Source organism: Lichenostomus cassidix, chromosome 4 (genome assembly GCF_008360975.1).
Source record: "Lichenostomus cassidix isolate B80296 chromosome 4, HeHo_3.0, whole genome shotgun sequence".
NCBI classification, from domain to species: Eukaryota; Metazoa; Chordata; class Aves; order Passeriformes; family Meliphagidae; genus Lichenostomus; species Lichenostomus cassidix.
The window spans coordinates 3,125,356-3,680,507 of NC_139484.1; the positions used below are offsets into that span (position 1 = coordinate 3,125,356).

Consider the following 555,152-nt stretch of genomic DNA (forward strand, 5'->3'; position numbering starts at 1 on the left):
TTCAGTGTGAGTACCCAGGTTGAACACATCTGAACCCTGCTCTAAGTACAAATACAATGACGGTTCACCGTTTTAATGTCTTCTTCTCATCATAATGTAGGCATATTCAAATAAAAGTAACTTAATATATTGGGATCTGTTTTGATTTCTGAAGAGCATTTGCATTCTGTGCTGGGGTGAACGGGTAAGTTCTCCAACATTTGTTTTTAACAGGGGGTGCTTACAGTTGATGTTGGGTATTTGTATTTGAAACTGGAACTGGCCCATGGAATTACCACTGAATCACAGAATGCAGAGATGGAAAAGCCCAGTGATATCATCTAGCCTTTCTCCTTCCTGGTGTAGAATTATTGTGTACCAAACACTTCAGTGTTTTTTCCAGTACAGTTTTAAAAGTCTTCAGGGATATGCCATGACTCCTTTAGGTAAATACTCCATAACTTTCTGTGTTTTACCATTAGAAATCTTTTCCTGCAATTTGACCTAAATTTCTCTTTTCTTAAGTGCATTCCATTTGCTGAAGATTTATTACCTTGAACCATTCTAAGTCATTCCCGTCAGTCTTTGGTACTGGCATCTCTAACATGCTTGTTCTTTCCTAAAGCTTCATCCTTTAATCAGAACAGCTATCCATGCCTAGCCTGTGTCTTTACAGTCTTACACCACTTCTGCTTTGGGCTCTAGGCTAGGAAGGATTTTTGCAGTATTTGTTGCACTTCCACTTTAAGTTCGTTTTCTTGAGAATAACTTTTGTAAGATTGACTTTTTCATGGTTAACATGCCTGAAATTGCAGTTTTTCTCTGAAGGAAAATTGTAAAAATGCTGTCATTATGGTTATTATTTCTCAAAGATGTATGGAAATAAGATTGTCTCTAACTACCAAGCACTAGCACAGGTTGCCTGGAAAGGTTGTGGAGTCTCCATCCTTGGTGATACTCAAAGCTCAACACACCTCTGAGCTTTTGACTTGGAGCAGGGGATTGGAGCAGACAATCTCTAGATGTATCTCCTAACATCAGCTATTCCATGGTTCAGCTGGAAAAGGACAGATCTGGCAGTAACACTGACAATTACATGGCAGCATTCTCTGAGTTCTCACACTCAATTGTTAGCGCTTTGTAATGTGAGGTGTAGGAGAACCTAAACATTTTTGTTCATCTATTAAGTCTGTTCATAGTTAGAAGCCTAAGAAATTTCCTGTAGCAAATCCTATAGCTAAGTCACTGAAAATCACAAATTGCTTAAAAATGTGAAAGTCAGATGAACTTGTTCTTTTCAACAGGTCAAGAATAGAATTTTGAAGTGTGTGTCCATCCTTGAAGGTGGACAAATAGAAATTTGCATAAGGAATTAAGTTTCAGAGGCTATCAGAAGTTGAAAAGGCAGAACAAAGAAGTAGCCAGTCCAGGTGTGTATCTGTGCCTACACAGCCTCCCCTGCTTCTTCACCACTTTGCTTTTGTCCCCAGATCTCACACACCTCAGGGCACTGGGAAACCATTTAGGTTTATCATAACTTTGATGTCTGGCAGTGAGGCTTTTGCTTTTTAGAAAGCAAAAATCCTGTAGTACAGGTGAAGCTCACAGGAGACAGCACATAGCACTCAAAAAGGGCCCTAATCTCTGGTTCCTGTCCCTGTGGCATGCACAGCTGCCCCACACAGCACTGTGGGATGTGGGGTGCTGGATGTCAGCCAGGGGGTGGGCAGCACAGGAGTGGGTCACTCGGAGCAGCAGCCGAGGCCAGAGAAGGAGGCTTTCTTCCCTTAAAACAGATGGATTTAGGGGAAGGAGAGCAGGGGGAGGGAGGCTGAAATACCCAGTTATTTTAGTATCTGTGAAGACTAAGTTGGAGTGTTGCTCTGTCTTAACTCCTACATGGGAACCTCCTTGTCGGTGTCCACCTAGCCTTGGGGTTCCCAAACCCCCGGGGGGCTACCAAAGCCTGGGGCTTCATTCTGTGCAGGAAGGTGCTGCTTGCCCTGCTCTCAGCAGCCCTTAGCAGCTGGTTTTAATTACACACTGCAGCTTCAGAGGAAGTTGGCTGTGGGGAGTGTGAAATGCTTGGCTGCAGATCCGCAGCTTTTAAGGGTACAATGGAGATGGAGAGAGTAAAAAACGGTGGCACAGAGTGAAGGGGAGGATGAAAGCCTAATTATCCCCCACTTGAACTAGCTGCCTTGTTAAATCATTATGTATTTCTGAAAGTCCCTTGATAGATGTAGATCCTAAATGAAGTCAGATGAAGGAAAGACCATACTCAGATGCCAGGAACTCTTGCCCCAAAGGAATAAAACTTCAGAAACAAAAAAACCCCTCTAAAACTATCTGGAAAAATATTTATTATTTATTTTACTACTCTGCACCAAAAAAAGAAATAAGGCTAATTTATGTCTTTTGGAAAGAAAAATTACATTGAGCTGGCATACTGCAATGACTATTTTTGGTCTTACCATTTAAAATTATAGAGTTATAAATATAGCAGTGCAAAATGCTGCTATTTTGATTCTCAGTGGGGTTCACACAAACATTTGCTTTGCTTCCTAACATTGGATTCAACCCTCCACTCAATGCTTATTCTTCTTTGAATATAGAGGATTCCTTATTTTTTGATTTTTAAACAGCCAAATCAATGTGTAGTTGAGAGCTTTTGTTGACACATGACCTTAAGCTATCTATTGTCTTAACATCACCTCAAGATTGCCAAAAGAATTGCAAAAATTTCAGTGAAGATGGCTTATAGTGCTGGTTTTGCAATGAAACCCAGAATGAGGCAAATTTCATCTGGCAGTGGACATTGTAACAAAAGGTCTGGTTATAAATCTCAGGAAAAGAACTTTTGTAATGTCAGTGGCCAGTGAATCCTGAATAGCAACAGAATATATTGCTATGACATGTGTGTACCTAGAGGGGGAAAACATTATCCCACTCATGATAGAAAAGCAGCAGCTTACTCAGAGCTATTCTCAGATATCAGAGTCAGTCATCAACTCCCTGGTCTGTGGTGGTATCCTTCCAAATTTTGGCCCATCCAGGCAACTGAGATTTATGTTTTTAACAGATGAACCAGCCAAAGTGCATAGAGAAAAGGTGGGCAAAGTGCCAGATTATATTTAGGGGTACAGCAGAACTGTGACTTGCATATGTTTGGGTTTTTTTTTCTTTTACTCTGTTTCTCAGATGTAGACAACTTCATGAGGCCATCCAGATTGAGTTATCTTACATCACAAAGTGTCTGATTAATTAGGGATTGCCTAATCACATCAGCAGTTCTTTCAAGCAATGTATATGTGTATATGCTGTATATGTGGATCCTACATGTTGCTATGCAAGTACAGCTAAGCTTGAGTCTGGAAGACAACTCAAGGTTGTTATGGCTGCTTTACTACCAGAGAATAGTAGAGGATATTAAATCTGGAGTGCTTTGGGCAGGCTTCTCAGGTGAACTTTCCTGTCTGAAAGCCTTAAAAGTCTCTTGTTGAGAAATATGTAGACATGAGTTGAACATTTAGAGGTCTGTGACAGAGAGGTGGGTTTAACCAAACTAGTGCCTAACTATTATGCAATTGCTTCTTTCTTTCTCTCACTCATACAATAAGTATGTAAGAAAGAGTATTATGTACCTCTAATGGACCAAAGTCTACTTCAATTTACCCCGTCTAAATATACATATTTTTACATATGTTAAAAAAGTAACTTCACAGTTTTCAATAGAATTACTCCAGAGAATCCCAACTCCAAAGCCCATTGTGTCTCCAGATGTTTCTTAAGGTTTTCCTAGATCCTGGCTCCTACGTACCCAGACCAAGAACTTGATGCTATTCCTGTCTTGCCATACATTAGGTTTCTGTGGAAATCAGGCTGTAGAGGGAAAAGGCTGATATCAACATGAAGACAAGATTTGGTCAAGACCGAGGAAAACTCTTGCAAATTATATATCATCAGGTTACCTGCACAGATGGGAAGGAAATAGGGATCTGTAGCTGATAAATCTGTTTTTACTTAAATGAACAAATAGTCTTGTTGTTGCAGACAGAGAACTGCACCTTCACATCAGAACAACACAGCTTATTTTATGGCAGGATCATAATTGTGACTTAGGTACTTATCTTAGGTATGTAGTATTATAGACAGTTTGACCCAGAGACATCACCTTTGGTGGGGCTTTTGCCTTGAAAAAATTATTATATTTAATAACATTTCCTGGACAGTTAAACATTCAAAGGTACATTTATTAGTTGATACATTGCTCAGAAAAATACCTGACACTACAAAACTTCTTTGGTACCCAAGAGCTTAAAAAGCAGATGGATTTTTTTTGCCATCTTAAAATTAAAATGCTCATGGGCTGAAATTTCTACTAGAACACATTCTTAAGAGCAGCTTTTAAACCTGTACAAATAGCAAGTTCTCGCAAATGGAAGCAGTGGCAGTTTTTTAATATAGGAACAATATGGGTGCTGACAGAGGTTTATAGAGTTTGGAGATGAGTTATTGTTTCTTTGCATTAGGCATTAATGAAATAATTTGAAGATACAGGAGAAATTCTGCTCTTAATGGTGGGAGTAAGTAATACTACTGAAATAGTCTGAACTTGTTTTATGCAATACTTCTTTTAATAACAATGTACATTAAAGACATCTGCTGGAAGTCTGTAACACTGATTTAATGGGGAGAAAAGTTTAAAAAGTTCTCTAGCAATTCTGTCTTCAGTGTAGTATTATGAACTGTTAAAAGAGGGTTTATGTGTGCTACATTATTAACTGAAACTCTGCTCAAACTGAAATCAGGCCCACAAAACTTGCTTTTCTTCAGATCATGCTAGGTTTTTAACACAAATATTTAAAATTATACAAGAGAATGAATATACTTCCTTTAGGATTTTTAAAGGCAATCAGGCCAGGCAGAGAAATATTTCTAAACACTTATTCTCTCACTTACAGTGTGTGACCTCACTGGCAATGTTAAAGTGCAACAAAAAAATTATGAGCTTCCTACACTAAGGCATTACTAGAGAAAGAAAATCCACCTCCAAAGTGACTGAATTACAGTTTGTAATAAAACACCCAGTGCTTTATACTGGCTATGTCAGGGCTGAAAGATATGTCTTTAGTTATGAGAGAGACTGGGGGCAGATGGAGATGGGAATGGAATCCCAAAGATCATGGTCTGGAAGAAAGCTTCCTTACAGGAATTAAATACTGAGTTTAAGTTAATCCCATTGTTGCCTAACCATGGTTGACATTGTGTGGTTATTCTTTTTTTTTTTTTTTCAAAACATAAATTATAAAGTTTAAAGTAAAGTAATACAACACTTTGTATTTTTATCACTTAAATTTGGAGAGACCTCATGTTTTCCATGCCTGTAGCCTTGATGATTCTTTAGGCAGTTCTGCCAGCGACAAAAAGAATAACTCACCACTGGCAGAGAATTTGGCTGTTTCATCACTGACATGAGAGGCCGGCATAACTCCATGGTGATTGCTGTCTAAATGACTTATGTAGTTTCTTCGTGTACATTTTGATTGAAGAGTGATAACTCAAGCAATGAGTTATTTGGCATCAGCCTCCAAGACAATCTGTTTTCTTTTTATAAATCCTACAGCACCTTTCAGCCACCCATTTTTAAATAAGTCTGTAGTGGGTTAGGTTCTAATGTGCCTGGTGTGTTTAGTCAAAGGATGGTTAAATTAGGTTTCATTGCCATTCTTCTTTTTTCTTTTTTTTGTAAAATTACATTTCCTGAAGTGGTGTTGAGAAAATGAGAGGTGAACTGAAAGACTGTCTTTATTTTACAACATAGGAGTGAGACAGGGCATTTCCTTCCTGGTGGTGACACTGTCTCTTCCCAAGAGAAGACCACATTGTCCAAGAATCCAAAGAGGAAAAAATACACTAACACCAGCCTAACTCTAAAGTCTTGGACACACCCAAGAAGAAGGAAAACAATAAGTAAAAAATTTCTGCAACTGAAAAATTATTAGATATTTAAACATAGACCATTTATTGTGCAAGGAGGAAGGTTGTTGTACTGTAAATTCGGTGAACAACAGGTAGAATTATGCTGTGAAACTGACAGATTTTCAGGTTGGGTTTTTTTCAGTTCTATCAAAGTATTTTGATGAAAACAGCCGTTTCCTTGCTGACTAGAATGATAGTTAGATTTTCTAGAGGTTTTTTTTGAGGATTCCTCACATAACAGGATGACTGAGGAATGTTAAATACAATCTGAAGAGCTGCAGAGGTGATGGGTGCTTTGGACATCACTTCCTTTGTGTCTGTAACTCTTTATTGAATTAAACCAGTTAAATCTTACAGAAAGAGTTGCAGTTTATGTTAAGCCAATCAATCTCTTGTGTTTGTTTATGTTTTTTCACTTTGGCTGTTAATTTTTAGACAGAGCGGTGACTGAAAGGTATAGGTGAGTTTTACAGTATTTACACCACAATAATGCACAGGGTCCGGTTGGAATCCATATCCTTTTAAGGCAGATGTTGTTTAAACAAATATAAGGATGTAGTTCCTTCTTGAAAGTGTGTATGAGAACCATATGCATAGGGCATGTATCTTGATTTGTGTCACCAGCTGAAAGATATCACCTTTTCTCAGTCCCATTTAAACCTTGAAATGACAGGGCATCATTGTGTGGTTACTTTCAAAGAATTGTAGCTATACAGAGTTTAGTATTTGTCAAAGAAGAGAAGAATTATATGTAAGGAGAAAAAGCAAATTACAAAGAAGCTGTTTGTACAGAGTCAAAAATCTGTCCACTGTCCTTACTGAGGTAGTTCAGTGTTCGTGTCACCTGGGTTCATTTCATGTGGGAGGCTCCCGTTAGTCACCCAACACAACTGAGAACAGGATTATGACAGATGAGGGTTGCCATTCTTCCCTTCTCTCTCACTCTTATTTTCATCCTTTTCTAATTTTTTCTCTTTCATATGTATTTTTAGGTTTTCATTTGCATTTTTTATTGTTCAGGTTGTGCTCCCTCGTGAAAAAGAAGGACTTGCAGTCATCCTCACTATCGTGGGAACAGAATGATAACTTTTGATTCCAAGCAGCACCCAGAATTCATGGCAACAGGCAGGACTGCTGGCCTTGGCAAACTGCAGGGCATGTTTGAGATCCAAAACTGCCTGCTGTACTCAGTGGGCAATCCTGAGAGCTCTTCTGGTGCAGAAGAAGCAGAGTTCAGCAGCAGTTCATGGGTGTGCAAACTTCCCACTCACAGTACCATTTCATGACTGCTCTGTCAATGCCATAGTGGGTGACACATTGTGCTTACAGTAGATCCTGCCTTCTATTTCACTTTTCATTCTCTCCATTCAAGGGTTGCATGAAGGTCCAAGCTTTCAGATCTGAATTTTCCTTTTTGTGATTCTGACACTGAGGTTTATTGATGTTTGATTTTTCAACCTCAAAAAACCTCACTTTTATTTTCCAATTCATATTCACTCTTTCTCTACAGTAAAATCTGCCAGTCATGGGAAATTACGTGAATGATTCTGTGGAGGCTAACCCAAGATTACTGAACTAATTTTCATTTATGGCTAAATGCAGAATTGAACCTCATGCTCCAGAAGTGAAAGGTTAGTGATTTTAGATAATTTTAAAACAATCCTATAGCAGTTGATACAGCTACTGTCAATCTACTCTAATCCTGTTCTTTGTTGAAGAAATGAACGCACTGCTTTCTGTCAGTAATTGAGAGATTGGTTTCAGTTATGCTGACTCAGCACAGCAAAGAATCAGTACATTAGCAAGGACCGTGAGGAATTTTAAATATTGCTAGAGTAGCAAACTTCTACTGTTACTATGTCTTGGAGGTGAAATTCCAGTGTAGTTACTGTACCAGGCAAAGTGGGAGAGATGACAGCTCTCTTTCTGAGTAATAAGAGAGAAAAATGGGGAAACCTTGTATCCAGTTCTTGGCTTGTCAGCATCACTGCTATAAAATTATGATGAGTAAAACATAGGTCTATAGAGCTAGTATGCATTCTGCTGGACTCTTCATTTATGAACAAGATGACATGGACAGCTGAGTAATAATTAACTCTGCCAATTCAGTCTCTTTGCACTTTACAAAATGATACTCTATTATCTTGAGATCTCTTCTTGGTTTTCTTTCCCTATCTGCACAAAGTTAGAGGCTTTCATAAATACAATATGCAATTTGGTTAATTTTGGTGGATCATGAGGTGCTCTTATGCCCATAAAGCTCCCCAGTCTGTACATCCACCCAATGGTGTGACACTGATATAGAAATTGAAGAACTAGTATGCCATTACACACCAAGGAAACCCCACCAAAAAGGACTTCTTTTTTCAACTGGCAATGTGCATAGCTGTACTTGGGACAAAACTGGTAAAATGGGGTTAAAGGGAGTAGCTGCTGAATAGTTCAGCTTGAGATTATATGTGACACAGAACTTGCCTTTGTATCAAAATATTGCTAAAAAACAGGATGAGTCATATAGACTAATAGGAGAAATGGGAGTCAGACAGGTGAAGTGGAAAATGACTGACTATACATCTCATAGGACAAGAATTAAGCACAAAACAAATCTATACATATATGTATCAATGCTATACCATGAAAAAGGTAAAAATGCTATTATTTCTTTCTTGTTTTATGGACTATGTACTTCTGCAAAGATAGTGCTTTAGTGGATTAGGTAGGTAGAGCTGGTTTTCTTTAGAGTATGTCCCACATGAGTCATAGGAACATCAATGAGCTCCAAGGCTCATCAACATAAATGTTGTGTCCATATCACCTTATTCAATCAGAATGCCTTGATAAGCTATCAAATACTAAATATGTTTAAAAAGCAGACAAGTTACCTTAAAATATTGGTTTCATGAAAGTCATTCTATGTTACATTGATACAACACAAATATTTGTTATATACAGGTGAAAGAGGGACTGCAAATAAAGATGTAAGCACCTTATCCTATGTTTACCACATAAAATGAGCTGTAATTATAATAGCAATTTGAAAGGAATGCCTCCAGAAGTTTACAAAGTCAGTGGGTCCAGATAAATAAAGGAGATGCTAATATAGGTAGCAGAGTGAAATAAAGAATCACAGGTCTTTTGCCACTTGTCTGTTCTGTGGCTCATAAATGCCCTGCAAAGAGGAATAATGTCACTCAGAAAGGTCAGAGAACCACATACAATAAATGCTAATTATTATCAGTGATTAATTTCAGGCAAACTGAGGAATGAGAGCAGATACAAATGAACCTTCCATTATGTCTGGTTACATCCAGGAAAAACAGAAGTCCTTTCAGAGTTGCTTGTCGGTTTATCAGCCACATCTGCCATATATATAATTTGTACAATTGTGTATAATGAATACATATACACACACATAAGCATATATAGGCATATATATCTTGCTGAAAATTGAGATTGCTCTTTAAGAATGACATAACACCCTTGCATTCCATATCTTTGGGGAGCAACAGAGGTCAAAATGCTCTCTACTATTGTGTTTATTTCGACATGGGGAACTATGTGAAAATGAGAAAGTTTACCAAGAACAAAGAATGGCACACCAGACAATTAAATCCATAAAGGCAGGATGAAGACTACAGAAGGACACTCAACAGGCAGCAGAGTACCAATGCACACCATTTACTGAACATGCCTGAAGTACAAATAAACAGTCATGGCCAAACAGCAAAGAGAAATAAAGAATGTGTTCTCTCAAAAGCTAAAGACATATCCAAATGAAACAAACAAAAAAACCACAACAAACAACAAAGTATCATTAGAACTGACAGATATACTCTTATAACTATTACAAGTCTGAGACCTAACTACTGGGAATCGAAAATTGCTCAATATTCTCTTTTCAATCCATCAGGAAGGAAAAAATTGTGAGTGAGTCTGAATATGATGAGGGTATAAACTGAACCCTCAGGGAGGGCAAAGTCATTGGAGAGAAGCTGAACCATTTGTATCCTTTGCTCACTGTGGAAGATGGGGTTTGATGATCCTGAGAAGATGCCAGGTACACCCCAAAACTGCTCTGTCACAGCCCTCCTCATCTGGACAGGGGAAAGGAAATAAAACAAAAGGCTCATAAGTTAAGGATACGGAGAGATTGCTCACCCCTTACCATCATGGGCAAAACCTCCTCCCCCTCCTTCTGCACTGACCTTGGTGTTATCAGAGTTGTTCCTCTCACATATTTTCACTCCTCTCTGTGGCTCCAGTTGTGCAGGATTTGTTGTTTCACCTTCTTAACTTCATGAGCCCATAGGCACTACCACCATCACTGATGAGCTAAGCCTTGGCCAGTGGTGAGTCCATGTTGGAGCCAGCTGTCATTGGCTCCATCAGACATAGCAGAAGCTTCTAGCAATTTGTCACAGAAGCCACTCCTGTAGCCCTCCCCTTCTACCAAAACCTGGCCTCACAAACCCAATACAGAAGAAATCAGGAAAATTACCCTCCCAGAGCCCTTGTGGAGTGGTCAGGGAACTTGGCAGAGACTGTCTCTGAAATTGAAATATCTGGAAGGGGTAATGGTACAAAAGGCAGATGAATGCAGATGAATCTCCAGGATCTGAAGGATTTACCCATAAATTCTAAGAGAACTCAGGAATGAAATACCTACTAAAAGCAGCATGCAACCTGTCTCTTCGCTATTCCTCAGTACATGAAAATCAGGTGTCAAACATGGTGTCAGCCATTAAGAAAGGTTCAAGGGTATCCAGCAACTTAAAATTGACATCTGTTCCAGGTGAATGACTAGATATTGTAAGAGAAATAGTATCTACCCTTATAAATATTATCTTATCAGTGAGAGTTAATAAAGCTCTCAGAGTTCTTCAAAGGGGTCAGTCATACATAAATGAGGATCATCTGTCTGATACAGTCAACTTAGATTTTTAAAAGACTTCTGACAGAACTTTTTAATTAAGGTGCTTTAGGAAAACCAAGCAACATAAAACTGTCACTGGCATAAGAAGGGAGATGCTGAAATGGATGAGAATATCATTTAAAGATTGGAACATAGGATTGACCATCATTGGATGGAAGAAAATGGTCAATTCTAGCACAGGAGGGAGAACACAGGCAGAATTCCATACTATTCAATATATTCTTAAATGTCCCAAAGAAGGGAAGTTATCAGCAAGGTGACAACGCTTTGCTGGCTATAGGAGATTATGCAAGGCAATTGAGGGAGACTTCCTGCATAGCCTGCAGGAAGATTGACTATAGAAAAAACAAGGTGCAATTTAGTGTAGATAATTGTAGAGTGGTACATCTGGGGAAGAATAATCCTATCTTCACATCTTGGATAATTTCTAAGCTGGCCCAAAGGTCTTCAGAACAAGACATTTGCATTATGGTAGACAGTTCCATGAAAGTCAGAATTAAATAAATGAAGTCATTAACAGCTTAAACATATTTATAGTTTTCAAGCTCCCTTAGTAAATGTAATGTTATGAAAATTTAGGACCAGAAGGAACTTTAAGACTCTAATCCACCATTTTGTTCCATGGCAAAATCAGTTCCATTTGTGTCTTTAGTGACAAATTTGTCTAATCTCTTCATAAAGCTCTCAGTGATGGAGTCTCGATGTCCTCCATGAGTAATTTATTTTAGTCTCATTATTCATACTACGAGAAGGATTTTTTCCTAACTGGAATCTAATCAGCTGTTGTTTGCTGTAAACCATTAGTTAGCTGCAAGCCTGAGATAAAATGGGAGGTTTCTGATGAATGTTGTCCAGTGACTTCTGTGACTCTGGAAATAGCCTGAACACAGGCTTGGTTTTTAATGTAGCTAATAGTTATTTGGTTTGTATTTTGGTTAATATAACCAAGCATGATCAGGGATTTTTTCTGTATCCTTTTAGGGTTTTTCTTGTTATTCGAATGTCTTAGCTCTTTAGCTTCAGCCAAACTTCTGATTTCAGGTAAACTTCCCCTGAGCAGTACTTTCTAAAGGCAGCATGTTTTGACTTAGCTGCAGCAAAAGCCATTTGAAAGGTGTGTCTACAGTAAAAGTGGGACAAAAAGATTTCTTTTAAAATATTACCAGAAAAACAGTATGTACTATTTTCTTTCCTATAAGGTCTAATTTCTGGTTTTCTGTAATTCACTGAACTGTATATGTTTGAGATTAAATGTTTGAGCTTTCTTACGTGATGCTACTCAGTTCAAGCAAACTCTGCTTCTTGCAGATGATCATAATTGCACTCCCTACTCTCCACATACCTGACTTGAGGAGAGGGTTCTGACTGGCAGAAGTGCTAAGCACCTACAGATTCAACTGATGTTGATGTGGGCTGCTCTTATAAAACATTGTGTGCTCTGAATTGTGTAAGCCTTTAAAAAAATCAGCTCAACTGGGGCATTTTAGCAAAACATCTTAAGCTTAATTTCTTTGTTCTCAATCTCCACTCTCTAATGTAAGGGCACTGTATTCTCACTTGCCCTGAATTTTGAAAATCAGTTTATTGGTACAAGTGAAACACTCTGGAGAAGGAGAGCTGGATACTCTCAGGAAATCAATGTCTATGAACAAGGTTTAAATTAGTAAATATCCATGAGGTGATATGAGGAGCTAAAAGGTAAAAAAAAAATTAAATTGCTCCTCACTGGTGAGTACTGGCAATTCAGTGTAGAGAATGAAACAAACAAAACATCCTGTGGAACAAGAGTGTGTAACAATGTATTTGAAGACTTCATCATGCTGTGGATTGTGCAAGGAAGCTGATGAAAGATTGCAGAAGTGCTTTGATTTTGGTGGTTTTAAACTCATTGCAAGGCTGCAAGCTCAGTGATGTATTTTTAATACAGGTTTGTAAATGTATGTGATATATAGGTTTATTTGTAGATTCTAAACGGTAGCAGTTTCAATGAAATAACGCTGTTGTCAGTCAGCACATTGGCCCAGGGAACAAAATACTGTATTTCTTTTTCTTGAAGAACTTTTTGAATTCCTTGAAAAATTCCTTTTTGAATTTGTTGAACTTACAAAAAATTACCACTGTGGAAAATTACCCTTTATTTCTGTTTCCCTGTAATTTAAGAACTTATAAAAATGTTCCTATTTTAATTTTGAACTTGATTGATTATGCCAAGGATTGCAGAACAATTTTCAGTTTCCCATATGAAGGAGGATAAATGATAGTTTTCAGTAGCTTCAGTCATTCTTCTGGCTCAAAAAATTCAAAGCTATCATGTTCACACTGAAATTCTTATAAATGGCTGACATCTAAACAGGAATTGCCGTGGAGAAAGAAAAAATCCCCTGAGCGATTCCTCATCACCAAAGTTGGGCATTTGATTTTAGTGATAGGGGATTTTTTATTTGTTGCCCTATGAATTTAGGCTGAGCTGAAATGGGACAGTCATTACTGAGAAGCAGTGGGCGACTCAGTTCAAGAATTATGAGAAATTTTAGTTCCTTCATGTATATTTCTAGTGAAAGCTTCTAGGAGTCTCCAGAATCATCTCTCTGGGATTTTTCCTAGTGTCCTTTCTCCTCATTGTGTCCTCTCCACTCCCCTGCCTCCCCAGTTATTCTCTTGAAATCAGTGTGACAGATCAAAGGCTGGGATGGGGCCTGTGCATGACTGATGATTTTCCTTTCCCCCTTCAAGCTCTCAGTTAGCTATCTCCATGGATCTCCATCTCCTACAGCTGTTAGCATCAAACTAGACCTTCAAATTAACAGAAGGACATACTGTGGCATATCAGGATGAATTATCTGAATTCATCCTAAACTAAGATGTATTGCAATAACACTAATCTGACAGAATAGTGCGTGGGTAACAATGCCCATTCATGGCTTTTACTTTTCTTTTTTGTATTGTTATTGTGTCATATGGGTGATCAGAACAGGAGAGAACAAGCCACATTTTGCATTTCTTTCCCATATTTTTCCAGCCCTGGTTCAGCAGGGTGCTTAGGTATGTGTGTATCTCAATCCACGTGCCTGTCCTATTCTGATACCTGCTGAATTGGGGCTTTCAGTGTTGGTCAAAGTGGAAAGATTTTGTAAAAATTCTGTTTTGGATTCCCCGTGTTCCACAACTTGACATGTACCAGCTGGAAAATGTGTTTTGAGGGTGTTTTGATTTTGTTTGCATTTACACATAGTGATCACTCCGCTTCCTGCAATGCCTTAAATCTCTGCCTTTTGCAATTTGAACTTGCTTCTGGTTTTCTTTGTTGCTTCCCCTTCCTCCCTTTATTGTTTTGTTCTTATGTTCCTCTGCAGCCTTGATGACTATTTCCTTAACTATTTAGAGCAAGTTTTTTTGCTCCAGACTCAGTTCATCTCTTGAAGAATTCCTGAAGCTCTGGATGTTCTGGCAGCCATAGCTTGTGGCCACTCAGCTGTCATGAGAACTTTTGCCCTGCTGTAGTTGGATTTCACAGATACATCCATTCAAGGAGGCTGTGGGGTTTTTAGTCTTCAGTCAACCGTCAATATATGCTTTTGCTTTAACTAATCTCCAAATGACATTATTATTATTCTTTTTTTGACTACGGATGTATTAGGCAACATGCACTTTGTGGTAGTAACAGAAGCACATCTGCTTTGCTCAGTTAGGTAGCACTGTGTCCAAGAGAACCTTCAGCAGAAATCCTCTGAAGCCCTTTTCAATGTGTAAGAAGGCTGCTCCTTCCAGACCCAAGAAGTTCAAAGTTATTCAGTGATCACATTGTGTAGTTGCCTCAAGGCTGACCTTCCAGCAGACACCTCTTTCACCATGTCATCCACTGATTTAGACATAAACCATTTAATTATAGTAGCAGCTTTCAGAAAGGTTTCTGCCCAGGTGGCCACTGTGAAGGTTAATCTCTTGCCCAAAGTTTGAAACTTGCTGTCACAATGACTGGAGTCTGCAACCTGTCTGGCAGTGCCAGGAACTAAAGTGTGGTTTCTAACAGAGTCGGATTACCATTTGTCCTCACTGTGGTATTTTTCATGTTGCCCATCTACTGGATAACCCTCTAGCTCAGCTGACCAAAGGAGAGTGGTATGTTGCTCTGCAAAGGCGTATTTTCTGTATTATTTATGGAGCCCCTCCCACTAATATGACTAGCTAGATTATCTGTAAGGCTGTACTTGTTCTGAAATCACTATTGATTAAATGTTGAGATGAATTTTTTTTAGAAGCTGTCATTGGAACATGCTTAGGCTGCACTTGCTGTCAGCTTAACAGCCATGTTTCTGTGTCTTCCTCTAAATTCCTCTCCCAGCTGGGCTCTTTCATATCTTAGCATTAAAATAGTTTCTTCCTAATTAGACAGATCTCTGTCATGATAATCATCTTGAGAACGTATGCTGTATTTTCATACTGTGTATCTTTTCACAGATCAGGCCCATGCTTTATAATTTTTCAAAATTGTAACTCACTGAATAGATCCCTCACCAAGCAATCATCTCCTGTGACTGGTAATTAGTGTCCTGTCAGCTGATATCAGTAGGCATTAGTGTTCATCTGCTGCCATCAGCAAGTTCACCTTACATAATTTAGTATTCTGATAGATTTCATTCTTTTCAAATTCCAGTTGTGAAAATAGTATTCCAAAGCTGATGTGCAGACAGGGAAAAAAAATAAAAGTTATAGAGCAAATATACACATTTGTGCATGCAAAGTGAATTCCTACAGAAGAGGTGTTTGGTCCATGCTGTAGAACCAATATATATATGGTTCTATAGCAACATTTATTTATGACTTGTAAGTCCATGGTCATAAATGTAAGTGCACACACAATCACAATTGAGTCCATGCTTGTGTCTGACTATAGAACAGAGTTGTTTGGTCAAGGTTGTGAAGAACATCTGCTTTAAAGACAATAATCAGTAGTTAGAATGAAATTGAGAGCTCTCTATTTCTTGCATTGTCCAGGCTATAATATGAGAGATTTGTTTCCTGTTTTTATTTATTCAGACTCAGAGGATTAGCAGAAGTATTGTCCTTCACAAAAAATAGAATTAAATTGTTCACTAAATAGTTCATTTTACTTTGGGTTTTCAGAAGCTGGTAATTGTTTATGTAAGTGTCCTTAACATAAATGATGCAAAAATGAACTGTGAAATCTTATCTGTTATGCTATTTTACAATTGCCACTTAATACTTGACTTTAAAAGAAAAACCTCCTGTCAGAAGAAAATTTTTAGTTATCTTTTAGGTGCTGGATAACAGCTGTAAAATAACAGAGCATAACTGCCATTTTTTATGAAATGCTGATTCTATTGATTGTTTTTAGATATAGGAGGGAGCACCTTCTCTTATAAAAGGTTGTGTGGTAGAATAATGCAAGAATCATCAATGTGCTGTTAAAATGAATGGGGAAATATATATTTACTCAGCTTCCTTTTAACCTCGGCCAATGAAAAAATATCTTTTAATCAGAATTTTTTTTTAATGAATCCACATGGAGGGGTTTTGTTGTGTTTGTTGTTGTTGTTGGGGTTGGGGTTTTTTGTGGTTTTTGGTTTGGTTTGGTTTTTTTCTGTGTTTTGTTTCTTTCTTCCTTTCTTTGGTTGGTTGGGATTTTATTGCCACAAAACTGGTGATTGATTTGTTTGCAAAACTTCTAACACCAAACACTGGTTACTCCAAAACTTTTTTACTCATATCACCACCTCTGGGTTGTGCAGCCTGGCAGAACCAAGGTACCTAACTGAGATATGAAAAATTCCTACATTTTTAATAGGCTGGAATTAAATTCTATAGCAATACAGTATACACTTAAAAATTACCACATTGCCAGCTGCCAAAGTGACATACTGGAAGTTAAGGTGTGTTTGTATGACTTCAGAGAACTGAAAAATATTCTTAATTGTAGTCGCAGGAAAAGAAGAAAACTTCTGTAAAACACACAGAAAAGCAATCTGTAAGAAAGCCACTGCTTTTACATGTATTTCTGACTCTGTGGGTATAAGAAACACTTCCTTTTTTGGACTCAAGTGCAGCGTAGCCCGCGGGGCTAGGCTGCAGCACACGAGCTGCGGGCTGCAGAGGGCACTGCGGAGGAATCCAAAAGGTGCTCGCTCCAAGCTAAACCCACTTCACAGCCCTCTCCCTCCCTGGCCTGACGACATTTTCCATTTCAATTAAAAATCATTCAATCAATAATAATAATATTTTTTTAAAAAAGAACAAAACCTCAAGTCCCCCCAGCTTTTTTTTTTCCTGCTGTCTCTCTTCTTGCATTGAATCTTAACTATTCAATTCAATAGTTACTGGAGAGCTGGCAACTCATCTCCCGGCTCCAAATTAAGAGAGGCACGAGTCTCTGTAATTGATGCAGGATTTGTGGTTTCTCCGCGCTCATACACTGCTTCAGAGCAGAGCTGTAAGTTCCCCCTGCTTGTTCTGTGATAAAGTAGTAATCAGTGATCATGAAGAACTTCACTGCGGTTCCCGAATTGATACTACAGAAAAGTTTTTTTTGTGGAGGAAGACGTGTTTGTTAATCCCAACGTAGGGAAGGTACTAATTGCTATTTTTATTTGTCCACTATTATGTTCCATCTCACCATAATTGTGGCAGTAGTCATGAAATCAACCCCAAATTTCATACAGCTGAGCTCTTACAGAAGACAAAGACAGCTCTTTACCACTGTATCTTAGAAATAGTATCCTATGCTAATCTGCAGTGGCAAAAATGAATATTGTTTAAATCAGATCTCATGACTAATGCATGAGTTCCCAATTTTCTTTCTATCCAGCTGCATGTTAGAGAACAAGGGTGTCTCTCGGAGATATATAGGTTCTGTTCCATATAGGTGTATTAAAAAAATTGGAAGTGCATTTCTCATAGGGCTAGGTAGAAAATAACAATCAATGACAATTGTGGGTGCAATAGCTTTGTCTGTAAAATGCTTTAAAACTAGATTCCCGGGATGTTATTCTTGATCCATTAATCACCCGCGCTCTATGTGGAGGCAGCCACCGTTCGCTCGGAAAAATGTTCCTGCCCAACGTGTCATGTTTCTTCTGTTGTTTAAAATAGAAAGTTCAGCCCCGTGCCGGGGAGGCGCAGGGCTCCGCGCTCCGCTCCCATTCATTATGCAACAGTTGACACAGAAGGGAAAGGCGGCACACGCCGCTCGGGCACACGCGGGCTACGGCAGCCCGGCAGCCCTGCCGCCCGGCAGCCCTGCCGTTCGGCCCGGCGCTGCCCTCTCCGCAGAGCCAGCGCGGGCACGGCGCGCCGCAGCCGCCGCCGGGGCCCGTGTGCCGGCCGGGAGGCAGTGCCGGCAGGGAAGCACCGAGTGCCGGCAGGGAGGCATCGCCCGGCCCCGCGGTGCGGGAGGCCGCGGGCCGGCAGGTGTCGAGCCCCGCTCGCCCCCCTCGCCGCCGCCGCCCCTCCCGCCCCGCTCGCCGCCGCCGCCGCCGGGCGTGAGCGCTACGGGGGAAGCGCCATGTCCGCTCCTGCTGGGCGTCGTCCGTGCCGGGTTTTGCACCTTGTCCCCGGGTCTGCCTCACGGCCCAGAGGAGCTGCCGCTGCCGCTGCCGCCGCCGCCGCTGCTGCGGTGTTTACTGAGCGCTCCTGTCCTGATATCACTCCGCTGGCATGGAGGAGGAGGAGGTGGAGGAGGAGAGCATTTGATCATTGTGATGGTGGCAGGAGGAGCAGCAGCCAGCACGGCAGAGCAAAGCGCTAGGCTGTATCAGCTCGGCGTTTGGCAGAGACTTCAGAGCGCTACTTTTTTTTCTTTTTTCTTTTTTTTTTTTCCTCTCCAGCTCGGCCCGGATTGTTCATGTGTTTACTTTCCCCAGCCCGAGGATTTGCTATTTAGGTTCCTGTCGAAATGCAACTGAGCAGCCAAAGTACTTTGCGAACACGGTGCGGCATAAACACCAAAACTTTTTTCTAGAAGAAAAATACAATAAGCAAGCGGCTGTGCCTGTCTTTTGATGCCGGGGAGTGCGAGTGAGTGTGCCGTGTGTGCCCAGCGTGTGCCTGTGCTTGGATGTGTGTGTGCGAACGTGCGTGTGAACGGGTGTGTATGTGTGTGCATGTGGAGGGGCGCGTGTTTCTCCTTATCCATGGGGAGAGAAGGCTTTTGGCAAAATCTCGGGAAATCTCATGGAATCTGTTTTGAAATAATGGATTATAAAAAAGAACGAGGAGGAAAGGAACTGGTCTGATATCTCCTGGAGTTCGCTAACCCAAATTGCTGCTGCTTAGTTTGTTGTGCTTTGTGTGTGTGTTTGCTGGTAGTGTTGCTGGTGATAACCTTTTAGCACCTTCCCTCTTTATTTTCCTCCCCCCCCCCCTTCTCTCTCTCTTTTTAATGTTTTGGAGCTTCTCGAGAGGGATTGGCTGGGGGGAAAGAGAAACATTTGCTTGGGATCGCTGTTTCCCTGATACATGATGGTGCCCCCTTCCCCCCCCTCCCCGGTTCTCTAAAAAGTATCCCATCAGGACCCCGGAGGAGACTGTGTGTGTGTGTGTGAAGTGTAGGATTAAAAGTTCCTCCAAAATAGTGTGCACGGGGACGAGGATGGGGGATTTTGCAGCCCCCGCTGCTGCCGCGAATGGCAGCAGTATCTGTATCAACAATAACCTGAACAGCAGCCTCGGCGGGGCCGGCGGGGCCGGTATCGGGATTAACAGCACTCCCCACGGCCCTCCTGCCGCCGCTCCTGGTAACAATAACGCTAATAGCGGCGGCATTCCCAAGCACAGCACGGTGGTGGAGCGGCTGAGGCAGCGCATCGAGGGCTGCCGGCGGCATCATGTCAACTGCGAGAGCAGATACCAGCAAGCCCAGGCGGAGCAGCTGGAGCTGGAGCGCCGGGACACGGTGAGCCTCTATCAGCGGACCCTGGAGCAGAGGGCCAAGAAAACGGGCACCGGCGGCGGCAGCAAGCAGCAGCACCAGAGCAAGCAGCAGCAAGATGCTGAGCCCGCCACGGCGGAGCAGAGGAACCACACGCTGATTATGGTAAGGGGACGCGGGCCCGGGGGTGAAGGGGTGGCTGTCCGCTCCGCGTCGCTCGCCGGGATGATCTGCAGGTCGCCCCCGTGGCTTTTCAAGGGGGAACGGGGCTCCACTCGACTTTGGCTGTCGCAGGGTCTCTGGCGGGACGGGCGGGCGGGGGTTGCCGGGACACTTCGCAACTTCTCTCAGGCTGGGGTGGGAGGAGCGGACCAAACTTTTTCCCCCGTCCTTTTCGGAAGGGTAGAACTGCTCTGGGACGAGAGGGAAGGAGCGGTACCGGGCGTGCGCCGCGGGCTGCCGAGAGCCGGGGGAGGGTTTTGTGTGTGTGTGTGTGTGTGAGAGAGCGCGTGTTTCCCCACGGCTTCTCCGCGCGGGGGGCTGGCCGCCTTAAAACCCCGCCGGGGAGGAAGGTGGAAGGTGACTCCGCAGGCTGGGCTGGCGGCAGGAGGGAAAGCTGGGCAGATTCTCTCCTGGGCTGCCCCGGCGTGCAGCAGCCTGGCTCCCCACGCGAGCTGAATCGCTTCCCAAAGTTTCCTTGGGTTTTAAGGAGCTTAGCGAGGAACGGAGGGGGGGAAGGGGGCGGGCGCTGCGCCGGTAGGAGCGTAGCGGCAAGTAGGAAGCGGAGTTTCCCACTCCCAGGCTGCACCGATGATGAATAATAAGAGGAGGTGCGGGGGGAGCAGGGCTCCGCGCTCCGGCAGAGCCTTATTTATAGAAGGTCGTGCCCGCCGGTCGTTCTGGTGGGGGGGGCTGGTGGTGTTCGTCCCGGCCGGCGAGGGCAGGCGGGCGGCTGTGCCGCGGGGGACACGCGTGTGTGTCCTGACGTGTCCCCGCGGCGGGGCGGGGGTGCCCGGCGCTCGGGGGCGGGCACGGGGCAGCTGGGTCTTCTCCGTCTGCCGGGAGCACAATGGGCGGCGGAGACCGGCGGGGGGGAGGGATGGAGGAGGGGAGGTGTGATGGCAGCATGTGGTTTACAAGCCTCGCACGTCCCTCCCTCACGCCTTCCCCCGCTGCGCGGGGAGGCGCGGCCGTGCGGGAGGGTCTGGCAGGGCGGCAGCTGCTGGCGGCCCCCGCCGGGGGGAGGCTCTGTGACAAAGCGGCGGGGAGGCGGCCGTCCCGGTGGCGGTCCTTGCTCTCGGCCCCCCGTACGTGAGAGGAGGGAGCCGTGCGTTTCTCCGGGGCCGCGCCGAGCCCGCCCAGCTCCCACCGCAGTGCCGGTTCGGTGCCGGACAGCTCCTCCCCTGCGGGACGCCGCGCAGCCCGGCGGGCAGCACCCTTCCCGCTGTCCTGCCGAGCGCTTTGCCTGCCCCCAGCCCCGCTTCCTCGGGAGGGGGTGGCTGGAGGTGGGGATCGCTTCGCCGGCGGCAAACAAAAGCTCGGCGCCGAGCGCTGCCCCCGCCTCCTGGCCTCCTCGGGAGCAGAGCCCCCGGCAGCCCGGCGCATCTCCCGGGGAGGCCAGCCGGGAGGCGGGGAGCGGGGCCGGGGGGGCTCGGGCAGGAGCCGCACAAAGCGCCGGGGCTGGTGGAATGCGTGCGTGTGCGCTTCGCAAACAGGAAGCAGAGAGACCTCACTGACATCTTGTTGCTTTCCTGATATTACCAGCGAGGCATAACCGTGTTTCCCTTCCTTCTGGCGCCTTTCTGCAGGGCTGAGGCTTTTAAATTCACCCCGCTCCGCAATACTTTGCCTCGGTTTACGCCTATTCCCGGGGCAGCAACAGTGTCACTCCCTTAACCCCACGCGGAGGGACTATCTTTTCGTCAGCCCAACTGTCCTCAAATCCCTTTGCACATCTCCTCTCGTTCCCACAAGGTACAGGAAGGGGGCTAGAGGCTCAGGAGACATTCTCAGAATGACGTCTCTCCAGGGCGGCGTTGTGGTGCGGTGTGTCCCCGTCCAGCTCCAGAGCAGTTCCGCTGCTTTTGGACCCTGGCTAGTTGTCCTTTCCGCTTATTCCCAAACCCCGGCGCTGGAGCATTAAAGCCAGGATTTTGGATAAGCAGGTTGTTTGTTGGCCTTCCCTTGAAGATGTGGGACAGGCGCACAAAGCCAAGCTATAATGTGAAAATTGTAGAAACAAAGTAACAAAACGAGGAAATGCAGTTTCTGCTTTCACTTTTACTCGGTTCTTTCAGGTCGGGACATTTGAAGAGCTAAGAGTAGCTTACTTAAGGGGTACTTTGCTGTGAAATTCATCATAACTCAATTCCTGTGCTATGATCTTCATGTTAATTAAATATACTCAATGTGCACTATGCTTTTAAAAAGATAAATTCTACTGCCTTGTTACAAAAAAGATCCATTTCCATCTTTTTTTAAAAGAAAATACACAAATGTTGCCAAAAATTTAGAAGCATCATCTGGTTTGTTTTACTTGTAAAGCGTTAATTATGATTTTTGACTAATGTCTAAGAACATTAGGGAATATCCATGGAACCATGAAAGCAATACTTAAAACCCAAGAAATGACTCTTTTTAAAGCAGTTGAAAAGCATTTTCTCTGAGACATCTATGATTTTGCAGCAAAACCAAATGCAAACCCCAAAACTTCTTGATTTCTAGCAATCATAACAGTGTGGTAAGTTTAACTGTTTATGTGCATCTTAAATTTTATTTAGCAAAACAGTTCAACTTAGTTTAAATTTTTCTTTTTTTTTTTGTCACATGAGAAAAAAGTTAACTACATCTAGGGGTTTTTTCCCATCTTTATTATCTGGTAAACTCCAGTGGAGAGGTTTACAGTGAAACAGTCATAGATCTGCTACTGCTTTACTGTTCGCACAAAAAGCATTATTAAATTCTTCCTTCACATTATTCAAGCACATGAGTTGGAAATGAAGCTGTCAAGATTAGATGACAACAAAGGCAATGAGGACAGCAAGAAATACTTTTAGTATTTTTTTTTTAATCAAGGAAAATTAAAGGAAACTATTCTCTCTCTCTCCCCGTTTGTACGCGCGCGCGCGTGTGTGTGTGTGTGTGTGTCCTGCAAACTGGGAGATGCTGAGAAGGGAAGGGAGATGTGCTGGATCCGGGCAGCCAATCACCCAGCAAACCCTCCCAGACCCTGCTACTGACACATGCTGAGTGTCCTCAGCAAGCTAGGTAACAAAACCCCTCCTTAGAAGATGATTATTTAAGACATGCACCCTGATTTTCTTCACTGGATGGAGTACAAGCAATCCAGTTTGTACAATGGTTCTTTTTGCCACCCCCACATTTTGCACACTCCCTCCCAGAGTTCGTGGAAGACTCTGTGCAATTTTCACTGTTTAGGACTCTGTGTCAACTGACAAGAACTTATCAATGGGAGCCTTTTGTCAAAATGGGGTGTAGGAGAATAGACTTGGCTGTATTTCATGAGTTGCTGATCTACCCTGAATTTGTGCCTTGTTGTAGACAAAGCTTTCACTTGCTAAATTTTGAAATACCTGAATTTATAACTATTTCAACCTCTTTTACTTGAGGAAGATGGTGGGTTTGCTCCCACACAGGCATTGATTGGGATGTGCACAGGAATTAAAATAGTTTATAAATGTCTGTGGCGACCTTTCCCCCTCAGCCCAGTACAACCTGGAAAAAAACAAAGTTGTTTTCTGTGGTTTTGAGTTGGATTATTAAAATGCTGTACCAGCCTGGTTTTCAAAGGAAGTATTAGGAAAATTTGCAATCTATCCAAAACTCTGCTGCTCATCTTTGGATTGGTTCCAGGAAATATCAACACATTATATCACTTCTTTGGTTCTTTGTGAGTTAATCTGCTTTCTTGTTTCCTTCTTAGTGCAGGAGTCTTCTTGGCTCTGCATCCATATTATTGTGTGGGGTTCAGAGGTAGTGTGTGTGTGTATACAGATATATTATATCTGGAATAAATGACAAATAATGTATTTTTAGTATGTAATAGCCAAATATATAATAAATATTGCAAGTTACATCACCTCTGTTTCTTACGCTTGTGACTATTGTTCTTACACAAGAAAGAACACAAGAAATGTGCACAGGTGTGCTTTCCCCTCACATGTTTTAGTTTCATAATGTTTGTAGCTCAAAAGTCACTACAAACTGCTTTTTTTTGTCCAGTGACATGTAGTTATCACATTGGCCTTCTAGTGCACATTTATTTGCATCTGAACTCTCTTGTGAAGTATAAAGAGGCTGGAGCTACCTTTTCCTATTTTAAGACTCTTCAAGACTTTTTTTTTTTTAATTTAGCATTATTATGGGTTTGATAGCTACTGTCTTACTGACCATTTTTAACCCTAAACCCAGTCCTTAGGAAATTGTGTTTTAAACACCGTAAACCTAAAATGTTATTTAGATCAGAGAAATTAGAGACAGAAGTCAAATGACCTATTAGATCATCTTTTCTGTTCCCCTGCCAAAGCATGCTATGTCAATTCAGAATTAGTTTAAATTCAGAGAAAACATGGCTGGAAATACACAGTATTTTCCAATCCTGCTCTTTTCCCATTTTGGGTGAATGCACTGCCTTCCAGAAGTTAGTGATCACACTGCCCTTCTAGCTGAGGGAAGGAAGATGGGCAGGCCATTCCTTTCAGCTTTCTCTGTGTAGGGACAGAACGACATGTCCAGAATTATAGAAACCTGGTTATATGTCTTCCTTGTTGGTAGATATTCCACCACAGAAAAGTAGTTCCTCCCTCCCCCTCAGTCTCTTCTTTTTGTTGAAAAAGGTATCCAGAATGAAAAGTGGAACATCTTCATTAATCTTAGTGATTCATGTATGATGCCAGTAATGAAATTGAATGCTGAAGAATGTTGTCAGGCTTGTGAGGAGTTTGTACAAGCTTACACCTGCTGTATTTAATATGTACTTGCGTGTATGTCCATAAATCTGTGCACATTTCTTGTGTTCTTTCTGGTGTAATATTTGCTATTCAACTTACTTTACAGGTGCTTAAGAGTTCATCAGTTACACTGTAGGAAAAGTCTATTTCTCTGGCATTGCAAAGATGAAAAAAAGAGAATTTTTTAGATGTTTTGTTTTATTTTCCACAAGAGGTCAAATGCTGTAGACCTTACTCATGCCTGATGACTAAGTAGGATTAAGCATCTCTTCAGTTAATAAGCTATGTCTGATCTTGCTCACACTGGGGTAAAGTCAATAGTAAATACACAACTGGGATGATACCAGAATTAAATTGTAGGCCAGCAATGCTCCTTCTCTTTCATATGCATCATAGAAGGAGTCATTGTTTAACCCTTTTTATTTTCCTTTTCCTATAAGGGTGGATCTCCATGTCTTTCTTACTCCACAGCCTCTCCCATTTTTCTTCTCCTTTTCATACCAACTCACACTTGATGCTGCTGCGTGATTACTGTCCTTTAGGACAAGGATTTTTTGTGCTGACCTCCTTTTGCAGCTCGTCAGCACAATAGGTTTCAGTTTAGCAAACTAAAAGGAATGAAGAGACTCTTCACTTCAAGCACTGCTAGCCTCTGATGACCTTTATATGCTCTGATGTAAAGTGTGTCCCTTTCAAAGACAGTGGGTTGGGTTATTGCAAGGCATAGCTGGAGCAGGGCAAGTTGTATTTTGACATGGGGTAGCCAGTCTTAGTGAAATCTCAGCTTCAGATTGACCAAACAGAATGTGTTAAAAGTCCTGCAGTGAAGTTCTAGGCATTGTTAAATTCAGGAAGAACAGCTTTGTCTGGCACACATCAAAACCTTGTTCTGCTAATGCAGAGCCAAAAATATTAACATGTGATTGTGTTAGGACAATTTGGCGCATTTAGATTAACCTCAGTTTACAGTAACTTTACCTAAAGCTTAAGGCTTCACAAGTGGCTTCAGCTGGTGTAACCTGAGCTGCCACCGAGGAAGTCTCCTCTTTCCTGCTCTTGTCAGGGGCTGTGTTTGCAGCCTCTGCTCAGCGTGGCACTTGCTCATGTATCTCCATGTCCTCTGGGTTCACTGAGCAGGTAGGGAGGGCAGACACACTTCTTCCTTTTCTTCTGGGTTAGTTTTCAGCTGGATCAGATCCATTGTGCGTTTTACTGTCCCTCCGGTGGGTAGCACAGTCTTACAACACTTTAATCCTCTTGTGAAACTTCACCCTCATCCCAGGATAAACATCTGGGAGCTATTAGTTCAAACATGCTCACCTAGTATCATACATTGAACCTCAGCTAAGTTACACCTGGTGTCAGTGCACAATTCTGGTGTCAGTGCACAATTCTGTTCTTGAGCACAGACACTGAAGCAGGGGAGGCTCTATGTAGCAAAGGAGTCAGGGTTCATTTTTATTTAAACACTTGCATGTATATGACATTTGGTTGCATGTTATTCCAATACGTATAATTCATGTGAGAGATGTGCTTGGATTAGCAGAGGTTTAAGGACAGGCCTGACAGCCAGTAACTGCTGACTGGAATCGTTCAAGTGTGTTGTTTTGTGAATTGAAATGTGAGGTACAATCTCTGACTAAAGTTACAAACCTGTAATCAGTTTTCCAGTCTGGGATCTCACAGGCTGTTCAAATAAGCAGTGTGCTTGTACATTCAGTGGGAATCTGGGAGCTTTAACAATTTGAAATATTTATTTTCCTAGTTTGTCTAAAGTGGAGAATCACAAAATCATATAACTTTGATTGCTCTTTTGCTTCCCCCTCACACATTTTAGTTTCACGATTTTTGCAGCTCAAAAGTCACTACAAACTGCTCCTGTTTGTTTTCCGAATACTTGAAACTCAGCTTCATGGGGCTTAAGAGAAAACATCTTTTTAAACTTGCAGTAGTTAATAAGATTGCAGACGCTGAAATTCAGTACTTACAGGAAGGTGGGGTTGAGCTGCCTTCTTTCAAGACTTCCCTCTTTCAGATTGATTTTGTTTGCCACCACACACTGTTAAAATTTGTGAGAAGATAAGAATACTTCAGTCTGTAGCTGACTTGAGAGAAGTGTGTCCACCCGTAAGAACTTAGCATTTTCTATAAGTTTGTGAAGGTGCTAAAGCTGATGCTGCAGTGCTATTGGTAACACAGATGATCTGTTGCTGTTTGCTTGCTGTCAGCTCTGTCCTATAAGTTCTCAGCTCTCATCGACTATAGCTTGGTGGAGTTGAGCATTCACTGATGGAAGGTGGGGCTGTGCCTCTTCCCCTCCTCCCTTTGTCACCCTTCAGTCTCCTCCCTGCATTACTTTTCCTATGTGCCATTCAGGATGACTTCAGGTTTAATAGAACAATTCAATTTAATTTTCCTCTGCTCTTCAGATTCAGAGGAACAATTGTTCAGCACTGCAGTGAAGGTGTAGCTTTTCTGCATCATCTTCATGATGCACATGAAAATCTCTGGCCAATTCAGAAAGTCCTTGGATGTTGTGTACCTTGGAAAAGAGCAGAGAACTGGTTTTTAACCTTACTCTGACCCCAGGCAGCATCACAACAAGAAGCCAATATGCCTGTGTCTGTATGTTTGTATAAACCAGTACCTGTACTCACATGCTGGTTTTTAAACCACTCTCCAAGGAAAAGGGAAAGGATTTATGATCAGTTTTGATGGTGAAAGGGAATGTAATAGTCCACCAAGTTTTAAAATCACTGATATGCACCCGCTTTTAATATTTTCATCCTCTTTCTCTTTTCTTAAGCTTGTATCTAATCTTCTGTGATGTTTTGGCACTTCTGCATTGTGTTTCATCTAAAGGAGGAAGGGAGGTGGCTGTGGCAAATGAGATCCTAGAAGAGCTCAGGAAAGTATGAAAGTTTTTTAATCATTTCAGATCATTCCTTACATTAAGGAGGATAGAGCAGCACTTTGCCAAAAAAGAAACTGTTGTGTTCCCTAGCCCTTCTGTTTATGCAGAATACTGTATTTCAGACTCCCTAGTATCTGCAGAAATGACTTTAAATACGACTGTCTTAGCTGGCACTAGTTGCCTTTGGACTGCTAAAGAAATTGTTCAATTTCAGCTGTGATCTGTGCTTCTGTTCCTTTTTGTCTACAGAGCTGGTGGCTGTTCTGATTTCTCTGGATTGCATTCCAGTGCGTAACTGAGGCAGCAGAGGAAAAACTGCTTTGACATAAATAACCAATTTTTAATGAAGTTTTTGGCAAGCAGTGTTGCTATTCATTATACATGTTTTTAGTTGTCATCAAAGCAGGTAATGTAGCTTTGAAGGCTTTAGTGGACTCATGCAGAAGACTGTAGACTTCTGTAATTGTTTGAGATCCAAACTGGCTAAAGTGGTCTGGCATGTAATCCATGGCTGGATATTTTGCAGTGGTTCAAAATAATCTGTAGATCCTTCTACTACTGCACATTTCTGGACTGAGCTTGCAGTCTTTGCATTCCAGTAAAAGTGGAGATACCATGCTGAGGTTGCAATGCTATCTCTTTTTTTTAATATTTTTTCTTTTCCCTAATTTGTGCCAGGTAGTTGGTACACTGAAAAATTAAATTGCTGCAGTTTTGAAAATTGGCTTTACATTTTTTTCACGTCATGCCATTTTGCTGGAGCTTATTTTTTCTAACCCATTTTAGTATGTGTTCTACATCATGCAAAACAACAACAACAAAAAACCCCATTTATTTACTCTCTTCCATTTCATTTACAACAAAAACCAAAACCACTTCATGGTCACAGTAAAGTTGACTGCCCCTCTCAGTAACATTTTTGTTGTGGAAAATGTGAGCAGTGGGTAGGGATGATGAAGAATTATGAACGTAGAACAGAAAAACCAAAACTAACTTTGACTGGTAACATTGCAAATTTCACCTATCACTGTGATAAAGTGTCTGTTTACTTGCAGCCAGAGGGGTTCTGGGAAGTTGGGCACGGACTGTATTCTTTTCCACTTAATGGTGTCTCCACATGGTAATGCCTTGGGGTTAATTAGATGAAGCACCTGAAACAAGTTAATGTTTTGCTGCCATGAAATAGGGTGCTCTCGAGGGTTGCAGTCCTACACCTACAGTCTGCCTGTGGTACTAATGTTGGAGGAAAACAGTGTTTATTTTTTGGTAGAAGGTGAAGGTACATGGTGTGGGGAAGAGAGATTAGAGGGAAGGGGAAGCAGAAGGTCCCACGTAGTTTGCTTTAAATTTCAGTAGCTGTTGTAATCAAGCTGATCAACAATTCAAAATATCTTCTATAATTATGCATCTGCTGTCCTTTACAGCTCTGCAAAGATAGCAGTTTTACTCATAGGATTCACACATGAAGACAGAGCTATGCATTTCCATGGACAAACCAGGTCTAGATATTAGGAAAAGCTTCTTTCCTGAAAGGGTGGTCAGGCATTGGATCACACTGCCCAGGGAAGTGTTGGAGTACACATCCCTTGAGATATTTAAGAAATGTAGATGTGGCACTTAAGGACATGGTTTAGTGATGGGCTTGGCTACGCTGACTTAATGGTTGGACTTGAGCTTAAGGGTCTTTTGCAGCCTGTCAGTTGAAAGCCTGGTAGTTGTGGTGCATTGCTGAAGTAAATTTGGGAGTGAAATACTTATGCAGTCTATAGAACATCAGGCAGAGCGTTATTGGAAGTGTCTTTGGGAATACTGCTGTAGTTACTCCTAAGGGTGAGGTGACGATACAAAGTGTAAAGGGTGATGAGGAGAATATCTTTTCACCCCAGTCTAGTCCAAAGAAGACATCACCCGGACTTGTATCAGATAGGTAATAACTGTCCTTCCTGTGAGGGGAAAAGAAAAGGGGGGGGGCGGGGCTTGTGGTCTATTTTTTTGTTGTTGTTTGCTAATTTCCATCTGCAAATTGATAAACTTGGTCACTTGATAAAAGATGAGAAAACAGTTTTGCTTGATCTTTACAATATGGTGACTGAATTTTTTTTAGGCTGCTCAGTGTGTTTATGCTCATTTTAGTTTAATGTAGACCAGTAATAATTATGAAAGGCCCACATAAAAAGTTATCACCATTGTGATGTCTTGACTTGCATATGGGACTTGAAGTAACGCTGAAGCAAGGGGCTGTGTCCAAGACAGACACTCACATGTAGTTTTATTTTCCTTTTATGTGAATCCAAGTCTGAGCAATATGATAATAATTATATAAGTTAGCAATAGAGAAGTTCAGTGGAGTTTTTTTGTTTGGGATTTTTTTTGGTTTAATTGTTTTTCCTCCTCTGTCAGATATTTTCTTTCAGAATTAGCCCACTTGTTAGAATCCAACCTGTTAGCACAACAGGCAGTTGAGAATATTAGCAGTATTGGTATTTCTAGTGTGGCGCCTTCCATATGTCAAGTTTCACTGCTGGCTACTAGTGGTGAAGACATTGTTTCTGGTTTGAAAATTATTTGCTTCCCAAATCTGTGACTTATATCTTGCAGGTTGTGAATACGTGGTGAAGATATGTCATAAAGTCAAATAAAGGGTTTATTGGAGGAGGTTTGCACTGGCCAGCTTGTCCCTAAATTTAATGGCAGGAGCCAGTTGTACTGCTGCTTGTCTCAAACAACAGTAGAATATGTAACAAATTTTGACCAAAGTACTTTACCTTGTATTTTTTCCTCCACTTTTACAATATGCCTGTTTTTTTTAAGGTAAGAGAAGCTTTTCTAAGCTTTTAATCTGTAAACTTAGACATTTGTAAATGTAGAAAGATAACTGATAACTGAGGCCAGCAAGTGAAAAACGATGATTGAGTCGCATACATAGGGCTCTGTAAAGAATGTAGCACAGACAGAGTCATAAAATATTTCATAATATTCAGAGATACTTTTTGTTTACAAATACACAGTTCTTACATGTTTCACGATTCAGTATTTAAGCTGAAGATGAAATATCTTTCCTGCTGTAAAGGGAAGAAACTAAAGGCCTACAGTTGTATTAAACTTCTATTCATGTGATATCAGGCATATTTATTTTTAATTAGACAAGATCCCTATTTATTAATTTTATAATGCACATTGACAATTTTTTTTTGCAAGAATTCACTTTATGGGATATTTTTCTTGCCATTTGCCCTTGGTTTGATTGGTTGGGGTTTTGTGAGGTGGGGTTGTTTTTTTGTTGTGGTGGGTTTTGCTGGGTTTTTTTTCAATTCTTGGATGTTTTGTGGTTTGGAAGGAGAAATAAGGTGGTACATCAGAAATGCAGAGATATGAGGAAGCAGGTGGTAGGACAGGAAGAAAGTGTGGGACAGGAGATGGACGGAACCCAGTGTGGGGTAGACAGAGTGGAGCGAAGCAGGCATCAGCTGTAATGGAAGGACAGAAATACATAGAAGGGTGTTGGACTTGTTGAACCAGGCTGGAGAGTAGAATTTTGCCTCTGCACAAGTACTTGGGCTTGACAAAGTCAGTGAGAGCACAGGGAATTGTAATGAACTCAGCTTTTGCCACGTTGAGTAGCCAGAGCTCGGTGCTGGAGCATTTGACAGGGCCAATCTCATGGTCAGCTGCAAATTGCAGGCAAAGGAGTTGCTTTGGTTTTCTTGCTTTTCCAGGTCTTATGTCCATCAGAGCATTACAGTGTGTTATACTAGCTGATTTTTTGTACTGTTGTTAAGCTGGGTGGGGACCTTGGTTCTGTTCAGATTTTAGGAATTCTAAACACTTTCCAGTGACACAGATAATGAATATATATGGCAATCATTCAGCAAATGTAAGCCTTTGGACGGCAGACTTGCTTTTCTTAGTTACCTGTTGAATATTCCTTGGAAGTCACCAGCAGTTCATGTGAAAACCATTGCCCAGGTAACTTCTGACAGATTAGTAATGGACATGTGTGTATTTTAAATCCTTTATGTCCAAATCCTACTTACACATTTCTAAAGCTGATTAACCAAGTGGTGTGGGCTTTTTTTCCTCCTGATGAATTAACTTTGTTTTGCTAAAACAAGCTACATTTCAATGCTTTTTTCCCTCCTCTGTACTTATGTTCGCTGCTAATACAAATCAGTTTTAAAAAGTGATTGCTGTGGCAGCTAGAAGGCAACATGTATTTCTCAAACCAGTGGGACAAGTGGAAAGTATTTCAGGTGGTTTAGGTACAGTGTTTTAGTGGCTGGCTGTGTTCCTGTTTTCTGACTGATACAGAGAGAAATGCTGAACAGTGCACTGCAGGCACACTCAACAGCTATGGGAGATTTCCTTTCCCTTGTCTCACATTTTGGGAAGGGAGGGAATAAGCTTCTGTCCCTGAGGTCAAAATGCAACACCAAACGGCCAGGATTTTTGGAAGATTTACAGTTCAATAAGCCACAGTTATAGTCATGTCCTCTTGTTGTCCAAGCAGTCCTATTCATGCCTTAGTGTGTGAAGTTGTTGCTTCAGATATTTGGGGTGATTTGAATACCTTTAAACAGCTTGAAAACTAGTGTTGGGAAAGTGCTGTGTTTCATCAGACCTTTGTGGGCCATTACTGTCTCAGGCAAAAGAACTGAGTTTTCCCATAAGAAGGTCTTAAGAACTCTGTGCAGTGTTTTGTAATAGGATTTGTATGATCCAAAAGTCTGCCTTTTGCAGACTGAGATTATTTGGGGATTTGACAGAACTAAGTTTTTTCTGCCATATTTCATGTTTGAGTCATAATTCTGAGATATCAGCATTCCTCAATTAGTAATCATTCAAAACACTGACATTTCAGTAAGGGTCTTTTGTGTCACAGAGTTACCTTCTTTGCTCTGGAGGGTGGCAGAAGGACATATGTAGCTGACTACGTATTTTCAGCACAATGTTTTATCTCCCCAAGAAGTATCTGAGCTCAGTTTGGATAATTTGTCTTTGGCCTTGAGGTAAAGACAAAGAATTATTTAGACACTTATTGTTAGGAGAGCATGGGAAAGTCCAGCCACTTTCACACCTTGTGCACAGGCTGCACTGTGGGGGACACTCTTTCCTTTCCCCTGGGACTATAGAACTGGATGGAAGGTCTCATGAATTTTGGTAATATTAAGTAATAATGTGCTTATTTTCCTCTCTCATTAATGGCAGCTATGTTTTTGTGTTGCTTCTGTTTTTCTTTCAATCTCTTTATGTTGTGAAGGGTTCATTTGTATAATGAGATACTAAAGGTGCCATATAACTTCAATTTAATTCACCTTTGAGACACAGAACATGTAAGAAAAGAGACAAAGTGAAAGATGTCCATGGTGACAGAAGGGGAATCTTACTGGTAATATTTAGAACAAATTTGGGGGTATATCTTGGAAAGTTACTGCTGTTAGGCAGAGCCCAATACTTGCATAAAGAATTATCTTAACTCTTATAGGAAACTGAGTTTTGGCAAACTGCGTGGAAAGAAAAGATACTCTAGAAATCCCCAATTCATTGTTTACATTTGAGCTATTTATATGGGTGATTTTATTAATAACATTTTTCTGTCAGCAATTCCTGGCCCTGTTTTCCAGTACTTCCTACATATAAGTTTTATTTCTAAACTCTAGAATTTAGAAAACCAGAGCTGTCACTTCTCACAGTTAGGAAAAACAATTTGTGTATAGGAAATTTCTGGAAGTCCTCTGCATCTCTGCCAGAAAAAAGCCCTCCCTTCCTGAAAGCTAAGGATCCACAAATTATAAGCCATTAAAAACTAATACAGGCCTTAAGAGCCACTTGTCAAGCACAAGATGTTTTTGCAAGTTTGGAAGATACTAGATTAAAATGATTGTTGAGGTATGTTGGCTGGGCTCATGACTGAAAGGGAGAAGACAAAGGAGTGCAAAACAGACTTCTTTTTTTCTTTTTCTTTTTTTTTTCCTTTTTAACAGTGGCAAGGGTTGTGTCAGTCCTTCCAAGGGGAAGAGTCACAAATCTTCAGAATTCATAGTGTTTATGACTGTTATTTGGTATAACTGACATAAAAGCATATAAATACTGTATTTCTAATTCCTCCCAGCAAACCTGTACTACATTTCACATGTGTGTATATTTAAGTGCAGCCACTGCATGACTGGTTTTGTTCAGCATAGGTGATGCCCACTGATGGTTCAGTTTTTATTAAGAAAAGATACTTTTACAAGTTCTCTGTAATAGTAAATATGTCCTGTTGCTCTATCACTCTTTGTAGCAGAGGATGTTGCATTAGTTTTTTAAGTGTCAGGGCAAAGCCACACAGCTAAGCCTTTGCAGTTTGGTAGCCTCATGCTGAACTTGCCCATAAGACAGTATAATTCATATAGAGAGAACCTTGAGTGAGTAATGGATTTATTTATGGTAAATGTGTGTTTTGACAACTAGGACCATACTTTTAATTTCCGTTTGTAAGGTGGAAGTTTGAAGAATTGGAGGGCTCTGACACTTCAAAAAAATTATGTGATTGGAAAAAGTCTTCATTTCTTCCAAAATCATTTTTCTGTAAAGGCCTTTCATCATGGCACTGCTAAGTTAGTTTAATTCCTCCAAGGGAAGTGTGTGTGGGTAAAAACTCACAACAAAACTCCCTCTGTTTCTGCCATAGGGTTTCTGCATCAATTCAGTGCCTCCTTATTACTGCATATGGATTTATCTCAATAATGGTTCAGTCACATACAGGAGTTTCATAACTAGGCCATATTTAAAATATGTTTACTGTTGGCTTTATTCTTTCTGGCTGAAGCTTCTGTCAGGTGCAGACCATTGCTTTTATGAAAACTGGATTGTAATCTGGGCATTTCATTGAGCTGAATTTGTGGTAATTGAGAAGTGGCAATATCTTTCCCAGCAGTGGTATGTGAAATTATTTTCATTTGGTGTGATGTTAGGAGAAATATATTCTGACCCATATAATAACAAAGGCTGCAGGTTTTCCTCAGGACAGCCAAAAAAATATATGCATCTTGAATTTTAGTAGCAAATAGCCAGTGACTTGGAAGGGCTAATTCCACACAGCTAGGAGACCCTGATGGGCAGAAATAAAATTCATTTTTGTTTCAGTGCCTATTCTCAGGGTGATGCTAGCTCAATATTTTTGGAGTAGTTATACCTGTCTGCATTGGTCCAGGAAATGAGGAAGCACTGGGATAAAGACATTAATCTGCCCCTTTATGCTACCAGCAGCACAGGGTTAAAAAGGAATAAAGCCATACTGCTGGCTTGGTGTCCTGTTGGATCCATCTAAGCATGTCAGTTTTCCAGTCAAGCTAGAGAAAGGTATTGTGGAGAGGAAGAATCCTCTGGTCCCTGATCAGCATGTGCTGAGCTCTAGGTTGATCCCTTCATTTGTGTGACTTCAGGGTTTGGGTTTGGTTTTTTCCTTTTGGAGGACAAACAAAAGCATCAAAAGATGATTTCTCCCATATTTAATATTAAAAGCACTTATTAGTTTAATACATTCATATGAACAAGTACATGAGGTGCTTTAAAGAATTAAGCTAAACAATTATAAATGCTAAAATGAAGTCTGTTTTTAAAATACAAGTTAAAAGAAGCATATAAATTACCTAAATCTCTCACAAAGTGTAAGGTGGTGTAAGCTGGACAGCATCCAGAGCCCATTGCCACAATTAAAAAAATTTTTAAAATCCTTGGCATTACTCCTGTGTGCAGGGGGAAACCCTTGGTAATAAGCTTTGAGCTCACACGCTAGCCTGTACATAAAAATAGCTAACTGTCCAGGATGTGCAGGGCTGCAAGGAGGCTTAGGAGGCAGGAGATGTGCACTCTCGTTTGTTGTGTGATGTGCTGGTCAGCAATGGCCAAAGCACTACTGTGCCTCTGGGGCTAAAACCCAGCTGTTGGGTGAATGATTTTGTGGTAGAGAAGCAAATCTTTAAAAAAAGATACAACAAAATGTGTGTCCCTTTCATATTCCACCTCTCATATTCTGATTTTCTCTTTTTTTTTCCCATTTGATATTTTTCTGCAGTGGTTTCTTCCAATGCACTTTGTGCCATCTCTCTCGCTCACTTTGTGCAGTGGGAGAAAGATCTGACAAGAGCTTTAAAACAAGCATAGTATTTTTGCTTTAGTTTTTCCTATTTTTTGGACTGATGTGTGATAAAGGCTCACAGATTCACTGTAGCTCACTATATATCCTTTATATGGATATATTCTTGACTGCCCTGGTTGTTCAGCTTCTGCCCCAGAAAACTGACAGAGGCAGCAAGGGAAGAACTCACTAAGACAGAAGCCCAAGGTGGATTATGCTGGTGAAAGTAGCAGTTCTTGGTGTCTTTCTGAGGAACTGCTTCCATGCTAAGTAAAACAGATGAGACTGGGGAGAAGAAAAATCTGCTGCCTTTTTTTCCTGCAAACATGAGTGATGGTGCTCTTTGCAAGCTGAAGGAGGATACAGGGAGCCTAAAATCAAGCCATATCTGTTGATCACTAAAGAGCAGTCTGAAGAGTTTCTTTCACATTTGCCATAGCAGAGTTCCTGTCACAGTGAAGAAACACTGATAGCAGCATCCTATCTCTCGCATGCACTTCGTCTGGATTTTCATGTAACTCACCTTCTTAGATGGCATTAGAATAGTAAGATAAGAAATTTTGAAACAAGATCTGGATATTTAGATTATCATATCCTAATGCTCTTTTTTCTCAGGTCCATAAAGGACTCTTCCTCTCCCAGATTTTGAGGTGGGTATAGAGTCATAGAATAGGTTGGAAGGGACCCTAATGATCATTTACTTCCAGCCCCCTTGCCATTGACAGGGAAACTTTCCACTAGACCAAGTTGCTCAGAGCCCCATCCAACCTTATGCTATTGTCCTCTGGTTACTTGCAGTTTGTGCTCCAAAAAGATAATTCAAAATTGACCAGGTTAAACTGATGGATGAAGGTGATTTTTTTTTTTTCATATGTCAGTTGCAGTTATTCTTTCATGAGTCATTTGTCATAGGTGTTTATTTCCATTTCTCTGACTGGAAATTTGGAGTGTGATTTTATTTTTTTTTTTTTTTCCTTTTTTAAACACACACACAAACACATACACTCTCACTCCTCACCTGAAACAATGAATTTTACCTAGTTGTTAATTCAGATTTATGAGCCCTGTTAGTAAAGTTAAAATTAATTTTAAAAACACAAATCAGGTATGAAAATAGGATAGCTTATGCCTAAAGTTGCTGTCACCTGTTAAAATAATCCAACCATAAAAAAAAAAGCAACTGAGGACCATATTTCAATACTGAAATTTTGAAGGAAATTGAACCAGCAAAGGTTGAGGTTTCAGAAGTATTCTGGAACAAGGGGATTTTAAAATTCTAAACAAGACAATAGAAGCCTTCTGTGCTGATACTGACATGGTGTCTTCATCAGTTTACTAGATTCAATTAGTTTATTTAAGGCTGAAAGCTGAGTGTGAAGACAGCTGGATGAGATTTCTGCTTCCCATAAGGTGAAAGACAAGGTATCGATCTACTAATCTTTAAATATTTTTAAATCCAGCAAAAACCCAATCTGATACTTTTATTCTTAAGTAGCACTGAAGGTATTTTAAAAAATTAATTAATTTTGCTATGTTAATGTGGAGTGGTTTGTGTGTTCATGCAAAGGACACATGGAGTTGTCAAGTAACACACTTTAATAGTTACCAACCCCTAAGAATTGACCCTTTTTTAGAAAAATAAATACAAATCCAACCATACTCCCAAGCTGTTTTATTCATATCAGGGTTTCCTGCTTGATAATTTAAATCCTGTTTAAATTCAGCAATTTAAATCACTTTGATTTATATCAGCCATTCTGCCTTCAAATGAAGTGGGAACATGCTGGGACTGAGGCCCTTTACCATTTAGCACTACACTTATTCCATCCTCCAATTTTAAGTCACTTACAGTGTTTGACTGATACCTATCTGTGCTTCCTTTGCTGTGCTCATCAGTTCAAACATCTTCCTTTATGTGTGTTTTTTTAACATTTAGCTGGTGTCAGAATAAGGAGAGGTTGAGCAGTTTAACAGTGTAATTTAGATGATAATGCAGCACAAATGTGTAATTTCCACAGATGTTCATGACCAGCAAATATTGTGTATCACGATGAACATATATACAGGTAATTTCTTTTATGTTTTTACCATTTTCAGTTCTGTTTGTTTTTTTACTGGGCTAAAATTCTGTGAGATCTTGATGAACGTTTTTTCTTTTTCTTAACTAAGGACATCAGGCTCTGGCCCTCCCTATCTCTTTAACTTGAAATCACAGGAGAAAATGGTACTTTTTCCACCCGTCTCCAGATCAGATGGGCTTTGCCTGTGCTCAGCTGACAGGTGGTGAAGGTGTGTCTTGTGGGCCTTAGAGCAAGCAGATCTCGTAAATGCACTGTTCTTCTCACTAGGGGAAATTGATTACTTTCATTTACCAAAGTTAGTTTTGGTTTATGATATATCACAGTGGGAAGCGTTTTTTGACTTGCCAACTGGCATTTCAAAACCATTTGTCATTTTAAGTGTCAAAAACAATGAAGAAGGACAAAATGTTTAACTTAAACACAGAAGTTTTAGAGAAATTTAGTAGTGAACTGGGGGTCTGTTGGTTTAGTAGATGTTAGAAGTGCAAAGTTGCTTTGGTGGAAGGTTTTGAAGAGCACACCACCACCCCCTCTCCCTGGTGAATAGCTAGTGAGCATTGTGATAGAAGGTATATTTTTGTTTAAATTCAAGAGTAATACACTGCATTTCACACCATGATATTTGATTAGGAGGTGGGCTTGAGGGTTGTGGAATGCTGATATCATCTCCAGAGTCTCAGTTTCAGTGTCTAGACTGTTAAATGGCTTGTTTTCCTGTTTTTCAAGGGGAAGGAATCAAACATAATCCAGAAAGTCTGAAGTACTAGTAGAGTTGAATTCAAATGTCCAAGCTGTATTGTTGAGATGTTGTTAAGTATCTGTTAGCCTGGCTGGTTGGAATGGATCTTTTTATATATTCTTCGCAGCATTATTTAGTGTATAGATTGCAATAAAATCAGTGCAGATTGGGACAGGTTTCTATCACCAGTGAGTTTTAAGTATGTGTTGGATTTGCTAGAGACCTGCCTCTCATAGCTCTTTATCCTTAGAATAATATGAGTGGGAAATATGAGGATGCTGGATAGTAAGATTCCTTGAGGGAGTGGGTTTATGTGGGGATTAAAAGACAACTTGTATGGCAGCTGTTTTACTTTTCTGATTGCACAGAACTGGCCACAGTAGAAAGTGAAGGGGAAGGTGAGAGGTTTTAACCTGTCCTGGTAATTCCTTGGAGCAAAAAGGCTGTGACTAAGTTTGGGAAGTACCTGGCACACCTGGGATACACCACTGATCAGAGTGAATAGGGAGCATGGTTCAGTGTGGTTTTGGTCAGTAAGTTTCCTTCATCATGGAGATGGGCAAAGTCAAAAAACAAATTTTGAAGTTGTCATGATTATAAGTGACTGAAATGAGCAGTTAGTTTAAAGACTCTCTGTGTGTGAGAGTGTATATAAATATATATAATGACATGTAGTTTTGCCAAAAATGCTAATATGTCTGCTTACCTATTGAAAATATAATTGATGCTGTTGCCAATCCAGCAGTCCATAGAGACATAGCAAATTCAGTAAATGTTGTGGAAAATTACATCCTTTGTATCTTGGGAATAATTTAATTTGTAGTTTGTCAACTGTAACCTGGTTGACCATATTGGAAAGTGCTTAGCTGGACAGTGCTTGAATATGGTGATCTTTTCTTAATTTGTAAATATTCATGTAAGAGAGAATTCTCTTCTCTTTTGCTCTTTGGAGTTGGATATTCAGTGCAGGGTAATAAAATATATTTGCATACTTTTCTTCCCCCACAGATTCTGTGATTAAGAAAACGTTAGCAACTCTCAGCTGTGACCAACCCTTCTGACTATAGAAAAAGATCAAATTCTGACAGACTAAAAATAGATTGTCAAAAATTGGACTGTGGGAAAAATGGGAAAACAATGACATGAAAAAAAAAATAATGTAGCAACATTTATGTGGCTTGATCTGCTTTTGCCAGTTACATTTTTGTTAGAATGTAGACAGATACATTCAGATCATTTCTTTGCAGATACCCTTGGCACTAAAGTTCTGTATATAATGAAGTATTGAAAAATGAGTCATCTGGTGATGTAGGGATAAAAATGGATACCTAATGAAGTAGCACAAGAGTAGAAATTATCTGCCATGCATCACAGTTGTTAATCAATAAATACCTGCAAAGTTTATTTCTGTATATAATGATGTCTGGAATGCTTTGCCCAAATCTGATTGGTGTTCACAACAGGTAAAACCTTTGAACAATTCTGTGAAATTCAGACCAGGTTCCCCTGGCCCTTAGTTATGCTGGAGTAAATAATCTATACTCTAATACTAATTATTTTTCCTTAATTGCTGTAGCTGAGAAACAGTACTGAAGTCACTACCCTTCCCCCATCTTTCCTTTTGGGTAGAAATTATTACACTATCTTCTAGAAAATACTTTTGTGCATCTTGAAACCTCAGTTAAATATAACATTTTCTTGTAGATACTGGCAGGCAGAGTAACTCTCAGATAATCTGGTCTGAGGACTGCAAAGGCCTGGAACAGAGTTTATGGATAACTACAATGCATTCCAGACAGAGATTAGATTCAGTACTCACACCTGTAGGTGGGTGTTGGGTTTAATATAATAAATGTTAATGAGAAATATTAAAACTCATTAAAATGGCAGTCTGTGATGAGAAGGTGGAAACGGCAGTAATGTCAACAGCGTCCAACTGTTCATTAAGTATGGCCATAGTTTTACCAATTGTGGCTCACTAAGAGTAAAACTACAGTGCATTCTTCAAAATTAGTTTGGAGTTGTAAGTTACAGAAAGGGTTCTCTTGGTTTCTCCATAGTTGCTTTTTGCACAAGTCCTCACCTTCCCTAAAAGCTGGGTTTTTTCTGGGGAAGTGCCTGTGGCAGTCTGTAATTTAACACCTCTCATTACTCATTAGCAAAGGCATCCAGGTTCACGTTAGGTGTTTCCCTTTTGTCAGGCTTAGGAGAGGTGGTTGATTGTGACTTGTGGCTTTCTTTTCGACTCATGTTAGTTTACTTGTTGACATATGGGAATTTTCACTCATGACATGTTTTCTGTTTTCCTCTGGAAAATCTCTTAATTGTTATATCATAGAAGAGTAAATGTTTTTATTAATCCTTCTCTGCTGCACATATTCTTTAGGGTTAGTCTGTATCTGCTGCAAGGGAGATAGGAGAATAATGCTAAGGGAGGAATGCTCTGGCTTGTTTGTGGCAGAGTTTGCCTTTGAGGAAGGGGAAGATCTGGTAGGGGATTTCTTGTGTTTATTCCTGAGGAAAGACTGAACACTGATTCAAGTTTCATGGGTTGGATGCTTACCAGACTGTGTACATGTACTAGTTCTACAAAACAGTAGTTAAATGAATACACGTTTTCCTATGAGCAACATCTTTACACATTTGAGCAGGAACTAGTGAAGGGGGATTTCACTCCTGTGAGTCTGTATCTATGAGTCAACTACAAGTGAAGACTATTACAACAGTTCTCATTGAAGCAGCTGAGTTTCTTGGCTCCAGCAGGAGGTCAGTACTGTGAAAATAATTTGCTTGTTGTGAGATAAACTAGGAAGGTATTGGTGGGATTAGCTCCATTCTCCATATTGCGTCCTACTGGCAAGTTTGCACCATCCTTAGACTTGAGGTGTGATTTTGAAACTCTGCAAGATAAGAGTTTAAACATTGGCGGGGAGAATGCTCTAAACAATAGGTCTTAGACAGCACAAGTTAAGCATGTCTTTGGGTTGTTGCAAAGCCTAGCAGACAGGTGTTGTTATGAGTGCAGGATCCTGCATCTCCTGCGTCTGTATGAAAATTAAATGTGAATAAATTAAGCCTGAGAGGATGGACAAATAAATACCAGAACAAACATGCAGTTAGATACTAACACATGCAGTGACAATGAAGCTGGAGGTGTCTGGCATGTCCAGTTGAACAATGTTGTGGTTTGACACTGGCCAAATGTCAGGCACCCACGACAAACATGAATGTCCAGTTGAACATATGACCTGCTGTCTGTGAATGTGGTGGTTCATAAATATAGAAGCAGTCACTGAATGGAAGTACTAAATGTGCAGGGACATCTGTATCTGGTGTGTCTGTCTGAAAGCACCTCAGCTGGCAGAGCAGGTATTGACTATTACACCTCTCCACTTCAGCATGCTGCCAGCTGCAGCACTGGCCTTCAGCTTCAGCTGCTAAAAACTGTCAGCTGAAGGCACCTCTGCTTTTGGAGGAAACGCATGATAGATGTGGAAGCACATGATGCATAGGTACACCTCTCTCTGGTCACTGTTTTTGGTGTTTGATGCTTCCTCTCACTTCTAAGTGTGATTCACAATTCTGTTTGTGGTTCTGCTTGTATTTTGAGGGATTTTTTTTTTCTGCTGCCTGTTGTGCTCATCACATTTTGTCTTCCAGTAGTCTTTATTTATCTAGAAACAGCTATAAACATTTTATATAAATATATGTATTAAAATTCAGATAGATGAGACTGTATCTCAGATTTTCTGACCCATGTCACTTTCAGTGGTAGGATTTTGCCCTTTTGAATGCTGAAGACTCTTTGTGTCATAGTGGTTTCCATGTAGGTCTTTGGCCCTTAGCTACAGGAGTAAGAGTATTAACATACCAAATGCCTCGGAACAGTGGGGTTCTGATATTGGGCACTTGGATTTTTACCTTCATATTTTTGCACGGGTTTCTGCTGTCAGGCCACCAGACTCGCTTCTCCAGCTGGTCCTTTCCAGCTGGCCGGTTACCAGGAGGCCGCAGCGTAAAGTCTTCAGTGATCCTGTGCATGCACAAGACCCTGGCAAAAGCAGCATGTCCTTCTGTCCTGCTCCCCATGGCCCTGTGCCACACTTGATGAGGAGTGATGTCCTTGCAGCAACTGTAGATGTGAGAGAGGCTTGGGGAGAAAAAGATGCCATCACCATGTAAAAGTCCAGTGTTGGTATGGTGGGTATGTGGAAGATCCAGATGCTGGTGAAGGAGCTTCCCAGCTCCAGAGCTGCACCAGAGACGCAGAGCACCAAAAATGGCTGGATTAGTGCAAAGACCTGTGACATTTATCTGGACTGTTTCCAGTACAATTTTTCACTCCAGACTAGTGTCAACAAAGATCCTGCGGGCTGGTGGTGGTCTGTGGCTGTTCTCAATGCCTGCTTTGTGCCTGTCCCCAGGCACAGGCCCCTGGGCATGGAGAGGCTCTTACTGGCACATTTCACCTCTTGCTATCCAGAATTTGCTAGGCAAGATGCCTTCTGACCACATCAAGTTCAGTGAAGCATGCTATTGTGGCCTTTGGCTCCCTGAGGTCATTCCTGAAGTCACCCCAAGCAGGGAGAGCAGTTTCATTCATAACTTGGGCAGTTATGAATGAAACAGTCTATTAAAGAGTTACTAATTCTGATTTTTTTTCTCATTCCTGACTTGGTGTAGTCTCAACATGGTGGTCAGGGCTTGCTTTTCATTGCAATTTTTTAATAATTAGAAAGATTATTGCATAATGAAAAACAGAGTGTGAAGAAAAGAGGAGAACCTATTCCTTGTATTTAGTGAAACTGTTATTCTGGTTTACAGGATTATGCTTTTAGTTCTTGCAGTGGTTATGGATACCTATTCATTTTCTGACTGTTTCATCAACAGTGGCAGGTGGACTCTGTCAGACTTATTCAGCTTCTTTGTCTTCCTTCTGGACAGTGTGTGTGTCATGTATTCTGCACAGGGACATTTATCTCAGATTAGCATTGATGAATAGAACTGGCACCCTTCCATAAAAGCGAGAATTGGTTTGTAAACTCTACCATTGGTTATGCATTCCCTGTATGAATTAATAGTGGTTTACTAAGATTAAAAACAGGAAGAGGCACCTCAACTCTACTACCTTTGCAGAAGTTGGGAGTTGCACCCAGAGGAGCTCCAAAAGATGTGGCTTGTACGAGACTGAAAATATGTTATTTGAATTGATCTTTCCAATGGAAAGGAGAGAGAAAGGAATTAAGCACATAAATGTGTAGGGGCAGGGACCAAATCGTTTTTGAAGAAGTTCTAAAATAAATAATGTTTGATGCTCTAAGATATCTTTAAAAAAATAAGACAGAAGTCAGTGGAGTGGTTGTGATAGTACTGGCACACAGGTGTAGTAGAAGAGGAAATATGCTGTGACGTAAGACATCAAAGAAGTGAAGGCAAGGAATCTATTCAAGACGCTATCTCTACATTCCTAAAATAAGAAACCGGTTTGAGGACGCTGCCTACCTCTGCCATGGAAGAGTCGCCAAGCCTCCATTTAAGGTGGCTGGCCCTGATTAATTCTTTACTGGGAGACGTCCAAGGCAAGCCATGGTGCTGGAGGAAGCGCTGTGTGCAGTGCTGTAGGTGGCACCCTTCCCTTTGCGATGGTGCTGAACCAGTGCCAGAAGGAAGGCAGGAGTTGGGGGCACTCTGCGCGGGGGAGCCCTGGACCAGGCACTTGGCTGGCACAAAGCCACACACATCTGCTGGGATGCCTGCTTTACCCCAGCTGAAAAATCTGTCCTCTCCCTTAAAAACGCCAGGTGCAAGCAGGGCTTCGCCTACTTGTCATCAGTGGAGATTTCCCGACTGATGCTCTATGAGATCTGCCGTGTAGGCAGAGCCCATGCCAGGCCGTGCCTGCTGCGCCTCCAAACGCTTCAGCCCCCTTGAGCAGCCTTGGCCATCTCTGGTGCTCATCCCAGCACCGGCTGTGTCTCTGTGGTGCAGGCATTACATTTGAACCTGGCTTTGGGCAGGAGTCGCAGCTCTGCAGAAACTTAAAGATACCATTACCTTTGTTGGTTGGAGCATTTTATTTGGCTAACGTGTTAAAAGATGCTCATTAAATCACAGCATTGCCTCTCTTTAAAGTAATTCTGCCATGAATGCTGAAGGTTATTTCAAATGCGTGCTTGAACTACACTGGGACTGAGGGTCCTCAGCCCTGTTTGTGTTCCTGTAAGTACAAACCAAAAAAGACTGACTTTTTATTTACCTTGTGGTTTGGGAGTTGAGAGTCAGGACTCTGGGGCTTGAGCTACAGTGGGGTTACTGTGTCAGCTGAGCCATGGTAACCCTGTATGGCAAATGCAAGAAATGTGCTGTGAATGAAGCTTTCAGTTCCTGGTGCCAATGCTGTGGCCTAAAGCATCCAACTAAAAATATGTCTCTAAAATGGGCAGTCATCAGACATTTTATTTACGAGTGTGGTTTGGACATGGGTGGATGAAACATTTTCATAAATTACTGTATCTTTTTGTCTGTCTGTTCCTGATTTATCATGTTACAAATTCAAGAGGTATTTATTACATGCCTAATAAATTGGAGCTTCAACGTGCTGACTGATCTGCATGAAGGTGCTTGGAGGAGAAGGAAGGATTGGGACAAGGAGTATCAAGCAGAAAGCAAAACTTCTCATTTATTATGGATTTGACCCGATCCTCCAGCACTAAATTCTGTGCCAGAAGGTGGTGTATTTTTGTCTGCTGCAGGATCAGAGTCCAGGCACTCACTGTCCAACATTTGCCATAGTTCAAAATAGGTGCTGCTGGTCTGTGTCATGGCTGGATTCCCTGTGTCCTCTCAATTCCCTATAAGGCAAGGAAGTCACATCCCTAATTGACAGGTGCAAATTGAGTATCATTTTACCCTGATCTCCATCCTACTTATGGCTGTGCCCTTAGACAAAGGAGTAACACTTTTACATTTTCTGCCAGAAATGGAGGGAATGCAGTGATCCTTTAGGGATTGTGATCAGAAAGGATCCAATTCTGAAGCTCTGCTCCCCAGTTCTGCTTTAAAAATGAAAAATGAAGGGCTGGTCTGTTAGAGAGGGTGAAATGGAGAGGAGGAGCTGCTGCTCTGCTGTCTCAGACACAGGGTTCCCTCTCTCTTTAGTGACATGATCTTCTAAAGAGCCATGCTGCTTGCTAAGGCTGCTGCTGCTGCTGCACAGTGCAGCATGGTGCTTGCTCATTTTGATAGGAAGGAGTTTTCCAGGAAGGGGAGGGGAAAAGAGGGCGGCTAATATCCTCCCTTCACCTTCAGTGCAAAGCCAAAAGGATCTTAAGTGATGCTCTACAAATAGAAGAGAAATTTTCATTTATCCCTCTTAGTGGTTGGTACATTCCCCTGCTTCTGATTAGTCCTTCAGCAGTGGGAAGAGCCAGTTTGCTCACACTGCTACATTTTTCTATCAGGCACAGGCTTGTATTTCACTCTTTCTCTCCCTTCCAAACCCACTTAAGGTTTCTTGTGGGGTTTGTTTTCCTTTTTTTTTTTTTTTCCTTTTTGCAAAGCAGCCATGTGAGAGGAATAAAATAATTTTGGACAGCATTATATGGTGAGAATTTTGACAATGAGTGGAAGATTGTAATTACTCTCTTCCATTAGACTCAGTGGCTTTGGACAGATAAGCTGTATTGAAACGTGTGACCAGGGCATGGGATCATGGATTGTCTTTCACTGTTGTCATGGCGACAGTGATGCAGGTGGCCTATAACTGCCTGGCTGTCAGATCTTATACATCAAACTGGTGCTAAGTGAAAATATGTTACAGGCATGGGGGAAAAATTGCCAGCAGTGTTTATAGGATCAGGTGGAAGAGAGCTAGACAGTTTTAAAAGCGGCTTTTTGTGAAAGCTGTGGATGGCTCGGGGATGCTTCTTTAGATTGTTTATGCCTTCATATGAGCAAAATCATTTTTAAAGGGGGAAAATATATACAAATATACATCATTATTATTATGTCTTTGCTGCTTTCTCAAAGTCAAAATGATGGTGGTGTTAGGCAGAGATGGAAAAGAAATGGGGGAATAATGGCAAATCCTTCTAGCTGACAGCTGGCGCAGGCTCTAGAACTTCAATAAAGGAAAGGATGATGATTCACTGCTGTTCTTCAGGGTTGCTAGTAGAAAGTTCTCCAGATTGAGAGATGTTAAGCTTAAATTGTGAAATAGCACCTCAAAGTTGAGAAGTCTTACAGAAAATGTTTGTTAGATTTGCTAAAAAGTAATTCCTTTTCCAGAGCTGTTCTCTCTCCTGGGTTTGAGGCCTATATTCTGTGAAATTCCAAATAGATTCTGACTCTCATGCCCTCCCCTTTCCAGCTGATGTTACCTTTCAAACTGCTGAGATTTACGGTAGTTCCTGACACTAAAATTAATCTGTGTAGCTTTGGCAAGTCTCCCTTGCCATGTATTGGCTAGTGAACTACCTTCCCTCTCTAATGGAGACAAACTCTTTGCAAAGAGAATAGTGAAAGTGATGGTGAAAAAATTAACTTCTGTTCTTGTCAAATGTGAAGTATTTGTTTCTTGCAGTACTTTGTGTGAATTTAGTTGGGTTTTGTAGTTTACTTTGATCTGAAGTGGAAATGCTACTTTGTCTACTTCTGGGAGAGCCTATGGGAGACTTGCTTACCTCTTTCAATTTTTAATTGCACCTTTGTAATTGTTAATTGCATGCAATTGTGAATTGGAGAACATCAGCCAAACAATGTAAATGTTTTATCAGTTGAAGCGTATGATCAGTCTGATGTGGCTCCAATTTTAAACAGAAAATAATTAAATAATTAAAATTATTTTTTAACTTCCTGGCTTAGTCCTTTCTAGACTGATATTCAGCTTCTCTACACTCTAGATTACAGCATTATGTGTTTTGGTTTGATGTATTTCCAGGTTTTTAGATGACACAACTGTTTTTACTGCTAGTAGGAGGAACTTTTATTTTCATCAACGTTCCGTAAGGAGGATTTAACTAGAATCAAATACTTGTGGATCTGTCAAGGATACTATTGATGTTGGGAGTTATTTAAATTTATAATGAATTAGTAAAAATTAAAGCCTTTATACAATGTGTCTGGTAAAGATACATGTGTAAAGGGAAGGTTTGATTTGGGTGAGAGTGGGAGAGCTTCTGGATTCATTCTGGTTTTGGTCTCTGGAGATTTTTGTCATGTTTTGACCAAGGTTAGGTCTTTATCCCTGTTCTAAACATTTCAGTGTTTCAGACAAAAAGTGAAGAATGGGGTGGTAAAGGTCCTGCAGTTTAACAGTTGGTCCTGGCCAAGCAATCTGTTCTTCCTTCTCTTTATAGGCCAGTATGTTTGCGAGAATTCTGGGGGGGTTGCCTGCTTTTGCACTCTATTGATGGCAGGCATTAGGTTAGTTAGATACTATGCACAAATGCAAGATCAAGTAAAAAAGTTTGATATCGTAGTGAGGGAGTAGTGTGGGATGGTTAGAACACAAGAAAAGAAATTGAGCACTGAGGTTTCCATTTCAAGGTTTGTTGTTGGTGAGCAGTGCAGCAGTGCAGAGAAGGAAATCAGCCTTTCCTATGCCTTAAAATGGAGAGGAAACAAAACCTGTAAAGATGAATTATTAGTGTTACTAAAACTATGAGACCCTTGCCTCAGAAGTATTGTGAAAGTGCATCTTTGCCACTGGCTGCTTAAGTAGTTTAAGTATGAAAGCATGTAGTGATGTTTTATACCAAATACTGGATATTAGGTAATGATACTCAAGGAACTCAATAGGCATCCTAGTAATGCATGAGAATTATCTTCAGGGGGTGTTTACTGATAGAAAATAATCTCAGCTGAGATTTTGGCTTCATCTGTGGTTGTCTTTAAAAGTACTGTGGTGTCTTTAGCTTTCATTCAGACCCCAAATGATCAGATTAGCTTTCATAAAGACTTGCATCTTTAATATAGGTTTGAGATCATCAAGAGCAAGAAAAGGCCCAGATGTGTGTATATATAAGGGTTTTCTAGCTTAAGATGAAAAGAGCATGTTTAAGATGATGCCTTAATTCATGTGCTTGAGGTGCTTCATTGTTTTTTTAATCATAGGTTGTTGGTACCAAATTAGCATTTTGTAATAGTTATAACATTAGTATTCAGGGCAAGTCTGGGTAGGAGTGGGGGGGGTTTTTTCAGTGGGTTTTTTTTTTTTTTGTTGTTGTTCTTTCTCTTGAAGCTGGAATACAGAGATGGTTTGATGTGTATGTTTACAATAGCCATACACAACTTTAAAGAGCAAAAATAGGTGCTGAAATGTAGCTGCTCTAACCATTTCCTGACTAGCAAGTTAGTCTGGTGAACTAGACTCTTGTTCTTGTGCTGTAAATCGGATAATGCAGTTTGGATGTTAATTTGGAAGTAACAACAGAGGCTGGAGGCTGGGAAGTGTTATTATCTCATTATCCATTGCTCAGGGTGAGCTGTATGGTTTTGACCATCTGTACATGCGCAGAGAGGAGGAGGGAAATGGACAATACAGATTACATATTTCAAGGCAGTATGGATCCTGATTAAGTTCGCAGTTCATCACACCAGGACAGAGCTCTCTGGTTCTGTCTCATCTTTACAGCTCAGAATAGTGGCTGCAGCTATTGCTTGCTATAAACCTATGCCTTTTAACAGGTATTTTTACTAAGTTGCTGACATCAGGCTTTCTGTTTTGACAGTAAGCGATGTTTTCTCATCTCAGTTTTTCTGAAAAATCGGGACTTCTGACTTTTGAAAAATTTAAATGTACTCTAGGTGAAAAATAACTAAATAAGAATACTATTATTCCATCCTCAGGGTTTTTTAAATACAATGTTATACCTAAATAATTAGTAAGAAACCACTTTAATCCTGGCACAGTCTATAGTGGCATTGTGGTTGTTGCAGCTACAGCAGTATGCATTGTTTTACATGATTAGTAAAACTAATATGGCAGAAGCCATATGGTACGGCTTCTCCATATCGTGAGTTTTGTACTATGCTGTTTGCTGTGTAAACCCACAGGAAATATGTTTTTGTAATATCTTGTTCACTGTCAGCCCTTTGAATAAGAACAGATTGTTTGTTGGGTGAACTGAAAGACGTTGCATCCCTGAGATGTTTCCCAATTCAGCTGCTGTGCAGCGAGTTCCAGCTCCTGCAGAAAAGGGAGCAGCAAAAGGCAAGTAGCAGTAGGTGCCTCCGAGAATCCAGCGCTGCAGAGCGGGGCGGGGGAGTTTCCTGTTGTAACAACAAAGCCAACAATCATCAGGATGCTTGTCTGCCATGGAGGAGTGTCTCTGTTTGGGTGTGAGCTGTGTTTCCTGCCTCCCTGTGAATCAAGAATCATTTGTTTTGGATCTCTGAGGGCTTCTTTTCCCCTCTCTCTGTTAAAAGGCTCCCTCCCCTTTCCTCCCTCCCCCTCCTTCCTGTCCCCCCTTCCCAACATATCTCTCAGTGGGCAGGCTTTATGTAATGAAATCCTATGTCTAAGAACAATGGCATCTTCAAGAGTCACTTGCACAGCTTTAGTGCTGCTGATGAGGATGTCTCTTGCTGTACTAACAAATAAATGCAGCAATGTACTTCTTTTAACTAGGTGAGTAGACGGAAGTTTTTGCTCTGAAGCTATGCAAAGGGAGAGGCTGAAGTGGCACGTCAGTCCTCTCTGTATATCCTTAATTTGTGAGCTGCTTGGGATGAAGATACAGCCTTTTGTCTCCCTGGAAAAGTCCCTTGCATATTAGGTAGCACTGGAAATAAGTGCCGATCAGGGTATATTTGGAGGTGAGGCTATGCAAAGGCCACTCTGAGCACTCTTGAGTTGGAGATGGGGGAGAAGAGCAGCGATCTAATTCCCCAGGGTGCATTTTTAGCTCTCAGATTTCCTGTGTTACGGTCTTGGAGCACACACAATTTCCTGCATTAAACTCAGTGCAGAGCGGAACGTGCCTGCCACATCCATTTGCAACTGCTTAGCATGAGCCTTAATACTGAGACACGTGCCACTTAAACCAAGTGGCTGTGTCTAGTGCCAAGAGCCTTAAATCCACTCGTGGTTAGTGTACTTTCCTGCACACTTAGCCCGGCCTAGTTTAGCTTGTTTACAATGAGATAAGGCAGTGCAGGCATTGCTAGGGCTGTAGTGGCATAGGAAATAGCCACTCTGGATCTGTCTCTGTTCACCAAATCCATGCTCTCTTGCACAAAACTGTAAGGAAAGGCAGGGTTTAGGAATGGTGAGCCCTCCACTTTGCATATGGCAGATGAGCAGAGCTTCCTTCTTTAAAAATTGCTCCAGATCCAGGTGTGTCCTTTCCTAGAATTCGCTTGTTTGGTTTTCTTTTTTTTTTTTTTTTTTTTTTTTTTTAATATTGCTGCTTTAGGAGCCCAACAAAGTCTCCCTCTCCTGTGTCAGCCTTTGTCTCCTTTGTTCTGCCAGTGATGCCAACACTGACATGCTGTCAGTTTGAGTGCAGCTGTGCCACAAAACAAAAGGGAGCAGAGCCTGTGCTTTTACATGAACGTCATTCGGCTGTTCAACATGTGCTCTGGACCACGCAGAGGAAAGCCAAAACTTTTCACGTGCTGTCAAGAAGCTGTAGCTGCGATGACTTATCCTGGCTTTAGGATGGGTAAAAATTGCAGTGAAGGTGGAGTAGTTACATAGTCCATTCTCAGGACTGACAGACGTTCTTTGTCTCAGAGTTTCAACTCTCTTTGAAAGCACATCCCAAAGCCTGCGCTGTATCAGGCCATCACTGTCATGCCAGCTTGATGGGTACTCCACATGCCTTTAGGTTACCATGTGCTAGTGAGAGCAATTCTTCCTTTCTGTCTACCTGTAAATGCCCTTGCATAGTAGAGGAAATAATAAACATGCTGAAGAAGAAATCATACCGGCTCTTAGGGGCCAGGGTAAAGAACTCCAGCAGCAGAGGGGGTTTTTTTATTTGTTCTAGCAGTAATGGAAGAATCACAGAATCAATTAGATTGGAAAAGACCTCTGAGATTGAGTCCAATCTATGACTTAACACCACCTTGTCAACCAGACTATGGCACTGAGTGCTATATCCAGTTCTTCCTTAAACACCTCCAGGGACAGTGATTCTACCACCTCCCTGGGCAGCCCATTCCAATGTTCACCCTTCCTGTGAATAAATTCTTCCGAACATCCAACCTAAACCACCCCTGGTGCAGCTTAAGACTGTCGTCTCATCCTGTCACTAAAAAAAAGAAAGGTGAAAAAGCCATTGCCCAAGTAGCAGAGGAGGTGATGATGATAGTGGTGATTTACAAAGCTTTTGTGCAACTATTTTTGATGGAAGTCAGCACAGGCAAAGGGACTGGCATGTGCTCCTACAGGTTAGTGTTGTAAGTGGTCAAATCTATTGAACCTTTCTGCAGTTTCCCTGTTGCTGACACTCTTAACTTTCTCATATACCAGAGTGTCAAGAGCTTAGCTGAAGCCCACAGCTCTCTTGTGTCGGGTGCTATACAAAAAGGCAGTTGTGTTCCAGGGATAAGAGTAGATCCCAGATGGACAGCAGTCAGAAAGCAAAGTCGCTGTGACAGGGTATTAACCAACATGATAGCAGTGGTCTCAGTTCATTCTCCATCCCAACATCGAAGGAATTTGGGCAATTATGAGAGTTTATGAGGAGCATGAAGAGATTTGTTTGACAGTTTAACAAGTGTAAAGGTGTCAGTGTCTGCCATGGGCTGATCAGAGGTGGAAGTCTAAATGTGGTTTGCAAGAGATGAAAAGAGGCTATGACGAGCCTTGAATGTGAAGAGAAGTAGCTTTCTGGAGAAGTGAATGTAATCGGTGTGGCAGTAAAATAATCAGTCCACAACCTAACACAATCCCTTTGCAGTGCATTTGGGATGTAGTGGTGCCTGTTTTTTGAGGCAGGAGAAAAGAATGCTGGACTTGGTTGCCTCTCCCCACTTCAAAAGTGAAGGATACTTATTCCAGCCAAATAGCTTCTTTTAAGTGCTGAAGTACACTTCTGGGAACTTCTGGAAGCCTAAATTCAGGCATACAGGCATACAGGTTTGAATATTATTGAATTTTCAAATTCAGTACTGAATACTGAATACTACTACTGAAATATAGTAGTATATCAGTGTTGGAACTGTTCTTCTGTAATAAAAGCAAGTTGGTGTAGCATATACAGTCGGCTTGTAAATTCTTATGGACTTCTGTTTGCTAGGAAAAACTAATTTTCCTGAGTACCTTTTGGAAAGGGAAGTAGGTGATGAGAAGCAGGAGCATTCTCTGATGAACTGTACATTTGGGGAAAACAAAAACAAAAAAACAAAATCAAAACTAACCAAACAAAAACTTTAAAAAGGTGTACTTGGTGCTCTTACTACTTCACAGATTTGGTAGCCAGGTACTTTATGAGCTAGCAAAAAAATCTCTTTTTTCATCCTTTCCCACGATTTGACTTTACATCCTTAATTTTCTCTTATTAGAGTTTACAATGTACAGTTGAGTAGTTCTTTACTTATGGGATTTGGAGTTATTAAGGCATCTCATTCATTTATGAGTATTCATTAACTATTGAGATTGAAGCAATATTTCATCTACTCTATGTAATAATTACTGCTTGAACTGTACATCTTGGCAGTGAGGGACCAGAAGCTACCCAGGCTTGGTGGGGATACCTTTCTAGGCAAATTAGTTACCATGTGCAGTCCATTTCTCTTGTCCTTTCTGGAAATGGGTTGGAGGGCTTTGGGGTCTTGAGTGGTCTTGACCCCCCATATACTCCATGTCCACTTTTCAACCTCATTCCTGCACTTGTGCAGTACTATGTTGTGCTTATCTCCAGGAGCTAGAGCAAGGATGGTTATCCTGGAAAAGTGCTGCCCTACCTCTGCATAGCCCTTTCTCCAGCCACATCTCGCTCTTTTTCCTGGTGCATCATTACCAACAATCCTTGTCTCTTATTACAAACAATCCTTGGTCATCTCTGCAGCCATGCAGCTGTTAGTGTTTGGGGCATACACATTAGCCCCTTTTCTTCTGGGATTCTACACTATCCCGTGGCACAACCATCAATATGGACTTGGTGATCCATTTTTTAAAATGAGAAAATATGAGAAAGCTTATAGAATGCACTTGCCCCTTTTTCTATCTATCTTTACTCTTTGGGAGTAATCTCTCTGTAATCCTTCACATCTTGATGTATGATGCCATTATCAAAATGAAAAGCAGAAAAGTTAATACTAAAAGAAAAACCACAGGGTGCGGCATCTTGTTAAAAATTCCTGTTGGTAACCATCCAAATAACATGACCCACCAATGTTTTTCCTCATCTTTTTTCACACATTCCATCACCTGGATTTCTTTTACATTATGAGGAACAGTAATCAAAGTCTTTTGTCCATTTTCTCAGGCTTGCTTCAGTAGCAGCTTTATCAAGCTGCGATTCATTCCAACAGGGATGGAGTGTAGGTCTTAACTCAGTGTATAATTGTCTTGGTTTGAAAGACAGGTGTCTGCCAAGAGAGGTTGAACCTTCCCCTAGAGCAGAGGATGTGATTTTTCTTCCCCTCCTCCCCCCGAATTATTTAATTTTGTAAATCAAGGGCTTTCAGGCAAAGGTATGGGAAAAAGGAGTATCAGTTCTTTACTAGTATCTATAAACAAACAATAACAATAATAGCAAACCACAACTAGAACCAGAAAACCAAACAGCAGATAACGTGAGCTGCTGAGCCTTCTCCCGTGTGGTGTAATCACGGTTGCAAGCAGCAGGGGCGCTGTTGAGCTCCCGGCCGGCCAGGGCAGGTGCGATGACTCCCGAGCGGCTGCAGGTGGCGCTGTGGCGCAGGGTCAGGTCACTGTCCGGCAACTGCAATGGCAGACAGGCTGAGAAAAACACGCAGGGCAGCGAAACAGCTCGGGGCAGCGAGGGAACAGGGCAGCAGGAGCGGGCGCTCTCTCTCTCTCTCCGGCCAGCGAGAATTTCTACAGTCACAGCAGACGCCGCGGTCTCGTGCGGCAGAGGGCAGGGGCAGGCAGCAGAGGCAGCCGGACTCTCCCGGCAGCAGCCACGAGGGAACGCAGCCCGGGGGCGGGGGGAAAACGTGCCCTTCCCCGTGAGGAGAAAAGTTGAATCAAAGCTCACCCAGCCAGGAGGGAAGAGAAACAGGGCACAGTTGGATTTCCTCTGGTAGCAGCTGGAAAGCAAAGAGCCAGCAACCTCTACCCTCAGCGTCCAAACCACGAGAGTCAGTTCCCAGGACCGGCTCTCCCTTACCTTGCCCTGCCCAAACCTAGCCTTTGTCTTTTACAAAAGGCTTGATCGCTCCGAACATCGGGCCATTTGTTGCTTGGTAACAGGAATGGGAAGAAATTCTCAACCCCCGACAATAATTAAATCATAACAACTGTTAAGATGTAACAGAAGCTCAATAACTAAAATCAGGTCCCATGATTTCAACAAAGTTACAGACACAAATATAAGAGTGATTACTTCTATCTACAACAAGCTTGTGTACAAGAATAAAATCTCAAGGGGTTCTTATGCAGACACATCCATTCCACTGGGCCCACCCTTACTCTGTGCTCCAGGGAAGAGTACAGCTCTGTTGGGATTTAATTTTGACACAATGATTGGATACGTAGTATATACCAAAGGATTGCATGTTGCTAAAACAAAAATGGTGGCTTTACTGTTGGTGGGGTTGTAAGTGAAATTAATTAATTACCACCAAGAGTAGAATTCTCTTTCAAAATGGTTGCATTATCCCAGGCTACCTTTCGAATTTCAGTGGGTAAATTACTTTCATCACCTTTCTTTATAAATGCTGCCATAGTAAATTGCCCCCACAGCTGGGAAACATGTGGTGTGGAATGTACTATTGTTACCATAAATAAAGAACAGAGGGTCTCCACCCTGTGGGTTAAGCTTGTTGATGTGTGAACCAAATTTGGTTCATGCTGGCAACCATTGCTCCTGCTAGAAGGATAAGCAGTCCTTCCATGGTTAACTTGATCTTCAGTGGGGGTATGCTGGCATAATTCCTGGTAACTTTCCTGGGATGAGAAAATAATGCAATTCCCAGTAGGATTTGTCTGCACAGATTACCCCTTAGAGGCTCAAGTTGTATAATGGCTCAGGCTGATGACAAAAATTCTTTTTCCCCACTCTGAATATCTGTCTCTTTAAATGTAGTTGAGTTGAATAGTAAAGACCTCTTTGGTCTGACAGCATTCTGCCCTGACAATGTCTGCCTTGACATTCCTCAGGTGGAATCTCAACTTCTACTTCATGAAGTGCTTGCTGTACTGACTGCTGTCACTGCTTCCACCACCTTTTTTGGAGGTTCTCCTGTGGTTCAAGTTGCAGCCACAAAGGGGATGCTCTCTGAATCTGAGTTACTATTAGAAATGTTATTATTATTATTGACAAGAACCTACTGGAATCCAAATGTATGGGCATCACTATGTATGCAATAGGATTCCACTTGCTGGATTTCCATCTCATCTGGCTTGTGGCCATAATGCTCTTGCAAATCGGCTAAATATCAAATAGATGGGGGGTAATAATTTTTTTTGGTGTGATTTTTCTGCTTTACTCTGGGGTCTAGTAGATTCAGAGTGACTTGAAAATAAAGAATAATCTTTCCCCTGTTCAATGTTTTTGGGATCACCCCGAACATTTGTATACTATGTAAGTCTGATGGAACTCTAATATCTCAGTTGCTGTATACAGCACTGTTTTGGTAGCAGTTTGCTGGCCCTGACCATTGTCTGTGGTTTCAGTTTTATTTAGGGGTCCTAATGTTAATTCCTCATCATCAGATAACAATGCAAATGTTACATCTTACTTTGTCAGAAAAATAGACCTGTCTACTGTCTTCCAACTTCTTTGTTGGATACAAAAAGGCAGTGTTATGAGATGGTGTTTCTGCAAATGGTTCAGATTCTAAATCCTGTAATTCCTCCTATTATATTCTCTCACCTGCATCCTAAAACTCCACCTGAAGCCTCTTAGTGTGCTCACACTCAGCAACAAGTAACATTTTCTCCCAAAGCCTGCTTTCTCTTTTCTCATTTAACTGGTTCTGCAATCTTTTCACCAAATCCTGCAGATATCCAATCATTTTTCTCTCTGCTCGTTTGTTGGGATACCTTTCCTTTTGGACAGCAGTAAAAGCCACTCCCAAAATTGCACATAAAATTGCTTTACCTTTCTTCTTTAGTACCTTTTATTCTCTTAACACCACATTTATTAATTTAACCACCACCTCAGGATTATACCAATTTTCATTTGCCTATTCTGTGCCAGGGGGAATTGGGAAGACATTATATTCTCTCAACTTTTCCAAAATCAGAGAAGCAGTCAAGCATTAACATTTCTTGGACAGTTTTGGCTTGCAGCTTGGATCCCTCCTGCCTGTTCACAACCAATAGATCACTTCCCAGCATCCCCTGCCCAGAACTCAGGGGTAGAGTGATGGTATCCCAAATGGACTGTTTGAAACATAGCATCCTGTCCATGACACCGAAACTGTGATGTCACACCCTTAAGGGGAAGGGAGAACACAAGATTCATAAATGCTTGTGGTTGAAAGGAAGAACAAAAGTCAGAGGGTCTACAAAAACTCATAAAGTTTTATTAGTAAATTACACTCTTGGCATGGAAATTGGTATGTTAGTCTTTGTCCTACTGTATAAGCACACAGCAGTGGGTTTTGGATGAAGGGGTAAGATGAAAAGGAAAGAGAGAAAGAGGGAAAGAAAGAAAGGTCACCAATCCTAATTTCAAAGCCAAGCACCCAAACTTCAGTTAAGTTCCAAGATCAGTGAGTGCTCTCTTCCTCTGGAAATCTGGCTGATGGCTTGTTGTCAAGATGTAAATCATAGCCAAGTTACTTCTACCTGCTGTAGCAATTAAAGAGTGCTGTTACTTAAATTGATCATTAGGAGAGAAGCTGAAACGTATACATTCTCAGCTGTTTCAGATTATATATGCACATTCATGCATAAGAGATCTCTGCTTCTGATGTGACACTAAATCTCAGTCCCAAAAATAAATTTTTTTGTCCTCTGAGGGTTAAAAAAAATTAGCTATTTGTTGCAATTCTGCCTGTGCTTCCTTAATGAGAAGCTCTGGAAGACTGTATGCACTATTAATCTGAGAGCTGCTTTTTTCATACTGTTTGACTCATTGTATTTCCTTGAGGATGTGGGGCAGGCAGAAAAGAGACTGGTGTACTGTGCATCCTACTTCAAAGTGGTCCAGGATTTTAGTGCAGTTTGTCTTGTTTTTGTAGTTTAACATTTCAAATAATTACTGCTACTCAGCCAAAGGTCTATCACTGTTGGGAGGACCCAAGGTACAGCCTCAACCTAGCCAGTCAAGCTATTGTTTTGTCTCTTGTTGATTCTCTCTGGTGTTCAGATAACATAATCCTCTGAGAAATTAGTATGAAAGGGTATTGGGCATGTGAAGATAGTGATGATGATGATCACTAAAACCATCTTTGCGAAGATCTAAGATCCTTCTAGAGAACTACATGTGGAGAGTGCTTCACGCCTGCTGGTACACCAAGTGTAGATACTGTCTGTTCTTAAGGAAGCAGCATCTCTGTGTAGGACGGAAGGATGTACATCCCTCAGTTTGGATGATAGGCACACCAAAATGAGGAATAGGATAAGGTTTTAGTCAAAGCTCCATAAAAAGTGACAAAGGCTTCCACAAATGTGTACTAATTCAGCTGCTCTGCTGATGGGAAGCTCCATGGCCAAGATCCTTTAGATGAGAGCTGGCTGCACCAGTCGCTAAAGGCAAGGTTGACAGGATAAACTTGAGGTGAGGCATTTGGGAAGTCATCTCTCTTTAGTCCCAGCAGGACTAGGGAGCCACCCTCAGTCTTTAGCTACTGTCCCTGCTGTGTCACTTTGAGAAGCAGTAACTGTAAGTATGAGAGTGAATTCATCCCAGGTGATTCCAGCAGACCCTTCTTCCTCAGCTGTCATTCAACTTGTCTTAAGGAATTCCCTCTGTGGAACTACTTTTCCACATAACATATTCAATGCATGGATCACTGTTCCGCTTTTAAAAGTGCAGAAAAAATGCCTACTTCATAAATGCAGGTTTTGAGTTTGGCAGAACCAGATTGGTAAGATAACTAACAAAAAGCAGGAAAAAGACATAAATAATATAGAATTACAGGACAACATGAGGTCAGTCGAGCCAGTATGGACTGAAACAGAAGGATAGCCCTGTCTGTGCTGTGGTGGTGTTCAGAGACAGAATGCCTGAGTTAAGAGTTGTGTGGACTGTGGTGGGAATATTTGCTCTGGAGACCCCATTTCAAGGCCTTCTTTCCTATCTGTCTTAGCATTTTTGTTCCTGGTGATAAATTGAAGGGTTTCAAGTTATCATTGTGTTGTGACTCAGTGCAGGGAGAGGACTTATTACCGATAAAAATTTGTTTTGGCTTGTAGACAAAAAAGAAAAGAGCAGGTTTTTTGGCTCAGGTTAGCAGATAGAGAGCCAGTAACTGATCAGCTTATTAATACAGAAGATTTCAAATACACAGCCAAAAAAGTCTGTTTAAAAGCAATTAAAAAGAAACGAAAGAATGGGCAAATTACTTTTGTGTTGGCCTTCAATTAACCATAGTTCAACCTGTGGCTACATTTTAGAAACTGCTTTAGTTTATTTGTTTAAATATCCTTTATGTTTTTCCAAGGAGAGAGCTCATGATGGCAGGGGGAAATAAGCTTTGTGTGTGTGAACTTTACATGCAGGTGCTTTTTGTAACTTGAAGTGGCAATCTAGGTGTCACAGCAAATCCTAATCTTCCATCGCTTTTCTGGTGGCTAGTTAAGAAGGCAAGCAGTGTGTTTTGGTTTGCTTTGGTTTGATTTTATCTCTGATTTTCCTTGGTTAGCATGGAGCAAAATGCTTCTCAGATCTGCTAAGGATAGTTCATAGCCCTCTCATTGCAGCTCATCAGTGACAAACAACCTTTCCCTAACACACACCTAATTAGGAGGTAGCATTTGTTCTGCACTTGCTGGCTATATGTATCCCACTCCATTTGGGCAGTGGGTGGACAGTCTGAGTTGCCCACAGAATTTTTTCGATTTCTTTCACTCATGGGAAAACCCATGGAAATGCATCTTGTCAGTAAATAAAACTGATGGTTCTGTATCCCTGATTCTTTTTGGCTGCAGATATCAGAGGAAATACTATTTTCAGTGACAGAGGCCATGTTGAATTAGATCTAGCTGAAGTGGTTCTTCCCTCTCGGAGGTCTCTGCTGCACCTCATGTGGTGATGAGATGTCACAGAGCTGACAAATGCAGGCAGCACAGACTTTTCTGTCAGTGAAGAAGAGTGATCCCTGAGCTTCAAATACTATTAAGTACATGGATTGTTTAAAGAGCTGATGCACCTCTAAAACTGGTGGTAAATTTTCATTGTGATACTTAGCAAATAGGTAGGCTTCAACATTTAACAAAGGGAATCCAGTAAGTATTGATGAACTTTGACGTGTTACTGTCTTAGCTGCACTGTTTGGTGAGCAAAGCAGTAGGTGTGAGCAGCTGAAGGTGCTGTGTTTTCATCTTCCCTCCACAGACTATGCAGTCAGCAGTTGCCCTCTGGATTTCCAGCCTCCCCAGACTCATCCTAGACCCTCTTGCATCTACTCCCAGCTCTGTGCAGTCAGGTAATAGCACACCACCAATACGTGTCATGATCATTCCCTAGCCGAGAAGCTGAGAATCCTTGTTTTATCCATGTTCCTCCTTGACCAGTCCAGTATCTTCAATCTGCTCAAGTACACAAGGATAAGCATCCAGCATCGTGGGCCCCAATATGCAGCCTTTGTGTGTAGGTGCTGCAAGAGTACAAATACTGATGTCCTGGTGAGACCTCACATGGAGCACTGTGTCCAGTTTTTGGATCCTTAGTGCCAGACAGCTGGATCTCCTGGAGGGCTATGAAGGTGATTATGCAGCTGGAGCGTCCTTCTTCTGGAGGAAAGGCTGAGGGAACTGGGCCCGTTTAACCTGGAGAACACTGAGAAGGAATCTTATAAATATCTCAAGGGGATGGACCAGACTCTTCTTGGTGGTGCTGCGTAATAGGATAAGAGGCAACGGGCTGAAACTAGAAGTTCCACCTGAACATGAGGAAGAACTCCTTTACTGTGCGTGTGACCAAGCACTGGAACAGGTTGCCAGAGAGGCTACATAGCCTCCTTCCCAGGAGATATTCAAAACTCATTTGGGCACAATCCTGAGTTAATGAATTGTAGGGAACCCTGCTCAAGCAGCAAAGTAGGACTAGACCCCCACTGGTCCTCTCCAACCTTACCGTTCTGTGTGAAGTACTAAAGAATGTTCATACTGAACACATGAACTCTGCCTGCCATGCAGCTTTGTAGTGCAAATGGATTTTGAGTAGAAAATACAACCCCCGTCATCTGGAGATGCATCAGAAACAAGACTTGCGTTGCTGGTATCCAGCATGTGTATTTCATGCGTGACTTCCTCCTGAAAATTCCTCTGTGGCCTTTTGCAGGCTCTCAACTGGCCTTGGGATGTCCTTCCCATCCCTGGCCATGGCGGTTCCCTGAGCTCCCCTTGGAGAAGAGCATGGTTCAGGGCTGTCCTGGACCCCAAGGACATGGCGTTGCATCAGCAGGCCTGAAGAATGGTTTGACTGTGCTATGTGTCACTATGGCGGGTGCCTGTGCCCTGGCTACTGATGGCACACGTTGAAATGCAAATGACAGCAATAATTGGCGAGAGATAAACTCAGCTGGGAGGAAGCAGGGCGGCGGGGAGTGAAGTGCCTAAGTGACAATTACTGCTCTGCATCCCCCAGCATCCCCAGCAGCAGCCGCCTTTGGTCTCTGCTTTAGAGAAGCTGTAACACGTTAATTGGAGTGCCTCTCTGTTAACATTTCTCACTTAGTTTCTTGTCTGATGCTGCTTTAGTGGGGAGGTGGGGGAAGGCTTCTCTTTGTTGAGGTGGCTGTTTATTGTTAAATCCTATTGAAATGTGTGTCGTTTGTCTTATTGTCTCCTAAGATTGACTAGCTGCCTTTTTTTAAGGTAGAAGCTGCAAGGAGAGAAATAATACAAGCTAGATGTAGTATTAGCTGCAAGTTGGAAATAGGATTTGCCACTCCTGATAGGGTTACAAATGAAAAATGTACATTTCACACTGACCGGTTTATGGGATGACATACGTCCTTCACATCTGAATTAAAACTCAGGTAGCAATAACTTGAATGGATAGATAATATATAAATATATTTTAATGAATAGTTATTTTTCAGTGTATACATCATTTATCCTTAATCTGAAAATTATTTTTTACAGCTTGAAATTCAACACTAGCTATAGTTTGGAAGACTCTGACTAGGCTTCCTCAGTGTGTTTCCACCCTGACTTGCAGTATTAACAGGTGAAAGCAATTAATAACATTTGCAAGTGACAACCAAAACGTCCTTCTTTCAGATTTTAAAGACTAAGGAGAAGAGAGTCTGAGAGTCAGATGCTGATGCTATCACAGAACAGACTGGCCTGGCATGTCTGAGGCACAGTGTGGGCAATGAATATTGTAATGCTGACACATAACAAACTCCAGAGAAAACACAGGTTGCTTTCACCCACGGAAAAGTAATGCGTTGCATAAAAGATTTCAGGAGCTCCCCTGGAGGAGTGTTTCAGCTTGAAGGCCTATAAAGTAGAGAAATGGCAGGGATAAAAATTCCAGGATAGGTAGTAAAGCTGCAGCAGTAAGTAGTGTGCTGTCAGTCTCTGGATCAAAGCAGTGATCACAAGTGCAGCAGCTCGAGAAGGGTTTAAAGACCTGGCAAAATTGGCCAGAAGGGCAATAATGGCTCCATCTGCCCACTAATGTAAACAGGTTGTAAATGATACAAGACATAACTTGTAGGAGTGGGTAAGGGCCACAAACAATGTTTTGAAATGAGGTTGGGTTTAATTTTCTAAAATATTCAAGAAGGAAGGATGTTTTCATTCTAGGAGTAAATATGTCTGGCCCTTTTCAGCAGCTGGCTTTATGTCTTCCAGTAGTTATCCTCATAAAAGAATGTGGTTGCAGTGTACTATGAAATGCTGTCTCATCTCGTCTTTTAAGTTACTAGACTGGGCAGGTCACTGTTTGGTGGGAGATAATATTATGACTAATTGGAGAGGGAGAGGGAAAGATGATAATTTTACTGAAAACCATGACACTCCTACAAAGCGTAACACTCAGGTACCTACAGCTTAAATGCCTTGATTCCATGCCCAGGTATTGTTAGCTGCATGATGAAGAATAAAGAGAAAAGATAGCTTATGTGAAGTGTCTGCTTTTAAGAAAGGTACAGGATGGAGCAGAATAGAACTGCTCTTGCATGCTCCTGATCTAGGGCTGATCTACAGCTTGAAGCAACGTCAACATTATTTACACACTCTAATGGTCTGACACATAAGTAGAGGTGACTTACATTAGGATCACTGGCCGAGATATCACCCTGAGCTATCTGCTGACTTCTGCTCTATAGGTGGCAGAGCTGCTCATGGTAACTTTTGAATCAGGTTTGCAGCCTGATGTCTTAGGGATACTGAATCTGGTGTCTGCTGACCTAAAAACTGGGTGGTTGTTAAAAGCCAGGGTTGGCTTCGAGACACACAGCTGTCCATGGGGCAAATAACTTGATCAGCCGTCCCAAGTAGGCCACAATGCGCTCATGAGTGAATGTGTGCCCTGGGATCCTGAGCATTGGCCACAGGACTGTGGCAGATCTGCAGTCCTGCCTGGTAGGGGCCCACTGAAATGTATTTCTGGGGATGTTTGTTTTGTGCTGCTGGCTGAACATGAGCCAGCTGTGCCCAGGTGGCCAAGAAGGCCAATGGCGCCCTGGCCTGGGTCAGCAATAGTGTGGCCTGCAGGACCAGGGCAGTGATTATCCCCCTGTACATAGCACTGGTGAGGTCACCTTGAGCTCTGTGTCCAGTTCTGGGCTACAAGAAAGACACTGAGGTGCTGGAGAGTGTCCAGAGAAGGACAATGGAGTTGAGGAAGGGTCTGGGGCACAAGGAGCAACTGAGGGAACTAGGGGTGTTCAGTCTGGGGAAAAGCAGGCTCAGGGAAGACCTTATTGTGCTCTAGAACTCCCTGAAAGGAGGTTATGGCCAGGTTGGGGTTGGCCTCTTCTCCCAGGTAACAAGTGAAAGGATCAGGGGAAATGGCCTCGAGTTGTGCCAGGGAGGCTTAGGTTGGATATAGGAAAAGTTTCTTCACAAGAAAGGGTTGTAAGACATTGGAACAGGCTGCCCAGGGAGGTGATGGAATCACTATCTCTGGAGGTTTTCAAAAATTGTTTCAATATGGCACTTGAGGACATGGTTTAATGGTGAACATAGTGAGCATGCTGGCTTGATGTTTGAATGGGATGATCTTAAAATCTTTTCCAACCTTCCATGATTCTATATTGCTGCTTGGAAACTCGTCCAAGGAAGACAGTGAAGTTAGCTGTAGAGCTAACTCATTTTTGCCACACACATTTTAGCTTTGTCCACAAGCACATTTGCAATTGCTTGCGTGGAGCATTTTTGCTCCACATAAGGGAGCTTTCATGTTGAGCTTCCCTTCAGTTTCCCTTTCAGTACACAAGTACTGAAGCAAGAGCTGAAATTTCACCTTGGGTATTTTGGATAGAATGCTTACTCAAAAATTTGTAAAAATCTTATTAATAGCTACCCCATGACACTTTTCCTAGAAAAAGGGTGTTAACAGTAGTGTCTAGCCCAATTCCAGATGCAAGAGTTATGTTTTGCTCACCTAACTTCTCGCTACATTGTCAATCTGCAACACATGTACTATTCTCTGTGTTTCCATGTGTTGATAAACAGCTGCTGCATATCCTCCTCCTGTTCATGGATGAGTTGCTTCAGTCAATGAGACTGTGTAGGGTTCCCAAAGCTCCTTGGGATTCTTTTAGATAACAGACGCTATGTAGACTGACACTATTAATGATAACGTGATGCCTAGCATCAAGGAGGGTTTTTTTCAGGAAAGAGAAATGAAAGAATCATCAGGTTGTCATTACCAGAAGACTGAGGAAACTAATTAAAAAGAGCCTGAAACAAGGTGGAGTAATCCTTTGACATAATATGAGGAAAAACTGATTTCTTTCCTAGTCTTTGGCTGCACAGAACAGCTTTATTTTAGCCCATTTTGAGGACCTGGCCTTGGAAAAAAAAAAAGAACGTGATTGTTTACCACATGGAACTGATGACTACAGGGTATCTCTGAATCCATCAGCTTGGTGCTACTGAATGTGATTATATGTTTATATGAATAAAAGAGACACACAGAATGATGACACTTATTTTTAGTGTGTAATGGGAGGGAAAGGAGTATAAGGATAGAAAACAAAAAAAATCCTAAACACTTAAATGAGAAAGGACAATTATTAATGCAGGGTAGAGCAGTAGTTGGTGAGGGGAAAATAAGCTTAATATGAGTCATGCAAGTAGTGAAGTGTATGCTTTTGTAGGGAAGCTAAAGACCAAGATGGATGAAAGGAAGTTAAAAGGACAAATATTTAAAAAAAAAATAAATAAAAGAGTCATTTTCTTCCAGAATTATATTAGAAATCCACTAGAGAGCTGAGGAGCCTGAATAGCTCTGAAGGCCCAAGAGACAATTAAGAAGAGAAAATTAGAATGTAAAATACTTTTTGCACTGGTCTTCTATACAGAGGAATACATTGAGAGCTTAACATTACCTTTTGGTAAAGGTAAAGAGTTGGCAGGAGTAAAGATACTTTTATAGTTAATAAGCCCTAATGATTGAATCTCATGATTTAGCAGGCAGTGATACAACTATGAGACTTGGACTCTGACTGTAACTTTGCTCCATAATGCCCTTGTCTGTACTTCATTTTCCTGGTCTTCAAAGTGGAGATTGAGATTGACCGACAATCTCAATTTTGTTGTTAAAGGAGTTTGAGACTGACCGACATGTATATGTAAATGTAAAGAGTGATAATATTATTAATATTTGGGCTACATTAACCTATTAAGTCAGAAGTTAATTTCTTTAGTATTAGCTGTATTACCTCCTAGGAAAAATAAACCCCCAAAAAAAGTGATTTAATTTATCATTACAGCTATAATAAGAATCTGGAAGATTGCCAGTGCTCTTTTTATTGAGGTGGGAGAGATGATAAGGGTGATCCAGGGAATTATAAACTCATGACCCTCATTTAAGTGCCTAAGAAAATTGTTGAGAAAGTCATTATAGATGTCATTATAAAGTACCTGAGGCACAAACCAGCATAACTTTCTCTAAGTGTAAACTTTCTCTAATATATTAGAATTCTTTCAAAAAGCTAAAGTAGTGCATAATTGGAGAAATGGTAGATATACCATAACTTATTTGCACTCCTAAAGGGCTTTTGTTGAAGTTTCTCAGAGGAAGCTGTTAGAGAAAGCTGGTAGTCAAGGGGTGAGTCTTATAGTCATATTGCAGGTTTAATAAGTATCTTAAATAGGAAGCAAAGAAATTGCAAATTTGTACCAGGGGAAAAGGTGGTTTGTCATCCCGGGAAAATGTTAAGAGCAGAACACCTCGGGGGTCATGGTGTGGTACAAAATGATGACAGTACTAATGGTCTGGGAGAGAGGCTAAGCAGCTTGATTACCAACCTTTAAAAGAGATATAACATTGGTTTTGTCAATCAAGCCTGCGCAGATGAACTGGGAAACCTTCCAAGAGGAATTTTCAAAGTGCTTAGTCCAGCTGAACCCTTAGTGTGAGGAAACCTCCCCTGGAGCGTAAGGACTTTGGTGGTGCCCAAAGATAAGGCAAACCCAGGTGTATTATAAATATTTGAGAATACATTCAAGTGTTTGTGGCACAGTCATGTGAAAGCCTTTTCAAGAGGCTCCATGGTGAAATAGTCACCTTTGCATGAAGAGGTCAGTAGGGCTTATGTCCACCTCTAATCCATGCTTGGAAAATAGCCTTGTTCTGAAAACAGAACAAGTTGGCTAATGCAGGCCTGGCCTTATTGGTTGGGACAGCACCAGTTAAAAGCAGTGTCTTCTGGAATGGTTTTATGCAAAGTTGTATTTAGCCTTCTGATTTTTGACAGTGACCATTAACAGATCCCAAGGGGGAAGAGAGTGATCCTCTTTATCTCTTGCCTTTAAGCCTTCCAGTTTCTGATAATCAGTGGCCAAGGAAATTCCTCAACCAAAGACCTTCATGTTTAGAAACAATTCTAAGGACAGCAAGGGGAATCCATAGCCTATTAACATGTTTTAATCCCTGGTTGAGCCCATTCCTAGTTTTGGTCTGCACCCTCAATTGCCTAGTTTTTTGCATCATCTCCATAGCAAGCAGATTTGTCTTGTTGGTTTCAAACGTTTTCTGAAAGGCTTGGAGATGGCTTGCGGAAAAACCTTGAAAGACAAGCAATACTTTTCTTGGTGTGACTTTCACTACCCACAATTTCCAGTTTCTTCTGGTCTCTACTTCCTCACTTGTCAGTTGTTAGGCTGCCTCAGAAGATTATTTTTGTTTGTTTTGTTTATTAAAACTCCCTAAACTGCTGGAAATCTGTGTAGCTTTCCTGCTGCTCACCTCCAATGCTTTGTATCCTTTTAACATATTAAAATGGCTCATTGGCAGATGTGACAAGGATCAGTGCAACAGAGTAATCTTTGTGGCTGGGAGGAGTGAGAGAAAGGAGGTAGAAAGAGAATATTGGAGCTCTCTCTTTTTTTTTTTTTTTTTTTTTGGTACCTGTAAGTTTGTAAGGGGTTTTGTGCCCTAAGTATGACTTAAAATCTCTTAAATACTCGTCCACATATCTCTGTGGTTGTACATTCTCATGTTCAAAAGAGTTGTTCCAAAAACTAGATTTTTACAGCTTGTGAGTAGCTCTTGAGAAAACATGCAAGATGCTGAAAACCTGTAGTCAGATTTTATCTGTTTGGAAGTTAACATGCATTATTTTCCCTTTTATTGTGGGGTTCCCCTGGATACCTGCTCACCGCTGGATAGACTTTTTTGTTTAGGGAAGAAATGGAGACACGCAGGCTAATGCACGGCTGAACCCATCCCTCCAGATGTGAAAAGCTAATGCATTCAGAAACTGTTTTCATGCACACTCTTGAATATAAAGGAGACACACTGGGGGAAACACAGCAGGAATTCTTTATATTCGGTGGCTTCCCGGCCTGTTCCTTATGCTCACACAGCAAACCTCATTGGACAGCTACTCTCAGGCTATTTTTTTTTTCCTATGGGAGCAGTCACTTCAGTTTAGCCCTTTGTTGCCATGGCTTCTGCTGTAACTCTACAGCCCTCTTATATTTCTTAGAGCGGCCCTTCAAAGCCAAACTTGCCATTTTCCAGAAAGGCACCTGGTGGTAAACTAGGGGAAGGTTAGTGTGGGAAATGTAAATCCGATTGAAGGAGTGACAGTTTAAACAACTTCAGCCCCATTCCAGAAGGGCCTTTGATGCTCATGATATGCCCCATTTGCTAACATGGGAAGGGCACATGCTGCCCACCTCTGGGACTGCAGAGTATGAGTTGCTGTGATTTAGCTTTCTGCGTAAGGTGAAATGGAAAATACATGCCCTGTTTACTAGAGCAGTGATGAAATCTGATCTGCCAGAATTTGGTGTGTACTTCTACCAAGGCAGAAGCATTATGGTGTTAATACCCTTCCCGCTGACGCTTTGCCCTGCTGGGCTGGGGATGTGCACTGAGGTGAAGCTGGTTCCTCTCTGCCCCTACTGTCTGTCACAGCACCAGCAGAAGTTTGTGTAGATATGTGGCTTTATGTACTTCAGCTCCAACAGCCAAACCTGGGCTCAGAGCAAGGAGCCACCTGTTTGTGTTGTAGCACGGAGCAATTACCACAAGGCCTTTTCTCTGTTGTTCCTTCTGTGTCACTGCTCACCTCCTGGGGTCTCCGTTTTCATCATGGGTCCTACAGCAAGTATTTTTTATGTGTGAGTTTGTACATGTGTATTTTCTTTTCATAGTAGAAGGTGAAAATGTTGCATTGCACTGAAAAGAAATAACTTGGGGAAAAGAAGCTTTCAGAAGTGATTTTTTTTTCACCATCACTTCTGAAAAACTTGGTAACTATCTTTCATATTTAAAGGTTGTTCATTATCTGGTTTTACATCAGGCAGAATTAAAAAAGTAAAAAAAGGTGGTGAGGTGCCATCTATTCTTAATTGAACAGTTCTTTTGAAGTCTGTAAAAATATTTAATTAGTGGTTTGGGGATTTTGTTGGTTTGCTTTTGATTATTTTGAATTTTTTTTTCTCTAAAACACAACTAGGAAGGTTATCATCACACAGCCAGGAAGATAGTTCTAATACTTAAAGTCTTTTTAAATTTTTGAGGATCTGGTAGATTAGTAAACTCCAACTATATAAGATGATCTTAAAGAACTTTTCTGACCTATATGATTCTGTGATTACAGAAAAAGTGAAGCCAGATCATGTTAAATAAATAAGACAAAAGGAGGGGATAAACAAGCTGACAACCGTGGTCTTTAAAGAGGACATAGCTGACATGAAATCTTGTGAACTGTATTTTGAAAAAGAAAGAGTCATAATAAGTAGTAAAATTTGTTTTGGAGACAGCACCTGCACAAACTTGCCTGCCAATTAGTGGTTTGTAGCAGAAGTGTCACTACATTGTAGGTGAATTTTTCTGTGCAGTGTCTGCAGTTGCAAAAGTTGTGAATCAACAACTTCACTGTATTAAACAGCCAGATTTTTTTTTCTCTAATGTGTTTCCCTTATAGAGCTTATAAATATTAATTTTAAGAATTGCTAGTGTGAACCAGAAAAAAAAGAAACACACCATGTGGGTCTTAAAAAGGAAAAAACTCACTACCTCGAGGTACAACTATGTTGGAGTTTTGCCTGATTAAAATCAGAATGATGAGATGCTTTGTTTTTCAAGTTGTTTAGTTCAGCTCTATTTTGTTCTTCAGTTAAATAATATATATTCTGCTTTACCTGAGAAAGAAATCAACTGTGATTTTGAAGCGCTAGGTTAAATTCATCCTGATCAATCCAAGTGGAATTACACTGAGGGGTAGTTTTGCCGAGGCTTTCTGACTATACTGAGAGAGAAATTACAATATAACCTGCAAGGACAGCAGGGAAAAATCTTTATCTGAAAGAACATACTGTTACCAACAGCATTTCTAAAGCACTTTTATTTGTTGTCCCATTATTTTATGCTGATTACAGTTGTGCTAATTATACACATTCCTGTCTTCTTTCTTTCTTTTATAGATTAACCATGGAAGGAGAAATGTATTTGCACACAAATATATTCACAATAGAAAATATCTGTCATCCTGTTTAAAGAAAAATATGTATAGTGCTTACAACTACAGATATATAATATTTTATCAGATATTAAACATTTGTAAATTGTAAGAAAAAATACTTGAATTACTAGCTTTGCTTTCAGCTTGAGAAGAACTAAGGTAATATACATACACTGTGTTTGTTTGTCGCTTCTATGCATATCCCATATTAAAAAACACAACAGTGTAGAAAGTTCAGATAATGTCTCCTGTCTTCCGTAAGAGACTCAGTATTCCTTACCTTCTCTCTACTGGCTTTTAGAGGTTTGGACATGTCATTTAGATTCTTGGTGCATCAGGCCATATCATCAATGGAATCTGTAGAATGAATATAAATTCACGTTCCTGGAGGGTGTTTTAAACATCTGGATCAAGTTGAAAGTCATTAGTATCAGTATAAGTCCATATTTGCAGGGGCCTGTTGTACAGGGATTCTCCAGAGTCTCTCTAGCATGACTGAGAGGAAAAACCATTCCACTAGGCTCCATCTAAGAACTGCTGGATTTGACTCACCTTGCACTTGCTCTATTTTTTAACCATGTTACCTTCGTAGAAGTTATGACAGTATAAAACTAGTGTTCTAGAAGGAACTCTGTACCATAAAACATTGTTTATTGGGAGTGTATACGTTCACTTTGGCCTGGCCAACGAGTGCTGAGGTTTGACATCCCAGGAGAGAGGATGGATGTCAGCTGCTGTTCTTGTACGATAGTCCCTGCCCTGGCCAAACTCAGCAGCAGCTGAATCATCTTAGCAGGTTAAACTACACTCACAAGTTCTTCAGACAAACCCCCCCCCACCGTACACACATACAAAAAAATCCCCCAACAAAGTAAATCTTAAGTGCTACAGTAAAATGTTAGAGTAGCAAAATCTTTTTTTTAATACTGCTTCAAAAGGAAAATAGAGCTGAGTTCATTAACTGTACATAACAGAAATTACATCTGCTAATACAAATTTAGCCAACTTGTGGTTTCAGGGACCACTTAGATGCTGTCATCCTTATAGCTAAACCAAATGGGAGCAAGATGTTCTTGTTCCACAGGGGATACCTGCAGTTGCAGTTCTTCAGGATCAACAGTTGTGCTGCAGTTTCACATCCTACCTTAATCTGAGTTAACATTCAAGTCCAGGCAAGTACTTTTGTTGGAGGAAACAGACCCTGTTAAAGTAGACAGAAAACCAACTATTTGCTGTATGTGATTAAATGTAAGGTAATTTCAACATAAATCCACCCACACACTGATCTTGCTGTTACCCAGAGTTCATGAGATTTATCATTAGAAAGTGGAAACGTTGCTATCCCAGCCCTGCTTGTTGAGGGACACTGCTTCATGTCTCAGCCTGATCCCAGCCCTGCCCAAGCTCCTTCATTACCACAGCCAAGCCTTGGCAGCAAACACCACTTCAGCGCACAGATCTGAGATGCAGCAGCCACCACAACAAGCTGTGACACCTAGCTTTCTGCAGCTGTGCCCCTTCCTCTGCAAGCCCCCATCCCTGTCTGGCTGGTGTGGAGGGTGCAATGCAGCAGCCCCACAGCAGTTGCTCACGTCTGTAGCTAAAATTCTCCCTCCTGCTCCCCCCTCGACACAGCATCAGAGCAAGCTGCAGCACTGCTCTGGACTTGTTCAATCCAGTTTATGCAGCCAGCCTGTTCCTAGAGATGCATTCCTGTGGCTGCCTGAAGCTTCACAGGAGGAAAAATCTTGAGCTCCACCCCCCCTTTCCAAGCTGTTTTACAGGCAAAGGTCAGATCATCATTTCTTCTGCTGTCTGTTCCCCAGTCTCACACTGTCTCTTGTGGCATAACTCAGGGGGGAAATAAAACCCCAACACCTATTATTTAAGTGTGTGTTTATAAGGGAAGCTGTGAAATAAGAAAGGGCAGAATTAATCTTCCTAATTTTTAAAAATGTTTCCTTTCCCTTATTTTGTTATCTATATTTAGATAACAAAATCAAACCAAATCATGAGAATAAGAGGTGAGCAGAAGATTTTACAACTCCATCAATAACTGTATTTAAGAGTGCAGAATTTCTTTGGAGTTCCACCCTGTGGAGAACTTTGTTATCTTAGGTTGCTGACGAAAGCAAAAGTGTATTTATAGCACCCAATCCAGGATAAGCAGATGACAGCTCCATTAACTAGCAGTACAAATGGCCTGGGACACGGCTAACCAACATGCTCCCCATTAGGGATCATGCTCCCCATTAGCCCTCCTGGAGGACAGCTGGTGGAAGCTGCAATGCTGACCAGATCAGTCTGTGTGGGTGGAGCAGGCTGGGGGAAGATGGTTTCATCCTCAATTCCTCCTTGTTTTTAGGCAGTCAGGTCATGATGACAAAGCACCCCTCGTTCCTTCATGTTAAGATTATTCTTTTGGTCTGCACTGCTGTGGAACTGCTTACACTGCACTTGTGGTGGGCTGTGAAAATTTATGCCTACAGAAAAATGAAGATAGTGACTCAGCAGGCCTTACTCAGTGCAGATTATTGGAAAGATTATGTATCGTGTTCACAGCTCCATGCAAATAAATGGCTCGAGAGGTATCTGTATCCTAGAATAAGGCTGCTGGATGTTTCAAGGCAACCACAGACAGGTAGCTGGAAATACTTGCTCAGGGAGATTGTGAATGAAGGTCAGTCAAAGTTGATGAACAAATACAGTTAAAGTGGCAACAGCCATGTTCTCTGGTAAGAAAGCTGCTGAGAATTGTAATTGTGGAAATGATATACAGATGCTCAACACTAGAGCTTAATGCTGCTCTGAAGCCTGCAGAATTCAGGTTCTGCTCCTGGGCATGCACCTGCTGGTGGCTCATTTTCTCTGCAGAAGTACCTCACTGAGAGATCAAACCCTTGTCCCCTCTTGCTCACTGACCTGTGGAATCACCGCAATGAGGAAAGGCGGAGGGAAGGTTCTGGGAGTCTCTGCCATTTAGGGAGGACAGCTGGAAGTATGGGGGTCAGACATAATGTAGTTCAGCTGGCAGTTTACTCTCCTAAGCATGGAAGAATTAGGGCTCCAGGACATTGTTATTGGGGCTGCAAAAGGCTCTGCTCTGTGGCATAGGGAGAGAAACTGTTTTGAGCAGCCTTGTGCCTCCTTGCCCAGCTCTCCTGGGCTGTGCTTTGGTCACTTGTGCCAGGCACTAGTGGGACATGTTGAGACATGATCTTGCATGAGACTGTGCCAGTAGTGTGCATGTTACCAGGTACCTGATTCCTTCCCAAATCATCTGTGGGAGCTCTGGTACCCCAAGAGGGGTTATGTGTTAATTAACTAGAAATGCTTTCCCATTCAGAACATTCCCACATAAGCTTGACAGCATCTGCTTCAGAAACCTTCCTCTTAGTATCTTTAATGCTTTGGCTGGAAAAGTGTAAATCTGGGAAGATGAGAGGCCTTCTCTTTCCGCGTGATCATCATCTTTCTGTCTGAGTGTGGATGACCCTTCCACGATAGACAGGTCCCTCCTTAGTTTGGTGGAAGAGACACCAGTAAGTTGTGTTGGCCACTTGCTTGTATCTCGGTGAGATTTCAGTCTGCTTTTAGCTTAACGGCTTTTCCAAAATGCCTGCACCCCTGAGAAACAGAAAGCAGCATCCTGAAAAGCAAACTGGTGCTCTGGTGTTCAGAACCAGTGACTAGAAACCCAGCTCCTTGCTGCCAGGGGAGATGTGCCCTGCCGGCATGTGGACAAGATGTCAAAGGTGGTTACCCTTTCAGTATCCATCACACACCTGAAGTCTTGGCTTTGCAGAGACCCTGTGGTCAGCAGAGCAGCCCAATGCACCCCTCAGTTACACCTTTGCCCTTTTGCAGCATGAGGTCCATCCTTCTCAATGCAGCCACAGTGTAAAACCAGGTCAAGTAGTTCTGTCCTGAGGCTGAGGCACATCAGTCCTGGATGCAACTCAAGCACGGTGAGTAAAAGTTTCCCCAGGAAATAAATTGGATCCTTAACAAGCAGGTGTTTTATGAGCTGATAAAAATGATCTCAAAGGCCAAGAATCAGCCTCACAAGTGGAGAGAGCAGAAATGATCAGTGGCTGTTTCTCCTGCTGTCGTGAGTCATAAATCAATCTGAGGGTTTAGTGCAAAGAGGGTTAAAAAACTCGTAATTCAGTGCCTGCCAGTTGGGAAGAATGCTAAAGCCTGCATTTCTGTGTTGGTATGGGGCAAATGCTGCAGAAACAGGGATTTTATTATATAACTATGCCTCCTACATAAGGCTTTTGGGGGGACACTAGCAGGGCTGTGCATCATTAAAACGACACAAAACATGCTGCCACAGAGTCCTGTGTGTGCTCAAGACTGCATGATATTCCTTATGGCCTTGCTGCATTCATGGATTTCAGTTTGCTTGGCACACAGCTGGGAGAGAGGAGGCTGCCTGAGCAAAACGTGCTGTGCTTTCTGCCATGGAAATGAAACATGGGAGTGTGGGAGGGGTGTTGTCGTTTGTTATTGTTTCACCAAAGGTTTAATTAAATGATTGAAAGGAGAGGGAGGGAAAATGCAGCTCCTAACTCAAAAAATGCTGAGCTGAGCACACCCCCTCTCAGGAGCAGGGAGGCTCAGAAGCACTGCAGGGTCCATGAAGCCCTTCTGGATCATGTGTGGTTGTTTCATGGTGGCCCCTTTGCCTTCTGTAGGAGTGCTGCTCACAGACACTGGTGGAAGTTGCATTCAGCTGTTGTTAGGATGAGGTTGTCCACCCACAATATGAAGCCACGAATGACACTTGGAGACTGAGGGGAAAAAAGAGCTCCTGATAATTTTAATATTGGAATAAAGAGGACCCTTTATCTCAAAGCACTGGATAAGCAACAAATCATATTAATGTCTTTCAGGATGGATTGAGCAGCACTTTTCCTGTTGTAGAAGTGAAAACTCTTGACGTTGAATGATTGTAGCTCTCTCCAAGGCAGCTCCATGGATTTTCTCTGAGCATATGCCTAGTGGTCTGTCTGATGAGATTTGTGTTTGCTGTTGTCTGCTTCTTCTTTATGATCCAATGCACAGGGTTAACAGGAAGTGAGAAGATATTTCTGGGTTTGTGTGTGCTGTCAGCAAGCCACCGATGCAGCCATGAAGAGCATTCTTCTCTGGTTTTTCAATTCTATGTAAGCCAAAACTAAAGCGTTCTTTCTGTTCTGAGGAGCTGTTAACTGAGACAGTTAAAGGGTTTCATTCAGAAAAGTACTTAAACCATCTGTATTTAAATAAGCATTTAAAGACTAGTTTGGATTGTATCCTAATAAGGATGCTTAGTTGTATGGGGTTGAAATAGAAAAACTGAAGGCAAGATGTGGAATATATTAGTGAAACACCTGGGGATGCCTGGCAAGAATTTTGCTGCTTCCATTTCAGTTTTGCTTTGTTTTGATTCCATTTTTGTTTAGTGGATTTGAGGGAGGCATGCAGACATAGCCCCAGTGGCATATGACAGACAGAGGAAGCAAAAGGGTGGTGTAGGTGATATACCCAGAGTTGTTCTACAGGGAAATGGAAGAAGTAAAAAGGAAAATGGACTTTTTTTTTTTTTTTACATACTAAACAAAGATCTAACTATTTTAATTCCCATATGGATGGGAGGAATGAAGAGCTGTGTCATTAATACTGGGTTTCTCTAGGTGTTTCCTTGGTTGTTGGTACCCTGTGGGGGATAATCATGTGCGACTTCTATCAGCGCTGGGAAAAAAAAGCCATCTCAGAAATAATGGGTTAAATTCTGACCCTTATCAGACCAAGCAAAGTTAATGGGTTTGCACTACCCTAATGAGGAATGCAAAAGTTTAGAGGTTGTTTAGTTGCTGGGCCTGCAGAGATTTCAGACAGCATGACATAACTCACTTATCCCCCAGATATATTTTTATCACCACAATCATTATAACATGATATGTCATGCTGCCACTCTGCCACTGTAGATTAAACATTTCAGTTGGTGGTCTGTGTGTTGTGCCCAACCCACAGTGTGCTTCTGTGTAGCCTCACACTTTTCCCAGAGGACCATGGAATGGTTTGGGTTGACAGGAACTTTTAAAGATCATTGAGTTCCAACCTCCCTGCCATGGGCAGGGACACCTCCCACTAGACCATGTTGCTCAAAACCCCATCCAACCTGGCCTTGAACACTGCCAGGGATGGTTCATCCACAGCTTCTCTGGGCAACCTGTGCCAGTGTCTCACCACCCTCACAGTTGTGTTGAAACCCAGCTTTTGTTTGCCATCTGTATGTTTAAGGATCTCTTCCTTTTCCTGTGTGTGTGCAAAGCCCCCAGATGAGCGCATCAGAGCATCAGTACAACGTGCAAGGTTCCCAGACTGCAGTACAGCTGCTCCCAAGGTGAAAACATAGTCGAGCCCCTCTGTTTCAGCAGATCTTTTCATTGCACATCCAGCAAGTCGTAATTATTCATTTCAATGACACAACCGAGGCTTTACTCCTATTAGCATTGCTATGTCAGTGGAGCAAAACTGCTGGGTCTCTTGCTTGAACACACTAGTCAGGTGGTTCTAGCACTGCAAAGTCCTTGGTAGTGGCTGTAATGCAAGAGGCAGAGAAAAGCAAACTTCACAGTGGATCTGATCTGTGCTGAGCTGACAATAGCAGAGGTTGAAATCGATTGAAAATCATTGAGAGAGAACAGAAAGGCTGACTTAGTTTTAACCCCATTCTTCAAGTGCTCTCTCTGGCTGTCTTAACATGCAAAATCCCAACAGCCCCACTAAGGTCAGGGAATGGGAGTGAATACAACACTTTTGTCTGCCTTATCTACAGAGAGCATTTCATGCCTGACTGACTTGTGTGAACCATGAAGAAGTTACTTGATTATAAACCAAACATATTAGAGGCAGTGAAGTTTTATAAATCTCCCTGTAAGTCTGCAGTTAATTTAAAGAAGAGGTCAGTAAAATTTTTTAGCAGCTGAAGAGTTTGCACAGCCTGTCCAAGTATAAGCTGCCTTTATAAAGTTTCTGCCTACACAAGGCAGGCACAGGAGGCTGTTCCATGTTCACAATGTTCATTGACCCTTTCTAACATAGTGTTAAATATTGAAATTAGCTTGCAGTATTTTAAAGTTGTTAAAAAAAATAGCATGTCTGGTGTGATGTATGTGGCTGGATAAAACCAAGACAATCCTGTGCAGAGGTGAAGTTCTGGTGCTGCTAAAGAGAGTGGCAGGCCTTGTGCTGACTGCAGCGAAAGGCAATTTTACAGTTTGCAATGGTTAGCAAGTTGAGAGTCAGGCCTGGCTTGTCATTGTTTCCCATTTCCTGTCACCTTCCTTGTGAGGAGACAGATGCAGCTTTATTTGTCTTGTATTTACTGTGAGCTGAGAGGAACAAGACAGGGCTGAGGGTACATGAAAATAGCCTCTAAATAGTCTGTGCAGTTACGTATAGGAATGCAACATGCAAAATACCCATTACATGATTTAAACATTAAAATCACAACTTGTGATGTGTTATCAGCTATTAAAAACTATATAACTGTGTGCAACATACATCTCAAATTACTCTTTGCTAAAGTTTATAATGCAGAATACATGAATTCTCTCTGAAGACCCTTACAGATGAAAGTCTAGAGGAAAACAGGCATGAAGATGTAGCTGAATAAGCCCCAAGCTGCAGTGTGTTGTGGTGTCTTCACAGCATATGACCTGTTCTCAAGCATTTACTTTCCTTTTGGTGATTAATGACTTTTGAGTGACTAGTTTTTCAAGTGACTGACTTTCCCAATAGTGAATTTATTCACTTCCCTTGGATTACGAAACAAGAGGAAAACTTAATCTACAATATTAAAACGTAAGGGAGGCTGGGTGGTTCTGTGTTTTGTAAGGCACCCTCTGCTCTGAGATGGTGTCCCACTGTTTCCAGCAGTCATAGAGTTCAGAGATCTTCACTCAGTGTGGGGCAAGGTGACTCAGAACTTATCTTCACACCCAGGACTGCCTTCTTTTTGTTGCTCTTTTGCTTATATGAGGATGCAAAGTGTGAAGGAGCCCATTTCCATTCCTACTTCTGCAATTTTCCAATGGCCAGAATGCAGCCAAACTCCTGAAAGGTGATTGACAGGATAAGGCAGATGGAAAAATTCCCACAGATAGGATTATGACAGATGATTCAAAGAATTCCACTGGGCAGCAAAAGGGGATTCAAGTTCACAGTTTTCATAGACTAGAGATGCCAGTAAAGTTGAAAAGTGAATTCTATTTTGCATTATCACCACCCACTTTTCCCAAAGATGTTCTACTTTTCTCAGCAGCCTCCATATTGCTGTAGCTATAAATAAGTGTATAACTTTATGCATGTGAGAGATTCAGGTTTAAGCCTATATTTAAGCTGCAAGGTTATATGTAACAGAACTGTATTAAAGATGATAAAAGCCTCATTGTTCTGTTCATATTTCATGTCGATGTAGTGTGCATGTTCATGGGTATATGTGTGCATACAGGCAGATATTAACTTATGTAGACGTGCATAGGATAAAAAACCAGTCCAGATTCTCTACTCTGTTTCTGTAGTTGGTGTAGTTAACTTTCATGATGCAGAGGGAGCAGTTCTGTTATCAGGCAACAGGCCAAATAGGCAAAACCCTGTCTGTTTGCACACAAAGACTAAAATTTGGGTAAGTACTTTACATGGTAAAATGTGTAATTGCTAAATTTGCTCATTTCAAATTCACTTTAAGAATTTAATTTTCTAGACCTTGCCAAAGAACTTCTGACACTGGTTTCCTCTTGGTGTTTGGAACGTAACTGCATTTTATCCTCCCAGCAAGCTCCAGAGTGCTTTGTTTATTAAGTAATATGCTTTGTTGTGATCACTGCTTAGAATGGCTGTGCTTTTGCGGACATGGAAGTGTTGGTCAAGCTTATATAGGACAAGGAATGTTATTGGCATGGTAGCTGGCAAATGCTTAGATAGTATGGATCACTTGCCAAAAAGAACCTGAGTTGGGGATGCCCATCCCTTGCTTAGAGGCTCTTTGGCAACTTGCCAGAAGTGTTCCTAATTTGCTAATTGTGGAGCAGGTTAATGGTGTAAGCCCATAGATGTCTGTAGTACCTGTAGGTCATTTTGCTGGCTATAAAATCTCAGCACAGAGGTTTTGGAATGTAGTTTCTTCCATGCTCTTGTTCTCTGCAGGCTATTAGGGAAGCAAACTAAACCAGGTAGAAACTGGACAGTCACCCCTGAGAAATTGTTGGAGAACATATCCCCTCATCCAGTCTTTGCTCAAAACTGCTCCAACCAGCCCAGCTGTCAAGGATTCAGAGGGCTCTGTCAGGTCGAATGGAGGAATTCAAATGAGTGTAACGAAGTTGGCTGGCATGGAGTTGTGCAGGCAGCCTTTGCTCCCCTGCCACACTGCACTGTGGTGGCTACTGAGAAGGGATTTTCTACATGGAGGATGCTTTTGCCTGTGAACATGGGGTTAGTTATTAGCACACAGCTTAAGGGTCCTGTGCCTGAGGGAAATCCATGGCTTTGAAAACTTCCTGGCCTCAGCTGAAGAGTTAAATGACCATGTATGAACCCTTAGGAAATACCAGGTACAAAGGGTTAGTTGGTAGCTCCATGGGAAAGGTACAGTTAATGAACCTTTACCTCACATTTGCTGTGATCTAGGAATGCACAAACACTTACTGTGTCTCATCTGAGTCCTGCTAATTTGTTATGCTTGTAAACTTGGCTACTTGTAGACACTGATGAAATCTACAGCTTGCCTCATTCTGTGTATCTTCTTTTTCAATTTTTAAATTTTTTTTTAAACTGCTTTGACATCTGTTGCTAATCAAATGTATATGGGTTTTAGCTTTGTCAGACTTTATGGCTGGGTCAGCCATTTTCAATGAAAATTATTTTTCTTAGATACTCACTGAACCCAGGGGCAGGGTCTTATTATTTTTGTTTTCCCTAAAGTTAGAGGAAGCAAACACTTTTTCTACTAGGTATGAATACTAGCTGGTTTAACTACTGAATAAGTGAAGGAGTCACATTTTGAGGAGAGTACTGGTGTTTCTGGAGCCTGAATGGCAAAGAGAGTGGTCTAAGTGCCTGTGTATTTGCACAACACTGGATTTCCAAGGGCGTTGCTTTTTATTAGTGCTGTTTGCTTGTTCTTTTCAAATTAACAAGAATGGAGGTATTAGCAAATGAAATCCAGCACAGAATTCAGCACCAGCCACTCAACAGTGTGAGGCAGAGGAGCAGGGGAGAGAGGTTTCCTCCCAAGCGTGCCGGGAGGGATCAGCTGAAGGATGACAGGCTTTCAGTATTCTCCCTGAGTGTCAAGTCTGCAAATGGGATTACAAACCAGTGACAACTGTGGTGGTTGCTATTATGTGGACACCTGTTCATCCAGTGCTGGACACAGGCTAGCATCCATATAGGATGTTGAATAGTCACCAGATGGTGATGGCTTTGGGTTGTTATGCATTTTTTCTAGATTTGATCCAGCAATTTAGACAAGATGCTCTTAGTGAGCAAAACAGCACTAGAAAGGACATGTAGCTCTCAAAGGGGTTCAAATAGAAAGGTTTGTTAATGAACCACAAAATCATTGTGTGGAATGTGTTTAGATTATTGTAACCGAAGTTTAACTATGTGCCAAGATCTAAAGTAGCCACTAAATAAATGGTTCCATCATCTAGTCACTAATGTCACTGTGCTACAGCTGTTTTTGCTGGTGTGTTTTACAAGTTGTTTCTTTCAAGCCTAATGGTAATTATTTTTCTTGCCAAAGCCTATGTTAACTTCACAGGACAAAATCTGGACCTGGATGTGGACCTACCCAGGCAGTGTGGGTGGAGATGGATTTGAGTGTGAAAAGAGGAGTCTGCTGACTTTCTTCTTATAGTGGTTAATGTGTCTGTATGGCCTCCTGTTGGACAATGAGCTGTGTTGTGTCCAGGGAAGGCCCAGGGTCCATACCTGCAACCAAAGAGGGGAGAATGGAGAGGGGAGGAAGCCCCTCAAGTGCCTTAGACTTAACAGAGCTCCTCCAGAGTCACTGGAGCATGGTCTTTGCTGGCAGAAACTGCTCTGGCTTCATCAGCATCTCATAAACTGTTATCCTCAGAGATGTAAATCAGCATAGCTCACTCTGGCTCCGAGAATGTTTCAGGTCACTCTGAAATCCACAATGGTTTTTAAATGGTGAAGAGGTGGTTTATAAGACTCAAAACACACTCCCACTGATATCTGCCCATAAACCTCTGCTGCTTAGGTATGATGGTAATGCTCCTGTTCTGTCTCTCTAAATTGCTCCATTTGGTGCTCAGTTCACAATACTTCTCTTAATTTTGGCCATTTTTTGCCCTCTCAGTCCCATTTCAGATTTTCTTTTGGATTTCTCATGGTTTTATCCTAAATTTGCTACTGTGATGTCTCTGTTCCTTGGTCTCATGTGATTAGCACATTAAGGTGGATATCTGTCATGTTTCACTTACAAACTGCACTAAGGATTTGCTACACAGGGGATCTTTTTTTGTTCCAGCTTTCAAACATTTTGCACATTTTCTTTTCTTTATCTTATGGACATTCCCCCATAATTATTGTATTCTTTTCTTCTTTTGGATTTCCTTGCATGTAGATGACATCTTAAATTTTACATTATATCACCAGCTTGAGGCAGAAGGACATGTCAAACTTGAGAAGAAAATGTGGAGCTGTTGGAACATCACTCACAAGATTCACACTGCAGTTATCCTTTATCTCAGTGTTTTATCCTTGTTTTACAGAAAGGGTTAACAGCTGTACTTGTGTGGCTGGAGAGAATTACTGACCTGGCTGCTAGTTGTCTTCTCTGAAGGGTCAGACATTCCAAAAATCGGTTTATTACAATAAGAACTAACTGTCTTTCTCATCTCTGTCTTCAATATCTCTTTTTCTCTTCCCCCAGAAAAAAATTTCAGAGGGTGCGCAAAACCTGCTTTATTGATTGAAGAAGAATAGTTTTTGAATTTTAGCTGAAAAAATAGTTTATGAATTTCTCCTTGGGGATTTATTAATGGAAGGTTTTGCCTGTATCACTAAAATGGATATATGAGTGTTAGGATAGCTGTTCCTCTTCCTTCATTGTATTTCTGCTGGAAAATTGAGTCCTGCCCCCTTGATACTTGGGGACAGTTTTCAGCTAGTGAGATATACACAAGGGTTTGAGCCCATCTCTAGTTCCTGTATCCCTAGTCTGTGTGGATTTCTTGTTTGTGCCTTTGTATTATCTCCACTTGATAGTAAATGGCAGAGAGGAAGTTTTCCTCTTCAGTGACTATGATATTGTTTGGTGGTGAGGTGATTAATATTCAGTTCATTTTTTGTAGTGTAGAATATGGCTGTTCCTGCATGCTTTCCCATCTATCAGTTGGTTTACATTTTTCCGGTTTCAATTACTAGTCAGTAATGTTAGACTTAGACTAGTAAAATGTGTAATTGTAAATGCTGTTTGGATGCCCGAGTCAATTCTTTCCTTTCCAAACTTAAAAGGCTGACAATTGAATTGTTGCAGTTGTCACTAGAATCACATTTTGGGCTTGCAGGAAGACACATGCTCATCTCCTTGTAAGACCAAAATCTTTTGACTGTCATTTGCAGATGTCGTTTTGCTTCATGTGAAGTTGGTTTGAAGGGCACTCCTTTCATCTTCCGTCCCAACTGCTGTGGGTGTCAGAACACACACAGGGTATCTGGGGTACCTGTATCTGTGGCCAGATCTCCCTGCTTGGTTTCTCACCAGGATGGAGGACCCTGTCAGGGAAGTCCAACCTCAGGTGGGTAGGATTGTCTGTCAAGTAGCAGAGGATGTCACACTTGTCTAGCAACCTAATTTATTGTTTTGGTTCCCCTTAAATACTTGGGCTGTTTCACATCCTGACTTTTATTATCTGAGGAATATTATCAGTGACAGATAATTTCTCTTAGTCATGGAGACAGATTTTAATTCATGCTTTCTTGAGTTTGAGACTGGGTTATTTGATTCTATCTGCCTCCACCCTTTAACTCTTGTAAGCAAAATCTAAAAGCTACAGAAGACTGCTGCCAAAAATCAGCTTTTCAGAACAGGAGAAGTCTTTAGTGTTCCGTGTTCAGTGGTGTGTCAGTTGTAAACTCTTCATGCTGATTTATAAATCTTTGCATGGCCTTCGACTGTCTGATGAAACTGTCTTGATAACCACCCACCAGTGCTGCCTTCCTGACTGTCTGTGGGACTGGATTTCATTCTGCGCTCACAAAGCATTTCACCATTATTCTTCTGCCTTGTGAAATTCTCTTTCCATTATAAGAGCCATCATTCCACTGAGGCTTTGTAAAAAGAAACCTGGATTTTGGTGGAACTACTTGACACCAGCAGCAAGATTCTCAGCTGGCATTCTGTTACCAGGGATGTGAGAAACATAAAGCAGCAGCTTTACCAATTGGGTCTTGATTGTTTATAAATGCATTTTTATTATAATTTTGTACAATTTTTTAAAGACATAATTAATGATGAAGTCAGAATAAGGCCAGGAGTTGACTGCTTGAGCTTTTCATTGCCATGCTGTTATTTATATATTGTTGTGTGATTGAGCAGTTACATCAGCTGCCTCAGTTCTCAGCTGTAGGAGGAAAGGGAGTATGTATCCTTCTACATCTTCTGTCCTAGACATGCTGTAAATGTGCTGCGAGAATTGGTCAAACTGTAAAATGTTTTGGGCTGAGTAGGGTCTGGTGTCTCCTCTGGGAAAGAAAGGTGTGACCCCCCTGAAATGTCTTGAGTTGCTCTGATAAAATGAGGCAGAATAAAGGCCCACACATGAAGAAGAGAATCCATTACAAAAGCAAAGAGGCAATGGTTTAGTGCCAGGTCATGTTTACTGAGGAGTCCTCAGAGACAGTGTATAGGGTGTGCCAGTTAGCAAGATCACACCATGGTGTTTTGCTTTCCAGCTGTTTGTCTGTCAGCAAAAGACCATCATTCTGTAATTGCCTTAATTTCTGTTCTCCCAACCTGCATGGACATTTTAAAAACAAGCTTAAAGTGTATCTATATAAAATAAAACTAAACCACCATTTTAGAAGCAGTGGGGGACTCCTTTGGCTGCTTGAAATTCCAGATTATTTACACTAAGAAAACCTACATATGTAATCATTCCCATTTAGGCTACAATAACAGTTATGCTAAAATGAGTGGCATGATAAGGTGGGGGCTTAGAACTCGTTTGTGTTTGTCACAACAAATGCATTTGCAATACGGTAGGAGCATGAGCAGGACTAGAGATTGGGTGAAGAGTGATACCCCCACCACCACCACCAAGAAACCCCTCTCAAAACACCACCAAAACTGAATCACATGCAGAGAGTGAGGATGTGCACTTTGGTTGTTACTTTATTCTGTTGTCCTGAACTATTTCTTCATGGCTGCTCAGGAATGACAGAAGATAGCTGGGTTTTGAGAGAGTGATACAGACCATTTCCAAAATGGTTTTCTCCTATAGGCTTTTTCTTGTTCTCTGCTTTTTTTCTGCTTTTCCTTCAATGTGCTGGAAGGAGCACGTTTGTTTATGAAAATCTTTAAGTCTATGAAGATATACAGAAAAAGTCTTCCCTCTAAGTGTGCCTAGTTTTTATTAACAAGATAGAAACTAGACAAAAAGGTTTTGATTTTTTTTCTTTTTCTTCTAAAGAATTGTGTATTGTTTTCGTTAAGGTAAATCCCCTATTTTCCCTTACCAAATGAGAATCTTTAACTCCACAGAGAAGAGTATTGATTTGTCTCCTACATTGAAATTGCTGAAGCATATAGGAAATGTGATGTCTGCGGTGTTTAAAAAAAATTGCTTAATGATTCCCTTTCTCCCTGCTTATTCTGGTAACTTATCGTACAAATTAAAAGATGGGGTGTTGGCAGACATGTTCTTCCTCAGATCATGCAAGTTCAGAGGTGGACATGCAATTCAGTCCTTCAAGTGAGAGTTTTTAAACTGTGTATGTGTAATGTAGAGATTGTGGGACTTTGAGCAACCTGTGACAAGTAGAAAGTGTCCCTGTTCATGGCAGGGAGTTGCAGTGATGCCTAAAGATTTTTAGCTTTTTCATGTATTTGTAGCTTTGTGGATTTTTAATATATAGTTGTATAGTTTCTAGCACTTCCTAACCACACTTTAGAACAGTATCTAACCCGTTCTCACACATTATGTCACACTCTTAAAATTCTGTTTAGTCTTATTTTCAAGAAAATAATTTCTAACAAGGACATCTTGTTTTGCAGCAGCACTTGGGTGACAACAAGAAATAGGGCAAAGAACTCCCTGGAGAGGCTCCAAGGGGCAGGCCCAAGGATGGGTCACCAGGGCAACTAGTCTCCTATCGGATGTACTTGCTAGATATATTAATTCATTAAACTTATTAAAATTTTGAAAATCTGATACCGTGGATGTTCATATCTATATTTTGTGCATCTGAAAGCTTTCATTAAAGAACTGCTCTTTATGTTATCACCTTTAATATTGTTTGGAAAGTTTCTTTCATTTTTAGGCGACAGGAGCAAGATGATCATTGAGGTTCCTTCCAACCCATACCATTCCATGATTCTCTGTATTCAGTACCATAATGCCTGCAAGCACAGAACAGGCTGCCTTGAGAGATGCTGATCTCTCTTGGCTCCCAGCTCTTCCTAAGCTTGGAGTTCAGCAATAAATAGGAGATGATGCCTTCAGAGCAGAATTAAATCCCTGCCCTCTGCAGGGCTGTTGGTGTTGGCTGCCAGCCCCCAGGACTTCAGTGCTCCACATGAGGTGGGCACTGGGTCTCTGACAAAAATGTTACCTTCAGCTCCTTGCTGTTGTAAAGAGTTGATAGAAGACGAAAAAAGGCCACAGAGTTCACTCGCAGGCAGAGGATGCTGGTGCCACTGAGCTTGGAGCCCTGGTATCGTGGGTCTTTTTATTTTATTCTCCGCTTAAAATGTGATGTGCAGACACATGAAAATGGGATGTGAGAAGCCTAAATATATTATTGGGTCTGGGCTTTCATTTCAGGGTACTGTATTGATATTGCAAACAGATTTCACATTCATGAGATAATAACAATGACCATGACTTCATTTAAAGTTATGAATATATCCCAATGGGGATCCTCAAAGCTATCTAATACCCAAGTTTACATTTCCAGTCAGTTCTTTAGGCACTTGTAGAAGATGAGTGTGAATTCAAATGCCTCAAATAACCTCCCTGCTAAAACTGTCGAAAGGCACCTTCTAAAAAGTCTGTCTAACTCACAGGTAGACTTTCTGCAGTCCTCAAATTGCTGCTTCTTTCCCTGGAGCTGGGTAGCTCTGTCCTTAGTGCTACACATTTGGGCATCGCCAGAGCAGTTCTGCAGAGGCCAAGCCAGGCAAAGCCCTGGGGAAGTCACCAGGTGCCATAGTGGCTGGGGAGACAATGGCAGACTGCAACCTGGGTTGTAGGGGATATAAAACTAAGGCCCTGGCAGAGTCTGAGGGAATGGAATAAGCCACTTGTGATGTCCCTTGAATGCAGGTCACCACATTCACCAACAGAATGCAAATTTTAGATGCATACACCGTCACAGACCATCAATGTGACTGGCTTCTATGTCATGCCTTTTATACTACTGGTGAAAATTATCAGTACTTCTTTTCTTTAAATTACAAAATCTGAAGAATTTTGGTAAGAGAGCGTTCACATGCCCACTGGCTTTGGTGAGAGTTTGCCTGAAGCACATGAAAGGTGACCATACCAGGGCCCTGATTCTCTTAGGCACTTTCAGTCTCTTTGGCTCTGCTCAGCCAGGAAAACCTCTGAGGTTTGTTTTTCCCCCTTCTTTTTTTTTTCTTTTTTTCCTTTGTTTTCTTTTTTTCCTTTGTTTTCTTTTTTTTCTTTGTTTTCTTTTTTTTCTTTACACCAGACTGTTTCTCATTGTACCAGAGGCTTACTCTTGATAGTCAACTTTTTCAACCTCTGCTCAGTTCCTGTAATCTGTAGATTTTTGTTGGCAAAGTGAAGTCCTTCTATGGAGGAAATAATAGGAGAACTAGGCCTGCAACCCCTGCTGTAGTCCTGTTCCTTGAAAAATATAGGTTCCTCTTAAACAATTACTTATACGTTTTGGATGTATTGAATCTAGGGAAATACCATTTCCTTTCCTTTATTACATATCCATTGTATTGTTGAATATAAGGAAAATGTAATAGAATTGTCACACAAAAGAGGTGAAAAGGATAAAACAACACCCTTGGTTGCTTTTAAGCTCCTCATTCTGAATAGAAAGAGGGTCCTGGTTGGTTGTTGTTTTTTTTTTTTTTTAGCTGATCTGTTTAGACCTGTTCAGCTGCTGCATTTCAAGTGGGCTTGATTTGCGAGATTAGGTGTTCAAAGTTGGAAAGACCAGCAGTGATACAAGAACTTACATTTAGTTTTAAAATTAAAATTTTAGATCTATGGAAATGTAAAGCAATTGGGAGAAAGGATAGGGTCAGTGACATTGGCTCTACAATTAATTTATTTGGGGATGGGGTAGAGAGGAGGGAGACATACCTTACATATGAGAAAATTATGCTTTTCCTGGTGGGTGCTGAGAGCTTTTCTATAACAGTGGCAGGAAGGAAAATACCTGATGCCAGTTGCATGGGAGGGTTGCAGGCTGTATGTTCCCTGTGGAATGATCTGCATGAAATCTCTTATGTTGCTCTGAACAGCAGCTTGAAATAATCACTAATCTCTCAGCACAAGCCTACTGTGTTTCATAAAGGAAGATCTGCAAAATATGTATTTCTCCTGTTTTAACATCTTTCTCTGCTATTTCTTTCCCTTCTCTGTAAGAAACTGTTATTCAGAAGCAGCTGAGATACAAGCTCATACTTCTGGAGGTTGAATAATGGTACAGACAGTGTCTTACAGCAGTTGATTAAGTTTGAGGTTTTTTGCTAATAGGTAGCGGGAGAAAAGGTAGATGAATGTAAACTCATTTGTCCTTTTTGCATAACCTAACCTCTGGCTTCCTTTCCCATCTTTTTCCTTCTAACACATCACATTTTGCATCTGTATTGTTTCAGGCACAGAACCTGTGCTTTATGACTTGCATTAAATACAGGCTTTACTGAGATTCTCTGTTGTTGTTGCTGTTACTAAGCTCTAATTAAGCTCCTATATTAAAAATGCAATATGCTGAAGCTGCTTTCAGTGGGATGCAGGGCACCAGCACCTGTTGCTGCTGTCCCTGGAGGAGCCAGCACTGGTGCAGAGCAGACCCTCCGCATGCAGTGGCAGAGAACATCCTCTCAGCCATCCTTCCTATCTCCCTCTCTCCTCCTCTCTCTCACAGGCGCACACACACGTCGCCAGATAGTTTTGCTGTCTGCTGCTTCTGCTTTCTGTTGCTAAGTGAACAGCTCCATCTCACACAGAGAGCAGAGCCAATAGCATCCTGACCTCTGAAGGCTGCTAAAAGCTGAAAAAAGGGAATCCAACGGTGCCATCTTTTCTTTGCTCTCCTCTCACCCCCCTTTCATGGGGAAGTAGGGAGGGCAGAGGGAGAACACAGGATGGTGGAGATAATTCATAATAGCCACTCATGTTCCAGAGATAAAGGCAGTAATACCTGGGGAAAGAAATGGAATATTATGCTCCTTTGTATTTATACACACACAGAGGCAAAAATGTTTTTTCTTGTGCTGTGAGCTCCAAGCTGTGATTGGGAAATGAGTTGACACTGTGAAGTTATTTTGCTGTGCTCTTTGCAGCTGTTAATCTTCTACTAATCACTGACACTGGAATTTATTGTGAGGCTCATCTTTCCTTCGACCACAGAAACACTGAGCATTGCTGCAGCCTTCCTGTCACTGGTCCTGACACATTTTTCACCTTACAGCTATTGTTTCCCTGCCCCCCTTCAGGAGTCTTTGGGAAGAGGGAGTTACTCAGCACACTGCAGACACTTGTGTGATGGCTGTAGTCCCAATAAGCACAAGCCACACGGTCAGTAGCTACAGGAATTGTCCATTTTATAGTCTTATTTTGTTAAAAAGAATGTTGTTATGGCTCCCCCCTCACAGATCCGGCACAGGATTTTGTGACTCAAATGGTAAGATGAAGAATGTGTTTGGTAGCTTAATGTTCAGTGTGAACCTAGTGTAGGTTGTTTTGTATATTAAGTTTTTCCTGTTTAAGGACATTTGCATCTTGAACAAAGGTTTTTAGGCACAGCAAAGAAATGAGTGAATTTTATCTGTAAACCATCAGTGCCGATGACAAAAAGTATTTGTGTTTGCCCTATGCCTGGATTGAGTCTGCTGGTGAATGTGAGGACTATAGCACTCACCTTGCCTATAAGCAGCAGTGTGGATGATTGCAGTTAGTTCTGGATCTGGAAGGAAAAGGCATAACCTTCTTGCTAAGTGTAAATGAGAGGAGCATGTTCAATAATATTGTTTGAGTGCCACAACCACCAAGTTTTCCCAGCTGCAAATCTCAAGGCAAATGGTGCGTAGATAAATGGTACCTGCAGAGAGGCAGTGGTTGGTGGAGTAAAACATGCCTCAGAACTGGTGGCTGGACCTGATGAGCAGGGCAGATTTGTGAAACTCAAATACTCCATTAAAGAAATTAGACCTTTTACAAAGATTGCACTCATAAATGACAATTGATCCACTTAAGCCACATCATGATTGTTAACAGACAGTGTATTGATGGCTCTGAGCAGTAGCAGTGAAGGATTTCCTGTGATTATCTAAAAGCATCAGCACAGACCTCTGTCTTCTCCAGTTGCCACCAGATGATGAGCAGTGAAGTCCACAGTATAATAGGTTGTACAATGTAACCCCCAGGTTGTAGGGAATGTCATAAATCACATAGGTTGGACCGAGAGAGAGCTGAGCTTTCCCTGTGGTGCTGGAGTGGCTCTGATGCATCTCTGCCTGCAGTGGAGAACGGAGGGCAGGGTGGTGTTTGGGGAGGATGTCAATGTCCAGGCAAGGATTTGGGGGCAAAGGCTGTTCTGTCTGCTAGGGAAGAGCAGCCTGAAATTGAAATGAATCTCAGTGATGCAGTAGTTTAACACGGGGTCAGCAGTGCTTCACTGGACATTCCTTGAAAAAAAAAGGTTTCTCTGCTGTTACAGTCAGGTACCAAGGGAGTCACTCATGTCATTTGCGTTGACATGTCATAGCTGCCACTGTGCCACCGAGCACAGACACAATACCAGTCCTTTCAAGCCAACAGAACCCGCCCGTATGTGGCAAACTTGTTTAATGCTTTGTAGAGCTAATACCGTGCTTGCCTCCTTAGCCCTGCTGATGACTGTAAAATAGTGATAAAACTTGGAAGAGCTTGCCACAGTCAATAATTTTGCATTGTACAATGAAATATAATGTTACAGCTGTCACCTTTAATTAACAGATGACACATTGTCAATCTCCAGTCAATTGAATTTAATTTTCACTTTTGAACACCCTTTGCAGTATTACCAGATTAACTGTCCTTACATTAAAAAAAAACCCCACAACTCAGGGTGAAGTCTCATTTGTGTCTCTGCTCTCAGAATCATCTTTCTCCCTTCATGCAAAGTCTCAGCAGATTGTGAAGTGTGTAACAGGTACCTGAGCCTGTAATCAAGGTTAGGGGAGAGTCCATAAGGGGTCACTTTCCCTCCTGCAGCTTGGCAGCTGAGCTCCTATTTGCAGCCCTGTTCCTCCTCTGGCTGCTCCTGCCTGTTCCTTGCTGCCCCTGCCTGGATGGTGCTGCATGAGCTGGTGTGGGGTGGGTGCCTGGTACCTGTCGCCTTCTGCAGATTTATTTTAATTCTCTTCTGTACAAATTCACTGTGTACAAATCCATTTGTCTGTCTCGGCTATTGTGTTGAGTGGTGCTGCCAATGTGCCTATTGTCATGGTATCCAAGCACTTTTTAATATGTTCCATCTGAAATTTCCTGTGTGTTTCAAGTTTAACAAAGCTCCAGTAAGAGGAAGGCCTGCACTGAGGAAGAAATGACTCTTTGTAAGAGTAGTTAGAGAAGAGAAATAGGTTCAAATTATCCTAGTTGTTATGTTTTTCCTTCCTTCTCCACAGAGGATTTATACAAATGAAATTTTGGTATGCAAACTAAGGCTGACTTTTGTCAGTTCAATTTATCCCCTGAACCTGGAGTTTATTGATTGCTCTGTCACTTCCCATAACTGCACCATTCACTAATCTCCTCTGCCTTTCCCCTCTTTTTCTGCCCCCACACAGCTCACTCAGGCTTTGTCTGTGTTAGGCAAGCCACAGTGTAAATAAATTGATGTATCTGTAGCTGCCCCATTGTAGACTTCTCTTACAAGCACCATTCTGGCACAACAGGAAACTCAAATTGTTCATTTCATTTGGCAATTAAATCCAATTAGGCTAATCTGGACCATAGCCTTGCCCATTTAAAGATTTTTCAGTGGTGTAACTGAATCTATTCAGGTGCCAGTAGAGTTTTTTCTCTTTGCATTGCACAATCCAATAGTAGAGATGTGGGTTTTGAACCTCCCCATCGTGGGGAGTTTGGTTTGGTGGTTTGGTGGGTCAGCTCAGGTTACTGGCAGGTGGCAGTGCCCTCAGGGTGTTTTAGGGACAGCTTGGGGGTGCCTGTGGCTGGTGGCATAGTTCTGGGTGTGGTGATGCTCAAATCCCCCCCTTGTTGGTCCATGGCCCAGCTGTGGGTACACAGTTACCCCCTTGCTTTATGTTGCCATATGAAGGACTTTGGGGTCACACCGAAGTCCTTCATATCTCAGCACAATGAGTCCTTCATGGATCTCAACTCCCCTTGAGATCTGGGTGTACCTTTGCACATGTGCACATGTGTTCACATAGAAAGTACACTCTGTACCAAAAATCCTTCAGGGAAGAGCAAATATTGACTTCCCCTTGCCTTGCACGTTACACAAGTGGTTGTCTCTGACCTGTCAGGCTAGAAATTAAGCCACTTTCTTTAGAGTCAGAAGTATATACTTGAGGTGAAAATGAAGAAAGAGGCTGACTTAGTTTTGCCTTCCTGGTGTTCAAAACCACACTGTACAAAGGAGAAGATTATAATTCTGTAACTGCTGCTCCTGTTTGCTCAAATTTACACAATTCCTCTTGTCTGGAGAGCTCCAAATGCTTTAAAAAATATTCCTGGTGCAGGAGAGTTAATTTCAAGACACAAAATAAGTGTATGTATTAGAATGTAATATAAAATCATCTGTGGCTCTTAAAATATTTAACAGCATAAAGTGGATCATACCTCTTTGATTTTACACAACTGTGTAGAATTCCTATAGTGTCATGCACTTGCTATTAATCATACAGATAGAACTGTCATCTTTGTGGGCTTCGCTGGAATTGCTAAGGTGCCCTCTGCAAAAGATACTGTGGCTAATGTTCTCATTATCAACTAATTGGCTAAAGAGAATTCTCTCACATTGCATTTAGTCTGATGGATATTTTCTATCACCTGATGGGTGGAATGGACAGCCAAACCAATTATCACAGCAAAGAGTGCTATATACCCAAAAAATTCAGGCAGAGACAAAAGACCCTTGTAAGATTATATCTAGTTGGTGCCAGCTGAGATTTTGTTAAACGATTAAATGGTTTGGGGTTTGGGTTTTCGGGTAAAAGCACAATTCAAAACACCTTGAAGCTTCTGTAAACCAGCCAGCCCCTGTACTGATTTTGGGTTGTGGTGTTAGTGCTTTGACATTAAGTGACCTTTAGTGGGTGTGGAGGGATAAAAACAAATGGAGGCATCCTGAGGTGTTAACAGCCAGTGTTCTGGAGAGATTTATACCCGAATGAGCCTTGTGATTCAGAGGTGCTGGGTATGTGCTATTTAGATAGTAACCTTTAGACGTAGGCATTATTCAAATTCTTTTTGTGCCTATTTTTCTTTCATGTAGCTCTAACAATTTTGAAGGAATGTTTGTGCAGTAATTGAGATGGAAAGTTGTTTGGTTCTTTTTTCTGTAGTTAACGCTTTAATTTTTGAGATCTTTGCTTGAAACGCAAAGATAGGTTTCTGGAGTAAGGGAGAACATGGTGTACAATTCCCTTGCAGGCCTAGCTTTCTGTGCTTTGGGAACATTCTCTGTTTTTCCAGTTTTGGTGGCAAAGCTAAAATTCCTTCTCTCTCAGCCTGGGAAGTCATCATAGGCTCTGGAACATAGGCTGTCTGCCCTGTGGCCAGCCATGTACCTCTGCACCCAGAGCCTGTGCTGCTGCTCTTTGTCTGTGAATCCTGCTGTTAATGACTGCACTGATAAGAGAAAGGAGAGATGCCATGCAATCGAATTTCGATGACGGCTGAGGAGGACTGATAAGAATCAATGACCAGGACAGAAGATGGCAGGGAGGCCAGTTCCCCTGTGTGGGGCTGGAAGTAGAAGCCATGTGGGGTTAGTTGCTCTCTTCTCCTCATCCTCTCCAGGCCCAGCAGTGTTCCCCAAGCCCTGCAGTCCCTGGGGTGTCACCATGCAGAGCTGCCTTTCTCTTCCTCCAGCACAGCAGAAACAAAGTGCCCCTGTCAGCCCCTCTTTAGTGTTCAGGTGTCTCCTGGAAGCAGAGATCTGCCTCCCGGATACTATGCTCCCCGTGGATTCTGGAAAAACACACTCTGAGAGAGTTGGCTAGGAATCTCACTTTTAGTAATTAATTCCTTTTTTTTTTTTCAAAGTCAGCTCATTTGTAGCAGAGTCATTTTAAATAAGCTTTCCTTGCTTCATTAAAACCATAATGAGAACCAGAAGAAAAGAAATTTCTAAAATAAGGGCAGGTGACACAGGAGAATGTGGATTCCTTTCCATATACAAAATGAATAGTGTGTGCATGCTGTGTTCCCTTTTTTTCTTTACTGTATATTCTGCCTTCTTACTAGAGGCGACTGCACAGGTGGTCAGGTAGAGAGACTGGGCTCTGTCCCAGGGAGGCTATAACCCAAATGGATGCGGGGGGAAGGGCAGAGGAAAAGGAGGGGATTTCTATGAGAAAATCACATGACTGTGTGCATGCAAGTGCATGGACTGCAGCTTCTGCAAGCGTTTTGTTATTGAGAGGATATAAGCCAATGCTCTTAAAGAGCACTCCAAGAGGGCTGAGTGGAGCTGAGGGAAAATGTGTTGGAGCATTGAATCGTCTTTAAATCTCATCATGTACTTTAGCTCTGCATGGCTGGCCCACAAATTATATCTTTGGGCTGCTGAGGTAGTGAACTAAGAGAAGCACTGGGCACTGCTGATCTACAGCTATTTTGAGAAAGACAAGTTTTAAGCTAAGCATTTCTTTCATCCTAGCTTACTGACTGACAAAGACGATGGAAGCTGGAAGCATTCTTGCCCCGTTTTTTTGGGTAGCAGTAGCTTTGTAGTGAGTCTGCACCCTCCTACACACTGGGAAAAGGCAGAGAACATGTAACTCAACACGACACAAGGGCTTGTTTGTATTGCTGAATGTGTCCTCTTGCATTAGTATGTAGATGAATCGAGAGCCAGTCCAGGAAACATCATGAATGTGCATGCTAAGTGTTGATGCTTTGTTTAATGAATACTCCAAATAAAGTGGACCAAAGGGGTGAGTGCAGTTAGTAGCCCCAAGAACAACAAAGTACTGGTATATCGTGGTGACAAACAACTTGAAAATGCAGCAAGCCTCATCTCTCAATTCCTTATGCAGTTCACTCTCTTGCATAGATGGGCTTTGTTTCATGCTTCAAAGTTCATTTCAGTTCATTCTTGAATATAATGCAGCTCCTCATAGGCTCCTCAATAATAAATACATCAGAATAAAACTTTAATGAAAAAATAGACACTGTTCGGATCAGAATTAGACCAAAGCATTTGCTATCAAGCTCAAGTGGGGGAAACTTGGTGTTAAACTTTATGGTTCTATTAGCATTTTAATGAAAAGACTTCCCAGGCATTCCCTAAAGGTAAAGAAATGAGCTGTCTCTTAAAAGCTATATTTTATTGAGAGATGCAACCCAAGATGCAATAAGTGTACTTCTGGGTAAGGAAAAGGACAGTTTGGGCCAAGGCTAAAATTACAGTCAGCAAAGAAGCATACATTTGCTTCTTTCACCTGCTAATAATGTGTGATTTTCCACATGCTGGCCATAACCAGCTGAACTGGGGTTTTATTCAGCATGAACATCTACTTCTCCTTGTTCTGGGTGAGCCATCCCAACTTTTTTTTCTTAAAAAGTAGAATGCTGTCTTAAAACTTTGATTGTAAATCCCTGTCCACCCTACCTGGATTCTAGCATATGCAGCCCTCAATAGTAGATAGAATTATGCTGCACGTGAAGAATTATTCAGGATTTCTTGACTTCAGTCTTCTGGGATATCTCAAAGTGACAACTGCCCAAATGTCAGGATGATGCTGCTCCCATCAGACAAAGCAGCCGAGGCCAAGTTACTTTTCACTGCACAATCTCTGCTTGCCCTAACGTGATTATAATATTTTTCACTTTGTGTGTGTGTCTTATAATTGTTAGCTATGTGTATATTCTCAATGTTAAGTAAAAATTGTACTCAGTGGAACAGGTAATGATGTCCTCTTTGAGATGTTTGGGCTCTGATTCAGTCATATGAACTCTGTTATTTATTTCACCGTGTCTAGATTGTACTGGATGTAGTTTTCATTTTAAAATAAGAATGTTGATTACTTCATTTTTTGATATAGTCACATAAACTGAATATCTGTAGGACCTGCCAGTGCCATACAATGTGGTTCTGTGCTCTTGGCACCTGTCCCATATGCTGAATGTTTCTGGAACAATGTGGAAATGCCCATCCTTGGGATGCTCAGCTCACAGCTTCAGTAATATCAGAATGAGGAAATATCCTCCTTGATTATTTAGTCAAATCAGGTGAAAAAAGACCCAACAGAAGGAGGCATGCAGAGAGCTAGAACATACTAACAGTGAAAATGATTGTAATAATTACCTCTTTCAGGATATTTATGTAATAATTAGATTATCCACTCTTCACATTTTCAGTCAGACTTTGCAAATGGACTTGTGAGGTCATCTAACAGAAAATAAATTCAGACTCCTGCCCTACTTGTACCTACCTGGTGTTATGATGTGCTAAAGTGGTTGTATGATGGCACCTGAATGCTGTGAAAACAGAGCTATGCTTAGGCTCTGCTTTCTGAAACTTAATTAAGGATTGGCACCACATTCCCAAAATAACCCCTTGATGGCAAGTTGCCTTCCCCAGAAAGCTGGCCATCTGAGCTACAGAAAGTGTGGCTGATACAGTCAAAGGCCACGTAAATAAAACCTGTGTGAACGCAGGGCGTTCTTATTTTGCTTCCTCTATCATTTTAATAATACTATGTTTTGAATTTTAGGCAAGCCCAGATTGGATGGGGCTTTCAGCAACCTGGTCTAGTGGAAGGTATACCTGCCTATGGAAGGGGGATTGGAATTAAATAATCCCTTCTGACCCAAATTATTCTGTTATTCCTTGTGTTTCCTTGTAGGCTAGAGAATGCATAGCTGCAGAAGACTATAATCAAATAGCTGAGCAAGACTTCAAATGCAGGGAAAGGGTGACCAGGTAACTTAACTTGCAAAGTTTTTTCCAGTCATAAGACACAAAGTGAAATGTGCTGTTATGAGCTGAAAGAAGGATGTTTTATTGGCAGGCAGAAATGGCAGTAGGTAAAGAGAAAATGAGGACAGAGTTGTAGGACAGGCACCCCTCCAACAGGCTACAGCTTGGTATCTCAACAGAGTCAAAGCACCATTTAGTGCTCAAAGTGGATACAAAGAGAGTATTAAAACTGTTTGTGGTTACAGTGGAACAAACCTTAAAATCCAGACAACGTCCTGCAAGCCAGGTCAGAGTCAAGATTTGAGCATGATCTTGGCAACAGGGCAAAAAGCACAGGTAGATCTTCAAAGTAGAATGCCAAGGAGTGAAGGCAGAAAGGAAGACAGGGCTTATGCTGTAACCATCAACTTATTATAATAATTTTATTTTTTTTCAAATAAAAGCCATCTGATATAAGGATTTATTGCTGTTCCTTGTGTGGAGAGTAATAAAAAATAAGTGATAGCAGGAAGTATCTGTGGGGCTTCTGCCCAACCATTTCAAACAACTTCTGTTGCTTTAACAGTTTAATTTCAAAAAAAGTAGAAGCTTTACCTAGAAAAGATTTTACTTTGCACACGGCTTAAATCTTTCTCTGCACAAGCAGGGAAATTAAATATGGTGAGAGCGAATACTTAGACTAACATTACGTCTCTTGCAAACTAAAATATACAGTAGCAAATAATGATCTCTAAGGATCTGTGCTAAGGCCTACCTAGTGAGGGCTGCTTGACCTTGGAAAATGTATCTCACCTCTTCAAAAATCACAGAATTGTTAAGGTGTGAAAAGACTTCTAAGATCATTGAGCCCAACATTAACCCAAGCCCACCTCTAAACCATGTCCAAGTGCCACATCTACTTATCTTTTACATACATGCAGGGGTGGTGATCACTCCTTCACTGGGCAGCCTGTTCCAGTGCCTGACCCCTCCTTTCAGTAAGAAATGTTCACTAATATCCAATCTAAAGCTCCCCTGGCACAGCTTGAGATTGTTTCCTCTTGTCCTGTTTTCTTATTAATTGGGAGAAGAGACCAAACCCCACCCGGCCACAACCTCCTTTCAGGGAGTTGTAGAGAGTGATAAGGTCTCCCCTGAACCTTCTTTTCTCCAGGCTAAACATCCCCAACTCCCTCAGCCACTCCTCACTGGGCTTGTGCTCCAGACACTTCCACAGCTCCATTGTCCTTCTCTGGACACGCTCCAACACCTCAATGTCCTTCCTCAATTTAGAGGCCCAGAACTGAACACAGGATTTGGGGTGCATCTCCACCAGTGCTGTGTGCAGGGGGGTAATCACTGCCAACTGATCCAGGCCAGGATGCCATTGGCCTTCTTGGCCCGCGGGAATGGCTGGCTCCTGTTCAGCTGCTGCTGACCAGCACTGACCACCCCCAGGTCCTTTTCCACTGGGCAGCTTCCCAGCCACTCTGCCCCCAGCCTATGTCACTGCCTGGGGCTGCTGTGGCCAAAATGCAGAACTCAACACTTGGCCCTGTGGAACCTCATGCAATTGGCCTCTGCCCATAGCCTGTCCAGACCTCTCTGCAGAGTCCTCCTAACTTCCATCAGATCAACACTCTCACCCAGCTTGGTGTTGTCTGCAAAAGGACTGATCCCTTTGTCTAGATCACTAATAAAGATATTAAACTGGCCTGAATAGTGAGCCCTGGGGAACCCCAACTAGTGATTGGCCTCCAGCTGGATTTAAAACTCCATTCACCACCACTCTCAGGCTTGGCACCCAGCTGTTTTTAACCCAGCAAAGAGTACACTGTCCTGGTCATGAGCAGCCTGTTTCTCCAGGAGAATGCTGTGGGAAACAGTGTCAAAGGCTTTACTGAAGTCCAAATAAACAACATTCACAGCCTTTCCTTCACCTACCTCATGCCTCCCTTTCCTTTGTCTAAAGACAGTCTGTGGTTTGTAAAGCTCCCTGCTTTTATGGGAATGGAAGAGTGTTTCCAGCAGTGATGAGAGAGAAAAGGAAGCCTGGAAAGTAAAGCTGGTTGTGTTAGAAAGGGAAAGAATGACCAGGATAACAAATCCCTGAGCACAAGGGATGTGCAGATGGGAGAAAGGAGGGGTAAAAGAGCACAATGTAGTGGTCCCCAGACCACACAATGACTTGGGGTGAGCCCCCAAACAAGCAGTATGACCAGCTTTGGGGCTGCGAGGACAGGGGCTGGGAAGCTCCTGCTGTCTCCAAATGAAGGACACACATCCCTGTGCTGCAAACATCACCTCCAATGTTCATCACAGCTAAGGAAGCAAGAGGCAAAGTGACAGAAAAGAGGAGAGTGGAGCAGATAGCGTTAGGAACTGTAAGACAGAGCTTCATAAAAGGACAAATGGAAGAAAAAGGGAGGAGTAAGGAATAACACAGTCTTGTCAAGCGAGTTAAACAAGCCTTTTTAATGTCACTTCTTCCTCTGAGCATCCATAGAATAAACAGAATGGGGCAGGAAAAACCTCCCTAAAAGAGGAGATAGAAGGGAAAAGGATGCTTTGTGCAGCTTATGCTGTTCAAAGGAAATAGAAATTCTGAGTTAAAAATCAAGTCTATTTCAAAAGAGGTATTTAGATTAATTTATTTGTAATTTACAGAAAAAAAATTGGCAGTTTGCTTATTGCATTTTGTGAGCAATGTGCACAACTGTTGGGCTAATGTAAAAATGGCATTTCGGTAATTATGGATATCTTGCTTCAGCCTCATTTGGAAACGTGTAATTGAAGTGATAGATAGATGTAGTGGTTATAAATAGTTTAGGTTTGCTAATGTAATAATGAGCAGTTCTCTCATTCTGAAGCTTTTCTTTTCTTTTTTTTTTTTTTTCTTTTACTCATTTCCCTTCCCTGCTGCTGACCAAGAGCATTCCCAAGGTGTGCTTTGACATGCTTTTATGGTTTTGTTTTGTGCCCTGGGCCTGTGTCCCTTTTGCTGGGTGGGAATCCTCAGCAGATGTACAGACAACACTGAGTTGTAACAGGCTGGAGAAAGTGGGTGGGTGGAAGTGCAGCTGGTTGAGGGACTCCTTGCTGGTGGTGAACCAGCAGGAGGGGAAGACTGGGAAGAGGGAGAGAGAAAGGGCTGGGGGAGGCCATGCAGAGTGTCATGGATTACTAAAACGAGTGTAGCAAATCTCGATGGTGAGAGATAGAAGTGAGTGGTGATAAACAGCGCAAGAGATGAGGAATAAAAGGGTAATCACTTCGTGTACACTTAAGTGCTAATGAAGTCCAGGGAACGAGGAGGAACCAGCAATGAGAAACAATGGGTACAGCAGTGCTGTACTGCCCTGCACATGATCCTCTTCAGACAGATGACTTCCCACGTGCAAGTTCTGCCACTCAGCTCTCCCTAGATTTTAGGAAACTCCAAGTTCTTTGCACTTGAAAAGGGTGAATGAATACTGAAGAAGTATGAGACCAGCTGAAGGAAGAAGGCATGATATAGGCTGAGGAACTGCTAGAAAAGACTGCTTCGTGGGCTGTCCCCAGCTTTGCCTAAAAGTCTGTCTGGACCTGTAATATCTGAAGATTTTGTTAGTGTTTTCCTGGTGGTTTAAGGGTAGCTGGTGTCTCTTTTCACATCCTTATGATCTGCCAAGGAAGCTCTTCTAACATCTGTCAGGCAATGACTACCAGGTGTCCATAACGTATAGTATTGATAGTGCATTAAAAAATTCTGGAGACTTCTGCCCAAAAAAGAGTTTCTTTGCTCTCAATGAATTCTGATGGAGGAATAAAAGTGAAATAAGTGGATGGAGGAATAAAAGACCACTAAGTAGCAACTCAGTGGTCTTTTACCTTAAAAAATTTTCTCCTCCCCTGCATCTTTTATTTGAGTTCTTGTGCACAGGCAGAGTAGGTGTGAATTGTTGTTATGTGCTTTTTACCAGAAAAAATGTAAGCAGCATCCAAACATTAAATTGAAGGACAGAATGGAGCTGAACAAGCTGGAAAGGAACACTTGTCTTTGAAGTGAAATGGTTTGAGGTGGAATCTGCATGTGGCAATGGCTTTCCCCCACTGTGTCTGCAAGGACGATGAAAAGTCTTCAGAAATAGGGACAAAGTACATGCAGCATAACACCAATGCATTTTCATTCTTTGACGCTGAAATAATTTGTTAGTGTGGCTTCTGCTCTTCCTTCTGATTGGTGGGGAATATTTCCAAATATTGGCAGTGTCTTAGATTCTTTGCTTTGAAGTGCAAAACTGGTAACCTCTCAGAGCTGCCAACATCAAGCATTAACTTAGAGGTCTCTTAGGGAAATACTGAACATGAACCAACACAGAGAATGAGGCAGGCTCAGGGCAGTCACTAAAAGCAGTGCTTCATGTGTAGTAGATCCTATGAGGGGGAAAAAAAAATTGTTCTAAAATATCTTTTCTTCTTAATCGCAAAATTGAAAAGAAAAACTTAGAGTCAATAGGGTTTGAATTGTCAATGCATTTGATGCCTTTTTTAAAATTGGTTTCACCTACAGGCTTATTGCTTAGTAATTCTGTGTGTGGACACACCAGGATCAGGCATCTGGTGCAACCTTTTTTTGCTCTTACAGAAGAAAATGGAAATGAAAATTTCCACTGAAAGTGTGATTGAAGCCAAACTGTCTTTAGAAGGCAGGGACAAAAAGGAGGTGGGGTAAGAGAGATCACTACAGGTTTTCTTAATGGGTAGATAACTCGTTTATGTGGGGTATGACAAATAAAGTTGGGACACAGGTCAGCATTTGAGATCCAAGTATAGATGCACTTAGTATGGCAAATGTGGAAGGTAGGACTTGGTTTCCTCTAGATGTGAAGAACATCCCCTTCTTCTTGCTTCAGAGCAAGCTGAATAGTTTTCCTAATGCATCAATTCGCCAGACCAAAATTGTCAAAGAGAGGTTATAGGTGGGAAAGGAGGGCAGAATAGTTCATTTAAAATAGGAGGAAACTGAAAATGTGAACTCGAGGGCAGATGCCTGCCCATGAGGACATTGAAATGTTGCAGGGTGGGAAGCTCCCTTAGTGCTGGTGCGTGACTTGTGAGCTTGTAGTCGTGGCACCTTCGTATCACCCTGGGGAAGGATGGGTACATGCAAATGATGGGTCCATGATATGTGCCTTTTAGGGGTTTTTTGGAGGTTTTGGCCTTTTTTGTTGTTTTTAACATATAAGAAGGAGAATACTTCCATGTGATGGCCACCACATCCCTCCTACCTGGGTTATGTGCGAGGCTGTCTGTAAAATAATGAGAGACCTTTTATGTATCCTGTTATAGTTTTCCTTTCATTCTGTGAGCAGAGCTGGTTATTCAATTTCAGTGTCCACTAAAGCAATCTCCAAAAGCCGTTAAAATAAAACTCATTACAGTGTGTATGTGATATAGTATGTTTAGAATCCTGAGAATGTGCTGCAATAAAACTTTTGCTAGCGTTCCCTCTCCATGGCAGCAGATAATTTACATTTCCACTGTGTCTAAGAAACTGAAAAGATGAATCCTCATGGACTGGGGATGATAGTTTCTTTGTCTGCTGAGTAATAGTTATTTGTGAGAGAAACCCAGAAGTCACCTCCAAAGGTAAAAATCTGTATTTTTTGAAGATGAAAATAAGCATTCTGTGACTGACAAACAACTGAGTTTTGTAGAAACATGGATTTATATTTTACCCCGCCCTTTATTTTACCACATGGTTCTTCTGAGCAACATGGATATACCTTTAACTCCTTCTGTTCCTGGAATGCACTGTCCTTCCCAGAGGTTGGCCTGGTGTTTGTGTAAAGCTGCTTATGCTGGGATATCTTGCCTAGTGCAGTGTGGCCATGGCTGAGACAGCACAGGCCTTGTTAATACTTAACATTGAGTAAACAAGGCAGCTCATATCCATTGTTTCTGCTTACATCCAAAGGTAGTGCAGCATCCTCAGCTGACAAAGGTCAGGTAAAAAACAGGTCTGCTCTCTGTGAGAGGGACTTTTTTCTGTAAAAGATGCAGAAACACTATGTTTCCCAGCTCTTGAGGGTTGCTCTGCAGAGAGGCTGTCTATAAATATCAGATAGAGTGGGAACCCCCTGTGCCACAGTTCATCCTGAATGCTAGCAACCAGAGGTGTTTGGAAGGGGCAAAAGAGGTAAGGAATGGCCTGGCTTGGTATGGTTGGAATCTTGTTGAGTTGATTTTTACAGTGCAGTTGTTTCTTTATGGGCCATTCATTTACCCAGTGTATGATAATCTTTGTTTTGTTACCTGGTGGGTAAGGTTGCTGCATTTTGACATCACTTGCCTCCTTGAAATGTCAGCTTTTGTTGTCACACTTGGAGTGTTTGTGACAGCTGTTTCAAAGAGAATTTTGCCAAATAAATTGGCAGCCACAGGAACATAAAGTATCTGTAGTGAAGCACCTGGGATAGGGTTTTTTTGAGTTTTTTAATTACTTGTTTTTTGAGTTTTTTAATTACAATGTCCTTCCACATTGAAGGACATATCTCTGTGGTGCTGCTGGTTCTCTGAAATCCGGTCTGGCTTGGTAGAATCCATTAAAAATACAAAGTAGCTGTTCCCCTGTCCTTACCTAACCTCCCCCAAAAGAAATCAAGTGCCAACCTCACAACCAGAGACATTCTCCCGGCTATGGGGCTGACAAGAAAGAGAAAAATGTTTAACAGAGTCTCATCCCCAAGGCCCTAATAGAAATTTTTCCTCTGTTGTAAACCTCCGTCTTCATGGAGTAGATGTTTGATCATGCAAAAGGACAATGCTTGGGTTAGGGTGACACTCAGAGCACGTGGGGTTTATGACTGAAACCAAAGTGAAACCTGAGGTCTGCTCTCGGCACCCTGGATCAGAAACACCAGAGACTCCACTTGCATATTCCTTCTGAGCTGTAACACCTCACAGCACCTGCAGTAGCGTGGGAAACATCTTTCTGTGTGTATTATTAATCTCAAAATGCCCTGGGGGTGGATTCTATCCACGAAGTTGTATCCAAATGAAAGCTGTGCAGCCACCAGACATGAGTAGCAAAGCACTCTTGTTGCTTGTGTGTCAAAATAAGCCTCCAAAACAACGTGGCACCTTACTAGACTTTCAAGTTGTGGACTTTAGTAACAAGTGGAGTGATGAGCAGGCTCCAGCTGGGCAGGTAACACAGGTGTGACTACCTAGTTCTCCCAGTGGCCTCCTTCCAGTGCAGAGTGGCTATCAGCCACTGGACATTGGCCAGGGCTGAAGTTTTGCCCAGGGCTGAAATGTTGCTGCCCATTGTCAGCTGCTGACTGTGTATCTGAAGTGGGGAAAACGCTCTTGTTCAAAGTGTTCAGGACCTTTGCAGATATCTGGCTTCTTCCAACCTGTAGGCCTATCCAGGGAGAGGGTGCCTAGTAATAAGCCTGCCAGATCCAGCGTCAGCCTAGCAGAAGTTCAGGACCCTTTGAGATAAAGGATACTGTGTGTGATTGTTACAAACGTTTTGTTTGAGTTCTGCACAAAGGCACCTAAATCAACAGTGTGACCAGGAGGTGATCCGGGCTGGCGTGCAGGTCTTCAGAGCACTGTTTTCTATGCTTTCCAGCATCACTTAAAAAATATTCTCTAGTTTGTGGTTATGAACATAATCTTCCAAATGTGAAAGGAATCTAAATTGGCACAGAGCAACTTGTCAGAATCAGCACCCAGTCTGCAGCACAGGAGCTTGGGAGGGATGTGAGCCGCCTTTGTTCTTTGCAGTGGGGGTGTTAACGCTGAAGTTTATGATAATATACTTGCCAGCATTGTTAATTACTTTGCTGGAAGGAAGGAGCTGGAGAGTCTGCACAATTTGCTGTCAGTAACGAGCTTGTTTTGGCGTTCCAGTTTGGCATCTCAAATAGGGGGTGCCTGGGAGAGTCCTGTATTCTTGGGGGGTATGTGGGGCTGTGGGAGGGGCCCTTTTCAGTCCCTGATTTGTGTCTTCATTCCTCGCTGATGCAAACAGGATTCTTCTGGAATCTTGGATGAACAGGCTCTCAGTGCTTATGGTGTTAAAGAAATTATTTTTTCCAGTTGATCCTCACAATTGTGAAGCTCATTAACCTGAATGGCTCAATTAGCCAAATGCTAACATGCTGCCAGCACTGCTGCTACTGTCACTGGTGCCACTTCAAAAATGTTGTGTTTCATGCATATGCTTTAAATGTGCCACTTCTACTTTTCTCTGGGGGAACACATCAAGCATACGCACTAAAAATATAGATACATATCCTTGCAGTAGTAACTGAGATTATACTGAGTAGTACCTGCCATAATATGAACTTCTTCAATAACTTGAACAGCAATCTGTTTCTGAAGTATTTGGAGTAAGAAACTCTGATTGTAGAGTGAGAGGGTTACTGGAGTTAGCAGAATGAAATACATGCACTTCTCTTTGTCACGGTGTTAATGAATTTTGGTTTGATTTGAATATTTTAAAGTACATTTTGAAATAGCTGTATAGAGGTCAGACTTGTTGTTTCACCCATTTTTTGTCTGTTGTGTGCTGCCATTTAGAGCCTCAGCTGAGATGTTACATCTTGTTTACGTCACGGTGCCCATGCTCAGGACAGTCGGTTCAGGGCTGATAAAGGGAAGCTTGAGCTTGGGCACAGTGCATGACTGTGCAGGCTGATTGTGAGCATTACACTGATGTGGGGTCTGATCAAAACAGGTCTTGCTTTTATCCAGTTTCACAACATGATTTTAATGATGGGGGTCTTGGCAATTATTATTGTTGGGTAACTGCCTGGAGCCTTAATTTCTTTAGTTTATCCAGTGAAGCTGTAAAATGAGCATAATCAAACAAACTAGCTTGTGTTTCATATTGCCAAAGACATGCTGTATAATTTGGGTTTTTGATGTGATTTCTCCATACCTGACCATCAAGACAAAATGCATTTGGATTGTTTGGATTAGCTTTTCCTCTCTTTTTCTTAAAAGAATAAATAAAGCTACCCCTTTTTTGTACCTCAGGGCTATTCTGTTTTACCAGTCTCTTTCCCAAGTGTTCCAGATCTCTCTCAATGCAAGATTTGTTTTAGAAAGTAGAATTAAAACGGGAAAGAATGTTTATATTCCTTGGGTTATGAAAATAAGAATACAAATGCCAGTTGGTACACTGATTCTTCCAAATATTCATAGTGAGCCTTCCCAAGTAGTAGAAGACATATTGTACAAAACACCATCCTGTGTAAAATTAACCTCTTGAGGGCAGAGGAAGATAGTTTACCACGAAAGTTGTTGTCTATTTGCATTCATCTTTCTCTAGATATGGGGGTGCTGGATGAGTTTTTGTTTTTGCCTACCTCTGCTCTGCTGATGCTTTGCCAGCTCTTTTGAAGGTTGACTCTACTCCCACTGTTTACTGTGGAAGGACAAAACATGAAGGCATTTGATGTAGCCAACAAGCTTGCTCTCATTTTTCTCAGGTAAACAAAGCTAAGTATCTGAGAGACTTGCCCGAGGGGGGCGTTGTCAGGTAGTTTGAGAAGTAATCAGGTTTGTGTGTGTGTTAAACCCTCTGCAGTATGTGCTGTAGCAATGATCAGGAGCAGCCAGCCAGACCGAGTGTTGGGTGGTAGCAGCCACAAAAGGAATTGGCCCTTCGAGCCAGAGCTGAGGAGTGAGGGAAGAGCCAAGCTGGAGTTGTGCGCTGAATTTTCAAGTCTTGCAGTGGCAGTTGCAAGAAATATTTCTACCTTTTACTTTCTGCCTCTCTCCGGACGTTACTCTTTTGATGTGCACTCTTGCTAACCATTTAGTTAGCAAGGGGATTGGGGAAACCACAGCACGGTGGGGATTAAGGCTTTGCATTTATCCTTCACTCCAGCCATGCCACTCTGCAGAACAGTACATGTGGAACAGCCTGCTGGCCTTTTTTACAAGGCCTATTGCCATTTCTGTTTACCTTCATCCCACACAAACCAGGTTCTGGTATTTCTGAACTGCAACACTTTCTCTTAAACAAAGGGTAAAAAATACTTCTGTGATGTATCAAAGCATGACACAGATGTCAACCGTCCTCATCTACTTCTGTTACAGGGGACCTCTTCTTTGGGCTGCACATATAAAGAGCAGAAGCAGTGGGACTCCCATCCCATCTCTGACTTGATTTGGTCCTGTGTTTTGTGTCTCAAGTTTTGTCTCAAGTAATCTGTTTTGTGGTGCAGGATGGAACATAACAGTTCAATTATGATGAAACTATTTATACCACACCATCTTACCTTCTTGTCAACTCTGCTTGTAGTTGATACAGGATATGGGTCTCATTTATTTGTTCCACACTGGCAAGTTTAAAGAAATGAGAAGGGGATTTCTTGTTATGTACTTACCTTGAAGTCTGCTGTTTTGGGGTCCAGAGGACCTGCTGGTCTCTGAAATACTCATTGTGTATTGCATGTCCCCAGAGAAGGGAGGGACAAAGACACAGTGCTTAGGTGCAGCGCAGGGCACTTTCCCATTATTTGCTGGAACTGCTGTGAAAGGCCACCAGCTCCTAGCTGGGACACAAGGAGCCACTCAAGGCAGGGAGTCCTTTCTTCCCCCAGGCCAACTCATGGCTCCAAGAAGACTGGCATTAGCCAAAATCTTGAAGAAGGTTGTCTGTGATGTTTCGCACAGATTCCTGCTCCATGCCCATGCCTTTTGTCATGTGTTGCTTCTGAAATGACCCCGTTCAGTGCCATTCCTTGGAGGGATACCCTCATCCAGCACAGCTCAGGTCTTGCAGTGAAGAGAGCTGGATGCTGGTCACCAACAGGATCCCAGGCTGTGTCAGTCAAACACCTCATTTCTGTTATTTTTCCAGTGCATCTCCCCTCACACCCCACCTTTCCTTGTGCTTTATCTCACCTCACCCTAGTTATTTATCTAAACAGCTTAGAAGTGCATAGGGAAGATGCAGTGCTTTGCATTTTCTGGGAAAAGATGGAGAGAGATGTCTAGAGCTGAGTTCTGAACATTGCAATAGGAAGGCAAATAAAGTAAAAATAAAGGAAGGCAAATGCTCACCTCTCCCCACAAACTTTAGATTATAATTTAGGCTAAAGAAAATGAGTTGATTCCTTGCCTGGTGGCCAGCTCTGATTTGCTGTAAGGCTGTGCACAGAAACATTGCAGCTAAGAGCATGCCAGGCTTTGTTTGCTGGTTGGTTGGATATTTATGTCAGGTTGCCAGGCAAATTCATATACTGTTATGCTGCAGGCAAGGTCTTGGGGGTGGAGGAGATGAGTAAACATCTTAGAAAGATGTAAAGGTGTAGGAAGAGGTTTGGAGGAAAGAATAAGGAGCTGGGTTTGCAAGTTGTAAAACTTGCATCTATTTTTGTCTTCTGTTGCTGAACAGAGGTATCCAGGACTGAGCTGTTCTGCAGTGCTGCCAGCTTTGCATCTGTGCTGCTCTGTACCCGAGTGCCATGCACAGGCAGCAGCTCATGGAAAACTTCACAAACCTTCACAAAACTTCACTCCCTGGGATGTGAGTTTGTGTCACTGCCTGGACAAGTGCATGTTTATGGAGTCCTGCATGCTCCAAACCTATAATAGTTTCAGTTAAAGTCTCTTCTGCCAGCACAAACTTCAAAAAAGTAATTAAATAGACAATAAATCTCTCTGTGCACCATGCCACAGCTCCCTTTCTCACCCTTAACTGTCTTCTTTCTCCAGCCTGTGTGTCACTCCTCAGGTTCAGACCTGCAGTTTATGATACAGGATGATTTTCTAAATCATCATTGGAGTGCTTGGGAAAAGCTGATGACTCCGTGTTTGCAAGTGCATGCTGTGATTTACTGGAAGACAAAGTGTGCAAGCCAAAACAGTGATGTTCTGAAAGAAAAGTTAAATCAGGAAACAGAAATAAAGCCCCATATCAATCTTTTATATATTTAGTTACCAAACAGCATCTCCTTTGTCAGCAGCACAAGTAACAACCACAAAAAGAGCTGCCCCTCACTTCTAGTTGCTGTCTATGCCAGGGCATTCTGTTCTTGTATTCACTCTCAGAAATAGCTGAAATGATTATACATATTTTTTAGCAAACAGCAGTGCTTTTTTTGCCTTTTTTTTTTTTTAAGCAAAAACAATTGCTAGATAAACTGCGGTGTTGCAAAATGCTGAGGTTAAGCGCTTTGCTGGACAAGCTGTGTGCATTTTTGAGACAAACAGCATATGGGAGACTGTCAGCAAACTACTACCGAAGACATTTGTGACTCACAGCAATGGAGAGTTTTGAAAGGGAAATCATGTTAGGTAATCACAGCCTTTGCACATCAGTGAAAGCATGTTTTTCAGTTATTGCTTTTTAGTCCTTTCTCAGACTTGAAATCAACTCAAACTGAAATCAATCTCAAACTGAAAATCAGTTTGGTTTCATTCTCTTTTGATTAGGAAATTAGAATTTTGTATTTTCAATCTATCATTATTTCTCTTTTGGAAAAACGAGGGGAGTTTATTTGAAAGGTGGGTTGCAAGAGATTCATGCTCTCGAAGTATGTGAGAAACATTCTTTACATTTTGTTTAAAGCTGTGAAATGCAAGAAAGTTGGGTCCTTATAGCTACTGAGCAGATCCTAGGGCAGGTACATAGAATTAGTTTGCTTTCAGCAGAAATAAATCAGTTTCTTGTGTGGGAAGACTAGAGGAGCAGGAATTCTTATGGAAACAAATCTGGAAATAACCAGCCCAGGAGAGAGGTAGTTCCCTGTTTATTTGTGAAAGCTCATAATTGAATGGAAGATAACAAGTTAGTGTGATGTACAGTCTGGAGGGATGAACCTGTACTTGAGATTTGACAACACTACTCTTAAAAATATTTATTGCTGCAATTTAGGTACAGAGGACCAAGGGAAGTAATGTTTTATTTCTGTCACTTGGCCTTCACTATAACATAGAAACAAGTAATTTAAATAGTAAAGGTTCCACTGACTATCTTGCACATTAATATTGAACTTAGTGTACACCCATACAGGGTTTCAGTGTTCTTCCTTGGCCTTGAGTGGAAGGCTGGGTACATGTAGCCCCTGTGCTGTCACTGTATTTTCCATTTCCTGCACCTCCAAGCAGTATCCACGGTGTACCCTTGGATATTTTGGGATGATGTCACTGCTTATGTTCATTGACAAACCAAGTAGGTTAGACAAAGTATTGTTCGGTATCTGGATGAGGTGATTTCTGTTATCTTCAGACTGAATATATGCACATTTCCAGATGTATTTCTGCATAGGAGCAGGTCTGTCTGGGGGCAGTAATTGGATTGTAATTTCTCAAACAACTGTTACCTGCCTTTCTTCATAGGAAAGACAAGGCTTATATCCATAATAGTATGAACAGCATCTCCTGCTAAGACTCCTGTACTTCAGCCATTCATTGAGACCTGAAGGTCCTGATGCCATTTGTACCCAGATCTCGACAAATCAGGGCAATGGGCAATCATCAAGTGTAGGAAGTTTAACCAGGGCAAGTGCTGGATTCTGGACCCAGGATGGGGCAACCCTGGGTGGACAGACAGACTGGGGAATGAGAGGCTGAAGAGCAACGCTCTGCAAAGGGACCCAGGAGTCCTGGTCAGTGCAAAGTTGAATGTGAGTCAGCAGTGCCCCGGCAGCCAGCAGTGCCAGCTGTGTCCTGGGGGGCATCAGGCACAGCATCGCCAGCCGGGCAAGGGAGGGGATTGTCCTGCTCTGCTCTGCACTGGGGCAGCCTCACCTCGAGTGCTGGGGCACTTTGGGGTGCCACAATATAAAAAAGACATTAAGCCCTTGGGGAGGGTCCAGAGGAGGGCCACAAGGATGGTGAAGGGACTTGAGGGGAAGCCATAGGAGTGGCTCAGGTCAGTTGGTCTGTTCAGCCTGGAAAAGAGGAGACTGAGGGAAGAGCTCAGTGTTGTCTTCAGCATCCTCACGAGGGGAAGCAGAGGGGCAAGTACTGATCTCTTCACTCTCCTGACCAGTGACAGGACTCGAGGAAACAGCCTGAAGCTGTGTTAAGGGAGGTTTAGGCTGGATGTCAGGAATAGGTTCTTCACCCCAAGGGTGGTTGAGCAGATTGAACAGGCTCCCCAGGGAGGTGGTCACAGCACCAAGTCTGACAGAGTTCAGGAAGCATTTGCACAGTGCTTTCAGGCACAGGGTGGGATTCTTAGGGTGTCCCATGCAGGACCAGGACTTTGACTCGATGACCTTGATGGGTCTCTTCCAACTCAGCATATTCCACAGTTCTGTGATAGAAATTCCATCAGTGCAGTAACAGGTCTGCATGCCAAAGGGCAAAACTTGTCTTTAAAGGCTTTTTTGTTTTCCTTTCTTCTTTTCTTTTCTTTTTATTTCCTTCCTATTGAAGATGGTGGTAAAAATCTTCATTGGAAACAGTGTCTGCTTTATTTGAAGCTGCTGATGAAATAAAATGGTATTTTTCTTGTGACCTGAAAGTGGGCACTGATAAAATTGTACATATTAGTTGCTTTTACTGACTTTATGCCTTCTGATACTTCTTTCCTTTTCTTTGTTCTTCCTCATTACAAAGGACTAAACAAAATATTTTGCTTTACTGTCAGAACTTCTGATCCTGCAGTTTTTCTTTTGCAAGGAGACCTGCTTTGTAGCTGTTAGGCATAGGGCTGCGTTAGTCAATCACAAATAATTTTGCTTCCCGTAGTTCCATTTGAGCCCAGAAGAGAACAAAAAGCGAGCAGCCAGTGTGGGCCAAGATCAAGTAGTGGAGAAATCAGAAGTTGTGCCATTTCCCAAACCCACATGAAAGCATTGTCAGAGGCCAAGGCAAGATACTATCTGATGGTACATCCAAGTGGCAGGGAGTCCCTGTAGGGAGGAGATGGGGTCAGGGAGAGTCGATAGGGAGAGCACCTGGAAGACGTCAGTCCCTTCCCTCAGACACCCAGCTGAGCACTTGGGCACAGACCCTGCCAAGATGCTTTGTGAACAGCAACCTGCCAGCAGAACTGTGGGCTGAGCCCAGCCTGCCTGATGCTAAAAGGTTGAAAGTGAGCTTCTGGTGTATAACCTCCAATTTGAAACAACTGTGTGTGGCAAAACATGAAGTATTCTGTAGTCTTAGATCACATAATGCAGGGCTTGGGGTTGCTTACTACAATTACTTGAGATTGTAATTTTTTACTTGCTGTCATTTTTTATATGTTTTCCAGGAAAAGTTATTAGAAACCGAGAGCTGACTCATTAAATTTTAAAACACAAAGCTATGTCTTTCCATGTGGTTTCCCAGCAGTAGTCCAGTAACATAACAAGTCTGACTTCCAAGCTCAGAGTCAGTTTTACGTGCTGGAATTAGTGGTCTCTCACATTCCCACTTCCCAGATAGGCAAAGGATTTGTTAAAACTCTAGCTGCCTCCTTGGCTGCTTTGAGCCTGTTCTTCTTGTCACAGTTCTGCTTAATATGTTGGCATTATTAAAAATCTAATCAAGGTTGCTCCTCATGACTGCAGGTTCCTCCCTCTGGTTTAGAGCTGTTGCTCTCTGTCCTCTCTCAAAAGTGTGAGCCTCGCAATCATAAAGACGGACACTCTTACAGGAAACTGAAAATTCAGCAAGGAAGTGACACTGCAACTTCAGAAAAAAAGACAAGGTGAACTGTTCTTAATTTATTTTTGGGGGAGAAGACAAAATCTTTACTGGATACTCTTGTTTTCAGGTCAGTAAGACATTTTGTCAGGTTTCATCCCTTTTTTTCTACATACAGAAGCAAAAAAAAAAACCAAACCTAGGAGTCTCCCTATATGAAACACTGCATCATCTTCTGAAAGCACTGGTTTTGGACAGGAATGTCTGGTAAAGAAAATTTGTGTTGGAGCAAATTTCATCTTAATTTAGGTGAAGGATAGATCCCTTGTGTGGAGGAATAGATCTAGTAAAACATTCCAAAATAAGTAACACTACAGTCACTCTTAGGCATGGGCTTCATTTTGGATCCCCTCTCTTAGTCCCTTCTTGCACAGCCTACCATAGACAGGAGGATGTTCTCACCACAGTAGTGAAGGGACTGTCAGGCAGCTGGACTGGGCAGCTGTATGAAATTACATAAAAATCCATTAAAGAAATAACTACATATATTATATATATTATATATATATAACATATATATTATATATTATATATATATAAAATATCTATATAAAGGCAAAAATGCATGTGGCACACGTAATTTTAGGGCTCAAGTGTCAGGAGGTGCAGGTTTGTGTTCAGAGATCAGTACAGGACAGATAGGAATCTATCTGGAGAGCAAAGCCACCTTTCAGGCAGGTGTATCTGGAGAGCTGTATAAAAGGCACTGGTTAAGCCTGGAATTCAATTTGTTCTTTGCAGATATTTTAAGTAATGGATGAAGGTTAGATGTGAATTCTTAGCCCCTCCCCTCGTTAAGGCGGACAGATTTACTGCATTTTGAATTTGTCTCCATCCCAGAAGGTAAAATTTTACTGGATTTTCAATTTGTCTGCATCCCAGGGCTCATGTGATGCCTCTTCCCTCCTTCTCATCCTTTCTGGTGTCAGAGATGTCTCAGTCTTCACTGTTCCCTTGTGAGTACCAGGTGTTCTTTGTCTGCAGTGGCTTTCTTGTCTTGCAGCTCTACTATTTGAATTTGCTTTCTAATTTCTCTCTCCCTTTCTTCTGTTGGTCTCCCTCCTAATCTCTGTTAGGTGATACATATTTGCAGAAGGGGCTGTTTCTAATGCAGTTTTAGGCAGGGAGAAGACTTTTATAGATCGCTTTTAAAATTGAAAGAGAAGGGTGTGGGTTGGAGTTTACACTGAGGGACACTATAGTTTTAATAGATTCTTATTTAGTTTAGAGCACTTCTGGAGGGATGAGGGATTATGGTGTCTTTAGTAACACATTAGAGAACAGCAGTTGTTTAGATATTTTTCCCCTCCAAAAGCATTTTGGGATTTTTCTTTTTGAGAGCTGCCTTTGTGCATTTACTTCACGTGTTAAGGTTAACAAAGAAAAGAACACAACCATAAACCCATTGTGAAGTACCTGTGTTGTCTGAAATGCATTGAAATTAGCTCTTTTTGACGTACATGTGAAGTCTGATGCCTGTCTGATTAAAAATGGAGAGAAGGTTCCAGGCTTATACTGACATTAAGTGGATCAGACAGACTCCCTTTAGTAAAGAAAAAGTATTTTTAATTACAAATTCAGAAATAGAAAAGAAATATCATCTGATAATTAAAAAGAATTGTCACTCTAATGGATGCAACCAAAATACCAGTTCGACATAGGTTTTTGAGTACAAGTCTTAATTTAGGAAAGAAAGAAATCTATCCCACTTGAGGGGAAACCCTGGTCCCACCTAAGTTAGTTGTGGGGCTTATTTGATGTCATTAGTGACAGGAGTTCATCCTCAGTGTCTAGCATGATTCTTCTGCCAGGCGGGTGATAAGAAAAGAGGTGTGTGCCACCTAATCTGAGGGTCACCCAGAAGCGGATAAGGTGAAGTGAGACTTCACTGCACCCATCTAAAAATGGTTCAAATAGTGCTTGCATCTTCAGGTGTGTTGCATAGGCTTAGTTGGCAGAGGCAAGGTTGCCGTAAGAGTAAAGGAGTCTTGACCCACAAGGACTTGGTTGGCTCCTCATCCTTCTGGAGGCAGAGTTCCAGATTTGACACAGGAGCTACATCCCCTCCTCATCTCCCTAGCCTGTCTTTGCTAGAAAGCCTAAAACCTTCCATTCCAGTGCTCCAGTCATAGCAGCCATCCCACCATGTTTCTGTGATGTCAATGATCTCTTACCCACACAGGTGTGTGCACACCTGTAGTTCCTCTTGTGTGTTCCCCATACCATGTGAGTTTGTGTACAGGAATCTGAGCCAGGTCCCAGGGAAAGCCAACTTGATGGCTGGATGTACTGGTTTGAAAGTAAACCAGTGGGACAAAGGTACCCCACACAGTTACCTTGCGAGAGGTTTCAGGTCAGAGTTACAATTTAATAGAAATATTACAATAAATGCAGCAATGCACAGAAAACTGGCTTAAACCCACAAAGTCAGAGTACAACCTGGCACTGAGTTGGTCAGGGTGGTGGTCACAGTCTGATTAAGCAGTGGTTGCAGTCCTGTTGAAGAGATGGTTGCAGTCTTGTCAAAACCAGTGGTCCTGTGGAAGTTCTGGTCCTCCTCTCAATCCGTCGAGGGGTGCTGGTGGTGTCCCAAGTCCCCAGTAACATAAGGTCAGGTTCAGGTGGGAGTACCTCCCCTAGGGTGGGGAGTTTCTCAATGGAATGATTTAATTCTGTGAATCATAGGATATTTTTGGGAGTCGTGTATAATCTAAGTAGTTACAGCCCCTTATGCTGGGGCCGTTGAGCCATTATGGCATTATTTCCTGAGATGACCCCCTCAGGATGGGTGTAGCTGTGCTGGTGCTTCCCCGGAGGGATCTATCACGGCTGAGTCATTTGTGAAGACAAATAAACGCTACCCTGCCTGGCAGGGTTTGCCCCTTCTTTATTTCATTTAACACCCAGTTTGTGGTCTGAGCTGTTGGGTGTGCACTGGGCAGCTTCTGCGAGCGACCCATCATTAACAGTTTGTCAGAAATAGCAGCAGAGGGGAGTAGAATACACAGTTTGGTTAGACCCCACATTAGCACTCTCTTTCTATAACCAGGACACTGGAGTGTCTGGAATCCCTTTGCACTGTTCTGGGCATCCATTACAGGTTTTGGCATCTGACTGGCAGGATTGAGATGGATATATGCCCTGACAAATCTAGTTTAAAGCCCCTTCACCAGTCTGGCAAGTTCCTGACCCAAGATGGTTTTTTCCGTCTTTGTCAGATTGTGGAAGGCAGCACTCTTCCCTTCAGCACAACTCAGGCCGACAGACAAGAGCCTCTGTACCTCTTAGTTGCTCACTGCTATCAGCCACTGACTTTTTTTGGTTGAACTAGTTGTTAATTTCTGTATTGGTGGAGCAGGTTGGGCTGTTCCACTTAGCTCTGGCTGTTCTTTCAGCGTATGGGTGTTGCCTCGTTAGCCTGCAGAGCTACGAAGTAGTACTGAATGGGCATGTTGAGCCGGGCAGGAATGTCTGGCTGTGAAGTCCCTTCCTTTCATTTGTTCCTTTTCTCTTCCTTTTTTTGCTGTGGGTTGTTCCCTCTGCTCCTTCCCAAGCTCCTGTGTTAATACCCTCCCTCCCATCTGCGTGTGCCAGGCTGTGAATTTTTGGCCTGTCCTCAGCAGGCTGTGGTTCCCCCACCACAGGCGCTTGGAACCAGCTGGCCGATTCCCTCTCAGCCTGGGAGATATCTCTCAGTCTTTTGACTTGTCTCCTGCAGCTTGACAGCCTGTTTCTGGAGGTCTGTCACTAGGGCACAGCAGCTGCAGTTCAATGAGGCACCTCTCTTGTGCTCCCTGATACTCCTTGGCCTCTTCACTACTCCCTTCAGCTGTGCCACAAGGCTGAGCAGATAGTTCCCCTGTTCACACCTCGAGCAGATGTTGTCTCCGCTGCCCTCTGGCATCGGTGACGAGCTCAGGCTCTCACTGAAGCAGGAGACCTGGACAGCTGCATGTTGATGTGTGAAGGTCATCAAGTTCTGCCTGATAGTAGCTTTTGACCTAGTTGAAACCATGATTTCTCCAACCACCTCTTCCAGACTGCTAGGTGATGACTGACTCTGTTAAGTTCTGAGCCCTACCTTTCTTATCTGCTGTGTCTTGTTTGCCTGTTCCTGTTTGCAACTCTCCCTGAAAAGGCTTAAATCTCCTTTGAATGCTCCTAACAATACCTCATACTAGCCTGGTTGGCTCCCTAGGGCTGCCAGGTCCTGATGGAACTCTGGGCTGCTGACCGGGTGTTCCTGAACTCAGGAATCGTTACTATAGTCAAAATGCTTCAGTTAGCTTAGTTAAGTGTTCTGCATTTACTAAAGACTAGTGGTTTTACCAGGAAAAGGTTAGGCAGCTTGCAAACAAGGGGTAGATTGGGAATGGGATGGTGTCATGGGAGATGCCAGGCAGCTGGTACCTCCCTGAGCCATGCTGTGATGAAATTTTCCAACACTGAGTGATGAAGTTTGGGGCTGAGAGTTTCTGTGACTCCAGTTTTGAAGCTAGGCACAGTGTTTAAACCTACTTCTTTCTATCTGCCCTGTGTCCTCACTATTAGCTGTGATTGTGCAATCTACACTATCTTGTTTTCTCTTGTTACCAATAAGAACAAAATCATCCTGCTCTCTGTTGCTGCCGTGTTAAATGTCAGTGTAAACCAAGAGAGCATTTGAGGGCAGCAGCAAGTGCCTATTGCTCTGTCTGATCGCTTCCCACCATAAAGGCACAAAACAGGCTGGTTACTTCTTGTCTCAGAACAGGACGGTTAAGCAGATGCAGTTCATGTAAAATATATGGGAGTTCTTTATAATCACTTTAGGAATACAGGAGTTTATTTTTGAAGCAATGCTATTAGCTACAGGTCCCATTGTATCGTAGCAATTTAGCTGTGTCAAAGATGTGATTAAGCCTCAGCTATGGGACTCAAGTAAAACGGCCAGATCACATTAGTAATATAATCTGTGACTGTACAGCAGCCATTTCCAGCTTTTTTTCTTTGCAAGGCTTTGCTGCAGATTTGGTTTCCATTCCTCATTCCTGTTCATTGAAGGGACACGTGGGATTATAAACCAGTAGTTAAAATTCATATTAGTTGGATTGAGGAATTAAAAAGTAATTTTGACTCTTTGCATTAACATTTGAATTATGGTTGATGGTAAAGCTGAGTTGGAGCCAGATGTATTCTGATTTCCTATGAGCCTTGGTTTTTCAGGCCTTTGGCATATATAGCATCTGCACTCCATATAAACCCAATGCCTGAAAAGCTAACTTCAAGATGTGGCCTCCACTGAATATATGTGTATGTGGTTCAAGGAAAGTTTATCAGAATCACATAAGGCAAGAAGGGCCTTCTTCCTTCTTCCTTCTTTCTCTTTTTTCTTTTCAGTAGAAATGAGGTGCTAACCAGTGTTTATTCCTAAATCTCTCAAAAGAATCTTAGGCCTGTCTGGGAGCAAAATGTTCTGTCTAATATTTAAATAGATTTTTAATTTTTACTATTTTGTCAAAAAAATTCTATGGATTCTGGCTGGTTTAAATCCACTAAGTATGGCAGATGCTAGATTCATGGATGAAATCAGTCCATTCAGGTAATTTTCCTAGAACAAGTAATATTTTCTACTTAGCCGTATCCCTTTAAGACTCCCAGTTTTATGCTTGCTGCCTTATCAAGAAGCCGGGTTTGTGATTTGCATTCTTGATCGTGAAGAATTGGGTGATTTTTATTTAGCAGATTGAGAGATGTCATATAGAAAAAATGTGAGCAGGCATTACTTAGCCTCATGTTTCTTTTCTTTCAGTCCCACAAGTGCTAAATTCTGCTTTTAATTTCATTATTGAAACTACAGGACCTTGTAAAGATCTGGCTGAATCCCAAAACGGCCTCTTGAAAAATACCTCTGAAGTTATGGCCCTGCCTACAGACAAAGGTCTCGAGGTATCAGTAATTGCTTGTTTGCAAGGACAGCTTAGTATCTCTCCCTAACAGATCCCTTGGGAAATGCAGACAGGGATAGATGTGTGCCATACTCTCTCTTAGCTACACCCACTGCAGTGAGATGGATGAAGCACCCAATCAGACCTGTGACTTGGGCACCACTTCAGAGGAACTGAGCCTGGAAATGGCGTGGATCCTGTCTGGTTCTGTCTGGAAAATGACACATGCAGATCATGCTTGATGAACTGGCAGTTTTGACCACCTATAAAGATCCGTGAAGCGCAGGAATATCCCTGTGTGTGCTGTAGCTACTGTGGGGCTCCTGAGTCTTGGAGCAGCAATAGACCAGCCTGAGCAGGTCCTGTGTGTTTCAGGAATGCTGGCCCGATCTAAAACATGCGTCAAAAAGCACTCCTGGCAATGCAAGAAGAGAAATAGCTTCTCAGTTTCTGGTTTTGATTGCTTTGGTGTTTATGTTTGTTGGGAATGAGAGAAGGCTATGTATTCTGGCTGGGTGTACATCACTGCAGGTGACATGCTGCTCCATTTGAGATGAACCTCAGCAAAGGCTATAAATATTAAATGTAGGAAGTTTTCATCTTCAATTCAAAAGTGCCTCCCAGTAATGCCAAAACTGCAGGCACACTGCAAGCAGCAGCTCACATACCAGCTTCTACTGCTTGTACATGCCTAAGAGAAGGCATTTTGAATCATTTTGCTTAGTTATTTTTAATAAGAGTTGTTTAGGCAGTGTCTTATGAGAACTCACAAGGTCAATGTACTAGTGTCAGTTAGTGTGCAGTTCAAGAGCTCAGGTTTTACATGAGCATTGTATTTATCTTTGTTAGAAAGCATAACCTGGATAACTTTCAAGTGCCATGGCCACTTGGATTTTTTCAATCTTGAAGACAAAGTGTGATAGCAAGGCTTAGCTATGCTACTTTATATATGTGTACATGAGTCTACACACAGGGTTTGGTGGCTGGTGAAGAACATTCCAGAGTCAGATTTTTATGCCAGCTGAGGCAGTGTTTAGAGAAGCCTCAAACCATTACAGGATTCTGGTTAAAGTTTAAATTAACTTCCTTTAGTTTGTTTCCTTTATGCTTCAAAAAGTTTCTAGGCATGAGTACTGGCAGAATCTGAAGAGAAAAAGCAATCCTGTTTTTAGAAATATTGAAGCCATATCACTGCTACTTTCTAATTTATTTTTCAAATGAACAATTCCCGTGGCAACCAGGAGAAAGAAAAAGGTAGAAGGGATTGTGTGCTAGTGGTGAAGTGGACCTACACAAAACTGCTGTGTATCAACTGTGTTTTCAAAACTATCAATTGTAATTTTCAGGTCCCTCAGACCATGTGAGTTGTATTTGACAGATTCTGCCAGCTACATACTGTGACATTTGGAGTGAGGGCAGTCTGGCAGTAGCTTTTGAAAGAACATTTATCCTCATCAGTAAGATAAAGCTGTCAGAGGAACCCAGAGACATCAATGGAAATAAATAATGATTCAATATGCAAAACTAGTTTTCTAGTCCCAAGGAGAAAGGTAAGAGAGGCATGTTTTTGAGAGCTGTATTTGAGCATCACATGAATGAGGGAAGGGAGAATTGCAACAACACAATGAACTGAATATTCTGGAGGACTTAAATGATAGGAATTATTTCTGAAATGTTTGCTCAAAATACCAATTTATCAAAGATAATATATGTGGCATATCAGGAGCTGATATATGTGATATATAGTATATATATATACTATACTACACACCTAATACTGTGGAGAAAACACTGATGTTTCTGATATTGTGTATTAGCTAGGTATGTGGAGTAGCCAGGAGAATGAGTAGACTGAATCTGTTACAGGAAGGGATTAGTTTATTGCATTTTTTTGAAAATTGAATTGTTGAATGGAATGCAATAGCAGGTTACTAGCAATTGCCTCAAAGGAGCCCTGAGATGGAGCAGGCAATAAGAACAAGAATCATTTAATGCATGGCATTAGCAAGTTGCATTAAATAGCTACCTCTCTGGTGTGTTCTCAGAATTTTGTGGCCAACAGGCTCACTGGGAAATCATTCCTCATTGGTTTAATGTCTTCTCATGAGGATATGATTTGCTTCCCTGATTTTTGCCTTTTAGTATACTTTAATTGAGCACAGAGTGGTTGGTTGTTTGGTGTTTTGTTTTTCGGTTTTTGTTTTCCTTGAATGTGTGTGACAGCATAGGTTGGAATGAGTGCATTCTATGTTAGTAAAAAGCACCTGACTAACATCCTTCAAGCTGGCAACAGATGCATGCTTGTTTTGGAAGTGCTTGTAAGCCCTAACCACATATCAGGATCCACTGTAACTGAAGGTATCCACACCTGTGCAAGCACAAATATAGCAGAAAAAAAGATACCCTTGTGCCTTCATTCTTCACAACTGAAACAATTAATTGAATATCAGTAATGAGAGTGCCTGTTTCTCCATTCTCACCTTCCAGTGCTGTGCTATCCGTCTGTATTCCAGGGCTAAAAGCAAGAAGAAATCCCCAGAGCTGTGTAGGTACTTCCCTTAAAACTAGCATTGTGGAATAAGGATCAAGTAGTTGCAGCTTTTGAAGGTCATCCAGCCCAGCCACTGTTTAAAGCTGGGCCAGCTGCTTTAGGTCGTTGGGGATTGTGTTCAATTGGGCTTTGAGTATCCCAAAGGCTGAAGACTCCACAGTTTCTCTGGGCAGCCTGCACCAGTGTTTGGCTCCACTCACGCTGAAAACCTTTTTGCTGGTATGTAATTGCAGTTTCCTGTGTTGAAATTAGTGTCTTGTCCCTCTGTCTACTGTGTGATCCACTGAGAGACTGACTACACCTTTCCATTCCCTGAGGGCAGCAAGAGAACCTCCCTTTGGCCTATGGTTTCTAGGGTTGCCCTAGTTTGCTGTCATTATTGTGGGCAGGAGGGAGGATGTGATAGTTTGAGTTCTAGGCACCTGTGCTGAACCTGCTGCTGCACAAGGTCATTTTGTGCAGACCAAGTTTGATTTTCCCTGGCTGTCTGGCTTTCTGCCTTGAGCTTGTCAGCCTCAGGCAGCACTTACTGGAAGGCTGGAACATTTGGAGATAGGAGAAGCTGTTTCCCTTCTGGGAAAAGGATAGCCCTTCTGGGGTATCTTGAGCCCTACAAGTGAGCTTTTGAAAACTGGCAGTTGTGAAGCATTCCTGCGCCACTTTCTGCAGGAAGAAGGGAGGGAAAGAAGGGATTAACTGTCACTGCTGGCATACTTAGCTTTTTCAGTAATGAGTAATTACTAATTAAGCAGGGCTCTTAGTACAAGCTTCTTTCTTAAGAGTTTAATGAATCCTCACTGCACATTGTGCTAAGGAGTCTTCTTTTCATTCTACACACAATGAGCAAATTTTAGCTAAAAATCCCAATAATTCCTGCATTTTGCCTGTTGAAACTCCCCTCTGCTGTTCAAGCAGGTATGGAATACACTGCCTTATGTCCCAGGTTGCTGCTCACTGATAGGGTAGGCCCAGAATAATTGAGCAGGGATCTTGGCACCCGGTTTGCAAAAACAAGTTGGTGGTACAGATCTGCACTATATTAACTTGCTGGTTTATTATTATTTGAAAAGTAAGACATTTTCTGCAGTAATTTCCTGCATTTAGAGAAAAGGTTGTCTGAGAATACACAGTTGGCTGCAGAAATAGCTGCTACAAATTCTCAGACTGTTCTGTTTGGTAATTTCTTAAAAATTTATTTTTCTTGTGATGAATAAAGGCAGTGTGCTTGTAAAGACATTTTTGAGTATGTTCATCTTGATCCCTATGATCAGTCAGTGTTGCTATGGGACTGTCTGCCCTACAACAAGAGGAAGGCTGATTCCCCAGGGATGAAAAGTTGGTTTCAAATGCCCAGAATTCCAGTTCTGAGAGCAAGGGACCATCCAGGATATAAGGTCTGGTCTAACTGCTTTTATTACCAATTTTCTCTGTCAGAGCATTATTTTGGTTTAGCCCCCTAAAGGGAGGGTACAGTCCCCTAAAACAAAAGGTATAATCTTAGTTATTCCAAACACAGCCTTATATCACTGTGTAATTTATCCTTTTCCTGTACAGGAATAGGGAATAAATAACCTCTACCATTAAAACATTAGAACAAGGTCTTAGTTATTTAGAAATTAAAATGCAACTCCCAAACCTTCACCCCTGTCCCAATCCTTAAAAGGAGAAGTTGTGGTTTAGGATATCTGAGGCAAACTAAGAAGTGTTTGCCCCAGTCTTACACTCTCTGAAACCTGTGGCAAAATTTTTACTTTCCTTTGTTGTAAAAGTTGGGAAGAGACCAACATCTCGAGCTGACAATAATGAGGAGGAGGCCAAATCACCCTGGATCTTAGGTCAAGCCTGGGAAGTAATGGCACGAGACAGGTGACCTGTTACACAGACTCTGGAAGCCAATATGTACAGTGGTAATAACCTTCATTTCCTCTGACAGATCATTCTTGAAGCAGTGTGGGCTCCCTCCATGCTGCTGGTCCCACGGATGGCCATAGCATTTCCAAGTGGTATTGTTTTATGGGAAAGAACATGCTTACTCTTAAGCAAATATTTATTTTATAATTTTATGCAGGGTGGCAAAGAAGGAACAAGCTGGTTTACTTGTTGATTTTGAGGATTTTGCTGGAAGACTCTTCTCCCTCTTGTCCGTGGGTAGCCCACAGTGTCAGGGCAGTAGCCCCCAAGCTGCCGAGTGCAAAGTGCATTTGATCAGTATCATTAGCAGCCTCAAGTAATTGATTATCATCCATAGCTGAGTGTTCAGAGGAAGCACACAACCAATGGCAGTCACTTAATCTGTCATGCCTGCATGTTCTTGTCCTCCTGAGATCTATCAGCTGTGTAGCCTCTGACCCCATCAGCAAAATCACTGATGGCTGCTTTGTATTTACTGTGTACCCATTATGTCACCTGTATGAACCTGCTGAACTGGCTGCAGTGAACACGGGAGAAGGATTTACAGTGGCGATGGCAGTTTGTATGTCTTATTTTAGTCTTTCTTCTCATGTATATCTAAGCCTGGATTTTTGTGGGAAGAGGGGGTGGTCTTTAATAGACACTGTTCAATTATTTTTCTGGCGTTAGTATTAATTGCGAGACTCAAAATAGGTTGATTAGAATAAGACCTCACAGGGGTGTTTATAATTCAGATTTTAGAGATGTGACTAATGAATAACAACCACAGCTAATCAGTTCTCAAAACTGATGGTAATGAGCAGAAAAGGGGGAGGAAGCCAACCTGTATCCCTGCTAATGCATTGCAGTGGAAGATGGCAAGGTCTCTTAACAAGTGTTTGACTCGGATGGAGTTCTTGATTTTTCACAAGAAAAGCCTTTTTTTTTAAAAGCACGGCTTGAAGATAAATTTTAAATCACCAGTAGTCAATTACAGCCTTTAAAGTTAGGGTAGTATTTAACTGTTTGAACTGTTCAGTCTTGAGGATTCTTAAGGCATCTTTGGGCTTTTTATTTATAAGTTGAGTTTTTCTGCATTCATAAGTGCTTTTAAATTACAGCACTGAACACTGGAGCCCTTTATTCACAGAACTGGCACCACAGGGGCATTGACAGTGTGTTTCTTCTCTGTGTTTCCAAGATTTTTGACCTTAATCTAGGCCATTTCTTAAAGATGAGATGATGTAGTCTCTTGCTATAAGCTGGTCAGTCCTCTGCCTCTGTGCATGTGTTTGTTTAACCATGTAGTGAATTTGCTGTCCTGAATAGGAAAGAACTTGATATGTATCAGATACTTCTGAACTGAACTTCAGTCAGGAATGATCCTGTTCCACACACGAATTAGGATAGTGTTGGTCTTGGAAAATGCTTTTCAAATCATAGGCAGACAATTTTGTGTCAAATCTGTGTTTCTGCCATGCACCATATCCTTGTAAGGAGAGAATTTTCTGCCAGCCCTTTGGGTCTTACATTTTAGTTTTGGGGTTTTTTGACAATGAGTGACACATTTGTTGTCAAAGAACATTCCCTGCAGTTGAACAAATAATTCCACTTACACCAGTGAGACTGCTTGTGGAAGGAGGGCAAAAGAAGAAACTGTCCCTGGCTGGTGAGGCACTTGTACACATTTCAGTGCACTCAGGTAGGTTCTGCAGATGCCTGCTGCCTTTAAGAAAAAAACCAAAAAACAACCACCAAACACAATTTCAGGAACTCAGTTTTGTCACATGACATAGAGCTGAGCTGCTGGTTTGTGTCATTTATCTTTAAATATTGTCATAGAACCCAACTCACTGTGACCATGAGGATGATGTTCTTTTGGCAGTAAGCAATGTGGTTTCTAAATAAAGCTAATGGCAGAAATCGGTTGTGTTTAATGCTTCAAGTACTGGGGCAAAGAGTACACTAAGGTCAAGGTTATTCCAGTTGCTGATGTCCAGCATGAGGCTTTGGGGAGGTGAAACAGGCACCTCTACATGTCTCCTCCCCTTTGCTTTCTGTTCCTACTGTTTATCATTCACAAGATCTGGCTCACGAGCAGCTCAGCTGAAAATTTCCCTGTTTTAGGGGACAGTGAGCTCAAATGAGGGAGTACTCTGGTGCAGTACCTTGTGCAGCTCCCTGAACATTACTGCTGGCATGGGACAAGGAAGTGGAGAGCCAGGGAACCTTCACCTGAGGGACAAGGAAGTGGGGAGCCAGGGACCCCTCACCTGAGGGACAGGCCTAGTATATTGATACGTAGGCGTATTGGCGTTTATGCTCAAGAGAGACAGAGCAGTCAGCTTAGAAAATTTTCTATCAGCAAAGAAGTTTTCTACTTCAGAAGCATTTTAATTAACAGGTCTGTTTTCTGCAGAAAGCTGAGGCCTTTGCTGACCAAAAAACACTAAGCAACTTTCTTTGTCTTTTAAGCATTTCACATGCACAAGCATATATATAGCATCAGTCAATATTTAATAGAGATGTAGAACATTCTCAAGTCATGAGAAGTTTTGCAGAAGCCCATAGCTTTTTCATGGTTCCCTGCACTTAACAGTTACAACTCTGTGGCTAGCACAGGTTTTTCCCATGAGAAATTTTCTTGTGTTTTAGAAATAAAGTTTGGATGTTGTTGGAACAGTGTCCCAGAACTTGGGCAGTGCAGGCCTGGCCAATCAGGCCTGGGGGAAGGCTTCTGACTGACCAATCTGGGTGACTTTTGAGAACTCTATATATGTGATGAAATCAAAACAATAAAGGTCATTCCTTCTTGCCACTGAGAACTGATGCATTCATTACTCTGCTAGCTGCTCAACAGCGACACAACTCCTTTGGATGACAGTGGCCACTGCAACATCTCCAGTTTTGCCCAGTGTTGATGATATAATGTGGCCATTGACTCCTGCAGGAAGGTTCATGGCATCTGATGAAAGCTGAATCAGCCTTATAAGACTTCTGGGTAACTTTTTCACAGTTCTGTCCATCCTTCTGCATTATTACACTGCACTAGGGTTCAGAGGCCCTAGTATCAATCCATTGCATTGGTGCCATTTGCAGTTACAGCTTCTTTTGGGTGGGACTGCCTCAGCTTTAGGGTTTGCAGCAGCAGCATGACTATGTGAAGACAGCTTCAGCAGCACTGGGTTCATCACTGGCTGAAATTTTTCATGAGAAAAAGGCTCATCAGTCAAAAAGCTTTTGTGGGTGCACATCATTTAAGTCCACATCAGTTCCCAGGCCAGTGCTTGCTGTGAAGACATGGGTGAGTTTCGTTACTGGAACATGACATCCTAGGAACAGTAGTGATAGGAATGTTTGTGTTGGGAGTAGGGGAAGGAGGAACAGTCTTTCTTCTTTTCCTTCAGCTGCAGGGTCTGAGGAAGAGAAGCCATTTTTTCATTCAACCTCTCCTTTAATTTATTTGCTGCCAGCCCTGGCAGAATAATCCCGCTGAACAGTTAAAAATCATATATTTTATATTGCAGCTGTGATCTTCACAAGAACAGAGGTGTGAGGGAGGTGTGAGGGACAGAGCAAACTCATGCAGGAAACTCCTTTATAAATGCACAGGGTTTTAATTTCTTACAGCAGTTTGAATGTGTGAACATTGCCTAAAAGGGAGCAGTGCAGCCAGAATTATATTGTATGCAGGAGGGAAAGGGAGGAGAGATGGAGATGCAGATCATTAGTAATTTATCTGCTAAGCCAGCTTCTTTCTCTGCCAGGGCAGGCAGATAGCACTGGCAGGGGCAAAGTCCCAGGACCCTCTCATTGATAGAATCATAGAATGGTTTGGATTAGCAGGGACCTTAAAGACCATCTCGTTCCAACATTCCTACCATGGGCAGGAGCACTTCCCACTAGACCATGTTGCTCAAAGTCCCATCCAACCTGGGCTTGAGCACTTCCAGGGATGGGGCATCCACAGCTTCTCTGGGCAACCTGTGCCAGTGTCTCACCACCCTCACAGTAATAATTTATTCCTAACTTCTAATCTAAACCCACACTCTTTCAATTTAAAGTCTTTGCCTGAAAATTGCCTTGCAATTTAGGGACTAAGAACATCCAAAAAATTAAATCGTTAGTGGTTGCAGCCCCATCAGGCTCACGCTCAACCATGAGTCTGTGATATAAACCATGGGTCTTCCAAGAACAAAACAGCCTCATACAGGCAGAAAAGACATGGATTGACTTTGTCCAAAAGGAGTTACACTTAAAACTGTAGAAAATTCAAGCAATGCAGAGAACATGTACAGAACATGTAACTCAAACTAATACAATTAAAGAATCCTTGCGGTCACCACCTTCTTTTAAACCAAGAGTCAATGGGACAAGAAAGAAAAGAGCATTTGCTTTTCACATGCCTGCAGTTAACCCCTGAAATTTGTATCTTGGCACCCATGTAAGAGGCTGGATGTTTATACAATACATGTAAATGAGCAATAAATGGTGACATTAAAAATAGTATACATCCCTACAAATAGCTTTCAGCTCAAGTCTAGTAACAAAACAGAGCTTCTTTTACCTCGGGCTCATGTAAGGCTTGTGTAGTAAAGCCATGTTTGCAATGGTGTTTCAGTCTGTAACATTTACTTGGCCTGCTAATACTGTGTGAGAGGGGCTAAAATGCTTCTATATTGTCAGTAAAGTGTGATAATCAATCGAATTAAGGCAGTTCACTGGAAACAGCATTTTTCCCTAGTCTGAACAGTCCCTGGGGAATTTTCCTAAAGTTCAGTGTTTGATACTATGCTCTCGAAATGGAGGCAGCACAATCCTGTCTTTTTTTTTTAATTTCTCCTTTTCCAAGCACACAATGGAAGCAGGTTAGGTTTGGCCATGCAGGCTGGCCAAGGGAAGTGGCCGAGGATAAAGCTGGGGTGTGGAGGAGCTTCCCGGTGGCCAGGCAGCACTGGGGTGGAAGGTGGCAGCAGGGTACCCAGTGGGGACACCAGGACAGTCATGTCCAGCCAGAACGGTGACCATGGAATGACGCAGGCCACATTCCCACTGGCATATCACCTCAGGCTGGGCCCCGCTGCTAGAGCCAGAGTGTATTGTAGACATGCCAACCAGAGAGTCCTTTTCTGCGGTTTCCAGCTTGGTTTGAGGAAATGCTCAGTAAGCTGCACTTTTAAAATAGCCCTTGGCTGGTGCCTGCACTGGCTCTGCTGACGGATGCCTTTGTGTGAGTGCACAGGTCTGGTTAGAGGGAATCTATTCCACACTGTATTTAGGCAGTACCTTTGCTGTCTGAGTTTTCTTTTCCTTGCCACTAGCAACAAGAGACTATGCTGGTTTTGTGCTTAAATCTTCTTTATGCTCTTTACTCTCTGAAGGAGCTGGATTAAAAAGAAAATCTTTGGATGGTAGTTAACCACTGAAACAGATTTTTATTTTGACTAATTGTGTTTAGGTAGCAAAATATGCACTTGGATGACAGGACTAGAGAAATCCCTAAATTGAATAGATAGATTTTAATTTTTAAGTGAAAAAACTGCATTTCAGATTCTAAAAGGATGTAGGCCTTTGGAATCTGACTACACCTGGGTTACAGCTGATATTAATGTGCATAACTGTGAGCAGAGGAAAGTGACAGTCTCTGTAGTAGAATTTTACTGTGCTCTAGCTCTGAAAGAGTTTTATCTGTCTGTAAACAGGAAGGCACAGAAAGCTGAAGAACCTTTCAGAAATATTTTTGTTCTACAGCATGACCAAGAAAGAATTTCCATCATTAGGACATCTTTTGCTGGAAATGACAGATACACTTATGTAAATTGTGGGCTCACCTTTTAAAGTTTCTTATGAACAGTGTTGTACAGTGATCTCTGTGAATTCCAAATGCATACAGGATAGAGAAGTGAGAACACAGCCAGTTGTTTTTCTTTGATAGTGGTTCCCTTTTCTTTTTTTTTGTTGGTTTTTTTTTTGGTTGGTTGGTTGGTTGGTTTTGTTCTTGTTTTTTTGTTTTATTTCCAGCAGAAGAGCAGATGAATTCAGGGTGTTCTAAGAAATGTTAATGGTTCGACTGACACTATCCTGTTACATGTCTTTGGAATTAGCTTGCTTTCCTTAAATAGGAAACATCAGTAGATTAAATATGGCTGAGACAAAAACTTGGCCTTTCACTGGCATGCAAAAAGACAATTTTATGTGAATACAAACAAATGCATTTAAATACCTGTTAAATATTCCTGACACTGAGCACCAAAACTACTATGGAACATAACACAACTGCAGGAAGATTTATTTGTCAGCCTTTTAGTGGGACACTTGTAATGAAAAATCTACTTATTTCACTTGTCCATCAAAATATGACTTGTCTTGAGTGGATGAGTAAAATTTTGCAATTCTGCATTAGAACAGGAGCAGACTAATGCTGGGTCTATCTTGGGAATTGCATTACTTTAATGTAACTCATGCTGGGGGAGGTGTCTTGTTTATGCTTTGGTTTATTGCTTTTAGCTGATGTGAGTAGCAAAAAGACATGCACAAGATGATGATTTACACAGTACTTCTGGTGTTAATCCCATTACTTTGCCACATATTTTTCATCTCTTCACCTCCCATCCTGTGAACTGAAACTTTCTTTGCCCTGAGTTGGAGCAGAGCCTGGCGTGATGAGCAGTGTGGCTTGCAGTGCAGCTGTGCTCCCCAGCTCCATGCAGCCACCCAGGATAAACAGAAAGGAGGAGAGGATGGCTACTTTGCTGTCTTGTGCATGCAAGGGAGAGAGGGAGGGAGAGAGGGAGTGAGACAAAAAGAGGGCACACGTAATTTTCTGGTGTGTAAATCCTGGAGAACAGTGGGCAACATGGGCTGCTCTCACTCCCAGTGCAAAGAGAAGAAAAATACAGTGACTGCAGTCACACAGGGCAGAATATTGTCACTGTAGAGGAGTGGCTCTTGTGCTTCTTGCCACCAGCTGTGCACAGAGAAAAAGAAGCTTCTGTCCCCACAGCACGGTCTTGGGCTTCAAGGAGAATTTGATATGTGCTGCTGGCAGCATCACCTCTCCTTCTTGGACAACCTGCACAAATCTTTTCAGACTTCCCTGTGGACTGTGGCTGTAACATTGCTCCTGCATGCTACTGAAATGCCCTCAGTGTGCATATTGAGGGCTGTGCTCTGGGTAGCTTGGGCACTCCAATTGAGGCAAATGTCATGCAAAGGGACAGGAGATTAGTTTGCCTCCCTTGTACACGCTCAGACACTGAGAGCAGGGAGATCAAGTCTGCTAACCTGCTTTCTGCCCACTGGGAGGGTAAATTGGCTTCTTTCCTCAGAGATTTGAACTTAGACTTCCATGTTTCTGGAATCCTTTATGAAATGAAGGGAAGGTGTTGGTTGACTGTAAAACCCAAGCTAGGAGGCCAGGCCTGCAAAGTGCTCAGCTTGGCAGGAACAGCCCTGACTGGGGAAGGGTCTCTTTGACTTTGCAGAATGAGACTCTCCTGCATGCTATTGTGGTCAGCTCAGGTCTGAAAGTGCTGAAGTGGAGCTCGGAGGGGAGCTGGGGAACTCTGTCAAGGAGTAATTGGGCAAAAGGTAGAAAGGATTTGTGATGGGAAGCGATCAGTAGCATTAAAAGCAAACAAACAAGCAAGTATCAGTGTTTTGGATTTCTTTGTGTTAGGAGAAATTTCTTAGGCCAAGCATCTCCATTCATACGTTCTTGTTGTAATTGCACAAACCATGAGACTGGTTTGTGCAATTTGAAAAACAAAAACAAAACAGAAAGCTGGGAAGGGGGAGAGGTCCTTTACTTCTCCAGAAAGAGGAGTCAATTCTAAACTTTTGTTTCATTTGCAACAATACGTAGGGGGTGTGCAGTGACTGCCTGAATGTTAAATTATAGCACTTGTTTTACTCTTTATGTCTGTGTGTTGTATGACGCAGTTTGTACCAGCAACATCTGAATGCTTTGGCTTACTTTGAAAGACTAGGAGAGTTAAGGGTCTTTCATGAAATAAAAGAAAATCCTGAAAATAGCCTTCTGTGATTTCTGAATTGTATTCTTAGTGGTATTAGCATATAGCTGGAGTTAATTCATTTGCATTAGTGAAAAAGTTGAAGCGAGAGCAGAATTAGGCCTTTTTGAGAACCAAGCCAGAGTCATATCTGATGCAACTCCATCTCAGCTTTGAACGGGAAGCCTGTCACATTGCTTGTGAACCTGGAGATGTGGATGTGTCACATTCATCCCAAACAGAAGCTGTGTGACATACCAAGCGAGAGGGCTGTCCTCAGAGTTGTACTGGGGCCCCTGGCTTTCCAGCTATTCCAATAGCGGGCAGAGCCCCAAGACAGGATTTGCTGAGGTGATCCAGCCAAGTTTGTACAGTGGCTCAGGGCAGAGACCTGTCTGTCCTGTTCTCCATTCACCATCCCACTCACAGAGCCCATGTTGAGCTGGACTCATCTACTTTCAGAACTGTCTGATTCCCCAGGCTCCAGTGCTGCTTGTCCCCAGCCCAATGCAGGCAGAGCTTTAGATGTTTGTAGATGTGGGTTTCTGTTTTGGGGAGAATGAAGGTGAGGTCAACAGCATTGCAGGACCTCAGCACATAATTGCCATAGATTTCAGAGGGAATCAGGTGCTCAGCTTGCATAGGTACTTTGGGAGTCCCAAGAGATGATACAGTGAGGCCTTCAAGGAAGAATTCCTTCCTCTCCTTGGTTATCCCAGTTATCCTTTGGTTGAAGCAGAAGGCTTGATAACCCATGCAAATTAATAGCAAAATTAGAAATCTCCTTAGCTGTGAACATGTATTATTTTTTGAAATCTTTGAGACTAGGTCTCAACAAAACATTGAGCATTATTTTTAATCATACTGCCCTTTAGATGTATTTTCATTAAATGTCAGGGTCTTCATATATTTCTGTTTAAGAAAAGATTAAAATAAAGGGAGCTAGACCTTCCTGAAAGCATGTATTATTGGACATAGTTTTTATCATGTCAATCCTGACCTGAGTTCTCTCTGAACTTAATAGTTACCATCTCTAAAATCCTTCTTGAGATAGAAACTTCTCTATGGCTATAATATGTATCCCTTTTTAAATGAGATGTCAAGTATTTGAGGGGGAGTGTTCATAAAGGCTTTACTTATGGCATTACCTTTTTTTTTTAAATTCCTTGTATTAACACATTCTCCCATCCCTTTGTTTGTTTGTTTCTTTGCCACTTCTTTGTCCTTCTGTACAGAGCAGGTGTTTTCACTTAGCTGCCTGTAGTGATGCTGAAGTATTTTCCAGGGCAGTTTCAGTCAAGATAACGTACATCAGTGGGCTTGGGGAAACCACAGCTCTTTGTGTGCATTACCTTGCATTTGTCTGCATTGAACTTCAGCTAATCAGGGAATATTTCTTCAACGTGTATGGAAATTATATAGTTATTGACTGAGGGGAAGAGAGAGGATAGAAATTCAATGGTCACAACATTTGCTGAATATTTGTTAGCAAAGAGGGAGGGGTCCTTTGAAATGAGACCAGTTTCTCATAGTCTCATTTCTCTGTGTGCTGTTTTCTCCCTCTCTCTCTCTCTCTCTCTCTCTCCATATGAAACAACAGGATTAGGGAAGGTATGCAAGAAATTTCCTTTAGTTCTCTTCATTTTGTGAAGACAGAGCAGTGTGAAGTTGGTGTTGCAGGAGTTGTGTGCAGGGACTGTTTCAGGGCTTCCATTTACTCAGGAAAGGGGAGGTGGATCTGCTGGCCTGGATGGGATGGGGAGGGTGGAGGAAGCTACTGGAAAACGCTTGCCCCTAAAACTGTGAGAGCTGTAAGAGCAGAGCTCACAGCACACTTTCTATCATGTGGTAAAGCTTCCAGGGTTAGCAGGCTGCCCTTCTATTCCCTGTGCTTATGGGTGGATTCCTCACCAAGACAGGATTTTGGGAAAATCTTTTCCTCCTTGAAAGAAAACCAAACTAAAAATAACACACAAGTTCTTAATTCCAATGCAGAACAAAGTTTTTGTTACTTGCTGCATACTTGTGCTTGCCTTGTGTTAGGAGGGACACTGCTGTATCACTTGAGATAAAACTGCCCAGTGCAGGGACATCTATCCAGGGCAAAGGCTGTGTTTGCTACCACAGAGGAGTCTTTGAATCACATTAATAAAGAGAAGGGCAACTGTATGCCCCATTGGGTTCAGCTGCCTGTAGTTGAGAACACACAATTTGAAAACTCTTAACCTGATTTTTACAAGCAGAAAAGCAATACCCAGAAAGTTCAATTTAATTTTCGATTGCTCAAGACAAAATTCAGATCTGTTTTCCATCCCAAGCATCAGGAGCTATTGTCACTGTTTCTTCCCTATCCCGTGGTACATTTATTGTCCAGGAAGCTCTAGGGCACATGGAAGTTTTATTTTCTAAGCAGATTTACGCATGGGTTTGTTGAAACTTCATTGATATTGTGGAGGGAAGCAAGTAAGTACATATGTATTTAAGATATGTGTCTGTAAACTTTCTAGGCAGCCTGTGGCAAATGCAAACAGAATGTTTCAAATGTGTTTCTATCTTTAAAGACCAAACACACCAGCTGAGCCATCCACAGTTCCTGTTGTCATCCAAACCTCAAATCCTGCATGCTAAAGCAGTCGAGGTGAACCAGTTTTGAGCACCACCTCTAGCTGAAGATTTGGCATATGAATTATGATTTGTGTGAATGACTTTTAAACAAAACTCTGATCATTCTTCGAAGAAAGTTTTTCTTATTTCATGCCGGCTGTTCATGTGTTTGGTATGACACCAAAAGGTGGTAAAGCACAGTTTCAAAAGCATCTTTCTTGAATGTGAGTTTTTGTTCCTGCTCACTCTTCTCCCTGAGCACCCATCTGCTCTGGGCTTGTAAATGGCACATGTCACTTCTCAGGCAAGTACAACCATGGAAAAGTGCCCATGGCTGCTGCTGAGATCAGATCACATGTGCAGAGAGGAAGGTTGTTCTTGGCCTCTCTCCATGAAGAAGACCATCTTGTCAGACACCCATGGATTTCATATGTGGCCTCAGCTCTGACACTGAGCTTCCAAGGCCTTGGGGGAAACTTAAACACGATTAATGTCTTTGTGCTAGTTTGCCAGAGCACCTGCTACTGCACCCTTTCATTATAGCATGCACTGGCCTGGGTGAGTTTTGGAAAGCAGAGTAGTGATGAAAATGGTGCAGTGCAATGCTTTCATTATTTACCTGGTCAGCTGTTCCTTCTTCCCTTCTGATATAATATTTTTTCATAGAATCACTAAGGTTGGAAAAGATCTCTAAGATCATTGAGTCTAATCATTAACATAGCACTGCTAAACCGTGTCCCCAGGTGCCACATCTACATGTCTTTTAAACACCTCCAGGGTCAGTGTCTCTACCACTTCACTAGGTAGCCCGTTCCAATGCCTGCCCACCCTCTCAGTGAAAATTTTTTTCCTAACATCCACTTTAAACCTTCCCTGGCACAACTTGAGGCCATTTCCTCTTGTCCAGTCTTTTGTTACCTGGGAAAAGAGACTGATCCCCCACCTCGCAGCAGCCTGCTTTCCTCACTTTTCTTCTCAAAGGGCACCCCCTTGCCCTCACAATGTACTTTATAATCTTGTTACCTTTTTAAAATGCTCTTTGAGCATATATGTCCTGGGACCTTTTTACATGGCATTAGAGTAGTTTTCTGCTTGTAAAGTTACACCTCCTTATGGCCTGTTGCAAAATGGGTGTTCAGAATGCAGTGTCTCTTCACCAGGGAAAGGTGAACCATATTCACTGCTAGATTGCTATTTAAAGAGAAATCACTTAGGTGTTGTAATTGCAATACCCAAATCGTGGGCTGAGTTCCTCCTCCTGGGGACCTGTTGCAACTTTGATATACAGACTTTGCTCTAGGTTTTGAAGGTAGAAAGCCTGCCAGGAAGAATAGTAGCAGAAAGCAGGGAAGATCAAGATATCAAAGGGAATGGTACTGACGGAGGAGAAGTCTGCAGTGATGAGGCTCCTATGGGTCTTTTCCTTTCACCTCCCAGGATTCAAGAGCTCTCGCCCTGCAGTAGAAATTTAAAGGGGAAGCAGTGGGCATTAATACTTTGAGCTCATCAAGAGTGGCCCACCAGGGCCCAGGGAAGGAGGGAAGAGAGAGAGCTGTAATTTACTTCTTTTCTTGCTGGCTTCAGTGAACTTGTCTCACCATGGGTCCTTCTCTTGCTCTTGTAGAATACATCTGAGTTCAGTGCAGCATAAATGTGATTGATTTCTGGTCTGTGTTGAAGGGCACAGAGTGGTGCTGTCTTGCTCTTGGGCTTGCTCAGATATACACTTCATGTATCACTTACCTACCATGCAGGGTGGTTATGAGGATTAATTAGTTAATGTTTGTACAGCACTTTGAAGATGTAATGCACTATTAGGCTTTAGTCTCTGCTTGATGCATGAGTAGAACACCCATTAATCTAATGGAAGTTGCATGCACTCCTCAAGCAGGGAACACATAAATGCTAAATATAATTTTAATTATCATTGTATTTCCCAATATTCCTTGATCGTTATTTTGTAATTTAGCTTAATTAAAAAAAATATATAGCTTGCAGAAATAAGAAAATGTTCTTCATTTTTAATCTTGCTTTCAAGAACTCCTTCAGTCTGAAATAAGCAATCATCCTTTGTTCCTCCCATTTCATTGTTTTCTTCCCCTTTTTCTGTTTTGTACATGGTCTGACCAGAGGTAGGTTTCTGTGTTCTGCAATTGGCAGAGGTATCTTGCTAGCTAAGGAAGCAGACTCACAACACCTCACACAAATAGTATTTGATTACTGCTAATTACAGTGCTGTCACATAGACAGGGGGAAAGAACGAAGGCTGGCTTTGTCAAATAGCAATGAAATAACCTGCTGTCTGTCTACTGACTTAATGGCTTTAATTGCCAGCGCATAATCAAGATCTGGTGAATTTGTTTGAACATATCAGCAGGCACCAAATATTTCAATTAAGATCAAGTTGTATAACTAGTGTTGCTTTAGCTAGAGCAGGATTCTGGTAAAGTCAGGTCTTTGAGGCTCACAAAAGAGTACTTGGCAAGAGCCAGCAAGCAAACTGACAGCTAGGTTGTTTCTTCTTTTTTTCAGATTCTGAGTAGCCCTCCTCTCTGATGCTACTGGACCCATGTAGGTTGTTCCCTTTTAATTTTCTTTGTCTGGTTTCTTTCTCAAGATGATGTCTTCCAAAAGAGTTCATGCACTGTAGGCTTTCTACTGTGAATGATGTCTGAGCTGTGTTGGGCCATTGAGACACCTGCTTTGGCCCTGAGGAGAAGCAAACTCTCAAACTCTCAAAGGAAGCTCACTGCAGCAGTGTGAAGTGCATGTTAGTTTAATAGTCCCTGCAGAAAATCACAGAATCATAGAATGTGGCTAGCACAGGTTTTTCCCATGAGAAGTTTTCTTGTGTTTTGTAAATAAAGATAAAGTTTGGATGTTGTTGGAACAGTGTCCCAGAACTTGAGCAGTGCAGGCCTGGCCAATCAGGCCTGGGGGAAGGCTTCTGACTGACCAATCTTGGTGACTTTTGAGAACTCTATATATGTGATGAAATCAAAACAATAAAAGTCATTCCTTCTTGCCACTGAGAACTGGTGCCTTTATTACTCTGCTAGCTGCTCAACAACAACAATAGAATATTCTGAATTGGAAGGGACCCACAAGTCTAACTCCTAGCCCTGGACAGGACAGCCAAAAGGATCTTGTGCCTGAGAGCATTGTCCAAAAAGAAAATTAACAAAAAAAGGAAAAGCTGTGGCCTGGCACACGAAAGGTGGTCTGTTCCTTCCACGTAAATGTTGACAGAGCTTTTTTCCCCTTTTGTCACTCATTCTCTTGCCAGAAGTCTTTTTCAAGAAATCAGTCCCTTTCCTATAGCCAGTGGATGATACAAGAGTTTGGGAAAAATGCTTGAATTATGTTCAGCTTTGAGTGTTGATTTTGTCCCAAACTGTCCAAAGGCACTTTATTTACATCAAAGCCTCAGTCAAAGATTTTTGTTCTATCTTTGAAGGATCCTTCCTTCAGGTATTCACGCCCATTCAACCAGATCATTAGCAGCTTCTTAAGCACAGAAGAACAGGTCCTTGTGATAAAATCTGCAAGGCCATGACCCAGACTTGCCTTTGCTCTTTCATTAAAGGCTGAAACAGGAACCTTGCACTTCTCTGAGTCGGCTTTGAACACTGGATCCTATAGACTACCCTTACTTGTCTTATTCATATTTAATTGTGACATTTGAAAAGACCCACCTGTACCAAGTTATGCCTGTTTACCTCATCAGTTTTCATTTTGTTACATAGTTGAATTTTCTGATTGTGTGGTTCCTATGGCTTGTTACATGGCAGGTATTAGTCTGGATTGGTGGGTGGATATTCTTGGCATGGAGAACTCTCACTTAAATGATCTTCTTAGCTTTGGTCGTTAAAATTGATGCCTTGACACCAGGAAAAGTGACCTTTGCTTGTCTACATGTTGTTATCTCATCTGTGATACTCTTTTGCCTTCATCCACATACTGCTCAGTGCAGCTTTGTTCGACCCCAAGATATAGCTATGACCTCTCTTCTCCCGGCCCTCATAAGCCATGTAATTTTAGGGATCATGCTCAGCAGGCATGCACTTGAAAGCTGGCATGCAGAAAATCACAAGCTCTTTCTGTTTGTTCTGAAGGACCTTTAGAAAAGTTGTGCCCACCCCCTGCTCAGTTCTGGCAAAGCTGGAGTCATTCGTGCGTGTGTTTAGCGGGAGCTGTCAGCGCTCTACAACTCTCTAGATCAGACCTGGAGTTTGAGAGCTAAAAACTCTCAAACCCAAAATATAGAGATGATGTATGACAGACAGATTTGCATTTGCAGAAAGGCAGCAAATTAAGCCAGAGTTTCCTTCCTACAATATATATATTTTTTTAAGTTGAAGAGAAGAAACATAGACCACTAAATGCTGCTACCAGTTTTGCTTCTTTTGGATGTGCATGTGTACGTGCTTCAGTGAGTTTTCAATATTGTAATGGGTTCTATATAAGGGTGTTTTAAAGGTGATATCGTAGTAATAGTAGGGTAGAGCAGAGATGCTGAGCAAGGTCAGTGGGCTTGCACACTGATGAAGTCGAGTAGGAGGAATGAGGAGGACTTGTGAGAGTACATCTTTTGTGCTTGCTACCCCTGAATCTAAATTTAGCTGAATTCAGGAAACCTGAATCACAAAGAAACCTGCACTTAAAAAAAAAATAAAAAAACCAGGTATTCTTTAAATTTCTGTCTTTTTTTTCTCCTTTTTTTTCTTTCCCAGATACTCAATTTCATTGCTCAACTTAAATAACATATACAGTCACACAGTTACACTGCTCTCTATGATATCACACAGAACTAAATTACATAATGTGGTTATGGACTTTCCATCTCTACCAGTGCAGGAGATGCTCTGATAGCAGCTGCTAAACCATTACTCGTAAGAGCCACCAATGTGACGGACAAGGAACAGTCAGTGATCTCTGTTTTTGAAGGGGAAAAATAAGAAAAGAAAAGAAAACAGAGCTTTTACACTCTGTTCTTTTGCTAGTGTGCTTTCCACAATCTGTGTTTTACTAATTCTGTGCCATATAGGTAGCCCAGTAAGTACTTCCATGTTAAGAAGTTCAACTCCATTTTCTGCTAGATAAACATTCACCTTTTGGAGGATGCTGTTTCTGTTGGTTTTCCATTTCTCTGTTGGTTTTCCACTTCACTGGTTGACTGCAATCATCAGTGTTCTTAAAAGCACAGGCCAGATGCTTGGAAAGGGTAAAGCAGCTGCTTCTGCTTTTGCCACCTGAGACCCCCTTTCTACCTTTTTTTTGTCTACCCGTTGTGCATTTTGTAGCTCTAAGCAAACTTTGTTAATACTGTTATTGGCAATTATATCTTTATTAGTTTCTGTCTCACCCATAAATGTTTCCAGCATTCCTGCCTTGTTTATTTCTGTTCAAGAGCTCTAAGCTTTGGTAATTTTTCAAATTGTCATCTCACACTTCCAGAATCACCAGATTTCTTTCATTTGCCAAAGTGCAGTCTTTGAAGTGTCTTTTACTTCTTGCAAAGAGGTTACATCCAGCTTTTTAAAAAAACTTTAAAAGTCCTGTTTCCTTCTAATTATTCTCTCCAGTAAGAATTAGTCTGCGCTGGTGCAAGATGTGTGTCTTTGGTAGCTCTACTAGGCAGTGGTGTAGCTAGAAGCTGTGCTCTCAGTCTGTGTCCTCTTTAATATTAATGAAGTGTAGGGATTGTGGATAGCAGATGTGTGAAATCCTGAAGGTTTTTACATTGCCTTCAATTTCAGTCAAAAATAGTACTCCTCAAATGCTGCTATCATAAAGAATTGTTGGGAATGCATGTGCTTGGGTGGTGAGACAGGTAGCAGAGATCTTGCAACAAGTGAGGTGTGAGGTGGAACCAGGGCAGGGATAGGCACTACCAAGGTCAGATTCTTCAGTGCTCACTCCACTATTTTGATTATTTTTGTAATTCTCATTTTATTTTTGCTGATGAATTTTCTTGTTGGATGCCCTTCCATGGAAAACTTAGTAATTTTCCTACATAGTTAATATTCAGATATAAAAAAACCTATTACAGTTTAAATGATGAATAGATGCTAATTTATACATATATACTTATACTCAGAATGCTTAATTAATGATCTTCTGTGTCAGTCACGGATATGCAAATGATTATATTTTGCAAGTCTTATCATAATTGTGTTGCCCTGCTGGCTTCAGTTTGGGGGAATGTTTTTACTGCAGTTTAGGAAGGGATAAGAAAGAGACTGAGCAATAAAGCAGTAAAGAACACAACTGCTGCACTGATCAATCAAAACCAGGTAGATCCTGGTTGTTTTCATGGGTGCCAGAGGCATTTCTGGAGCAGGAACTAAGTTAGAGGATCTGAGTGGCTCTCTGGAGAGCTCACCTATCCCTGTCCACTATAAAGGAAGCTATATTCACTATACCTGACTGGACTAATGCCTGAAGTAATGTTGGGAGCTCTTTGAGAACTCATCATTTCTCATTTTCTTTCTCTTTGCCATTGATGCAGATGTGGCTCAAAAAGTAAAAGATTCACAGTGTATTTTATTAGAGTTTGTGGGTGTGTTTTGCTACATAAATAATAAATACTCTCCATAATGATGGAGGACTTTAATAAAAATAATGATTTTCTGCTGATATACATACTTGCACTGAAGCTGCTCCAAATCTGCAAGTCTTGGGACTGGGACAAAGGAGAATGGACAGTGTCAGTCATTGTTACGGCCTTCTTTTTGGTATCTTAGACTGAAAACAGCTGTGAGGGTGGAAAAATCTAATCCTGAAAAATTTTGTACAATTACTGGCCTTGGAAAAGATTTTTTTTTTTGATGAATGAATGCAAGCTTGTTTCTAACCCTTCAGCACTTGTGTCGGGGTGCTCTATGGCCAGAGGGTTTGCTGGGGGCAGCTATTTTGTCAGGTCCCAGCTACTTTTTAAAAGCCTCCCTTAGTCCCCTTTATTCCATGGTGGAATTTATTAGTCTGTGTTGTTTCACCTGCAGCTGTGTCTGTCAGCAGAAGGTGGTGGTTGTGCCATAGCCCAGGAAGAGGCAGGCTGAATGTTGCTTTGAGGAAACTCAGATCTTGCCTCCAGTAAGGAATGTTCATGGCTCTGTTCTCAGCACAGCTCTTAAACCACTGCTGGGATTTGCAAGGAGTTTGCAGCAGCATAACTATCAAGTCATGCCTGTGAATTGATCCTTTAGGCTGGGATGTCAGACCCTGCCTGGGGAAGCTATTGACTCTCCACACACAGCTGCAGAGGACAGGGAGGTGCTGTGATCTGTACCTCTGTGCTCTTTCCTTCCTCATGCTGACCATTGTTATAACCACTGTGACACAGGGATCCAGTTCTCCTCCATGATATCTGGGTTACCTCAGTCCTTACCACTGCAGGATTGCAAAGTTGGAGTCTGTGTCTCCTGACATTTCTACTTCTGCTTCTCCTCTCTGCCTGCTTGCATTGGCTTTGTGGTCACTTTTAGCCATGTCAGCACATTGAAAAGTACTGACAGTAAACACCAAAGGCATGCATGCATGCTACTGAAAAAAAGAAACAACCACAAGGAAAGCAGCCTTGGGTAAACAGTGGACTTGCTCACTGTTAAATGTTCACAGCTTCCACACACAGCCTGGAGTCTCTTACTAAATACAGGGCTTGGAAATTTGTTTTTAAAGGACATTGATACAGGCTGTGACATTGCTCACTTTTCCACACAACTTTTGGTATATACAGTAGGAGAGAGGTTCATTCTGCGTGGTGCTATACAGAACAGGAAATATATTAAGATTTCCAAGAAGAGCAGCAGCCACAGGCATGCAGGATCCTGGGTTTTGAGTCAGGAAATTTGGCTATCCATCCACAAGATGGGGATCAAAGAGGAACACACAGGTCCAATGCTCTGTGCCGTCACTGTCATGCCCACCTTCAGGAAGGTGAATGATGTAGGAACTGCATAGTGTGCAGATCTGCATTAAATGCTGTGCACTGCAGCAGGCCTGAATTTTGCACAGATTAAATGCTAGGAGAGGGAGGGCAGAAAAAAGTACACCCTTGGGCTCATCCAGGGTGGTGTAGACTGGGGAAACATGCTTCTCTTGTAAGTACCTGAGCACATCCCAGTATTTGGTAGTATGGCCAGGGTATCCCCATGTTCCTGCAGCTGTCCTGTAAGTTCAGTGTGGCCTGGTTAGCCAGCAGGGATGAGCTGAGGAGCTGGATTGTGCTTCTGCCAACTTGCCTAGGTGCTGCACAGGTCCGTGGAATTGGCCACCACAACCAAAGCCTAGCTTTGAGCTGCGTGTTGCTAGCAGCTGGGCTCAGCTTACAGAGTGCAGGGAGGGGCAGGCTGGACTCAATCAAAAATGGGTTTTGCTGGGACCGTGTTGCTATTTTGATAGTTTACCCAGCTGCTTTGGAGCCATTACAGCCGTCCAAAGCAGTGGTAGTGCACACCTTCTTGGAAACACTCATCCTGCCTGGTGTTGTACAACCTCAGAGCTATGTCCACCTCTTCAGAGGCTCTCACCAGTAGCCACTTACCCACCCACGAGAAATTCCAGCAACATGGGCACTGCCATGGAGGGTGACCCCAGGGCTTCCCTTCTCTTTCTGTTGCGCCAGAAATGGTACAAGATGCAGATGAGAAAACCTGCAACCTGAACCAGAAACATAAAGATAAAACACAAGCTGGAGTCACATTTCTCCAGAATAAAAAGGCAGTTTCTTTGTGGAAATTATTAATTACTCTGCCATCAATTGATGCAGTTAGGATTTGGAGCTGATCTATATTAAGACTATCTAATAAAACGATGGTTTCCAAACTCAGTTTGAATTTGGTGTGGTCCCATTCATGCCAGTCAGCCATATATGACTAGTATGAGCTAGTCGAAGCTGGCTTAAATCTCTGCTTTGGACTGAATTAAAGGAAGACAGTCCAAAGCTGATGGATTATTTCTTACCTTCCCAACTCAAAGTAAAATGCCATGAGAAGCGGCTGCTGGAAGCTGGATAAAGAGATCAATATTAGAGGAAAAGTCAAGGGTTTTGGGGATTTGTCTTTGTGTTGTGTGTGTGCTGCTGCCTGCTCGAAACAACAGGCCTGGCAGAGGCTGCTCTTCCTGCCTGCAAGTAGGGGATGCCCTGCTCTGAGCACTGTGTAGGCAAGGTATAAACCAACCAAAATTACTGACACCAGAGACTACATTAAATCCCTGCTGCAAAGTTCCCTGCAGCGGCACCCCAAATATTTCTTAAAAAATTCCTAGGACGAGGCTGACATATACTGACTAATTTTGTAAATCTTGCCTTAGAAAGGGGGTTGTGCATTGGAGAGCCTTCTGCTATATTTAGAATGAAACTCCATGCTCCCACTGTCAGGATGGGAGCTTAATTACAGCGTGCTCCAAACTTTGCTTTTGTGAAGGATATTTTTCTGCACTGCTTGCTTCAAAGAGCACAGTTTTGCTGCTATTTTTATGACGCTTTTGCAACAGCAGCGGGAGTTTAAATGGGTTAGGTGAAACTTGAGAAGGATTCTCTGACAAAACCAGCGATAGTATCTGTGTGGTTCCCAGCATGGAACTTCTCACCAGCTGAAATGAATCAATGTCAGAAGGAAGTTGTAGCCGGTTGCTGTTGCTTTTTTTTCCTTTTTACTTTTTTCCCCCTTCCTGCAACTTGCAATTCACTTTTTTATTACACCCCAAATTATCTGTTCAGAGTTTTAACATGGATCCGTATTTGCTGCTTATGAGTGGGTAGCTGCTAGAGGATTGCAATAGTAAAAGAGAACTGCTAAGTTCGGCAAGTTTTACATCCAAAAACAATGAAAAGATGCACACGATTCAGCCTCCCTGCCTTAAGAGATAGCTGCTATTTACTTGCAAGGATTGCCAAGCTGTAAGGAGACTTTTGTCCTTATCATGGAATTGGGATGCATTTTCGCTGCAGGGAGTAGTGTTGCGTGCTGTGGTGGTGGTCCAGAGCTTTTGGGGTGGTGTTGGACATGAACAGCAAAGGATCTTAGGGCTGCAGAGAAAAAATGTTCAGAAAACAGAGAACAAGAAGATTTGGGGGAAGTGGTGTCTGGGTGGTCTGTGTTTGTTTTTTCTTAATTATTCTTTTCCTCATTCAGAGGAGTTGTTATCAGTCTCCTTGAGCTGTGTGTGCATACGTGGCAAGTGGTGGCAGGAAAGAGTTTTAGTTTAAGCAGCATAAAAAACTTGACCTCTCCCCAAACAGTGCTGTGTTGAGGGACACACATTTCTTATTCAAGCGACACAACTTGCATAATCCTGTGTGTTGCTGAGGGTGAGGATTACAGCCTAAATTATATTGGCACCTTTCAGAAAGTTCTCAAAGTAGAGAGCTCCCATTAGAGTTACTCGGAGAAATCTGCATTGGTGGTGTTAGCAGTTTGCTGCAGGAGAAGGTTTCAGTGTTTTGCACCAGCCAGATGCTGAGAGAAGTACAGCAGAGCCAGGGTATGCTCAGCTGTCTGGTCAATCAAAGGAATTTGAAAGTCCAAATTCAGTCTGCATCACAGAAAAGATTCCCTAAAGAAACAAAGTAATGCAAAGTGAGCAGCATCTGCCCACCTTTTCTCTTTTTTTAACATTGATTAAAGCTGTCATAAAGTGGAAAAATCCCCATTTTTTAATGGTTGCAGAGAAGTTTTCTAGAAGATATTTAATTTGTCAACGTTACACTAAAAGTAAATATGACATAATCTGCTGGAAAAAACATTATTTTCACTTTCGCAAATAGTGATGTAAATGTTAAATTTGCTTTTATTTCCCCTCCTTGTTTTTTAAAGGGAAAATAAAATAATTGGCCAGATGTCTTTGAGATTTGATGATAGATTACACAGTACAGAAGCTTGACACCTGCTAGAAAGTCTTCTTTCTGCAAAAGCTTTTATAATGTAACAACATAAATTCATCTATCTACGGTAAACTATTTTCCATGCCCATGGGATTCTCACATGGTGTAAGGATTCTACTGAGACTGCTCGCCCGATGAGCAGAAAATGTACACAGGTGGCATTTGCAAAATCCCAACAGAGAGAGACTCTAGTTGGAAATAATAATAATTGAAAACATTTTTAATTTAGTGAGAGCCATTCTCAAAGGCATTCCAGCAACTTACTAGAAAATTACTGCTACAATAATAAATAACCCAAATGGCTGGGCATGGGTTAAATAATTGAGGATCAGGAGGTGGTGTTTTGCTGGCATGCTGTGTTTCTTGGCATTGTTTTGAGAGTATTACGGCTGCCCTCCCATGAGAAGGGTACTCATTTCCTATAGAAAGGATGAAAAGCTCCCTCATTTTCTGAAACACTAAAGGTCCCATGGTTTCCAGAAACTTGCCCTAGTAGAGCTGTGATCTGAGAGTTGAACAAATAAACCTCACTTGTCCCTGCTTTCCCTGTGATTTGGGACTCTTGGCTCTAGCAATATTTTGCACAGTGAAGGAAAGAATTTGTTGAGCTGAATTCATTAATTATGGGCCAGATTTTGACATTCCAATTCTTTGCTTATCTATTCTCAGACAATGTAAAAACAAAGCCAAGGTCTTTATAATTCTGATTTTCTTTATTGACAGTGTGCTGTAGCAGTGATCACAGTGTGCCAGAACAAAAGTGGCATCATCTAGAAGTAGAATTAATATTTTGCTTAGAACAACTCTGATGTGTTTGTGTTTCTTTAAACATAATCTAGGATGTTAAAATCCTTTCTGTCAATGAGATTTAGGCATTAGTCTTTAGAGAATTCTTGCTGCAGTTAAGAATTACATAACAATCTGATTGTTATGGATAAAAATAATAAACTAGTAAGGATTAACAGAATATTTGTCTAGAAAAAAGGAGACTGGTTGTCTTGTCTTTCTGTGGGATGTGTAGAGTAATGCTCTTTCCACAGAGACCAAAGCTTTTGGAAGAGAAGGGATTGAAATGGCTGATTTAATATAGCTTCATAGAATAAATGTTTTGACTAATACCTTCCCCAAGACATTAAGTAAATGGTAAAGCAGAGTTTCTTTGCTGTAGGCTCTTCTATTTCTATGGAGGTACTTCCATTAATTCGACTGCTTGTTGCTGAGAAATACTGACTTACTGAAGCAAACTGGGCAAAGGGCTTCATACATAGAACATTTTTACCTACTGTTGGTCTCTCTCCATCCCATCTCTGCTCTTTAAAAGTCCTGTAGAAACTCTGCATTAGAGGTAGTTTTAAGTGAGGATACTGTGATGTTTCTGGGGGTTTTTTATTTCTTTACTCGTAGTCCTGCTATCAGTATGCTTCTTTAAGGAGAGCTGTACTAATGCTGTTCATTCTCTCTTTAATGTATTGCTGCTTCATTGCAAGATTACTGTTGGCACCTTAGGGCTTGGTCTAGCAAGAAGGGCCAAGAGGAAAATAGACACCTTGAGACCTGTTTTCCAGCTCCCCTGAGAAGGGTAGATGGATGGAAAGGAGGAGCAGGGAAGCTCTGGAAAGAATGTTGATCTCTGCCTCCTTCCTCCTGTAAACCTTAGTACTGGAAACTTCAGTCTGTTTGGTCTGTAAGTCTGTCCATCTGAGACCAAAATTATGGCAGGTATGAGTTTAAAGTAGCTTTCTATCATCCCCTCTTCCCAGCCCCTAATGCAGTGACAGCCAGGCTCTGATTTCACAACACGCCCACCACGGAAGCACAGAGGCATGAAGGGTCAAGAGTCACTACAGTAAGTTTTATCAGACCCAAAGTTTGATTGGGTGAATCAGGTAAATATTTAGCTGTCCAGCCTGTAAACATCATGGAGTGTATGATATATAATATATGCCCAGGTAAACCACCAAATGCCTGGTGGTTTACCTGGTGCCAAATGTCCTGGCAAATGCCAGGACAGCCGTGCAGGGTGTTCACTGCCCTGAGCCAGGGCACAGCAGAGCCCCAGCCGCAAGAGAGCCAGTCCGGGTAGGGGCTGGCCACGGGAGCTAATGAGCAAAGAAAAAGGACATTCTCCTTTCTCTCCCTTCTTAAAATCAGTGCTGGCTGATATTCCTGTTGTTACTGACACATTTCAGGAATAAACATCAATAGGAACTAGGGATGCAGAGCTATTATCAGCACAGTCTTTGTGTACTTTTGCTTCCTTCCTGTCACATTTTCTTCTGAGAAGGCTTTTCTGAGAAGATTTCTTCTGAGAAGACTGAGACAAGTTTAGGCTGCTTTGCTGTTGGCTCTCTTTGTGACAGTCCACCATCATGAGATGCTTTGTAAACTGGAATGAAGATGAAGTCCTGGAAGACAAAGTAATCAAAATGAGGTGGGGTGGAGGAGGCTACCCAGAAAGGGCAACTCAAATATTCCCGACCTTTGTGGTGTTCACAGCTGGGTTGTGGTTGCACCTGGTTCCTAGTGGATCTGAGTCTTCAAAACTGCATGTTATTTGCAAAATCTGCCAGCTTCCTGTCCTGAGGTCATTCTGGCCAGCAAGGAGCAAGAAGATAGAAGCTGCTGCAGGTATTAGCTGCCAAAATGAGGCAGCCCAAAAGGCTGCTCACTTGGCCTACCTATAATATCTGTTGTGGTTTTGATTTGCAGCTGTTACTCAGGTAGGGTATTTATGTAAAATATGGATCATAATACAGAATTATATTAATAACAGGACTTTTTAAATTCTGGAAACTCTGGTTTGGAGTGATCACTTGTTCAAATTGTAAGAAAATAATCCCTCAAGTTTTATTGGAAGATCTTTCAGGGAAAGCCTTGAACAGATTTATATTGTTTCTTCCAGTCTGTACAACAGTGCTGCCAATAGTTTCTGTGCTTGCTTCTGAAGTAGAAATGCAGGCCAAACAATGCAAACCTTGTCACTTCCATGGGCAGAACTATCAACCTGGCCACTAACACAGATGTGCCAAGGGAAACATCATACTTGCATGGATTTTTTTTTTAATTTTTTCATTTTCTTGAAGCTTTCTACAAGATTTCCTTGTGTGAAACAGATGCAAGGCAGAAGTACAGCTGATCAGATGGAAACGGGATAATTAGCAGAGAGCTGAAATGTGTAGTGAACTTGCTCACACATCCACATGCATCCACATCAGCACACATCCCCTGTGATCTCAGAGAGGGGAAAGAAGCTGTTATAGGAAAGGAGATATGTGATGGTGTTTCCTGTATAAGAACACTTCTGCAGCTTGTCCAAAGAAGCATCAGCTGGAGTTCTGTGGGCCACTGTGAAGCTGGAGTGATTGGGAAGGGATTGGATACCTGCCCCATAGCTGGGTGAGGTTTCCTTTGGGCATCAGTGTTAATTGTCTGTGAATAGCATGGCCTCTGAAAAATGACTTTGAAATCTGAGTTTCAGGTTGACGTCTGAGTTTTGATTCCTAAGAAGTTACCCTTGCCAGTTACTGGAATTGCATTACGCTGATTTATTGATTTATTTTCTTTATTGTTACCATTAATACCCCTTCCTCTGATCATCTAAATATGCAATAGAGAAAAGAGAAAGTATACGCTACTGGATGACCTTAAATCTACATTGTAGGATCTATAAATCCTGGTGTCTCAGGCCAAAGAGGGCAGTTGTTCTCTTTAGTTGGTAGAAAAAAGCCTGGTGTCCTGATCAGCCACAATCCTTTTCATAAGTGCCAATCCTTTCAATCTGCTGGCAGTGCTCAAGACACCAGGAGCATGATGAAAATGGTAATTGGTTTGCTCTGCTGACATGGAGACCAATAAAAACCACCTTGCAGGCCAGATCCTTCTTATGTGGCACAGGCCACGCTCAGTCCTCAGCGTCACTGCCATTGAAACACTTTGGCTCTGTCACACACTTTATTTGGGGAAGTACCAGAATCCATTTTGGAAATTATTTCAGTGAGCCATTTTAGGGTGAACCTGGCACTGTTTTCACTTTGTTTTAAATGCTGTACTATGAGTTGCAGGAATCTGAGGAGATGGTTGAGATACAACACCAAAGGTTCCAGCATGAGACAGGGCAAATGACCAAAAGCAGGGATATTTTCAGCTCTGTGTGTCAGTAACGCAAAGGCCATCAATCCCTAGTGTACTTCCCAAATTCTGCCCCCGGGTCTCTCTCAGGGTGTTCTGCAAAGTTCTTTCCAATAGCATCTAATTTGCCTCCATTCTTCAGGCTTCTTAAAGAGCCCAACCAAAACCACATGTAGTCAGCAGCTTCTGATGTGAGTTTATTAATGCTTAGGCATATGATAACATTCTCATTAGGTACCTTCAGTGAAGTACAACTGGTGATTTGCCATTTTCGTGCACTGTTATGTGGTTGATTTTTGTGTGGTTAGTGACAGTGAATGCCAGTTGCTGATTTCAAGGCTGTGACTGTTGGTATGAACTGGCAGGACCAAAAATCATTTCCAGAAATGTCTTTCAGTTTTGGGGTACCTGTTCCAAGGTACTTGGAACCTTGTGCAAAGGTCTGATGTGCAGAAATCTGATACTTGGCATTTTTCAAAACCTGGCTCCTTTATATGTGTAACTGAGGCACACTTAATATTTGAACTGTTCTGGAAATGAAAATGTATGTGGTTGCTTTTGGTGTTTCGGATTTTTTTTTTCCCTCTCCTGTTTCTGTAACTGACAAGCTAAAATTCCACTTCCCAGGCCAGCAATTGTGTCTTCTGTAGTGGAGCTTGTACTCACCCTACTCAGGACCTAGAAACCAAGATTGGAAATGACAACTCCCATTCCTTACTCTTCACACCCCCACTTTCCCTCACTGCCCTTCTACTTCCCGGAGGCAGAGCTCACCCATTGCTGCTTGTAACCGGGTGCTTCCCTTGGAGGCCTGGGACTGCATTTACATTACAAAACATTTAGTCTGCATGTTTGGATTTATAATCTGATGAAACCTAGCTCCACATTCTCCCTGGAGGAAATGAAGCAGGAAATGGCATCTTCTCCATTTCCTTTACCTCAGCGTCACCCTGTGCATCTTCTGATGAGATGATACTGTGGTTGAGGAACACTTAGGGCATTTTTTCTTTCCTCTAGTTTTTCTCCTGACAAATGTAATAGCTGTCTATCCTTCCATTTATTTCCCCTGAAAGTGTTAATTATAAGAATGTCCAGCATTTTTATCTAAACAGATTACAGACATTGGATGTATGGCAATTTATTACACTTTTCTTCCACAATATTGATTAATAGGAAACTATCTCCATTGTGTAGACCTAGGTTCTGGAAAAAGCTATTTTATTCTGCGGAATAATCAGCTTAAACTGTAAATGTACAACTATGCTGTCATGGTGCATTTTATTCAAAGGGGATGGGAAGGAGGAAATTCCTGTTGCTTTAAACCTTATTGTGTTCTTTGTGTGTTTCCTTGAATCGTATCTCAAAGATGGAAACCAGTCAGTCCCTTCAGAGGTACCATTTCAAATCAAATAGCTAAATATGTTTTAGACAAGTAAGAAGTATGTAATGTATGCCTTCAAGTAAATGAATCTTAAAAAAATGGTAGTAATTTCATCCTGAAATTAAAATCTCAGTAGTGATTCATCTTCGGTGACCCTGTCTATGCATCTATTTTGTCACTTGTGCTGGTCTGTGTCAGAGAACATGTGTGGTGTGGTCCAGGGCCGGCTCAGTGCCCAAGGAGGTCCTAGGCTGCAGGGAATAAGCAAAAACTAGAAGTCACTGAAATAAGATGGGAGCTGAGGGGAGGCAGATCTTGAACAAGCTGAAGGGATCCTTTCCACTGGATCCTTTCCTTGAGTCCCAAAATATTTCCTCAGTGGTTCACCAGCAACATATGGGAATTCAGTGGGTGGCAGATCCTCTAGTTGCAGTGCTAGAGTTAAGAGAATAAAAATAACCTCTAGCACACCTTGTGTTATTAACTGCCTGGTCTGTCTTTCATGGTGTAGCTCCCTGTGCATCTCAAAGCTGAGGAATTGATTAGCAGCTCACCAACATGAGGAGGCAGGAAAGCCTGTTGAGAAGTGCAAGGATAAGCAGTATACCAGGATGCAAAAGGAGACAGAAAAGAGCCTCGTCCCCTGTTGTAGTGGGATGACACACATGTGTAGGTGATTGTGAGATTGCAAAGCCCTTCTCTGAGTGGAACAAATGCTGATATTCCTTGTAGGATGCTGTGGCTAGACCTTCCCGCAGGACTTCATCTGCAGCTTCCTCTCGCTGCTGAATGTAAGCAAGTGGGAAATCTACCTTTCCTGTCAATCAGAGCTTCCCCAGTAACAACAGGACAAAACTGGCAGGATTCTTGGCAGTTTTGCTGCTGCCCATAGGGTACTGATTGTCATTAATGAGTCTTATTGATTTCACAGTGCAGCTTCTTGGGAGCAACAGAAGCCTGTCTGCAGACACAGAAACACAAGCACATCGGTGGGTCATATTTGGGAAGTTATCTGTGCAGTCACAAGGGCTGGGGGTTTTGTTGCTGTTGTGCTGTTTTGTTGAAATTAAAGGCTAGATTTTGGCAGCAGTTGATTTTGAGAGCCACATCCTTCCCCACTCTCATCAGGAAATCATTCCACTTACAGCTGGTGAGTAGGTGAGTGGGTTTCTCAAGCCCTCACATAAACTCTGTTCTCAGCTGTAAGAGAGTGAAGGAGTGACAAGAGCCTCTTGGGGATCTTTGGGTCTGATGCTTTCAAGACAGCCTGGTTTTTGTTTGTTTTGGTATTGGTTAGGCTCTGGCTGCAGCATTGCTCCACCCAGGACAATTGTGCTCTTTGCCCTGTCTTCTTAGTAACAGTCTTTGTTCTAAGGTGTGGAAATTAAATCTCTAGATTCCAAGCCCTGACTGAAGAGCAGTATGTGGAAGGATTCCCCCTTTACCTAGACATTATGTCTTCAGCTCATCCTTCCCCTTGCCCCAGCTCTGGCAAGGAATGCCAGCAAAAACAAGTGCTGTTTGTTTGTTTGTGTTTTGCTGTAAAACTGAAAATAGGAAAGTTACTGTGCTTTTTTGTTTTAAAATAAACAAAACAGATGTTTCCTGACACTTTTACCCTCTTGGTTTAAACTCCTAATTTCTGTCAAAACACCCATCAGGCAGTCACTCTCTAACTAGCTGTATTCAGACTGCCTGTGGCATCCTGTTGCCTGCCCTGAGTTTGGAGTCCACAGGGGTGTTGCAGCTCCGAGAGTAATACTAGAGCCGGAAAGGTGGGATTTTGGTATTAACTCCATCCTCTCCCCACAAGTTGTTTTCTTAAACTGTAAGAAAATAAATAAAGAAGCAGTCTCCCCTGCAGACAGCCCTTTTCAAAGCTAGGCAATGCTTCCTCTCCCTGCCCTCCTCACTGTAGTGCGGAGAATGGCAGTTTCTCCCAGTGGGAGTGATGGCAGTCAGATGATATTCATCCTTCAGTAATCAGCTCATTGGCACAGCCCTCAACCTTTCAGCCTGCACTTTTTATCACCACGCCGGATTTCTGACCTCCCTTCTCCCATTGGTTGTGGTGTTCCCCCCGCCTCCTGTCCCCTGATCCCAGGTGATCTCTATATCTAGGGACACGTGGGGTTATTCGTTCTCTTTCACCCTGGAACCCTCTGGAATAAACTTCTGGAATATCCGGCTGATTGAGCCTCTGGATTCTTTGTCTCTGGTAACGCATGAGCTATCCGGCTCTCTGGGTGAGTGAGAATCTGTGCCTTACACTGGCACGGGTGTGAGAAGGGTCTTTCTGTACAGCACCAGAGCAGTGCTGGCTGGAGTGATCTCTCGATAGCCTTAGAGACACTTTCGGTAAACGCAGAGGCTTGATTTCCACCCCTCCTCCCCCCCCCTGCGTTAGCAGTCAGATGATATTCATCCTTCAGTAATCAGCTCATTGGCACAGCCCTCTACCTTTCAGCCTGCACTTTTTATCACCACACCGGATTTCTGACCTGTGAGAAGTTTGCATTGAAGGGACAGCTTGATCCCTAAAGCCGTTAGCCAGATGCCAGCCCTGGCTGAGGCAATGGCTGGGAGCTCTGGGCATGGGCTGGCGCCAGATGTGTTCTGCCAGCCTTGTCCTTCGACATGTCAGACTTGGCCCAGATTGCTGGGGACTCAGCTCTGAGGAGGACAGGTTCACCCTCAAAGATTTTTCCCCTGATTCCCAGCTGTACACACAATCCCTTCCCTGCAACGTGGAAGGGAGAGGATAGTTTTAGCCCCCCACACCCTCGGAGCTGCGCAACACAGCTAGAGGCAGGATGCCGAGCCTGCTGGTTCACTGGCTTCATATGCTATGGCAAATCCCTTTTTCCTAGGTTCCTGAGGGTAGCTGTGGCCACAAAAAGTGCTTGGAAAACTTTCCACATAATTTGCAAAGCCGCCCTCAGAGTGAGGCCATCTTACAGAGTCTGTTTAAAATTAAAGAAAAAAAATATAAAATATAAAATGAAAACATTCCCTTGCTACCTCCTTTCCTTATCTTTCACTTAAAAGTAAAGGAAGTAGAACATTTTAAAGCAGCTTTGTTTCTATGGATTAAATGAGTTGAAATGGATCTTTTTCCCTTGACTTTCTGCCCTCAGCCAGGTAAAGAGCAGGTCCATTGAAATATTGACTATCATTAGTCTGAGATTTGGATTTTTTTCATCTGTCAATGAAGCACAGATCTTTTTTTGGTTACCATCAGCCCTCTATCATAGCTGCTCCTGTGTAACACTTCCCCTTTGATATGACAATGACTTTGTACAGGGGAAAGGACCTTTACCAGGAGAAGAAATGTTTCAAGAATTGATGAAGGGTGAAACTAAATTGGCAGCACATAATTTAACATTAAAAAAAAAAAGAAAAAGGGAGTAGGGAGGAGGAAAGAGAGCACACCTTGGCATGTAGATGAAGAGGGAGGGAGCTCTGTGGGGGCAGGAGAGCTAACAGGCCAGCTTAAAGCCCTCCTAACAATGTGCAGTTGCTCTCCCCAGCTTGCCCATTGATTTCCTCCTGCCCTCCACAGGCCTGGCTGCAGTGAAACCTCGTGTCTTCCTAGTGATGCTGAACCGAATCAGATTTTGCTTTTAGTTGTTCAATCAAATTTTCCTTCCTTGAGCTTAGAAAGCACACTTGGGACTTTATAGTAATTGCCTCCCCACGCTGAACTGCTGATACCTTTATTGGATTGGCATAGGGTTTCAGAGGACTGTGTTTAACATGCAGTGAGCCGCAGCAATGCAAACAGCTCCAGTGTTTAAACAAGCATCCATTAGTCCAGGAAACAAGACAGTGCCAGACCATTTGGTGCTCTTTAGAGCTGGCAGCTTAAGGGGAACGGTGCAGCAAGGTTTGCCGGGAGGGCGGGCAAAATGGGGGAGTCATAAATGCAGTGTCAGGAAAACAAGCAAAGCATCTCTGTAGGTTTGTGAGAAATGAGCTGCGGAAGGGGGGAACACTTGCGGCTGGGGACATGTGCAAAGCTCATTAATATCTCATTATGTTCGAATTGCAGTCTCCCAGCAGATTGGCATTAATGTGTGATGTGCTTGAGGAAGGGGCTACAGGAGAGCAGCAGGGATATTTTAAGCAAGATTTTTTTTTTTTCTTTTTTCCTTTACATTGAAGAAGCAGAAAAAAATAGTGTGTGCTAGCAAACCATGATGTTTTGTGCATCAGCCCAATACAGTGCACTTCATCAAACAAGAAGAGTGCTCAGTTGGGCTTATCATAGTACCCACTAGCATCTTTTAATATTTCCAATAAACCTCCTTTATTTTCAGCACCACTTAAGTCAATTGTAAAATTTGGCTCAGTCTGAAACTTCCAGCATTTGGCATCTCAACCCAGGATTAATTCTCCCCACCCCCAGCTGGAAGGACTGAGGACTCCAGAGTGTACTTAGACATTTTTTTCCCTCCCATAAGGTTGTAGGTAGAATGATGTCCAAAATACTTTTTCTCATGCTCCTATACTGAAATAGCTTTTGTTTTATCCTTAACTGGAGCATTGCAATCATTAGCTTATCAGCTGATAAGCTGCAGTCATTAGCTTATCAACTGACATCAGTGCCTGTACTTGCTTCTGCAGGACCACATAACATTTTTCTGATAAGATCTTGACTGCCATGTTACTGGGAAAAAGACCCATTAGTTTTAGGGCCAGTTATTCCTTGACTTTCTGTACCTGAATATATAAATCCTCTTAAAAAAGAAAAGGCAACTCCCATCAATGGTTTATCCAAAGAAGAACAAACGGTCAAGGACTTTTTGTAGCAGGATCTCTCCTCCCTGTAATCCCAGTTGCTGAGTTGCCTGATTTATCTCTGTAAACTTTCATTGAGAGTCACAAGAGGGACAGAGAATGTTCTTCTTTTGTATCCTGCAGCATTGTGCTTTCGTGCAGAAGTGTTTTACTAACATATTCCAAGAAAACCTATGGGTTTTGCTTTCCTGCAAACACCTACTCATTCTGCGATTGCATACAAAAATCATTTTAATAGATGCTGTATTGGAGGAGCTGTTTATAGCCAAACTGTAGGAAAATCATTCTTCTTCAACTCCTTTTGTGCTACAAGAGCAAAACAACAGTTAAATTAGTCCTGATTCTCATGAATTGCTTGCAAGCCCATAGATCTTGGTCCAGACTGAGTATTATGCTTGAACTTTATTGCCCAGGCTATTTGTTACGTGTTTATCCCTCCTAAGTAAACTTTCTTTTGCTTTTGTGAAACAATATTGGAGCCCTCCAGTGGCCAAATTAATCATTCTGGGGAATGGAGCTCAAGTTCTGCCAAGGAGGTTGATTTTTTTTCCCTTCCCTATTAAAAAATTAATTTGGTGATCTTTTTATATTCAGAATTTATGTGGAGTTAATTTGAGTCACAGCACCGTCTGTGAAAAGTAAGGCAAGCTAGGAAAAAGGAAAAATAGTCTCTTTGCCTGTCTAGGATCTCCACATATTTATTCTTCTATATTTTCAAAAATCTAATGAGTTTGTTGTTTAAATAAATTCTATTAGATTGCCTTTTCTGAGAGGATCCCAATACACGTACAAGGCAGAGAAAATGCATTTTGAGTATCATGACAATTCATATTTCCTTAAGTGACTTTTATCAGTTCAGTGACTTTTTATCTATCATGTGACTGGTCTGTTCTCTAGCAAAACCTAATTTTTCAACGCAACATCATCATTTGTATCAGGGACCTCAACATACTGAAGATTTTGGCCTCAAGGCTCCCTCATCTGTGGCTCCTGCTGATGTCTTTCACTTTCCAAGACCCACTCTCTGTATATGAAAAAATAGCTTTTATTTATATTGTATGCATTGTATATTAGTGAGAGGAGTTCTCTTTATAAAGGATTTTGAGACCTAACAGCTAAAATCACTTACTTATGTTACTTATGCCTCCTCACGTTTGGTGTGGTAGTTATCGCAGTTCTTCCTTCTTCGAAATTGTAATAGCAGTCTTTCAGAACCCAAAATCATGTAGGTAGGTTCTGGTTGTGTTGGAGCTGCAAGTTTTGGGAGGAGGTGGGGGCTGAACAGGGGAAGAGGAGAAAGTATGGTCAATTGGTTACCTTCTGGTAGGAAGACCACAATCTGGCATTTAGTCCATCTTCAAAAAGCAGTAAAGCAATGGATTAAGGTTGTTATTTTGCACCAGCTCCTCTTTATTTATGGACTACTGGAATTGAGTTTGTGCCACATTGCATTCTATAGCTGCTACTTTGCAAAATCATATATTATCATCAAAATGCTTCATAACAAGAACACTGAAAATCTGGTAGAGGGAGGGTTCTGTTTGTTTTATTTTAGTATAAAAACCTTCTAAGTTGCTTTTCTTCTACTGACACTGTGGGTAGAGGAACAGTTGTACTGGGTCATCTCAAAGGGACATTTAGCCCAGTGTCCTCTCATCAGTGAGCAAGCAGAGTGTCAGAAACAGAGCAGGCACACAGTCAGACTTCCCTGGCACATCTTCCAGCTATCCCAAGTCTAAGAACCTCTTGCTGAGCCCATCTGTACACAGTTTGCTTTTGCAGCCCCCTGCATATGTGAAGAAGGTTTCTTCTTGTTCCTGAAGAGTGGGGTGAAAATGAGGAAAGCCAAGAAAACTGTTGTAGCAGAAGTTTGCACTGCATATGGGGGGCATGCTATGCAAATTCCTCTCATCGGCAGTAGCTGGAATTCCTGGAGCAACCCTAGGCATTGTCTCCTTTCATCTTATTCATGTGAGTTTGAAAATTGCTGGAGGAGATGAATGCCCAGCCCCAACTGACTTTTTGAGGAAACTGCTAATGAGGTCAGTTTTTCTCATGGCTTTATCCAAGACCTGTGAACACCAGCAGAGCTGTGAAGAAAGCAGTCAGAAAGATGGGGAGAGGCTGCTTGCAGCACTGAGGCAAGCAGAGGCTCTCTAGCTGTCACAACAAAGGCTCATGCTCTAAGGCTGCCTTGCTTCTGCAGCCACGAAACTTGAGGCTCACACTCTGAAGCTGTGAGATCTGAACTGGGACAGGAAAGGGAAGAAGATGGGACTGTGCAAGGGGGAAGTGAATGTTTCCCACCTTCCTGAGGCACATTTCATACCCAGCTCCCTGCACCCTCACATGACTGCGCAGATCTGTGATGGCACCCTGCCACTCGTTTGTCACAGCTTGCTCTGGTTGCTGCTGCTACCCGGGTGAGAGCTTCAGGGCTCTGCAGAGTGCTGGGAAAGCAAAGGAGGCAGGGACTGGTTGAAACTCTTAGGCAGCAGCACGAGAGCAGCTTTATCCCCACGGGGGATTCCTGGATGCATGCCTTTACTAGGAGAAGTTGGAGGCAGGAATTCCAGAGCACACAAAATCTGCAGCCCTCCTGTGCTGAGACCAAGAGGAGAATCTCTGCAGTTCTGTGGTTTAGTCTGAATCCTTACGGTTTGAACCTCTGCTCCACAGTGGCTGCCTGGGAAGACAGTGTTCTAAAGAAGGGCACTGTGCCCTGTTGTGTTCCCCTGCAGCTCCTTAGGGAGTTTTTATCCAGGGCCCACTTAGTAGTTCACTGTTTGGTATCATTTCCAGGCCCTGTACAGAGAGAGCTTAGTTTAGTAGGTTATGCTGCTGCATAGACATATTGGGAACACTCACAGGAAAAATATCTGCTTTAGTTTCAGGCATTGCAGTCCTTTCTCATTAGCAGGGTGAGGAGAAGGCTGCCACTACTTTACTGATGAGTCAGGAAAATCCTCTATGTTTACAATGTTTAATATTTCTAATATGATTATTGCAGGCCTAAATTTGGAGTTTGGCAATACCAGAAAGCTTTTTGGTTTTGGAATAAAAATAAAAGAAAGAAAATAGCAGTGACTTATGTCCCCAGACATAAGGAAATCACAGTCCCCTGCAAATCCTACAGGCATCAGGACCCACACTATTCAAGGTTGTTCTCGGCCTCATGTCTTCCACCTGGCATTGAAAAAAAGTCAGTCTCAGGCAGCTGTGCATTTTAAAGCTGGGCCCTTAATGTAATTCTGAAATATGCTAATTGCCAGGATTTTGTTTTCATTTGACTGTGTTGAAAAGCTTAGAAAAACCGAGGAAAAATAAAGGAGTATTGTAAATAGCCCTAGGAAGAACCTCAACCTGCTGCCCATGTAATTTCCTTTAAAAACAAATTTTTGTACTATGGGAAGTTTTATCACACAGCAGATTTGCATATAGGATTTCACACAATCCTATATGCCCAATATCTATGTGATTTTACATCATTTTTTTAGCATGTTTGCTCATTGTTACAGTTGTTACTAATGTTACTACAACTGTCATTAAAGAAAGTCGTGCTTGCTTACCCCAAAGCTTCTCTACAGTTCCCTGTGTGTCTAATTAAAAATACTTTTTTTCCCTTCTCTATAGACTTTGCTTAGACCATCATGGTTGTAACACTATTATTTATCTGGGATTTAAACTGACAGCTCCTCCTGCTAGCTCTCCTCTTCTCCTTGCCTCTCTTAAATAACCCAGAAGTGATTGAACCTGTAAATTAGTTACTAAGCAAGAACTTGGAGCTGCGCAACCTTCTTTCCCTTGGCAAGGCACGAAAGTAACACTCTTTCCAAGACCAAAGGTAATATCATAATTATAGGCCAAACTATGAAGATTTCAAGCTTACTTTCTTAGAGTTAATGGGACAAAACTGAAGCCTATGGAAATGAAACTGGGAGAAAGACCAAACCCCCACAGACAGAAGTCTTTATTAAACACGGATGTTAACAGCACAATTAGTGCCCTAATTGTGACTGGCCAAATAATGGTGGCTTGGGGAGGGTCCAGATGGAGGCATTTGACTGTGGATGCATCCTTTTCCACTAGTTACCAAAGCTCCCTTTAAGGTCAGTGAAAAGAAAAAGACACTTCTGGGGCATGATTTGTCTTATTCCCATCTTGGCCTGGTATAGGGGATATGAATTGCATTTTTAAGACTGCAGTGACATGACCTGGTTTTGCCTGCAGCTTTCTTATAGTGCCTACAAGAGTTCCTAGACTCTGTGTCCTGTTCATAGTTCCCCCTACACATTCTTTTTCCTGAATAAGAAAAAAAGGAGACACAAAAGCATGTTGATCTAACAAGATGTAAGATATTTTGTATTCCCATTGGCTGGGGACAGGATTTGGATTTGAGTCCAGTTCTAGCCGTGACACAGACTTAATAGACAGCTTTAGGCAGCTCCCTGCTCTGTTTTCTTAAGTAAAATGTAGAGGTTAATGTATGTTTGCATCTGAATGACAACATTTAAGTGATAAATTATGGCCGGGCTGGAGGAGGGGGGGGTTGGCAGTTGACACGCAACTAGGTTTATTTTTCTTTTTAGATTCAGCTCACCTATGTTTTTCTCTGAGACCAAAATCCGCTTAATTCTGGTAGTAGCCCAAGAGTACTGTCTTCAGACTAACAAATTCAAAGCACTTAATACTAGGTGGCTCATCATTCCTACAACAGGAGAAAAAGGAGGAAAGGAGAAGTCTTTGAAAAAAGGAAAATAAGACTAGTGGAAGCCCATTATACGAATTCACACTGGCTTATAATGTATTTCTATGGCTTATCTAACTGTGAGCTGTGATGTTCAGTGCTTCATACCTTCAAGGGGTTTAGAAAAGAACTGTAGTGTTCTGTGTGGCTTGGTCTTTACCTAAAACAACAGCAAATCCTTTTTTTTCTTACGTTTATTTAGCACTGTTGAGGACACAAACTCTCGGTGGTGAATGGGACTTGAAGTCTAAAATTAATTTTAATTAGTTGCTAATATACTTTTAGTATGCATAGATTGCTGAGATTAAAACCCACGTGAGTATCATGGGCAGTGACTACACATGCATGTGTGCACTTGTGTGGAAAAAGCAGGGATTTTTTTTTTTTTTTACAGCAAAAGGAAAAAAACCACCTGTTTTTTGGGCATGTACATCTAAACATTTAGAGCATTATGAGCTGTTTGGAGGGCTGTTTTCAAAATACACAAATAGATAAAAGTGACTAGTGATAATGTCGTGCATGGCCACAACTAACTGGGAATGTGACCTGGTTGACAGAACAATGCCCACCTTTCTCCTGGTCATCTTTTTTGTTTTTGTGGAGAGATCTCAAAGCCTTACACACCTTTGGGATTTTACTGCCATGAGTTCAACATGTGTATGTATATTCAGAGTAGGATGGAACAGAAGAAGATGTTTATCCTGGGTTGAAGATAGATGCTATAGATGAAATAAACCAGGTAAGACCTCAGCAAAGGTCTTGGTCTGATGTTGTCATCATTGCATAAACCATTCTTTGTATTTTAGGTTGCTTAGTGTACTCAAGGTGAAGTATGTGCTAAATATTGTGCTGAATCAGGGCCTTCATTTGCTTAAAATCTTTTTCTTTACACGTCATCAGTAGACTTAAATAGTATATTTGCAGTTCATACCACACAGCAGGTCTGGCCTTGAGAGTCTGTGACTCTGGTAGTTGCTGGGATCTGGGAGACAAGACGTGCTTTTCCATTAGTTGTGCTTGTGTGCCTTTGTGGGACCTGAGGTCAACTTGAAGCAAAGGTACTGAGGCCACAAAGAGCTAAAATTTGTATGGTTTACTTGGCGATATTTAGGGCAAATCTGCTATTCAGTGCTATCTGGCCTTTAGCCCATGACAAATAGCTCTCAAACTATGCTCAGAATGATTCAGAATGTGCCTGGGTTATCCTATAAAGTCCTTTGATTCCTTGAGTCTTCACAAATCTTCAGTGATCCTGCATCTTTTTTTTTTTTCAGTACTGGCTATAACTTGTATCAAAGCCAAAAAATTAATGCAAAGAGGAGTTGTTTCATCAGACATAGTGTCTATCTCTGAAGAAATTTTGGTGCAGAAGAAATTACCTTATCAATGCACCCCTAATTCCTAGTGAAGCTAATGGGATTCACCCCGGGTGTGTTCAAGGCCAGGTTGAATGGTGCCCTAAACAACCTGGTCTGGGGTGTTACCTCTGCCCATGGCAGGGGTGTTGGAACAGAAAGTTCTTTAAGGTCCCTTCCAGCCTTTCTGTGGTTCTGTGACCCAAGGGCTCCAGTACCTCTCAGGACAGAGCTATGTGTTTTGTGCAGGAGTCTTTCAAGAACTGCCATGTTCTTTTAAACAGATATGCAAAGTCAAGACAAACAAGCAGTTCCTGCATTGCTCTTCTTTCCTAGAGATGGATCAAGCTGATTGTGCTGATCAGGGAATTGTCTGACTGAAGGAAGAAGCTGTCTCTGATATCTTTTCTATTTTGGAATTTTCAGTTATTTGATTTTATTATTTATTTTTTAAATGGTTGGTAGCTTAGCACAAATTTATTTCCAAATTCATCTGTTCCATGTTGGATTCTTTTTCCTTTCCCCAAAAGACATTTCTCATTACCATGCAAACAATTGGAATGTAGAAAAAATATGAGAATTAATTATCATGCAAAGGATTCATTTCCCTTCACCTCCCCTCCCCCTCCCCCCCCCAATGCTTGGGTCTCCTTTGTAATGCTTACTGTACTGTTAATTGTTTAACCTGTACTTAGATAACCAGCACTCTTCTAAAGGTCTTTGTCCTTGCAAAGAAATCTCCAGCTCACCTATGTGCTCAGCTAAGCTGCCCATTCAGGTGCAGGGAATGGATGGTGAAGAGGAGGCTAAATTCACCATTTTGTTTGCAGCACAGTATAACTGATTCAGGAGATTTTTCTTTTAATGTGTTAGCTGTGGAAATTTGTTAATTTGATATTTAAATTATTTTCAAGTGGAAGTTTCATTTATGAAGTTACCCCAAGAGGGTAACTAAAATGTGTTATTGGGCTATGTGGCTCTCATTTCCTTCCTTTTCAAATTGTATGAAACACTTTACTTCAAAAAGCATGAACTTGAATTTGGTTGTGTGGAAGAATCCCTGAAATTACTTAGCCCACACTGATTTGAGGAACTGGAAGGTGCTGCTTCATGCACCTATGGAATAAGTAGCTATGTTGCCATGAGGTGGTGTGTGTTGGGAGTTAACACCAGTGATGTGAATGTAAATTCAGCCTTCTGTCAGCTTCCGGTCAGTCTTCTAGGGATCATGCACTAGACAGGCTTTGGTAATAAAAGAGGTCCAATGGAAACTCACAGTGTGTGGAAACCTGTGGCGTCATCAGGGGAGTACTGTCACACCTTCACCTTCTGGCTCCTTCTTCAGAGTTTCTCTGAGAATATTCTGGACTGATATGTATGTAGATTGTGCCATGGCAGTACTTTGTGAGCAGCTGGAAGGTAATTTGCTTGCCTTAAGCATAGGAAGGGCTTTTCCCTTACAGCAGTTAGACAAGGTTTTAGTCTGTTGGTTCTGAAGTCAGGAACAGACCTCACATCCTACCAGTGCTTTAATGGTGAGGATAGCACAGACTGTGTCAGAGAGCTGCTCCTTCTTTACAGAGAACAGGAATGATTTCCTGTCCCACATGCCCCTTTGCTAGGCAGGCAGGATGCCACCAGCATACTTCACTAGCCTGCTATGGCTTGTGCCCATTGAAGGATGAACTGGGACAAGATTTTCCCCAGGAAACCATTCCTAGCATCAGATACACAGTTTAAAGAGCTAGTGAGTAGTGAATGAGTAGCTGTGGTGCATGTGCAACTACACTGGGTGCGTTGTTTTGCTGCTTCTTAGTTTAAAACAGAAGAAGTTCTTGCATTTCTTTTCTACCCTTATTTGCAGGAGTTCTTTAGGAGGCACGGCTTTAATAATCTCCAGTATCTGCTTTTTATCATTAGCCTCTCTTCTGTCCAGATACAAAGCAGACTGGGAATATTTTCCAAGGGTGAAGACTTATCAGCACAACTCCCAGACAAGTCAGTTAGAGGCTGCCTGACTAAATCCTCATAACACACCCTGAAAATGCAGCTCGTGCCATCTGCGAGGACAATTTCAGAGAGAGCAGAGCTTGGCTGCTGGGTGTGAGAGGCAGGAGTAGGCACTGCCAGCTCAGTAGTTCAGCTTGCAGGCTCTTAGCACCTTCACTAAGACTTTTGCACAAACGGTGCTGCGCTGGCACTCCCAAACCAATGAGGTTACTGTTTTGCCAGTGTTTACCCTATTGGGCCAAAGCAGGATTAAATTAGATGGATCTGAAGAGGAGTAAACCATGTAGATCATACACTTGGGCAGAAAGGCTCTTTGACAGTGATAACAGCATTCCAACTATGAAATAATTTGTGCTCTAAAGTTCAGTTAAACTTGCCATGCAATGTCTTTGCACTCAGCTTTTCTCGAGCTGCTTTAGCACAGAGCAGCATCCTTACCTGGCTGACTGAGGGCAGGTGGAGTCACAGCTTTTACCTGGTTTGACTTCACCAGTGCTTTTGCTATTTTGCTCTCATGCAGTGCCTTTTTTTGCTACCCATCTTCCCTGTTCTCTGCCTAATATCCCAGTGTGATCCGGCTCCTGCTGGTGACTGGCAGCTCTGACAGCTGGCTGGGACAGACAGCTCTGACAGGACCTGCACTGCCAGCTGTGCATCCAGGCACCCACAGCTCTTTACTCTCACCCTTCCTGTCTGACCAGCTAAAATGTGAGGAGGTGGATTGTTTTCCTCTGTTAGCTCTCACAAGTTTAACCAGTGCCCTGATCATCCTTTTATTAGTACTGGGAGGTATTTTGTTCTTCTGGTGACTGATGGCAAAAACAAAGGTGATGACAAGAGTCCCCAGCAGCCCTATGGAGGGAAAGGGGTAAAAGGTTGACACCTTTCCTGAGGCAGAGATTATTCTGTGAGCCTGCAGAGTTAAATAGGTTACTGGCTAGGTTGGCAGGATGAGATTTTACCAACTTCAGACAGATTTCTCAGCTTGGATTTCCTGCATATTTGAAACATTGCCCTGGCCAACAAGAGCTGGGCAGCCAGGCCCAGCATGGAAGAGCACAGCATGTGCTTTAAATGAGCAATTGTGCTCCAAAATCAATTTGCTACATCCAGCTTCATCCTGTGAGTTAGCAGGCATCAGTGCTATGCTTTCAGCAGCACGAGGAAATTCAGGTAGTAGGGGAGTGGTTTGCTGCATGAAATACTTCCGTTTGTTGGAAGTGGTGCTGTGTAACTCACCTCCACTTAGCTTGGCTGCTTGGCTGAGTTCAGCTCCAGCACGGGTTTTTGAAAGGCTGTCCTGTGCTCCCCATCACCTCTGTGGGACACCTGCAGCAAGTGTCACTGGGAGGCCACAGTGGAACTGATGGTCTTAACGCACTGGTGACAAGGTGTGGCTGTATGTCAGGCAGTGGCACTCTGGCAGCAATGACTTTTGAATGGCAGCATCAGAGGTGATACAGCGAGGAGGGGTGTGCAAAAAATGAGGAATCCTTTCAAATGTTGAAGCTGAATTGCTGGCATGCAAAGGGCAGTGCTGATTATTCCTTACTGATCTCAGATGCTGTTATGTCAAATCCACTTGCTTAGTGTCACTTCACAGCCACCCCAGAAACACTTCCTAAATTCTTCATAGGATTTGAGTGCAGCACAAGAAGTTAAGTAGCAAACTTGACTCAGTCTTCAGGGTGCAGGCTGGAGACTGCTGAATTGGGGTGGTGGTTGGAAGAGCTCATGGTAAGTACTTCCTGTTGGAGGTAGGAAGTTTCGTGATCTTTCTGGAAAAGCTCTAAGAGAAGGGAGAAGAAAGGTGGGGCAAACTGAGGAACAAACTGACTGATGGGAGAGAGAATAGAAGCCCTGGAGGAAGGGCCAAGACTTGAGTTCATTTCATGGAAAGGAACTAAAGGTCATGATGACTGGTGATCCAGATTCAACATGATTCAACATGAACAACTGAAAAGATCAATTTTTAACAGAAAGAGTCACAGAAGAGCATTTGGAGAAGATGATAACCCTTGTTTTTGTAAGCATGCATATTCTCTGAGGAAGATCAGCTTTGGGCTTTGGCTAATTTCTCTGCTTTCCCACAGGACGCAAAGATAGCTCCAGAGCAGAGCACGTTCCAGCAGAGCTGGGGAGCCAAGCGTGTCAGACCTCTCACAGTTGTTGCCCTTCTCCTGTATTGGAAGTGGCTGGAGCTGCCCTAGGGAAAGTCAGTGGCTACATGTAGCTGATGCACAAAAGCATCTGTAAAAGTGATGTCAGCCTCCTTATCTGGGGGCTCACAGAGAAGTGGGCCTGTGTTAAACCCTGTGAATCATGTCCAGCTTCTCCGGCATAGAGAGTATTCAGCCTCTCGACTGCCCCCACTTCCCCCTGTTTTTTGTGGGTTGTGGGTTTTTTTTTTAAGGAGCAAAGAAAGGACTGTTCTGCTGCCACAGCCCCAGTCACTCCCCATGGATGACTGGAACAGCCGCCCACCAAAGGCAGCTCCCTGGTGGAGGATGGGCTGGTGAGTGGCTCAGCTGTTGCTATAACAACAGTACCTCTGTCTCATTTCTTTTGAAAAATGGATTGCTGCTGGTGAGATGAAGCAGAGCACCTTCTCCTCACAGATGAAAGCCCTGCTGACAGCCTCCACACACTCTTATTTATCTGTTGGGTCTGTCACAGCATGTCCAAGCAGCTCTGCCGAGGATTTCAGGATGGGTTGGATTAGAGCGTTCGGGTTGGTGTGTGTTTGCGTGCACAGCCTCTGTCCCCCTGCCTCTCCTCCAATCGAAAGTCATTTAAAAAGTCAACCTGCCAAAGTTTGACCTTTTCTCGCTCTGCAATTGGAGTTTCTCCAAAGGCATATAAAGAATCGAGAGTCCTGCATCACCCTCTTGTGCTTTGGGGTAGAAAACTCCTGTGAAATGAAAATCCATCAGCCAAACATTTTGGGTGAATAAAGCTAAAGGCTTATGAGGCTGGCAAGGGGGTTGTTTTATTTTAATGTTTTCCTTTGATTTTGATATTTTCCTTTTATTTTTATTTTATGTGTCAACAGTCTTCTGCTCCCAGACATAAATCTCTCAGCTCCTGCTAATATCTTCGCATGCTGTAAAACGTGCACAAACTATGCACTCATACTAAGAAGGAGAGGGAGGGTACTTTACAAGAGACTATATTACTTCAGGGAATGTGTTTATAGAGCGAAGGGGAAGTGCTGGGGTTTTGGTCTAAGGCAATGTGGAATCCTGGTGGTGGTAAACTGCTTGCCAGTATATGGCCAGTGTAGGATATCCAGACCATCCAAGAGTTAATGTGGCGATTGGGAATGAAATCAAGATACGAAAATGAAAGTTTTCATTGAAGTAATGTGAAAAGAATATTTCTGTGTTGTACCTTAAAAAAAAGGAGATGCATCTATTGTTATGGCTCTGAATTCCCCCAAAATTCTGGAGCCAAGGTGCTTTACCACCTGCAAAGGTTGTACCCAGCATGTGGCCTTCAAACAAGCCTTTCCTGTTAAGTTTCTGTCTACCTACAATTTTTCAATGAGCAAACAAAGAAAATAAAAAGATCAGTGCCTATTGACCCCCAAATCCTAAAGTCTCTGAAGGAGAATAATGTGGAGGTGAATACTTAGAATAGATTTAATTTAATTTCTTCTTGCAACAAGGGGCAATTTCTGTATGTTTCATATTTGATAGAAAATAGTTTCCATGTCAAGCTGCTTTTTGTTGCAATGCATAATGATTATTAATATTTATATACTGGGCCTGCTTTTACTTTCACTGAAGTCCAAGTTCCAGCACATGGTGAAACTTTAGGAACTAATATTTTTGGGGCTGGTTATTTGCCACTAGATAGTTGTGATTCTTTTGGTAAACATGCATATACAAATAAGGTAATATATTCATGATAAAATAATAAATGTTATAAAACCTGAAAGTGTGAAACCATGTGAAAGCATATTACTCTTACCACAATTTTGTAAAGGATTCTTTCACTCTTGCAAAATGTAAGGAGTCAGTTCACTTGTATTCCTCAGGAGATAATCACTCTCAGTTCACTTGTATTCCTCAGGAGATAATCACTCTCACTACTCCCTGTCTTGTCATTAAGACAAACTTTTTTTCCCATATTTTCCATATAGGAGCTTTATGACAAGAAGCCTGTCACCAGGTCCTGTTCTTACTTTAGCCCAGCATTTGGTCAATATGGAGGGCTTAGGGCCACAACACATTTTGAACATTTCTTTTTTGCCTGTGCATGCCCATTGGGCTTGGTCTTGAGTCACTTGCAGTTTGGTGAATGTTTTTCTGATTTGGCAATAGTGACTTTGTAGTGACGTGGTTTCAGAGCTGAAATGGGTGATTTCAGCTGTAAATTGTGTGGGTGGCCCATTAGGAGCAATATTTAAATATGCTATTTTAACCCATTCTATCAATTGGCCACCTGCACTTGAGACCAGTTCATGCCAGCTCATGCTCTTTCTTTTCTTGCCCGGGTGCTGCTGTCCTTGTGAAGCGGTACCATTACCACCTCTGTAACATCCTTTTCTGTCTCCAGGGTCTGATCTAGGGTTGTATAAACATCAGTGGAACAAAGTCAGCTGTAGGATTCTACAGCACAGCAGATACACTGCTCAAAAAGCAGCAGGGAGCTGTAATGCCACATGTTGGTGTTCAGTTTAACACGGGTTTTTAGGGGAGGGATGCAGCAGAGGTGAGAGCCATACCATAAGTCCACTTGTGAGATCTGGTTCTGATCCTTCACACTAGTCCTGAGTGTTGACTTTCTTTCCACCTGGCTGCTAACTGGCACAGGCTGAGGCAATTACCACCTCTGGGCAAGCACCACTTGCTAGCAGAGCTCTGCTGCTGTGGCACAGAGAGATGAGAAGGTGATGCTCTCCTGCAGGGCTCCACGCTCTGCAGCCTGGTGGGTTCCTGCATAACCTGGATGGCTGATAAACCTGACTATGCCAGGCTTTAATCTAGAGACAGTGGCACAGTGTGCATTCCCACCTGCATCTGCAGAGCTTGTGGGGGCAAGAGCTGTTGCAGCTGGGAGAGGAGTGGGAACACAGTGACAGGGACTCACTGCTGGATGGGGAGGGCCAAAACAAGCTCACAGGTTTCCTGACCCCCACATTGCGGCAGGCTGGTTCTCCATCACAGCCTGCAGCACAGGGAGAGGAATTTCTTGGTGCAAAGCACTGGCCGTGCTGTTCCCTCAACCCCAGAAACTGGGGAGGGGAGAGATTCAGGGTATGGACAGCTGCTGCAGAGCTGCACAGGCGTAAATTTGCAGAATGGTCTAGGTTGAAAGGGACCTTAAAAATCATCTCATTCCAACCCCCTTGCCATGGGCAGGGACACCTTCCACCAGAACAGGTTACTCAGAGCCTCATCCAGCCTGGCCTTGAGGACTCCCAGGGATGGGGCATTCACAGCTTCTCTGAGCAACCTGTGCCAGTGCCTCACCACCCTCACAGGGAAGAATTTCTTCCTACTATCTAATCTAAACCTGCTCTCTGTCAGTTTGAAGCCATTACCCCTTGTCCTATCACTTGCAGAAAGTCCTTCTCCAGCTCTCTCGTAGCCCCTTTGGGTACTGGAAGGCACTCTAAAGGTCTGTCCGGGACTTTCTCTTCTCCAGGATGAACATCCACACTCTCCAAATTCAGGGTTTTAAGACCAGACACCAGAGGAGGAGACCAGCCATGAGGCAGAGGCTGTGGTCACAGAGCAGCTGGTCTGTGTGGCACCACAGAAGCCAAGAAGTGGAGGAATTTCAGCCTGTGGGAGGCTTGGCACACACAGGCTTTGTGCAAGGCAGAACAGGCAGCAAAGTCTCAGTCACTTATGCCAACAGTGACCCACTGGGGACTCTTATTCACATGTTAATTGTTTTCCCACATAAAAAAGCTGTTCTGCTCCAGTGCAAATCAAGGAATTGATGGTCTGCTTGGACTCAGCCTTGCCGTTCTACTTGGTACTCTGCAGAGGAACAGCCTCACCAGGAGCTTGGTGTCCCATGCATGCTCAGCTGTGGCTGGAGCAATGCCTGTGCTGACCACATCCCTCTGCATTGTGTGCTGCAAGAGGCCACGCTGGCCTGAGGGGCAGGAGAAGGGCACAGCCTTCCCAGAAACACTCCCTCCAAAACCTGGGCATGATACAGATTTGCTTGCCTGTCTTACACGTGGGATGAAAGAGGAACCAGCCCTCTGGGATGGGAGAAATAAATGGGATCTGGATTGTGAGAAGAAAGAAGGTTGAGGACCTCTAGGTTAGGGAAGGGGTGGGAGCTGCATGTCTGAGACTTTCCTACCAGTAAAAATACTTTAAAAATTGATAAAATCTTTCAGTATTTTGTCTTCTATTGTTCTAATATCAAGGATGCAAGTGTGTCCTGAAGGCGTTTGCTAGAGCTGTGACCTCTTTGCTTCCTCCCCTCCCCACTATTGTTTTTTGCCTTAGCTGAAGAGGGATGTTTTTTTTAGCCTGGTACATAAATGAAGGACTTAACTCGGGTGTGAGTGGGGAGGACTGTGGCTTGTTACAATTTTTTGCTGTGCTTCTTTAACCTGACTTAAAGCTGATGTTAATATACTATTTTTTTATAAAATTCTTATATTCTAATTTATTTGCTTTCCTGGAGATTTGTCTTGCTATTATTTCTGTTAGCTATTTATGTTTTATGTTAGCTCCTAGCACACAGCTGCTTTCCTTTTTTTCATTATTTGATTGAGTTAACATTATGCAAAGTGCCTTCTATTTTCTAGGGTGGAGATATTTTTTTCCTCCCTTAAAAGTAATTCTCAGTATGTTTTATAGCCAAGAAGAGAGGACTAATCAAATGAAACTATGTTAAAAAAAAATTTTGTCAACATCCCGTTTCAATATAAGTAGTCAATCAATTGTATTGAAGTTATTTTTCAAGAAGTTTCTAGAAACTTCCAACAAAAAATTTTAGACTGAATAGTAAAATTTAGGGATTCCTTTTTCTTTTTTCCGTCTGGTTTAAGACTCCTCACTGCCTCACTTTGCTGGGCACACAGTTAAAATCTCACCCCTATATTAAGCACCAAAAAGTTGAATTAGTCAACTTACTCCCTAAATAATTTCTGGTAGCTCGGAAAGCACATATGTATTTTACTGTTCTGCTTTCCTAGTCAAGGGAAGGTTTGGTTTGGGGCAGGGGAAGGTGTTTTGTTGTTTGCGGTTTTTTAGACTGTCTTCAAATTTATCAAGGCATAAGAATCAGAGAAACTTCCTAATCAGTTTTAAAACTTATTGTCACTGGCTTGATGAGGAGTATCTTGTCACAGTGCTCATGAGCACTTTTTTTGCATCTGCAAAAGGTTAATTCTTTTCTTTCCTCTTGTTTTATTTAAGCTTCAAGAAACGGTCAAAAGGAAGTTGGAAGGCGCACGTTCACCTCTCAATGGAGAACAGCAGAACGGAGTTTGTGATGGGAACTTTTCTCCAACCAACAAGCGTACACGGAAGGATGTACCAGGCATTGAGGCAATCAACAACTTGCCCAATAATTTGCCTTTACCTGCTGTTTCTCCTCTTCACCAGCTTGACATGAAAGCTCCCCTGCCCCTGCAGAACAGTGGAACTCACAGTAGTGGTCTAGAAGATTTGAGTGAAAATGGTGGGCTTTCTGAAATAAAGCTCCCTGTTAATGGCTGCAATGAGCTGGATGATAGTTTTAACATCCTGCAGAACAAGGAGCTAAAGCAAGAGCCTTTGGATGACTCCAACTGCATAGACACTTCTGAAACATCTCTGTCGAATCAGAACAAGCTCTTCTCAGACATTAACCTAAATGATCAGGAGTGGCAGGAGCTCATAGATGAGCTGGCGAACACCGTCCCAGAAGATGATATACAGGATTTGTTCAATGAAGACTTTGAAGAGAAGAAGGAGCCCGAATTTCCCAGGCCTGCCACAGAGACTCAGGAGAGTGCGAGCGTAAAAAGCGACCCATCCCATTCTCCATTTCCTCATGTCCCGTTAGGGTCTCCCCAGGTCAGACCATCTTCTTCCGGTCCTCCATTTTCCAATGTCTCCACAGCCTCCAGCATCGCTTCTGCATCCAGCGCGCCGCCAGCCCCAGTGCCTGCCGGATCCCCAGCAAACTGTGTTGTCCAGTCCCCTCAGACTCCCGGCCAGGCCCACACTCCCGGCCAGACGCAGGCACGCTCTGGAAATGGCTTCCTGATGACCCCGGCGTCGGCTGTGGCAGGCCCGGGGCCTGGCTCGGTGACCCTGCCCAGTGCTGACCTGTCCCCAGCTGAGCAGCTCAAGCAGATGGCAGCCCAGCAGCAGCAGAGAGCCAAGCTCATGCAGCAGAAGCAGCAGCAGCACCCAAATCAGCCCTCAAGCTGGTCACCGGTGAGGCCTCCGTCTAGTCCCTACGGAGGACCCTTCAGCGCAGACAAACCAAATAGTCCAATGATGTATCCTCAAGCCTTTAACAACCAAAACCCAATAGTGCCTCCTATGGCAAATAATCCCCAGAAGACCACAATTAATAACTACCTCCCTCAAAATCACATGAACATGATCAGTCAGCAGCCAAATAACGTGGTCACAAACTCCTTGAGCAAGCAGCCCAATATGCTTTCTTATGGCAACACCAAACCTCTGACCCATTTCAATGCTGAGCTGAGTCAGAGGATGACCCCACCGATGGCAAATCCTGGGAAGAACCCCATGATGCCATACATCCAGCAGCAGCAGCAGTCCCAGCAGCCGCAGATGCCGGCTCAGATGGCGCACCTGAGCGAGGAGCAGAAACGCATGCTCATCATGAAGCAGAAAGGAATGATGAATCAGCCCATGGCATATGCAACGCTCCCTGCCCTTGGTCAGGTAAGTGTGAGTGCACGACGTGGGCCACAAAAAGAGGCCAATACAAAGGCTTAGTGCCTCTTTGTCCAGTCTCCTCCACTCACCTCTGCTTTCTCCTGAAAAGTATGGAATGTCATGGCAGATGCTTCTTGGATATTTCATGTGGTATTGGACGTGATCATTTTAAGAAACAACTGAAATGATGTTCCATAATGCTTTAGACCTGTTTTTAATTCACTTGTCTTTCTCTGTGCTTCTTCTGATGAGTGCTTAGGGCCACTCTGGGAAGTTTTGGGTCAGAAATCACTCCTCCTTGGAGGGTTTGTTTCCTTTTTTCATAATTCAAGACCTGATGGTTATGGATCCCTAACCACTGCATGGCTTAGTTTCCACAGTGTAGTTAGCACTGTAACAAAAAGATGGAATGGTTGGTCCACTCTTCTTGGTGTAGAGATCAAGCCAGCTTTAAACAGGAGTTTTGGTATTTTGGCTCTGGGAACAAAGGAACAACATTTTGGGTGCTGAGTGCCTTTGGTTTCAACTGGAAAAAGTAAGAACAACAGAATGCTTTTAGTGGTGCTTGAACCATGATGATGAGATGAGACGGTTTATTCTGGGACTTTCAAGATGTCTTTAGCAACCCCAAGTATTCTGTCTTTCAGCAAGAGGCTAAAGCCATGTTGGCTTCCGTGCCTTGGCATCGCTGTCTCATGTGTATTCCAGGCTAAGCTCTGGTGCAGCAGTTGCCAGGCTTGGGGAATGCTTTGTAATGAGTTAATAATCAATTTGAATAGTGGTTACAGCAATGCCCTGTCACCTCCTGGGTCAGCAGGGTACTCTTTGTTGTGCAGCCCCTGTAAAGAACTGCACACTGGTGTCATGGAAAGGTTCAAGAACAAATTTTCTAAATCTTGTTGTGAGAGTTTAAAATGGATTAAAGTTAACAATCAATTCCCAAAGTAGGTGATGCCTTCACAGAAATTATGTCCCACCAAAACATGTCAGGAATTCTGATATATACTAATAGTGTATAATACTCTAATAGAATTGTTGATCATTTTAGCATAACAGCTTTTCACCAAATTAGCTGTTTCCACACCACCTACAAGGAATACTTCATTCTAAGCATGGTTTAACTGTGTCTCACACTGTACTGCATGTAGAAATACAGCAAGAATTCGTCATTCTTTTAGCTTGTGGAGTTTGGGGATCTACCAATAAGGAGGAGTAGGAGCTTTACCAGGTCAGAGCACATCACATATTATTTTAAATTAATTGCAAAACAAAAAGAAATGTTCATCTGCCTCCTGGTTTTGGTTCAGGATGTATGGTGACAGCTCAAAGATTTGTATTTTTGTATTAATTCTGCTTGCCTATTGCATTAGACATAACTGATCTAAAGCCTCTTCTTTTTGTGAAGGCTTATCTAGAGAAATACTGCAATAATGACATGAAACTCAGACTGTAATTGGAGCTGCAGATTTGTCACTGTAACTGTGAGGCAGAGGATGCTTGGTCATGCTGCCTAATGCTTTATTGTTTCTTTCTTTTGCTTTTTTAAATCTACTGAACTCAAAGACCCATCAAAGAGTTGAGAGGATGAACTGCCTGTGTGAAAGAGTTAAGGCCATCTCCTCCATTTCATAATTCAAGAAATTCTTGTTAACATCTCACTGCAATTCCCCAATATGAACGAGTACCCAAGGTTTCCTATATCAAATCTCAGTTCCTTTTTTTTTAAATGTCAGAGAAACTAGATGTTTGGATACAACTAGACATTCTTCCATAAACAAGTCCAGATATTAAGTAATTTCTGTGACATATAAAGAAGAAACTTAATGGAGAGCCATACTTTGTTATATATTATGTGCAATTCACATTTATTGATCCACGCAGGATAAGGGACTTCTTGCTTTTGTGTAGGTGTTAAAAGGCCTCTTTACTACTTGTGGAACCTACTTGTCAACACTGAAGGGATTTTGTTTGGTGAGGAAGGTTGAAATAAAAAGTTTCTGGTTTTGCAAAAGTGGTAAAAATGTTGATATTGTTGAGTTAAATACAGACTAATGCAGATTATGTGATTCGATGACTTACTGCAAGATGCTCATGGTCACATATAAAAAATAAGAAAATTGCACTCTTCAATTTGAAATACATTTCTGAATGTAAAGGGAATGTATCTTTCTGTCAGTTTATAGTTTCTACTTTCATTGTAGTTTTAGGGTTTGACAGAGATTTGTAAAAGTGTATGTTTGTGTTAAATAATCACAATGATTTAACAAGTGGTATTTAAGGGGATTATTGCATCTCATATGCAGTGACCATATATTTCTGTGAAGTTACTCTTACAAGGACATATTTGAGAACCCAAAGCTGATTTAGGGAACATCTGACATGTACATAAGTGCCTTATCTCCTTGTCTGTGTACTGCTGTAAAATTTAGGTATGGCTTAGTTGTATGTGTGTGTATGGACACTGATTAAACCCATTCCCATTTGCGCCTGAGGCTGTAATACGTAGCATTTTTATATTAACTCATTTCTTCAGTTGTTAGGTGTATTTTAGCAAGACACGCCATTTTTTCAGTCCAGTAGGGACCTTGCAAATGCTCTGTGGAGGTCAGCTGTCTGTGACTGTCCTATTAATGTGTCAGTGCTCTGGGCTTGTGTCCTGGGCATGCTGAGCATCACTGCCTGCTCTTGCAAAGAGAGGAAGCCTTCTTGCTCAGTATGCGTGTGAGTGGTTGGACAGGCAGAGTGCGAAATTAGCAGCCTAGCTAGCAGAACTAGTGTCCAACAGAAGCAGGATTTCTCTAAAGGCTCTCTGCACTGTGGTTATTGAGACTCTTCCTGTCACATGTGTTAATCCTTCGCATTTCAGTGGAGATCCAGGACTGGTACTGGCACTGCAGTTTTAGCTCTCAACACACTGCTGCTGAACAACCCATGTGCCCTGAACCATTATGTCCTAAATCTTATTATATACCTTGTTTCTCTTCAGTGGAGCACTGGATGGGGTGTTTTTACACAAAGCAGATACTGGTTTGGATTTTTGAGTCAGGTAATTCTGATAGGTTTTTTTTCTGGAACCAAGTGTTAAAACCATGGTCAGATCCTGACCCATCTATATCCAACAACACTCATTGTGGATCCTGCCTCATCTATCTCATCAAGGCTCTGTCCTTTTGCTCTTTTTTGTCGTGCCTGACTGTCCTCCACTTGGTCAGACTTCTACTTAGAATTCCTTGCTCTTTACCTTGCTCCATGTACCCTGATCTGCCCTAAACCCAGTTGTTAGTTTGTGACTATGTGGCAGGTGTTGCTCTTTTTTCCTCTTGCTTTTTCTGGGTGGATCTTCCATTCTTGCTTAGCTGGGGCTTGTAGGCTGATCCAGAAAGTAGATTTCCATGGGGCTGGTAACTTGTTAGGTATTTGAGGGGTAGAGATCCTCTGATCTTCTGGTTCTCCCATGAAAATAAAAGAAATCGGTTCCACACCAAGATGCAACAGTGTCTTTGTTTAGACTTTTAATATGATTTAAGAAATTAATGCAAGAAAGTCTGAACCCACCTCCTTGTCTCAAAAATTGGACCATTGTTTAACCTAAAATGTTCCATTAAGTTTTGGAGATGTATGCAAGGTTTTATGGGAGGCACTTTTTTCTCTTTTTCCTCAATTCAAAAAGTAATTTCAAACTGAGGAAAAGTAAAAACATTTTCTTTGGGAAATTTAAGAATAATTAATTGTGCCTTTTCTTGGTTCCAGCTGTTCAACATGAATGCATAAGGGTAAGAGAAAAAAGCAGCCCAAAGGAATAGAATTTGAATGGCTGAGGCAGAATTTGATGTTTGGAGCCAAGTGCGTGAAGGAAAGTAATGAGAGGTCAAAACAAAACAGAATTCTCCGTGGGTGTAAGAAAAACAAAACTAGACTGCAGTTCTTTGCCTGCATGGGACTGTGAGGATGCTGCAATTATTTCCTATTGAAGCCACTAGTTATGTTTCAAATTGTAGGAATGTGAATGAAGGGGAGAAATGACACCATCCTGCAAACATATCTTCACATTTAATTATCAGTCCTTTGTTTTAATCTCATACATTCAAGATGCATCATCTGCTCAGTCTGGTTTTGTATGCCAAAGACAAAGGGAGACCTGTGTCCTGAGAACATTTCCAAAACATAATCGTCATTGTCCTTTAGAAGTGAAAAGGTGTGTTTCTCTCTGGAATTGTAAAAGAGATTTTACACTTTTTTGAAGGTTATCTTTGGGATAGGGAGAAAAAGAGATCGTTGATGTTCTGGGATTTGGCCTTTTTACAAAGCCTACCTGAAAGTAAAGAAGAAAGGCTACAGATTTGTATTCACTGCATGAAAGTGTGACAGACAGTACTGTCTTACCAGATTTTAGGGGAGATCATCTTAGCATAATCCTAAAAACCAATTTTGTTGGTGTTTCCTTCTTTTGTGACCTGTGGTGGGTGTGTACTTATTAATGTAATAGAAACTTTGTTCATTTCATATGGCAGTGTTTTTCTTCAATATCAAGTTTTTTCTCTAGCCTAAACCTTGAAAAATCAAAGTATAAGAGCTTTGCTCCCATGCCCCAACTAAACCTCTCATCCTATTGTAAGGAAATGGGAACAGACTGCTCAGGGAAGTGGTTGATTCACCATCCCTGGAGGTATTTAAAAGACATGCAGATGTGGCCCTTAGGGCCATGGTTTAGTGGTGGACACAGCAGTGTTGAGTTAAAGGCTGAACTCACTGATCCTAATTAGAGGTGTTTTACAGCCTACATAACCCTATGACTCAATGAAAATCTTTGGTGAAACCTACTCTCTTGAGTAGGTACTGGCTCCTGACCAGTATACACTGCTAAATCCTCCAAGTGATTGCTGGTAGAGAGCTGAAATGAGTTGTTCCATTGTTTTACTAGAGAGTGCATTGGAACAACTGGTCTCTTCCACTTTAAATATCACAGTTATAGTGGTAAATTTTTGATTCATAGAAACTTCTCCATTTGTTTAAGATTTATAAAAATATATTGTTGTGTGATTTTCTTCTTGTCTAGTTTCTCGAAAACTTATTGTGTGTATTATTCACATCTGTAAAGAAAATGTCCTACGTTATTTTTAGAAGCAGATAATTTGTATTACTGAATGCACAACATATATATTAAATGTCCCCTATTTTACTTCTTGTTTTACACTTTGCCTTCCTACATGATCTAGATTGCTATGTAAAGAGCAGTTTGTCCTGTTATTTAGCAAGGCCCAATAGTTTGATGATTCAATGTGTGCAAATCAACTCTCCTTCAGTTTTATTCATTACACCTGCAGTTGTTAAGCACTGTGGTTTTGAAATGTCTACAGCCAGTAGCAGCATATTTTTATATAGAATACTACCCTTTCCTGGTGGAGTTTTTCTGCCATTTTGTCCTGAAAGTGCAAGTTAGCATCATCAGTTTTAGCTTTCCAGTCTCATGACCTGTTCCACCTGCTTTCAGCAATCCCAGCCGTAACCCACTTCTTATTGTCCCTGGGCCTTTGTAGCTTTTTGTGTTCATTGTGTTTATTGCAAACCAGGATTCTGTTATTTTCCATTTTTATTTTGAGAGAAGACTCATTCCAAAGACAAAGTGCAAGGTTCCCATCCTTGAGAGCACTTCACTTTTAGCCTTTAGTGCCTCACTACTGGTTGCCAGAGCTCGTGAAGCACTTATCTGAGCATTTCAGTTTGACTTGCACTGATTCCTTTCTCTCCAGTCTGTGATCTTGCATGACCCAACCATGATGCAGATTGAATCATAGCTTGAATCAGCATTTAGATAATATTTGAGTTCTAGATTTGTCCCTGTGTAAGTTTTGTAAGTCCATATGTGTCCTTAGCTTTACCTTTTCCTGGAGTGTAGACATTTAGAATAATTCTTGCCCCCTGTATTTATTCATTTCCCATCCATAATTCCTAAGTTTGTCAGTTAACTTCTCAACATCTCAAAAATATTAATCAGACCTTAATTTTACAGGAATCTATATTTCTGTGTTTAAAGTCATAAATATAGAAGTCTAAATGTCTAAAAAAAAGTCAACTCATGCTTCATAACATTGCTGGTTGGAAATATTCAGAAATTCTAAAATTGCTTTAAAATCACAACTGCATAAAATTAATACGTGTTGGGGATAAGACAGTAGTTATGTTCCTGTTTTCTGAGCTCCTAGGATTCTTCACTTCCAGCTATTCTGTATCCATCTGGGACAGGAGTTTGCTTTTTAGAGTAAAGTTTTAATTCTCCTTTCCCCTTTTGGCTTTAGAATATGAAAGTGAAGGGAAAACCTGAAATTATGAATCTTGCAATGGCATTATAAGATAATGTAATACTGGGCATTTTCCTTACCCCCATTCCAGTCCTACCTGTTCTTGTACCCACCTGTACCATCGAGGCTCTGGTGCAACTCCAAACCTCTTTTTTGGAAGTTCCCCTTTGGTTAGGCTTGTATTTCTAAGGTGTCACATAGTCCTTCCAGAAAATACACATCACAAAACCAAATGACATTGTTTCCAAGTTACAGTCCATACTTAATACACAGGTGAAGTAATTGCTCAACGTGTGCCAAAATTCCTTAATTTGCTACCAACAAGGAGGCTGTGAGTGCAGTGGATTTACCAGACCTTGCCTTCACAGCAGTGATAAAATTAGTAGCAGCTCCTGGCCAGATTTAACAGATCCAGGGCCAGGAAGGTCTCTCTACTTCGTCTCTCTGTCAGAGGGACAAGGTAGATCTCTTCTTCCTTCTCTGCCCAATTTTCCAGGTCTCATGCTAACCACTGAGATTGGTAGTCAGCTTTCCCTTGCCGGTAGTGGGAGTCAAGGAAGTCTTGCAACTCATTTTTGAAGAGAAGGCACTTTGCTGGAAAGGCCAAGGGAAGGTTTTACAGCTGTCCACCCATTTTTTCTGGCAGTGTTTTGGATCTGAAAACACTCAGACCTATCTTGTTTCCACAGAATAACTATTTGGGGGGAAGGGGGGCAGTTCTTATAATTTCTGACTATCTGAACATAAATAAATAAGCAAATGAATTATTAGTCTTCATCACGCATGTAACTATGAACTTTAGATTATGGAGATTTGGGCCCATACTGCTCTCTGTACTGATTGTAAGCTATGAAATAAACTGCTTCCTCTCAGGCTGCATTTCCACCCTCAGCAGCATTTCTAAGCCTCAGTGTAATTTCATGTATCTCTGCTGACATTAGATTTAAAATTGCTTTTTGACTAGTATGTTCTGCAGGGAACAAACTGTTAGCAAATCCCTTTGCTAAGAAAGCCTCTTCCAGGTAGTTTGGGAGTTTATTTTTTCAATTTAAGCATAGTCTCATTGTTTTTCCCACCCTTTGTAAAGAAGAGATTGGATTAAAAATTAACTCTTTCTGTCTCTTTTTCCATCTCCCTCCAAAGCAGGGGCATATACATTTAATGACGTTTAATTCCAAGCAAACTTGATTTTTTTCTTTTTTCAGTAGTATTTCAAGAAGAGTTTAATTGTACATATAGAAATATTCTTGCAACAAGAATTATTAATGAACAAACAGTACCCTCGCCCTGTGCTCCCTTTACTGCGGGAAGGATGGAATGTCTTTGCTGCTTTACTCGGTGAAGTAGATTTCATGCAGTTTCTGCTGCATGGTAATCACCAGCCTGCTCTGCCAAGGACCTCCTTTCCTTTCCTCTCATTCTCCCCATTCTCCCTCTGCTCTGATTTCTCTCTGTTATGGAGCTTGCAGCAAAGGAAATTTATCAAATAATCAATCGATAAGGATAAAGGTTATAGGACATCCTTCAATTAAAAATACTATTTTGAACAAGTTTATGATTATCTTAAAAGCAAAATTCGCAAAAGCTTTCTTTGCAAATGGGGGAATGCATGACAATTCTTTCCAACTGTTCCTTCAGGCAGTCCTGGACACCTGATCAGTCAGTATTTTATCAGTCCTGCTGATAAAATAACCCAACGTTGTGAAGGAAGAAAATCTAGGTATTTCTGCTGTGGTGGGGCTTTCTGGAGGATGTCAGAGCTGTGTGTCAGGAGAGACAGGGCCCACCTCAAAGGTGTTGCAGCTAATTAAAGATTACACACAGTATCAGCTTCATTTTGGATAGCACAGTGAAGAGGTCTAAAAATCAGAAATGCCACAATTGGGGTGCCCACAACTATCTGTGCTGCTCCATAAGGTACCAGAAGTGGCAGGAAAGGAAGAAAGACACAGAGAGAAGTCTGGGGGATGAAGCACTGCCAGAAAGAAAATCCCCTTCTCTGTTGTAATCCCTGTGTTCCTTAAACGTCTTCCCTCCACCCCCCAGGAACATTTTGATGGCACTGAAAGAGGCTGTTTGTTTGTCCCAAGACTATGAATACAGCTCAGCTGTTTTGCTTGAGTAGAACATCATTAAGTACTGACTAACGTTCCTGCTAGGAACTTAGGACCAAGTGAGGCTCATATTTTCAGAGGAAAAGTAATAGTCCCAGCTTTAGGGGCTCTTTTTTGCTCATTTTTGTTCACCGCAGTTCATGGCTGTAGCTCAGAGTGTTCTGAACTTGTGAGCAAATGTCACTGTGTTTTGTGGAGTTACACGTGGAGCCCAACAGCCCTTTTTAAACTTGTGTTTACATACTCCTTCGTGGCTAGTATAGCTTTTCGGATATATATTACCAGGAGCTTTTCTGTCCCTTCTCTAAAGCAATGTGACTTACAGCCTCAATGTGCCTCAGCAGAGGTCTTGGCCACCAGAGAAGTGATACCAGAATCAGTGTCAGCATCCTCGAGCCCAGCTTCTGCCTAACCTGTGTCTGTGTGAAGGAGTGATCTCTGATGATCAGTCTGTGCTCCCTGGATGGCTAGGATGTTCCACCTCAGCAGCAATTCACTTCTGAATTCCTGTTTTGTCTTTAATTTTATCTATGTGCATCCTATTTCTGGTGCTTTCCAAAGCATTTCTAAATATTTGAGCCCAATTCTATGTAGACGCATTATGTTATTGACTTGTGTGTTCCCTCCAGAAAGTTTTCATAATGCTGCAGTATGTATGTGTCCATAGTAGGAACACTAAATACCTCTTGAAAGACTGTCCCAGTAAATGGTTAAGTGTAGATTTGGAGTTCTCTGCTCAGGAGGTTCTGCCAAATCCCAGCTGATGCATCTAATTTGCTAAAGAATGTGGCTTCTGCTCTCTCAGCAAAGATTTCATTCCTCATGGGCAGTGGGAAACTTGCCCTCTGTATGTTAATGTTCACCAGCTTAGTGTTGTCTGAGCCAGCCAAGTTTGTTAATGAGAGGAACCAGTCTGTTGGACCCTATGTTCTTTGTTCTCTTGTTGCATTCTGGAGTCCTCCCACCCCTCACTCAGTCCCTTTTTCATGTGTGAGAGGAACATTTTGTATGCACCAGCCTGCAAGCATATCTTACAGACTGGGACAAAACCAGCCATTCTGTGGCAACACATCTTCCAAATAGTTGTTTCCTCATTTACACCCGAGGGGAGCTTGTTAGCAGCTCTTCCTCTTCAGAAAGAGCAGGAGCTGCTCAGGGAGGGTCAAGTATCTCATAAGAAAATAAGCCCAAGTTCAGCAGTACTGTCAGAAAATCATGTTGTCTCTGTCTCCTTTTCACTTCTGTTTCACACTTGGGCAGTATTGAAGAAGCTCAGAAGCTTTGTCTTTGGCTGCTCATGCTAGCACCCTTCTGTAGAATCTGTTCTGCTAGGTCTCTCACTTCTGGTTAAAATCTTCTTGTTTAAAAAACAGGTAAACCTATAAGATACCTCTTGTTTGCTGATGCTGTTTGGAGAAACTGGAGAAAAGTCAATGTCTTTAAAAAATAAAAAGAAAATAATTTGAACGTGTCTACCTAGAGAGAGTGTAAGGTCTGCCCTGAGATGATGACTCCTTTTGTGACTTGACATTCCTTGAAGAGTAAACATTCTCAAAAGAATCAGCATTTTAAATTCATTTTTGTACATGGTATTGCCTAGAGAAAACAAGACTCCTGAGACTGCCCAACGTGCACTGTCCAGGGAATTTTTTTTCCAGTGAGTATTTCTCTCCCTCTGTATCCAGCAGGTTTCGGGGGAGGGGGGGATTTTGTTGTTGTTTTTCTTTTTAATCTGTCCTCTGTTATTTGTCCGCTCCTTTTTTCTCTCCCTTTACTCCATGAGCCATTCTTCTTTCTCTCCCCCTAAGTTCCCTGCTCACGGGAAAATGTTTTTTAACCAGTCATGGGACAGGTGAAGGACAAGGGGATCTTAGCTATCATCTCACTAATGTTGTAGCACCATCCATGAGATAAATTTGGCTTCTCCACCTGCAGTCTGACCACTAATCCATCTCAGCCAGAACTTCAGTGTTCCAAACTATGGAACTGCTTCATTGGACTGTTTGTAGTGTGCCCTTATCACAGAAGACTAAAACAAACTAAAAATGAATTTTCTATTGTTAAGTGGCAAGGAACATGCACACCTAGAGAATTTGTCTGTGGCAGGAGAATGCAGTAAATTAGGGTTACAAACCCTTGCAGTCTTACAGATGGAAAAGCAGTTTTAAGTGATTTTTTTTGGAGAGTGACTTTTAAGCCCTTCATATCATGTGAAACTGGTCCCATCACTTGAAGACAGCTTCACCATTCCCACAGACACATGCATAGAACAGAAATATTTAAAGCCTTTTAAGACATTTCTGGAATAGTTACTATGTATATCACAAACTGTACAATGCACATGGATGTATAGTAAAATTTAGCATATGTGGTCACTCTGAAGATGTATTCACCTTATTCATCTCCCTGCATGGGGGTTGCTAGCTCAGGATCAAGGAGAATAATTTCTTGTTTCCCCAAGCACCTGCTCACATTTCCCAGGTAAAAGACAACACAATGAGGAAACTGTGTGCGCCAAAAGCTTGTGTGTCTGAAGCAGGTGAAGCTCTGGGTGTCAGTGGGAGATGTCAGAGATTTCTCACCGTGACACCAGAGAAGTCACCAGCTGTGCCACTCCGGAAATTTCCCTTTGCACTTGCGCATTCCTGCACCTTGTTTGCAAATAGCACGGGGATTACATCCCCAGTCCTTTCCACACTGCAGATAGAAGTGAAAATTGCTACCAAAAAATATAATCCTTGGCTCAGGTTACATAAAGGGTGGGCTGTTTTCCAAGGGCCCTGCTGAAAGGGACACAGGTGTCACCTGCAGGCACACTTGCACGGAGCCTGCTTTGGCTGGGGATGTACAGCATGTCACATGCACTGCAAGCCTGTGACTTCTGTGCTAAGTGGAGCAGTGGAAAGGCCCCAGCTTGGCAACGACTGCGGGTCAGGGAGTGGGAAACCAGGGTACCAGTGCAGCCCTTCGGGAGGAAGCAGCCTGTGGAAAGAGCAGAGCCCCTAAACCCTTCTGCCGTGCAGTAAAAGCTGCACTGCTCACACCATGCGTGTGCGTTGCTGTCAGCAGGATATTTCCCACTGCAGATGGCCAGGAAAAGCTGAATAAAGACCAACAGAACCCTTATGGCTTATTATCCACTCACCTGTCTGCAGCTTCCTGCTTGCCTGCTCTGCTTCCCAGCCACTTGGCAAGCCTTGTGCAAGAGAGGGTGAGTGTGCTTTGGCTTCTGGGCAGCATAAGTCAGAGTAAAGTGGAAATGTCAGGGCTGTAACTTAAGCAGAGCTCCCAGCATTGTGCTTCCTATAGCAGACAGCAGCTGTGGTGTGGCCAGCACAGACTGGGAGCTCTCCTGGGTGCACTCTGGCATTGTTCTTTCACCAAAGGAAGCTGATAAGTCTGTTCATAAAAAAACTCCAAAACATTAATGTCAGTGTCCCAAAACAGTAATGTCAGGTTTATTCATGCTCCTGAGAAGCACATTCCTTTGTAAAAAGCATGGACTTTTGGAAAATCCTCATTGGTGAGTCTGAAATCCACATACTGCAGAGGACGCTGAACAGCAGGGCACTGTTTTGATTTTAATATGGTCTTTTATCACCTCTCAGATTTCTCAAAGAAAAAAACGTGGGTTATTGTAATTGATTTTCAGTTAATTGAGAATACGTGATGTCTCTCTCTCCCCTCCATTTTTCTTATCTATTCCACCACTTTTATTTTTCTATTAATAGATTGTACTTTGCCTTTTCAACTTAGTGAGAGCTTTCTCACCTACACAACCTCAGTCAATGGGAGCACTTACATAAGGACTGCACAGTCTGCCCCTGTGCATCTTAATGAAATTGGAGAAATGGTGGGGTTTTTTGCCTTGCTCTTTGGGATTGCATTCTTCTTTCTCAAAGACTTTTTTTGGCCTCACAAAATTAGATCACCACTATGCCAAAAACAACCCACTGTGATCACAGCTTCATTGCACAATGCTTTTACTTTCTTGGATGTTGTTCCCATCTCTTCAAGATTAAATAAGATGCAGTGGGCTGGACCTTTGATCTGCATTATAAAAGGCAAGGAGGTAGTTTGCAAATCCTTCCTTTCCTTCTTTATTCTTTGCAGTTTGGGACCTGAAGGCCTGAAATAATTTTTGCTTGCTAAGAGGAAACTTTATGTAATATATGTGGAGATGCTATTATGCTAATTAGTGTTAGGAAAAATCAATATGTGTAAATCCTCCAAAAGCAAGAAATTATCTTCTCACAATCAGCAATTTATCATGCATTGCCAATGCAGGAGGGCTAGAACTATTTTATTCAGATAAATTTCTCATTCATTTAGTCAGTAAATCATGGTGCACTTCATGATAGTAATTTTTAATGTGACTGCATTTTGTTAAGTTTTAATCATGCATAATGGATTTGATCTGACAATGAGGTCAACCTGTAGTCTCTTCCTCTGTCATTTGTATTTTACCATCCCATCATGGGCAAGATCACAGTCATACCCAGATGCCCCACATTGCAAGGGGATAGGGAAATACAAGAGGCACAGGAATGAGCTGTTAAGACTAATTTTAAAAAACTGAGTCTTAGGTGAGGATTTACTCTTGGTGGAACAACAACAGATTATACTTGATGTATCTTTACATCTGAGTGTAGCTGAATTTGTTTGAAAACCCTTTGCATGAGCTTTCCAATTACACTTTTGAGCTGACCAGTTTGAGTCAGGGCTCCAGGAGCACCTTTAATCTGCTGGATACCCTGGTAGGGATGTAGCTGATCCTGCTCTTGTGCTGCATTCCATGGTGAATTCTTCATTGGAAAAGCAGTGGAAGATGAGCCATGGAAGAGAGGCAGGAAACCTTTGTGGTTTTCAGTGAGAGAAAGGCTTTTTTCTTCAGCGTCTTCATCTTGAGTCTGAGCTCTGCTGTGACTTGCTCATTCTTAAGCTGGTAGAAAAAGCGCTGTTGTCTTCATCTACAACAGGAATGTGCCCTGGATCTCCCTTGCAGCTTCAATACAATTCTCCTGGTCTTGCCTTTGTTTCTGAGTTGCTGTGGAGTGTTTCCATTTGCTTCTTACATATGTGGTTTGACTTGATGTCCTTTGCCTCTGAAGCAAGCTATGGCTGTCTTTGCTCTTTCCTGCTGGCTTCTCTGTGTTTTGGTCATTTCCTTTCCTCCAACATCCCCTTGCAGGAGTCTGTGTTCCATAGTTGGGTCCAGGCTTATTAAACCCCTTGGGCAGAGACCTGCACCTCCTGCAGGTGTTCTGTGCTCCTTCTGGCACAGGAGCTGTTGTGGCCACCTGCATGGCCATGGTTTTCTCTGCTCCCTTTCACTGGATGCAGCCTTCATGGGATATCAGTTTATCATTTACAGAGGTTTTTGAGTTCCTTTGGGATGAAAGGTACTGTACTACTATAAAATCCTCATAATGTCCCAGAAGGCTGGCCATCAATCTTGGAAGAGCCATTTCAGTTCTCCTTTCAGATCCCCTGATTTCTTTCTTTCGTTGTTCCTCTGAGAGAGTGACAATCTGGAGACTGACGACCCTTTCTCTTACTACAGTACTGGAGGAGGGAGAGGGAGAATTAACTGTCCATTAACTTTGCAGGAGTGTTTTCCTCCTGTGTCAAAAGATTGTGTGCTGAGGTTGTGACTTGACACCCTGTGATGGCTTCCATGTGGAGCCTGACCTTTGCTCTTTCTAGGTCAGGCTCTCTCTTGTTACACTGATGCAAGTCAGGAATATTCATTGAAGATAATGAACTTATGCACAGGCCATTTTAGGAAAAAAAAAAAAGGTAATTTTTCTTGTAAATGGAAATTGAGTAAACCTTCTCTGATGTTTTCTTTGTGTGGTTGGGGTTTTTTTTTGTTTGGTTTTGGGTTTGGGGTTTTTTTGTTAATATTGAAGAGAAGTGTGACCTGAAAACATTTTGTCTTAGCAAGTTTTTAGTATCTCTCTCTGTGTCTTTCTCTGTCTCGCTAAGGCAACTTTGCCTACAGTCCCATGCATTAGCAATGCAAAGCAGATTTTCAAAGCCAAAGGAATCCAGGCTCTTCCAGATTAACACTGATTTTAAAAAATATAAAAATCTAGAAAGAATAAAGGTTGTCCAAGTGACATATGGTGTGACAGTGACCCTACTGTAAGGACAGATGTACAGAGCTAATGGTAATCCTACACCACAGCCAGATAACATTCTGAGGTTAGGAAATCAAAGCCCCATGCTTTGGCTTAGCAGAAAATTAGCATGTGGAGCCTGCCTCAGTTCTGGAAACAGGGCAATTCAGTTCTTAGTCATGTTGCATTTGGGGCTTTCAGCTTTGGTAGCAGCAAGATTCTATCTCATCCTGTGCAGGAAAATCAGACCCATGTAGTTTGACCAGGGAACAGAGTGTATTTAGTAAAGCTACAGTGTTTAGATGGATTTGTGGAGAAGGCATATACTTCTTCTGATAATTCTGAGAAGTTCATGTCTATTATTGCTTCAGAGCTGTGGGGCTTTTAAACTGGGGAATAAATGCTGATGCTCAGAGCAGAGGCAGCAGCAGTTGGTACCCAAGGGATGTTTTGGGGCCTTTTTCACATGGGGACCCCAGGAAATAACCTACAGCAAACTAAGCCTCAGGTTTGTACAAGAACCACCTCTGCACACAGAAGTTTAATATCCTTTAATGACAGAATCAAGTCCCAAGGCTTGGAGTGCAGCCATGGTTTCCCTGAGTCCCAGCGCAGGCAGCCCCTGGCCAGGAGAGTTTTGGGGCAGCTTCAGGTGGTCAAGCACTGTGCCAAGGCATGTTCTTCTTCCAGAGAAAAGAGGGGAGTACATATGATGCAATTATTTTATTTTCCAGTGGCTAGGCATTGAGCAAGTGAATCCCTTATTACATAAATGCTGTGCCCTTGCTAAAAAAAAAATGAATTGTGGTCAGTAGTGAAAACCAGAAATGTTTTGTGTTGTCTGGGAAACTACCTCTACCTCACCCAAGCACACCTCTCTCTGCCCTACTGCTTGTGACTCCTCTCTCTTTCTTCTGTTTTTAAAATATATGTAGCAATGAGATCTTCCTTGTATGTATTTTCTGAAAATACAGAAAGTAGGGCATGTCTTCCAATACGTGATACCAGCAGCAATCCTTGGAAAACAGAAATTAATAAGGTAAGACCATAATTTTGGGTGCAGTTTTGGATGCCTCAGCAGCATTCAGTTAGGCTCGAATTTTAAAATGGCAAAATGATCCCAGTATCAACAAAAAAGATGATCATGACTGAGACATTTTGACCATACTTATTGCATTTCTTTTTATGTTTACTTTTGCTTTCCCACAAAGGGAGAATTTGGGCACAGGAGAAAAACACAAATCTAAAATGCCTAAAGGCAACATATGATTAAAAAGAAAAAAAAGTGTTTTCAGGCTCATTTTGGAAATGTCCTGGCTCAGTTGCAGAAGGTAGACAAGGATTTAAGGAATTTGTTGATGTTGTTCTTCAAATCCTATGCGCATGTTTTGTATCATTATTGGTCAGGAAGAGGGACCTGTCCTATTTTTTTCCTGTTTGCTATCAAATATTTTCTGTCATAGCATCTGGATCCAAGTGCAAAATTAGGGTTATGAGAAAGTTGGTGTGTTTCAGTCCCTCCAAAGTTGAACTGCTTTATCTATTTAAAAGTCACAGTCAGATTTTTTTAATACAATCTTTTTGAAGCATTTTTGGGCTTATTCATTCCTTTAGAGTTCCTTTAGAATCAAGCTTGGGTGTTTACTGTAATTTCTCTTTGCATTTTGCATTCAAATGGTGGTGGTATTAAAAAAAATTTTTTTTAATTGGCCTCTGTGCGTATCTCTCTGCTTTCCTGCCGCATCATCTGCTTCTTGTTTCCCTCCTGCAAGCAGAGTTACATCTTCTTGCTTAGAATAATACATGATGGGGGAAACCAGGAAACTAATTAAAATACTTAAACCAGGAAATAGTCCACTTATGCAATTCCCTCTTGTTTTTGATGGTGTCCCTGGAAGCCAGAGCACAATTAGTCATTCCTGCACACACAGGCAAGCAGCCACCATGAACAGTGAATATTTTAAATCCAGGCGCTAACAGAGTATCTATGTTGGGTTTTGTTGCAAGTAATGGATCATTAATAGTTTAAAACTCAGTGACTGGGAACCTCTTTTGTAAATTGAAGGGGATTATTTCATGCTGTTGAGTGTCCCTGTCAGAATAGAAAAGCCTATTAGTAGAGGTGGGATTGTGCATCCAGGAGTTGCTTGCAATATGTAATTTACTCAAAACATACACACTTAGCAAAAACCAAAGCAAGCAGCCAAGATTTCAGCTCTGTGCTGCTACTCTCAGATCAAGCATGTGAAAAGGAAACACTACATAATACTCACCCTGCAAATGTGGCCTGATCGGGTTTTTGCCTTGTGAAATATGGTTTGGCTCAACAACTGATAAAGTTGCTTGTAATACAGAAGGCTTGCTCAGTAATGTGAAAATTCTTTTAATTATTGCACATAATTGCTACTGAACTTTACAGTAATTCTGTTTTGAGGTGCTAAAATTAAATTTAATAGAATCATAAGAACTGAGCTGGTCTGCCTGTTCTTGTTCCACACTCTTGACAGCAAGTCAAGTATTATTCCAGTGCACACAACTGTGTTCTTCACATGCAAAGGGAAGTTTTCAAAAAGGCAGTGATGCTCCCAAATCCCACAGAAAGTGAGTGCAGGCTGCGTCTCTAATTCTCATTTCTTCTTTCAAAATTTTCTTTCTGTATCCTTATAATTTTGATCTTACTGGACAAGAATGCCCAAACATCTTCCACAATTGGTAAATTTGATCAGAAATACTGACAGATAAATACAAGCCCTTCTATCCTTCCCATGTTCCTGGTTTCACAGGCATTGGTTGCTAGCCTTTAAGAATAGGAAAAGGAAATGTAATAAATCTTTCATTTCACCTGTTTGTTACCCTGTTCCTATCAGAGTTGTGCTAAAGGGCTTTTGCTCCCCATGACACCTCTTCACAGCCTGTGTCAGGGATGATGTAGCAGTGGGATTTTGGGAAACCCCTGTAGTTCTGAGGACTTAAAGACTAGGCTTAGGAATTATGGCCCCTTTACTTGAGTCAGTCTTACTAGAGAAACCTCCTGGAAACAAGGTTGTAATTTTTTGGAGAAAGACGGACAGCCAGCTGCAGGACACAGTTTTTTGCCCAGAACCAATGAGCACTTATTTGTCATCAGAGTAATGCAAAAGGCTCCAGAGTGGCAATGCTGTCTTGGCAAATGCCTTTTCCATCACGGAGCTGAACTGCTCAGGGTCCCTCCAAAGCAGTGTTTGTCAGCAACTCAGTCTTTGACATACTCAAATCTTATCCTACTTCCGTGCATCTGCATTCCTCTTCCTTTAAACATTCCACTGTTCCTTTGAAACCTTGAAAGGGTGACGGAATGTACTGCTAATTCTTACTTTCTGCTGCATTATGCCCTTGAGCAGCCTCTGAGAGAGATACCACTTCTCAGCCTGATCGCCTTTTTGGTTTGGAAGACCCATTTTTTCCCATCCAAGGGAGGTATGAGTGTCCTTGGGTCTCTTGCCTCACAGTCCAGGATAAGCCTTTGCTCTCTTCCTCTGACAAAAGCACAGTGAATGGAAAGAGACTGGGACAATCACAGCTGGCATAGAAACCTTGTGAAATATGGAAGCTTCCTTGAATATGGAGTAACTGGAATGTGAGTTCACCCACGGATGTGGAGAGGAGGCCAGGTCCCTCTTGTTGAGCAGATAGACAATCACTGATAAGTGTGCCTTGCTGCAGTTCTCCTTGGGTTCCTCAGCCCTCACTCCCAACACAGCTGCTAAGGTCTATTCTTAAACCAGAGAGAGATTTCTTCCCCTCCACACACTAAGGTCACTTTGCCAAAGAATTCAACAAAGGTGAGATAGAGAGAGGGGCTGAGGACCAAACATCATCTTCCAAGGTGGCAAATATTGCAGTACTCATCAAACCCCAGCAGAGAAAGAAGGTGCCTTTACCCGCCTCATCTGTGGATGCTCAAGGCCCAATACATCCAGTCTCCTTGACCTTACCTATTATTAGTGCGTATCTTTCTAGTTTCCAGAATTGTCTTGCTTTAGGAGATTTGATCCTGACTAGCTGGGAGCCTGGCAAATAGCAGAGAACATATAAGGGGTGAGGACACAGAGAATTACTTCTAGGCTTTCTGATTTGTGACCTACAATAACGTGTACCAATACTGACAACCTTGTATCAGAATGAACTAAAATACAGAGCTTCATACTTGGCTTACTTTGAACCACACCTCCCCAAAATCCAGCCACCCACAAATGAAGCACCAACAGCTGCAGTTCGACACTCTTAAATTTAGTAAAAAGCTCTTGAGAAGACTTCCAGGACAGCATACGTTTTTTCAGTCATGTAAATCCATTTTCTGTGGTAAGAAGGAGAGGCTGCTCTGTGTGGCATGAACAGAAGTGTGGAGCAACAACGGGAATTAGAGTGAATTTTCCCCTATCACTCTAGAGAGTGATCACTCTAGAGTTCCACCTTGTTGAATGGCTGGCTGAAATCGTGCATGATTAATGGACAAAATGAAAATTAGATTGTGTGTCTTCACTCTTCCTGTGACCTCTACTTTCTCCTGTATCAATTGAAAGCAGCTGGGGGGTATGGGGAGGGGGGAAGGGAAGGAAAAAATTAAAATTCTGTATAAATATCCAGAAGCAAAGGGGGAGAGGAAAGGAAAGGTGCAGAGCCCCTCTGTAAATTGTATGCTGTCTCCAAGAATTGTGGCTTCTGAGGTATGAATCCTGCACTACTGAAGCTTGAGGAATTAAAATGTGGAAAAAATGCCAAAGTTTCGGGCTGCCTGTCAGCAGGCACCACGTATGTCGATCACCCATGTGGAACTGCATCCTAGGGGGAATTTGGTTTCCCTGCACAGCTGCATACAGGAGGTAACCTGTGGTTCAGACACAGTCAAGCTATTGGAACAGATGCTTTCTCCGTTCTGGAAGGAAGTTTTACTGTGTTGCCCATCTTTGGACTCTTGTTTGGGCTATAAATTTGAAGACATGAGTCTTAAAGGCAGAGGGAAGTCACTGCTTGCCTGCGGGCATGGGGTTCTTTGGCAGTTTTGACATTCTTCAGTGCTGCCCTGTGATCAGAGCATGGATCTCTACACCCAGTCAGGGGCACCTGCATGTGTAGAGGCACCAGGAGCCTGTTCTCCTTTCATGCCTCTGTCTGTAATATCAGAAAGCAAAGGTTTTTCGTTCCACTTACAGACTGCTTTGACAGAACAAAATGTGTCTTGCTGCGCTCTCTACAACTTCATTCTTTGAGGGGAAAATGTACATGTAAGTCCTATGTTCACTTAAAATAGCTAAAAATCAATGTGTTCCATGATTTGCTACCCCAATAACCTCAACTGGAAAAGTTAACAAAGAGCAAGTAGAGCAGGAGTATAGTATCAGACTGCATGAAATTGCTAATTCCCCCCTTTTTAATATGTGGGATCATTGGCCTTGGGAGCTCAGGCAATGGGATTTCATTTGAAGAGACCAAAAATCCCATGTGACTCCTGCCTATTCCCATGTCTCAGAAGGGTCGATGAGTGAGAACCATGCTTGCAGAAGGTAATCCATGTTCTCCAGCTTACATTTTAGCATGGAGTAATTTTGTGGTGTCTTCTTTCAAAGGCCTCCGATCCTGCCAGAATCTTAGTTTTTGTGTTTTGGAAAAGGCATCTTCTAGGAAAAGAAAGCTGGAACCTGGCACCTGCAAAAACAGGCAAATGGAGAAAAAGACAGCACATAATGATACTAAGAAGAAATATTTAGGTCTGATCCCTTCTCTCTGGTGACCAGTGACAGGACATGAGGGAATGGCCTGAAGCTGAGTCAGGGATGTTGGATATCAGGAGGAAGTTCTTCACCCAAAGGGTGGTTGAGCCTGGAATAGACTCCCCAAGGCAGTTGCCACAGCACCAGCCTGACAGGGTTCAAGGAATGTTTGGACAATCTCTCAGGCACAGGGTGTGATTCCTGGGATGTCTTGTGCAGGGCCAGGAGTTGGATTCTATGATCCTTGTGGGTCCTTTCCAACTCAGGATATTCTATGATTTTAGGGATTTGCTTCCTGATTTTTAAGTATTCAGGGTTGGCTGCTCTGTGATGGTCTTGTAATCTCCCTAGCATAAGTGTAACAAAAGTGCTGTAAGAAAATTCAGGGTTTCCCTTGGGAGTCAATAAGTAGGTCATGGGTATTGCTGCTGTGAAGATACATATAGTTTCCTTCAAATTGTTCTGAAAATCAGAGGCTTAAAGGAAGAGAAGATGGTTCTGAGCAGAAGCTCTATTTCAGGATTGGCATGTTTTTCCATCCTTTAATCAACTTGTCCAGATTCCATTCTTCTTTTGCTGTCACTTGAGTTATCAAATTTGGGCAGTACAAAATGGAGGTGGGTGACAATATCTGTAACAAGGACCTCACATGACCTCCCTGTGCCTAACATTGCACAGTTCTCAACAGGTTGGTTTGGCCACTTTCTGCCTAAAGTCTTCTGCTGTTCCACTGCACTACAGCAGGAGATCCCATCTCCCCAGCACCGTGCTGCAGGGGCGTGCTGAGAAACCCAGGACAAAATGCACGCTTGTTCTTTGTCGCATTCATGCCTTTTTTTTTTTTTCCCTGACTTCCATGTCAGAATTCTCTGTGCCTATCCTGTCATCTTCTAATGGTTTCTTTTGTAAAGGAGAGCCCTCTGAGAGTGTGCCATCTCTGCTAGGGCTGTCTGTTGCTAAACGAAAACTTATAACTGAAGTGACCCACCTCTGAAAATCATAGTGGGAGACCAAGCAGTGTAGCTTTTATCTGGAAGTTGCTCATCAAGGTCAGTCTGGTCCCCGAGAAATCTCTCTAGCTCTTGTTTCTGCTACAGTTCTGATTGGTGGTTCATTTTGCTCCCTGTAAAAATCATCCTCTTGTGTGAGGGAAAAGGTAGAGCCTTAGAGAATTGCAGAAAACATCTTTAAGGAGATTTTTAAAGCCCCTTTGTAAAGGCTGTAATTTTCTTATGAAGCCGATTGACTCAAATGCCTCAAACAGCCAGTTAAGGACCATGCTCTTCCGAGAGGTGTAGGTGGTTGTGATACGTGTCCCAGAGTTGCATACATGTGTAATTGAACAAACATTTCTGCTCAGGTGTTTTGACCAGACAGTCAGCTAATAGCTGCGAATAAGATACTCTGCCCTCTTCTATCAGTTTGTCTGCCACTCACACTTACTTCGCAAGATATATGCTGCTTTTTATGCATATAACTCTTGTTAATGCTAAGGATCATTATGAGTGTGGTTTGAAAGGTGTCCTTGCTTCAGCCTTTCAGGATATTATCCCTGAGGAGGAGTTACTGTTTTGTACAACATGGCTGTCCAGAAATGCTTGCAAATCAAATACGTTCATTTGCTGTTTATGCAGGGAGTGGGGAGGAGTGGGGCTGCACACCTTAAAAAATCCTCTCACCCAGCATCTCGCTTTAAAGAACAAAGACTTTTTAGGTTTGCAGGAGCACAAAAAGGCATTCAGTCACATCCACTTTGAATAATTTGATATGAACCTGTCTTGTCAGTTAGATATCTGTCTGCAAAGTCTATTTTAAAAAGTTAGTTTTGGTTTGGTGCTATCTCTGTCTAAGCAGGGAGCAGGTGTCAGGAAACCCTAAGTTTGTTTCCAGCCTCTAACACAGCTGGTCACATAACATACAGTGAGCCACTTCTCTTTTTCTTCTTCTCTTACTGGTAGAACAGTTTCCCAATATATCTTTTCTTTCATGTTGCCCATCTGTTCAGTTCTGTGGGGTTTTTTGTGTTTTGTTTTGGTTGGGTTTTTTTTTGGACCAGGACTTCCATTATTCCTCCAGCAAGGCATGTAGTCAGGGCATAAGGCATAGCAAGTGGTGATTGTCTGTTCAACATATAGCAAATGTGAGTGAAGAAAAGCAGAGCTCTATTTACACAACAGTCCCAGTCTGTGCCATGGCACCACAGTCAGTGCGCAGGAGGCTCGCAGCCACGTGGCTACACATGTTCTGGAATATGGGTACTCCATGTGTTGTTTTTCAGCCTCCTGGGAGAGCTTGCCTGCTAAAGTTGTGCAATCTGGATCTGCTGTGTATTCAGTGTTATTTTTGTACCAGTTGATAGCACAAAGGCTGAATAAATTTGCTTCATGTTAGACATGGCCCCCTGCAAATAAACATATGTGGTAAAAAAGCCCTCCATGACATAATTAGTTGTCTGTAAGCCACGGTATCATTGTGTGGGGTAATTAGTTCTGTTTATTTAAAGGAGCCCTGGAAACCTATTAGCAGTTGCCAGTGGACCAAAAAGAGGAGAAAGAAAAGATAAAACCCCATATGTGGTGTTTATTAGTCCCTTCATCATACTAATGGACAGCTTGTAAGAAATTGGACCTGCTATCAGTGGCCCTGAGCACCAGCAATCGTGCAGGGGCATTGTTTCTCCTCGCCAGCGATAAGGGCGGCTTGTGGCAGCTTGGATAGGATCCTCATTTTTATCTGCTAAGTGCTTGATGCTTGTAAAAACAGCAGTGGCCGTGTTACCGCTTGACACAACACCAGTTTTGGCTGTTTACGCTGACACACCACCACAGTCTTTTAAAGCTCCAGCCTGGGCTCAGATTCGTTAGAGAACTTCCAAAATGATAGTGATACAGTGTCTGGGCTGAATTCTTTATGCTCCCTGCTCCAAGCAACAGGGAGAGAGGCAGTGTAGCCTGGTGGATGGTCTTCACTTGCTTGTCAGATTTACTTTTTGCAGTGAAGTAGTGGCTTTTGGAAAAGCAAATGAGGTACTTAATTTGTCTGTAGGTTGACTTACACGAGGGATAGGGAAAGGAACTCTGTCTGTAACCCTTGAGAGATGGAAAGGAAACAGGCTCCAGCAGAGGTTGTGTGCAGCTGGCTGGTGGCCCCAGCTCCCAGCAGGGATGTTTCTGAGGGAAGGGCTATGGCAATGGCTAGGCTCAAACAGATCTTGCATAGATCCAGGCCTCCTGAACTCAAAAGGCTTAAAAAAGAGTGTCAGCTTCTGAAACTCGTGGCATTTAATATATTGGAGTTTTTTTCCTACAAGATTTCTAAACCACCTTATATAGGCTATTAGTGAATTACTTCCCTGTTCTGTAATTGGCTTATAAATTTTACATAGGGGTTATTAGCTATAAAGGGTTGTGACAAATTACCTGTGCAAAGGAGGAAAACTTAGTTAAACTTTTCTTCCCTGCCTCCACCCCTAGATTTAGCAGCTGTGCTAAGTCTAGGCAGGCTTTCTGTCTTTGAAAGGATGGGTACTTCTGAGGAGATCAGTGAGTTGTCCCAGGCTCCAAGGAAAGGGCATCTCCTGAGAAGGGTAGAAAACCTTCTGGAGTTCCCCATTGAGACTGCAATAACTGCTAGTGATGAGCTGCCTGGGTCAGCTGAAGTAGAGATCAGGGCCCCAATCACTATAGGTGATTGTAGGGGCCCTGATCTGAGTCTGTGCACTGAGAATGTGCCCATTTACTGCCCTAAATCTACACACAAGTTGGAACAGTTTTGATGGAAGCAAAGCTGCATCTCCCAAATTTTGTCAGATCAGGCAAGAGGACGTTGCTGCCTGCAAGAAAGGGACAGTCTTCACAAAGTGCTAGGAAACCTGTGGCAGTGGTGTGTGACTAGATTAGAATCCATCTAATATCTGTCAAGGCTCCTTTGTCTGAGCTTCTGCAGTAGCTCATTTTCAGATCTCTGCTCTTCAAGGTGTCCTGGGTAATTTCTGTGTATAAACCAAGCCATTAAATAAATAAGCAAATCCTATCTTCTCAGTCCCCTCAAGTCACATTGCGTATTGGGCCTGTTCCTTAGATATCTTTTGCTTCTGAATGCTCTCACTTCTACATACCGTGTGATATAAATAATACTGTTAGGAATCTGAAAGCTGGAGCTTTTTATGGTCAAATTGTGATATTATTCTCTGAATTCACATTGCTAATTTTTCTACTTGTGGCTGGCATCTGGCCCTCCTTCACATGCAGCCATCCTGCCCTGTTCCACCATCAGCTGCTCTGGGATTGCTATATGTGTAATGCACCTGTAATCACTCAGCCTGAAAACATGGGGGAAGGTAGCCAGCCAAACATATGAGTAAGATTTTTGCAAGCATATTGGAGTCATTTGTCAGGAGTTTCTTGTTTCCATGGGAATTAGTGAGTGAGGGAAGACATAAGTGAATCTTACTCCTTGCTTTAGCCTCAAGTCTGGCTGAATCCACCTGCAGGTCCTATAATTTAGACCCATGGGGGACTGAGGGAGCTCATTTTCCTTTTTAATTATTATTGCAGTGAGTAGATGGTGACCTATCATGGGAGGAGAGGAATTATATGCCTACTTGTTAGAATAGCCCAGCACTGCAGTCCAAACTTCCTTGCATGGCTGTAAATATGCCAGGCCTGCCTTTGTGGTAAATTACAAATGCTCTCAGACTTTTGAGCAGCCCAGGGAGATGATTCCAGATCTTAAGGAAGAACAATTCATCTCTTTTCCCATCCCCCTGTACACACATACACCATCCCCTTGTCTCTTTTTAGGTCATTTATAATCAGCAGTCATGGAGCACTGGCCTCATTAGTGATATAGCCATTCCTTCAGTGCTTCAGAAATAATCGTTTAGAAAAAATGCACACTTTTCTTCCCTTGAGAGCCCATGAGTGATGAATTTATTTCAATCTGGCTGTCTTGGCTGTCTTGCTCAGCCTTATCTCCATATTTATTTCAACAAATAATACAGCATGGGAACAACAAAACAGACAGACAGGACAGTCTGGGCAGGGAGGGGTTAACCAGGGAGATAGCATTGGAAAGCTGGGGCTCAGGGGGAGGCATTTTTATTCAGAATCTTTTTTTAATGTATATACTTTCTGAGTGTTTGTGTTTGTAGAGGTTTAGAAGCCCTGGGATTTGGACATTGATTTATTCATAGGACACCATTTAGAGAACCAACATTGTCCCCTGAGTGGTCCAAGCCACCGACCTTTCTCCTGAAGGGACCATCCCTTTTGTAAGAGCAGACAGGTGATTAACTTTCCATGCCAGCTAATGACTTGGGTCTCTCACTAGCAAGCACTGATAATTGTGACTGGCTGGGAGGGCTGCTGCCCTGGGATTCATGTCCTCAGCAGCACCCTGCACTCAAGGTCCAGCTGCATATTCCTCCATCTCCAGGAATCAGCACTTGTACCTACTGTAAACCAGGCTCTCAGAGGGACTGAAACTTGTGCCAGTGACCATCCCAGTAATTGTGTTGCACTCTGGAAGCTGAAGCTCCAAGGTCAGCGGCCAAAGACTGGGAGGCAAAGCTCTTCTTCAGACATCCTGGGCAGCCCAGCTGTGCCATCAGAATTAAACACAGCCTTTTCCTCAAGCTACCACAGTCACACTAGGTTTATTTGAATAGCACTAAACACTCTGAATTCCTTGAAATTATGCTTTCTAAGGATTGGCTTTCCCAATGGGTAAGCTCTTCCTGTTAGACCACTTGGCACCCCTGCTGATGGGCAAATAAATCTGAGTATGTGGCATCACTTCATGCCATGTGGTTGCAAGCACAAGTCAGCTCTGTGTGACAAGAGTTTTATTTGAAGTTTGGGTTTATGTGTACTTATGAAAAGGAACGCTGAGCCTGTCCTCTGCCAAAATATAGCCTCTCTCCTTCCCTCTTCCCCTCTCATGCAAGCTCACATGTGAAGTGGTTTTTCCACTAGGGCTTGTGCCTGCATTTCATTTGTTCCCTGGGATGGCTTTTCTGAAGCATCTGGAACTTGTCATTTTTGTGTGCAGCTGTAAAGTACGTGTAATTTGCCTTGCTCTACATTTTCAGAAGCAGTTCCTCTCCAGATTTATTTACGGGTAGCATTTGTGCACAGAAGACCAGCGTTTGGCTGCAGGGTTCCAAGCAGTGATGCACGTAGCAGTAGTTGTATATTTTGTGTATGTGCACACATGTTCTTAATGCCTCTTCCAGGTTTTGTTTTCCTTAGTGAGCATGGCATTCATTTACCTAAAAACCTTCCCCTGCTGACTTATTAATTAATACACATTACCAAAATTTTCCTTCCTCCTCTGTCCCTTTTATACTGAATTTTCAAAGGCCCAAGCTAACCATCTTCCTGCCAGCTTGGTAGGTGAGCTCATGAGATGAGATGAGCAAAATTTTAAATTCAGTTCAAATGCTGTTTGTGTCAGCCTTCAAATTTAGAGACAAATATCCCACTCCAGTCTCTTCTATTAAGGCAATATGATTATTTAGTTCTTTTCAGCTGGTTTCTTTATGCATTGCTGTCTAATCACCTTAGTAGCAGGACTGTAACCAAGTAATGAGGCAATAAGTAGCAGTTGGCTTGCTCGCCTCTTCCCTTAGAAAAATCAGTGCATGCATCTGCCCTTGCCTTAGAGATATGCATGAGCAGCTCAAGAAATCGGATGGGGGCAGGGTGGGGAGAGGTGGTATAACCAGGAAGGCTTGGAAAGCTGTCATCTCTCTGTGAACAGGCAGAGTTCTCAGGGGAGGAATTTAGCACTTTGTTCTTTCCAGCTGCTGCTCGGGAATGCTTTCAGCTTTTGCAAAGTCATACCTCCCTTGCCTTAGAAGAATTTACCTAAGAGGAGGCATAGAGCCATATCTTTGAAATACTGTGCTGGTCACCTTTATTTTACAGGTGGAGAAAATGGCTTTAAAAGAATTTCACATCAGGCAACAGTTGGGGGAGAAGGGATTGATTCTGAAAGTGAGCACATAGCTTTTACTTTGCTGTATAGGCCTCAAGGATATCTCTGCTTTCTGACAGAAAAACTCCTGAAAGTCTCAAAGACATTTTTTTCATCTTTATTGAAAAGCTGGAAGCTTTGCATTTACAGAACAGATGTCCTTTGTTACAAATTTTTCATTCCTTATTGAAATAGATATGAGGAAGAATTCATACCACACAAACTCAGGGGGAAGCAGCATTTTAAATGGAATGATTAAAAACCTTGCCTTCTGCCATTGCTTCATTTTTCACTTGTGACTCCTGTGATGTCACCCATTTGCTCTTCTCCAGTTGTCATAGCTTTTGCTGGAGAAGAGAGGAGAAATTCACCTTGGGTGTCCATATTCAATGTGAAAGGTAAGTGGAAAAGAAAATAGAGGAGGGGGAATATCTCTTTTAATCTTTCCAGATCAGAATGAATTCAGGATCAATCCTAGGCCTGCACCTGATACACTTTCTTGATGCTCATTAAGTTGAGCTTGTGGAAACCTACTGTAAAGCATTTAGGCTTCAGACACTAGAGCAGGCGAAGATGCTGTGCTGCCCATCAGTCCCAGATGGATGATCAGAAGTGACAGGTTGATACATTCAACAAAAGCATGGCTGAGACCAAGTTCATCATTAAGGCAGTGTGGGAGGAGGTCCCTCTGTGCAGCTGAGGTTGCTGGATCCTACACCTAACGTGTGAGCCAACTAAACCACAGTTTATACCAAAAGCTTGTGAGCTTCTGGGAACTGTATGGTTGCTAGTGATATTAATTTACTACAAATCCTTCCTGTAAGCTCTTTGTAGAGTTGCACACTGTGAGCTTCTTTTTCTGTTAATCTTTTCTTTTGTGAAGCTGAGTTTAGTGCTGGTGAGGAAAGGCAGCCTGATGTCCATGGAAAATGAAATCCTGTATTTATCCATAGACTAAGCACTAGCTGTTCCAGCAGTAGAACCCACTGCAAGATTGAATTCAGCTCAGTCAGCCCTCTCCTTCCCCTTGGTTTGCCTTCTCCGATTGCCTGTTGTGCAGTGAAATTGGTAAAATGGATGTATCATCCATTCTAAATTAGACTGACACCACTCAGTTGCCTTTCAATAGCTTTTCGGGTTTTGTCAAGTACAGTGAGACACAGCCACTTGCTTCAAACCTGTCAGTCAAAGCAGGTGCTTCAGAAAAGCTGTGCTTTACCATTGAGATTCATAAAATATTGTACATGCTAACCACTAGCAGAGCTCAAAAGTGTAGAGGCTTCTGCATTTACCTGTGGAGAAACAATGCAAAACCCTGACCACCACCCTGCCCATCACAAAAACACCACACAGAGCTCAGGTGCTGCTGCTGCTTTCATGCAGGGCAGGTAGGTTGTCCTAGAGACACCACTCTTCCAGCATCCTCATGTCCCAGCAGAAGGTCTCCAACTGGAGCACAGTGCTCCCAAAAAGGCTGAGTTGTGGGATTACTGCTTGACCACAATCTTCGAGCTTCTTCACTGCCTGAGTCTGTGACCTGCAAGTCACAAGCGAGGTGACTTTAAATGTGCATTCTGGCCTTAAGTGTTGAAGCCGTCATCAGAAAAGGATGATTAAAGCACAATCAACAGAATGCAGGCCAAAAGTTGGAGGAAGTGCTGGATGTTTTAATGAAAAAAACCATTAAATTTTCTGGTTACTTTTGCCCCCAACACTAGGTCCTGATCCCTTTTCATCTCTGTTATATTGGTTTGTCAACAGCTACTGAGGCCAGTTTTAAACCTGAAGCAAAAACATCAAGCTCATACTATTTATCCTGATGTTTCAGCCTCAGGTGGATTTGCTTTAGGCTGTGAACACAAACCAGTCTCCTACTGTGCTTCCCTTTTTTTGCATCTGTTTGTGTATCATATAAGCGAACCTAGATTAATTGTATTTTTCTTCTTCTCTAGACCTGACTATCTTGAATGGGTGTAACACCTGCAGGATATGGTTTAGTCAGGTATTCAGATGGATTAATATCTTCCTTTAGAGCATGGTCAAATGCAAGAAATCCCAAAGCATCCTAGCTTCCTTTAGTTTGGCTGTTGCAATGCTGGTTTTAGACTTTATCAGATTTCCACAGCTTTGCCTGGTTGATGATATGAGCAATCCTCCTTAGCCTCCTTCCTTGTCCACTTAGTTTTGCTGCTATTTTGGGAGTGAGCAGTTCATCACACTGAGCAAATTCTGCCCAAATCCACATGGTGGATTGCATTCATGGCAAAGTGATGCTTTTACACTAGAAATCCTGGCGCAAAAGCAGTGCCCCCATTACCAAGTTGCCATTGAAAAAGCAGGCTCTGTTTCTAGTCTCTGCCCTACTCTTAACCCCACAGCCATTTTTTAATTGCTTCATAACAGTTTGGCTACTTCCACCACCCCCATGCCCTGTTCACCAGAGCCACCAAAACGTGGAATTTGGCAGAAGTTTGTGCAGCAGGAATGTGGCTGGATGTGAGATCAGAGGTCACCAATTGTTGATAGCTGCTGGTGAAGCTGCTTCCAAAAGAGGTCTGCACTACGTCAAGCTAAGCCGCTATTCCCCTAACAAAATTTCTGTCAAATCTTTGCAGCTTTCGGCTGATATTTCACACAACTTTACTGAAAAGTTTGCAGGTTTCCTGACAGACTTGCCAGGATCAGGATTTAACCCTTCTTAGGTGGTATGGTGCTGAATGCTATACTTTGTCTTATCTACTCTAGGTATGGAAATAAGATTTGCCTTGTCTTATGTCATTTAGGGGCTTGCAGTCATGCTTGAATGGAAGGTTCTTTTTGTTACATGTAGGAAAGTTGAGGTGTGATTCATTTTCTTGCAGTTTCTTTCATTTTTCTAAAAATCTTTTGAAGGTGATGGGAGATAAGTTCTTGGTTTTAATTCCTCTGAGCCTAAACTTACATTTATGTGTAGGAGAATAGCCTCCAAAAAAGTTGTGTGACCAGCAGGTAGGGATGATATAAACAGCAATGGCAGAAACTCCACATCAATCCACGTGTAATGCACAGGGATAGAGGTCTGGTGTAATTTCCACTGCTGGCATATCTTTCTCCTCTACACATGCAAAGATGGGGAGTAAGGAGCTTCGGGTTAGAGCAGGTTTTGCAGCCTGGCATCAAAGTGGCAGTGCTTGGTTAGGGCCTTTCTTCCAGAGTCCCTTCCTTCCCAGCTGACACCAGATGGGAATGAGAGACACGGTGTTTCCTTGGTGCTTCACTTTGGTGCTGTGCTCTCATTCTCCGCTCTCCATCCTCCCCCCTCCCCTACTCCCCTGCACTCCTCTTACTCCCCACTGCCCACATCGAACATGTACAGATTTTACGGTTCACTGGAGAATAAGTGGCTGTCATTTCACAGATGGGCCAGGATGTAATTAGCCACAATGCATCGAAGTAATGGAACAGATGTCTCTTTGTAAACTGAGTTTGCTGTTGCACACTCTGTGTGTGTGACCTGCCGACTGCTCCGGGCAATTCCTACCCTCACCCCCTCCCCTCGCTCTGTTCCGGAGCCAAGGCTCAGCTCACATCAAGTGTTTGTGTGTTTGTGGGTTTGTTTGTCTCTCTTTCTCATGCTCTCCTCTCTCCTGCTGCAAGGCCACTGATTATGTGACGGATTGTTAGCAAGCAGAACCTGCATTTATCGATGGAGTCATTCAAAATAGAAAAGGTGATACCCCTCTTATGAGATAATTGGCAGTTTCAAGTTGCTCTTATTATCCAATGATAATACACCAGTAAAATCATAAATTACTGTTATGATGCCCAGCCTCCTCCTTCCTTTTTTTTCTTCTTTCTTTAACTGAAAATAAAATAGCTCTTCTCCCTGAGCCCTCAAATTAGTATTTATATTTTAGATAAGAGATGGGCTGTTGGATTGATTACAATGTGATAATGCACACAAGCTGACAACAAATACAGCCGCTCTTAGAAAGGTGCCTGTCTGACTCAGGAACGGCAATCCAACCACCAGTACAAACTTAAATTGGCAAAACCAGAACCTGCTCATTTTGTAGAGCAAGCTTGTCTCTGTCAGGTACAGAAAATGGACAAATTTAATTTAATCTAGGGGAAGGTGTCCCTGTGCATGGAGGGCTGGAATGAGATGATATTTAAGGTCTTTTCCAAACCAAATCTGTTCTATGATTCTACAGTTCATAGAATTTTCTCCCTTAATATTATCGAGACATACATTCAGGCTATATCTATGCAGGTTTTCCATTTCTTTAGCTCCTGAACCCTGTACATCTTAACACTGGCAGCTCTCCAGCTGTGCTGCTTTAGCTGCTCCTGCTGAGGGTTTCCTGCCAGTGCTCTACACCACAGCGGGGGGCAAAGAGCCACTGGGCCAGGCTGGCACTTGGCCTCCAGTGCTGAATTTGGCTCCACTTACAGTTCAGCCAGGCCATGGAGGAGTTAAACACCACAGCCAGGCACCAGTCAGTAGTGGCAAAAACCTGATGGTGACATAAACAGGAAGGAGATTTAGAGAAAAAACATGATTGTGTTCTTGATGCTTCTGGTGTTGTCATTGTTTGTGTGTCAGAATGCTCGTAGTCAAATCATGTAGTCAGTCCTAGTGTGTGTGTGTGTGTGTGTGTGTGTGTGTGTGTGTGTGTGTGCTCTTGCATGTAGTTATGGTTTATTTTCACACAAATTTCCTGAAGAGATGCATTGTTTCCCCAGGGCAGTTTTGATGAGAAGTTTCCCATTCGTTCCCCTGGCTTTGACCCAGCAAGCTTAACTTCGGATTGCACATCTTGTGAGTGTTAACAGTGGTGAGATACATTCATTAATGATGATAAAAAGCAGGTCTTTTGTGTCAGTAAGACTATGTTTTTACCTTGAAAGAGGCAAAGCAGCATGGTGATGTGCAGAAATACATGAGATGTGTGGAATCTAGAGAACAGTGTCACAACCCAGAATAATCTTCTGTGCTGTTTTGTGGAAAAGGCATTGGCCTGCTGCCATCTTCAGCCCATAGAGTGGTTGATTAAAGATTTTGAAGGACACAAGAATTTGGGATTGGGCTGTAGCTTCATGGGTACATCTCAGAATAGCCATAGTGAAGCACAGGGGAAAAATAGTAACCCAGTTGGTGCCTGTCCTTGAAAGCAAATCATCATGCAGTGGGTTTCTCTACCCTAAGCTCTTTTCATTTGTGTGGACACATGCACTGAGCAATTCCCATGCTGGCCTGAAAGTCAGGAAACACAGAACCTACCAGCCCTGCAGGTACCCATCGTGGAGAGCACCAGAGCTTTTCCAGTAGTCTTTCAGGTCAGCTGGGTATGTGCACAAGATTAAGAGTGCTGGAGAAGTCTTCTGAGGCTTTTCAGACCAGCAGCAAATTTTACAAATACTGTAGTGAAGATTCCTTTGGGTCAAAGACCATGTTATGAGGCATGAGAGGTAGCCTTTAGTGCAAGAGTGTGCATTTCCACAGAACAAAAATAATAAAGCAAATGATGCTATGGAGTTGAGAGTGAGGCTTTTAGTTTCCTCTGGTAGTTTAAGCAGTAGGTATTCTGAGACAAGAAATATGGAGTTTTGACACAGTTTTGTTGTGTTGCTATTCGTGGCCATGGCTTATTTCAGCCTAGCAATTAGTACAGAGAGCAAGGCACAAGGGTGCAGCCCAGGCCCATGACCCAAAGATCTGCCCATGGGACTGAGCACATGAGTGTCCCTCTCCAGCAGAACCCTTCACATCTGCAGCCACACTTCCATGGAGTGCTGTCCGTGCTGGTTCTCTGCAAACCTCATGTCCCCCATGGAGGTCTTCCCTGACCCATCTGCTTCCGGCTCCTTCCTTTGGGTTTGTTTTTGTGGTGGTTTTTTTTCGCTTTTGACACTCACCTCATCTGCATTGATGGAAAGTACTCTAAACCCACATTAATGGGAGAGGAAAAAAATGGTCATTTGTTTGATTTTTCAAATGTGTTTAAAAAAAAAAGGTCCTGTGAGTTCCTTGGGTTTCAGTCAGCATTGTATTCTGCATGATTGGTCTGTGATGAAGTTGATACTTGCATGGTATTTGTGGATGGTTTCATCTGGTCCCTGTTTTTCAAGAGGCAAAACTTGAGGTTTGTTATGGCTTTGCAATACAGTAATATTGCAAAGCAGGTACAATGGATTGATTAAGCTTTTGCTTTGCCTTGTCTCAGAAGAGCCCAGCCCATTGCTGCAAATGCAGGATAGTCTTGTGTTAGGGAGAAAGAGGGAGTTTCTGTTTGGGTCCAAATGAAGGCAGTCTCTGGCAGCTTAAACTCAAAGTGGTTTGTCAGTCCCTCGTCAGTGACAATTGCACAACACTTTGGAAGAGACTATAGAGCAGCAAGTGCTTGTGACAATGAACCATCCCTGCTGAACTCTTTTTAAAATAATATACAGTTTATTTGACAAGAATGATTTTTTTTTTTTTTAATGTGTAAATGACAGGTTTCATGCTCCCAAAGCCCCTTCTCAGGCAAAACTCCCCCTGACCCAGCAGAAAGAAGACTGCAACAGTTGAAACCTGTTGTTGCGACAACAGCTATCACAGAATCACAGAATGGTTTGCATTGGAAGAGACCTTAAAGATCATCTCATTTCAACCCCCTTTCCATGGGCAGGGACATCTTCCTCTATCCCAGGTTGCTCAGGGCCCCATCCAGGCTCGCCTTGAACACTCCCAGGGATGGGGCATCCATAGCTTGTCTGGGCAACCTGTGCCAGGACTTCACCAGCCTCACAGAAAAGAGTTTTTTCCTAATATCCAATCTAAACTTACCCTCTGTCAGTGTGAAGCCATTCCCCCTTGTCCTGTCACTACATGCCCTTGTAAAATGTCCCTCTCCAGCTCTCTCATAGGCTCTCCCTTAGGTACTGAGAGGTGCTATAAGATAGTGGAAGACTGCATATAGTATTTAAGTGCATGTTACTTGATTTTAAAAATACATCAGGTGATCACCAATATGCACATCTGTCTTTGCAAACACCTATGACAGTTCACACACCATCCCAAGATGGTAGCTTTTCTGTATACTCTGCTGATATACCATTTATCTGTGGGGTAAACTGAGGCAGGGAGCAATTAAGTACCCAATTTTGTCCCCAGCATGTGCCAGTAAGGGTCATAAAGTGTGATTCTGTGGTTCTGAATGGTAGGACATGCATTAAATATGGAGCATGATGACTTGTCGCTGATATTTAACGTTGGGTTGTGGTAGTGGAAAGAGCTTGCCCGCACATCCCCGTGCTTCCAGTGTGTGTGTTACACCTACAGGGACCCTCTAGCCTGTTAGTTAGTGATGGGTTCCTGGCACTATGGTTTTGGGGACTGCTGCGGCAAACCAGCACAGGTACTGAGAGCAAAACCAATTACCCTTCACTAGAGCACTGCAACCTTACTGTGATGTGAGCATGACCCTGAAGAAAACACACTCAAGTGCTCTTAGTTAGGTTCATGCTCAAGTGCTACTGGAGTCTGGCATCACTTGGGCTCCGGTGTAGCTTTGACACATTTGACACATTTGACACACAAAGTGTGTCCCTTGGTCTGAGGGCAACTTTGTGCCCCTTTGAAAAACATGGGCTGACCCTTTAGGGCATTGTAGTGGCCTGGCTAAAGTGGGATTAATGTGAATCTGAACTCTGGAGGCTTTATGCTGACCAAAGGTCCTGCTTGCTTGCTGTGGTGCAGGGAAAGGCTCTGGGTGCCAGGAGGGGACAGCCCAGGAGCCAGTCAAGCATCCAGGAGGACATGGAAAAGGCCTGTGTCACAGGGCAGGTGAATGCTGGGCCCAGGATAATGGTCCATCAGGACAATCACTCAAGAACATGTATTCCTTTCTCTCTCTCTTTTCATCTGACTGGTTATCTATTGCTCCTCTTTACTGCAGTCTTCTTGTAGGGCTTCATAGCTTTTGAAAGTATAAGAATAGCGCTTTTTTTCCTCTTTTTCTTTTTTTTTTTCTCTTGCCTTGAAGTAATCATCTATATTTAGGTCAGTGACATGATGAAAGATGTTTATGTGTTTTTACCTAAAGCTGGAAATTGCCTTTCCGGATATCGCTGAATGGAAAAAAGCTAATGGAGCCTTGTTGTGCTTTCATTGCTTTTTCAGTGGTGTTCTTGTTTTAGTACTAAGGCACGCAAAGCATCCCTTCCCCACTGCATGGCTGTCGGCTCTCAGCTCCCTCTGCATCCTCTGCTGGCTACCCTGTGCAGAGGGGACTCACAGAAGGGCAAAGGGAAGGTCACACGAAGTTGTTTCAGTCTCCAGCTACCTGGAGCAGGTATTGCCAGCTCTGCCCTATTAAGTAGAAAATGTGTCACTGATAAATCCTGTCCGCTGTGGAGCTGAGCCTTTTTAATATGCAAGTGCTCAGTCAAAGAAAGTAAACAGACATCTCCTTCTGCTGGGAATTACTAGACAAATGTCTCCCTCCCCTTATCCTCCTTCCTTCCTCCTCCCTGCCATTTAAGTGTAGGAAATTCTGCTTGCTTTATTTGATAAAGAGGAGGAGGGGAAAGGACATGTACTGAATCATGGTTAAGCTGCTGTCTTCTACCTCAAGACCTTTCAGTCTAGATGTGCTTCATTAGTTTGATAAGCAGACACCAAAAAGGGGGAGGGGTGTGGGGTTTGCATGAGAGGATCTGCCTAGGGGCTGCCCGGAGGTTTAAGAAGATGAACTGCTAATGATGTTGAAGCTGTACCTTTTTGGGACCTTGGCTCCTGGAGGAAAAATGGGCCCTTTTCACTAATTGTGTTGTGCTCAGTAGTGTGATGGAAAGGATGTCACAGGGGAGTGAAACAGAATGAATATTGGCTGGGCTCTTCCCCTGAGCAGCCCCCTCTCCACTCCTCCCCCATCCCAACCCTCCTCCCTTCAGCGGGGTATCTGGCATGAAGTAATCCTAAATATTGGGAGATAACACTAAGAAAAGAGATTAATTTGGTCAGTCATTTATTCGGACAGTCTGGTGCGAGCCTTGTGAACTGAACATAGATTTTTAACAAATGTTGTCCAAATTGGCAGTGCAAATGTTTTGATGAATAGCTACCAGCAAGACTGTGAACCTTGGATCTGGCCCTGCCTGTGTGCAAACACAGGATCTGAGGACTTTCGAATGTTGCTGGCTCTTATCCTGTGCCAGCCCCTTTCCTCTCTGACAGATCCGTGTCTCAGGGGTAGATAACTGTATTTCCCCCATGCAGTGGGGTGGGAAGTTTTTCACCTCAGGTGCTACCGTGTGTTTCCAGGTGAACTTATTTCCCTTTCAGCAACTGGCTGCCGCCTCCCTTGGGAAGGTGAAGAGCAATTCCCAGGTGCGCTTGTGGAGCACCGTGGCTCACCAGGGCATTTCCTTTCTCTTGCAGCGATGTTAGCCCAACTCAGCAAACTCGTGTGTGAGTTTTGGGGTGGGAGGGAGCAGTGGCAGAGTGACAGGCTGTGCTACACTATGCCTGGGAGCCTTTTTCCAGACTCCTGCCCAGTGCCATCCCAGTGAACCCATGTTATCTGGGCTCTTCCTCCCTGGGAGAAACGAGCCAGAGGGTTGGCACTTTTCTTTCTCAAATACCAGCAGGCACAGCAAGCCCAAACCATGCAGATTGATGGGCCTCTAGGTTCAAGAGGGACTTTTTTAACCTAGGCGTAGCATCATCGTAAAATTGTTTATCCCTGCAACATACAATTTTACAATTCAATAAAAAATAATCAATGGCTGGCTAGTCAGTGACAGACAGGTGGGAATCACTCGAAAAGTTCTTCAGTGAGGGAGACATGGGTGGAACTTCAGGAGGCAGCTGGGTAGCCAGGGAACTGCCCCAAATGTGAGATTTCCCCACTGTTAAAGAAAAAGAGCATGATAATGTAGTGTCTCTGGAGCATTTCAGCAGCACAGGTGTGGGCAGTAGGTTTAAAGCAGAAGAATGTTTTGGTTTTGTTTTGTTTGTTTTTCTGCACAACATCAACTCAATATGCAGAATTCCCTGCTGCACGCTGCTGCAGAGATTGTGTGTAAAAAGAACCGTTTAAATGCACCAAGGAGAGGTTTGCAGTTGAGAACCAGGGTGTTAGATCTATACAGTCACCAGCACAGGATGCTCTTAATCCCAGTTGCTGGATGCTGGGAGGGATCCCAAGGGCTGGCTTGCTGTGCATCCATCCTTGTTCCTTTTACGCTTTCCCTAAGAATTCGTGGCTAGCTACTGTCAGAGATGGAACACCAAGCTAACAAAACCTCCAAGTGTAAGAACATTATGCTCCATGACAGGACAAGAATTGAATGAATGCCTGAGCTGGGACATGGTGGGATAACCTGGGCAGCCCAGGCTGCAGAGAAGAGCTTTATGGCACTACTGCTGGTCATAAATGGTTCTGTACATGACTTCCTCAGCATCCCTTTGATGGGGTTGGTAAAAGGAGGAGTGCTGGCAGACGGTGCAATAAATGCTGATGTTATATGTGTTGTAAACCACTTCACAGGGAGAGGTGAATGTTTCCCAGAAATTGGTGTGGCAAGGCCAAGGGACAGACTGTTTGAAGTTATGACCAACTGCATCTTTTCCTTTCTTTTCAGAGGTGACTTTACATAGTAGGTAACACAGACAACCACAGACAACCCCAACCAAAGCTTATTTGATAGTTTTTGCCCACCTTCCACCCTGCTGTCTCCTCCGTCAGCCCTCTGCTTGTCCTCTGACAGTCAGAGAGGGACCAACAGGGGCAGCTGGTGGCTGTTCCCACCCAACCTCTCATTCTGTAGTGCTACTGGTCGTCCCTCTAACTCAGCATATGTTGTATTTGCACCTCTGCCCTGACCAAAATCCCTACTCTGTCAGCTCCCAGCAGCAGAGGTGGTGTGGGGAGGAAGTTGGATCACACTTACTTGTGGGGGGATGCAAGGCAGCCTATTCCTGTAGAGAAAATGTGCATCACACGGGGTGGTGGAGAAGGGACTGTGCCTTGGTCCCTGTAATTGTACCCATCTGTTACTTCCCTGTCTCTGCCGCTGCCACTGAGACACACAAAGAATCACAAGCATGATTTAAGCCCCTGGATAATACAATGGCTACATTTGAACAAGCTGAGCTGGCCTCCAGTGTCCCAGTTTTACTGGCCTACTGCTGCATGCCGGGCTGGGAAGGGCTGCTCTGATCCAAGCCATCAGCTCTCCTGCCTGATCATTATTAACTCACTGCCTTTTTGTGGCTTCTGCTGCTGTTGTCAGACTGGTGCGGAAGGGACAATGTCAGAGCACTTCCTCCTTTTGCCATCACAGTGACTGGTTTGGAAGTTCAGTGCTTTCCACATTAGTGGGACTGGTAAACTGGTTTGCATTGCAGTTGCTCTTGTTTTCTGTGCCCTCTCATCATTGCTGTTGACTCATCAGGCTGAAGTGTCTGAGCTTAATTGAAGCAGTAACAATGCAATCAACATTTCTCTCTATTTTTATCTTCATCTCCCCCTCCCTTCTGTTTTTTTCTGCTGCTTGACATGCTATTTCTGGGGCTGAGAGCTTGGCAGCCTTGCCAAGGGTTGCACTAGGAGGGAACGGAGCCACAAAGGGAGTAAATCCACCAAAAGTAACAGGGTTTTTTTCTTTTTCTGAGTGCTGCTGGACTCCCTGTATTGCATTCATCCTCACCGTGCCTTGTCACCTCCCCTGTCATCCTTTCTGCAGCTGAAGAAGGCCTGGGCAGAGGGAAGTAATTCTATAGCAGGGCTGCACGGATACACCTAATTAGCATAAAATTAACATAACCCTCTTTGTTTAACAGAGTACTCAGCTCTTCTCCTTTATCCAAGTGATGTGACCAGAGGCAGGGAGGAGTGACTAGTCTTTATAGGTGCAATCCCTATAAGAGATTGGTGGTGAATATGCTGACAGCTTGGTCTTTGAACACCAAAGCGTTCACCCCCGGCTTGAGGAGGAGAGCAGAGCATTCCTGCCAGCTGCAGGCGTAGGTGGCAACTGCTCTGCAGTAGGTGACTGATCCCCATGGTTTCAAACACAGCTCTCCAGTGTTGGATAGCTGTCTAAGTAACCTGATTTGTCAGGAAGGCGAGTCCTTGGAGCAGCAATGTCTCTATCAGTCAGAGATGTTAAGGCCTTGGAAACATCCATCATTTTTCCTCAGGTGCTTAATTACAGGCTCTGGGATGTGACTGCTCCTGTGTCAGTTTTGAGGGCTGGGATCCAGGGGCTGCTGCCAAGTGTGCTGCTCTGACCAGGATAAAGGCGCTCCCTGCATCTCCCGTGGTCGACCAAAGGGCCTGGTGTAGCGACTGTAGTTACTGAAAGTGCCTCAGCTTCCACTGGCTTCTCACGTTGCCTTTGTTCTGCTCTTCCCTCTAATAAGTGCAAAGAACATGCTGCCTGTGCCAGCCTTTATTTTTCCCTAGCAACAGCCGAAGAAGCTGCATCTGCACGTCATCCCGTGTGCCATGCAGCTGCGGCTGCTCCGTTCCTCACCGAGCTGCTGGGAAGCCAGAGAAGGCAGCACAGCTGAGTCAGGCACTGGACAAAGGCATGTTGCCTCAGAGAGGCTGTGCTCTATTTTGCTCTCTCAGTCCTTTTCCTATATTGTGTGCAGAGAGGGTTGCTCAGGGACAGGCAGGAAGCCTACAGCAAGGAGATCATTCTCCTGGAGTATGGGAGCTGGAAGTACTTAAGTGTCTGTAAACATGCCCACTTAGGGGAAAGTAGTGATGGGAGGCAGGAAAGAGTAAGAAAATTTGGCCATTTTTTAATAAATGAAATAGCATCTTTTGCATGTAGTTTCTGTGGACAGAGTAGCAAAAAACACATGTAGCTTAAAGGTTTTGCATTTAAAAGAATGCCAGCTGGATTCAAAATGTTTCTTCTTCTCAAATCAGTTAGGGTTACAATTGATGGTGGCAAAACCTAAAGTGCCCAGAGGAAAAAGTGTAAGGAAACCCAGTGTTTCTATTTTTTCCCTATCTAACGTCTTGGTGCACGGAGCAGCACACACGTGTCATTAGAGTCTGAGCCTCTGCCACCCCCCAAATGCATGTTTAGCTCTTCTGCGAAGTGATGGCAGGCAGAGCATCATCTAAAAGTATCAAAACATCAATAGAAAAAAAGCAAAAGAGAGAACCATCTGGGTAGGTGAATTTATTGAAAATACTTTAGCTTATGTCTGGGAAATGCCTGGATTTCAGGTTGACAGAATCCTTTGCCGTGAGTCATGCCTCTCCTTTGTGTAAACCATGCCATCCTGCATCCTCTTTCTGTCACCTTTTCAGCATTGTTATTGGACTGCTCATCTCTATTTTGTAATTCTATTCACTTTTTTTAATACAGAATTAACATACTGTTCTCCTCCCCCATAGCACCCTACAGTACAGAGAAAGACTGCCGCTTTGTATCAAACCCAGAATTGTTTTTAAGGCAATAAATACATATATAGACCTTTCAGCACTGATGCTGTAATCTCTGCTGGCATCCTCAGGAATTTTATGTCCTTGTGTTAGACTTTGCCTCCCAAATATATATACAAAGCCGAAATTGCGTTATCTAGAGAACAAATGCTTTCAAATCTGTTCAAAGGGTGAGAACCAGCCACTAAAGCAAACGAAGGCAAGAGGCAGCTGACTTTGTTAAATACTTGTTAATACCTCTTGCTGTTGGCAGCGCTTGAAGTTGTAATCAGCTCTGTCTGTGCGTCTGTCTGTGCCTTCTGCCTTTGCATGTGCCCTTTTGGGCACGTTTTTGGGTGACTTGTGTGTAGCTGCACTGCTGTCGTGTCTCCAGCGCGTGTGCCTGCCTGCTCCATGGAGCCTCTGCTCCAGTGTGTCCCAGCATGTCTGCCTGCTTGGGATCTGTCTGAAACGTGCCACTATCCTTTACCTCTGAGTGGAATATTTGCCTCCCTTTGCTCCTGAGTGGAATATGTGGATGTCCCTGGCTGCCTGTGCACATCTCTCACCGTGCCTTGGCGTGTTTGCACGCCTGGACGTGGGATGGGATGCAGGAGGCTCTGTGTGTGGCAGGGCTGGCAGCATTTTAAGATGACTCTGCTTGTGTTGAGATGGAGACTCCATCGTTTCCCTCTGTCAGCTAACAGACACTTGTACCGGGGAGGAAAAGCTGTTGCCTTGGTGGCTTCAGTGAAGTGAAATAAAATGCTGCTTCAAGTCGGTGGGAGTGGGGATCACTTGCAGATGTCGGCTCCTTAAAAATGGTCTCACTTAAAATCCATGTGGAGAGAAGTAAATGGATTTTTCTCTTACAGGAGGGGCTTGTACTCTTGCATGGTGTTGGATTCCCTCCCCCCCGCCAAACTCCAGGCAGAATGCTGTGCTCCGAAGGGAAGGTCTTTAAAAACAAAACAAAAGGCAGCTGTCAATTTAATCCAAGCTCCCTGATAAAATTCCAGCAGAGTTCCTTTTTTCAGAGATGAAATAAGAACCCTGGCAGGCCCTCTTGACTGGCCACATAAATCATTTGTGGTAATTGCTCTGAGAAAGACGAGTGCCTCTTAGGTGCAGGGAGGGGGGAAGGCTCCCACAGCCGCTGCACAGCACCCCAAGTACCAGCTTGTGGGGAGCCCTGCCCCAGACCTGGGGGCACCTACCTGCGGAAAGGGTGGGTGCTGCAAACCTGAGGGGACAATGTGCTGCAGAGGATGAATAATAGGGTTTCCTGTCGCCTTCCCTTTGTTGTTGGTCCTGCTTTTAATTGCCCTAGAGGGATTAGAAGTCGGGGGGTGGGGGGGGGATTTGGGGAAGGAGGGGCTGAGAAGGAGGAGAGGGGGGAGGGAAGGATGAAGGCGCAGGGAAGGTGGAGAGAATGAGATGGAGGTGAGAGGAAGAAGGAAAAGATTGATTTAAGTGACTAGCATTTAGTGCAGTGGCGGCACAATTTCAATTAGCTAATATCTCCTTGGGTTGGTGCATGACTCTGCATGCTCCTTGTCCCTTTGATTAGAAGTGGAATGGCAATAAAAAGCAGAGTGCCAGGCTCTGGTGTCAGCTTTTGCTGGCTGCAGCGGCGTAGGGGGACAGCTGCTCTGGGAAGATGCAAAGCTGTGCTTGTGCTTTCCCTGGGCACTCGTTGAGATGGGGATAATGAAATAACAGGGATCTGAAGCAGCACTACAGGAGTCACCACCAGCCGCAAACTCCATGAAGAGGGCATTCCTCAATTCAACCCTTCGCTTTCAGGGTAGGAGCAGTGGGGTGTAGTTGTTATTGTATTTAGTATAAATCTGCAACTGCTGCTTTCAAAATGAGCTTTTCTTAAGCGTTTGTCAACCCCCAGTGACCTGAGTAGTTTTGGCGGCATAGCTGCGACTAAGAATAAAAATGTAAATTATATATAAAATAGAGTCAGTGCATATGAACAAGGGAGGTAAAGTAACAGGCATGATGACCAGAGTGGGAGCCTGGAGGTCTGGCTTGTGTTCCTGTTTTGCCACTGGGCCACGCTGGACCAGGCTCCTCTCCCCTAAGCCCACCATCCTTCAGAACCTACCCAGAGCAGCCTCTGGATTATGGGAGGGATCCGTGAGCTCAGCAGCAGAGTTACATGGTGGCACAAAGCCATTGCTGTGGGAGCACTAACATGCTGGCTCTCAGCATCCTGTAGGCGTGCTGCTGGTTCTCTGTGTGAGCCCTGCTTGCTGCCTTGCAGGTGAGTATTGCTGCTCAGCAATTTAGCTTTGAAATACAACCTTCACCAATTGGCTCTGCGGCACCCACTTATTCTGCTCATGTCCCCAGGAGAAGCCCACTGACATTCCCAGTGCAGCACCAGAGCTGACATGGCCTCTTTTCTTTGCTGCAAACAAGCTGCTTTGCCAGTGTGTCAGACATCTCCTTCCCTTCCTTCTTTGTGGGCATGGAGCCCAGCTGCTGAGCACATGCTGCAGTCTTCTCTGAGCAGAGCCCTGAGAGAAAGACTGAGGAACAAAGGAGTGCAGCCAGTATGGCTGACTGGCAGCTGGAGTCAGACTGCCAGACAAGTTGCTTTTGCTGTTTCCAGCACAGTCTCTGGGCTGAGAAGAGGGGAGAGATGTGTGGTCACTGTGCGCTCTCCTACTGCCTGCTCCCAGGTTCCACAAGTACCGGGCTCTGGGCATAGCCTTCAGAGTCAGCAGCATCCTCCCCTTTTTGGGTTGCCACTTCCATGCTCTTCAGGCACTCCTCTCTCTCTTTAAAAATACACAGGCACTTGCAACAGACGGGAAAAAATAGTTTATGGGCTTGTCTGTGGGTGGGAATGAGTTAAGGTGTGTGGGAGAACAACTGCAAAGTGACAGCACATGGCCTTACACATGTGTGTGCCACACACATGTACATACCTGACAGGGTCTGTATTAAGCCAGACTGTGGTAAGTCCCTCAGTCACCTCCCTCCTTCTGAGGGCCCTGGCCTGGAGATGAGTGTGAGTTAACATGCAACAGTGCAGAAGGTTGCTATGCCCAGCTATCATCCATCCCTGATCCCAAAGTAGCTGCCCTTGGAGCAAGAGCCACTTAATCATTTTTGAATCAGCTCCTGAACAGCCATAGCTCACAGCCCAGCACATTAAAGTGAACTGGCACAGACTGCAGTTTGCCTTAATGGACTGCAGCCGTGCAGGAGAGGTTTTTCCAGCAGCGAAGCTCTCCCTACCACACAGGTAGACTGCTGTGGAAGTGCAGGGGGACAGACACAGCCCCAGCCTCATCTGTCAGTGCTGGAGAGCTGACTGACAGATGGAAGGTGAGTGAGCTTGCATGCCGCAGGGCAGTGCAGGGATTTTAGCCTGCTTCCCACACACACTGGGCCAAGCTCGGGGACTCCTCCTGGCCCAGTCCCCCTCTGTCATCACCAGTAGGTGTGCCAACAACACCAATTAGTGACACGGTTATCCTCCTAATTATCAGAAAGGAAGCAGTTGATTTCCCTTTTAGGAAAACTGGAACACAAAGAGGTAAAGAGCCAAGCGTGAAGAAGTTTGGGATAAAGACCTGCGTCAGCAGTAGCATCCTCCTATTTCTCTAGTACACACTTCTTGCTTTCTTTAACCCTCTGGTTCATTCTAATCAGCTCTGCATGAAACATATGTACTGACTTGCAGATACAACATTCAGTTTCCTGTTCCATTTTTTCTCCCAATTGCCTGTATTTTTCCCTTTCTGTTCTTACCACTTTTGTAAAACATAATAAACTACATTTCCTGCTGTTTAAAAATGAACCAGAATTTAAAAGCACCTTGCCTTTGAGGTGAAACTGTTAGGAATCATGAAATGGTGTTAAAATATCTGCATCCGCATTCTGTTTCATGGTGGGTCTCAGTTCTAAGGAAGCTGCTGACTTGGTGGAAAAACTGGCAGTTCCCATGTGGAGTGGTAGGGGAGGGCTGATTTCCTGCTCTGAAGCCCTTGTGACGGAGGTGATGAAGCCCTTGTGTCGCTCAGCAAGGACTGTCACCTCGAGAGCCGCCCTCCTAGCCTTGCAGAGGGGTTAATTGATTCTGTGGCACGGGAAGGGGAGGTGAGCTGTCCCTGCTCCCTGCTACAGCCTCCTGGATAGCCTCACTGAGAGCCACACTTTGTCACTAGCATCCCTCACCGGCTCTGACTGATGGTGTGGGAGTGGTCCCGATTTCACTGGGGCCAGAGACCGAGGGTGAGGGACTGTGGGAGTCGCCAGGCAGAGGGAAAAGGTGGATGGCCTGGAGAAGGAGCCTGTCTCTCTCTCCTAGCAGTTCCAAACCACGATCCCAGGGCCAGCTGCCAGGTGTTTCATTTGTTACATCGCTGAATGCTTCTTCATGGGATGGCTGCCCAGAAAATTGGGCTAGATTCCCCCATGAGACCCAGGCTGCTGATTTTGGTGTGTTCCAGGTACCTCCCAGAGAGCTAAATGAGTACTGCTTTGTGAACAAAGCTCTGGGAAACCTTCACTGAAAGTGTGGAAGAGTTTGCATCTCTTCTACAGTCAAATGTGTGGTCATCTCTGTTAACTGATTGTGGCCCCTTGAAGTGCTTCTGAATCATTGTAAAGTTGTTTCATTATGAGCTTGATTTTAAAATAATCTTCTTTGTATCTTCCTGTAGAGTTTACTAGGGCTCTGGTTTGCACATGGCTCCACTGGAGCTGGCTTGAGGAACACATTTATTTTATACATAGCCAGCTGAAATGTCTACCTCACTGCCATTTCTTCAGGTGGAACATTCAGAGAAGCTCTCTACACCTGAGTCCTACAGGCTCACAAGGGCTGGAAGGATCCCACGGGTACTTGGACACCTTGAGTTGGTATTAATAGCAGCTGTCAACATGCAAGTCAGTGTAGTGATATAAAGGTGAACAAGTGTGTGCTGCCAGGCCAAAGCTGGAAGCTTCCAACAGAGAATAGGATAGGGCTTTCTGCAGTTAAAGCTGTCTCCTTTTGGATCTAAAGCTGTGCAGGTGAGTCCCAGTTGCAATGGATGTTCTCTCTTATTTTTACTGGATAGCACAGAGGTGGAACTGAGGGAAAACATTACTACAGGCAACCTCATATGTGCTTGGGGTCAGAGAGAAACATTGTACTGGCATTAACCCAAACCCCAGGTTTTTAGCCCAGAGGTTTTTAACCTCTACTGTGTGAAATGCATAATCCAGGGTTATCTTTTACTTAAGTGTAAGCAATTGCTAAGCTAAGTTTCCAGCTGTGAATACAGCTTACCCTGTGACTGCAGCACTTGGATGCTGACAGATGTGTGTGTTACCAGCTGACACTTGGAAAGCCAGATTGATTGGCTCAAATAGAAATTCAGAGATTTATTTGAAGGGCTGTATAGGATCTTCAGAGCATCTCCTTCATTCAGGCTGTCAGTTCTGCCTTATAAGCACATCTGAAAGGCGGCTGTACAGGTTATGTTTAGATGCAACATGGCAGAATTACAGTTTGTTCTAATTTTTTTACAGATGTAGTAAAATAGTCTAAGGTTTGTTTCAGTTTGTCGCATAAGGTTATCTGTAAGCTACAGATCTGGGAACGGTTTGGTCAGTTCAGGGTGATATGCTGGCACATCTAGCCACTTCTCTGAGGCTATACAAGTTTTAAAGCAGAAAGCCTCAGAATCTAAATGGTATTTTAGCATTATATATTTCATTCCATTTTCACTGGAATGTCTTTTTAATGACAGTACAGAAATCTCTGCAAGGTGTACTTTCCACCTGTATCTCCATACTCAGGTCTCATACATTTGTACTCAGGAGGTATATCCACTTTGTTCTTCCTAACTTGGATCAAGCAGATTTTATTTGAGCACATCTCTGGCTGTGTTATGCCTTATACCTGAATAATCATGAATTGAATTCCCAATTAGCTCGCCTTTTGCAACTAAAATCCTGTTGATTTCAACAGTATAGCCTGGTTTAAAATACACAGTGAAACTGCTCTCCCAGTGCATCCCAGGGGAACCTTGTAATCTTATTAGATGTACCTGCTGCCATTTTATTTTAACCTCTAAGTTTCTCCCTGCAGCATAATGAATTCAATACTCCTCTGCCACAGAAAGCCTTCCCGAATGTGCTTTGCCATCACTTTGAGGAGGAGCTTACCTGCCTCTGAGGAGCTGGTGGCAGCACCTCCATCTTCTGCTGCCCAGCCTGGAGCAGCTGGGAATCACCTCCACCTTCTGCAGGTGCCAGCAGACCCTCCCAGATCCCCTGGGTGCTCACATGAGCATTCCTGGTGCATGCCCCAGCCCCAGAGGGGCTCTACAGGTGCTTATGGGGAGCTCTGTGGTCCTCCCAGTCTGCAGTCTGGGGAGCTCTGTGGTCCTCCCAGTGAACTCGGCTCTAAATCTTTTCATGTGGCTGTTAAATCAGTAATGAAGCAGGATATAAAGTGGTTTTGCAGCTTCTGGGATATCAGGCCTCTCCACTGCTGGCTTCACAGCTGTTACTTCTAATCATCTGGGCAGGCACCATAGAAATGTCAATTTTAATAAACAGTCTTTCATTTCAAGTTGGGTCTAGGTTTTACTGGTGGAGAGGGAGGGCCGCTGACCTTGCAATCTCACATGTCAGAGCTGCTCAAAGAATACATGTCGCTTCCTCCCTTGCTGCCCTCCCATGTCCTAAAAATGGTGTGGAGGGAACATTAAGGACCTGACAGTGACCAGCATGAGTCCATGGACCTGCCATCCCAACCTAGCATCCCTTCCTGGACAGTGGGTGGGAGCCAATGCCTTTGGGAGGAACATGAGGGCATGAGAGGGCTGTGGAGCTTTCTCCAAGAGACTCTCTGAGCTTTCAATGGTCCTCATCTCGGGGACTTCAAGAACAACCCACTATGCCTCTCTATTTAATTAGAGGTGTTTAATTAGCAGTGGCTCTGTTTGGATCTCATGCTGCTCTGAGCCCAGACTGTGCCAAACTTGATAAGTAGTGTAAAGCAGCCACTTAAAATCTGGGAATAAATAAATGGCAGAGTCAGCATCTTGGCTTGAATCCCCTCTAGGAGCCTGACATGGTGAGCTGAGACCTGGGTCTTGTCCTCAGGGCTCAGGTTCCTCTTTGGACCTCCTGGTCTGTGCCAGGCCATGAGCTCTCAAAGGAGAAGACCTGCCACTGGTACCACCCTCCTGCCATGAGGCTTCACTGCCCACCTCCCTTCCCTCACCCCTTCTCCCTGCTATTGCTGGCAGCAATGTCCCCCACCCTCACCATCTCTAGACAGGCCATGTCCATCCTCTTCCCTCCCCTCTATAAGCAAAAAAAAAAAAAAGGGCATCCTGTAATATTTTTGTTGGCCTTGTTATGCCTAAGAAAACTCCCAGGTGTTACCCAAGGCTTGGGGAGAGTATCTTCTTGCAGATGCCATTTTTTATCAAAGCTATGTGGGTCATGGAAAGAAAAAAATGAGGGAGGATACTGGTTTTTACATTCTTCAGTCACTGCTGTGGAGTTACAGGCATGGGAGTGAATCCATTCCCAGGAAGCCACCAGCAGAATTTGTTAAAGGGCATGAGAGGAAGTATTCACAGCAAGTGAAAGTAAATCATGCTGGGAAAGAGACAGGGAGAGGGGGAAGGCCCCCCTGAGCCCCATTGCAGATGCTGTCTGCTCAGCCCAGCAGTGTCCCAGGGCAGACACTGATGTGGTTTGGCTCACAGGACTCCCAGCACCATATCACACACAGGAAAAGCATTCCCCTCTCACAGTGCTGTCAGAAGCTGTTGCACAAAAGGCTCTCAATGTCCATGTGCTGCTTGTGCATGTGCACCTCAACACGGAGGGAGAGCAGGCAGGGTATCATGCTGATCCTGGGGAATTTGGCTTGCTTTTAACTCAGGATCTCTGTTCAAACTCATTTTTCCCCCTAGCAATCCCTCTTTGTCAGGACCTCAATATTTTCTGGAAACATTTAAAATGTCTGGCCATTTCTGTCTGTTGAGGGGAATTGACATGTGGGTTGTAATATATATTAATTCCCTGGAGAAACATTGAACTGTTTTCTCTGCCCAGGTGGAAAAGGATAAACACAGCCACTGACATGCTGTTTAGTCTGAAAATAGCCCACTGAATGCATAATGAAGAGCCTCCTGAGGTGTTACTCTGCATGTTAAAATGGTGTACAACAGCCTGTGCTGTCACACAACATAATTTGACAATGAATGTGCATCTAATCAGCCTCCCAATAGCTGACTGTCACCGTCTGGCCATTAGTATTACCTGACCGTTCAATGGAAGCCACATCTCCAGGAAACAAGAACTTCCTCGGTCCCAAAATATGTCTTATGTGTGAGCGAGACAAATGAGGAACTCTGTGCCTTGGCTTTGTGCTCAGTGCCCATTTCATGCTGAACAGCCACTTGGGTTTAGCTGGTGAGGACAAAGGAAAATAAACATTCTTCTCCTGTGGGAGGATTTCTGAATGATATGGGGAAAGAGCACCCCATGTCCTTTGTAAGCCTAATGAAGGTAGAGCAGCTGAGGGTCCTTCAGTGAATGATGCTGCATCTTCTGGTGCATGCAGTCCCTGCCTGCACAGAAATAAAAATCATCAACCTTGATCCTTTAAAATGCAAGCCAGGGTTTGAGCAAAATGGCTCAGGTTGGAGTCAATTGACAAGTGGCTTCTGCTGTTTAATTCACACCCTGGTAACAACACTTGCATGAATGATACATAGACAACCATTTTTGTCTCTGAACGTTTGACAGCAATTAGGGCTTCACTCCAGGGACACAACATCATACTAACACTGGAGTGCTGGAGGAGGAGGTTAGGGTAAAGAAATTAGCCATCTGTCTGGTGGAGACTGTATCCTCCAGGAGGCAGTTGGATGTCAACAATAGGCAAAATGTTTCCATTCTCATTGTCCTGCACTTCAGTTGTACACAAAGGCGTGAAAGGCACACAGAAGCCCCATTCACTCCCAGTTATACAGAGGTCTGCCACCAGCCACCCTGACAAACACTCCCTGGCAGTTGCAGCGAGTGGCAGCTGAGAGCTGCTCCCCTCTGTGCTGTTTGCAGAGCAGCCTGTCGGTTTTGGCTGTCCGTGGTGGAGAGCTGGGAGGCAGGGATATAGATGTTCAGCAGGGGAAAGCAGAGCCTGACTGCAAATGAGGAGGCAAAGTGGTTCTTACAACCCTTCACCCCAGGCAGGAGGATGCATTCAATGCAGGCCCTTACTCTGCAGCACGTTTCTGTGCCGTGAGCCCTGGGTACAACACTGCAGGAGAGGAGCAGGCAGATCTCATCAGCCCTGGGTGGCTGTTTATCAGCTCACCCGGCGTGGCTGTGCTCCACACCGCTTGGAGCAGCTCATCCATCACACCGATACTTGGATCCTTGAGTTAAGGAACTCCTCATCACCGAGGACAGTCCCTGCTAGATTAGGCCGGTTGAGGGTTTAGGGAGCATGTGTTGACATTTGGTCGTGCTAGTCACACTGAGCTACACAGCCAAACTGCCAGGTCTCTTGCTACAACGTTTTCCTGTCACGAATCTAGTTCTAATAAACACAATGCCCTTGAACAAGTCCCCTAGCTTGGTGATTAAAAAATTCAAACATAGGACAAGGTTTCTTGCTTAATTTTTACATGTGTCTGTGTGTCTACAGAGAAAAGCACTTGTGAGAGACCAGGGGGCAGCAGAACATGTAATTTCTTTGTGTGCATTTGTTGGTTTCAAAGGGCAAATTATCAATAGCATAACTTGATTCCAGACTACTGTCAATCTCTTCTGTATCTAGAAAAGGACCTCCTCTATCAGCCTTCCTAATGTGCAAAGAAAGCCACACACAAGGGCCAAAGTAGGGCTCTGGACCTCTGGTGTTCCTCAGATGACAACTGCTGTCTCCCTCCAGATCCTTCAAACTAATTCTGTACATTTATTAAGTGGCATACTGTAGTGAAAGGTAACTCTCTGAAGCTTCCAAATCTCAAGGGAGACTTGCAACAGTGACAGACCTAGTAATTCCTCTGTTTCCTTCCTGGACTCTCTCAAGTCTGCCTTGCAAGGCTTGCACATCAAGCTGTTACCTTTCCCCAGTCTCATGTCTGACACCTTCCTTCTCCTACTCTGGGCTGTAGGCTGTATGTACTAGCTTGTGCTCAATTGGGCTGAGTTTGGACAAATATGTTTGGCTTCTTCATAGGAGCACATGGCCAGTGGCAAACCAAGTTTTCTCTATTAACAGTCGGGAGAGTCCCTGTGATTAAATATGTTTTGAATCAATGGTGCCCATGCATACCTGCCTGCCCAGCAGATGATACCTCCGGTAGACTTTTCAGAACATCCCAACAGATGTCCTTCTCAGTTGTCTTTCCTCAGCAAATGCTTTTTTCTTTTGCAGAGTTCCGCTCTGAACTTCCTCAGTTTTTGTTCTTGCTCCCCCCTGATTTGTGTGGAGTCCTTCCCAAAACATTTGTTGGCTGGCTGGAGGCAGGTGGTCAGACCTGCAGTGCAAATAGGGCACATTTTTTCTCTCAGCAGACCCATGATCACTCATGGATGGCATGTCAGGACTACTCGTTTCCTTCCTGGTAGCCTCTAATGAAATGAAATCATTACATTTATATAGTAAACATTACTAATCAGGACAACTTACAGTACTCATAGATTGTTACTGTGGCTGTTTTAGGGAACAAAGATCCAGTAACCAGCCTGGCACACAGATCCCACAGGACACTTCCTGCACCTTGTATGAAAGTCACAGATTTAGTATTTAGTATATCAGAGCAAAGTTTGGCAGGGGCACCTTCTTCTTACCCAGTTGTTGGGATTTAATTACATGTTCCAGGAGCAGTCAGTACCTAAAATAAGTGGAGGACTGATGTGAAATCCTCCAAGCTCTTACAGATCTCCACACCCCATGACAGAAAGGAGCAGAGAAAGCAAAAGATCAAGTGGACAATAATGACAGTAGAATCCTTGGGAAAAAATAGGGAAAGAAAGTAAAGGAGAAAGAGAGAAATTTTATTTCTTGTTTCCTTTTGTAGTATGTATTGGGTTTGGATGTCTCTCTGCAGCAGCTGCTATTGCTGCTGCTGCTGCCACCACTATTTATTATTCATTATTTTAGCACAGTTAAGGAGAAATAGTTGAAATAAACTCAAGATCATGACATTGGGTAACAAATGTTTTTGAATTCTGTCCCCCAACATAAAGTTTCAGATTTATATTTCCGTATATATATATATTTTATATATGCGGAAGATCCCACTGTGGATGAAAATAAAATCCAACTGGTGGGTATGTGGATCTGTAAATAGGCACTGGTGTTTGTTTTTTCCTAACCAGTCTGGCTACTGAACCTTTCAGTAGCCTGGACCTGACCACAAGCACAGTTCTGTCTTCTGACACAGGTACTTATTGAGAGGCTTAACACTGTACCCTGTGATAAAGGATGTTCACAAACATGCGTTATGAGTGAGATTATTATTTCAAAACAGGCAGGTCACAGATGAGCCCAGTACCTCAACAGGGCTTTGAGCTGTCCTGCCCCTCCTGGCATCCCAAATTCTGAAATGGCCTCATCTGGGAAACCCCAGTTTCTACAGAAAAAGGTGTTAGGTGCTAGTATAGAAGATGTAAAAATGCTAAGCATCGGAAACCTACTTCAGCAGTTTACACAGTGTTGAAATTACGTGGGTAGAAATTCTCTGAGAGGCATTTTTGGTGAAAGTGAAAACTTTCTGGTGACAGCAACAGTTGGGTGTTAATGGCTCATTTGCCATCTTCACTCCGAGATCTCTGCAATCTAAAATTGACTTTTGTTGGGACTGGTTTGTACAAGTTTCATTTGGGTCAGTAGAAAAGATGGTGTGAAGGAGAGGGCCATGTGTGTGCCAGCATATAAAGTCCCTGAAAACAGATGTTTCTGTTGAATAAAGAAGCATGTTGAGGCTGAGAATCCTGGAGCACTTTACATGCTGCTGCAGGCTAATGTGGAAAAGTAGAGGAGAGGGCAAGGATGGGCCATGCACTAAAACAGGGAGCTGTTGAAAATGAGTGGAGAGCAGTCAGCATAAAGAAGCATCATGTAGAAGATTTGAACAGAAGTTACTGTGGCTTCGCTTCCCCAGAAGGTAAAAGTTTTTCTTTCCCCTTCCCTCAACCAGCTGCCCCTTCTCTTTCTTTGCATCAAAAGTGGACACAGCAGTAAAATTCATCACAAATGTTATGTCTTCATGAAGGTTTAATGCTTACTGCCACATCTCCTATGATGTGAAGTCTGGGATTTGCTTCATGAAATGAGGTAATCATGTGAACCTCACAAGCAGAGATATATGTGGACAGCAATTAAAACTAAAGCTATGCCATGTGTACCATGGCCTGGAGGAGAGGCAGGTTATTTAACAATGAGAAAAATGAGAAAAATAAATAAATCCTTCCTTCCAGACCTTGGTGCAGTCCCTCCCTGATTTCTCAAATGAATCCTCTTAAGTTTCCCCAGAGCATGTGTGTGGTTGAGAGAAACACTTATAATTTGTTGTTTTGCAGAAGGGTGGTTCCCCATGACCTTGAAAAGAGGCCTTTGCTGAAAACCAAACAACAACAACACAAACTTTCCCTCCAGGAAGCCAAAACCTGGTGTTTGAAAATGTACAAGCACATCCATTGTTTTTGGCATGGTCTTTGTGCAAGCAGCCAAGAACAAATTTTGCTCTGAAAGCAATGAAACTTGTGTGGAAGAAGCAATAACACTCTGCACATGTCACAACACACTGGAAATATTATCCCCACTGTATATGTTCAGGATCTGATAATGGATTCTAGGCAAGCAAAGGGCTGCATCTTGTATTTCTTGGCTTGTAGTGCTCCAGATAACCACTTAAACTTTGGGGGGAAAAGTATTAAGAAATGCTATTAACCAAGAAGCAAAACCTATCTTCCAATTCTAAACATAACTAAATGCCATCATAACATTTTGTTACATTGGCAACTCTAGAAATAAATTTCATCAATTTCTACATGATTTTGCCTTAAGTTTCTGCCTTCCCAGACTTTTTCAGGGAAAACAGTGTCTCTTCTGTTTATCCCTTTTGGAATCTGGCCATGTATAAGCCAAGTGGTAATGTTGTTACACTGTGGGATTTTATCTGTTGTTTTTTGTCCCAAGACTTGGATTCCTGGAGTCAGGTGATTGAATGTCTCACTACAGCTCTCATATTTTTTTAAGCAAGTTTCTGTACTCCACTGATGTAAAGTTTTAAATCTGGAGCAGAACCAGCTGCAGGTGTATTTTCTCTCCTTAACTCTCTGGTGGAGGAAGGAGAGACTAGCTCCTGCTTTTGAAACATGAGAAAGCTGCAGTACTGAGATTTGCAGCACTCCAGAAACCAGGAGCATCCTGTCCTTCTGAGAATTTCCTACAGAAGCAGTGATCGCCAGGGAGCATCTTCCAGTGGTATTTACAGCTTGGTGTTGGTCGTATGGCAAAAGTCATTAGAAGCCTGACCAATTTCTTATCTCCTTCAGTAGTGTGAGTAGGGTATTTCATTCCCAGGCTGTGGAAACTTGCAGATCACTTTCTTACCTATCTCTTGGCTTCCCACTGGGAGGTGTTTGCCAAGCCTCAGCACCACTTTGGAGCTGAGTGAAACTCAGAGGCATCTTGTGTCTGAGTATGCACCTCTGGTTAAAGGTAAGCTCCTATATCCCCTCTCTTAGTGCCAAGTGGCAGCTTCAGGGAGTGCATCCAGGGAGGGTGGTCAAGTAGCATCTCACTGCACATGCACATGGTTTCACTGCCAGTGCAGCCTGTACCCACTGACATGTCACCCCTCCTTGGGCAGGGACCCAACAGGCTTGTGGCATGTTTGTGGCTCTGACGGAAACTTACTTGGAAAGCTTCCGATGGAGCTCATCAGGAGGAGGCTTTTAGGGAAGGCACCATTCCCCTTTTGTGAAATGGCAAGGCAGTTTTACCCCTGAGAGCCTCTGAGGAGGCTCCTCTCCCACCAGCCATGCAAATGGAAGACCACAGGTAAAGGCTACTGGGAAAAAAAACACCCACCACGTTTTTCCTTTGTACCAACTTTGACTTCCTCTATTCAGATGTGAAAGAAAGAGCTGGCAGAGAATGCATTTCCTTAAATGAGATTTCAGTACCCAAAGGAGTTGACGATGTCCCTCCCTATCTTATATTCTGACACAGTGGAAAGGCTTCAACTTAACCCTGGTAGTTAAGTCATAATTGTCTGAACTGAGCCAGGGGGAAGCTGTGGGAAAGTGACATATGTATCCTTTTTTTTTTTAAATGTCACTCATCCAATTGGCTTTTAACAAGAGCACTCTCCGGGCCGTCTCTAGAAGGACCTGTCTGCTAACGGGCATGTATCACAAAGTTCTTGATCACCTCCTCTTCCCAGGCTTTTCATTGTTTGTTAAGGGGCATTGATGTGCTGCAAGATTCTCTCGTTAGAGTAATTCCAGCGTGTTGGACTAAAAAGTCCTCTTGGGAGCTGAGAGATGGGCTAGCTGATCTTCTCCATCACTGCCTTCTGTGATTCCATCGTTCATACATGACACTTCCCTAAACAGTGCCATTAGAGAGCACTGCTGGCAATACAGCTCTAAAATGCTGAGATTATCCAAGGAGAGCCTTTTTAGCTCAAAGCACATCTCATAATAGAAAGTGTAGACAGCTTAACTAAAGCAGTGGTTTTGCAGTATAAGCATCTGGTGCATACTCAGGGGACTGTGGCTTGATTCCCATTGTCTGCCAATCAGGTCATGACTTGGCACAGCAACTGTTTGGGAGCACAGCTCATTGCTCTGCAGAGCTGTCAGCATCCTGAAGAGCTGCCCCAGGAGAGCAGGCTGCTGAGCAGCCTCACACCCTGGCACGTGCTTGGGCAGCTGGACCAGAGCCTTGGCACAGAAAGGCTCCTCACCTTCCTCAGTTCTACTCATGGGAAATCTGTGGGGTTGCTCCCTGCTCAGGGGCTCTCCTGTTCGCTGCTGAACTTTGCTTCCTGTGGACCCAGCAATCAGTGGGTGCTGGTGGTGTAGCACAGCTGAGGGGCACCACTCCTCCTACAGCCACCAGCACTGCCCAAAGCAGCCCAGAGCAGCAGCCACAGCCAGCCTTGGCCCTCATCTCCTCATTGTCCCTTCGATATTCCGATGGCGACTGAGCCTTGCTCTGGCACTGCAGCCGTGCCTGTAAGGGGGGACTGGGTGCGTTCCTAGTGGTGTGCAGCATTCAAGTGACACCTGACAAAGGGGAAGCAGTTTGCTGAAGGGGCAACACACAACTATCAGCTCCCAACAACTGGGATGGATTCACGGGGCTTTGCCACTCCATCTCACCCTGGCGGAAATGAGGAGACATTTGTCTCAGCATCCACAGAAGAGGGCACTGCCTAGGCCACAGTAAATCCCTCCATTTTAGCAAAGAATCCTGCTGTCCTTCTCCTGCCTGCTCCTTAACCTGTGTTTTTAGTGACATTGCTCAAAGGAAGTGGGAGTCAAATAGTATAGAGAAAGTTACTTTCTTTCTTCTGTCTTGAGGAAGGGTTTTGTGTCAGTTGATTTGTTTAGGTTCATGCAGACAAGAAATACAATTCTGGGCTTTTATTTGGAGAAAATGTTTTTTCTGAGGATGTCACCTAGAGCATGCTGGCACTGTAGCTCCCTGGATCTTGTTTCCTTTCTGGAGTTCGGGCAGTTTGCTGGAGTTAGACAAACTCACTGTTCTGGCTGTAGGGGTGGGGATGCTGAGACCTCAGGCACGGCAATGATTTGTCCAAAATCTGGATTGTGAATATATCAGGCTGCCAAACAGCAGTCTTACAATATCTTTTCCTGTGTAAGGTTGATAAAAACATACCCTGCACACTTTATAAGGCTGCATACACCCACCTACCCCCTCTCCACCAGTTAATGACCGGTCTGGAAGCAAAGAAATTTGTCTGTTCTTGGGAGACCAGTCAGCTGTAGGCAGGGTGGTACCCCAGGCTTTTTGCTTGACATAAAGTGGGTTGATCTAAATAAGATTCTGAAATGAGTTCATTTTTTTCCTTATCAACAGCATGCAGGACTCTAAGGCCACAGTACTTCCTTACATTGCTGTTGACAGAATGATCTGGATCCTGAGGAGCTGTTCAAAGAGGGGCAACTTGTTTCCATTTACTCTGTTTTGATCTTGCTTCATAAACACACTGAGCTGACCAGTCACTGAGCAAAGAGAGGTGTGCTCTGGCTGACTGGAATTACTCGGATGGTACTGAGCATTCCCAAAGCTGAGATGAAATGCAAACAGTCAGCTAGCCGTCATTTGAGAGAAAATCATAAGATAGAGTAAGAAAGCACTTATTGACAGAAAACAGGAGGTGATTTTCCATCCTGCCTTTTCATTATCTCAGGAGGGAAAGGTTCCGTGTTGTGTTCATGCCTTAACTGTGGTGAAGTGGAGGGGCCTGATCCTTCTCCATGACTGAGGCAGTAGGTGAGGTTCTGGCCAATGCTTGCCCAGGGCTAGAGAGGTTGCTCAGGAGATATGAGAGCATCAGGCAAAATGCCATTTTAAAACATCAGCGACAAGGATTTGACAGGATTCTGTCTGTTCACTTGCCCTGGAATTGGTACCACAACCCATGTGTAGTTATTCTTTAATGGGAAAGAAAGCCTATGTAGGATGTGTGTTCTCTTTTATGATTTATCTCTCTTGAAATGGATCTGACAATCGTTAAACTTTCTGAAAGCTTCAGAGGAGGAGGAGGAGATCTCTGTGTGCTCCTTCAGCACCAGTCCCCAGTTCTCCCTCCTCAGACTTCTCCCCCTCCCATCCACCCATGAGCATGGGATTGGGAATGGGATGTATCAATTCAGCCTTATCCCAGCTAGAGAAGAGCCTCCTCTGTTGCTATTTTTGGTTCCGCGGATGCACCCTGCCTGCCATGAACGCAGCACAGTGAAGTGTTTAATTCAGCCTCCTCACTCATTTGAAAGGAGGCTGCTGAGCATTTTGACCATCACAGCTCCACTTTTACAGCTGACCATGAATTTCCGAGTGTGCAGTGATATCTTTAGCTCTGACTCCAGAGATTTCCTGTGGAGCTGCTAGATGCAGTCCTGCAAGTGTGCTGGAGCTAAATATACTTTTCCGGGCTGACATGAAGCCAAACAAACAGGGGCAGTGTCAACACCAGCCTTTTCCAGTGCTGAACAGGTCGAGTCATTCTGGAGGTGAGGCCTAGTTCAGTTAATTAGGCAATTAAGTTTGTTTTGGTATTTAACTAATCTTTGGACCTCTTTGTACTAATCTTGTTTGTACACCCCTAGAAAATGCCATGTGATCTGCATTGCAGCACTGCACTCAACTTGGTTACCAAGGCCATTGTGGAGGAAGGTTTTTACCCTCCAGGCAGACTTTGGCTGCAGTAAAATGTTGTAAGTTTTCACCTGAACAAGGCCACAGCCTTTATGAAAGATGAGAAAGTAAATTTTGAAGCAGTCCAAGTTTACTGAGGATAATAATAGTAAAAACCTGGAAATGAGACATGCAGCGCTGGCTTGTTTCACGTATGATCACCAAACTTCCAAACTGGTGCCACTGGCTTTAGACGATAAGGAAATATTTTGAGGGAATGAAATGCAGTTAATTAGTCCTTCAGGCTTGATTTTGCCATTATAAATCTTCAGCCACTTTCTTCTGCAAACAGTTGTGTCCATGCCCAGCACCTCCTGAAGATGCTTTCCTCCTCTGCAGTTGCATTTGGCTGTTGATCTGTGTTGTGAGTGTGGAGCTGTTTGGTTTTCCAAAGGAAGGGTGCTTCCAGGTGACAACTAAGACTGTCAACTGCTCTTACAGTCACTATGGAGAGCTACAGAGAGGTTCACTGAGGTTCACAGTCTGCTGTGAGGAGGAACAGCAGGAAGACGGCCACTCCACAAGCTTCCTGTACCACTTCCCCCAGCAGCTTTTGAAGGCTTGTGGCTCTGCCTTGGCTTGAACCTTTGCTGATTTTAGTGGCTAGGCAAAGGAGCTGGAGCTTGCTCCAGGATTGTTTCTGAAATATCAGGGAGAGAAAGAATGAGGTTTATTTATGTTTGTCTTTCTTTTCCTGGGCATTGTTACTGTGCCATTTTCAGGTGATGGTGTGTTTATGTCTTTTAAGAGAGAAATGTCTCATCGTAAGCAGTGAAAACATGTACTACTACCTCAGCTCAGAGTAATAGAAGGATTTGGAAGGAAGCCAGCAAAGAAAACATGCCACTTACAGTTAAATAAATATAATAATGCTGGTTGATGAGTATAGGGCAACAAGGCACATTGCTAATGTGTTGTGCTTGTTAAGGAGCTGATGTTTTTGCAGTGACAAACTGAACACTGAAGTCTGATGACTCTGTTACAATTTGGAGATGTCTGACAAAGTTAGATACATATCAACATGCTGACTGAGAATATCAATCCTTTTTATACAGCTGAAATGCTTTACTAGGGTGCACAGTTACCCTAGCTGCAGGACAAGGAAGCGTGAGCACTGTGGTTGAGTTGCCAGAGATGTCCATGAAGTGTAAAAGCAGAACAGCACTGGAGAGTCCCGACACTTCTGCCAGTGGTGTGGCCTTCCTGCCTGAACGCTGGGTTTCTCACAGAGGAAATGCCTCAGGTCACACCCTGACCATTGGCCATCTCTGGCAGTCCCTAGGATGTCTTGGAGAAGAGGCCTGGCAACTTTGGAAGGAACTGGAGTCAGCCCACTAAAAGCACAGTAACTCAGTAGATACAAACTTGGCATTTTTCTAAAAGCAAAACCTCCACTGCATTTCATTCACAGCCAAATGGATAAAGACTTCCTTTCTTTGTGCCTATCTGTGGTAACATTTCCTCAGTAGCATCTTCAGCTGCTTGTTTTGCAGAACTTGTTGGTAGTTTTTGGTGAAGCCCAGGAAGATGCCAGCATCGGGAGGGACAGTGATTCTGATGGACACCACAGCTGCCAGTCTGTGTGTCAGAGATATCTCAGTCTTACATGTGTATTTTCATACATAATATCTATAAAATCAGGTGTGGGGTAATTAGGTCAAAATCCAGTGAAAGTTCAACAAACTGTTTGCACCCAAAGGATACCCAACATTTTCAGTGGGCTACTGTGGAGATGCCTGAATGCATTGATTTTTGGACACTAAGAAGTAGATGTGAATCTGCAAAGACTTACAAAACTTGTGACACTCCTAGTAGCGATAACTGCATCTTTTATTTGAAACATTATGAACCCAGCTTACCAGATGGAAAATGGCATAGGAATCTCACCTAACATGGTTTTAGGGAGAGTATTTGATTACCAAGTTTGCTAATGAAGCAACAGTGCTGCTGAAAAGTGACCCAGACCTGTTAAACTTGCCTGAAGTAAGAACTGTGATTCATTTAGGTGCTTCCTACTAGCTTCCCAGTCTATTGCAGTGCTGTGGGTAGTTTTGGAGGAAAAAAAATTTAAGATGCTAATGACAGAGTTACAGCTACAACACAAGGGAAGGTGGAGCTAAACAAAAGAAGGACTCATTAGCGAACAAAAGAAATACTGGAGGCTTTGAACCTAGGAGTCTCCCACACATTAACCAGGTGTACTGCCAGTGTGCTACAGATGTGTGTTACATGAACACATAAGGTGATGATATGTCTACAAAGGACTGAGTGCATCTGTCTGATGTTTTGTAGTGAATTATATTTAAGCAGGTGGGAAGCTGCAAACTCCCCAGTCCCTCCACATACCAGAAATAAGTTGCTAAGAGGTCTGAAGCTATCTTCTGCAGTTTTTGTAGACTCACAGCTGACAGATACACCATGTGTTGGTAAACTGGAGCCCTGCTGTATCATTGGGAAGTACAGCCCATGGTTTCACAGAGCCACCTTTGGCTTTGCTTTGTGAAGGGTTTGAGGTATCAGCTCTCTGGACAAAGTCTTTTGAATACAGATAAAGGAAAAAGTAGCTGGAAGGAAGGAGGCAACCCATATCACTGGGGATTTCAGAGGCTCCCTTTTTCCATGGCTCACTAGGTGGGATGCTCAGAGAGGGACCCATGTTTGGGACAGGGCACACACGGAGCTCCCAGCCAGCTCCTGATTCCCCAAATACCAACTGATTCAGCCTGAAGAGCAGGGCATGTGCATAGCACTGATTCCCAAGAAGACTGTGCAGTCAGACTCAAAATAATTGGGCCTCCAAATCAGGATTTAGTCACTGGGAAGTGACTGCTGTGCCTGTAACTCAGCATGTAGCAGAACGAAGCCAAGCAGAAGTACTTACACCAGAAAGTTTTACTGCAGGAGTTTGCCCAACAGCCTGCTTTGTTCTTCACTGCAGAAAATAAAGTGATATCAATGTCCAGGACAGACCCCTTGTGATCAGGATTGAGAGCTCCTGACTTTACTACAGCTTTTCTTATTCCTTCCAAGGAGAGCACAGCTGGGAAATGTGGTTGAGATGTGATTTTTGCTAGTGGCTTCTACAACAGTGAGGCTGGACCATAGGATGGGGCCAGGGAGATCTCACGGGAAGCAAGAAAGGGAATGGGATTCTTGCAGCTGCAGAAAGATCACAGTCAGGATGCAAGTGCATTACAGACACTTATTCATCCACAGAGATACAACCAAAATATGCCGTTAGCACCAACTTCTTCAGAATTAGATTTATTTAGCTCTAGGTGCATCTGCATAGTTTTTCTCACGCTGTTCCATTTCTTCCTATTGCACATTGGTTTCTCATTGAGCATTTAAATAGAAAAGGTATCGAAGCTGATTTGGAAGATCACTAATTGTAGGTTGTTCCCTTTTTCACTATACATTATGAAAAAAATGTAGGAAGGAAATGTGAATGCTCAGCTAGAGGAGGTCACCAATAATCCATGCACCTACCAATGCCATTAGCTCCTTTGGATTTTGCACTGTAGGGGCCTAAATGAAATGTTCCCTAAATATAGCCATCTAACCTATGAAAATGAGTCAGCCAAACCTTCCTTCAGCTGAACTGCAGCTACCTGAGCATTCTGAGCAGTGGTAATAGAAAGCTGCAGTAAGGATGCTTTTTCCTTTTCTCAGGAGATTCAGCTTTACAAAGGATAAAGAATGAGGTATGGGAGATCTGCCATGTTTTCAGTTAAATAACTTCTAATATCACCTAAGAAGCAGCAGAGAGATTCTGTCATCCCATCCGCAATTTAGATTTGTGCAAAGCACAGTCTTGGTTTGGTGGCTGGGATTTTGGGTCACCAGTGCTCTGCCACTTACTGCTGTTTTTTCAGATCCACATATAACCTTGCATTGGCACCTTGAGAATGGTCAAATTCACAGTGATGGCAGGGTGTATTAATGAAGGGCATCATTCTTTGCAAACAGTAGTGTTTTTAATTAATAACTCCAATAGGACTTTTCTGAGATTTGCATTTTTCTATTCCATGTTCTTTTTAAGTTACTGAGACAATGAAATTACAAAGATGAAAGTGGGGGCAGGGGGAACCCAACTCAAAGTCTGGAAAATAATTGCTGCATTTTTTTCCAAAAAAAAGACTGTAGTCTTCATTCCCATTAGTGATAGCTCAAACAAGACACCAGAGTTGAGTGGCAACTGCACCAATTAGCAATGCTGCTGTTGGTTTGTGAATTGCATGTGAAATGTAGAATTTGTCCAGAAGTGCTAATGCAAATTGCTCAACAAAAATGTGCCCTCTGTGTCAAGTCTTTTCACTTGTTCTGACACACTGATGTCTCCCCAGATTTCTCTGATCGGCAGATCCCTCTCTCAGTTGACAGCTACCAGAGCTCATAAAGTAATGGAAATATTTCTTATTGCCATTAGCTGTATCTCTTCAAGGAGGGCTCCAAGCCAGCACCAGCTACTTGCTATACAACATAATTCTGACTTTTATTTATAGGGTGTTGGACTTCACATTTCCAGATTTAAATGCTAAAAGCCCAGTGAACGCCTAAGATTTTACCTGCACAGGAGCTCAAAGACCTGGTTATCTTCCACAACAGTAATTTGGTTACTTTGCATGTGTTCAGCATCCCTTGTTATTGTACACGGTGATAACCTTTGTGCCATGCTGGTGGGGGCTGAGTTACGACTGCCGTGGGAACTGTAACTTAGCATTTCCTGGCTTTTTCAGCACACAATCACTCATCCTTATATTTTGTCCTTTAAAAGAAGAAGTAAAGCAAGGGCACAGTGAAATGTTGGTGTTTTCACACCTACAGAATGTAAAATAGTGTATTTAGCTGTATGCAGATTGATGTTGTTTTTGTTACACTACTTGTTGCACCTCTGAGCCATGGCCCCAGTTTAGGAGTTTCATTTTGCTGGGCTCTCTGCAGATGCTGGATGTAAATGTGTTTCCTTCCCCACAAAGACTTCTAACCGAAGAGTAAGATAAGAGATAACGCCAGGAGACAAATACACCAGGGAGTAAAAGGAAACAGAAGACTGCTGGACATCATGGAGACAGAAACTTCTACAAATGTAACTATGCTGGGGGCAGAGTTCAGGGTCAGATTCGTATGATTTGGAGAATCTCCTCCCAACAATGAGATCCAGCAGGGAAGAAAGCGTGAAAGCACTTCTAGCTAAAATGTAACATGTGGAAAAGAGTGGGTTGTGATGGGGTGACAGAAAGTCTCAGCAGTGAAAGAGAGATGATGTGTGAGGCAGCATATGCTGCAGCTGAATTTGGGAGCAAAGGAGGTTGTGGAAATCCAGAGGAAGGGGAATCCAAGAGAGGGCTGCAAGGAGAGAGGTGGCACAGGCAGGATGACAGGCAAAGAAAATGAGCAGGACAGCTGAACCTGGGCTGTCTACAAGCAGGGTAAGATTGCAAGTGTCAGGGTGCGAGGCAGTGAGCCTGGCTGTGGGACTGCACAGAGCATGGGGACACAGATAACAACCAGACCACGGGCTGAGTGACAGCCAGGCCATGGCGTTGCCCCACAGGGACTGCAGGGACAGGGAGGAGAGCAGGCCTAGGGAGTAAGATGAGAGCCTACTTTGAGCTTGAGCTGACAGATAGCCACATGACAATGCCACAGGCAGGGCATGAATTTAGTTGGATCAGATGGGAAGTGGACAGGGACAGAGAGGCAGGTCGGTGAGTCGCTGGTGCAGAGAAGGTTCCTGAATGCGTACAGAGGGAGAGCTCACTCTGAGAAATGAGGGAGAGGGAAAGGAGACAAGGGATGAGGACACAGCCACGGGACAGCAGCAGGTGGGAGGGTGAGCAGTGATGAACTAATCTGAGTAACCCTGAGCAAGAAAATGAAGGTGGTGGAGTCAAGTGCGAGCACTTGGGAAAGGAGGACCAGATTTCCAGAAGGAGCTGACAGGCTATGACAGAGCCTGGCGTAGTGCAGAGCTGCAGCCAGACAAAGGATATTAGAAACTCTGTGATTCTGGTTCTGTGACAGGAGAGATGTGAAAACCTGTTTGGAAAAGAATCTGTTGGAGATGGGGCCTAAATTCAGTTTAAATCATATAAATCATCATCAGCACACTGTCTTGCATGGGAGAGAGGAGATTTATGTGCTTTTGCAGTTTGACAGGCTTTAAGACAGCTAGTTCCCCAAGACTTAGTCCCGTTCGCAAGATTCTTTGATATCTGGCTGATTTGTCTAAAAATACCATTTATTTGACACAGAACATAATAAACATACAAACATAGAACAGATTGACACACATAAACACACAATGAATACATAATTGCAACACTATGGTAGCTAAAAATGCAATTATGGGGTAAAACCTTGCTTGAACTATAAAGATAGTTAAAAACGCAAGAAATGCTTGCTTGAACAATAATGCAAGTTAAGAAATGCTTGCTTGAGCTAGCTGAAATGCAAGTTAAGAAAGATACCTATAAGTTAGCCGGAATAATACAATTTAGGAAACTCAATGATCTCACCAAATCCAGTTTTTGGAGCTGGAGATACATCAGCGTCCTCACTCAATCCCTCGGGAAGTAACCGCACAGCTTGCGTCCAAGCTGAGGGGAGAAACTTTTCTTCACGCTCCAGTATCCATGTACAAAAGCTTCTGATTTTACTGAGTTTTTCGTGGTGTTTTATAGGGAAAAGAGTGTGTATTTGCGGTCACCTGAAAATTACTCACATTCTCTCAGTGTCTCGCTCTGAGTTCCAGACGCCAGCACTGATAGTCAGGATTAAGCCATTGACTTAATCTGAGCCATCGATCTTGGCTAGCAATCAGGGAGAGAGAGAAGGGGGGGGTGTCTGTCCTGCCACAATCCACCCCTGTGACCCAAAGACACAACTCTTACTTCATGAAGTGACAGTGCAGGTGTCTCTTGCCTCCATGCTATAAAACGCACTCACGTTCTTTAACTTAGGTTTTATTGTTAAATTTTTTTTGGTATACATTGTGTTTCCAAAGTTGTATTATTTTCTATTGGAACTTTGACTATGTTAATAGGAAGCATTTGCTGTTGCTTCAGTTTATGGGCTCATGTAGTAGATTATGTAGCAAAATATATATAAAAGAAACATTAGTAGTAACAAGTAAGGGATTAGTAAATATGACATTAAATTCAGAATGTCCATAGTAATTGGAGACAATTTAACAAGTTATTTATGTTGATATAAGTTCATGTAGGGTAGATTATTTCCACTCCTTGAATCATAGGAGGATGTGATGCAGATCAGGAACGAAGAAGAGTAGTTAATGGTTGGCGATTCTTTTAGTTCAGTCTTCTTCTTCAGTGTTTCACCTGTTTTGCTTAACATGTTAAATGTTAGACAATTTTACAACATTTCAAAGGAATACACATACACATATTAATTGATTTGATTGTCTCAGGGGAGTTAAAGATGTAATGAAAATTATTTGTTTTATTTATTTGGAAGATAATTCCATTTGGGAATTTATATTTTATTTTGGAAGAATCAAAATTGATTCTGTAATTTGAATTATATTTTAGGATGAAATTTTTCTCACTGTGACAATCAGAGTTATAGATATACTAAGGTAATACTTGCAGAAATTAGATAAGATGTATATATATACACAAAAACATTATTTGAAATAATAAGATCATTGAATCATTTAGTACTCCAATAGTACTAAATAAGGTTTTCTTTTTGAGGCTTTTCTTTTTAGAGAAGATGGTCATCATTTGATCTATATATTTTTGTTGGTTCTAATTTTTGCAAATTTTTGGTATACAATTTATATATTATTAATGAACATTAATATTAGAAAATTCTTTTAGCTTTATTTTTACAAGCTAGTAGTGTTTTATATTGTTTGGAATAGGCACACTAGTGTGTGGTTAACATGCCTGTCTTAGCTATGTTGAGATATGAATGACACTTGAAATAGATTTTTACTATAATTTTACAGTTACATTTAGGTAACTTCATTTTTTGGTGTGAAGCTACTTTTGGTGTTCTTTAGACATCTGTATATACAGAGGCTTTAAAAATTATTAGGGTTTTGTTACAATTTTGTTGAGATGGCTGATTAGCCATAATGCATTACTGTAAATAATAACTTGTAAGCATGAGAAAAATGCAAACAATATTACAATGAATATTTTAGTTACAGTAAACTCATTAGTTACTATGCCGTCCAGTATGGTTTCTTTGTCTGGAGCTGGCTTCTTTGCTTGCAGGAGTTCAGGAGGTTTAATTCATTTCTTTAGCTGTGTAGGTAGTAAACAGCTTTTTCTTGTTGCTTGACAAGATTTCTTCTCTTGTTGCTTGAGTAGCTTTTCTTTTTCATTCAGGTACACCTAGCTTTTATCTGGTGAAAGTATACTTAAACATTCAAGGTTAATAGAGCGATGAAATCAACACGATTTAAGCAATCATAGATACGTTTTCTTGAGAATTGTTATTCTCCTTTTGGCCTGTAGTTGCAAAACACGTCGCTATTTTCACTGCTGTCAGATGGAGGCAGTGCAGGGTGGTTTGCGAGGAAATAGAGTCTTGCTCTGAGCAAAACTAGATTTGTTACAGGGGAAACACTCATTGGGAGTTGATTTTATGCTGGTAGTTATAAGAATCAGCAGCTATTTAGGCCATGGGCCCTCGAGCATTTGTTAGCATCATTGGTACAATCCCGATTTGGGATAGATTTTCAAAATTATTCAATGTGTGGTTATTTGGATGCGTTTTAACTCAGTTTATTTGGATTTTTTTTTTTTGATTTCGAGCTTCAGCTAATAGCCATTTTTAATTTTTTTCCTGCTAAACTGCTTTTCTCACTTACCTGCCATTCAGCACTTGCTACTGACACAACCACTGTGCAACTCCAGCCCACACAGCACAAAAGTTTACACACACTTTCCCTGTTCCTTTCTTTATTGCTAGCAACACAGCTCTTAACTCTCTCACTTATACACTTTCCAAAACTTTCGTTCATATTCAATATTCAGAGTCACTGCTCTGTACTTTATACACAACACCAATACGTTTGGCTGAAGCATTAGTAAACTATACACTTTTAATTTAGAATTTAGGGTAAGCCAGGACTATTTGTTTGCAAGATTTTACTGGGTCTGGCTTTGTTTGGAAAAAACTTAAACATAATTGTTAGATGTTTTAGAGATTTTACTCTAAATTATTTTTAATTTTGATATATAAGGTGATGTAGTTAGTTGCATTAATTTAATTAATTTTTACTCAATTATTTATTAAATTTATCATCTCACAAACTTATAGAGTTTGTTAGAACTGAAGTTTGTAGAAACAACAATTTAGATCTTTTAGTAAAACTAAATTTTCTTTCTTCTTTACGTGTTAATGTTTGCTCACAATCTACGTGGCACCAATTTAAAATTGCTAATTAATTAATTATATACTTTTCTGGTTTTCTTCCTTGATTAGATAGCTTTTAATTACTTATTAGTATATTTTTTAGTTTAAAACTAAACAACTCTGATTTTAAGAGTTTAAAATACATGTTGCAGTGGGTTTTTTTTCTTTTACTTACTTTTTCTTGTAATGTAGAGAGAGAGATATCTCTGCTTTTAGTATGCAAATGAAGTTAGCTTGGAGTGAGGGACAGGAAAACTGGTTTTGCAGCTTTCTCTTCTACTAAGAAGTGGCTTCTAATTGCCCTTTGTCTTATCAATGGCTCATTTGCATTTTAAAACTTAGCTTTGGCTGTTCCCGGAATAGCCCTTGTGGGGGAAGCATCTTAGTTGCTTCACTTTTAAACCAAACAGGTAAAGTAAAAAGAAATTATGTTTCCCTTTGCAACTGCTAAAATCTAGCACAAAAAGGGCACAGGAGTTTTTAAGGGGATGTTAGAGGTATACAGAAAGAAGTATACAGAAAGCCAGGAAGATGTAGCATTTAAAAAAAACCGTTTTCAACACTCATTCTTTCTTGCTTCACTCTCACATTCACACCTTTTTATATCATACGGGCGTCCCCGAGATACATGTCGACATGATTTAATTTATACATTTTCACACACACTACATACACACGCCAGAGATTTTAAAGCATACTGATAATATACGGGAAGAAATTAGTAAATCCAGGAATTAGAGGTTTGTGAAAGGTATGTAGGAATGGGTGAGAGAGAGAGAGAGAGAGAGATGGGGGAGAGGGGGTTAGAAGTTTGCTAAGAGGTTTTTTTTTTCTTTGAAACGGAGGAGTTTGTTTCCCCGCTTCTTCCCCACACACTGTTTGTGCTAAAGAGATTTTCTTCTTCTTTTTAGAGATAGGGGTTTTTATGCTTTTGTGAGGATTCAATTTAACATTTGAATCATTAATTTTCATCAGAGTTTTTCTGAATTTTATAATTTTATTCCCAGGCGGGGTTATTAACTCTGGAATTTCTTTTATCATTTCTGTTTACTAATTACATGCAATTTTTAGATATAAAGCAAGTACATGAGAGATTCGTTAATTTCAGCAAGTTTTGTGCTTTATGTAATTTCATCAGAGGGTTTTTCCTCATTTTAAGCTAGTTTCTCACCAGCAGAGTGTAACATCTGTGTTTTGTAAGTTTTTGCTGAAGATTGTTTGTTACACATTTTGCTTATAGACAGAGGGCTGATAGATTTTTTGCTGATTACCTAGGCCTTTGGCAATCGGCATTTAATCTATTTTTAGAGCGACCAGCACTCTCTACACCCAGTGTCATGATGGTTGCTTTAGGTTTCATATAAAATGGTTTGTTAGACGTAAGAGATAACAGAACAAAGAAGCTAAACACTCATATACTACACAATATAGTTACTCATAGCTATGTGAATTTTTGTGCCTCCGTAAAATAAGATGTTAGCTCTTTAGCTGTTAATTTCTTAAATCGTACGCCAGATATCCTGCCGACTACGCCATTTTGTCTTGCATGGGAGAGAGGAGATTTATGTGCTTTTGCAGTTTGACAGGCTTTAAGACAGCTAGTTCCCCAAGACTTAGTCCCGTTCGCAAGATTCTTTGATATCTGGCTGATTTGTCTAAAAATACCATTTATTTGACACAGAACATAATAAACATACAAACATAGAACAGATTGACACACATAAACACACAATGAATACATAATTGCAACACTATGGTAGCTAAAAATGCAATTATGGGGTAAAACCTTGCTTGAACTATAAAGATAGTTAAAAACGCAAGAAATGCTTGCTTGAACAATAATGCAAGTTAAGAAATGCTTGCTTGAGCTAGCTGAAATGCAAGTTAAGAAAGGTACCTATAAGTTAGCCGGAATAATACAATTTAGGAAACTCAATGATCTCACCAAATCCAGTTTTTGGAGCTGGAGATACATCAGCGTCCTCACTCAATCCCTCGGGAAGTAACCGCACAGCTCGCGTCCAAGCTGAGGGGAGAAACTTTTCCTCACGCTCCAGTATCCATGTACAAAAGCTTCTGATTTTACTGAGTTTTTCGTGGTGTTTTATAGGGAAAAGAGTGTGTATTTGCGGTCACCTGAAAATTACTCACATTCTCTCAGTGTCTCGCTCTGAGTTCCAGACGCCAGCACTGATAGTCAGGATTAAGCCATTGACTTAATCTGAGCCATCGATCTCGGCTAGCAATCAGGGAGAGAGAGAAGGGGGGGGGGGGTGTCTGTCCTGCCACACACACTCAATAAGCTTAGAGCTGACAGTGAGAAGAGATAGAGAGTAAAAGCTGGAGAGTGACTAGGAGTCAAGGGTTGGTTAGGTTTTGTTTTATTTTTTAAAAAACATTAAGATAAAGCATGCTTATGCTGCAATGGGAGGGAGCAAGAGGAGAGTGAGATATAAAAAAGGAGAATGGAGATGGGGGCAAGAGAGATGAGAAGAGAGGACCCAGTGAGGTTGCGAGGGCAAGCAGAGGGGCTGAGGACCACTGATGAGGCCACCTTCTCTGTGGTCAGGAGAGCTGGGCAGGATGGGAAGTGGGAGTAAAGGGATGTCATGTCTTGCTTTAATTCTCTCATGGGAGAGATCAACACAATCCTGTGCAAAAACCTGTCTCCAGTAAAGGCAGGGTTTCAGAAATTAGTCAAAGGCTGCAAAAAGGCAGCTGGGATTGCAGTTGGGAGGGCTAGTTAAGCTGGCAAAGATGAGTATGCATATGGAAGATGGCAGCATAGAAGGAGGCAAAAAAGTATTCATGGTGTGGAGGAAGTAAAAAAAAAAAAAAAGAAAAAAAAAGGGGGAGGAAATTTAAAGCTTAAGAGGTATAAAGGCTATCCAGAAAGCCTCAGACAGCATTAATGAGGGCTTGATCAGCAAGGCAAGCTATGCCTTAGAGACCTGGAAGTCTAGGGATAAAGTCAGTTCTTCTAAAACCTGAGCTGAGTTAGGCCTTGTAAAGGAAATTAATTCAATTGAGGGGTTTTCCTTTGTCATATAAATAAAGAGGGAACCATACAGCATGGGACATGTTGAGGTTTAAGACCTTAAAGACAAGCTAGGCATAACCCAAATCAGAATACCTTATCTCAGTTTTCAGTAGGACTAAGATGACAGAGCATCAAAGTACAGGCCTGGTGGCTAACAGATACACAAAGACCACATCCAAGGGCGAAGAAAAATCAAAAGAGCTTCATGTGCTGGAACAAGGTGATCTGGGTTGCTTGGATTCAAGTATGTTAAAAGAACTGGCTAATGAAATCCTATACCTGTTGTGCCACCTCAGCCAGCTTGGTTTATCAGCAGCTAGTTATGTGAAACCACAGCAAAGATCCTGTGGCTTTGCCAGGCAGCTGCAGTGGAGGACCACTTCCCTTGGCCCTGCTGGCTACCTCATGGAAATATTTGGCTCTTGATTTAAGATGGAAATCCCACCTGCAGAGCGGCTGCACAGACAAGCACTTGCAAAGACAAGGGAGTTATTCCAGCTCTTTGAAGTCGCTGTCAGGCAGAGAAAGATCATTAAATTTATGCATGAATAGGTACAGATGACCATTCCTCATAAGCATTAATGCTTTTATCAGCCCCACTCATAATCTGCTGGAGCCCACCAGGGATCGGAGGTGCTGCATATCCACAGCACACTCTCCCTCTGTGTCCCATATGGGCACGGAGCAGGGGAGCAGAAGGAAGTCCTCACTTCACCCGACCCTGCTGGTGTGTGATCTCCCTCTCCTGAGGGCACAGTGTGAATTAGGGAGAAGAGAGCAGTGTGAAAGGAGCAGCTGAAAGCTGCAGATCACTCGCAGGCTGTGCCAGGAAATACCAAGGAAGAGAGTGCAGCTATACTGCAAGCACCAGGGACGTGTTGGACACACTCCCTGACCCCTCCCCACATTCCTGCCAGGCCAGAGGCTAGCCGCAGGGTCAGGAACAGTGCAGGAGAAGACCCTGGAGCCATGCAGGAAGAAAGCTACTTTGTGAGAGCCTTTGCCATACATTTTTCTGTGGATATTTTTTTGCCTTGGCAGAAGCAACACCGTGGGGATGATTGCAGCCTCTTCCCAATTTTTGAGGTAAGGTGCCTTCTGCATATGGGAAGGAGAGCACATGGCCCACTGTGTTTATTTCTCAGCCAGAATTCTTTCAGGCTTGCAAATTACATGCTGCTTTCTGAGGAGCAACACAAGTGCCAAGTCGGAATTTCTAAAAATGAAAGATTTCATTTATCACAGCACAGAGAAAAGGATCTGAAAAATGCCCTTAAGTGTGAAAAAATACCTTTTGTTTATACTCAAACAAAACAACCAAGAGGAAATTTAACAAAATTTCACCTAGAGAAAAAAAAAAAAAATCTCTGCAGTCATCCGCAGGAGACTTCAGACAGCTTCTGCCAGGCGTGAGCTAGAGCCAGGCTCTGTAAAATACCTCAACAACCAGTGAACTCCATGGGGTCCAAGGTGATAATGTGGTACAGGCTTGGGCCATTAGAAGAAAAGGGGCTGCCTGGTAATAGGGAGTGTTAACTGCTAGAGAGCTCCATTATAGCATCTTTGTCTTACACTTTTGCTTTTTCCTAGCCCCACATTTTTCCCTGTGTGTGCTTTTCTTTCTCTTATAGCATTTATTTTTATTGTGTCATTTTCCCTCTGTTCCCTCCTTTTCATTGGCCCTGTGTGACTGTTTGTTTAAACCATTTGCCTGCTTTCATCTTCCATTTTTCTTCTTTCCCTCTTCCCAGGGGCTCTCTAGCCATGATTATCCTTACACTTCACATTAGCTTTCCTCCCTCCTGCTCCAGGATGGGCTTGAAGGGGGCATTGATTAAAGCTAAAATCTGCGGCAGGAGAATTACTATCAGGCACCAGCTTCAGGGTCCAGTGGCCTCCATGAGCTAGCTCAGCTCTCACTCCGTTTTTCTCCAGGACCAGCTTCCAAAGTCCCAGGAAATCTGCCAAGACAGAGCCGAGTTGGCACCGAGAGGGCAAGTCACAGCTCCTCTAGAGTGGCTTTTGGAAGCCCTCAGCCATGGGAGAAGGCAGCAGGGATGTGACATGGAAAAGCTTTGGCATGGGCCAGGTTTTCAACTCCTTCCTCTTGCCTTTTGCTCCCCAAAGGTTCCCTCTTGCTTTCTGAGTGGTAGGGCAAACTGTGGAATGCTGTGATGGCTCAGCTTCATGCAGCAGTTTTTGAGGAGACTAATTACAGACTTCATAATATGCCTAAAATATAAGGTTGGGCACTTCAATGTTTCTTCAATCCCTCCCTGCCACCAGCCTTGCCTGGGGTCCAGTGCTTATTTCTCCCTTTCACCCCCTTTTTTTTTAATAGATATGGATATGAAGAGGTTATTTTAGTTTGAATTTGGACTGATCCAATTTTTTTTCTCCTAAAAAGATGAATAAAAATCGAAATTACAAGGAAAATAGTTATTTGAGATAAATGAATACTTCTGTCTCAGTGCACAAACCCAACCATTATATCCTTACACTCGATACCATGGTCTTAGCTGGTGAAACTAGGGATAAACAAAACTGAAAGTTGATTTCCCCTGCAAAGGTTTCTTTCTTGGGGGAAGGGAGAAATCACCAGAGCTATTATTTGTAAAAGAGGAAATAAGCCTGGGTTAATTAGGCTGGCTGAAGTTCAGTGGCATTCTGGTGAAATGCTACATTCCTGAATCCCATCATTCCTGAATCCCATAGTTGGTGCTCAGGGTTTGTGGAGTTATACCCCTGGGCTGCAGCAGATGTGGGTGTGTGGGAAGGCGCCAGCAAAACGACAGCCCCTTCTCCTCACAGGCTTTGAGAGGAACTTCTGCCAGCTTTAGCTCTTAAACAGTGTTAGAAAAATAGTTGCCCCTTTTAGAGCCCTTTGTTTACCTACTTCATTACCAGAAATTAAGACACTGGAAAATTCCTAGAAGAAAACAAAAATACACCGAAGTCTGACAGATCCTGTTTGTTCTGTGGACAGAAAAAACTGTATGGGAAAACACAGGGAGGAGAGATGCAGGCAAAGGGAGGTGAAAGGAAAACAAATTGGCTGCATGCAGAGGTCTGGTGTCAAACATCAGAGGGATCTTGTTTGCTCAGATACTGTATGAAAGACCATGGCAACCAGGGGCCTGGGGGGAGAGGAGAGCTTTGCAGCCCCTCCCTGAGGCTGGATGACAGAGAAAATAGGTGAAGCAATGTGCTCTGCTGAGCCTGCTGTTGGAGTTGGAGTTGTGAAGCAGCATATTCCATCCCTTCATCCTGTACACTGATTTTTCTGAGGCAAAAAACACCCCCAGAAGTACAAAATGAATGAATTTGTTATTCCCTTAGTCTATCAGATGGTACCATTCTGAGAAAGGTGGCTTTGCTGTGGACAGTCTGATTTAGAGAGAGGATTAAGATCCCTGCAAGGCACAGTAAGTAGCAAGGTTACAAGGAATTCAATAGAAATATTTCTGGGGGAGGATAGGAACATGCTTTCCGGCTGCCCTAAAAATGCGGGGTAGAGGTGATGTTTTACTGTGACCTAGCGTATGGAAAGGGAGTAATATTTTTGATCCCAGTAACATGTTGGAGACCCTTCTTAACACACAGACACACACACAGACATGCAGGCAGTGCCTGAGAGCAGAAGTGCTGCCTGTGTGCCCAGCAGCAGCTCGGGGCTGTGCAGAGGTGAGGGCAGACAGTACTGTTCTGCCTTGTACATCACAGCCATTCCACTGCACTAGTGTTGTGTTTATCCAGAAAGGCATTTGTCCTTGAAGACATCAAATTGTGGAGATCTGCCATTTCTGATGGGTAATGGAATCAGAGTGTAAAAAAAAGTGATTCTTCTTTCTGATTTGAATCTGTCTTCAGCTTCCAGTTCTTGTATCTGGTTTTGCCTTCTTCACTGGATAAAAGAGTTCTTTAAGGGATTTCTTCCCTCATGAAGGTATTTTTATTCACCATGGTCAAAGCATTTCTCCATTCTTTTTGTGGTAAATTAAATGGATTGAGCTCTTTAAGTCGCTCACTGGAAGGCACTTTCTGCCGCAAATCATTTTTGTGTCTTCCTTTTCTGCTCTGACTCTAAAATGCAGATGTCTGATTGTATACATTTTTCTAGTGTCATTCTTCTGATGCAGTACGTGGAATAAGTCACCTCCTGGCTTCTATTTGCTTTGTATATTCAAGGATTCCATTTGCTCACATGGCACAGAATGGCACAGGAAATTATGTCTGTTTGTCCTTTTTCACACATTCACACCCTGCTTTCCACTCTATGTTTTGCCTTTTTGGATAACGCTGTGTTCCAGGACGTGGAATACCCATTCTCTCTTGATTTCTACCAGTAGTTGCCTGGAACAACCCCCTTTCCCCTGAGGTGCCACTTTGCCCCCCTGGCCTTCAGCAGGAGCAGCACTAGCTCCTCCACATCCGAGGCTCTGAAATCAGGCTATGCACAGAGGGATAATGGGCAGGCTTGGCTGCCCCTGCCCGGTTCTTGGGGCTTCAGCTGGTAGTCGCTCTGCTTGTTCTGAAAGAAAATTGTGTGATTGCTTTTAGCTGCAGTTGGGGGATTGAATGACATGCAGAAGGAATAAATTGCTGCATGATAAGGAAGAGGCACATAAGATTTGAGACAAAGAGGAAAATCTTGTTTCCGCTCCCCTTTGTTATCTTTTTAAAGTCACTTATGTTTACTGTGCGTAACTCTGCATATCACACACTTTACTCTGAGCTCCTATGGAGTTTCCCATCACTCCAGTAGTGCCCTGGAAATACACTGGGAGGACACAGGATTTATCCTCCTGTTACTTAACTAAGGATTGGATTATCCACAGGGGGCAACTCCCGTGGAGATATTAAGTGAGCAGCCAGATCCCAGCACAAATTCATCTTACTGGGTGCCCTGCAGTGTTACAAACCTGCCCAGGTGTGTTATGCTGACCATTTGGAAACAGTAGCATTTTTTTGGCTCTGTGAATGGCAGCTCTTTTGCTCCTTCAATACCTGGTTTTGCTCCCGGGGCCAAGCTCTTGATTCTGTCCCTGGGCTGCCTTAAAAGTGGGCAGCTGAGGCTGCAGGGGCAGGAGAGCTCCCAGGAGGCTGAGCCAGGGCCAGCATGTGTTTGAACTCGGTCTGTGGCACAGCTGAGGGGCCTTGGCACCATCCTCCCTTTATGTAAGCAGCTCTTGGCTTCACCTGTCCCTCAGTGAGGACCCTGCAGTGGAGCTGCAGCACCACTGTTCCCAACTGAAATGCCTTTGCCTCTGCTCGAGCTACAGTTAGCAGGAGAGAGCTGTTTGTAGCCTGAGAGTAGCATACAGTGGCTTTGGGTGGTGTTAAAAAGAGCCAGAGTGAAAAATCAGAAATCACACTGTACCATTTTCCCAGATGTCACAGCCTGAGAACACAACCTGTGTTTCTCCTTCCATGACATCTTGTCACTCTCTTCAGGGACTACCTGCCCACAGAGCAGCCCCATACACATGTGCTTACATGCACACAGGAGCACAGGGCTCTGGGGGAAGGAGCTGGGCTGTCGCTGGGCTGCTGCAGATCCCTGGAAGTTACAGGGTGAGCCAAGCTGGGAGCATGAGCCACTGGGGACCAGCATGAGCAGCTGCAAAGGTGATTTGCAGCCACAGGCTGGATGCTGATGGGAGTGTATGGAGAGTGAAGCAAGAGGCAGTAGTGCCAGGTGGTGGAGAAAGGAAAATGCAGAGGCTGGTCAGAGGGTGTAGGAAGGAGAAAGGGATAGCAGGCAATGAAGAGGAGGAGGAGGAACAGGAAGTCTAGGGGCAGGAAGGCTCAGGGTGCAGTAGGAGGATGAGGGAGCTGGCAGGCAGGGCAAGAGCAAAGATGGTTGTCAGTGAAGCTTGGATTAGTTTGGTTTTGAAGCCCTGTGAGCTTGGAAGTGCTGTGTTTAGCCTGAGTTGCTTGATTTGGTGTTTGGTTCCCGCGAGGAGACTGCACCTGGGTCTGGAGCTGCCATGGCTTGTAAGAGGCAGCCCTGTAGAGCTCAGTGTTGCTTCCTTCATCCCCAGCTCCCTGCCACACAGCCCATTGCCAGGTGTCATCTCCACACACTCCCCTCTGAGGATAACAGTGCTGGGCTACAGAGATAAAGCTCTGAGGAAAGAGCTCTGCTCCAAGGTGCTAGGGAGCATTTCCCTGCCTGCAGAGACCTTTTGCCTGGTCTGTGCTCTTATTTTCTGAACAAACAACCCAAGGCTGCTCCCAGTGACCTCAGCAGGGCCTTTCATCATCACTGGGGAAGAACTTTTGTCCAAAAAAAAAAAAAAAAAAAAAAGGAAAGAAGAAATGTTCTGGGCAGGAGGGTGGTCTAGATGAAGAAGGCCTGGCTTTAAACCTGTTTAAACCAGAAACAGGAAGTTTTCATGATGTACCTCGAAATGACTAAACACACAACACTGGAAGTAACACCTTTGTACTAATCTTTGTATTTCCTTCAGCTGCTGCACAGTGCACCAGGCTCATGTCAGCTGGTGGGGCTCTTCTTAAAGCTTTCTTCCTTTTAAACTCTGAAATTAATTTATAACATAATCCAGCAGAGAATGGAGTGCTTTCTGCGTGGGGTGAGTTTGTCCCTCAGCCATACGCATGTGTGCATTAAGAGCCAGGTCAGGAGTTCTGTAGGAAGATTTTTTTTAAGGCAATTCAATGAGGACTTGGGCTGCAGCCCCAAAGGCAGCTGTGCACTGAAGCTCACAGAGGAAGCTCCAAGGGATGTCACTTCACGGCATGCCCTTCGGCTCCTGGGTTTTTCCCCCTCCTTTTCCTTTGCCTTGTAGTGGCTGCAGCAAAGGCTCCATTATTTGGCAGCATGGCATTGCTTTTGTCTATAAATGGAAGCAGTTGGCCCATCTCCCAGTATAACACAGGATAGTCCTGTGCATCAGTTATGCAATCGGTAGCTTGATGACTTCATCAAAAGCCGGGGGAGGGCCAGGGGGTGGTAGGAAAAAGCCTTTGCCATCAGCTCTGCTGGAGACAGCCAGTGAATGTGTGTGTCCCCAAAGCAGAGAAAGCAGGGGCTCAGCGACAGGGGTGCGTGAAGGGCTCAGTGCTGGAGCAGCTGGGGGATCCTTAGCAATTCTCTGACCCCAGCCTGGGGGACACCCTGCCACTGCTGCAGCCCTCAGGATGCTGCAGGGACCATGCTTGACCAGGTTGTAAAGTGCAAAGTGCGGTGTGCGATGGGACTGGGAGAGAAGTGGAAAGAGAAACAGGGAGGGAACTTTCAAACTGGGGTTGATGTTAAAAGGGGAAAGAACCTAAATACGGGAGAGCTGCCTTTCAGCAGAGAGCCCTTCAGGGAGTATTTGTGCCAAGTAGAGATGTGGACAAATCATTTTTGTTATTTCCTCAGAAGGGTCCTTGAAAAGCTGACCTTCACACAGAAAGGCTGATCTACATTTCCCAAGCTACACTTCAGAGCTGAACTTAACCCTTGCCCTGACTGGGTTGGGGTGGGTACTGCAATATCACCTTTCTGTAGGTTTCGGATCACACAGTGACTGACATAATTCAAACCCCCAGTGAGGCAGGTGAAACTGAATCTCACCCTGGTAGGCTTTGCACAAGGGATGCTAAAGTGATTCAGGTCCTTTCCATCAAGTTGGTGATTTTGAATGAGTACCTGTCATCTCTATTCATCAATTAAAGAGGTTCTACGGGCTCTTAACACCCGAGACAGAGACGGGGCACGCCGGTTTTTAAACACGGCATTAGGGACGGCCTGGTGCCGGGTGGGGAGCGCTGGCGGTGTCATGAGCCCCGTTTGCCCTGGCAGCGGGACAGCCTCAGGGTGGGCGGGAGCGGCTTGGGAGAACACAGCCGACGGCCGGGAATGCTCCCCGGAGCTCCCTGGAAAACGCCGACCCCGCTCGGCCCCGCTCGGCTCGGCCCCGCTCGGCCCCGCTCGGGTAGGGCCGCGGGCGGGCAGCGCCCCCTGCCGGCGGCGGTGGCGCCTGGCGGGCTCGGCTCATCCCGACCCTCATCCCGACCCTCATCCCGTCCCTCCGCCGGGACGCGGGTTGAGGTTTCCCCCCCTGCCTTCCGTCGGAGCTTTTCCCAGCACTAAAAGGCAGCAAATTGGATTTAGAACACTAAGAGAGAGTGAGGTGTGTGCAGGGAAGGCGCTTTCCCTGCATCTTTCCAGCCACACACACTGGTCCAGTGCTGCAGGATTGAAATCTTGAATAAACACATCAAATTTAAATCCTGAGGTTCTGGAGAAGGAGCATTAATGCTGCCAGCTCCTACTATTCATTGTCTGCACCTAAGGCCTTGGCTCCTCAATCCAGAGGGCTGTGTTAAATTGCTGTTATAAAGAGAGGCAAATGGAAAGGGAGAGAAAATATACTTGTCTCCTTGAGAAGGGAGAAAAGTTTAGGAAAACGTGACTCTGAAGCATGAAAAAACCTTGGCACACAACTTCATTATTTCCTTATTAATGAGTTACAAAGTGCTTCAGCTTTACTTGAAGGGCTTTGATTTTCAGGAGAAAAGAGGAACCTGCTCCCTTGTGGGAAGCATCTTTCCAAGGACTCCCTTTCTCCAGGCTCCAGGCTTCACCCACAGACTCAGTGCCTCTTCAGCTTGGTGAGCTGTGTTCCCTTGCCTGTGGAGCACCCCACTGATGAGGCCTTCCCTTTCTCTTGGCACAGGAGCACCAGGTGGGATTGTCGCGGCCCACAGGGCCCATGCAGCCGTCTGTCCCGGTGGGCTCCAGCAGCGTGGTGACAGGCACCAGCTCTGGGGGGCCCTTCCTTGGCAGCCAGCCCCAAGCGGCCATCATGAAGCAGATGCTGATCGAGCAGAGAGCGCAGCTCCATGTGATGGAACAGCAGAAACAGCAGTTTCTCCGAGAGCAGAGGCAGCAGCAACAGCAGCAGATCCTAGCAGAGCAGGTACAGTATCCATCTGTCTCCAACACATGTTGGGATGAGCATGAGCACTACAGATGGTGTAGCACCAGCCCTCCCTTCTAGATTTGGGAATTTTTTTTGTGGCTCTTGTTGGGGTATTTAAGCAATGGTTGTCAAAGAAGAGGCAATTTGTCAGTCCTACAATTAGCTTGGTAAATATTACCCATGTTCCCAGTGGTGGGCTTGACAGTCACGTGGGATTTTAGGCACTGGAAAAGTTAGCTCTTTACATGGCACCTAATGGTGCATTTACTCCAGCAGAAGCAGACTCAGCTGCAGTTTCAGTCACAGGTCCTCTCCCCTAGCTCTGAGTATGGTCTTGTACTGGCAAAATCTGTGCACAGCTGCACAGGGATCTGGGACAAAGAATGGATGTGGGTTAAAAGAAGCCTTAGCAGAGAAAAAAGTTAGTATTTACCCAAAACAATTCCTTAATTTGGTTTTTTGAGTGCCAATAGGAGCAATTAGGTCATACAAGGGAAAGACAGCAGCAAGAGGAAAACCAGAGACTGAAGTGGGAGAACAGTAAAACCGCCTGTCTTGGTTTGAAAAACAGGTGTCTGCCAAGCAAGGTGGGAACCTCCCTTGGAATGGAGAATATGATGCCCTTCCCCCAAATTATTATAACTTTGAAATTAGGGGGGTTTCAGGCAAAGCAATGTGAAAAGATTAACAATTCTTGACTAGTATTTGTAAGAAGGCAAACAAACAACATCAAACAAACAACAAGCAGCCCAACCCAGCAGCCCAGCACTGACCGTCTCTGGGCTCTCACACACCCTGCCCTGCGGTGCAGTTCCGCTCACAGCCGGCAGGGGCGCTGTTGGCTCAGGCCGGCAGGGCAGGAGCCATGATTCCCCCGCGGCTGCAGGGGGCGCTGTGGCGCGAGGGCAGCTGAGTCTCCCTCAGTGGTAATGGCGGCCGGGCTGGATGGCGGGATGGGCTGGGGCAGGGACTGGGAGCAGCGGCTGGATGGCGGGATGGGCTGGGGCAGGGACTGGGAGCAGCGGCTGGATGGCGGGATGGGCTGCGGCAGGGACTGGGAGCAGCGGCTGGATGGCGGGATGGGCTGCGGCAGGGACTGGGAGCAGCGGCTGGATGGCGGGATGGGCTGCGGCAGGGACTGGGAGCAGCGGCTGGATGGCGGGATGGGCTGCGGCAGGGACTGGGAGCAGCGGCTGGAACGGCAGGGCTCACCCGCGGTAGCAGCCAAGAGGCGGCAGGAGCTCCACAGCTGTAGCAGGAGCCGCAGGGTGCCCCGGCAGGCACGGGGTGTTGGGTTGGCGTGTAGCACAAACCCGGAGCAGTAGCAGAGAACACAGCGGGGCTGAGCAGGGATCACTGCCCTGGGCAGCTCAGGCGGTGGCTGGGCCTGGGGCAGGCTGTGCTGAGATGGGACAGGACGGGATGGCTCCCGGCAGGGGACAGGGCTACTCCGGTCCTGCTTCCTGGTGTGGCACACGCTGGCTCTGAGCTCCCAAACAGCAGAGAAACGAGCCAGTAAGCCCAAGTGCCGAAGGAAAAGAAAAAGAAACAGGCAAAACGCACGATGCAACAGTGTCTCTGCTAGAGAGACCATGCTGCCGGGCTAGCCCAATAGCCCGCTTGGCAGGAAAGGGCTGAGTTGCCCTTTCTCCTGCCCCAGCTCTCACAGGAAATCCCGGGCTGGCTCCCACCTATCACTATATTCCTGGAGCCAGGGGATCATCCCAGACACAAAACAAAAAGAGAAAACAAAGAAACAAAAAACACAAACCAAAAAACCGAGAAAACAAAATTTAAAACCCACCACAAATGTAGTATGGGATAAAAGAACATGCCCAAGACACCACATCTGGCAGTGGCAATGTGGAAGAGATGCACTGGAGCTATCACCTGGCCTCCTGAGCTCCTGGGCTTTGCAATATGGATGTTAAACTACCCAGTCTGAATGGTGGTGTGTGCTTAATTCACCTGTAGTTTTAAAGCAGCCCAGAAAAAAGCCAGTGGAAAGTCACACCATTGAGTTCCTGCAAGATCATACCCAAGTTTAAATCTGCAGTCCCATAACATTACTTAGATAATACTCTGGTAGGTCAGCAGTTGCTTTAAGCTTGGCTTCTTCCTCTCTTGCTAAGGAAAAACAGCTTAAGACTGTCTGCTTCAATTTGTGTTCGAATACATGCATGCTGTGTAACCACAGAAATACAGATTGCCTCCCTCCCTTCTCTTGTTACTCCTGAGAAAGAGAAAAATATACTCCCAGCGAACAGGAAGGGTGCTTCTAGAAATATTTCGGATAAAGATGCCTGAATTTGTTCAAGTGTGAACAAGTGCGCAAGAGTGAGGACACAGTAATGCATCCTGTGGATTGGACCAATTCACATGCTTAAAGCCAAGAGCCAGTCAGTGACTTGGCTGCTGAAGGCAAGCCAAAAAATGTCAAAAAGCCACCAGACTGAGGCTGTCAACTGTGCTGGCAGAGATTATAATTGGCAAAGTCACAGTCCTCAGGCTCCTATCTTTGGGGTAGTTTGTGCCTAACAAGGTTCCCTTTTTTTTTTTTTGATAGTTTGTAACACATACTTGTGAATGCAGGTATTAGTACTTCCTTGTTTTCCATCTCTGCCATTCTTGTACCTTTGTTACACATCCTTGGTTTTGGACACAATATTTGTACAGCTGCAGATGATTCTCCAAGACATGTCTTTTCAGTAAGTGCTCAGTTGAGTACACCTTAGCATCTGAAAGCTCTGTTTTTATAATCAGCCCTTGATTCTGTTTTAAAATATTCACAAGTATTCATGGAAAACAACCACAGAGGAGCAATGTGGTCTGGATCAAGGGAGCAATGCATTTTGCAGTTGCCACTTCCCAAATATTGTTCATTGAAGCCTCCTGAAGACAGGAGGAAATATGCCTTAGTATCCATTTCTGTTTTGGCTCGGGAATGTTCCTAGGCTGCAGTGCTTGGGTCAGGATGCAGTAATCCTTGGAGCTGAATGTTTTGAGTAGAGATATGGAGCAAAGTCTTGCACCAGGAAAACAAACCTCTGGACCTTGACAGAACGGAGGGAAGGAAAGTGTGTGTGTGTGTGTGTGGCTACAGTTGCCCTTAGACTAGGTGAGCAAACTTAGTTCACATCCTTTCTGCCTGAAGACAGTTAAGCTCATGCTGTAGACGTCAGAAGGATATGGCTGTACATAAGGAGGGATGATGCTGGCCTCGGTGCTTGTTCCTTTTTGAGCCAAAAAGAGTCTTAGTGCTGAGTAGCCCAAGTGCTAAGAGCCACTGCAGTTCTGCAGTTTTGCCACCAGTCCATTAACTAATTAATCATCTCTTCTACTTTCTTTCCCTCCTTCATTTTCAGCAGTTGCAGCAGCAGTTACATTTGCCTCGTCAGCATCTGCATCAACAGCGAAGCCCGTATCCAGTGCAACAGGTCAATCAATTCCAAGGTAAAAGTCAAATTATTTTTCCTGTTTTGGAGTCAATGCCCCTCAAGGTAGCAGGTGTGTGAAAGCTTGTGCAGTTTGTGAAGACCAGGATTTAAGCAGTGTGCCAGAAGAGGAACACAGGCTGTTGCATGTACCACATATTTTACTAAAGGGGAATGCCCAAGTTTGCATATTCAGTTGTTTACATTTTCCTTTCTGCTCCCTTCAATGAAAACTGTCTTTTTTTTTATTTGACATTTGTTTTACCTCTACTCTTATGGTGCTTTTTTTTTCTTGATAGCATTTCTGACTGTATCTTGAGTTTGCCACTGCTTCATTCCCCACTTTATCTAATTTGATGAGCAGAGAATTTCAGAGAGGTCATCCTTATCTGGAAGTGACTGATAAATGTCTGGTGTGGGAAACACAGTGAAATATCTGAGATGCAAAGAGAGATTTTTTTGTGGTCTCAGAAAAAGCACAAGTATTTTCTTTATGTGCTCTTAGGTTACTGAAGAATGTAAGTGCACTCATTTTGGCTTAGGAAAATAAGTTAATTCTGAGCTTTTTAGGTGTAAAGCATCAGCTGAATGTCTTCACTAACCGTGATTTCTATACAGACATGAAATGAACATACACTTGTGCTCTATATTCATGACAGTGTCAGGTAGCTGCAAAAGAAAACAAGGGAGGCAATTCTGGACAGTTCACATTGCTGTTCTGGTTCCCAGGACATGAACAGGCAGCCACATCTGCTGGCATATATCAGGGTGTCTTCTTCCGATCACCTCCTCATTTTTATCTTTGACTCCATAAGTTCTGTATGAAATTACTCTTTTCCCCCAATAATTAATTTCCAAAATGAAGAAGTGTGTGTGCATGGCATGCACTGAGATCCACACATACAATCTCTCTGCATTCATGCTTCTTTGAAACATTGCCTTTGTATGTATTATTTAAAAGAAACAGTAAAGAGAGTTTAGACTAATCTGAGAGAGCAAGGAATTCATTTTCATAAATGAACTAATTTAAATTGTTCACCATTTTTCCCTTTTAGTCACATGAATGTAATCCAATGCAGTAGGTTAAGTGTAAATGAGACCAGAAGGTGGCCCAAAATCTTAAAATCTGTTGCATCTCTCTTTTAACTACTCATTGTCTGATCTCCTGTCTCTTATGCCAAGCAGAGTAGTTAACAAAAGTAGTATGTCAACCTCCTGCTGTTAGTGACTCCTTTGGAGCTTTTCAACTGCCATTTTCAATTAAAAAATAGCTAAAGTTGCATTACGTTTTTAACATTATCTGTATCTTAAGCACTTGCTGGAGTCGTCGTAAAAAGACTCTTTCTAATCATGGAAGGAGATGATCTAAATTAAGAAAAATCAAGGGGACACCAGTGACAATCATTAAGAAAGCAGTTTGATAGCATGAATAAAGTAAAAGCTGCCACTACATGTGGCCTGTTCCAGTGAGATCCAGATGGTCTCTCTTCATGCTACAAAATGTTTCATTTATCTGTGTGCTGGAGCTAAAAGCACCCACCAGAAGCTTGTGGTGCTGCAGCAAATAGAGTTGTAGCCATCCTCTGCATTATGTAATAGAATAACATGTATAGAAATGACTCTTTCTTTATCCAGACCCATTTCTCACGGAAACCAAGCCAACATCAATAACAGGGACCAGTGTTCTCCACTCCCCACTGATGTTCAGGGATGTTGTCTGCCACTGAAGGACAGCAAATAGGGGCTGATTTAAGAACATTCAGATTCTCTTGTACAGTTCTGAATTCTTAAGCAATGATTTTATATTTACACCTTGCATTTAATAACATTTGAGTCTGGAGCAATTGTGTGCCTCATACACTCCGAGCTTCATCTGCCAAGTGTTGTATTTAGTTAGGGATGGTTGTGACTCAAATCCACAATGAATCCATGGCATAACCTGAGTTCCAGGTAATTGTCTTTACATAAAGATAGTAAATACAGAAGCATATTGGCTTCCCAGAAATCAATAGCTCCCAGCTACCCCTGAAAGGAAGACACAAGCATGCTTAAGTTACCTGCCACAGTGTGGAATTTAACAAGACTAGGATTTTCTGGTTTCCCATCACTGGCCTTAGGTGAAGTAAAATGTGCTTATAGTATTGATTCAATAATACACTCTCCCTGCTTTAAATGTCCAGAAAACCCTAATTTTTCTTCTTTCCATAGAATTAATCAGTGGTGATGCTATAGAAAATCCATTCATTTATGCCTTCTGAGCTATTAAAAAATTGATTTGCCTTCTGAGCCTGACATTTCCATTTTCAAGGCTTACTTTTGAAAGACAATGGAGAAATTTAAAAGAGAGCTTCAAATGGTTAACTGAAGTTCAGCTGCTTTGCTGCCATTGAAGATGACCAGTGGAAGTTTTCCCACTTGCTTGCTAGAAGCTGAATTAGGTGTAGCTGAAGAAGATATGTGGTACTGAAAAGGATCCTACAGATTCTCTCTTATGCAAAGATGTGATAATTAAGATTTACAGGATTGTGGGCTTTTTCTTACCTTCCTTCCTTTTTGATGCAGGTTCACCCCAGGATATAGCAGCTGTGAGAAACCAAGCAGCACTCCAGAGCGTGAGAACATCCCGAATGATGGCCCAGAATGCAAGCATGATGGCCATGGGTCCCTCCCAGAGCCCGAGCACGCTGCCCACCACTGTGGGCCAGTCGGATATCAGCATGGCTCCTTACAGCAATGCCTCTTCCAGCCAGCCAGGAATGTACAGTATGAGCACAGGGATGAGCCAAATGTTGCAGCACCCAAACCAAAGCGGCATGAACATGGCCCACAGTGCAGGCCAGGGAACAAGGCAGCCTGCCTCTGGACAAGCAGTGGGAATGGTTGGCAGTTTTGGTCAGAACATGCTGGTAAACTCTGCTGTTCCCCAGCATCAGCAGCAGTTGAAAGGACCTGTGGGCCAGGTCTTGCCGAGGCCACAAGCACCACGGCTTCAAAACCTGATGGGGACTGTACCTCAAGGAATACAGAACTGGCAGCAGCGAGGTTCGCAAGGCATACCTGGAAGGACTAGTGGTGAAATGGGGCCCTTCAACAACGGCACTGTGTATGCAATGCCATCTGGGCAGCCTCGGCTATCCAAGCAGCACTTCCCACAGGGGCTCAATCAGACAGTTGTGGACACGAGTGGGACAGTGAGAGCCCTGAACCCAGGCCTGGGGAGACAGTTGCTGCAACCGCTGCCTGGGCAACAGGCAGCCAGCCAGGCCAGGCCGATGGTGATGCCAGCAATAAGCCAAGGGGTCCCTGCCATGTCAGGCTTCAGTCAGCCCTCAACACAGCAAATGCCAGGTGGTAACTTTGCTCAGAGCAGCCAAGGCCCAGCCTACGAGAGGAATCCCACTCAGGACGTGTCTTACAACTACAGTAATGAAGGAGCAGGGGGGTCATTCTCCAGTTTAGCAGAGGGTGCGGACCTCGTGGACTCCATTATTAAGAGTGGACCAGGAGATGAGTGGATTCAAGAACTTGATGAGTTGTTTGGAAACCCCCAGTGAACGGGCTTGTACAGTCTGGAGCTTTGGTTGTCATGTTTGAAAAAGCAAAGAGAGAGCTGGATGTTCTCCCCATCCCTGGATTGTTGTTTTTTGTTTGAATTGGTTTGGTTTGGGGTTATTTTGTTTTCTTTTGTTTTCAGTTGTGCAAACTGAGCTGATCCATAGCCAACTTTGGAAGATTCAGGGGATGATGAAAACATCAGCATCCCAAAACTTCCACCAAGCAATCTTTACTGTGTGGCAGCACCCACTCTGTGTGTATGTGAGGCAGAATGGGGAAACTGGAAAAGCCAGCTAATGCCTCTGGCTGGGAAAATTTGTGCTGTCCCCACTTAAAACAAGTGGGGTGGTCTCTGTATCTCCCATATCATATGACTGTGCACATTGCAGCTTCCAGGGAAGCAGATGGAAGAGCTGGGAGCAAAGCCTGCAGATGTCCAGAGGCAATTGCACAGGCCCTGGTCAGAAACAGGCTTAACACTGGGGGCAAGCAGGTCTGGGAGAGCCATGGCCAGGCCCGTGGGGCTGGCTCTGGGCTGTCCTGAGGGAACACGCAGCACTCACATGACAAACCTAAAAAATGACAGGGAGGTTACCGTTTTCACTGCAGAGTGATAAACCCCAGTACAAGTGTAGGAGAACATAAGTTTGGCAGTGTTGTGAGGGCAGTTTGATTATGTGACTGCTGCTGGAGACAGCCTAGTGGTGGGTTAGCTTAATGAACTGCTCAGTCCTCTTGTGACTTGAAATAGTGCATCCCAAGTCAGAGCACTTGGCGTCTCCCTCCTGTCTGGGGTGTTGAAGGGCTGAGTGGTACCAAGAGAGATCAGCAGATGTCCTCAGCAGGTCACTCCCTTTCCTTCCTCCTCAGGATGCGTTCAGTTCACTCCCTTCCCCTCCTGTTCCTTCAGTGTAAAGCAAGCTGAGCTGGCTGCAGTTTTTTCAGGTGAGCCACAAAGGGTCAGGCAGGCGAGGAGAAAACAGGCATGAAGAAAACTTAGAGTGGGGGTTTGGCACACAGTAACACTTTCTCCTCCCCTCCTGAAAAGTAGGGTTTGGCAGGTATTGTTACTCCAGGGTGTCTGGGCTCTCGATGTGATATGTTCAGTTTTAAACAGATGTTTGGTCTAATCTCTCTGGTTTGCTGGAATAAAATTCACTGCAGTGTTTGAAGAACAGCAGTCAGTCAAGGACTACTGTAAAGACCATTCATGAGTGGGTAAAATAATTGATATTACAAACATGGGGTCCGCTCAAATAAGGTCTATCTCCACTGTGTGGACCAGTGCCGAGCAGCCCTGTGATGAAGTTGTGATAGATCTCACACAATACTGAGTCACCAGCCATTCTGAGTGTGTACAGCAGGGTTTCCAAGCTGCAGTTGGAAGCTGTTTACTGGAACCTATCACCTCTTCAGTGTTTTCAGCTGAGAGCTGCTTATCACGTTATATAGTTGTGCATAAAAAATGTTAACATGACCCACAGTCCAGAGCTTTAGCACCCTCTGGCCTAGCACTGGCCTCTGTGAGCTGTGAGTTGTGCTCTGCAGCAGAAGTGTACAAGTGCCAGTCCCAATTCCCCAGCTCCTGATCTCCTCCTTCTGCGCAGCTCTCCCTGGGCCCAGTGATGCCAAGTGCTGAGCCCCTGAATTCCACGGAGGCTGAGGGCCTTGGCACAAAGGCAGTGTCACATCCTGCCTTTCACTGTGGAGCACAGACGTGCATCACATTAAAGGGGGAGAAAATGAGCCTGGAATCATCTCAGTGCCCCACTGAGGTTCCTTTTTGAGCAGTTTCCCTTGCAGGGCTTGCCTAGTGGGGGGAGTTACCTGTTCTAAATGCTGTGATGCAGCAGGACAAGCTGCATTTTTAATGTGCTCAAGGTGAGCCATCAATTCAGCCTGCCTTGACTGCTACATTTTTGAAAATGGCTTTAGTTGCATCTCTTTTAGCTGACGCCTTTTTAAAGTACAGCATGAGGGCCAATTCCAGCTCCTTCTGAGGATAAGCATGGCTTGCCTGCCTGCTGCTTCAGCAGGAGCCAGGTTGGGCCCTAATTCAGTGAAAGGAAGCATCAGCCAAAGTTTTTGGTTCATCCTGTGGGTCGGCATCTCTTGGTCAGAATGGAAGGGGAATGCAAACAGTGGGAGAAGCAGCACCCTGAAGGGACCAGGGTGCTGTGGCTCTGCGTGTGTCAGCATGAGCATGGGTCACACACCTGCGTGACAGGGCTGTGACAAGGTGAGGAGGCAACCACCCTGCTGGGCAGGGAACAGCACTGGGGGCAGCACAGCAGCCGTGCCTTGGGTGAGGCTCACTTGCCAACACACAGCTGAGAAGGAGGGGCTTAGAAACACACATCCACCACTCAGCAGCCAATGCAAGTCCATGTGCATCAGGGAGATACAAGCTTTGTTGATAAATGGTGGTGATGACGAGTCTCTGTTGTCTTTGTAGAGCTTCCTCCAAATACCCCATACTGGGATCAAGTACTAGAGAGTAGATTTTATTAGATTTGGGGTTGGTTCGGTTTTTTTGTTTTTCTTTCTTACTATGGTGCTGATGTATATGTAATGTTAAAAAAAAAAGTCATTTGTAAATATGTTTTTACAATTCTACAGATAACACTGGGTCTACTATCTGTAAAATATATACATATAAATATATATATAAATATATATATATACTGTTTGTTTAAAATAGAGTATTTTTATTTCATTCCTTGACTCATCCTTACTGCAGTGGTATTGCACTTCAGATGACGTCTAATTACTAATTTGTACTGTATCCCTGACAGCAACTTGCTCCATTTTATTCAGATTTTTCTAGTTTTCTGGTTTTCCTTTGTACATTAAGCATTGCTTATTTCCTTTTAAGACCTGTACAGAGTCTGAAAATGTAGAAAAATACCTGATGTTAACACACCACTTTTAAAGAAAAAGAAACAAAATGAGAACAAACAAAAAAAGAAACCCAAATAAAAGATGGTTATCTGAGTCATATACCTGGTGTATATGAATCATGTCTTGCCCCACTCCTCTGCCTCACTGAGTGATCTTCCATGGAGGGGAGAGAAACTGGATGCAGGCAGGCCTGAGTCAGCCCTGGGGTTTCTGTATGGCTGCATCACAGCACCTGCTGGAGCTGCCCTCAGCACTTATAGGCAGGGTATGGCCTATCCCAGGATGCCACTCTCGCTCCAGCGGGTTCAGCAGCTAGTGAATCCCTGCATCCCAGGCAGCCCTAGCAGCTGGCCCTGTGCTACAGAGCCCAGAGCGCTGGAATGAGCTGCTGGATGGGAAGTGCTTCACTGCCTTCCGCCATGGTGCCCCTTTCTTTCTCCTGCAGGATGGGCTAGACAGCTTCCTGTGCTCTGAGGGGAGGCGTGTGCTCAGGCAGATGCTATGGGGATGTTGGTCCTTAACTGGGCCAACCTTTTGTGTTTATTCTGTGCTGGGAGCAAAAGTAGGGAGTAGAAATGGTGTTTTAAGGGTGGAGACAAGATGGAGATGGGGGGGTGGAAGAAGAGAAACATGTGGTTGGACATAGAAGTTGGAGAAAACAGAAGAGAAAACTGGGAAAGGATAAAGACATGCTTAGAGTAATTCCCCATCACGTACTGCTACAACAGTGTGAGAATTTTGTTGTCAGAAGCCTTTTGAAACATGCACATAGATCTGTTGGACATGTATGGCCTGTCCAAGGTAACCATGCCATGCAGCCTTCAAGGTTTGGCACCACTTCCTGCGTATTCCAAGCCTACCAGGGAGTCATGGAGGATCAGACATTGGATCTCTGTTCACTCAGCTGGCTGGTTTGGCTCTACGCACAGCCTCTAAGGTGAGGTTTCCCCTCTCAATGCCAATTGATTACCATTCTAGATGTGGATAAGGAGGCCCAAAGAACAAGACTGGCCCAGAGCAGAGCAGCTTGCTGGAGTTACCCCTCAGCATGTGCTGACACAGGGAGTGCTTCCTGGGAACAGATGCTTTCAGCAAGAGGCTCCTGGGTACTGACTGGCTTTGAGGCTGAAGTGTCATCATCGTTTCTGGACCATCACCATTTCTGGTTGTGACTGACGGATGAACATTTGCAACAGATGAACATTTGCATCACCTTGCAGTGATGCTGAATGTGTAGCTTGGTACTGACTCCTCCATCAGCAGGCAGGAAATGGTGTGCTTCTCACCAGAGCCAAACTAAATACTGACACTGCCAGCATCCATCTGTTATAGGTGTATTTTGTTTCTAATTATAGATGAGTCAGTCTTTAACACTTTTCCATCACAGACGTTCTGTCCTGGCTTACTGGGGACAAAATAGTGATGCAGAAAACAGGTGGCATCCTCAACTCCAGGCCTACTTTTACCCTCTCATTAGCTCGTGGGGCTCTTAAGATGTTCTGTTTATGTTTATCCTCTTGCTTTGTGTTGCTGGATGATGCTTTGCATCCTCACACCTGCCTTTTTTGGCTTGTTAAATTGTCCTTGTTTATTTCTGTCTGTGGGGAGGGGAGGGGAGGGGAGGACATAGGATAACACAAAGCACTACAACAGATAATGGAATGGAATAACTTCAGAGGCTGAGAAAGATCTATTTGAACTGTTGTGACCTTTGGACCTCCTATAATCTGTATTTCAAGTCTGTTACATAATTTGGAGCTTTGTCTTGGTTTTGGTTCTGGCAGCAGCACTTCCTGCTGGCTTTGACTGACTGAAGGTATCACTGGCAGGTTGGTAGGTAGATTTGTCATATTTCAGCCCATGGAAGGAAAATTAGTGGAAGAATGCTGATGATTTCTGTGGTTGGTAAATCTGGCCCTGATGTACTTTCTCCCTGGAGGTAAGTGATAGAGAGCTGCCCTTTCTGCAGCTGTGTCAGCTCCAACCTGTTCACCATCATGATCTGTCCTTTTTCCCTCAGCAAACATTGTTGGACCTAAGTCTTGCCTCTTTGCACTTGTTTCATCTTATAGTTTCCCATGCCATTTCAGCCTTTGCTACCTGCAGGCACAAAGCTGTGTATTTTTATCATGAGCTAACTTAATAAAATCACAGGATGGCTTTGATTGGAAGGGACCTTAAAGATTGTCTCGTCCCAACCCCCTGCCATGTGTCCATACATGTCCACCTTTTTAATATGAAAGGTTATTATGAACCTGATCCACCTCTCAATTATCTTGTGGTCTGGTTATCAACCTCAGTACACTACTAGAAAGACCATAGGCATGTTCATTATATAGATTTGACTGAACACCACTACAAATGTGCAGTATTTTTGGCCAAGTCATGTCTTCAGAGGCATGACAAGGAAAGTTTCTTCCTGCTGGCTCTAGCATGAGTATATTCAGCATTGTCTAAATAATTTGAATTATCAGGAGCTGCCAAAACAGCCATGGCCTTGCATTTCTATTCTTCTACATAGTTCAAATTGGTCATTTGCGTATTTTGAGCTCACAGTGGTAAGCTATGACTTTTCTCTTCTGGCAGAAAACTGTTTTTTGAGTCAGTTTGCTTTCCACTGTGACTTTATGATTCCCAGAGCTGTGGTAATGCTCTGGGAATCTGGGAATGTGGGAATGTGTCTAGTCTTTCTCACACCCCAGCCATCTGTGCCTTGGTGAGAGACAATGCAGTGGATCGAATTGCAACACAAGCATCTGCGCCTACTTTTCACCTGGGCTGGCTCTCTCCTTCAAGTGGTGTCGTGTTTGGGCACAGCCTGTCTTTAGGAGGCCTCCCGTGAGGACTGGGATATGCCCACAGGAGGGCCCCACTTATATGAAAAGAGTGTTTGAGCATGTGTTGAGCTGTAAGCACATTCCAAAATATAAAATCCAAAAGTTCTTCGCAGAAACTTAGGGCCAAGGGAAGCTTTAAATGTTTTTCTGAAGTAAGCAGTGTTTCCATGTATGCTTCTACAGCAGTAGGATTGGATATACTTGGAAAAAGGGGATTTTGCAGCAGCATATTGCATGGAAGTGTTTTTACATTTGCATAAAACAGAAGGCATTTCTGGGGAACATGAAGAGCGGTGCAGGAAGACACAGAACCATTGGCAAAACTGAAGAGCAGTGGGTAAGATGGGCTGATGCTTGCAGTGCCAGTTGCAACTAAATTACTTAATGAATTAATGGGTTTGGTTTTGTGTGATTTATTTGTGGAGTTGTAATAGCATACAGGGAAAGAAAACATTTAATTGCAATTGTCTTACTGACTTTTTCCAGAGTGTAGGGAAAGGAGTAAGCATAAACAGCTCAGGAAAAATATGCATTTTACATTGCAATGGGCTGTTAGGAGAGAGCTCTGATGCTTTATTCACATGTAGCTTATCATCTTTAGCTTATCAGACAAAGCATCCATGTTATTTATTTATATTTTTATAACAGTCTTCAGAGCAATTTATGGACTTTCTTCATAATGCTGAAGTCCAGGTATTCATCCAGAAAGCTGCTGACAATCCCAGCTGCACACAGGGTTGCCAAGGAAATCAGAATTATCACACTCAAATAAAACCCTGTTAACCTAGAAGTGGAATGCAGAAAAACACAGTAATGAGCTGTCCATGGTACATAACAGTGGAACTGCTGGTCCACAACAGTTGATATGCATGGAATCAGAAAGGACCATGGCTGGAACACTGCCTTGGGTGTTAGAATAAACTATTCCCATGATGACTTCTGCTAGAGACAAGAGATTCGTAATACCTTCTCTAGGAGAAAACTTTCCCCCAGTGTTTCTAAATTTTCATGTGGAAGTTAGGAACTGACTCCAGGATGAGGCTAATTCATCCTGTGACATGAAGACCTGTAGGTAAAGCCATAGAAAATCTCGAGCACCTCATTACAACTGCAGGTGTAGGAGTGTGGGAGAGAAGCCTTAGGAATGGAGGGAGAGGTGTGCATGTCTCTTACATCCACATCTATTGGACAGGTATGCTCTACTGAGATGGGAGATCATTCCTACAGAAAGGAAGAGCCTGAGAATTTCACTGGTGCCTAAAGACTTGAGATGGGTAGCCTTTTTGGGCATGGCATGTCTGGATGAAAATGATGAAGTATTTTCTCAGTTTCAAGACATCATGAAAAGAGGCTTTAGCTTAGCCCTTCTTTGAGCATGCAGACCAGGTCTGTCTTTATAACTAGCAGGCCTTGGAGCAAAACCATTTCCCAGGGCTGCCAGGCTGGCTCTCAACACCCTCTGATTTAAAATCAGTCTCACCAAAGTGTGAAGCTCTGTCTAATAATGAAGCCAGCTACTCTTCTACAATTTCCTTGAGAGGCTGAATCTATTAGTTTAAGAGTACTGAAGTAAAGCATGGGAAAGATTTCTTGAACAAAGGACTTTTTCATTTGTTGATTAGAGAAAAGTCAACTATGCTATGCTTGTTCATTTATTTACATATTTCTGCTCCTCAAACTTCCATTGCAGTTGCAAATCTTCTAGCTTGTGTTCATTGCACTATTTGAATTATTGCATCTCTTACTGGGAGATGTAAAACCATCTCCATATATTTGCTCTGGAAAACAGCCTCTCCCTTCTCTCCAGCAGCAGCTCTTCCAAAGAGGGTAAAGGATTGGTGCAGCTGTTTTGAAGGAGAATGGGACCATCAGTACACAAGCCATGGAAAATAGCCCCGTAGGACAGTCTTTCACTGCTGCAGGATTATTCACTACAAGATAGTCTGATTGTGTTCTATCTTCCTCTAGAAGACATTGCAAGTATTTTAATTTTATGACAAGCATTTATTGTGCTGTTATCTTCTTATGACTGATAATGGGTGGTGGAAGAGAGCCTTAGATCAGGACACAGAAGACAGTGCAGTACCTTCAGTGAAACGAAACAAACCATGTATTTCAGTGTCTATAGTGGAGGGTATCCCGCCAGTGTTTGTCGAAGTGGAATTCATATCAGGAGATGCTGTGCACTCACCATTCATTAATGTATGCTTATCTGGAGCCCTGTTCTCTTACCTATTTGGTGAAGGTTCATCAGCCTACAAAACCAGATTTGCTTGCTTCCTTTAGTGCAACTTGTGTGGCTAGAGAAAAGGTCTTAATGTGACAAACTGAGGGAAAATGCAGACAGGCAGGCATGGTCCAAGCTTTGCATGAGCAGCCTCCCATCCTACAGTAGCCCTGACATGCAAAACTGTGCTTCTGTTTCCAAGTCTCTCTGAATGTAGTTATAAATTACACCCAGTACAAGGCAGGTGTCCATAAGGTGAGCATCCAAACTCTTCTCTCTCCTGGCCTGCAGAACATGCACATCCAAACCTAGGTTTCATCTGTAACGCCCAGCCCTCCTCCCTGAGGGTTTCCAGACACATTGCTGACACTTTACCCATGTTGTATTCAATTATATTCACTTTTCACTGCAAGTCTTTTGCTCTCAGCCCAGCTTCAGACCACAGCCTGGAGCTGTTAACCTGCATCCAGCTGGTAACTTCTTACCTTCCTTTCACAGACTGGATGTAACCATGGAAGTACTTGTAGCGGGCAAACACATACAACACACCCAGAAAGGAAGCTAATTCTAAGAAAGAAAAGATTAATATGGTGGGGAAAACAGCTAGAAAACTAAAAAATGGGGATTGCAGGCACTTAACCACTCTACTTGTGCTTTCTAGTTACAGCTACCCATAACCTGGGAAGTTGTCTTGGGAAAGAATCATTCAAAGCACATATATGTATTCTTACAAAGTCACTGCATGAGGCTCTTCATATGGGTTTACAGATGGGGTGGATATAGGACTGTCCAAAAAAATCCAAAAGATTTCAAAGGACATCTCAGGAACTGACAGGAATCCTAATTCCATCCCCCCCACCCCCACCAGTTTGGTGATTATCACAGAAACAGGATAGCACATTGGAGCATTGTGGCTTCACCCAGTGCCATCATTCCATATTGTTATGGCAGCTTGTGCTAAGGGGGAGTGTTTGTTTTGGGAAGAGAATCCTATTTATGTTGTTAATAATCTGCTTTGCATTTATATAGCAGCTTTTATAGAAGGACATGAGAGAAAGATGTAGAGAAGTTAGCTTTCTGACATCCCTGAGAGAAGAGTATAAAGTCACCTCTACTGGATAGATGGAGCAGGGTATGGAGGTTAAGTTGTATTATACAGGACTTAGCAGTGCTCATTAATTTTGTGTTTTTAAACTCTGTGTGTGTATTAGGACAGCTTTCACTGTGTGCTAGATTAACCCCTGTAAACATACCTGTGGGACATAGTTGAAACATTACTTCAAAGGAGGTTATCATAATCTTTCATTTCTTACATGTGACAGCACCTGTGTTGCTGGCAAGCAACTGTGATCTTCCCTGAGTCAAGTGTCTGTCTATGAGCACATGTATTATTTCATATCCAATTTGTTGGCTTAAGTGGTGCTTCTTTGGATTTACAGTGGATTTACAGTGGAGATGGGACTATAAGAGAGCCCCAAACCAAAAAATTACTGTTTTGGAGCAAAGAGAGAAAATAGAGAAGTTGTTCAGGAAGGAGAGGAGTGATGGGTATGAGCTAGTTATCCTTTCCCCAGCCCACAGACTTCAAGCTTCTAAAACATTAGCTGGGAAAGGGTTAATAAAGCAGAATGCAAAGGTTAGGCTGTCACAAATTCTAGCTCTGTGAGAACTCCTTGGTTTGCAGAGAGACAGGAAAGCTGGTGGGGCTCTACAAAATGCCATGGGGATTTCAGTGTCACTGAGCTTTCTTCTAAGAAGGCTGTGTTGAGGTAATGCAACTAAAAGAAGGGGAAAAATACTACAGTCAATTTCTTCCTAATAATACTAACTTTTAAAAAGTTATGCAAAACTTCTCAGTCCAAGATAAAAGCAGAATATGTTTACCGTGATTGAAAAAACATCCTGCAATCCAGAGGCTAGTCAGGAATACTGGGTAAAACTCCACACAGTTTTGTCTGAAGAACAAATTTGAAAGAACGTTAGTCTGGAAGGGAAAAAAGTTGTGGGTGGGATTTTCAAGCAGTCAGCTTTGGCCTTGTTTTATTGCCACTGAAGTTATTGCTGTCATATCCAGTGGGAGTACAGTCAAGCCAGCATTAGGTACTTTTAAAATTTCTCACTTTTGAAATCTCTGATACAAACTGTTTAAAATATTTTCCTGGTATTTAAACTTAGTCAAGGATCTGGATCCCAACTACATGGAAATAAATAGGACAAATAATCCTCAATCAAGTGCTTGTGCAGCAGAGACAGGCAAGAATTCCAGTTCATCGATGTGATGTTTATCTCTTACCTCCACATTTGGTATGCAAGTTTTGCAGGTCAGCATTACTGGGACTGCCAGAGAAATTTGGATTGCTCTGCTGAGGCCACCTGCCTTTATGAAGGCACAGACAGCACATCACAGATTTTCTTATGGCAAGGACCATAACACCTTTATTTGTGGACATCAGTTTTCCCACCAATATTTGGTGAGTTATCTTTACTTGGTTGTTCTGAATAAGTTTCTTTTTAGGGAATTAGGCAAAGTTCTATATCTAATGAATCATGTTATCTAACAAGTTGTCTAATGCATATTGTGTGTCATTATTGTTATCCACGACAACTACAATTACAGCAGATGAGATTGTTTGAAAGAAATAGAAATAATTTTGCATAGGGTCATTAGTTAATCACAAACTGAAGCCTTTTAGGAAAACAGTCTTCTCAGACAGGATATTCCACCATTTTCTACTGCAGACACAGGTTTCTTTGCTCATCTTCATCTGTGGTGTTAGCCACACCCCAAAAACAGACAGCACAGATTGCTAGATCCAGAATATCCGAATTTCCTATGTTACAATCAGTTGGATCTCAGACCCCACTTAAATTTGGGTAATCTGCCTAGTTTGATCAGAATTTGATCAGTGACTTTGAAACAAGCTGAACTTACCCCATTATTATTAAAATAAGAGCTGAACCATTTGAAAAACCATCTGTTCTTTTTGTTGTTGTTGGTTTTTTGGGGATTTTTTTAGCAGAAGATGGAAAGAAAAAGTGACTTTTTAAGAGAAAGTTTTTGCTTCTCTTCTGGACTGAATTGTTATTCAATGCCACCATCTTAATGATCTCTAGACTTACTGTGCACGAAATATTCTGTCAAATTCGGGAGCTCCGGTGACAGCTGGTGGCATGACCTTGTGCTTCAGTCTTGATTTCCCCACCAACCAAGCAAAATGACCTGCAAGCCAAAATAAGGACTTACATGACACAGTTCCTTGGTTCAGTTGTTAGTGTTGGTTAGTGTTCTCTAACACACAATTTTTAAATTTAATTTTTTTATGGAGATCATTGTTCTTCAGCTTTTTCCAGAGAAAGAACAATATTAGACAAACTAGTTTTTCCTTACAGAAGTTTAAAATTTATCTTTAAGAGTGACATTCAAGTTGGACTTGATGTTCCTTGTGGATCCCTTCCAACTCGGCATTTTCTGTGATAAATGAGGAAGGGGGAAATTGTAATTTCAGAAATCTATCCATTCTGCTTTTTGCATTTGCTGCACTACTGATGGCTTAAATATCCTTGTGCCTCATCTGGATCCTAGAACCACACAGCCCTGGGGTACAGCCTAGTCATACTACAGTGGCCCCAGTGGTGTCTCAGTAACCAAACTGCACTGGTGGAGGTCACTGCCCCACTGATTTGAATGACATACTGTCATTTTGGTTTAGTGACACTAAGAGCTACGAGGCTTTGAAGTGTGGGGAACATTACAGTCTTTGGAAACAAAAATCTGGTAGCTGCCTCTTTTAACTTGTTTGACCATAACTTATAGCGCATTTGTCTTGGACTCTTAAAATTCAGTGTGTTGGAAAGAGCAGAGAGAGTTGCAACTGGGGAGGCTGTGGCCTGTTCCTTGCTCTCCACCTGATCTGCTGGAGAGGTCTGAGAGCTATCTGGTGGAAGACCTATGCTGTTTCTCCTCTACTGACTGGAGTTGATTTTACTTTTCTGTCTTGTAAAGTGCACTTTAACAGAGGCAGTGCCATTAAAAGAAGTAATTATTTACTGCACAGTGACTGAATATCAGTCACTTACCAAAAACTGCCAAACCAATCAAACACTCTCCCTACACTTCTGACCAGCATTCTAGGACCACATCTCACATGTAGACGCATACCTCATTTTACTGATGCCCTCACTGCACAGGTCTTCCCCTGAAAGTTGAACAAAGGCTGCCACAGGGACAAAAGGAAATATTCAGCAATCTGCTGTATGCAACAAAGCTATTGGGAAACACCCTGTTTGCCTTTAAAGTTCCCTGGGTACCTGGAGTTAATATTATTATCTCCAAGATATTGTCCTGGCTGTGTCATAACCACCCTGGATGAGTTCACTACCTACCCTGTACCTAATCTACCTGGATCCAGAAAGCAAGCACCCATGTGAGCCCCCTAAAAACACTTGTCTAAGGGGGGAGCCTAGGAGATCCCTTCTGTATTCCCTTGTGGGATCAGTGGCACTAAAATACAGCTAGAGATATTAGTGGTGCTGCCCTGTGCATCTTTTATGTCTTAGCCTTGTGGCCAAATTCTTTACCCAAAAAAGCATTTTCCCATCTTGTCTTCTCCCCATGTAAGTAATCATGAGCCATGCTTAACCCCTCTCTCTAGAGATCAATCCAGGCAGCTCAGCTCTCTCTCTCTATAAGGCCCACTTACAGGAGTCTTCACTGTATCTGCATCCAGCAAGGCCCACAGGTCCCACAATACCTGATTGGTCAAAGTGGTAGGTGAGCTGCAGTGTTTTGTGCAATGGCATTTTTAGCCAGCAATGTCTCCCTCATTTTCTGACTGCACAGGCATACATTCAAGGCATACAATCAGGCTGGGACCAGGTTTTTCCACTGAGGAACTAAGGCAAGCCAAGGTTGCTCATTGCATCCAAAGGAGGTTCTTTTTTTCAAAAAGCCTTGAATGGATGCTGGACAAAATAAACTTACTGAGGGAAATACGGAGATTAAGGCACTGTAAGGTCATCATCTTTCTTTGCTCAGTATGATTAACCAGAGCAAATCATCAAGGCCATGGTATAACCCTGGCCTCACCTGTAATGCCATTTGCCCTTGGTACTGTTCGGGCAGCAAGGCTCTGGTTTGAAGAACACGGGAGACTCTGGTTATCCACATGGTCATCCACAGGTGAGCCTGGTGTGCAGAACAAGATAGATGCCAACCAGGGATGTGAAAACAACTCTGGAGAGAAACAATCACTGTGGATTTTGTTAACCGCATAGGATTTGCCTTTTAGCTCCCCCTTGGTGAATGGGAAGTGGCAGTGTAACTCCAAATTTATATTTTGTGCTGATGGTTTAACAAGGGCTACAGTAAATTAAGCAGTGCAGCAGGAGTAAGTAAAGATTTTCATAGCTTTTCTTCCCCCTGTAGTTCAATTCTAACAGACTAAATTAAATATGACTGAGGTAGTTACAAAGTGTGCTTGACTTGCCTCTGTATGCCTTTTTTTTTGCTTTCATCTTCAGGAGGCATTTATGGTTACTGAGCCAATACATTTAGTCTGAAAACATGGGACAAAGCAGGCTTTCAAGGAACATTTTATATGTTTTAAAAGCCTGTAAAGAAGCTGCTACCTGTATCACAGTGTATGATAGTGCATAATAATTTGCATGGCCTGGCCTAAAAAGCTGTAAAAAACCAATCAATTCAACCAAATCAATTACTTTTTAATAATGTCTTCCTAGGTCCTGGAATTATTAAAAATTAATTTTAAAGTGGCTAGTTCAGAGAGATCCTTCAAAATAGAGGAGTAGTGGGACTCCTGTGTCCCTGCTCTTTTCTGTATCAGTGACTGAGATTTATTCTACTCTTTCATTGGATTCCCTCATTTTCCCCGTCAGTCTACAAAACACTAATCTCTCAAGCAAATCTCAACTGCTTAAAACTGGATTCATTACTTGAAAACAGTTCCTGTTTGTTTCTGCTCCTTCTTTCTACCTTGGAGCATTTCTTGCACAACCTAATCTTCAGCTGACCTGGTTCTTTGAATAACTCCTGGTTCTGAGACACTAAATCTTGTAGCACTCCTCCAGTGAGGTGGTATTGCCCATTAGCACCTTTCTAAGTAAGGACTGGAGGCCCAGCAGAATAAACAGAAGATCAAACAGAGCACTGAGTGCTGTGCGTGTTGTATTTAGTTCAGAAGCAAAGGTCACAGGCTGGGCTGCTCCCTTCCCTTGAACTGGTTATAACACATGCTTGCAGTGCTGGTTTCACAGCATTCAGCTGAACTCCCATGAATTAATCTGTGTTGGGTTACCCAGGCTGGAAAACTGTGATAGTTTAAATCAGGTCAGCTGGTCAGATTCTTGCACAAGTTTCTCTTTGGGCTTGATGTCAGATTGTCAGTGTAAATGAAACTCCAGGTTATATCATCTTTTCTCTGATTTTAGCTAAGATTAACTAATATAGGTTATCCATCATAAGGATGAACATTACTATTTTTCACCTCTCTTCACAGTGTCAGGATCTGTACAACTCCTTGAGTTTTCAAGATACTTCTCCGAATAATGTATGGTTTTCTGCTTGTTTGTTTTTAATCCTTCACACTTTTAGGCTAAAAATCAAGGCAAGCAAGCTGAAGTTTCTCAGAAGTTGATGATAAACATTGCCACCAGATTGAAACATTAAGATCACAGGGTACATTGGAGCTGATCTGATGACAGAAAAAAGGATGTAAATTTTCAGTGGGTTTTATTTGCCTTCTCTTGTGTTGTTTTTTTTCGTGTTTTTTTTAACTGGAAGGACCACATTCTCAACCTTTTTCTTTCTGCTGGGTACAAATGATGTTTCAGTAGCTGAAGCTTTTAGAACAAATACGCAAATAATCAAGCCACATTGATGGGTTGCTAGGTAAGCTGGTGGTGCTATACATATTTGGAAAAAAAGGCAGCATAATTACTTTTAACCTGCTCTAAATCTCATGCTAGTATAACACAAATGTCTTCAAAATGTGTCTTGTTCTCTGGTGTAAACACAACTATATGAATTAACATATTTCAAAGAAAATAACAGCAAGCATTAAAAATGATACTTCAGTTTTAGATTGATGCAAAAAGAGCTTCTCAGACTTGCCCCCTTCTAGTCATAAAATAGAGTCATTAAGGTAGGAAAATACCTCCAAGATCCTCAAGTCCAACCCTTAAGCCAGCACATGGTCACCACTAAGCCATGTGCCCAAGAGCCACATCCACACACCTTTTCTTTTTAACACTTCCTGGGATGGTGATCCCACCACTAGGGGGGCAGCCTATTCCTTGATTCTCAGAGGCATACTGGCAGGGCATAAAATAAATCCATTTACCTCTTAAAGAAATGTACTGATTAGAGCATAGTAATAGCTCATGATTTTGTTGCCTGGTGTAAGGAGTTGCTCTCTTACTTCATTTCGGATACTATGTATGTATCTCTATTACTGGAAACACTTTTTTTTGAGCACTTTCAGTCCAGTATTGATGTCTGTGATTTCGTGAATTTACTCTCGCTTTTGAGGTTTTCAGTTGTGTAGGTGCCTAAATAAGATTCAAATCAAGACATAACATGGCTTTGGAGTAACTTTACAGCCAGTTAGAAGCTTTGATAATAGTATCATTCCAAGAAGTCAACAAACAAAAGAGAATTGAAAACAAATTATTTTCTCCCACAGGGAAAAGTAATCTGTCCCACTGAGCCAACTCCCTCTCAGACTGCAGAGAGAGTAAACAACGCTCTGCTGAGAAAAATCTTATGACTTCTCAGAAATTAAAGTTGCAGAGCAACCAATTTATCTTAAAATAATTCCCTGTACTTCAGAATCAGTGGAAACCTCCCCAGACCCCAACCACGCAGCCCACAGCTCTTTCTTACATTGCTGGAAGGCAGAAAGAAGAGAGACAGCTGCAAGTAAAATTAAATCACCAGCCATGTTCCCAGCAGTTTCCGTGTGCTAACAGGATGTGTGTATTGGAGAGAGCGCTTCAGTGAGCAATAAGGAAAAAAAACAGGTGGGAGAGTTATAGTTCTTTTCAGCATGGCAACAAAGGCCTGCCCCGGAAATAAAACAGACTAGCTTTTTAAAACAACAGTGCAAAATTATGGCCAGGTTTTGTTTCTGAAAAAGTTCAGCCCTGCCTACTTCTTGCCTGTGTGAAATCACGGAGAGAACAAAAACAGCCTTTCTTGCCTCTGTGGATTCAGCTGTTCCTTTATCCTTAGATTTCACTCACAGCCTCTTTGGGGGTGAACCCTTTTTGTTCTGTTTTTGTAAAGGGTCTGTGTCCATCAGCAGCAGTGCCCCTCAGAAGCAGCAGGTGTGGAACATGTGAGGGAGGAGGGAAGCTTTGTGTTGTCCCTCCTTTTGATTTACGGGTTTTGCTGAACATGCACGACATCGGCTCTGACAGGTGGCACGGCAGCCACAAGCAGTCAGCCTGCAGAAAGGAACTGCTCAGGATAGTTCAAAGGGTGAAACAACTGAAAAGAGAGAAAGGAATACCTCCCCTCATTGTACTGCCTGGAACACACTTCCTATAGCTTATGCCTAGTTTTGACACTGGGAAAGATTCTCTCAAGGGACGTTTCTTCATCACCTAACTAATGGGAAGCTTAATGTCATTAGCCTTTACGATCCCATAAGACCACTGGAACAAAACCAGTGTAATGTTTGTTTTGACTCCAGGATTATCTATCCACTTTGCCTACAGCTGATGTAAAGCGGGATATTTCATTGCCTTTCATCATACTTGCTAATTTTAAGGGCTAATGTAAAAAAGACTTTAAAGTGGTTATTTCACCTTGCCAAATATTACTTTCTTGGGTGTGAATTCAATATATTGTTTTTTCTAAAGACTGGAAGTGTAGATATACTGTAATAACAGTAGTTTGATGTTTGTGCTTAGTAACTCTTTAATTGTTGATTTAGGCCCTTTAATTGCAGTTCTTGGTGTAGTAAGGGCTGACTTTCTGACCACAAACTCCCTGTTTTTTAGGGGCTGGCTCAGAATTGTTCAAAGCATTGTCACCTTGATGATAAATGAATATGAAGGAAAACTGACAGAGCTGGTTATTTGAAAAGTTAAAACCACAAGGGCTAAACATTCTAAAGCCAGTTGACATTGAAGTTATATGTTTTTTCTGACTTTACTCAAAAGATGCAAATTTCAAAACAGTGATAGACATGCAAAATCTAGCAAAGATAGACATAAAAGGAGGCAGGAACAGAGGTTCTGAGCAGTGAAATGTCATGTAATTCAGAGACACTGGTGATGTCTTACCAGACATAGGTCTTTCCTGTTTGAAAAGAGTGGTATTTTATTGCTGCTTGGTGACCTTCCCAAAAAGGCTGGCTACTCTCTCTCTCGAGAAGCTGCTGGTGACTGGAGCTGGAGAATTGCTGTCTCAAGAGAGCAGATGGTTGGGGTACTGAGACTAAAAGCATTTTAAGCATGAAACCAGACTGATCAAATAAGCACTTTTGATGGAGTTACATTGCCAGAGATGCTCAGGTTTTGACTCTGGAAGAGCTGAAAAGAGCTTTGCAAAGTGCAATGCTCAATCTGTGCTGGCGTGCAACTTCTTAAAGGCCAGTCACAAGTGGTAGTGCAGCTTCTTTTGTTCTTGAAAACCTCCGAGAAGACAGGCTCTGAAGAACAGAGAAACTCCTCTGGGTGGAAGGGCAAATATACCTGAACTCTCATATATTTCACTGCAAACATTTATAGGGTAAATCAATGCTATTACAATGTATGAGGCTGGCTCATGTATCAAAAGCAGTTTAGCTACAGCAGTAACAGTAGTGGGCTCTGCAGTTTATTAATCTACTTTTCAACAACATATTACAAAGAAAATCGGTGTGTGTGGCACTGGGTCATACCCAGGATTTAAATTTATTAGAACTATGAGACAAGTGAAAAGAGAAGAAAATATGCTTATTCCTTCAATTGTCTCTCTTTCTGCCTCCTAAGTACTAGTTGTAACCCACATCTGGTTACCATCTGGTTACCCCACTTTTTGTGGGGTTTCAGAGGAAAGATTTTATCCAGTTCAGTTTATGGCCTGGCCGTTCAGAGTCCCTGCTCTGTGGCAGTTACACAACTGATACTCATTTGCCATCCCCATCCTCTGGCTACTTGTGGCACAAGCTCAGACTATTTTTTGATGGTGACAGCAAGAGCAGATTTAGGATTAAATAGAGTAGTAGACAGAGGTTTGGATTCTTCCCTGAACTGCACCTTCTGCAGCCTTGTGTCACCTCCATCAGTACTGGATATAAGTCAGGAAAGAATTGGTTCATGATGTTCTTATCTGCATGTACAAAAGATTGATGTGTTTTAAGCGCATAAATTCCTGCATGCCCACAGGCCTCTTGGATTTTTTTATGGCCTTTGGTGATCATTACATTTTTTTACTTTGGTCATTGCAAGAACATATCTGGGATGCAATTCTGGTCTGCATCAAATAAGAATGTATTTTAACATGTGTGTATAAAACATAAACTGTTGCAATCTTGCATAATATCCTATTGTAATCACAGCAGGCTTTCAGAGTAGCAGCAAAAAGAGTTTCATTTATTATAAGAAGTACCTTATGTAATTACAGTGTGGGGTTGTCTTTTGTTAAAACAGTGCTATTTTGCTAAAAAAAATGGAGATTTTTTACAAAAATCTCCACCTGTTCTCAGCTCTGAAGAGCTCAAAAGTGCAATGGTTTGGGAGAATTCCTTCAGGAAAATGGTGCACACACAAGAACACCTGCACTGTTGTAAAAAAGCTGTGTGTATGTGTTGATGAGGGAATAGCTGGGGCAGAAAAATGGGTAGAATATTCCACATCTCCCATTCCTCAGACTTTCTCCTCCTCCAAACCTGAATGTTTCTGGAACAAGCAATAAATCTACTGAGGTACAGCCTAACACAAGAAGTTAATTCTGCAAACTCTGCCTCTCCTGTTGTTGGAGGTTATGATTTTTCCTTTTGTTTTCTTTCTCTTAGGGAATTTTGTCCCATCCGTTGCTAAGAGACAAAAATGGTCAGTACTTAAGAGAGACAAAAAAGGTACCCATGGGGGAAGGAGGGGGGAGTGTGGAAGCACACCTGGCTGCTCTTCATTCATCTGAGGGGCTTTCTCTTGGAGGTGCAGAGATACCCCGAGACTGGGGCCGGCAGAAGGGGCTGGGCGCAGCTCCTAGCTGGTCTCTGTCTCTCCCAGCATCAGAGGGGACGGTCGAGCTGCTGCTTACTGCAGGGAGAATCCAGTGCCACTGCCAGAGCCAGTCCTGTACTGCTCCTTCCTTACTGTGGTGAGCCTTTGCTCATAAGAGCAGCTGTAGAACTGGGACTTTATCAACACCCAATTTGACTGGAAAGGACCTCCACCATCCACTTGGGTGCCTCAGGGCAAAACCCGGGACCCTGGCCTCCCTCCCCCTCCAGAGGGCACATCTTCCCTGCTGCGTCCAGTAGCTGCTATGGAGAAGCCCTGCTGCCACTGCCCAGCCCTGCTGCTTTCTGCTGCTGCCTTGGGCTTTTTCGCTACACTCTAACCCAACACAACATGTCCACCTGACTCCTGTGGCCGCTGCTAAGGCTGTGGAGTTTCCTGTTACATCTTGTTCGCTACTCTGGGGGTGTGCCTGCCTTTTGCGGTTCCAGCCGCCGCTCGGAGGTTGCCCGCTCTGGCCCATCCCGCCATCCAGCCGCTGCTCCCAGTCCCTGCCGCAGCCCATCCCGCCATCCAGCCGCTGCTCCCAGTCCCTGCCCCAGCCCATCCCGCCATCCAGCCGCTGCTCCCAGTCCCTGCCCCAGCCCATCCCGCCATCCAGCCGCTGCTCCCAGTCCCTGCCCCAGCCCATCCCGCCATCCAGCCCGGCCGCCATTACCACTGAGGGAGACTCGGCTGCCCTCGCGCCACAGCGCCCCCTGCAGCCGCGGGGGAATCATGGCTCCTGCCCTGCCGGCCTGAGCCAACAGCGCCCCTGCCGGCTGTGAGCGGAACTGCACCGCAGGGCAGGGTGTGTGAGAGCCCAGAGACGGTCAGTGCTGGGCTGCTGGGTTGGGCTGCTTGTTGTTTGTTTGATGTTGTTTGTTTGCCTTCTTATAAATACTAGTCAAGGATTGTTAATCCTTTTCACATAGCTTTGCCTGAAAGCCCCTTAATGTCAAAGTTATAATAATTCAGAGGGAAGGGAGTCATATTCTCCATTCCAAGGGAGGTTCCCACCTTCCTTGACAGACACCTGTCTCTCAAACCAAGGCACCTGTTTAGCAACAGAGGAGAAGGAATTGCAATAAACAAAGCTGTTCTTTCCTTTGACTCTCCTTGTGAAGGATTTAATGTGTGCTGCAAAACCTACCAGCCTGGAGACAGTAGGTGAAGTCACATGTCTGAGGTGAGAGTTAGGCAAAATCATATTTCTTTAGTCAATGCCTGTGATTATACCTGAAGATTAGAAGCCACTCTCCCAGATTCTCCTCCCTGTGGAAATTAGTGTGGCTTACGCTCCGCACCTCACAGGCAAAAGCTGCTGAGGACCAACATGATCATCTTGCCTGTATAACACAAATTGGCAGCATTTCAGCAATGAGACACAACTCATCAATAAGTGATGGGAGATGGGAAACACTGGTGATGCCAGACGTCAGAATACTTCCTGCCTCACACAGTTCTTCTGGCTCTGCATGTGGTGCCTCCCGAGGGAGGCTTGGGAGAAACAAGGTCTGCCAGTTACATATCCTGCACAACTTATGTTTGGATCAAAAGGAGGTTTAAAGATTTTCCTGTTGGTATTGACCAACTGGAAGCAGGTCCCCAGGCCAACGTAACTGCTCTGATATCTGAAATGCAGGGGATTAATGGAGATTCAGCATGAGATTTGAAGACATGTTGGCTGTACATCTCTTGTCTCCCTTCACAACTCCTAGTAGATTTGTGGTAATATAATATTTGCCAGTTTTTACTTTCCTAACCTTGGACAAACAGTTATTTTAATTGGTGAACCATTTCCGCTCAAGGCAGGCTTTTCATCCAAACAGAAGTTTAATTTCATCTTTGTGGAAATCAGCTGCGCTTAGGAAGCACATGCTTATGTACAGCCTTATCTGAGGCCTTTAGGCAAAGAGGCAGATCTCAGCATTTGCTCAGGAAGCTGGTGAGCCAGGCCCTGCAGCCTGGTCAGCTCTTCAGTGTGCCTTCTGTTAGAGACAGTCACAGCTGTGTGCCATGATTTATTGCCTGCATCTTCAGCTTTTCAGAGACACTATTGGTAAATGTTGGGGTTTGGTGTCAGAGTGATGCTTGCTTAACCTCAGCTACTGGGGGAATGTAGCAGCTCTAGTCATTGTCACAACTGAAAAACAGACGTTTTTCCAAGGTGCCTGCTGCAGTTACATATTCAGCTGCTCCCAGATTTCTATCAGGTGTATTGCCAGATTCCCTGAGATTCATTTGACAGACTGGTGTGACTTGGCTGTGCTGACAGAGGAGGTGAATGGTAGAGACCATCTCCTAATCAGACCAAGTACCTGGCTGCTGCCCTTGAGCTTTGAATTCCAGAGTGCAACCTCCTATCAGGCAGGTTGCAGAGCATGCAGAGCCTAGATGTCAGCTCCCTCAAGAAAAATAACCCAAGTAGCTGATGCTGTGAGCGCCATATTTACATGGGCATGTTTTAAAAAGAAAAAAAACTCTTCCAGAGTCCTTCTACCATGCTCCTCTGTCTCTCTCTCCAGCCAGGGGAGCCCCACTCGCATCCAACCCTTCCACACTGGAGCAGGGTTTGATCCAAACACTGTTGAAACAGGCACACTCCCAGGTCGACCACTCCATCCTGGATTGGCTTCTGGATTGGCTTCTCGGCTCTTCGCCCCACTTGGCACAATTGCCATTTCTTCCCTTGGTCTCCGCAGCCTCTCCTTGCCAGATGGAAGCCCTTCCCTCCTCCCCTTTCCTGCTCCCTAACTCCCCAGCATGTCCACTCTCCCCTGATGGATGCCAGCTTAGCTTTCAGAGCAGTTGTACCAGGAAGATTTGTCTGCTTCTGAGCTAGGGAGGGGGTGCCCTAGACGGGGTCTCATGTTGCTTGGCAACCTATTCCTCTCTCTTCCAACAGTGATTTTCCCTCGCAGCACCTGCTGATGCAGGCACAACAAATGACAGCAATATTACAGCAGCAGTTGCTCCTGTCGCTGTTTACTTGTTATTTATGGTTATTGTCGTGAAAGGATTTGTAAACATTTCTTCCCTTCCTTCTTCGGTCAAAATATATATAATTTTACGCTTTTGTAGCATGCCTGCATAATTAATGGATGGACACTGCATTTCAGTATATGTGATCTACAATTTTATTGGTGGTTTTTTTAAAGTGGTTCCTGGTTCTGGGTGCTTCTATTTTTCAGCCCCAAATTGCAAGGTTTTATATTCAGAAGTGCAAAAATCCAGTGTAAGAGAGTCTGGCTTAAGCCTCAAATTGTGGCTCTTGTGTTTAGGTGCATGTATACCTAAAAAAATCTGCTCTGAATCCCTTTCTGTTACCTTCAGGAGGTCCTGAATTCTAACACAGAGATTTCAAAACAAAAACACTTCCATGAACAAAGATAAAGCAGACAGGGTTTTTCTTGTTTACCATTTCCTCCCCCACACTAATCACTTCCAGCTTAGCTGTTCTGGTTTGCACTTGTGGATGTGCCAAAGAAGCTACACAGCTTCACTTACTCATTTGCTCCAAACAAGCACAGCAAGAAAGCCAGCCCACATGTGAATTCTGATCTTACAGTGAAAATGCTGCTGAGGCCTTTCCTAACAAACTGTAGACAGTCAGGACAGATCTAGAGAGCTTCATTCATGCTGCTGGCTAGTTACATGCTCTCAGATCTTCTACTGGGCCTTGATTCAGCTCTAGATAGGATTTATTCCATTTTTTAGCACCAAGTGACTCCTGAGCTGGTGACAAGATCTGGTATGCGAGGGAGAACTTAGTTTTCTGCTGCTGGGATGCTTTGCACTGCCAGACTCACACGTACATCTGCCATTGCCCTCTGCTGGGGTATGCCAGAACTACTGGTGTGTGCCTTCTGCCATGGGACCCCTCGGAATCTCCTGAGAAGAAGCCTCTCCTTTACAAAATTACTGCTCTGCGAGCTCAGGATTCCTGTCTGGCAAGCAAGATTTGCGGTTTTTTCAGCAGGTTGTGATAGATAAGGATTGATTCTCTAAATCGCAACAGGAAAACAGGGCCCCCACGAGCCAAAGACCTCCTGCTGGCATAAGCAGAACTTAAGCACCCTGTTTACACAAGGCTTATACAAAACTTGCAAGGTTTAGGAAGAAAGGCAAGCTGCAAACGTGACTACGACCTTTCGGAAGGCAGCGGCGGACCCTCTAGCAACAGCAACAGACTACGCAGACACAGCCTTATCTCCAGCAAATGACACGTAACCCGGAAAAAGCCACTGCATAAAACCTCGGCACACACAAACCTCTGCGCAGTGTATCTTAGGCAGAGCGAAGGAGCATGCCTAGCCCGCCCAGCACTGCTTTGACCAGTATCCACTTGCTTGAATAAATTACAAATTACTGAATTGGAATTGTCTCTGATTGACTTATTGAGACCCAATTTATAACAACAAGGTGCCGTGACTCGGATAGGGTCCCTCGCTGGAGACCCCTCACTGGGAGGCGCCCCGTTGTTTCAACGGCCCTGTGGGGGTACTTCTCCGACACCCTAACCGACGAACCTAAATTCGGATACTGGTCAAAGGAAAACCCCATAATCTTTGTGCACGAAGCTCCGGACAAAGACGCAGGACGCGTGAGTATGTGTTCAGATTAAGAGAACACAGGGTATCCGTTCGGTTGGGGTGGTTATCCCAGAGTGTGGTGTGTGAGACGCCAAAGGCTTGGCGAAGTGAATGTGGACTCCCTTGTAGTGCGGTTCCCACATCCCGCGAGGGACTGGGCCACGACCGGGAGGACGCGAGTGTGTGTGTGACTGAAGACACTCTGGAAGATGGGTCAGAGGAAAAGCAAGCCCTCTGAATCCATGGGGGGGGAGCCCCAGACAAAACTCCCGGATATCCCGCCTGATAGTCCCTTAGGGGTTTTGATTAAATATTGGGCGGATGACCCCCGTACAAGGGGTAAGAGTAAAAGTAAAATGATAAATTATTGCATAGTAGTTTGGGGAGGAAAACAGATACGGACTGATCCTTTGTACTGACCAGTATTTGGGCCGTTTGAGAATTTTATGTGTCAAGCTTTAAATTCGTATGTAAATTCCAAACAACCTTTTAATCAGGAATAAAGTGATTATGCTGCCCTTTGGATTACCCCGATATGAGGGGCAGGATTTTTTGTGTTAAAACAAAAGATCCTAAGAAAAGGAATTCAGAGGAAATGCCCCCTCTATATGTACCTCCGGCACCAACTCCGGCGCCACCTCCGAATGCACCAACAGACCCGTTATTACCTCAAGATGACACTAATCAGTCGTCTGAGGATGAGGAGCCTGCTCAGCCTAGTAGACGCATCACACGCAGCAGGGCACGTAATGGTCTATATCCACTCAGAGAGGTTGGTATGGAGATGGTAAACCCACCAGGGGGAGGTCAGGCACCTGGTATAGAGTACATAGCAGTTCCCTTAAATTCAGGGGACGTAAGAGAATTTACAAAGGAAATGGGTCACCTTCTAGAAGATCCATTGGGAGTTGCTGAGAGAGTAGATCAATTCCTAGGTCCTAACATTTATACCTGGGATGAACTCCCTTTACGGCAGAAGAAAGAAGGATGATTAGAACAGCCGGTATGAGAATTTGGGAAAATAACCATCCTCAGGGCCCGACTGGGGATGTGAAGTGGCCATTACAGCGGCCCAGTTGGAATAATCAAGACCCAAATGATCAGGCACACATGCAGGACTTGCCGACGATCATAGTCCAAGGCATTAAAAAAAAAAAAAATCAGTCCCTAGGGGACAAAATATGACTAAGGCCTTTAATGAACAGCAAAACAAAATGACAAATTCGACAATTACTGAGATTATTTGGCCATTGTAGACAATGGATTGAGAATTACAGCCAAAAAGTCAAATTCCTATATGAAAAATTGGCCCATGATGGACTCCTTAAATAGTCTCCAGCAGATGAGGAAAAATTTCAGGCTCTAAAAAAAAAAAGAATTGGTCAATGCACCCGTGTTAAGCTTGCCTGATATCCACAAGCCATCCCATTTATTTGTGAATACCGAAGAGAGGACTGCATTTGGTATTTTACCTCAGGACTGGGCCAGTAGTAAAAAGCCTGTGGCCTATTTATCTAAATTGTTAGACTCCCATTAGTAAGGGATGGCCTACTTGTCTCCAAGTAGTAGCTGCAGCATCACTAATAGTAGAAGAAGCCCTCAAAATAACCTTTGGAGGAGAACTGCGAGTTGTCTCCCCTCATGATATCTGGAGTATTTTATCCCAAAAGGCAGAAAAATAGATCACAGACGCCAGATTGCTTAAATACGAAAGAATTCTGGTTGCGTCTCCTAAATTAACTTTAGAAACCACCTCAGTACAAAATCCCGCCCAGTTTTTGTATGGGGTACCCGACAGCAATGTGCTATTACATGATTGCCTCCAAACCATAGAAGAACAAACAAAGGTTAGGCCTGACCTAGAAGATAAAGAATTAGAAGACGGCATTAAATTATTTGTGGACGGATCCTCACGGGTAGTAGAGAGTAAACGTAAGTCCAGCTATGCCATCATTGATGGACAAACCATGGAAGTACTCCAACCAGGTCCCTTAAACCCAAGTTGGTCAGCTCAGGCATGTGAACTTTATGCTGTATTATGAGCCTTACAAATAATTGGAAAAGACATAAGGACCATCTACACGGACTCCAAATATGCATTTGGAGTGGTACATACATTTGGAAAAATTTGGAAAGAAAGGGTCCTAATAACCTCCCAGGGTAAGGGACTAGTGCATGAGAGGCTCATTAAAAAAATCTTAAAAGCACTCTGACAACCAACTAAATTAGCTGTAGTACATGTTAAAGGGCACCAAAAAGGGTTAAGTTTAACTACAAGAGGCAATAACCTAGCAAATGAGGAAGCAAAACGAGCTGCTTTGCTTTCTCTCCACGAGAAACACCCACGCGAGCTTTGTGCAACATGTAAAGATGATTTAGAGAAATTCCCCTGCTTTGCTTGCTGGAAAAATTTTGGGTGCGATGGTCTAGTTTGCACATGCGATAATCCCCATAAGGAATGGTGTTATGTACATGAAAAAGAGGGTCAAACCTAGAGACCTCAGTTGTTATGCTTTTCTACGCTAGAGGAGCAAAAGCTTAGACAAACAGGGGTAACACAGAATTCAGAAAAGAAGTGGGTCCTTGCAGATGAGAGAGAAGTACTACCAAAAGCTATGGCTCTGCGGGCTTTGCGGAGATTACATGAAAAGACTCATTGGGGAATACAAGCCTTAGTAGATCACTTTGCTAATAAATATATGTGCATAAAGATATATAATCTGGCCAAACAAGTAACCATAGGACGTGTAACCTGCCAGAAAGTAAATAAACAGCAACTAAGAGAACGATTGCCTGGGAGTTGAGAATTAGCACATAGACCGTTCTCACATGTTCAAATAGACTTCACAGAATTACCTGCAGTAGGAAGACACAAATATCTACTAGTAATGGTAGACCACTTAACCCATTTTGTAGAAGCCGTTTAAACAACACGAGCTACTGCACAAACAGTTGCCAAGGTATTGTTAGAACAAATTATTCCACAATACGATCTCATTGAAACTATGGACTCAGACCAAGGACCCCATTTCGTGTCCAAGGTAGCAAAAGCTGTGGCAGACGCTCTAGGTATCAATTAGAAATATCACACCCCTTGGCATCCACAAAGTTCGGGAAAAGTAGAACGTATAAATGGGGAAATTAAAAAACAATTGACTAAATTAAAGCTTGAAACAAAAATAAGTTGGGTTAAATGTTTACCGTTAGCTCTATTAAATATTAAGACACAACCCCGTACAGATATAAGACTTTCTCCCTGTGAAATGTTATATGGAATGCCCTTTGATTTAGAAATTCCTGGAGATCATCCCGCTGTATCAGACACTCACTTACAAACTTACATTACACACCTGGCAGGGAGATGGGACAAGCTGAGACAAAAGGGGTTAGCTGCCCAAAGACCACCTCTCTGGATGCCGATACATGCATATCAGCCTGGAGATGAAGTTTTAATAAAATCCTGGAAAGAAGCATCTTTAACCCCTCAATGGGAAGGTCCCTATGTTGTGTTACTTACCACAGAATCCGCAGTCCAGACCACCGAAAAGGGTTGGACTCACGCCAGCCAAGTAAAGAAGTTCAACAGAGACCCCTTGTAGAAAGTCGTGGAACGCCCCAAGGAATTGAAGATAAGACTTAAGAGACTGTAATTTCTAGTGCATGAACCCTGTTACTGTACACCTGAAATACCCCATTAGAGTTTTCCCTAAGTATGATTTACCCTATGATTGCTATGCTTGAGACCATGTGGTCAAATGTAATACCCCTAATTGTAATTGCTATCCCTTTGTATGTTTTGTATGCAAAGTATGTAGAGAAAAGTGGTGGACCCATTGCACCAGGGGAAGGCCTCCTATGGGGGTCTGCCCAACCTGCTCTAAGGCAGAACATAAGCAAACCGAGCATTTGTTACGATTAGCTGTTAAATTGGGGAGATTACGACAGGGGATGCCCGAATGGTGGGATATTTACCTCCATGAGATTTGCCCTGAATTTTATTGTTACCACGCCAATGAATCTAGGCCGATAGTGGCAGAAATCATTGGAGGAGACTATAAAAAAAAAAAAAAAAAAAAAAAAAAAGTGGCTCACTTACCCTGCCATGGTCCAGTGGTTAAACATAAAAACTGGAACAGTTATAAAAACAGATCATTTACCCCGGAGCCCCCCCGAGGAATATCCTTGCTGCCGAGAAGATGGTGACCCCCGTGGCTCGCGACAACCGAGTCGACGGGCGAGGCAGAGGGATCGAACCTAGGAGAGTAAAGACAGTCCATGGGACTATGAAAAGATCTAGACTGAGCTGCCCCAAGTCTTGGAAGGACTTTAAAAAGGTTCAAGAGCCCAAGCAGCAAAGTGGGTATCAAATACAGGTAAGAAGTACACGTTCAGCCATGGAACCATCACTTACATAATGTATATATATGTGTAGCTTAATTTTGTTAAAATGTATCATGAGTAGTGCTAGCCATCATCCTCATGAACCGTTTAAATAGTCTCTGATCCGATGAGAAGATCAACACATCATACAAACACAAACTACTGTGGAAAACCCATCTTTTCAGATCCCAGTCGGGTCATTAGGACCATACTAATATCCGAATCATACTACAGATTACTATATGTGCCCAAGTTCAAATCCTGGTCTTGGGTACTGTAATCAACCAACAGCTTATTATTGTGCACATTGAGAGTGTGTAACTGTAGCAAAAAGTTGGACTCCTAGGAACAGTGACAAACATATTTCCACAGGATGGTATCCTCAAGGGTGTACATCACCTACTAAGTACAATTATATTGACACTGGGAACTCAAACCATAGCAACATTGCTAGCTTTAAGAGCTACTAGAACCAGTACAGGTATAGCATCTCTTGTAAACAAAGAATTTACCGCTCTGCAGGTAGTATGCTGACCACACAAGAGTAGTGAAAGATGCTATGTCTGAACTCCGTAAAGGATTAAAAAAAAAAACGCAAAAGAGAAAGAGAAAACACCTGGAATTGGTATGAAAGCTGGTTCAATACAAGCCCGTAGCTTACAACCATGTTATCTACCCTAGCGGGACCTCTGGTTGTACTAATATTGACACTTACATTTAAACCATGTATATTCAATCAACTTTTAAGTATAGTTAAAGAAAGATTGGAAGCAGCACACCTAATGCTAGCTAAAGCTAAACTAGAGATAATACCCGATCAGCAAAAATATGATATGGCCGAAAGACTGATCCTTAGCACAGAAGCCTTAAAGCGATTTAGCGAACAAAATGGTATTAAAGAAAGGGGGGATTGTGATAGATAAGGATTGATTCTCTAAATCGCAACAGGAAAACAGGGCCCCCACGAGCCAAAGACCTCCTGCTGGCATAAGCAGAACTTAAGCATCCTGTTTACACAAGGCTTATACAAAACTTGCAAGGTTTAGGAAGAAAGGCAAGCTGCAAACGTGACTACGACCTTTCGGAAGGCAGCGGCGGACCCTCTAGCAACAGCAACAGACTACGCAGACACAGCCTTATCTCCAGCAAATGACACGTAACCCGGAAAAAGGGACTGCATAAAACCTCGGCACACACAAACCTCTGCGCAGTGTATCTTAGGCAGAGCGAAGGAGCATGCCTAGCCGGCCCAGCGCTGCTTTGACCAGTATCCACTTGCTTGAATAAATTACAAATTACTGAATTAGAATTGTCTCTGATTGACTTATTGAGACCCAATTTATAACAAGGTGACTGTCACGGAGAGTCAATTTGTTACTATAGTACTCAGTATATTTAACGATTGTTTGTATATTTGTGAACGGTTGGAATTGGATGCAGGGTTGGTTTCTGACCACGGCTCTATGGCACATTGCCTGAATGACATCCACCCACTTATCTTCATGCTGAGTAGAGACAACTGCAAATCTCAGCCAAAAAGCAGTTGAGATCCTGAATCCACTTTAAAATCCAGTCTTCCCACAACAGGCCTTATTAAGAACAGCTTTTTTGAAACGGCTTTTTGGAATTAAGAGCTTTGAAAGGCCTTGAAATGAAGTTCTTTACAGAAATGAAGGCTCAGTTCTGCACTACATACCTGCAAGGAGAGGGCATCTTGCATTTCTGTAGGATTGCACCAGTAGAGAAGGAAGAGGAGACTGTGGTCCAGCTGTTCCTCAGAAAAGGAAAACAAGCTCCAAATCAGGCACACTTAGCCTAGGCACGCTGGTTGTTTAGGAGGGAGTTCTCTGAAATCAACCAGAACAGAAGTGATCTGCAGTAATGACCTACTGTCAGCCATTTCTTTCCTGAACTTACACCGACCAGGAGAAAAAAGTATATTCTTTATGAGGTTTTATTTCTTTTGCTCTGCACCCTTTCTAAGCACAGACTGCTCCAGAACCAAACAGAGATCTGAGAGAATTTCCCAGTTCCACCTACTCAGCAGTGGCTCTGGACATGCAGGATGCTGGTTGGGTTCTCTAGCTTGCAAATCAGGAGTTTTGTGGAAATCTGAAGAGATTTGGAGAGTACTTTGAAATACTTGAATGAACATAGCCTGGCCAGGGATAGTTTTCAGCCTTATTCAGCTTGAAAATTCCTTTGTGTTTTCTGGTGGAAACAGAATTGGAGCAGTATCAGTTCAACACATAACCTGATAGATCTCATGTGGAGGCTCACAGGACTTAAACCAAGTAACAAGGGAGTACAATTTCCATGTCCTTACCCCGGTCACTGTCTGAATCAGCTAACATCCTTGTGCTGACTGATTTGCTTTTCTCAACTCAGAGAGAGATGATATTGCAGAGTATGGAAAGCTGCTGATAAATTAGCAGATTTTAGAGTAAAAGCCATTCCAATTCCAGAAAGGCCTTATTACTCTTTGAACAAGCCAAATGTTTCTTGATATAGTTCATTTAGCCAGCTCTGAAACAGGGAATGTAGAAATAGGTGGCATTGACTTGGGACATTTATTTTTAGGTAATGCTTTTGGTTCCCTTTCTCAGCATAAGAACTACTTTCATCTTCTTCAGAGACACAGTTATAAATATCTTCCATTGAGATCTGGGGCCTCTGAGATGAGTGTGTAGCACTTGTCCCTGCTGCCCATGGCAATCATATTTCCTTCCATTCCACAGCACTCTCTCACCCCTCTGACAGAAAAAAAACCAAACCCTAATCTCCTAAAATCCCATAATTATTTTCCTGAGGAGGAAGAGGATGCTTGTGGAGAGCTACACATTATGTGCTGTATCAATTTCTGCCTATTCCTAATCAGTCTTACACACTTCACAGCCCTGGACTTCAGTGGCCTGGTTCTTCTTTGTGCAACCAGTAACATATGCAAAGTGCTCCCGTCCTTGCTCTCCTCTGCTTACTGGGGCTTTCACACTGCAGTCCTTGCCCGTGACACTTCAGACATGACAACACTTCATTTGTCAATGTGTGTTATAGAAAGGACCAAGCAAGAAAGAATCGAAAGTTTGTCAATGGCAAATTTACTTCCTCTCAAAATATGTGACAAACCCCATACAGCCTTGTAACCCATTGTTCCCCTAGAGGAGAACCAAGGCATGCCTTTTGGTCTATTTTCTCTGACAGATACTGCTCCTTTAGGAAGCCTTGTTCATGTAATCTAAAAGAAAAATGACTGGAGAAAATAAATAGAGCAATAAATAAATAAATTGGTCGGGGAATGCCTACCTGACAAAATCTGGAGATGCAGGTAGGGAAGTAGCATTTCCTATTAAGTATCTTAACTTTCAAGTGCATCAACATATAAATTGTGCTTAGTTTCCCTGGTGGATAGAGCTATGGGTGCATTACAATGCATGGGCATGATTGGATAAGCAGTGTTAGAAAACATGCGTAACCTGAAATAAACACAGTGTGACCATGGACAGAGAATACCAGCATGTACTTCAAGTTGTACAGTTTCAGCGTCATTATTTAGGAATGTTCAAAAGGAAACAAAAGCATTTTGGGTAATTTTGGAAATGTGTCCATTTTTGATTTCTTATGGTCATTATTTTGATGTTATTTCTTAACAAAAATTTTAAATTTTGGCATTTGCTAGTGTTGGGGGTTAGGTTTCTTCAAGGAATTTTCTTCCCATTTGTTGTCATGGAAACGGCAAATGGACGTCGATTAAGAGACAATGCCTTGGCATCCCTTTGGAATGGTTGTGAGGGGATGTGGGGGGGAAGCAGTGGGGATTCGGCAGTTTCTTAGCTGGGAGTGGTTCAGCCTTTGCCCGGCTTGGAGGGGAGATGGTTGTGGTGTTTGGTGCTGGACTTGTCCCGCCCAGGGGCTCAGCGCTGCTGTGAAGTTTCCCCTGACAGCCTACAGGCGAGGCTGCTGCTTACAGTGAACTGTGGTGGACTGGGACTGCCGCTGCAACACCCACCCGAGCCAGACATCCCCACATCTGCCTGCTCCTTCCAAGGGAAAAGACCGCTCCCCCACCTCCTCTCTCTCTCGCTCTGGAGAGACCACCTCCCAGCTGCCGGTGGGCTGGAAGCTGCCCACGGCCGCCATGGCCAGGGGACACTGAACACTTTTCCCCAGCTCCACCTTCTCCCTCTTCCCGCGGCCACCATTAACCCCTGCGGGCTCGGGCCTTGCATTGCAGCGCCCCCTGCAGCCAAGGGGCAGTCACTGCAGCCGTGGGGTTTTTTGTTGCTGTTGTTCTCTATCTTTACATATATATATAGATATATGTGTGTGTGTCTGTGTGTCTGCATATTCTAGTAAAGAACTGTTATTCCCTTCTGCTTACCTTTGCCTGAAAGCCCTGTAATTTCAAAGTTGTAATAATTTGGAGGGAGGAGGTCATCTTTTCCATTCCAGGAAGGTTCCTGTATCCCTTGGCAGACACCTGTCTTTTAAAACCAGGCCAGCTAGCTTAGTATTATTTGAAAGATTTTAGTTCAGATTTTACCGGTCACTTTAAATCCCACATTTCCCTGAAGGAGAGCAGAAATGGGTCAATTCTTTAATGGGCAAAAAAGATGATTAATATTCCAAACATTTGTCTATTTTAAAATTAAACCAATAATTCTACATGGAGAAAAAAGTATTTTAAAGTGCTTTAAAATGCAAAAATTTAGTTTAAAAATAAATTAAAGTTTGGTCTTTCTTGAAATAGTTTTACTGCCAAAAGCACACGAGTGAATGTATTAATATCAGTGCTTTTAAAAAAGTATCCAAATAAAAATATTTCTTTGTTAAATCTCTGCTTTTTGTATTTTTTACTCTGTTCTATTGATTACATAAAAATATTAAGGATGCAGTATTTATGAAAAATTGTGTAAATTATAAACTTTGTAAAGATTATAAACTTTGAATAAGGTAATTTATACAGAAAAGAGAATAGGGTGCATGTTGATTTGAGGCATGTCCTGGTACCAGCACAAGCCATGAATTATGTCAGATCCACTTTCTTTTAAATTTCGTGGACAACTTGGAAGCATTCTCTATAAAAGGTTTAAGGCAGTTCCTTTTCTTTCCCATGATCCAAAACACTGTCAATGTGATAATGTTCCAGTATGCATTTTTTGGAGACCACCTGCCTTTTAAAGAGAATCGAACAAGTTTGCATTTTTCAACTGCAGACATGCAGTTGAATACATGATGTGCTGGAAAAATCCATACATTGACTATTGTATTTTGTATAGTTGGCAAGGCATTGAATTTAAAACAGCAAATAAATTAATACACCCCATTGCTTTTCCTTTTTTCCTTGTCTGTGGTTGCATATTGCAAGAATGAAGTGAAGCAAAAATTTGAATTTAAAAAAAATACATGCCTAAAGGAAAAACAAGGTAGTCAACTATAATCCAAATTAAACCATTACCTGATATAACCTGGAATATTAATATTATTATTATTATTATTATTATTATTAGGGTGTTGAGCTGACCCTGCTTGAAAAGCACAAGAAGCCCTGCCTTTGGCTCAAAGGCCTTTGATTGCTACACAGCAGTATTCACTCTCTAACTGAAACCAACAATCTCATACCCTTGGGGATCTAACATGGGGTATGTATTTGCCACAGTTGTAGTTTATAAACTAACATTGTTATAAGAGACTAGGGCCACTTGGCCTGCTCTCTCCCATTTAAAAGTGTTTGTAATGCACAGACAGGCTCGTTGTTTCATGCTAATGGATGGTATCTCTATCTGCTAACTGAAATAACTTTGCCTTTTTGGCATCGAAGTAAGTACTTCCCATGGCTCTTTCCAGGCTCAGGTTTTATTTTCCTGCTAATCTGAAGAAGTACTCTTGAGTCAAGTGAGGCAGTCTAAGCAAATCCTCCCCTGCTGTAAGCCTCTGAGCATGTATTCAACATAGAAATTAATTGAATTAACCAGACGAGGAACTAGAAGGAACCTGCTGGAGCCTAGAAAAGCCCTGCAGGCTCCATGTATGCTGTAGTTGTGTTACAGGACTGCTGGCCTGGGCTGGGGAGCTAAGGAATGATAGTTCAACTCTGCTCCCCAGCTACTTGCTTTCAGGAGGAAAGTCACCAGATACTTTTTTTGCCTCTCTTGCACTCTGTCTTCCAAAATAACCCACTTGGGACCCAAGAGGCTGATTGCCAAGTGTCGGCATTGCTGCACAGCAATCTCTGAAACACCATTTAGTCACATTCCTGATTTATGCTCAAGCTCATCCTCAGATGGATGCATAGCTGGAGGGGAAAAAGTGAGGAGATGCTCCTCAGCTTGCAGTTCTGCATGGGGCCAATCCAGAGCCCCATTCCCTGTATGCTTCTGACATAGTTGCCCTTTTGTACCAGCAAGAGGGAGGTCTCAGGTTCACTGGCATCATTAATATTCACTGGTTTGACTTAAGAGATAGGGCTCGTGCTGTCTAAAAATCAGCTTGTCCTCCAATGCCCTCTGGTGACGGGAACTAATTAGATGCCACTGCTTTTACTGAATCGAGTTGCAAAACAGTTCTTTTATTCCTATTAAATATTTTAGGCAAATACTGAGATTTAGCACAGACCAAAGCCTGCATTCACTAGTTTGAATAAGCCTTTAATTGCTACAGCACTTCCTAGGAGCTGAAAAATAAGCACCCTCTAGAGACAGCATAACTTAGGGAATCTCCAAAGCTTATTAGATTGAGCATTTAAATACTTTAGTCCTGATCCTTACTGCGGAGATGTACACTAGTGTGTGCATATGTGCGTCTGCATGGCTGCAGAAATGCATTGTGTCACCTTCCACGCTTAATCTCCAGGATAGAAAAGCAGTGACCCCAAAGGACTTTAGGAAAACAGGTTGCTGAAATGATCACAACAACTTGCATGTGCCAATGTACAACTTCTGTCCTCTGCCTGCCAGGGCTTGTGTGAGTGAAGGCACAAAGCAGCCAGGAAACAGGAGGGAGGCCAGGGACAGGGTGGGTCACCTTAGCGTGGTATTTGAAAGTCTGCCTGCCTCATAAATGTGTGGGCACTTTTCAAAACCAGACTTAATAGGAATGGCAACATGCGACAGCTTATCCACTAGCCCTTTTTTCCCCTTAGCCTGACCTTACTGTTGCACCATTGTGATAATAGGGAAGGAGGTAATAACACTGAAATACACAGTAAGTGGTTGGTGAAAAAATATTGGAAATAAGCAGGTCAGATTTTCATTTTATAAGCATAGTGACTTTCTGAGTGTATCTTCTTTGTTTCTTCTACTTTTTGCAGTCTCTGGTCTTCAAAAACAAACCCCATAGAAACAGCACATGCTTTAAGAATAAAATGCTCCAAGACTTTGCTGCTACAGTGTGCTGCCATAGACTGAGAGCCCACAGCTTAGTTACTAACCTATGAAAAAAAGAGTTTGTAATTAGAACTACCAGCAGAGCCTGGATTACTGAGTGGGATGTAGGTCCAAGTATAATTTGATAAGCTTCTTGGGCATGCAGATCTGCAGCACTTAGTTACTGCCTCCAGCAGCACAGAACATCTGTGCTGTACCTCTACAGCCTCTCTGTGCTCACAGTCAGCACTGGCTGCTGCTCACTCCTGCCTTTCCTCAGCAGCAAACCAGCTGTGAATGCCATGTGGGATTGCAAAAGCTCAACCAGGGTTGTGCTCCAGCCTCCACTCTGTGTGACACTGGCAATGAGTATGTGAGTGTGTGGTAGCTGCTGGCTTTCTGCACCCTAATAAGGGGATCAGGAGCTCCAAAAGTGACACCAGCTTTCCTTGTTTATGTTAGTAGGAGATTCTGCCCAAGACAGGTGCATCAAAGAATGTTTTCCTTACCTGTATCAGAACAGTGCTCAAAGAAAAGAATAGCCAGAGCAAGCTGGCCATCAGGGTATGCACTGATTTCCCCTCCTGCATGGTCAGGGTTTGCAGTCTCCCGTATTTGTGCAGCGGTCTTTCTAAAAGAACTTACCCCCACCCCCCAGAACAGCTCCTTCCATGCCAACAGAACCCTCTCCCTCCTTCAGGGTTGATCAAACCGGTTGCCTTGCATTTTGTACATGAAATAGCCTTTTGCTGTAGCCATGCATCTGTACAACAAATCCACTGGCACTTCAGAAATAAAGATAAAAGCTAGGCATTTTATGAGCTTTTTGGAGGAAGGAGACCATCTTAAAATTGAGTTGGGCATAAGCAAAGAGCATGATATAAACCTGTGCAGATTACCTCCCCCCTGTGCAATGCAAGTCAATCTTTTGGAAAAGATGGGTGCCTGTTCTCTACAAGCAATTACCATTGGTTATAATCCTTTTAGAATATATGTGGAGAATGACTCAGTTCATTTGATGAGTTATACTGCCAGTTTTCCCTAAAGAACTGACCCAGCAGAGTTACCAAAGCTGGCCCTAAGCTTTTGGAATGGGAGGGTCTTAGGGCAGCATTTGGGTGAGCTCATGGTAGCAGGCAACTAATGGGCTGGGACAGACCAAGGTAAAAGTAGCACTATGTGAAAGCTCAGCAGAGATTTGGATCTCCCTCAGTGGGCATCTGCCCACCCCATCTTTCTGTGCTCTTGGTAGGTCTGCGGAAAAAGGAGTTGTGATCTTCTAATACTCTAGCAATACTTCAAATTACATGGCTGAGGATCTCAGTGCTTTACAAATATTAATTTAGCTTCAAAGCAGGTATGTGGATGGCATCCCACATCTTCACATCTACAGCACATATGAGATATGGAGGGAGAGAGGAGGATAGTTTTCCAGTCTTTGGGAAGCATGTCAAGCTCAAGACTTCGTTCAGGTTTGCAGGAGGGTTAAGCACAGGTTTAACAAAAATACCTAGAAGTGATTTACTCCTACACAAGCAGACATCAATGGCAGTAAGTAGACCTGAATCAGGACAAAATGTTATGGAAAGCATTGCCTGAAATGCCTTGTAGCTGGCTCTCTAGGGGGTCTGTCACACAGCCTAGAATAGATCCTTCATCAAAGGAGCATTTTGTCTGCCCTCAGGTCCAGTGATACTGCCAACCTGGCATTTCAGAGGAAGAAAGGATTTGCCATCTACATTTTTAATTGAGAGTTAACCTGAATTTTGAGTTATTTTGAGCACTGTCTCTGTGCAGGTGGATGTGTGGATGTCCTTGCTAACAAGATATGGGTACTCTGAGCAGAGGGCTTATTTTAATGGCTTTCCTTTGCATATCTCTCTGCACAAACTATTCAGAATGCAGCCCTTCTGTCAGCACTAGATGGGGGCATATAAAACATTTACTACTACATTGGCAGCAGCATTTGGAAGCATCGCTATTAGGAACAAAGTAGCAACTGCTCTCAGCACGTAGTGTGCACAGCTGCTTCACAGCAGTGGCTTTAATTTTCTGCTGTTGCAGGGCACAGCTGACCTAACATTAACTGTGGGTTTGCACAGTGTCAAGACAGCCCTGACAATGTCAAAACAAGACCGGGATATTGAAGGAAAAAACTGGCACGGAAAATTCTGCCCAAGATGGCTTGGTGTAAAGTAGTTGGCTCAAAGACCTTGGCTACCTCAAAGTGGGAGCAATGGGAGGGCAAAAGCAGTTCCCACTTCCATATAATGCCAAATAAATTGTGTGTTGTTGAGGCATGTTTTCAACAGCAGCACAGAGAGTTTAAGCTATGAGAATTCCACATGACTGGTGTGTTGGTGACTAGAACAAATCCAGCTTTCCACATGGGCTCTTTGCACACAGCTGCAGTCAAGTACTGTGAGGATTCACAGCTGCAATTAGAACCCCCATATGGCAGTAGCTGTGTATACATCAGACTTTCATTTTAGCAAAGGGTAGACCAAAGATTAAATGGAAACTTATAGGTTCTTAGCTTCTTCTTGCAGAACCATTCTAAATGCTAACCATGCCTCTACAAATATCTGGAATAAATTGTTTTCTTTCTGTTGAGGTCTGAATAGCCTGTGCATCAATGAATTGAAAGGATGCGATTACAGAGTGAGTTTTGCACTATACTGAACCTTGTCCTTTCTCTTTTGTTAGCAAGCCTGACTAGCTTCTCCAGAGAGTGTTCCTTTTGAAAATCAATGAAAAGGGAGAGAAATATGTAGAGATAAATAGCTTAAGACTGCATATTTGCATGCTGTGAAACTTATAATTAAGTAGTGGCACAACTTTTATATATCATTAGCTATCATATCTTTTTAAAGATAGGGCTATGGAAATATAATATGATAAGATATATCATATCTTTTTAAAGATAGGGCTATGGAAATTTGATTTTCTGTAAGAATAGATGTTTGGGATGTTTCGTGCATACATTTATGGCATATTACTTATATCAGGAGAAGATGCAACTGCTAAGCATCCCCATCTGCTTCTCAACTGAGACAGATTATTTAGAATCCCCGTGGCAGAGATAAGAGCTTAAAAGAGTAGTATCCAGATGCTTGTGCACATGTACCCATTAACCATGTCAGTTACTCATCCTGTGTGACGTCAGGTTGTCATTCCATTGCTTGCTACAGTATCTGTTGACAGATGTGATTCCTTATGTCCCAGGGCCCCAGTCCCGCTCCATGGCCATGCACATACACAGCCATTGTTTCCACACCACAGTCTTCCTGTGCCACTGCTAACTCATCAGCTGGGTCTCCAGAGGGAAAGCAGTGTTTGGTGAAGGTGTGAAGGTGTTAACACAATCTAGTCAGACAAGATTTTGACCCACCCCATCAGATCTTAACTGAGTTTGCCTTTATACATTATACATACATCCCCAGGAAGGAGGAATTTTATTTCTCTCTCCTCTCTGTTTTCCTCCACTGCCCTCTTAAAGACCTGTGCATTGCCTTGTTTATTTTTACAACTGGTCCATGCAGTGCCAGGCCAAGAACAAGACAACGCCCTGCACTTACAGCCTCACGGTCTCTCCATCATGACACATCTTCCCAGAAACAGCAGGACATTCAGTGCAAGGAGAGAGTTTGTTGGTGCTGTAAGCTAAAGACTCAGCAGCCAGTCACATGTGCTGATACCTTCAAAGGAGCATCAGTCTCCATTCCAAATAGCTGGTCCCAGAAATACAAATGGCTTCCAGAAATGATGATTGGTACCAGTTATTGAATCATGTTTTAACAGAAAGCTACAATTAACTCTGCACTCCCCTCAGAGAAAGCAGATTGCAAAACTGCAAGCAGACAGGAACTCATCTTGTTGTTAACAAGTGTCAGAGTTTCTGATTCGAGTTTAGTAATGCTTTTTACGGGAGGAAAGTCCAGCATTATTTGTGTGAATCAGCTTGGCTTCCTCTCAGGCTGACACAAGATGCTTACACAATTGAAATCAAAGCCTCTGAGTAGCACAGGGGGGTCATAGATTAATGAGGTGATACAAAATCACACAGCTCTGTGCAGCACACACATGCTAACAAAGGTTTTACAGTAAAACTTCTCATTTATCACAATATCTGAAATGAGATCCTTCTCACAGACCTGTCATAATAGCTTTAGAAGTCCTCAGTAAGTGCTGAAAATTAATCTTCACTTTCAGATGGGCAAATAAATATTGGCAAGCGCGTTGTAGAAACAAACAAATAGCAACGTCCAAGAGTCTCTTTGGCCTTTTTCCTTTACCAGGGGATTCTTCCAAAGTGCTGGGATTGAACTCCTGCACACTGTATATGGAGCTGTGCTGCAGCCTTGTAAAGAACTCAGGCTTTGGCTGAGCAACAGGCAGGTGCTGTGCAGGAAAAAGGTCACCTACAAAGCTGGAAGTTGGGAATAAAAACAGGCATATATTTATTCATCTTCCTTTAGCCCTCTGCTTTAAAAATGGTTCATGATGAGTTGAATGAGGGGTTTGCCTCTGAAAGATGTTTCACAGGAGTATCTTTGGCATTGCAGCACCCTAGACGTGCAGCTCAGTGGCTCCATCCCATCAACAGGTGTATTCTCTGACACACACACACACTCGAGATCATTTGTCATGGCTGTGGGACTGAAGGAGCATGAAGGATAAGTTTATGTGTCTACAGTCACTGCTAAATAGCTGAGAGTGGAGGAAAATAAGACAGCTGCAGTAGAAAGGAGGTTTGAAAACTTTTGTGAGATTTGTCCTACCAGGAAGAAGGCTCCAGAGAGGGAAATGAAGTAAGGATTCTGACTGTCAAATACTTTTCCATAACCATGTGTCAAACGTTTGTCTGCCATATGAGCTCTAAACCAAGGTTGTGGGATGTGCATGGTTATTTCTTAAGTGCCAGACACTGAATTGGATTGGTATAATATTTTCATATATTTTTCTCTCTGCTATTGTCTTTTCATAAGAAATCTCAGTGGACCTTTAAGGTAACAGAGGGCAAACTCACTCACTGATATGCAACCCCTATCTCTGCAGACGTCTGATATTCAACTCAGTGATGTGCACAGTAACACAACCATCTCTCTAATCCCAGATCTCTCCAGCCACAAGTGGGACTGGCAGTGACCTGGAGGACTCCAGCCATCTTTCACTGCTCTACTGTCCTGAGGCTTGCAAAAGCAAAGGCTGCAAGACTGTTCAGGCTTGCAAATGGCACATCACTGGAAAACTAATGCAGTGTTATTTTGAGAGAGACAATACCAAACCCCTACTCAGAGGAATTACATGAGAAACCACTATGTGGAGCCAGCCACTAATTATTTGGCAGAAGAGAAAACTGGATTCAAATAAGTTGTTACCTGAATTTCAGGTACCAGTGCTACCCCATTGGCTTTTGCTTTACTTCTCTCAAATGTCTAAACATGGGACAAATTTGCTGTGATGTAAATCAGATGCATAAAACCACCAGTGAACTTAGTAAAGTGATGCTGTGAAGACAAAAAGACACATCCTTTCCCTGTCTTTAGGAGAGAATTCTACATTATTCCTTATTTTACTTCCATCTAGTCTAAAGTCCTGTGGCCTGTGAAAAGAGTACTACAAGTTTCCCAGACTAAACAACAGAATAGAGTGTAGCTCAAATGTCATTACTGACAACATGCTGTGGTTTGTGGAGTTCATCTGGCAGATGCAGAGCCTCTTTAGCCATTGGATTAGGATGGAATTTGATTTAGAAAACAGAAGAACTTCTAGGTAATGTCTGTATTCAAAAGGCTGGGAAATATGATAAACTTCTTTAAACTCAGGCATGGCAGGCAATTTCAAACGTTACAGAAGAGGGCAGTAAGAAATGCACACACCAAGCAAACTTTATCTGTTACATAAGACTTTCTCCACTGATCAGCCATGAGAATTTATGGACTTAAAAGTTCAAACTCAGCTTTGCACTGGAAACTTTTCTCACCGTTTACTCCATTACTTATTGTGAATGCTTCTCTGTGTTTCTAATACTGAGTTTAGAGGTTTTGTCACAGGCAGGCAAATGACTAGGATATAGCAAGATGCAAGTACATTTTGTTGGGAAAAAAAAACAAGGAAAGGAGAATCTCAAGCGTAACTCAGGTTTTTGTAGCAATGTGAAATCTATCTCTTTTATTCCTCCGCTATCTCTGAGGAAAGAAAGAATTGAAATAGAGATGAGAAAAATTCTGACACCCTCAGCAATCATTAAGCAAAATTTATTATTTGATGCATGCAGCAAGAAGCCATAGAAAAAAATATGCATATTGCTGATACTAAGAACTGAATGTCATCTGCTCAGGAGTGTCACTTAAACACAGCCATGTCTTACAGAGCACTCAGTTGCAGAGGGAAGTCTTCTGTCCATACTGATGTGCAGCTAGGAAAAACAGCCTGTGACTCTGGAGTAAGAACCACAGTCTCTGCCCTGCAGTATATTCATCTGTATGGCACAAGCCCTAAGCACAGTTTGTGCGTCTGGGAGGCACCAGTTTGATTTTTATTTATGCTCCAACATGTGTTATACACGAGGTGAAAAATTCCTACAGGGGCTGTGCACGTGCTAGAGGGGAGCCCTGTCCCCTAGGGGACTTCACCAATTGGGAGAGAAAGCTTCCGTGACTGGGCTGCAAGCGACCCCGCTTGCCAGTGGGGCACATCCCCGGATGCCCGGGAGAAAATGCCCGGGAGAAAATGCCCGGGAAACTGGGCTGTGGGAGAAGCCTTAGCACATAAAAGCAGTTAACTGTGATATAACCCTTGCGCCTTTCTCTTTTCTGCCGAGCTGACGCCGACGGGGCGTCCCGGGGTACAGCGGGAGCGACCTGTGCCGGCGCTCTGCTTCTCTCCCCGTCTCTCTTTTCCCCTCTTCACTCCCTTTTCTGTCCCACTTCGGCAGGAACATTTCTTTATCAGTAAACGGTTCTCAGATAAAATATTTACTGCTTTTGTGCTTTATTTTCGTCTGAGAAACCTATCAAAAAGAATCCTCACCAACTCCTCTTTTACAGTGGGAGGGGAGAGCATGCTAATGATATTGTGATGAAAGAATTTGAGAATATATTGTATTTCTTCCCATGGCATCCCTTCTGGATTTCTGCATCTAAACCTACTGAGAGGCAATCATCCACATAAATTCTTCAAGTTTCTGAGCTCAGGCTGCTCATACAATTCTGACCTACAAATGGCACTTGCTGCACCTGGTAAAGTACCTCAAGTAGCCAGTAAGGCATTGAGGAGATGGGTATTGTAAATTATCTGCAGAGAGGCTCAGGCTCCATGAATAAAAACCCCAACCTCCATTAACCCAGCTGGAAAGAACTGCCTTGAAAATTGGGTATTCAAGTTGAAGATTTGTCAGTCTATCAAGTGAAATATTCCCAAGGAAATAGTTCAGTGTTCATGCCAGGTAAACAATTTGGGCACAAGTTTGTCTCTTTCAGCCCTGGTCTCCCTGGGTTTGATAAGATAGTTCTTGACTTATCCAGTCCTGGGGTTTTAAAAGCACAGTTCTTGTGGCATTATTTGGGGTAGCTCTGATCCTCCCACAGCAGACAGAGGAAACTTCTGTCCAGCCATCCAGTAAAACCCACAATCCCAAGGTGTTCATACCCAGACAGCCCCGAGGGCCTGACTGTCCACAGCAGCCCTGAATTTGGGAGCCTCCTAGAAAAATGGAACAAAAATGGCTTCCTCTACATGTGCTGATGTTGCAACTTTAACACATCCATAATGCTAGAGCCCCTCAGCAGAGACCCAAGCTGTTACACCCCTGGCCAGAAATATCAACCTGTCTGACAAAGGAGCAGTGATAACCAACTTCAGCAAGAAGAATAAAATTACAGTGTTTTAATTGTAAAATGGATTAATAAATTATATTGGTGTTTTGTTAAAGAGATGGAAAAGTTTTCATGTGTAAGAGGAGCCATTTTTGTGTTACAAATGTCTGAAGAAACAAGTCAGGAATCACCAAAGAACAATCTGCTCTGCCTTGATTTAAGCTTTCAAATACTGTCCATCCAGAAACAAACTGTCTTGTAAACATACTGCAGATTAAATAAGCAACAGTCTGGATTGTAGAAAAGGTTATTTCTTATTTTAGCATTTCAAGTCTTTTTAGGAAGTCCTTCTTCTGTCTTAATAAAACTTATCCTACTTAGAGATGCCAAAAGCCATTTGCTACGAGGTGGCAGGACCTGAGTTCTGGCAGAAAGGGCAGTGGAGCCCCTGGCACACCAGGAGGCTGGGAGAGAGCTGGCAGGGCTTAGTGCTGAGGGCAGGGAAAAAGATCAGAAGAGTAAGAGGGGGAAAACTGTAAGGAGCAGGAAAGCAGATGACAAGGGAGATTGTTTTGCTGCTTTGTTGATTTAAAACCAGCGAAAATCTTTCAAAATCTGTGGATCCTCTAGTTGCTTTCAGCAAGCATCTCCAACAGCCTTTTGGAAACAAGTCACTCTGTGCCCAACCATCTGCTCCCCACAGGTCACAATGTCCTGGTGCTACCAGGCCCTGCATTAGTTTTGTGACCTTAGGAGCACAGCTGGGATTCACTGTGATACTTTTTGTTGTTTTATTTAGAAATCTTATGAATTTATGTTAAAAGAGAATGCTCTTCCAAACTGAAATACAAAGGAAGTAAGGGAACGGAAATTGCATGTCCAATCTCACCACATTATTCTGTGTCTTTTGCTGCTTTATGAGCTTGTTTCCAAAGGATCCTTAACAGAGTCAGAGTAGTGCAGGGAGATTTAGGGTGTTTTTTTTCTCCCAGAGGTTGGCATTAAATAATAGGCAAGGCAAGGGGTTGTATAAACAATAATACGATTAGGCTGTTGGATTCAGAGTTAACATTTAATGAGAGCAAGCCAGCATCAAGCCCCTGCTTGCTTAGAAGAAAATAAAAGAGGCAACCAGGCCTAGCAGCTGGAAGAAGCTTGAACAATGCCTAATGATGTGAAGACACACTGTGAGCCCCAACATGTCTGCTTGTGTGTTTAGACAGTTAATAAAGCTGAACACCAGCCTAGAGGTGCCTCTGCAGTCTGCCAAGTCTAAACTGATGAGACCCCTAAACACTGCAGCCTACTAAGAGTTTCCTAGGGATTGCTCCCAATATGAGCACATTGGCTGAACCAAACTGTTGGCAGCTGATGGCCACTTGTTTTCTACTCTACAAGGGGCACTGGGGAATAGCTCAACAGATGGCTGAGCTCTCCTGCAGCAGCCTGGCTTTGGGTAATAGGTGGGTGGGCTTTTCCTAGGTTGATGTTAAATTTTTCCCCACTTCTTAACATCCAACATGAAATGCTGAAACAGTGTGTTTACCATCATTTTCATTTAGGGTTGTTCTGCTGTTCTTACAGTTATATTTGTAGTTAATAGAAATTATCCTTTGAACATGTGAGATGCTGTGTAATGCTAAGAACTCTTGACAACGATCCGGCACTTGATATTTGCCAGACACTTTCATAGCTTCAGCCCGAGTCTCTTAGTTCTCCTGCTGCAGAACAGGATAACATGCCCAGTGCCATTACTGCTGCAAAAACAAGTTAATTAATGTGGGAGGAAGCTGGGTACCATGGTGAGGGAAGTGCAGAAGCTCTCACCAGTGTCACCCTTGTGTGCAGTGGAGGGTAGGAAATAAAATAAGGCCTGAGGCTGTATGTGCAGTCATCAGGGCAGAAGGCTGCACTGTAGTCAGAGCAAGGCATGGGCCCTCTGAAAAAATAGTATGTGGTTATGCAGATAAAGGCAGGAGAAGAGCTTGTGCACAGAGCCAGGCACATTGCAGCTGGAGGGGGATTTCTTATATTTAGAGAACTTGTAACTTTAGCATTTTTACTGTGCAATATTGCCCAAAAAGTGTGCTTTTAGTCTGACTGCTGCTGTCTCATATCCCAATGAGTGCTCACCACACTACCATGTTTAAAGGTCCTGTTGATTTGCACTTTGTGTGTGTAGGTCACAGCATGCCCTTTTCCTTGCTTTCTATTGTATTTCCTAAACACTTGTTACCTCTCAGTAAAAAGGGTAGCTACTACATGTTCCAGCTCCAGCCCTATAGCCTCACCTCCTTTCAGAGTACTAGGTATGTTCATAACTTAAGCACATCACCTTTGATAACTCCAACACTGTGCATGTGCTGATTATGAATTAATCTCTTCAGAGACTCACAATCAGTGAAACAAAACAGGTCCTTTGCACAGGCGTTCCTATTGTGCTCAATATTTACTCTTTCTCTTTTGGAGGTTAGAGATCAGAATTGTTTTAAGTATGTGGGCTTTAAACCACAGCAAAACTGACTGTCCCAAACAGCAAAACTGACTGTCCTTTAGTTAAACTAACCACCTATGATACAGAGGCAAGCATTTATATTCTGCTCAAGTGTTCTGTAGCAATCAAATCCTCCCCAAAGCTCTCAAGATTAGTAAGTTCTCATGTCAATTAGGTCAAATACTAACCTCATTATTCTACTGTTCAAAGATTCCCAAACTCTCTTTCTGCAGACATCTCTAATTATTTTGGTTTTGTTAAGTTGCAGCTGTCCTGTTTTCCTGGTGGGATGCTGTCCCTGGCTTCAGCAGCACTGCCTGGCAGCATGTGGCTGACTCAGAGTAGACTTACTGAGACCTTCAGGTGGGAAGGGACCCCCAGAGGTCCCTGCTACAGTCTGCTGCTCACAGTAGGGCAGCTCTGAGGTCAGATTAGGCTGTCTGGGGCTTTAATGAGTCGGTCTGTAAATGCCCCCAAGGATGGAGACTGCAGAACCTCTCTGGACTATCTGCTGCACTGCTTGGCTGTTCTCACAGGGAGCAAATTTCTCCTTATTTCATATCTTATGTCATGTTTTCAGTCATGCCCATTGTCTCCTGTCCTCCCTGTGGAGCACTGCGAAGAGCCTGTTTTCATGGTAGCACTGCTGTAAGTGCTGGTGGGTTGCTGCTGGGTCCCCCTGAAGCTGTCTCTGAGAAGAAGCCTCATTCCATCAGTCTCACCTCACTGAGCCCCGACTGTCTAGGTCACCTGCAGTAGGATGGAGACACCTCCTGTGCTCCCAAGACAGCTATCTGGAAGACCTAGAGACACTCTGCCTTTCCTTTAAGGCCATCCCTGCATATTGTCAGGCTGTGGTGGAGAGGAAGGGCCCTGCAGTACACTGAGACATCATCCTTAAATCTCCTGGGTAAGAGCTCCAAAATTGCACCCTCTGCTTGCGGCTGTCATGCTTCCTGCAGCATTGAGTGTGCAACCAAGAGTGTGATTCTCTGTGTTTTGCAAATTAAATCCTTCAGCGCCATGAGAGGGAAGTCCTGCTTGTCCAACATGATCTCCTTCTACAACAGGGTAACCCACCTTGCTGATCCAGGAAAGCCAGTAGAAGTAACCTTTTTGGACTTCAGCAAAGCTTTTGGTACAGTCTCTCACAGTATCCTTCTGGACAAAATGTCTAGCACACAGCTAGATAACCATGTTATATGATGGGTGAGCAAAAGGCTCACAGGTCAGGCACAAAGGATTATAGGGAATGGGGTGACATCAGGCTGGTGTCTGGTCACTAATGGGGTTCTGCAGGGCTCCATCCTTGGCCATGTGCTCTTCAACATCTTCATTAATGACCCGGATGCAGGACTCAAAGGAATACTAACTAAGTTTGCTGATGACAGTAAATTGGGAAGAGTTGTCAACTCCCTCAAGGGCAGAGAGGCCCTGCAGAAAGACCTTGACAAATCAGAGAGATTGGCAATCATCAAGTGTAGGACGTTGTCTTGGTTTGAAAGACAGGTGTCTCCCAAAAGAGGTTGAAACCCTCCCTTAGAACAGAGAATGTGATTTTTTTTCTTTTTTCCCTCCCTCCGAATTATTTAATTTTGTAAATCAAGGGCTGTCAGGCAAAAGCATGGGAAAAAAGGAATATCAGTTCTTTACTAGTATCTATAAACAAACAATAACAATAGCAACCACAACTAGAACCAGAAAACCAATAGCAGGTAACTTGGGAGCTGCCAAGCCTTTTCCCGTGTGGTGTAATCACGGTTGCAAGCAGCAGGGGCGCTGTTGAGCTCCTGGCCGGGCAGGGCAGGTGCGATGACTCCCGAGCGGCTGCAGGTGGCGCTGTGGCGCAAGGTCAGGTCAGCCTCAGGCAGCTGGATGATGGCGGACAGGCTGAGAAAGCAGGCAGCCAGGAGGTCGGAGCGGCAGAAAGCAGGGAGGCAGGATCAGGCACTGGCTCCCTCCCGGCTAGCAGCGAGGTAGCAAAGATTTCTGCAGTCACAGCAGACGCCGCGGTCTCGTGTGGCAGAGGGCAGGGGCAGGCAGCAGAGGCAGCCGGACTCTCCCGGTGGCAGCTGCGGGAAAACGCAGCCCGGGGAAACGCGCCCTTCCCAGTGGGAAGAAAAGTTGAATCAAAGCTCACCCAGCCAGGAGGGAAGAGAAACAGGGCACAGTTGGATATCCTCTGGTAGCAGCTGGAAAGCAAAGAGCCAGCAGCCTCTACCCTCAGCGTCCGAACCACGAGAGAGCCTTCCCAGGGCCGGCTCTTCCCTTACTGTGCCCTGCCCAAAAACCTAGCTTTTGTCTTTTACAAAAGACTTGATCACTCTAAACATCGGACTATTTGTTGCTTAGTAACAGGAATGGGAAGAAATTCTCAACCCCCGACAGACGTTTAACCAGGGCAAGTGCTGGATTCTGCACCCGGGATGGGGCAACCCTGGATGGACAGACAGACTGGGGAATGAGAGGCTGAAGAGCAACGCTCTGCAAAGGGACCCAGGAGTCCTGGTCAGTGCAAAGTTGAATGTGAGTCAGCAGTGCCCCGGCAGCCAGCAGTGCCAGCTGTGTCCTGGGGGGCATCAGGCACAGCATCGCCAGCCGGGCAAGGGAGGGGATTGTCCCGCTCTGCTCTGCACTGGGGCAGCCTCACCTCCAGTGCTGGGGGCACTTTGGGGTGCCACAATATAAAAAAGACATTAAGCCCTTGGGGAGGGTCCAGAGGAGGGCCACAAGGATGGTGAAGGGACTTGAGGGGAAGCCATAGGAGTGGCTCAGGTCAGTTGGTCTGTTCAGCCTGGAAAAGAGGAGACTGAGGGAAGAGCTCAGTGTTGTCTTCAGCATCCTCACGAGGGGAAGCAGAGGGGCAAGTACTGATCTCTTCACTCTCCTGACCAGTGACAGGACTCGAGGAAACAGCCTGAAGCTGTGTTAAGGGAGGTTTAGGCTGGATGTCAGGAATAGGTTCTTCACCCCGAGGGTGGTTGAGCAGATTGAACAGGCTCCCCAGGGAGGTGGTCACAGCACCAAGTCTGACAGAGTTCAGGAAGCATTTGCACAGTGCTTTCAGGCACAGGGTGTAGTTCTTTGGGATGCTGCTGGCAGGGCCAGGAGCTGGACTCGATGGTGCTGGTGGATCCCTTCCAACTCCGCATATTCGGTGATTCTGTGGTAGGAGCAGCAGGTCAGCAGTCCCTGGTGTGGGAAGGGAGAAGGAGCGTCCTGGCGCTGCCGGGGACTCTCGAGGCCGAACGAGGCCGGCTTTGGGAGGTGAACTGCAGCAACCCCAGTCGGGGTCAGCGGGCCGATGGATGCACAGGACAGAGTGCGCTGGAGGGCCAGCGCTGGGTGGGCTGGCGTTGTCATGCCCTCAGTGCCATGGGTGGGGTCATTCGGAAGCAGCCGCGGCCTAACGCTGGACTTCCGGCGCCACTGTCCCGAGGGGCGGAACCTCCACCGCTCCCGTCCCCTCAGCGCTGAGCCGCCGGCCGGGCGCTCTGTCACTCTCCAGGGCGGGGCCAGGCCGGGCGCTCTGTCACTCTCCGGGGCGGGGCCAGGCGTCGGCCCCTCCCCCTGGGCAGGGAGGAGGCGGGGCGGAGCGCGCGCGCCCGCCCGCGGAACCGCGGCTGCGCCTCGCCCGCGCCCGCCGCCGCCGCTGCCATGGACAGCGACGAGGAGACGCTGGAGGAGATCGTGGAAGGTGCGTGCCCCGCGGCTCGGGGAGCGGGGCCCGTCGGCGCCGGGCGCTGCTGCGGGAGCTTTGGGGATGCGGGGCGGCGGCGGCGGTCGGAGCTGGGCGCCCGGGGCCGGGCGGCAGCGCATGACATCAGAGGGCTTATGCAACGGGCGGGCCGAGGCCGCGCACGTGGCGGAGTTCGGCCGGGGGCAGCCGGGGCCGCGCTGGCGCCGGTACCGGGCGGGAGCTTTGGTTGCCGCCCGTCACCGAGCGCTCCGGCCACGGCGGAAGGCTGCGGAGCCCGGACGCGGGGATGGCGGCTGCACGGCTCTTACTGTCAAAAATAAACTCATGACCGTGGTTTTCTGCCGCTGCCGTGCCCCCGTGCGGGCGCTGGCCCGCAGCTCGCACTCTCCCGGGCGTGGCGGTTGGTGCCCAGTCCTTCCCCCGGCTGCTGAGGGACCGGGGGGTGCTCATCCTTGGGGAGAGCCCAGGGAGCCAGGGCTGCAGTCATGCGTGCAAATGGAGAAGGGGTAAGAAGGAGCGACTCCAAGAAGACTCTGTGGCCATATCCATGGGCAGCAGGGCTGCAGCCATCCGTATGGGAGCGGGGCGGGCCACCTTATAGCCAATATACACCCTGTGTATGCTCACCTCTCATGTGTGGAGAACTAATCCTGAAAGAGTTCTAAATCCAGAAGCACTTGCCTTCTGGAAGTGATGTGTTGATGGAAACCTTAGGAGGCAGGGATGCAGCTCCCCAGCACGTTCTCCTCCCGTGAGGCGCCTGGGAGCAGGGAGACAAAGCGTGGCATCTCTGTGGGAAAGCACCTGCTCCCCAAAGGTTCCTCGCAGGGACCGTCGTGGTCTGCCGGGAAGAGCAATCCGTTTTCAGCTGTTAGGGAGCAAGGAGCTGCCCAAGATGCTGGTAGTGCCCGTGTTAGCCGTGTGTCTGCTGTGACAGAAGGGATAGGCCTCACAGCGAGTTGCTCCAGAGAAGGCATCATGCTCCGCAGCTTAGTGTGACAACAGGCGAGAGCAGAGCAGCTGCTGCTCGGGGCTGGATTTATTGTCTAGGTATGTGGTGTCGGAGCCAAGGAGAAGCTTTGTTGTGTAGAACATGGGTGTGAGGGGAGTGAGGCGCTGCTATGAATGGAGTGTGCTCTGTGCCCTAACAGATGGGGTTTTCCACTGTCCTTCCTGCCCACTCCTCAAGTCTGTGGATTGCACTTGTAGTCGTGGTTTTCATCCTTACATCATAGATAAAGTGTTCTGCTGTATCCTGGATTTGTTTGGCATTTCTATGAGCTAAGGAAATAAATTTTTTAAGTATCTTTTACTCAGCAGTGTATATAAAGGTGTGTGTTTTTCTGAGCAAGACAGAAGCAGGGTGCTCCTTGGAGGTGAATAGGATTTTGCACTTCCTCAAATGAAGTTAGAAATATCATAGAAATCAGCACTTTCTTTTATTTTTATAGGGGGGAGGTTGGTGTATTGTAGTTATCCCCCAAACATCCATCTGGCATCTTTGTGGCCGGAATCTTTTACTGATGATGCATATTGTATGTCATCTATTAAGTAATAGGAATACTGACAGTAAAGGGCTTTTATCTTTGATTTGTATACATCAGTGATTTCGGTAAGTGACCCCACTGTGAGCTAGCCCCTATTAGGGTAATTCCTTTTCTTGAAAAGTTAGTCATCTGAGTTTAAGAGGAAATCTTGAGTGACCCTTAATGAAGCAACAAAAGTGAGGTTTTACAGTAATTAAAAAATATGTTTAGACGTTTTGGGTTTATTTTTGCAAATGGAGGAGAGTAGTGAGAAAGGAAAGTGGAACACACTGCTCCCCATGAAATACTGCGGATTTTTTCCATTGACTTAATCTGAAACAGAATTAGAGCCGAAAGCCTCAGCTATACAGAAGTTGCATTTATGTTACAAAACTTGAAATTGCTTTATTTCCCGGTGTTGTTAATTGAGAGAGACTGTATGTTTCTTGTTTTGTTGCAGTGGTGGAGGGATGGTTTTACTTTTTTTAATAAGGAGAAATTTCTAACATATTAGAATAATTGGATTCTTTGTATTGTGGCTGAGATTAAGACCCTATATAGAGGCCATTGGATTAAAGCTGACCATTTGGATCTCCGAGGTAATCTGTATCCTACTGTGCAAAAGTCCTGACATGTTCTGTGGTATGAGCATGGCAGCTTTTGTGTTGGACTTTGCATTCCAGCAAAATCTTGACAAAGCTGAATAGTCACAGAGAACTATTTCTGGGATTTGCAAGGGATTGTTTTGTTGTTGTTGCTTTGGGTATTTTTTTAATACTATTATGTATCATTATTATTATACGAAAATAGAGTATATTTTTAAAATCCAAGTGTTTAAAAGTTTTGCCCCTGTAGTGAGGAGGAAACTGGTATTGTATTGTTTAGAGTTTGTTAACTTATACCAGTGTACCCTTCCTATATTGATAAAGCTTTTAATTAAAAAGGCTTTTAATTAAAATATAAATGTTGACATAGTTTTTGGTCTAAAAGAGGAGTCCACACCAGAAATGTTTGTGATCTTTCATTTAAAATTGACATAATTGCTAAAACCTGTCCTTTCTACAAAAAAGGGTGTCCTGACAGAATGGAAGGGGGGAAAAGCCTTTATTCTCTTTGGAAAGAGCAGCTTCTGTTTAAAGGGGTCGTCTTCAAAGTAATTAAAAGCCTTTAGTGATAGAGCTGTTTTCCTTCCACCTTTTGTTCTCTCTTTTTGCTCTATTATTTCTCTCATTTTGAACTGATAAGCAGTGCCTGATTGGTTTTACTAACTTCTTAAACTTTTAATTGTTTTCAATGTAATTTGGACTGGGGATTTGAAGTGAGAGCACAGTGATGTGCAGGTGCGAGAGAAGCTTTGTGGAGCATGCACGGGCAGGGTGAAGGAGGGAATCCTGGCTCTTGGATGAGTTCAGATTCCTTGCTGTTGGTTTCTCCTGTACATCTTTCTAGGTGCATTTCCATACTCAGTGAAGTCTTCACAGCTTGTTCCCTCTCTGGGCACAGGACTCAGGGTCTGGTAGTACTGAAGTGCCTCTTGTTGCCTGCATCAGCCTGGGCTGTAAACCAGTCCCCCTCACACTGAAGTTTGTTTCTGCCTTTCGGTATGTGTGATGAACCTTTTCAGTTTAGGGCAGATTTGGTTAGTGAAGAGCTTGATGCAAAGCCTGTAGAAGTGAATGCATGTACTGTCTCTCATCTCTAATAGGCTGTGTATGCATCACCGGGAGACCAGGGGAATCAGAGGTAATGTTTTAGTTAGAAACCTGGAAGAACATAAATATAGGCTAGCTGTTATTTATTTGACAGCTTTTGTGCAAAATTTATACCTGCTAAAATGTCACTGTGGGAGCTCTAACACCCGCTCAGATGTGTCCCTGTGCTGAGAGCAGCCCTGCTGAGCTCTGTAGCCAGAGCTCACATGGCTAAACCAGGCAATAACCATTGTTTAAAACACTTTTCTGTCATTTTCCTTTGGCTTTGAAGAGGCAGTTAGAGATGCAATAGGAACCTTATTATGCTTTACCTTAGTAGAGTTGGGCAGTCATATTCAGTGAAACAAACCATGCAGGTGAGGATCCAAGTGCGTTGTTTCTCCTTTCCCTCTGTGCAACAGCTGTAATGGAGAAAACAGATATGGCTAGGGGAGGGAACAGGATATAAAGTGAATGCATCAGAAAGGCCCTGGAGAACAACATTTGAAATATTAAATACCAAGCTGACTGACATATTTCAAGGGCACAGCATTATGGATATTTGCATACTTTTATTTCTTGGAATTCCAGTGGATATAGATGCAGGGTGGCACACCCACAGTATCATAAGGCATGTATTTAGCAAAAGAAAAAAATCAAACCTCTTCTTATCCTGTTCTCACCCATAAATACATGTTTTAGATAAAGAATGGTTATACTTTTGAAGATGTATATTAATACAAGTTAGAATAATATACACCTTGTTTCTTCTAGAAACAATTTTTGGTTATTATTCTCTTCTGTTTCTCATCACATTTCTTTTATCCCTTTATTTTTATTTTAAGCTATGTGTTACACAAGTACAAACATCAGATGTACAGAATCTCTGATCACTGTTCCTAACAGCAATGATCAAATTACTGTTTTGTACTAAGGAGCTACTGCATTTCAACCAGCTACATAATGAGAGCAGGTTTGAAATTTTGTATAATAATTAATGTGCTCCGTTGCTCTTTGTCTGGATTTTATTTCAGGGCATCTAGATGACGATGGGCTGCCACATGGATTCTGTACAGTAACCTATTCATCAACAGACAGATTTGAAGGAAACTTCGTGCATGGAGAAAAGAATGGTCGCGGCAAATTCTTCTTTTTTGATGGAAGGTACTCTCTGACTCTTTGATTTTTCTTCTGTATTCTTCCTTCTGCTTGTAGCGATGCAAAACTAATCTACATTGATTGTGTGCTGCTGAGTTTCTGGATAAGATTTCTCATTAAAAACTGTAGCTGGAAAGTTTACTGCTGCTGTAGCCATTCCTGTGGGGGCTTTGTGTGTAATGATGTGCCTGTAGTTGTTTCCTGGAGGGAGAATGCAGTGGTTATGCTCATAACTTTACTTTTAGCACTGTGAAGTTATCAGCTAATTAGAAATCCTAAGAAATGGGAGGTGGTCAGAACTATTGAAAACCATGCTGACAATGACTTGGACATTAAGATTCATAATTGCAGGTTGAATTCTTTGCCTTACTTTGCTTTTACTCTACACAGAGAGTGCAGCTGGCCCACACACACAGATGTAGGACCTTGACGGAGAGGCTTGCTCTCTGCTTGGTCAAATTGTTTAGCAGTTAAATGACTGAGTTAAATACAGGTTTGTTAGCAACTCTAGTCAATCCTCTGCAAGTTGTTTGTGGCCTGATTTACTTTCAGAAAAGCCCCTATAATTTCTCCTCTTTCCACTGGGAATTGTGACAGTGAAATCGGGCTAGTCTGTGCCTATGAACACCTTGTACATCTTCCCCCCACCACCACTGCAGCATTCCTGTCTGCAGTTGCTCAGAACTTCCTCTGAGGGAGCAGCAGATGTATAAAATGACATGATTCTTCATGGCTTTGCAGCTGTTGGTGACACTATGAATAGCAGCTGTTAAACTGGCAGTTGTGCTGGGTCTACTGCTCAGCAAAGTTCTGAGCAGGAGCAGAGGTATTGTGCTGTCTCAGTGAGTCAGCTCCTTGTCTGTACTTGCCTTTGCACTTGTTTCATACTGGGGATTGTGGTTTTTTTCATGAGAAAGATAATATATTTATTCAGTTATGCAGAAAGTGATCAGGCCTCCAAGCCTGGATGAAGAAAAATCCCCACTGTTGTTGGTAATGGACTTACTAAATCTTCCCTGAGTAACTGAAAATCACTACTGCCCAGCAGCCGACTTCTTTAAAATAGCTATTTTTTTTTTAAATTGTCAGACAGTGTCTCTATGGACACGTACATAACACTTCTGTGCTGCTAGATGATCTCAGCAGAGTAGTTGCTGATTGTACAGTCAGAGGAACTGACCCACTGTTTTGTTTGTAGGGCTCCTCCTTCTCCATGCAATCCAGAGTACACGCAGTGTTCAGTGGGAAAAGTCAGGTCGCTCCTGAGCCTTTTCTGTACTGCTTCAGTGTTGCCAACTCTTCTCTCTTTTTTTTTTGTCTCTCTCAATTTTCATAACCCTTTAAAAAAATGGAACAGTTGTCCACTGATTACTTCAGGAACTAGCAGAATGAAAATATGCAAAAATAGACTACAATGTGTTTTTGGAAAATGGAATATTTTCATTAACTACTATATATTTTAATTTAGCTAAAGTAGCCTTAACTGAGCAGTGACTAATTACTGAGGATGTAATTTATCTAGCTATTCCCAGCTAGCAAGACTAAGTTGCTCTCTGAAATGGATTGTTCTGGAATCATGATGTGTCATAAGAATGACCTGGCATAAAACAGGACACCCTGTTTCCATTAACTGTGCCATGGGCCAGGCTGAGTGCTCATGAAAATGAGCAATAAATATCCAAAATATCTTAAAACTCCTCTCCCTTTGCAGAATCCTGTGCAGTCAGCTAGCTGGTTTCAGCGCTCCTGGCTCTGTTTCCCTTGCAGGCTGACAACTGTACTGCTGTAGCTCTGTTGTTGGGGAGCAGCTGAGTCCTGTCAAATACAGGACTGGCTGCAGTGTAAGCATTCTCATTTTTTGAGTGTTGGGCAATAGGACTGGCTGCCTGGCTGCCTTGTTTGGTCAGTACAAACTTTTCCCTTTACTGGCATAGCTTCCTCCTTCCTGTTGATCATTTAAGGGAGTGGAAACCTGGAATGCAATATCAGTTGGTTTTTTCCTCTCCCTTCAAAAAAATGCAACAAACCGCAGCATATTCTTTAAGAGAGAGACGTTTCACCTCTGGCATACTCCCTATTTTGGATTGTGTGCTTGAACTTTCCTTGGTGTCAGTGCTTCTGGAGTGTACTTTGCAGAACACTTTGCACTATAAAGGCAGGCATGAGAGCCGTGCTTGGCACAGAGCTGCAACTGCCCTTCCTCCTTGGTTGGAAACTCCTATAAGCTTACATCTCCCAGAACACAATAGAAAACTTATTTTTAGGGAAAAAGTTTTCAATATATGCCAATACATGGGATAGAGGTAGCGAGAGATGAGTGGATCAGTCTCTATCGATACTAACTTAATCCCTGGAAGGATATTGCAGTAAGTATTTTCTCCAGCTCATATAAACCAGCTCATATCACTGGTTTAATTTTTAGGTAAGGAGTATCTTCAATCCCTTTTAGGCATAGTGGATAATGGGAAGATGGTACATCTGATAAATCTTGACTTTTAGTAAAACTTCATGTTGTCAGAAGTATGATCATATGAGAAGCAAACCAGAGACATACAGGCTAGCTCAGGGTTTGTGTTAACAAGGTTTTGCTTATGGAGGACACAGAAGCTATTTATTCCTCTTTGTGCTGGTCAGGTCTTAGTTGCAATTATTGTGTCTGGCTGCAGACACCATACTTTGAGAGCTTAAAAAGAGGCAAGGGGGGAGCAGGGTGGAAATAACTCAGAAACTGTGAACAGCATAAAATTTTCAGAGAACCTGACTTTTTAGGCAAACTTGATTTCGTTAGATGAGATGGATCTTTTGGACACTGTTTGGAGCTTAATACAAAGAGAGAAAACATAGAAGTTTGAGTTACAGTAAAAGAAAATATATTCTTTCCAGGGCTGAAGCACTGTTGTAATTTAGCAATGTTTTAACTTCAACTAGTGCAATTGAAGGTAACAAGATGGGATTTTTGGTGTTTTTCATTACATAAACTGGGGGTAGCTGCCTCTTTTAAAGAGTAATCCTACGCGTGGATGCTGTGTGTGTTGTCACTACAATGGAATTTAAATCTAGTGATCTGTGATAAATTAGAGGGGAAAGTGGCATCATTTATAGTCAAGTAAGGGCACTGATTTCTGGTGGTTCCTTCATCTGCCCTGCTCCTTCCCTATGCTGTAGTACCGTTGCTATCTGTGCAGCTCTGTAACAACCTGGATCAAGAAATTCATTTGACTGAAAAGTAAAATAGTTTTCCTGTTCCTTCTTGTTTTGTATCTGGTGTGCACCAAGGCTTTTACGGTAATGTATTTTCCCATGGTGTGTTGGTTTGAAAACAAACCAGTGGGAGATCACAAGTCAAGATTGAAATTAAAAATAAGTGAAATAATACAAGGAAAAAGCACTGACAAAGTCAGATACAACCTAACACCCTGTTAGGGTGGTAGTAGCAGTCCAACTGAAGTAGTCCAGTTGAAGCGGTGATCCTGTGAAGGTCTAGTCTCCAGCTGAAGATCCAGTGGTAGCTCTCGTCCTCTGGGAACCCAGTAGACAGGGCTAGCTCAGGCAGTTCCAAGGCCAGGTTATATCCAGGTGGGAGCACCTGGTTCCTCCCTCCTGGGCAGAGCATCCCACAATGGGATGAGATAAGTCCATGAGTCACACGGTGGGTCCCTGAAGGCCCATTGCCTGTCATGCGGGGTGGGTCATTAGCAGCTGGTAACAGCTAACAGTTGGCCCATTGCCTGTCATCCGGAGTGGGTCATTAGCAGGTGATAGCAGCTAACGGCCCACAGCTGGTGGTAATAGAATACTTAACTACATCTATATTGCAACCTAGGACATTATCCACCCCTTATTCTATTACCATCTACAGAGTTCTCACTCAAGATAAGGTCTCCTTGTGGTACACAACGGGTTTTCCCCATCTGCCTTCATCACCCACCAAGTATAACCAGGTCCTTGGGCAAAAACCACTCCACGGATGGGTTTGCCTTTGCCTGAGGTGGGACTAATCCAAACAGTCTTTCCTAAGAAACCTCTTACGTGTACCACAGGGACTTTATCTCCATCCACTGTGTGCAGAGGTTCGGACTCGGCAGGACCGGCTCGATTGATAGAACCTCTTGTGTTAACCATCCAGGTGGCCTTTGCTAAGTTCAGTTCCCAATTTTTGAAGGTTCCCCCGCCAAGTGCCTTCAAAGTTGTCTTAAGTAGTCCGTTGCACCGTTCAACTTTCCCGGCAGGTGGTGCGTGATAGGGGATGTGGTATATCCATTCAATTCCGTGTTCTCTAGCCCAGGTGCTTATGAGGCCATTCTTGAAATGGGTTCCATTGTCAGACTCGATTCTCTCAGGGGTACCATGTCTCCACAGGACTTGCTTTTCCAGACCCAAGATGGTGTTCTGGGCAGTAGCATGAGGCACAGGGTAGGTCTCTAACCATCCCGTGGTTGCTTCCACCATGGTCAACACGTAGCACTTTCCTTGGCGGGTTTGGGGAAGTGTGATGTAGTCAACTTGCCATACTTCCCCATACCTGTACTTTGACCATCGTCCAGCATACCACAGAGGCTTCACCCGCTTGGCCTGTTTGATTGCATCACAAGTCTCACAGCTGTGGATGACCTGTGAGATGTTGTCCATGGTCAAGTCCACCCCTCGGTCACGAGCCCACCTGTATGTCGCATCTCTCCCTTGATGACCAGAGGCATCATGGGCCCAACGAGCTAGAAATAACTCTCCTTTGTGCTGCCAGTCCAGATCCACCTGTGACACTTTCACCTTGGCAGCTCGGTCCACCTGCTCATTGTTACAATGCTCTTCATTAGCCCGACTCTTAGCTACATGTGCATCCACGTGTCGAACTTTCACGGTCAGCTTTTCTGCTCGGGTGGCAATGTCCTGCCAAATCTCAGCAGCCCAGATGGGTTTTCCTCTGCGCTGCCAGTTAGCCTTTCTCCAGCGATCTAACCATCCCCACAGTGCATTGGCTACCATCCAGGAGTCGGTGTAGAGATAGAGCCTTGGCCATTTCTCTCGTTCGGCAATATCCAAAGCCAGTTGGATGGCTTTAAGCTCTGCGACCTGACTCGATCCACCTTGTCCCTCGGTAGCCTGTACAGCTTGTCGTGTGGGGCTCCATACTGCAGCTTTCCATTTCCGATCTGCACCTACAATTCGGCAGGAACCATCGGTGAAGAGGGCATAGCATCTTTCACTCTCCGGCAGCTCGTTATACGGGGGTGCTTCCTCGGCACGTGCTACTTGCTCCTCTGCTTCTTCTGAAGATAATTTAAAAGTCTCACCTTCAGGCCAGTTTGTTACAATTTCCAGAATCCCAGGGCGATTTGGGTTTCCAATACGGGCGCGCTGTGTGATGAGGGCAATCCATTTGCTCCACGTGGCATCAGTGGCATGGTGGGTAGAGGGAACCCTTCCCTTGAACATCCACCCCAGCACTGGCAGTCGGGGTGCAAGGAGAAGTTGTGTTTCTGTGCCGATCACCTCTGAGGCGGCTTGGACTCTTTCGTAAGCTGCCAAGATTTCTTTCTCGGTGGGAGTGTAGTTGACTTCAGACCCTCTGTAACTTCGACTCCAGAATCCCAGTGGTCGGCCTCGGGTCTCACCAGGCACCTTCTGCCAAAGGCTCCAGGACAGACCATGGCTCCCAGCTGCAGAGTAAAGCACATTCTTTACCTCTGGTCCTGTCCTGACTGGGCCAAGGGCTACCGCATGAGCGATCTCCCGTTTGATCTGGGTGAAAGCTTGCTGCTGTTCAGGGCCCCAGTGGAAATCGTTCTTCTTGCGGGTTATGAGGTAGAGAGGACTCACGATCTGGCTGTACTCAGGGATGTGCATTTTCCAAAAGCCTATGGTGCCTAGGAAAGCTTGCGTCTCCTTCTTGTTGGTTGGTGGAGACATCGCGGTGATCTTATTGATGCCCTCAGAAGGAATCTGACGCCGTCCGTCTTGCCACTTTACTGCCAGGAACTGGATCTCTTTGGCAGGCCCTTTGACTTTGCTCTTTTTTATAGCGAAACCGGCTTCCAGGAGAATTCTGATGATTTTCTCTCCTTTCCCAAATACTTCCGTTGCTGTGTCCCCCCACACAATGATGTCATCAATATACTGCAGATGTTCTGGAGCCTCATCCTTTTCCAGTGCAGCCTGGATCAGTCCATGGCAGATGGTGGGACTGTGCTTCCACCCCTGGGGCAGTCGGTTCCACGTGTACTGCACACCTCTCCAGGTGAAAGCAAACTGAGGTCTGCACTCTGCTGCCAGAGGAATGGAGAAAAAGGCATTGGCAATGTCGATGGTCGCATACCACTTTGCTGCCTTGGATTCCAGCTCGTACTGAAGTTCCAACATGTCCGGTACAGCAGCACTCAGTGGTGGTGTGACTTCATTCAGGCCACGGTAATCCACTGTCAGTCTCCATTCTTCACTGGACTTACGCACTGGCCATATGGGGCTGTTAAAGGGTGAGTGAGCCTTGCTGACCACCCCTTGGCTCTCCAGTTCCCGAATCATCTTATGGATGGGGGCCACAGAGTCTCTGTCAGTGCGGTATTGCCGGCGGTGCACTGTAGCTGTAGCGATTGGTACCCGCTGTTCTTCAATTCTCAGTAGTCCCACAGCAGATGGGTTGTCTGAGAGACCAGGCATGGTATTCAGTTGTCTTATGTCTTCCGTCTCTACGGCTGCTATCCCAAAAGCCCAGCGATGTCCCTTTGGGTCTTTGAAATATCCACTCCTGAGATAATCTATGCCGAGGATGCATGGGGCGTCTGGACCAGTCACAATGGGGTGTTTCTGCCACTCGTTCCCAGTTAAACTCACTTCAGCTTCCAGTACAGTCAGCTGCTGGGATCCTCCTGTCACCCCAGAAATGGAAATGGATTCGGTCCCCACATACCTGGATGGCATCAGGGTGCACTGAGCGCCGGTGTCAACCAAAGCCGTGTATCTTTGTGGGTCAGACGTGCAAGGCCATCGGATCCACACAGTCCAATAGATCCGATTATCCCTTTCCTCTACCTGGCTAGAGGCAGGGCTCCTCTAATCCTGTTTTTGGTGCACGATGTTCTTCTCCTGTAAATGTGTTCCTGAGGTCCCTTCAAGAGGATCAGTCATATTATCACTTCCATTCTGTCGGGGGTTCTGTCCACAAGAGACTGGGGCAGTGTTGTACCTAGATGAGCTTCTTGAAGTGGATGTTTCTGTTTTCAATTCACGTACCCGGGCTGGTAAGGTGGAGGTGGGTTTCCTATCCCACTTCCTCATGTCTTCCCCATGCTCCTGCAGGAAAAACCAGAGGTCACGTCGTGGAGTTTGTTTTCTTTCCCTGGCTGGAGTACGTCTGCTCCTGATGGCAGAGACTCTGGTTGGTTTCGGTGTGGCATGAAAAAATCCTTCTTTGAGCTCTTTCTTTAGTTTCTGGTGGCTCTCTTCAATTAAGCTCCGGACTTGCGCGGCCAGGTTTGTTTCTACCGATGAGACCTGAGGGCGTAGTGGAGCGGTGACAGTGTCCTCGTAAATTCTCAGTTTGTTTGTTAACACGCCCACCTGGTCTTCGCCTTCCCTCCACTGCAATGTTGCCAGGTAACGAGAGTATATCTCTGGTCCGAGCCGCGCGAATCTTAGCCACATTCGTGAAGTGCACCGGACATTATCTGGGCTCTTGGGGAATCTCTCGTTGTCCGAGAAAATGATCTCTAGCACGGCCAATTCCCTCAGGCATCGGATACCTTGTTCTATTGTGTTCCATTTTCTTTGGTGCATCTGGAGGTCTTCTTTGCAGAGATATCTGTCCCGTACACTTGCCAGCAATCGCCGCCAGAGGCTGAGAGTTTCCTGGGTTTTCCCAATCCCCTGGTCAATGACCACATCCTGAGACAGGGATCCCAGTTGCCTGGCCTCACTTCTGTCCAGAATGGTGTCATTAGCTGCGGCGTCCCAGATGCGGAGCAGCCAGGTCAAGATGGACTCATTCGCCTGCCGGGTGAATTCCCTCCGTAGGTCACGCAGCTCCCCCAGGGATAGAGAGCGAGTGATTGCAGCAGTGCAAAACCTGAGGGCAGCCCCCCCTGCTGCGGCGGAGGGCTGCCCTAGAACCGGAACACACAGGATGGTCATTGCATGGCCACGAGCTGTGGGGCTGGTGAGACGCGGTTCTTGTAGAAGCGTTGCAGGTTTAGAAAGGCAGCTGCTTGGTTCCTGGTCTGCATGGTGTTTTTATTGAGGAAAACAGGGGAGGAATGGGGAGACTGGGGAGGGGGAAGGGAAGGCAAGGGAGGGTGCAGGTTCCATATGAGTCCAGAACCAAAGAGGCCCGTTCCGGATGTGGCTGGGGATTTTATCTCTAGGGATGGGGGGGCGGTCCTGACTCACATCCAGTCAGAAGGGGTCAGGGGGGCGGGGTCAGGGACAGGAAGGACACACGTTACAACAAGTGATTATCTCTGGCTCTGTCTCTTCTGCTTGGTGAGATGGTCCTGCCGCATCATCATCAGTCACTGTGCGGACTGATTTGCTCTTTGATTTCTTTTTCTGGACGGGGGCAACCGCTACTGGCTTTGGCTGCTCTGATTCAGTAATGGTCTGTGTTGAGACATTGACTGCTTGTTTGGTTCCTTTCCTCTTGGTAGCAGTTTGCATGGACGTGGTGCCTGCTGACTTGTTTCTTTTCTCCTCCTCTTCGAGAAGACGCTGTACAACACCAAGTATTGTTCTGTTTCTCAGCATGAGGTACACAGTGCTGGTCAAAGAGAACAGAACTGACAAAAACATTATGCCATCCCTAGCATCCAGAGAGAACGCAATGTTGTCAAAAATGGCTGTGCCTGGCCTGAAATGCTGGAAGAAACCACTCTCTCCTCCTAGCCCCAGAGGGTGGGTGCGATTGCTGAGGAGGTCCCAGACGAAGCAGCTCAGGTTAGGCCAGGCAGACAAAGTCGAGTATATATTCCGAATGGTATTCATCGCCTCACAGGTTACCATGCAATAGGCATAATAAACCAATACAGCAATTCTCATGCCATTCCCTGGTCGCAACAGGAGCAATACAACGGGTAGATAGTTTCCCATTTGAGGGAAAATATAAAGGGTAAGATACATTACCCACATAGACAGGCTGAGCATCATGGTGATAGGATTTTCTGAGTTTCCCCAGGTCGTGCCCCACGTTGGGCGCCAAAATATGTGTTGGTTTGAAAACAAACCAGTGGGAGATCACAAGTCAAGATTGAAATTAAAAATAAGTGAAATAATACAAGAAAAAGCACTGACAAAGTCAGATACAACCTAACACCCTGTTAGGGTGGTAGTAGCAGTCCAACTGAAGTAGTCCAGTTGAAGCGGTGATCCTGTGAAGGTCTAGTCTCCAGCTGAAGATCCAGTGGTAGCTCTCGTCCTCTGGGAACCCAGTAGACAGGGCTAGCTCAGGTAGTTCCAAGGCCAGGTTATATCCAGGTGGGAGCACCTGGTTCCTCCCTCCTGGGCAGAGCATCCCACAATGGGATGAGATAAGTCCATGAGTCACACGGTGGGTCCCTGAAGGCCCATTGCCTGTCATGCGGGGTGGGTCATTAGCAGGTGATAGCAGCTAACGGCCCACAGCTGGTGGTAATAGAATACTTAACTACATCTATATTGCAACCTAGGACACATGGAAACCTCAGCCAGCTTGCCAAAGTTGGGTAAAAACAGAGCATGAAGCTTGAGAAATGAGAAAGTGAGTTATGAAAAAACATTCCTTCCACAACTCTTGCAAATCTGTTTTGTAAAAATCTAGTGTCATCTGCTCACAGACACTGTTCGGGCTTATACCTTAGATGTCTGCATCTGAAAAAGAATTCTGCAGTGAAAACATATGTATGTTGACAACTGGCTGTTAGCTAAGTATGCTGACGTAAAAGCTAAGCAAGTTGTGTTCCCTTATGCTAATTCTAACATGAGGAAGCAATAACTGAATAGACCCTCTTTTATGGTGATTCTAAAGGATTTGCAAGACAAAACCAAAGTGAAATGTTTCTTTGTTTTAAATCCAAGCACAGCACTAGTTCTGTTTGACAGGCTGTGTTCCCTTTTAAGAGAAATAAATGAAAAATGACTGCTTTTAGCAGGACTTGTACAAATGGCTCCTAAGTGTATTGCTGGGTAGCTGACACTGAACTGTGGCAGGTTGCAGTTCATGCCCTGTCATGGTTCATCAGTACAGCAGCTCAATTTCATCTTGCCAGAGAGATAGCAATAAAGGTCCACACACAGTAGGTAGAAAATCCTAATGTGAGAGAAGTCTGCTTGAGCAGAAATTCCTCCTTTGACCAGGACTGTCCATTTGCCGACTATTTCAGCCTACAGAAAATGCCAAGTACGTGACTGAGATGAGTGATGCTGTGTCTGTGCAGCACACCCTGAGGAAAGGGTGCTGTAAGTTGTTTCCTGCCTCTGGAGCTCCATAGAAACAAATTTGTGGTTTTTGTCTTGGCTTTCCAGTGTGTTGAGGCTTTGGGTGAGGCTTTGAGGTGAACAGTGTTCCACTGCTGTTTTCTTTCTTTCACCAGCACTCTGGAAGGGTACTATGTTGATGATGCCCTGCAAGGCCAGGGAATCTACACCTACGAGGATGGAGTGGTCCTTCATGGCATCTACGTGGATGGAGAGCTGAATGGCCCAGCCCAGGAGTACGACAGCGACGGGCGGCTGATATTTAAAGGGCAGTATAAAGACAACATCCGACATGGAGTCTGTTGGATTTATTACCCGGTAAACCTGACCGCCTGCTCTCCTTATTGTTGAATCATGTACCTTTCTTTTCTTTCCCAGCTGAAACAAACACCCATCATTGTGGCTAGCACAGGTCTTTCCCATGAGAACTACTTCTGTGTTTTATAAACAAAGATAAAGTTTGGATGTTATTAAAAACAGTGTCTTGAGATTTAGACAGTTCAGGCCTGGCCAATCAGGCCTAGGGGGAGATTTCTGACTGACCAATCTGAGTGACCTCTGAAAAGTCTATATAAGCTGAAATCAAAATAATAAAGTCATCTCTTTCTTGCTACACTGAGAACCCGAGTCCTTTTCTCTGCTAGCGGCTCAACAGCGACACATCATGACCCAGCTATCCAAAAATCAGGACACAAAGATCTGGGTAAAAGATCTGTGCATTCTGATTTTGGATAATCCTACACAAAGTTAGAAGGTTTTGGTGTTGAATGTTCACCCAGTAGATGTGATTCAGTGAGACTGCAAGATGCCTCCACCATTTTCATCTTCCAGGAGACTCAGCCCCTTGGAAGTGCATTTATATATAATTTGTATGTAATATAAAAATAGTATGTCTGATAATTTATGCATTATCTCTTTGGGAAGGCTGTACTAATGATTTTGCCACTTTGTAGTGTTGGCTGCAAGTGAGGAGCATGGAAGCCATGCAAATTATTGCAACCTGCTGCTCTTTTTAAACTAGGAGAGACTGTGTTTCTTTAGGGTATGTTGTGAAGTCTGGCTTTGCCCAACACATCAGATGTAACTGGTGTGAGAGCTGTGCGTCTGAGTGCAGTTGTGGACAAGTGATTTGCTAATTGAGCAAGGCAGTATTTTATGGTTTTGAATTTTGATGTTTTTTTATAACCATGCTAGTTAAGGCAATGACTGTTGTATTAGTTTTTATGGAGTTTGTGATGCAATTTTTTTTTTAAATATAATTCCTATTCAGCCTTACACACCAGAGTTGAACCTTTCATTCTTACCTAGTGCCAAAAAGGGGCTAACATCTGCATGTAATTAAGCTGCTGGTCAAAGCCCAGTCTATTCTATGCTACATATGGCACAAACTTTAGTTGCAGATTCATTACTAAATGCTTACCACCACTGGCTGTTCATTTTATTTGCTGGTTTTCACTGTTGCCATTAATCATGTGTTAGGGTTAACAAATGTTTGGTGTATGCTGCCAAAAGTTTTTCAGTCCTAATGTATAAAATACACACAGCTGACCCTTCGGTTCATGTATCTCCTGCTTCATCTTCCAGCTGACAAAGCATTGCTGTACCTTTTGAATAATTAGAGCTTGTTTACCATTATCATCTTGCCAGACTAAAGAATGCAATGTGTTCCAAAAAAACCCTTTGCCATGGAACGAATTGTTTCCTCGTGGCTCTGTGCAGGATGCTATGTGCACAACCTCTTTCCCAGACTTAAGGTTCTCTGTTCCTTTTAGAGCATGTTTGAAACTCTTTCATCCTTGGAGTTGAACAAAACGGTGTCACTTTGAAACAGAGCATGTGCACAGTGGTCTTGATATAAATGAGTCTGTTTCCATATCACACCTGCTGGTTTTGCTCCAGGGTGTTATTTGGAGATACTTCCTTGTCTCTTTTGAAATAAACACCTGAAGTGGTTAGACCTATGCTAATTTATGCATCTCATTCTGCAGCTCTGGAAATAGACCTAACTGGAGCTCCAGGCAAATCACAGATGGCAAAGCCCAGGGCTGAAATGTGTAAACTGTGGAGAGGAAAAGTGTTGCTGTTGAATGCTTTCAACAAACAGTTGTTCTCACTGAGCACCACCTGACATTGGGGGACATTCAGGGACAGTGAAACTCTCCAAGATCTGTTTTTCTTTAATAGGCTCAAGTGTTTAGAGGTACCATGAATTAGCAGCAAGCAAGGTAGCATTAAATCCTTTTTCCTCCAGCACAGTATCATAGTAATCAAACTTGGACATCTGTGTGGCTTTGGGTCCTCGTTTTGCAGACTGTATACATAAAAATTTCACCAGGTGAAATTGAATATTTGTGTCACATGAAGGAAAGACCTTGGGTTTTGCCTATTCCAAGCAACATACAAAATCAGTTTTCTTCTAACTGGAATTACTTCATCCAGATTCTTCATGTGTCTGTTTCTCCCTCATTTTCTTAATTTCACATCTGAACTTACTGTTGCATTTTTAAAAAGTTGGGGAAAACCCTTTTCATTTACTGAGGATGTTGCCTAGAAAATAGAATAGATCGTCCCAACAATGTTAGAGTGACTATAAATGCAAACCTTACTTGAAAGCTTTCAGGTGCACAATATGGCATAAACCACATGTTGATACATGTTGATTTTTATAGAGTTAGTTGATTAGTATACCTATCGTAAATGTCCAGTTTAAAGGTTAGTTGGTTGGAAATAATTCCCAGGGTTCTGCCCCACTGGAAGCAGTCCAGAGGCTTCTTTTGTCCCATTTTTGTTGTCTGGTCCAGATTCTGGTTGGAAAACTGAACATCCTTGTTGTTAGTTCTCTTCTTGGAATAAGACTAAACAATATTTTTGGAATGTGTTTAGAAGGTTAGCTTATTGCTCCTACATGTAGGGAAAAAGGGATATGAAAAATACTAGAAGCTACAACCATGCATTTGCAATCTACAAAGCTACAAATGTATTAAAAATACAAAAAGCTAAAAATCTTAGCCATCAAGGATAGTAAAGTATAACTAAATCTTTGCATTTTCTTTCTCACCTGTGCTCTCAGGATGGAGGCAGCCTTGTGGGAGAAGTGAATGAAGAAGGGGAGATGACTGGAGAGAAAATAGCCTATGTGTATCCTGATGGGAAGACTGCATATTCTGGAAGGTTCATAGATGGAGAAATGATCGAAGCAAAACTGGCAACTCTGACAGCTGTTGAGGATGGGAAACCTCAGTTTGAAGTAGTACCAGGCAGTAAGTTCAGATAACACAAACCTGTATTCCTGCTAGCAGCCCTTTGCTAGAGACAGCTTGGTTCCTGTGATGTTCCCCCTGGAGAGTGGCTGTGATGACACAGACTGTTAGTGAGGGGCCCTTTCTCCAAGTCACCGAGTTGGGCAGAGAGGCAGGTGGAGTGAACCCTTTGCTCTGGGAACAGGTGGGAAGTGTTCCTTGCATGGTCCTGCCTAACTGCATTTCATAGCCCTTCTCTCACTCCTGTGCTCATGAGCAGAGTCCTGCTTGTCACACACCCCACTGCCGTCTGTGCCAGCTGCAAAACCTACTCCATTCACCCTGTTAGTGATGGTGCAGCTACAGGCATTCTGTTAGTGAAATTACTGCAAGACAGGAGGGAGGCCCTGAGTTGGTTGTAGCTCTGTCAGCTGGGTTTGTGCAAGTCAACATTAGCACTGTGAATGTTCTGGCACCTGCGTTGCTGGGCTGAGATTGGAATTAGTGAACCAGATTCAGTCGTTGTGTAACAGTCTGATTCACCAGCACCCCTCAGTGTGTCTGGTCCTGCTGACAGAAAGTGGCTGTGAAGTGCATGGGGGCAGGGTGGTGCCTTCTCCAGTGGCTTGAACCTGTAGTTGTGGAGTGGGTTTGTTGCTCTGAGATGTGTGTGATGTTTTGGAAGAGTGTGGGTTAAGCTGCAGTAACAAGCAGGGACTGTGTTAATGCATTTATTGCTCTTGCCAGCAAAAGTTACCTCACTTGATATGAAATAGACACATAAAGCTCAGTGAAAAGGTATTGACAAGCAAATGCATGTGAGTTTATTTTTTAAATTGCTCAGTTATGGTAGCAAGTCAAAATTTCACTTAAAACTTATTTTCTAAGAGGGTACAATTGTGCTTTGTAAGTAGGATGAAGTTACACTCTGGAGGAAGCTGCTTACAACCAGAACAGATTCTGCACACCAGGGGCAAATGCCTTTTATCAAACTTCATACTATTCTGTTCTCTGGGGGTTTTTTCCCATCTTGTTTCCACCCTCTTCTTAACATATCTCCAAGATAGTCCTCTTGCATTTGGGAGAGGGATGTAAGAATATGATTAGCTGTAGCACTGAGTTGCTTATTAATGGCAAGAAATAAATAACTGTAGCAAGGGTGCATTCTGATTATTGAATATTATCTTCTAGCTGAAGTCTCTTCAGGATTTGGACGAGAAAATATTTACTATTTGAAGTAATCAAGTTGTTGGGGTTTTTTTTTAGTTAATGGGCTATTGAATATATCCTTTTAAATTTTGCTTTACTTTTAAATTATATTTAGAGGTACTGGGAGGGTCAGTTTTGAAAGACTATCCAGTCCTCCTCTACAAGCTGGTAATTTGAAGAACATGTATCACCTTTTTGTGTTAGTGCTGTTATTCTAGAGTGTTGAGGGGAAAAAATAATCAAGAAGCAGTATCTCACTTAAGGCTTTTTACAGGTGCAGTTCTGCTTAATACCTTTCCTTGGAAGCATAACATTTATTTTTTGCAGCCATTAAAATTTAATTTTTTACCATCTTGATTAAGTTAAAGATTGCATGCTCTCAGTACTGCCAATTAGTTCATTACCTTCATTGATTTTGGATTTTTTCAGGCCCAGTATACAGTTTTGACAAATCTACTTCATCCTGCATTTCTACAAACGCCCTTCTTCCTGATCCTTATGAATCAGAGAGGTAGGCTTTTTCCCCTCCTCCCTCTATTTCTTTACTTTTATGTATTTAGGGCCTAATTTTGTACAGCTTTTCTCATCTAAAACTTAAAACATGTGTAAGGGTTTGTAAAATGGAAGCCTCGCTCTGTGTTTACCTCAAGTGTAGGTCCTTTCTGATACTCTGAAATATCTAAATAAGTGATTAGTAAAACATTTGCTTTAATTTTCATTGAGTACTTGAAGCTGTGGCGCTTCACCTTGAGAGCTCTTGCTCCTCTGTGCATGTACATACCAGCAACCCCAGCTTGGTTGGGACTTCTGGGGTTCTGGTGTGTTATTGAGGGTGTTCCTGAATTGAAGGCATCATTGTGGAGTAATAGTAGATTGGCACTTTAAAAAAAATAAAAATTTTCCAAGTCAGCTTGAACTTCCCACCAAATCTCAGTTTTGACAAAATGGAGAAAACATACAGAAGAGAGAAAGGGAAGGAGTTCCATATGGAGATTCTGAATTATTATTATTATTATTGTTATTGTTATTGTTGTTAGCTTTATTGTTATATTAAAGTATTAGGCTTTATCCCAATAGTGTTGTGATAATACTTCTTGAAAACTAAAACTGCAGCCAGTCACTAATTCCATGCCCTGTTCCTCTTATAGGGTGTATGTGGATGTCTCTCTCATTTCCAGCGCTGGAGAAGGATTGTTTTCAAAAATAGCAGCAGAAGCCAGTACAGTGATGTCCTTCTACAACGGAGTGCGAATTACACACCAGGAGGTAAAGAAGAGAAAAAGTCAGTCTGAATTTTCATTGCTCCTGAAATTTTCTTTTCATAGTAGTATCTTGCACCCACCACCTTCCCACCCTTGATTTAATATGATGGAGTTAATTGAAAGAAAGTGCATGCTCACCTATATATAGATTTTTTTAAAAGTGTGGGTTGTTTTGAAAACAACTATGAAAAGCTTTATTTGCATGCATTTTGAATGCTGGCTTTCAAACTGCTGAAAAAGTTGACCCCTTCACACACACACTGGATTTTTGCCTTGTAAACTAGGTAGACAGCAGAGACTGGGCCCTCAATGGAAACACAATATCCCTGGATGATGAAACAGTCATAGATGTGCCAGAGCCCTACAACCACGCTGCCAAATACTGTGCCTCGCTGGGGCATAAGGCCAACCATTCCTTCACTCCTAACTGCACCTACGACCCGTAAGTACAGCCCTGTGTTTTGGGGTAGAAGCTGCAGCCTGGCTGGCTGGGCTCACAGCGAGTCCCTGGGCAGCTGCATGAAGAGCAGTAGTGGACTGGGAGTAAAGAGTTGAGGCACTGAAGGTGTTTCTGCTCACCTGGGCTGAGCTGGAAATGGGCTAGCATTGTGGGTGCTCGATGTCTATCGGGACTTGTTAGTTTTGTCATGAACTTTATGAATTGCTTCTTGATTCTAAAATGCATGATCGCAGCTCTCTAAATTGTAGCTTGGCTAGAACTCCACTGTATTTGCTGAGCTACTGATGCTTTGATAAATCAATATTTTTGCTCTTATTCTTAAGTCTTTATGAAGTTGACTCAAAGAAGTCTTTTAATTTGATTTCAAATTACTCAACATTGCTGTGAAGTGAGTGAATTCTGAAACTGTAAAAGGGGCTGGCACAGTCTGTGAATTGACAGCTGAGGCTAGCAAAGGTTTTTTTTCTCTAGGTTTGTTCATCCTCGCTTTGGGCCCATCAAGTGTATCCGTACCATCCGGGCTGTGGAGAAGGATGAGGAATTGACAGTGGCTTATGGGTATGATGACAACCCTGTGGGGCAGAACGGGCCAGAAGCACCGGAGTGGTACCAGCTGGAATTGAAAGCTTTCCAGGCTGCCCAGCAAAAGTGACATGGGAGCACCTTCTCCATTCAGCAAACTGAAACAGAAACTTGGATCTATGCACTACCTTTATACTGAAAACTGGACAACCAGGGATTGTTCACGCTTTTGCATCATAACTTTGCATTCTGTGTTAAGAGATAAGTTTCTTGCATACTAACTAGGTTTGACTGTGTTACTCATAGCAGATTTAAAAACTAGCTAGCATTGCACCAGTCTTATCTGGAGAAATTATTTAATATTCTATACAAGATGTGGTATTCTTTGGTAGCTTCTGCTTTTGCACCATATGCAAAGATGCCAAAAGACTAGAAAGAAACTAAAATGGGTATATTGTTCACTTTTAGTCGGCAGACTTAGTGTTGCTCTCTATCTGCCTAGGCACTATTGTGCAACTGCATTTTGCATATATGCCACTTGTGATGATAACTAATATTTTGATATTCTCTAATAGTAGCATAATTTTGCCTTTTTAAACCTTTGATCTGAATCTTGCAATAGAGCAGTTTATTTATTAGCATATAGGAGGCTGGGTTTTAATTCCCCTTTCCTCTTGTCTGAACGTTGTTCTTTCTAAAAATTTTCTTTGCAGGAGAAAATCCTTTCTAAGTAGTGGAAAGGCTTGTGTGTGTATGTGAGAGTGCTGTGTGTTGGTCTCTGTGGCTCTCTGAATAGTATAGCAACATGTCCAAACCTAATATTTATCTAGCCTTTACGGCTGGCTTATTTTATTTAATTTATTATTATGACATGCAAATGAAGCTGTTCTTGCATGAAGATTTTCTGAAAAGGAGAAAACAGATTGGCTTGTTGAAGGACTTTCAGAAGTACATGTTCTGGAAGGCAAGCACATTACTTGCATCAGTGTCCATGAGTTGGTTTGTGTATTTCACCTGTTCAAGTGGCCAGTTCTCAAGGCAAAAGATGCTTGGATCTCCCATGGATTCTCTGAAAGGAGGTGCATGTATTTGGGGGCAGGCTGTAGTACTTGGTGAAGGAGACCTGCTACCTTTTCTATGTGTTCGCTTGACAAAACAATATAGCCTTATAGCCATCTTTTAATAGTTCTGGTTTAAGACACAGTGAATTAAAATAGTATGAGATATCAAAATAAGATTTTTTAAAATGAAAGATATTAAAAGATTGTTTTTGAAAGACAAATAATGAATGTAAAAACATCACTCGATGCTCATATTTAGAAACAGCAGTCAATCCATAGTTTTGTTGCAGCCAGCAGTGGGGGCTTGTGAGTATTCTTCTGCAGGGCTGTGTTCTGGGGTTTTTCAGGGGTAGGGAGATTGTTGTGCAGTTTTTCAGATACTGTACTGGTCTTGCTTAATGCTGTATAAGAGAGAAATAATGTATTGTCTTGGTCTGGATACTGGAGCCTTTCTGGGACTCTGATGCTCTCTTTTGGGTTTAGCAGTTTAGGAAAAACTCAAATGCATTTGCAACACTTTCTTTAAATGTTTGTAGTTTTAAAAAGTTTGTATATATGTAACATAAACGATTTGGGAATAGGACCTACCTTTCTCTTGCAACACATTTTGGTTGCTTGCTTGAACTGTTGGAGGTTTCTGGGGAGCTAAGCAGGGAAAATGTGTTGGGTACCTGCAGGTGGAAGGATGAAGTTGCTGTTCTGTGCAGTCCGAGAATCCTTGCTTTGGTACCTGAGCAAAATTAAGAATTACTCATAAGAACCTGGGGCTCTGTTTAGTCCATGTGGCTGCTCACAAACTTTCCAGCACCTCACCATTTCAGCTTGCACAGAAGCTGCTCTGTGCACATGCTGGGACAGGGGACAGGCAGACTCAGGGCATTGTGACACTTTCAGCAGTGATCTGCATGTGAGCTGTGACACCTCCCATCTCCTCGTGCTGGACACTCAGGTTGCAGCTCCATGTCTCATCCAAGGCAGAGGTGACAGCTCAGGGATTTGCCTGAGTGTGCAGAGACACAGCTGAACCTCACAGGTGAGGGAGAGTTGGCAAAGGTCAGTCAGCAACTCGGCTTCAGCAAATGGTTCTCAAAAAGATATGTGCATGACTTGATCTTTCCTTACCTGCCCACAGGTCGTTACTTTGGGTCATCAGCCACTTGCAGGGAAGCCTCTGGTAGGGAACTCTCATGTGTATCTTGGGGATTCTTCTGCCAGGACCACCACATTTGCAAAGCTGAGGCTTGAGTTTAAGTGCAGGGAAGAGCAGAAGAAGATGTAACTGAATCCTGCTGGGAATGGATGGTAACTCCTTCCACAATCTTGATAACCTGCTTTGTACTGCTGGCCTCTCTGTGCTCGCTGGGGAATTGTGGTTAAAATGTTCTGATGTCTAGACCTCCTTTGCCTTCATTCCTGATCAGTCTCTGATTCCTCTGCTATCTCCTCTTTGTGTGGAGTTGTTTATGTTTTAATAGATTTGTCAGTCTTCATATTGCCTGATTTTGAGATAAATAGAATATAGGTGCTCTTTGTGCGTCAGGCTTGAAGATTGTATCCTAAAATAGGGACATTCTAGGGAAAAAAAAAGGCACTGAGGTATCCTGTGTCTTCTCAAAAAATTTGGTGACAGTAGAGCGGATTCTTTTGCACATGTGTTTAGCCTGGTAGCATGCCACAGCTGTGGCTGTTCTCTCTGTTAGCTCTGCTGTCTTCTCAGCTCTGTGAAATCTGTTGGTCCTTCTATAGCTCCCTTCTTCAGTGACCAACCTTGTATAAAAGTTGCGATTACAGAGCTGCTTTGGCTTGATTCAGGACCAAGCCTTTTAACTCTTCTTCGTTTTCTCTTTCTTCCTAGTCTGTTAGAGTGGAGATAGCTGGGATGACTTTTGCCACTGGGTGGTGAAAGGGCTCAATGTGTCCTTCAGAGGTGTGCATTGGCAGCCCCTGGTTCAAACACAGGTTAGTTACAGAACTCCAAATAATGCCTTAACTTGGTCAGTGTGTTGCAGCTCAGTTTCTGAGGCTCACTGGAGAGCAAGACCAGCTTCACAAAGCTCCTCATTGGTAGTATGATGACATATCCATAGACACAAGACTCACACCTAGCCACGGTTTTCATTTGGGGGAGAGGAAGCATCACCTTGCATAGCAATCTACTCGGGTCTGTGGGATGCAGCTGACTACTGGTGAATATGCAATAAGTAAAGAAGCTCTACTCCTCAGAGTCTAGCCAAAGACCTTTCCTGTTGGCACAGAAGCTGAGAGGAGAGCTCATGCTGGTCAGCTGAGCCTGGGTGAACAGCTGGCTCTCGGGATACCCATTGTGACTAAAGAATAGCATAGGAGAGCCTGGAATTGCTGCTTTTTTTGGGTACAGATCAGTTCCCAACTGCCCATCTGCCTTTGGTCTGCAGCACTGCATGTGGCTCCTCTGTTGGGAGGGTTACTTGATCTCCTTTATGTATCCCCTGTATTAGAGGCTGCTGATTGTCTCTGTAAAAGAAATAAAATCTGAGGTGGATCTTCCTGTGATGGCAGCACAGGGTTTTGTCACCAAGAATACAGAAGCCTTGTTTTCTGAAGAAATGGCTAATCTTGGAGACAAGAGAGACAGAGAAGTTGCAGCTGAGAGCTGCCTGCTGCTGGGGTCACTCCTCTGGATAAGAAGGAAAAGGAAAAGCGCTTAGACCATGGAGGGGGTGTCTGAAATTGAGTCTTATGCTGTAATTTTACTTCTGGGGATCTACCTGATTTTCTTTCAGAAATCTGAGGAGGCTTTTTTTCTTTTTTTTCCTTTTTTTTTTTTTTAATAGTAATTACAAAAACTTAACCTACATAAATACCTGCAAATCTTGACTGTTGAAAAAGTCAAAGGAAATACATGGAGATGGCTTTTCAGCACTGAGAGCTTTTGACCTTTTCTTGCCACGATACCTGCAGGGGTGACCTGTGCTTTTAATTGGGTGCAGCTCTTGGGCAGGTTTTGGGAGCTTTGGGAGGCCGTGGGGTGAGGCTGTGTGTTTTGCGAGCGACTAGGCAGGCTGGTCCTTGGCACAGCCTTTCTGGATGCAGAAGCATTGCACACACATGGCAGTGGGTTCTTTCCTGGGGCTCTTGTAGCATGTTGCTGGTGTGGAAGCAAGAGCTCCATCGGGGATTTCTCACCCTCTGCCAGGCTCCGGAGGAGCAGAGTAGCCAACATATCCTATCTGTTAAGAGAAACAGAAATGACAAAAATTGCCCCTTCTTTGTTTCCTTCCCAGCTGTCTGCCCTTGTCCTCCAGTCAAACCAATGCTCGCCACTTGGGTTGTGCCAGGGGTGATGTCCTTTCTGTCCCAGAGACTTCTGTGATTTGTGTCCTTTCACTCAATTTGATGGTCTTTAGAAAAACATTTAGCTGCTGTTGCAATGAGGTAACATTACACAGAGCCAGGTATCTGCTGCTTTGTTCTCCTGCGGCCCAGCAGAATCACTGGAGCTGTTGGTGCTTGAGGAAATCACCTCCCAGCACTTAAAAAAAACCAACTTGCTTTGCAAACAATGCTACTGAAGTGTCTCCTTACATGCTGGGGTGCTGCATACAGACGCCTGATCCTCACTTCCACTGCACTGTCATGTGCTGAGAGCATCTGAGCGAGGAAAGCAGGCGTGGGAGCAGCTTCACCTGCAGGTGGAAATGGGCTTCACCTGCAGTGAACTTGTTCCTTTTGCTTCATGAGACATGAAACATGAGAATTATATTTTTGGACAAAGAATTTCTAAGCAGTCTTATAAGGGATTTTTTTTTAAAAGAAAAAAATAGGTGCAAGATTGAGTGCATGTTTACTTGCCCCAGATCAAAGGTTTTGAACACTTAAGGTCGCTCTCTCTTGAATGGACTCTCCTCTGTCTTTGGGCAGTGGAACCTCTTGCCCTTTTTCTCTTTACCAGTTTACTGTAACTGGTTTTTTCCCCTAGGAGAAATATCTATAAAAAATTACAAGCAATGAAATGTTCAAGCCATAAAATCATGAGTGTTGGAAGACCCTCTTGACAAGTTTTAACATTTGTATGTAAAATGATATTTGTATGAAATATTTTCATGGTAGAATGAATATTTAAACAAAAAAGTTCGAGTAAGATTCAAACCAGATTTAAAAGGATATCTTTTTGTAAGATGCAAGTGCAATTGAATACTAGTAAGTAGGTTTTTGGGTTTTGGGGATTTTTTTGGGGGGGTTTTTTTGGTTTTTTGTTTTGTTTTGTTTTTGTTGGTTTGGTTGGTTTTGGTTTTGATTTTTAGGGGAGATACAAAAATGGTCCTTACAAATAGTCGTTCCTGCTATTTGGGAAAGTATTTATGCAGCATTACATGCAGCTGCCATAAATAATTGCAATATCAAGGCTAGTCACATCTTCAAGACATACCTCTTAGCTTGTCCCTTTGTGATACTGTACAAACAACCTATCCCTCCTTTCTGCAGATTCCCTCCTAGAAAACTTTTCCTACTGTAACAAATTTAACTCTGAGCTAAGATCCACACTAAAATTGTGTATTACTTAACAGTTTCTGCTGGGCCTTCTGCTATTTGAATACTCTTTAGCCCATAATTACTGGGTGTCTCTGTTCTGAAGAACTAAGTGCTAAAGAATAATCTTTGGGGTAAGCTTATACATGTGTTAACAGTTAACCCTGAAGTATTTAACTTGTATACAGTACTTGATAGGTGTTTTATGACGTTTGTATTTGAACTATGAGCCTTACTGAACATCTGTAGGTTTATTCATTACTTTTAAAAAACGGATAACTCTAAGAAAGATGTTTACATGAATGATGATTGCCCTTCCTTTGATGTTATGAATGAGGTTTTTATAGTGTGTTTGGGTGTATGTGCAGGGAAGCAAGAAAAGTGTTTCTGGGGAAAAAGAGACTTGACAAACATTTGTAATAAGTGAATTTTAAAGATTGCTTTAATTGCGCTATGAAGGCATTGCGAATATTAAAATATTCAACAGAAAGCTGTTGTCTCTCCTTGTTATTTGTCACAGTTTTGGGCATCCTCTGACCTCTCCCCCTTTCTTGTGTCCTGTGTGACCACAGCTTTTGCTGATGCACAGGAGCAGGATTTCACACAGTTAACACACGTCTAGGCCATATTATGTAAATAGTGAACACCTGACACCACTTGTTTTTTTCTGGCACCTCTGCTGCTTTTCTTACTCCTCTTTTTCAATGCATGTAACATGGGCTTCTGTTGTGTTGTGGTTTGTAAGAATATCCTTCCCAAAGTGTCTTTAATTGTTTTCCTCTGAGGCAGGGGGAAGATGCAGCAGGAGTTCCTTCCAGGCAGGTAACCTATTCCTCTGTCTCCTAATTCCATGTACATACCCGGCTGGGTGAGTGGTGAGGAAGGGGGCAGCACTTTGGTGCCTGCCCTGCCTTCCCCTCCTGTGGGATCACAGTTGCTGAGGTAACTGATCCTCTCCCGCCTGTGCTGGGTGTAGGTGTGCAAAGACTGTGCCCTCCCCTCTCTGCAAGGACACAGAAGGGCCTTGTTTGGCTGTGACATTGCCCCTCGAACCTTCACAGTCCTCAAGGGCTGGAAGGATGGGTGCTTGGTATTTGCAAGCTGTGTGGAAGATGACACTGGGATTGTGGATGCTGCCAGGTGCTGCCTTCACCCAGCCTGGCTGTGTTCCAGCCCTGTCCTGGTGTGATAACCCAGTACACTGGGGAGGTGTGGTGGGTTTATTTAAACAAATTATACCTGACCTGTGAGCTGATTTCTTAAAAACGTTTCAGGGGTAGGCAGGTTTTAGTGCTGTGCTTGTTTGGTTTTGGCTGGGAGTGCTTGGGAGGGTGTTGGAATCGTGGAATCATTGAATCAGCAAGGTTGGAAGAGACCTTCAAGGTCATCTATCCACCTGCTACTACCTCTGTAACCCCTAAACCACATCACCCGGTGCCAAAGCCAGTGAACACCTCCAGGGATCATGACTCCGCTGCCTCCCTGGAAAACCTATTCCAACACCTCACCACCCTAACTGGATTTTTTTTCTAAAATCTGATCTGAATCTCCTCTGTCTCAGCTTAAGGCCATTTCTCCTGGTCCTCTCCCTGCAGCCACGGCAGGAGAGACTGACCCCCACCTCACTACAGCCTCACTTGAGGGAGTTCTGGAGAGTGATGAGGTTCCCCCTGAGCCTCCTCTTGAGACTAAACAACCCGAGGTCCCTCAGCCATTCCTCATAAGACATGGTTTCTAGACCTTTCAATAGCCTTGCTGGCTTTGCCTGGACATGCTCCAGCATTTCAATATCCTTTCTAAAGTGAGGGGCTTGGAGCTGAGCACAGCACCCGAGGTGTGGCTTCACCAGTGCCAAGTAAGCGGGATGATCACTTCCCAAGTCCTGCTGGCTCCTCTATTCCAGACACAGGCCAGGATGCCACTGACATTCTTAGCTACCTGGGCACATGCTGGCTCACGCTCTGTCAACCAGCACCCTGAGGTCTTTTCTGCTGAACAGCACAGGTTCTTTTGCTCTTTCCAACAGCGTGGGCACCAATGTGCCAGGGGAGCCTTGCCTGTCAATCTAAACAAACTGATTACACAAGTCATTAACAATATGTATAGCGTTTAGTGGAATCTTGCAATCACAAAATGGTTTAGATTGGAATGACGATCTCAGAGATCATCTAGTTCCACTCCCCCACCACGAGCAGGGACACCTTCCACCAGACCTTCCACCAGACCAGGTCACTCAAAGCCTCATCTAGCCTGGCCTCGAACACTTCCAAGGATGTGGTGTACAGCAAAACCTCTGAGCAACCTGTGCCACTTTCCCCAACTCACTGTATTGCGGACATGTGGCGTGTGAAGCAGCACTTACGGCTGCAGGAAAAAAGTTTTTAAAAAAGGCTCAATGGCTGTGGAGAAGGGATGGGTGGAGTGCCGGCAGCTCGAGGGTGCCCGGGGCGGGGCGGCCGCTCCCGGCTGCAGGCCCGACGGGCCGGGCCGGGCCGGGCGGAGCAGTCGTGTCCCTGCGCGGGGCTGGCACGGCTCAGGCTCTCCCGGCCTCGGCGGCTGCTCTGAGAGAGGCTCGGAACTCCCCTCCCCGGCCGCGCAGCAGGAGCTCTCCCGGCGCTGCCCGGGCAGTGCCGGCCAGGCGTCTGCCGCTGCAGGTGAGGGCGCAGTGGGCGCGGCGCTGCCCGGCCTGTGGGGTCGGGGCGGGACGAGGGACACGGCAGGACTCGGGAGAGAGGGCTGGAGCAGCCCTAGAGAGGACTTGCGGTGTGGCGAGGGTCCCGAAGGGAGTAGCGGCGCTTTCCTGGAGAGGTGCGGAGCTTAGCTTCCAAAGGGACAGAAGCAGGGCACCTCTCTGGGCGGCAGAACCTCCCGAGGGAGCGGGTCAGCGGTAGCATCTGAGGTGACCATTGAGCATTCCGCCCCGGAAACGTCGGGAATGGTGCCGCAGTCACCTGCCAGGCAGCAGCTGCAGGGATTTCCCAAAAGGCCGCTTGCCTTCGATGTGGGAGGCATGAACTCTGTACTCCTGGCACAGGTCCTGCACACCCATGGGGTGCTTATGCTGCTGCACCTTCTCTCTCTCCTGCCTAGGAAAAGCTGTTCTCCCGACCCTGGAAGGCCCTGGCTCAGCTCGCCTGTCTCCGTGTCCAGGGGTTTATGTGGGAATCGAGCAGAATGGATCGGTATCGATATTTCATCTTTAACCAGAGGAACATGGTCGTGCTGGGGATGTTTCAGATCGCCTTCAGCACTGTGTGCATCACCACTGGGTTCGTAGATGGCATTTTTAGAACAGAGTCTCAGCTGGGCAAAACCAGAGCTCCAATCTGGGCTGGCATGGTAAACTTGTACTATATTTTCTATTGCTTTGGTTTGTGGTGTTTTTTTTCCCCACTGCTGCCTACTAGTACTCATCTTGGGGGTGGGACGGAAGCCAGGATTTCTTGCCAGCTCTTCCTTTGTTTTATGCTTTGAATCTAGTTAATAAAAGTTTCCTTATCATGACATAGGCAGAAGAGTGCAAGCAGACTTCCCTCCAAAGGAGCTAAATTAAATACATTTCTGCTGGAAAATGTAGAAAATGGGGCATAGTGACAATTGACAGGTTTTTTTTTTTGCAGAAGCATAGTGACCACAGAGAAACCACCAGAGATTAGGAGGGGCACACTTCATCCTCTGGTCAGGTAGATGAACATCTGAGTGATTATCTGTGTCCCACAGCACAGTGCCCCTAATTTTGGAACTGCAGTGAGGAGAGGGCAGGAGGTGTCCCTGCCCCCTGGCATTCAGCACTGTGATTTACCCTGCTGAACCATGCTGCAAGGAAATCGAACTGAAGAGCTCTCTCCAGCACAGAGGCTGCCTATCTCCTTTCATTAGTATCTTTATTTCCTCTACAAGATGTGTATGGACTGGGGAAAACAACGCACATAGCAAGTGAGTAAGGTGCATGTCACCCATGTCCTGCCCCCAGGAGATGCTACAGAGAAAAACAGAAGAAATGAGCAATTCTCTTCCCATTTCTGATGCAGCAGTTAGTCTGATCCAAGCGTTGAAAACAAGGGTTTTTCATTACTCTGTAGCGGTTTATCTTCCACATCTGATACTGGTCTCCCAGTTGCCAACTCCTTTTGTGCTCCGCAGGTGATGGGAGTCCCAGGCGTCCTGGCTTTGTTCTCCTCGCAGAGGAAGAATCCAATTCTTGTAAGCTGGAGAGACAGATGGGTGTTTTTGTGTATGGGGCTGGGGCAAAATGTTGGGGTGATCAAAAACAATTTGAGGAGGTAATGACCCTACTAGTCCTGCTGCAGCATTAAGAGATTATTTCTGTGAGTTACCTTCACAAAAGCTGCTGTGTTCATAAGCAAGGGGAAGATGCAATGTTACCATGCTTTCTGCTGCAGCAGAGAAGGCACTGGGCTTAATAAAAAGCAAAAATCTATAAAAGCACTTGGTTTCAGTACTTTTCTTTTGGTGGTCCTTTCTGTTGTTAAGAACTGTGTATGCTAAAATATGAAACGAGTTAATAGGTTTGCATTTCCTAGGCAGGTTTCTCCAGCCTTTTACATTTGTGTACAGTTTACATTTTACAGTTTACATTTGTGTAAACTCCAAGGGGGGATATTGTATGTAAATAAGATACCTCTAAGACAAAGTCTTTGGGTAGCACCTCTGATTAATATTCAGGACTCAGCTGTAGCTCAGAAACTCAGTATTATGAAAACCTTTACTGTCAGTTGTTTGGCTTCTTCGTGACTGTTGCTGCTGGGGATGTTGTAGTGTTACAGCAGGTCAAAGGCTACCTGTAATGCTTGTTAGTACAGTTGCCAAGGACAGCTTTAATTCTGCTCCCCTTCTTTTTCCCACTAAAATTCTCTGTCTGTTTAGGTGAATGTACTGATAGTTGCCTCCATATTCTCTTGTGTTGCCATCCTCATTGTAATAGTTTATAGCTCCTTCACACTGAACTATGGTGAAGAGGAGGAGCTGAGTTCTGCCCCAGTCCATGTTATCCATACTGTAAGTATTGATACCATGATTATTACTGGGGAACATGACACCCTTAATCTGCACACAGTACCGGGTGTGACTTACAAACTGAACCAGACTTCCAGCAGGGGTGACACTAGGTCAAGTTGGCTGCTTTTGCTTCTGAGTGCGAAAGGGTGGGGTGGGATGAGCCGTGAAAAAATAGTGGTGCTGCTCAGGGAAAGGTGCTGGGAGTATCCCTGGCTGGGAGTATCCCTAGCAGTGACTGCCAGGCTCAGATCCTTTCAGCAGGCACCTCAGGTGATAAAGTTACAGCAGTTACTGGTAAGCTAGTTGAACCTGGTGTTATTTCAAGAGTATCCTCCACAGTAAAGCTGAAGAGAATGAATGAAGCCCTTTTGTATCTCCAATCTGGTACAAGCAATGGCTTGCTGTGGGGGTGAAGGCATTCCAGGTGGATGAAGCTCATCATTAGTTTGTAGAAGGACAAATCGAAGTGTCAGGCTGCTAAGGTGCAGTGTGGCAAGATGATGTTTCTTATATTCAATGTGAAGAAGAGCAACCATTCCTTGGGTTTCTCCTCATTGTTAAAGCTATTTCCAAACCCAGTGTCATTGCATAGCATCTGACATTTAATCAGAAGCCTTATTTCGCTGCTTGCTGTGTTTGAGGTTCACACTTGGCTTGTTTCTCAGAACATAGAAAAACCTTAAATAACACTGACTGCAAATCAATCTCCTGTTATGCAATCACAGCATTCTTGCAGTCATTAGATTATATTTCAGTGGAGAGTGTAATTTTCTGAATATGGCTTTCTCATCTCCTTTTCTCGTTGCAGAGGTTCATACTCAGTAAAGTAGTCAAGGGTGCTAACATAGCAATGCTGGCTGCATCCATCTGCAGTGCCTTTGTTGTGCTGGCCATGGCTTACTTGGGATGCAGGAGTCTTCCATGCTGCTCCTGCTATGACAGTGTAACTGGAATGGTGAGTGAGGAGCCCAGGGCACCAGTTTATTTCTACTGAGTGTGGGTGGGAGGGGAAGAAATTGGGAAGAAGGTGTGTTTTTCTCCTGTAAACCTAGTCTCAGCTCTACCTCAGTCACGCAGGGCTAATTCTAAGAATCTAAGTGGGATGTTAGAAAGGTTTCATACTTCTTATATTTTTTCCTTTTACTGTCTCCCTCATATTTGCAGTCTCGTGTAAGATCGAACATAAGTTACCTCTATTTCCCAAACCATTTGTGCTCAAGCTATCGTGGCCCCATTTCCCAAGAATTCCTTCTGTCCTCAAAAATTGCTCCTCTCACCTTTAAACCAACAATTGCTTCCAGTACAGCATTTCAAAGACTTACTTTGTGGTACTTCCACACTGGAACTTCAAATTCAGTAATAAAAGTATCCCCTAGGCTGTGTATGAAGTGTAGGGGTGCTGACATATATAACTTACTGCTCATTCATAAGGCCTCTGCCTCAAGTGGTGGGGCACACAGTGTTTCTGCTGAGTGAAGTCAGTAAATAAATAAATACCAGCTACTTCTCTACTAGAGCAATTCTGATTGCTCTAGTAGCTGTGTTATTAAACATGTACATCTGACCATCTGGTTTGTTAAGGAATTAATGGGTGCAGGCTAAAGACACCAAGTGGGTAACATGAGGCTGCTTTAAACTTTCAAACTAAAACTAATAAGGAGGAGTGGACAGCACAGACTTTTAAAATTAATTCAGGAGTTTCTTCTTGAACAAATTTCCAGGTGAGGTGTTTGATGGTGCTGTTTCTTTCATAGGAGTGGTTGCAACCTAGTGAGGACCAAAATCAGGGTGTGGAAATGGTTTGTGCTGTACAAAGTGAGTAACTCTTTTGCTTCCATGTATCTGGATGTTCACCAGGGCTGAGGAAGGAATATTCTGAATAAGCTTTATATTCTGGAACAAAATCCTGATAACCAAAAGGAGCTCAGGATTTTGTGCAAGTGTCTATACCAGGTTTAATGGTTTTCTCTTTCTTTCCTCACACAGGCCCTGGGGACAGAGTTTTTAACTTCCCAGATTGGTTTCCAGCCCAAGATGTAGATGCAGAGGAAGACACATCCAAACCTCCACCATATATCAGAATGACATGAAAAAGTGGGCAAACATTTTGTCCAAATATGGCAAGAGAGATGCAATAACTTCTTGGTCTTTAAAGATGGTTATGCACTTTTCCTTGGCCTTTTGAAAAACACACACAGAAAGAGAGAGCTACCCAACATTGCACAGAGATCACAGTGCAGCAGGAAAGATCTGCAGGTGAATTTAAACTTCCAAATTTTGTATCGTGAAAATACCTCATTGCCTCTGGAAAGTGAGAGCATATTTTTCTCCGGCTTTTGTACTTAAATCATGTTTTATTTCACTAGAATTCATCATGCAATTTATGTAGCAGTTTAGGCATTTAAATATTAAATGCAATTTTTTTTTTACAACTGCTGTCTCAATTTCTCCCTCTTACTGAATGAGCTATTTGGTTGAAGCACCCACCTCATCCTTGAACTTCAGAGTGTTTTCCTTTTCTTCTTGGTAGGAATGGGGGCAGGTAAAGTTTTTGATATGAAGCCTTGATAATGCCATTCAGATAGCTCTGTCAAAATGTGGCTTCTGTGGGGTGTACATGTGTCAGTACAATTAGTTTTAGTGCTGAAGTGTAATTGGAGTGTGCCAGGAACTGGAGCTGCAGTAGCTCCTCTTAAGAAGTAACTTAAATACTTTGAATTCAGTTCAAGTTTTCCTATTTCTACTTTGTAGAAAGCTGAAAGTTTAAAAGAAATTCTTATTTTAGGGCTCATTCTGCTTAAGTTTATTACAGATCTAGACAAAGCTGTTGTATTTTCTCTAGGGGACTTCTTGGTCCTCTAGCGCAAGGAACTACAGGTTCCAGTCAGCTTCTGTCATCTCCTGAAGTACACAGGATTCCCATATGTACTTTATGTTTCTCTTTTAGGTGAATGTCAAGTGCTTATCTTGCCTGCAGGCTTTGAGCAGGAAGTGGTGGATGATTTATCCCATGATGCAGATTAACACAGCATTTGAACAGGGCCTGGAATATAAATTCCCACCTTGAGAAAGTGACATATATAGTAGGCAGTAGGATAAGTCATGCCCACCATGAGGCATGTAACTCAAAGAACGATCTCATATAAAATTTAGCTAATTGCAGAAAATAAGGTCTCAAGAGTTGTTCTTGATTTTTTTTTTTCTCTGAAGACTGAAGTCCTTTTCATAACACTTGTAAAGGGACTCCAGTACCTAAATGGCTTTAAAGGAAAAAGGGCAGGTTTAGATTGGATATTGGGAAGAAGTTCTTTGCTGTGAGGGTGGTGAGGCACTAGTGCAGGTTGCCCAGAGAAGGTGTAGGTGCTCCATTCCTCAAAGCTCAAGGCCAGGTTGGATGGGACTCTGAGCAACCTGATCTGTGGCAGGGCGTCAGGATGAAGTGATCTTTAAGATTCTATGATTCTGTGATGATTTTATGAAGATTTTTTACACCTTTTGTTTTAATCTCGAATGGAGAAATACTTTGAGCCACATATTGAGAAAGTCTCAGTGAACTCTGGCACCCCTTTGTGCGTAAGGTGCTTTCCAAGTGTCTCTGACTTCAGCCATTAAAATTATTAATGTCTGGAAATATCTCTGATCAAGAGAGCAGCCCTAACCACCAGTCTCCCTCCACAGCCCTTCTCAGGTCACGTTTGTTTCCTCCACTGCCCAGCTTCAGCCCGGGGAGCTGTCCCCATCTCTGGGTGCTTGGGCCAGCAGCTTACCTTGGGACTGCAGGTCCTACTCTGGCAGCTGGAGGCTTGACTACATGCCACAGTAGCCGAATTCTTCCTGGCTTTAGCTCTCAATACATTCATGTGTTTGCCTGAAGAGCCACAGATTGGTTAAGGTTGGAAAGGACCTCTGGGGATCATCTAGTCCAACCCCCTCTTATGCCAACCACACAGCTGGTGTCTTGTTCATTTGAAGGTATCAATATTTGAATTGCTTTAATATAGTAATTCAAATGTGATTCAAAAAGGGATGCTGTGCTTTTTTTCTCTGGATTAGTGCCTGTCAGCAGGCATCAAAGCACCGAGTGTGACTGCTCTCCCTGTCCTCAGATGCTTTTGGCACAACTCCACACCATCTGCAATGAAATGCTGGGGAGTTTCTTCGTGATTAACACAAATTACTGTTCTTGTACATTAAAAGAAAGTTGGGACTCCCTGAGAGGGCAATGGGCTCACTGATAGCTGAAAGCAGCATGGCTTTGGTTGGTCTAAACCAGATTTTGCATTGCTAAAATGCACTGCTCAGCCTCTGCATCATTCTGGGTGGGAGTTATGGTCCCATCCAGAGGTGCTGTTCCATAACCATCAGTGTAGTGTGAGATGGGACATTCTGAGCATAATTCAACAGCTTTTGACTGCTGGTTGAACAGAGCAATTTGCTTTTACTGTGAGCATGCAGAGCAACACGTCACTAGTCCTTGTTCAAGTGCTGCGCTGTCTCCATCGGCTCAGGCAGATAAATCTTGGGATGATGTGGCTAGCACAGTTTTTCTCATGAGAGGTTTTTTTGTGTTTTGTAAATAAAGATAAAGTTTGGATGTTTTGGAACAGTGTCCCAGAACTTGGGCAGTGCAGGCCTGGCCAATCAGGCCTGGGGGAAGGTTTCTGACTGACCAATCTGGGTGACTTTTGAGAACTCTATAAATGTGATGAAATCAAAACAATAAAGGTCATTCCTTCTTGCCACTGAGAACCGATGCATTCATTACTCTGCTAGCTGCTCAACAGCGACATCATGAGGGTGGCAGTGCCACCACAGCTGCTGCAGGTCACATCCTCCTGGCACAGCTCTGGGGCACAAGTGAAATACCCAGGCCAGCTCTGAAAGTCTTTGATCAGTGGTATTTAGTGGCAGGTGTGGCAGGTACTCTTGGCTGTGGAACAGTCATAGCAGCAGATACTGAAGTATTAGGGTGTATAATAAAAGTATGCTCTATGCTACTTCTGAATGAAAATTCATGTAATCGATTTAGCAGCAGTTATAAGCTGCCATGTTTCTTTTACAGTCCTTTCAGTGGTGCAACTATTGCAGATCACTCAGAGACACATGATTTCAACACAGTTCTTTCTACAAAAGTGGGGGCTTCCAGAGAATGACAGCTGCAGAATGGAAATTGGTGGAAACTGATAACCAGTTTAGTGTCGCTCCTTCCCTTTGGTTAGTGCTGCAGAAAATATATTCCTGACTGCAGTTTCCAAGGCTATATTTAGCAGCCTATTCCACATGCAAAGTACGGCATCTTCCCAGAGCTTGCCTGTACCTCCAGGGACATTCCATGGCCTGTGTCACCCCCAGCTTTCCCTGGTGGAACTCAGGTGGAGTTATGGATCCCCATTATGGACCCCAAGCACTCACCTTGTGTCAGCATTGCTTGTATTAAGTCAAAGACAAGGCATTTACATCAAAAAGCTTCTTTACCTCAAATAGGCTGAGACAGGCATTACCCTATGTCCTGACGCACGGAACGAGGCATGCAAAATCCCCAGGTGATAAAAGCAAAGCCTGCCAGCCTCTCCATTAGGAGTGGCCAGAGTTAATCACCCAGCATAATCAGAAGGTTAATCAGGGAAGCTGATTCTGGTCGTTAATGTTCAACTAAGGGCAAAGAATTTTCTGAAGTCATTTCCCCTATTTCCCCATTTCTCAGAAGGGACAGGAGGTGCAGAGGAGGAGGGAAAGAGGAGGGATCTTCATCATGGTGAGGATCAGGGAACCCTTTCAAGTATCTCTTTGACAACAAGCCTATTTGGAATTTTTTGATATACATTTTTTACATTTTAAAATTAATATATTTATTTTTATTTTATTTTTCATAGATATATGTTTGGTGCAGTTCCTCCCCTAAGCTGCTGGGCTGCTGGTGCTCGGGGTCAGGGCTGGACATAAATGTCTTTCCCCTTTGCTGGCAAAAGGCAGTGAGAAACCAGGGGATACAAAAAGTCACAGCTCTGCATCTCCATAGCCCACCCTGTTCTAGCATGAAGTGGTTGGAAATTGAAGCAAAACTTACTATAGGTAGATGAACTGGCCTAAAATATTTTGGGTGGAGAATACTTGCTCATTAAACATGCTGGTGACTGCTAGGGAAAGGCAGGCTACAGTAGAGGGCCTTCAGAGAGCTGGGAAAGGTCACAAGTAGTAGTAATGAATCAAAATACAGATATGTTCTGAAAATAGGAAGTGGTATTTGCCTGCAGCTGAGAGGAGGAATGTTCCTTCTTTTGTTTGTTTTTTTTTAATAGTCAGTAGAAACGCCACCTAATATAAAGAGCACAACATGCATTTTTTGGAGTCAGACTGTGTGATCTCTTGATCCTTAGGATCACAGAACCACAGACTTGTTTAGGTTGGAAAGGACCTTTAAGATCATTGAGTCCAGCCATTGATCCCTATGGGTCCCTTCCGAATTGAGATATGATTCCATGATTCTCCAGTACTAACAGTGTGTAAGTACAGGGAAAAGTCCTTGGACTTATTCTAACTTGAGGAGGGAAAGTCCATCAAAGCAAACAGCATTTCCCAGCCTTCCCTAGCGATTATCCAGAAAAACAGGAACTGCTTTGTCCATCATCTCTTCAGGTCAGTCGCAGCCAAACACATTATCAAACTGCACTGTTTCACTTGCACTTTCTGAGCTGCTGCATTAATGTCTCTGTTGTTGTTGTTGTTGTTTGTTTGTTTGTTACAGCTTCATAATTACAGAAATGTGTTCTCCTTCACTGACTTGGCATTTATATGTCAATTTAAAAGAAAATTACTTTGTCTTGTAGTTTATGTTTCATCTTCTGGCTTCTGTCTATGTTTTTAAGTAGACTCATCACTTTCTTCTTTAGTCAATATTAGTTGCTGTGTATGTTGTGTTTATGATGAAACAGTACATGGCAATATTGCCCTTGCCCCCCACACAATAACCATAAGACTGATTCAGGATGACATATGGTGTTTTCCGTTTCCAAATTCTTTGCCCTAAGCATATCTTACAGCAGTTGCTTCTGTGTTTCTTATTTTGTCTTGTGCAGGCAGCCTCCCAACCCTGACTGACCCAAGTTTTTGCTTTATTCAACAGCTCTTCACCCATAAAGCTTAAAGCAGATGCTAGAGCTGGAATCCCATCAGTGTCATGTACCACACATCACGAAAAGTTGGAATTCCACACAGCACTCTGCCAAGTGATGCCAAAGTATGCATCCCTTTGATGATCAAAATACAAGTATGTGAATGTACGTTTTCTACTATCATCATGCATATAAATGAAATATACCTATTTAATGATAGATGAAAGTATTGAAATCAACTCTCTCACTTCAGATGCAATTGTGTGAATGCAATTGTGTGAATGCAAATGTGAGCCTTTGAAGCTGAGGGCAAGGGCTGCCAGCATCTGTGCTTTTTAACAGCAGCATCACAGTGACTCAGATATTAGCTCAGAATTGCAGTTAGCACTCCAAGGCAGTCATGAGGATGCACAGGAATTTGAAAATGCGCTCTGATTAGCACATACCTTTTTTAATCTATAGCTGAATCTTCAATTGCTGAAGCCAGGAGCCCTTCACTGCCTCTAATTTATGAGTGTGTTAAAAATACCTTGAAATCAATAGAAAAGCTCTTGCATGTATTTTAGGGTCAGTTTAGTATTTTCCTCATTGTCTGCCCTTTGTTAACTAAGAAAGGACCAAAGGACAGAGGACTATGAAGGACAAGGTGCACCTCAAAGCCCCCTGAGCATTTCAGGTGTTTTCCTGTACAGGAGTGGGTGTGAAGGGTGTGGGGATGACAAGGCTTTGGCTATGGGAGAGGATAAATGGTTTGCAAATGCAGCTTCTCCTTTATGACTTGTGATTTAGAGGCTGAGCATGATGTTTTTCACAGTAAATTGCTAAATATTTTCAGAAAGAGGGAGTTTAGCATATTGTCTCACATGAGTTTTTTTTCTGCCTGTGACCTTTCCAAAGGGGCAGTGCAAACAGTAAAAAATAATAATAGAAAACGAAGTAGTGAGCTAAGATCAGGGTCTTATGACTCTTAGTTTTCATATGATCACATTCATATGCATTATCTCTTCTTGTTTATTATTATTCTTATGGCTGTTTTTCAGGAGGTGGATGGCATCTGAAACAGAAAATTTATTTTAAAAGGGGCTTATAGTGTTCAAAAGACAATGCTCACTCTGGTTTTAAATTTGGTACTGTAAATTTCTACTGAAAAATATTACTAGTAGAAAGAAAAAACCTGCACCATTATTTTCCAAAATGAAGATGAGGTACTGCTTTTAGTCTCAAACACAGGGCTGCTGCTGTCAGTTTGCACTGCAAGCTCTTTGCTGTGCCATAGAGTTACTTGTTTTAAACCAGGACCTGATGTGAGCTGACTGTACAGAAAGATGGATTATGGTGGATGGATAAAAGCTCTTTGGTGTTGTCAAATACAGTTGCTTTTCCTTGATTCTCTGTGAGCAAGTAACTACCTGAAGATTCTGGTGGGGTTGCTGTTTTCACATGTGTAAGCAAAGTCTGGTTCTGAACTCCATCTCTTAATAAAAGGACGGACTGTAAGATCCAAGTGTGCCCTACAGGTTTCAACATCAGATGTAAGGAGACAGGAATCCAAAACATGTACACCCTCAATTTTTTTTTTTTTTTAAACTTGGCCCATTTGTTTTAAAGCCAATCTAATTTAATTTTGGGGAACAGAATAGCTAGCTTCCTTTCGAATGATACTGGTAATACCAACTCTCCTACACTTAACGGTAAAGTGAGTTGCAAGTTCTATTACCCTGAAATAATGACAAAGAAGGGGAGTCATATATCAAAGAATGATTTGGGTTGGAAGGTACTTGAAAGTTCATTTTGTTCCCATCTCCTGCCATGGGCAGGGACACCTTCCACTATCCCAGGTTGCTCAGAGCTCCATCCAGCCTGGCCTTGAACACTCCCAGGGATGGAGCATCCATAGCTTCTCTGGGTAACCTGTGCCAGTGCCTCACCACCCTCACAGGGAAGAACTTCTTCCTAATAAAAATAGCTTATTTTTTAAATGGCAGGCCACAGAGAGGATTATGGTTTGGGGTTTTTTTTAAATGATCGCTGGTATTGCTGGGATATTTACTTTCCATTAATTGCAAATGATTACCTAAGGACACAATAATTGGTGATTCACATTAAGCAGTGGTGACTCAGCGAGGCAGAAAACAAAACATGTGAATGACATCCCTGGAGGGATTGTGCACCTCAGGGAGTGTGCCTGGATGACCAGTAGCTCTTACTTGCCTTCCTTTGAGCTCTGGAAATAGCTTCAAGAACTACAAGGAGCTGCCTTCATCAAGTGCTTTAATTTTGCAGGTGGGAGGCTGTGCAGAGCCCAGTGAATCCCAGAACATCCCTGGAAACTAGCACCCCTTCTTCCTTTCTCCATGTCTCTTCAGAGCCCTCACTGGTGACACCATTCAGCTGGACAAAAGAGGCCTCCTTTGGGCACCCAGGGTCAACAGAGGAAGGAAAAAAAAAATCCTTCATCCTCTGAACAGTGAGATTTTTTGGTGAGTCCTAGAATGACAACTTCTAATGTTATTTATGACTTTATATTTAAGATCGCAAGTTGGTATTGTGTTGATTTGCACAGAAAACCAGACTGCCATTTAAAAGTAACATTACTATTACTTTTAAATAACATATAGCTCTACACTAGCTAGGAATGGCAATGTTAAGCAACATCAGTCAATGACCATGAAAGTAGGACTCTGGGAAAAAAAAAAGAGTATTAGAATTCTACATTCTGGTAGAAGTGAAAATACTCACAGTGGAGACAAGGAATATGACTTCCAATAAATTTATAAAAGTTAAGAGGTTTTATTTCTCAATGAGACTAGAAGAAGAATAATGGAGAAAACATACATCCAAGTATCAGTAATTCCTATTTTTATAACCATTGTATCACTTCCCATTCTTCTGGAATCTGAAATAAATCCTCTGAATCATCAGGTGGGCGATTCAGATGCCTCAAAACCACCCTGAGCCATGGCAAGAAAGCACTGACAGTAGTCCAAGTATTGTGACAGTCTTTGACAAAATTGTCACCCACACAGACAGAAAGTAGAAACTGTTTACTCCCTCACAGCTTTTTTTTTTAACCGTAAGGGATTATATTATCATTCCTAGTATAATTATTGAAAACAAGTGATAACAGTTTGTGGCAAAGCCAGTTTATTAGGTTTCTGGGTTTGTGCCTTGCCTGCCCCCAACACATAGAAAATAACCCAACTTTACAATCTGGTAAAGTGAAAATACACATACAAAGTATTCAGTACTCTGACATCCATTCTGTGGGCAGAACATCACCACTGAAAGCCAGGAAGCAACACTGAATCCTGCATTACTGACCACAGTGCCTTCATGGCAGAACCATTAAAACATGCTGAACATGGAATTACACACTTGAACACCATTTCTACGCAATTTTCATTACATGAGGGCCCTTATTTACAGGTTGTGCTAACTCAAGTAAAGCTTAACAGATGTGCAGTGTTTCAGATCAAATTTAGCAGTAATACTGCAGCTACACTATTTTCTTACCTCAACCCCCAACCTGAATGGCTGACTTTGAAATTCTTAGTTCTGGGATATTTTTTATTAAAAAAGGGGAAAAAAAAAAAGACAACAACAAAAAAAGAATACTTGCTGACATACTTAGTATACAAATAATTAAGATGGATCCTTTTCAGAAAAGAAAAAGGATTAAGGACATGAGTGAAAAACAATCTGTCCAACAGGACTGTAAACCATATTTATTTACAATAGTATAAACATAAATTTAAGACCAATCCTTTTCTTAAAAAAAAACATTAAGGACACTAGTGTTAAAAAGGTGATTGTTTCTGAAACAACTGTAAATTCTAGTCATGTAAGATTTAGAGTGAATACAAAAACTCCCTTTTACAAATGTTTCCTAAGCAAAAATACTGTCACAATTGAAGCAGCTTTATACAGGAAAATGTAGCACGTTTTGTTTAAATTATTTTAAATATCTTAATCATATTAGACCAAATTTAATGCTTTTTCTAAATCTAGAAAAAAGTCAATGCTTTTTTTTAGTCTAAGTTGCAATGAAATTACATCCCAAGCATTGTAATAGTTTACATAGCAACAGTTAACCTAGTTTCGGTAATTTGTTTCTACTGTGATCATTAGGTGGCAGCTTCTGAACTAGCCCTTCCATTTAGTTTCCTGTAAGCAACTCATGCTACACATTGCCAATAAAAAACCCTTCATTTATACTTCAGTTCCTTCAAAAACTAAGTCACAAAGCAGTCTGACCTGGCACATGAATGAAGCCACAGATTGCATTCTATGGATTATATTTCACTTTATGCAACGATGTGCAACTTAGCACCATTTTTATTATGAAACTTGATCTTCAGACAGAACTGAAGCAGTTCCAACTATGAGAAAACAGAAAAAGATGGTTCTAGAGGAGGAATTTCCCTCATCTGACCCCTACTAGCTCACATTAGTAATGCCAAGGATGCCTCACATACAGTCACATTACACAAGCAGGTATTAGCTCAAAAATCTGTAACAGATTATGTACTTGAAGTCGATTTACTTCATGTTTCAAGACCCATTTTAGTTTGTGTTTGGAAATATTTTAAGAATGTACCATATTCTTAAGCATTCCCATTCCTGAAATACGTTATCAGGTTGGCTTTTCAAGGTATATGAGAAGCACTCACACTCTAAAGCCCTGCAAACCCATCTTTGAAAACCAGCATGTTTTTGGCAAATTCACCTAATCTTTTACTTAATTGTTTTTAACTTACCCTGAAACACTCAACTCAAATACCTCCAAGCACCTTTAGGAGGACATCCTCATTTAACGTTCAGTAAGATCAGAGAACTTGTGGATAGACAGAGTCCCAATTTCACCCCAAATCCTGTGCTACAGTACTTTTCATAACATGGAATGCATAGGTTAGTATCACATGCTAATTATGAAAAATTTAATGACGTTTAAAGTATCAGATAAGTGTCTAGAGGTAGGGTGAAGTTTGTCTATTCCCTTACCACTGCCATGAAGAAAAGACCAAGTTCATAGCGGAGCAACAGGCCAAAACCTAGCAGTTTGCACCAACACTGACAGCCCAAACTTTGACAGACCTGTTTTTGTTTGCGTAATAAAAAGGTACTTGCTTACTTATTTGGTAGTAGTCACCTAATATTCCTTCATATGCCAAAAATCTCCCCACTTGCTGACCCAAAACGCAAGTTCCCTGGTTGTCACAAAAGGCTCTTCCTCCTACATTATTCCAATGCAAGTAGCAACCAAAAATATTATTATAAACAGCAGGCCAAGAAACTGGCCTACTATTTATAATCTTACCATAAGTGATGAGAACAACCTCAGGCAGCAAGAGCTCAAGTAGAATTGCTTTGTCAAAACTTCACTTGAAAGTTAATATATTTCCATATATTTATAGTGAAACTGTAGTAATTCAGAAAGTACAATTACAAAGTGCAAGAGCATGACATGGGCACATCTACACCAGGGAAACAAAAAAAATCCCACATTAAAGTGCCAAAGAGATTTGCTGTAATTGCTACCAAAACCCCAAACTTTGCAAAGATCATAATTTTGAAGCACTTGGAAACAAGACAAGGTGACAGCCAGTGACAGTGTGACCTAACACCAGCAGGATGTGGTAGGTTTTGGTTCAGGCTTTATATATATTTCATCGTGATCTGGGGGCTGACTAAGCATTAATGGCTTGTGACTTTTAAGCTTGTGAGCCAGTGTCATGAATATGGCCTCCACATGGTCATTGTCATTGGGGTTTTTGGCAGAGGTTTCAAACAATGGCATGCTGTGAGTGTCAGCAAACTTCTGGGCCAGGTCCGTGGGCACTTGGATAGCACTTCTCAGGTCACATTTATTTCCAACCAGAATCCGTGGTATATCATTGGCAAGAAGGTGCTGTTTGCATTCCTCTATCCAAGACGGCAGGCTGTGGAAACTGGCAATGTTTGTCATATCATACACAAACACCACAGCATGTACGTTCCTGTAGTAGTGCTGCACCATGCTCTTCCTGAAGCGCTCCTGGCCTGCAGTGTCCCATAGCTGTATCTGAAAACGGAAAGGTAAGGAGAGGAAAAAACGTTTTATTACTCATCTTGGAAAATAACACAAATTACCTGTAGTGAGGGGAGTTACGTGATCACAGAAATCTATTCTTCTGAGTTAATAATATTGACAAGTTTGTGCTGAAGAAAACCATTCATTCACACAATTTCAGAAGCTCTGGCTTTCAAAGCTGCACACAAGCAAGGCCAGGAGGAATGATGACACAACTTGAGAGAAAAGACACATTTCTGAAAGTTTATTGGAGCCTGTATTTTTAAAGATTTTTATAAAAACAAATCCTGAAGTCTTAGCAATAGCACTTTCATTTGAAAATAAAACAAAATATGCTACTTCCGAGTACAACTTGCAGCTGACATGATTTTCGTTATTGCTAAAAATAATCTCATCTTCCCCAAAATTTTGTTCTTAGCTTGACATTAACTGCCATGTAAAAGTAGGAAGAAATCAAACCATGCTTGATTTCAACATCACCACCAACAAAAACAGGACAAAGAAATCTTTCTCTGCAGTGTGTTGGAATCAAACACTCCTAGATTAGATGTGATAAACATCTAACTTAAGCTTATTTAATGCTTGAACTGGGACCATACTATGGTTTGTAGTAGCAATGCATGTATAAAAGGAAAAAATAATTTAAAAAAACTTTTAAAAAAAAAACCTAAAAAACAGGCAGGGGAGAAAAAAAACCCCATAAACCTTCTGTTAGCTTAACATGTGACTACTGTTTCCAGGTACACACCATTCGGTCGAAACCAGACAACATATGTGTTTGAAGCTTAGTCAGAACAGAAAAACATTGAGAAGAACTGAAATGCATTCAAACTTCTGGAGCCAGATTGAAACAAAACAAAACAAAACAAGCCTTGAAGCACCAGCAGATGTAAGCAACAACTAACAGAAATTTAAAATATATTGATCATCCTGTGTAATAGAAGCCTGGATTCCTCAGACATGCAGAGAACGCTACAGAATTGTGCACAGTGCTGTTTACACAAACTTGCTCTCCAGGAGACAAGGAACTGCAATGCACAGCAGTCAAGCCTCTTCACCTACACCACCACATTACCTGTACACAGTCAGAAATAAATTGGTGTGCAGCTCTATCACGCATGTGCCTTAGTGGTGGTGAAACATCTGAAAGACATTTGATTTTTCTGGGGAAAAAGCTGAGTCCTAGCTTCCTGTCTGCCCTGTACAGCTGATCCCTAATGGCTGAGGAAGTCTGATTAGTAGTTTGGCTTTTGAGCAGAAAATATTTCCTCCCTGGGAATGAAAAGTTTTCCTTGAGACTCTGAACTCAAGGCTGTATACAATGAAGATAAACTTAAAATTCAATCTGTTCTCATGAAAACCACAGCCGCTATGTAATTGTTGAAACTGTTCTCCCATTACTACAGCTCTGTATTGCTTTGATCCAAATGTTTCAGTAAAAGTTCTTTAGAAATTGTAAGTATCTTGAAAGTCGCCTTTTTTACCACATTAACCAGTGACTTTTTATATTAGAAAAGAGGAAGCCCAAGTGCCAGGGAAATCTGCTGAGAGCAAGAAGATGCATCACTGACAGGGAGGACTGCAGCGTAACATAAAATTGCTTAAAAAGCTACAACAGTAGAAATAGCGTGAAACAGATACAAAGTCTTGGAAATTATTAAAATGGATGACAATCCAGATGCATGAGTCAATCACAAGACATTATGAATCCATCATGTGACAGACTGAAGGAAAAAGAGTAAGGGATGTTTCAGATGGTGTGAATTTTTCTGCAATCTGCTTAACCCTGGTCACCCATCCTCAAGAAAACCTCAGACTAGAGCAGGTGGGAATGGCAGCTACCGGTTGCATCAGGGGAACTGAGAATTTACATGAGAACGTCAGAGCAGCTTGGCTTCTGTAGTCTAGTCCAGTTCTCTGCAGCTTTTGATCGAGAGACTTAGAAAGATCTGTGTGCAGCTTCTAAAAAAGTCGTTAAGATTATTAGGATATCTTTTGAGTAACCCCCCACTTCTTGCCACTCTACACACAACTGACAGCATGATCTGTTGAGGGACTCTGCACAGTGAGACTGAACACAGGCACCTGGTTTGGGTAAGATTCAGTCACACACCCAAGTGAGACATCCAGTTCCATGCACTTAGTATAGACAACATAACGTTAAGGAATCACTACCAATGGATCTTGGAAAATGCTATATCAAATTAATTTAAAGAGGGAGTTAATTTTCACAGGCAGCTGAGAGCTTACAATTCTTTCTGCAACTTATTCACAGAGCAGGAACCAGTCATGCTTTGGTCAACCAGAGATGTGCAAGTGTATTCCCAGCCTCAGGTTAAGATGGGGAAATTAAATTAAAGGTTTACATAACTTGCAAGTGAAGCTTAAACTACAGTTCTTCCTAAAGTTGATTTACATTAAGCATTCAAACTTTAAGGGCATTATCTCAAATTAAAAATGCTAATATTATTGGCACTGAGACACTTGCACTGAGAGGTAAATCCTTTCCCAATACTGGAAACTGTACACTTTAGAAGTTTCATTTTTTCCTCTTTCCAGGTGAACTTGAGGAAACTGTTCCACTTCTACCTTTCCCCCCAAGTATTTTCTCTTCTGAAAAACAACACTGAAAATGTTCACGTTAACAGGTGTGCTAATATTAGGATTACTTTTCATCGTTAGTCCAAAAACACCCATCTTCAGGGGGAACACTTTTTTTGTAACAGCCCTTTAAAATATGTATTTTGATTATTTGATTTACCAGCATAATTCAGCTAATAAAACTGTACCAAATAACTTGGTGACATTCCCTCGGAAAGACAAGTGGCATAAATATTAAATACACTGATTCAGCTATCACATTCCACCTTCTGACTCAGTTTTGTGGATCCAGAAAGGCTCTCTTCTACACAAGGACTCACTTTGTATGTGTGGTTTATACCACACTCGTAAAAACATAACTGGCCTTTGATAAAGATTAAATGGTAAGCTATGTCTCCTTTAAAAAGATGTGGGGAAAAAAAATTTGGAATAGCTCAAAGGTACAGAACATGATGTTCAGACATTCTTCCTTGAATTTCATTTGCATCTTTTGCTCTTTTAATGTAGGTCAGTGAAGATTGACATTGTTTTCTTCAATCTTCAATGCTTACATCAATTGAGGAAGAGGACAATTTAGAAAGCAGCAAATCTATTTGTTGAAAGTTTTAATTTTAAATCATCACATTTAGCATCAGTGTTTGATATGAAGCTGTCAGTCTACTGTACAAGGAACAGACTTCTTCCTGTGTCTTGGAATTCTACACAACCGCTGTGCAGGAGACCCTCGATGAGAATAACTGTGCTTGTGTTCCTGCCAATGACACAGCACTTTTCCAGCTGTGAGCGAAACACTTAGTGCTGTAGCAGCACAAGAAAGAACCATCCAGCTGGCTGGGGGAAGGGAGAAGAGAGAAGAGAAGACACTACTTTATAACCTCCTTCGATGCAAGAGGAAGAATTCCCTTTAGGGCACAGCAAGGACTACAATAATTCAGTTAATCAGAACTTCCCTCTCCTGGTTCAACAGGCATTGCTGGAGCTGACTGCTACATGTGAGAAAGGTGAAGAGGAGTGTGAGAAACCCCCAAAACTGGTTCAAACTTGACAACATTCCCACTAAGAACTAGGGTCCTGGCCATAATGATAAAATTTATTCCTTTAAATCTGAAACAGAACTTGCACAAAATGATGTGTCTCAGAAGAGTCTCCTTCACTTCTCTGCCTTCCTCAACCAGAACTGGTTTATTTTACAGGTAATATTTTCAAGAACGCAACAAAACAGTCTACCAAAACATATATAAAAGAATAGCACAATAACCTATGAGAAGCATCTCAGAGCTGTGGATTAGCCTATGTTCTTCAGTTCTCTCCAACAAAGGCCAGGCATCATTCAGAGGTGATGAAAGTGCCAGTCAATAAGATGGTGCTGATAATATCGCTCAGGAGGTTCTCTCCTCTGTCATGGACAGCAATGGACAAAGGTGTACAGAATCTTGGCTGTCAAAGAAATTCTAGTCAGTGGTTTTACAAAAAAAAAAAAAAAAAAAAAAGAGAGAGAGAACAACAAAGATTCCTATTCACCTTTCTTTTTTAGTTGGAAAAGGATATGAGGTAAAAATCCCACAAGAGCAGGAAAGCAAATTGGCTTTTCTACTCATATATCCTCCATAATTTCTTTAATCAGTAAATAAGCAAGGAAAAACGATAGCTTTCAGCTACATAACTGTAAGCTGTAATTATAAAGCCTGATGATAATAAATGGCAAAGTACAGCCTCAAGACTACTGTTAACTTCTTCTTTCTTCTGCACAAGTGAGCTTTCCTCATAGAAATGAACTGTGAGACAAACGCAGATGGGGATTCTGTTTAAAACCATGTTAGCAAACAAACTGCACTTGTAAGCTGCTACAGACTATTCTGCAAATTACTGTTACAATCACCACTAGCATTTATCTACCAGGCAGACAAGGTGTATTCGACATACTTTTATAATAAATTTGCTTTCCAGTGCAAAAAGAGAAAAGAGCATTTTTTTCTCCCTTTCTATTTTTCGCTTAATTTAATTCTGTAAGACTGAGATTTAGCTAAACCTATACTTAGATTAAAAACACAGTCATGTGAGCCAGGTATTTGCCCAAACACACCACAAACTTAACAAAATCCTAAACATCAGAAGTTGAAACACACTGCTCAATCCTGAACAATATTAAATTCCCTAATATTTTTAAAGCAAAATGATTGTAACAGTGGCACCTACATAGTTTTGTGGTGTTGAAGGTTAAAACAACTGTGATGTCTGACGGACAAAGATGCAGGATTTTTTGGAGGCAACACGCTGCTGATACCAGGCACAAACAAGACTAAAACACTGCTAAGAGATCTATATATGAGTCCATCGTAAAGATAAAGTACTGATTAACACCTGACAAAAGACGCACAAAGGTGTGACCCATTCGTTCATCATCACAGAAACCTACATCGTGACTACACTTCCAACAGGAGCAAGGCCAAGAGCTGCAACAGTTTCAGGGCAGACCCAGCCGCGGCTGCTGGCGACGCGAGCCCGCCGAACGGAACGGAACGGAACGGAACGAAACCGAACGGAACGGAACGGAACCGAACAGAGCCGCCGCGGCACGGCGCTGCCAGGAGGCCTGTAGACGCTGCGAGGGCGCGGCCCGGGCCATGCCGCCCTGCCCCGCCGCCCCCCCGGCCGGGCCGGCCCCGCGGTACCTTGATGCGCTCGCCGTCGATGGTGACGGCCCGCTCACGGAAGTCCACGCCGATGGTGGCCTCGGTGCGCTGCGGGAAGCGGCCGGCGCAGAAGCGGTACGTGAGGCACGTCTTGCCCACGTTGGAGTCCCCGATGACGATGATCTTGAAGATGCGCGAGCGGGCGGGGGGCAGCGCGCCGGGCAGCGCGCCGGAGCCCGTCAGGCTGAGCTCCAGCGACGACTCCACGTCTCCCGCCGCCATCGCGGCCCGGAGCGCCGGGACGGAGCCGGGCAGGAGCCGCCTCGCGCCTCCCCGCGCGCCGCTCTCGCGACAGCGCCACGGCCAATCCCCGCGGGCGGCACCTGCGCGAGCCTGCGCCCCTGCTTGCGCGGCCGCCGCCGCCAGGGGGAGCCCCGCGCGGGGCCCGCAGCACTGGGGAGGCGGGAGCGGGACCCGCCGGGAATCTCCGGAAACAGCCGGAAATAGCCGGAAACAGCCGGAAATAGCCGAGGCCGCGGCTCCGCGCCCGTCCTGAGGGCCTGAGCGCCGCGGAGTGGGGAAGGTTTTCTTAAGGGAGGTTGTTCTCTGATGTTTGATCTCTGTCTGCTTTCCAGCCTAATCAGTGAGAAGGGAGATTTAACCCACGAAACAGAGAGCAGCCAACAAGCTCTAGGTGATGTCCAGGTGTTAGGAAAATTAATTACTTGTTGGTAGAATTGCCTCGCAAAGTTCAGGGCTGGGCGGGCTTCAGACCTTCCGTGATCTCAGGGCGGTCAACAAAGCTTGGGAAGAAGGATGTGCCACAGTGGACACAGTGGATGTCCCATAGCGGACACAAATAATGCAGAATTTAGGGGCCACAAGGAGATCTGGCAGAACTCCCAAGATAAAGAAGAAATTAAGACATCTCAGTAATTGTGCTGAAATTGGCTCCAAGTGGGTAATTCCGGCAGGGCAGATCCCAACCATCTCACAGAGCACCAACCCAAAAACCCACCGGCCCAAAAGGAGAGAAAGACTGAGCATGGGATTAATTAGAATGGGAAGTGAGAGAATCATTAACCAGTAGAAGGCAGAACACTAATTAGTGAGAGAACTCTGTAACTTACAGCCAAAGAACACTAACGCCTTTGTTTGCTAAAATGTATAAAGAGGAAAAAGCTCTGATAGTTGGGATGCTTGATGTGTGGAATACCGTGGAGCACCAGGCTTGTGCGATCTGAAATAGATAATGTCTCTCTTGAGTAATTACTGGCTTGTTGCACACGAGGTAACAAATCCAGTTTTTGCAGGCAGAGCCTCCACGGGGAGCTGCCTTTGTGAGCTGTTGGCATTAATGGTGAATAGTCAGAGACAAGAGCCGCAGAGGCAGTGCCTGGAGTCAGAAGGGGAAGACGAGAGCACAAGGGCTGGTTTGTAGTTGTGGGGAAGGTTTTCTGTGGTGATGTTGTGACTCAGCCTGTGGGGCGTCATGTAATGCCACAGCCCAGGCTCCCCTCTCAGTCATCTCAGTGCTGTACAGCCCAACTCCCTCAGCCTTTCCTCCTAACAGAGGTGCTCCAGTCCCTGAGTAACTTCATGTCCCTCTGCTGGACCCGCTCCAGGAGTCCCATGTCTCTGTTGTCCCGAGGAGCCCAGAACTGAGCACAGCATTCCAGATGTGCCTCACCAGGACTACGTGGAATGACAGGATCAGCTCCCATAACCTCCTGGCAAGGCTTTGGGAAGTGCTGTGCTCCAGCCTGACTGCTCTGCTGCTGCCACTTACAGTCAGTGAGCAAGTTATCCCTGGCAGGGAAGGACACTTGGATCAAAAGGGATTGACGTACCTCTCAATAAGAAGAAGTATGGCATTGCCTTAACAATCTGTTAACTCACCAAGGGCATCAACACAGGTGAGAGGCAAGATGTAGACATTGAATTTAAGCAATGTCCACCAGCAAAAATGTTTAAAGACTTTAACCCTTACACTGGAAAGCAAATGTAGATTACAGTAGTTGAGAGAACTGTTACCCTATCAGGGGCTTTGCAAACTGATAGCTGAGCCAGAATTCCTAGGGTTTAGATCAGATACCTAATAATAGCCATTGAGAGTCCTCCTCTTTACACTGTTACACATGGTTGAAGGACAGTGCTTTGAGCAACCCATTATTACTCATGTAGACAACAGGCTAGACCAAATTTTAAAAAGTGTTAAAATATCCTGAGTTCAGAGCAACTTCAGTTACAGTGCCCATCTTAGGTTTTGTCACTCACTTTCTCCCTCCCTTGGACCAATCCCTAAGACTGTAGAAATGCTTCTCCACCCTGTAGTCCTCGTCTGAGACAAGCTGCTTCCATTTATGCTCTCAAAGAATTCTTTCTTTCAGAGAAGAAGAGTAATTTTGTTCTGGTGTAAAAGTAAGATTAAAGGGTGGGTGGAAGAGGTTGTGCCACTCAAGTCTATAGTGTCCCTTGCACAGAATTGCTCCTTCTTGCAGCCAGAATGTAAAATGTGTTGGGCTAAGGACAGGGAGCACAAGCAAACCCATCTCCATAGCCCAGTGATCAAAGAAGTAGAGAAATGCTAATTCTAGTGGGGGTGTTCTGATTTGAGCTCTGTCCAGTGTGCTAAAAGGTGAGTTTAAACAGCTGTTTACTGGGTCTGCCAACAGCTCATTTAGCTGATTTTGATCTGCATTATGCCAGGAAGGCCAAAGTGAATCAGAATTGGATCTGAGCTCTTCAACAGCTCCTAACTTCTTTTATTTCAGCAGGCAGGACTTTAAATGGCAGAATCAAGACACCACCTAGTGGCTGAGGGCATTCCTAGTCATTAGTACTGGGCTAATTCTAAATGGACGCCCCCGGGAACTTGGCACCGAGTTTATATCACGATGGTGCCAACAGCCACCATAGTCCCTGTTTTGTTAGCCCTCAGACAGACAGAACCTCCTTCACGGGGAACACAGCTGGCCCCTGGAACACTGGGCTTAGAGTAAATAACCTAATTTAAACCTGGGAGTTTAAATTCTGTCCCAGATGTGGATGCTTTTATGTGAGCTATTTCAGTGTGGTACTGGAAATTTCATCACTTCTGCTATACTTGAAGCAATAAAGATGTTGATTAGATCCTTATATTTCATCCAGCACAGGCTATTTATGGACATTCCTTTTCCTTTCTAATATATTTGGAAACCAGCAAATATGATTGAATTTATTTATAGTAACAGAATAAATTAAAAATGCTTCTTGCTATAAAAGCATTTCAAAAAGCTTTTGATTTTCTTCTTTTTTTCAAGGACACGTACTTTTAACGTGCTCTTTTCATGTGCTCAGTGAATGAACATACAAGAGCCTAAGTTCGTATCTATTTTTATTTAGCAGATGTAGAAGTTTCTAAGAAATAGGATTCTGAAAATAGTTGCAAGTCTCTGGACTTGCTTAGCATTTCAAGAACAGTTATTTTTGTTTTCTCTTGAAGGAGTATTTTAATGTGTTAGTCCCAAGAAAATACAGTGTTAAATATCTGAAAATTATGTCTACTAGGTTCTACGTTAAGGAACAAGTTAGGGGGGAAAAGTGTAGGCCTAAGGCTGTCTCATTTGCTTGGTTTTTTCTGAAGGGATCAAAAAGTTTCCAGGTGTGTCCTTGTAACTTAGTGACAAATAGTTTAAAAATGGTTTTAAAGTTTCTGCAGAGATACTGTACCTCTGACTTCTTCTGGGGCTTTGTCCATTGGTGTGAGGCTTCACATCCTCCATTTCTGCAGGAAAAAGTCCTGTGCTTTCGCAAGGAAAAGTTCCACTATTGCAAGACTTGACTGTACAAGTCTTAAGGAGAGTTTGACCCCCTATGAACATGTTCCTTTATGACAAAATACAGATGGCAGAAATCTTGGAGCTGCAAAGGACAGCTTTTTAGGAGATGGGGTTCAAAGACCCTGTATGTGACTCTGAAAAAGCAAGTGTTAACACACTCTGTTGAAATCACAGTCCAGTCTTTGCACTGAAATGAAGTTTTGACACAGCTGCTTTACTGCCACTTATCAGAATGTGCCTTACACATTCACTTCCATGCCGTTGTTCTTGTCAAAACTATAAACCAGAAAGCTTTATGAAAATTAAAAGCAATAAAAGCTTTCCTATTTCTGGTTTGTGCTTGGATGTTTTCTTCACTGCGTGCCTGGAACGAGCCTTGGGCCTGTCTGGGTAGCTGATGTGACAACTCAGTAGCCTCTGTGTTGAGAGCTTGGCACAGAAACCTGGGCTCTTCACACACTGCAGTCCTGTAAGGGTGTCTGCATGTCCCAAAGGGTCATCAAATGCCACGAGGCTTCTCTATTTACCTGTGTGCACCAATGCCCCAGTAAATCATGCCCAGGCAGCAAACAAACCCAGTTGTACTGTGATCTCCCTGAGATTTGCCTGCATGTCAAGACCTTGACTCACAAGACTTTAATGTAAGGATATATTGTGCATTTTATTTTTTGGCAACAGGCTTTTCTTCCAATAGTTTAATCTCAGTGTGTGGTTTTGTTACTTATTTCTGCAAGAATAAGCTTTCCTCCTTTTCCCAGGTTCACTCTTGTAATGCAGGGCATAATCCTACTGTGATTTCAACTAAAACATTGAACAAAAATACACACTGTCATGGTTCCATCCCAGCCAGCCACCTAGTCCTACAGAGCTGCTTGATCACTCCCCCACCAGCAGGATCGGGGAGAGAATTGAAAGGGTGAAAGCTAGAAAACTTGTGAGTTGAGATAATGACAGTTTAGCAGGGAAAGCAAAAGCTACACACACAAGCAAAGCAAAACAAGAAATGAATTCCCTGCTTCCCATGGGCAGGCAGGTGTTCAGCATCTCCAGGAGAGCAGAGCCCTAGCACAGGGAACTTGGGCAGACAAACACCATCCCCACAAACGTCTCCCCTTTCCTCCATCTTCCCCCTCTTTACATCCTGAGCATGATGTCACCTGGTCTGGAAGGTCCCTTTGGTCAGTTGGGGTCACCTGTCCAGGCTGTGTCTCCTCCCACCCTCCCAGGCACCCCCAGCTTCCTCACCAGCATGGCAGCAGGAAAAGCACAAAAGGCCTTGGCTCTGTGCAAGCCCTGCTCAGCAGTGACAAAAATATCTGTTATCAACCCTGTGTTCAGCACAAACCCAAAACACAGCTCCATAGCAGCCACTAGTACTGCACCCAGGGCACCCCCTCTGAAAGAACACCAGTCTTCAAGGTGTCAGCCACAAATACCTGCCTTTTGAGAGGGCTCCAGGTGAGGGAATGTTCAAAAGCAAATACTATGATGTATTTATGCTATTGAAAATACTATGATCTCACCCAGAAGAGCAATTTATAATATATGTAGAAAAAGAAAAATAACAGCCCCAAAACAAACAGGGCCCACGCGTCTGATAGTATTGTTAACACAGGTATGAGACAAAAGCTGTATTTGCCTGGTGGGTTGCTAAGACGTCCTTTCTGATATCAGATTTATACACTTTTTTACTGTATTCAGAGTATAATCCTTATAAATAAACACTGCTTGTTTATTACTTACTGCAGTGGCTTCAGTCTTTTGTCTTTTCTTAACACTTGGCAACAGCTGGTGCCTCAGTGCCTGGCACTGACTTTAATTTGCCTCCTCACTCTCAGCCCAGCTGCAGCACAAGGCTTTTCCTCCATTTAGGTAAATTTAGGTCACCATAGTTTTTCACATAGCTCGTATGCAATTTGTGTACCTGTCAATAATTTAGAAAAGGCAGGATGGTTTCAGTGCCATCAGGGTCCTGCAGTATTAAACAGAACGTAAAGGATGTGGTGAAAAGATGCTCATCAGGGGATGAAACTAGAATTCAAAAGCACAAACAAGTCCTGCAATTTCACTGTGCAATAAAGCAAAGATTGGGAATTTTTTCCAGCTCAAACAGTTACATTTTACTAAGATATTTGACTGATAGTGCCAGTGAAGTGAGGTGCAGAGTTGTGAACATTTGATGATTCCAATAAGGAAATACTTGAAGTGCATGATGTAAACATCCAGAAGCCATTTTCCTAAAATTTTATAAAAATTCTTGCAGATTATTGTACTAGTTTGGAAGCAAACCAGCAGAGGGATCACCCCCCAAAAAATATGTTGCAAGAGATTCCAACTCAGAGCTACAATTTAATAAAATAAAGGCAATAATAAAGAAACAACGGCTTAAACTGACAAAGTCAGAACACAGACTGCCACCCTGTTGGCTCCCCAGGGTGGTGATAGCAGCTCAGTTAAGTGGTGGCTGCAGTCTCCTTGGAGCGATGGATGTGGTCTGGTTGAAGTGGTGATCCTGAAGAAAGATCTGGTCTATCTCTTCTCTGGGCAGGCATCTCACAAGGGGATGATGGAATTCCATGAGTCATTCCCGGAGACCTTGATGGCTCATTAGCAGAGATAGCCCCCGATGGTGTTATCAGGGCTGAGCCATGCTGAAGATAAAGAGCACTGCCCCACCTCTTTCTAACAACTTATGGAGATGGTAATAGAACACATAATTTTGGTTACACCTTCCATGTAACCTAAGACAATTACAAAGGCAACTGTAAGAAAAAATAGCAGATAATTAATAAAAGCAGCTTAATAGATTATAATGAGTGTCTGGTTTAAAGCTTCATATTTTTGCATTAAAATCATACAGAAAACATACAGTGGAACAGAACTGTTCCTGCTTTCAGGGACATCTCAGTGGTCCTCTTAGAACAATGGGGCCATGGCTCCTGGTTTTGGGAAGTTTAGGAGAAAATAAGACACTGAAACAGCTCTCACAAACCCACCACTTGCACTTACTTACCATGGAAATGCCAGTCTTGCTACACAATCCACTCAAAAGCCACATCATTGTTCCCCATTTACTTTCCTCTTAAGTAAGGAACATTTACCTGGGTTCATTGCACGAAGGCAAATTGGGAATAAAGGTCACTTTGTATGCAGCCCTGTAGCATTTTGAGGGACAGAGGGACCACAGAGATATGTTGTTTTTCTGCTACTGCATGTGGGGCCTTCAGAACGGATTCCAGAAGGATAATGATAAGGTAGGAAGATCTTTTATACCTGATGGAGGGGAGGGGTTTTGACGAAAAGCCAGAACTGAGAGATTTATGCAGAGCTGCCAGGCTACATTACCTCCTCATAAATCTTCTGCGCTTCAAATCTTCTTGTAGACAATCATGAGGAACTTTCCCAGAAATGGAAGGGGGCAGTTTCAAAGCACGAAAAGTTCAAGGCAGGCAGTTTCCCAGCCAAATGCCCCTTTCCTCGCACAGAACAATGAAATGAGGACATGGATAAGGAAGGGATGCCATTTTTTAGGGGTGCTGTTTTTCAGTAGGGCACAATCTGTGCAAAGGAGTCCATCCTGCAACAAGCTCCCCTTTCCCATCCAAAGGGGTGAATATGAGGGCATTAATGCCATCAATTCAGTAATCCACCCACCTTCCCCAAAGCATCCACAACCAAACAGACCCTGCAAGTGCTGCAGCCCTGCTGCTCCCTGCAGACAGGGTTAATCAGAGCTGTTACATATTACATGCAGTTGTTAACATTTTTTTTTCCCAGGTAATTTCAAAGGCCAGGTCCACAACACACTATAGGTTCCTATAATTGCTGCGTCAGCAGTCTGCTTGGCTAATTTTGCTACAATTTGTCAGCATTACCATATAATTTTGCATGCTAATTGATTAAAATTGCAAGATACTTGGGGACACTGGATCAGGAAATCTTTGGGATCACGAGTGCTTATGATTGGGAAAGAGAAGGCTTATTTTATTTTATCCCCAAAAATCGTATTTGAGGAAAACAGCAAATGCTTCTTCATTCAGCTTGCCTCTGAATACCCTTTTATCCAAATCCCCATATTGGCTCTTTGTAGCCTGAAAGGGCAAAGGATGTTTTTTTGCTGTATATGCAGTTAGTTTCTGGGCTAGGACAGACAGCTCCCTGCCAAAGTGGTTCTTTTCCAGCCTGACTCCAAAGGGAGTCAGAGCCTTTCCCTACTGATCCTTTTTTCCTTTTTTGAGACCCACAGCCCCACTGACAGCTCATCAGCTTGGAAGGAGACAAGGGGAATTCAGGGAGCTGGCCAAGGGATCATTTATTACAGAGCTGGTAGGCCATCCAAGAAGGACGCTGAACCCTACAAGGAAACACTAGTACTCATTTACAAACAGAACTCAGCATTTTTATTCTTTGACTTCCTGCCAGTTTTGATATTTGCTACCACCAGAGAAGAGCATAAAAACACAGTACAACATTGTTAACCGGTTAGGAAGGCTGGAAGGGAAAGCAAATCCCAGTACAATTGCAAGTAACTTGGTGGAGTTTATAATTTAGATTTTTTTTTAATGGATCAGCAATGAAGCAATAAATATGCTGCTGCACTGAACCAACAACAGGATTTAATAACTAAGTTTGTGGTTTATTGCATTACAGTTTAAAACTCAGTGTTATCAATCATCATACATTCACCAACCAGGTAAATGACACTTTTTCATATGTTTTATGCTAAATGGCTAAAACTATGCAGTAGCCAAACTAGACTAGGACTAGTAGAGGTAGATATTGAATGGGCAGTGCCAGGCAGAAATATTTTGTGAAAGTACTTCTCTGTCTTTCACTATGAACAGTTAGCAGGTCTAACACTTTCAATTAAAACAAACATCTTAGGGAAGCTATTCTAAGATGCTTTGGATTTTTTAGCAATCTTTCTCTTGCAATATTCTTACAGTCTTTGATATGATCCCTTGTAAAATGGACAATTTTTGTCCTCCCAGTTTTCTGCTACTATTCACATGAAGACTAACATACAAAGCTAGAATCTTTGTAAACACACTACTGGTTTTGCTTGTACCACTCTAAAAATAATACACATTTACAGCTTCCTTGGCATGGAAAGACTGCATTTTTAGTATTTACAGCTTCAGTCATCTTTCTAGTAATAAAAAAGCTATTTTAATCTAAAATGGAATTTCAATTACACCACCTTCTTATAACTCACTTCAGTCTCCTTTTGCCGAGCTGTTTCATCAGTTGCTCCTTGCCATTCCCACTGCTGACTGTATGCTCCTGAAAAGTCTCTGCTCAACACAACATTAAAATTAGCGTTTGCAGATTGAAGCTTTAATTTCCAGAAAAAATAGTCATGGCAGCATGGCCAGAGGTTTTGTAAAAGCATACACCCTTTGCTCCTCACTGATCCCAGAACAGTTCAGGAATGCTCCTGGAAGCAAGAGTCTATCCCCAAACTCAGCAACCACTTTCCTCCAACTGGAACTTGAGCTTTCATTAATGAGCTTATAGACAGCCCAATTCAATTACCAACATAGCTGTCTAATTACACTACATTTGCACTGTTTTTCTTCACAGGATCCCAAAGCACTGTGTAATCACATAAGCGTAACTCTGACTTCCACATAGTTCAAGCTATTTTACATTACACTTAGGTACAAATGGCATTTTTAAAGCAAAATTCCTTAGGGGAAAAGATTTCGAAGCTAGCTAGGTACTCTGTACAGAACACTTATAAAAACAGTTAAAGCAATCACAAAAAGGGAAAAATAAAATTTTAATCCAGGTCTATTGAGCTGGATTATGCTATCGAGTGGTTTTGTTGGCATTAGTAGTTGGTGTTCAAAGCAGAACTGTGGCAGCAGCACGTGAGCACTACAGGACTGATGGCACCATTGCTCCAACCCCCAAAGGCAGCACATCAGACTGAGACCTTAAGCTTTTTTATTTGATCTTGGTCATTTGATACTGAAATTGTATTTGCATCTCTGGCTCCTAAGACCTGATTTCACCCTGCCGTCATGGGTGTTTTCTTTCTGGGAAGACACTGACAATTCAATCTGTGAGTTGCAACACCAGCAACTGTTATGGCTTCAGCACCTCCAGACCTGGCAAATCAAAATGCTAAAGGAAGATTTAACAGACGGATCATAAAACACCTCATCTAGCCCTAGAAAGGCTCCCTGGGAAACTTGGAATTTTCTTCCCATGCTAGGGGAAAACCTGGGTGACAAACTTCCCTCTGTTCTGGCTGAAACAGCACATGTAAAGACAGGACTCCTCCCTATGAACATGCAAGGATTAGGATTTCTACTGAAAATAAAAGGAAAAAAATTGGAACTTTTAAGGCATTTATATTAAATTAGTTACTGAATATGTAATTTTGAGGCTGTTTTACCTGCTTGTTGACACATGTGCCTGCATGCTCTGGTCTCCACATGGAGGAAGTCAGTACCTCACCCACCATCATAGGGAAAACCACCACTTTCAGTTCCCTACAATTTAAGCCCACATCTGACTCTGGCATTGCTTCATATAGTGCACATCTGCACCATCTACAGTCTCTTATCTAGGCGAAATTTGTTGTCTGAACTTCTTCTGTCCCCAGGAAAGATACCCGTATCGTGTCATCACCAGTGGCTGCACTGATGGTGAAATCCTTTCTCCAGTGAAAGTCACGAAGAATCAAACCAAACTGTGTCATGAGTAAGCCAATGCTCTAGGACGCTCTGACCATGACTGCAATCCCTGCTCACCTGCGCTGGTAGCCAAGCACCAGTGATTACAGTTTTGGGTCTCAGCACACAAAGGAAAGCTTCCATTGGAGCACAGCACTCTGTGCTACCACTTCACAAGACTCACTGCACTGGATTTCAACTCTTTTCCAGCTCTTTAAGGGTCTTAATACATCTTCCTCGGAAGTCAGCCTTGCATCTAGCAGGAGAGATGTGAAGATGATGGAATAATGATTTCTTTGCCAATTAAAGAACCTCCATCTTCAAGCAAACTCTTGGCTTAGTTTCCTGTCCTGGGATTGCAGTCTTCTGGAAGGGGATGAGGAACCTCTCTAATCCAAACGCACCATCTCTGAAGCAGTGTGGACACCTTTCAGCAAAGTCATGAAGTCTTTAGGGAAATCACAATAGATGTGTAGATGGAGACTTCTGGAAGGCCCACTGAAGCATCCTTTTTTCTGTTTGCATAATGAAAGATAAAAAGTAACTTCCTGATTTCAGTTCATCCATCCCAACACAAAAACAGGCAGTGAAAAAGTAAAGGAAGTAATCCCATTTATAGGCAGCATCCAAAAAACAGTATTTGGAAAAAAAAAAAGAATTTGATTGATGCAATTCACAATCTGTTACAAGTGAGCACTCATCTGCCTGCAGCTTAAGCATCAGAAGCCAAGAAATGGGCAGAAGTACTCAGAGGCAAGGCCAAAAGCTCGCAGCTTGTGTAGGCAAGATTGAACCATCTCTAGGAGTTGCAGAAGACATGCAGTCCAAGTATCTCAGGCTGCAGAAACAACTGAGATCATGATATTGATTCCAGAGTCAGTAAAAGGCTCCTGTAGGTATTCTAGTCCCTAAAAGCCCAGCAGGTTAAATATACAAATACAACAACATACACTTCTGACAGGAACTATACTGCAAACGTTCACAAGGATAGGCTAACCATGAAAATAAAGTGGAGCTGATGACACAAGAAACAAAAGCCTGTTGTTCTGACAGCAAACTACAAACCCCAGTAAGTCTTCTGGAATTTCTTAACTGTACATGTCAATCACTGAATTCCATTATGTGGAAGAGGAAGGCTGTGTATCCACACGACAGATACTCTGTAACTAACTCCTGCAGCAAAGAAGGCACTCACTTTGTAAGCTGTAGTTTATTTCTGCTCTGTTTTATATGATGAGCCTACAAAAGAAAACATTTGAGCACTTATCTGTATTATTAACACAGCAGACTTGTAGACTGAAGCTTGACATGGAAAACAAATGCAACCTAACATTGGTGGAACTTAAAAGCCAAGTAGCAAAGCATTCTGTGTTATAGGACTTCCCAGACATTCAGTATTTACATATAATGCATTTGCACTTTATACTCGATGACCACCCATCAGCAGTGACATTGTTAGCACAACTGGACAGCACAGTAAGCCAACCCTGAGCTGCACTCCAGCAAACCCATTCATTGTCAAAGTACAACATAGATTGGTTTAAATATTCACACAATTGTTTTTCAAAACGTTTTATTGCATTATATTTGGTACCTTATGTTTGACAAAGGAAATTACATCTGTAACTGCAGGAATAAGAAGCTGGTCTGTTATTGAAAAAAAATCTTGGGCCCCTTAAAAGTTACAAAGTCTTGGGCTTGCCTGAAACAACTGAGCAAGAAATATATTCTTAGAAATGTAGGGCTTCAAGTATTACAAACCTGTGACACTGTGGAAAAGTTCCAGAGGTATCTAAACTGCAGCACTTTAATTTTTTTTTTCTGCATAACGTGAACAAGGCCTGCTGAGGTTTTAATCTATTAGTCTCTTGATCAGTCAAAATGGTAGTCAGGAGTTTTCCTCTTTGCAACTTCAAGCCATAGTATGTTCTCATTTTGTTTTCACTCTACGTGAAAAATGCATGCGATCTTTCTAATTGGTGCCACATCACAGTGCATAATTTTATTTGGTTCTTGCATTACAGTTTTAAAAAGTTTGGCCAACCTAAGCCGATAGGTTCATTTCAAGAACAGCAATGTTGATTCTCCCCTCCCCACCCTAGGTTTAATTCCAAGAGAGACCGTTTTTAACTGGTTCCTTCAGGTAAAAACTGTGGTGCAAGAACACCAAACTGATCGTGTACAGTGAATTTCAGAGACACAACAAGCTTATTGAACACACTATGTTTCTTAATTCTGCTTGATATCCGTATGTCCAAGCACCCCCAACATAACACGTATGTTGCAGGTTTCTCTGTATATTCTGATTCACATTGCATACTTCCTATGGACACAATCATCCCCCGTATCAAAATCAGTCAGATGCTAAAGCCCCATCAACTTTGTGCTCAGTGAAAGAATCCAGTGCTAAAACAGCAGTTTTGCTGTCTGAGATAACAGTAATCTCACAAGACAAATTTAAAGTTAATATTTCTGCCACACACCTGCTCTGAGGGCTACACACTTCCAGGTCTCATATAAATTAGCTTAAAAACATGGGTGGGTAGGTAAGGAGAAGGGTTGTTTATTTTTTCCTTTTTTTTTTTTTCAATTTTAGCAGCTTTTAATTTTTAAGAAACCGAACAACCTATAACCAGTAATATGTTAGATATTTTATATATATACTTTGTCAGCAGGATAAAAAAAAAGTAAAACTATTCAAAGGCAACGGGGTTTTTTCCTTCTGTTCTTTGTGTAAGTTAGAACAATTCAGCAGGTGCGTGACAAAAATATTATACACCAGATATGGTCCAACGTCATTTTTTTCCAATAAAGTTGTTCATATTTCATTGGCCAGTTCTTCAGGTTCTGCAGAACTATCTCCATTAACTGTGATCTTCATATCCTCTTCATATCCAGGGGGCATGAAAGCCAAAGCATAAGGGAAAAGCTTATGACAATTTGCTCTGTAAGTTTCAGATGCTTCTTTACAGTCTCCAAGGCTACCGTCACATAAAGCTTCTAATACTTCCATACAAGTCTAATTAAAGAGAAAAATGAAGTGTTATGTTTTTTTAAACATTCAGCTGAACACTCACAAACCATAAATACAATGCTACAAAGCAAAAAAACTTCTATTGTCTACAGGTTTCAAACAGCAGTTTTGCTGAGACAAGAATAACCCCACAAAACAAATTTAAAATAGTGTTTCTGCCACAAACCTGCTGTAAGGGCCACACACCTCCTTTGAACATCAAATGACATTTAAACTAAACAGAGCATGGAATACCAGTGAACTCTGTTTTGAAATAATGCCGTTTAAAAAGGGATCTAAAGCACAGTTAGAAATCTTGATTGCAAAATGAAAACCCTAATTTGTCACTTGTTTCTTATTTTCCTAAAAAAATGTTATTGTTGCTAGCTGGCAACCAAGAACCCCATCAGTCTTAGGACACACTGACCATATCAGCAATACGTAACTCTGAATCAAATCAAATTATTCTGATATTACCACATCTTTCACATATATGCAGTTTCCTGTCCATTTTTGTTCACAATTTAGAAGAGGAAAAAGAGGATTCCCTGTGGATTTCTTTTCAGCTTGCATTCCAAACATGAGAAACCAACTCACTGCGCTCCACTAAAGCCTGGCAGCATTTAACACCCACCCATAGCTGTGTGCAGGCATTAGCTTAGCAAGACAGTCTTTTCCTGCTCCTCTTGACATTTAGTAGAGCTTTTATTTCTTCTGTGTACTGAGATTAACTGCTCTGTCCTCCTGCTGTAGGGTTATGGAGTTGCCCTCAATGACCCCTTTTCCTCACATTTGCTCTTTGCAACACAGGCATCCACAGAAGGTGAAATGTATCTGGTTTTATGCCTGCAGCATGCTCCAAGACAGCTGGTCTTTATTAAAATGTAATACATTTGATCTCTTTGCACATAAAAATGCCTTTCAACAAACACCTAGACTCCTTCAGATTCTCCATTTTTAGGGCACTTCCAACTTCCCATCTTGAAGTTCAATGTACGTCCAACTCTTAAAATTTATGTTGGCACCAAAAATGCTTAATTTCAACACTTTCAGTTTTATCACAATGCAGGGTACAGGATGTTTATGCACTACTGAGCTGGTAAAAGCTTCTTCTAGTCCTACCAAATTAGCACCTCCAAAACAACCAAGCATTTTTGGTTACACTTAATCCTTCCCCAGACCAATTCCCAGAATCGCACTCCTAGGCAACAACCAGCAAATAGAAGGCAAATTAATTTTTGTTTTCTAAATCTATTGATAATCTAGATTAAGATCTTTGAGACCACTCAAACAGTAAGAAAAAACCCCAACCTAAAAACCAACACCCAAACAAGACAACTTTATGAAAAATGCTATAATACAGACTTAGGATATAAAAGACATGAGTTTGTGTCCCATACCACCACAACAGCTGGAACACAGAAAGGATCTGAATCTTTAACATTCCAAGCAACTCTATAAATCAAGGCAAATTGTCCTGTATTGTCTCTTTCCCCCCACTGTCTGGTCCAAAAATTCTGCTGTGAACTTAAAATCCTTCATAATTAAAGTTTTGTTGAATCCAGTGTATTTCCTAAGAGATGTTTTTTTAAAATTCCAATTTTTTTCCACAAAATAATTTTGAAGTAACATTTACCAAGTTTACTTGCAATAGATCTAAAAAACTGAGTACACAGACTACTGTAAATTGCAAGTAATTCCCACAGCTTGCAGAATGTTGACTATGGAAAGCCTTCCCAGAGTCTGGGCCACTTCTTTTCTTGTGAAATTGCCTGTGTGACAGCCAAAGCTCAGACCAACTACTATCTTTTCTTTTGCCTGTGGCAATAACATGGTTTCTGCTGCTACACTCATATTTTCACAAAACTAAATTAATTTAAATGTGCAAAAAGGATATTTAATATTTCAGTTCAGATGAACCTGACAACCCTTTCTCTCACAACTCAACCTCCTTACCCATAAGGCACAGCAATGATTTCAGCTTCTTCTTACCTCCAAAATTTGCTTAAAGCTTCCACAGATACAAGAGAAGTTGTTTACAATTTATAAATATGTTACCTGAAGATTTCTGTTAATAAGGGATTCATCCAGGGTCATTGCCAGCTCCACTGCCCTTTTCTGACTGGAAGGATCTAAATAGTACATCATTTTGGCAGCTACAGGAGGAAAAATAAGACTCATTACCCAGTGGATGACCAAAACCATCTCATACACAAACATAAAAATAGAGGTGGTATGAGTAAAAGGGGGGACTAAACTCTCCAGCAGTAGTTCAAAATGGAACCAGCTTGGAGCATAAAGCTCAATACCTAAGCAGACAGAAGGGAAGTGCCAAACAAAGCATTAAAGGAAACATTCAGCACACATTAGAAACAATAGGGCAGAGAGGTCCCAACATTTGATTTCAGCCTCAAAAAGAGAAAATTAAAGATGATCACAGAAAACCTGGCAATCATGTTGTCAGAAAAACACAAATAGAGAAGAAAAACACTCCTGAGTGAAGCAGTGATTGTTACATCACTGGGGCTGATACTGAGATACCACTGCCAGAGAAGCACAGAAAATGCAGAAGTATGGCAGAACAAGAAAAAAGACAAAATACCTGATAACCTATGTGGCAGTGAGTCATAGTTCCTTTTAAGGAAAGCTTCATTGAAGTTCTTTGGATTAGTTGCTCCAAAAAGCCGATTCATTTCTTGGTTTAACACTGTTCTAACAGCATCAGGCAGATCCTTACTTTCAGATACTGTTGGAAAAAAGAATTTAATTGAGGTGAGCATGGATAATCACAATAAAATATGCTTTATGTTATTTATTTTAGTATTTTTCATGTTTAAATTATTAATGTAATTGGAAAGTATCTCAAAGGAAGATGCATGACATTTGAAAAGGTGGATGTGGTTGGAAGAAGCTTAACTGTGGCAATCTTCTGATGCTTAGAAAAAGCCAAAGCTTTTTTACACTTATACACTCTCCCTCTTACTAATTAAAACCCATTAGGCTCAAAGGTTAATGCCATACAAATCTGTTCTCAAACGTGTCTTGTCTGTAGCCCCCATCCGAAAGGGTGACTTCTGGGGCATGGGAAGGGAGAGAATCCTTCCAACTTTTATCAGCAAGGACAGAATTCTAAGCTCTCTCCTTGCACGCTGTCACAGGCTGTCAGCAGAAAAGCCACATTCCTCACTCTGCAGCTTCCATTTCTTTGCTGTCTCACTCTTCCAGGCTTCACATAATGCTCACAAGTCTTAAAAATTCTTAGTAGTACTGGAATGACTCCTAAATCCAGATGCAGTCATAATAAACATGCTTAATTTTAGCATAAATCAGTTGTTTAAAAAGCTTTCTAATACATGCATTAAATATTTTTAATTAATTTTGCTAAAAATCAATGAGTGTGTGCAGGTTTGACATCACCTGGAAGTGTGCACAGATGAAATCCTACCAAACATACGTACCACTGCTGAAGAGATGAATCATACACTCGTGAAGCCAAGGATGACTAGAATCAATAGCAAAGGCTCTCTTCACAGACTGAAGCATCAGAAGGAATTTCTCTGGAAAAAAAATTGTTGAGAAATGTTCAAAAACCTGTGGTAGGAACTCGCTGCACTGTGTTACAGAAGTATTTAGAGTTTGAAATTAGAATGATGAGGAGAATTTACAGCTGAGTGTACTGCAAAAGCTATTTTTAATAACATGCATCTATTTAACCAGTGAATTAAGTGGATCATCACCAAATGTTCAAACTTTGGTTTTTCACAGACTGCTCATTGCTGGGGTGTTGGTCCAGTGAAAAGCTGTGTGTCGTGACAGGGATGGACTCCTCAGACCTCATCAGTAATTGCTGCTTAAGTTCCAATATACACCTTTATGATTCACAAATTGCTTGCTTTCATTAAGTTTTCTCACCTACCTTTTCGAAAATAAATCTCAAAGGCAAAAAGATGAGTCTCTATTTTGTTCTTCACTAAATTCTTCAGGGGTGTTAAAAATTTAATGGCTTCTTCCAAAGGTGCTTCAACCTACAGATTCAAGGATGTGACACACAACTAAGTCAAAAGTTCAAACCTAGTAACTGCAACAACAAAAATCAACTATTGCTGAGTCACATCACAGTTATTCTCCTAAGGCAGTGCACAAGATGCTCAGAACCTCTTCTGTTACAAATTTCCCAATTTTCATTCAATACTAATGTCTAAACACAGACTAAAAAGTCCAAAATATTTGCTTTATGGTGGCTACAAATCACATTTTGCTATAGAGACACAAGTAATTTCCTTCTATCACACACCAGCAGTGAACACAGCTGGAGCTGAACCTGCACAGAAAAGGGCAGTGTAGCTGCCCACACCAACCTACACATGTGGGCCTGAGATGATGGTAAACGACTGATAAATGCTCATGACATTCTGCTCATGTGAACTTCAGACAGGCTCCTGAAAGCTGCAAGGTCATGGTGACAGTCCCAGCCAAAATACCAACAGCAAGCTGCAAGTAATTAGATGTTGATCAAAGTCTCCTGGTCTTAGCTAGTGTAATCCAGTAAATGGACAGCTTTCACGCAAATTAATTCTGTGCAAGGGTTTTAACAGACATATCTTGCACATAGAGGTTTGGGATTACTCAAACAAGAATTGTCTGTTGCCCTTCATATTTTTCTTATGAACAGAAACTCCTCTCTAAGAAGCAGATAGAAATTTTGTTGTGTGGCAATAACAACTTAGCAATGTTGAGGTAATACACTTCATTGCAAATAATTTGAGTTGAAGACAGCAATGGACACCTTCCTGCTAAACGTAACTACAGTACCTGTCAAAAAAACACTTGCATCACTTCTATGTGCTGCTGATTTTACATAGACACTGTGCACATGAAGTATTTGGAAACTATGAAACTCCATTTCAAAGCTATGCCTTTAGTGCCAAAGCCACGTACCCAAACAAGTGCAGGGGCAGCCATTTCAGGAAAACTACTTGCAAGTGACCAACTATGTCAAAAATGGTCTTTTGGCACCAACTGTGTTTGGAAGTGTCTGTATCATGACTGTGATACTTTATATTATATTGATAGCTATGTATTAAAGACAACTAGATTCCAAAGGAAGGCATTATACAGCTGCAACTATTCCTTATAATCTTGGGGGCTGCCTTGATTTTTCAGGGCTATCCCCATGACATCCCTCTACTACAGAACTCTATTTCAATACATGCTGTTGCATTTCAGTCTTAACTTCACTCCAATTAGTTCTGCTTCTTGCAACCAGTGAACTAAACAGTGAAAATACCAACAATATTCTTCAATAATATATTACTTAACTAGTCAAGTTTAAATCACTTGTTTCCTGGCTACAGAGTGAAGTTCACTGACTCAACTTTCAAGTACCCCCTCAAGAGCAAATACTACTCATTTTAGAATAAATAGTATGACTATAGATCCAGAATACTGGATCTGTAAAGACTTGCAATCCATACCACTATTGCTATAAATGAATTCTTCCAGTCTCTATGCTATTCTCATCTTTCACACACATTTTTTGAGTGTTTTCCTGCTCCTTCCAGGTGTAACTTTTGCTAAAAGTAGAGTCTTCTGGGTCACCTCCCTTTTATATTTCTCTATGGTACCTAATCCAGATCTCTAAATCCATCTCTGTCTAGTCTACTATTAACTACTACAGCTTCTTTATTCCTTTTTTCCCCCCATTCAAAACATACACCAACAAATCCTGTTAAAGCATTCAGTGCCTCAATGTCTCCTCTTTCACAGGCTGACTATGCAAACAAAAGCATTTTAGGGGACATAAGAGTGAATGATAATCACCTTACACACAGGATAGAAAGACTTCCATACGACCAACTAGAAATGGGGTATAATCAACAAGTTAATGCAGTAGACACATGGAGATAATTCCAGCTGTAGCAAGTATTTATGACTTCAATTACTGCCTTTGAGAACTAGGCACAAAAGCTGTGATTTCCGCACTACTGACATTGTATCTAACAAATTAGCCCTAGAAAGGAATTATTTTTAAAATGCTGCCTGTAAAGAGATGCCATACCAAAAAAGTAAGTTATCGGAATAGCTTTTAGGTTTTATGTGCTGTTTTCTAGAAATTCCTAAGACTTTATTATTACATTAGTAAGCACCTTTGCCAGTTTCTCAGGGATAAGTTCCTCTTTCGGGCCTCCAATTTCTTCATCATCATCATCTTTCTTCTTTTTCTGATTCCTCTGTTGCTTCTCCTTTTCAGCATTTTTCTTCTCCTCCTCCAGCTGTGCTTTCTTCTGGGCTCTTCTCTGCTTATTTCGTAGCTTCTTTAGCTCCTTGTCAGACATATTTGCTGTACACAAAGGACAAAACCACACAACACTGATGTCTAATATTTACAGCATCAACCAGTTGTCAGACAACATCATCTTCTTTCAACTGCATCTACCAACAAGCATTGCTGTCATTACCTTTTTAAGAGCTTATTTACTCTGGATAGATTATTTTATAGCCTGGGTTCCTGCTTCATAATTCACAAGTTCCTTAGTGGAATCACGGGGTAGGAATTAGAATATTAGTATAATGAGATGAAAAATATTAAAATTTGACAAATTCCTCTTGAAGGATTCTCTAACCTCTATTTGTACCATTTGAGGTGCCCCAAGCCATAACTACTTAAGTTGCTCTCAAATCAGAGATAAGGGACAAAATAAATTGACAATTTAAGCATTATTTTTACATCAGAAACAAGAGATAGTAAAATTTAAATTGCTACCTAGTGAAATTTCTGCACACTGATAAAATTCTTAGCTGCCAAGCACATCTGCTTCAATCTGCTATTCCATGGACCATGAGAATTCAGGTTTCTGCAGCCACTCCATAACACAAACATTGACTTAAAGAGTTTCAAACTCACGCTACAAACCCATCACTGTTTTACAATAACCAGAATAAAAACATACATTAGTTTAACTCCAGCAGAACATCTACTTTAACATGCAGTCCAAACTGCAATTTGCATATTTTGAGTTGTGTATAACTCTGGCATTGGCTACTACAGTTGACAATTACAACAAATGCTAGACCTTCCTAAAATGTCCACTAATTAGCAAAAGTGCATGATTAATAAATCCTGAGAGTTGAATACCTGTATCAGCCTCATGTTCCTTATTTTCATCTGTTAAGGGATTATCATGAAGTTTCAAATAGATCTCTATGGCAATTCGTGCTGCTTTGAAGTAGAAGGGATGTTGTCGAAGCACATCTTCTAGTTTTAACAAGTCCACGTAAGACCTAAGGGTGATCTTCCTCATACAGTAAGTGTGGAAGTCAAACTGGTCATCCGTGATTTCTACAAAATGCTAATGTAACGTAACATAACATTATTTTGCAAGTACTAACAATCAGATACTAACATGGACTTTCAAAATAATAATGTAGCAAAAGCCTGCAGTTTGACAAATACAACCTATTACAAATGTTAACAAAACCCTCCAAAAATAAAGTCATGGTGAAAAGGACAGAAAGCATCTTAGCCCAGAACCAAAATACACCCCATTTCACTGTCTCTTAACAGTAACTACCTCTGAGAATTTGCAGTTTAAAGGACAAAGGTTCTATATTCATTTTACTTAAAGAGCATTTGAAGAGTTTTTCTTCTATGAACTGTTCTAGGTTTTTTTCATTCAAAAGTGTAATTTTAACTTCCATTAAATACCATGGCAATGAATTCCACACTTAAATCAGACATGGTGTAAGTACTTCCTTTTGTTCAAGCTCTGCTTTCCTCACCAAGATGTCCCTTTTTGTTTGAGCAGTGAAAAATATTCTCCTCTTGAACTTCTCCACGTACTTATGATCTCATATAACTTCATCCTAACTTCATAACTACCCTAACTTCATCCTAACTATCCTTATTTCTACTCTATTCTTTGTCAGGATAGAAGAGTAAGCATGACAAGGTAATTGCAGGCTCTTCCTTTGGAAGAGTGTGTTTTTAAGGAGGTGTGACACTCAGATGTAAACAGTCTGACAGATTCAAATAATGGAAAGTACTACTGCTCTAGTTTTAATTCCTCACATGTCCTTTTGACTGCTGCTCCACACCGGCACAGAAGTTTTTGCAGCACTATCTATAATGATTTCAGGATTTCTTTCCTGAGCAGCAGTAATTATTTTAAGACCTTTTACTACTCTTACTACATAGGCAGAGAATTTGTCACTGACTACACTGTTGAACATTGTATTTCATGGGCCACTTTATATTTAGCACTGAGACAGTGCAGGTGTTGTCCTTGCACTATTCAGTCTGCTTCTGTGATCTATGAAACAATGGAGACTAGAGAGATGCCTTAGCAATCTCCATGATAAACTTTCTTGCAGAAGTTGATTATTTGCTCCTACTCTGTTTTCCCAGCCACAAATCAGCTATTAAATCCGTAAGATCAACTTCCCTACTTTTTCTGAAGCAGCTTAGATCTTTTATAGTGTGAAGTATGATGTTTCTGAAAACCAGAACACTATCAACACTATCAACTAGACTGCCCCCTTGGCATAACTCGCACCTCTAAACGATTTAAGAGGCACTGCTTTCTCTTACAAAAGCTTTGTTGATGGCAATTCAACATAATTGCTTATTTTTGAACTTTACTACACCTTCAACCAATCAATCCAATAAATAAATCAACCATAGTGACTTAAATCCTTAGAAATAGTTTCTTGGGAGGCCTAAGTTCATTTGCTGATCTCTTCTGGTACCCAAGACAATTTATGAGACTAATAGTTTGTTACACAAAAGAATCTTATGCTAATTTATTTCAAGCATTTGTGCAAACACAACATGGGCCTGGCAAATAAAAAAATGGTTTGGGTTGGAAGGGACCTTAAAGGTCATCTGTTTCCAACCCTCTGCCATGGGCAGGGACGCCTTTCACTAGACCAGGTTACTTTGATCAATTTACATCACTTTTTTCTAACCAGAGGATATTCGAGAGCTGAATCCTCCAGGAAGAAGAGCAACAGTGATGGAATCTCCTAACACCTCTGTATTCACAAAGAGGCACAGCTTCCTATTAAGTTCTGCTCTTTCAGCACTTCTTTTACATCCTCAGCTGTCTGGTCTTTTTTCTAGACTTTAATGTGCTTTAAAAATACCAAACCCATACTTGCTTCTTTTTAAAGTTGTGTGTCCAAAATTTGTTGTTTACCTCACTATGGATCTGGATTTCATGTGCAAGCATTCCCCCTTTTAAATAACATTTCTACTTAAAGAAGTCTTTGTTTTTCCAATAGCTTCTTTTAAACTGTAGGTTTGGCTTTTTTTTTTAAGGAGAGGATACTTAATATTTTTGTTTATTTTAACATTTATTGTCTATCTCTAAAACAGTGCCTTAATAGTAAATGACATCTGTCCTTTAAGTTAAGGATGGGCTTGTCAGCTCATCCACTTATTTTTGAATTTAAAGTACACATACTCTTAGTTTGTGTCTAGATATCCATTTCGTATGTACACTGCCAAAACTAAGATTATTTTTGACAGTTTTCTATTCTCGTCTGGATCTTTAAGCAACTTTATAAAACATCTTCATAAAACACAGTTTACAAAGATATTTTTAGGTGGAAATGTAACTACATCAACTTGCCAGTAACCAGCATGAAATGAAATCACTCCGGAAGCTACATGAAATGCACCCCTAGTGCTCAGAAAAGTAACATATCAGCAGAGTAAACTTAAACAAGTGTTTTCCAACCCAGGCAGTTAAGCTGGATACATACTCTCTCAATTTCATGGCATTTCTTAAGTGCTTCTCCAAATTTGTTCATTGCCTTGTAGGCTTGCGCACATTCTGTCTGAAACCACATGCACTGCATTTCATTCAGGTTCTCCACTGCTGAGGTTCCTTCCTAAGAGCAAAAACAGCGTTATACAAAAAATACATCTCCTTGGATTTGTCAGCTGCTATTTCCTTTAACTAGTTCTAATTAAAAGCACAAATAAAGAAAAAGAATGCTAAATCTCAGAACTGGAGTCTTGAAAGTTGGAAATGACACAGTTAAGACTGACTTGCTCTGTTCATTAATTTAAAAAAAAAAGTAAATCTTTGTTACACCTATTGGAAGAGTCAGAAAGACAATGAAGAGCCAGGCAACGACCATTTCACTGTGACAGTTCCTCATCTTTAGGTTAGAAGAGACCTTCAATCAGTGTTTTTAATACTGTGAGCACACAAATAACATATTTGGCATGGAAACAATGGCAGAAAAGTTCTAGCCCATGGCAAGACACTGACACCTTCAGGACATCCTGCAGGATTGTTTTTTCCCTCAACTAAAACTTCCATCTCTGTCTTCCAGAGAACTCCTGATTGAGCCAAGCATCCTCAGAGGAGTAGTAGTAGATTATTTCCCATACAATCGGTACTAGAGAGGAGTAGCATGGCAAAAGGAATATTGTTAACTTTGACACCAGCTAGATCAAAAAAGGGCATTACAGTTGTCTTTCAAATCTGGTATTTATACACACTTGCACAGATCCATAGAGCTTAGCAATAAAAGAGAAAGGCAGTGTTCAAAACAGCCTGATTTAGGCAACCAAAAATGAGGAAAAAAAGTGTCAGTTCCATTTTCATTATGCTTAACCTAGGTCTCCGCTAACTTTGGGGGTTTTTTAATTAAGAAGTCTGTATTTGAGCACAAGATATAAGATCAAATGGAGATGTAGCTCTTTAGAATCTTATTTATCATAAAACTACACTTTTTAAGTTCAGGTTTGGGTATGAGTCCTTTTTAACGTCAGCTTAGAGCTGCTTAAGGCATTGAGGGAGGTCAAACTAACCTAAATTCGTAGTGGGTTTGCATTAAAACCCCCACATAAAGCATATAAACCAGAACTTCCCACCCCTCTGCCTGCACATAGCCTCCATCTCACAAAATCCTTCTGATTTCCTTTATAAGCACTGCTCCCCCTCCTCTCTGTTCAACCTACCTTACAGTTTAGGTTTCTCCTGCTCTTCGGGAGAGGAGAAAATGGGACAAACAAACAGGAAAGACTTTGCTTTTGTGGGTAGATCCCAACAGTGTGTTGCCTGTCTCCCACAGACAACAAACTACAGTGCCAGTATTCTGAAACTACCATTTGACAAATAATCTGGAAACACTTCACTGAGCTGTTTTGTCTTTCAGTTATGAAATAATAACAAAGTAGTAAATTTAAACAAGTAACTAACCTGAGTGACCATCAAACCTAACAAAATGGAGTTACCGCAGGGACAAGAAGTGATGCATTAAATTATGCAATTTCCATAACACAAACTTTTCCTACCAGATAACTGGTTGTATGTAAGCACATGGAAAAATAAAAGAAAAAAGGTGTAACATGCAGCTTTCCTTCATCACTGATGCACAAGGATTTGGGGATGAAAGTTTGTTCACACAAGGAAGACAGCTCACAAAGTCTCTCAGCTGTTAGCCACACAAAAATTATGTTCCAAGAGATGTCTGAATTCTCTAACTTACTCCTATTAGAAGAAAGAGACACAAGCAACTTTCCCAAGTCTTTCAAGTATCCTACAGAATCAACATTAAACTGAAAGATTATTGTGCGAAAATTATTCTCTCAGAAGCTCTCTCTAAAACAGGCATTTTTCCTACCTGGCCAAAAAACCCAAATCCAAGCTTTAGAGTTTTCACTTAATATGATGGAATCATCCTTATCCAAGAATAATTCAAACCCTGCTATGGACTACCATAACTGAAGCAAGCAACCATAGTTGCTCTGAAACAGAACTCAAATATGATAGAAAGGTGAGGGCAAAGTTAAAACAAAAAGTTATTCCACAAGGGATTAGGCCCACATTATTCCAAAGACCCCTAGATAAGCACAACAAACCCGTGTAAACTTAGAACACATTTCTTCTGCTTCTTTAATGGAGTTTGCTTTCAACATATATTTTGCACATTTGGAGTTGATAAATCTGTCTGCTGTGTCCAAAGCCTGAGCCTCATCCATCCACCTTGCAGCTTCTTTAATATTTCCAGCATGCTAAAGAGACAGAAATTTAAGTCAGATTCAGTAATTATAAAACACACATGTTTTATCTACTCATTCCTTGATATAATTAGTTTATTTTTTTAGACTTTTTAAAAACAAATAGCTTTCTTCAAAAGCAATAGATCTTTAAAGAAAAAAAGCAGTTGAACACCTTTCCTCGTTATGCAATTACTGGTCTTTTAGCACCGAACGTTTTTTCTTAAAATGCTTAAAGAACCACTTGAGATAATCCCATTCAGATACAATATCAAAGCGAACTTGAGAAACTGTTTTAAGTAGTTAAAACACCAGGGCATGAGAACAGATGAAAGACTCAATCTAATGTTTTAGCGTGATTTTTAAACTGAAAATTCACATTTTGCTGTACATTTGTCCTTCATGGAGTTAAAAACCTTCACAGGAGCTTTTTCATAGCAGCAGAAAACCCCACCTCAAGTAGCTAAACAATAGTCTTATCTAGAAACTCACTAACATTCATAACAAATAACCTTTGGTCACTAAGAATAAAGCCAAACTTACCTTATAGATTTTTGCCTTCACAAGGAACAGTTCTATCAAAGTGGGAGTACTTTCTATAGCAGCATTTATATATTCTAGAGCCAGGGATGGCTGTCCGATTTTATCGTAATGTTGAGCCAAATAATACTGGACCCAGAGTAAAGTGGTTGGAGGCTCTTCTTTACCATCATCTGTCAGGGGTAAAATGGAGAGAGGATTTTTGTTCAGTTTATTATTAAAACAACACGTCAGAAGCGAAATGCTATAAATGCAGCCACTGAAGTTAAGGCAGGTGAACACTGCCTCTCCATCAGACCTAGGAGAGCTTCCAAACAACTGGCTCCAAGTAAGTACATGAGCTTTTGAGTCTATGCAAGACCTAAGCATATACTGTTCCCTTCTCCCTCTGCAGTTTTAAGGAAGAGGGAGCTGGTGGGTCATAGGGAGTTGCACTTTGTTCCACATATTCCCTTAGGGCAGTCAGATATGCAAAACCTTCAAGAACACAAAACCCAGTCCCCACAAAAAGCTCCAAAACTACACCTCTCTGTGAAGATTTTGCTATCAGTATGTATTTTGACATGTCTGTAGTTACAGATTTGACACAGCTTTCAAACTTCAGTTTCCTGAACAGTGATAAAGTCCTAAAAATAGCATAATTAAATTCAAAACTGCAGAGAGATTACTAAATTCATCAATCCAGGAAAAAAAATTAGAACAAGTTACTATATTTTGAATACAGACTTTACATTTGACAGCTATGGATCAGTTCTGTGTTAGGGGAAAAGTGGAAAAAATCCATATCACCTCTATTTCTTCACTCCCTATTTCCCAGCTCTGAATGGACACACAATGCTTACAACAGGCACTACTTCAACGAAGCACAACAGTCTTAGCACTCACCATTTGGGTTAAATAACCTGCAGCTTCTTAGAGAGGTTTCATAACCTATCACGAGCTCTTCTATGATTGCCACCTACACATGCAAGACAATACAAGGAAAAAATAATCTGTGGGCCAGACAGTATTTTATTTCAACTTGAGCTACTCAGTGTTACCCAAACCAGTTATTTTTGGTAAGAAAATTCTGCAATATCCTGAATTACATTACATTTGGGAATGTACTCAGTTTCACCTCTACTTTTAACAAATTAAGACCAGGCCTCCCTTGGTGAACACTTACACAGCTTAGAATTAGTAAACCTTACGTTTTCTACCAACTTGGTACATGTAAGCCTGATGTATGTACTTAATTTTACCATTTTACCAACTTGGCACATGTAAGCCTGATGTATGTACTTAATTTTACCATTTTACCAACTTGGCACATGTAAGCCTGATGTATGTACTTAATTTTTTTTTCCAGCTATATCAGCCCATCAAAAGCAGTTCTGAAGGAGTGAACACAGAAAAAGAACTGTTTCCTTCAGTATCTCTTCAATACACCACAATTATGAGGTAGAACATGTGAAAACTGGTTAGAACACTTACCTTCTCCTTGTCTTTATATAATGACCTCAAAGTATTGAAGACTGGTGGGCAACCTTTGCTGAAATTCATTCTTAAAAACTTGTCCAGACATTCCTTAAACTTTTCACCTTGAGAGGAAAAAGACCTGTTGATTTTGTTTTACCAGACATTACTCATCAATTGCAGACTGTTTATACTGTTAGATCAGAATCTAAGAAACACAAGTGTTGATCACTGCCTGCTCAACAAAAATGCACTTACCAGACAAAAAGTTTAATGGTAATCTTCTTGGAACTAGCCCCCTTGGGTATTTAGTCCAGGCCTCTTCATAGATCTTTAGTCTTTCCATCATATTAGCTGGAAGAGAATTTCACAGTTTACTTTTCCCTTCCTTTTTGGCAAGAAGGAAAAGGAGGCAGGGAAAGTGACATATGCCTGGCTAAAAAAAGAATCAGACTATGTAACGACTAAAGGCTATATCCCTTGTAAGGAACAAATTTTGCTCCTTATTCCTATTAAAACTGATGTATTGAATGACTCTGAGGTACTCAGTATTTGTTAATTCTGCTTCCAGCAGTAGAATACTAACTGCTTATCTCCCATCTTAAAAAGAGCTCCTGCCTCATTGCTGTCTAAAACCTTCAAAGAAAACCATTCAGTTGTATTAGCTACAATATAAGATTAAGATAACAGTCACTAAAAGAAAAATTCAAAATTAAAACTGTCATCTAAGAAATAATTCTATTCTTTCAACCACACACAGACTATTGCGTTTTTTTAATTCTATGATTTTTGATAAGAGAAGGTAAAAAGTATGCAAGAAATATTTCCAATCTTAAACTCCAACATTATGACTATGTACACACTGTGGCTAAAAAGCAAAACTTAAATGGGGACTTTTTAAATAATAGCTTTAGTATTTGAAACAATGCAAGCTTTTCATAGACATATTCATTTCAAATATATAGAAAAAGCTTATTTACTGTGAGATATCAAATCATTACCTGGCTTAAGTGCCTTTTCTAAGCCTTTGTAGTAAGCCCAGTTTTCGGGATTTCTTTCCTGCAGTCCTTTGTAGACTTCAACTGCTTCTTCAAGTCTGCCAAGCTGAAGCAGGAGCTCTCCTGTGTGAAAAACAAGAAGTTTAAATTAGGGTAACAAGATGCAGTGTAACATTAATTACTCTACAGTAAAAGACTAGATAATTCTTAACTGCATGCAGATTCTAATGCCTTAGAAAAAATGAGCACAATAGCATCACAAACTAGTCGACAGATATGGTTTTACTTTCACAATAGCTGCAATTACAGTAACATTTTACAACTCAGCCAGTAATTCCTGAAACTTACTTGGAAACTTAATGTTAAAAGCAAGATGCATGTCATTTGTTTCTTTTCTTACTTATTGAACTGACTGGTTATTTTAAGTGCAGTTTTTACTGCAAAAGGCAATTAAAGGTATAACATGGTATTTGATGCATACAGCATGTTGAAAACCAAACTGAAGTTGCAGAGCTGCAAGTAAAAGAATGGTTCTTCAGTGTGGTATATCATGAAACTAACTTCAGTGTTTTTAATCAAGCCATTGATTTGAAGAATGAATTCTCAAGACTCTGCAAACAAGTTTCCTTTTAATGATACTTCAATACTAGTTAAAACTGATAAAGATTAGGTCTAGCAACTGTATAAGCATCTTTGCTAATGCTGGAACTGCAACAGGAGTCAATTTCCCATTTCACAATTGAAAACCGTATTTTAAAAAACTTTGGTATTGGCAAATGTTAGGCATGAACAGATGACACAGCAGAGGTGAACAGTGTCACTCTAGACTAAAGCAAGATTTTCTTACCTGGTTGCAAGAGGAAAATGCAAATTTACCTGTCTTCTTCCCTATGTCACACAACTGACATGCAATTCTGTCATGAGATGCTGCTTTCCACAGTTAGAATAACTTGACGACTACACACAGAATCTAATACCCAGGAAAACATCAATAGTTCACTCACTGAGAGTGACAGAATTGGGAAAATAAACTTTCATTCTTCCTCTGAGGTCAAAGATAATAGCTGCTCTATATAACCGCAGCAAATGCCAATACAATTTTCAGTGCTTGTCAGTTACACTTCATCCACACTGGCTTTTGCATGTGTGCTTAAAATTTGTACACACACATTTATTAGCAGGCTCTCCTGTAGCATACACAGCAGCCAAGCCAGACCAAACAACACAACAGGAGCTGTGCCTGGGAAAATTAATCACTTGTATTCTGTTGAAAGCACACAGACAACCAAGAGTATTTCCATCCTTTTGTCTGCCAACTTGCCAGGTTTTGTGTTTTGGTCTGGGGTTTATTTTTAATGAAGTCCTATTTGAAAAACCTATTTCAGTATCCACTCTGGATCTTAAAAAACTAAGTACGTCACACAGTATGTCAACACAGAACACAAAGTATGTCAGAAGATCTTTCAGATTAAAAAATAAAGTCATAAAACCACTCCCATCACCAAAAAGTCCCACTACTATGTTTCAAAAACTATCTGTGATAGTGTAGTCTCTATATCAATTTCTTTTTATACGCAAACCAAGTAAGATAACCAGCTACCATGGAGAGTCATCTGCAATTATTTTCCTTGAAGAAGCACCACACACCTCCCATAATATGAATCCTAGGTTCATTTTGCAAGACAGTGAGATTACTATTAGAAACAGGGAACTAGCTACAACATCTACATGAATAAATTACAGAGTAAAAGGATTTTTTTCTCTTTGCTTCAAGCAATCACCTAAATAGATTCCAGTGTGGGCCAAGAACAAGCAGTAACTTCAATAGATTGACATTTTCACAGCAACACTGTACAAGTATCAAGCAGAAGAGGAACAAAGCATGCTTTTGGAAAGTGCACTTGTTAATAGAGCGGTGAGAATGACCTTGTATCACTCTGCAATTCCAGCTACGGAATATAAGTTACACCATTGTATTGAGCTGTTATAGTATTATACACCAGGTTTATAATAATACAACAGAAGCCTACGCTGGGTTGCCTCACTGAAACGCCTATTTCTGCAAACTGCAAGGGTGACTGAGTACATTTAAAAACCTTCTGCTGTGCCAAAGATGATTGTTTCCTTTCAGCACGTGGTATCCTCGTCAGGGCCACTATTAGAGCTTAACAGCATGGGTCTGGGTACACTACTCAGACCAAACTTCGGGACATCAATTTAGGATCTCCTGTCTGAAATGCCTCTTGGCTTAAAAGTTTCAGAACAGCATGTCTGTACTCCATGGATGTCTTACCAACCCAGGAGAAGAGCATGACAGGGACTATACAGCTGCAAGACAAGCAGTCCTTTACAACAGCAAAACTAAATAACATAATCTAAAACCAAAACAAAGATCCAAAAGATGGGAAAAGCTGACACTATGGACATCCCATTGTTTTTATGCTATGTGTTTAAATGTATCTTGTGATTACCTTTAGTTTCTTCAACAGCCAGTTTATCACAGATCTGCTTCTCATAGGTACAAAGATGTTCCAAGGCTTCTTTATAAAGCCCTGCTTCCCGGAGGACTTGATTTTGATAGAGCAGCAGTTCACTGTACTCATAGTCCACTTTATCAGGTGATGTCTACATAGGAAAGCCAGACACAGGACATAGTTCAACCTTCTAATTCTAAAATTTGGGATCAAATTCATTTGACTGAAGAAGACTGCATAAAGTTTTCTCATCATGAAAGGAATGTTTTAATTTTTGCTTAAGCTGCAATCCATACAGGAATGTTCTCCTCTTACCTGCTGTGTCTTCCTAAATTCCTCTAAAATTTTTGCTGCCATTTCATAGTCTTCCAGCAGATGGTAAGCAATGGCATAACCAATCCATGATGCTCGCTGTGCAGGTCGGAGCTGAAGCAACTGGTATCTTGTTTCCTGAAAAAAAGTAGCTGCTAATTTTCCTGATTTTGCTCTGATACTATGTAGAATCCATTAGTCAATAATCTGTTTTCAATATTCTACTATTTAAGGAAGTCACTGGAAATTAGTTTTCTACATGCATTTTATTAACCAAAAGAAAGAATAAACTTTGAACTATAATGGTGTTCACTGAATTAAAAAAACCCACAAAGTAACATGTTCAACCAAATCCTGATGAGTCAGACTTCGCTAATGTATGACACACGTGCTTTTCCTGTCCTACCACTTATGAACAGAATGTAATTAAGGATACTTGGTTTGAGTTGCAGGAACATTTACTGATGTTCTAAATTAACCTTGAAAGCACATATGTATTAAATCATTGGAAGTGTTCTTAGGCAACACAGGTCATGCAAACACATCCCTATTCTTTGGCAAGGGGATAATTACAGCTGGAAAATGCAACAGATTTGCTTGGTATCATGCAGTTTTAATCTGAGGAAAATGCTATTATTTGTTTTGTTATAGACTCCTGAAAGGCATTTTCAATTAACTTAAAATAAAGGAAAAAAGTTACTTTCTACTGAAAAAGCAGAAACTGTCAGAAGTAGGGATTAACAAAGAACTAAAACCAGTGACAGTAGTTTTAATAGAATGATGATCACTCCGAATGTTTTGAAGTAGGCGAGGCTGCAATTTAAAGCAAAGAAAAAAACCAACCAAAACAACCTTATTCCCAGTTTTGATAGTAAATTCACATTCTTCCGAAACCAGCATATGATCAGCCATGCCCTACTGACTTCTAAGCAGCCTAACATTTAATACTTAATGCATTCTGTAACCATGTGTTACTTACATGTTTAGAGATTACAAAATTTGTATTCACATTAATCCAGAGGCCAAGAGAACAGACATTTGTGAATGCATTTTGGCATCTATGCTAAGTTTTAGCTATCTTGTCTCATCAAGAGTGAAACCACATTTCTAAATTACTAATATGAAAAAAAAATCAGTGATTAAGAATTGTCCTGACTCAGGAATAAGTTCTCTGAGGACCTGTGCTAGCCGATGGTTCCACACAGCTCTGAGCACACAACTTCCTCTTGGGTATACTAACATTACATGAAGAGACCAACTAATGTGTTTAAGCAACACAACTTTAGAAGTGCAAGGGAAACCTAAAGATGAAAACCTGACCAAAAAATGGTTCTGTCACTTGCTAATGCCCAAGCTGGCCAGGAAGCAAAATATGATGTTTCATGCACCGCCAAGAGAAAACTGGGCCACTGATTTGAAGGTGGAGGGGTATATAGTACAAAGTTACAAAAAAACGCAAACTCCTTTGCCTGAATAAGAGTCATGTTCTGAATACATTGCCTCTTACCTGCAGGAATCCTTTCAAGAAAATAACAAGACTGGAGAATGTCTACAGCTGGATTATACAACATCAGAAAAAAAAAGAAGGCAAGCAATTCTGCACTGAGCTGCAAACACATCATTTAATTTGCCATTAAATCTGTATTTCATAGAAATTGCTCAGTAGCATATCTGCTTTTACTTTCGTAAAGTATTGGGTGGCACATAGTTTTAACCCTCTGAACCTAACTTTTTTTTTAAGTGTCATTAATCAATCTGCTGCCTTTGCTGCAGTTCCCTAGAAGATGATTAAATGTAGTATGCATACTCACCCTGTAACCTTCAAGATCCCTCATTTGAATCTGCAGCAGAGAAAGATCTCTCAAGATTTGAAGATTGTCTTTGTCCCATTTCAGTGCATTTCTATAGCATTTGATAGCTTCATCATACTTCTTGTCTGACCTCTGAAGAAGGCCATAGACATGCCAACCTGGAAAACTATGTTAAGGCTTCCACTGAATTTAAGCAAGGACAAAAGAGCTCCAACATGGACAGAACAGCTGGCAACAAGCTCCCAAGCTGTTTTATAAAGGGACAGGAACATTACAATTCTTTTTGTCAGAACTTTGTCAGTTATACGTATACAGTCCATATAATATGCTGTAAACTTTACTTTTCACATACTGGGGGAAGAAATAAACTAACAGGATCTATGAAAACACTATTAGGCTTACTTGAACACAATTTTAGACAACTGAAGTGCTTGTACTTCCTGCACTCAGAGTATATGACAAGTTTTCAACAATGTAATGGCAACCACTCATGCCTCCAAAGCAAATCACATGCTTAAATGCCCACCATGAGTTTACAGTTGCAGATTAATCATAAAAAAATACGCAGTGCATGCCAGAATAATATGTGAGCTAACTGTGACTGCAAGGACTGCAAAGCATCTGCTCTTTGGATAGCTTAGACAAAATATTAATTGGAAATTGAAAAACCTGAACTTCCAGTTTAAAGGTTAAACTGGCTTTTATTGCTACTCTGTAAATCAAGCAGTTGCAGAAATCAACATTTTCAATTCATCAGCAAAAGCCCTATTCCAAAAAGGATACAGACATGACTCTTCAGGTCATTCCTTAGGCCTCTACGCACAAGTTCATAAGCTTCCTCTTTCTTCCCTAGACAGTTCAATGTTAGTCCTTTCATTGCCAAGGTTTCTAAAAGAGAAAGAAAATAAGATTAAGTAAATATCAGTTATTCATTTTCATGGGTTTTAAGCTCCATATAGCAACCATAAACACAGTACAAATTCAAATTTGGACTCAGTTATCCCTATCAAGATTTCACTCTCTTTTTTCACGTGGAAAATTCTACGGTCAGATTATTTATTACAGTATATCATACACAGCAATAAACTTTTTCTATTACTTCCACCAAAATGTAAGTAATGTTTTATATTTAAGGGCAGTAAAAACTCTCTGCTCTATTAGCATTTGGAGATTTTTAACTATTCAAGCATTTATTCACAACTCTGATACTTCTACACATTCAGCCTTACCAAACTAGTTGCAAAAAAAACACAAAGCATTTCTGAACAGTGGTAAGACTTTCAGCTCAGTATTAAGAGCTGACTGAAAATACAGCAAAAGAACAAATACCTTTTTCTCCTCTTAGAATAAGATTATTCCTTCAGAAAAGTAGCAGGCCACAGAGCTGACAGAGTACTGAACAGATTTCAGCCTCTCCTTTTGTTTTTTGCTTTCATGGGAGTGAATATCAATTTCCCAGGAAAAGTGATTTAATTAATGCATACTTGTATTAGGAAACTTGCACCATGAATTTTAGACTTGCAGGGTAAAGAATGGGAAGGTATGACGACCAGTAAGATCAGTCTTTAAAATGACAAATCTTACCTACAGTAAGTGCTTAATAATCAGATTTCTGGATGCTCTTACTGCTTTATTGGCAAAAGGTTAGCAGTGAAGTGCTACAAAACATTAAAATAATTACTCTACTGTAAAGTACAGGGAAAAAGAGAGAACATTTGAAAACTTACCTCCATGTTCTGCAAACTTGGGGTTGGAAAGGATCTGTTTACAGAACTTCAGCCCATTTCTATACTGCTTATGTTCATAACACCTCTGTTGAAAAAGAACAAAGTAAGTTTATTCAAAAAATATAGAGTGAAAATATTTATGCAGCCCTGAAATTAAGCATCAGTGCAGCTAGAGACTCTAGAAAATACACTGATATTTTAATGAACCGTGTTTATTGAGCTTCCTATGTTTTAAAAATTCTTTCCCTTGCCAGAAAAAAAAAAAAAAAGAGTAGATGTTAGCAATACCACGGATTTAAATGTGTAACTGAAGACATACTGTACAGCAGATTCTCAGGTAAAACACCACAGGAAGCTTAAGTGCCTAAAGAGATTCAACTCTCCCTTAACATAAAAGCAAACCTTATGTCATAACATTGGTAAGCACTGAACCCAGTTTGGTCAATTATCCTATATAATAACCCCACAAGACAACCTCCAACAACCATACAAGCTGGAAAGACATTTAAATCATTGGAACTTGGCTTAAACTACCTCTGAAAGCAACCTCTTATGAACCGTTTGATTACCACATATATCCCATACATTCAAACTTTCAAAACTAGTATATGGTAGCATTATCTTGCCATAGCAGAAATTTAAACATTCCTCTACAGTTTTATTAGTCCAACTCTTTTGTCTGAGTCTCATTTATTATGCAAGGTGACTGCAATGCACAACAGCACACAGCATGAACTTTAAAAACCAGTTTTAGTATTTTATTTATGTAAATCCACTTCTTGTGCTCATCTTTAAATATTAGCCAAAATAAATAACATTTAAACACCAATTAACACATTTTAGGTCACTTCAGCAAATGCTATGAACCTCTGACATTTCATTTTATTGTAATGAGATAAACATTTATGAGCACAGGAATAAAGGAGACCACCACTGATTAAGCACCAACCCAAACCCTATTAATCCTGTTATTAATTACAAAGTCATTCACAACAAGACCTCACTGACTCTGCTTGATCTATTCTGGTGGCAGAATGGCTGGGTACAGCTGACAGCTTTCAAGTCCTTCTAAATAAGTTGTTGCTCAGGATTTCATTTCTCATGCTGCTCCAAAGTAACTACCCAAGAGCATTCATAAGCACATATGGACACCATGTGTCCTCTAAACACTCTCATCAAAAGTATCTAGGAGAGGAAGACCCAACAGGTCTTCCCTTCAAGCAGAAGGTTCTAAAAAAAAAACTTTTAAAAGTTACATGAATGTTAGGGGAAATGCTTAAAGAAGAAAATGCTGTATTTACCACTTCTGTCTGTGTTTTATGCTGCTCTTCCTAATGAAAGGTGCTGTTTGGTGTCCAGTTTTCTCTTGGAAACACCAACAATAAACTTCAAAGACGTAAAAAAATGGTAAAACACTAAGTGCATGTATTATTTTCCAGTACTAAAGTCATACAGCTGAAACAATATGATTGAAGACCAAGATGCATCACAAATCATGGATCTTGCTGCCCCTACACTGTCACCACCCTCAGGGGAAAGGGAACTGCTCTCATGGAAAAGGAGGGAGAAGGAAGATGTTCAGAGAGAGCAAGTAAGATGTGCTCAAAGAGGAACAGATCAACCAAGGAATTAGAATAGTTTGGACTGGAATAGACCTTCAAAGGCCATCTAGTTCCACCCACCCCACCCCTACGGGAAGAGACACCTTTCACTACATGATGTTTTTCAAAGCCCCATCCAATCCTGACTTTGAACACTTCCAAAAGACAATGCCCTCTGTCATCAAGGACAGGAAAAGTGAGCACTGCAGCACGTAGCAAAAGAAAACTTTAAGGGTTAGGTAAGAGGAAACCTGTACAGGCAGCTGGTTTTTTTTTCTATTAAACTTGACTGGGTACTACTGACACCTTCCAGGTAGCTGGCTGAGTCACTATAATCAGCCACTAGTCAGAGCTGACAGATACATGACAACACTACAGGATCTAGACTTCTTTTTTTTTTTTAATTGAAACCATCAGTCATAAAAATTACCAGCCAGGCCTCCTCCCTGAAAAGTAGAGCTGCCATTTGCCCCCACCCAGGTAGTTGTGAAAGCAACAGAACCTGTCACAGAAGTGGTACAGCCACAGGAACTGAAGAATGTTGTCTGCAGTGTAAATAAGGCACTGTCACAAGCAGAAAGGGCACTTTGGGGTTTTGCAGCCTGGCTTTGAGTATGGCTGCTCAGACGCTGGCTATGAACATTAAATCTTATCTCTAAATGGTTCCATTTAATGTACTCTAACAACCAGGCTCTCACCTTGAAGTTTAAGCACAGTGACCCAAGATGGGATACATGCTAGAGGCAGGAAATATTTGCATATAGAATTTTCTAGGGTGATACAGATCTTACAACGCAAAGTAGCTTGGGACAGAGCAAACTCACTGAGAATTGTAACAAATTCTTCATTTAGGCTTCACAGAAGAAAGATTTACAAGTTTATACCCACTTATATCTACAGAAAAGTTCTCATAACACAGAAAACACTTGGATAGGACCAACAAATTATCAGGAACCAATCTGGATATACTTTTATCTCCAGAGTACAGGTGTGTATATAGCCATAGCTGTGTATATTCCCCAGTGAAGTACCACAGGTCTCCTTTTTCAGGTTATTTCTATACCAAGACAAGTTGGATTTCCTGTATACAATTTCTCCAAGTTTGCAAGTTAACACTTCAATATTTCATTCTGTTAAAGAAAATATTTCAAATGGTGTTACTTTGAGTTTCCTTATTCTGTGTATGTATTCTATGTACACATTGTATATTTTGGCAGTGGAAGGAAGGGAATTAAATCAAGGTCCCATTTTGTTGTTCTTCAGCAAAGAGCCTATTTCCTCATAGTGGGCCCAACAGCACCACTGAGATTCCACTGCCTGAAGATGTGCACATACTTAACTTATTCTCCAAAGAGCTTATGGGTTAACAAGCTTAAATAAAGGTGTGAATGAGAGAAAAGGAAGCCAGGAATGAAGCATATGCAACCATGGCTAGTACAAACCCTGGTGGAACCTGTAGTTTCAAGGAGCAGACAAGTGAAACAAAAATCTTTTAACGAAAAGGAGACTGAAATTATATACACAGCCTGTGAAAGAAGATCCTTAAGCAAGTAAGTAGTGTCTAAGTAAGAGATGGAAAAAGATCCAGCAATTTAAACTAAAAAATTTTGTTCATCTGGGTAAGCTTGTTTCCTCCCAGATGAATAGCTAGTAGCAGTCATTCCCAGAGCTCCATCTCTTACTTTGGGACAGCTGTTCTGCAGAAGTAACATATTCTCTGTTCCAGAGATGGCTAAAAAGAGCAGTTGCCTCCACTAAATTCCTGCACATATAAACTTCAAAGCCAGCAGTGAGAGCCTGCTTGTGATGCTTGACAGACAAGTGCTACAGCTACAACTTGTGACATCATGAAATGAGAAAACATAAAAGCTAAATTTTAAAAGAGTCAGGTTAAGGCTAATGCTTCAGAAGAACAGAATCTGACTCTACATCAGTACTGAATCTATTACACATTTCCTGCCCTTCGAAGTTTTTCATTTAGTAAGTTACCAGATCTTTTAAGATATCTAACAAGCTTTTCTATACATGCTGTGGCCAGAATTACAACCTATTCCAAACACACCAAGATTCTTTTTAAACCCTTTAACTAATTTTCCATATTTGTAGCAAGGAAATAACATCTGCTTTAATACAATTCTACAAAGAATTATCAAGATGAGGCAGGCAAAGTATGACTCCTTCAAAATCATGCAAGACCATATGAGGGAGGTGAGAATTTGCATTTGCCCCACCACCAAATATTTATTCAATGGATTTGAATACATGGCAATCACTAGACAGACTGATAGTGAAATTTGAAGAAACACAGATAGCCCATATTCTCCAGAATCCCAAGTCTGAGGAGGAAGGAGCGCTTGTGTTCTGGCATTCTCTAAATTGTATTCAGGCATTTGTACAGACTCAGTCTCTGGCCAGCAGATGCCTTACACATGCACACGGTTCACTGCGTCAAATATTAATTAATTCCTCCACATTCCTTCCTTGGTTGCTGCCATGAAGAAAGGTGAAAAGACTCTCACAATTTACAGCTTACCTACATCTAGACAGCCCATGGCTACATGGAGTTTGTTCCCCCCTCGCCCCAGCTTTCCAGTTTTTAAATCTTCCCCTATCTACTCTCTAAACCTTGCTGCCAAACTTACAGGTAGTGAACACTGAGGTGGATTCCTGAACAAGGTAACCACAAGGTTATTATACAAAGGCTACTGATTACAGTAGCACTGAGAGCTCCTTAGAATAGCAGAGATGACTCTTATCCAAACTAAATTCAGCACTGTTTTCTTCATATACTGTAAAACCAAATACATTGTCACAAGTGCATTTTAGAGATTTTACATTTTTGAAATGTACACAAGTAGGCTCTCTAATTGTTTGCTACCTATAAGCAGGCACCATATTTTACCTCTCAAGTAATTCTTCCCTCTCAAACTAGACAGTTTTATGGTCAAGTACATGTGTTTCCTAAACTAAAACTAAAGGATAATAGTCAAGTGCAACATTTTGACATGCAGGTATATCCCTCAGCATCAAATGTTGATGCTGACACATCACACAGCAGACTGGACTCTACCATTACATAAGAAATATTTTGCACATATTCACAACCAGGAGCGCAAAACCTCTTTATCACAAAGCAGTCTTCATGTCCTGCAAGCATTTAATAACTAAGGTAAATAATTTAATAGCCATCCAGTCTTAAATGTGCTATTTTAACACATTTTGTAATAACTACACTGCAGAATGAAGTGTCTTATATGTTCAGTAACATCAATAGTTAACATCAGCTCAACAGCTCTAGCTCAGCATAACACCAGGAGTTACCATGAGCCTGACTAGAAGCTTCCCAGTGAATCTACACTGCCACCAAGTACTACTCAACCTACACAAAGAGTCATCTTGATCACAACACAAAGTAGAAAACTCCCATTTCAAGCAGGGACACTTGACAAAATACATAGGTACAACCTAGCTGATCCAAGAGTGTTTTAAAACTAACTTGCAGCAGTAAAACAAAACAAAGTCTCATAGGAGTCTATCCTGCCTGGATTTTGCAGCTGATTGAACAGGTGAGAAGCAGACCCAAAAGTGTTTCATGAGCAAGATGAAGACAGTCACAGGAGTCCAACTTAAAGGAGAAACTGTCTTTTGTCTTCTTACCTGGAAGCATGCAAGACTAGAGGTTTTTCCTCTAGAGTAATTATCAAAGCAAAGAAGTTATCATCTACTTCCCAGGCTCACAAGTGGAAGCACTGGGGCATTATTGACTGCTTTCTTTTTATTCTTACTTGAATCAGCACAGCTGGTTATAAGAAAGAGCAGTGTGAGAATAAAAAGAATATAGCAGAGCCAGGTGGGGGGGATGGGATCACACTGCCAATTGTTATGCCCGTTGCAATTGAACAGGAACCAAACAATAGTGTGCAATTTCTATTAAAGAGACAGAATTTTACAAAATACAGTATGAAGAACTTTTAACTGTTTTCTCTTTGAATAGTCTGCGTTTTCCCAGGTCACACTTTTAACTCCAACCTAACACACCAGATCTGCAAATTAACTGAAGTAAAATGAATGCAAGTTACCTAATGCTCTAATACTTAAAAACCAACCAACCCAAACCAAAAAACAAAAAGCCCCACCAAAACCCCCACAGGAAATAATTTCTCACCCACTGTAATGCTGTAAAAGCAAGCACTCTAATTTAGTCAGTGCTGTGACAGACTAGCTGAAGAATATGATTTTTTTCACCAAATGAGTGCCAAAATTGAGATTACGCCCCAAAAGATAGTAGAGCTGCAAACTGAACTTCTCATTGCTAGTTCACTGTACTCAGCCCCTCTTCCTCAGCAGCTGACATAGCCAGTGTCAAAGGCAATATATTGCACACTATTCCCCACCATATACAAGAGTTACCTGGACAGCTGATCTACACATGGCCACAGATCAATGTTTTACTTGCATCTGCAAGTTCCTAGGAGGAAGTACAATGGAGAAGGGGCTTCTCAGCCAGAACAATTCACAAATTTGACACCCTGCCATCCTCCCCTAAGGTTTTGAGGCTTGAGCAGTTCCATGGTAGACAAGGAGTTGGACTAGATGACCTTTAAAGGTCTCTTCCAACCCAAATTAGTCTATGACTCCACAACAAATCTTTTCAACTAGAGCAGTGTGCTCTTAGGGGACCCCACATTTTCTCCCAGCAGCAGTCAGGGATGTACACTTGAGGCATCCCATGGCAACATTATCAACTAAGACGCTGTGAGACCTCTGGCAGCAGGAAGCATTGGCATTCTTGACCTCTGCATTAGCTGAGGTGTGCACTTACACCGCAGGATATGCACATCTGCCTACCTCTGATCCCAACTATTTCTGCCGGCACAGCTCAGATGTGACACTTCCAAGACAGTAAGTACAGGTACTGTGCAGCTCAAGGCTGTTTTCCAGCACACTTCCTCTCTGTACTGCTAGATGAGATCAGGTCAAGTCACTAAGGTGTACTAATTCAAGCTAAATGTAGTAAAGAAGATTCTGAAAGCTGGAAGCATTAGGAGCTACTACTCACCATGAATTAGTGGGTCTTTTGAGCACTAACCATATCAAACAGCTCAGCAGCTCCAGACAAAACATATTCCACCACACCGATTAAATTTCATGACAAACACAAGATGTATAAACCAAAGGACTGAAGAAACCACACAAACCTTACAGATATGTTAACACTGAAAAACTCTGGAGCGAACCAGCATAATTTTCAGCTGTCAAACTGAAACCAACTATCCTCTTTCACTGCTCCGCAGCATTAACTAATTGAACTGTTCTGTGTAACAAAAAGCTTCAGCAATTGCCTGGTTCAAGTGATTAAGAAATCCTTCTCTGCACAGTATGCCTTACTTTTTGTAAGTCACTGCAAGTCACGGTAAGTTACTAGCAGTGCTTGGTAGAATACAACCAAAGGAACAGAACAAGTTCAAATTCAAATTAGGAAAATGGTAAGAAATATGTGTACCTTTTCATTTAATACTAAGGCAGAAAAAAAACTATGCTATGTCTGTGCTTGAATCAGTCTCATTCCTGTATTTAACAAAATTCAGTTAGAAACAGAGGCTGACAAATAGCTAACTACAGCTCCTCTAGTAGACTAGAAATTCCAGATTGCTGAAGACAGACTTGCTGAAAAAAACCCATTACCCAGCATCAGTTCTGTTGGCCAGTACTTACTTTAATCTCTTCTTCTTGGGGAGAATTACCATGAATTGGGCCCTGTCAACTAAAAGACACTGACTTCCGTCCATGACCCTGGAACCCCTACATTCAGGCTTCACCCCTGAACTTGTCAAGAAACTGACTGTACACCTCACAAGAGATCCAGTATGCACAGGATATGTTTGGTTTCAGATGATTATCTGAAACAACTAAGTGTTATCAATTGAGATTCCAAGATTTGGCATAAAAATGAGTAAAGGAGCCTCAGTTGTTCTAGACTTAGAGCTCAGTTGAAGTGTCTGAATATTGCACAAAATAATCCAAGATACATGGTGAGGCTACTGACATTTTCTACCCCTGTATTACATCCAGAGTACTCCTCACCCTTGGCACTGAGGTATGCAAGATGAGGTCTGGTAGCACTAAGCATTGCGAAATAGTTAAATGGGGCTAATTAAGATAAGAAAGGCTGTTCTTCAGCATTACAAGAAGGTTCCTAACTTGATTCTGTGGCATCATATAAGCAAACAGAACTCCCTGTAACAAGTCTCACCGACCTCAGTTTTAGGGGTGGCAACAATTGCTCATTTTCTCTAAATTCCCTATCAGCAAAATCAGAAAATGCATAATTCCTTATGCCCACTCCTGTTGTATTGACACAGTGCTGCTGCAGACAAGAGATTCAAACCTGAGACATCCAAAAAAAGTGCAATCAACAAAATCTCATTAAGAAAACCTTTCAAAACCAGAACTAAACATGGCTTCATTAAACTCTAGCCAAAATAAAGGTAGTAACATACAAATGGAATTAACTCCCTTGCCCCAGTTAAAACCATTTTGGGAACAGTTGAAGAGTATCTATAGCCATAACAATGTAAGACTGGCTATAATCTTACAACTGTGAGGATGTTTCTGTTAATGACTGTTATTTTCACCAGCAAAACAGGTAAAATTATGCTGCTCCTCAGTAACGTAGAGCAGTGAAACATGTTTCTGACAGCCACAGTGACAAAAAATGGCCTAATTTGCTGAACAGGCTTTAGTAACAGCAGTATTACTCAAGTGAATCCCTAATGGCATCCTAAAGTCTCAAACAATAATTAAATTCTTTAGCAGGTTTGAGAAATAGTTCTGAAAAACAAGATCAGTGATTCTGCTTAAAGCAGCAGGTCTATCCTGTAATTCCAGTCCAATGCTTCTGACAAGATATCACTCTTCTTCCTACTCTTACTGACCAAGCAGGGTATTCCTCTTGGCAAAAAAATGCCAAGTGATTGACATCTCAACAGACAAGCTATTGGAAGAGCCTTATTAGCAATTCCATATTTCAACTGAGAAACAGTAAATGGTAAAATTCCAGGGGTGTGCATGCTTGACTACTGTACAATTATGCTAATGCAACAATGATTACAAACAAACTGTGATCATTTATTTAGTTTCTGATAAAAGTGAAATTCTGGAAATCAAGTTTTTAATCTTGAATCAAGATGACTTAAGAGGAGATTTCCAACTTTGTCACTTCAGCAGTCTTAAAGTCAGCACCTGAACTTCCATGGACAGAATATTCTTTTTAAAGGATTAATGCTGATGAAAGTATTAGTTAAGGAGAAGCACTGGTCTGTCTAGTTTGAAAGTGGAGGGACAGGGAGCAGATTCTGGAATGAAGAAACAGGAAGATGTTACTTCCCAGCAGGAGGGATTTGGCATATTTACAGAAGAGGCATTGAAGAGAGGCTGTTCAACAGTCTTTTTATCATTAGGAAGTTTCTCTATCACCTAGTAAAACATTTGTCGAAGCCAGCATGAAAATGAAGACCACCAGCTCAAAGACAATGCCCTCAAGCACTGCAATGTTAAGGTAAAAATGACCACGTGAAGGTGAAATTCAAATGTCCCTGTCCTACAGCAGACACTGGTTAGTGGAATGCCTCTTGGAGCACATGGGTTCAGGCCACACCCAGTCAAGCCTGCACAGCACCTAAGGAAACAGATACAGATGAACAATGAATGGCCTCCATATGTCATAAGGGCCATGGATAATCCCCAGGAAACAGGGAAACTCTGATCTCTACACAATGCAATATACACCAGCTCAGACCAGCAAGGCACCTTCTTCCTCAGTACATTACTTTTACAGCATATAATAGAGTCGTGAGTCACTGAAAATGTTTAAACAAGGCCTGAACACACTTAATTACACACCTGCATTGCTTGTTTCCAACATAAAATGCAACGATGTTTCACTTCTTAAATATTTGGACTTTTTCTCTCTTTACTCATTAAAAGGCTAAGCTCACTACCCATGGTGAGAAACATTTGTACCACCTTAGTCTGCCAGAACATCATGACTCCAAAAACTTCACCCTCTGATGTTTCAAGGGACTGAAAAACTCTTCCACAAAATATATGGCACATCTAACAGCTTTGCATTTCATTTTTCTTCAATACATTTTCAATATATTTAACTTCTGCATCCAAAGAAAAGTTAATTGAGTATTATCTTTGGGATTTGTGAAATAAAACTGAACATCACTGATGAACTGTACCTGACCAAATAGAGAAGATGAATAATTTGGCAAAATGCCACAAATGCTCTCAGTTACATTTAATTAAAAATCAATCAATCTTACTTCCTACAACAACTAGTTCTGTAGTTGATTGGGGGGTGGAATGGAATAAACTACTTTTTCCATTACTTCATAGTGCATCCAGCCTTTTGTGTACCAAAATGCCAACTTCCCCATTACTGTGCTGTGTTTACTATTCTGTCCTTTCCCCTGTCTCCACTTGAATTCTTCTCCGGTAATTTTTGGACTTTAAATTATGTGTATTCAAAAGAATCACAAAAACTCAATTACTTTCAACGGTCAAATGTTGAGAACTACTTTTGCTCTAAATACCTCAGAATCTCTGAGCAGAAGAACCAGACCTATACCATCTATTTGTAGACCTAACAACAAATAGCTAAAATTGTAAAAACTATACGAGCTAGACACTTTCTTTAAATGGAAGTGCAAGTTTAAGGAGAACAGTGATTGCTAATCCTGTGGGTGTTTTTCATTCAAGCTAATCATGCAGATCTCTTTCCCACTGTACTACAGGAACTCTGAATTGTAAAATGCCTTTCAAATGGAAAAATGTTTCTATCAGAACCTCCACATACCTGTAAAGTAACTGGAAGTGGTGAGTCTAATCACAGTGTGTTAGAACATGCAAAGGCAAAGTGCACGTTTCTGAACTCAGAATTTTTCAGGTAAGTGGAAATGCTGGCTTGTGAGCACACCCATACACATGGGAAATGCACTGATTGTGCAGGATGTTTACTACTAAACAAACAAAAAAAACCTAACTTTGAGAGCTAATTATTGACTTTTGCTATGGAAAGCTGGGAAGGTTGGTAACATTTGTGTTACAGGTATACATCTGAAAAACAGCTAAGAAAAGAAGCGCCAGGAATTGAAAACACATGACAGAAAAATCAGACTGGAGGGTTTTTTTTCAATTTTATGCTTCACTTGCAAAAATACAAGGCTGTTACCTACTTAGCTCCTGTGTTTATTACCTCCATGAAAATCAGAACGGGAATGGGTTTACATTTCTGTTAACAGCCTGTGTACCAGTAATTATGTATCTAAAGGGTATTGCATCCTTTCAATACCATTTGGGCCAGTTCCCAAGGCATCTGTTGAAAAAAAAAATCTCATCCAGGCATGCAGAACAGGACACATGGCCTGGCTGGGCCAGGAGGCAGCATGGGCTGACCCAGGACCATCTCATTCCTAGCCAGGGGCTCAGAGCTGCCCAGGCAGAACCGAGCTCCTCCTGCTGCTCAGCCTCCCACGGGACACTAGAAGAGGGAGCAGAGGATGAAGTGCTACAGTCTCCAGAAAAGACCACAGTGTAGAGTGAGGAGAGGCTGCAGGAAGACAGAGGTGGAATGAAGGCACAGGAATAGGGAAGCAATTTTTCTTAGGCCCCACACTGATAAATAGGATTTCCTAAAAGATGCCTTACTAATTCAAGTCAAACACATAACCAAAACCTCACAAAGCAGGGTCGTTATCTGTAACAAGGCAGACAAATAATTCATTAGCCAAATTTTCAGTGTGATGAAAACCAGCTTCCAGCCTTAACTAGTCACCACATATTATAAAGGTATCTCATCATAGGGCAATCTTCAATACTAGACTACACACCACAGGCTCGTTCCTGTGAGACACAGGAAAAGATCACTATGACAGAACAACTTTTAGCCTATCCAATACCTCAAAGTCCTCGATTTTTATTAAAGATTTTCAGTTTTTCTAAAAAAAAGCATCCAGAAATCTGCTTGCTCTGGGGCACACCTCTTCTTTTCTAATCTGAACCAAATTACGAGCTCACGGGTGCTGAGCCAGCACTTTTCCCAGACACTCTTATTCCTTGTTTGTTCCTGCCCTCCACACAAATACTCAGACACATCCAAAGGGGAAAAAAAAACTGGGAGAAAAGGGAGAAGCCAACCAAACCTGCTCAGATTTAAACACAGAGAAGCTGCTTGATTCAGTCTGCCCTGTAACCACACCAACTATCCTCAGTGCAAAGGAGGATGGGTCACTGAGCAGCTCAGCTAGCTTCTTCCTAGCCCATAACCCATCAAAAACTATATACTCAGTACAAGGTCACACCAACTCCCAAGCACAACTGAATCTTTCAAAGCAGAAATTAGATTTATAGTTCATCATATCTACATTTTAACCCTAACTGAAACTGCATGTCTCACGATCACATGCCTGTTCAAAGGGCTTTCTCGTTCTACATGCTTCATTTTCACAAAACATTTTGGAAAAAGAAGTGACAGAAGACTGTATACATCCCTCCCACTTACGTAGAAGTTTACAGAACCTTAAGAGTGCTGTTATTCCAACAAGACAACAGTACTCATGTTCCTTCTGATCTCTGGAAGGACTCAAAAGAGTAGCGTAAGTCTCTTTGAACGACAACATGAGATTTTTAGACAAAACTGACTTCTTCTGAGCGAAAACAATAGCGTGCTTGATCTAGATACAGAATCTTCTAAATAAATGCACTTAAGTTGCTCACTAACAAACTTCAGACATTTCCAATTCAACCCAAGTCCTTAGAAACACAACATTCCTACAACACTGCATCAAAGCTGAAACAAGTTCCTTAAGATGCAGCTGTATTGAGCACACTTTGGTGGTATTTGGAGTGTAGACCATCTTAACCTCATTCCAAAAACCAGGCTCATTGCCTAAATTCCACTGAATGTTTTCTCATCCATATGCCAGGTGCCACCCAGAAAAATCGATTGACAAACTTCCACAGGAGTTGTCTGCAAGTTAAGACTTCGAGGAGATTTTAAAACCTTCATCCTTCTCCACTTCCTCCTTTGAAAGCCATCTTCCCCCAGACCAACAGACACGGTTACCGTCCACAGCAAAAATCTGAGTTAGAGACGAATCAAAGGGAGAGAAAAAAAAAAAAAAGTGAAGCCAGGGCGGGTGGTTGGGCAGGGCGGCGGCTGCAACGGCGAGCGATGAATGAAGCGGCCGAGGGTGTTTCCCGGAGCCCGGGGTGCCTCCCGGCGGGCAGCGCCGAGACCCCGCTGGCTGAGCGGGAAGAGGCGGCGGCGCCGAGCGCTGCCCGGCCGGGCGGGACGGGGCGCGGGTGACAGGCGGCGCTGGGCCCGGCGTGCCCCCGCACCGAGGAGCGCCGAGGCTCCGCTCCCCGCCGGCCCGGGGTACGACCGGGGCCTCCTCAGCGCGGTCCCGCGGCCGAGCCCAGGCCTCCCGCCCCACCACTCACCAGGATGCGCTTGAAGAGCGCGTTCTCCTTGGGCGGCAGGCTCACGGACGGCATCCTCCCCGCCGCTCCTGTCGCCGGCTCCGGCGCCGCCGAGGGGCTCCGAGGAGGAGAGTAGGCGGGTGGGCTACGTCCCGTCCCCGCCGCTCGGCCGTCGCCGGGAGCCTCCCCGCTGGAGTACGGTCGCTCCCGCCGCCCGCCGGCCCCGGCCCCCCGCGCCGCCGCGGGTCCGGCCCTTCCCGGCCGCTCCCGGCCCTTCCCGGCCCCTCCGGCCGCCGCGCGCGCCGGGCTCCCCGCGCCAGCCCCGGGCGCGCTCACGTGGTCCCGAGCGGCCGCGGAGCCGCCGCCAAAATGGCACCGCGAAGCTTCCCCAGCCGGGTCACGGCGCGCCCGCGCATGCGCCGCGGCCCCTCGCCGGCCCCGCCCCGCCAGGTGTGCGCGCCCGGCCGCGGGGCCGAGGCTGGCCCGGGGCGGCTCCGGCGGGGCGCTGCCACCGCTCGGTACCGGCAAAGGCCGGGAAGGGCGCGGGGACCGTGGGGTTGCGCAGGGCCCGCCGGGCCTCGCGCGGCGGAGCTCGCCCGCATGGGGCACGGGGCACGGGGCACGGGGCATGGGGCACGGGCGGGGCGGGGCGGGGCGGTCCCTCCCCGCAGGCGGAGCCGGGCCCGGCCGACAAGATGGCGGCGGCGCTGAGGGCGGCGAGGCCTTGGGGGCTGGCGGCAACCGGGGCTGGGCTCGGTGAGCGGCGGCGGGGCGAGGGCCCGTTCGGGGCAGGCGAGTGGGCTCTGCCTCGGCCCGGCCCGCTGACCCAGGGCCTGTGCAGGCGGCGGCAGCGGCATCACCGCGAGCCGGTCCGCGTCTGGGGTTAGAGCAAGCCGCCGTGGCAGCTTCTCTCCTTTCACTGTTTTTGATTAAAGCCCATTAGTTTTTTTAGCTTTCATTTTTCGGTTTTAAGCTGGCGTTGCTGCCAGCCCGGGGGAGGGCTCGCCGTGTCTCGCCGCGATGGCAGTGCCGGCCCTCGCCGGGCAGGCTGTGCCCGCTGTGCCCGCAGCGCCCTTGGTTAGGCGGGGATGCCGGGTGGGCAAGGCCTTGGTGGGCAAGGCCTGGGGCTGGGGGCTTTAGGCGGGGCACAGCGAGAGGCACCCTCACAGAGCAAAGGTGCGCGAGGGGATAGTTACTGTGGCCGGGGAAGGGGCAAAAGGCACTGCTTCTGAGTTGTTGGCAGCCGCCCGTTCCCCCTCACGGTTTAGGGAGTGCGTGCTGCGGTGTGACCTGAGAATGGATCGGCTATGACAGTGTTATGGAGACCACTTCATCATTGCATTTATCTGGGGTTTGTGTTGTGGTTTAGTTTTTCTCCGTGATTGCCTGAATATTAGTAGGTACTCGGTAGTCTAAACATGAGGAACGTTAATACATTTGTAATCTTCTGCCTTTTTAGCTTTTACTCGTTCTGCATCTGCTGTGAAAAAAGTGAATAATGCCCAACCAAACTGGCTGGGAGTTGGTTTGGCGTTTGGCACCAGTGCTGCCTTGGGAGCTTTGGTAAGCGTTTTCATTTGGTTTAGCTGAACTTAACTATTCCCAAGAAATCATAATAATGATATGAACACAGTGACTACAACCCACTGGGTTTATTGGGTAATGTGTGGTCATAGCAGGTGCCAAGATTGAAGCATGATTATGTTCATTACTTAGGTTTTCTACGCTTTATGTTGTGCTCTTATTTTAAAAAATTAACAACTTGTTAAGCTTCTCTGTGTTACAAACTTTAAAAAACCACAACAGAACTAATTCTTCAAGCCTATTGGATTAATGCTTTGACATTGTTTTCCCCATGGATCTTAACAAAAAACAAACAAAAGAACCTAGGGATGTGCCCAGATAATGTTGTGTTTATCAGACTACCAATGTATTTTTCAGCTGTTTAAGGTGGTTTTAGCTGATTTCAGTAGATTAAGACTCCTTTTTCCTGAGCAAAATGCAGATGTAAGATATGCTGTGTTTCAGAGAACTCACAGACTTGATGTTGTTAAAGCAAGCAGGGTGTAGTAGCTCTGATCATCATGCAGGATAAGCAGCACTCACCATGGTGACAGTGTTTTCAGAGTGGGATGGATTCCCTACTAGTTTGCATTCTGATAACAGGAATTTTATATTCTGTAGAACTCTTTTTGTTGTCTGGATCCAGATGTGAATTGTATAGCTGTTTGTCATATACTGCTATTTTATAGCTTGTCAAGCAGCATAATGAAGATGTAATGGAATATGAAAGAAGAAAACAAGAGAGAGGACATAAGTGTACAGGATGTTCATAGTAAGTTTGCATATGCAGATGTTTTTGACTTAACACTAATTCTGAAGATCTCTGACTTCTCTTAGGAGTCAAGATACTGAACTGACTTATATTCTTCTCTTATTATTTTCCATAATACTTTGCATCTTGGCTTTTGCTATTCTTTTAACTTATTCCCAGCTTTAAAACTATAAGGTTGCTGACCTGTATTTTCACATATTCACTTGTGTGTGTATTCCCTCTCAGCTTTCTATCTCTGACATGCAAACTCTTGGAAAATGACACATCTCTTGTAGTGTCCATAATAAATAAAGGTTGCAAATTGAATACCTTATAAATGGCTCACTGGCAAAGAAACAAGTGACTAAAAATAGGTTATCTTTTGATCTTGCTTTTTAACACGTATACAGTGGGGTATGTTTTTCTCTCTTTCACTTTTATGTTACACATAAAATGATGTCAAGTCAATGCCCGTAGATGTGCATTATAGAGCAAATTGTATGTGGTTGTTGTCCTTTTTCACTGTAAAAAAAACCCTGTGTTTCTGCCAGCTAAGACATTTTTGGGGATTATGGCCTCAGAGCAGGTAATAGTCTACACGAGAAAATTCCTTGTACTAGAGAAAAACTTGTGGTGCTGTGGTTATTTTTCCCCATTAACATTCCTTTCCAGATAAAAATTCAGGATGTTATGAGATGTTTCTAACCACTGTTACCACATCTATTTTTCTTACTGCTAAGAATTTTTTCTCTTCTTTCTCAGGCTGATGATATGCTTACAAAGAGGTAACGTGATGACCAGTTGTCCTACAAATAAATGAGCACAGAAGAAGTAAAAAGTTATTTAATTACTTGTGTGTTCATACATGTTGTATGCATAATTGTAAAATAAATTCTGAACTCTAGAAGAAACTTGAAAATACTTTCTTGGCATTAATATTTCATTCTGCCGGTCTTGAAGTTACGTGGCATTTCCATTTCAGTTTATCAGTCTTGTTTTCAAAACTCTCTTTGCTATTCTGGAAGGCATGTTTTACAAAATTAGGCATCAGTTCAGATGAAGTTCAGTAAATATTCCAGAAGTGTATTCTTGCTCTGCCATAATTTTCACTGCTAAATTTCTAAAATAAGCAAATATAAGAATGGGAGCTGTTCAAATACTAAAAATGAGCATTTTCCTGTGAGCATTTTGGGAATTGGCTATGCCTGAAAGGTGCACACAGTGGTGAGACTGCACAGCCAATGTCAGTCTTGGGTGTGAGCACTGCCTTCCAAACACTTCTGCCCTCTCTTTGTGCATCAAGGTCAGTCAAGGACAAAGGCTGGAAAAATGGCATCACGGCAGTCGGCAGAATATGCCATTAGATAAATCATTGAGGGGACAACGAAGCTCTATATAGAAAAAGGATGAGAAACAGGGCAGCTTCCTAACAATGTAGGGAGGACGAGGACAAGGACAGCTGCACAGCTTTGACCCGGAGCTGCCTCAACTGTGACAGTCGACATGATCCCAGGGCAGCGATTGACTTAAGAGTTTTTCACTGCCAGCACCGAACGCCATTGTCACGGTGCTTAACCTGAGTGCCCTTCGCCGTGAATTTAGTTTATTTCTCCATGTTTCTTTTCTCTTCAATAAATTCCTATTCAAGTAAATCAGTAGTTCCTCCCCATCTTCCCTCTCCTTGCTAAATGCGGTCCCTGTTACTGCGGGTCTGTTGCTGCAGTCAGTACCGAACGCCACTGGACCTTTTCTTGCCATGGGGCAGGTCGGTGTTGGCAGCGGCCGGCACCGCGCTCTGTGCGCTGCGCTTGGCGCAGCCGCTACCTTCTCCCGCTAGGGCAGGGGCTGTGCCCGCTCCCCTCCGCCACCGCGCCGTCCCCGAGCCAACTCCGGCCGCAGCGGCGTCCAGGTACGCGGGGCGGGGCTGCGGCCCGGCCCGCCTCCCGCGGCTCCGGAGGGGGGGCCCGGTGCGTGCCGCTGCAGACCCGCGACGACGGGCAGCCGAGCACCGGCTCCGCTCCGCTCCGCGCCGCCGCCCGCTGCGCCGCCAGCATGTCCCTCTGCAGGGCCGCCTCGCAGGCGCTGGCCTCCCGCCTGAGCAGGGCTCCCGCCGCCGCCAGCCGCCTCAAGCAGCGCGGTACGCGGAGCCGGGCTGGGGCGGGTAGAGGTCACCGGGAGGGCGGGAGGGGGCGCGGAGAGGGCCGGGCCGGCTGGCGGCGGCGGAGGGGACGCGCGAAGGTCGCGGGCGGGGGGGACGCGGGGCCGGGACAGGTGCGGCGGGGGCGGGCGGGAGCCGGGCACGGCTGCTCGATCATCCTGAGCTTCGAACACTGGCTGCTTCAGACCTCTGCCGCGCCCTGCCGGGCAGCCGAACCGGCCCGCGACCCCCTGCCCCACGGCAAAAGGGCGGCTGCCATAGCAGATAGCAGGGTACAATTCCCCCCGGAGAGCAGCCGGAGCGGCGGTGCCTCCAGGGCTGCCGGCCTCGGCAGGGAACGGAGCACACCCGGTGTGCCGCAGCTCGTGGCTTTTGGCGCATCAGGGGTTGTGTAACCAGTGGCAAAAAAGTCTGGCAGCCGTGTTGTGCGCTGGCAGCTCGCTGACCACTGTCCAGCTATAGCTAGCAGCCCCGGAGGAGAGGGTTAAGGAGACACCGCTGCCGAACGAAAATATAAATGACCGCAAATCCAGTAGGGTGTCCGGCTATTGAAGAGCAGTGAGAAGTGTGTCATGAGACAGATGATGCTAAACATAATCTGGCACACAATGGCAACGATTTGAGATTGCGACTATTTTTGCAGCTGGCAATTGCAGAGCTCAGAGCCATTTTATTTTTCGTGAGCACTTTTTTGATATTTCTCATAGAAATGTCTGAAATGGGATCAAATCACAAAATTCAGCTGAAAGCTTAGTTGATGAAGAGAATTGCATAAGCTTTCCATGGGTCTCTTTTTGAGATGTACAGATGAATCCAAGACTGTAGTAAGAATCAGTTTATCACCAGTAAATGGGTAGCACTGCTGTTAGATTTAATATGTACCCAATCAGGTATAAAAATTTTGTAATCCTAGCTCCATGCCCTGTTGGCCAATTCATGAGGTAAAGGGTATGTATCAAAGCAGTCTGAGAATGAAAGAATGTGACATCAAACAAAAAAGCTTTTTTAAAACTTCCCTGTTATTAAACTGAAGAGAAAATTCATTACTTCTGCTGATCGTAAGGCATAAGGACAGATTAATTCTTTTACCTACCTTAGTCAGGAGCTTTTTACATTCTCTTTTTGTTTGTTTTTTAACATTCCTTAGTCTATATAGATGGTATCCAGTGCTTGGTAGCCGATGGCAGACAATGTAGTTGATAGAAAAAGTCACCTCCTAGGAAGAGCTCAGCCATGGACCTTGTTCATTTGAGCGCCACACCCTGTGTTACTCAGTGATAGGGTACATCAATAGGCTGTGCTTCTCTGTTTCATAACCTTTTTGAACCATCCTTTCCCGTACAAAGTTCAGATTCAATCTTTCTTTCTTGTGATCGCACTTTAGCAGCACTTTACATCAATTTAACTAATGGTTTTTATAGTGCCTCCTCGCCATATGTCATCTGGAAGTGTTCCTGGCTCTTCTGGAGAAGGCATGATGATCTATGTCTTTACTGGTGTTGCTGCTCTTGGTGGTTTGTTTTATGTAAGTGTTTGGGGATGGAGCTGTATGTGATTTCTGAGCTGCCATGATATAAGGCGTGTTCTGGGTTAAATGAGTACAGTCAACATGCAAACTGTCCATGAATGTAGATAGGGTAGCACATAGCTTAGTGGAGGCTAACTTAGAAATCTGCTTAAGAGAATTTAGTGAATCTGAAAGCCTATTGCTTGCCTGTTGTGCTGTTACTTTGGTAAGTAATGCTGAGTCATTCTTAGTGAAAAGCATATTTAAAACTATGTGAAATGAATGTGTCCAAAGATCGAGTAAGGCGCCTGCCTCTAACCCTTTGCCTCTTCTTGTCAACCGCAAACATTAGGAATATCTCAAAGTGGGCAAGGCACATGTGAAATAAGCTGTCTGAAGCTGCAAGGGGAAGATAGGAACCTTGTTAATTTGGGCACAAAAAAAAGAAGATAAGAGCATTAGTTACTTCAAAAAAGCATGTTAAAATTTTGTAGGCATCTGCTTTTGTTAAGCTTTTCGGTAACCATTCTCTTCCCTGCTTCTAAATATATCAGATTCTGTGCTTCACATCCCTAAACCCTCCGTTTTATAGTGTACTTCTACCCCTCTCCCCCAAGATCTGAGACAATGACTAGCACATCCCAGAGAGGTACATATTTCCTTGTCCCACAAAGTTATCCTCTTGAATGATAAGTAGCTTTTTGTTCAAAATATCAAACTCATATGATTGTATTTCTAGAGGAATAACATATCCTCTTACTGTCACATTTTTACCACATTACAAAAATAATAATCTTACTGTAATTATCTTTTTAAATGTTGTTTTCAAGTCCTGAAACACAGCAGCACTTCAAAAGCTTCATGGTATATTGTATTTGCTTTCTAACAATGGAGAAGTATGAAATGCATAAATATGTTAGTATAGCAGATTTTTAATTTTTTTAACCTAGCTTAGCGTAAATTTTGTATGCATTTTAAGATGGGCAGTAGCACTTGCTTAAAATCTCTCCCTCTCCCCTCTTTGTGTTTGGTGACTTTGTAGGGATGTGGCAGTAAGTTTAGCATAATTCCCTTTCAGGCCTACAGATTAGTCAGTTCATCCCGCAGCAAGTTTATTGAACATACAAATGTTCTTCGCGAGAGAGCCGAGGGGCGGAGGAAGGGTGAGTTGAGCTCTTCTTTTTTATTCCCTGGGTACACGAGGATCTGGAACAGATTTCTGGATTGTCTAATCAGGCCTTAGCACTGTCCAAGTCCTTGTCTGAGCTGTGTGAGTGGGAATGAAGACGAAGGTGGTTGTGCAGTGTTGTTCTCTTACAAAGCTGCTGCAGCACAGATTTTGGTAGTGGCCTTAATGTTCAGACACTGAATCTGGTCTTTGATCCACCTATGGAGTCTCTTTGGATGGAAAGAGTTGATGTGTGAATACTATTAATTGTATAATGGGTATTTGATTTACTGGAAGCTTAATGAAACTTGACTGAATGCATAATGCTGTCAAAATCAGTTTTGTTCTTTCATTTGTTGGTGGGGGGGAGAAGATAATATCTTTTTCTCAGTCAACAGGTTGGCTCCAGGCCACATGCCATCAGGAGACACAGTTCAATAGGGAAAAAAACCCCTACCTTTTAAAAAATAATCTAACTTGGACCAATTTTTTATTCCACAGCTCTGATTTTGTCCTTTCTAATTTGGGGTTAAATGAAACACAGGTATTACCTAAATGTATGGCAAATCCTTACTTAGTTCTTCATGCTCGAATAATTAGACCATGTTAGTTCAAATGGTTGTAATGGAATGTTGTCCCTGTCTACATCAATTAGTGTTATGGCATTAATGTAAAAGGTAGAACTTTGGCAAGCATGGCCTTGCTAGCAGAAGCAATTAGGAAAATTACTTTAGGAAATTTATATATTTTTATTTGGTTCTAAAATTTTTTTAGATTAATTAGATTAGATTAATTTTAGTAATAATTTTAGATTTAGATTAATTTTCTAAAAAATTTTATTTATCTAAAAAATAAATAAAGCATTGAAGCCGGAGCACTTGAAGCTCTTCCTTTTTTTCTTATGCTGACATCTAGGGAATTGATTTAATGTATGTGCATGCACACAAAGAATAGATTGGAATAAAGTATATTGAGTTTAAATTTTGTTTTCAGTGTGAGAACATGGTTTAAATTGTCTGTCTCCATAATTATTTCTTTAGTTGTTGGTCTTGAACTTCCACAATACATGCTTTAGTTTCAGAACTTTAAAATTACAGATTTTAAGATTTAAAGTAATAAATAGTAAAGTAAATAGCAGTGGTAAATAGTGAAGTAAAATATATTAATTTCCTAAATAGAAAGCAGCTGAACACAGTACAGTTTTTAAACTCAGTTTTCTTTAAATGCTGGGAATTCAGACACAATTTTCAATCCTTCATTGTCCCTAAAATAAAAATTGTAACCAGGATCTTCAAAGTAGATCTTCTCTGCTAGAGACCTGCTGTCTTGCTGTTCAGGGCAGAAGTGAGGATTACCCTCAGTACTTTCTGACTACCATAGCTGGGAGAACAGGGAAGCATTAAGCAAACCTTCCAATGTATTCCAAATTATGTCATTCCCTCTTTCCTCTTAAGGTGCACTTCTGCAAGGTACTGAGTTTTAGCCCTGGCCTACCCACATGTTGGAGTGAAATATCTGCAGTACTGAGGGCTCAGCAACTCAATTCTGAATTTGGGTACTCTCCAGACATCCCACCCTCTGCTGCTTTGTGCTGCTTAGTTACTACTCACATAAATGTCACCAGTGGCAGATGATTGCTGCCTCCCTTTTTACTGATAGTAAGAAGGCCAAAATGTTTTTAAAGCCATTCAGTGAAAATGGTTGAAATTTGTTTCCTATATTATTTTCAATATTGGACATCTGAATAAATGCTCAACCCCGAGTTTTTAGTTGGACTTCTGAGTAGCTAATTCCAGTTCACAATACAAAACCACTGTTGAATCAGCTTCTTTTTAAAACCCTTCTTCATTCCCAGCTGTGTATACCCAAAAGAGGTTTCTGTTCCTACTTTTCCTACAGAATCCTCTGTGTGCCTTCTCAAAAAAGTTTACACCCTTCTTTCTCCTCTTTTTCTCCCATTCCCTGCATAGTCATATTTTTGTGTGTATCTTGTCACAGAGTATTACCATAGTATTGCTTTTCCCAGAAGTGCCACTGCAGTTTCTTTCCCTGTGCATGCTTTAGAGTCAGTCCTTACAGTTTTTCACAGTAAGCATTGCTGATAAGAGCAGTTAAAAATTCTGTTCTCAGGATAATGTGATTTTTTTTTTAGGGTCACATTAAATCAACCTTAAAACAACCTCTAGAACAGAGCTGGTAACAATATGAAGTGGTGGATAGAAAAACAGCATGCCAAGCAGCATGTTCGTGACATATTTGCTGCATATGGTAAAAGAACTTTCTAGGTGGGAGAACTTAATACTGGAGAGCAGCTGATCAGAGAGAGACTCTTTTGATAGGATTTTGTGGTTTCTCATGTGGGGGGAAATTCTGCCCTTATGCCTGAACCCAAAATGTCTATTACAGAGAACCGTACATAGCAAACAAGACTGTCAAAACAAGAGAAACAATCAAATCCTATTCTAGGGTTCTTTGTTTATTAGAGGGTTGAAATTATATTTAATGGTATTTTAATTAATGATAACAGACAATTAAAAAGAGATCTGATAGCAAATTTCCTGTAGCTCTTTTAAACTGCAAGCTACTCTCAAATTTAGGGAGGGATTTAAAAAGCCCCTGGAAGAAGCCTGACTCAGAGTAGCAGTGGGAAATCTGGGACATCATTTGAACTGTAAAATGATGTTTAGCTTGCACGATGTTCTACTTGCTTGTTTAGCAAATACTGAGTTTTGTCTTGCATTTGTTGTGTGTCTCCTTTAAGCTTGTTCCTGATTTTCTTCTTTTTTAGCTATGACTTTTCTTTTTAACTCGATGCAAGCTGATTCAATCTTTCTAATCTATACTCTGCTTTTACACTTTCCAGCCTAAAATACAAGGGAAATCTCTTTCCAAACCCGAGGAAGTTAAATACAAACAAAGGACAGTCGTTCACCATTGAGTACCTTGCAGCCTACCTTGGGATGACTTTATACCTTCTATTGTAAAACTCCATTCTTGTGAGACTTTAAAAGAACTACCTATGTTTGCAAGGCCAAACCATATTGAGCTTATTACTGAATCTGCTTTGTAGAAGGCAGTTCTGAAATGGAGAAGCTGGCTGTTCTGAATGAATGCACTCTATATTTGACTGTCCAATAAAGTGTACTGAATGCTGAGCTTGGCTGTTAGTCTGTTCTTTGTGTAATGAATTTAGTTGGTTTTTTTTTAATAGTGTTTTCTTAAAGGGACATGATCAAGTTGCATAATGCAAAGTTTTGATTTTTACTGAGAAATGAATGGACTTGTCATTAAACCTGAAAACAGAATGATAGGCTTGCACTGGCATAAGAAGACCAAGAAGTAAAATTGATCTGTTCAGTTTTTAAAGAGATACAAAAGAATAAGAAAAACTCTGACTATGTCTCTTTAAGCTCTTTTGTTTCAATTCTCATGTAGTTTACACTGTATTACAAACTTTAATTCCAGTTCTATTTTTTCACATGGTGAGTTGGTTCTAGTGGTGAACTTGTGGTGAACACTTTGTGTATAACTTTCCTTTGTGAACCTGATGTTAGTGCATGTTTGCATGGTGGTTGTGCATCTTTGCTGCTTTGTGCTGTTAGTTTTTCACTACTTGTCTCAGCTCAGTTTGAAGTGATACATGACAGGGAAACACTGTTTTTCAGGTTCTAAAGAGTCCAACCCACAGTGGTGCAAACGAGTCTTTAAAAGAGAGTTGGGACCTGTAAAAAGAAAATAGTCATAAGAGGTCATATCTCCAAGAAAGTGAACTCTGACCACTTAAAATTAGCAAGTTATTTTCTTACTTATATAAGACCAAATATCTTATTCCCCACATGGTAATTCCACAGAGTTATGCTCCCTCTGGCACCTGTGTGTGTACCATCACTGGCCCTTTCAGCAGAGTGGTCTGGAGCAACACTTGGCAAGGTCCTTTGTCATCCTTCCCTGCACCCCCAGCACTTGCTTGAAGCCACAGTTTCTTTTCTTATCGCACTGAAGCAGTTTATGAAACTCGGTAATTAAGAATATGGTTTCCTCATCTTGTAAACATCGTTTTTTGGTGCCACATTAGACAATATGGAGGATTAATTACTGATTTTTTTTTTGTTAATTCTGATGCCAAATCTTAGGTTCCCACTTTAAATTTAAATGAGGATGGTGATGAAAAGTAGTTGGTGAAATTTTTGTTGTATGCATGCATTTTACTCTCTTTATTGTATTGAATAAATCCTTAGAAGGTGACGAAGAAGAGACGGATGAAGTCACTGAAGCAGAGAAGACCACGGAAGAGGCTAATGCAGCAGCTGCTGCTGAACCTGCAGCACAGGATGAGAGTTCTGGGTTATCCCCAGAAGCTACCGGGGAGAATGACTTACTGACTCCAGAGGCATCCCGTGCTGTGGAGGAAGTACAGCAGGAAGCTGCTGCTAATTCAGAAGCTGCTGCTAATTTGGAACTTGCTGCTAATTCAGAAGCTGCTGCAGTGCAAGGTTAACTTATGAATGTGGTTTTTGAGTGTGTGTGTTGTGGGTTCTAAAGTTCTGCCTCTTACAGAATATTAAGAATGAGCATTAGTGTTCCTAATGGAGTTTGTCTTGCAGTGAAAACTAATTCAGGCATTAACTTGACATATCACGAGCATAAAGTAATTAAGTTTATTAAATCAGTGTCTCTGAAAGCATCCTGCCTCTGGCACCAGAGTTACTGTCTAAAACAAGTAGAGTGAATTGTTTATTTTACTACCCCATCCTATTTCTTAAGATACTGTTGAGCATGTAATGGGATCAGTTAAACAGTTGTTTCAGTGACCTAGTTCTCTAGGGTTTATTAAGGAATCTAAACACTTCAGTTCACTGGCCATTCCAGAGATACTCATACTGAATAATTATATCTTTTCTGTCAATGTAACTTCATCAGGAACTTGCATAGCAACGAAAATGCTGTCATGGTCTCAATTTTAAGGATATATTAAGCTAAATTTTCACAATACAATAAAACATTGAATTGTCGTTAAACACTGAAATTGATTAGTGGCAAAACATTCAGTATTTTGAACTGTTAGGGTGTTTGAAATACTTTGGTTTACTGTGCTTTTAAAAAAATTGCAATACTACAAAGGCAAACTGTCCATAAACTGTACCAGATGCACATTTACAATTTCATTTGGCAGGTTTTTTATTTCAAAATATTTCAAAGTATCATTTCAAATATGTAGGGTTTTTTTTACCTCTAATCTTGAGAAGATATGTCTAAAACTCAGATCAAACTGAGATTTAAAATATTTTGACTGCTGATCTATGGGCATTTATCGTAGTACCGTCAAAGGTGTTAGCGGATTCTGGATTATTTTCACTTTTTCCCTTGGTGACTTCAGTGAGGAATTTGTTTATTAGTTTTTTATTTGTTTATTATTTGTTTATCTTAATTGCCTTTTTAAGAAATAAACTTGAGAAATAGTGCAGCACTTCCAATTGGTGAGTTTTATGAAAGGTCTAGGTATGAATGGGATTTTAATTCAAATGTGATTAGCTCCTGTGCTTGTCTGTATATTACAAATGACATTTTAATACTTAGTCTGATCTACTGTAGTACAGTTTCTAGAAAGCAGGAGTAAGTAACTTGGTAGGGATTATTACTGCTTACATATAGAAATAAGGTAGTAGTTAAAATATCTAGACCCTTAAAAATTTCCATTTCTATGGAATGTTTAGACCATTTCATTTAGAAAGGTCGTAATCTGGTATGTTAAATTTGGTGAATTAGAGCTGTTAAGAGATACATTTAAAATGTCTTGCAGCATTTCTTGCTCTACAGGGCAATTGTAAAATTTCACTTTAATTTCATCAGCACTTGCTTGTGTCTGGAAGTGGTTGTGTATTCTTTTCACAATGCTTATCCAGGAATAATTGTTAATTGTTGGATAAGGCAGGATCATCTGTATGGTAAATATTTCTGCCATTTTTTATTATTGAAGAGGAAGCAGCTAGCATCTTCCCTGAGAAACACGGTGCATAAATTGATTAGGTACTAGGAAGAAGTTCTTTCCTATGAGGGTGGTGAGGCACTGGCACAGGTTGCCCAGAGAAGCTGTGGATTCTCCATCCCTGGGAGTATTCAAGGCCAGGCTGGATGGAGCTCTGAGCAACCTGGTCTAGTGGAAGGTGTCCCTGCCTATGGCAGGGGGTTGGAGCAAGATGGTCTTTAAGATCCCTTCAACCCAAACCATTCTGTTGTGATTCTGTGATTAAGTCTGAGGATCTCATTCTGGACATGTAGACGTCATGTACTTAGTGATTACTATTTGATAAGAAGAAATATTACTTGTAACTGTTAGTTACTGCTGGTGTTGTTTGGAAGTGCAGGAGCTATTTAGAAATTACTGATTTCTGAGATTTATTATCCCTGGCAACATACTTACTGAGGAAAACAGCACTAGAACTAGACTTCTGTTATGCTGAGAGTTATAGTCTGAGGGTCATCCCAGGTGGCCTCTACCAAACCTTGCAGCAGTGGTTGTTCTTGGCTGGGTGGTAAAGCTAGCAGAAACAAACCTGTGGGATGTAAAATTGTCCAGAAACTGAAGCAAAGGAGTGTTCTCATTGCCTGATGTCTTGGGTGTTGCTGGGATGATATAAGTTGCCCCTGAGCATAGTCATCCCATGCCAGTGATCGCCAGTGCAGATTGCTGTGAACAACTGCCGGTGTCAGGAGTGTCCAGGGTGGTGAACCCTGGGGACCTCACATGGTTCACATGAGGTTACACCCAGTGTAACCCGAGTCCTGGCCTGGAAGGCTGGACAGGCTCCTGCTTCAGGTCACTTTAGGACTCCTGTTCCCATGTCCCGCTCTCCTCATGCTGGCCCTGCCTGCAGAAGAACAGCACAGCCCCCAGGAAGGCCACCAGCAGCACATGGTCTGACACACAGGCCTAAACCAGCATCCCTTTCCTCTAAGCTATGTAAAAACTAGTTTCCATTGGCATCATGCTTACAAGAAGATGGGGTTTTATTTCAAAAATTCTCTGCTCTCTCCATACTGCTTTGTTCAATGTCTACTTGCAGCCAACAGTTATTGTGTTTAAAAAAAATTCTAATTAAAAACCTTCTGGATATAACTTTCAGTTTTGGATAGAATCATCTTTATTATTCATGTTATCTCCATTTAGAGGGGTGGGAAATAGCATAGCATCACTTTTACTGAGGTAGAGACGGATTTTTCTTTCAGAACTTTGGAAAAATTTATGTATTTAAGTAACTTTTACTAGTTTTGTTGGCAACTTGGTGTTACTTCTGCAGATGATGGTGCAAATATTGTTACCGGTGAACCTCTGCTTTTTTAAATGCAGTTGTTTCTTTTAATCTGTAAGGCTTTCTCTAACATTTGAAAGTGCAAGGTGTCACAGGATGCTTGTCTCCAGCTTCTGTATACAGGTAATATAAATGTGTGATTATACATGGATGTGCAAAAAAACCTCACCCAAACCAAAACAGATATCAAACAAACATAAAACCTCAAAACAAAACAAAAAACCAAACCAAACAAAAACAAAACAAGAATAACCCACCAGCCTTGGGAGTAGATGCTTAATACTTAATCAGGGTAATTTGCATTTCAGACAGTTAAAAACAATTGTACCTGCCTGGAATTTTCCCCTTGCCTCAGTTTAAGAAATTTACAGTCCACTACTGGTACCTAGAATCCTGTGAAATACCATTACCAAAAGAAGTACTGAACTATGTTACTCTGTTCCCAAGGTTTTAGCTTCCTCTAAAATCTAATTTTCTCTACCTTTTTTTCACTTGAGCTGTCACTCTTAGTTACTCCCCAATGCTGGTTAAGTTCCATTGTTCTTCTAGTGTACTCTGTGTCTGGGACCATACATTTTTTTCTTCAGACAGAACAAATGCTATAAAATTCACAGATTGGCAAACTGCTATTTGGATTAGGCAAGGTTGTTGCATCTGTGACTTTCAGTGTTTGGGTTGCCACCATGAACTCTTCTCTAACTCTGGTTTTGAGGCTTGAGGTTTTGCCATTATCAGCTGAAATAACAGAAGAAATTAGCCCCAAACTGTGCTTTCCTAGACTCCTTCCTGACTTCTGTAGCATAGGTTATTTTCTAAGTTTGAAAGAATTGAAGGACATGGTCTCTGTTCTTTCCAAGGCCATTTGACTGAGTGACTGGGTTTGGGAAGGATTAGTGTGTGAATGTGCCAGTGTTTTCCATGCTAAGCTTCGAACACACAGCAATGCCAGTTGTCTGCAGCACCGAGAAATGGAGGCAGCTCTGCAGAGGAGTTGCTGCTTTTGGGACAGGACTTTTGCTGACCCCATCATACAGTGATGCCAAGCAGACAAAAACACCCGATATGATCAGTGCACATTGGCTTGGCTTGGTAAGTTACCACATTCTGGGTGTGCTGACACTGTGAGTACTTTGAAAATTGCTGAAGAGTCCTCAGAGTGATTTGCAATTGCTCATACTTATTCAGAGGCTTTCAGAAAAGCCTGATGTTGCTCAGTAGAACAGACACATCCTTCTAGGCATCTCTGTGAGATGGAGGAACGAGGATATTTTTATTATGACAGACTGATCTAACTAGATTAGGCCCAAAAAAGTTGAATTATGTAAATATTATCCTACTGGGGAAGTGTCTGTGTCTGGAATTTCTGTTGGGTATTTCTGTTTCACATTTATCACTTTCTTTTATCTGTCTCTTGGACTGCTGCACTTGTCTTTTATCTCTCTGATTGCCATACACTGGCTGCTAGTCTATTGTCCCTTCTGTTTTTCCTTCATGAAACTGAGTTTTTGATGACTCATCATAGCATAACTGGAAAATGTCTGTTGGAAGAAAGTGAATAATATTTAGAAAAAAAATTCTGTAAAAGTTGTGAGCATCTGAAGACCCCAGCTGGTAAATGGAGAGATTGTTCAGTTTTCATCAGCTTAGCCAACAAGAGAAATTTACATTATGCACTGGGTTGGGAAGGAAAATCTTAGTAAAATGCAAAAAACCTTAGAGTTTCCCAGCTAAGAGCACAAACAAACAAATGGTGAATTACCTAAAAGAACTGCCTTCCTATTTGTATATTGCAGAACAAGGGGAGAAGTAGCTCCTCAAAAGAATATTAAAGCTGGTAGAAGGACATACAGTGGATAATAATGCCTAAATGAATGTCACAAAAAAAAAACACCACAAAACAACCAAACAAAAAACCCAAAAAACAAAAAAAACAACAACACACAACAAAACACAAACACAAAAAAACCAAAACCCAAAACAACACCCAACAAACACCACAAAAAAACAACAACCCCCCCCACAACAACCAAAACAAAAAACCACAAAAAAACACCCAAACAACCCCAAACCAAAAAAAACCAACAAAAAAAAAACACAAAGAAGGTTTTTTAGAACTCCTGAAGGATTTAATACATCAAATTATTAGGGTGTTTTCATACATACTATTAACTTGTGCTAGTTTTCTTTGTGACCCATTCCAATCAGTAACTAAAAATTGTTCTATGTTTCAAACAAACAAACAATGTGGATTGCTTCTCATTGCTACAATTCTGTGCTACCGAATATAAAACAATATACTTGAAATTTTATGAGGTATTATAAACTATTCTGGATTAATGTGACATGCACTGTTATGCTTTTATTCTGACCATTACAGGCATCTCTGAAACTTTTTTTTAACCATCGATTGTGGAATAAGCGCTCTTGAAGGGAGTCTTCTGGTCATTAGTATGAACTAATGAGGCTTTTCTTGGGAACTAGTGACCTACATCAGGCACAAACAACCTGTGATGTGCTTGACTGCTTGAATGTGTTTCTCTCCTTTCTGAATGGAGTGAAGAAAATTTTTATTCTTAATAATGTGCTTTGTAACTCCATGGTTTAGACTCTCAGCTGGACCTCATTTTTATTGGGATTTTTATTGGGATTGCTTGTGGATGGCTTGCAAAAATGAAAAGATGTCATACTTGTGTAGTGGCCGGGTTACTGGAAATCCCTGCTTTCCTTCCTTCGTCAGCTTCCCAAAGACCTTGGGCTCCAAGCCTTTGGTTTGTGTTCATCCTATGAAATAGCTGGAATGCCAGAGGGACTAAACTCCTGATGCTCATGGGCTCTAGTGGGGGAGGGCTGAGGTTGAGGCTGCCTTCACGTTGTGTCCAAATAACAGCACAGTCAGGCCAGGGCTGAATTGTTCCTCAATTCATCAGTTGCCAGCCACTAGTTCCTATCCTGTGCATTCCAGGGACTGATCAGACTGAAAAATAATCAGTGCTTTTCTAAATAATTATTTCCCTGACTCTGTTTAGAACTAAGAGGCTTATTCTTAGCTGTGTGGAGCTCAAGTGCTGATTTCACAGTGTCGTAGAGAGGCATTAGTCTGTGGTCAACTACCCAGTTCCTTTCTTCCTTTATAAGCCCAATGTTTAGGTATTAAGTGTTTTTCCTTTCCATGCAGTAAGTTGGGTAACTTGTTCTAGATGCTTGGAATCCTAAATTTTCACAAAATAAAATGCCAGAGAGGAGAGAGAGAGAGTATTTCAGGTGGTGCTGGGTGACATTCCCAGTGATGGGATGTTCCTGGTGGGTATCTGCAAGCCCTCCATGCTGAGCTCCCTGGATCTTCCTGGTCGATGACACCTGAAGCACTTGGTTGTGTTACAGGGGCAGCTGCACAGCCTTGCCTATTTTGTCCCAAACTGCCTCAGTGGTTATTATTTCCCCTTGTTCCTACTGATGTGGTTTGAGCCCCCATGAACAGAGGGAGGAGGTGCTGAACCCAAGTCAGCCATGCCCGGGTTTCCAGGTGGCTTCTAGTGAAAGCATGGAAGGGGACCTTAGCTGTCATCCCCACCTCAGGATTTGGAAAAATTTCCATTTTCTCTCAGGCTGATGGAACCAAAATATGTGAAGTTGCTCTTAAAGAGAATCGCAGTTTCTTGCTGCTACTGCTGTCTTCTCTCCTGGATTAGATCAGAGTACCCCCACTTCTTGTGCTCTATTTTGCAGGTTTTCTCAAATATATTCTTGAATTACTTTTCAAATGTGGCAGAATTTGACTTAAAAAGTCAATTCTACCCAACTGCCAGTTTTCCATTAGCAGTCTTTAATAGTCTTCCGTAGTCTTTGAATTATGAAAGGAAAAGGGAATATTTTGCTCTGCTTATCTTAACATTTTGGGAGGCATCCTGAGACCCTCAATGGTCCTGACTGAGGAAGCTTTCTGTAAACAAAAGCATCACATTCTAATGTAAGATGGCCTCTAAAAGACTGTAAATAAAATACTCTTTCTAATTCCACAATTAAATTTGACTTCCCCCTCTCCTTCCCCCCTTTGGAATTAGTGTGTGACATTGGTTATGTTATAGGCAGCTTGAAATATCAAAGCCTTGTTTTCCAGCTTTGGTTTGCGTGCTCCAGGTGGATTCCATTTGTATGATGCTGGCTAACTTGTATTATTTTAGCTTTATAAAACCAAATTCTTCTGCAAAGAATATTTTTAAAGTAATTTAACCTGGTGTTCTGCATTACAGATACCAGCCTCATTTTGACTGCCTGGAAAAAAATTATATGAAGGATAATGCTTTAAGCAAAGTGCTTCACTCAGAAAAGTGTATTTTTAAATATCTTTAAAAACTGCAGGAAACCTGTGCCTGTTTAAATTTTTGCTGTTGTTTTTTCCTAACTGGAATGATCACTTTTAAATGAATCAAAGAATTAGGATTAGAATAAAAATATGATAGTTTTAAATGTATTGGTAAGGAAATGCAAAACTGAGGGGAAAAATAGAGGCTGTACTCCTGAGAAGGCTGAGTTATTTTGTATGGTCTTGTTATAAAACTGCTGTCCTGTGGGAAGGAATCCCCACCTCTCCCTGAGCAAGGAAAAGACTGAATATAGCTTTCATTTTAAAATGTGGAACAGCTGTCTTCATCTGTATTGTAAATAAGGAAAACATACTTACAAAGCCACTTAAAAATACAAGGCAGAAGCTTAAAATCCAGTAAGATTTAAAAATATGCAAATTAGTTTATATCACTTTCACCTCCTTGTTCAAGGTCATCCTATAGCACGTTGTCTACCAGGTGGTAGGACATGACTGCCAGTGTGAGCTGACCAAATTTTGCACTAGAGCTTTGCATCCCAGACCAAAATCCAGGCTGATTCTGCATAAAAACTGCCCCAGGAAAGTTAGAAAGCTTATTTTAAATGCTTAAAAGCTTTGGGGGAAGAGGCTGTGCAAGGAGTAGGATCTGGGTTCTGGAAGTCAGTGCATGTGCATGGGATTTCCTTTATTATTAGCAGGAGAAAGTCAATCTGGGCATGTTATTTTTTATTCTCAGCTGCAGCAAAGATGAGTCAGTCACACAGTGCACACAAGTCCCTGTTTATCTTGCCTCTCTGTTCTGCTGGGGGAATGCTGAGCTCACAAATATTCACACAATTCAAACTGACCATCATGGGCATGCAGAATCACCCTGTATTTGGACTGTTTTCTACTGTAAGTGCACAGAAATGTACAGTTCTGCACTCACTCTCAGGGCTGCAACTTCAGCACTTGTAAGAGTAAAAATTGTCTTTAAAGACTGCAGGAATTACTACTTTACACCAGAAACAGTTTTTGGTGGGGGTTTTTTTTGCACTGAAATTATAGGGATAGTTTCCTTAAAATTGTATTTGTAGGTGGAACTAGATGTTGGATATTGTGCTAATAAGCTACTGGAGCTTCCTAAATCTGCTGCCTTATTTTAAAAAACAAAACAAAACAAAACAAAACAAAAAAAAAAACCCGAACAACTAAATACAAGCTTTCAAAACAAAACCACAGATTTTTTTTTTTTTTTTCCCGTAAAATCAATTTCCTTTTCCGTATTTACTCAGCTTAAGCCAGATATGTTTTCACAACAGAAATGGTTTGGTATTCTGTTAGATGCATGTGTAATTTTGCCCAGTCATGTTGTTCCTGCAAGTGCAATTTGGGAGGATGCATTTTTTCTCCAAATGGTTACATTCTAAAGCAGAGGAGCTGAGGACTGCCTGGGAGTGCCTGCAGCTCTCCTGGGCAGGAACAGGTGGTATTTTGGTTGGGGTTCCCTTTACACGTCAGCAGTGGATATTGCACAGATGTTAGACACTGCTAGTTGTGCAGTGGATGTATGCTGTGGCTCTAACTAACCTAGAGGATGCTTATCCTCAAAATCCCTGGTATGTCCAAATCCTTCTGAGTGCTTTGGCAACAGCTGTTGATGCAATATGCAAAGCCCCTTGCCTACAGTTAGTAGATGTGATTAGTTTGATTCCTATAATGCTTGAAGTTCTTTTATATTGTCTTTTGTTGAAATCACAAGAATGTTAAGCTCCTAATTCAGATCTGTAAGTGCTATGGTATATATAAATGCCTAGCAAAATTGAAGAAAGCTGTAGCCAGCGATACTGGGATGTAACTACTTTTCCCAGGAGAAAACTGAAAATTGACAAATACCCAGTGAAGAAGCTTAAGGGAAAAAACCCCCAATTTTTCAGAAAAAAAATAGAGGCTGAGATTTTTGTTACCGATGTAATGCCTTGTATGAAACTGTGAAGCACACCTTCTGTATTCTGTAGAGTAATATTCTGTATATTCTGTAGAGTAAAAACCCTACTAGGATGGGGGGAGCACAACACATCAAATGAAACAGGAAAATTATGAAGCCAATAAATACCAGTGCTTTTGATGAAGGATATGTGTGTGCAGGGGGAAGTTTCTCCCAGAGAATTAAAAAAGAGCCCAGTGAACCCCACTTTTGTGAATATGAAAGGAAACAAAATAAAAGAACATTCCCATTTTTGGCAGGCTTTACATTGTACGGATCAGGATGGAACTGTCACTTGACTGAAACCCTTTGGGCAGAAATGCTGCCAGTGAGTGTTTTGGTAAAGGTGTTACAAAGCTGGGCGGGTATTTTTCTATATGGATAATAAAGCCCTGGGGATTCAGTGGAAAGCATAATACCATGTGTCCTCCTTGCAGAGAAGCAGTTGCACAATGCAGATTATATTGTTCAGTTACAGCCTGTAAAAATTTTTAGAAATCTGGCATATAATAGTCAAAATGGGTCATAATGATTGCTGCATGAGGAAATGCAGGGACTTCAGGTTTTCAAACTGACTATTATTCAGGAAATAGCACCGAACCAGTGAAGATGCTATAACTCCTCTACAACTATTTTGAAAAAATAAAGAAGCTAAAATTTTTAGTATTTGAACTAACAAAAATTAGGAGTGATTTCAGTTGCATCTATTAATTGCTGTGGAGTTTCATGACAGGCTTATTAACAACTTTGCAATAATTGAACAGACAGAAAATCCTTCATCCAAGGATTGTGGAAAATGAGTCACCATTGTACCAGGGTGAGATTAAAATATCTTGTATGAAATAGGGTATTACTGCAGGATTTTACATGGAACAACTGCAAGAGATTAAACTGGATTAAAAAAATATGAAATGCAGGCAGATTTAAAAAAAAAAAAAAAAAAGAAAGAAAAAAGAAAAAGAGAACGTGTAAAATAGCACTGGGGTTAAATTTAACATCCAGGGAAACACAAAGGAGAAATGACTAAACTTTGTCATGTTCTGTGCTACCAGCTGATCAGTATGGGAGGATATGAGGGACTCGAGCAGTATGTCTGATGTTCCTCACGTAGAAAAACACACATGGCAGTCCCAAATCTGAGATAGGCAGGGGATTCATTCTCAGCTTGCCACGGCATCCTTCATCTGGCTTTGCCCTGGGATCACAGCGATTCCCCTGGACAGAGAAAAATGTGTTGGCCTTGTGAATGGAATACAGAGCGTTTGCTCCAAAGCATGTCCAAACCACCAATAAATAGGCCGAGATTTGTTCTGGTGTCAGCTGAATGCTCAGGGTAGCCTTCAGGAGGTTGTAGACTACTTCCTAATTTTATGGTGCCCAAAGCACCAGAAGACACTTGGACGGTTTGCAGTCAGACAAAGAGCCAATGCCAAGATGATCATCATCAGCCAGTCTGAGACTTTGCTGGAGATAAGGCCTGAAGGATAAAGACCTGGTGCAAGCTGCCATTGCTGGTGCTGCCCTGAGCATGGGCACTGGGACCACCAGCTGCTGACACCTTTCTCTGCTCCAAAAGAGCTGTGGCACCAGGAAAGGGGATCCAGTGGAACTCAAGCCACATGTGCTCAAGGAACCAATGGGAAACCACTTGAATAAAAGTACCAGCTGGAGATTCCTGCCCTAACCAAGAGCAATTTTGTATGTAAACACACCACAAACCATTCCACAGACACAGGTTTTCAAAATGCAATGCCTGCCAAAATGCAATGCCTGCCTCCCTCTGTATTTTAGGGAGACAGCTACACTACAGAGACCTGGATGAACACTTTGGGAGGAATCCATATTTTGTTGCCTTTCTGATAGGCATAAAGAATAATTCAGACCAGAGACAATTTTTTCAGTACAAGTGGTTAATGTTTGGTTTCAAGGCAAGTATTCCTGTAGATTACAAATAAACACAATTCCCATCCAGACAAAACAAGGTTTTATTAAAAAGCAGAAAAGACCATGTTGCTTTCTCCAGTTGCCTACTGATCTACTCTTCTCAGTGTAAAAGAAATTAAAACACTCACGAGAAAAAAAAAAAAAAAAAGATTAAATACTATCAGCCAGACAAGGAAGTTTGGGTAACATGAGCTGCATGTTTGATATTACAAACTGAAACCCAGCAGCTTGTTACCATAGCAAATATATGGCATTACATCAAGTATTGCTTGCTGTAAAATATCTAAAGCTCCAACTTTCAAGTGTACTATTTCTATTGCATAGCTCTTCCCTACAAAGGCAAAGGTGTCAACTCCTGAGCATTTATTTTTCTGTTGCTTTTTCAAAATCCAGAAAGCATTCTGAAAACTAAAGTGAAATAGCTGATGTTCAGAATATGCTGTATTTAACTAGGTGCGAGGTGATATTTGGGAAAAGTCATGGGATCTATAAAACACCTATTTACTGCATTTATTGAACTCCTAAAGAAGCTGTTTAATTAGCTGTGTTTAATAGACATGTAGCTTAGTACAGAATGAAACAAGAAAGAGACAAAACTCCCACTGAGCAGTGAAAGAGTGATGATGGAGACCTCTGACAGGAAGGTTAGAAGAGCATGGTAAGAGAGGATTTATTCAAGTAAAATTTAACATCAAACTGCTGGGTGATGTGTTCCGTCTCCCTGTAGAGTGGATCTGTATAGAGATCGTCTCTTACTAAATATTACCAATTACAGACTTTTTATAGAGACAGATTGCTTTATATTTAAAGGAGCATTGAAAAAAGGCTAGTTAGCAGTCATGGAATTGCAGCCTGAATCCTCAGCCTGATGCTAGGATAACTTTACATTAAAAGCACCTGTGATGTCTTTCCAAGGTTATGTGGAGTGCAGATGTAATTTCCTATGAATTTGACAGAAATCAGAGAATAAAGCACCAGTATCTGCAAGAGATAATACACACATTAGAGAATATTCGCCTATGTATAAATACATTTAAATAGCTCCAGTTCATAGTTTTCTGCCCCAGGGTAGGAAAGAGGCAGACTTTCCATGGAATTCCATCTGCAAAGTTTTATTTGCATGATAAAATTTAATAATCTCATAGATCCTATTGTCTTCAAGCACATATATTGGGCAGATACTTCATGCTTTGTGAGCCTTGACTGCTCGCCTTCATTTATGATGATGAATGGAAAGAGAAGACAATTATCTCTCTAATTTGATTTATAGAAACTGTGAGTGAAGTCTTGGATGATGCAGCTTCTGCCCATGAGGAAAACTTACAGAGTGATGAGGAAGGAGGAGCCTCAGCAGCTCAAGAGATTCCTGACACAACCTCAAAAAGCCAGGACCCTGATGCTGAGGAGTCGTTGCAAACTTCAGAAGGTGCAAGGGTCCAGCTGCGTCTGAAATGTTTGTCTCTGTAAAGTGCTGGTGGCTGTGTGCACCGAACCAGCTGCAAGAGTATGCAGAGCTCAAGTGAGGCACTGTGGCTGCCCATGGTGGCTGTTTGGCATCACAGTGTTAGCAGAAAATCTCATTTTGAAATTATGTGCTGGGCAGTAGAATTATGTGCTGTACAGGTTGCTCAATTGGATCATGGCAGTGTGGTGAGCTCAGTGCCCTGCTCAGTAAGTGGCGGGATGTGAACTTCATTAAGAACAAGAAATTCTTCTTGTGTTGCCTGTAACACATTTTTTTAACATCTGACTTAATTTGAAAGACAGAACTTTCTTAAATTGCGTTGGTGTAAAGAAAACTATAGAGCATGTGGTATGAATACAGCTTGCAGTGCTTTGATGGAACTATAAACAATCTCATATTGCTATTGAAGCTGAACGATGTAATTGAACGCAAAAGATAATGCGTGTTAAAATCATCACTGTGGAGATTTTCAAAGGAGTTTAGAAGTTTGGCCTCTAAACTCTTCTAAAATTAGAATTAAAAAGCTAAAATGAAAAACAGTCGGTATACCTAATACAGCTTTGTAAATTCTATCCCTTTAGTCCAAGGATCCTTTGGCCTAAGGGAAACAACTTACTTCACTATTTGCCATTGAAAAAAGTAATTCCCAATGTTTCTTATTGGTGTTTTGTCTCCACTTTCAGTTTCCGAGGAGGAGAAGACACCTGAAGAAGTTGCTAAAGACCCCTAAAGGTACATGGTACAGTTGCAGCATGTGGTGTCCTGCTCTTCACCTATCTTTTTTTCTCAGTTAGTGGCAATTGCAGCATGTGGGAAGTGCACGTGCGCTGTTATGATGAATTTGTATTTCTGTTCTCAACATAAAATAACTTTATTGAAGTATTTCGTATGTTTTTGGGAACCATTCCTGGCATCTTTTAGAAGCTAGGGAGCAAATCCTATACCAATTGTCATGCTGTGTATTTACTAATAGCTTTATCTTAATCCCATGCAAATGGGATAAAGACCCAAGAGTTGCAGCTTTCTTCCAGGTAAAACCAGTGTTCTTTGGACATTTGGTTTAAATTATATACCTACTGGACTTCTGGATTATTGTTCTATACAATAAAGTAATAGCCTCCTGGACTGTTTCTTTTTTTTAATAAGTTTTTCATTATTAGTCTCTCTGCGCTTTCAGTTTGTGCTAATGAAAAATACTGAATATAATATTCTTTCTATTTTGCTAGTGTCTTTCTCAGTTGGCTTTTTTCTTTTATTGTCGGGAAAGTTGCAAGCATGTGCCTTTCAAGATTGTTATTTTTGCTCAAATGGAAAGCTAGGGGTACCTGAAGGTACCACATCAGAAAACGAAGTAACCAAGAAATTCTCTCTGTTCTGGAACTCATAAATGCTGTGATATAGAGAAGGCAATTGAGTTAAGAATCTTTTTTTCCTTGTTAACATCTGGCAAGCCTACAAATTGTTGCATTGCCATTCCAGATTTTGATTTAGACAACAAATACTCTCTATAGCAAACTCAATGAAAGCAGAGATGGTAAGTGAAAAGGGTGGGGATGGCAGGGAAGGCAAGCTGTAGGAAACATCTTTGATGGAACAAATAGAAAATAGATGAAAAAATAGATTCATCCCCTATCACTGCACAGGTCCACTCAATTCTGCTTAAACTGCTTGGACTCTTTTTGACAAAAAATTACTTTTTATGAGTATGGCAGCACAAGGATACTAAAGGGCCTCTTACTGAGTTTCAATTTGATCTTGTTGGCAGGGGGAAAAAGGTTTATGAAATATTTTACTTCTTGGTGCTGGAAGATTACTGGCTGTCATTTGACCAATTTACAGGTCTAGAACCAAATTGCATTACCAGTCAGGAAAGAATTCTTTCTTCCTTTTTTTTTTCTTCCTAGCATTTTGATTGTAAACACTTTAGAGTTTACAAGAAGCTTAACTCTGACTTTGCATTGAAATTAGACTTTTAAAGGAACTCAAGGCAAAGAAAATTAAATTAAAAGAATGTTGACATGAGAATCAAATCACTATGCATTTAACTTTTTTTTTTTTAAGTACTGATTATTTGCTAAAGGGATAGAGGAAGCAGTAATGGATTAAATCCTCAGATAAAGCCCTAACTTGATGCTCAGCACATGCCTGTGTGAAGATGTAAAGTATTTCTACTGAGTGTGGCTATTGGAGCCAAATTGATGCTGCTATGGAGCTACTAATATCAGTGATCTCAGCAAAAACAATGTGTTTACCTTGTGCTTAACGTTAAGCAGGTAACTATTTGTAGAAATAAGTCCAGCATGCAGGGGCATTGCTCATATGCCTGAGCAATGTGGATGAACATGAGGGATTCCTTGACATTGGGTTTTGGTGATGGCAACAGAGCAAGTTTCCATAAGCCATCAAATAAGCATGATTTACACATCAGTGCTCTGTATATTCTGTAATTCACTTAACTGATGACCTGCAGTCAAATTTACAGTGTACTTTCAATGTTTGCAAAGAAAAAGACCTGGTGAATTGTGTCTGTTACTAAACATCATTTATTGTTGCTTCTTCTAAATCAGATTCTTTTTTCTTTTTCCCAGTAAGCAGTGCGGAAGCCCTTGGAAGGTTTAAAAGGAAATATTTGTGGCAATCAACCAGCTGATTCCTGAGTGAAACCTCCCTCTTTCTTGGAGACGTAAAAGAAACAGTGCAGATTGTCCTACCACACACTGGTCATTAGGGCCAGGATTCAGTGCTGCAAGAGATAATTTATGTTGCCTAGAGAGATGCTTCTGTGACTAACATCTCTGCTGTAGAAAGTAGCATCCAGTCAAGCCATCAGAGCACCACCCAGCATGTCCTAAATACATGTGCTAAGAGAAGCAGTAGACTTAACTAAACCACGCCAGATGAACTCCTTCTAGGTCTTTGTTGTCTTGACATGTACATTGATTTCTTACTTTTGGTCCAAACTGTTGTGCATAGTTATACCATTGTATACATTCCATGCTAAAATGTAAGCAAAAGGTTTTTAAATCAAGTCCAAATATTGTAAAAGTACCTGTTAGCATTTTTAAATTGGACCAGAGGGAAAATAACGACCTGTTTGCTCCCAAGTTTGGATTTGTGATTGTAAGCATACATCTGGCTGTACAAGATCTAATTTTCCCCCTGCGTAAACATTTCAGATGCTACCCTTCCTTGCACAATAACACCCCGGAGTAAGCATTTTTAAGGCTCCTGTTTTGGGAAGAAAACCTGTTTGCAGGTAGCAGCCATAGGTACTTTATAGCATGACAATCAAAATACCACTGGTTGGTGTTGCCATCATGGATGGAAGTGGTGGCTCCCGCCTTGGGAGCCCTGGGTTCTGCTCCTCCCAAATTTCATTCAGCTTGCTGTGGTCTCTCTGTGTTGCTCTGTCTTGGCACTGGCATGTGATGGTAAGTGTAACAACACAAAGGTTTGGTACAAACCTTCAAACTAGTAAAAATCACAAGCCTTCTAGGCCATGGCAAAGCTCCTCTCCAAGCACTTTCAGCCAGCCAGCAAAATCCCTGTGAAGGGCTATGCAATAGGTGCTCAAATGGACAAGCATTCTTAGGGACTAAGAAAGAACAGAACAGCTAACTAACCTTGTCTTCTCACTATTAGCTTCATAAAGAATACATTTATTATGAACAACAGGTTTGTATGGCACTGTGCTCCCAATCCTCCACTGTGCTATGTGCACGAGTGTGCATCTAAGACAAAATAGTGAGACAAAATACTAAACCAGGGCCAAATAAGGTATATTATGTACTATTTATATAGAGAGTGTGTTTCATAAGGTGTGTCTGACTCTTTTCTCTTCAAGCAGAAGTTTGGAAAATGTTGAAATGGAAATCACAGCATTATGACATTCCTACCCATGGCACAAAACAACACATGCTCCTTCCCCCATCATAAAGCAAATTGTAATAGTGTCCCAACAAAAATATAGCCTGTTGCTCCTGGACCTACTTAGGAATAAGTGGAATAATGCAGAGGCAAAAGCAGGCTCCTGAGCTTCAAGAAGACAAACCACGGCCTTCTGCTTAAAGCATAAAGCCCCTGTAATGAAAAGCAATTTTTGTAGACAAAGCTACTGAAATAAAAATCTTAGACTGATATTTTGTTGTATAAGAGTCTGTCTTTATTTATCTGGTAGATTAAATATCCTGTTATGGATGCATGCACTTAAACTTTCTATTTCTTCATTTTCACTAATTCCTTGTAAAAGAAGCTATTTTAACTGCATCTAACAATAGAGTTTCTGAAATTGTAGGCTTTTCTGAATGACTTTTTATCTCTGGAACTGGTCTGGTATATGGCAAAATATGTTAGCCCTCTGGAACAGCTGCCTGAAGAGCTGAATCACAAACTATGGTGGGCTTTCCAAAGCTTTTCATCCTTCCAGTTCCAAAAAATTAAGAGTCCCAGGATAGCTTGCACATGTGCTTTATCTCAAGAGTTTCGGGGTTTTTTGGGTTGGTTTTTTTGGTTGTTGTTTTTTTTTGTTTTGTTTTGTTTTTTGTTTTGTCTGGGTTTTTTAGTTAAAAAAACAAAACAAAACAAAACCAACAAAAAACAAACAAACAAAAAACCCCAAACCAAACCAAACCAAACCAAAACCAAACAAACAAGCAAACAACCCAACAACACCAAACCCAAAACAAAACTACTCTTGAAAGCCAGAGGAATGTATTATGAACTCTAGCTGTGATGACATGTAGCACAGCATGGTCTGCTTCAGCACTTGATTCTCTTAGAGTGACAACAGTGATATTTTGCAATTCACAGAGGTCTGGCCATCCTTGATTCAGTCTTGCAAGTATGGAGTCTGAATACCACATAAATTAATATTTTTCTGTCCTTCACTTTCAAAACAGTGAATTTTTGAGTTGCTACACAAAGGCTGTGATGAACTATGGAAAATGTTGAAAGGGTATTGTTGAAATGGATCATTGAGGAGAACAAGGCCACACCAGAGAACAGACATAATTCAAGACTAAAGGAGATGGAGGGAAATGTTTGGGCTTGAGAATACACTTCACAGGCCAGAGCAAAGCTTGAGATTCCAGAATTTGTCCAAACTGCAGATTTCTCCTTTGCTGTCAGCAACTATCTGTGAAAACAAGTGGCAAGAAATTTCACCTCCCTCTAGTGCCTGTTACTGCGAAGGGTGACAGCCTGTTGCTGCTGGCAGCTATTCACAATACTGAAAATTCTGGAGACAACAAAGTCCATCTAACAGTTTCAGGTTCACTCTGCCTGTGTTGATGTAAATATAGAATTTCAATTTTATTTTCATTTGCTTCTTCAAAACCTAAGTCAATTACTAAAAATCATAATTCAAACTGCAAGCTGGTACTCAGCACATGGAAAACCCAAGAGTGAAATACTTTAATCAAGATTTCTTATGTCTGTGCAACAAGTTTTGATGATAAGATACTTTTTATCTGTTTTTCTGGAAAAGAAGAAAACACAAAAAGCCCCAAACAAAAAGCCAGTGAACTCCAACCAAGCCAAGAATGTTCTGTGATTTTTTTCCCCTCACCTGTTGGCCTCTTCCCCTCAAAAATTTTGAGCCAACTAGCTACCCCAGCTTCTGTTTTACCAGGCAGGTGGGAGGGACACAAAGTTCCTTCCAGCTGAGTGATGACTGAGGAGATCAATATCTAAAATAAGTTACTTCCAGTGTTTGCCAGCAGCTCTGTAGCATTTTCATGGCTGCAATCCGCCGTTTCCTCTCTGTGCGTGGTTAGGAACGTCAGGAAAATTAATCGAAAATGCCAGAGGTTTATGTCCAAAAAGCAGACAGAGGAGTCCTATAACTTTATTTGAATAAAGGGAGAGTCTGCTGGGGCACATTCACACAGAGGGTTTTCTCTCTCGGGGTTTTGGGGAGTACAGCCCCAATTATCCTAAACTCCCGGCCGCAGGACTCACTTTGTCTGCCCATGAGTTGGCACATTTCCATGGAGTGCCATCTCTGCTGCTCTTAGGAAAGGTATTACATGGTTGTGTGCTTTTCTTTCTTGCCCTTCTCACCTGCTGCAGAAGATGGAAGGTGTGAAGGATGATGGAAATTGATTCCAGCCCCAAGCAAACATCAAGCAGCCAAGCAGGCATTAAGCATCCCCGTGGGTAGCTGGATTCTCCTGCATTCTGGGCATTACTCCTTTCTCTGGGATGCTGCAGGAGATTTTGCCTCCTTCAACTTTATTGGAGGGGAAAAGGGCTAAAACTGGAGGTTTCTATACTGGAGTTATTCCCGCTATTTTCTTAAACTACAGATAATTAAGCAGGTTGTTGAAACAGCGTGATTTGCTTGTGGTTTATTGAGAGGAACCAATTTAATTTTTATTTATGCCTCAACATACGTTATAAATCCATTTGCTGATACGGAATGAAAAATCACTATAGGGGCTGTACACATGGCGAGGAGCCTTAACACCTGCCACATGCAGGAGGCAGATAGGATGTGAGGGGGGAGGAGGCCGCCGAGATTACAGCCCCACAGAAAATGAGACCTCACGGCCCTTCAGAAAAGGGCGGGAAGTCTCTGGGGAGAGGGGCGGGGTTACCCTGCCTTACAGCCCCTCAGGGGAGAGAAATCTCCCACCCCTGGGCTGCCAGCGACCCTTCGGCTGCCGGGGAAAATATGCCTGGGGACTCGGGCTACGGCAGGAGTCTTAGCCCACAAAAGCAGTTAACCGCGACGCAATTGCCCCCGCCATTGTTTTTGTTTCTTGGAGGGAGCGGCAGCTCGCCCGAAAGGTCAGCTCGCCCGAAGGGTCAGCTAGCCCGGCCCGCCGCCTTGTCTCTCTGCGGTCCTGCTTCTCCCCTGCCTGTCTGTTCTGGCCGCTCGCCCCGAGGCAGCCCGTCGCCGCGACAGACTGCTTCGCAGCCGCCTGCACCCAGCCCGCAACCATCGCGGCCATGGCAGCCGCTGCCTTTCCCGCGTTGCTCGGCACATCGCTGGCCGCCGGCACAGACGCTGCTGCCGCCGCTCGCCGCCGCGCCCAGCCGGGCACAGGAGCCGAGCAGCCTCCGCAGCTCGCAGCGCTCACTGCACTGCCGAGCTGACACCCGGGGTACAGCGGCAGCGATCTGTCCTTGCCTTCTGTTTCCGTCTCTGTTTTCCTCTCTTTGTTCCCGTCCCACTTCGGTAGGAACATTTACCTTTCTTTATCAATAAAGGGTTCTCAGATATGATATTGCCGCGTTTGAGCTTTATTTCGTCCAAGAAATCTATCAAATAGAACCATCCCCAACTCCCCTCACGGCAGGACGGCACATTTACCTATCTGCAGAGGTTCTTCACTTCCTCTTGACATTTTATCCAACTCAAATGATGGCTTTAGCAAGCTCTGAAAGCTGTGTTTGATTAATGCTCAACAGCTCCTGCATAACAAACGAGAAACTTCTGAGCAATAGAAAACTCTTTATTTTGTGTGGTTGGTTAATTACTTACATAAGCTTCATGTGCAGATCCAGTCTCTTAATTACCTAAAAATCTTACTTGTTCGGTGATAAATAGTTTTCCTTATTTAAATAGATCTTTCACAAAATATATGTGTAAGCTCTGGTTGTGCCCTAGGAAAGGTGTTATATACAGTGCTGTAGCTGCTTTGCTTCATCTCGGGATGTTCGGCTGCCTGTGCTTTTTCTTCTCAATTCAGCATTGACTGTGGTATGCAAACCAATTAAATTAAAGAGGGAAATACAGAGAAGAAGTGGAAGAGGAGAGACAGTAATATGTATCAAGATAATACTTTCTATAATATAATTACTGAGGCCCATGGAGGTTCATTGATCACCTTCCCATAATGTGATTTTTTTCCCCTGGCTTTTTTCTTCCTGCCTAAGGGTATTTTCTTCCTGAGTAGTTAGTGGGAAATGTTATTCTTCAGTGAGAGCTAATTGAGCATAATTAAGCATCTGACAACATGCACTCACATCATCAAGCAGAAGAGGGCAGTAAATCAAAAGCAGTAAGATTACTAAAACCTGGAGTAGAGAAAGAATCCCCCATCCCCAAAACCCGGAGCTGAACAATACAGGAAGAATTTAATAATGTATGCTTTTTTGCTTTTTTTCACTGGAGAAAATTGGGTTGAGTTGTTTTGTTTTGTTGGTTTTTTTTTTTTTTTTTTTAATTGTGGTTTGGAGAAAATCCAAATCATACAAAGACTTTTCATTCCACTGTTTTAGTAAGTGACTAATTTTCAATGCAAAGTATTTGGTGCTAAGGCTCTTAAAAAGTGAGAGGAGCCAAACCTGGAGTAACTGTTCAAGGCTTGACAAGTTCCCAAGTTCTTGCCAGTGGGAACACAATGAGGCTGGACATGAATGTCTTTGTTTCCATTTAAATTACTAGTTACATTCTATAAAATCAAAATCACTGCGGTCTCACTCCTCTTCACTTATTACAGGTAGTGGCAGCAGCAGGAACTTACACAAAGTAGTCAGTCCTAGTTACAAACAAAAAGAAAAGGACTTTGAAGTGTCTGAAGTTGTTACTTTATGAGAAACCCACAGTGGCTTCGTTTCTGCCCCACTCCCTTTCTACATGTCTCTTCCCAGAGTCTTGTGTTCTGTACCAGTTCTGAGATATCCTCACTTGTCAATGTCCATGTGAATTACAGACCTTGGCTGTTCCTAAATGAAAAGTAGCTTTCAATGCTGAAATATCATGCTATGAAAACCAAAAATGTCTTTGATGACAATTACTTTTTAGTTTTTCTTTTAACCAGAACAACTGAAAACAAACTGGTTAGCCTCTGTATGGAATTTCTTCCTGTAAACCACCACAGTTTCCAGAGGGTTTCCTTGTATAAGAAGGAGGAGTTCTGTTTTGTGCTACCTCTAAATTAAGAACAACATGCCATGTACATCTCATGTATTTTCTTAGTGAAAATTAGGTAAAGTCCTCCTTTACGATGATTCTAACTTACTCTTTTTCTTTGTAAAATACTGCAACTGCTGTATTTTAAAGTCTAACATATATATATATACATATATATATATATATATACATATATATATATATATATATACATATATACATATATATATATATATATATATATATACATATATATACATATAACATATATAGCAACAAACCACTTCATCCTATGTAATTCTTTCTTTCTTAAAAGCAAGATAAATTTATTAAAGAATAAAATTCTGCATGAAACAGGCTTGTTTTGGCATTGCATTGCTTCCCTGTTCTAATCACGTCTCCCAGGTAATTAATGGTGTTACAACCCCTGCTGAAGATCAGAAGCTTCTTGATCTTATCTACTTTACAAGCAAAATAGACTTGTAGCTTTCAGAAATGGAGAGTATGTGTTTGGTTTTTTTGGTTTGAGGTTTTTATTTTATTCTAACTTGTATGTCATTAGGGAAAATTATAGATGATATGGAATGAATTCAGAAGAGATTGGGCTGAGACATGCAATTTAAAGGCCTTTATTGTAAAATATTAGCTGCTTTAGGAGCCTACAGTATGAATAAAATCAGGGGGTAGATAGGAAATTTAAGTACATTTGAGTTAAGCTGACAATAGTTATGTGTCTTCATAGCACAGAAACCTTGCAATAAGTCTGAAACTTTGCCTTAATTCTGTTGGATCTGCAGTTGTTCTCAGATGGAACTTTTATTTAGCTGGTATTTATCCCTGGCAATAGAAATATGTGAATCAACAGGTTTGTAGACTTCTAATTAGGTCACATATCCCTGCAAAAATAACTCCAAAAGCTAGTTGGGACTAGATGATTGATCTTTAATGTCCCTTCCAACCCAAACCATTCTGTGATCCTATGATTTGGGGAACCATTTGTCCCTCTGTCATGTATGAAATGGGTATCCAGTGGCCCTTTCTGGAGTCAGTGTTTGCAGTGTTGCCTGGGACTGGTACTAAAGACCTGTTCCAGTTAGCAGTAGTATGTCAAAATAGCCACCTCCATTTGGGACTTTTCCACCAGCAATAATCTTTGAGTTCTCAGGTCACAATGTAGTACTTTTTTTTTTTTTTCCCGTCCAGGGCTTGGTGGGGTCTTAGACATCATCTTTGTTTACAAAAGCAAGACTACTCAAATGTTTCAGAGTTGTGCTAGCAAAGTGACCACTTTTGTGAAAAATACATGCAGCAAAATATCCATCCCAAAGAGACCATCTGAGATTTCATTCCCACTGTCACAGACAGTTTCAGCAACGTGCAAAGCAACAGCTGTATGTCCTGTGGCATCCAAACAGAAGAGTGGAGAGAATCTAAGAGGGCTACACAGGCCAGGTGCCAGGAAAATGAACATCAACTTTACAGAAGAGACCACTTCAAGTGTTTTTAGAGGAACCCTAAGTGGTAGCTGTACCACCTCACGAAGGTGCCACTGCAATGGGCAAAGCAGCTTCGGTTTACATGGCTTTTGTTCAACTGACAGTGGGTCTGTATTTTAACGAAGCTATCTGCTCTTTCCTATGGAAAGGATCAAGGGGAGAGGCTTTCTTTTTTTCCTGAGTTTTAACTTGGACCCATGGAAAGAAGAATAAGGAAAAAAAAAAAAAACCCAACAAATCAAACCCCAAAATGTGAGCACAGCAGGTCAGGACTAATTAAGCACTAAAGATGGAACTGACAGCACTTAGGTCTGCCAGGCTGCAAAAAACTGTCACTGAGGGCTAAAATTCCCATCCAGCTGGATATGTTTCCAGTCTATAACAAGGCAATTTTTGCCAGGAATTCTTTAATCTTTTCCTCCCTATACCCCACCCTTTTCTTGACTTGTTCTTTTCTTCCATTTATTTTATAATTGTCATCTTCTGTCTTCCATCATCCACTATTAATGGGATTTTAACTTTATGTCTTTGTTACGTTTTTGATAAAATTTACCTGCTAGACTATTAAAATAATTACATCTTATAATGTTCAAACACTGAACACTGTAATTTCTAGCAGCAACATGGATGTCAGCTATATTGTTAATAGATGATAACTTTCTTCTCCATGTAGTTTGAGTCTTGTTTTTAAAGGCAAAAGGTTTAAAGGTGATACCTGTTACATTTTAAAGAGCAGACAGACAACTGAAAATCCATTATTTGTTAATACAAACCAGGAACAAAATCTGTAACAGACAACATCCAAGTGTATGCCTTACTACGTGCCTGGCTGGTTTAGTGTGTGGCAAAAGCTCAATTTTACTATGATGTGTGCTTTACTGCAAAGCCACAGCTCATTTAAAGTTATATCTCAGTAGTGGCTACTTACATAAGAGGCTGCTGGTAGCACCATCTATTATTAGTAATGCCTGACATGTGTTTGGAAAGAATCACCAATGTTTCCATGCTTCAGGGCACAGGACTAATACTTTAAGGGCTACCTTTATTGTCAGGGAGATGTTTGTGGCATCCCTGAGTAAAATAACTGCCCATGTTATTTATCCTAGAAAACTCAAATTGTATGTAACCTGTAAAAGTCAGATTCCAGAGCCTAAAGACCCCTGAAAGATTTTATTTCCTTAGGAAAGGAAGCTGATGCCCTGAAAATGCAGAGGGAAGAAATATTCAGTTCAAATGCATACAGAAGATGAGCCAGAGCAGTAGAGCAATGGGTAGTAACATGCCTAAAGCAGAAGCTGAACACTGGAAATCAGAGTTGGTGAAGGAAGAGATGCACAGAGTTCCAAAGGAGCAGTAGATATGGATGGTCAGATGGAAATTGAGATGTAGCAGAGGTACTTCTGCACGCAGATGGAGAACAGGAGCAGATGGGTGTGACTGTACTGCCTGTCATCGGGGCTGAAGGCTTCTGCCAGGAGGGAGGTCCTAAAATCAGACCCTTGCAATGTACAGGCACAGGGGGCCCAAATCAGTCTGAACAGAAACCTTCACCCTAGAGCTCCTTACAGAAAGTGCCTTTGCATTGCAGAAAATCTCGGCAATGGAGGGGTTTCTATGTTATGAAAATGTAGTGCCTCCTCTTCAGCTAAAGCTCTTGTTTATTTCCGTGAAACGCCAAGAAGGGCATAATGGTTAAAGCCCAGTGTTTGTAAGGGAGACCAATTCTGTTCAAAACCTCAGACCAGGCTAGATCAAGCCAAGTCTCGATGCGTACTTGCATCGTGAGCAGAGTCTGACAGCGCGTCTCGTAATGCCGAGGGAACAACAAAGGCTGGATTATGGATTTAACTGGTTTCAAACCCTGCGCACCGTGAGGCGGCTGTGGCGGGGTAAAACTGGGGCCCGGCATTTCAGCACCGCCTTACAGGGCACTACCTGCAATTGGCTCTGCACGCCTGAGGCTCCGCAGCTGGCCAGACACATGGAGCGCTCATTCTCTCGCGCACGGCAGCGGCAGCGGTGCCGCGACAGCACCGCGCCCGCGGCTGGGAGCGAGCTGGGGGCGCAGGCACCTGTTCCGACACAGCGGAGGGGCAGCGAGAGCCCGGCTCGTTCCTCCCCTCAGCCTCGCTCCCTGCGCCCTGAGCACAGCTCGGGACACGGCGGCCGGGAGCGGCGACGGACGAGCTCCATGAGAACGCTCCACGAGAACACTTCGCCCCGCCGCGCCCCGGCCCGGGCGATCCCCGCGCAGGCGCGGAGCAGCCGCGCATGCCCGCAGCGCCCCCGCGCGCCCGGCGCCGGCGGCGGCAGGGGGGGCCGGGCCGGGCCGGGCAGGTCGCGCGCTGCGCCCCCGCCCCTCCCGCGCGGGGCGGCCCCGGCCCGGCCCGGCCCCGGCCCGGCTCTGCCCGGGCGGCGCCGCCGCTTCCTGCTCCGGCCCGGGCGGGCGACGGACGCGGCCTCCGGAGCACGGGCACGGTAAGGGCGCGGTGCCGGCTCCTGCCGCCGCGGCGGGCGGGCGCTGACAGGCGGCAGCTGCCCCGCGAAGGGGCCGCGGGGCCGTCTCGGCTCGGGGGCGGCCGGCGGGGCGTGCGGGATGGCGTCGCGGTGGCAGGGCCGAGGGTCGCTCCGGCGGCACCTCCCACCCGCCGCCCTTCGCGGCTACACTTTCGGTTTCGCGCGGGGCGCGGCGGGGCGGAGGAGCCGGGGCCGTCCCGCTCCCCCCGGCCCGGCTCCCCGCGGGGTCCGCGCCCGGCGGAGGGGCGGCGGGCGGTGCCCGGCGCTGTCAGTGTAAACAGAGCCCGAGGCGGCGCGGCCTCCCGGGCCGGGCCTGCAGCCTCCCGGGCCGGGCCGGGCCGTGCTGGGAACGCGGAGCGGCCGGGGCAGCGCCGAGGGGCAGCGCCTTGTTTACACAGGGCGTCGGTAGAACATGGCAGCCCGGGCGTGCTGGACACTCGCTGTCATGCGTGCTCGCTCCTCCCGTGCCTCGTCCGTGCGCTCGCCGTGCACCCTGCGCTGCTTGTACCGCGGATAAACAGCAGAAGTCTGGCGTATTTTTCATTATGCTGTGACTGTAAAACGTTGTGCTGGGTGAGCCCCGCATCGTGTTTATCTGTTACCTTCTTGGATGTGTTCCCTCTTGTCTCTCCTCACTTGACTTACTCACTTTTTCATTCTGCTTGCTCCCTCCCTTATGGCTGGTCCCTGTCATCTTCCCTGTGATTTTTTTTTAGTCATTTAACTCCTTTAGCAAAGACAGCAAAACCCCTTACTGTCAGTTTAAAAACAGGTTCTGGATCTAATCCTTATTCCTCTTTCATCTCTTCTCACTCCGTCTCTGGAGTGGAGAGGATCAGGTGCTTAGGAAAGGTGCTGGGAAAAGGATGGCTCTTTTGTGTGGTGCCATGAGTGATACACTGTTCATCTCTCAGGTTTCAGTAGTATCTGGTTCAGAAGGTGCCTAAACTTTAGACTGTTACACACATCTTTCTGTTCAATAGTCTCATAAGCCATTCAGGGGCTTTACCTTCATAAAGCTGTCTAACTTAAATCTTACAAGTTTTTGACCTCTGCAATACCCTATCAAAGCCAATTATGGAATTTGCACACACTGCTTCCTTTTAGAGTGTGTGTGTGTGTTGGGGTTTGTTTTTTAAACTTACATTGTCACCATTTAATTTAATCATCTCTGCTGCTTTATTATGTAAAACGATGAATAATTCCTACCTACTCTGGCTTGTGAGAGAGTGGAAATGATTGTTAAGGACCAACATTCGACTCGCTGGAAAGAGAGGTGCAAAGTAAGGGTAAGTGTATGAGACTTCTGTCAGAGGAAAGAGAAGGTTTCAGGGTATCTTTAAATAGAGAGCAGTGGGAAGAGAGCCTGCTAATAGGATGAAATACGGGAAGGTCCACAAGAAGCCTGCTGAAGCCACAAAGCTTTTTGCAGAACATTAATAGTTTCTAAGTGATTATAAGGTTACATGTTTTGGGGCTCATCAGCTTTAGCTATTGAGGTTTCAGACCAAACTTTGGATGTTCAGATTATCAAATTAAATATATATGGAAGGAGGTCTTGTAGTTTCTTACTGGATTTGTTGCATCATTAATTTGATCCAGAATAATAACTTCTGTGCATTCAGCAATAAAATTATGGCTTTTTTGAATGGAAACTTACGAATTATGGTGTGTCTAGGACTACTTTGCTGATTCCTTGTTTTGTTTTCTGTTTTATAACTTCTAGTGCGTGGTGTAATTTTAAGGTACCATAAACTGCATGGATTGCATGTTCCCCTGACCTTGTAGATGCAAAGATTTACTTTGTATCCTAACTTTGATATGCCCTCTGCAACAAACTGTAGAAACAGTTTAGGACTTTTTGTCTGCTCAAGCCAGCTTCTTCAGTAACTTAATTTTCAGTTCTTAGATTTGCTGAGTTTCAGAAACAGAAAGCTAATTTGCCATTTTTTCTGCACGTGGCACTGTGAATCAGATAGCCAGAGCTCCCAAAATGATCTCGGAAAATGTCTTAAAAAGGACTTTTCAGTCGACATGAAATGTTTTACAGTGTGCTATGGATTATATGTATCAGAGTGATAGTGGCATTTACTGTATTTGAGGTTCTGCCTATGAAGGAACACCTTAGTGCCCTTAGGAAGCTTTGTTCCTGTTAATGGGATTCTGCAGTGATCTTGGCTGGTGTATTTCTGCACGTATAACTAACTTCATTTTCAAGCCAACTTTCTTAACTTTTTTTTGTTTTTTTTTTTTTAATTAAACCAAAAGAAGGCTGTTTTGGGGAAAAAAAAAAAAAAAAAAGCTCTGTGTGATGCTACTGCTGGCTGCAGTCCTGCATTTGAGGTTGCATCTTTGAAGGTATCTGCATAAATCTCTCCTCAGGTTTTAGGATGCCAGCTGAATAAAAGGAGGACATTGTTCCATGTACTCTTGTGGTGGTTCTGAGTGCTGTGTGAGCAGCTGCCTCTGGTCACTGCTGCCCAGGCTTCTGTATGTTTGTCTTGTTTTTGTGTGTGGGCATCTTTTTTCAAGCACTGTGGTTTGAGGTTTGTTGTTTTTTTGGGTTTTTTTTTTTTTTGCAAATTTCTTTTATAATTAAAATGAAAGTGTGCTAAAGCTATTTGCAGACTTATATTTAGAGTTTTGTTTTGAAGCAAGTCGTAAATAACTTCACTGGAAGTCTGGCCTAGAAGAGATGACCACCTCTGCCATCCTTTCCACACTGTTTTTCAATTTTTTTTTTTTAATTCTTTTGAGCTGCATGTTTGCTTCCCTGTTAACGTGATAGGTGGTTATGCACAGGGGGATCAACTTAAGATACTGTTTTTTGTGGGATGTGTTCATCACACTTGTGATTTGCAGTGGTTTCAAACTTTTTCGCAGAAACATATGAGAACAGTTTGGATTTCTTGTAGGCACACACTTGGATACATAATGTAGGTCAGATAAATGTACTATTTGATATGTGAATGAACTGGTGTCACACCTCTGAAGACTTGCTCTAATTGGTTGTCTTGACCAGTGAAAGTTATAAAAAAATTGAGTCTTTGTTGTGTGTTTTGTAGTGATAAACAGTTAGAAGCTTCTCACTGTTCAAGCAAAGTATTAAAGATTGAGAATTTTTAGTTTAGTTGGGGTTTTTTAAAATCATTTGGTGATGGGAGCATGTAGACTTATTTTTGTTTTCCCATGAGATATGTATAAAAATAACAGATGATGCAGCAAAGATGTTTTTGTGGCTGTAAGGGTTATTGCAAATGTTTCAGAACTACTTTTTCTCCGAATTTTCCATTACCAGGAAGAACAGGAGTGAATGTCAACACTGTAACAACATGGTTTAGTAATTTCTTTTGGAAGTGTTAAATTTGTTTTTTTCTCCTCTGGTGTTATTCCGTATTTTGATTTATTGTGGGCATCTATCCAGGGAGGAATTAAATTTCTAGTGTGCATTTTTTGGTTTCATTTTTAATCTTTCTGTGGGTTGTTCTGTAATTCAAAACTAGTTGTACTTTCAACCAGTTTCTGTGCTGGCTAATTGTGTCACTGTGGATGGCCTGGTCTCTTTCAAACCTGAATCATCTCTTACTTCAAGACTGTGAATCTAATTCACAGTCTAGATTCTTTGTCCTTTTTGTCTCACTTAGCCTTGGGAAATGTGAATTTCTGAGCTGATTCCTGGAAGTGACCAGGCAGCTTTTTCCTTTTACAGGAATCAAATGAGTTGGGACTTGCTAGAGAGAGGATGGGCAATAGATTCACTGTCCCACTGAAATTTGAGGGAAAAGCAAAAAGTCTTCCATTGAGACATACTACTTAGGCAAAGGGAAGAAGGCAAATGCTGATTTATTCAGAAAGGGCTCTGTCTGTGGGAATTTCACATACATGTAGGTGTGTGGTTGTGTTTGAGTGTGTGCTTTAACTTAGAACTTCTAAACCAGACTGAACTGAAATTCTTCTAACTTCTCACTTGCTGACCAGTGGGCTTGCTGTTTTCTCTACCCTGGCAGAGTTTTGAAAATGTTGCTGACTGAATGTCAGTATGAGTTCAGATCCTATTATATAAAGACTTTGGGTTCCTTGCCTGGACTATTCCATGTATTCAGTCTGAAGATACCATTCTTTTAATGAATGCTGAAATTTAGTGTCTCATGCATTCTTCTGTGTGCTTTCTTTTTAGTATTTCTGCCCCAACTGGAAAACAAGGATTATCATTTATGTTCCTGCATCACCTTATCTTCCTTTCTGTAGGATATTGGTGATTCATGTAGAAGTAGATCAGCATAGAAGTAATCTAAACCTTTTGTAACCGAGGAAACAGAAATAACATGTTTTTGAGAGAACCTGATCTTGTAAACAGTACTGAGTGTTTTCAATTGCTGCAGTTTGGCAGTTACTTGGCCACCCGGGCAGGATTATAGTACGTAAAATATAAATATACAGTACATGTGGTCTAGTATATGATTATTTATTTGCATTAATACTTGCTTTTTATTATTGTTCATTTGCATTAATATTCTGCATGAGAATGAAATCAGCTTTGTGACATGCTTAAGCAGAGGTGCCATATGAAGCACTGTATGTTCTTACGTAGCTACAAGTCTGAGTTTCAGGAATAATGCTGATGTTTGAAACAAGTTGGAATGTCTGTGCTTCCAAATTAAAACGCAGTTTAATTTCTTTGGACTTCTGTTTCGGGTTATGATTCCTTGGCAATATTTCTATTGTCTATATAAATGGAAAACTAGAAGAAGAAAAGGTTTTTGCAATAAAACAGATTTTTAAATTTTTTCTCCTGATTGATTATTTTAGTGTATTCATAAACAGCTGTTTTTCTACTTTATATGTTTTTGAATTTAAAAACTTTTGGAATAATTGATAGGCAAGTAAGGAGTAGGCTTTTTGTTCTAAAAATCTGGAGGGTGACAGGTGTATATGGCTCCAAAGGATGCCTGTTAAAGGCTATCCAGCCTGAATCTTGTTTGGAGAGCAGAGATCTTGGCTTTCTTTTTCATCAAAAAGTGGTGCTAGCTTTACAAATGAAGCAATGGAAAATAAAGTAGTAGCTGTGTGTGAGGGTGTTTTGTGTTGTTACAAATGAAATACTGTTAGGTATGAGTTGTGCTTTGTCATGTAAAGTTGACCGCCTATGTGAGAAAAAAAAAAAGCCTTATTTTTTCTAAATTGTGTATATTTTTTCTTCTTTTTTAAATGTATCCTGCACTTGTTCCTTGCTTAGTTTGCATCTGACTGGGAAGATCAGCAACTGTAATTTTTGCTAGTGTAACTACACATGCCTGTAGGAAGCCCAGTTACTCTGCATGAATCCAAACAAACTTTTCTCTATATGTGCAAGATTAGTTTAGTTTAAGCTGGCTTTCTGCTGTCGAAAAGCAGACTCATTGAGTTTACCCTCTGGAGTATTGATTTTAATCTTTTTTCTTCGATATATATTAGATCCTGTTTTCTTGCTGACCACATTGATTGTTGTAGCCTTCTGATGGATTGGTTTTATTAAAAGTGTTAGGCCAAATTCTGACTTTTGTTATAAAGCACTGATCTCAGTGTTTGCTGATGCTCTGTTTTGATGCAGAAATGCAGCAAGCAAAAGATTTTATAAACATTGGAATACTTCTGAGTATAAATTACGCAAATAACTTAAAATTATTTTGTGTTTCAGCAACCTCTGCCTAGCTGTTTAAGAGCAGTGGATTGTGAATTCAAGCCTTTGATATCCTGAGGTTATCAGATTACTATCTTCGGGAGAGATAACAGTTCTCAAAGAATCTTCGGGGGATGCACCATGACATCAGTAGTGATTGACACTGGAGGCCCTGCCCTGGAGTTTGACATCAATGGAATAAAAAGTGAAGAGGTTAGAAAAGTAAATAGCATTTATTGACTATCAAACTTTGCACCTTTTATCTAAATTTGAAAGAAAAATTCACTGTAAACTTGCTGTGAAAACAAATGGATCTGAGATAGTTGCGTAAGGAGGAGGATTGCAGCCATTTTTCAAATATCTTTTAATAGAAGATTTTGTTACCACAGAGAAGTGGGACCAGGAAATTTTGAAGTCTGCAGTACAACTGTAGACTGGGCTTACAAAATTATATTCTATACTAACCTTTCTTCAAAGATCTCAGACATGTCTTGAGGTACAGAACAAATTGAGCAGAGCAATACAAGGACCTCTTTTCAAGTTAGTCAGCACAACATATTTTGTTGTATTTTGCATTCTTATCAACAAGTAATAAGTATATTCTACTCTTCTGTAGCTTTTAATAAATAGGATCTGGCAGGGTTCTGCTTCTGCAACACTGTAGCTGATTATATATGCTTTTACAGACATTTTGGTCCTTAAATAAGTAGAGATGAGCATATAGGCTTTGAAGTAGTCAGTTCTTCTATAATAACTTATGCACTTAACCCAAAATGTGTGTTCATAAGAAACGGGTCAGATGTAGGTACCTTGCAGTGCCCAGGCAAAGCCTTTGTTACATTTCATGAAGCAGAGGGAGAGAAACAATTTGCACAGCTAAGTGTCTTCATTAGAAATTGTGCTCTTTTCTGATATCTTAAAGCTGTCTGGTGCTTGATAATTTAAGTCCTTAAACCAAGGGAAATATCTTTGGGATTCAGGAAGCGCCCTTTGATAGGTGATAGCTATCTTTTATTCTTTTAATCTCTTGCTTTGGAAGAAAATTTCCTTTAAAAAGAATTTAAATTATTGAATATATCATTATTCTATAGAGAATGTAAGAACATAAGAAGAAAATATTAATGTAGAATTCAATAGTGCAGTATTTAGAGCATTTTTTCTTTTCTTTCTTTTTTTTCCCCCCTTTCTATAGGAAAATGAGCCAGTCTCTGAATTCCCAGCAGTGATTGTGGAGCCAGTTCCTAGTGCCAGACTAGAACAGGGTTACGCTGCTCAGGTCCTGGTTTATGATGACGAGACTTACCTGATGCAAGATGTAGCAGAGGAACAAGAAATTGAGACTGAAACTGTGGAAACAGGTAGACTTATTTATTTTTTTTTTCTTCCGTGAGGTTTTTATACTTTTAGAAATCCCCAAGGAATGGGACATTGTGCTTACCCACAGGATGGAGATCTTGACCTGGGTTCATATCTCTTTCCTCTAAGCTTAGTTTTGCTTAGGTTTCAGTGGTGACAGGATTACCTTGGCAGGTAAAAATGTCACTTTGCATTCAGGGTGCTGCATTGTAATACTGTCTCCTCCCTCATGAGCAGGCAGATCTTCATGTATGTCTTTGCTAGCTACTTATGCAGGGAGTTTGCTACACAGCTAAACTTGGAGTTTTTAAAAATCAGCTGAGCCAGGAAGCTGGCTAGAATTCAGTTTTACACTCTGTGTGAGCCACACAGCTGCAGGGCAGCTGGAAAATAGGGACTGTGTGGCGCTATTTACTCCATCTTCCAACTCTTACCCCTTCCTGTCTGTTTTCCTATCCTGCCTTTTTGATCCAAGAGTCATTTTATTGCTGGTTTGGTGGCAGGAGTGGGTGGCTAGGGGGAATGGAGTTGGGCTGTCCCTTTATGGGCAAAAAGCCTAATAGATTGAAATTAAGTCATCTATCTATAAAATAAGTTAGGAATGAAGAAAGGAGTGGAGCTTTGATGTGAAAGCCGAATATTTAGTGACAAGTACAAATCTTTCTGTATGCCTTTCTCCAAAGAACATGATCAAGAGGGTTTCATTTTCTGAGGGGCACCAAAGTATGTTTAAAGTGTCTGAGGAAATAAAAGCTGTGCTGCTATAGCAGCCTAATTTCATCTGACTGTTGGGCTGTGATTCCTGTTGTCCTCCTGACTTCCTCTCTTTGTGTTGCTTTTCATACTTCTCTAGGCTAAATTTGCAAGAAAAAAAATAGCAAGGAGACCCTCAACTGTTCTGTATTTTTGTTGGGTTAAATTTCTGCTGGATTAGCAGAGTGTTGGAGTAGGGAGTATGTAGAACTGCTACCAAAGGACAGGTCCTCTTGGGCATTCCATACTGAACTGGTGAGATCTACTTGACATGGGTAGCATATGTTCTTATCCTGGGGCTGGCTATTTTAGAGCTGGAGTTTAAATTGTGATGTCAGGAAAGCAAAACAAAGGTGAGAGACTTGTCTCAACTGCTTAACTTGGCATCTCAGTAAGTCTATGTGCATTCCCATCAGATTAGGTAAATTTCAGTGTAGATTTCTCAGTAAACAGTGGATGCAGTTGCTCATACATCCTTCTCAATTTGGATGTTATCCTGTAGTACTACAGCAAAAATCACATGTATCAACTTCATAAGATGTGCATGAACTAATGATTCAGGTTTTGGGACAATACTTAAAATTCCCGTTTACGGAAATGTGTTTTGAAAAAAATATGCTAATTAGAAGTTCAACAAATTAATGTAAAGAGAAAATAAGAAATAATGTATTTTTTAAGTTTCATTTTTGACTATGGTAATAAAACTTTTAAGATTCAGGTAAGTGAGAAGTGAGGGTGTTCTTCCCAAACTGAGTTTTACAACTTAAGTTTATATTTGAAAAGCTTTAAGAGCTTATACTTCCAAGGTTTTTGTATTCAGAAGTTGTTTTTTAAAAGTTAAATATGCTGTTTCTTGTAAGATTTTCCTAGATTAATGGCTAAATTAATTGGTAACAGAACAGTTCTTTTAGGATAAAGAGTTGCTGCAAATGAACTGTTAATGTTTTTAAGCATAATTTTATGGCCATAATAAATTAAGGGAAATGACAATTAAAACCTTGTTATTCTATAGCAGTAGTATTATGTAAGCTACTGTTCAAAGAAAGGGACATGGGTACTTCCAAGCCTTGATATTTGAAAGTATAGTCTTAAAATTTATAAGACAGTGGATATGATGATTTGGTGTTTCTGGCTAGAGATGGTAAGAGATGTGTATTGGCTGCATGTAGTTTGTTGATGTTTTCAGTGTTGCTTTTATTTTAATTTCACAGTTTCACTTTAATATGCCCTTAAAAATTTAGTATGATAAGATAATGAAATATTAAAATCAGTTCAAATATTTATTTTTTAATAGTTTTGATCTAAGAATTAATGAGTAGTGAGAAGCCAATTAAGAGTGGAGGAGAAATGAAAATTAATGAAGATTTAAAAAATTATGAATGCACACCGGTTCCTACAGTCCATCTTTTCACTGTTATCTGTGTACTGTATACACCATCAATCCAGTGTGGTTTTCATGGTGTAATTATACATGACCATGAGTAGTGGCTCTTGCACAGAGCTTGTGTTCAGTGTTGGTGAAAGAAGTGCTTGGTTTAGGCTGTTCTGAGGGAGGCAGTCTTGTGGGGCATGTGTTGTGACCGGCATGTTTTGGCACAGCTAGGAGCCTTTCTGAATTATTTCTCAGAAATAATTACAGAGAGGTAAGATGAGTGGAGCGAAAGTATGAAAGCCCCAAGAAACATTCATTCTGGGGATGCACCATTATTACCATTGAATTGCAGGACAGTGAATCCAAATGCGCTGTATTTTAATTTTGTAGTAGGGATACTGGGCTGTGGGTAGGAAGCAATTTAATGTAGGAGAGGTGGTAACAGGTGCCATGGTAATTGTTAATGAGAAAGCAGGCTAAAGCAGTAAACAAGGTATAATGTTTAAAGAGCATTTTAAGGTGTTAAGTTTTTGAAGAACATACCTTTATTATGCTAATGATCTCAATTTAGAGAGGTGCAACAGTTTGATTTCTGTACCTCTTAGAAGAAAAATTTATTCTTGCTAAAGTAGTCTCAATAGATTCTATTTAATAAACAACAGAATTAATTGCTACAAAGATTTTCATGTTATTTGATAAATGTATCATTGTTGCACCAAGAATGAAGACTTAATACATTTTGTGGTTCTAGACTCTACAGATGGCAGGGTAGATACTAAAACCCATCTTAAAGAAGCCTTAGCAGTACTTAAAAAGGATCCCTTTTCTCATAATGCACCCCCCTTTGTCAGTATCTTTACTGTTGGCCATGGACCTGATTTTTTTCCCTTTCTTGTGACAGTTCATTGGCAATTCCAATGACTACTGATTGACGTGGTTTATAGCATAACAGCACATATTCAAAGAGCCTCAGGCTGCTTTGCAGTTAATCTAAAGCTTCATAATTTAGTAAAATGTAGCATTATTCTAGCCTTCAGAGATAGGGATCAGTACCCTGTGTGAAAAATGTTGTGGGGAAGCTGCTGTGGGAAAATTTACTTAGGACACTGAAGATATGATCTGTGCTGTGCACTGAATGGTTCTACTTGTGGTTTGCTATTCTGTGAATGGATTTGAGACTGTGTGGACTGTAAGGACAGTCAGTGCTGAGCCAAGGGCAGAATCAAGACATGCAGTGTTGTTTTTAATTAAAAAACTTCTTGCATTTCCAAAACCACAATTCAAATAAAATATGCTATATGATCATTATAAATACTGATGAATTTTTAGTTAATTTTAGTGGAGTATGGGGTTTTTTGCCTATCAGACTCCTTCCCACTAATCTATCTTGATTCAATAATCAAGGATCATTATTTATGATTAATCCTTTAACTGTAAAATTAATCAATTTTCTACGAAAGTAAATGCCAAGTGTCTTTTGGTAAACAAGCAAGACTTAGTGGTTCATGTTATGTTTTTATTCCAGAAAAAATGCCTATTTGCTTGGAATAGAAAATGGAGTTTTCTAGAAAAAACAAAAAGTAGAATTTTTCGTAATTTCAGGTGACCTTATGACATTCTTTGTGGAAATAGTGAGTACCTTTTTTAATTATTGGAAGGGGAAATATAATTTTTAGATTGATATAGTATTTAAATTTCTTTCCCTTTTTGTTTTATATTCTTGGGAGTGGTACCTTTGTATCATAAAAGATACATCCTTCTTAACAAGTTTTTAATAGTACTCAAATTTTATTGGCTTTAATTTGCTTGAGTTTTCTGTCCTAGAAGTAATTAGCCCTTAAGTTTTAGGATTTATTCAGCAAAACCTGTTTAGTTTACATAATAGCAAAAGCTGCTTTCTTTAAAGAAGCAGTCAGTCCGAAGTTAACAATTGCTACAGTTCTGTTTATTTTGTCACCACACAGATCCCATAACATGGATGTGTAGGTGCGATAATGGGGTAATCTAATTTTGGGATTTACCATAGGAGCAGTATGGAAGGTAACACAGTCATGGTCTGCAGATCTTAGGCATGGATGGTGCCTGCTCTTTTAGTTAACTAAGGCATGGGTATTTAAGTATTGTCACTATTAGACCCTGATTTAATTATTTTAGTGACTCTAACATCTTGTATGAATGGTATTTTCCCCTTATTTTTTTGTTAATCATCAAAGCACCAAGTACAAATTTGGATTTTATTTTTTTTTTGTCACAGCTTTAAGAGGAAACAAAACTACTACTTTCAAGAAGCTGAAAGATCATTCAGTTTGTGAACTGTCACCAGATTTTTTAATTTCATGTCCTGTCAGAAATCCTCCCTGGGGTAAAAGTTGAAAATCTGTTTTGATTCTAAAACTGTTGTTTCCACAGTGTGGGGCGGAAGATCTGCATGAAAAAAATGCAGATCTGAAAATGAGCCTTTCCAGGATGGAGAAATATTGGGCTACAAAGACGAGGAAGTTCAATTGAAACTATCATGTAAATTGATAGCGATTCTTAAGGAGAAAGGATATTGAATCAACAGGGAATTTAGGCTTAACTCTCCCCTAATTAAAACAAATGGATAAATAAAATACCAACTTTAAGGGAAATCTTACTCTTCAGGGGAGATTTCGGATTACTATTTACACAGTTATCACCATGGGAATGAGCTTTGCATGTCTACGTCCGGTCTTTAGTTATTGCCTGTTCTTCTTTCTGTCTTTATATGTCTTCCCTTGTTATGAATAAAACTGCTTCCTTCTAATGTCTTTTATGGAAGTAAGTTTGAGCCTATGAAATATATGGTTTCTTAGATAAGTTTTCATCAGTTTCGTCTTGCTCTACTGCAAGAATTAGATGCCTCTTACGCATTAAATGGGTTAAGAGTTTGTTCTTTGAATGTCAACTAATTTTATTTTTCACACTGCTGCTACCGCTGCTGCATCCATGTGAATCGTAGTTTTGCCAAGAAATCCATTGCACTTTTGCTAGTTAAATGTTGATGACAGTGAGGCAAAATGATTCCCCTCCTATTGCATGTGGTATTGTGTAGTGCTGGGAGCAGTGATGCCAAGGGCATATACATCTGTTCTTAGGAACATTCTTAATTCAGAAACAAAATGCAACTGCAGCTTGGATTTTGTCATCTTTGTTGGTGTTCCCTTTCCTGAGAAATTAAGGAAAAGGAGTCTACAAGTGCTCCATGGATGATAGTATTTTAACATAATGGAAACAGCCTGGTTGTGTCCAGTTCTTTCTAGATTTCAGGTTTCTGCCTTGCAGCAATCAGTCCATTCATACTGAAAGCATGCTGCAAGACTAACTATTTTGTAATAAAGCCTAATTTAACTACACATTTTGGGCATAATTTTTATTTTCTGAGGCTGATGTGAGGCTATTTCAATGACTTGCTAGTGTGGGGCATTATGGGTCAGCCTTCAGATGCACAGATGAATTTTCCTCTAAACTCCAAACTCCAGTTGCAGCTGGGAGTGAGAATTTGTAGAATGTTACTGTGAAGGCTCAGTCACAAAATTTTACTAATGTAAGCTGAAAAAATTGGGATTTTTTACCTTGAAATGAGAATGCGATGGGGCATCCAAACTCATTGTGGTGTGTGTGCACAAGAGTTAGTGGTGTTTATTGATCAAAAACACAGTGACAAACTATTGAAAGTAATAATTTTTAAAGGTGATCTGCATATTAAAAGGGAGACTGTAGTTGAAAACAGATTGTAGGATGAGAGTAAAGCCATATGTGTTTGACCTGGGCATTTAGTCCTTAAAAGCATTCAGTGGGCTTATAGATGTTTGTTGTTATCAGAAAAGTCTCAAGTACATCAAAATGGCAGTCCTTAAGTAGAAGGAATGCAAAATCTGAGACAGAAATTGCTCAAGAGTGGCATAGTTTATATGCCAGCCTATTGCCAGTCTCAAATACTGTTAATTTTGTAAAATCATATAGAGTGCCATGCAAATACCTGACTTATCATTGTCTAATGGACTGCACTGGAAAGAAGGAATTTCATTATAAAGCACGGAAGTGTAACTATTGATTGTTTGTGGGTTGGTGGTTTTTTTTTTTTCTTTTTCAAGCCAGCTGAGTTTTCTTATTCTGCATGCACAAGTAATAGTGCTGGAATGTAGACACCTGCTATTTTGATTAACTCTTTTTCAGTTTGTCAAAGGTAGTGTCAAATCCTGAGAATACATTTGCTTTTTCTGTTTTGAAGCACTAATTCCTGTATGAATAGTGACATCAGGATCCTGAGTCCACTCAAAGGTGCAGATTGTGACAGACACATGGCTTTTGTATTGTCAGACTTCATATGGTGTACTTGGGAAGATAAGCTTGGCATAGTCATGGACCCTTTTCCTCAGTATTTCCCTGTTTCTTCCAGGGACTCTTTGTGGTTATTTTGCTATTTGGGCATTTTCTGCTGTGGAATCCACAGTGGATGGTAATGATTATGTTGATGTGCTGATAGTTAGATACAGCTCTGAAGTTTTACCCTGGGAGTAATCAGATTAGCACAGGGACTTGGTGGGAAGTGTGGAGAGCGAATTAAAACAGATGTCTGCTTTTTCTTGTATGTTTTCTGGCATTAAAATGTTTCTTTGTATTGTTACCTCTGCAACCCAGTCATAGCTATCAACAATTGGATGGCCTGCTGTTGAAGCTACTTCTGTAATTAATCCATGGGAATGTCTTTAGGATCCGGGGCAACTGTAACTTTAAAGTTAGTAGATCGTTTGGGCACTTGGGACAGGGCATGCCTGGACTTCTGAAATTACTTGCAGCTTTTTGAAGTGGTTGGCATTACAGGATTGTTACTCTGTTATCATTTACAAGTTCTCATGTGGACTGCAAATACTACCCTCAGACAGATTGCCATCTATGCTCCACTTACGTAAATTAAGTCCAACAAATCACTTCTGTAAGAATAAGCAGCTGCTTTATGGTAATTGTCTTTTCCCAGGGTGGCTTTGTTTTACTAGAATACAACTTGAATCCTCTGTGGCTAAAAGTAATTAAATGGACACAGTTTTTTCTTTCTGGTTAATTACTTGCTGTCAGTGGAGGAAAAAAGTGCCATTGGAAGGTTATGCTTTCAGCAGTTCAAGCTACAATGCTTGTGAAGTAGTTTTCCAAGAGAAAGTACAATCTGTTATGAAAGAATGTTTTCATCATATTTGTGAGAGTTGTGGGAAAGGCAACTTTGCATAAGAGACTGTGGGAGTGGAGACTGACAATTCATCTGTAAGCACTGAATGCTCTATTAGTTTTGAGGACTGTTCAAAGAGATACTTAAGATAATTGACGATCCTATTCCAATCCAATTCTGCAAATCTGATGAAACCCACCAGATTTTCATATTTTGAATTCACATACGCTGTCTTGGATGCAGTTAGTGACATCCAGCTGCATTTTTTGATTTGTCTTTCACTGTTTCAAAAGAATCAGAATGAGGTTTAAGTGGTGTATATTGCAGAGAAGTAGTGATACATTTCCTTTAATGTGAACAAACTTGTCCATGTCCCTTAACCAGAGCTGATAGATACTTTATTCCTTTGTTTTTACAAGTATGGAGTTGCAATTCACTTGTCTTGAAGTTACTTAAGACTAATGACAAATAGGAATGTAGTAAGTAGAGGCATAGTTTTGAATGGTAGCTTTCCAGCTTATTAAACATATTGACTGGTTTTTTTTTCCTTGACTATTTTTTTTTCCTTGGCAATTGGTAAATGTAGCATGTAGGTCTACCTGGCTATCTTGACAGCTGAGCTTGTGGGTAAAAAATTACTTTAAAAAAACTTAGTCTCTGTATACTAGCAGCAAAACCAAACCCCCAGAAACCCTCAACAATAAACTATGTTCAGTAAACATGTTTCTGTCTGGCAAAAACTGATGCTGGTTGGGGATCTGTTCCTCTACTTTTTTTTTTTTTAAAACCTTTTTCATGCCAGAGAAATAGAAGTACATCTGCAATTTCCTGTGGCCCTGTTCCATTACAGTAAGCATTTCTTGCTTCATTGGGGCACCCACTGAGTAGATTTTGTAGCCCTCTTTGTTAGCCTAAAAAGAAGGCTTTACAATAGATTAAGAAGTTAAGTGCATGTTTACTTTTTTCCTGTTGACTGTCATTTCCCCCCTGAAATAATAAGATTTTCTTATGATCGCTAATTCATTTGTCATGCTAAAATACTAGAGATCATGTAATTTAAACAGATGAATCTGCAGGACTTTTGGAGAAAGTTTCATTCCTCCTTAAAGACAGTGTTACGCTTTAATACTAATATAGATAAGGTATGCACAGGTCAAAATGATTACTTCATAGATTTGTTGTGGCTTTTTGCATTTTAATCTTGAAAGTGCACAGGCTCAGACTCTTTTCAACTGATTGGAATCCCTTGGGCATCCAGTGATATTCTCTCTGTGTATGATCAGAGAGAGGGAAGAATCAGAACACTGTTTGCAGCTGTTCAAGTCCATTTTGTGTGAACTGGCAAACACTGTGCTAAGTCTGTGCTTACATTAGTAATAAATGCTACATAGGAAACTGGTATTAAATCAAGAGCTTCATGTTTAATATTATCTTTTTTTTTTATTTTGGACCTATGGGGTTTGTCAAAAGTTACACAGTGCCAATTACTTGCATGCACTTATTCAGGGAGTCCACACATCTCAGGCAAAACTTCATTGGCTGTGAGTCAAACACTTCAGTTTGTGACTGAAAGCTGCAATCAGTAAACAATCCTCACTGAATTATACAGCAATCAAAAAAGTAAAAAGCTATGAGTGCACCTTTTCCAAAGTATGGCAGTGTGAACTCCTGTTGACATGGGTGTGGATCTTCAAAGGCATTTAGTATCTTAGTACAGCTTTTTATCTGGATCTAAACAGGCAAACTTTTAAACTGCAATTTATTGCTGTGAAACTGACAGCTTGAAGTGTGAGTAAATCATAATTTTTAACAACAGGAGGTACTCAGGACAAAGTGACAGGACTACATGGTTATTGCAGTACTCTCTATGTAAGCTGAAGCTATGGTGTTGCTAAACTATACCATGTAAGGCTTCCACTTCAATTTGAGGGTGTTCTAATGAAGGAATATTAAATTTTATTGCACATTTAAGTGTGTGCCTACCTTAAATGCCTGTTCTTGTCCTTGGGCTTCTCTCCACCAGGAAAATTTCTGCTGGAGAATACAGCAGAGTCCCCTAGTGGAAATATGCTGACAGAAGGAATTCTTGTTAGGACTTCTGTTCCACCTCTCTGAATAACAAAAGCTGACAGGAGCACTCTGCTGTTGGCAAAGCTTGATCTGCATGAGAGCTTTTTGCCCTCACAGCTGGCTAGGTGCCTTTTTTATCCATGCTTCTGGCTGGAGAGAGCTTGGCTGGCAAAATTTTAGCACAGACCTATCCTTAGATATCATGGCCTAAATGTGAGAATGAATGATGTTGCTTGCAGGTCTTTCTCTTTATCTGATGAGGCAATGAAGAAATTTAATTCCTTTAGCCAGCAGTAGATGAGTGCAGTCTACAAAATGCCTGACTTTTTTACTTGTGTATTATAAATATTATGTAGGAATACAGGCATGAAAATGTATTCCTAAAATACAAAGAGTAAGATTTGTTAAGAGTTTGAAGCACTGAATTTACTGGCTGGAGGTGATTTTTGCTGGATACTATTTTGTGATTTCTGTGCTGGGGAAAGTTGCTTCTAAATTGTTCTTGTGATCCAGGTCCTAGGAATACTGAAACTTGAGAGGGGAAGAGATTCTGTATTGTCAGATTGCAGCTGGGGCCCTTCACCTTCTTTTAATGGAGCTGTGAAGCTGTTGTGTTTAAGTCTCTGTAGGCAGCAGGTGTTTGCCTGATCCTTGGCTTAACAATGTAGGCCAGCTCAGGTGTATGTGAGGTTAACGAAGGAATTGCTGTAATTTCTGTGCATAGCTCTGTCTAAGACATACTTGGTTTTTCTCGGTGTAGCTGCCCTTTGCATGCAGCTCTGAAGTTTTATTCTGGGACTAACCAGCACCGGGACTTGGTGGGAAGCGTGGAGAGTGTGTTCTCCTGACTGGTGCCTCTGTCCAGGGGCCCGGCAGGGAATGCTGTGGTGTTACTGAAGCAGGTGTTCTTCAGGAGGGGAGAGGATGCAACCCTAAAAAGTGGCGGTAGTGGTTTAGGTTTTTTTTTTAAATTAAGAGAGCAATGAAACTTTTTTTTCACCCCACAAGTCTTTTCAAAGAGTAGATTTGCTGAAGGATGGATGGGGCCTCTGGCTTACAGGAATCAGCCCTTTTACTCTTACGGAGGCCAGGTGGATTGCAGGCACGGAGGACCGAGCTTTTCTGGCAAGATGTTAGTAACATAGGTGCCCCCGGGACTTGTCAAGGAGAAATCGTGTTAGTGCGTCAGCGGTCGCCTCGATGAGGACTGTCCGGCTTATCCTGGTCCGCGGTGTGCCCCGGTAAGCAAGTGTCACCGGGGCACGGAGGTGCAGGTGGCCGAGAGGTGCGGAGAGATGGACGGGAAGGAGTACGGGGCAGTGCGGGGGCGGCCTGGCTGCGGCGCGTCCTTGCCCTCGGGCGCCTCCGGGGCCGTGCGGGGAGCCGCTGCCTGCGCCGCGGGGCTTCCAGCGGGAGCCGGCGGCTCCTCCCGCCCGCGGGCGGCCCGGGCTGCGGCGAGAGCCGGCGCGGCACTTCCTGTCTGGGGCGGGCAGCGGAAGGACCGCGCGCGCCGCCCCGCAGGAAGCGCGCCCGCTGCCGCGCGCCGTGGCGGTGACCGCTCCGCCCGCCCGCGGGAGCGCGCCTTGCCGCCGGCCCCTGCGCGCGCCCGCCCGTCAATGTGAAGCCGCTCCGGCAGCGTAAACATGGCGGCGTCCGTGCATGAGGGGCCCACGAACCAGCTCGACCTCCTCATCCGGGCCGGTGAGCTGCGCCGCGCGGGGAGGGAGCGGGAACGGAGCGGGGGAGAAGCCGCGGCGCACGGCGCGCTCCGGCGGCGGGCGGGAGGCGGCGGAAGGCAATCAGGAAGTGATCACCTTGGTAGCGGCTGGCCCGGCGAGAGGCCGGCCCGCGGCAGTTGGCCCCCGACGCGGGCGGTACCGCCGCGGCCGCCGCGCCGGGAGTTGCGGCGGGGCGCGCGGAGGAGTTTAGCGGGGTTTTGCAGGCTGGGGCGAGAACCAGGAAGTGCGCGAGACTGTTGTCCTCCCGCCTCCCCCGGCCCTCCCCTCGCTGCGAGCGCCACCGCCACGCCGTCTGAGCGGGCAGGCCGGGCGCCGCCGCGCACCGCACGCAGGGCCGCGGCCCGGCCTCCCCGGGCACCGCAGCCCCGCACGCGTCCCCCGCTATTCCGCCACCTGCCCCCCGTGCCCTTTTAAACTGCGCTGGCGGCGGGGCGGGAGGAGGCGCCGTCGGCGGGGCCGCGGCCCCACGTGTGCGGCGCGGGGGGGCGGTGGCGCCCCCTCCCCCACGCGCGCCGCGTAGCGGAAGCGGCGCGTTCCCTCGGGGCCCCGCGCGGGGGAGGGGCCGCCGCTTTGGCGGGCGGGGGGCGGCGGCCGCCAATGGGCGCGCGGCGGGCGCGGGAGGCACCGGAGGGAAGCCGACTGTAAACACGGAAGTGGCCCCGCCGCTGCCGCACGTGGCCGCACCTGCCTGCGGGCGCCCTCGGCGGGCGGGGTGAGGGCGGGCGGTCGCTCTGTCCCGGGCTGAGCCGCCTCTCCGGGCAGCCCCGCGGCCTCGGCGGGGTCAGGAGGCGCGAGGCCGCCGGAATTCCGTTCCCTAGCGCCGGCCCGTGCGTGTGCCGCGCTTCGTCTGGCCGCTACTCCGCACCGTGCGACCTTGCAGCGCCGGCGCCCGGCCACTGCCGGGACAAGGGCCTTTTTCCCGAGCTGTAGAACTTTGTCGGCGTTGCGTTCAGAGTCCTGCATGGTTTGGCCTCTTTCCGTTTTGTTTAATCTGTCAACAGGATACTTCAGTGGTCCCAGTGCTTGTCTTGGAAATGTGGTAGAGCCCTGGAGAGTGAACAAGGTTACCACTGACCCAAACCTCAAATGCAGTGTCAAGCCTTCAGTTCTCCACAGAAATTGTACCAATTCTGGTTTTATTTATTCCTTTACAACATGGAGTGCAACTTGTAAAAGTAGTCCTTGGAGCCATAAGCAGCTCGGTGTAAGGCATTATAGGTAATGAATTGTGCAGTACCTGCACGTGAGCTTACAGGGAGAGTCAAGCTTAATACTGGCTTTGCACTGACATGGTAGTTGGTTTTTGCAGGCCTAAGGCTGCAAAAGGCTCTGTCGTTTACCACTGTATTAAGATACTCTTAAAAAGGGCCAAGTCATGTAATCTTCAAAATAGTTTGTTTAATGTTGAAAGATTCCCAGGGTTTTTAGGAGGGGGGTGACCGAAACCCCAGACACACAAAAATACCCCACTACAAAGCAGTGAAGAACTGTTCTGCTGCCTAACAGAAGGGGAGTAGATCCTAAGCATTTAGACAGTCAGATCTAAAGTGGAGCAATAGCTTCACTTTGCCAGTAGAACACATCTGTGATTTCTGCAAGACTCACTGCTGCAGATTTCAGTAAGTTTTTTACTTTTGATTAGAGATTCTCCTTTAATAGAGAACATTTAAGTAGTTGATCATTGTGACAACACCTTCTTAAGTCACTGTAACTAGATTGCTTGTAATCCAGCCCTTAGATAAATAACAAATGACCTTTGCATTGCTCTTTCTGATGTCCCTTGTCATACTGATGTCATAAGCCCAACCAACTTCATTCCTTTTTTTTTCCATATTTGCATTGCGGTGAGTGATACACATACCTACACGTGTTTAGTATTCCAAACATCATACTATCAGAATACCATATCTGTTTAGTTAGTTTTGTATGTAGATGATACCATGTGGATTTAAGTGAGGAATTCTTTACCCTGAGGGATTATTATATGTTGCCTTTTCCCATGGCTGCTGGTTTCAATGTTGACAAAACTCCACTGTTTGGTAGCTGCTGAAAGTAAGATGGACCAAAATTGTTACTGCTTAGTATTATCTTAATTGCCAGTTGTAAGAGCAACTCCTAAATGACTTTACAAAGATATGTTTTGGCTTTGTAGCTAATATTTTTGTCAATACTGGGCTGATAACATATGGCTCACTGTGAAACAAGTGTTTTGGGGTGGTTGCTCTTATCTTTGTTACTGATTTGCCTTTATGCAGTGGGTTAGGCATCATCCTTACATTGTGTGCAGCTGAGTGTCTTTTGAACAGAGCCAGGCTTAGGGAAATACTGAAAAACCCAAGGAATTGGTTTTCAGGTTCTGAATAAATGTCTGCCATAAAACAAGCAGTAAACTGAAAATGCTTTCTTTTGCAGTCAAGTTTTGCACACAGAAAGATTTCTGGGTGTTACCTACAGAGGTACAGAGGCTTTTAATTAAAATGTATCTTAGGCACTGTTGCTAACTTCCACTACTGTTTTTAAATGCTGAGATAAAACAAGCATGTGAACGCCCGTGAACTTTAATGAGGTTTGTTAGTGTATGTGTAGTCACTCCTGACTACAAGTTCCATGCTTGGAATGGCAAATTCTTCATTAAAATATTGCTTTGGTTGCCTGATAGTATTACAGGTTAAGCTATTGCAGGTGCTACAGTTAAGTGTTGGCCTTGTAAATGCAGACATTGATAGCACTTCACATAAACGGGCAGGGGGCTGTATTGCAATGCAAAGGAGTACCCTTTTTAAAATTTCAGTTCGTTTTTGTGGTCTCATAAATTGCTTTCATTAATTTTGTTAGTCTTATGTTAAAATGGGGGACATTGTTACCAAATGGATATGTTGCCACTGTTTTTTTCTGTAAAGCTAAACTACAGCCCTGTCAGACTTAATTACCAAGGTTGGTATTTTGTAACAGCTGTTGAGAACCTTGAATAATCTACTGTACATGCTGTTAGGGTAGAAAGTGGAGCTAGAAGACATTAGGCCAACAGTGAAGATAGACATCAGCTAGCCTAGTTATCTATTTACAGTTTAGATTTGAAATTGTTTTCTAAGAGAATTTTTTTTTCTCTTAACAGATCAAAAATTTTTAATGAAATATTTTAAAATAAAGTGCCAAGGACTCAGATTCTTTCATGAAAACAGAGGAGATTTGGTTTAAATAATGTTTAAATAAGTGGTGGTGTTAGCTCTTATGTGTTCTAGATGAGTAAATGGGAGTCCTCATGTTATTCAGTTACCAAAGTCTGGAAAATTTACCTTCATCTGCATAAACTACTTTGCTTCATTTGGGCAAGTGACAGTTCTTCCTGAAATGATTGTATTATATAACAGACCTACACCTTAAGTTGTTTACTCAAGCAGTACAGTCTGTTTTAGTTTTGAGGTCTTGCATATAGTTGATAGCATAAATATAATAGAAACAGAATTGGGCATTTTTAGAGAAATGGGTGAGATACTTAGTTCTTTGATTAGAAGTGTTTCTACTCATTGTGACACTGTGCTTGTGTATCAAAGTCTTGGAAAGTTGTCTTTTTTCAAATTGCAAAATCCTACTCCTTTGGTTTGCTTTTCCCCCATCTTTATTGAGGGAAGTATTACCAAGTATTGTGATACAAGTGTAGTTGATCTAGTTGATCTAGTCATCTGCAAGAAGAGCCACCATGTTTTTTCTTGACCCATCCCCTCCTTGAGAGGGCTTGTTCTCCTATTTCATCTTTTATGATGTCTTTTTCAACTGTATTTTTCAGCATCATGTCTTCTATCTGAGCACTCTGACATGCTGTCATCTGCTAGACATTTTCTAGCTTGTTAGAGAGATATTTTACATAAATTTGTGTTGAGATACAAATTCCTACTTTTTTCTTCCCACTGTGTTGGTGCAGTAACATTGCCTGTGAGCAAATGCAGACTCCTGATGCTCACCGGGTAGACAGATGCTTCTGAGGCTAAAACCATGTACAGGTTAAAGGAGAATTAGCTGTCTGGGAGGACTTGAAACTTGGTAATAGCACTCAATTTAGTAAGTGTTTTAATAGCTGCCTTTTTGGCAATGTTAGGTTAGTTTGTTAGCTGTCATGATAGACAGGTAGCATGTGTTGTTCCAGCCAAAGGCAGAAGTGTTACTATTTTTTGCTTGGTATTTTTTAGGTGACAATTTTAGTGGAGTCCCAAGTAGCTCACATTGGAAAAGCATTTCTGAAGTGTGTATTTTCAAATGTCAGAGGCTTTTGAGGAGTAGATAGTGCTGTTTTTATTGGAGATTGAAAGTTACTTAGGGGAGAGGTCCTTTGCTCTGCTGTTACGGTTTTGCAGTTTCTGTCCCTGATGCTGGTTGTATTTCCTTTACCTCCACTGTGGTCCCTTGGCAGAATGCCCTAGTACTGGAAAAGTACAAAGATGGCTTTCTGCTATCTTTCTTGCCTTGTTCCTGCCCTCTGCTAAGTACCTCTTAATTGTGGTGCAACATCTAAACTGTTCCCTGTAGGAAAATTTTGTATACTTTTAAGCATTTAGGAGTAGTGAATGTAGTACCCTCTTACAACTGAAATTTGTCGACTGAGTTTGAATTCTTTACAAAAGTTCTTTGTATAGTGAACCTAATGGCATAGGAGCAGCTATTTGGTTGGAGAAGCTTTGTTGACATGCTTTGAATCTTATTGCATGCATTAAGATAATAATATATTAAATACTGATATGGACTTTCTAATTTCAGTAGTGTTGTAGAATTGATAAATTTTTACTGACTATCTGAATATTGTCTTATATTCGGATAATCAGTGGAAATTTTTATCAGATGAGAGAAAACTTAGTTATCAATTTCTGTGCAACTGAAGCTTTTATTTAGAAAGAGATTTGTTTAGGCAGAGGATTTGCTGCAGGGCCACTCTGTTAGAGTGCAAGTGGTCAGCCTGTGATTTGGGATACTCCCAGACGGCTGCCTGGGGACGAAACACTTGGCCAAGCATGGAGCACCCAGGGCTTGAAGCTGGGGTAATGGGTTTACAGTGTAAAATTCATGCTGGTTGCTATTGGTTATCCAAGGGACAGAGTTCACAATAAAGACCCTTTCCTGATTTTCCTGTGCTCTTAGGTAGGCTTTTATTGTTCACAGCCTGGGGTGAAGCAGTGTTGGAATGTCAACTTTAACAGGCATCTACTGTTCCAAAAGATAAAGCCCTCTAAATAGCGTCCCGGGCCATAGCTAATAGGCTGTGGTGGGAATCCCATCAACCAGCCAGCAGGTGGGCAGCAGGCTGGTTCAGCAAGAGCTTTCAGTCACCCATAATTTTGTACTTGTGCATCCTTCACATTTCATCCACTTTCAGCTTCTGGTTGATATGTTTAATCCGCTGGCTAGTAGGTTTTTCAAGTTTGTAATCCATGCATTTGAATAAACTGCAGTATGCTGGAAGGCTTTTACCCCCATGTGAGCCTGCAGGGAATCTGTGTATCCGGTGTTTCCTTAAGTCAGAAGCAACTCTGGCATTATTTTCCCCTGCTTTTCACTAAACAAACCTTGAGTTCCTTCTTAGACAGTTTCAGTAACAGCATAGGTGCCTTGAAGTTTTCATAGAGAATTATTCACAAATCCTCTTTAGTTCTGTGATACTGGAGGTAGGTGACTCTGCTTAGGCTAAAGATAGGTCTCGTGGTTGCCAGCTGCCTTGCTGGAGTGGTTCAGCTTGGAGCAGATGGCCATAAATGGAAAGAGCAACTGGAGAGAGCCAGCTACCTTGGCCAGAGTGTGGATGATGGGCAACAGGTGTTCCTGCAGTCACTGCTTTTTCAAAACCTTTACAAGGGTGAGGAATATGGAGTTAGCTGTGAAGAGAATTGTAGTTTTACATGGTACACTGCGGGGTATTTAGTGTTGCTGCTGTACCCAAGGTGCTGTGATCTGCACTGTATCAAACTTTAGTGTGCTCGCTTGAAGTTGAATTATTTTTGATTAATTGCTTCATTTTTCTTAACTTTCAGAACTTGAAAAAAGAACTATTTTTACCTTCTTCCCTTAGTTTTTGCATAAAACCACACCCATTATACTGTTTGTTGTGATCTGGTTTTTTTAACAACCAAGGTGCTAAAACGAACTCACAAAAATTTTTAATATCAGAAATCAATCAGAATATATGTTTTGCAAACTAATCTTATATTTACACACATATATGTACATAGACATATATATGTATTAAATTTATCTAATAGACTGAAAATTTGAAGAGAGGTGACCTTTGGGATATATATGGGATAATAGCTGGAGATGGTACTACTCTGTTCTGCGGCATTAATTTGTAACCATCCTCATCACGATCTGTTTTTTTCTGGTTAATTTGAAGGCAGAAGACAAATCTCAGTCTCCTTCTGTAAGCTCTTGAACACCTCATGGAAATGAGGAGCTTGCTTGTGAACCAGAAATATAATCTAGGAAGTGACAGAGTCAGTTCTGCTTGTCTTGTGTCTTCCCTAAATATTTCTTTTGCTGGGAAGGTATATAAAGGGTGTGAAGACATCTGATAATCTTGTGATTTTCATGTTAAAGATTGAGAAGTACAGTTATACAGGGATACATATGGACTTCTATAAGTAACCTCTTCTCATACATTTTTTTGTATCCTTCTGCAGTGGAAGCATCAGTTCATGGCAGTAATGTGCACTGCACAGATAAGACGATTGAAGCTGCAGAGGCCTTACTTCATATGGAGTCTCCTACCTGCCTGAGAGATGCCAGGAGTCCTGGTATGTCAGCCACAATCTCTGCTTTGTGAGCTGTTTCTCCTTCTACTAATCAGTAAAACAAGCAAAGTGGGAAACCTGTTTCTGTGGAGAGCTGTGTGCTGTTTAAAAATATTTGCCTGCATATTTAAAAACTACTGATTTGTTTGTGTTTTCCATGATTTCTCCACCCTGCTACAAGTATACTTGCAGATTAAATAGTTTAGAGGGGTTGTTGGGTAGAGGTAGCTGAATAACTACGTATTTAAAATTATTTTTTCCCCCTAAACATGACGGAATACTTTTTCACTGTGCAGGTGACAGAGCTCTGGCACAGATTGACTGGCGAAGCCATCGAGACTCCATCCTTGGAGATATTAAAAAGTACAGGATCCTGGGCAACCAGTTCTAGGTGGCCCAGCTTGAGCAAGGAGTTGGGCCAGGTGCCCTTCTAACCCCAGCAGTTCTATGTTTTGTGGATCTGCCATTTAAAATTGCTCAAGTAGTGAGTTATTTTAAGGGAAAAGTATTTCTATTCATCTTTCTATTTTAGGAAGAATGTCTGAAAACAATGTGTTGCAAAGTATTACCAAAGGCTGGTTTAAAAGCCAAACCTTAATGTTGATAATTACTTTAACCAATGTCCCTTCTGAAGTTCTTTAATATATGTTGGATAAAATAATGGTCAAACTGAACAGCAAAAGTTACAAAGTTGCAAATGGAGATCAGAATAATGATCAAAGACGAAGCTCTACTTTGTTTAATTTAAAGTTGAGTTTATTTTGGAAGGCTATTGGGAGGATACTTGTTTTTGCCTAAAACAACTGACAAGTGTGCATGTTTTGGGGAGTTGGGTTGGTTTTTAAGGTGACAGGATTTTGGAGCAGAAACTTGCTGTGCCATTGTATATGCTTTGTCTAAAATAATTTTTTGTAAGATACTTTAATCAGGTAGAAACTTCATCAGATATTCTTTTTTTGTTCTCTTGTAGTAGAAGTTTTTGTCCCTCCCTGTGTGTCCACCCCAGAATTTATCCATGCAGCCATGAGACCTGATGTGATCACTGAAACTGTGGTGGAAGTATCAACAGAGGAATCTGAACAAATGGATGTATCTCCTGTTCCAACTTCACCTGATATCCACGAACCAATGAAAAAGAAAAAGGGTACATATGGCTTTTCATAGGAGCAATCTCAAAATTTACTTCTGCTGTCCACTGCTGTGGATGATGCAGTTGATACAGGGGAGGATGGATTGGATGGTCTGATCTCTTTGCTCATACAAACAGATTGATGGGAGTCTGAAATGTGAGTTTTTAGAAAATGAGTCTGCAACAAGAAAAAAGAGAGAGAAAGAAAATGGGCTTTGACAAGCCATAAAGGAAGGTTTCTGTGTTACGTATTTTAACACAAACGGGAGGAAGGATGGAGGATTCAGAGGACTTTTGTGGTGGGTAACCACTGGTGTCTGAAATATGGATATATTTGGAGAGAGGGTAGACTGGTGGTTCATGCAATGAAGCAACAGGGTAAATACTAACTTAAAAAACCGGATCAGTTTACAAAATCATTATAAGATCTTTGTGAAATTTGTGTCTTTCATGTCTAATTGGCATGTCTTGGAGGAGAAACAATTCGGAACAGTGTTTGATTTCTAAGTGTTTTGCTATCAAATGAGAGGTTGGCACCTGGTAAAGTTGCTTTCTCTGATCTAGCTCTCTCTAGTTTTGTTAGAGGCATCAATACAGTTCACAGAACTTTAGGAATATTGATGTAATGGAGTTTTCAGACATGCTGAGATAGAATATTTACTTGTAATTTAGAGGGAAACAAATGCAATGTGTAGTGATAAAGTGAAATAAATCCAAGATCTGTGAGTCTTAGATTTAATAAAAATGCACATTAACTTGTCTGAAATTGAGTTAAATCTGCCTATGAAGTAAGCAAACAAATGATAATTAAACCGGATGTGCAGTAGTAATCTAAGAATTAAAGTTTATCCATACCTGCAGCAAGGGAAACAGCAGGAATATACAAATTGCTTTTTTCAGCAAAGTCAAACTGTAAAATTTTACTCTGCATATAATTAATACTTTTTCCCCATGTTTTATGTGCAGCTGGCCGTAAACCCAAGACCCAGCAGTCAGCTTTATCTGATGGGTCTCCAGATCTAGGTATAAAGAAGAAACCTAGAGAAGGCAAAGGTATATTTTTCCGCTTACCGAATCTTTAAAAATAAGCAGTGTATGTGCATGGTATTTATCACAGGAAAGGTACATATGTTTAAAAAATTGGTGGGTGAGATTGTACTGACCTCATTAGAGTTCTGTTTGATGTCTTCAAATCTGTTTGTACAAAATCTAGCACAAGGATGTGTGCTCTAGGAATCTCCTCTAGTACCCTCCACACTTAATAGGCTTCCTCATTTTTTATTTGCTTTGCTTTGTGGTTATTGACTTGTGATGCCTTTTGTGGTGTGTTTCAGCTTAGTGCTACACACAATTCATTAAGCTGCTGCTGTAAGACTTGCTCTCAAGTAGAGGCAGCACATGAGCATTTAAAAAGGTGATGGTTGGAAATATGATTTCTTAGTTGACTGACAAACTTCAGTGGGAATTTATTCCTTGACTAAGAGGTTTAGTTTAGTTTAAGGGGAAAAACAAATGATGGTGTGTTTTTGTATTGGTTCAGTGGAGGATTATGTGCAGGAGAGTTCTACTTTCCTAATGTTTCTCCAGATAAATAGAGGCTGCTTTCTTGGATTTCAAGCCCCTGCTATTCATTCAGCATGAAGACAGATTGGGGCGTTTGTTCACAGGTTACCTTTGAGGTGATGTGCAGTGTATCAACCCTTCCTCTGGCTACACGTGAAAAATCTGGATCTCTTCTCCATGCAGTGCGCTGAAATTCGTTTGGAGATGTTACTATGGCTAGGAGTAACAAAGTTTAGTGAGGTGGAGTGGCAGCATGGTAGCTGAAAGAGTGTGCAGTAGTCAGCTCCACTGTTATTTTGAGATTTGTTTGAAAGCAAGGTCTCTACTATTTACATAATTCCTTATCTGGCTACTGCTCCTGAGTCGTCATGTTTGTCAGTAGGGCAGGGAAGAATAGGACTGACTTCATGGAGATGTTTGCTCATGGTGCAAACACTAATTAAACCTCCCTGCAGTGCCACTGTTGCTTTAGATTTGGTGTAGCAATGGCAGATTTTGTATCTGCTATATTTAAAATTATATCTTGTTTAATTATTTATTTTTTTAGCCTTCTTTAATCCTTAGCTTGCTTTCCATTTCAGATTTTAGTAGTACAGCTTTCCATTACCTGAATAGTATTTGTCAGTTGTCCCAGGTCCTAGTTTCCTGCACAAATAATTTGAAAAAGGAGGCCTGTATTTCTCTCTGTTCTCATTTTTGTACTGGTGATTTCAGCACTATTCTTGTTTTATGAAGTGGGAGATCATACTTCTTGGTGGTTTTCAGGAGAGTATTTAGCTTTTTTTTAAAAGTTACTTCATTTTTATGGACCTTACTAATGATCTACTTACGTCTATTGTTCTCATGAAGTATCTCATTCCATATTTTATACTACAACTGGGATAAATTAATTTTTTTTCTTGATGTCCTGCAAAATATTTTGTTAACTGGATATAATTTTTATTGCTTATTTCAAAAAATCACTTGCAAAGGTTGGCTATTTCATATGCAGCATGTTTTTGGAAAACCAGGAATTATTCTACAGTTCATATCGTCAGAGTTAAGTCATGGAGGAGGAGAGATGATTGTGCACATTTGGAAAGAGGATCCCTTGTTGGCATTCCTTCCTTTGTGTATTCTGGGTACTTTCTGGTGCAAGATGAGGCAGCTGTAAATCTGATTTAATTGTGCTCTACAGTTTATTTATTCTTTTGAAGTTCCTGTTTGCTTCCTAATACTGAAGCCACTTATGTTTTTGCAAAAAATCAGTTGCAGAACTACAGCATTTGGTGGTCAACCCAGTAATTCTAAGGAGCTAAGGAATAAAATTCCAGGGATTAATTCCCTAAAATCTAGGATGATTTAAAGATTCTTGAGTTCTCTTGTTGACTCTTTCCTCTTACAGGTCCCATTCAAGTGTCTCCGAAATGTAGTTGGGTTTTGGTAGCTCTTGAGTCAGTACTTGGTGTTTTTCAGCGCACATTGTAAAGTACAGTTTTTCTCTATGAGGTGCTTTTTCAGAAGATGGAAACTGATTTTTTTATTTTTACCATTTGAGGTTTTAAAAGATAGTTGACTTCTCAAAATCTGCAGCACTGGTCTTTAATATGCCTTAATTTATCTTAATTACCTTTGCATGACATAGCAAGTGCTATGTTAGGCCACTAAGTGTCAGGAATTAATGACCTTTTTCACACACACACACTCACACACACTCACACACACACACACAAATATAATTTGGTCCACGTCCTTGGAGGTAAAGAATTGTTATTAAAGGTCTGAAGTTATTATCGTGGATCTGTCTTAGTTCTCCCTTCTCAGAAACTTGAGGAATTTTCCCCAGCTGTAAAAATTGGAATGCAATTTGCTTTTTTTCTTTGGCTTCTCTTCCCCTTTGCCTAGATGCATATGGTCTGGTCAGAGTGCAGACAGCCCCTGTGTTGTGTTCTGTGGCATCCTGATAGTCACTGTCACAAATGGCTTCTTGGGGCTTCTTCAGTGAACGTGGCACACCTCTTGAATACCTGACAAGTGCATTAAATTCTTTAGTCTGACTTCATTTTATATCCCCCTAATTACGGAAGGGTACATGGGATTTCTGCCCTGTGAATACCCTCTTTCATGAAGTTGGACTTCTAGGCTTTGCACCTAGAACGATGTTGGTCACTGTGCAGCATATATTTAGGAAGGGTCAGAACATGGGGCTGTCACCAGTTAGTGTGATTGCCCCAGATCCTGGACATACTTAACCACAGTTGAGATGGTTGTTGCTGCAGGTTGTATGCCTTTTGAAAATTACTTATTTATATCTTCCTGTCCTTTGGTTTCGTAAAATACACTGGCATTTTCATACCCCGTTTAATCAAATAAGAGAAGAAAATTCTGAGCACTTGTCCTGCTGGATAGATAGATACTGACTTGGAACATCCTCCCACACTTCAAGAACTCAGAATGAGTGTTGCATTGAACAGGCTTCTGTGCTGTATAGCAGATCACCAGGGTTAGCTCCCTTCAGAATGTAAGTATGTATGGAAACGTCACTAAACAGAATGAATGTATGTGTGCAGGTTACATCCTCTGTCTAATACTGCTTGTAATGCAGGTCATGCAGAGTTATCTAAATATGGAGGACTTTCTGTTACCTTTAAAAGTAGTTTTCTAACAGATAAATGCTTTTGAATTATAGGAAATACAACGTACTTGTGGGAGTTCCTTCTGGACCTTCTTCAGGACAAAAATACATGTCCTCGATATATTAAATGGACTCAGCGAGAGAAAGGAATCTTTAAACTTGTGGATTCAAAAGCTGTGTCCAAACTCTGGGGAAAACACAAAAACAAGCCTGACATGAACTATGAGACTATGGGAAGAGCTCTGAGGTAAAAATTCTTAGATCTTTAAGTTACCTACTACAATTTTAAATCTGAATCTTAATTTTTCCTATAGAAATATAACTGTTCTGAAATTTTAACAGCTTTGCCCTCTTGCAGACTTAGCCTTCAGTCTTGCAGTCCCTATAACTTTTTATGTTGGCAGTAAATTTGTGATTTTGGTTCCTGAAATTGGTATTTGAAAGGTCAGATTTTTTTCAGGTAGGTCCTTCAGATCCTTTGCCAGTGTGTTCTCCCAACTTCTTTCCGTACCTCCTCACATTGTAGATTTTACTGTGGTTACTTCAGGTTTTCTTCTTAGCACAGAATGAGGTTTTCTTTAAAATCTGTCACTATGTTGCTTACTACTTAATTGTACTTTCCTTGCAGATACTACTATCAAAGAGGAATCCTGGCAAAAGTTGAGGGACAGAGGCTTGTCTATCAGTTTAAGGAGATGCCAAAAAATATAGTTGTCATAGATGATGACAAAAGTGAGTCCTGCAATGAAGATTTGTCAATGCCTACAGATGAAAAGTCCCTGGAAAGAGTGTCTTTATCTGCAGAAAACCTTTTAAAAGCAGCAACTTCTGCACGTGGAGGAAAAAATTCCTCTCAGTTAAGTTGTACCAGAACAGAAAAAGCAGTCACCAGGGTGGTGAATATCTCCTCGCCAACTCATGACACATCCACATCTCGTCCTTCAACTACCACTGCTACTGTCCCAGCAACAGCAGCTCCCAGGTTTGTGTTTATGGGGCTGTTAAATTAGCAAAGTCCTCTTGCTAGATGTGCAAAAGGTTTGGGGTTGGGTTCTTTGCTTGCTGGTTTGGCTTGTTAATTTTTCTCTTTGTTTAGTTTTGTTTCCTTTTTTTAAGAACCAATTAAAAACCTGTCTCTCTTAGAATCGTCTGTTCCTGTTGTCCCCTGTAATGGTGCCCTGTGTTTTGGCCTAAACACACACCTCTGTTTACTTTGTAGGACTGTTCGCGTGGCAATGCAAGTGCCTGTTGTCATGACCTCTCTGGGACAGAAAATATCAACCGTGGCGGTGCAGTCAGTAAATGCAGGGTCACCGTTAATAACCAACACAAGTCCAACCACAGCAACAACTCCAAAGGTAGTAATCCAGACAATCCCTACTGTGATGCCAACCTCTTCTGAAAACGGAGACAAAGTCACGATGCAGCCCGCCAAAATCATCACGATCCCTGCCACGCAACTCACGCAGTGCCAGCTGCAAACAAAAACAGGCCCGTCTGGGTCAGGAAGTATCAACATTGTGGGAGCCCCGTTGGCTGTTAGAGCACTAACCCCAGTGTCCATAGCTCATGGGACACCAGTCATGAGACTATCGGTGCCTGCTCAGCAGGCCTCTGGCCAGACTCCTCCCAGGGTGATTAGTGCTGTTCTCAAAAGTCCAGACGTTAAATCAGACACAGCAGCTTCGAAACAGGAATGTGAAGTGAAAACACTGCAGCTGGTAAAAGAAGATAAGCCGGCGGATGGAAGCAAGACTGTGACCCACGTAGTAGTAGTTAGCACACCCTCAGCTATTGCCCTTCCTGTTACAATGAAAACAGAAGGAATCATCACGTGCGAGAAATAAAGAACAGGTTGCTTCTAGTATGGACTTCTGACTGTTACGGTTTTGAATATACTGACATTATTGGGGGAGGGATGTAGATACCACCGCCAAGTCATAAAGGAGAATTTTGGAATGTTAATAAATATGCATATGTTGAAGACTTACTGGAAAAAAAGTTATTTTCCCGTGTTTCAGTGGGAATTGAACCACACTGATATGCTGACAAAAACTGCCTCTTCCGGTTGGGAAACAGCTGAACCTATGGAGAAGGAACGAGAGAGGGACTGAAAAGGGACCAAACAATTCACTACGCTACCAGTCACCAAGTTACACTAAGACCTGAAACACTAAGAGAGAGCTTTGCCTTGGTTTGTAGTTTTCAGGGGGAGAGGAAAGTCTCATTGTTACACAAATGGCAAATTTGATGCATTTTATGTGCATACCAGCGATTACTACTGTGTGCCCACAGTACTCAACTGGTGCTATGTGAAAAACTATGCTACTAGGTATTGTAGGAAGTGAAATAAAGGAGATTAAAGAGCTTCTAAAAGAAGACAGAGGCCTAGAGGGATTTTTGTATCATACAGCTTAAGCAGATTCAAATTGAAAGCCTTAGACTGATTTTCAGTTATCTTTCTTGAAATAAGCTAATGGCTTGTTTGTGTAAAGCTTTTTTATTAAAACAAATTTTTTAAAAACCTTGTACCTAGCACAGTATTGTTATAGAATGACATGTAACATATTTTGTATGGTAGTTAAAAGTCTGTCGGGATTTCTTAATCGTGGACGAAGTAGCAGCAGGCTTTCTGCCTTCTGCTGTACCATGCCTGTGTCTCTCACTTAGCCTTGACATCTGTGCATACATTTCAGTTTCAGCTCTACTCTCACTTCAGAGGTCACGCCCAGCATGAGCTTTTGTCAGGTAGTTCTAAACCTGTAAATTTTTTTTTAGTTGAAGTTAAGAGGGAAGTACCAGTGTTCAGAACGAACAATAATAGTTTGTATATTCAACATTTGAAGTATATTCTATTTTGTTGTACTCTTGTTTCAAAGTGTATTCAAGTAGGTTTTACTGAAATACAGAAAGAAAATTTAATGGTGTTCGGCCTGCTGTTTATTTTTAACTTCTTCATTTCTGCTAACCCGTTAACTTTCTTATTTGAAATCTTCCAGGCATTCATCCGAATGTAGATGATACAGTGTGAATTTTGGGATTCCTCACTACCTCGAAGGGCTCACCAGCTCTCTCACCCAGTTATTGTTTAAATACCTGTGAAGTTTGCTGGAGTTGGTGAGGTAACTTTTGATGGGGTCTAGTTATTACACTTTTTCAGGATGGTGAGCATACACACGAACTCCATGAAATACCTAACTGTTCTTGCAGCTATACCAGCTCCATATTCCCAGTCCATGTGCATGGCTTGAAATGTAGCTTACCCTGTTTTCATGGGGACCACACTGGCACATTAGCCTGTGGGTAGTCATGTGCCCAGTGGACCCTCAATTCCCAGTGATAAACCTGGAGAGTCTTCAGGAACTCAGGTAATCTTGAAATTATTGAAATCTAAATGACCATCTAAGTACTTAATGCCCGGAGAAGCAATTTTAATGTGAGGTCTTCCATAATGATGAAAGACACCAGAATTAAATACTTGCATGCTGAGAACCAAGTTACTTGTAGAGTCCTAGCAGCAAGGCCCATTCTTCCCTTCAACTGGCAAGAAGTGTGGGAATAGCTCCATACAGCCAGGCCAGCATGTGGGAGATTTTGAAAGGCTTGTGGCAAAAGTATTCTTTTTCATACTCTAAGCAGGGAAGTGGAGTTTAACAACAAAATGAAGCTGAACAGGTAAAAAACTGTGTAGAAGGCAGCAATCCCTTCCACCTGCAGCAGCCCATAGAATCAAAAGTTCCTACATGTGAGCTGTGTTTCTGGCATGGGGTAGAGGACAAAGCCTCCTTCACAGAAGGAAATGGTGAAATAAGAGGACTTACTTTTGCTAGGAAAGAGGTAGGAAAGGTAAGTAGGGAAAGCTTGGCAATGGCTTGATTATTTTTGCAGTCTGGGAGGCGCTAATGTTCTGGGTAAAGAGACATGGAGCACTGAAGCGAGAGGCATGTGGAACAAATCTGACCCTAAAGATAAGAAGAGAGAAACAAGTGCTTTTAAACCTACACTATTCAGTGCAGTCTGTAAGAAATAATTTTCTAAATGGCTGTTACTTGATTGTGTATGAAAGAGTTACTGTATCTCAGAGCGTGAAATGTCTACGTCCAGTATTTGTAGTTAAAACCTTTCCAACACCTAATTTAGATACACTGGAAGTCAAATGGGGACAAACTGTCATCTTGAAATTAGATAAGGATCTCCAGCTGATGACCTTCTTCTCTTAATGCCAAGACTGCATTATGTAATGGCAAAAACTAGAGGAATGGAGGCACACATCTCCACTAGTGGTGGGATAGTCAGCTATGAGACACTGCCAGTGCTGTATCTTGCCAAGGAACCAGTGATAGTCCTTTGGCTCTCTCACCTGGCCACCAGTGAGTGGCACATGATAGTGGCTGCCAGAGGAGTTCTTGAAGTGCTCTGAGAATCTCAAGCTGTGTGAGGATGTGCTGTAACTGAAATGGAAATGGGACTTAACACAATTCTGTAAATTAGTATGTTTTTACTGGTGGTATTGGAGGATGTGACCTCAGGATGAGGGAGCTTTGGTCAGGTTTGTAACATCTGAAACAGATGAAAGCAACACTAGAATATTGAAATAGTATCTAGCTGTACTCCTAGGCTTTTGCAATCCCATTGAAAAAACCCATTTTGTACATGTGTGAAAGTAGGACTCCCTTTTACATCTGAAGCTGGTGGCTCGTGCAGAAGAGTCCAGGATTAACTCATCCTTGGCAAGCAGTAATTTTTAGATGTGTGGGTGGAATGAAACTTGTGTGAAGTGAGCACGCTTTATACAGAAGGCATTGAGACATACACACTCATGGTATCGCTGATCTTACAGATAAAAACATTTTTATTTTTCAAATCTACTGTTGTAAGTTATAGGATGAAAAGGGTGATGCTGTGTAATCCACAGGTGGGGAAAAATCTTAAATGTGAGTTGCAACTCAGAATAAATGAGTATCAAACCCAAGAAAAGTTGAAAAGGGGAATCCCATCCAGAGACCACTGTTTTTGCTCTCTCTTGGACATCTTAGCAAAGGGTTCTGGGCCTTGACACAACTCAAGTTGTCTGGGTAAAGCGTGCGGAAAGAAAGGCTGAGCTCTTGGGATCCTCTGCTAATTGATTTCATCAACTTTAGGGCTTTGGAAAGTTACATTTGAGGTGATCGGGGAGGAACAAGCCAGGGGCAGTCAGGAATTGAGAAAATGAGAGGTGCCTGAAGCCTCAGTTTGTACTCAGCATGACGTGCAGCAGAAATCTCAGCTTTCTCTGGCAGAAGCAATCTTCACATGCAGCTAAGTGCAATTCTGCCTTGTAGAGACAGTTCAAATAGCCGGTGTTAAGCTTGTTAAGGAGATCCAAGCGACACTATCTACTTGAGATCTGTTTATTCTCCAGCAGAGATAGTGTTTTAATACGCTTGCAACAGCTTCTGCATTTCAAACAAAACGGTCAGTTCTTTCTGAAGCTTGCTTGAGGTTGAGGGAAAAGTGTCACTGCTAAAGGTAAGGCAGCCTTTTTTCAAGATGAAAGCAAGGGATCTGTGGAGACTTTTTTTAGCCTTGGTGTGCTTATAAGACATACGGCCACAAGAATGGAAGACATTTTTACTGTAAGAGTCATACTGCTACATAGGAAAAAAAATCTTCTTCTGAAAAATACTTAGTGTACTAATATTTATAGCTGGCAAAAGTATTCCAGTGCTGCAGGCATTCCTCTTGCTGCGTAAAACAAAGCAAGACCAATAATCCATTTAAGTTTTCCAAAGGAGTCTGTCTGCAAAATAAATTATGGCATGTACTGGAGTAAAAGGGTGAAGCTGCCTGGGAAGCTACCAGTTAATTTCTGCAGCCTGTCTACCTTTTATTAAAATAAAGCAGAAAGAGTTCACCGTTGGGCTGTAGCAGGGATTTTCTGAGTGTGACAGTATTAAGAATTGCCTTGAGATGGGAGGAGTCCCCAGTCTTTTCAGTTATTCCACCACCACCCCCTTCCCTAAAAATTACCCTTTAAGGAGATGAAGCAGTGAACATCTACTGTCACATGTCCGGAATGAAAGAAGGATCCCAACCCTTTCCATGTCAGGAGAGGTTCTGCAGTGATGGCAAATCATACAAATCATGCTCTTTCTCCAGTTTGGTTTCATGTGTAGGGGAGAGTGTTGCAAGCAAAGGTATGAATGAAAATGTTTTAAGAATCATATAGATACCAAATACTCCACTCTGAGAGGGACAGTGGGAATTCTGCAGCTGTTAGTTCAGTTCCTCCTGCTAAAGAGCCTCCCATAATCGGGCCTGTGGCTCTGTGCTCTGGCAATGGCAAAGGTGCCACACTGATGGACATCTTGACTGGCCTGAGAAAATGGAGCTGCTTATACAAAAGTGAAATGAAATCATGGGCTTTTTGATGGCAGTGGTGGGGTTTTTGGTTATGGTTTAGTTTGTTTTTAAAGACAGACCTATCTTTGCTCTCACGTCAGAGCTTTCTAGTAGAACAAGTGTGGTTTTTCCTAGAAACTGCCAAAAGGAGTCTGGATGGAAACTCCAGCTTCTGGTGTGACTTTTTGTGGTAAGATGAGCAAGGATTTGACTTATTAAAGGTACCAGTTTGCAGATCTATATTGTGGTGTTGATTTTAGAAGTGTTTAGCTGCAGATGACTCAGTTAAAGACCACTTGCATTATTTCTCCTCCTTGCAAGACCATTTGAGGGGAAGTCCTAAAAGAAGATAATTCTAAAGGAGAAGCAGTGCATCTCACCCCTCCCTGAGCAATTGAGGGCAGCCAGCACCATGAAAGGGAATCTGTCAGTGTCCAGTTGGTATGAAACATGGCAGCAATGCTCAAGGGTCTGTCTCTCTGTGGGGCATTGGGAGTGTTGCATCTCTGGCACAAAATCTGCCCCCAAAAGTGCCACCCTTCTCGCTTCCAGGGACACAATTTTACCAGCTCTTTTTGAAATTCCAGCCCAAAGGAGGTGCTGGCATGTTGCATGTGCCTGGTAAGAGTATTCACCAAGGACACTGTCTCCTTGGCTGTAAAATCCTTTCTGTCTGGGGAAAGTCAAATCCACATAAATCCCAGGCTGGTTAAAGGGCCTCTGCTTGGAAGCAGACCATTGCCCTCATCCTGCAAGGGTCAGGAACCTGTGCAGAGTGTGTTACAGCTGTGCAACAGCACTTCATTTGTTTGCCTGGCAAGCAGTGTGTTTGTGTGGGAATTTAGGACTTCCAGTCGCCAGACTCCATATTTCACTTCTCAGCAATGCAAGTACAGTAATTTATGGGCTGTGGAAAGCACATACCTGTGGCTTTTCTTCTCTTCAAATGAGGTTTTAGAAGAAAGTGGCAGATTCAGTTGCTCTTACAAGAGCCAGCCTTCCCAGGCACACTTAGCAGCCATCAGGGAGGAATTCTTACACTCTGCTTTGCAAGACTGGCTAGGTTTGTACCCCATGCAACTGTCAGGGGAATATTTACACTAATACAGTACAGGTTTCCTCTCCTAACTAGGAGAGTGAGTAGTTGAACAGCTAAGGGTAACTCCCTTCCCTACAGATTTCTTGTGAAATTTGGACATTTCAAGTTGGAGAAAGTGTGCTGTGTAGGCAAAGCAGCTACGCCACCTTGAGATTAGGTTTAGGGGTGGGGAAAAAGAGGTCTAGAAGGGGAAGCATCACCACCAACTTGAAGCTCAAACTAGTTGGGACAGCACCTCCTTGGCAACAGGAACTTGGGACAGGGAGTGAGAAAGATAGCAACAGAGATACTACTTTTTTCCAAAGAGTTTTATTAATAAACACCCGGAACATTTAAGAGTCACTATGCACCCTACTTTACATAGAAGTACTGCTTTACTTGCCCTGCCGTTCTCAACCATCTAATCTTTCTTTCAACCATCGTATCTTTCTCAACCATCCAAATGTCTGCCCAACTGCAGCTGTAGTCTCTCTTCCCTTCTCTCTTCCTACGGCACTTTCCAGCACAGTGGCACATTTACAATCCATATATGCAATTCCTGTGTCACCAATGAGCACCACTTGAGTTACTATACTAACACACCTCTGTTGAAGCCCACATGCTTGGCCAGAGTTCCCCTGGGCCATAGGAAGAGGCTCCTGAACACTGTTGCCCTATGATTTTCAATCAGATGCAGGATCACCAACTTCTGTCAATAAATAAAGTTTATCTTCTAACAGGTTCCAGTGTAGCTTTAGATTCTGAAGATAAATAAAAGAAAATCTTTCAACATTAAGACTGGCCCTTTACTGAAACAGCAAGACTGACAAGACTACAAATTTAAACTATTTAGAAAACTAATACTCAAAGCAGAGGAAGAAATAGTCCCTGGTTCGCTGCATCCTCCAGAGGGAAGCACAGAAGAGACAGAAGTACAGTCACTGTGTAAAAACCTACAGGCTGTTTGTGTGTGACAGAGACACACACATTGTTCTGGAAAAGTGAGGGTATTACTCTAGGTCATAGCCTCTGTTTCCTCACCTGCTCTTATTGGAGGGAGCCTTCCTCACACTGTGCTACTATCTGTTCACTTCTGATGAATTTGTCATCTCAGGTCATGGAAAAATGATGAGACCACACTACTGTGAGCTTAGCTTTGTGTCTAAACTGCACTAAACTTCCCTCATATTACAACAGAAAAAGATTTAAGAGAATCTCACTAGGTAGTTGAACCTTGCTCTCTTTGGTACTTGCAGAAGCTTAACATGAAATAAAATTAGCATGCTGTCAGGGCAAGTTGTTTCACAAACAAAAGTGTTTTGATTTAAATACTAAGGCCTCCACATTCATTTAAAGATTAAATCCTTAAACAGGGGGCTTAGTGAAAGGATAAAGCTCATTTGCCTTCTGGTTTTCCAACCCTGACAAGGCAAGAAGACCATGATGAGAACACTGGCTTCTTTCTTCCTCCCTCGAAGGCTGCACGTTAATGAGGACTAAATAGCAAGTGTAACTCCAAACAAGTGCCTGAAATAATTGTCAGTCAACAGTATTTCCTCATCTTTCAAAAGCATCCAGATTCAAAGGTTTTCTCTGAAATAAAAGAGTGGTGAGTTCAGACACTGCAATACCAGGTGGCTTTCCAAGACATTATAGCAGTCTGTCAGGGTCTTGATTAAAACTAAAGTCACACACAAGGGACAGGTGATCAGAAGGGTAGTTGAATGAGGGCAGCCTGTTGGGCCCAATCTGCTCTTCAGTCAGCAAGCCCAGGGCTGAGTTCACGTTCAAGGCATGCTGGGAATACCAGATATAATCCAGCGTGTGCCGGCACTCCCCCGAGGGCCGGATCTTCCAGGTGGTGTAGGGGGGCTCTGTCTGTCCATCGGGGCTCAGCAGCTTGTATGCACTGTTTAAATTGAGGCTGGAGTTCGAAAACTCCCTGTACACCTCCTCGGTTGGCTCCGCATTGAAGTCTCCGCAGACGATCAGGGGGATCTTTGCTCCCTGGGTGATGTTCTTCAGGTTCTGGAGGAGGTCACAGCCCTGTGCAGAGCGGAACCTCTCCCAGCCTGTGCGAGCTTTCAGGTGGGTGACAGCAATGCAGAAGAGCCTCCCGGTTTCGTGGCACTTGAGTGTCTGAGCGATGGCCACCTGGTTGGTCTTCAGCTTCATGGCGGTCAGGCGGATGTTGGCGCTGTTAATGAGCTCGAAGCGCTCCTTGAGGAAGAACATGGCGCAGCCGTCCGGCCCGTTGTTCCGCTCCACGTCCAGGCACGGCGACCACGGCTTCGGGAAGAAAGTGCACTGGTAGCCCAGGCGGCTGAGGAGAGGCTCAAAGGTGTCGAAGTAGTGATCAACTTCCTGCAGGCACAAGATGTCGGGCTTGTATGCAAGGATTTCCTCCAGGATGAGGCACTTCCTCTCCTCCCATTTCAGAGCTTCCATGGGGCACTGAACAAAGTTGTCTTTGCCTTCCCCGAGAGCTGGAATTAGCAGGGAGGGGGGAGAGAAAACCAGAAGTTACTGATAGCTGAAACAGGCTGTCATCCTCCAGGTTTTATCAGTTTACATGCAGGTCATGGGTTTTTCAGGAGTAGCTGGTGACTTTAAAGGTGCCAGGTTTGTAAATGGGTGTGAGAACCCCTTCTCAAGCCACTGGAGTCACTCCAAAAAAGTAAGTTCCTTTTACAGATACAAGATATTTTAAAGACTTCCTCCCCCTCTGCCCATTACACAAGGTCAAGTACTTCCACATGTGGCTGCTGCATCTTAAGCCTAAATAAAATGAAGTGGGTTAAAAGTGACTTAACTGCAGAAAGTTAAGGCATAAGGGCAATTTCCCACCTCAAAAAATTTTAAGATGAAGCTGTTGCATAAGTCAATTTACAGCCTTGATTCAAAACTACCAGTTAAAATTATTTTTAAGCACTAAGAATTCCCACAGCAGATTTGAATTCCTAGACAGTTCACTGATAAAGTAATCAGAAACTGAAGAGAAATTTTACAAAGAATAAAACTTAGGAAAAGGATGAGTCTTTTCTGGGGTAAACAACTATCTAAAACTCATGGATTGCAGCTTTTAGAATACACTGTGTTCAGTTAGGACAGGAATTCAGGGCTACCTTTGGCATCAGAGTTGCAAGGGGAGACCCTTTTTTCCTTTTCCTATAAGACACAAGGAAAGCTACTATTTCAAGTGCTCAAAATACTGCCCCTGGCCCCAAGTCAGTTGTACCTCATGTAGTTCACTCCTCTCCCTTTGCTCTGCCAGGGTTTTCATTCTGCAATTAGTCTGAAGGGTTAGTCTCAGGGTTGCAATTAGTCTCAAGGTTATACCTTGAGCTCACAAGCATCTCCTACCTTGGGCAAGGATGTTCCACTGCATGACCCGGATGGGGCGGTGGTTACTGGCAGCATTTTTCTTCAGGTTCACAAAGTTCCTCTGAAACCGGGGTGGCCGCTTCTGCAGAACAATCTGACACTCCTCCAGCAAATCCTTGGGGTCTATAGGATCCAGCTGTGCTGAATCCAGCTGCTCCAGGCAGTCCTGGTGCTGGGACACAGCACCACTGCTCAGCGTCTTGGCGAGCACACTGTAGAGCCGGCTGGTGCTGTTTCCCATGGAACACACTGCAAAGGAAAAACTGATGTTAGAGATGGTCTGCCAAAATTCTTCTCACCGCTTGGGTGCCTTGTTGCACTGCCAGCCATTGGTGGTTTGTGCAGGAGCTTGTTCCTGAGTCTGAGATGAAATAAGAAGGATGCAGAGATAGGGTTAGTTCTGTCCAGTCTCATGTTCTGCCTGTCATCAGGGGCTGCAGCCTGCAAACAGCCTGGTTTAAGACATCATGCTGCTGTCTTCTAAGGCAACAAAGTTTTTCAACCAGAATAGCAGGGCTAAGACTAACTCTGCACATGTTGTAGGAAACACAACAGAGCATACTTTCTCCCTACTCACAGAGGAGAGAGCCCAGCAGGTGGACAAATGCTGCCTGCTCCTTATTTCATGTGCAGCATTTGCTTCTGGTGGAGATGGCACTCTGTATGGCCTGGTACCCTGTGCCCATCTGGGATGCTTCCAAGCTGCAGGTCCTGGCCTGCAGAGCAGCCAGCAGGGTGACTTACTCCCTCAGGTTAATATTTAATAGGAATCTCTGATCACAGCTTCATTTAACCCCAAAGCAGTAATGCTCTCAGGAGCACAAAGCAGCCATATGCTTCTCCTGGCTTGTATCTCAGGATGTGGCGTGGAGAAGGCATTGTCTCCAGCTCCCCTTCACACCTGTATGTTCTTTCTCCTCACCCTCCTTTCTCCCTTCATCTCCTCTCTCCTTTCTGCTGTGCCCCATCTGGGCAGCTTTCAGCATTCCCTGCAGTCCTCCCTGGGCCCCAGCCACCTCCAGTTCCTTTGGCCATCTTAGCCACATGTCCTGCACACCAGCAGCTGTCCCCAGCTCCCCATGCTAACGCAGCTGGCTCTCACCCAGCCCTGTGGCTCCTACAGGGAGGTCCCTCATCCCACATGGGGTCACAGCTGCCAGGGGTGCATGTGTGTCCCTGCTCGGTTTTGCCCTTTGGCTTAGGCACAGTTTGTGGTATTTCTACACTCTGTGTGTCCCAAGAGCTCTCCAACCCTTCCTCAGGGAGAGGGCTTTGCCCCTTCAAACACAGGCAGGAAGGGCAGTGCTTGCACCACAGCAACTTGCATAAGAGGCAACGCTGACCAAGTTTTGTTGCTGTCTCAACTTACTTATTTACTCTGAATGCCTTTTGCAAAGGGAATCTTAAGCAAAAGACCTTCAGTGTTGCACTGCTGTTGGCCCACAGTGGTTTTTAAGTAAGTTTATTTGTACATTTGAGTTACTTAAAAAAGGAAGAGGATGAAATAGTCACCTTGCACTCACATCTTGCACCAGATCTGGGGTGCTACCCAACACACCTGCATGTTCAGATTGAACTACAGCACTACCAATCATAAGAGCTGGTGACAGATGCACAATAATGACAGGCTAGAGGGCCAGGCAGGAAGATGGATACCCTAGCAGTTCAATAAACACACACAGGAGGAAAAGAAAGACCGCAGTATAATCCTCATGTCCCCACATTTAGGAAAAGAGATACTTTTAAAAAACACTAAAAACTACTTGCTTTAACATGTGTTTTGTATGTGTGGAACAGTTTTAAGTTGTGAACTGGGAATTTAGATTCGATGTAGGATGTTTCTCCTCATCTCTGTCTTTGTAGTTAAAGTACCAGGAATTCCTCAAACTGAGATGTGATCTTGAGCTCACACACATAAATGTCCTTCTAGGGAAACTGCATGTAGTGTTTCAGTGTCTGCGGTTTTTCTCAGTTTACAATTCCTCTCAAGAAGACAAGTACCGCGGCAGCAGAAGAAATGGTGTTCAATAGTGAGGGAAAACACAACCCCCCTAAGCACAATCCTGACACGGCTGTCAGGGGGCACAGGGAGCAGGAATGAAAACATGCTCTGTGCTGGATACAGAAGGGTGTAGCGTACACACAACCAGGGCTGCCAGGCAGCCCCGCAAAAACCCAAAGAAATCAACAGAGCTTTTAATAGAAGCTCCACAGGGAGCCACTCACCTATTTTTAGGGTAGGTACAACCCATAGCTAAGTGCTGCAACTGGAGATAAGCACACAGTGTTTTCTACTGCATCAGGGATGCTGTCAGCAGCTAAGTACAGCCCCTGCCATGCCATGGATGAACATGACTCATGTGGGGCTCCCCAAAGGAAAACTGGGGAATTATTATTCTCCAATAAGCCATTAGCAAGAGCTTAGGCTGCTTGTGGCTTGACCTGAATCAGAGGGACGATGTTGAAAGGGACAAGGTAGGTGCAACAAACACAGCTGGAGCCAAAGGTCTGCTGGCAAAGCCCTGAGCAGCTTACAGCTGTTCCAGCAAGATCAAGGCTAAGTTCAGCCTCCACCTGCCAAGCTGCAAACAAAGCCAGAGTATGGTCTAAATCTCGTCATCTCTGGGATCATGGGGCATCCAGTTCTTTATGGGGCATAAAACACAGCTGAACCTGTGCTACAGCCCAGAACAGATCTGACAGCTTTTAAAGTCAGCCATCTCTCAGGAAGGAAAAAGAGCTTCAGTCTTTTGAGGAACCAGAGAAGATTGTGTGAAAGAGGATCTGGACTGTAAATTAGGCACTTTCAGTACTGGAATAGGTGGCTTGAGAGTTCTTGGCTGAGGGAGGGAGCCCATTGGGAAGACTCCAGCCTAAGATGACTGCTGATCTGTACAAGTTCTTTGTCCCCAAAGTGCTGAGATCATGACAGCACAGACTGAGGTGCTCTACAGAACAGGGACCAGACCAACAACCTGAACATGAAAACTCCAAATGCAAAATCCATTTTGCTATTTCTGCAATGCTGAACCATGTCCATGGTAGTCACACCATACAGTACAAGGTCACCACTCCAAAATCTTACAGTGCAAGTTAAGTGACCAGTAACTTGCTGGGATAATGTGTGCTGCCAGTGCTGTGACACTGTGGTGCTAAGTGTGGGCAGAGGAACAAGAAGACTCCTGAGCTTGCACTGTAGCAGTGGGTAGTGAACATGAAAGTGATTTTCTTGGTGTGATGTAACAGGGAACACCAGCTCAGCAATTACTATTCAAAGTGCTTAAAATCAAAATGCACCTTCCTCTCAGCAAGGGTGGTACCTCAGCATAGTAAAGGCAAGGGAAGAATTCAAACTGTGAATTAAATACAAGAACAGGGTGTAAAATTGGAAGGTTTCTTGTATCATCCAGCACAGAAGAGATGGCAGGATTTCTAGGATTTCAGGCAACAAGCTGTCAGAGACTTTATTTTAAGGACTTTGCTTCAGAGACGAGGGCTGCAGAGGGGTATTGGGTCCTGACCTTTTGGGTTAGGTGAAAAAGATTCTCATTTCCCTTCCTTTCAGGTCATACCTCCTAGCACCACTTTCAGCCCCACCTTGTTTACCACATGGCTTTCCCTGCTAGGTGAATGGCTTCACATACGTGCAGCCTGGCCTGGAATTGCATCAGCCTCCATGGCCCCAGAGGCTGGCAGCAGCTAGAGATGCCCTCCCTGGAACCCCAGTTCTAGGAACAACTTGACAGGTGTCATCTCCATATGACAAATTCTATGCTACAGGGTATCATACTACATGTACAACCTTGTTTGGGACAGCAATGAGAGTTATCAGAGCAAGGCAGGAGCTGCCTGTTCTCAATAAGCAACACCAGAAAGAAGAGGAACCTCAAATCCTGCCTCCAGTAATATACAGAATCAGTACTTGGCACAAGCTCTAGAAACCTTTTTCCTCATGAGTGCTTTAATCATAAGCTCGATTCTGCCAGCTCTCAGACACATATGCTCCTCTTCCCTCTAGTGCTATGAAGCTTCAATCCTGCCTTATGGCATCCTGGCCTGGTTTCAACAGGAAGAATGGAAGCACCCTGCCCCAGTCTGGCTTCTACACCCCTCCTGTCACAGCAGCAACAGGGAATGAACTCACTTCACCCCAAACACAGCTCAGGGCAGTAGGGAACAGTGGATCTTCTGCATGTCAGGTATGTAATACAGCCTAAAACATATTGCCCAGAGAAGCTGTGGCTGCTCTATCCCTGGATGTGTTAAAGCCCAGCTTGCATAGGGCTTTAAGCAACCTGGACTAGTGACAGGTGCCCCTGCCCACTGAGGGAGGGCTGGAACGAGATGACCTTTAAGGTCTCTTCCAACCCAACCATTCCATGATAAAGAGCCAGGCTTATCACCTCTCCCACCAGCAGCAGTCTGAAGCAATGGTGGCTGCTGCCCCGCTGCCCAGCACTCAGCAGAAATGGCTCCGGGTGTGCATCTGGAGCCAGGGCCAGAGTCACAGGGGTGGCTCAAGGCTGGAGCCAAGCGCAGGGTGCAGCAGTGCCCTGCTGCGGGTGTGGCCGCGGGTCAGGGCAGGCAGCGGGGCACACGCCCAGGGCTTATCCGCACAGGCACCAGGGACCTGTGGGCACTTTCCAAGCCTCACGTGGGGAACGAAGAACGGGGTGGAATTATTTAGCAGTATAGGCAAATAAGGACCTAATGGCTGCTGCTGCCTGCCGGAGTGTAAGCTGGGCTCTTCCCACACACTTCCTTGAGTGAAAAAACCCCACTGTGAGTCAAGCTCATCCTAAACAAAGTGAGAGCTGAAGAGGACGGCTCAGCTATCCGAAAGCATGCTCCAGACAGCGGCATGTGCGCAGTGACCCTCTGTCTCAGCAAACAGCCCCCATACCTGGGTTTACTCCGAGTAAACCCCACCGACAGCTGGGTTTACTCCGAGTAAACCCCACCGATAGCTGGGTTTACTCCAAGCACCCAGCCTGGGTGTGGCCGCAGAGGTGCCCTGTCCCTCAGCCGGACAGCCCCGAGCCACAACCCTCCGCAGCCCCGGCGGGCTGTCCGGCAGCGGCTGGCGCCATGCCGCCGCTCACACCGGGTGCGAACGCCACAGCCGCTGCCTTCGGGCCCAAAGGCCGCTGCAGTGCCGTAGCAATGGTTGGCGAAGGGACAAGGGACGCAGGACACGCCGATGTGGGCAGGACAGCCCAGATCCTGCTCCGACGGCAGCAGCCCGGCACCCGCCGCCCGGTGCCGCCCGGCTGTGACCCGCCCGGTGCCCGAGGCGGCTCCGCACCCTCCTCAGTCGGTACCCACCTGTACGGGGCGGCGCCCCCGGGGCGGGCGGGCCGCCCGCTGCTGCCCGCGGGCCGGCGGGGACGGCGGGCGGTGGGTGGGCGCGGGCCCGCGGCAGGCGGGAGGCCGAGGCGGCGGCAGGAGCGCAGCAGAGGGCGGGCAGCGCCGAGCAGAGGCAGCGCGCGGGGCTCTGGTACATGCTCCCGGCGGGACGGGGCAGGAGCGGCGGCGATCGGGCGGCACCCGGCGGGCTCAGACGCGCGGCTGCTCCCGCGCCCGCCCGGCCGCCGCGCTTATACAGTCGGCGCAGTGCGCACATCGGACTCTACCACCCGCACCCGCGGGGGGGGACATAAGGTGCCAACAATCTCCCCAGGCACCGCCGCCCGCACGCCGTGCCAGCCCGCGGAGACAGAAGGGCGACGCTTCTCTCGGCCGTGCCGCGGCTCCCTCTGCTGCTGGCGGAGGAGGCTGCGCCGGGAAGAACGCGCCCGCCGGCCGCTCCGGGCTCCCCTACCCCGCCGTGGAGTAGTCCGGCCCGGAGGAGGTTTCCCGCCGGTGATGTCAGCAAGGGGCGCCCTCTGCTCCCGCTGACGCCACGGCACAGTGGCCGGCCCGCCCCGGCGGGGACAGCGGGGACAGCGGGGACAGCGGGGACAGCGGGGACAGCGCTGCGGTGACGTGCGGGCTCAGCCGCAGCCACACAGGCCTTTGCACCGCTAGGGAGAGGCACTAGGAGAGATACTGCCTTGCTGAGCCCTGTGCATCTCCTTCCCCACGCTCTGAGGCGCTGGGTTGGGGGAGAAGAGCGCAGCAAGCCCCGATATGGAGGTCTGGGTCCCCATGCAGGGAGCTGGGCCCTTGGTTGGGTGCTCTTGTTCCCCTGCCTCCCGTGCCCTCACTGCTCCTTGTGCCGGGCCAGAGGGCCAAGGGCAGACCGAATTCCTGTGCTGTAAATAGGGCAGTGCCTGCCACTAGTCTGAACAGGCTTCTTTCTGAAAATGTGACTTTCGTTTTTTCCCCCCAGAAATACTGGGTTTTGTATGCGTTTGACAAACTACAGAGTGGGTTTGGGAGAGGCAGATGCCTTTTGTGAGGGATGCTGCTGCAGGAACTAGGATAGACTGGCAGCATGGCATTAAACCTCGGCCTGCTTAAGTGCCCCTGGCTCATCCCTCTTTTCCTCAGGCTTCCTTGCCAGGAAAATGGCATTAGGGCACAGCAGCTGATCTCTGTGTTTTGGTGTTCGAGTGCCCACTGTTAGAGTTTCTTTTTTCCAGCTTGCTGCCTGTGGGGCTTAAGGTGGTTATAGCCATCCTCTGGAGACAAGAGAGAACAGTAGAATCATTTAGGTAGGAAAAGACCTCCAGGATCATCAGGGTGGAAGGTTTAGTTGGGTCCTGGGGGTGTCCTCTTGCTGGGGTCCCACGCCCCAGCAGCCCAGCGCACCAGCCATGGAACAGGATGGGGGATACTGGGGGGACAGCCAGGAGCAGGGGCTGTTCTGAGGATGCTTCCAGTCCTGTCACATTAACCAGATGGAGTCAACAACCCAGCTCTGCCACTTCCAGGCAGTTCAAGAACCAATCGATATGAATGAATGGTGATCCTCAAAAGTATGGTGCAAGTGTTAAAAAAGACCATTCCAGAGCAACCTCAGAACAGTTGTCTCAGTTCAGCAGCGTCACAGGCTGGGCTCCACTGACAAACAGAAGTCAGGTTTTGGAGAGGATCCTACCTCTGTTCTTTTTCTTTGTGCTGTCAGGGTGAATTACCTGCAGGCTGCTTGTGTTGGTGACGTGTGACCTCTTTCTAGCTGCAAGCAAAGGGGATTTCACAACCTCCCCGAGGTCCTAGAAAACTCTGTTTTGTTTTTGGGCACACATGCAGGCATGCCTCTGGGTACAGGGGAAAGGGAGTTCTCACCTCTCCAGAAACTAAATTGACCTCCAGGGCTGGAAGCAAATGCAAGGTGCCATCAGAAAGGTGGGACTTGTCTTTTCCACTGGGATGTCATGGGAGCTCTGACTTTCTAGGTGCTTATCTTTCCTAAGCATAACAGCTGATTCCTGCTTTCCCCACTGCAGGAAGTGCATCTTATCTTGGCTCGGGCAACATTGGTTGATCCCTGTCGTTGTTCTAGCAGCCTTTTAATCTACTTGCAGATTGTTTTTCTTGGGCCTGGTCTTTCAGTTTGGCCTATAAAAGGTAAATGTTCTTTTTTCACATCATGTTTTCTAAATCTTTTCTTATTGCTCTCTCCTCAAGCCTCTCCTTGTCCCAGCTCTTCCCCACTCTCTCCTGTGCACAGCCCACCACAAATTTGCTCATGTTTCTTGGTGTTACTCTCCATTCCAGCCACATTTGTCATTGTCAGGTTCCCTGCCACAGTTTTCGTAGTGCAAGGAGCTTTCCTTCTTTTTGAAGGCAGGTGCATTGTTTGTCTTTCTTTCATCACCTAGTACCACTCTTCTTGTCTGGATTTTGGAAGGCACTTGTTAAGGGTTCTGAGACAACTTGGGAGAATATCTAGAGTCTTCTGGGATGAGGGAGGTACCAGTTAGCTTTTCTTTCTGCCCATCCTCTACTTGCTTTGCTTCCTCACTTCAGACTTTTCTGTCTCATTTCTAGAGCTGGGTTTGATCCCTTGTATGATTTTGATGCTTTGGACCCTCTTGGCTCTGACTGATTTCATCCCTGGAGGTTTGTGCTAATTCTTTTATTCTCATCTGTAATTTTATTGATTTTTGTTCCTAATTTCCTTTTTGATTATCAAAGCATAGATGCTGGTAGTCTCACAAACCCTCTACTGATGGTTTTTTCTTCTCTATGCTGCTTTTCTCTTCAAAAAGGCATGTATAGAGCAGCTTCAGTTTCAAAGGTGGATCCTGGATCTTGGTGCTTAAACTTACACCTGGCTGTGTGTAGGCTCATCTAGCCCTCTGGAAGCAAAATACTCTAATGTAAAATACTTCTAATCAAAGTAAAAACCCGAGAATTAATTAATAATGAAACAACAGGTCAGTAATTAGTATCCCACTAACTTTTTCAGTTTTGTTTTCTGTACAATGAAGTAGCTGATTTGCCTGGCCTCGGCAGAGAGTGCCAGGAGCATGAGTGAGAATCAGCTGGAGAGCCTGGGGGGAAAAGGCCGGAGCTTGGATTTCTCTGCTTTCAGGTACATGTACCACTCCTTGAAGGCCTCTCAGCTCTGATTCATATCCTTTCCACTCTAAATATGCATAGAAGAGACAAGGCTTGACTGCCATGCAAGACTGGGAATACTGGTTCCTTGCTGGACTCTGCACCTGACTGGGCTTGTCTGCTCTCCAGTCTGGGCACCCTTATCAGAAGAGCAAACTTGTGACTAAGAGTTTATTTCTATGCTTGTTGTGTGTGAACCTCTGTAAAACAGCTTCTTTCCAGAAGACCAGACACTTCTGGAAGGAAAGAGTGGTTGGTGATCCAAGGAATCCACAAGCTGTCCCAATGGCCCTGCTGTTTCTGGTGGGATTTGGCAAAGAAAATCCCTAACAGTAGTGGCCAAGGGGATTGGTACCCTGGGTTTTGCTGCTGGCAGGTTAGAGACTTGGTGACAGGGAAGCTGCTGGCTTTGCATCCTGCTCAGGAGATGAGGCATCTGGGCCCACCTCTGAGCTCCAAGTGCTCAGCTCCTGTCAGGCATTTGCTGGCATTGAGGTGCATCTTGCCCTGATGGCTCTCTGTTCTGCACTCCTGCCCCATGGCAAAACCCTTGGGTTTTCCCCAGAGCTGGTTGCTCATCCTCCTCACTTCCTGTTCCAGCAGATTTCTTGGAGCTGCTCACCACCCAGCAAGCTCAGCAGTCCGTAAGCAGCTAGTGAGTTGCAGTGCAATATGTTTGTTATTCACTTTATTTTTCTGGTGACTCAAGTAGTTGGATTTAGGCCAAACCACCTCTTCATGTGATCTCCAAGGAGGAAGGACAGAAGGTTTCCTGCTTTCTGCTGTACTGAATGTGCTTTTCTCTGCTCTTTTGAGTGTTGGCTTTCCTTAGCTGCGTGTGTCCATGCTTGCATGACAATAATGAAGGCATTTGTGAAAGAAACAGAAGTTGCTGATGATGCATGATGCTATTTCCCACACATACCACTTTGTTCTTAGGAATGGGAATAGTGGTGATTTAGCTTCAAAATGTGAATCAGTGTTTGCTTGGCATTCTTTGGGGTGATTCAAAAGCCCCATTAGCCTTCTGTGGAAAATAAAAGCCTTCTGAAAATACACAAAAGATATGATTAATTTTAGGTACATGTGACTTAGGGAAAAGAGAGAAGTTTCTTCAGGAATTGATCTCAGCTCTCCCATGTGCATCTGACTGATGTTTCCATGAGCTGGGAACAGTGAGCAAATGGAGAGAAGGGGTCCTGGTCAAAGGGTGCATAGGCTGTGAGACTTACTTTTTTCTTATTTTTTTTGACCTGTTCTTACCCTGGAGATGCTGATGTTTCAAACAGCTGCCTAGACTGTTAATCCTTTTCCAATGCTGTGGAAATCACAGGACCAGCAGGCTGTTGTTACTTACTAAAAAAATATGAGTTTGACTGAAGTTTTTCCAGCATTCAGTAAAAGCAATGATTTCCACAAACCCCACTTCCTTGGGATTAGTAATGGTCTGAGGATAATGATCCTTCCACCTCCTTAGTCACTTCCTCCCAGCTGGTCATCCCTGTGTCTGGAAAGCATTTGTGCTGTGTTTGGTACTGCTGCTCTAAATGCCAACATTTTAAGCTTGGAAAAGCATGCTCTGAAAGGAAATTTCCATCTCTGGGAGATGGGCTGCAATCCCTGGAGTGTCACAGTGGATTAACAGGACAAAGCCTGTGGCACTTAGACTCTGCGCATTACGGATGTCTGTGAACATGGTGGGTTTGAACTTCCTGGCACACACACACCCCATGATTTCTCCCATGGGCAATGCCGTCACCTGCACTGCTGGCTGCTTTCCTATGGGATGCCTTGTGGTCCCCCAGGGTGCCCTTTTCCCCTGTTACATCACCAGGAGTCCTTCACCTCCCCACCATCACCGTGCTGTGGGGCTTCCTCCCTTCCTGGGCAGCTGGCTGGGAGTGCTTGCCTGCTCTCCCCTCCCTACCTCACCTTGTTTTGGGCACCTGGGAAGAACCTGGGAGCCAGGACTAGTGGGGATCATGGTAGGTTTAAGGGAGGCTGCCCTGAAACAGGTTCACCTGAGGTGAAGTAGGGCAGAGATTTAGGTGTTTGAAACAGGCAGCATTGCCAGAGAGCTAGCTGAGATAGCTTTCCAAAGCACTCAGCTCTCATTTGTCAAGCATTTCAGTCACTAAAGCATTTCACAAAGTGGAGCTCTGCCACTTGAACCCAATATCTGTCTAGCTGAAAAATTGTAGCAGCAAGTCTGAGTAGCAAATGGTAAAGTGTTCCAGGCAGTTAAAGCAGAGGGAATAATAGTGACACTTCTGACATCTTGTTAAAGAAACATGCATGTCACTTCATCTCAGATGTGAATATACACTGCAGTGGGGATGATTAAATAGAGTACTTCGTATTGGAAGTAGGTGTCTGTTCTAAGAGGTGTCTACCTGTGCAATCAAAACTTTCAAGTCTTCTACATGAAGCAGGCAGACTTTGGCTTGTCTTCCTTAATACCTCTCAGAATGTACTTTCTGATACTTAGTAATTTTTAGAATGCATATTTATGCTCCAAGGACCTGCTATGCTTTTTTTGGGCAAAGCCCTTTTAATATCTTTCTATGTTTGTTAATGACTATGAAGGGAAGCAGTGAATAGCTCTCCTTGGAGCCATTGCAGCCACTTGTGGTGCAATGCTCACCTGTATCTGAGCAAGGGGAGGATCATTCATTTCCATTTAGCACATTGAGCAAACATTTCCTTTCAGCCCTTTGTCTGCCTTTTCAGAGACAGACACCTTATCCATTAAGAATGTTGTTGTGATGTGGCTGTAGCTTCTGAGCAGCTATCAGATGGTATATCAGATATATTTTGAGGGGTCCTTGGAAAGATCAGACCTGGCAAGGCTACCATTTCCTGCCCTGCTGGAAAGACCTGGAACACTTAGTGATGCAGGAGTGGCTCACCTTGCCTCTACTGAGAGCCCAAGGCAAATGGGAGGCCAATGGAGCGAGCGCCATTGAAAAACCTGGGATTTGCACAGTGTTTCCAGAGCCCAAATCAGCAGAGGTGCTGCCCCTGTGGAGCTTCTGGTGGTGCATTTCCTGTCACACAAGCATGTAGAGGCAGCAGGAATGGGTCTGGGGCTGCCCAGTAGCACCATTCATTGCCACTGGTTCTCCCTGGTGCCCATTCAGAGGTGTTCTGCAAGTGCTGCTCTCTAACACATGGCTGAAGATCCATCCTCCTTCCCAGTGACTGCTTTGTGATATCTTAGGCTAAGATAAGGACAGTCTTCTTGATATAAGCATCATTCTTCTTACATTGCTACTGTCTGGGCTCCTCATGAAAAGCAAAGTGAGTGATACTGATGGAGAGCTGGTCTTTGATGTTGAGATGCTGAGAACCCTTGGCTGGGCACTGCACTCCTCATGTAAAATAATGCTGATTTTCATCTTCAGAAATAAATGCAACTTCTGTTTTTCACGCTCTATTACCCTGATTTCACGGTACCTTGGTGTCTCAGTAAAGAAACCTGCCAGTCATCAGTTTCCAGGCAATAAATTTGTAATTGAATAGGGACTGGCATGCTGGAGCTGGCAGCCAAGCCCAGGACTGGACTTTCCCCGGGGGTGTGCTCAGTGGCAGCATGCTGGTTGGGCTGCCTGGAGGCAGCTCCCACCTCCTGGTGGCCATCCAGCCCTGGCCAGCATCCAGCTGTGCATGCGTCACTGGCCCGGCTGCTTGTGCAAGTGCCCCTGTACTGGTGTGACCCGCAGTGGCTTTCATAACCTGGCTGGCAGGGCTCTGGGGGCTTTGCCTTCTGCCCCACCTGGACCCTGGCTTCCCCCAGTGGCTTTGCTCAGCGCTGACCAGCCTCAGCAGGAGTGGGGAAGCCCGAAATTCAGGCTGAGAAGCTCTTGGTGCAGCAGGACACACGGAATTGTAAGCTCCCTTTTGGGCACGTGGTTTTGGGCTCCTTGTGCCCTCTGCAGCCACCCTGACCTCGGGGCACCAGGTTGCGAGTGGCTGAGCAGCCTCTGACCCTTCTGCCCTGGTCCAGGCAAGTGAGTTGTCAAAGCCTGAAGTTTTGCTATCTTCCAGCCGTGAAAACAAAGGTTGGGAACTGGCCACTTCCCAGGTGGCTGCCTGGGCTGTGTCATCTCCCTGGCTGTGTGCCAGAGGGGCTTCTTTGCCGAGGTAATGCAAATAAGTCATGGCAAAGGCCACCTGGGCTGTGTGTAGAAGAGTTTAGCCCTGCAAGAATGTTTGGGCTCTGTGAATTCCCTACTTGCATTGCACCAAACACAGATTTAATTATGAATGGGTTTTTGTCCTTCCAGGGCAGCTTTAGGAGACATGAAAAGGTTCTCTTCCCTCCATGGGTTTACCCTGGAGTTTGGGTGAATCTGCTGTTTTCCTCAGAGAAGAGCTGAACTTTCTGCCTTCATTATATTCTAGTTTATTTTTTGGAAAGAAGGTCTAGTTTCACCCCTGAATCCCAGAGGTATCAGGGGATTGATGAGGGCTCTCCCTAACAGGCAGCCAGTAGCTCTAAGTCCACAAGACAGTTTGTAGAGAAAATCTGATCAGGAGCTGATCCATGCAGGGTGAAAGCATTGCTCTGCCTGGCATGTCTGTCTTCAGGGAGCTATCAGGGCTGTCTTCTGAATCCCTTCACTGCCGTGTGTTATTCTCCCCTGACTTCCCTTCAGTCTGTTTTGGTGCTTTACTGCCCTGGGGTTCAGTGTGTCACGACAGCTCAGACCTGGCTTTTGGAGCACGTGCCACCTCCATCTCCTGCTCCTGGGTGTACAGCAAGGAGCAGGCAGCCTGGAACTGGCTCTGGCTAATGCCAGAGAGGTGCTCTGAGGCAGCAGTGGTCTGAAGAAACACTGGTTTTATTATCTCTTGACTGCTTGATGATCCTTCTGAGCTCCTGTTGAAGGAGTTTCTTTAACTGACATTTCATTCTTGGCTTCTCTATGTGAAGTAGGGATGCCCACAGTGACTGACAAAGTGAGGGCAGTGAAAGAGTCATGCAATAGATCCATGAATGTGATATTAAAAAAACCCCAAAGATACTTCTGGGGTGATTTCAGGATTTCTGTCTGTTGGATGGACAAGGAGCAGTTTTGAATAACTCATCCTTTGCAAGGGAGCTGAGACTGCCCTATGAAAGACCCTTCACCTCAAGAAATAAGGATCTTGGTCGACACTAAATCCATTTCCCCTCCACTGAGCTGAATCCAGGACAGCACCAAATGCCTCCTGAGAAGGACAACAAGCTGTAGGCACTAAAATTCATGGTAGGAGGAGTGTCCAGGCAATTCAGAGGCAGCCCAGTGACCTAGTGCAGCAGCAAGGCAGCACAGAGCAAACCTGTGAGACCAAAAAATGTGCTTGCAAACACAGTGAAGCCATGGTGATTGATCATTAGTGACTCCAACGAGGCTTGAATATGTGTCCTGGCAGGGAAAGGCTGTTTCATAATCTGTGACCTGAGAATCCCTCCTGTGGTGCCATTCAAGATCCAAAGTCTGGTAAAGTAAAGGTCTGATTTTCCCTCCAACGTGGGGCTCTTAGGGCACTGTCAAAGGGCAGCATTCTGGCCTGGTGTCAGGATTTAGAAACCCTGGAAGCACTTACCCTTTGTACAGTGCAGGGCACACATATGCAGGAAGAAAAACCCACTCCCCACAACTGACTGAAAGCATGTCTGGGTGCTGGTGGTAGTCAAGTTCATGTTATCACCAAACCTTCTATAATTGCTATACTGACTTTTCTTGTAAATGTATGAAATTATCACTTGGTTGTGCTCATGAGGCAGCGTGGTTGTGCCACTCTCAGTTGTGATGGCCTCTCTCTTCTTTAAGGAAACCTTACCACCTGTGCTGTCACCTTCATTTAAATGACTGAGAATCAACATGAAGACCATTTCCAGGTTCTGAGACATTGAGGTTTAGGAATGGTATTCCCCAATGTCAGTTCCCACTGATATGCCCCAGACCACGTGCTGCTTCCTCACTTTCCCCCTGCTGCCCCTGCAGAGAAACAGAGAGGAGAATTCGAGGCAGAAAAAGCTAAAGATCACAGGTTGAGATAAGAACAATTTACTAGTACCAGCAATGGAATAAGAAAATGAACAGTAACAGCAAAACATTAATAGCAGAGTGTACAAGATAGGCAAACTGTTTTACGCCACACAATTTAGCGTTCCTGCTGAAGCACCTCAGACCACACACTGCTCACTCCCTTCCTATTCCCTCTGCAGCAGGATGGAGAGGAGAATTGGAGGCACAAGAAGCTGAGATAAGAGCAATTCCCTAGAAAAAGCACAGAAATAGGAGACACAGTAGCAACAATACTAATAGCAGAGTGTGCAAGTTTGGTGAACAATTCACACGTGACTGCTCACCACATGGAATCCAGCGTGATGTGACCACACACCACTGAGGAAAGGAAGAAACGGCACCACCCTATGTCCATGGTGTGAAGTGGCATGGAATAATTCCAGGGCTATGCCCCTCCTGGCTGCTGCCAAAATTAACCCTGTCCTGGCCAGAACCAGGACGTGAGACAAGCAGAATAAATGAAATGCCACTGCATCTCCAGGTGATGTGTCAAGCAAAGGGCAGGGCTGGCCCTGCTTACAAAAGCTCTGCGTGTATTCCCTCAGCTAGAAAACAGTGGGATTTGACAGAAAAGTAAACATAGCCCTGGTCTGTTTTAAAGGGAAAAACCCCAAAAACTCATATGCCTGATGTTTTCAGGTCATGGATGGGTTTTGTATATGGTTTTGTAGCTCTCAGCATGAACTCTGCCTTGCTTTAATGGAGTGGTGTCAGGGCTGAGCTGGCTCAGTGAACACAGCACAGCTGGGCTGGCTCCACAGCTACACGTGTGGGTGCATGGCAAAGCAGAGGCCTTTCCAAAACACTTGGGTTAGTAAGCACTGTGTCTTTTCCAGCACATTATCTCCAAATCCTTTAGTGCCTTCCACTGAGATAGATGGTGAACTCTGCAGCAGCTTATTTTTGATTAAAGGAAAAGAGCTACATATTTATAATAATCAAATATGAGATGAGGTGGTTATGGGTGATGGCACATTTTATTTGCAATGCCACTTATTCATTGTCTGCAGGATCAGTGCTGTATGTTACATGTCTTCAGTCTGAGGATGTGACAATGCCCTGCTGAGGTCTCTTGCAGGGAGAGGTGACAATTCCTTGGCTGTGGGAGGGAGGTGCTGGCACCTTGGGGGGTCTCGGTGATGGCATGGGGGGTGCTGGGAGCTCACATCTATTTATTTTTTAAGATAGCATTTGCTGCAGTTTCTATTTTATATGTTTTCCAGTTACTGTCCTGCTGTCAGGGAGCTCTGAGATAAAGCCTGGGGCTGCCTTCCTTGCGTGCAGGGATCCTGGGCTCACCCTGGAAATTGGTGGGAAGGCTGGGGCTCCCACCAAGCACTTTGACACAGTGGCAGCTGCAGAGTTACTTGTCACAGGTATAATTATAATTATAAGGACAGGATGTACCACAGCCCCTGTCCAAATTGGTGGTCTTCAGCTGGCACTTGGCAGCCCCTCCAGCAGTCAGAAACACCCTGCGAGTCCAGCCTGGCTTCCAATTTCTATTTTTTTAATTTCAGACAAGTGCAATGTGAGCCCTTGATTTTTGTTGCTAGGTGAATAACCGAGTTTCTGCTGGGTAGTAGTTCAGCATTGTTTGCGAGTGACCCTTGATGATCTCCCAGCATTTTCCAATCCCCATCTCCACTCTCTCAGGTGCAGCCCTGTATCCACAAAAATTCAGGTTTCCTACACTAGATGTCACTGTCTTTACAGAGAATTTAATAAGTTGACAGAACAGATGATTAAACTGGGGGGAAGGGGGAAGCAGGTTATTTGGTGAGGGTGTGTAAGGCGCTGAAAATCATATTTTCAATTATGTCCAAAATAAGGTTTCTCTCTAAAATTTGCATGAGGAATTCAGTGCTGCCTGGGAAAATGAGGTCCCTGAGAGCCCTTTCCAAGGAAGGCACAGGGGTCTAGTGGCCATCTCTTCATCTCTCCTTGCCTCTGCAAGGTGCAGGTGGGGGGATTGACTCTGTTTTCATCTTTTTCTTGGAGCACAGACCAAAACCAAGAATAAGTAAGAAAAGAATCCACCAATGGGCACAATCAGGAACAATTTTTACCTAGTTTCTGGAGTTAAAAATAAATAACCCTTTAATTTTAATTTAAACCTTTTAATTAAAAGCTGACTGGATTAATAGACTTTACAAAGCAATTAAGTGCATGTAATGGGCAGTTTTTGCTGACTACGTTAACCTTTGTGTTTGCATTGTCTTAGCTTGAAAGAAGAAATATTTTATGTGTGGCATCATGCCATTCTTTCTGCTCCTTTTCCTCAAGTTTTTTAATCAATTCAAAAGATACTTCAGCCAGCTAGTTATGGCACTTATAAGTAGTGCTTTAGGCAGTGTGGGTAACAAGGCAAATCTGGGTTTTGCTACTTTTTATTTACATTCTGGTATGAGTTTAGCTTCACAGATGTCCTTGAAATTACAGAATTTTCTTCCTTAAAGATTTTACCTTCGAAGAGAGCATGGACAGCTGGGATTTACTACACTGGGAATATTGCTTCCTTTGGGCTTGGCAGGTAATAGAGCATCTAAATGATGTTGAATTGATCTTTGCCTTTTTGCTTTTATATATTCTCTATATTCTTTACATATATATTTGTAGTTCTGTAGCTTATTATTGTATTCATAGCTAGCATTTTACCTAATCTATTACACAGAAAGACAAAATAAATTCCCTAGCAGCTCCAAGCCCTGGCGGTCCAAGGTTTGGTTTTCTGGGAAGCCAAGGTTGACACCAGCTGTCCGAGACACATTCTTATAAACAAAGTTTAGTTCCTATCTACGTGGGGGTGGTTTCAGAAAAGGGTAAAACCAGGGGGGAATTACCTCATCACTTATGTCTCTAACTGGGGATTCTTGTCAGTTGTGCTAATTTGCTAAACATATAAAAATTGTATCTGCTTTATGCTACATGTGCATCTTCGACACTCTCCATCTAAGGATCCTTGTAAAGGTAACCCCTTTTTATCACCTAACTGTGTCTGGGTCATACTTTTAGGATCAGTGAAAAGGCATTATAAACACACTGGCATGTCAGATCTGCATGGCCTTATCAGGTCTCACTAGGGTATTGCATCTCTCCTTGCCTGACAACGGACTATTTCTCTCCCTCTCACTGTGTCACACACCAGCCCTGGGTGCAGAGCAGAAAGCATTTGTGGTGTGTTGCTTCTTATTTTCCTGTGACTTGGCTAATATACACAGCAAGAGGGTGTCACCAACCAGCCCTGGGTGCAGAGCAGAAAGCATTTGTGGTGTGTTGCTTCTTATTTTCCTGTGACTTGGCTAATATACACCGCAAGAGGGTGAGAAGGTCTCATGGAGCTCCCTTTGATGTCCTGCCGCTTGCATACTGTGCAGTTTAGTAATAGTCAACACTGCTACCCAAATGCAAACCTACCAAGCAGTCCTATCCATTCAGTATGGCCTTGGATGGGATTTTTAGCCTTGGGTTACATCCCTAAGCATATCTGATGTAATTGATTTCTTCAGCAACTCTGCTTCTCCCATGGGTGAATGATCATCAGCTTTGGCTTGGAAGGAACCGTAGAGATTATCTTGTTCCCACACCTTCCACTAGACCAGGTTGCTCAAAGCCCCATCCAGCCTAGAGTGGGGGGACAGGTACCAAAACCCTCAATGTGACACTGGCAGACTTAGCAAGGAGGTGTGTAGTCCATTATTTTTGTTTACTAGGATGCAAGGAAAATACTTCATCTAATGCAAATTTTGTGCCTGTTTCTAACCGGCATGTAGGGACACAAAACACTCACTTTGTGTTTTACTACAATTTGTCTTTGTTCTCATAGCAGCTTCTTAGCACAATTTTCCTATTCCACTTCCATTGGAGTGAAAGAGCCACGAGGGGACTTTCCACAGTAGTGCCATAAACTGTGCAACCTCTGAACTTGCCTCTGCTTTCCCCTTAAATTTTGGTTAAGGCACAGCAGAGCCACAGACACCATCTGTGGGCTGGGAGGATGTGCCTCTTATGAAGAGGGAGCTGAAAGGGGCTGCCAGCACAGGGTTTGATGCCCTCTTTTTCCATAACAGTGCTCTCTTGCACAGGAAATAGAGACCAAGGGCACAGGAAGCCATGTGGTTGCTTGAAATGTCCTCACCGTGGTCTGTAGGGCTCAGCTAAACCCAAAGAGACATGAAAATAGCAGCTCTGTGTTGGATAAATATTGGTTAGTGTTTTTATGAATGATATCTGGAAAGACCTGGAGTGAAAATAATGCATAGGGAGGAAGACAGCTGCAGATGCAATCAAATAACAGCAATTGCTATTTTGAAATGCATTCAAAGAAAATGGAACCATAGTCATTTTATTTGGAATTTATAATCAAAGGGAAAGTGACCATTTTGATTGGAGATGGAAAATTGCCTGATTATCTTCACTTTTTATGTGCCTACCTAAGGAAGTTTTTCCCTCGCTGGTGAAACAAAGAAAGATGTAAAAAAGGAGACGTTGGAGGGGGAAGAAAAATGCTGCTTTTGTTTCCACTTTATATTCTGCTACCAACATTATAAAACAATATTGTTGCTTTTCAGAGCTGTTTTTCCACAGATGTGAGGCCTCCCTGGGGAAAGACAGCCATGCAGAGGCTCCAGCATCTGGAAATCTGGATGATTTCCTCAATTTTCCACAATTCTTCAGTTCTATCTGGCTCCAATCTGAAAAAGCCCTGAAAAAACAGGGCTGCTTTTTCAGCCTCCTTATCTGTGAAACAGGATGATTCTTACTTGTTTTGTGGAGGGTGTAGGAGGGTTGGGGATTTTTCTCTTTTTGGCATATCTCAAATAAAAAATATCTCAAAGGTTTTCACTTGCTCAGTTTGGAGAAGGAGGGATGGAAGGTGTGAGCATCAAGGGGATGCAAAATGCTAGAACTGGGTGGGGATATTTTCTGAGTTGGCTCCCATAGATCTGTCTGTCTCTTCTCTATGCTTCTTCCATAGGTCTGACCATCCAGTGAATGAAAAGAAAAAGGAGGGAAAAACCCCAATCCCACAGCTTGACCATTTGTGGCAAATATATTTTGTTTATTGACCAACCTAGTGGCTTTCTGTGATGGGATGACTACATCCATGGACAAAAGAAGAGATACAGATGTCATTTACCGGAGCTTCTGTAAAGCTTTTGACACAGTCCTCCACAACATCCTTCTCTCTAAACTGTAGACAGATGGATTTGATGAGTAGACTGTTAGATGGACATGAAATTGGTAGGATGGTCACATCCAGAGGGTCATGGTCAGTGGCTCAGAATCCCAGAAGACATTAGTGACATGTGCTGTCCATCACGGATCTGGACTGGCCTGCCCACTGCTCTCTCTGCTGAGCAGGGGTCAGAGACCCCACCAGCATCCTGCTTCCACTCCAACACTTCTCTTGTGGCTTTCCAGCCCTTTCTTTGTACTTTTAAAGCCCCTCCACAGGCTCAGCTGGACTTTGGTAGCCAAAATGTGAGGAAATATTGAGCTTCCCAGTCCCTCCAAGGCAGAATAAATGTGAGAAGTTCAATTTTTTCATAGAAGTCTGATCCTTGTCTACCAAACTCTCTGGCAGTGGATTGCCTGGAAGGTGAGGAGATGCAATCACCATAATTTCATGCAACGCTTCCAATATTGCTGATCGTCTTGTAAATTTGTGACATTTTCCCCCAGCTTATATCTGTGTGTAAGGATGGCCCAGCATGGGTGTCTCCCCATTCTTCATGTATGGAAGACTGACAGGAGATGTTCTTATTTTTTTCCCTCGTCACCAAACTTTCAGGAGCTGTCACCATTTGTGTGAGGCTGGCAGAGCATTGGACAAATAAGCTTGAGTCTTTGCAAACCACCGGAGGCCAACTGAGAAGCAGGAAGGAGAAAAGAGAGTATTTCTTTTGCGGTGGAAGTACATGATCAGGGAATTGCTGAACCCAGGGGCTGCAGAGGTAGCCCCAAGCACAGGCACAGAGAGTGGAACTGGTAATAACACAGATTTGGCACAGCGTTCCTTTAACCAGCTCTTCTTGTGCTTGCCAAGTTGTGACCCAATATGTGAGCATGATATCTTTTCTAGGGGGTTGTTGAGGGGAGCAGGGGGTTCCTGGGCTGTGCTAGGCAGGCAGTGCTCCAGCAGCAGGTGGAGATGACTAATCAGCAAGGTGGGAAGGAGGTAAAGACAAGTCTGATTTCTCCAGTATGTTTACTTTGCAGTCTGCAACCTTTTAAACTGCTGTGGTTTGATTTTTCTGAATGCTGCAGCATGTCTGAGTAGAGCTGGTCATCACAAACCACTAAATTTCTGAAACCAGAAAGGTTTGCTTTGGTCTCAGTGACATCTGGAGGACTTGGGAAACTTTTTAGGGCTTTCTCCCTTTCAGGAGCAAGGACAAGCCTTCTGTGACTGCCTCCCCTGCCTTAACTCCTCTCTAACAGCAACTCACTGAATTTTTAGCATGTCCTTCATGGAAATAGCTATCAGTTGAGCTTTTTGCAGATCTCCCCAACTCTTGGTGTTTCTCTGTTTCCTTATCTTGTTTACAAAACTCTGTTATGTGAGGCAAAACTCATTAGTTAGCAGGGGAGAGACATTGTACTCAATGGGGTATTTACTGTATATATACCTGAGATATAATCTATTCTCTGCAGTAATACAGGCTCCAAAATGAATGGGTATTTATTTATAATAATATAGCAGACAGTCCGTAGGGAGATGTCATCTTGTTTGTAATCAATCCTGGCGCAGTGCTGTTTGCAGCAAAGTAATGCTTTGCATTAAATGATGAATTGGTTTAGTCTGCTTATTCTGACTGTCATTTTTCTTCACTGAAGATGTATTGCTGCCATTATGTAACCCTTGTAGGTGAGCATCAAATATCCAGGAGCACTTATAAGGGAGTGTGAGATCATGCATAGTGCCATGCAGGAAGGGAAGGGAGCCGTGCTGTTGATTATAGGGAGTAATGTGTTCCAAATAAGTGACTGGGTGCAGCACGAGCCACTCTTGTGGTGAGGTAAGCCATGATTTATTCTGCTAAAGTGTGTCATTATTGCACTAACATTGTGTTTCTGGATTGAATTCAACTCAGAATCTGATGACAGAGTGGATATTTTGCTGCTGGAGAAATAGACCATCCATGATAGCAAACAAGCCAGATATATTTTAAAAGGCACATCCTTGGTACGCTGGGGAAAACAACAAAACCGCTATTAAGAGGTCTCAATTTGGGTGCTGTGTTGTCAATTTATGGCTGTTGCTATCAAAGGGGAAAATCTGCCCACTGCTCAGTAGCTCATGGGTGAATTGCCAGAAAAATAATAACTGGCTTTGTGGAAGATACTGTATAAAATGGAGCCATATAGTAATATTTGGAGGCTGTCTTGGCTTGGATCTGGATATTTAACAGTGCAATGCTGCCCAGAGAAGGAGACCTCTAAATGTCAGCAGGGTGCTGGGATGGGGGAAGAAAATGGAGCTGACTGGTGGTTGCTGGCCCTGTGTCCTTCCCTCCCATGCTTGTCCAAAGCCTGGGACACCACCTGTCTCTTGTCAGGGATTTTGCCAGGATCACTCATCTGATGGCCCTGTGTCTCTATGATGTCCTTTATTATGTGGTGGGTTAGACTCCATGATGTCCTTTAATGTGTGGTGGCCTTGGCTTGTCCTGCACATAAATAGGTTTGAGGGCTGAGGGACACTTAAAAGGAAGAGAAAACAGGCCCATCTTTCATGGATGGCTTGTGATACATGAGAAAAGCGTGCAAATATCCTTCTGTCTTTGTAAAACCAGAAACAGCATGGGTATGAAGGCTGCTCTGCACTGTATTCCCTTGAGGCAAGATAAATGTCTCATTTCTCAAAGGAGCAGCTGAGGTGTGCAGAGACAGCTCTTGTCCTTGTTTCTGGGATTTAGGGAAGGGGTGAGAAAAACACACAAAACACGTGGCATACACTCCATGTTCTTAGTAACAGCCACTTGGTTTTCAGTGGTAGGAGCTCACACCCTTCCCCTCTGCCACTTTTCCATAAAGCCTTGTGAGAGAAACAAGGTATGTAAAAATGCATTGAAACTCTGGGAGGAAATTGGCAGGTTTGAAAGAGGTTCGAGGACATCCTTGGAACCCTTCTATGAAGCACAAATAAAAACAACAGGAAAGTTGCTTTTCCTTCGTAGGCTGCCTTTGCAGAGCGGTAAAGTCAGAAAAATCACCGAAGTCTCCTGGGCTGCACGGTTGTACTGCTGCCCTTCTTCTTGCCACCACTTGTGTGATGCCTGGTGTGCACTGTGGGCACCCTGCCCCATCACACTGGCACCCCTGTTCCCCCTGGAGGAGGCAGGCATGGAAAAGGCTGGCTGTTCCCATTGTCCCTACTTTGGCTGTGGAACCCGGCTGCTGAGCTAACATGAGAAAAGGCCTCAAAATCTTACTCTTCCGAAGTGGGAGCTCCCTCTGGCACTTGAGCTCCTGCTTCCCTGGATTTGGGGTGAAACACAGGCTGGTGGGTATCTGATGTGTGCAGGACAGAGCCTGCTGCAAGCATCCTCCCGGTCCTCAGGTCACTCCTTAGCCAGAGACACCCATGAGTTCAGCCTGGGAAGAGGCTTTGCAGCCCCTCAGGCACTGCAGGAGTGGTGGTACAGAGCTTGGTGGGGACTTAACCTCTGGAGGGCTTGCCTATTTCTTAGGCATGTTGTGTTACCAGAATGACTTTTGCTTTTGCATTTCCTTCATATATATTTGTAGCTCTATAGCCTATTATTGTATTCGTAGCTAGTCCCAATACTTTTCCCAACCATTTCCCTAGGCAGAAAGATAAATCAGATTCCAGAGCTCTAAGCCCTGGGGGATACAAGGCCCCTGTCCAATCTTGGTTCTTCCTGGCCACCAAGGTTGAAACCAGCTCTTTGAGACACATTTTCATAAACAAAGTTTAGTTCTCATCTGAGGGGGGAAGATTTAGAAGGGGGTTGAACTGGTGGGGAACTGCCTCACCACTTGTGCTCCTAATTAGTGATTTTTGTCAGTTATGCTAATTTGCTAAACTTATAAAACTGTATTCACCCCGTGCCTTTTGGGGGTGGGCATTTTTGGCATTTTTCTATATCTGCCCCTGGAGGCCTCCAATGAAGACCAACCTTTATATTACCTCCATCCAATTTCTAGATTCTTTAAGGCATCAGTTGCAGTGCCATGATCAGCCTGCTGGCTGCCTGTCTTTACTTGGGGCTGACTGAACTGGCAGCATCCTGAGGGTGAAGAGTGATGGAGATGGCTGGAGGATACCCAGGCAGCAACACCATCCAGCATTCTTGACAAGGGCCCATTTCCCTTCTGCTATTCATGATCCCTGGAGAGAAAACTGTGTCTTTTGCAAGGCCATTGAGCTTTAGATAAGTGGGAAAATACCATAAAATCATTATATAGGGAAATTGCTGGTGCTCAGGGCCCAAGAGCTTAATGTAACATCAAAGAACCTGCCATGAATGTCACTTTCAACATCTACTGACAATCACTTTCCAGACTCTCACTCTGGAGCATCCTCTAGCTGTTGGCTGTAACTCATTTATCATTTCCAGAGCTTTCACTGCATTGCCCTGTTTTATAGTGTCAGCTCAGATACAGGTCATTAAATTTGCTCCCAAAATCAGTGTACCAGGCTCTGTTAGATGCAGTCTTGACCTAAAGATCTTGCTATGGCCAAATTTTTTGCTCTCAAATTTAATCTTTTGAAGAGAGGGAGCTTTCAATTGTATGGCCATTTTGAGTCTTCCTTGCTCTTTTCAGAAAGGGAAACTTGAGGTTGGGTATGGATTTTTGAGGTTCATTATCTATTACATATCATGTCCTTAGCGTCTTGAAAGTTGTGTGCATCCTGGCTGATGCTACTGACAGACATCTCTTGGGTCTAATTTCAGTTTGGTTATTTACCTGGAAGGCGGCACAGGACAAATTGCCTCAAATTTCCTATTTATTTAATAAGTAAGAAATAAATATTTAATAAAATAAAAAATAGTATTAAATGTTGCATCCATTGACTGATACCATGACAGTGCCATTATTTGTGAGACATGTGGAGATATCATTGCAAGTAGTTCACAAATTCCCAGTTCTCTGAGGGAAGACCATCTGCTGTGAAGTGATAATATGGAGGGACTTGAAAATTATTCGTGTTGCTTGCTTGCTGGTTGGTGTAGCAGTTCTGTTTTTCCCAAGATGAACTTTGCTTTAATGACTCTTGATGCCTCTGTACCACATATACACCATGCATGAATTCAGCCGTGGGCTCATCCTTGCAATGCTCTTTACTTTGGTCTGTAAATTGTCTTTCTCTGTGCTGTTGGCATTTTGCTTCTCTCTGTCCCTGAGCCCTGCCCAAGTCCTAACTGTGAGAAGGGACATCTTCTCTCTAAGTGAGGTAACTAGGGTTAGGTTCCTTCTGTCTCCTCTTTCGACCTTTTTGATCCTGAAAAAGGTTTTAGGTCTGATGCCTGATTTTCCTTTGTGTCTAGTTCCCTCGGTCTATTAAAACATCTTAATGTTATCCCAATCTTGTTTCTTTTATTTGCTGGCCTCTTTGATACAGCTGCTTGCAAGCTTAACCTCCCTCTAGTATGTTTTCCAGCTCTGTAACTCAGCTGCCCTGTTTCCTTTACTAGCAATTTCACATATTCAGCAAAATAATCCTAATTCACAACTTTTAGTCAGTCATTCCTGTCTAAATCCAAGACTGGGCAAGTTTTGACAAGGAATTAAGCATGTGAAAACCATTGCAGTTCAATACCATGAGTGCAGTGGCCTTGAAGAGTTTTATTTGCAAACACCACATCTGCAGAACAGCTCAATGTCAGATTGAAAGTAACCTGACCTAAAAGGGAACAAGCAGAGTGAGAGACAAGCACAGGAGAAGCAAGGATGTCAATGTGTTTAAAGCAGAAGCTAAACACCCAGCAATAAAGCCAAATGCAAGAGCAGAGGAAGACAAGTGAGACATGGAATAAACAATCTTAAAGGATGTTGTTGGCAGTATGTATGTGAACGTGTTTGTGGTGAGTCCTGGTTATTCATAGCCATCTGCACTGGAGAGTCTGACTGCTGGCAGGACTGGATTTTCCTACTGGGATTTCCCCTCCTGGATGTTTGTTTTATGGTCTAGAGGAAGCCTTGCCTGTAGAATAAGCGGGTCCTTCTTTTTGTTGGGCTCTTATAGGGATTGCTAATGGCCAAGCTGTATTTTGAACAGAGATTTTTAAACACCTTCCCAGTTAAATAAAATTCTAGGTATTGGTAAGGCAGAATTCAATGAGGGCTAATTGGCGCTTCTGAAAACTGGTTTTCCAAACAGAAACAATGACGAGGTTGCAGATCCTAGAGGGTTTCTATTACTTTTATATAACTTTCAGCTCTGTTCTTGCTCGATGCTGCTCTAATCTTTCTTCAAGTCCCATGGTCTCCATTAACAAGCAATTCAAATTTTTAGGGTTTTTTTTCTGTCATAATTTATTATTTTGACTTATTTGTTCTTTTTATTTCTTATTCTAAATGTGAGGGGGGAAAAAACCAAGCCACCAAATCCTGCAGAAGCCTGGAAATGTTTCTGTATCAATCCCAGTGGCCTGACATGAGAGATATATAGCCACTTCTAAGAATTTGACAACAATTCAGTAACAATTATCTAGACAGATACAATAACAACTCGCTTTTCTTTTGCTGTTGAGATTAATGATGAGGTTTTAATGAATTGTCAATAAGACTTAAAAAAAGAATGAAATAACAAAGAGTAGAAAAAACCCCAGGTGTAAACACAATGTTATTAAAATGCAACTCAGGTTTCCCATTCGACCTTAAATTTTATTTCCTTGGCATCAAGGACTATTGTGACAGTTCTTTGCACACTTGATTGAACAGGCAAAACACATGGGACTGTGTCTTAGTCACAGAATGCAGAACATGTAGCTATCTCACAGAGTAATCCCACAGAGGGATGAATAATCCTTTCAGCAGTTCATTTTGCCAGATTTTGCAGCCTGTTGTTTATTGTGCAGGAACTAAAAACAAAATGCCAAACAGGAATTTAAAAAGTGATAGCAGGGGTGAGCTATATATAGAAAGAGGACCATGACAGCTGGAAGGTCCAGCTTCTCCCTCCTGTAGTGTGTGGTTGTCACTCGCCAACTGAGTATTTTTCCTAGAGTTTTATTTTCCATGGTTTAAGAACTACACTTATATTTCTATCTGCACATGTCCCATGTCTTGGTGTTTAAAAGAAACCAGAGAAATCCTTGACACAAAAGTGTATTTAGTGTTTTCCTCTCTTCATGTGAGATAAATGGAAGAAAAGCCATGGGCAATTATTGGGTGGAAGTTAAAGGGAAAATTTCTTTGATAAGAAATGATTGTGTAATTATACAATTGCCAAAGGAGAGAAACATGTAGGTTGATGCACTCTCTGTTGTGTGATTACTAAAGAGCTCTCTGTATTCCTCGTGGAAAGGAGGCACAATGGTAAAATTAGTCAATGCTTCTTTGATGAAAGGATTTGCAGCTACTGGTGTCCTTTATCAAAATACAGTGAGATTTGAAGGAACAGCTAGAATAGCAAAGACTCAACTTCAAGTAAAGCAAGCTGAGTGGAAAAACTCTACAGGTGAGTTTTTCTCTGTGAAATTTGTTTTCTAGTAGCAGAACCATTTTGCCTGGGAAAATGATGAGTTGGGTTTTACCAGGAGGCGTGCACCTGATGCCATCAGTGCCACAGGGCAGATGGGCAGCAAATACAAGATTCTGTGTCACATTTGGGTGTATGATTTCTCTTGAAGAATTTTTTAAAACCAGCTCCTGTTGCAGAGAACTTTGTGAGGCTGAGTTTTCAATTAGATGTACATACATAAAAGAGAAATCCTCTTAATTTAGTCATAACTTCTGGGCTGAGGTGTTGACTCTAAAATGTTGCAATGTGAATAGAAATGTGGGTTCTCCGCTGTGCTGTGACAAGGTGCCTGCTGTCCAAGAATAGCAGGTCTGAAAAATGCTTTGCAGGATTTAGGAGATGCTATGGGTGAGCATGCTTCGTGAACATTTTAATTACACACTAATGAATGCCACAGTTGCAGACAGACAAGGGAAGGACAATGTATTTTACATATCTTACATATCTTAGATACAAGTTGACAGCTGACTTTTGAGTTCCTTCCCTCCACTAGTGATTTTTTTTTAAATTATGATTTTCAAACTGTTTATTTGTTTAAACGTAGGTTCCTTATTTCTGTAGATATGTCTATATGATGGCAATTCTTTTCTGTATTTATTTAGGTCTTTCATTTCAGAGGTTGACAATGGGAAGAGTTGTGAACACCCTGGTTTCAGTTGTGCTCCCCACAATCCAAATGTATTAACGAACACGAATGAAGGTTGTTAATCACCTCGTGGCAACGGCGTGGTGTTCCCAGCTCTGCTCCTGAAGGACGCTGAGGCATTCTGTGCATTAGGAAATTGCCCTGAATGCCTAAGGAGGCTGTGGCATTTTGCAAAGCCGGAGCTGTGCTGGCTTTTTCCAAATGTGCCATGAGATGGCAGCAAAGGCTTTTGAGAGAATTTTGTAGCTCAAAATTGTTGGTTGCTTAGGGATCTTTGTAAGAGTACTTGATCAGAAATCCCATGCACAATGAATGGGTTCCTAACGCATCCTACAGCGTATATACTGTATTATTTCCTGAAATATAAAGTTTATTATTTTAGTAGAGAAGGTCCTTTTCTTTGCCTTGTATTTTTTTCTCATTTTCACATCTATCATATTCCCACTGTTTAACATTCTTTGAAAGAAATAGACAAGCAAAGCTTTAAGTTTAGGTTGGAAGAGGCTTTAAAAATCATCTCATTCCAGCCCTCCCTGCCATGGGCAGGGACACCTTCCACTAGGTTGCTCTAAACCCCATCCAGCTTGGCCTTGACCACTGCTGAGGATGGAGCATCCTCAGCTTTTCTGGGCAACCTGGTCCAGTGCCTGACCATCCTCACAGTGAAGAATTTCCCCTTAAGATGTAATCTAAACCCACTCTCATTTTAAATCCATTCCTCCTTATCCTGTCACTACATGCCCTTGTAAAATGTCACTCTCCAGCTCTCCGGTAGCCCCTTTAGCTACTGAAAAGTGTTATAAGATCCCCCCCGAGCCATCTCTGCTTCAGGCTGAGCAGCCAGAGCTGTCTCAGCCTGTTTTCATAGGAGAGGTGGTCCAGCCCTCTGCTCACCTCCTTGGCCTCCTCCAACAGTTCCACATCTTAATTATGTTGGGCTCCCAGAGCTGATGCAGCACTTCAAGTGGGATGTCACCAGAGCAGAGGGACAGCATCCCCTCCCTCACCTGCTGCCCATGGTGCTTTGGATAAGCCCAGGACACGTTTGGCTTTCTGGGCTGCCAGTGCACATTCCTGGCTGTGCTGAGCTTCTCATCCAGCAGTATCCTTAAGTCCTTGTCCTCAGGGCTAAGATCAGTCCATTTTCCACCCAACCTCTACTTGTGCTTGGGATTGCCCCAGCTCAGGGCAGGACCTCACACTTTTTCCTGCTGAGTTTTGCAGAGATTTACCTCTCAAGTGTGTCCAGGTCCCTCGGGATGACATTGCCTCTCTTCAGCATGCCAACCCCAGCACAGAGCTTGGTGTCATTGGCAGACTTGTTGAGGGCATCCCACTGTCCTGTTGAATCTCAGTGTCCATATCTCCAACACACATTTTAACAGCGCCAGTGTGGGGGTTATTCCTTGCCAAAAAATGAGCACTACTTTTGAGCATAAAAATATATTTATGCTCCATGGAAAGAGAGTGACTAGATGCAGTAAACCACTCTTGTATAGATCTGTTTAGTTTTGGGAAAATAGTTAAGGAGGAAATTCAAACTTGATTTTGCCTTTCTTTTGTTTTGTCATCAGCAATAGCGATCAGGTAGGAACCTGGACTTAAAAAATTTGTGAGAAGAGAAACAGAAGTTCTTTTTAGCCACGGGTGACATTATATGTGCTCTTGATGATAATGTGATAAGGAAAAAAATGCTGATATTCGTGAAGGTGAGGAAAAACAGACTTATGCCTGCCACATTCCCACTCTTCATCCTCTTTTTATCATGGGTATTACTTTTAGCAGTTTCTTCTCAGCAACGGTAATGAAAAGCAGGTGAAAAGCCATTAGCAAAAATTCCTCCTTTTCATCTTACAGGAAAATGGTACTAAAGACAATGTTGATCACGACTTTTATGGCAACAGCTTTTCCAAAAGAATTGGTTATAATTTCAGAGTTACAGTGCAGGAGGCAATTTGGGATTCTTCAGACTGGTTCTGTGACATGCTGGTGATGAAGTTGATGAGGGACTGTGTTGCAAAGGCAATTGCCATTTAATTCATAATGATGGACAACTGGGATACCAATCCAAACCTATCTTCTTTTAGTTTAAACCAAAACCCCTTATTCTGCCACTACATGCCCTTGTAAACAGTACCTTTAGAAAATCTTCACATACAATGTCTCTGAATATAAAAATTTTGAATATGTTTAGTCCCAGGAATTCTACAAATAATTTAAGAGAAACTAGTAAGTAATTATTAGAGGCGTCTATTTATTTTTTGTCTGCTAGCAGTGGGTAAGCTCATCAGTGGGAGTCTGGGTCCTGCAAATTATCACTGAGGCTCTTCAGTCTGCAGTTTGGGGGCAGCATCTGCAGATGAAATCCCTGCTTCTGTTTTCCACCTTCTGCTGTGTGGCAGAGCTGCTTTTTGCAGCTGCAGAGCAAACTGGATTCAGGAAGATGGAAAACTGTTTGGTTGGGCTTTTTTCTCCTCTGAGTTTTTCAGCTGAACCTGTATGCAGCTCTGTTTCATCACAGAGTTGTGGCAAATATTAATGCCATTCTTGGATGTATTGTCTGGAGGGGAAGGGCAGACAGGGAGAGGAAGATTTCTGTTGTTTTAAATATTGCAACGTCAGTGTGCCTAAGGCCAGAGGGATGTACATAACTCTCCTGGTTCCTAGAGGCTCTATCTCCCAGTCCATGCAGTTCTCTGTCCTCTTTTCCTAAAAATTTGTAGGTATTTGCTTGGTTTCTCTGTAATCCCAAGGATGCCAGCTTTCTGCACTGTGCAGAATGAAGGCTTGCACCTCTGGGCACAGGCTTGAAGGACACCCCTGGACAAAGCTAAACCATTCAGCTGTGGTGCAGAGATAGGCACAGGAAACATCATTACTTACACTCTAAATGCTCAGTTCCCTTTGTGTTATTTCCAATATTCCCAACATATTTTGCTAGCTCCCCTTGTAATACACAAAAATAACGTAGCACTTATGGAGAACTCCTTCCATGAGTGGTGCAGCATTTCACTGAAGTATCTTTTTCTTGCCTTTGTTTTAAACCTAAAACCAAGCACACATTTCTGTGACACGGTAAGGGAGGTGGTATTAGAGAATTTGTCTCCAGAGACTGCAGTGTATTTTCAGCTCTATCCACTTGAGGCATTTTGTCCTCTGTGAAAACTGTTTTTGTAATTCACCCCCTGTCCATTTCTTAACTTTTATATTGCTGTAGGGCCTGATCCTGTAGACAGGTATGGGGGAGATGGGTTACTTTATGAACAGACTCAGGTTTGAGCTTGGAAAGGGAATTAATAACCTAACCAGACATGCATCTATAGCTGTTGGATGGAGTTCTCTTCCCATTATCCCTCACCCACCTTCTTTATGTCTTCATAGATTGACACAGTGAGGAAATCCTCCTTACATGTTTGTTACACAGACCTGTAATAACACTTGTGTTTTTTTCTCTGAAGGTTTGCATTGACTGGGTCAGAAACAGTAAGTGTTTTAAACATTTTCCCTTCATGTGCATCCCAGTTAAAATGCCATTGAAAGTAGAGTTGGATGATCTCTGGTAGAAAGAATAATTCCTTTCCTTTTCCACTTTCCAGCTGATTCTTAATGATTTAACCCCAGATAAACCTTTACTCAGTCTCAGGCAATGGTCTTTTAATTCATGGATACCCTTTGCCTGTGTCAAAGGGAAAGAGGATTCATGGATACCCTTTGCTTGTGTCTCTGCAGAGAGTCTGCAGAGCTTCTCTTACCTCCAGAAATGGTCAGAAATGTTTGATGGTATGATGTAGAGAAAGGGCTGTGATTCCTACCTGCCAAGGGAAAGGACTAGGAACAATGATGTGACCCTGATTAAAAGGAGGCTGGAATGGGAAGAGGGGGCTGATAGGGAGATGATGAGAAACAAGCTCAGGGCAGCTGTGGATGCTCCATCCCTGGAAGTGTTCAAAGCCAGGTTGCATAGAGCTTTGAGCAACTTGGTCCAGGGAAAGATGTCTCTGCCTGTTGAGGGGAGTTGGAGTGATTGTGTTCTTTCAGTCCCATCCAAGCCAACCGTGATTCTCAAGCAGAGTCTGGCACTGGGGAGCACCTCCACAAGCTCTTTGGAGTTTTGCCACATGCTGGCAGAACAGAGCAGAGCTTGGCAGTCTCACTGGCAAGGAGGACAATCAGCACCTTTCTTTTGCAAAGGGAAATAGGGAACATTGACTTGTGTGATAATTTTAGGTAGATGATTAAATTTGGCCTCTAAGGTCCCCAGCTGAAAATTCAATTTAGGTGGCTAGCTTTCTTTTCATACATTGTTAAAAATTTGTGTTCTGCCACCACTAATGTTCTTGATGCAGATTGTCCTTCCACTTTAACAAAGTGCAGAAATGCTCAGCCTGCTCTGTATTTCTCTTGACTTTGGGCTATCAAAACATAAAGAGAAGACTGCTTTTGCTTTAAGGATACATGTTCTACCCTGAGATAGACTGACTTGCCCAATAAAGTCAGGAATAGTCAAGTCAGAAGGATGTAACTTTTCTACTGAATTAAGTTGTTTTCAGATATGCCAGTTGAAGATGCTCAGGTGTTGGGCATATTTTTGCTGGGGAAAACACAAAAAACCCCCAACCTGCCACCAGCTTAGTATTTGAACAAGCTGCACAAATAGTAGGACCAGAGGATAAACCATTCTGTAAACTTGTGAGGGGATAGGAAAGACAAGGATGAAAAAGGGGCAGAAGGAGAGGAGTATTCTATTCTGTGGTATGTTCCCAGGGGTTTACTTATGCTGAGGAGTCCAAATATCAACGTGAGAGCAAATACTTCTGAAACCAGGCAAAACTGAATGCTGATGGAGGCAGCTGAGTGCATTAGAGATAGTTTTGCCATGTGACATATGCTTTCTTTACTGCTTGATGGTTCTGCATAGACTAATAATACACTTAGTTGATACCCAGAGGGTAATTACAACTTTAATGGGAAGTGCTACTATGAATATTATTTACAGTGCTACCTTGCTTTCACGGGGATCACCAGACTGCTGCCTTAACTAATGTTAAATAAATCGTTAGTGGAGAGCACATAGATTTGCTGCACCAGTTCTTATCTTTTTCTTTGCTCTGACAGAGAAACATAGGGATTCACTTAAGAAGGCTCCACTGTTGCAAGCACAACTTATTTTCCTCAGATAATGAATGCAGGCACTCAGAAAGGGCTTTTGGGTGGCAGATTCAAAGAAGAGTGCTCATGTCATGAAGGGATCCAGAAGAGCAGCAAAAGCTTCTGAAGAATATATGAAAGGCTGTTTGGATTGCATTACCCAGAAAGCAGCACTATGAAGTGAGCTCCTGATTGTTATAGATACACTGCTGGATGGTTTTAATGAAGTGAGAATACAGTTGAGTTTGGGTTTAACAGATAAAGCAGATTTAGGTATAAGATCTGAAAATAAGAGAAAAATAGATGTGTTCAAGATAAAGGAAAGGCCTTTGCCCTTAGCACAGCTTTCTTGTTCTGAAACCAAGTAGATGGCATTTCCAATATCATCTCAAAAGAAGGCAAGGGCTGTGAAATATCCTTAGGCTGGGCAAGGTTTGGGATGAGGCAATGTGCACTGCCTTGCTGAAGTCACGCTTATAGCCCATAAAGAGGCACATTTGAAAAACATATTTATAGAGTGAACAAAGATGTGATTACAGTAGAGGTAGGTATAATGTAGATTTAAGTCTTCCAGCCATAACCCCTCTAATGAAACTGCAGAACTGACTTTAATTTGCAGTTTGCCACCGGAGGAAAAGCCCTGCAGCAACACTGTACTCATGCTCCAGGTGCTGGGTGCTGCATCTTCATTAGCATCCTTAGCCAATGATGGCAAATTCCTGCAGCAAGGAAGCCATGGAAGGAATGGGAAACTACAGACTGTATAACTACATCTCTAATGAAAGATGAAAACACTTAATTTCCCTCTTCCAGCTTTTGAATTTAGCTGAAAATAAATCTATGCCTGAAAGAAAAAAAAAATGCACAAGGGAACAAAATGAATTGTGGGTTATAGTGAACAGGACAGATTATAATAATGTATTACACTAGATTCTACTGGTGGTGCCTTTTGCTGGTAATTGCATTTACCATTTTTTTCTGATAGATTATAGCAATCTGACATGCAATGTAACACTTTGGTCATTAGGAATGAAAACTAATGGGTAACAACACACATGTGGAGAGAGTTACCCGAGTTGTTACCAATTTTTGTAGCATATTTTGCAGCTGCAATAAATACTCTTATCAGAGTATTTATAACTACTTGTTACAGAATAAGAGCTTACTGTAAATGTAAGTACAGTTTGTAAGATTTGTAGGTGGTCTTTTCTGTGTAAAGCTGGAGAACAGTTGTCAAGGGAAAGCTGTGATTATTGTTTGGTTTAGTGCATAAGCACCTAATGGAAATAAACAGAAATGTGGCCATATATAATGACACTCCAGTCTTACTTCCCAGGGAAACAACGAAGCCATTGTTGTATGAACAAATAATTAAACACAAACAAGCCAAAGCAGTGAAATGATATGAGTGTACAATGGAGATGAAGATGCATGTCTGACTTGCTCAGTAGCACAGACTTCAACCACTGTCAGTCTAATTCCAGTCTACATTATGGCATTAACCTGATGAATCAGGAATACCTTTCCAACAGCCCTGGTCTCTACCTTTGGTACTGCTACCTTTCCACATCGTTGTGTGGGGTGATGAGCAGCCTTGATGCTGGTGAATGACCATGGAGACAGCTCCTCACCTCCCTTCACAAAGACACCATATAATTTACAATATTTGGATAGAATGAGGAGATTTGGTAATAAAATTTTCTAGGATTCCTTAAGTTATGTGTAGGACTTTCAACTCTGTCTGAAAGGTTCAGCTGTTTTAATGAAAATGCTGAGATGATGGTATTGGGGGTGATGCTTTTGATTTGGCAGATTGCTTGGTTAGTTGAATGGAAGCAGAGAGGCTGTGCCAACAGATGTCCTTCTCTAAGCTGAGGGCACAAGAATGTATCTGCAGTTGCTGCAGTAGGTCAGGTTGTGATTTCTGCATGTACTTTTCTCCTGGCTGCCATGTTACCATTCCTTCCCTAATTTTTGTCGGTTTTTACAGAAGCCACTTTTCCCCTTCCTTCCCCCTCTCCTCCACACCTCCCTCCCTGATGTGTAACTAAACTCTAAACATTTTCTTCATTTCCTTGTGGTACCTGTTTACACCCAGCTCAGATGGTAACCAAGACTGGCACTGTGCCTTACCAGGACTGCAAGAAAAAATGAAGAGCTTAGAAACTGAAGGCAGGGGAAACCAAGACTTATTTCAGTTATTTACTACTTCCTGACTGAAGTCCTAAAAGAAACTCAAGGAGATAAGCAAGCCCAGAACCCACGAGATGAGACAAATGTACTCATATGAAGCACTTCATATACATCATTAGCTGCTTGAGTGGAAATCTATGGAGTGTCCTTACAGCAAAAGAATGTCTGTCTGGGGCTACAGGTGAGGCATTCTTTTTCTTTGAGATTGTTATGAAAATAAATGGGTTTTGCTTAATGCAATAGGTAAGAAAGTAATATTTTGGGATTTGTAACCAGCAGTTGGCTGTATTTTATTTTTACTGCCAAAGTGCTGGGAGCAAAGCACAAGCATTTTCCTTTCTGCCAATGAATATGTGTTTCTGGCTGGGAATGATGGATGCAGCAGTGCCTGTCTCTGAGCAAGACTGTGCAATTCCAATCTTGAGACTGTCATGAAAAGACGTGATGAGTTCCCTGCTCCATTCTCATTACTATTTGCGGCACCAGAATGAATCTGTTTCACACAGCGAGGTGATCCTGTTATAATCTTTGTCATTGGCTCCAGAACAAGGGAGAAGAGCAAAAGGAAGACAAGGCTTGCTTCTATGAGGGAATTTTGTGGAGAGTATGCAGATGAGACACTAACTTAATTACTGAGGTAAGAGATAGGGCTAAGGTGGTACATTGCAAATGTAAATGCCCTGATGAAGCTGGCTCTTGAGGATCCTCTGGGGATATTACTCACTCGAGGGAAATCCAAGATAATGCTATAGGTTTAACAAATAAATAGACTAAAGACCATGATCTCAGTGTGTAGAAAGGGATATTGTGGATACAGGAGAGAAATACATGCGCTCTGAATATTATCAATGTGTCTCCCTCAGCCCAGTTCAATTGTCTGGTGCGGAATCAGTGATGAGAGTTTAAATTTATCCATAAAAAACTCAGGGTGAAACTCTGAAGATAGAAAGAGAAGGAGATGAGATGTGCATGGAAATGGAAGGAAAATCTTGGCACAGCATCCTCTGAAATGGCAGTGTTGCATTTGCACAAGTCTGGTGGAAACTTCACAATATCACTTGGCTACCACGTTTGGGAAGCAGCTTGTGCCAGTCTTAGGTACAGACTGAGGCAGATTAGATAGCCTAGTTAACTGGAGGATAATCCTTTTTTCTATTTATGCTGGCCTGCAGCAGAGTCCCTCAACATGGAGTTTGATTTAGGTGGTGGTGTTTTAACCCCCCTTTGTATGCTTTTTCTATTTCAAGACATATTAAAGTCTAAAATTGAAATAGCTGCCTGGTAGAGAGATCATTGTAGGTAACTACTGAATTACTTGCAGGGAATATAATGATTCCTCAGTCCAGGTGGGCAATACAGAGGGATTAACTACTATACATGGTCTGCCTTAGAGATATCTTTGCAATGTTGAGGTGCATAAACCCCTTCAGCTTCAAGTTTAAGAATATGAACTTATTCATATTCATATCTCATATTCAGAGAATATGCATAACTGGGAATATGGTATTTACAGCTTCTGATAAGGGGCAGAACGAACTGGGGTGGCTTATTCACTTTTCCTATGGAGTTTTAAAGAATTTTGTCTGAAAAGACCCAGAAGTAAGTGGGGAGGTGCTAAAGGAAGAGAAATATCTCAGTGAGCTGTGTGATGCCAGCTTTCTTTCAACAGTCATCCCCCTTGCACAGCATTCCCATAGCCTGTGGGAATTTAGACGGAAACGTGGTGGGAATTTTGGTCTCCTCCTGCAGAAATGCTCAGAGACCCATCCCTTGTGCCTGGCCATGGTCTAGGGCCATGGAACTGACATGGAACTTGCACTTGGTATTTGGATTTGATTTGCAGACCTGCTTCAGGTGTCCAAAGTGATTTTTGTCTCTACCTTTGAATAGCCAAGTATTCTCGGTAGAGAGGTACCAAGGTAAAGAGAGGCAAAGAGAGGCAGACCAAGCTTGTGTGCATCCTACTCCTTGAGTTCACATCTCTGAGACAGAACCATCAAAACTGCCTCAGAGAGAGTGCATTAGAGATTATGAGGTGTTGAGGTGTGACCATGAGAGGGATAAGTAAATACTGATGACAGATCCATTGCTTCTTATGTCTATACAAACAGGATAAGGCTGATAAAAGTAACAGGTAGCTCTGGACTTGTTACCATGGTTACATGCTCTGTCTCCACTGAAATCACCTGAGTTACAGCTGCCATGCATGTAACAGGCAGTCCTGATGCTGTTCATAGTAATGAGAGAAAACACGCCCTCGCCAAAAAAATGTATGTCAACTGCATGCAGAAATCTGCAGGAGAGGCATTTTCTGTGGAGATGGTTGCTTTTGTGACCTTATGTAGGTCCATATGCTGTAGACTAAATCCAAACATGCCTTTGGGTTTTGAAATTTCTAGTTATTACTTTGCTGCAATTTGGGATGTAGTGTTTGTTGCACAGGCTCTGTAGGATGTCCTCTCTGTATTTTCCCTGATGTCTAAGCTTACTTTTCCCCCCTTGATTTAATAAACCAAACTGTCTTTATATTTATTACAACAGAACTAGTCCTGGAGAAAATGCATAAAGTATGCTTCTAAGTTGCTTGATTTTTGCAAGCCTTGTCATATCAATAAAACAGACAGGTGGCTGGAATAGCAAACTAGCAGAGGTATGACTGAAGGCAGGAAGCATAAGACATCTGTCTGAGTGTCTTGAGCTGCCAAACTCCTACACCCAGCCCTAGGGACTAAGATCCTGCCGTCACTGTCAATATAAAACTCTTTAGTCTGTCATTTAATGTGCCTTAACCTGGAAAGCTATATTTAAACTAATAATCCTATTTTTTTTTATTGTGTGAAGTAAGTGGATTTTAGGATTCTTATGCATGTGCCTGGCATTATGGGTGCAGAATTAATTTATGTCAGCAAACTCAAAGGGTTCATAGGTCTTGCTGCTCCTTGAAGGGAGCTCCTATGCATCCACAGAAAGAAATCCTACCAAAAAGAAAAGAATTGTAGGGGTTGTTTCAGGGGCTGTGAATCAGGTTCAGTCACCCTGATGTATGAAGGAAGGGACTGAAGAACATAACTGAAGACTTTTTTAGTTTGGAAAAAGGCCATGGCTTTTTTTAAACAAAACACTGAAGGTTTTTAATTCTTTTTTGTTCCTTTTTAGGCTCTCTTGGACCTTCTCTCTTTTGGACCTACTTCAAAGTCTGAATACTGAACTTGATCCCTTCCAGAAAAAGTTTGGCCATGCCTGTCTGCATGCTGAAAGCCCTGTCATATAAACCCACATCCCTGGGATAATGGGCTATGAAGTCTTTCTGCTTTTCTTCTCCTGTCTAACCTGGAAAACTTTGCAGTGTTAATTAGGCTACTGAAAGGATTAGGATGTGACATTTTGTAAGCTGATTGATGCCCGGAAAAGTGACATTTAAGGCCATCACAACCTGTTCCCTCTCTGCTAAGCCACTGCACCCTGTATCTTTTTCCCAGCTGCTCTGGCTCTGAAGAACAAATGCATCCCATTCTGCTTGTGCACCAACACTCAAGCCTTGATTTTGGAAAGCAAGAAACTCATTGTGCTCTCTGTCAGCAGTTTCTCCTTGCAGCTTTATATAAACTTCACAGGCAATTTCCTAAAAAATTAGGGTTGCTTACTTTGTTAGTCCCTTAATAACCCTTCCCTTTTGCTCTCTTTCCTCTTCAAAAGAGGCCACAGAAAAGCTGCAGTGCTCCCTGCTTGGTTTCTGTTTGTATATTTATTTTCCTGACACTGTCCCCAAATTAATTGTAATTGGTGTGATGAGAGTTCAGTGGGATTAAATGGTCAGGAGGTTTCTGATTTGTGTGTTTAACCTGGTGGAGAAACTGAGTTCTGAACATGTAAACAACAGCGTTCCAAGTAAATCAGACACCACTACCTGACCTATGCTCATTATAGAGTAAAAACAAGGCCTATCATCATTACAGCCCTTTCTGGTCCTCTCTCCAGCCACTGGGTTTTAATGAGTCTATTTTGCTATATAATTTATTATCCTCAGGGCTTCCCAAAAAGATTCCATTCTGTTGAAACAGGGTCATAGGACCCGAAACAGTTTTGTGCTATTGCCCTCCTCGTTGGTCAATAACTTTTGAACTCTTGACTATCCAGCAATTGGCGAGAAAAGGCCTCCTTTTAAACTGTAAGCTAAAAATAGGTCTAGCTCTCCAGAATTTGCACCTTGAAGGATATATAGAGGAAAAGTGCTTTTTAAATGGAGATATTTAGATATTATTCCACATTTTGTAGCTAGTAGGCCTTGTTTCTTTTCTCTCTGCTTGCTTTTTGGAATTGCCAGCCAGATTACAGAAGAGAGAAATAGTAAAAAAAATGAAATTAAATATAAAAAAATCATATCATCATGAAAAGAAGAATACATAAATACCCATACAGGTACATTCAGGGAAGTCCAGTAGGATTTTTAAGGCCATCCTGACTAAAATACGATTTAAAAGTTGATGTGAGTTACAGGAGCTAGAAAAACAGTTGGGGAGAAATGCACCTTTGTGAATCCAAGTTGGAGGAGGAGCCCTTTCCATTGGTGTTGCAGTCATACAGGACAGGGAGAGAGAGCAGAAGAGACTGAAACACAGAATAAAAGTGGGGTTTTTTTGGTGGCAGATAAAAATGTCAAGACCCCAGGCTTTAAATTTCCTTTAAAATCCCTGCTGCTGCTGAGGTGGAAGCGGATGTGTGGCAGCAGTGGGTAACTCCACTCTGCGAGAACCTCCAGTCCTGAGACACTCCAGGAGTCTGTGGGTTCCTCCAGGCATCTGCTTTGTTACACAAACACACCTGTCTTCATAAAGCAGGTGGACTGAAGGGTTAACATCTGCCATTCATGTCCTGGCTATTGGTGTTTGTGAAGTGCTCTCTATACTCTGGTGCTTATTCAAATATTTAATCATTAAAGCAAAGCCAAACACAGCCTGTCCATCCCTACAGTAATCTATACTGTCATTTCCTTTTTATGACATGTTATCACAGTTTACAGGATTATTCATTATTCCAAAGTGTCCCATTTTTGTCACAAAAAGACAAGAAATATAGAAACAAAGTATTCCCACACAACCCTATATCGTCAGAGCTTTATTTTACGAATAAAGATGTTTAAGTATATGAACAAATATAAAAGAATACTTGTCTATTCAAATTACTTAATTGACCAAACATCTTATGTATCTGGAGTAGGAAGAACATCTCTGAACAGAGCAACAAAAATAATAATGAGCTACATCAGTTAAATCAAGTATCATAAACAAGGTGATTAACCACTTTAATAAAGAAGGCATGCTACATGTTTTAAAAGATATTTTCTAGTCAGATAAAGCTATAGGTACATATTGAACTACTCTGGCATTTCTTGGTGTGGCATGTTAAATGGCTTCTGGGTGGAAAGAGGTCTTTCTACCAAATAAAACAAAATATTACTATGTGCATTAGCTGGCATATGTACCATAAGAATCAGGAGCAGCTGCAAAACAACTAGTGTAAGCAGCATAAAATGAGGCATTCCAGCAGCAAGAGGAGGCTGGCTGTTCACACGTCTCTTCAAAACAGCGAGGACTTGACTCCTCAGCAGTAATGGTGCAGCTAGTATATTTTTCTGCAATGAAAGGTCATTTTTTCTCTCAGGAGAAAAGCAATAAAAGTGGGGGTTTCGTTCTTGAAGAAAATAAATGGGATGAGCATAACCTTTAAGCTTTATGCTTTGGACCGCAGACCAGCAGGAGGAAGCAGTGCTTGTGGGGAATTGATTCAGATATGCTGGGTGCCTTTTTTCCTCGGAGTAAATGGGTGAGATATGTGAGAGGACTCAGGAGTAAAGACTCCTTTCCTTACTTGCCAGAGAAGAGAATGTGAGACAGGAGTGAACTACTCTGCCTAAAAGTCCTTACTACAAAGCAGTGGGGGCACACCTGAGGGCAAGATTGCTCCTTCATGTGCTGTAAACACAGCACACTCGGGTAGCTCAGATGCTGGAAACAGGCTGTCTGAGCAACAGGGAACTCTGACACCACTAATTTACTTTGTGCTGCAGTAACTCATGGCTCTGTCAGTCAAATACTTTTTGGCCAGTTGGAGGATTTCATCTGCTGATTCAACTTGCTAGCAGGGCTTCCAAATCCTGGTGTTGGGTTGTGTTGGTACAGTTGTAGTTCCCCTGTGCATTAGTAAGGTGTTCTCTGAACATACAGAAGCAATCGAGTTTGTTCACAGAGCTGTGCATACGTTTTGGGATGTAATGTGTACCTAGAATCATATAAACACTTAAATGAAAACTTACCCTAATGAAAACAAACCCTACAGCCTGAATGAATTATGCTAGGGTCTTAATTTCCCAAGGTTCACAACAGTACCAACAAAGAACAACTTGCATGAATCAAAGGAAGGTGCTGAATTAAAACCTTGGGGATATTGGGTAGAGCACATCAAACCCCATGTGAGAGGCTTCCTGCAGTTTGTGATCCAGCAGCTGCTCTGCTTGGGCAGTTTTTGGTAACAAACATGCAGACAGCAGTGCGAAAAATGAACCCAGCAACAGCGGCTCCATAAGTAAAATCCCACGCACTGTTTGACAGTCAGACAGATCCAGAAAAGGATCTTCTCTGCGTCATTCAAAACTTCTGGAGGGCACCACGTGCTTACATGGATAAGCCTTGTTAAAAATGGAATACAATAATGACTTTTAGGTTTCCAGTGATAATTTGCCTATACTTCTGCCAGATTCAAGCTATAAGCAGTGTAGACAAAACAGATAAATTTGCCTGTAAAACACAGCAGTTTATGTAAGACACACAGTTGCTGGAAAGTAGCAATTAGAGCTAATGTGATGATGTGTCTTGCGGACCAGAGGGGAAGCCATGGGGACACCCCAACTTGGCCCTAGACCCTGGGAAAAGCTGAACGAGCAAACGAAAGAACTCCATGTTCACCAGGTTCATCTGCAGCGAGGAGAAGATCAAACCTCAGAGGTACACTGGGTTCCCATCTGTGTTTTTCCCCTGAGCTCCCCAAGACCAGACCTTCCACAGGATCACTGCTTCAACTGAACTACTTCATTTGGACTGCTACCACCACCCTAACAGGGTGTCAGGTTGTATCTGACTTTGTCAGTGCTTTTCCTTGTATTATTGCACCTATTTTTAATTTTTCTATGAAACTTATAATCCTGACTTGTGCTCTCCCACTGGTTTGTTTTCAAACTAACACAGCCACCTGTTTCCATCTGTGTTTCTCCGCTCCAGCTTGTTGCCATGATTCCCAACCTTCTGGTGGTAACACCCCCTTTTTCCCTCTGTCTTCTCTCTCCCCCCTCCACTTTTTAATTTTCCTTCCTCCTTTTCTGTCTTTTCTACTCTTCTTTAGTAGGGCAACTCCCTTTTTGTTACGAATATATGGTTCTCAGATGCAATGTTGTCTTGTCTGACTTAATTTTGCCCTACATCACCTATTTTAAAAGAGCTTCTCAAGTTTCCCACAGTGGAACACGACAGAAATTGAAGGTGTTTTCTCCCCAGTTAAGTGCCATACACACCTGGGATTAGTTTTCCTGTGATGTATGTTTACCGTTTATATTTAAAAAAGCGTCATGAAAATCATGATTTTTTGTGTGTTTGCAGCTGCATTAGGTCTGTGCTTATCTTCTCTCCTTTACTAGATGGTGTGTGTGGGTCCTGCCCTGGGGAAAGATTCTAGGTTCTTCTTAACCAGACTGTGAACCCAACAGTGAGTTTCCCTTGACACAAGCCTCTTGCAGGATTGATGGGGTGCACTGGGCCTTTCCAGGCTGTCAGAGGGATATTTGAAAGAGCTGAGTGTCCCAATTGTCTAGTGACAAGGTGAATGAGAGTTGGTACTCAGAGGAGCCTATTCTTCACCCTCAGCCACAGGGATCTCCAGTACAGCCAGGCTGTGAAGACCCTCAAGGCATGAATGGAGGCAATTGTGCTCCAAGCATGGCCCCAGGCACAAGGTGGACCATCATGGGATGGGAGGCAGAGCTGGAGCTGCCCTGCTTCTTCTGTCCCTTTGTAGATCTCAAGATTCTTCTGTTAAGCTGTTGCAGAAAATTAGGAGTGTATAAGATTGGGGCTGCAGCAGCAATCTTGGAGCAATCCACAAATATACAGTGTTTCACACTCGAAATCTATTCTATTTGGCCTGAAGTATTGGATAAAATAATACAGAGATTTATTAAATGTTGCTTGCAAGTTTCACACTCCTTCATTATTTGAAAGCTGCCATGCTTGGACAGAAGTTTTTCAAGGTCCTGTTTCATAAATTGTGCTAAAAGCAGAGCAAACTGGCTGACAGGCAGGTTAAAAGACCACAGAGAAGAAAAAGGCAGGGAGGCAAAAAGTGCAGTTGGCTGCAAAATTGTCACCTTCAGTGCTTCAAGATCTTTATTGATATTTTCTAGTCGTTTAGTACTGTTCAAGCCAGTGTAAAAGAGCAATAAGGAATTCAGCCTGAAGGTACTGGAAGAGCTTGTGCTGATGGGATTGCTGAGCAGATATCAGGAGTACCAGGTGGATGTTGGTGGATCAGACCAAATCCTGTTTTTTACTTCAGTGGTTGCAGACTTGAGGGTCACATCCAGCTGAGCTGAGCACCTACCATTGCCCAGCTGCTAGCATCTGAGCTTATTTTCTCCAACACAATATTATGACTCAAACAAGTTTTATGTACCCCATTTTAGAATTTCATACTGAAGCAGAGAGGTGCTGCAAGACCAGGTCTTACAAAAAAGGTTGCAATTTTAGTTTTCTTCTAATTCTCAGTCCATTGTAAGAAAGGATAACATGCAGTCTAATCTAACCTAATCTAATCTGATCTAATCTATAATTTTATAGGTTAATAATAATCCAAATTTCTTTTTATTTTCTTTAGCTGTTAATATTTTATTTAGAATTAAACTTCAAATTAACACCATAATATCTGAGAGAATGCTCCATCCTCTTTGCTGGCTCAGCATCTGGTGACAGCATTACCCACTGTCCTGCATCGTTTTTGAGGAGGATAAAAATAGAAGTGCTGGTCCAACATTGAAAATGGAAATTAAAATACTTAAATAATCCCAAGATGTTCAATGGCTCAAACAGAATAGGTAGAAAGATAAAGAGTTCTATAATTTTTGGTTCTGGTGTCTTATAAATATTCCTTACCATAATGAATGATGGAGGATAATTTTGGCAATGCAACTGATGGAATCAGGATGTCCAGGTAAAAGGGTTTGGGCACCTCCCACCCCTCATAAGAAACATTGCTCATGTATTTTTTCTGTCCAGGTTGTTATTTCTCTTTTTGCCCAATGTACTTCAAAGTTACTGCAGCTGCACATCTGTCAATGACTGGAAGGTGAGTTTCTATTTTCTGGTCTTTTCAATTGTTAAGTTTTCCTTCCTAAAGGAGGAGAGTTTATTTCCTTCACTGCAGTCCTTCGGGACTGGGACTGTTCTCAAAGAGTTTTAGAAAGTAATTTCCACTAGCTATTCCCTCTACTGTGCCTTTGAAAATAGGATGATCCTAGGGCTCAGTTTAGCAAGGTTAGCACCAGCTTCATGATTTTATACACTCTATTTTTTTCTACTTGTCTTAATCATCTTAACATGAAAGTAATCTTTAGCCTTTAATTTGCATTGTTGTTTGTTTCCTCTGTGTGTGTGTGTGCATGTCACACCAAAAATAGAAGCTGTTCTGCTTCTTTACTTCCCAGCTTGACTATCTGGATGATGGAAATTTCTTGGGAGATGCTGTGCAGTCAGATCCCAGCTACAGCTGAGCCCCACCAATGAGTGAGCTGTGAGGCACAGAACTTCCCTGGAGACACAGAGTGCTCCAAGTAGGAACTGCTCAGGTTTTAGTGCTCTACCAGATCATGTTTCCTCCTTTCCAGGTCTTCTTCCCCCACATTTTGTCTTTTAACAATGTCTGTTTCATTCTGTTTCAGTATTTTCCCCAGCTGGATTTTAATGTGAGAATAATACTATAAGCCAGGAGCAACAGAAGAAATGTCTTTCTCAACCAGCACAGGCTCATCTTCTTTTGCAGTGCTGTCTGCCTTCAGATTCCTAATTATCCTCCTTCAGCAGTCAACATATGGAAAAATGGCTTCACTTCTGCCTAATTCTTACTCTGGACTTTGGCTCAAAATGCTGACTTCATTCAAGCGAATGCCATTCCAAAAGTTCTGTATGCCAGATAACTATGACAGGGTCAGGACTGCACAGTCTGGTCCTGTGCTGGCTTTGGTACTGACTTTTTTATATCAGTCCAGCTGCTTCCCTTAAGATTGGTTGTCCAGTATGAATGGTGACACTTGACTGAAAATATGAACATTTTAAGTAGGGGTCCATCTAGGTTTCTAGAAAGCAAACAGCTCCACTTCACACATGGAGACAGAATAAAACTGGACAGAAGCAGAAATTACCTGCTATAGCCCAGTGCCCCTCATTCCTGCATCAATTACAGGTCAACTGATTGTGCAGCAGCAGCTAAGATGTACCCTAAGGAAAATGGTTATCAGTGCAGCTTGCCTTAATATGCATGTGATATAATGTCTTGATCTGTGTCAGTGGCAGGGGTGAGGATCCATGAGTTGGGGAGCAACAAACATGGGAGTCCCCGGAGAAAACTCAAGGCAGGCTGTCCTGCTTGTGACTCTGGGTTCTGCTGCTCAGGCACTGAATTTAGAAACAATTGGGCCACCAGTCCTGTATCTTGGAGCACTTACCCATGAGAAAAGGAGAATAATCTCTCTAGTATGTGAAGTGCTTTGAAGTCTTTTCTGAGTGAGAGAGTGAGAGCGTTTAGTGCCTTTTCATCTAATAGGGCTCTGATACTTGAAGATGCAGCAGTGAGTCAGAAGAATCAATTTGTTGCTTCCATGAGGACCATAATTCATCCTCCCTTATTGAAAAGATCAAGGACGCAGAGGCGACTGCTTCCAAGTAAACACTCCTTTTATGTTCCTTTAGTGCAAATACCAGGCAGTAAGCAGGGAAGTATAAAAGGAAGTCATGCTGTAGGCTTTTACTTGAAGTAGGTGTTTTGTCATGGATTGATGGCAAATCATAATACATTATTTATTAGATAATAAGTGTGATAATTGTTCGTATTTATCATGAGCCTACCTCAGCTCATTCTCCTTTCATTCCTTCAGTCAAGCTGCCTCTGGGGATTCGCAAGACAAAAAACAGTCCAAAGGTCATTCCAACAATTTTTACTCATAATGACATGCTGATTACCTCCTAATTGAAAAGTGTAAACTACAGGCACTTTAGGTAATGAAACTGACCCCCATCCTCACAGCATAATGCAGAGTCCTTGTCTGTCTCAGCCACCCAGAGAACAGCATCCCCTTTCTCTAGTAAACACATCTCCAGAATGAATTAGGAAGAAAGTTTTATTGTCATTACCCTTTCCCTATAGCAGGAGTATGATGTTGATATGCTATTATGGCAGCAATGCAACTGTGGGTTGAGCTCAATTCCAGGACTGCTTTGAAGCATAGCATTTTGGCTTTCAGTCAGAAAACTGTCTGTTCTTGTTGGGATGGTGTGAAGATAATAATTCCCTTTTTTCTCCCTCTGTATTTATATTTCTTTAAGGCATTGCAAAAAATAGAGGTCACATGCAGAAGAACTCATTGCTGCAGGGTTAGAAAAAAACTGGGATAAATGTAAAATAATAATAAAAAAAAAATAGAAAGGACTGGGCTATAACCCTGCAGGAAGCCCCAGGCCTCTGGGCAGAGCTCAGTAAATTGTTAATGCTCCATTGCCTTGGATAGCAGGGTGTTAACACCTCCCGCAGCTGAAGGCTCTCTGCTTGCTGGGAGAAACACCAGGAGCTTTTTTTTCATGTCTCATCTTCTGCAACAAATGAAATAGCAGACTGAAGGACCACATCCAATGACCTAAATTTGCTCATGTCTAGCCAGTCCTTTGCCTGCCTGAGCTTGGGTGATCCATGAGCTCCTTACAGTGAAAGCATTTTGAAGTTGTTTGAGTTGGAAAGGATGAAATTGTACCCACTTGTTGCTGGGTTTATTGGCAGCAGCTGGTGATGTGAATCGAGAGCATGACTCAGAATTGTACTTCAGGAGATCTCATAAGCTTCCTTCACTAGTCGTCTGTGTGCTCCTTTGTAGATATTTCTTTTGGGGTAATGGCTAGTATAATCAAAATTTGCCAGTAACTGGAAAGCAGCAGTTTTTAAAAAAAAATGTAACATGGTAGAGGATCATGTAGAATATGGAAAATGCACATAAGAATTTGTTAAGATATAAAGGTTGCCCATTATTTTCTGCTGAGCAGCAGGTGGGATCCCTTGAGGTTTCAGAAAAAAATGGATTATTACTGGATTATGTCTTATATTGCTGAACTAATTCAAGTTCAAGGGAATGCCCTCTATTTTGTGTTTCTTGAAAATCTCCAACAATTTCTAGCATGAAGTGAAAAAGACCAGTGCAAAGTGCACCTTCCTCTTGTGACCATGAAAATGATCTGCAGTGAGAAAATATAAGAAACATTAAATATGTGCTTCTGCATGAAGTGCACACTAGAAGACAGAAGAGAATCATGGGCATGTGTGTGTAAAGTAATTAAATTCAAACGTGTGTGGCTTATGGTATCAAAGTTCCTTTACTGCTTTTATATCTCATGATGCTGTTTCTCTGCTTTTCTCTACCCTCACTGGCAGGAATTTCTAGTCAGAACTCGATTCTGTATCTCCCATAGTGAAGAAGGTTTCTACTAAACCCAAATCAGGATGAGGGCTGGGAATAAAAACTGCCTGTATTGAACTCTTGGAAGGAATATAAAGGCAGTATCATACATTTGCTTAGCTGGTGTTGGGCTGAGTCTTGTTTCCATAAATATCAGTGTTGAACAGGCTTTTGTAGTGAGGCATATTTGTCTAAATGCTTCCACATAAACTAAGTCTCTTCTGTGCTGGGGTCTTTTTCCCCCTCATCATTGCATCATTGCATACTTACACTGCCTTAGGTTTTAACAGCAGCACAAGTTAATAAAATTCCAAAAAGTTTTCCTGTCCATATGATATTTCACTTCAGAGCAAGATTTGGAGACCTGTATGGCAATGTGCACACTTTCAGGGAAAGAGCAAGGAAAATCAGGACAGACTGGTAAGTGACCCAGCTAACCTCTCTCCCTTTACACAACGCTGACTTTTTTCCTCAATAAAGTCTCAAAGCAATCTCAATTTTTCATCACAGAAATTTCCAGTGCACTCCCAGTGGGTTTACATAAATCTCACTGTTATTTCTCTTTTTTTGTTTTCACATCTCCCAGATCTGAGTTCCTGTGTTGCCATTTCTCTAAATCTTATATCCTCAGGTTAGTACCGATGGCAGCATGGATTACCCATCACCACCTCCAAATATTGCACAAAGTCTTCTCCTGTTCTCAACCCGTAGTGCTTCCAGCCACAGAAGTGATGAAAGAAATTTGGAAGGAACAGTTAGGCAATTGTGAACCAGGCTCAGTGCATTTCCCCTTTTTTTACATCTTTTTACTTCCTGGATTCTTTTGAGTGGTCTTCAGTCATTGTGGAAGTAACTCTGAAGTGATTCCCGAAATATCTCTTCCTCTGCTAGAAGTTAAGAGCAGCACATACAGTATGAGAAAAGAAAGGCACTTTGGGCATCAAGTTAAACAAGTGCTTTCTGATTCTAGTTTTCATTTATTTTTTTTTTAAGTAAAGGGTTTACCTCAGCAGGACCACACTAGTTAGACCTCTCTGTGCATAAGTGGCAGACACATGCCATCTCTGACAGAAGAGCTCCATGGAATCGGAGAGGGGAGAAAAGCAGGACAACCTGCCCCCCAAAATCCCCAACAACAACAACAGCAACAGTGAACTAGCTTAGAATTTCCTTTCTGTCTCCAAATCTTACCTTGCTGAGCAGTTTTTTAAGGAACACTAAACTTTGAAGGCTCTGTGAGTTCACAAACAAGGGCAGATCACTGCCTGGCTAATGAAACAGATTTTGAAGCCTAATATACAATCTTCAAAAAGCAAAAGGGGTGTGAACAGCTCTGCACAGCCCAGGCTCTACTTTCCAGGGGCTCAGCTCCTGCTGTGGAAGTGTGGGTGCCTCTCACTACTGTCCACCCTGGCTGATGCTGTAGGATGCTGCAGTGAACCCCCAGATGTTCCTGTCAGGAGCTTCTACAAGCCTGAGTTTTCATTTAAACACTTCACCCTCTGCTGGACTTGCATTCAGTTTTTATAGGGTGGGAGTTGGAAGTGAGTAAAAATAACTCTTGCCCTTACCCTGCCTCCACACTGGTAGGGCTCTTCCTAAAGCTTTGAGTTTTCTCCTTTCCTCTGCTAGGGTTAATTCCATTTTAAGGGCTTGTACCCTTAGAAGTGAATCACCCTTGTAATTAAGCAGCAAGCTGTGAATCTTTCTCCATTATTTGATTAATCTGGTCCATTGATCAGAATTATTTTTGGGAAAGTCTGGAAGCTTCTGGGTAAGACTCTTGTAGTTTAAGATGTCAGCATGAGTTGATTAGCTCAAATAGAAGAGTCCTAGCAGGACTGATGAATTCTTGGCTCCAGTATTGACACTGACAGGTCATTTTTGTCTATCAGTCTATGCTTTACAGAGAACTTGCAAATGAAGAAGTTTATTTGTCACTAGTGGATGGAAAGGTGATGGAAGTAGGTGTAGATTAGTCAGACTTCAGTAACTATTTTTGGGAAAAGGCATGAAGTTAACAGATATCTCTGAGGTATGAAGTGAGAAATCTGATTATTTTTTCAAATGCTGATGAAAGACACATTCATCCTTATCTTCTCTATTTACACCAAACATTAATTTGACTCTGGGGATAACACAACTAGGCTTCAGTTAGCCCCAGATCTAGGAGAAGTCACTCTCAGTGGATTGTCAGAGCACAAAGACTTCCCTGAGGGCCAAAACCAATTTCTCTTTTTAGAAGTTGCAAGGTTTTGCATTTCTTAGAAATCCCAGAGTATATAGTTTTGTTGTTGAAATGTTTATATGGGTTTCTCCAGTCTGCTTGTCAGACTGGTCCTTCAGACCACCTAGGTTGCAGTGTGGGAGTATGAAGAACCCATGGGTGTTATCTTGGGTGTGAAATACTGCCTTACTCTGCCAGCTTTTTATTGTAAAGGAACTTTGTATCTGGGCTGATAACAAAATGAACAGCAGCGTGGGTTTTATTCTGGCTTTGTTTCAAACCTGAAATTTGGATAAAATATTTAGAAAACTTTTTCAAAGGCAATGATGATAAACCAGTGGTAAATCCTATTTGTGCATGTCACGAACTTTTTTGTGTTGGAAGTCTCTAGGAAGAGTTTTGAGCCACATCTGGGGGGAGTAGCACAGGGAGAGAAGAGCTCTCCTTTGGATATGGATCATGGGAGAGGGCTGGGCAGGCCTGTGGGCAACGTGAGGTCTTGAATGTGTTCCTCTGCTTCCCTGGGACACCAGTCTGAGGCAGCTGTAATTTCCTGGTGTAATTGCAGCTCCCTACACCTGTCAGCATCTGCTGATATGTTTTTGTTCAAGAATGGGGCAGGAGAGAGTGAGATGTCTGTACACTTGGCCCCATGGGAGGACCTCCAAAGAACCATTACTCATTTTCAGGATGCTGAGTGTCAGGATTAGATGTGATTTTTCAGGTCATTAGCACCTAACATTTATTCATGGTTCTGGCATTTCAAAAACCCCGTATTAATAATTTATTTTTTCTCTTCTCCTGCATTTCTGCTGTTTGCTTATTACTGATCAGGCAAGTCTGGTAACTGCTTGCAGTATATTGCCTTGAGTAGTTAAAGATTTAGTTGTTTTAAATGTAACTCTTTTTTATAATGTTCTTTTTCTCCAGCTAACACAGATATAAATATTGATTGGTTGCCTTTTTGAGGCTGAAAAACCAGAATTAACTTGATTCTCTAATTGTACTGTGGATCTCATATCCAGTAGCTTATCAGCAGTCAAAGCCATTTCTCCTGTGCCTTCCAACTAGAAAAAAGAGTTAGCATTTCTATTTACACCCTTTCTATTTACTACTTTCACTTACAGTCTGAGCACCAAGTTTACTGCTGCTATAAAGAGGGCTTCCTCAGTAGCCTCTCTGAAGCAATGTCTGCCAGATGTTAATCCAGTGGTGAACATCCTCTCTACTCTGTTCTCAGCAGCACCCATCTGGTGGATTACATACTGCCTTTTGACTTGTTCCTCACTTTAAATAAGAAACAATTTTAAATTTGTGCAGAAAATTGAGTTTCTGCTGTGGGCAAAGGAGAGAATAATGGAATTTGTAGGATCAGTCTGTCCCAGGCTTGAACAGCTTGGGAGCTGCCTGCTGGAAACACAAACCATCCTTACAGAGTGTTGCAACATTTGTCTAAGCACTGAGGGCTGAACCTGTAAGACCACAAGAATGATGAAAACTTATATATAAACCAGTATATGTTCCTGTATTAAACTGACATAATAATTAAAAGAAATAAAATTAAAGCTGCAAATGTACAGATCATTTTGCCACTGGGTCTTCTGCATTGCCTCTGCAAAAATTTTTTGTCAACAGTACTTTCTGTGTTGCACTTCTTTCAATGCCTGAAGGGCTATCCTACATGAACAGGAGAAGCAGAGTTGTTGCTTTCAGTGCAGGGGATATTCTGTTTTAAAACAGAATTTTCAAGATCTGTAATAATTTTTTTAATGAAGGGGCAGTTTCCTAAAACAAAATAATTTTTTTTTCAGTCAACTCTAGATGTGAGCCAACAAAGGAAAGGTTTCTTCACTATGTCACTCATTATGTTGGTATCTCACTTACTATTAACCAAATTTTAATTTCTTGTCGACAGCAGATACTTTCATTCCCTCAAAAATAAGTGACAAGAGAGAAGCACCTCGAGGGAACTGTCCATCTAATGGCAGGTTTCTAAGATGAAGTTGTTTCTAAGATGAAGTTGTTTCTAAGATGACTTTTTTTTTTGAGGCGTTTCTTTTCAGTGGCTATTGGCAGAACCCAAATTGCTGATTAAAAGTAAATGCCTTTGTTTAAAATGTTAATATCAATTGGATAAGCCCAACATTATGAAAGTTCTCCCTTTGGGAAAATGAAAATAAATAAAAGGATTTCATTAAACTTTTTATGAAAACAGTGAGTTCTGAGCAAAATCCAAGTGTAAACATTTGTTCGAAAAGGTATTTGTTCTAGAATTGTTTTGCAGCCCCTTATTCTCCAGTGTAATATAAGTTTTCTGTCAAAATGTAAGAGAGAGTGTGGGAAATCTGAGTTGTGACAAGGACAGGAAATAATCACATTGGCCTTTTAAAAATAAAACACTGATGTGACACGTGGGGAGCAACACACTTCTAAATTTTGGATTTTTTGTGTTTTAGTGGTGGAAAATGAAAAGATGCCACCAAAAAAGATTTTTAGTTTAAAAGTAAAACTCCCTGGTTTTCTTTCATAGCGGTTTAAACAGAAGTTTTTTAGAGTGAGACTCTTGTGACTCTGGAATGGAAGTGCAGTGGTAAGCATTTTGTTTAAAAAAAACAAAATAGGCATGTGTGACTCCTGGAGGTAAAAAAATAGAGAATCCCCAGAGGAGCACTTCATATGCAAGAACTTTTCTTCACATGTTAGGATTGTGGAGAAAACCAGGCTGCTCTGTGGTCTGCCATAATTGCAACAATCCAGGCTAGCAGTTATTCCTAGCTTTCATCCTTTTGTCAGACTGTTCCTTGATTAGCAGAGACACCATGTCCATGGGACATGAAAATAGAATGTCATCAGGTTGCTTTGTGGTCATCATTTGTGTGACAAACCCGCCGGAATCCCTGGCTGCAAGAAATGTGAACCACAGAAAGCTAAAAGAAACAAAAGAAAAGGCAATGAACCTTAGCAGCCTGATGCTCAGCTTCCGTGGATAGAGCCAGGGATATTGGATATCCTGTTCCACATAATTGCATAAACAGACTTCATAACTCCCTTCCCCAGCAGGTCCTCTGAAGGCAGCGTGGGTGAGTGAAGCATCGAATGGTGGCAATCATACCTTTTTCCATCTATCTCTCTTTTTTATTTTGTAATGAGCATGGGTGTTGTCAGCTGCCTGCCTTGTGTTCATCACTGTCACAGCTGGCAGTGTAACAGACAACTGAATGGATTCCAGGCCACCCAGGGAATGGCACCTGACAGGAGCTCATTCATCACTTCCATTTCAGAGTTCTCTAAGGAAGAGCTGGCATCAAAGAGGTAATCAAGGCTTACAGGGCCACATGGGTGTTTGGGAGGAGTGCTCTGCATTACCAACAAACCGAGATGTCAAATCTGGTTTGTAAATTAAGTACTTTTCTGGAGAAAGTGTGACTATAACTGTCACCCTAAGCATATTCCTGATAATATATATCAACTGTGACTGCTGGGGGCCACAGCCTGATCTTTTCCCAGCTTCCACGTGAAAAATAGCAGCTGCAGTCAGAAGGTAAATAAATGCATTATAAAATGTGTTTCATCTGTAATGGTTTGTTTAATTAAATAGCCTCTCTGTCTTCAGTCCTGGTCTGGTCATTTGGCCTCCCTTCATCTCATGGGATCAGCTCAGATAGGGTGATGTCTCAGCTGCTGAAGTCCAGGCAAGCCCTGTACTGTGCTACAGGCTCTGTGGACTTTATGACAGTAAGAGAGACTGCCCAAAAGATAAAAGTATCCTGTAAATATCACAGATTAACAGAATTATAAAACAGGTAGGCTTGGAAGGGACCTCTGCAGTTCATCCAGTCCAACCCCCCTGCCAAGGCAGGGTCACCTGGAGCAGGTGACACAGGAACACATCCAGGTGGGGTTGGAATGTCTCCAGAGAGTGAGACTCCACAGCCTCCCTGGGCATCTTGTTCCAGTTCTCTGCCACCTTCTCCATAAAGAAATTCTTTCTGTCTCCATCAACATTAGTGGGTTTTGCATGAATCCTCTTTGTACATCAACATTTCTCTATTTGAATGACTTTCCTCATTCAAAGTACATCCAGCTAATTTAACCTTTTTCTTTCTCCGATGCCACTATTGTGAAGGAGAATGTTTGTCCATTAAATCTAGAATGTGGATACATAGGCACGGCTGCTTGGTGGCTGCTAGATATTACTTAACCTTTACACCTGCCTAAGAAAACATGCGATTGCTTAATATTGCTTAACCTTTAAGTTTGCTTAAGAAAACAGTCTTTTGCAGAAATCAGCAGAAGAGAAATTGCCACGCTGTTGAAATTTCGCTTAAACTCCCCGGCAACAGCAGGAGAGCATGCGCAGAGTACTACTGAAGCAGGAAGTTATACCACATAAAAGAAAACTACGAATCAAGAACCGGGCAGCAGTTGGTGGGACGGAGATCCCCCTGTCACCCAGCGCTGAATTGCCTATGCTTTGCTTGCTGTAATTAACAATATTTTACCCATTGGAACTAAGACCGATTGGTGTGGTCTCGAACCTCTATAACAGTTCTGGTGCCTTGACTCGGATAGAGAATCCAGCGATTACGTGAGGGTCTCGAGGAGGCGCCCCGCCGATACTGGCGGCCTCGGCTCCCTGCTTGTCGCTCCTCTCTATCTGACGATCCGAAATTCAAAGCAAAAGGCAAGGACGAACCGGTCGACCCTGTAAATTTTGTGCACAAAAGTCCGGACGAAGACGCAGGACGCGTGAGTAACTGCCCGTTGCGCAGGGGTATCCGTTCGGTCGGGGTCAGGGATCCCGGAGTGCAACGAGTGGGGGATTTGTGTGTGAGTGAGAAGGGAACCGGCAGCCGGATTTCCCAAACGAGTGCGGACCCTCAGTAGTGCAGTTCCCATTGCCCGCGAGGGCGTGGGCCACGAAACAGGGGAAGCGAGTGAGCCCCCGTGCGACTGAAGGCACTCTGGAAGATGGGACAGAAGAAGAGCAAGCCTCCTCAACCCATGAAACCCCCCCCAGTACCTAGGGACTCCCCACTAGGGTTTATGCTGGAAAACTGGAAGTATTATCCCGGGACAGGGGATAAGGACAAAGCAAAAATGATTTATTATTGTGTTAAAGTCTGGGGAGGGCAGAAAATTGACAAAGCAGTATGGTGGCCAAAGTTCGGCTCTAGTGAAGACTGGGTGCAACAGAAATTAAACATCTGGGTGAATTCTAAAACTTCTTTCAATCAAGAAGAAAGTGATTATGCAGCAGTCTGGGTGACTCACCCGGGGGAATCAGAGGTCCGAGTTTTCAAACTCTCAGAGGTAGATTCAGAGAAACAAAAACTAAAACACCGGAGGGAAGAAGAAATCCCTGTGGGACCCCCACCATATGCACTACCACCACCAGTAGCACCTCCCCCGCCACAACCTGAGATAGATCAGGATTAGGAAGCTTATGATCACGGACCCCTGACACGGAGAAGAGCTCGGCAACATAATTTATTATTTCCCTTAAGGGAAATGCCCATGGGAGGTCCCAATCTGCAAATGGGATTTATCTCTGTCCCCCTTAATTCAGGGGATGTAAGAGATTTCAAAAAGGAAATGGGCAATATATTGGAAGATCCATTAAGAGTAGCTGAAAAAGTAGATCAATTCCTGGGACCTAACATATACACCTGGGACGAATTGCAGTCCATTTTGAACATATTATTTACTATTGAAGAAAAGAATATGATTAGGCGTGCAGGGATGCGTGTTTGGGATGCCCAGCATGCCCAGGGACCTTTAGCCGATGTCAAGTGACCCTTGCAAAGGCCTCAGTAGGACCACCAAAATGAAAACCATAGGGTACATATGCAAGATTTGCGAACAATAATAATTCAGGGAATTAGGGAAGCAGTCCCACAGGGCCAGAACATTAACAAAGCATTTAATGAGAGACAGAAGAAAGAAGAAACCCCCACTGAGTGGTTAGAGAGACTGCGAAAAAACTTGCAGTTATACTCAGGATTAGATCCTGAGACACAACTGGGTCAAGCATTGTTGAAAACACAGTTTCTAGCAAAATCTTGGGAGGATATTAGAAAGAAGCTTGAAAAGATTGAGAATTGGCAAGATAGAAGATTAGATGAGCTGCTCCAGGAAGCCCAAAAGGTATATGTAAGGAGGGAAGAAGAGAGCCATAAGAGACAAGTGAGAATGATGGTAGCGGCGGTACGGGAAAGTAGGGAGTTAGATAAAAAAGAGAGGCGGATGCCCCGGGGTCTACCCCCAAGGAGCAGGATGGGGCAGGAGATCGGAGACCGAAGGGAGGAGAGAACTTGTTTTTACTGTGAGAAGAAGGGACATCTGAAGAAAGATTGTAGGCAGAGAATGCAAGATGAGAAGATGTTTAAGGAAGATTAGGGAGGTCAGGGGCTCTATTTCTTGGGGACCCGTAAACATCAGGAGCCCTTGATAAAACTTCGGGTAGGTCCCCTTTCTGAAGAATTAGAATTTTTGGTTGATTCAGGGGCTGAAAGATCTACTATGCAAAAACTTCCTTCCGAGTGTAAATTATCTAAGGACACGGCGTCCGTTATAGGTGCCAAAGGGGAACCATTTAAGGTGGGAATTGTTAAGGGGGTCATGATAGAAACCGACACAAAAATTGGGGTGGGAGACTTTTTGATAGTACCGGAAGCGGAATACAATCTCTTGAGGCGAGATTTAATTGTGGAATTAGGTATAACTTTAGAGGTAAAGAATAAAGAAATTCAGATTCGACTTTGTCCTCTTAGAATTGAAGATGAACAAAAGATTAATCCTGAAGTCTGGTATACTCCTGAAAGTGTAGGGCAATTAAGAATACCCCCTTTCACTGTGAACATAAAAAACCCGGAAATCCCGGTAAAGGTTAAACAATACCCCCTTTCACTAGAGGGCAGGAGGGGGTTGAAACCAGAAATAGAGAGATTGATTACCCAAGGGTTATTAGAGCCATGTATGTCCCCATTTAATACTCCTATATTACCTGTAAAGAAACCAAATGGGACGTATCGTCTGGTGCATGACTTGAGAGAAATAAATAAAAGAACAATCTCTCGATTCCCCGTGGTTGCTAATCCTTACACTCTACTGAGTAAATTAGGCCCCGAGAATTTGTGGTACAGTGTGACTGATCTCAAAGACGCCTTCTGGGCTTGTCCTTTAGATAAATCATGTCGTGATTATTTTGCATTTGAATGGGAAGATCCAGACACTAACCGAAAGCAACAACTCAGGTAGACAGTTCTTCCCCAAGGATTTACAGAAAGCCCAAATTTATTTGGACAAACATTAGAACAACTTTTACAAGAATATCAACCAGATCCTGGTGTCACATTAATACAATATGTAGATGATTTGCTGATAACTGGGGAAAAAGAAGATGTGGTTAGAGCAGAGAGTATCAAGTTGTTAAACTTCTTAGGGCTGAAGGGACTGAAGGTATCAAAAGCAAAACTTCAATTTGTAGAAGAAGAAGTTAAATATCTGGGGCATTATATCAGAAAAGGAGAAAAGAAAATAGATCCCGAGCGGATACAAGGAATACTGTCTCTCCCGCCACCTGGAAACAAGAGACAAATAAGGCAGATTTTGGGATTACTGGGATATTGTAGACAATGGATTGAAAATTATAGCAGTAAGGTAAAATTCTTATACAAAAAGCTTGTTACTGATGGATTGGTTAAATGAGATGAGCAAGATGAAGAGAAATTACAGAAAATACGGGAAGACCTTGCCAATGCTCCCGTGCTAAGTCTCCCTGATCTAAAAAGACCTTACTTTCTGTTTGTTAACATAGATAATGGCACGGTCTATGGGGTTCTAACCCAAGACTGAGCGGGGAGGAAGAAACCAGTAAGCTATCTATCCAAGTTATTGGACCCTGTGAGTCAGGGATGGCCCACTTGCCTGCAAGCAATAGTGAGATGCGCCCTCTTAGTTGAGGAAGCGAAGAAAATAACCTTCAACAGCAATCTAAAGGTACTCACACCGCATAATATCAGAAGTGTCCTCCAACAAAAAGCAGAAAAATGGATTTCAGACTCCCGTCTTTTGAAGTATGAGGGAATTTTGCTAGAAGCCCCCAACCTAACTTTGGAAACCACAACCCTCCAAAACCCCGCACAGTTTTTGTACGGGGAACCTGAGCATGTCAGGCTGGTACATGACTGTTTGAAAACAATAGAAGAACAAACAAAAATAAGACCTGACTTGGAAGAAGAGGAATTAAACAAAGGTGAAAGAATTTTTGTAGATGAATCCTCTAGGGTGGTAGAGGGGAAGAGAAAACCAGGATATGCACTCATAGACGGGAAAACCTTGAATGTTTTAGAATCAGGACCATTAAATAGCTCCTGGTCTGCCCAAGCCTGCGAGCTGTATGCGGTTTTACAGGCACTAAAATGATTACAAGGAAAAGAGGAGACTATTTATACAGATTCTAAGTATAGTTATGGGATAATACATACCTTTGGAAAAATTTGGAAAGAAAGAGGCCTAAGAAACTCACAAGGAAAGGATCTGATACATTAAGAACTAGTAAAGAAGATATTAACTGCCCTGAGAAAACCAAAGAAAATAGCGGTAGTACACATTAGGGGTCACCAGAGGGGAACTGACTACAGAACGAGAGGTAACAATGCAGCAGATCAGGAGGCCAAACAGACTGAGCTCAGGATTCTAACATTGAAGCGAGGGGAAAAACAGGAACTAGATCAAGATAAGACAGAAAGCCCCCTTTTCACACCAAAAGAGGAACAGAAAATGCAGGAAATGAGAATAGTTAAAGATGCGGAAGGAAAGTGGCGTTTGCCTGACGGAAGAGAAATGATACCTAAGTCAATAGCTTTCCAGATACTAGCTCAAATACACCAGAAAGCTCACTGGGGAAGCCAAGCTCTAGTGGATCACTTTGCTACAAAGTATATGTGCATGGGACTGCACGATTTGGCAAAACAAATTACACAGGGATGTTCTATATGTCTGAAAGTTAATTGAGCGGTACAAAGCAAATTGCCGATGGGAGGGAGACCCCTAGCGATCAGACCATTTTCGAGGGTCCAAATTGATTTCACTGAATTCCCGAAATCTGGTAGATATAAATATGTGCTCGTTATTGTAGATCATTTAACACATTATGTAGAGGCATTCCCCACTACCAGAGCAACGGCTCAAGCCGTAATTAAAACACTGCTAGAACACATAATTCCTAGGTATGGCGTAATTGAGGCAATAGATTCCGATCAGGGACCTCATTTTACATCCAAAATAATAAGGAATCTAGCAGAAGCATTGGGAATAAGGTGGGAACAACATACCCCATGGCACCCCCAGAGTTCGAGAAGAGTAGAACGAATAAATGGAGAATTAGAGAAACACTTGGCTAAATTAACTATTGAAACTAATCTCTCATGGGTAAAATGTATACCCCTCGCCCTCTTAAATATTAGAACACAACCCAGAACAGATGTTGGGATATCTCCCTTTGAAATGTTATATGGAATGCCATATGACCTAGGCATCCCAAAGGAACACCCTGGGATCCTAGACAAAAACATCCAGATTTATATTAAGGAATTAATGAAATACAGACAAGAGCTATGGAACAAAGGCCTATTAACCCAAAGACCTCCACTCGATATTACCTTACACCAGGTAAGACCGGGAGATTGGGTCCTCGTCAAATCCTGGAAAGAAACCACCTTGCAACCCCGTTGGGAGGGACCCTTCCAAGTACTGTTGAATACCAACACTGCGGTACGAACAGCAGAAAGAGGGTGGACACATGCTAGTCGCATCAAAGGACCAGTGCGGCTACAGGAGTAGAAAATAACAAGTGCCCCAGGGGACCTAAAATTGAAACTGGCAAAAACTTAAAAGAACCGCCTGCTTATGAGCTATCTCCAAGATTCCCATTGTTGGTATTCCCATTCCCATATATCCTGCTAGCATAAATCATTCTGCACCTCTTATATCCCAACGCGTAGAGAAAAACTCCCTAGGACTCTCAAGCTACGAGTAAGACGCTTAACTGCAGAACTATTTAAAGATGAAGAAGGGAATATTTACACAGATGATGTGAGAATTGAATGTAATAATCCTAGTTGCATAGGTTGCTACCCTTTTTTGTGTTACGTTTGCTTAGTCTGTAAAGAGAAGTGGTGGACCCATTGTGGTGGAGGATATCCCCCTCGAGGTGTTTGCAGTCCCTGTTGGAGGGCGCAACGGGAACAAACAAATTGGGCTCTAAAACTTCTGGTTGCTCGAGGGGAAATTGAATTTCGAGGTAAGAAGTAGTGGGATATTTATGTCTTTGGCGTAAATCCCTTGTTATATTGCTATCATCCTAACGAGCCCGCTCCCTTTGTTGTCAACATAGTGGCTGGAGCTTGCTGACGCAGTATATCCTGGATAGACTGCTTTGCCCTGCCAATTAAACAGCATAATTGGTCTGCTTACACAGCAAGGTCCCAGAAAAAGGGTTATCTTGATCCTCCTGATAGAGACGCTTGCTGCCGAGAAGATGGCTCTCCCCGTGACTTGCAGCAACCAAGCCGACGGGCGAGGCAGAAGCGACGATATCGGAGAGAGAAACTCTCTTGAGATCAAGGGGTCATGGAGGCCGAGATGCCACACAGTTGGCAATAAACGGAGTGAGACGACAAAGACGAGAAACAATAACATAAATGTATGCCTCCACCTTAAATGAAAAAGCTACAAACTCCAGGTTCTAATCCTATTTCTAATCATAGGAATACCAGCCGAGAATAATGCAACCTTGACACTCTCACACCACCCACACCAACCGTTTAAGTGGACACTAGGCAGGTTAGATAAACCTACCATAATACACACCTACATTATGGTAGGAGCCCCAGTTTTCACCGTCACCTTGTGTGACATGGTCAATTACTCAGCCTGTGAAAACCCAGAAACACGAGCAAAAGGATGAGTAAGACCAAGAACCTTTTACATGTGCCCTAATCCAAACCCAGCAGACACTAAGAGAAGCCAGATTTGGTGTGTCAAACAAGATTCGTACTGTGCAGAGTACAGATGTGAAACTATAAACTCAGTTTATTCTCCAAGAGCAAGAAAAGATCAATATATCACAGTCTGGTGGGGACCATACGGGTGCAAACCACCTAGATATAACAAGGGACCTTCTGCCTATAACCTATATGCCAACAGAAGTTTAGAAGAACAGAATAGAGTTCCTTGTCAATTTGCAGATATACATGTGGAACAACCTGATGATCCAGGGTAGATAATTAGAAAAAAATGAGAATTTAGACTTTGGATTCCAAGCAATAGTCCCTATAACGAACCGAGAAATAGCCTCAGTCAAGATCCTAAAGGCCTCTTTTACATAAAAAAGGAAATAGTTCTTCCAGACCCACAACCTATAAGTCCAAACACAGCAATCAATCCGCAGAATGTGCTACCAGAAACTAACATCGCCGATTCAAATAATCTATGGACATTAGTAAAAAATAGCTACTATGCTTTAAATGCTACTAATCCTATGTCGGGGGTTGAGAATTTCTTCCCATTCCTGTTACCAGGCAACAAATAGTCCAATGTTCGGAGCGATCAAACCTTTTGTAAAAGACAAAGGCTAGGTTTTTGGGCAGGGCAAGGTAAGGGAGAGCCGGCCGAGGAACACTCTCTCGTGTTTCGGATGCTGAGGGTAGAGGCTGCTGGCTCTTTGCTTTCCAGCTGCTACCAGAGGAAATCCAATTGTGCCCTGTTTCTCTTCTCTCCTGGCTGGGTGAGCTTTGATTCAATTTTTCTTCCCACTGGGAAGGGCGCGTCTCCCTGGGCTGCGTTTTCCCGCGGCTGCTGCCAGGAGAGTCCGGCTGCCTCTGCTGCCTGCCCCTGCCCTCTGCCGCACGAGACCGCGGCGTCTGCTGTGACTGTAGAAATTCTCGCTGGCCGGAGAGAGAGAGAGAGCGCCCGCTCCTGCTGCCCTGTTCCCTCGCTGCCCCGAGCTGTTTCGCTGCCCTCCGCGCTTTCTCAGCCTGTCCGCCATTGCAGCTCCCCGACGCTGACCTGACCTTGCGCCACAGCGCCACCTGCAGCCGCTCGGGAGTCATCGCACCTGCCCTGGCCGGCCGGGAGCTCAACAGCGCCCCTGCTGCTTGCAACCGTGATTACACCACACGGGAGAAGGCTCAGCAGCTCACGTTATCTGCTGTTTGGTTTTCTGGTTCTAGTTGTGGTTTGCTATTATTGTATTGTTTGTTTATAGATACTAGTAAAGAACTGATACTCCTTTTTCCCATACCTTTTGCCTGAAAGCCCTTGATTTACAAAATTAAATAATTTAGAGGGAGGAGGGGAAGAAAATCACATCCTCTGCTCTAGGGGAAGGTTCAACCTCTCTTGGCAGACACCTGTCTTTCAAACCAAGACATCCTAACTTAACAGAACAGTGCTGGCTTTGTTATAGCTCTAAACCACCCTTTTATGAAGCTATTGCTATTAATGGAAGAGAAACTAAAACTAATGACAGCAATCCAACCCAGTGTAAATGGAGAAATGACTTAAATATAAGAGCTAGAATCACCCTAGCTCAAGTAACTGGAACTGGCACCTGCATTGATCAAGTGCCACAAGAAAAACAGAGTCTGTGCAGTAAAATTGTCGAAAATCCTAACAATCAAAGACCAGCGAAATGGTTGTTACCTGAAAAAAATGCACATTGAGTTTGTGTTAGTGTTGGAATCACCCCATGTATACCCTTGAATGCTTTTAACACCACAGATCATTGCATTCAAGTCATGATTATTCCCCGACTTACTTACCACTCTAATAAATATGTGCTGGATCATCAGACGATACCAGAACACCATTTAATAAAAAGAGAGCCGATCACAACTATAACCATTGCCACTTTATTAACATTGGGGGCTACTAGAGCTAACACTGGTATAGCTTCCCTCGTACAACAAGGAAAAGAGTTTTCCGCATTAAGAACAGCAGTTGATGAAGACCTTGCAAAAATTAAAAATTCAATTACTGTGTTAGAAAGCTCTCTAAGATCTCTGTCTGAAGTTGTATTACAACATAGAAGGGGTTTAGATATTTTGTTCGCACATGATGGTAGGTTATGTGTAGCTCTAAATGAAGAATGCTGTGTGTATGCTGACCATACTGGAGTAGCCCAAGATGCAATGGCAGAGCTACGAAAAGGATTAGAAAAACGTAAACAAGAGAGAGAGGCCACGCAAGCATAGTATAAAAATCGGTTTCAATCTTTTCCCTAGTTAACAACCTTACTATCCACCATTGCTAGACCCCTAACTATGTTAATCCTAACCCTAACGTTTGGACCTTGCATTTTTAATCGTCTAATAACACTTGTTAAAAACCGGCTAGAAGCAGCCCATCTGATGATAATCAAAGCTAAACATATAGAAGAAGAGCTAGAAGAAGATGAATTAGAATGGAGTCGCCTGGAACTTAAAAGATTTAATGAACAAAACAAAAACGTACCATAAAAGAAAGGGGGGATTGTGAAGGAGAATGTTTGTCCGTTAAATCTAGAATGTGGATACGTAGGCACGGCTGCTTGGTGGCTGCTAGATATTACTTAACCTTTACACCTGCCTAAGAAAACATGCGATTGCTTAATATTGCTTAACCTTTAAGTTTGCTTAAGAAAACAGTCTTTTGCAGAAATCAGCAGAAGAGAAATCGCCACGCTGTTGAAATTTCGCTTAAACTCCCCGGCAACAGCAGGAGAGCATGCGCAGAGTACTACCGAAGCAGGAAGTTAGACCACATAAAAGAAAACTACGAATCAAGAACCGGGCGGCAGCTGGTGAGACGGAGATCCCCCTGTTGCCCAGCGCTGAATTGCCTATGCTTTGCTTGCTGTAATTAATAAAATTTTACCCATTGGAACTAAGACCGATTGGCGTAGTCTCAAACCTCTATAACACTATCAAGTTTGGCCAACACTGAACTGAATACGATGATTTGTAACTGTGATAAGTGGTATAGTGTTGTGAATTGTGGGAGATACTGTTGGTTCTGCTCACTTCCATCCAGATACCTCCTGTGTGAGGCAGTGATTGGTCAGTGAGATGTTTGGACACTGCGTGGACACTGAGTGGACATTGAGTGGACACTGAGTGGACACTGAGTGGTGATTGGATGGGAAGCTGTGATTGACAATGCTCTCAGCCAATCTGTGCCTAGCCCACCTAAATGGAGAGCGTAAACACCTTGTTTTCTTGCAAATAAAGAGATTTCTTTAAGACCATCCAAGCAGATTGTGTGCCTTTGTTCCCCAGTGCTACAGTGAATGAAGGGAAAAATTGTTGGTTCTTGGAGAGAAGTTTCTCACTTGTTGCTAGAGTAGCCATTGTTCTGCTTCATTCGGTGTGACTCCTGGGAAAGACATCAAGGGGTTTTCTTCCATTAAATCAGCCATAGGCAGTTCCTACATTTGAGGAACAGGCTAAAGAAAAGAGGCATAAATCAAGCATAAATGGGATGTGGGTTCATCCCTAGTTTGAAACCCAGACTAAAATTATGTGGTTCTTCATCAGGGTGGACATTCCTGGTATTGTATGGATGGAATATCTGTTAAAAAAAAAATCTAGAATGAGGGGTTTTTTTAAGATCTATTGTGTTACTATGCTGCCCTAGTGCCTACTTTCTCCAAGAGAACAGATCTTTCAGTTCAACAGGTATCCCTGGGAAGAGGGGTCCTTCCTTCCTTCCTTCCTTCCTTCCTTCCTTCCTTCCTTCCTTCCTTCCTTCCTTCCTTCCTTCCTTCCTTCCTTCCTTCCTTCCTTCCTTCATTCCTTCCTTCCTTCCTTCCTTCCTTCCTTCCTTCCTTCCTTCCTTCCTTCCTTCCTTCCTTCCTTCCTTCCTTCCTTCCTTCCTTCCTTCCTTCCTTCCTTCCTTCCTTCCTTCCTTCCTTCCTCCCTCCCTCCCTCCCTCCCTCCCTCCCTCCCTCCCTCCCTCCGGGGTAGTTGCACATTTGATTTTAAAAAAATCATACTTGTGAAGGTGCAAAAGGTCTTGGCACAGATGAGGTGTGTGAAAAGAAAATTATCAAGTGTTTTTTTCATACTTTTCAAACCAATTTGTTCCTCTCAGCTGGCAGCCAAGAGAGAAGTGTGCTCATCAGAAGACTGGTCTTCCTAAGTAATGATTAAAAATTATTTTACTGTGTTGTAATTGCCTAGTAATTTCCCCTTTCTTAATTTTAAGAGCAAACTCTCTGCTGGTATTAGAAATCCTGAACATAAGAAGGATTTACAAAAATCCCACTTAATCTTCTGCAGTCTGAAGTGTTTAACATTTGATGAGGTTTGTTTTCTGAAGCTATGCCTCTGGGAGTTCAAACACTGGTGTCCCTCAAAAACAGGGAATTTGGAGTATTAGATCAAAATGCAAGTTTTCACAACTCATTTCTTCACCTTGTGCTGTCCTATTTAAACCCCTGTAAAGCAGCCAGGAAGACCCTTGTCTTTGCTGCTAAATAAAGGACTGGGTTTTTGCCTTTTAATGCTTAATGTGTGTAAGAGTCCTAGAGGGGAAACCCAAGGAAGATGAGACTTGTTTGATCTCAAAATAAACAAAGAAAATTGACCAGTGGCTGGGTGAATATTGCTGCATTAATGTTTCAACTTCCTTCTAAAGTAAAACCAATTAATTCTACTTTTGTTCTGTTTTTCTACATGTTTAGTAATCTACCTGTATAGTTATTTTATAATAGTGAAGAGAAAATCCTACATGTGACTGTGACCTCAGTTCTCAGAAGATGAAGTTTTCAGTGGAGGTTTTTATAATAAAAAAAGAATAATGAATCAAAAACCTCTCTGACACTGGGGAACCTGAACTATAGCTAATAAGAGGTTGTGGGAATGGGTCTCCAGGAAGTGGTATAACAGGTGGATTAATACTCTGGTAAAGGGATTCAACACTTTTTGACAGTCCTCTCAGAAAAATATGATTAGCAAAGTCTCGGCCAACACACTGATCTGTGGTGAGTGCATAGTCCTCTTTAACCCCTGCTAAAATGTCATTACAGATGTCATCCTTGCAGGAAACTTTTTTTGCAGCTTGGGTCTGAATTTCCTTTGCTCTCTTCATTCTGCACAATAATCTGAAGAAATCTGGCATGAGGTGTCATGCTGATGTCTGGTCTGCATGAGTCCCAGGAGAGCAGAGAATGGGCTTTTCCATTTCTTTTTGCCTTCTCGGGGCTCTCATTCAGTAATTAGCTGGAGAATTCACCTTATCTTTTCTGCACTTACACTCTTGATGACTCTTCTGCAGCCCTCCAACCTGAGCCTAGGCATTTCTGCACAATGTTTTTCCTTATGGCTCAGGCTGATTGCTGATCATGGCTGACAGGGCTGTTCAGTATGTGAATGCTTGTGTTTGCCTAGAAGGCACTGCATTTTGAATCAGGAAAAGTCCCAGAGGGCACCTAATTAAACTCTAAGCTGTATTAAGCCAGCTATTTCCCTTTAAATAGGTAAGTTTATGTCAAGAAGAGGTTTTTGGCTGCAACAACCAGATCGGTGTAAAACATCACAATGGAAATAAGACAAAAACCTCTATTTTATATATATGTAGTTGCATATCCTTAGAGCAACATGATAATCTGAAAGTGTCTGTTTTTCTGCTTGAATTAGCTTTTTTTCAGAGTTGCCACAGCTTCAACATGTCCTGATTGATGCTATTGCAGCTCTGACTCAGGGGTTTTGTTTAGTAAATACTGTTAGGTTAAAAGTCTGATAGCCCTTTTTTTGCAAGTCTTACAGATCTGGCTGGTATAATGATGTATGTTGAGAGACACTATACTCATTGCCAGGGTATTTTGCCACGTCTTGGGGAAGAAAGAAAGCAAGAATTACAATTTAAGTGACAACCATGAGCCCAAACCCAGCAACAGCTAGTATGTGGATTTTAAAGGTGGCCATTCTGAGTATGATTTTGCCTTCAGAGGGGGCAAAATATTCCTGCAACTGATTGTGGACTTTCCCCCCTTATATTACTTAACTAAATTGATTCTAAATGGTTCTTTAGTTTTGAGACTAAAGGCATTCTGTCACATATATTGTGCAAAGCCCAGTGGATAAAAGGGACTGATCTTATCCAAGTTCTATGAAATTGAAGATTTGGTTACTCCAAATTTGGTTTCTCTATTCTGAGATCAATTTTAAGACTAGTAAATTAGTAGTCCTAGTAATCATAAATTTTCTTTAAATTTCTCTCTTCATCATGTGTGTTATTGTCATTTCTGGGAATATGTAGGGTAAGCTCAATGATTTTTATCAGGAGAAGCTCTTATTATCTTAAGCTGTGTGACATCTTAATATCTGAAAAAAAATTAAAATAACGGGTATAATTACTTTCCTCTGCTTCCTTTTGCTGATGATGGTGAAGGAACAGTGCTGTATTAAAAGTGGCTCAGCTCACGTTTTCAGCTCTTTGTTCTAAATATGGTAATTAGTGGTTTGCTTGCAGAAAGATGACAAAAAGAAGCGATAGGGTGAGGGATGTGCAAAGAGTCCACTTGCTTTCTTAGTCTTGAAAAATGTTTGGATTTTTTTCCTTCTGGATATTTACTTAAGAAGGAAGCCATATCTTTCTTTGGGTTTTCAAAACATGCCGCTGGCATCTTTCCTTCCTTGAGAGCCTTTGTGCATCTACCTTATTAATTTTCTCTTCTCATGAATTGAAAAAACTATTTGCCAATTGGTCTTCGAGAAGTTGAGACACGTTTAAATGTCTAAGAAGCAAATCAAAGTTTTCCTGATTAGACAGAAAGCAATGTAGATGTATTAAAGAAGTTCTGAAGAAGTTCTCTGTGTATTTTAATATTCTTTGGTACCAAAAGGGGAAAATTTTAAAAAAATTATTGGAAAAAGATTTCTTTTGGTGGAATTTTATGGGGAATAAAACAAAGCTTTGCTGTGAAAAGTGGAGCTTGTTTAACTTAATATTTGCATCTCAACCCTGTTGAAATATGGATTTCAAGCCAAACACCACCTTGAAGCATTCTGAGCACAATGCAATTTATTTTAAAAACAGAAAAGGGCTTTTCTAAAATATCCTAGTATTTTTTTTTTCAGAATTCTGCTTTTACCTCTCAGCATGCACTTGTGCATAAGATTATTTTTTCCTGTGTGTTTTGTCCAAAATAGAATTCTTAATAAATCCATTTTTCATTTGTAAGAAAGAAATTTATGTGGAATAGACAATCATCACTCAGAATTCACTAGAACAATAGGAAATACAAAATTCTAACCTAATTGAGGTTATCTGTATTAAGAATTTGTCTTTACACTGTTTGTTTTGGCTGTTTTAAGTCTTGCCTTCTGATGTGAGAGGTGATCTTGGAGAGCTAAAGGAGAAATCTCCAGGAGTGCCCTTAATTTGCCTGAGCACTTTGCTCAACAAAATATATAACCACAAGCATCAGCAGAAGATTGCACCATCTCTCTTACCATCTGTGTCTAATTGTAGATTACCTATTAAGAGTGCAGTGGTGGTGATTACAGGTGGGAATGGAAGCTTCAGTTTTTACTAGGGTTGCCTGACATTTCCCATTATAAGACTATTTTCTGTTCCGTTTCATAATTTTCCAGCATTTTAAGTAATTTTCCATGCTGGGTGACTGCTTCCAGCTCTTGTTTTGTTTTTGTTTTCAGGTTTGCTTCATTTGTTTAGAGGAACTTCCATGTTGTGAGGGTTTTTTTGGTATGTTTTTGAGGAGAAAAAGCAGACAAAATGTTTTTGGATTTTTTTTTTCCCCTAAGGAAAGAATCCCTGTGACCTTTTTCTCTTTAAAGGCCTGGTCTCTCTCTCTACCCCAGCCCTTCAGGACAGATCTGATATATGATTTTTGCAGGGGTCTGGGATCATATATGTAAATGAGGGTTTTTTTTTAGGTGGAGGACTATTTGGGAAATCAAATATTTTTGATTTCCCAGCCCCCTAGAGAGGACTCCTTGGTTTACATTAATAAATGTAAACTTCTTCCCTATTGATAAAGAAGCTGCAAGGATGAGAAAAAAAGAATTAGGTGCAACATGAGGCTACTTATTATCTCACTACAATAGTCTTCCAATGAAGAAGGTGGTGTACTTAAATTCTGTTTTCTTTGCTCTGTATCCACGTGGTGAAATGCCTGGCTACTTTGGAACTGCCCATGTAATTCTGTAGCATTGACAAAAACTGAAGTAACTTGAGGCAACTATGCCATCTAAAAAAATACAAGTGCAGTTAATAACTCTTAATATTCCTTCACTTGAAAAAAAAAATACACTTGCTAAATTATACAATTGTTTCTTGCTTACTTTCACTGGTAAAAGGGAAAACAAATACTGAGATTACAAAACTGAGGATGCATCATATATTATTCATGCCATACCAGCTCTCTCCTCTCCTTCCTCGCTGTGCTAATGTGACCAGTCCTTTAGGTGTGATATTTGGAAAACAATTTGTAGCCTGCTTGGTGCTTTACAACATGTATTCCACACAGTTTAGCATTTATAATGTAGCAAGAAAAAATACTCTAAAACAAACCAAATAAAGTTTTATCTGCATAGAAGGGAGAATTTCTATAGAAATAACTCTTGTTTCTGCAATTTCTCGCAGAAATGAATTAAATTTCCTAAGAGCCAGGGCCAAAAGGTTAGACCCAAATAGGTATCTCTTCTAGGATCCAAGTCTAAGGAAATACAGGGAACTTTATTCACTATTAGCACACCTTTAATTTGAGGCTTTCATGCTCCTGGAGCAAATACTAAGCACAGTTTTGAGTAAAGAAGATAAAAGGAAGTGAATTGGAATTGTGAAACCAGCTCTTGATTGAAAAGAACAGCTCACACTTCAGATCTTTTCTTTCTCTATCTGCTCCTTCTCTTTCTTTTTAACTCAGTTGTTGTGATTTGTCTGCTATTCAAAACCAGTTTTTGGGGTATGTTACACATGGGGTTCAGACTTGACTGAACTATAGGCAAGAAAAGGGCTCAATAAAGAACAATCAATTTCACCTTATGTAGTGACTTCAGTGCTGGCTTTTTTTTGGTTTTGAAATCACCTTCTGCCACAATGTACTCTGTTTGCCTCAGGTGTTTGTTCACTGAATGAAAATGAAGGAAGTGTTAATTTTCAAGGCATTTTTAAAAATAATTTTGAAAATCAAAATGGATTCATCATTATGCATCACAACCATTGCTTACCTAAAATAAAAATTAATAATTTCCCAAAATTAGCTTGTTACTAGACTGACTTGCCTGCTAATTTAGCTACTGCACAGTCATGGATGCATGGCTTAGTGAGAGACTTTTCAGACTATTTTTTATGATGTCTTTATCAGTCAGGGCAGTTTATTATGGAACTGTTGTCAGAGGAGAAAGAATGAATAAGGTCATCCCAGGGTATGAAACAGTCTCTAATGCCCATCAATCATGGATCTAGGCACGTTTAAACTTGCTTGAGAAATTAATTCTCCTGCTCAGGATTTATCTGATTCTTAATGCATGACCACTTTAAATACCAACTTGTATACAGAGCTCCATCTTGCACTGGATTATTCTCTGCCATATCTGCCCTGCATCTCTTTCCAAGAGGTTGCCCTGCAGAGGGGTTGGGCTATGTTGAGAGGCCAGAAGTGAGGGTGTCTGTGCTTCCCTCAAAGGAAATGTGAGTGGTTTGCTGTTATTTGGGGAAAAAAATGGAGGAGGTGGAGCTTGAGTGCATGGGGAGAAGAGCAGGAAGCACGGCAGGAAAACAAACACTCCTTTTGTGTGTTTGTTCACATCCCACCCCAAAACCTAAATGGGAAGAGTCAGGGAATTACAGCGCCAGAGATGAGTTTTTGCTGCTCTCCCTCA

The 555,152-nt window shown here is 42.6% G+C and overlaps 10 protein-coding genes and 2 long non-coding RNA genes across 24 annotated transcripts; 8 read left to right on the forward strand and 4 right to left on the reverse strand.

Moving 5' to 3' along the window:
* The first annotated feature begins 18,175 nt into the window (after nucleotides 1-18,175).
* Nucleotides 18,176-260,911, forward strand: MAML3 (mastermind like transcriptional coactivator 3). Of its 2 annotated transcripts, none has more exons than XM_085057634.1 (5): nucleotides 18,176-19,943; nucleotides 169,942-171,429; nucleotides 250,677-250,919; nucleotides 254,288-254,375; nucleotides 256,919-260,911. In XM_085057634.1, exons 1-5 carry the CDS (start codon nucleotides 19,500-19,502, stop codon nucleotides 257,908-257,910), a joined length of 3,255 nt encoding a protein of 1,084 aa, XP_084913760.1. In that variant the 5' UTR covers nucleotides 18,176-19,499; the 3' UTR covers nucleotides 257,911-260,911. The 2 variants fall into 2 exon arrangements, with proteins under 2 accessions (XP_084913760.1, XP_084913761.1); XM_085057635.1 differs by having other exon boundaries at nucleotides 254,291-254,375.
* On the forward strand, nucleotides 28,553-62,759 carry LOC146437703 (uncharacterized). Its single transcript, XR_014851504.1, has 3 exons — nucleotides 28,553-28,941; nucleotides 29,554-29,589; nucleotides 60,246-62,759. It is a non-coding gene; the product is annotated as an uncharacterized LOC146437703 (long non-coding RNA).
* Nucleotides 260,912-264,199: 3,288 nt separating the features above from the next.
* Nucleotides 264,200-277,841, reverse strand: MGST2 (microsomal glutathione S-transferase 2). Of its 3 annotated transcripts, none has more exons than XM_085057638.1 (6): nucleotides 277,785-277,841; nucleotides 275,183-275,301; nucleotides 268,997-269,096; nucleotides 267,761-267,831; nucleotides 266,362-266,443; nucleotides 264,200-264,433 (listed from the first exon to the last, which is right to left on the reverse strand). In XM_085057638.1, the coding sequence occupies exons 2-6, from the start codon at nucleotides 275,187-275,189 to the stop codon at nucleotides 264,301-264,303; spliced, it is 393 nt and encodes a 130-aa protein (XP_084913764.1). In that variant the 5' UTR covers nucleotides 275,190-275,301; nucleotides 277,785-277,841; the 3' UTR covers nucleotides 264,200-264,300. The 3 variants fall into 3 exon arrangements, with proteins under 3 accessions (XP_084913764.1, XP_084913763.1, XP_084913762.1); XM_085057637.1 differs by lacking the exon at nucleotides 277,785-277,841 and adding an exon at nucleotides 277,000-277,740; XM_085057636.1 differs by lacking the exons at nucleotides 275,183-275,301; nucleotides 277,785-277,841 and adding an exon at nucleotides 273,777-273,901.
* Nucleotides 277,842-306,832: 28,991 nt separating this feature from the next.
* On the forward strand, nucleotides 306,833-335,019 carry SETD7 (SET domain containing 7, histone lysine methyltransferase). 4 transcript variants are annotated; one of them, XR_014851506.1, is made up of 9 exons: nucleotides 306,833-306,936; nucleotides 311,707-311,836; nucleotides 322,384-322,585; nucleotides 325,338-325,527; nucleotides 327,145-327,226; nucleotides 327,864-327,981; nucleotides 328,262-328,419; nucleotides 328,909-331,322; nucleotides 331,876-335,019. XR_014851506.1 is itself a non-coding variant. In XM_085057639.1 (8 exons), the coding sequence occupies exons 1-8, from the start codon at nucleotides 306,876-306,878 to the stop codon at nucleotides 329,087-329,089; spliced, it is 1,122 nt and encodes a 373-aa protein (XP_084913765.1). In that variant the 5' UTR covers nucleotides 306,833-306,875; the 3' UTR covers nucleotides 329,090-335,019. The 4 variants fall into 4 exon arrangements, 2 of the variants coding, with proteins under 2 accessions (XP_084913765.1, XP_084913766.1); XR_014851505.1 differs by having other exon boundaries at nucleotides 328,909-331,053; nucleotides 331,153-335,019; XM_085057639.1 differs by having other exon boundaries at nucleotides 328,909-335,019.
* Nucleotides 335,020-336,986: 1,967 nt separating this feature from the next.
* Nucleotides 336,987-341,974, forward strand: LOC146437706 (uncharacterized). The gene is made up of 7 exons (XM_085057641.1): nucleotides 336,987-337,183; nucleotides 337,620-337,868; nucleotides 338,673-338,732; nucleotides 339,417-339,548; nucleotides 340,357-340,503; nucleotides 341,303-341,363; nucleotides 341,535-341,974. The coding sequence occupies exons 2-7, from the start codon at nucleotides 337,686-337,688 to the stop codon at nucleotides 341,636-341,638; spliced, it is 687 nt and encodes a 228-aa protein (XP_084913767.1). The 5' UTR covers nucleotides 336,987-337,183; nucleotides 337,620-337,685; the 3' UTR covers nucleotides 341,639-341,974.
* A 7,813-nt stretch (nucleotides 341,975-349,787) lies between these two features.
* On the reverse strand, nucleotides 349,788-358,326 carry RAB33B (RAB33B, member RAS oncogene family). The gene is made up of 2 exons (XM_085057642.1): nucleotides 358,004-358,326; nucleotides 349,788-352,721 (listed from the first exon to the last, which is right to left on the reverse strand). The coding sequence occupies exons 1-2, from the start codon at nucleotides 358,244-358,246 to the stop codon at nucleotides 352,278-352,280; spliced, it is 687 nt and encodes a 228-aa protein (XP_084913768.1). The 5' UTR covers nucleotides 358,247-358,326; the 3' UTR covers nucleotides 349,788-352,277.
* Nucleotides 358,327-370,024: 11,698 nt separating this feature from the next.
* Nucleotides 370,025-406,293, reverse strand: NAA15 (N-alpha-acetyltransferase 15, NatA auxiliary subunit). Its single transcript, XM_085057644.1, has 20 exons — nucleotides 405,921-406,293; nucleotides 392,812-392,896; nucleotides 391,868-391,972; nucleotides 391,085-391,242; nucleotides 389,277-389,411; nucleotides 388,959-389,112; nucleotides 386,491-386,610; nucleotides 385,748-385,843; nucleotides 385,508-385,614; nucleotides 384,920-384,992; nucleotides 384,038-384,207; nucleotides 383,357-383,509; nucleotides 381,244-381,372; nucleotides 378,617-378,830; nucleotides 377,628-377,821; nucleotides 375,398-375,506; nucleotides 374,940-375,038; nucleotides 374,084-374,227; nucleotides 373,540-373,637; nucleotides 370,025-371,487 (listed from the first exon to the last, which is right to left on the reverse strand). The coding sequence occupies exons 1-20, from the start codon at nucleotides 405,972-405,974 to the stop codon at nucleotides 371,287-371,289; spliced, it is 2,598 nt and encodes an 865-aa protein (XP_084913770.1). The 5' UTR covers nucleotides 405,975-406,293; the 3' UTR covers nucleotides 370,025-371,286.
* A 204-nt stretch (nucleotides 406,294-406,497) lies between these two features.
* NDUFC1 (NADH:ubiquinone oxidoreductase subunit C1) lies at nucleotides 406,498-409,132 on the forward strand. 2 transcript variants are annotated; one of them, XM_085057646.1, is made up of 4 exons: nucleotides 406,498-406,655; nucleotides 407,359-407,462; nucleotides 408,152-408,234; nucleotides 408,976-409,132. In XM_085057646.1, coding segments are annotated over exons 1-4 (249 nt in total). In that variant the 5' UTR covers nucleotides 406,498-406,594; the 3' UTR covers nucleotides 408,977-409,132. The 2 variants fall into 2 exon arrangements, with proteins under 2 accessions (XP_084913772.1, XP_084913773.1); XM_085057647.1 differs by lacking the exon at nucleotides 408,976-409,132 and having other exon boundaries at nucleotides 408,152-408,235.
* Nucleotides 409,133-410,104: 972 nt separating this feature from the next.
* Nucleotides 410,105-434,194, forward strand: MGARP (mitochondria localized glutamic acid rich protein). Its single transcript, XM_085057645.1, has 7 exons — nucleotides 410,105-410,350; nucleotides 411,793-411,896; nucleotides 412,957-413,041; nucleotides 417,285-417,539; nucleotides 429,861-430,016; nucleotides 430,739-430,787; nucleotides 432,644-434,194. Exons 1-6 carry the CDS (start codon nucleotides 410,266-410,268, stop codon nucleotides 430,783-430,785), a joined length of 732 nt encoding a protein of 243 aa, XP_084913771.1. The 5' UTR covers nucleotides 410,105-410,265; the 3' UTR covers nucleotides 430,786-430,787; nucleotides 432,644-434,194.
* An 8,561-nt stretch (nucleotides 434,195-442,755) lies between these two features.
* ELF2 (E74 like ETS transcription factor 2) lies at nucleotides 442,756-476,063 on the forward strand. 6 transcript variants are annotated; one of them, XM_085057648.1, is made up of 9 exons: nucleotides 442,756-442,889; nucleotides 448,606-448,809; nucleotides 449,780-449,945; nucleotides 467,725-467,838; nucleotides 468,806-468,979; nucleotides 469,931-470,017; nucleotides 473,196-473,388; nucleotides 473,770-474,123; nucleotides 474,361-476,063. In XM_085057648.1, exons 2-9 carry the CDS (start codon nucleotides 448,729-448,731, stop codon nucleotides 474,986-474,988), a joined length of 1,797 nt encoding a protein of 598 aa, XP_084913774.1. In that variant the 5' UTR covers nucleotides 442,756-442,889; nucleotides 448,606-448,728; the 3' UTR covers nucleotides 474,989-476,063. The 6 variants fall into 6 exon arrangements, with proteins under 6 accessions (XP_084913774.1, XP_084913775.1, XP_084913776.1 ...); XM_085057649.1 differs by having other exon boundaries at nucleotides 468,809-468,979; XM_085057650.1 differs by having other exon boundaries at nucleotides 448,606-448,800.
* A 4,848-nt stretch (nucleotides 476,064-480,911) lies between these two features.
* NOCT (nocturnin) lies at nucleotides 480,912-489,582 on the reverse strand. The gene is made up of 3 exons (XM_085057655.1): nucleotides 489,310-489,582; nucleotides 483,964-484,233; nucleotides 480,912-483,086 (listed from the first exon to the last, which is right to left on the reverse strand). The coding sequence occupies exons 1-3, from the start codon at nucleotides 489,485-489,487 to the stop codon at nucleotides 482,251-482,253; spliced, it is 1,284 nt and encodes a 427-aa protein (XP_084913781.1). The 5' UTR covers nucleotides 489,488-489,582; the 3' UTR covers nucleotides 480,912-482,250.
* A 29,342-nt stretch (nucleotides 489,583-518,924) lies between these two features.
* Nucleotides 518,925-523,102, forward strand: LOC146437713 (uncharacterized). The gene is made up of 3 exons (XR_014851507.1): nucleotides 518,925-519,455; nucleotides 519,819-519,911; nucleotides 522,431-523,102. It is a non-coding gene; the product is annotated as an uncharacterized LOC146437713 (long non-coding RNA).
* The last annotated feature ends 32,050 nt before the right edge of the window (nucleotides 523,103-555,152 follow it).

Bases quoted from the DNA above. Each gene is read 5' to 3' on its own strand.
- MAML3 (XM_085057634.1), top strand. From the start codon at position 19,500: ATGGGGGATTTTGCAGCCCCCGCTGCTGCCGCGAATGGCAGCAGTATC. The intron at 19,944-169,941 runs GTAAGGGGACGC...GTTTTATTTAAG, and splicing joins GGAACCACACGCTGATTATG to CTTCAAGAAACGGTCAAAAG. The intron at 250,920-254,287 runs GTACAGTATCCA...CTTCATTTTCAG, and splicing joins AGCAGATCCTAGCAGAGCAG to CAGTTGCAGCAGCAGTTACA.
- MGST2 (XM_085057636.1), bottom strand. From the start codon at position 273,834: ATGGCTGGTGATTTAATTTTACTTGCAGCTGTCTCTCTTCTTTCTGCC. The intron at 267,832-268,996 runs GTAAGTCTAGAG...TTTGTTCTTCAG, and splicing joins GACAGAATATTTCGTGCACA to ACAAAACTGTGTGGAGTTTT. The intron at 264,434-266,361 runs GTAAGAAGTTAC...TTCCACTTCTAG, and splicing joins ATCCAGTCTGTGAAAGGAAG to GTTAACAGGGTTTTATTTGA.
- SETD7 (XM_085057639.1), top strand. From the start codon at position 306,876: ATGGTGCTGGTGGATCCCTTCCAACTCCGCATATTCGGTGATTCTGTG. The intron at 306,937-311,706 runs GTCAGCAGTCCC...ATTTTATTTCAG, and splicing joins TTCTGTGGTAGGAGCAGCAG to GGCATCTAGATGACGATGGG. The intron at 327,982-328,261 runs GTAAAGAAGAGA...CTTGTAAACTAG, and splicing joins TGCGAATTACACACCAGGAG to GTAGACAGCAGAGACTGGGC.
- LOC146437706 (XM_085057641.1), top strand. From the start codon at position 337,686: ATGTGGGAATCGAGCAGAATGGATCGGTATCGATATTTCATCTTTAAC. The intron at 338,733-339,416 runs GTAAGCTGGAGA...CTGTCTGTTTAG, and splicing joins AGAGGAAGAATCCAATTCTT to GTGAATGTACTGATAGTTGC. The intron at 339,549-340,356 runs GTAAGTATTGAT...TTCTCGTTGCAG, and splicing joins CAGTCCATGTTATCCATACT to AGGTTCATACTCAGTAAAGT.
- RAB33B (XM_085057642.1), bottom strand. From the start codon at position 358,246: ATGGCGGCGGGAGACGTGGAGTCGTCGCTGGAGCTCAGCCTGACGGGC. The intron at 352,722-358,003 runs GTACCGCGGGGC...TTCCGTTTTCAG, and splicing joins TCGACGGCGAGCGCATCAAG to ATACAGCTATGGGACACTGC.
- NAA15 (XM_085057644.1), bottom strand. From the start codon at position 405,974: ATGCCGTCCGTGAGCCTGCCGCCCAAGGAGAACGCGCTCTTCAAGCGC. The intron at 391,973-392,811 runs GTAAGTTTTCAA...TTTCTCTTTTAG, and splicing joins CAAGTTTGCAGAACATGGAG to AAACCTTGGCAATGAAAGGA. The intron at 385,844-386,490 runs GTAATGATTTGA...ATTCTCTTCCAG, and splicing joins AGAAAAGGCACTTAAGCCAG to CTAATATGATGGAAAGACTA.
- NDUFC1 (XM_085057646.1), top strand. From the start codon at position 406,595: ATGGCGGCGGCGCTGAGGGCGGCGAGGCCTTGGGGGCTGGCGGCAACC. The intron at 406,656-407,358 runs GTGAGCGGCGGC...CTGCCTTTTTAG, and splicing joins GGCAACCGGGGCTGGGCTCG to CTTTTACTCGTTCTGCATCT. The intron at 407,463-408,151 runs GTAAGCGTTTTC...GCTATTTTATAG, and splicing joins GTGCTGCCTTGGGAGCTTTG to CTTGTCAAGCAGCATAATGA.
- MGARP (XM_085057645.1), top strand. From the start codon at position 410,266: ATGTCCCTCTGCAGGGCCGCCTCGCAGGCGCTGGCCTCCCGCCTGAGC. The intron at 411,897-412,956 runs GTAAGTGTTTGG...ATTCCCTTTCAG, and splicing joins CTCTTGGTGGTTTGTTTTAT to GCCTACAGATTAGTCAGTTC. The intron at 430,017-430,738 runs GTGCAAGGGTCC...CTCCACTTTCAG, and splicing joins GTCGTTGCAAACTTCAGAAG to TTTCCGAGGAGGAGAAGACA.
- ELF2 (XM_085057648.1), top strand. From the start codon at position 448,729: ATGACATCAGTAGTGATTGACACTGGAGGCCCTGCCCTGGAGTTTGAC. The intron at 448,810-449,779 runs GTAAATAGCATT...CCCTTTCTATAG, and splicing joins AAAGTGAAGAGGTTAGAAAA to GAAAATGAGCCAGTCTCTGA. The intron at 470,018-473,195 runs GTATATTTTTCC...TTTGAATTATAG, and splicing joins GAAACCTAGAGAAGGCAAAG to GAAATACAACGTACTTGTGG.
- NOCT (XM_085057655.1), bottom strand. From the start codon at position 489,487: ATGTACCAGAGCCCCGCGCGCTGCCTCTGCTCGGCGCTGCCCGCCCTC. The intron at 484,234-489,309 runs GTGGGTACCGAC...TTTCCTTTGCAG, and splicing joins GGGGGCGCCGCCCCGTACAG to TGTGTTCCATGGGAAACAGC. The intron at 483,087-483,963 runs GTAGGAGATGCT...TGCTAATTCCAG, and splicing joins GTGGAACATCCTTGCCCAAG to CTCTCGGGGAAGGCAAAGAC.